Source organism: Salvelinus namaycush, chromosome 12, assembly GCF_016432855.1.
Source record: "Salvelinus namaycush isolate Seneca chromosome 12, SaNama_1.0, whole genome shotgun sequence".
Taxonomy (NCBI): domain Eukaryota; kingdom Metazoa; phylum Chordata; class Actinopteri; order Salmoniformes; family Salmonidae; genus Salvelinus; species Salvelinus namaycush.
The window spans coordinates 12716774-13241042 of record NC_052318.1 but is presented as its reverse complement, the minus strand read 5'-3'; the positions used below and the strand labels follow the sequence as shown (position 1 = coordinate 13241042).

At 42.0% G+C, this 524269-nt stretch overlaps 9 protein-coding genes, 6 non-coding genes and 2 pseudogenes across 25 annotated transcripts; 11 read left to right on the top strand and 6 right to left on the bottom strand.

Moving 5' to 3' along the window:
• The first annotated feature begins 11243 nt into the window (after positions 1-11243).
• Positions 11244-71447, top strand: LOC120056777 (rab effector Noc2-like). Its single transcript, XM_039004982.1, has 10 exons — positions 11244-11336; positions 13859-13958; positions 14439-14582; positions 14860-14989; positions 20808-20894; positions 46985-47156; positions 58872-58976; positions 59245-59412; positions 71000-71013; positions 71352-71447. The coding sequence occupies exons 2-10, from the start codon at positions 13882-13884 to the stop codon at positions 71445-71447; spliced, it is 993 nt and encodes a 330-aa protein (XP_038860910.1). The 5' UTR covers positions 11244-11336; positions 13859-13881.
• A 58313-nt stretch (positions 71448-129760) lies between these two features.
• On the top strand, positions 129761-311909 carry LOC120056919 (double C2-like domain-containing protein beta). The gene is made up of 11 exons (XM_039005203.1): positions 129761-129894; positions 129926-129984; positions 130062-130104; positions 209596-209675; positions 250322-250396; positions 263643-263752; positions 293886-294012; positions 303502-303659; positions 307803-307884; positions 310290-310386; positions 311140-311909. Exons 1-11 carry the CDS (start codon positions 129771-129773, stop codon positions 311274-311276), a joined length of 1092 nt encoding a protein of 363 aa, XP_038861131.1. The 5' UTR covers positions 129761-129770; the 3' UTR covers positions 311277-311909.
• A 3585-nt stretch (positions 311910-315494) lies between these two features.
• LOC120056463 lies at positions 315495-316814 on the bottom strand (annotated as a pseudogene).
• Positions 316815-317358: 544 nt separating this feature from the next.
• Positions 317359-330199, bottom strand: si:ch211-209a2.2 (L-asparaginase). Its single transcript, XM_039004633.1, has 7 exons — positions 329952-330199; positions 329542-329637; positions 328869-329032; positions 318998-319081; positions 318405-318504; positions 318135-318197; positions 317359-317676 (listed from the first exon to the last, which is right to left on the bottom strand). The coding sequence occupies exons 1-7, from the start codon at positions 330060-330062 to the stop codon at positions 317494-317496; spliced, it is 801 nt and encodes a 266-aa protein (XP_038860561.1). The 5' UTR covers positions 330063-330199; the 3' UTR covers positions 317359-317493.
• A 2092-nt stretch (positions 330200-332291) lies between these two features.
• On the top strand, positions 332292-332425 carry LOC120057669. Its single transcript, XR_005477955.1, has one exon. It is a non-coding gene; the product is annotated as a small nucleolar RNA SNORA18 (small nucleolar RNA).
• Positions 332426-334003: 1578 nt separating this feature from the next.
• LOC120057666 lies at positions 334004-334140 on the top strand. Its single transcript, XR_005477953.1, has one exon. It is a non-coding gene; the product is annotated as a small nucleolar RNA SNORA8 (small nucleolar RNA).
• Positions 334141-334294: 154 nt separating this feature from the next.
• LOC120057668 lies at positions 334295-334434 on the top strand. The gene has a single exon (XR_005477954.1). It is a non-coding gene; the product is annotated as a small nucleolar RNA SNORA8 (small nucleolar RNA).
• A 6604-nt stretch (positions 334435-341038) lies between these two features.
• castor2 (cytosolic arginine sensor for mTORC1 subunit 2) lies at positions 341039-361792 on the top strand. Its single transcript, XM_039005201.1, has 9 exons — positions 341039-341436; positions 350889-350959; positions 352159-352352; positions 355499-355631; positions 356840-356963; positions 357295-357405; positions 358304-358386; positions 358653-358747; positions 358877-361792. Exons 1-9 carry the CDS (start codon positions 341321-341323, stop codon positions 358940-358942), a joined length of 993 nt encoding a protein of 330 aa, XP_038861129.1. The 5' UTR covers positions 341039-341320; the 3' UTR covers positions 358943-361792.
• Positions 361793-365085: 3293 nt separating this feature from the next.
• On the bottom strand, positions 365086-378824 carry rcc1l (RCC1 like). Of its 3 annotated transcripts, XM_039005198.1 has the most exons (13): positions 378636-378824; positions 378399-378512; positions 376765-377054; positions 375517-375646; positions 374733-374861; positions 373188-373254; positions 370183-370234; positions 369845-369929; positions 367799-367980; positions 367284-367371; positions 366679-366852; positions 366292-366377; positions 365086-365714 (listed from the first exon to the last, which is right to left on the bottom strand). In XM_039005198.1, exons 3-13 carry the CDS (start codon positions 377044-377046, stop codon positions 365637-365639), a joined length of 1353 nt encoding a protein of 450 aa, XP_038861126.1. In that variant the 5' UTR covers positions 377047-377054; positions 378399-378512; positions 378636-378824; the 3' UTR covers positions 365086-365636. The 3 variants fall into 3 exon arrangements, with proteins under 3 accessions (XP_038861126.1, XP_038861127.1, XP_038861128.1); XM_039005199.1 differs by lacking the exon at positions 378399-378512; XM_039005200.1 differs by lacking the exons at positions 378399-378512; positions 378636-378824 and having other exon boundaries at positions 370183-370250; positions 376765-377051.
• A 2194-nt stretch (positions 378825-381018) lies between these two features.
• Positions 381019-403119, bottom strand: ncf1 (neutrophil cytosolic factor 1). 7 transcript variants are annotated; one of them, XM_039005194.1, is made up of 14 exons: positions 402966-403119; positions 402352-402588; positions 402213-402245; positions 401469-401964; positions 394525-394605; positions 394309-394384; positions 391985-392150; positions 391118-391176; positions 389963-390085; positions 389484-389591; positions 388664-388781; positions 388367-388480; positions 388020-388195; positions 381019-381563 (listed from the first exon to the last, which is right to left on the bottom strand). In XM_039005194.1, exons 5-14 carry the CDS (start codon positions 394597-394599, stop codon positions 381418-381420), a joined length of 1161 nt encoding a protein of 386 aa, XP_038861122.1. In that variant the 5' UTR covers positions 394600-394605; positions 401469-401964; positions 402213-402245; positions 402352-402588; positions 402966-403119; the 3' UTR covers positions 381019-381417. The 7 variants fall into 7 exon arrangements, with proteins under 7 accessions (XP_038861122.1, XP_038861121.1, XP_038861118.1 ...); XM_039005193.1 differs by having other exon boundaries at positions 402213-402588; XM_039005190.1 differs by lacking the exon at positions 401469-401964.
• Positions 403120-406378: 3259 nt separating this feature from the next.
• zgc:194948 (uncharacterized protein LOC796981 homolog) lies at positions 406379-408568 on the top strand. The gene is made up of 5 exons (XM_039005197.1): positions 406379-406555; positions 407045-407188; positions 407402-407543; positions 407647-407705; positions 407860-408568. Exons 1-5 carry the CDS (start codon positions 406504-406506, stop codon positions 408000-408002), a joined length of 540 nt encoding a protein of 179 aa, XP_038861125.1. The 5' UTR covers positions 406379-406503; the 3' UTR covers positions 408003-408568.
• A 137-nt stretch (positions 408569-408705) lies between these two features.
• LOC120056776 lies at positions 408706-409925 on the bottom strand (annotated as a pseudogene).
• A 16792-nt stretch (positions 409926-426717) lies between these two features.
• Positions 426718-437972, top strand: cenatac (centrosomal AT-AC splicing factor). Of its 3 annotated transcripts, none has more exons than XR_005477855.1 (11): positions 426718-427125; positions 427263-427429; positions 427631-427729; positions 427828-427894; positions 428241-428303; positions 429416-429480; positions 431798-431915; positions 432027-432057; positions 432143-432260; positions 435203-435335; positions 435480-435590. XR_005477855.1 is itself a non-coding variant. In XM_039005188.1 (11 exons), the coding sequence occupies exons 1-11, from the start codon at positions 427009-427011 to the stop codon at positions 435571-435573; spliced, it is 1050 nt and encodes a 349-aa protein (XP_038861116.1). In that variant the 5' UTR covers positions 426718-427008; the 3' UTR covers positions 435574-437972. The 3 variants fall into 3 exon arrangements, 2 of the variants coding, with proteins under 2 accessions (XP_038861116.1, XP_038861115.1); XM_039005188.1 differs by having other exon boundaries at positions 431801-431915; positions 432162-432260; positions 435480-437972; XM_039005187.1 differs by having other exon boundaries at positions 432162-432260; positions 435480-437972.
• On the bottom strand, positions 435976-514198 carry LOC120056774 (glutamate receptor ionotropic, kainate 4-like). The gene is made up of 19 exons (XM_039004981.1): positions 514117-514198; positions 512385-512549; positions 507012-507109; positions 489732-489897; positions 488310-488488; positions 481523-481576; positions 480900-481064; positions 479222-479374; positions 465814-465918; positions 458589-458696; positions 451919-452122; positions 447092-447205; positions 442103-442212; positions 439645-439818; positions 439187-439352; positions 438777-439002; positions 438072-438200; positions 437477-437595; positions 435976-437015 (listed from the first exon to the last, which is right to left on the bottom strand). Exons 1-19 carry the CDS (start codon positions 514196-514198, stop codon positions 436650-436652), a joined length of 2883 nt encoding a protein of 960 aa, XP_038860909.1. The 3' UTR covers positions 435976-436649.
• LOC120057656 lies at positions 463181-463233 on the top strand. Its single transcript, XR_005477944.1, has one exon. It is a non-coding gene; the product is annotated as a U7 small nuclear RNA (small nuclear RNA).
• LOC120057655 lies at positions 463426-463478 on the top strand. Its single transcript, XR_005477943.1, has one exon. It is a non-coding gene; the product is annotated as a U7 small nuclear RNA (small nuclear RNA).
• Positions 463671-463723, top strand: LOC120057654. The gene has a single exon (XR_005477942.1). It is a non-coding gene; the product is annotated as a U7 small nuclear RNA (small nuclear RNA).
• Positions 514199-524269: the final 10071 nt, after the last annotated feature.

Here is a 524269-nt window from a genome sequence, read left to right as displayed (position 1 = left end):
GCGTGTCTGACTTTGTTTTGAGATTCACATAGATTGACATTTGCTTCAGTCATTACATATTTTGTCCTAAAAAACATTAATCACCGTTATCCTGTCTTTGAAGCCTTCTCTCACTTTTTTTTTATCCATGGGCCCTCAACTCATTTGATTGTTTACTTTTTCAATGTAGGCAACCTATTGAAACTACTGAATACCATGCATTAGAAATGGCTGGCTCCATTCCAGTTTGCAACCTGCGTTTCTGTGAAGAAAGATAAATTTTGTTCCTGGCATTGAAATGGCAGTGATGGTGACGTCTATCTTATTAAACGGAAATTGACAGAAGACAGACCTCCTGGGCTGTTGTTCAGATCATATTGATCTCCCCCTCTTTCGTGTGGCTCAGTAATTGTATTTGTGGATGGTTTTCTCCAACTTAAAACACAAGTATGATGCCATTGCAATTCTTTCACTTGTCTTGTTGCATGATTGAAATGTTAACAACCGCTGCTCCGTTTGTATGATGATTGACAATCCCTCTGTTTCTGTACTGTTTGTAAAATAGGCATATGCTTTGCTGAATAAAATCAAAGATAGACTACTGATGAAATGTTCTACTGTCAAATTCAATTGATACTTGGTGACCATGACACGCAACCTGTCTTTTTATGACCCTGGTGAAGGACTGTGGCACATCTGGGACTTATTCAAGAGGGTGCGACGCTACAGAATGTTTAGATAGAACTGTATTGTGAAGGACTTACCACTAATGCAGAGAAGCGGATAATATCAGTTATATACACAATTTCTATATGAAACATTAAGGGTATTGCACCCCACTAAACAGGCCCCTGTTTTATGGCTAAAATCTAACCCCACCTTGGCTACATTGTATATCATTCAAAAAGTGGTAGGTAATAAGACTTAAAATAAACTACAAGTTGTTTTCTTAAGTATAGTAATCACATTTTCTACCACATTGCTTGATTTTTCTGGTATCTGTACTACAAGAGTTTGAGAAGGAAATGGGAGATTGTCCTTAATAGCAAAGCTAGGAGTTTTAAAATGGCCGAAGGGGAAAATAAATTACATGGGGCACTTTGAGCCTGGCCATCTGTATTCTATTTGTTGTCAATAATGGATTCCCTGGCTGCCAGAGGCCCTTAACCTGGAGAATATAATTCTGACCTCCTTCATCAGACCAGGTGTGAAGGCTACATAAACACAGAACAAAGCCCTAGTATCCCTTTCCAGAGATGGACACTAGATATCTTTGTCTTGGTTTTGAGACCACATAAATTAGGTCTGGGTCTCGGATGGTGGCTTTCCGCTCCTTCCGTTCGCTACAATGGTGTCAGAAGTGGAATGGCGCAATGGTGGCCATCGGAGAGGCATGTACACGTGAAGGAATTACTGAAGGAAGTAAGTAATATAATTAATTTGACTCAAATATGATATATTGGCGAGTTTATTTTTAAAAATCTTGAATAATCGTTCATGATTAATTCAGTTTGTTTATAAACATTCATGAATGGTGTAGCCTACACTCGGAAAACGTTTGAACTTTTTAGGCCTACATGGAAAGTTATTCTATCCCAAAAGGCTAAAGAAATTGTCCTCTCATTCGCACTGTTGGTATTCTTGGTATTTTATTAGGATCCCCATTAGCTGTTGTGAAAGCTGCAGTTACTCTTCCTGGGGTCCACACAGAACATGAAACATGAAATAATACAGAACATTAATAGACAAGAACAGCTCTAGGACAAAACTACATACATTTAAAAATGGCACACATAGCCTACATATCAATATATTTATTTTTTAAACCAGGTTTGCTGTTCATTTGAGCAGTATGAGATGGGAGTACCATGCAATAATCGCTCTATATAATACTGTACACTTTCTTAAATTTGTTCTGGATTTGGGGACTATGGTGGGATAAGTGTGTGTGGCAGAGCTGTGTGTTGACTATGCAAACAATTTGGAATTTTCAACACATTGTTTCTTACAAAAATAAGAAGTGATTGCAGTCAGTCTCTCCTCAACTCTTAGCAAAGAGAGACTGGCATGCATAGTATTTACAGTTGAAGTCGGAAGTTGACATACACCTTGGCCAAATACACTCAGTTAAACTCAGTTTTTCACAATTCCTGTTTACATACACTCAATTAGTATTTGGTAGCATTGCCTTTAAATTCTTTAACTTGGGTCAAAATGTTTCAGGTAGCCTTCCACAAGCTTCCCACAATAAGTTGGGTGAATTTTGGCTCATTCCTTCAGACAGAAATGGTGTAAGTGAGTCTGTCAGTTACACCATACGCACACCATACACACTGAGGCTGGCAGCAAGCTGATTGGTCTGCTGTTAGAACCAGTAAAGGCCACTTTAACACTCTTGGGTAGCGGAATGACTTTGGCTTCCCTTCAGGCCTGAGAACAAAAATATAGATATGACAGATAGGAGTGGCCATATAGTCAGCTACCATCCTCAGTAGCCTTCCATCTAAGTTGGCAATGCCAGGAGGTTTGTCCTTATTGATCGATAACAATTCTTTTTTACCTGTCCAACACTTTACAAAATTCAAACTTACAATGCTTTTATTTCATTATTTGTTTTTTTATGCATGAATATTTTTTATTTTTTTATTTTATTTATTTAACCTTTATTTAACCAGGTAGGCAAGTTGAGAACAAGTTCTCATTTACAATTGCGACCTGGCCAAGATAAAGCAAAAGAGTTCGACACATACAACAACAGAGTTACACATGGAGTAAAACAAACATACAGTCAATAATATAGTAGAAAAATAAGTCTATATACAATGTGAGCAAATGAGGTGAGATAAGGGAGGTAAAGGCAAAAAAGGCCATGGTGGCGAGGTAAATACAATATAGCAAGTAAAACACTGGAATGGTAGATTTGCAGTGGAAGAATGTGCAAAGTAGAAATATAAATAATGGGGTGCAAAGGAGCTAAATAAATAAATAAATACAGTAGGGGAAGAGGTAGTTGTTTGGGATAAATTATAGATGGGCTATGTACAGGTGCAGTAATATGTGAGCTGCTCTGACAGCTGGTGCTTAAAGCTAGTGAGGGAGATAAGTGTTTCCAGTTTCAGAGATTTTTGTAGTTTGTTCCAGTCATTGGCAGCAGAGAACTGGAAGGAGAGGCGGCCAAAGGAGGAATTGGCTTTGGGGGTGACCAGAGAGATATACCTGCTGGAGCGCTTGCTACAGGTGGGTGCTGCTATGGTGACCAGCGAGCTGAGATAAGGGGGGACTTTACCCAGCAGGGTCTTGTAGATGACCTGGAGCCAGTGGGTTTGGCGACGAGTATGAAGCGAGGGCCAGCCAACGAGAGCGTACAGGTCGCAGTGGTGGGTAGTATATGGGGCTTTGGTGACAAAATGGATGGCACTGTGATAGACTGCATCCAATTTATTGAGTAGGGTATTGGAGGCATCGCCGAAGTCGGGGATTGGTAGGATGGACAGTTTTACGAGGGTATGTTTGGCAGCATGAGTGAAGGATGCTTTGTTGCAAAATAGGAAGCAAATTCTAGATTTAACTTTGGATTGGAGATGTTTGATGTGAGTCTGGAAGGAGAGTTTACAGTCTAACCAGACACCTAGGTATTTGTAGTTGTCCACATATTCTAAGTCAGAACCGTCCAGAGTAGTGATGCTGGACGGGCGGGCAGGTGCAGGCAGCGATCGGTTGAAGAGCATGCATTTAGTTTTACTTGTATTTAAGAGCAGTTGGAGGCCACGGAAGGAGAATTGTATGGCATTGAAGCTCGTCTGGAGGGTTGTTAACACAGTGTCCAAAGAAGGGCCAGAAGTATACAGAATGGTGTTGTCTGCGTAGAGGTGGATCAGAGACTCACCAGCAGCAAGAGCGACATCATTGATGTATACAGAGAAGAGAGTCGGCCCAAGAATTGAACCCTGTGGCACCCCACAGAGACTGCCAGAGGCCTAGACAACAGGCCCTCCGATTTGACACACTGAACTCTATCAGAGAAGTAGTTGGTGAACCAGGCGAGGCAATCATTTGAGAAACCAAGGCTATTGAGTCTGCCGATGAGGATGTGGTGATTGACAGAGTCGAAAGCCTTGGCCAGGTCAATGAATACGGTTGCACAGTATTGTTTCTTATCGATGGCGGTTAAGATATCGTTTAAGACCTTGAGCGTGGCTGAGGTGCACCCATGACCAGCTCTGAAACCAGATTGCATAGCAGAGAAGGTGCGGTTGGATTCGAAATGGTCGGTAATCTGTTTGTTGACTTGGCTTTCGAAGACCTTAGAAAGGCAGGGTAGGATAGATACAGGTCTGTAGCTGTTTGGGTCAAGAATGTCCCCCCCTTTGAAGAGGAGGATGACCGCAAGCTGCTTTCCAATCTTTGGGAATCTCAGACGACACGAAAGAGAGGTTGAACAGGCTAGTAATATGGGTAGCAACAATTTCGGCAGATATTTTTAGAAAGAGAGAGTCCAGATTGTCTAGCCCGGCTGATTTGTAGGGGTCCAGATTTTGCAGCTCTTTCAGAACATCAGCTGACTGGATTTGGGAGAAGGAGAAATGGGGAAGGCTTGGGAGAGTTGCTGTGGGGGGTGCAGTGCTGTTGACCGGGGTAGGGTTAGCCAGGTGGAAAGCATGGCCAGCCGTAGAAAAATGCTTATTGAAATTCTCAATTATAGTGGATTTATCGGTGGTGACAGGGTGATTGTTCACTGTTCATTGTTGGTATTTCCTGCTTAAGTTTGCCACTTTGCCAATTAAGTAATCATTCAAATAATTGACAACATCAAATGCTTTTGTGATGAATAAGCCATCTGATTTGATGAAAGATGGAGTTGAATTTGTCTTTCTGTCCATAATTTCATTTAAAATACGCCCCAAAAAAATCCCATAATTCATTATGTCATTGGTCTTGGCTTCATAATACAGTTTCTAGTCACATAATTTCTCAATTTGCAGTAAGTCAGCCAGTTAGATGTGCAGCCAGGCTTATTAGCCACGTCTCTTTCAACCGTACAGTTGTTCAATTCCTCATCAATCCATGGAGCCTTAACAGTTCTAACAGTCAGTTTCTTAACAGGTGCATGTGTATCAATAATTGGAATCATCCACATAAGAGTCACAGCAAAAACTTTTCAATGATCTCTTATACAATATTTTAGGCCCATCTTTTGGAACCTTGGTTCTCATAGATATAGCCACTATTTTATGATCACTACATCCAGTGTAAATCTTTTGACTGTGCGTTCCTTAGTAAACAACATTTAATTGATAGGCTATATTGCTACATTTCCAGGTAGCACGCGTGGTAGGCGTACGTTTATCATGTCTGCTGAAACAGATCCACAGTAAACCTACCTACCCCTCCGATCTGAGTGGTTACTGTAGATGTAAAGACATAATGCAACTGACTTGGCCAATGTTTTTCCAGAGGTGAGTGAGGGAGAGTGTGTGACAGATGTGCTCTGTTGTCATTAGAGATGCTTGCCCTTTAGTTGCTTCGAGACTTTTGAGGGGCATGCTCATTGGTCCCTTATAATGAAGTTGACCTATGCATGATTAACTTTAGTTTTTAGCTGTTTCAGTCCTGAATGGTCATCACACCTTTATCCTATTTGTCTCGAATTGATTGTAAAGCATACGGTCATCAGAATTGTGTATAATGCAATGATTGTATTTAATGCCTCAAAGTATGAGTATTAAGAAATGAACATGTACATTTAACATTATTTGCAATATTTGCATTATATACAATTATGATGAGACAGCAATGGTTTTATAATGGAAAATGTAAATATGTCTATTATGCCACAGAACACTGGTCGAACACTGAACTAGAACACTTGCCATACAATCCTCTCTCTCTCTCCCATTTCCATAAGCCCAGAGAGAGGCTGCTGTTTGCAGTGGAGAGCAGAGCACACGTGGGCTAATGACTTTCTCTGGTGGGTGGGGGGAGCAGCCGCCACCAGATAACCTGAACCACTCGTCCACTGTGCCAAGCTAACGACACATTGGGAAGCAAATGGAACATTAGACCATTACATGGCTGTCGTTTGCTCCCTGTGACACTAGAAATGGTCGTTCCCATATCCCTTCTAATAAATTGACAGGAGGAAACAGCACAGAAGTCCACTCCAAAGCCTCCCTGAATTGGATGTGTTTTCATTGTACCAGACAGGTGTTTTTGTGCCGAGTTCACGTCAAGTTCCAGGAGCAGCTGGAGCAGAGAGATGGAAAACCTGCCCGGATCCACTATTGACCTCCATCTCCGGACACACACAGGTAAGAGAAATGACCGAGGTAAAGATGGTTTTATATTCACACATTTGGACATTCAACAGACATTCAACAAACATTTATCACACATTCAACAGACATTCAACAAACATTTATCACACATTCAACAGACATTCAACAAACATTTATCACACATTCAACAGACATTCAACAAACATTTATCACACATTCAACAGACATTCAACAAACATTTATCACACATTCAACAGACATTCAACAAACATTTATCACACATTCAACAGACATTCAACAAACATTTATCACACATTCAACAGACATTCAACAAACATTTATCACACATTCAACAGACATTCAACAAACATTTATCACACATTCAACAGACATTCAACAAACAGTTATCACACATTCAACAGACATTTGCCAAAAGCCATTTAAAAATGTAAAAATCAATAACTAATTCACCATTTGTCCCAGAATCATCAAACTAGATATGATTTATTCTATAAACGTCAAGCATACCTTTACAACCTTTGTTGTGAATACAAATTCCAGTTTTGATTTTATAGAAATACATAAAATCTATAAAATGCCATTTAAAGCGGTTTAAATCAATAACTAATTCAATGTTTGTTACAGAAACATCAAACTAGGTATGATTTATTCTATAAATGTCTAGCATACTTTTACAACCTTTTGTTTTTAGTAAACATTCCAGTTTTGATTTGAAACAAATACATAAAATCTATAAGATGCCATTTAAAGAAGGATAAATCAATAACTAATTCACCGTTTGTCACAGAAACATCAAACTAGGCAGGTTTTATTCTATAAATGTCTTCTAGTGTACTTTTACAACCCTTGCTTTGAGTAAACATTGCAGTTCTGATTTGATAGAAATACACTAACGTCTATAAAATGGCATTAAATATATATATATATATATCAATAACATTTTCACTGATTATGACAGAATCATCAAACTAGATATGATTTATTCTATAAATGTCTAACATACTTTTAAAACCTTGTTGTGAATACAAATGCCAGTTTTTATTTTATAGAAATACATTAAATCTATCAAATGCCATTTTAAACTGTATAAATCAATAATGAATTCAGTGTTTGTCACAGAAACATCAAACAAGGTGTGATTTATTCTATAAATGTCTAGTGTACTTTTACAACCTTTGCTTTGAGTAAACATTCCAGTTCTGATTTGATAGAAATACCACAACATCTATAAAATGGAATTTAAAATATATATATACAGTTGAAGTTGGAACTTTATATACACCTTAGCCAAATACATTTAAACTCAGTTTTTCACAATTCCTGACATTTAATCCTGGTAAAAATTCCCTGTCTTAGGTCAATTAGGATCACCACTTTATTTTAAGAATGTGAAATATCAGAATAGTGATAGAGTGATTTATTTCATTTTTTCCCCCATTACATTCCCAGTGGGTCAGAAGTTTACATACACTCAATTAGTATTTGGTAGCACTGCCTTTAAATTGTTTAACTTGGGTCAAACATTTTGGGAAGCCTTCCACAAACTTCCCACAATAAGTTGGGTGAATTTTGGCCCATTCCTCCTGACAGAGCTGGTGTAACTGAGTCAGGTTTGTAGGCCTCCTTGCTCGCACATGCTTTTTCAGTTCTGCCCACAAACGTTCTATGGGATTGAGGTCAGGGCTTTGTGATGGCCACTCCAATACCTTGACTTTGTTGTCCTTAAGCCGTTTTGCCACAACTTTGGAAGTATGCTTGGGGTCATTGTCCATTTGGAAGACCCATTTGCGACCAAGCTTTAACTTCCTGACTGATGTCTTCAGATGTTGCTTCAATATATCCACATATTTTCCTGCCTCATGATGCCATCTATTTTGTGAAGTGCACCAGTCCCTCCTGCAGCAAAGCATCCCTACAACATGATGCTGCCGCCCCATGCTTCATGGTTGGGATGGTGTTTTTCGGCTTGCAAGCCTCCCCCTTTTTCCTCCAAACATAACAATGGTCATTATAGCCAAACAGTTCTATTTTTGTTTCATCAGACCAGAGGACATTTCTCCAAAAAGTACGATCTTTGTCCCCATGTGCAGTTGCAAACCGTAGTCTGGCTTTTTTATGGTGGTTTTGGAGCAGTGGCTTCTTCCTTGCTGAGCGGCCTTTCAAGTTATGTCGATATAGGACTCGGTTAACTGTGGATATAGATCGTTTTGTACCTGTTTCCTCCAGCATCTTCACAAGGTCCTTTGCTGTTGTTCTGGGATTGATATGCACTTTTCGCACCAAAGTACCTTCATCTCTAGGAGACAGAACGCGTCTCCTTCCTGAGCGGTATGACGGCTGTGTGATCCCATGGTGTTTATACTTGCGTACTGTTGTTTGTACAGATGAACGTGGTACCTTCAAGCATTTGGAAATTGCTCCCAAAGATGAACCAGACTTGTCTACAATTTTTTTTCTGAGGTCTTGGCTGATTTCTTTTGATTTTCCCATGATGTCAAGCAAAGAGGCACTGAGTTTGAAGTGTGCCTTGAAATACATCCACAGGTACACCTCCAATTGACTCAAATTATGTCAATTAGCCTATCAGAAGCTTCTAAAGTCATGACATCATTTTCTGGAATTTTCCAACTTAGTGTATGTAAACTTCTGACCCACTGGAATTGTGATACAGTGAAATAATCTGTCTGTAAACAATTGTTGGAAAAATTACTTGTCTCATGCACAAAGTAGATGTCCTAACCGACTTGCCAAAACTACAGTTTGTTAACAAGACATATGTGGAGTGGTTGAAAAACAAATTTTAATGACTCCAACCTTAGTGTATGTAAACTTCCAACTTCAACTGTTTGTATAATATATATCAATAACATTTTCACTGATTATGACAGAATCATCAAGCTAGGTAAGATATTTTCTATAAATGTCTAGCATACTTTTACAACCTTTGTTTTGAGGAAGAATTCCAGTTTTGATTTTGTAGAAATACATCAAATCTATCAAATTCAAGTTTAAAGCTGTGTAAATCAATAACGAATTCATTGTTTGTCACAGAAACATGTATTGTATGTATTTCTATCAAATCAGAACTGGAATTTTTCCTCAACAAAGGTTGTAAAAGTATGCTAGACATTTATAGAATAAATCCTACTTAGTTTGATGTTTCTGTGACAAACGGTGAATTAGTTATTGATTTATACTTCTTTAAATGAAATTTTATAGATTTTATGTATTTCTATAAAATCAAAACTGGAATGTTTACTCAAAACAAAAGTTTGTAAAAGTATGCTAGACATTCATAGAATAAATCATACCTAGTTTGATTTTTCTGTCATAATCAGTGAAAACGTTATTGATTTATATAGCTTTAAATGGCATTTTATAGATGTTATGTATTTCTATCAAATCAGAACTGGAATGTTTACTCAAAGCAAAGGTTGTAAAAGTATACCCAACATTTATAGAATAAATCATACCATGTTTGATGTTTCTGTGACAAACAGTGATTTAGTTATTGATTTTTACATTTGTAAATGGCTTTTGGTGAATGTCTGATGAATGTCATTGATCATTAGAAAACCCTTCCGTAATGATGTAATGACGTAAGGATGTCTGTTGAATGTGTGAATATAAAACCAACTTTACCTCGGTAGAGAAATTACCTCTTCATAGTATTTCAAACTAAAGCAATGTTATCTGTGAGCTACAATTCATGGCACATACTTTATGCTTAATAACTAAATGCATACAAACATTCACCTTGGCCTGAAGTTCCTTTCATTAATGAAATAGCTGACTGAAGATTTCAGCACAACATGTCAAAACTTTATATTGAAAGAAACGTTTACAGCACAGAAAATGCATCAAAGACATAATTAGATGTATTTTGTATTGTCACATACCAGATAGATGCAGTGAAATGTGTTGTTTTACAGGGTCAGCCATAGTAGAACAGCACCCTTGGAGCAAATAAGGGTTAAGTGCTTTGCTCAAGGGCACATCGACAGATTCTTCACCTTGTCAGCTTAGATATTCAAACCAACAACCTTTCGGTTACTGGCCCAACGCCCAAACTGCTAGGCTACCTGCCGCCTAAATGAACAAGTACAGAAACCACAAGAGACACTGAATCCTGTGTAGGGACAGACTGTATAAGTAAAGTTGTTGTCACTAGAAACGTGCCACTCTAAAGTCACCTGAAAACAAGCAGGTAGATTAGCAATATATCAGAGACATGACTGTTAAACCTGTGCTACACATGAACTCTAGGCAATTAGGCATTTTCATTTGGGGGGAGGGGGGGGGGGGGGGGGGTCACATTTGTATCACTTTTTATATCCCACCTGGTAAGATTTTGATGGCATTTGCTTCATGCTGTTCTATATGCTAAAAATGTTTTGAATGGGCCACATAAACAAATGTATTCATTCAGTCTAAATAGATTTGGAGAATAATGCCTACATATACTTTGTACATGGAATCACAGAGGACTGGGTCCTCAGGTAGAGTTCACATTCAACCTCAATCAGCCAGGGCATACACATTACAACAACAGACGAGTTACAGCAATTGAAAGCAACACTGCCACATTTAATTTCAATGACTTGCATTATGCACAAAGGGCCCTCCCCAAATAAGATAAAGGAGACTCAAAATTGTTGGTAAAAGCATGTCAATGGTAACCATGTTAGCCTTTTCCTGTGTGCTTGCGTCGGGTGGAGAGCCATGGCACTGCTGTTGTTATCCTAGTCAATCACAGTAGTCTGTTTTACATTTATATGAGTAATTTAACAGACACTCTTATAAGTCAGAGTGACTTACAGTGCATTCATCTGGAAGGAACAGGATGTTTCTGTGGGGAATTGTTCTCCTGTCATGTGACCAGCCTGTCAGACAAGGAAGGCAGGCTGTGAACTACGACTGAGAGCTAAAACCCTGACTTCACTGTTTCCTTCTTTTCCTCGCTCTCGCCTTTTGTTTGTTCACAGGCCTAGCCCGCAGCAAAGCGATATAACTGACTCTCATAGCTCTTGCTCGTTCAAAGGAAGGGGGGAAATTTTACAGGTAAACCGTTTCTCTCCCTTCTTTTGACTGTTTGCCAACAGCTTTGTGCCAAGGCAGGTTTTCCCCTTGAAAAGGTGCAGAGAGCGATTGCCCAAGAGCGAGATAGATCCCTGTAGTTTATGTAATGGAAAGACTGTTTGATAAGGTTGAGACGTGTGCTGGAAATCAGTCATTTATTACTGCCAGATAAGAGCCGATGATGACTGCTTTAATGTTGCTCTGTTTCATAGCCAATTCGTTGGAAAAAGTGCACTTTGAAGTATATCACAAGGCAGTGTGTTATAGATTGAGCATATCTCTTTGTATGCACATACATAATTGAATTACCTGATGTAACAAGCTGACAATACTCTATTTTCTTCTTGAAAATTGTTTATGTACATGTTACAGGGCCAAATAGGGAAGTTTGTGAGCACTATGATATTTGATGTAGATGTAGAGTTTCATCTCACTGATTTGGCAAATTCAATCTGAAACCTGTAAACGTGTTTGTGTCCTAATGAATTCTGCTGTTTTTGTATGCTGTGCTCTAGCCGTATTTAATGCAGTCAGCCGGGGCTGAGGCCAGAGCACGAGTGTTGAACAAAGGCCATTAGGTGGGTTGGAAAGGTAAATAGATTTAATTGCTCAGCAATAAACAAGAACACGGTGGCATCTCTGTGACATGCTGTTTTAGGTTTATAGCCAGAGAATATTCGTGGTAGGGAGGTTGTAAGTGTTAGCGAGGGAAAGAGTAAAAAAAAATATTAATGTTCATAAAATATATTTTTACATTTTCTAAAGTGGCTTCTGTCCTGGTCAATTAACAGAAGCCTATATGATATCTGTGTCCCTGTCTTTTACAATTAGTGGTAATGAAAGAGAAAAAGCAAGGTCGAGGTTTCTATTTTTGCCTACTGAGATGTAGCCCGAGGCCGGCATTGGATTCAATCCAACAGATTAACGACCTGCGCACAGTGATATACATTTAAAGGACATTTTGTGGAGATTACGTTTGCTGTAAACGTCTCTGCAGATGTTTAGCTCATGCCCAAATCACCTTATAAAGTCCATCGCATTATACATGTTATCAGTGTTGTTTTTTAATGGAATTTAAACTTTTTTTTAAAGAATTTTCATAAGTATTTTCACTTTGAGACCAATTTTAAATGCCAGAGGGATACAGGCAATTGGTAAAAAATTGCTTGAAGGGTTGGTGCAGTGATTGAACCCCGGTCTTCGGTGGGAGAGGAGTTGGCCTACATGTGGTTAGAGAAGGGGAGCATTACCCTTTACACCAGGGGCTCTGCATCTACAGTAGTGTGTTTGTTAGTGGGGGAGCGAGAGGGGGAGCAGAATCAAAGAATGCATAATTTAAATAGTAAACCCCTCTTCGAGCAAATGAGAGTGGGGCACTCAGACCCTTGCTGTGTCCCAACAACACTTAGAAATTAGGACAGTGACTTGGATATTGACATGATAAAATTAGGTTACACAATGTGAATGAATGTTGTGTGTGTGCATGTGCTGTCCTCCCCTATGAGGGAAGTAGGCAGATGTTTTCCACAGTGCTTATAATTCCTTATTGATAGTCTGGTAACAGTACTCAGTAAAGCAAACCATTTTCCAGCAGGGTGAAATCAGCAGTAATGGTTGTTTGCATGCGTGCCCACATACCAGAGAGCTGGGTGACTCATTGTTTGGGCCTGTGATAAATAGCTGCCTTTGCTCTACTTCACAGAGACAAATGCTTTTACCTTTGCATTGCCCTCTAAGATGATACGAGGGCCTTCTTTCATCCTTTTCCATTTGAAATTACAATCAGTAATGGGTTTATCCAGGAGCTACCCATTTACTGGACATTGATGTTCTACTAATAGCACGTGTTAGTACAATCTAAGAGTAAAGAAGAAAAGGAAAAATAACATATTTGTGGACAATAACATGTTGTTGTTGGCTCATGCTAGTGGACCATTTCACACGCACTGTTGATGAACATATTACACAAACAACTTAAGAAATGGATGTATTGCCTGGCAGACAAATGGAGATGGCGTGACCATCACGATGATCTGTTGCCCAAGGCAGGAAGCATTATTGAAGTTGTCACTGGCAACAGAGACTTGTATTTCTGCCTACACTGTGAAGATCCACCCAGAACTGACTTCTGGTCTCGTGTTAGCTGCCCTACAGAGCCGAGACATAGGCACACTTTTATGCCCCTCTCTTCATGGACATAACCCTCCATCTTCTTTGCTTATTGATTGGTCAGTTTATTATCTGTAGGTCAGTTTTTATCATGTTGTTGATTTGGTTTTCACTTTCTTCCCTAGCAGTACTCATTCACTTATCAACGTATTTTGATAATGTCATACAAACTTCTTTCCTAATGCGATCTATGTACAAAAGCCACAAGTATATACAACTAAACTCAATTAGAGGGGGTAATACAGTACTGGGTCAATATCTATTTGAAGTGATTTTCCCAGATGGGGTGTAGCCTTTCATTTAGTAGGACTGAGTGTCTGGATGTGTTTTTGCAGCCCTTGTCATCAGCCCTCAAAAGATGACGGAGGCCATGTTTGGGACAGGGAACGATCAGTGGGTCTGTCCCAACGACCGGCAGCTGGCCCTTCGAGCCAAGTGAGTACGCACTCCAAAATCTCTACCATCTCACTAAGTATGTGAGTGTTTTTGCTGTGTTACCTGAGGAAGATGTACTGGTTGTGTAAAGTATTCCTGTGCCCATCATTATTTTCATCACATGGTATAGTTTTTGTTGTAGAACTCAGTGTGTGTTTTGTTGTAACTTGTTTTTGATAGCATGGCAGTTCTATTTTATAAAACCATTGTGACCATTTGATCTTACACTACAATGTATATTTATGTATTTGATACATTTTGCACGTGTACTAGTTTGTTTGTGTTCAGTGCAGTCATATAAGGAGATGTTTTTGCTAGCAGGATAGATATGTCTGTAAGGCGTGCATACATGCATGCATACGCCTGTGTTAGCCACGTAACATGTTTCACTTTGGGCTGCACTGCCACATGTAATGACACAAAAGAATAAACATGAAAATTGATGAACAGCGTAAAGCAACATTTGTGTCTGTGTCCCAGGCTGCAGACAGGCTGGTCTGTCCACACCTTCTGTACAGACCGACAGAGGAAGAGACAGATGCTGGAGCAGCAGGAGATGGAGAACATCCTTAGTGTCATCCGCAGGGCTGAGGAACTGGAACAGATTGAACAGCTCCGCATCGGGTAGGACGCACGCACGCGCACACACCACACATGCGGTTGGTAATGCTATTGAAAATTAGAATAAAACCATGAATTTCTGGTAGTTTATCTGGAATGACTATCCTTAAAGCTGTCAGTTGCAGTACATAGCCAACTTTAGTATTTGTGTGTGTGTGTGTGTGTGTGTGTGTGTGTGTGTGTGTGTGTGTGTGTGTGTGTGTGTGTGTGTGTGTGTGTGTGTGTGTGTGTGTGTGTGTGTGTGTGTGTGTGTGTGTGTGTGTGTGTGTGTCCGTCCCAGGAAGCTGGTGGAGCGTCTGGACAACATGAGGAAAAGTGCGATGGGAAACGGCCTTTCCCAGTGCCTGCTGTGTGGGGAGGTCCTGGGCCTCCTTGGAACCCCCTCCGTCTTCTGTCAGGACTGCTGCAAGGTAAAGGCCACCGCACCTACTCTTCTGTTCTACTATAGCAGAGGCCCAAACAGACCTGAAGGGTTGCAGTGTCTTTGGTTTTCATCCAAATCTCTTCATCCGTAACTCTTCCCAGCATTTGAAAGTACTGTAGGGGATAGAGCAGGGACAATAAATTACCAATACCGATATTGCCTTCCTCTTATCGAATCAATTTTGCTTACATCTGTAATTTTTGTGATTAGGCAATGGCACTAGTTTACAACCGGAGTATGCAATTGAGAGGATGCACTGGTAGAACGAAGCGGAGCGTGCGATTTGGGGTGAATACATCAAGTAGCCTACCAATGGAACGTTTTTGTAGGACTTTAAAGGTTCAATCTGCGATTAAATTAATGAGATATACCCAATGTTAGACAAGAATCAAAAGTTATAAATGCCTTTATGAGCTTAGTTCAACTGTTGTACCCCATCAGAACCCCAAATAGAAGATTGATTTACTCTATTGTTTGTAAACAAGGTAATTGTAAAAAAAACACACACTATTATAGCCTCAAAACATGGTTGAAACTATACTTTTGATGTCATAGAGCTATGGGTGCAATGACTGACCATCTATCTAAGAATTTGAGTGGTTACATTTCTCCAGCCCCATCCCTCACTTTGTTATTGTTTGAACTGCAGATTGCCGCTTTACATTTACTGTTAGATCAATTACATGGCTATCTAGCAACAATATCCTATTTAACATTTGTAATCTAGCTAATGTGTTTTGAGTTCCCACTTCCTCGGGTGGTGTATTATGTAACATATAGCCTAGGTCAATATCCACAAAAAAATGGGGGGAAATTCATCTCTAAAGAGCCAAAAATAACTGATCATTCTGAATCCTATTTTGAAATGTTGCAAATTAAAATGTCAATCATGCATTCCCTGAGTAAGTTAGATGAAATAGCCAACTTCTTTCTTGTCTTACTTATTGATGACACTGGAAAAAGTTAGTCTAGAGCCCTGTCGATAATGGAAAGTAACTGCGTCAAAAAAATATGCTTTTGTATTTATCGATGATGTTGATAATTAACACACCTGATTCAACTAAAGGCTTGATGATGAGATGCGTTCACTACTCTTTTTAACCGTGAATCATTACAATTGTAGTATTCTCCTACAGATACTGTGGGTTTGACATATTGGCCATGAAGCCCATTGAACTTCTCCTATGACCAGTAGCTTTATCTAGATTGGTCATAGCCTTTTCCGAGTGTTCCCTCCAACTCCTCTGCTCTATGTGCTAGAGGCCAATGGCACTGGGACGTAATGAGATCAGAAGGGAGGAAATGAAACAACCCAGGGGAAATAGATTATGTGGGTCTCTGAGAGGAAATGTAATAAGTGGTATGCGACTGTATAAACCAGATAAGAGGGGGTTCATTCTGCTGTTCAATAGTGCCTATAATGGCTCTCATCTCAAACAGATACTTACAAGAGCTCTGTCATGTCTATAACGTAATTACTCTTGCCAAGCAAGGCACAGACCTAGTAAACAGAATGTATAGGACTCATCATTAGGGAATATTGTTTAATTGTAGTGAATGGCAGTTCAATTCACTGTTCCAAAGCATGGACTTGACTGGATAGCCAGCTTGTAGTAATCACTTTTCACCATTGGGTTGCAGCAGAGACCTCAGATGTGAATGCCTAAATTGCTTACCTAAAGCATGAAAGCGGGAGTGTTTAATGATAATCTATGTAAAATAACATATCAAATGGGCAAATATTTCTGAATATACTCATTCTCCTACTAATTTCCCTGTAAAAAATGTACAAATACTGTAGATTAGTTGACGTTGCATGATATGTTCAATGATGTTATGCAAACTCCTTAAGTAGTCTATGCTAGACTGTTTTATGTATCGCTCGACTACATGAAAGCAAATGTTGAGAGGTCAGTTTGAAGATTGTCGGAAGGAAAAGCCCGGTACTAAACTTAAGGGACAGGAGAGGGCAGCAAAGCCCTGGAAGAGGAACTGTGAGAGCAGAGCAGGCTGTGTTTACAGTCTCATAGGAAATGGATATGTGGATATCTTCACCATCCTAACTGGGAGGGACAGGTGTGGAGGCATCCAATATATTAAGTGTGTCCAATCCCAAACTTAAGGATGCTGCTAGGGACTGTGTGATGCTCGATGATGACCGGTTGGACTGTGTAAAGCTGTGCAAATACAGGCCCATCCAGGGAATGGGGAGACATGCGCACACACACAGCTAATGAAGTCACTACCCTGCCTTCGCCCACTACCCTGCCCTGCACCCTAGACACTGTTACTAGCCGGCTACTGCCCACTACCCTGCCCTGCTCTTTAGACACTGTTACTAGCCGGCTACTGCCCACTACCCTGCCCTGCTCTTTAGACACTGTTACTAGCCGGCTACCGTGCAGTACTGTACCCTGCAACTTTATAGAAAGTCACTAGCCGGCTACCTCGCGGTACTCTACCCTGCACCTTAGACACTAGCCAGCTACCGCCCGCTACTCTACCCTGCACCTTGGACACTGTCAGTAGCTGGGTAGTGCCCGGTACTTCGCCCTTCACCTTAGACACTGTTACTAGCCGGCTACCATGCGGTACTCTACCCTGCAACTTTAGAGAAAGTCACTAGCCGGCTACTGCCCGCTACTTTACCCTGCACCTTAGACACTAGCCAGCTACCACCAGCTACTCTATCCTGCACCTTAGACACTGTCACTAGCCAGCTACTGCCCGCTACTCCACCCTGCTCCTTAGACACTGTTTCTAGTCTGCTACCGCCGGCTACTCTACCCTACACATTAGACACTGTTACTAGCCGGCTACCGCCCGGTACTATGCCCTGCACCTTAGACACTGTCACTAACTGGGTACTGCCCAGTACTCTACCCTGTACCTTAGACACTGCTGCCCTATGTAGTATATAGAGTCATTGAAAACTAGTCACTTTAATAATGTTTACGTAATGTTTATTGTTCTGAAATCGTTGAATAAGACAAGATTACCATTCCTACAACATTATTTTGTTGAAATGGCAATTGATTTCTGAGAAATTAAGCTAATTGATTACACACATTATATATACATAGCTCATCCTATATAACTACTGCTGTACATACCTTTTCCTACTTTTAGATTGTGCATACTGTCTATACCGACCATGTATTTATATTCTGGACTCTGATATTGCTCATTCTGATATTTCTTCATTTCTAGTTATTATGATTAAAATATATATTTTATTTATTATTTCTGTATTAGTAAAATACTGTTAGACATTTACTGCACTGCTGGAGCTAGAAACATAAGCTTTTTGCTGCACTCGATTTAACATCTGCTAATTTATGTATGTGACAAATAAACTTTGATTTGATATGACCCTCAGTTCGCTGCAGGTGTGGGAGCGGCGGAATCTGTCTCAGTATAACATCACACACTTTAGGTCATTGACACACTGTGATTCTAGACTTGTTACGTTTTCCTTTCAACTTCTCTTATGAAGTAAGCTACTGCTTATTCAGTAAAGAAAAATGGAATTCCCCACAGTGGAGATAGATATCACATTTGAGCTAATTCATATGTTTGCATATATACTACTTGTTGAATGTTTACAGTCTTGTCAATAAATGCCCCCAGTCTAAACACAGCTCAGATTTGTTAGTATGTAATTGGAAGGTAGACAAATGTATTGGTCACTAGGTGACTGTAGTCTTCAGAAGAAGACCTGCTCTGGGTGTGAAAACTGACAGGTGTACACATCCATCAGACTATGCTCTGTAGCTAGAGTACAGATGAGATGGCTATAGTCAGGCATCTTTGAGCCAGTTATCCTGGAACCCAGAAGCAAATCTTCCGTGCGATGGCCAGCGTTTTGGCATAATATTCCATTTATATAAACATTCTGTTACAGTAAACTACTATTTTAGTGGCAGTTGACCAAAAATGTTTGATATTAGGAGGTGGAGACCCAGATATTCTATTTCTCTCTCACTCTCTAAAAATACTGAGTTACTTCAGGAAAGACAATTATTGTAACGATTTTCGTCGTCGGATGAAGAGTAGTCAGACCAAAGCGCAGCGTAGTAAGTGTTCATGTTATTTTATTAAAAACAGAACACTAAACAAAATAACAAAGAGAATGAACGAAAACGAAACAGTCCTGTAAGGTGCAGCAACACAAAACAGAAAACAACTACCCACAAAACACAGGCGGGAAAAGGCTACCTAAGTATGGTTCTCAATCAGAGACAACGATAGACAGCTGCCTCTGATTGAGAACCACACCCGGCCAAACACATAGAAATAGAAAACATAGAACAAAAACATAGAATGCCCACCCCAACTCACGCCCTGACCAACCAAAATAGAGACATAAAAAGGATCTCTAAGGTCAGGGCGTGACAATTATGAGCACTTCAACCAAGGTCTCTCCTCCATTGCATTAGGCTTGATTAAAGCTTCCTTACTGTGACTTTATCAAGTGAAATGTTATTGGTCACATACACATATTTAGCAGATGTTATTGCGGGTGTAGCGAAATGCTTGCTTTTCAACATCATAATCAACCCTGCTTCCAAATTGATTCTTCAGGTAATGTAATTGGATGTTTTTTACACTGCTGCATCCAACCAAGCTCTCGCTTTGTCAAAGGCTACGCTAGGTGAACACACTGAAGATCTTTGTTGTTCTCTAGGGACATACAAATGTTTCCTTTTTTCTTGTTGTAAGATAATGGATTTTTTCCATTTTAAGCAATGCAAAACATACACATACAAACGAGAGCATACAAACATCCACAGCATCATCCCTGCCCAGACCCACCTGCTCACACATCTCCAGCGCCCATATCACTCTCTGCCACATGGCCTCAAACTGCACCATTTTGTTTCTCTCCGTCTCCCACGCACTTTCAACATTTACAAATATTTTTCTGATGATTGTATTAATGCTCAGTTCCAAGTCGATCCCTTAGCCCTTACTCCCTAGCCACTGCTGTAGATCTGAGAGGACTGGATAGATTGATGCAATATGATGAAAACTACACCCAGCCAGCCATTCAGAGTGCAGAAGGAAGCTGTCTTCAGAAGTTCCTAGTGTGTAGGGGCTAGAGCCCATTTGAAATTCCGCATAAGTCTGCATGTTCAAATGACTCACCCCCTTTATTTGTGGTGGGAGGAGGTTGAGCAGTGTTTTGTTGAGTTGTGCAATGACTTGACTTCACATCATGGAAATACATGATGTGTCACAGTGACTTTTCTGTGAACTTTTCAATGTCACAAACTTGGCTGTGATGGCTCAGCAAATTTCCAACACTTTGATAACTATTGATGCTACACTATAATTGAATATCAGTGATTTTTATTCTGTTTCGTTCTTTAAACAATAAAAAGTGTCCTTTCAAAAGCTTTATTTTTATTGACATTCATTTCATTATTGCAGGATATTTTTTATCAGGCACGCTCCAATTTTATGAAGTACAGAGTTGTTGGACTTACTAAAAGATTTTCACTTGGCACTGACTGTTTTCAATTTCAATATGGAACATTGCATTTTGTATAGTAATTCAAGCCAAACTGTAAAATTATCATGTGCTTTTTTTACTGTTACAAAAGACAGCGGCAAAGTGCAACAACTTTATAGCTAAGTATTTATATAACTTTTTATAACTCACAGTATATAATACATATTAAAGTATATAATAGTATTGTATGACCTTTTTGTGTTTTGTCCACGTTACTCAGTACACCACTCATGGTCAATTCAAAATCGGGTCTTATTTAAAAAAAAGTTATTCTCTCTCTCTCTTACAGAAAGTGTGCACCAAGTGTGGCATAGAGCCCCAGTGCAGTCAGAAGAGAACTCAGTGGCTGTGCAAGATCTGCAGTGAACACAGAGAGGTAACGTGCATCCCTACAATTGGATAGCCCATCTGCAGTTGAACTGGCAACTACATGAAAACATATTTTTGATAATTCTTGAAATTACTATTCACATTATATACCAGATGGATGCTTTCCATTGTGGTGAGTCCTATATATTTATAAGGGGGTAAGCCCATTCAGTGAACACTTTTAGTTTGAGAAAAGTGCAATGGAAATACAAAAGCAAAACAGTATAATTTCATGGAAGTATCTTAGCAACAGCAGCAGCATCCAGAGACAATGTTTACCACAGGAGGTTGGTTGCACCTTAATTGGGGAGAACGTGCTCCTGGTATTGACTGGAGCGGAATAGTGGAATGGTATCAAATACATCAAACACATGGGTTCCAGGTGTTTGATGCCATTCCATTTGCGCCGTTCCAGCCATTATGAGTCGTTCTCCCCTCAGCAGCCACCTGTGTATACTGAACTAAAATATAAATGCAACAACATGCAACAATTTCATTGATTTTACTGAGCTACAGTTCATATGAGGAAATCAATCAATTGAAATAAATAAATTAGGCCCTAATCTATGTATTTCACATGACTGGGAATACAGATATGCATATATTGGTCACAGATACCTTGAAAAAATGGGCCTCACAATGGGCCTCAGGATCTCGTCACAGTATTTTTGTGCATTCAAATTGCAATCGATAAAATGTATTTGTGTTCATTGTCCGTAGTTTATGCCTGCCCATACCATAACCCCACCGCCACCATGGGGCACTCTGTTCACAATGTTGACATCAGCAAACTGCTCACCCACACGTGGTCTGCAGATGTGATGCCGGTTGGACATACTGCCAAATTCTCTAAAACAACGTTGGAGACTGCTTATGGAAGAGAAATTAACATTAAATTATCTGGCAACAGCTCTGGTGGACATTGCTGCAGTCAATTGCACGCTCCCTCAAAACTGACATCTGGGGCATTGTGTTGTGTGACAAAACCGCACATTTCAGAGTGGCCTTTTATTGTCCCCAGCACAAGGTGCACCTCTGTAATGATCATGCTCTTTAATTCGCTTCTTGATATGCTACACCTGCCAGGTGGCTAGATTATCTTGCCAAAGGAGAAATGCTTACTGACAGGGATGTAAACACTTTTGTGCACTAAATATGAGAATGTTTTGTGTGCATATAGAACATTTCTGAGATAATTTATTTCAGCTCTTGAAACATGGTACCAACACTTTACATGTTGTGTTTATATTTTTTTTTGAGTGTCGTATCTGTCTGTGGTCCCACAGGGCTGTAGCTAGCTGACAGACTTCAGACAGAGTGCTGCAGGTTGGCTTCTCCAGGGATAAGGTTTCTCTCAGGGTTTGATTTTGGCACCCATTGGTCATCAGCAGGGCTGGCAGGATCTGGATGGGCATCTCACCACAGTGTTGTTTACAATGCACAAGCCTGATTGGGGTATTCATCTTTCATCTTTTCGATTATGGAAATGTGCCTTTTAATGCTGATAAAAGAGCGATAAGTGTTTGCGATGACAGGTTTTTTTCGAGGGATGTGCCAGCACTGTAGTAACGACATGGAGCATTCTAGACCCTTCAAGGTATGCCTTTCAAAAGTGTTCTGCAATTTAGTCCTGTCATTTTCTCCTCCATTCGTATATCAATCTTGGATCAGGATCTTGATACCTGGCCATAGACAAAACGGATGTGCATTATTTCAGCTGTACTGTTGGTTGTCATTCAAGCTGAACACCATTTTGGAAATTACAGTAACAGCAGTCAATGGCCTATATTCATTCACTATGCTATAGGACTATTTTCATTGGCCTCCCTCAAGGAGTTTATTGGTTGGCCTGTTCCTTGTGTGGGGGCATTTCTCTGAGTAATTGAACATCTGAACCACGTAATATTACCATATGTAGGCCTATATCCAGATTATTCAAGTAATTTGCAACTTTCCCCTCATGGAAAGCCATATCATGGTTGTGCCCCAAAAAAGCTGCTTAGATAGAGCCTGTGAATTGACAAACTAGATGTATTATTACCGTACAGCACAGACCTTCTTGGTTTTAGGTAGGCCGCCTTTGTTCAAGTTTCATTTCCTCCATGTTGACATATGGATCACCAGGCACCCCTGACTTTAATAGGGGAGGTGGAGGGAGAATGAGGATGGGGTTAGTTTTAGCAGAGAGATCACAGTAGCTTATGAATAATTCCACGGCTCTGCAGAATTGAGGATTGAGAGAGGGCACTGTACCGTAAAGATGTTTATGTTCAAATCGTTTTCATTGCCAAATGTTTTAACCACACACTGTGCCTCAAAAGGCAGTCTTCATTTGTCATTCCCCTCTGCTGTGAATCTGCTCCCGCAGATAGTCACCGTTTGAAAGGTAGTGTTTGACAGGACACCTTATCGACCTTCCTTAGATGGTGCCGGTGCTTACTCAAAATGGCTGTCTTCAGTCGGATTTGGGCTTGGTATGACATGCCTCTGTGGAGGCGCCCCTCCTGAGTTTAGTTTCCTTTCACTCAGTTCTATTTTGTTAACTCTCCTCTCTTTCTCTCCTTCTCACAGATTAGTGTTCAGATTAGGGTTGAGCGGTATCCAGATTTTCATATGGTCATACCGTCCTTCTCGCATCTCGGGATTGACCGTATTACTGGTTTAGTTCACGGGGAGGGGGGGGGGGGGTAATTTTGTGCTTCATTTGCTCTTCTCTACTGGATGAGAATTGATGAAGGGGCATTCTATCAGCAGACAGCGCTCTGACTAGTTACTTTTCTCAGTGTAACCAGTCTACTTTTCTCTGTTAAAATGCAAGATTAACTTTAAGCAAAACATTAGGACATTTAGCTGGCTTCATTCTTTCTATGATACACATTAGAAATATGAGGCCCATGCAACATTTTTGCATAAAATAACGTGTTTTTCATTGTAAGCATTTCACTTTCACAAGCTACACTATACAAAATGATGTGGACACGCCTTCAAATGAGTGGATTCGGCTATTTCAGCCACACCCGTTGCTGACAGATGTATAAAATCGAGCAAATAGCCATGTAATCTCCATAGACAAACATTGGCAGTAGAATGGCCTTACTGAAGAGCTCAGTGACTTTCAAAGTGGCACCTTTCCAACAAGTCAGTTCATCAAATTACTGCCCTGCTAGAGCTGCCCCGGTCAACTGTAAGTGCTTTTATTGAGAAGTGGAAACGTCTAGGAGCCGTGAATGGGACCGTCGAGTGCTGAAGTGCATTGCTCGTAAAAATACTCTGTCCTTGGTTGCAACACTCACCACTGAGTTACAAACTGCCTTTGGAAGCAATGTCAGCACAATAACTGTCTGTCGGGAACTTCATAAAATGGTTTTCCATGGCCGAGCAGCCGCAGACAAACCTAAGATCACCATGCAGTCCGATGGATGAATCTGGGTTGGGCGGATGCCAGGTGCCCTGTCAAACACTACCTTTCAAACGGTGACTATCTGCGGGAGCAGATTCACAGCAGAGGGGAATGACAAATGAAGACTGCCTTTTGAGGCACAGTGTGTGGTTAAAACATTTGGCAATGAAAACGATTTGAACATAAATGTCTTTACGGTACAGTGCCCTCTCTCAATCCTCAATTCTGCAGAGCTGTGGAATTATTCATAAGCTACTGTGATCTCTCTGCTAAAACTAACCCCATCCTCATTCTCCCTCCACCTCCCCTATTAAAGTCAGGGGTGCCTGGTGATCCATATGTCAACATGGAGGAAATGAAACTTGAACAAAGGCGGCCTACCTAAAACCAAGAAGGTCTGTGCTGTACGGTAATAATACATCTAGTTTGTCAGGAGAACGCTACCTGCTCCAGTGCATAGTGCCAACTTAATGCTACAGCATACAATTACATTCTAGACAATTCTGTGCTTTCAACTTTGTGGCAACAGATTGGGGAAGGCCCTTTTCTGTTTCAGCATAACAATGCCCCCGTGCACAAAGCGAGATCCATACAGAAATGGTTTGTCAAGACTGGTATGGAAGAACTTGACTGGCCTGCACAGAGCCCTGACCTCAACCCCATCGAACACCTTTGGGATGAGTTGGAATAACGACTGCGAGCCAGGCCTAATCGCCCAACATCAGTGCCCGACCTCACTAAAGCTCTTGTGGCTGAATGGAAGCAAGTCCCCGCAGTAATGTTCCAACATATAGTGGAAAGCCTTCCCAGAAGAGTGGAGGCTGTTGTAGCAGCAAAGGGGGGACCAACTTCATATTAATGCCCATGATTTTGGAATGAGATGTTTGACGAGCAGGTATCCACATACTTTGGTCATGTTGTGTATTTTCTGCCAAATGTGTTGCACTAATGTATTTTCTGTGTAGGAAAACTATAGTTACATGTCCCTGATCACTCTTGAAGCAAAAGCCCCACTGACTTTCAATATCAAATGTGACCCCTTTCAAAACACAGCTGGACTTACCTGCTCCCGCTTTCTCCTGTTGTGCTATTAACAAACACTTGACTGGCTCAACTGTTCTGGAGAACTATGGTAAGCTTCATAATGTAACAGGTGAAATGAAGAACGTAATCTGCTTTATCTCCTAACATGCTGCACAAGTTGACTGCAGGTATTTTTTCAAATTTATTACAAGCAAAAAACATTTTGCTTATTTTGCATACTTATTTACAAAAGTATTTAGACCCTTTGCTATGAGACTTGAAATTGAGCTCAGGTGCATCCTGTTTCCATTGATCATCCTTGAGATGTTTCTACAACTTGATTGGAGTCCACCTGTGGTAAATTCAATTGATTGGTCATGATTTGGAAAGGCACACACCTGTCTATAAAAGGTCCAACGGTTGACAGTGCATGACAGAGCAAAAACCAAGCCATGAGGTCGAAGGAATTGTCCGTAGAGTGCTGAGACAGGATTGTGTCGAGGCACAGATCTGGGGAAGGGTACCAAAAACATTTCCTTGGTCAGGGTGGTGACCAAGAACCCGATAGTCACTCTGACAGAGCTCCAGAGTTCCTCTGTGGAGATAGGAGAACTTTCCAGAAAGACAACCATCTCTGCAGAACTCCACATACCTCATACCCGTGTACCAGCTGTCTTCTTGTACCATCGTAGTCGTCAGACTGAGGGAAAACTTGAATGTAAAATGGTGGTGGTGTTAGTTGATTAGAGTGCTCTAGTGCTGCACTGCACCTCGTTGGATCTGACCTTTAACTTTTTACTGAAGTGGGCTAAATCAGTGTCACGGAGTGTTTCTTGGTAGTCTTAAACAAATCTACTTCGAAACAAAAGTATACACCTCACATATATATTTATGCGATAACAAAAAGATGACACCTGCACCATGTCAGATATAGAGTTGAAATGTATTACATTTTGAGTTTGCATCCCAATATTACATACGTCACAGAAGACTGAAATATAATGAAACCGTTTGACATAGAAACACTGAATTTTCTGCAGGTTTTTTTATAATGTTTATTAATGATGAAATTATAGCAAATATTAATAACATTCCACCCATGAGGTCACTAGAAGGCAATCTGATAATTTGACTGCAGGAAGGGGCTACTGGATTCTGCTTGGGCTACTGGATTCTGATACAGGATCAATTATAGTGTCTTAATAAAGGATTTACACCCCTTGACTTTTTCCACATTTTGTTGTTACAGCCTGAATGTAAAATAGATTAAATTGAGACACAATACCCCATAATGTCAAAGTGGAATTATGTTTTTACAAATTTTTACAAATTTTCTTCTGAAATCACCTTATTCCTAGAAATGAATACAAGGCCAGGTATGTCCTGCTTTTCCATATGGAAGAAAATACAAAATTAAATAAACCCTGATACCTCATTACCACATGTCTTATATATTCTTAAAAAATTTGGATCAATCTCAGGGTACAAGCTGAATCTAGGAAAGAGTGCACTTTTTCCTGTAAATCAGGCTGCTTTAAAGTGTTCTTTTACAGGCTTTCAGTTTAGGATGGTCCAGGATCAATTCACATACTTGGTAGTTAAAGTGACAAGGAAATATTTAAATTTGTTTAAGGAAACATTGTTGATCTAGCGGACAGTTTGAAACACATGTTTATATTAATTTCAATGTTTACCCAATTTTTATTCCAAAATCATTTTTTTTATTCACTGGATCAAAAATTCATTTATTTTATTTGGGATGGCAAGGTACCACGGATTGGTAGAAAACATTTACAGAAGCCTAAGGCATTGGGTGGTTTAGCGCTACTAAATTTTCAGACATATTATTGGGCTGCAAATTTCAGAGGACTTTTGTACTGGCTGCAGACTGATCCTACTGGCTCTAAACCACTCTGGGTCTAAATGGAGTCTGAATCATGTAAACCTGCAGCACTCCTCGGTGTTGTGCTCGTCTCTTCCAGTGTCCCTAGGCAAAAGGTGTGTCAACCCAATTGTAAAGCAGTCGCTTCTAATTTGGAATCAGTTCCGTTTAGCCTTTAGCCTCCGAGGCTTTTCTCTCTCAGGCCCGATCAATCAGAAGATTTTATTTCCTCCATCTTTGAATGATGGGGCTTTTGCCATCTGGCACTCACTGGGCCTCTCCTCACTATCCTAATTATTATTTGATGATACATTTGCCTCTTTTGCTCAGCTACAGGAAAAGTTCAACCTCCCCAATCCCACTTCTTCCGCTCTCTTCAGACTAGGAACTTTGTCAGAGCTAACACACCTACATTTCCCAATAGGCCTGCTAGTAAGGCTATAGAGAGTATCTTTGAGCTAAACAAGCTTCCTAAGGGTGCAATTTCAGATGTATATGCAATCATTCAATTTTATTTATTTTTTATTTCAGCTTTATTTAACCAGGTAGGCAAGTTGAGAACAAGTTCTCATTTACAACTGCGACCTGGCCAATATAAAGCAAAGCAGTTCGACACATACAACAACACAGAGTTACACATGGAGTAAAACAAACATACGGTCAATAATACAGTAGAAAAAATAAGTATATACAATGTGAGCAAATGAGGTGAGATAAGAGAGGTAAAGGCAAAAAAAAGGCCATGGTGGTGAAGTAAATACAATAGAGCAAGTAAAACACTGGAATGGTAGATTTGCAGTGGAAGAATGTGCAAAGTAAATATATAAATAATGGGGTGGAAAGGAGCAAAATAAATAAATAAATACATTAGGGGGAGAGGTAGTTGTTTGGGCTAAATTATAGATGGGCTATGTACAGGTGCAGTAATCTGTGAGCTGCTCTGACAGCTGGTGCTTAAAGCTAGTGAGGGAGATAAGTGTTTCCAGTTTTTCCAGAGATTTTTGTAGTTCGTTCCAGTCATTGGCAGCAGAGAACTATTAAAGACTCGATTGAAAAAGGATTTGGGGGAGGAACTTGTGGAAGACACCTGGGAATCTGTGCTGCGCAGGGTGCATTCGTCCTCTTTTAGCACTAGACACAGCCTCATTCAATTCAAAGTGGTTCACTGTATCCACTGGTTCGGGGCCAAACTTGGAAGAATATTCTCTGAATTTGATCCTACTTGTGTCCGATGCAAAACGGATCCAGCCACACTGTTGCATATGTTTTGGGACTGTCACAAACTGTTTGGTTTCTGGGAATTAATATTTAAATGTTATAGCTCCGTCTCCCCTTACAGACCTTTTTGGAGTACTGCCCATAGGTACTCCCCTGTCAAGAATTCAGTCGGACACTTGCTTATACAACTCTTTTAGCTAGACGACTAATACTCCAGAACTGGAAGATGGCAGTTCCCCCATCTTATAAAAATTGGGTGGGAGATGTGTTGTGCTCTCTGAAATGACAGAAAATGTAATTCAATACATGTGGGAACTCCAAACTGTTCTATGATGCTTGGGCTCTATTCCGGTCTTACTTTGAACAGTCCATCCTCTGATGGCATTCTTATTAAAACAAAAATAAGTCTGTATTTGACACCCCTGTGACTCACAGGTTGGAGGAGCATTTCTTTTGGGGTTTTTGGGGTTTTGGGGGTGAGGGGGACATTGAGGTTGCTCTGCCTATTGATTCTTATTGAATGTGACTTGCGGATGCCTTATTTCTCTTGCCCTGTCAGAGATTAAAATGTGAGCTTGTTTTTCACTATTTTTTATTTTGTTTACGCTTACATTAAAAAAAGCATTGTAAACTTTAATTTTGGTCCAGTGGATGGTCGGTCTGTGGCCATGACTGTCTGAGTGGTTGCATTTCTCCACCTGTATCCCTCGTCTGTTTACAGGAACAGCGGTGAGGTTACCGCTCTGTCCCTCTTAACTACAGTATTCCCTTTAATCTTTGTACCCTTCTGCCCAGTGTGTTTTAACTTGTCTATAGTACCCTATCTTCATAGTTTCTTTTTTTCTACTTGAGTATTTTATTTATATTGTTTGTTGTCTTGTGTGTAAAACTGAAAAAAGAGTGAAAACATTTTTTTTTTTACAAATGAAAAGCTGAAATGTCTTGAGTCAATAAATATTTAACCCCTTTGTTATGGCAAACCAAAATACATTCAGGAGTAAACATTTGTTTAACAAGTCACATAATAAGTTGCATGGACTCACTGTGTGCAATTAGTGTTTTAAGATGATTATTGAATGGCAACCTCATCTCTGTACCCCACACATACAATTATCTGTAAGGTCCCTCAGTTAAGCAATCAATTTCAAAAGCCGACTCAATCACAAAGACCAGGGAGGTTTTCCAATGACTCGTAAAGAAAGGCACCTATTGATAGATGGGTAAAAAAAAGCATACATTGAATATCCCTTTGAGCATGGTAAAGTTATTAATTACACTTTGGACGGTGTATCAATACACCCAGTCACTACAAAGATTCAGGCGACTTCCTAACTCAGTTGCCTGAGAAGAAGGAAAACCACTCAGGGATTTCACCATTAGGCCAATGGTGACTTTAAAACAGTTTACAAAGTTTTATTGGCTATTTTATTACACATTGCTAATCTAAATGACAGAGTGAAAAGAAGGAAGTCTGTACAGAATAAAAACACATCACTCTTCATATTTTCAAGCATGGTGGGGGCTGCATCATGTTATAGGTGTGCTTGTCATCAACAAGGACAAAGGAGGTTTTTTGGGGGGGGGATAAAAATAAACGTAATTGAGCTAAGCACAGGCAAAATCCTACAGGAAAACCTGGAGCGGTCTGCTTTCCAACAGACACTGGGTGACAAATTCACCTTTCAACAAGACCGTAACCTAAAACACAAGGCCAAACAGGACCCTGTCTTTCAAAGATAATTTGTAAAAATCCAAATAACTTCACAGATCTTCATTGTGAAGGGTTTAAACACTGTTTCCCATGCTTGTTCAATGAACCATAAACAATTAATGAACATGCAGCTGTGGAACGGTTGTTAAGACACTAACAGCTTACAGACGGTAGGCAATTAAGGTCACAGTTATGAAAACTTAGGACACTAAAGAGGCATTTCTACTGACTCTGAAAAACACTGCTCATCTGCGTGAACGTGCCTTAGGCATACTGCAAGGAGGCATGAGGACTGCAGATATGGCCAGGGCAATAAATTGCAATGTGCGTACTGTGAGACGCCTAAGACAGCGCTACAGAGAGACGGGACGGACAGCTGATTGTCCTCGCAGTGGCAGACCACGTGTAAAACCTGCACAGGATCGGTACATCCGAACATCACACCTGCGGGACAGGTACAGGATGGCAACAACAACTGCCCGAGTTACACCAGGAACGCACAATCCCTATCAGTGCTCAGACTGTCCTCAATAGGCTGAGAGAGGCTGGCCTGAGGGCTTGTAGGACTGTTGTAAGGCAGGTCTTCACCAGACATCACCGGCAACAACGTTGCCTATGGGCACAAACTCACCATCGCTGGACCAGACAGGACTGGCAAAAAGTGCTCTTCACTGACGAGTTGCAGTTTTTTCTCACCAGGAGTGATGGTCATATTTGCGTTTATCGTCGAAGGAATAGGCGTGACACCGAAGCCTGTACTCTGGAGCAGGGTCGATTTGGAGGGTCCATCATGGTCTGGGGCGGTGTGTCACGGCATCATCGGACTGAGCTTGTTGTCATTGCAGGCAATCTCAACGCTGTGCGTTACAGGGAAGACATCCTCCTTCCTCATGTGGTACCCTTCCTGCAGGCTCATTCTGACACGACCCTCCATCATGACAATGCCACCAGCCATACTGCTCGTTCTGTGCGTGATTTCCTGCAAGACAGAAATGTCAGTGTTCTGCCATGGCCAGCAAAGATCCCGGATCTCAATAACATTGAGGACGTCTGGGACCTGTTGGATCGGAGGGTGAGGACTAGGGCCATTCCCCCCAGAAATGTCCGGGAAGTTGCAGGTGCCTTGGTGGAGGAGTGGGGTAACATCTCACAGCAAGAACTGGCAAATCTGGTGCAGTCCATGAGGAGGAGATGCACTGCAGTACTTAATGCAGCTGGTGGCCACACCAGATACTGACTGTTACTTTTGATTTTGACCCCTCCTTTGTTCAGGGACACATTATTCCATTTTTGTTAGTCACATGTCTGTGGAACTTGTTCAGTTCATGTCTCAGTTGTTGAAACTTGTTAAGTTCATACAAATATTTACACATGTTAAGTTCGCTGAAAATAAACGCAGTTGACAGTGAGAGGACGTTTCTTTTTTTGCTGAGTTTAGTTTTAGCAGACTGTGTTTGTCTATTGTAGTGACTTAGATGAAGATCAGATCACATTTTATAAACAATTTATGCAGAAATCCAGGTATTTCCAAAGGGTTCACATACTTTTTCTTGCCACTGTATATTATAGTGATGGGGAAATTGTTAAGCACACAGGTTGTTCTATGGTCCTATTTGCGATGACACACTATTTTTTTCTGACCTCATTGCAACACATCCCGACCTTAACTCTCATCATTTGATACTGGATGGAGATTTCAATTGTGTATTGCATCCAAGTCTAGACAGATCCAGACCGAAGCCTAGCAATGTAATTTCAAAATCAGGCGCAGTAATCAACACATTTCTAGAATCCTATAATTTGTCTGATCCATAGAGGAGGAGGAATCCCACTGCTAAACAGTACTCCTTTTTTTCTCCAGTCCACAACTCATACTCTAGGATTTACTTTTTCCTGCTGGACAATATAATTCTTCCTTTTGTAACTAATCGCCAATATCACAGCATTGTTCTCTCAGACAATAGCCCTGTCCAGCTAGATATCCATTCTCCGGACAGTACTGCGTCACAACGTGCATGGCGACTTGATCCACTACTACTATCATGTAGTGCGTTGAAAAAATACATATCAACTCACAGTGATGTCTTTTTACAGATCAACTGCACCCCTGACATGTCTCACTCTGTGTGGGAGTTGTTAAAAGCCTATCTAAGGGGCCAAATAATTTCATACACAGCGAATGACAACAAACAGCGCACTAAGCGCACTAAACCCTTCGCATCAGATCTATCTCACCTCATTCTAGATGTGGACAACAGGTATGTCTCTTCTCTGACTCCTGAACTCAAAGAGCGACTGCTACACCAATCGGAATTTGACAATCTTTCCACTAAACAAATATTGCAGCTTCTGTTTAAGTCGAGGCAGATATTTTATGAACATGGAGAGAACTGGCAAGTTATTATCTCACCAGCTTCGACAATCTGCTGCCAGCAGCACCATATCTGAAATCTGTGTTGCAGCTGATTTCACTTCTACCAATCCCAAAGAAATCAACAATCAATTTAAGCAATTCTACTCTGCTCTTTACTCGTCAGAGTCTCTTCCTGACACATCACGTATGCATGCATTTCTAGACAATCTAGACATCTCGTCTCAATTCAGATGAACAAACCAACACGGATGCCTCAATAAGTGATGATGAAGCTACTCTGGCAATCCAGTCTATGCAAATGTAAAATGGTATAGAATCCTCTTGATCCCCTCTGTTGAAGAAGCTTATACCTTTTTTTATATATTTTCAGTGGTATTTTAAACAAACACATCCCCATAAAGAAAATAAGAATTAAAAACAGATGCAGCCCTTGGTTCAACAGGCAGATCCCTCTAGCCATACTCCCAAGTACTTGTATGAGTACCTCTAAACCCTCAGAGGTAGAAATCACACCTGTGGGGAGAGGGGCATTCTTCGTACCAAACCACATGACCTTTGTTTTGGAGGTGTTCAGAACAAGGTTAAGGGTAGAGAAAGCTTGCTGGACACTAAGAACGCTTTGCTGTAGAGCATTTAACACAAAATCAGGGGAGGAGCCAGCTGAGTATAAGACTATCATCTGCATATAAATGGATGAGAGAACTTCCTACTGCCTGAGCTATGTTGTTGATTTAAATTGAGAAGAGCGTGGGGCCTAGGATCAAGCCTTGGGGTACTCCCTTAGTGACAGGCAGTGGCTGAGACAGCAGATTTTCTGACTTTATACACTGCACTCTTTGAGAAAGGTAGTTAGAAAACCAGAGACACCAATACTCCTTAGCCGGGCCCACAAGAATGGAATGGTCTACCGTATCAAAAGCTTTGGCCAAGTCAATAAAAATAGCAGCACAACATTGCTTAGCATCAAGGGCAATAGTGACATCATTGAGGACCTTTAAGGTTGCAGTGACACATCCATAACCTGAGCGGAAACCAGATTGCATACCAGAGAGAATACTATAGACATCAAGAAAGCCAAGTTTTCCACACTTTTGATAAGCAGGGCAAAATAGAAATAGGCCTATAACAGTTAGGATCAGCTTGATCTCCCCCTTTAAATAAAAGACGAACCGTGGCTGCCTTCCAAGCAATGGGAACCTCCCCAGAAAGGAGAGACCTTAAAGAAGAAAGGGTCTTAACCATCTGACCCAGATGTTTTTTTGGGGTCAAGTTTCAGGAGCTCCTTTAGAACCTCACACTCAGTGGACTGCCTGCAGGGAGAAACTTTGTAGCGGGGCAGAGGAAAAAGAGGGAGAAGCATCGGGGATAGTTGCATTAGAAGGGGTGGGAGATGAGGAAATGTTGGACGGGCAAGGAGGTGTAACGGATGTGAAATGGCTAGCTAGTTAGCAGTGGTGCGCGCTAATAGCGTTTCAATCTGTTACGTCACTCGCTTTGAGGCCTTGAAGTAGTGGTTCCCCTTGCTCTGCAAGGGCTGCGGCCTTTGTGGAGCGATGGGTAAAGATGCTTCGTGGGCGACCGTTGTTGATGTGTGCAGAGGGTCCCTGGTTCGCGCCTGGGTCGGGGTGAGGGGACGCCGTAAAGTTATACTGTTACATTGATGCTGTTGACCCGGATCACTGGTTGCTGCGGAAAAGGAGGAGGTCGAAAGGGGGGTGAGTGTAACGGATGTGAAATGGCTAGCTAGTTAGCGGTGGTGCGCGCTAATAGCGTTTCAATTGGTGACGTCACTCGCTTTGAGGCCTTGAATTAGTGGTTCCCCTTGAATTAGTGCGGCAAGGGCCGCGGCTTTTGTGGAGCGATGGGTAACGACGCTTCGTGGGTGTCAGTTGTTGATGTGTGCAGAAGGTCCCTGGTTCGCGCCCGGCGCGAGGGGACGGTCTAAAGTTATACTGTTACAGAGGCATGGCTGAGTCAAATAGGAATTCGGACTTAATGTGATTAAAGAGCTCAGCCATGTGCTTCTTGTCAGTAACAACCACATCATTAACATTAAGGGACATGGGCAGCTGTGGAGGAGGAGGGTTTATTATCCAAGCCTTTAATCGTTTTCCAGAACTTATTGGGGTTAGACCTACAGAGGGGGAACTGCTCCTTAAAGTAACTAACTTTGGCCTTCCGGATAGTGTGCGTGTGTCGAGCATTTCTCCAAATGCAATTCTTGAGGTGGAGTAACTCTGCTGCCTTGCTATGTTGTTGTCTTAGGTCTCTCTTTATGGAGTGTTGTCTTGTCGTGATGTGTGTTTTGTCTTATATTTATATTTTATTTATTTTTGTATTTTTAATCCCCCGTCCCCGCAGGAGGCTTTTTGCCTTTTGGTAGGCCGTCATTGTAAATAAGAATTTGTTCTTAACTGACTTGCCTAGTTAAATAAAGGCTAAATAAAATAAATAAATAAAAAAGAATGGCAAAGCTCCTGGGCCTGATGGCTTCCCTATTGAATTTAATAAAGCATATTCCTCTAATCTATCCCCTATCCTCAGCTCAATGTACAATGAAATCCTTTCTAGTCAGAAACTGCCCCAGACACTTACCCAGGCGACTATTTTGGTTTTGCTTGAAAAGGACAAGAATCTCCTAGACTGTGGCTTATACCACCCTATAAGCCTTTTGTGCTGTGATTATAAAATTCTCACTAAGGTCCTCTCGCGCTGTGTAGAGACAGTAGTACCTAATATAATTAACTCTGACCAAACCGGATTTATCTCAGGTAGGCAATCTTTCTATAAAATGAGCCAGCTATTTAATGTTGTCATCTCTCTTGATGCTGAGATGTCTTTTGACCGGGTTGAGTGGGAATATCTATTTACAGAACTAGAGAGATTTGGGTTTGTCCCGTCATTCCTTTCCTGGATTAAGATTTTGTGCTTGTCCCCAGTGGCTTCTGTTCGAACCAACAATGTTACCTCCAGCTACTTCTCTCTCCACAGGGGGGCCAGGCAGGGTTGCTGTTTCCCCCCTTTCCTATTTGATATGGCTATTGAGCCTCTTGCTATGTACTTATTCCAAATTATTCCCATTTTTCTTCCAAAGTCGATGTTCAAACAACTGGACAGCTACATTTTCAACTTAATTTGGAATAAGTCATATCCATGGATGAGAAAGGTATATTTAGAGAGACCTAAGCCCGTAGGCGGGCTGGGCCTTCCCAATTTTTTACACTACTATTGGTCAGCAAATATTTCTAAATGTGTTTATTTGGAAAAGCCTTCCAAATAAACTGTTTAGACAGGAAAAGCCTTCCAACTTTTCCTGTCTCGCTCCTGTCTCGCTCCTTTGCTCCCCACAGCCCATGAACCTTGGCATCCATGTTTTGAATCCCATTGTCAAGAACTCCCTTAAAATCTGGTCCCAATTCCGAAGCAAGCTGCTTTTCTCCATTAACATCTCTTCTCAGCGTCACAGATTGACATGGCATTCCTGTTCTAGTATAGGAATGGTCTGGTGTTTTTTTGTGACCTATTTGTTGATAACACGTTCATCTCATTCGATACTCTGAAGGTTGACCATAATATGCCCAATACCCACTTTTTTAGATATTGTCACGCCCTGGCCATAGAGGCTTTTATTCTCTATTTTGGTTAGGCCAGGGTGTGACTAGGGTGGGCATTCTAGTTTCTTTATTTCTATGTTTTCTGTTTCTATGTTTTGGCCGGGTATGGTTCTCAATCAGGGACAGCTGTCTATCGTTGTCTCTGATTGGGAATCATACTTAGGCAGCCTGTTTTGCCACCTTAGTTGTGGGTAGTTGACTTTGTTAGTGGCCTGTATAGCCCTAGTAAGCTTCACGTTCGTTTTTGTTATTTATTGTTTTGTTGGCGACATTTATACATTAAAAGAAATGTACGTCTACCACGCTGCACCTTGGTCCTGTCATTTCCGTTACGGCGTTCGTGACAGAACTACCCACCACAAACGGACCAAGCAGCGTGGTAAGGAGGAGTGAACATGGGAGGACATCCTGAATGGGAAAGGATCCTGGACGTGGGAGGAGATCCTGGCGGGAAAAGATCGCCTGCCCTGGGAGCAGGTGGAAACGGCGAGGAAAGCGGAGGCAGCGAGTAAAAGGGCCCAGGATTACACAGGGTCAAGGATGGCACGAAAGACCGGGAGGCCACTCCCCCCCCCCAAAAAATTGGGGGGCACACGAGGAGATTGGCTGAGTCAGGTTGGAGACCTGAGCCAACTCCTCGTGCTTACCGTAGGGAGCGTGGTACTGGTCAGGCACCGTGTTATGCGGTGGAGCGCACGGTGTCTCCAGGGCGCGTTCACAGCGCGGTGCGCTACATTCCAGCTCCCCGCATCGGCCGGGCTAGAGTGGGCATCCAACCAGGATGGATGGTGCCGGCTCAGCGGATCTGGCCGCCAGTGCGTCTCTACAGCCCAGGATATCTTGCGCCGGCTCTGCGCGCTGTGTCTCCGGTGCGTCTGCACAGCCCAGTGCGTCCTGTGCCAGCGCCCCGCCTTTGCCGGGCAAAGGTAACCATCCAGCCAGGACGGGTTGTGCAGGCTCTACGCTCGAGACCTCCAGTGCGCCTCCACGGCCCAGTGTATCCGGTGCCTGCTCCAAGAACCAGGCCTCTAGTATGTCTCCCCAGCCTGGTAAGCCCTGTGGCAGCTTCACCCACCAGGCTGTCCATACGTCTCCTCACTCTAGTGATGATCCATGGCACGAAGCCTCCATTGATGATCCATGGGGCGAAGCCTCCAGTGATGATCCATGGCACGAAGCCTCCAGTGGTTATCCATGGCACGAAACCTCCATTGATGATCCATGGCACGAAGCCTCCATTGATGATTCATGGCACGAAGCCTCCAGTGATGATCCATGGCACGAAGCCTCCAGTGATGATTCATGGCACGAAGCCTCCAGTGATGGTCCATGGCCCGGAGCCTGCAATAAGGATCCCTGTCTTAGGTCAGTTAGGATCACCACTTTATTTTAAGAATGTGAAATGTCAGAATAATAGTAGAGAGAATGATTTATTTCAGCTTTTATTTCTTTCATCACATTCCCAGTGGGTCAGAAGCTTCCACAAGCTTCCCACAATAAGTTGGGTGAATTTTGGCCCATTCCTCCTGACAGAGCTGGTGTAACTCAGTCAGATTTGTAGGCCTCCTTGCTCGCACACGCTTTTTCAGTTCTGCCCACACATTTTCTATAGGATTGAGGTAGGGCTTTGTGATGGCCACTCCAATACCTTGATTTTGTTGTCCTTAAGCCATTTTGCCACAACTTTGGAAGTATGCTTGGGGTCATTGTCCATTTGGAAGACCCATTTGTGACCAAGCTTTAACTTCCTGACTGATGTCTTGAGATGTTGCTTCAATATATCCACATATTTTCCATCCTCATGATGCCATCTATTTTGTGAAGTGCACCAGTCCCTCCTGCAGCAAAGCACCCCCACAACATGATGCTGCCACCCCCGTGCTTCACAGTTGGGATTGTGTTCTTCGGCTTGCTAGCATCCTCCTTTTTCCTCCAAACATAACAATGGTCATTATGGCCAACTGTTCTATTTTTGTTCCATCAGACCAGAGGACATTTCTCCAAAAAGTATGATCTTTGTCCCCATGTGCAGATGCAAACCGTAGTCTGGCTTTTTTATGGTGGTTTTGGAGCAGTGGCTTCTTCCTTGCTGAGCGGCCTTTCAGGTTATGTCGATATAGGACTCGTTTTACTGTGGATATAGATACTTTTGTACCTGTTTCCTCCAGCATCTTTACAATGTCCTCTGCTGTTGTCCTGCGATTGATTTGCACTGTTCGCACCAAAGTACGTTCATCTCTAGGAGACAGAACGCGTCTCCTTCCTGAGCGGTATGACGGCTGCGTGGTCCCATGGTGTTTATATTTGCGTACTATTGTTTGTACAGATGAACGTGGTACCTTCAAGCGTTTGGAAATTGCTCCCAAGGATGAACCAGACATGTGAACGTCTACAATTTATTTTCTGATGTTTTAGCTGATTTCTTTTGATTTTCCCATGATGTCAAGCAAAGAGGCACTGAGTTTGAAGGTAGGCCTTGAAATACATCCACAGATACACCTCCAATTGACTCAAATGATGTCAATTAGCCTATCAGAAGCTTCTAAAGCCATGACATCATTTTCTGGAATTTTCCAAGCTGTTTAAAGGCACAGTCAACTTAGTGTATGTAAACTTCTGACCCACTGGAATTGTGATACAGTGAATTATAAGTAAAAAAATCTGTCTGTAAACAATTGTTGGAAAAATGACTTGGGTCATGCACAAAGTAGATGTCCTAACCGACTTGCCAAAACTGTAGTTTGTTAACAAGAAATTTGTGGAGTGGTTGAAAAACAAGTTTTAATAACTGCAACCTAAGTGTATGTAAACTTATGAATTCAACTGTGTGTGTATATATATATATAGATAAAACCCTAACTGCACCTTAATGGCAATCTTAGCTAATGTTCTGGGAATGTTCCCGATTTTCTGGGTCTCCTGTGAAAGTAAAATCACATTAAACTGGAGTAAATGTGAAGAAATTTAGACTGTAATCAATGTCAATGATTTACTCTATACTGTGTGACATCTGTTACCACAAATAAGTTGAGTTTGCACCACACTAGGGGAACTTATTTAGACTTCCTGGGCCCCGGCCCAGTGGCTGTGTTCCCTGTTCCGGCCGGTCACTCTCCACACATTAGCGCTGGAGTATTAGTGGTTAGTGCCGCTCAACCTCTCCCGGGGCTGACCCTTTTTGTCAGTGTGACACAGTGGATCCGGGTGGCACTAATAGAGTTTTGGCTCGCTGCTACTCCCCAAGCCCACTGACTTTAACTCCCGATCCAGTCGCCAGTCTGACCGGCCATGCACCGCACCCACAGAACTAATTTCACGAAACACTGCCTCTCCCCATGCAAATTAAAGATGTTATCTTATCATACCCACTAATTAAAACGCCTGAAAGGAAATTGTTTGCCGCCATTACCATTTCAATTGGCACGTCCTAAATCTGTCGAATAGTGAAAGGGAAATTAATGCTTGGATAGGCGTCGCGCTATTGAAGCACAATTGGTAATTGGCTGGAGAAGACCTGGATTGTATTGGTAATAGTTTGGTGTTACCTGCATGGATGTTTACCTGATGGTAATTCACCTTATAAGCTTTCTCAATTTGTTCTTTGATACTCTGGCAACTGTTGTAGTCTGAGGGGTTTAATAAAAGTAGTATTATTTTAAAACAGGTGAATGATTTTTGGTAAAGTAAGTTCCTGTCTCTTATGTATGGATACTTTTTCTGTATTTGGCAGACCTGCCCTGCAATTGATGATAAAATGCACTCAGAGGTTCTCACTGTGTCAGTCTGTCTTCCCAATGAAAAACAAGTCTGGAGGTGGGCTGTACGCTCTAGTAAAGATCCACAGTTTTCCTCTCACATGTCTCATATTACTGTGGTTACACCTGTGCCAAACCTCAGCAGCCGTCTCCTGTCTCTGTTGTCTAATTTCAAAGATGACATCTGTACAGCTGTGGGTTTCTCAGCATGGTTTATCAGCGCTGTGCTGCTAACCTACACCGCAAGTCATTCCTCTTTGAAAAGTGGTTCATATCTTGTTTGTACTGTGGTCTTTCCCCGTTCTAAGGCAGATTGTGTCTTAACTGAACTAACTGTATGAAATGTATAAAGGTTTTTGAGACCAGAAAACATTAACATATTTTCAATTATATGCATATCTTTATTTCTTCACACTCCACATAGAAGTTGCCATTAAGTCAGGGATCGGCAACTTTGAAGGGAGTGGGGGCCACAAACAATCTGAAATCATGAGGGGCCGCAGTTGCCCGCGGGTCTGCGTACCCACATCCCCCCCATTCACACAAATCGAGCAAAACATTTTAGTGGCCCTCTTCTTGACAGCGGAGAGACATCTGCAATTCTACACATATTTCCATCGGGTGGAGAGAAATGTTTGCATGTTTTTAACATGATAAGAAGTTTAGATAGTTTAGCAGCCAGCTAACTTAACAATCAAAAATTATCAGTGACTGACATAACAAGAGAAAAACTGCTGATGCACAATCAAATTTCAAAATTGCACCTTGTGTATACTACTATTCTAACTCGAAACAGTAAGTTGAGACCCCGACTGAGTTTTTTTTGTTGGGGGAGGGGGGGATTGATCCGAGGGCCTACAAAATGTGGGCCGCCAGTTCCCCATTCCTGCATTAAGCAATGTGTTTTTTTCCTGCCTGGTGAAAGATGACATTACTTCTTACTTCGATGACAAATCCTTAGTGTAGTTGACTGACATATTGTCAATACAGCGTTCTTGCGCATGTTACATGTTGAATTGATGAGGCAAACAACGGGCAAACCCACTGACATGAGTCTCTCATCCAATATGTTTATCTTGAATTGAAAAGCAAGAGCTAATGACATTGCACTTTGATTGTTTGTCAAGGAAATTAAGTTTGTTTTCTGGACTCTAGTTGCTTTTACTCTGTAAATCCTCGGCTTTATAACAGAGGATTTGCATATTTTTGTTGGGGAGGATGCTAGATTATACATTTTAACAAAACAGTTTTTCGGACGACTGCTTGTAATCCTATTATAGCCAAATACTCATCTTCGCAGTATCATTGTAAGTTCCACCTTGCATCACTCTTTCTTGTGATCTGCAGCGAAAGATTACTAAGAAAAGAATAACATGAATTTCATACATTTGGTTGTGTTCTCCAGGGGTGATTTCTGCTATGTATGTTGTTCTTTAATAAAGTAGATGCGTCACTGCATGTACACCCAGAGGAACTCATCAAACAGTCTTTAAACAGTCATTTCAAGAACAAAAAGAAGCTGTGCTACATAACTCCCATCACAGACATCAATCCTGTGGCTTTGGCGGAGCACAGTCGCTAACAGCACGCTTGCTACATGTTTAACCACGAATGTAGGGTGGACCTGTTCTGTACTTGTTAACCCAGATTTAAAGCCCCCTCAACATGGCAGCTAAGATAATGAAGGCCCATATTATCGGACCTGACGTGGAGAAAGTTGCCTCACCACCATCTCCCCCCTTTATGTTGTCCTTGACGTGACAGTTGTGATTCCCCAGTAGAGCATGCTCTTCCTTTACCGTAATGACTACTACCGTGATTAAATAATGAGAGAAATTGCGCCTGGCAGCTTTTACCTTTTTTGTTATTTCTCCCCTCCCATGATAAATAATTGAATGTAAAGAGGTCAATGCAATACATGTCTGTCACGTCTCTCGTAAAGACAGGTTATGAGAGTGCCTGTCATCCCTTTTCACCCGGTGGATTTGTCCATTTAAATTTGACACGTTTCTATTGGTTTTGTTCTCTGGCATGTTCGTTTTGTAGGAACGCTGATGTATATATGGTCGTTTTCATATGGTAGCTTTCATACAGTGACTTCTTACTGGCCATAGAGATGTCCCTGCTTCTCTTAATGTTACCACATCAGTCCATCGTGTATGGTTCAGTCTATTTGTTTTCCTCATTCAATTTCACCTGTCAGTCCCAAGGGAAGGGATGTCATTTACAGTCAAGGAGAGATGAATTTGAGAGAAGCAATTGATAATTTCTCAGCTTTGACACCCAGGATAATATTAGAGTTGCTGTGATCTACACTGAAACCGGTGTGTCAACTGAGCTGGTTGCGTTCCAACTGGAAAAAAATCAATATTTTAGATGGCACCTTCCAATAGGCCCTAAACGGGTGATTTACCTCATTAAAACATGGTGAGGTATGGATTATTATCACCAAACCCTGATAGAGGATGATTAGGGATAATTGAAGGCAATCAGAAGCCTTTGAACATCAGCTAACCTCTGAGTTCCTGAGGAGACCTTTTCGTTAAGAAACACTTAAACGTAGAGAAAAGGTCTGCCTGTTTTGATTGGCCAGAGAAATGCCTGTGGACTTATTGAGGTAGGCTAACGAGAGCGAGATGACTTACTAAAACTGACCTAAAGGCTTTGATGCTTAAGTTCATCAGCAGAGGGTCCTGAAGGGAATATCCTGCCTTCATTAATGACGGACCTTTCAAATCAAAACCAAATCAAACTTTATTTGTCACATGCGCCGAATACAACGTGAAGACCTTACCGTGAAATGCTTACTTAGGGGCAGTATTGAGTAGCTTGGATGAAAGGTGCACAGAGGTGCCCATAGTAAACTGCCTGCTCCTCAGTCCCAGTTGCTAATATATGCATATTATTATTCGTATTGGATAGAAAACACTCTGAAGTTTCTAAAACTGTTTGAATGATGTCTGTGAGTATAACAGAACTCATATGGCAGGCAAAAACCTGAGAAAAAATCCAAACAGGAAGTGGGAATTCTGAGGTTGGTAGATTTTCAACACAGCCCCTATTGAACAAACAGTGGGATGTGGATGAGTTTGCACTTCCTATGGCTTCCACTAGATGTCAACAGTCTGTAGAACCTTGTCTGATGTCTCTACTGTGAAGTGGGGCCGAAGGAGACAGGAACTAGTCAGGTCTACCATGACCTGGCCATGCTCTGACCATGCGCGTTCACATGAGAGGGAGCTCTGTTCCATTGCATATCTGAAGTCAATGTAATTCTCCGGTTGGAACGTTACTGAAGATTTATGTTAAAAACATTCTAAAGATTGATTCAATACATCGTTTGACATGTTTCTACTGACTGTTACGGAACTTTTTGATATTTCGTCAGCTTTTAGTGAACGAGCTTTCTGACTTTGGTTTTGTTTTCCAAACACGCTAACAAAAATAGCTATTTGGACATAAATGATGGACATTACCGAACAAAACGAACATTTCTTGTGGAAGTGGGAGTCCTGGGAGTGCATTCTGACGAAGATCAGCAAAGGTAAGTGAAGATTTATAATGCTTTTTATGAGTTTTGTTGACTGCACAATTTGACGGGTAACTGTATGGCTTCCTTTTGTGGCTGAACGCTGTTCTCAGATTATTGAATATTGTGCTTTTGCCGTAAAGCTTTTTGAAATCTGACACAGCGGTTGCATTAAGAACAAGTGTATTTTTAATTCTATGTAAATCATGTATCTTTCATTAAAGTTTATGATGAGTATTTATGTTATTTGACATGGCTCTCTGCAATTTCTCTGGATATTTTGGAGGCATTTCTGAACATGGCGCCAATGTAAACTGAGGTTTTTGGATATAAATATGAACTTAATCGAACAAGACATATATGTATTGTGTAACATGAAGTCCTATGAGTGTCATCTGATGATGATCATCAAAGGTTAGTGATTAATTTTATCTCTATTTCTGCTTTTTGTGACTCCTGTCTTTGGCTGGAAAAATGACTGTTTTTCTGTGACTTTGCGGTGACCTAACATAATCGTTTGTGGTGCTTTCACTGAAAAGCCTATTTGAAATCGAACACTTTGGTGGGATTAACAACAAGATTACCTTTAAAATGGTATAAGATACATGTATGTTTGAGGAATTTTAATTATGAGATTTCTGTTGTTTGAATTTGGCGCCCTGCACTTTCACTGGCTGTTGTCATATCATCCCGGGATTGCAGTCATAAGAAGCAACAAAGCAGTTCAAGAAAGAGTTAAGAAAATATTTACCAAATAAACTAAATAAAAAAACTATAAAAAGTAACACAATAAAATAACAATAACGAGACTACATACAGGTCGTACCGGTACCGAGTCAATGTGCAGGTTAGTCAAGGTAATTTATACATGTAGGTAGGGGTGCAGTGACTATGCATAGATAATAAACGTAGCAGCAGTGTAAACAAATTAATGGGGGGGTCAATGTAAAAAGTCCGGTGGCCATTTGATTAATTGTTCAGCAGGCTTATGGCTTGGGGGTAGAAGCTGTTAAGGAGCCTTTTGGTCCTAGACTTGGCACTCCGGTACTGCTTGCCGTGCGGTAGCAGAAAAAACAGTCTATGACTTGGGTGACTGGGGTCTTTGACAGTTTTTTGGGCTTTCCTCTGACACAGCCTTGTATATATGTCCTGGATGGCAGGAAGCTTGGCCCCAGTAACACACTACTCTCTGTAGTGTGTTATGGTCGGATGCCGAGCATTTTCCATATCAGGCGGTGATGCAACCAGTCAGGATGGTCTCGATGGTGCAGCTGACCTCCTCCCTATAGGCGTTCTCATCGCTCCAGACCGAGCATCAGCTGGTCTGGACGACTGTGAGATAACGCTCTCGGTAGCCGATGTGAGCAAGACCTTTAAACAGGTCAACATTCACAAAGCAGCGGGGCCAGATGGATTACCAGGACGTGTACTCAAAGCATGCGCTGACCAACTGGCAAGTGTCTTCACCGACATTTTCAACCTCTCCCTGACCAAGTCTGTAATACCGACATGTTTCAAGCAGACCACCATAGTCCCAGTGGTGCCCAAGGAAGCGAAGGTAACCTGCCTAAGGTAACCTGCCACGTCTGTAGCCATGAAGTACTTTGACTGGCTGGTCATGGCTCACATCAACACCATTATCCCAGAAACCCTAGACCCACTCCAATTTGCATACCGCCCCAACAGATCCACAGATGATACAATCTCTATTGCACTCCACACTGCCCTTTTCCACCTGGACAAAAGGAACACCCAGGTGAGAATGCTATTAATTGACAACAGCTCAGCGTTCAACACCATAGTGCTTTCAAAGCTCATCAATAAGCTAAGGACCCTGGACCTAAACACCTCCCTCTGCAACTGGATCCTGGACTTCCTGATGGGACAAAACCTGTTCTCTGAAAAACCAAAATCTCTGAAAAGATTTGGCATGGGTCCTCAGATCCTCAAATGGTTCTACAGCTGCACCATCGAGAGCATCCTGACTGGTTGCATCACTGCCTTGTATGCCAACTGCTCGGCCTCCGACCGCAAGGCACTACAGAGGGTAGTGCGAACGGCCCAGTACATCACTGGAGCCAAGCTCCCTGCCATCCAGGACCTTTATACCAGGCGGTGTCAGAGGAAGTCCCTAAAAATTGTCAGACTCCAGCCACCCTAGTCATACTGTTCTCTCTGCTACCGCACGGCAAACAGTACCAGAGCGCCAAGTATAGGTCCAAGAGGCTTCTAAACAGCTTCTACCCCCAAGCATTAAGATTCCTGAACACCTAATTAAATGGCTACCCAGACTATTTGCATTGTCCCCCCTTTGACACCGCTGCTACTCTCTGTTGTTATCATCTATGCATAGTCACTTTAATAACTCTACCCACATGTACATATTGCCTCAACTAACCGGTGCCCCCACACATTGACTCTGTACCGGTACCCCCCTGTATATAGTCTCACTATTGTTATTTTACTGCTGCTCTTTAATTACTTGTTACTTTTATTTCTCATCTGTATTTTTAATTTTTCTATATATATTTTTTAAACTGCATTGATGGTTAGGGGCTCTTAAGTAAGCATTTCACTGTAAGGTCTACTACACCTGTTGTATTCGGCGCATGTGACTAATACTATTTTATTTTATTTGAAATAGAAGTACAGGGTTCAAAGAAATACAGTTGAACCCTTATTTACTAGAAAACAGTTCTCTAACCTTTCATTTGAGCTCCATGGTCATCCAAGAATTTGAATTAATGTGGAGCTTGAACAGTACCTGTCATTCATCACCATTGGCCATGGTTACCATGCATTTGCATCATTTATTTCAGAAACTGACTTGATAGTTTGAGTAAAAAATGATATTCTTGATTACTGACTATAGGTTATGAGGAAAAAAGGCATTTGTTTTCAATTCAGTACAGTGTACTTGAGTTGTACATACATTTCCCCCAAAGTGGAAGCCAGAATGAGAACATCATTTTTGGAATGCCTACTTCTTCTTGCTGATTTTCAGGGGGTTTCGGGGAGCTTACTTGCTGATGCAAATGTGAAAATGTTGCCTTCCTGACAAAATGTGATAATGCAGTAGGCCGGCAGAGATGAGGAAAGTGTTTCCGGCTGGGAGGTGGCACTTGCCAACTCTGGAGCAGCTGCTATCGGCCCTGACATTTTAGTGCCTGCTGTCCATTAGTGGCACATGGCTTGCCCACAGCACTGAACGGTGGTGAGCCTAGCGCCCACCACCAGTTTGTTAGCATGCTTATGTCAGGAGACTGTCAGTGCTTCTACAGACAGGACTGTTGTGGCCTATGGGACCTCAGACATTGCTTTTAGACCAATCTGTGTTTTTGAAATTATAGTTATTTTCCTTTTGGGTATGCATGGAAAGGCTGTCATTTTTTTATGTTTAATATACTGTATGCAAATTGCACATTTTCAATGTTTGTTCTGATGTGAGGTTGTGCCTAGCAATTTGTAAACCAGGGCCACGTTCGGGTTTCCAGGAAACTGGAGAAAACTGAAAAAGTACTACTTGAACTAGTAGGAACTCATACATTTGTCCTCAAAACTGACGACAACCCTTCTGTATGTGTTATCCAGGTGTGGAAGCGCTCTGGAGCCTGGTTCTACAAGTTCATGCCCAAGTACGTGTACCCTGGGAAGGAGGGGCCGAGTGGTGCTCCTCTGGGACTGCGAGGAGCCAATGGAGAAGGGCAGAAGATGGCCAGGAGTTCCACTGTCAGCCGCACCTACACATGGGCACACAGCAAAGGTCAGTCAGTCACTCCCCATGTCCACTGTAATGCAGTTATTCCTTATTTGGAATAGTTTAAAATGGGTACATTTGGGGTCCTTTTACGGCTTCTTTTGAGACATGCTTGAACTGAAAAAAAACATCAGTTCTTAATAAGACAGAAATTCATCATGATTTCAGTTTGTTCTTGTAAAGTTACAAAACAGTGACATAGAGATGACCTTAGATTTTAGAATACTTTTTAAGTCCATGTTTGATTAGGATGAAGCTTCACTGGGCGTGTCCGAAAACTCATACTATTAGTAAGCTTTTTGGGTAGTAAAGAAAAGAGTATAATAGTATGTGAAATTGTTACAAATTAGTACATTAAATGCCAGGATGTCATATTTATTTACGTTTTTCATTTAGCATGAATTCGCTGCACACTATTGAGGAAAATAGTAGTATTTTCCTACACACGTGATTGACAAAAGCTGATAATTGGATAAAGGGGATGGGCTGTGGTTTAATGAATGAATGGTGTGGAACAACCAAATTGCACTTAAGATAACGCCTTCTTTGCATGGATTAGCTTAGTATGTTGTTTTGTTGCTTACATACATTTTTACTGAATAGTATGTTCTAAATAGTGTGTAGTATGGTTAGTACATAGTATACACTGAGTGTACAAAACAGTGTTCTTTCCATGACACACTGACGAGCTGAATCCAGCTGAAAGCTATGATCCCTTATTGATGTCATTTGTTAAATCCACTTCAATCAGTGTCGATAAAGTAGAGGAGACAGTTTAAAGAATGATTTTTAAGCCTTGAAACAATTGAGACATGGATTGTGTGTGTGCCATTCGTATGTTCCAGACGCACCAGTTTGAGTGTGTCAAGAACTGCAATGCTGCTGGGTTTCCCGTGCGTATCAAGAATGGTTCACCACCCAATGGACATCCAGTCAACTCCTCATTTTGTTGTTTTACTCTCACAGTTTTAGAGAAGCAAGGTTAAGAAATGTTTGTTCTGATATGTGTGGGCTGCTTCAGATCCAATATCTTCTCCCTACAAGGGAAGGTGAATCCAGATCTTTGTTGCCATTTATCTTCAGTTGTCAAATCTGATAACATGACAATGGTAACAGGGAGATGCATCATCGTCACTGTCTATTGTCTCTGTGGAGCTACAGTATAACACATTCTATATATTATCTGCAGTTGTGCTTTGGATGCACCTTACAATCACTATAGCATTTTGATTAAAACGTGGACACTGTTACTCTCACAGCTTTAAAACCAACAAGGTCAAAAGTATCATCGCCTTAGAATGCAAGTCTCCCTTTCTAAAGGCCTTATCTATTTTCTCTATGGAGTTTCTCAGGGCCAAGCTCCTCATCTCTGATGTTGAATGGCTAGCTAGGGGCCTCTGAGCTCCATTATGCCACATATTTGCTATGAGTCACCTGGGGAATGAACAAACAGCCTTTGATGCAAGGCCACAGATGTGTTTCTGACCGTCCTCCTAAGCTATTCTAAAAGTGTTTGTTGCTGCATTTTCCTCAATAGATATGTGAGCGTCTCCTCTGTTTATTCTCTATCACAAGGCCTGCTTTCTGACATTGAATTCATGTTCTCAAACCTTTGCATACATGTATGTTAATTGGCCCCAAATTGAAAGTGAGGTGACGCCCCTCAGACCACCTCTTAAACTGCATCATATTTATGACCGCATCTTGAAAGAGAAAGAAACCCCACTGCATTATTGCCAGGACTGGTCCATTAATAAAGATCAAATTGATGTCAAATACTACCTGAAATATCGAGCAGCTGGTTGCAATTTGCTTAACCCTTTTAAAAAGAGCGAGCACAAAAGAACGATTTATGCTAAATAAATTGGGTGTAACACGGATAAAAACCCAACGATCTGTTATTCTTGATTCAATGAAGTAGTTCAGTGTGTGTTGTGCATGTGTGCTGCATAGCACACTCACTGTACCTTGTGTGTTTGTGCATATCCTGTATAGTTCAATACACATGAACTGTGTGTGTGTGTGTGTGCGTGTGCATGTGTGTCTTTTTATGTATACGGTAGGTCACTACACATCTGCCTGTCAGGGTGTAGACCTGTGGGATTTTTAAGGGGATTTCTATAAAGTCTCCCTTCATGGGGCTGAGAAAAAAAAATGTTTTAAAGCTACTTTCCTACTATTCTACACATTTTACCGTTTTAAAGATAGTTCCCTGCAATTTTACACATTTTGCCATAGCTTATGCTGTGTTATTATGCTATCTGAGTGACTCAAACATTATAACAAAATCATTGAGGGCCCCATGCCAAGACATTTATTTTGGGAATTTTAGATTCTCTGACTGTCTAGTTTTTTTTATTGTTGTTTGTTAGTTCTGAATGATGATCTTATTTAAACATACAGTATCTATAGTTCTGTTATATTTTCAACATACTTTATATATGTTTTTTGTTGTTTTAAGTTTACACTGCCAACATTTTACCATCATGAAAATGTTAATCATATCTTTTTAAAATATATTTCTTGGAGTGGCGGCAACGATTTAGCACCAGCGGCTTGCCACTGCTAAATGAATATAGGGGAAACACTGAAATATAATCATTACAATATGAATCATACACCAAGTACATTCATATTTGAGACTGTATTAACATACTGTCTACTGTTATTTCACATTACAGACAAACTAGGTTCCCAAACAGTCATCTTTTCATCAGCACTTCAGAAGACACTACACACGCACACATTACATAGCATTACACATTTCACATTACATCATATAGCATGAGCTATGGGCTTATCACATTTGGGCCCGCTTCACATGTGCTTTCCAATAGTCCAGGCGGAGTCATGGTCAGCCATTGTGGTCCCAGCGAAAAGCACGGGTGGGATCAGATGGTGCCGGCAGTTCCGGCTGTGACCTGTGTGCACCGTGGCCCACCGCCTCGGTGCAGGTGAGCGGATACAGAGCTGCAGAGGCAGGGGAGGGCTCACCGCGAAACAATCTGGACACAGACTCCAGAAGGTGTAAAAGCTGATCTGAGTATAGTTTTTAGGAGCTAAGGAAGTATGCAATGTGACACCACACTGCGTCAGTGGAAAGTACAAGGGGACTCTGCAGGGTTGTAGTACTGTAAGTGCGACATTTTTGTATCGCAAAATAATTGTGCAAAGAGCAACAACAAAAAAAAATAGATTTTATTTTATTTATTACAAAAAACACAAGGAAGGGGTAACATTAAAGTATTAGAACATGAAGGACAAACAATACAACATCAAGAGCAAAAAATTACTATAAACCTCATTCTGGCAGCATGATTTGATTTGAGTGATTGGAGTGACGCATCTTAATCTTATGAACTATAAAGTCACAAATAAGATTTTTGAACCACATGGATTTTTTGGGTTGGGATTGATGGGCTTTTGTGATTCAGTCTTCCCACATCCATAGTAGTGATTTCCATGCATTTACCTGTATAGGCTACTTATCTAGTGCATCTATAACACAGAAATGGAATTCGGAACCAATTCCCACCTTGTTTTGTGAGCGGGCATGCACTGATATCGCTCCCTACCTCTCTTCCTAGTCATGAAGGGCTCTCATCAGGGAAGTGTGAGATTGAGCAATGAGAGCACTGGTCTGGCCTCAGTCCTATTTCCAGCTTCAGGTGGAGCCTTGTGGCTGTTGCACAGCATGTAGAGACACTGGGCTCTAAAGATAGGGAGATGATTCACTGTCTAATGACTGGCTCGGCTCATTAAAATATCCACCAGTTTAGAACACTTAGAATACAGAGGATTCTGAGTTTGGAGGACGGGTTTGTTTTACTTACGATGCTTTGTGTGGGTGGGTGGATGCTTCAACCATTTTTTTGTTTGTTTGTGAGTCGTGTGCGTGTTCATGTATTAATCAACCTTTTTTTTTACGAGGCACGAAACCAGTCATTTTACTAACAACAACCATGTCCAAATAGCATCTTGCTTATTATTCATTGACCTGTGTTGTTTTGACTCGGCCATAGATAAAGCTATTGTGCTTGACCTCGCCCCACCTATCTAGATGAATGCAGTGGCGTGCCGTGGGCCTGGGGCCTGGGCCTTCAGTGAGGTACTACACAGTCCCACCCGAATTAATCCACCTCATTATGATGCCATGGCTCTAGACACTATACATTTAGACAGAAACGCAGTATAACCAGGCGTTGCGTCACCTTGAAATTGACAAATTGACATTTTTGGGTAAACAGTGTTTACCCAAAAACATGACACAATCAATGAGTCTTTTCAATATTTCCCTTCACCTTTTCATTGTGCAGCTCTGTTGCCCTGCGCGCTTGTTCTTTGAGCTGTAGATCCACTCCGGTGTCCCCAAAAGTTTTCAAAAGCACCATTGCTTGTTAGTGCCCAGCCGTACTTTGGTGTCTCGTTGCTGCCTTGGTTAGACAACTCAAGTTTGCAAAGTCAGTGTGGCTCCAAACACCAAATCGATCACTTGCAAATAATAGGCATTCCCAGCAGTACAGTTTGCAGTGCTTCTCGGAGCCAAGGAGCCTGTGAGCCATTGACAGCGCTCGTAGTTGAAACTTTGAAAGTGGCGAGCGAACGAAGCCCTTTCCCGCCTGTGACAGGCTTTGTGGCTTCGGGCGACCTCTCCTTACAATGTCTAACTTTTCTTGAAAAGTTCGTCTTGAGAATGGCGTTATAATTATATCCTCGACCAAATCGATATCTTCTCCTCCTTCCGCCATTGTGGGTTGAAAAAACAGCTTAGTAGTACGCAAATTAATTCGTTTATCAAATTCAGTTTCCTAGATCTCCATAGGACCTGCCTCTCAATATTGGTAATCCAATCAAAAGACGTGCACGCACTACGCCTGCTAGCGGCTCCTGTGTAACACTGGAGCCAGCCAGCAGGCGTACAATAGCCAACTCTAAAGCTGATTGGTTGACACTAAATTTTCATTTCCATTCACTATAAGCTACAAGCGCCCGCACTGTTGATTCTGAAGGCCTGAGGGCAGATTTTAGACCCCTGGCAACACATGATGGCTGAATATGATTGGATAAAAGATCTAACATAAAGACCAGCCCTCCAAATCTCAACCTGGGGCTGGAAGCAGTGCAACCAAGAGGAAAGCTATGAAATGAAGAGTATAACTCTTACTCTGGGGAATAATTCAATACATATTTGTGGGAAAATATATAAAAAAAATATATATATATTCTGATGATGTTTAGGCCAGCAGAGAAGGCCTTGCAGGCCCTGACGGCCCACCACTGGATGAATGGTGTGAGTCCCAAATGGCACCCTCTTCCCTATATAGTGCACTTTATAGGAAATAGAGTGCCATTTGAGATGCAGCCTTATTGTCTGGGGCTACATTTCGGTTGGCTCCGACTATCTATCAGCTCTTCCTCCATGGTGAAATGCCCCAAGATCATTTGAATTAATTTCCCTGGGTTAATCAGAGATCATTTATGGGTTTCATAAAAATGGGTTTCATTAGTGTGCCTGAAATTCTGTATTTGACTGTGCTAACCAAGTAAAGATCATAATACCCCGCTATTGATGAGTTTATAGAAGGCAATGGGTGGTTATTTTAGGATGGAGGGACGTGGGATTGACATGGAGGGAGAGGGAGAGTTGCTCTGTCTCTGGACAATATCTTTTGGATCTCCATTCAGTCAAAGGTTGAAATGGGAAATGCCCTCTGTTCTCTGTTGAGGGGGATTTACCACCACAAACCGATGCTGGCACTAAGGTTGCATTCAACGAGCTGTATAGGACCATAAGCAAACAATAAAATACAAATGCACATCCAGAGCCGGCGTTCCTAGTGTCTGGTGATTTATTTTTACCAGCATGTCACCTGTGCAACTAAAAGCAAAAAAACACTTCATCACCTTTACTCCACACATAGAAACTCATACAAATCTCTCCCTCGCCCTCCATTCGGCAAATCTGACCAAATCAAACTATCCTTCTGCTTACAAGCAAAATTTCAAACAGGAAGTACCAGTGACGCGCACAATATGGAAGTGTTCCGATGAAGCAGATGCTAACCTACAGGACTGTTTCACTAGCACAGACTGGAATATGTTCTGGGATTCATCCGATAACATTGAGGAGTTTACCACATCAGTCAGCGGCTTCATTAATAAGTGCATCGACAACGTCAACCACGTCGTGACCGTACGTACATATCCCAACTGAACTAAAGGCTAGAACTGCTGCTTTCAAGGAGCGGGACACTAATCCAGACGCTTATAATAAATTCCGTTATGACCTCCAATTAGCCATCAAACTGTCAATACAGGGCTAAAATATTGGCCCCCAAAAAATGTGTTGTCTGGTAAAAAATCTGAGTGGCTGGTAGATTTAAAAAAAAAAAATCTACCTGCCACTGTGGCCGGTTGACCAACAAGTTAGTTTCAGGCCCGGAACAGGACCCTGAACAGCTTCTACCCCCAGGCCATAAGACTGCTAAATAGTTAGTCCGGGTAGCTATTGGTTAACTATTTAACTATCTACATTGACCCTTTTTGCAACTCTTTTGACTCATCACATAGCCACTGCTATGTCACTTTAGGGATAAAGTGCCTAATCACCCTACTTATATGTAAATATCTACCTCAATTTCCTCGTTCCCCTGCACATTGACTCGGTACTGGTACCCCGTGTATATAGCCAAGTTATCGTTACTCATTGTGTCAGTATTTCACTGTTAGTCTACTTCTGTTGTTTACGAAGCATGTGACAAATACATTTAGATTTGATCTTGATTCAGGTCTTTTTAATCAAGTGGACCTGTCCCACATCCATTCTCCTTTTACCATACTGCTGTTCTGTTTTAAGGCTATCGGTAACAGTGATTTTGAATTACAAAACTGTTCAATCTCCTTGGCTTTGTCTATAGCTTTAATAGTAAGGAAGGTCAATGGCTTTGTATATCATTGCTCAGAAGAATTCTATAACCCTGCCACTGCATGTCATCATGACCATCAATTAAATGTGCTTTCATTGACTTGGGTGACAATCTCCCCATTCCCACTGACAGGATGAATCTCTCGTACTAAGTGATGTGCCTGAATACTAAATGCTCCATTTGGCAACTAAAAAGGGAGGCATTTCAATCTGTAATTCAGGATAAACACTGCATAAATTCACACTGTGTGTTTTCCTACTCCGACACCCATTTAAACATCACGCTTTGAAGATGATGATAAATATTGAAAAACGCCAATGAACATTCCTTGCCCGTGAGTTGTGCTTAAAACGAGCTGTTCAGAGGTATGAGTCATATTCGAAGTGGACAAGATCAATTGAAATTAGAGATCTCGCTCTTGCTCTCCCTCTCTCTTTGGAGACCCCATGTTTCTGCATAAGTGGTAGAGATAGCCAGCCTGCCGGTGATGCTACCAATCATTCAACAGGGCCTTCCAAATTGGCTCACAGAGACAGGGAGCAATAAGAAAACTTGACAGAACAACCACGCTTTTAACGCAGACGCCATCTGTGGCGTAGGCTCGAGACGGTGACTCAAAAAAAAATATTTGGCCAAATGTCTTCCGAGGTAGATTTTATTTTTATGATGGAGAGGGTAACACCGCTTTCCTAGTCAGACCTCAACGTGACCCATGCGCTTTATTGTGTTTGTTCAAATGAAGCGCTAAAATGGCTGCCGTGTGCATTCCCACAGTACTGCAGGTGCAATACACATACTGTACTACTGGATGAAGACTTACCACTATACCATTTAGTGTCATTAGATCTTATGAAATATGCCTCTCAGTTTTGTCATCACTGTCATGGCAAATAACTGCATGTCAGTGTAAAGGTCTTGAAAGCATTCTTTCAAAAGAATGGCCAGCAACGTGCCAGATTTGTTGTAATGCTGACAAATTATGTTGAAGTACATCACATATAACAACACATTTCACTGCACCTCTCCGGTGTGTGTGACAATACATATTTTTTTATATTTTTTTTTATACTAGCATACAACACATAGTGCTGGAGGTCAAGTTAGTTAGGAGGCATTTCAATCTGTAATTCAGGATAGTTGTTAGTTAGAGGTCAAGATTTAACATGTCGCTCTATCTAAGAAGTCTGTAATTTGTATTTGGCGCCATCTACTCCATCAAGCAAATGTATTTATAAAGCCCTTCTTACATCAGCTAATGTCACAAAGTGCTGTACAGAAACCCAGTCTAAAACCCCAAACAATGCAGGTGTAGAAGCACGGTGGTTAGGAAAAACTCCCTAGAACCAGGCTATGAGGGGTGGCCAGTCCTCTTTTGACTGTGTCGGGTGGAGATTATAACAGAACATGAACATCTCAGTCATGACTCACTCACATTCTTGCCCTTCGCCGTGTGACTGAGTCACACAAACACATTGTACTCACTGAGACCGCTGACTGCATTACCCAACCACACTAGCTATGACATTTATTTGATTTTTTAACCTTTATTTAACTAGGCAAGTCAGTTAAGAACAAATTCTTATTTTCAATGACGGCCTACGAACAGTGGGTTAACTGCCTTGTTCAGAGGCAGAATGACAGATTTTTACCTTGTCAGCTCGGGGATTTGATCTTGCAACCTTTTGGTTACTAGTCCAACGCTCTAACCACTAGGCTACCTGCCGCCCCACATCTGAATCGGGAACTCAAATAATTGAAACCAGAGCGTATCCTCTGAGGAAGCCATTACTCTTCATTTAGTTAGTTTGCCACCACTGTTGATTGATTGTTTAATGAGATGGGAGGAACATTATGCCAACAGCAACAAGCATGTAGAGGACGAGCAAAATGCCACTGGTTTCCCTTTTTTCGTTGTATTTTTTTAAGGAGACTGGAATTTCACTCGTATTTTTCAGATTTTATAAGGATAGATAGTTGTGTGGGTAGGGGGGTGTAGGTTGAATGAGCCATATAGGTGAGAGCAGTGAGATTTGTTTGCACGCTAACCTGTACTCAATATGTGCTGCAGGCAGCATTACCCACTAGACCAGCCAGAGGCTCTCCTTATTTCCTTTTAGCTTATTGCTGTGCAGCTCTGTGTTTTTAGGTGAATGATGTTTACCTCTGCACCCCAGATGTTTGTTGGCACAATAAGGGTGGAGAGAAGTACAGAGTCAATCACTTGGCCGCTCCTCTGGATGTAGTTTTGGAGTTTCAGTGCCTTGCTCAAGGGCACAATGGAAGGAAATTGCACATATGCTGCACATTACGATGGTATCCCCAGAGAATTGCTGTCGAGCAGCAAGATGTACTGGAAATAAAAACCTAAATATAAATCTTCCTATAAAATGGCTGAAATATGCCTTTTAGATCTGGCTGTCTGTAATCCTCTAGAACACTAGAAAACTTGGATTCAAAAGGTCCTTGAGGCCTAGGCTGTATAAAGTGGTGTCATGTTTTGCATAGCACAATCTGAAGTTGAGAACTTTACATTTTCCACTCCAAAAGTAACTTTTTTCCCCACTCATTGCTCAATCTTTTTCCGCGCAGTCATTTTGGTTTGGGGAGAGCTGAAAAGCCAAACGCGCACTCATATTCTCCTCTATTGCTGCCTGCCTGCGGGGCTGACAGAGTTTGGGCTGGTGCGGGAGGGAATCGCTGTGAGTCAGCAATGACATAGAAGTCGCTGCTCCCTTGGCCGTACTCATTAGGCCAGATTGAAGAGCCGGGTGGTATTTCACAGGGAGCATGAGAATGGATTGAGTGAGGGTGTATGTGTGTGTGTACAGTAGGTGCATGCGGATGACAGCGTGGGTTTGTGGCTGCACCTGTGTATATGCAAGTCAATATGAATGTGTGAATGTGTGTGTATAAATGAATGAGACTGTTTATTTGGAGAGAAAGCGAGAGAGAGAAGGGGTGGTGTATAGCACACACTCAGTCCTTGCACTGCCAGCCTTCCTGCCTGATTGAAACCACGGCAGATGGGCTGCGAAAAATTGGAAGGCAGACCCGCACCGGTCTTCCCGTATTTTTTTATTTCTCTCTCTCGCGCCTTTATAAAAAATAATAATTTGCAGCCTGGCCTCAGGCCACTGATCGGGGCCAGTGTGTGGTGATGCAATGGCGAGGGCCAGAGCAGCACAGACTTGGTTAGGTGCCCTCACACCCCTGCCTAACTCCTAAATTGCCCCAGTACACCCCGAAGCGCAGGGGATTATGCAACTTGCTCTCTGAAGCCATCGGTTTACGTTTGAATCAGATTCAGTTTCTCTCTGGCTACCATGTGTCGTTTACGATACTGCAGCTAGCATGATGTGGTTGTTTAAACCAGTATGAACTAGACCAATAGAAGTTCCCAGCAGAGCGAGAGCTTGTCTCTGTGCTATGATAATGGTTTATGATTATATTTGCATGATAACTGGAACCCCTCTTCAGGTCATACAGAGGCCCCTGCAGTTGGATAACTAGGGCTGGGCAGTATACCATATTTTAAGATATACCGGTATTGATGCACGGACCGGTTTGGGATTTTACTTTACCTTCTTTAACGGTATTTGAATGTTTGGTTTGTTAAATGTGATACGCCATGTGTAAAGTACATTTTTATAGTTTACTTTGCTACTTGAGTCATCTCTCTCTCCATGCCGCTTCCACACAGACCTAGCCCAGCCCCCTGTCACTCAAGGAGTGCATTTGTTGTTCCTCAACCACAAGACACTTGCGTTCAGTGGGCTTGGTCAATGCAGCACATGCAACAATGTTGATGTCAACGATGCTGTTTTCACTTTTCTTCTTAATATAAATCCACTAGCGTTATATAATTACACTATTAGTTTGTTTCTTACATCTGCAAACAGCTAGTTTGTCTTTTCTTAGCAAGTTGGGCCTAAATCTTGTTAGCCACTAATGCTAATCGTAATCGCTTGCTAGCCAATAAATGTACTGAGTCAGAGCAAATGTAAATTGGCTATACAGCATGATAATGCCAGTGATGGTGTAGACCTAAATTGGCATGTTGTTTATGCAACAGTGTCTTCTAAATCAAAGAGGAATACGCAAAGCAAGCTTATGTTAGCTACATGAAGTAGCTAGGAGAAAACATTTCATGTAGCCAAAGATTATAGGGTCCTCTAGGAAACACTTCTCAACACTTTGGTTCCTACCCTGTCACAATAACACCTCCCTGGTATTTTCATTCGTTGTCAAGTCAAACAACACTGTATTCAAAGTGCCCACTATTATATCCTAACTATAGAACTAGAATAATCATTATATCATTATATATTTTTGGGGGGTTGACGTTAAATTGAACAGTATAAAGCAATAAGAATGGCGAAAGACCTGTTGAAATCACTTAGAATGTATGTGTTGCCACCCTAGGGTCATGCACTACTCATAAAGCAAATTTAGAACTTTTATAATTCAAAAACATAAAATACCGTCATACTGTCATTTTTTATACCGTGATATAATATTTTGCCCATATCGCCCAGCCCTATGAATAACGCCCATAACTTCTTAATTAACACGTTAATGCCATTATGGAGTGACACTGGGCTGTCCCTTTTTAACTTTTTTTTTCATTTACACATGGTCTATATTGTAGGAGAATCACCTAGTCACTTAGTCAAGAGGTTCAGATCTCTTGATGTAAGAGCTAAGGTGTTGTGTTGTTTTTATGTGATACCTACTGGTCTTGTTATAATCCCCTATTGACGTGCCCTCTTGTCTTGTCTCTTCTGTGTGTCTGCAGTGGTGTCTAGTGGCAGCGACAGTGAGTCGGACCATGGTGAGGGAAGCGTGAAGAGCAAGGTGTCCAGCCAGGGTCTCCCTGAGGGCAAGCAGCGTACTGACTCAGGTACATCCCTCTGTATACCTTCTCTCTGTAATTTCAACAGCCTGACCCTGGCACGCATATGACACCCCAAATATACACAATGGAGAAATACAATCTCAGATTTAGAGATTGTATGGCGATAAGACAGTTGTACTTAGAGTGTAAGCCATTGATCAGCTTTATTCTTGAACAATCAATATCAATCACAATGAACAGCAAAACTATTGAACAATAGGAAATCTTCCAGACTGTGCCTTTTAACCTCTTGGCCCTGTGTGTTTGTCCACAGTGTTCAGTGGGGGGCGGATTGGGACACCCACAGGGCTGGGTTGGGGTCCACAGGGCAGCCTGGTGTCAGAAAGCCGCTCCAGCCTAGCCAGCGAGCCCCCCCACAGCACCACCCCCCCAGCAGCCCCCCCTGAGGACTACGTCACAGACCACAGCTTCCCCTCCCCCAGTGAGTACACCCAGAACTCAACATTATCTATGTGGATCCAATGGCTCAGTCGGTTAGACAGAGCATGGTGCTGGCAACGTCAGGGTTGTGGAATATGTATTGCATTGGCCATATAGGTGTGACTTTCAATGTGGCCTTGGATAAAAGTCCCATATTATATCACTACATCCATAGTATCCATACCCAGAGTGGGTTCTAATCCATCAAACCACTCCCTTCCCCCTGTTCTTGTTGACTACTTTCAACGGACCTGACAGGACCAGATAGATTTAAGCAATATGGGAATGCTGTGTGGATCCACATCACCTTATATTAGGCAAGGTGTTGTTTACACTGCACTGCTTTCACATCTCATAGGCCTAATCAATAAGGGCAGAGGTGAGAGAGTGAATCAACCCCTGTGTGTTGCCTAACCCTACACACTAGGCCAGTATCTAACAAGTCTAGCCTGTTGCAATGCATTGCAAATTAAGAGCTCTGACCGCTTTGGCTGCCATGTCAAGCCGGCCTAGATTGACTCTGTGTAGAGGACTCTTGAGGGGATGTGAGCTCAGAGCAACAGGTGTTGGTGCCAAGAATGGATGCCAAGAAGGGCACCTGTTTGCGCTGTCCCTTCCATGTTGCGTTCCCCACAATAATGTCTCTAAATTCGGAAGCAATATGTGCTATGTGCACACCCACCGACCTGAAGAAACCTGAACACGAGTGCTTACAGAACTGAACCCCCCTTAGCCCTCTGACAAATGTAACATGTAAATACTGAGCAAAGTTCCTGTTCTCCACCCCAGGAAGGAAACCCTGTCCTCGGGTGTTCCAGCCCCGACAAGACCCCCTGTCTCTCTCGTATTCTGCCAGTGGGTGCGGTGTAATGCCACTATGGGGTCCCCCACCGCTACCCCTGCCCTCCACAGCCAGAACGCCCGCTGGCACAACTCAAGCCCAATTAGGCCTCATTTGCACAGCGATGGTGTCTCGCCAATTTGTGGCTCCCGCTTTTTTAAAAAGATAACTCTTTCATGTGCTCACTTGACACATTTGTTGAAAGCGTTGACTTTCCCGACTGTGACCATGCAGAACGTGGAGCCTTAATTTAATTGGGGACTTTAATTTGTATTTTATACTTCTCTTGGCCTCCATGCATCCCTACAAAGAAAGCCATTTACCACATTTCATACCCTCTTTAATCTGCCCTTTTCCTGTATACTTTTATATCATTAAACTTAAGCGGTACTGTATCACCAACGCCAGCTACCGCCGTCCAGTGCCGTAAACGTGTCGGCTAACTTTGCAGGATAATGACTTCATTTGACATCAGGGTCCTGTGTGGCTCAGTTGGTAGAGCATGGCGCGTGCAACACCGGGGTTGTAGGTTCGATTCCCACAGGGGACCAGTAAGAGTGTCTGCTTAATGACAAAACATTTGCATCTACGTGTACTCCGTTAGCCAACTAGCAAAATGACTCCCTCTGCACCACTAAATGGAAAAGGACCCAGAAATCCATCTCTGCCCAATAGTTGGGGATAGACTACATGGATAATGGTCCACGGAGTCTTTCTTTTTAGTTTCTACTTCTCCCCCTAATACCCTAACGCTGTAATTGATTGAAAATACGGATGTAATTTATTTACAAATGTGGACATCAAGGATAGCCCGGGCTGTGTTGGATGCGCCACTGCATGGATTACCTCCAGGGAATCCGGAGAATGGATTTCTATTTATACGGCGTTGATTTATGTCGCCTGCGAGCGGCGGGCCGTCATTAATCAGAACATAATGGGGTTTAGCCCTATGCAAGGCGCTGGGACTCCCCTGCTCACTCATTTGTTTTCACTCAACATCGTCCTGTTTCAAGCCACTTATGGATTAGTCAGAGCAATTACTCATTCCCACTATTTCTTCATTTGAATCTTATTCGTTAGTCTTTCTTTATAAGGTAGCAGAACCGTTTCATGTGTGTGCATGTTCAATCGAGCTTGAATAACAACCATTTTTGAAGTGTGTTATTATAGTAGAGTTTTGTCTCCATATTTCCCATTAGATCTTGGTTTTAGCATTGATTTGTGATTTATTTCCACTAGCAACCTTTCAATCCAGTCTATTTGACTCCCTTTTAGACACAACCTGTATGTTGAAGCTATTCACCATGATATATAGCTCTAGACTGGAGTAGCTTTTAATGACGATGACATTTAGCAGACATTGTGTACTTTACTAGGTATATTTACTGGAATCCAAAGCACTGAAGGTGCAAAAAGAGCTATATGAAAAGTATTTTTTTCTATATGGCACTCTTTTTTACGAATTTATTTCTACCTCCGATCATTGTAGATGATGCAACCAAGGCCAGACTACTGTTCTCGCAAGAATGAATGATGGACATCATAAGATGCTAAGTAAAAAAGGAAGAATGTCATCATATCACCCCATGCAACCATTTCTTAATTCAATCTGGGGTTTTTTGTTGTTTTTTTTCACTCTACCCAATGTGAAATCACGCTAGTTGGCTTTGTGTGCGTTCCTTCAATGAAGCCTTGAGCCCACGCACAACCTGGGTCTTTATGTTCACATCGCTTTGTTTTGATGTAGTCTTTCAAGCGCCTTTTTCTCTGTCATTACCAAGGTAGCCGTGTGCAGCTGTGTGCCAGCTCAACTGGAAATTGAAGCGAGAGACGTAAAATACCCAATAAGGCTCTTACAGTAGTGTCTGTAAGTCTTTCATTGATTTCCCTGATAGCAGGAGGGAATATTGCTTGTTGTCGGTCTCTGTGAATAACCCTCCCACTTCCCCATGCATCTCTGTCTTATACTTCCAACCATTCTCCACTCCTCCTCCTCCTCTCTCTCCCTCACTTAATTTATCTAATCTACCTTGACATTTCTGAAGTTTGCTGCTATTCTTTTCCCCTCCTTTCTTTTTCTTTTCTCTTTACGCTGAGGTTGTATAATTGCACTTCATCATTGTGCACTCTTTCGGGAATCATTCCTCACTCTCTGATGCAGAAAACCTGCCACAGTGTTTCAGCAAAGGTTTTCTGAATGAAAAATGACAGGAGGGAGTCAGCACTGAAGAGGAATCGTTTACATACGCACCGCTGCCAGTTCCTGTGTATGCTCGCCATTTTAACACAACGTACATGTATGTTGACAGTCTCCCATTTTCCTTAAGAGCTACCCTAACATTACCTGCAGTTAACCTGATTAGAATAGGAAATGTGCATATTCCATGTGCCGCTCCGTCTTGATTTAATGAAATGCTGTTTAGTGATCGCGTCTTCCTCGAATGCGCTTACTCAATTAGACAATGCCATACACAGGCTTGATGAAGTGGCATTTTTTCTTCCTGTCAGTTAGCACGGATTGAGCCCATCTAATGAGAACCTGGGACTCTGATATAGAAACCTACCGTAGCATTGAAGTCTGCAAGAGATTCAAGAGGCTCCAATATGTGATAAATCTCTTATGTGAAATTGGTAGCATTTGCAGAGCTCAGTACAGTATGTACCAGGACCCTACTTAACACACTATCAGCACTAACTGTTCTTGTACGGCCAAATGAACTGGAGTACACAAGTCCATTTTACTCTCTTCTTGTCATTAATTACAGTTAATTACACAACAGCCACACAGGAAATCATTGAGGTAAATACAATCAAGTTACCGGCTGTGATGCAGAGCCAATGGCTGATTGAGAACATCATCTTTGTTTTTCTTCATACTACTCATACTTCCTCAAAACCTGTTTGCTAGTACTCTGCCATTTTATAGGCTACTGTATTTGGGTTACATTATTGTTCTCATTTTCTATTGGTTGAATTCAACTGAAGCAAAATTGTGTCATTCTGCATGCGATATGCTGTAGACTGGGTCAGAGGTTACACACCCCTTATGTAAGCGCTCTATATGAGATTGGTCAATCGCAGGCAGTTTGTTTGGGTCTTGTAGTTGAAGGTTATTGGAGAGATTGGCATTTCAACACCCTTTTAAGGATCCTTCTGTCCTCTGCGTAAGATGAGTCATCCACCCTCACCTTTTCCCTCGGCCAGCAACAGTTTCATCTGAAGAGCATCACTAGTCTGACTGATACCGTTCTTCACAACATAACAAAAAGACGTGTAATTAACACCCTCTATTCCTGGCCATTGGTATCAGCAACAACTGAACATTAATATGACACAGCTTGTGTCCCAAATAGCACCCTGTTCCCTACATAGAGCACTACTTTTGACCCGATCAAAAGTAGTGCACTATATACGCAGCCTCAGTCACCGATGAAAGCAATGATCAACCTGCAATATACGATGTCATTACCTCACTTACATCACAAGTTTGATATAATTGATTTAACATTTCCAAATGTGCGTCTGCGGAACGTAGCCTCCCCCTACAAAATATCCGATAATGACTCTGATCTGTCAGTTACACTGTTGCGAAATGCTAACATGACACCTCTTTCAGGAATACAAAACACCTCCTCTGCCAAGGATGGGGACAGATGCAACGACTGCCATTTTCTAATAAGGGTTGGGGAAGGAGGGGGTGGGTGATGGCGCGGTGGAGGGAGGGTGAGGGGGTGGGGGCAGTCATTTGGCAAACATAATTAATAACACTCCAGTCTCCTCTGATTAGCTCCAGACAAGGCCTGAATACGAAATGAGGACTGGCTATAGAGAGTCTGCTGGAGATTTTCCCAGGGACCGATGATGTGTTACTCCGACCTAATGATTATTCTAGTAGGCATTATGAAAACAGTGAAAGCCTATTGTAGTTTCAGCTTAACATTGGATAAGCATATAGGCCTATTGGGATGTATTTACAATGTTGCTTGATTTGCTTCATACTGTACCATCTCTACCGTTGAGAAACAACAAAAAGATGCCTTTCACACACTTCTCATGTAAAAATATTTGGAATTCATACAATTGTTGTAATACACAGTCGAGTCGATGAAGTAATCTGTAGACATAAAAATTTGCCAGTATGGGTTTCCATTCAAAATGTGTCTTAGGAAATTAATAATTATCTTCCCACTAAGGGAGACAGTCAGACTGCAGTGCTGTGTTCAGGCATTCTCCACGGAAGTTCACAATGTCAAGCAATTCCTTCTACTTTGACAGGCAGTCATGATTGGATGCGGTGAAATAACTTTACAGAAAAACTTGAGGGACAGGGAGGTTGACGGGAAAACACACTTGGTGTCTCTTGACATTTTGGTCCAGTACTGATGTGGTTCTCTCACTAACCTGTCCAGTAACTGGCTGTATTAAAGTTGTTGATAAAACAGCTGTAGTAGAGCTATGTGGTGTGCATTTTGCAATGGGCTCTTAATTTAATCGTACAGCGGTGAGTTGCAGAAATTGTGTGGATTTAAAAACATCCTTGACCCAAATTGTAATTGTTACTAGAGCTCTGCATATTCGTAAGCCAAGTAATCTGCACTTTATTATTGATTGTAGTTTACCTTACCTTATGGTGAGGCATTGTCTCGCACGAGCATCTCTCAACAGAAACACAAGCCTAATAGAGTGCTGAGGAGGAGGAGGAGCTCCGCGGACCCTTCGTTTCCAGAAGTGATTTAGCAGTTTATTGTAGCCATTTGTGCTCTGTAGTGTTACTAGTTTTCTCGTGTCAATTAACTCGTGACATTCCTGGATTACTCATTATATGAATAAAGTCTAATTTAGTCAACAGCCTTAACCTTTTTAAAGGTTACATACAGTTGAAGTTGAAAGTTTACATACACTTAGGTTTGAGTCATTTGTCACGCCCTGGCCTTAGTATTCTTTGTTTTCTTTATGTTTTTTAGTTAGGTCAGGGTGTGACAAGGGGAATGTATGTGTTTTGTAGTGTCTAGGGGTGTTGTATGTTTATGGGGCAGAGTAGAGTGGAGTTGTCTAGTTATGTCTATGGCTGCCTAGATTGGTTCTCAATCAGAGACAGCTGTCATTCATTGTCTCTGATTGGGAGCCATATTTAAGGCAGCCATAGGCAGTAGGCTTTTGTGGGTAGTTGTCTATGTCTATGTTCTATGTTGCATGTGTGCACTTAGTTCTGTTTAGCTTCACGATTGTTTGTTTTGTTCATTTTGTAAGTGGTTGTTTTTTCCTTCATTAAAGAAGATGTATTTTGCACACGCTGCGCCTTGGTCCACTCTCTCTCACGAAGACGATCGTGACATCATTAAAACTTGTTTTTCAACCACTCCACAAATTTCTTGTAAACAAACTCTAGTTTTGGCAAGTCGGTTAGGACATCTACTTTGTGCATGACACAAGTCTTTTCTCCAACAATTGTTTATAGACAGATTATTTCACTTATAATTCGCTGTATCACAATTCCATTGGGTCAGAAGATTACATACACTAAGTTGACTGTTCCTTTCAACAGCTTGGAAAATTGCAGAAAATTATGTCATGGCTTTAGAAGCTTCTGATAGGCTAATTGACATAATTTGAGTCAATTGGAGGTGTACCTGTGGATGTATTTCAAGGCCTACCTTCAAACTCAGTGCCTCTTTGCTTGACATCATGGGAAAATCAAAAGAAATAAGCCAAGACCTCAGAAAAAATTGTAGACGTCCACAAGTCTGGGTCATCCTTGGGAGCAATTTCCAAATGCCCAAAGGTACCACATTCATCTGTACAAACAGTAGTACACAAGTATAAACATCATGGGACCACGTAGCCATCATACCGCTCAGGAAGGAGACGCGTTCTGTCTCTTAGATATGAACGTACTTTGGTGCGAAAAATGCATATCAATCCCAGAACAACAGCAAAGGACCTTGTGAAGATGCTGGAGGAAACACAGTAAAACGAGTCCTATATCGACATAACCTGAAAGAAGCCTCAGCAAGGAAGAAGCCACTGCTCCAAAACCGCCATAAAAAAGCCAGACATGGGGACAAAGATCATACTTTTTTGGAGAAATGGCCTCTGGTCTGATGGAACAAAAATAGAACTGTTTGGCCATAATGACCATCGTAATGTTTGGAGGAAAAAGGGGGAGGCAACCGTGAAGCACGGGGGTGGCAGCATCATGTTGTGGGGGTGATTTGCTGCAGGAGGGACTGATGCACTTCACAAAATAGATGGCATCATGAGGCAGGAAAATTATGTGGATATATTGAAGCAACATCTCAAGACATCAGTCAGGAAGTTAAAGTTTGTTCGCAAATCTTCCAAATGGACGATGACCCCAAGCATACTTCCAAAGTTGTTGCAAAATGGCTTAAGGACAACAAAGTCAAGGTATTGGAGTGGCCATCACAAAGCCCTGACCTTAATTCTATAGAACATTTGTGGGCAGAACTGAAAAACCGTGTGCGAGCAAGGAGGCCTACAAACCTGACTCAGTTACACCAGCTCTGTCAGGAGGAATGGGCCAAAATTCACCCAACTTATTGTGGAAGGTTACCCAAAACGTTTGACCCAAGTTAAACAATTTAAAGGCAATGCTACCAAATACTAATTGAGTGTATGTAAACTTCTGACCCAGTGGGGATGTGATGAAAGAAATAATTCTCTCTACTATTATTCTGACATTTCACATTCTTAAAATAAAGTGGTGATCCTAACTGAACTAAGACAGGAAATGTTTACTAGGATTAAATGTTAGGAATTGTGAAAAACTGAGTTTAAATGTATTTGGCTAAAGTGTATATAAACTTCCGACTTCAACTGTATCTGGCTATGCTGGCAAAATCACTACATATCTAATTGAGCTACATATCTAAAAAAACTTCCAGCTAACCATACGCAAATGACGCTGGTAGATCTCAAAACTGAATTTGGATCCGTTAAAATTAATTTTAAGTAGCAATGATATCCTTCGCCACTGTTGTCTTACGACACAATAGATAGCTCGAACCAGTCATGAATATTCAACAAAACAATAACAAATTTTACATTTTCTTTCCAGCAAATTTCTTGGTTACATGATTGTATAACTAGCAAACGAGTTTTGAAGTTGAGGGTGCAGTATTTATGAAGTTTGAAAACTAGCATAGTTCAGCAATCCAGCTAGTTTAGCCAGTGAAAACAAGCTTTGGACAGGATATAGCTGGGCAGACATGCGTACTAGGCTAATTCGGGACACAGATTGTAGTTTTTATGCCGTGATATCAGGAGCTGACGGTGCAAAGTTTGATTAAACAATTCAGAGACTGAAACAAATACATCAGATTACAAATATTTAAGGATAGCAAATCGATATACAATCCCGAATTCAGTTGTAACTGTCAATAGTAAAACAAAGTTTAAAACGATATTTGAGTTTTTACCTTAATCCAGAAAATGTATGGTGAAGTCGCTTCCGGACACAGTAGACTCCTCCTCCTCACCACTCTATTGAGCTGCACAAACAGTGGTAGTGATTCACACTCTAGTTATTCATTTAACTGAGGGAAACCGTACTAGCTATAGCCAAAGGTGCGCAAAGTAAGTAGCCACTTTAGCTAAACGTGGCTCTCCTAATGATCTGGATGGATGAAAAGCTAACAGGAGACAGGGGTGTTTAACCCTTTGGCCCGCAGCTCTTTATGTGGCGCTCGTCAGCCATGCTGAGGCACCGATGGAGAAGACTCTCTCTCCCACACGCAGCCCTATTATCTCCCCAGGAGGCTGCAGTAATTGTGTCGGTGTCAGTTAAAGGTATTGGTATGCGAAACGGACCAGTGCCGGTTTATTCAGTGGTCCAGTGGTCCGATAGCTCTTTTTTTATGGGCAGTAGATCTTACTGATAGTCATTCAGGTTCCTAAGGCGTCTTTATTTAAGCCTGTATGAAATGTTATCTGGGCTTCCAGCAAGGAATTTATTAATCACTAAAGGGTCCACTGTTATAGCTGTTCTTTAAAAAAAAAAAAGTAAATTAAAGGGATGCTGGAACAAAAGGTGTATGCAGTTATGACACAGAGTAATTTGATACTTTGTATATTCCCATTTGAAATTGGTAAATGACTGAGTGAGGTGAATGCCACAATTGGATTTGATTGATTCGTAAATTACTTTTTAATTGTATTAAATATCCTAATTTCATTAATGATCTTTCAGTTACACCTCAACTGCGCCCCAGCGACTGGCTATTCATTGCTAACTATGTCCGGAGGCGTCTTTCAGAAAAATTGTCTCAACACAAAAGAAAATGGCCAGTCAAAATCCCAAGTGATGGTCTCCGCTGAGATGAATGGAATGCTTTCCCTCTTCAACCCTGTTGTCGACCTTTATCACCAAGGCCAACCTTAATGTCTGGTTCACCTGCTGTTTCCCCAAGGCTGGACATAAAGATCGTATGCACTGCATCTCCCGACACACACCCCACTACAGCATAGTAAGAAGCTACGGCGGGCCCATTCTGTGTGGAAAACCTTGCCGTGTGCCATGCAGACAGGCTCTTGGCTTGGAACGCTACACTTTTTTTGTTCAATGGGGCCAATGACTTACCTAAGAAGTTGGGTCATTCCACGAATAGAGTACATTTTGCATCCCTTTGATGTTGTAAGTAGAAATTGTGCACCAATATTACATTGTAATAGCCTGTTATATTAAATTTGCCCTTCAATATAGACCACATGAGCATTCAATGTATCCGAATAAAGACTTGCTAAAGTGCCAAAAATTTGTAATAATCAACCTTCCGATTTTAACCCACTTAACCCCAAAATGTCTAAGTGTTTACCATCATTGTAAAGCCCTAGTTATGTTCTTGCTTTGACTGTCATTTCTGAAGATGATTATATATTTAATGTAATTATTGATACATTTAAGTCTCTCCCTCATTTTCAGGTTAAGTGAACAGAACTTTTGTTTGATTATGGGAAAACTATTCCTTTTTTAAATAATTTTTCAAAACAAACATTGAACATATAAGCAATAGTAAAGTCATAGTGTAAAAGCAGTTGAGCTGCTGATACTCTTTTTGGCTATTTTTTGGTGTTTTGTGGTGGAAAACTGAGATCTTCAAGCATGACACGTCAATCCTGTTTTTTTACCAAGTTAGAATACCCTAAATGTATGTACTCTATTTGTGGAACGACCCATATATAATGTTCAATGGTGATGCTCTTACCTCTGTACTGTGCGTCCTCTGCATTCTCAATATTTATCTTCTTATCCAACTAACCAAACCTCTTTGGCACTGGCCAGAGACCACAAAGCTCTTGTGTTCGTTTCAATAGCTGTTCAGTGATAATTGTGAAGTTTACTTTTTAAACATACTGAATCTTTATGGTATTCTGACACTTTATTGAGACCATATGGAAATCAGAAGGGGATACAGGAGAAAGAGTGGGAAGGGTGGACACGGATTGAACCTGGTCTCCGGTAGGGGGATTTGTATACATGACATGTGCCGGGAGTGTTAGCACTCAACCACGGCTTTGCTTAAGTTGTCCTGTTTAAAGGAAGATAAATAACGGCTTATCTGCCTTGATCTATTATCTACTCATGCATAAGGTACCATTGCAGTAGTCTTTACACTCTTATTTGCTCATTCGGTGGTTCCCTCAGATCAGTTCCCTATCCATTTGGATAGTTTTGATATGATATCAATTCTTCTATGGTTTCTGAGCATGTGCGGTATCACTATGGTGGGGTTATGGGCTACCTGGTTGCCTGGAGACAGACAGCAGGCTCTTCCTTCCTGGAGCCGTGTTCCAGCAGATCCCCTTTAATGAAAATAACTGTGTGACACAAACAGCAGCATTAATTTAATTGTGGACTCTGCCAGTTCTCCCTCAATGGTCGGTAATTGTATTAGCATGGAGGGGTGGTGGATTACTCTTAAAATATAGAAATAAACTACAGTAGGAGGTGGTGAGGGGTAGATATGATGCTGTACTGCTCCTGGAATCTAAGGTGCAGTCAAGCATATGACCAGCTCCCTGTACAGAAGCAGTGATGTTATGGATCAACTCTTCAAAGGGATAATTTTAACAAGAATTCAGTTTGATTTGAACCCCTATTCCACAATTATTGTTATATTTTAAGCTTTACTCAGTCTACTGAAATGGCCATCTGTAATTTCCAAATAACTGTTTTATTGATGGCCACCTTCTCGCGACAAGAATGCCTCGATTGTCCATTAACAGAATGCTGTTTGAATAGCTTGTTTGTCCTCCACATTTACTATTAAGCACCTGAAATTGATTGTACCATGTAGGTCATTTGTGCTTTCCCTATTGTTCCTATGCACTGTGGAGAAAAAAGGAACTGAATTTCATGTGGCTTTCCAACAGCTATTAGTTCTATTGGACGAGAGGATGTGAGGGCTCTGTTGTTCTGAACTGCGTTCTGATGAGTCATTTTGGTAATTATGAACTGAGAGGGGAAGCAGACAGGCACTCCATGGTGCCAGAGTCGGCCTGGTGGGACTGCGGGGTCGCGTGTGTCTGTGTGCCCGCCGCACTGCGTTACACTGATTGACAGTGATGACCACCTGCCGGCCTTAGCACAGCGGGCACCCTTTATATGCCCCCTCCACAGTGGTGGGGACACGTCCTCACCACAGAGCCAACCCCAAACTCTGACCCCTACTAGGAAGTAGGAGATGCAGTTGGATAAGCTGTGTGGTTCTCCACCTCTAACCCACAGCTCAGAGTCTGGAGGTATGGGTTTAATCATACCACTGTGAGCTCATGCCATGATTTCAAAAATTCCTGATAGACAACCTGTTAACAGGAGTGGATTGACAATGCTAAAATTGTATTGATCATGATTGAAACACCAAGTTACAGTTTATGTAGAATTGCTTATTCTTGAGGGAAAGCCCTCGATAATGACTTCTTTCCTAGTCTTAGTTCTACTTTGATATGAGGTGTGTCTTTTTGTGTTGTAGCACAGGAGTATGGACACTGCTACAATCCACAAATATACTTAACTCAAGGCTTCCAGTTTTTTGGAAACTCTTGTTCAATGGCCTGACTTTCCAGTGTTGTTTTTCTAGTGGTCTCACCATTCTTTGAAGATCCTGAGTCTTGGAGAGCACACAGCAAACCGGGGAATCCTGGGGAAAATGGAGCAGGCTTTCAGGGGCCGCTAAACCGCAGTGACAACCTTTTAAAAATATTAAAGCATTACACAGCTATTAAAACCTGCCTAATAGACACATTGCAAGAGGCACACACAGACACGCATGCAGACACATCTCTTGCATCTCTCCTGTTGCTCTTGGAGCACAAAGTGTTTTTATACTGTTTTCATACTTCTGTTTTCTTCTCCCTACTATTTCCCACAAAATGCTTAAATATTTTTACTGACAATGTAAAATATTATAGATTTTGCTTGGTTCTAAGCTGATGACTGTGTAACCTAATAAAGTTGTATTGAATGGAATTGGAAAACGGGCCACTTCCAATCAATACTCCTATAGTCCTTACTCGATAAGCTTAATGAAAAGAGACTTTTTAAAATGTGGAATGTTTATGATTGAATTGTAATAATCCATCTGTCTTTCTATTACATGTCTCTCTGTCTGTCTCTCTGTCTGTCTCTATCTCTCTGTCTCTCTCTCTCTGAATGACTGAAAATGTGTATGGTGAATATTGTGCATCTGAGGAAATTATCTTCGTTTTAATCCTGCTTATCTTCTTACTCCCGATCTTTAGCTGCACTGTGATCTCTACTTTCTAGAATAATAACTTTCAGGTATATGGAGTAGATTATTTATGGCGTTTAGAAGCCAGTGCCATTACCAGAATAGTAGTTTCACTGTTTCGGTCACCATAGTGCCTGATTTCATGTCGTGCCTGGTGTTTAGCATCTGTTGCCACTCCTCTTGTAACAAGTCAATTGTACCGTGCAGTGCATGCTATTTTTGCCTTTTCTCTTGGTGATGAGTTTGAAAAACAAAAACCTTTACAGTGGATGATGACAGTTAGTGCCATTTCATTAACAAACAAGTACTTCTCAGTGCCCTCCCGTGCTGTCAGGGGCCGCTTCGTACACTTGCCCTGTGTCAGCACCTGGGGGCCAGCGCCGATTGGGAGCCCACTCCATAGCCATCACATTACATAGGTAATGGGGCTCCCCTGCCAATGTGGCCCCTCGGCCCTGACCCTAAAGGCCCAATCACAGTCAAAATGGTTCTCAGTCCACTCAAGGGCTTCTATAAGTGTTGTGTGTGAGAGTGTGTACTTGTGGCTGTGCAGCTGTGTGTGTACGCTTATGTTGGTCCACAAACGGATGAAGCAACTATTGGAAGCAACAATATACAGTAGGTTCACCGCTGGCCTTCACCATAGTCCCTCCCTGTTTGTCAGTTTTTTTCGGGTTGATGCACTTTTTCTTCTTGTTTGTGTTACCCTAGGACAATACCCACATGTGAGTATATGATGGTGTGGCAGACAAAGCCTGATTTGAAATCCCCTCAAAGCATTTCAGCTTGGAGATGAGACTGGAAATGAACATCAATTTGAGATGCTTTTACATTTCTTCAGACACCTACACTTATCTTAAAAGAATAGCCCTGTTGCAGTGCTCCTACATTGCAATTACATGGTTCCATGTACACTTATGCTGGAGTGCTCTAGCCTTGATTTATGTATAAGGATTTGGTGTAAATGGCCATAACCAATGCAGGAACTGTGAATGGGTTTATTTCTGTTCCCCACAAAGTGGGGAGCACTTAAACTAGCTTAAACTACAATCAATTGATTGTATAAGCTTGGTCATTGTAGCATGCATTGACATCACAGATATTCACTTCACTCCCCCCCCCAAAACAATCACATGAATTTTTTTGTCTGAGAGGTTATGAGTGATTGAATGGTAAAATCACTGAGTTATGCATGTTATACAGTTGTCTAAATAGCTTCTCACTGAACCTTGCCACAACGGCCCACCATGTCAAAGGAAAGTCTTTTGAGAACTGTATGAACAGCATCTTTTCAAAAGACCCTAGACATTCCTGGCAACGTTTCTTCAATGAACAAGAAATTGTAATGAGGTGTTTGCACTGAAAGCACCGGAGGGCGTGGGTTGGTAAAGGCACCTAATACACACGTCACAAAATCCAGGGCTGTGTTAAACAAAGGTACGTGATTCCAAGCCCGCGAATGACGGTGTGGCCTTGTGCTCCCGCTCAGACAATGAGGCTTATGGGTCGGTATTGCTCAGCAACGAGCCTTGTCGTCGCCCCCCCCCCCCCCCCCCCCCCCCCCCCCCCCCCACGCCCCCCCCCACGCCGTACCACCTCCATATCCCTCGGTCTCCCGGAGAATAGACATTCTGTTCTAACACATTGCTCACTGAGTCTTTACAAACAACAAGGTCGCCCAGAGCTCGGCAAAACTTCTCCTCGCTGTACTCCAGCTAACTTTTGGAGAAAGAGAAGCGGCATTGATTTCTCTGCTTCAAAACCTACTGTGTGTCTCTTTTGAGGATGTTTCCGATCTTTTTTTGGAAGTCGCTGAGCCCTTAAGTAGTTCCAGGGGATATTTTTGTCCTTTGAAATGCCTCCCGGATTAGCTAAGCGTGGACTTGTACTGCGGGCTATTCCTCTGTGGCCTAGCCAGACTTGTGAGGACAACCTAGGTCGGTGTCCAACCAGCTCTTTACCGTTGGACTCCTAGCAATCCAGATGCGTCACACACACTCCCCGTTTATAGGCTTTTTGCTCTACAGGCTATTGGTTAAATGCTGCTTCTACCCCTAGCATGTACTTCTGTCTGTGAGGATGACTCACTAGCTTAGCGTAGTCAGCTTGCGGCTTTGTATCCTCACAGATATGTGGGCTCTCCATAGGGACAGGGGTAACCAGAGAATGCCATACAATGCCCACGCCTCCCAACCTAGCACTGCCAGACGTACATATGCACTGACTCACCATAAACCGTTAGGCAAACATGAAATGCTCCGGTTGAGCGAGGACATTTACATAAGCTAGCAGCTTACCAGTGCCAGCCACCCAAGTGAAAGGAATCTGTCAATCATGTCTATACGACGACAGAGATTCTGTCTTGTCTTACATGGTTTACATTGTCCTTGTACCAAGTCGATGTGTGTCTGCCTTTGAAAGCCATAATCAAACCCATCACATTGAAGTGTGTATTGTGAACAGATTCAATTCTGTGCACAATAGAAATTGCAGGTTCCTATGCAATCAAATCTGCTATCCTGGAGTTGTCAGGGTGAGCCAGAATGATATTATTTTCCGGTAAAGTTTGTGTTAGTCAATGGATTTACCCTGAAGTTCTCTCATTCTCAGAGCATTGTTTCATGTAAAATATAGTTGTGTGACTAACAGAAAAATAATATCTTATGTTTGACCTATTGTACAGTTTTTTGCTTTCACACTTTCTGTAATATAATTTTTGGGGGAATGCAAATGTGTATTTACTCTGTGCCTGAGCATATTAGATAATCAGTTTGAGTTGGCAGTGGAAAGTGGAAAGTGTTGCAACCTCTTAGTTGTTGGAATTGTCCTGAGCTCATTGGTATTCTCGGAAACACTGCCATATTCTTTTCATGAGGTAGTCTAAGAGCCCTCCATTGCACACATTTTATTTTACTTCCAATGTTAAAATCCCAGACTTCCCTTAAAGGAGTGTTTATTTGCCCCTCAGTGCTCTGACAGAGTAAGGGTTATCATGCCTCTATACTCGAGAGAGGGCCATAAACTATTTTCATCACTCCACAGCAGCTTTCCCAGTGTATTTTTCTCCCTCTTACAAGCTATGAATATCTGCCATCATGCCCCTAACCCATTCAAAGGGATAGAAAAATATATATTTTTTCTCAACACTTGACATTACAGTGGAATAATTCCAGAGTAACTGTAGCGGACTATCTTTGTAATTACCTTATATTGGGTAGAAAAGCACAATCAACACAGTACTTTACACAGATAATCAGGAAAAATTCTTCCATCTACATGCTTGATAGACGTTTGGCTGATAGAAGTGTTTCTCTTTAATTACTCTAGTGTAAAGTGTGTACGAAAACCTCTCAAACCTCAGCCAGGTCCTGTTTGTTCTGCTGTTTGTAAGCGTGGCCATCATTCGGGATGGGCTCCTCAATGTCTTCAAATTGGTCAGACTATCTGGCTCGAAGGACCATGAAGAAGTCGAGCCACACAGCGGTTGGTGGACTCTGAGACACAAGACCTATATTGTCAGGTCTGAAGTTATTGGCACCCTTCATACACATGAGAAAAAAGACTAACATAAATAATACAAATACTGAGCTATATAGTATGCAATTTTTTTGGTGCTGGGAATTGAATTAATGTATACTAATACAATTGCTCAGAGAAAGATTTTGTTTAACAAGTAATACTTTCTCTCAAAAAGATAGGTGTCAAAATTATTGGCACCGCTATTTCAATACCTCACCTTGCAAGGATAACGGCACTGAGCCTTTTTCTAAAATGTTTTATGAGATTGGAGAACACATTGAGAGGGTTCTTAGACCATTCCTCCATACAGCCATTACAGGCCGCTGGCTCTGTACAACCTGGAAATCCACAACCTCCCCCTCCCATGGTAGCCATTGTTGGGAGTTCCATTGTATGGGATGAGGTGGTTGACAGCGCAAAGACTTTCTGTTTCCCTGGTGTCAGAGTGCATGACATCACTCGGGAGCTTGCGGTCATTCTAGACCAAAACCCAGAGCTGGACGCAGTGGTTGTGCATGCTGGTACAAATGACATCAAGCTGCGGCAATGGGCTGAGTTGAGACAGGACTTTGAATAACTGAGAGACAGACTACGTGCAAGCAGATCATTTTTCTGTCCCTATCCAAAAACATGGTTGTGGAATTGATCGCCTCTCCCGGCTATTTGCACTGGACTTTTGGAAGAAATCAGGACTCTTCTCTAAAAAGCATTGGATTTTATTGACAATTTCGATCTGTTTTGGGGGCGACCTCAGTTTCTAAAAATGGATGGCCTGCATCCGAACAGGAGAGCAGCTTGGATGCTGAGTGCGAACATTGAAAAGGTACTAAAAAGGCTATGATGGGATATCAGTCCTTGCCCGCAACAGGTAACACTCATTGATTCTTGTTTTAATCTACGTCCTCGTTCGAGGCATAGACCGAATGGCACAGTTCTAAACAATCTTGTATCTATACCATTTTAAGCCAACTCCATGGCTATTTTATATAGAGGGTTACCTACTGATCATAGCATGTTTGTGTTAGAGACTCCGACTGATCTGAAATCCCACAGCTGTGGCCTTGGACTGATTCATGTAAAGTTTGATTTAGAAAATTATTGTAATTCTAGCTTCTCAAACCAGCCCTGACATTTTGATAATACTGAGACTTGATTAAAAAAGTCTGTGCAAGATTCTGATGTGTCTCTGAATGGATAAAATGTTCATAGATCTGGCAGAGGTGGGGGTGTCACCATATTCATAAAGAACAACTTGAATGTTGCTGTGTGTATCACCTCTGTCTCCAAGCAATTTGAATGTATTATCCTAAATGTGGGCCTTGGTTATAATGCCCAACTAACATTAGTGGGAGTTTATCGCCCTGCCTCGGCCCTCCCAATTGCTCTTAGCAAATTGTCTGAATTGCTGTCTAACAATGCTAAATCTGAATTATTAATATTGGCTGATCTTAACCTGGATTGGTTGATGCCAGTATCAGATAGACTGAAAGATATTTGCACGGAGTTAAATTTAACTCAACTAAATCAACCCGCACAAACTTTTTTTTTAAACTGAAAAATCTATTATTTTGGATATCATTCTGCCAAACACCCCTCATAAGTATAGAGCCAATGGAATATTTGCTAACAAGCTGAGTGACCATTGTCCCATTGCCTGCATTAGACATACTAAGCTACCTAAATCCCATCCGCGCATTATTACAAAGATACATTTTAGAGCTTTCAATGAGCAACAATTCCTGTATGACCTGGGGTTGTATGATAGGGATGTTGTGTCCTCTATCTCTGATTTGGATCAGGCCCTTAAATTATTTACCTCTATTTAACTCTGTTGCAGATAAGTATCCCCCATATAAGAGATTAAGGGTAAAGGACAAATCTAACCCATGGTTCACGCATTAATTATCTGAAAGATTTAATGAAAGAAACTTAGCTTGTGCTAAGGCTAGATTCACTGGTTCTACCTCTAGGACTGGCAGTCCTTCAGACATTTGAGAAATAGATATCTTACTCTGGTTAGAAAAGCAAAGACAACATACAGGTGAAGTCGGAAGTTTACATACACTTAGGTTGGAGTCATAAAACTCGTTTTTCAACCACTCCACAAATTTCTTGTTAACAAACTATAGTTTTGGCAAGTCGGTTAGGACGTCTACTTTGTGCATGACACAAGTAATTTTTCCAACAATTGTTTACAGACATATTATTTCACTGTATCACAATTCCAGTGGGTCAGAAGTTTACATACACTAAGTTGACTGTGCCTTTAAACAGCTTGGAAAATTCCAGAAAATGATGTCATGGCTTTAGAAGCTTCTGATAGGCTAACTGACATAATTTGGGTCAATTGGAGGTGTATCTGTGGATGTATTTCAAGGCCTACCTTCAAACTCAGTGCCTCTTTGCTTGACATCATGGGAAAATCAAAATAAATCAGCCAAGACCTCAGAAAAAATTGTAGACCTCCACAAGCCTGGTTCATCCTTGGGAGCAATTTCCAAATGCCTGAAGGTACCATGTTCATCTGTACAAACAATAATACGCAAGTATAAACACCATGGGACCACGCAGCCGTCATACTGCTCAGGAAGGAGACGCATTCTGTCTCCTGGAGATTAACGTACTTTGGTGCGAAAAGTGCAAATTAATCCCAGAACAACAGCAAAGGACCTTGTGAAGATGCTGGAGGAAATAGGTACAAAAGTATCTATATCCACAGTAAAACGAGTCCTCTATCGACATAACCTGAAAGGCCGCTCACCAAGGAAGAAGCCACTGCTCCAAAACCGCCATAAAAAAAGCCAGACTACGGTTTGCAACGGCACATGGGGACAAAGATCGTACTTTTTGGAGAAATGTCCTCTGGTCTGATGAAACAAAAATAGAACTGTTTGGCCATAATGACCATCATTATGTTTGGAGGAAAAAGGGGGAGGCTTGCAAGCCGAAGAACACAATCCCAACCGTGAAGCACGGGGGTGGCAGCATCATGTTTTGGGCGTGCTTTACTGCAGGGGGGACTGGTGCATTTCACAAAATAGATGGCTTCATGAGAAAGGAAAATTATATGGATATATTGAAGCAACATCTCAAGACATCAGTCAGGAAGCTAAAGATTGGATGCAAATGAGTCTTCCAAGTAGACAATGACCCAAAGCATACTTCCAAAGTTGTTGCAAAATGGCTTAAGGACAACAAAGTCAAGGTATTGGAGTGGCCATCAAAGTCCTGACCTTAATCCTATAAAAAATATGTGGGCAGTACTGAAAAAGCGTGTGCGAGCAAGGAGGCCTACAAACCTGACTCAGTTACACCAGCTCTGTCAGGAGGAAATGGCTGAAATTCACCCAACTTATTGAGGGAAGCTTGTAAAAGGCTAACCAAAACATTTGACCCAAGTTAAACAATTTAAAGGCAATGCTACCAAATACCAATTGAGTGTAAACTTCTGACCCACTGGGAATGTGATGAAAGAAATAAAAGCTGAAATAAATTATGCTTTCTACTATTATATTATTTCACATTCTTAAAATAAAGTGGTGATCCTAACTGACCTAAAACAGGGACTTTTTACTGGGATTAAATGTCAGGAATTGTGAAAAACAGAGTTTAAATGTATTTGGCTAAGGTGTATGTGAACTTCCCACTTCAACTGTACTTCAGCTAAATTCTGGGAAGTGGTCAAATCTTTGAAACCAAACTCTGCCCCAGCAGGTTATTTTTTTAATTTCACCTTTATTTAACCGGGTAGGCCAGTTGAGAACAAGTTCTCATTTACAACTGCGACCTGGCCAAGATAAAGCAAAGCAGTGCGACAAAAACAACAACACAGAGTTACATATAAACAAACATACAGTCAATAACACAATAGAGACATCTATGTACAGTGTGTGCAAATGTATAAGATTAGGGAGGTAAGGCAATAAATAGGCGATAGAAGCGAAATAATTACAATTTAGCATTAACACTGGAGTGAGATGTGCAGATGATGATGTGCAAGTACAGGTACTGGGGTGCAAAAGAGCAAGAAGATAAATAACAATATGCTGATGAGGTAGTTGGGTGTGCTATTTACAGATTGGCTGTGTAAGCTGCTCTAACAGCTGATGCTTAAAGTTAGAGGGAGATATAAGTCTCCAGCTTCAGTGATTTTTGCAATTCGTTCCAGTCATTGGCCTCAGAGAAAAGCCTCTGTTCCTATAACAGACAAAAATGAAATTTGTGGTGCTTTTAATAATCGATTTGCCTCAGCTGGCCACCTATTTGAAAGAATAGTTCAGAAAATAACTCAAGTTCCACTAGAGGGAGTCTTTTATTCACCTTTAAACAAATGGAAGAGAATAATGCACTTCCAGGCACTCTTTTATGTCAACCTAGGTACATCAGCCTTTAGTTCTAACGCCTCCCTTGTTTGGAATAATTTACAATCCTAATTACATCTTGAATCCCTGCTTCCAATAGGGCAGTTTAGAACACTGATGAGAATAGAATTCACTGACGTTTGCGAGTGTTTTGGTTGATTGTAATAATTTATTTGTGTTTTTAAATGTAGTGTATCTGTTGTATCTTGTAGTTAATTTTTTTGTGTTTTATTGAATTATCATGTTGGTCTCAATTGGGCTCCCCTGAATAAATAAAATAAAATGTATATCCTTTGTCTGCACTTGTGGACTGCACTCTTCCGAAGACTGAGATGGCCATTGCAAAATGTTGATTCTGTGGTCAATTAACCATTTCTTTGTGGATTTTAATGTGTGATTGGCATTATTGTATTGTTGGAAGATCTACTTGCAGCCAAGTTTCAGCCTCTTGGCAGAGGCAACCAGGTTTTTTGTTAGAATGTCCTGGCACTGGGTAAATTTCATAATACCATTGAAACTTAACACGGTCTCCAGGACCAGTGGAAACAAAAAACATCAAAGATCCACCACCATATTTTACAGTAGGTATGGGGTCATTTTCTGCATATGCATCTTTCTTTCGATGCAAAACCTAGCTGGTGTGCGTGGCCAAAGAGCTCTATTTTCATGTCATCTGACCATAGCACTGGTTCCAATCCAATTACAATGCAGTTCAGCAAACTCCAGACATTTACATTTGTTGGATGACATGAAAATAGAGCTCTTTGGCCACGCACACCAGTGGTGGGTTTTGCATCGAAAGAAAGCTGCATATGCAGAAAAGAACCCCATACCAGGAGGTGTCAGAGGAAGACCCTAGAAATTGTCAAAAACTCGAGCCACCGAAGTCATAGACTTGGAGTCTGTTTGATTGAGTGTGTGGACAGGTGTCTTTTATACACGTAACGAGTTCAAACAGGTGCAGTTAATACAGGTAATGAGTGGAGAACAGGAGGGCTTCTTAAAGAAAAACTAACAGGTCTGTGAGAGCCGGAATTCTTACTGGTTGGTAGGTGATCAAATACTTATGTCATGCAATAAAATGCAAATTAATTACTTAAAAATCATACAATGTGATTTTCTGGATTTTTGTTTTAGATTCCGTCTCTCACAGTTGAAGTGTACCTATGATAACAATTACAGACCTCTACATGCTTTGTAAGTAGGAAAACCTGCAAAATCGGCAGTGTATCAAATACTTCTTCTCCCCACTGTACATACACACAGACACTATATACGCTCACACACACAAACACACATACTGTACATGGATATTGACACCACACACATACACTCACACATAGACATACATTCACACTCTTCTCATACGCTGCTGCTACTCTGTTTATTATCTGTCCTGATTGCCTAGTCACTTTCACCCCTACCTACATATTACCTCAATTACTTCAACTACCTTGTACTCCTGCACATTGATTCGGTACCGGCACTCCTTGTATATAGCCTTGATGTTATTTTATTGTGTTAATCTTACCATTTATGATTGTTTTGCTAATTTTTCTTAACTCTGCATTGCAGGGAAAGGGCTAGTAAGTAAGCATTTCCCGATGTTAAAGTCTACACTTGTTGTATTCGGCGCATGTGACAAATACAATTTGATTTGATTTGACTGTAAAATGTGGTGGATCTTTTGATAAGTCAACCCAATTGAACACTTATGGGAGATTCTAGAGCGACGCCTGAGACAGCGTTTTCCATCAACAAAACACCAAATTATTTAATTTCTCGTGGAAGAATGGTGTCATATTCCTCCAATAGAGTTCCAGACACTTGTAGAATCTATGCCAAGGCGCATTGAAGCTGTTCTGGCTCGTGGTCGCCCAAAACCCTATTAAGGCACTTTATGTTGGTGTTTCCTTTATTTTGGCAGTTACCTGTATACACGCACACAAGGCCTATATCTAGTGTGACCCTTGGTTTTAAATGTACAAGTGATTCTGAACATGTACAATAATCCACTGCCTGCTTCATTGGGAAAATAATAGTAGAATCAACTTGAACTATGGTAAAAATGATCACTTTGTTTTCACTTCATAGTTATCTTTCCACTGTTTGTCCAGTGAATCGGTTTGGCTGGTTATGGTTGTAATTCCATGCAGCAACCAATTTTTTTACTAAAAAAGCACAAGCAAATTTGTTTGATAAACATTTTTGCCAAGGCAATATACCCCGTTTATGATTTGAAACCACCCAGCAGATGTCTGACGGCTTATTTTCTGCTGCCCAGTACCACCATTGATGTCCAGCTGTGGCTGACCGTGGCTAGATTAGACCCATTCTGATGGAAGGGGCTGATAAATGTTATCCTTTTGGTCCGGCATCGTGTTTCCCCCGTAAAGGTGTCTCTGCCTCAAGGTGGGAAAAGCTGGCTTTCGTCTCCATGGCAACGGCCTGGCGGCACCGGCAGACAGCTCAGACTGCAGGAATCCTGGTTGATGAAGCGGCATTTATTTTTCTGCCACATTTTGCCCAATTTCACAGGCATTATCCTCAACTCTACTGATTTTAGGAGGCCGTTCCATCGTTTGTCGGATGTTTGTTTTAGTTTTCTTCTGACTCTACAATGGCATTTTATTGGTACCTCTTTATTTGTTTTAGATCACCTCTTAATCTTGCAATGTACATACCATCACAGAGTTAGCCAACAAAAATGTGAAGAATGGCACAAATGCATCCCTTGACATTTTCACATTCAAATAACACTTGATTTAATAACACTTGATCTGTAGAGCTCAAGAAGTTACATTTCATTAGTGCAACACTCTAATCAAGGGGGTTATTATATTCACTGAAATGACTGTAAATATAAGTTTGTGTCTCAGTGAAATTTGCAGGACAATATTGTATTCTGGATTTTAATCGCTCATTGATTGAGTGGCAGTGTGTGTGACAGTGTGTGTGGCATCGTCTGTCGGAGGGACACGTTCTCACCCAAGTATGAGGCCAATGACGTCTCAATCAATCTAGCATTTTTGGACAGTCTAGCAGGTTTTTCTCAGGGACGTCAACAGTTAGCATGTTAGCCAGTGGTGCTTCATATAAATTCAACTGGTTTATACTTATGGACTTATTTGCACCCTGTACACATCTGGGAGGTGATGCAGTGTGAATATTTATGGACATTGTGAGCAAACCGACAAATATGTGCCTGTGAGGGAAGTTGTGTTGAGGGATGATGCATTCAGATTGACTTTGACTGCGTGACCTGCATAGCAATTTAGTTGCTACTTATAAAATATGTATACTGGCTTTTCACAGGTTTTAGCAAACAAAGTTGCTGATTCTTATTGTATTGACTCCAACTAACCCTCTTTGAAAAATGACCCCTCTGCTAGAACAAAGTGAAACAGTAAGGGCAGCTCTGTGTAAACAAGTTATCCTTATCTCACCCATTCTCAGGAAAAGTGGGGGTGGGAGGCAAAAAAACAACAGTGGACAAATTGCGTGCCATGTCTGCTGATACCTGATTAATGGGCTCCTAACGATCACCCTGAGGTGGGCCTCACCACCCAACAACTCTGTGCAAATGAGTCCATGAAGGTATCCGAATGATGAACCTGACCTTTTCAAACACATCCTGGTTTAAATGGCCCACACTGAGACTTGCTCGGGAATTTAGGCACTCACACTTCTGGCTCATGCACACACACGCACACAGATGCACACACACGCACACAGATGCACACACACGCACACAGATACACACACGCACACACCTCTTCCACTAACATACATACACACACACCTCTTCCACTAACATACATACACAAATCCCTGTCTCACACAGATACACACAACTCTGTCACATACAGTACACACACCCCAACCGGGGCCCTTATCACTAGGTTGTGTGGGTGACTCACCCATTTCCTGCCGAGCAGAGCCATCTTTGGAGAAGGTAATTAAAGGAGTTCTCACTTGGGCAGTGAAAGTAATCATGGCCTCACAGTTCCTCCTCTCTGGATTTTCCTGGCATACTTTTGGTCATTAATTATGTCATCCCGCTCCCTGACTAATGACTGCTTACTTTTCAAAGTTTGTCTTTAGAGAGGCGCCATATGCTGCTGTGTGGCCCCAGTTCCTCCGAGGAGCTTTTTATTTAGCTCATAATGAGTCCATTAGCAATCCAATTTGTCCAATGAGTGTCACATTGGCATTATTAGCGTCATGATTGTTCTCCTGAACCACTGCCCATGTTTTCGCTTTCAGCTGAACTTTTAGATTAAAGACGGATTAGCAAAGCTATTTAGTCGCATTAGATATGGTGGCACATGTCTAAACAACATTGGTATTATAGCCAAATACTTGATGTTACTTTAGACAATGGACATTAAAACCATAGTACAGCCTCTTTGGGGCTACGCATTCAAACATAACAAACAATGTTTAATTTAATAATAGACCTAGGAAAGACATTATCATAGTGTATGCTGAGATACCTGTAGCCCAGGGGTATTCAACATAGAAGGCCGCGGAGGTACTGCAGGGGGTCCGCCAAATATATATACGGTACCAGTCAAAAGTTTGGACACACCTACTCATTCAAGGGTTTTTCTTTATTTGTACTATTTTCTACATTGTAGAATAATAGTGAAGACATCAAAACTAAGAAATAATACATATGGAATCATGTAGTAACCAAAAAAGTGTTAAACAAATCAAAATATGTTTTATATTTGAGATTCTTCAAAGTAGCCTCCCTTTGCCTTGATGACAAATAAATAAATCTCTGACAGTGTCACCAGCAAAGCACCATCCCACCTCCTCCATACTTCACGATGGGAACCACACATCCGTTCACCTACTCTGCATCTCACAAAGACACGGCGGTTGGAACCAAAAATCTCAAATTTAGACTCCTCAGACCAAAGGACAGATTTCCACCGGTCTAATGTCTATTGCTCGTGTTTCTTGGCCCAAGCAAGTCTCTTCTTCTTATTGGTGTCCTTTAGCAGTGGTTTCTTTGCAGCAATTTGACCATAAAGGCCTGATCCACACAGTCTCCTCTGAACAGTAAATGTTGAGATGTGTCTGTTACTTGAACCCTGTAAAACATTTATTTGGGCTGCAATTTCTGAGGCTCGTAACTCTAATGAACTTATCTTCTGCAGCAGAGGTAACTCTGGGTCTTCCTTTCTTGTGGCGGAGAGAGCCAGTTTCATCATAGTGCTTGATGGTTTTTGCAACTGCACTTGAAGAAACTTTCAAAGTTCTAGAAAGTTTCCGGATTGACTGACCTTCATGTCTTAAAGTAATGATGGACTGTTGTTTCTCTTTGCTTATTTGAGCTGTTCTTGTCATAATATGGACTTGGTATTTTACCAAATAGGGCTATCTTCTGTATACCACCCCTACCTTGTTACAACAGAACTGATTGTCTCAAACGCATTAAGAAGGAAAGAAATTCCACAAATTCACTTTTAACAAGGCACACCTGTTAATTGAAATGCATTCCAGGGGACTACCTAATGAAGCTGGTTGAGAGAATGCTAAGTGTGTGCAAAGCTGTCATCAAGACAAAGGGTGGCTACTTTGAAGAATCTCAAATAAAAAATATATTTTTTATTTGTTTAACACTTTTTTGTTTACTACATGATTCCATATGTATTATTTCATAGTTTTGATGTCTTCACTATTATTCTACAATGTAGAAAATAGAAAAACTCTTGGATAAGTAGGTGTGTCCAAACTTTTGACTGGTACTGTATATATATATACATTTTTTTTCTATTTCAATGTTTTTATAAATATTGTTAGCAACAACAGAATAAACTAATGTTGCATTACATACCTACAATAGAAAAGGTGAGAATATCTTTCTAATGATGTCAATTTTATTTATCAACTCCTAATATTGAGCAAATTACACTCATTGGAGCCAATTATACTTACTGGATGGAGTATCTTTGAAAAAGCACCCCGCAAATAGGCTACCAGTGGTTGCTGGTATGCTTTCTTGACTTTCTTAAATTTTTGTCAACACATGACTAACCTTTCATTAACCAGCTTAACAGCTGCTCTTTTAACGAAAATGTTTTTGGAGTTACCTTTCAAGCTAATAGGCTATATTAGAGTTTACACTTCCTCTTCCAATTATAATGTCGGGAGGTCAGAATAATGAAAAATGATCTACCAAATCTATTCATTTTAAAATATTGATTACTTCTACATTCCATGTATCATTCACCTGATGATCAGACAAGACGTGACAATATTTTTATTTTGCTAACATGTTGGGGTTCCTGGGTTTCCGGTTTGCCTGGGAAGGGGTCTCTTGGCAGGAAAATGTTGAAGACCCCCTCTGCAGCCCATCTGTAGTCTATACTAGAGTGACAGGAATCAGACCATTAGATCGGACCCTCTGGTTCACCGCCCTGTCTGGGGTACTTACCCTGCCACCCCTGGCTGATTCTCAGCCTGCCCAGTGTCAGAAAGGAATATACAGTTCATTTGGAAAATATTCAGACCTGTCACATCTGCTCCTGCTCCTCCCCTCTGGCGTCACCAGAGTACTAACCAACGGTCCTGGAATTCATCATTACGCACACCTGGCACTCATTATTACGCGCAGCTGTGAATCATTATGATTCACACCTGGACTCCATTACCTTCATAATTTCCTCCCCTTTATATGTCACTCTCCCATGTTCACTCACCAGTTGGTATTGTTCTGGTGTGTCGTGTTCTTGGTTTTGTTGTTTTATTCAAATGTTTCACCTGCACCGACTCACCGCCCCATCATTACAAGACCCCTTGACTTTTTCCACATTTTGTTACGTTACAGCCTTATTCTAAAATGTATTAAAGAAATAAAAATGATAATTTAACATAATTTAACAATAGTGAAGTCCAAGAATGGAACAACATAATGAGAAAGCAAAAACAGGTTTTAGAATTTTTTGCAGATGTATTAAAAAGATATCGTATTCAGACCCTTTGCTATGAGACTCTAAATTCAGCACAGGTGCATCCTGTTTTCATTGATCATCCTTGAGATGTTTCTACAACTAGATTGGAGTCCACCTGGGGTAAATTCAATTGATTGGACATGCTGTTCTTAACTGTCTATATATATATATGTTTTTACATTTTATTTAACTAGGCAAGTCAGTTTAAACAAATTCTTATTTTCAATTACAGCCTAGGAGCAGTGGGTTAAATGCTTGTTCAGGGGCAGAACGACAGATATTTTACCTTGTCAGCTCGGGATTCAATCTTGCAACCTTCCGGTTACTAGTCCAACGCTCTAACCACTAGGCTACCTGCTGCCCCACTATATAAGGTCCCACAATTGACAGTGCATGTCAGAGACTCTGTGAGGAGGAAGATGGTGTTGTTTGAAGTTGAAAGCACGTTGAGTACAGTTAGCGAGAAAGATGAGTGGACAATAGTGAAGTCCAAGAATGGAACTAAAAGGGCTAAAATTGTTGTGGAGAATGAGTCTGCTTGTTGGAGTATGTTTTTTTGGATAAGGATGTTTATTTGGGAAACCCTTTTGAAGTCACAAGTATGGTGAAGAAGGCGTTTGGAAAAGTGGATGCAGTCAAAGTAACCAGGAGTGGTATGTTGTTGATATCGTGTGTATTTAAAGAGCAAAATGAGCGTGCATTGTAGCTCGCAAAATTATCAACGAAAGGAATATGTTATTTAAGAGTCTGTGAATGTAAAATGTTGCATTTCCGAATTCCCTGAGTGCCCTGTTAGGGTGAAAGAGGTTTGTGTCAAGGATCAGGGCTGTACAGCAAATCTCCTATGTGAAGGTAGTGAAGAAGCTAGAGGCCACAGTTTTGAAGAAGATATATTTTTATTTTAACCAGGCAAGTCAGTTAAGAACAAATTCTTATTTACAGTGGGTTAACTGCCTTGTTCAGGGGCAGAACGGCAGATTTTTACATTGTCAGCTTGGGGATTCGATCTAGCAACCTTTTGGTAACTGGCCCAACACAAATGTTATACGTCAATCGTGATCTGGATACACTTATTGTGAAGAAGGTGGATTTTGTAGCATTCATAGACACAGTTATTAATTGTACTACATAAGAGTCCAAGAAGCTGGACATTTTATATCTGCAGTCGAAGTTTTTGGGGCTCCAAGACATAATGGCAGAAGCACTGCAAGGACTGCTGTCTCTAGGAAATGTCCCGCCATCACAGGATCCTACTCAAGTAGTATTTTACTGGGTGACTTTTACTTAAGTCATTTTATATTAAGGCATCTTTACTTTTACTCAAGTATGACAGTTAAGTACTTTTTCCACCACTGCCCAGGAAGACTTGAGGCTGTAACCACTGCCAACGGCACTTTAACAAAGTACTGAGTAAAGGGTCTGAATAGTTACAGTACCAGTCAAAAGTTTGGAGACACCTACTCATTAAAACATTTTTCTTTATTTGTTCTACATTGTAGAATAATAATGAAGACATGCAAAAAGCTGTCATCAAGGCAAAGGGTGGCTACTTTGAAGAATCTCAAATATAACATATATTTTGAGTTGTTTAACACTTGTTTGGTTACTACATGATTCCATATGTGTTATTTCATAGTTTTGATGTCTTCACTATTATTCTACAATGTAGAAAATAGTAAAAATAAAGAAAAACCCTGGAATGAGTAGGTGTGTCCAAAGTTTTGACTGGTACTGTATGTAAATGTAATATTTCAGTTTTGTAATTTTTGAAAATTTGCCCCAAAATCGAAAAACCTGCTTTTGCTTTGTCATGATGGGTTATTGTGTGTTTTAAAAGAAGGCTGTAACGTAACAAAATGTGGAAAAAGTCAGGGGGTCTGAATACTTTCCGAATGCATTGTATATGTGCTTTGGTTTTGAAACACCTGGTTGAAGCATTCAAACAGCTTATCAAAGCCGGGAGACAGTATCAACATACAGTCAGACTTGGGATGTGACCTGTCAACGTGTTTTGTGTCTAACCCAGTGCTCTTTCTTCTCTGTAAAGTTTTGGCGATTAAGGTCCAAGAAGTCATTTCTTTTTTTTTATAACTACAGGTGAGAGTTATTATTTTCCAGGAGGGCATTTTTACACCAGCTTTCAGACAAGCTCACAGCTACTGTATAATTATTTAGTCTATATCCCCAGTACCTGGAGCAACCACCGGTTTAATACCCCTGGGCTACAGGTATCTCAGCCACACTATGATAATGTCTTTCCTAGGTCTATTATTAAATTAAACATGGTCTGTTAAGCTCCCCTGAATTTCCTGAAATTCATCAAAGATGTGTATTACACTGCTGTCACCAGTCTTATATGAATAATGATATGCCCCCGCAGCCCAATCAGTCAGTCTTGGGCTAATGACATCTCACTACTGGAAATGTTATCATTAACGCATAGATAGATGGGGTAGATGGGTGGCAGTTGGTTTCATAGTACCCTGACATACCTTAAGTGTTCCATATCTCACTCTGCACTTCTGAAACTGAAATACCTTGAGAGCTAGTCGGTCCATGGAGCCTGACAAAAAAGAAGTACGACTCTGGATTAAGGGAACCAGGAATGAGTCATCGTGGGTCACATACTCACTTGTTCAGGTGGATGCATTGTTTCACTGTTGCTATTAGGGTTGCACATTTTGGGGAATATTCAGATGTGGAAACTTTCCGTGGGAATATATGGGAATTAATGGAAATATATGCAAATTGATACAATTTAAATGTTGATGTTTTTTGCATTAGTTATATTTACCATATCATATGGAGACAGAAAGATAAACATTTAACTTATCATAAGTAGACATACTTGCAAATGATTAAATCCTTCCAATAGAAAAAAAAAAAACGATTTAGTTCCGAATTGAACTTTAATTAAATGAGTTGTCTCTTCACATGGGATGATTTCACTGAACAACAAAACAAAGGGAATATTGAATGATCCATCGCATCTCCCAAAAACGTTTTCAACGTAAAATGATAGTCTAGAAACGTAAGCTTTCGTTGTCTTCCTCTCAGGCTACCATGTCTTTTTCCTGGACTTCCTCAATGTCTTCCTCTTGAACATCAGACTCTGAGGCCTCATCTTCACTGTCACTTTCCAACCTTGTTGTGGATGGCTCGTTGTCAGGCTCAAAAAGCCTAAAATTTGCCCAGATGGCCACCAATATTTCAGCCTGTTGCGTGGTTTGGCGAGTGTGTTCCCAAACAAGGACCAGTTGCACTCTGAGGCGACTGATGTTGGTGGGATTTGGAGGATGATGGAAGCAACAGGGGAAAGAGCTTCAGATCCACAAAGTCCCATCCACCAGGTGGCTGATGGGATATGTTGGCACGACTGCCATATTGCATCTCCATCCCAAAGACCTTGCTTGGAAGTGTACTTTGCCAGACTGCCAAGAATGCCAAGAACCTTGCCCTCATCCAGACCAAGGTGGTGAGACACGGTAGTGATGACACCATAGGCCTTGTTGATTTCTGCACCAGACAGGATGCTCTTGCCAGCATACTTGGGGTCCAACATGTACGCTGTGGCATGTATAGGCTTCAGGCAGAAGTCTTCAAGCTTTTTGATGTATTTCAGAACTGCAGTTTCCTCTGCTTGGAGCAACAGTGAAGTGGGCAGGGCAGTATGGATTTCTTCTCTTACATCTGCAAGCAGAGTCTGAACATCAGACAGGATGGCATTGTCTCCCTCAATCTGTGCAATGGCTACTGCTATAGGTTTCAGGCTGCTTACCACTCTCCCAAAATACATCATCCATGAGGATCCTCTTGATGGGGCTGTCCATATTGGCAGACTGTAATATGGCCATTTCTTGGAGAGACTCCTTCCCCTCCAGGAGACTGTCAAACATGATGACAATGCCACCCCAACAGGTGTTGCTGGGCAGCTTCAATGTGGTGCTCTTATAAGATTGCTGCTATAACTTGATGACCCTTCACATACCTAACCATTTCCTTGGCTCTCTTGTAGAGTGTATCCATTGTTTTCAGTGCCATGATGTCCTTGAGGAACAGATTCAATGCATGAGCAGCATAGCCAATGGGTGTGATGTGAGGGTAGGACTTCTCCACTTTAGACCAAGCAGCCTTCATGTTCGCAGCATTGTCTGTCACCAGTGCAAATACCTTCTGTGGTCCAAGGTCATTGATGACTGCCTTCAGCTCATCTGCAATGTAAAGACCGGTGTGTCTGTTGTCCCTTGTGTCTGTGGTCTTGTAGAATACTGTTTGAGGGGTGGAGATGTAGTTAATTATTCCTTGCCCACGAACATTCGACCACCCATCAGAGATGATTGCAATACCGTCTGCTTTCTCTATAATTTGCTTGACCTTCACTTGAACTATGTTGAACTCTGCATCCAGCAAATGAGTAGATAATGTCTGGTTGGAGGCGTGTATGCTGGGCAAAGAACATTCAGAAATCTCTTCCAATTCACATTGCCTGTGAGCATCAAGGGTGAACCAGTAGCATACACAGCTTGAGCAAGACATTCATCAGCTTTTCTCTGACTAAGTTCCTCCATTGAGTTAAAAAAAACTTCTGATTCCAGGAGGACCATGAGCTGTTGCAATCGAAAAGGTGTCATACATTATTTTCACCTCGACTAGAAGTAGAGGTACTTTTGTCAGAGGTTGCTTGTTGTGAGCGCTGAGGGAACTTTATGCACTTGGCCAGATGATTCTGCATCTTTGTTGCAGTCTTCACATATGATTTGGTACAGTATTTTCAAATGTACACAGCTTTTCCTTCTACATTAGCTGCAGTGAAATATCTCCACACACCAGAGAGTGCCTGTGGCATTTTCCTGTAAAGTTTAGGGAAAAAAATGTAAAAAACCCCAAATACAATTCCATGTTAGTTAAATAATTAAGCAGTTAGATTAAAATTAAACATGTATGGAAACAGGTGAATTAACACTCAGTTAGCAGGCTCAAGCAAGCAAGCTAGAACCCACATGGTAGCAAAAACTAACTAGCAGAAATTGTTAACAAGTTAGAAATTATTTAAACACACTTTGCTGTAGGCTACTATTTACTAGTTAACACAAAATAATGTATGTCATATAAAATAGATTCACCCTACCCAATATTGTAATCAAAACTTACCAGAAAGCATGTAGTCATTGGCTCAGACAGTGTAGTAGTGTAGGCTCAATATCATCTCATTAGTGTGCAAGATCTTGAGAATTAGCTGTACATGTGATAGAAGAGTGCACTGTGCACTGCACATGTGGTGGAAGCATGCACTGTGCATGCAGAGGGTTGCAATTCCATTGAATTGGAAATAGTTTAACCAAAATATACCACAAGACCTAGAATTGCCTTTTGTGTATTCCACAAAAAAGGTTCACTGTTATAAGCTAACTTTTTTGATGAATTTAAGCAAAATTCCCGAAATCCAGGGCTTAACTTCCCATGGAAAATTTTGCTGGAAAATTTCTGGAAATTTACCGGAAAGTTTCCGTGTTGTGCTGCAGAATGAGGACCCAAAAGCGACGTAATAGTAACAGAGTCTTTATTCCAGAATAAAACAAATAATGATTCTCCTGGATACTATCCTCTCGTCAACAGAGAGGAACGACTGGAGACGCGACCACAGACTGCAGGTCGCTTCAGGAAGGCACTGGCCGTAGCTGACATTGACACCTGCTCACACGCAGCATCTGAAGAAGGCAAAGAACACGACAGGGCGGAACAAGGACACAGGAACAGCAAACGTCAAACAAGAATCCGACAAGGACAGAAGCGGAAAACAGAGGGAGAAATAGGGACTCTAATCAGAGGGCAAAATAGGGGACAGGTGTGAAAGAGTAAATGAGGTCGTTAGGAGAATGAGAAACAGCTGGGAGCAGGAACGGAACGATAGAGAGAGAGAAAGAGGGAAAGAACCTAATAAGACCAGCAGAGGGAAGCACAGGGACAAGACATGATGAAAGACAAAACATGACATTCCGACCCTTTGCAACCTTAGTTGCTATTAGTCTAGGCTACTGTTAGCCAAAAGCTACTGGAATAGCACCCTGAAAACAACTGCACTGTTTGCTGTTGTGGCATTTTGCATCATTCTGATTGGTCAAGAGAGTAGAGCAATAATTTTTAGAAAAATTATACTATCTGAATATCCGAAAATAAAATGATGATATTATTAGAATAGTGAAATAATTTCAAATACCCATCCCTAGTACAATTACAGTAAAAGTGAAGTATATGACAGAATATTTTTGTTATGAGTGCTTAGTTATCAATGTATTTGTTTGGTATTGCGCTGTTAACAAAAGTGTTAACTGCATTTTTCAAATACGAAGCTCGGGACATGATAAAATTACTTTACTAGGTGTTCTTTTGTTGTGAAGATTATCATTTGCAATTGTCTTATTTCCGTCACAATTGTTTGTACAATAAAACACTTATTCCAGCAGTGTTTGCATATTGTTAATGCCCTGGAATTGAATTGGAATTACACTGTTTAGTAAACTGGTCTTTCCCAAAGGTGCAGTGGCTATCATTGATTTTTACTTATTCCAGCATTAGACTTGTGATAGTCTTAGCATGAACACTGGGACAGTGGTAGCCTACTGTAAAAAAGAAAACATTGAATAGCGTCTCTGTGATCCTAATGTGTTGTTTAATTAATTCAATACTGTATGACCCTGGCAGTGCTTATTTATTACAGGATTTTGTCCCCATTGGTTCAGGTGTATACTGCTTAGGCTTATTACCATTTAAAGGGGTAGTCCACCCAAAATCCATTCCGATTCATAAAAAAATGCTCTTGGGATTTGTGTCTACACACACACACACACCAGTGTTTTCGAAACTGGAGGTGCGTACCACTTCCTTACATTTACATTTACATTTAAGTCATTTAGCAGACGCTCTTATCCAGAGCGACTTACAAATTACCATTTGGCTTTAAACCTGCACCCCTCTCACACAAACAAACCCACCGACCATGCTTTCGAGAGTTACAACATTTCTCACTGATATGATAGACGTTGTCTGAATAATTTAGTTAGCTATGTTATTTATTCACTTAACTGGCCCCTAAAAATGTATTGATGTTTCTGTGGGAAGATGTGAAGGTCATGACCTCTGCACAAAGAGGTTGAATCTTTGAGTGGGATATCATTGGTGAATTAACATACTTAACAGCAAGCATCCTTAGAGCATGAATGTGGTGGATTGTCCATCCCATTTTGTTATGTTGATTTGTTGTTGTTGATTTTCTGTGCAGCATTGTCTCCGCTGTTGATTTCAGGTGAAAGAAGATTCACAGCCACGATTCCAAATGCCAAACTTGTGTTTACCGAAAACGTGTGATTCATAGCAATAACTAGTGAGGAGTTTGTATTTTGAGTTATTGACATAACTTTAATTTACACACTGTCCTGCTGTCAGTAATTTTGGGCTGTTTGACGATTGTTGTGCCCAATCAATGTACCCCACACTCCCTTACTCATTCAGTAGACTGGAGTTAATATGACAGCCATATGGAGTGCTGATTGTGTGCTGATTGAGTGCTGATTCTCTAAGTTAATGAACTGTGTGAAATGTTTGCTCTTAGATTGAACACCACCTACCTCAAGAGATTCAGAAAGATGTGCCTCACACTCAGAATGCTCCATTCAGCCGTTACACAGTAGGTAGTGTGAAGCATAGCACAGATCATTTTCCAACAACCTTTTCTTGGCGGTACTTACTCAATTTCTGACTTCTTAATTCCTGACTTGGAAGAAACAACTTTAATAATGGAGCATTTTCTAAATTAGACAATTAGACATGGAAGTTAAGAAGCTGTGTTGTCTTCCAAGTCAGGAATTGAGGAAGTATTGCCAAGTAAAGGTTGGTCAAAAATTCTCCGTGTTATGCTTTACACTACCTACTGTGTAACGTCTGTATGGAAGCATTCACATATCACCGCTGTTTCAAAGTGTAGCTAAGCAACAGGCACCTGTCACATTGGTTGGTGGTCATGTCTCTCTGATAAATCTAATTGTTCTGTTGCTTGGCAGAGTGGAGAGGAAATCAATAAAGGAAAAGTCTTGCCGCCTGATTCGAAGGTCAGAATGCCTCTTAGTGTGGTGCCAGATTTTGCAATTCAGTTTAATAGCTGGTCAGCTTATGTAGCATTATAACCTATGTCTAATGCTCACTTTGTGGGTCAGGGAGGGAGGGGAACCAAGGTAGATGCTCTACTACAGTTTAAGTGACAAAGTTGACCTATGTTTACTTGGGTAGCATACCATGACATAGAGAGGACATAATGTAGCATGGACCCTGGCATAGAGAGGACATAATGTGGTATGGACCCTGACATAGAGAAGACATAATGTAGTATGGACCCAGGTATCGAGAGACATAATGTAGCATGGACCCTGGCATGGGGAGGATATAATGTAGCATGGACCCTGACATAGAGAGGATATAATGTAGTATGGACCCTGGCATGGGGAGGATATAATGTAGCATGGACCCTGACATAGAGAGGACATAATGTAGTATGGACCCTGACATAGAGAAGACATAATGTAGCATGGACCCTGGCATAGAGAAGACATAATGTAGCATGGACCCTGGCATGGGGAGGATATAATATAGCATGGACCCTGACATAGAGAGGACATAATGTAGTATGGACCCTGGCATAGAGAGGACATAATGTAGTATGGACCCTGACATAGAGAAGACATAATGTAGCATGGACCCTGGCATCGAAAGGACTTATTGTAGCATGGACCCTGGCATAGAGAAGACATAATGTAGCATGGACCCTGGCATAGAGAAGACATAATGTAGCATGGACCCTAGCATGGGGAGGATATAATGTAGCATGGACCCTGACATAGAGAGGACATAATGTAGTATGGACCCTGGCATCGAAAGGACTTATTGTAGCATGGACCCTGGCATAGAGAAGACATAATGTAGCATGGACCCTAGCATGGGGAGGATATAATGTAGCATGGACCCTGACATAGAGAGGACATAATGTAGTATGGACCCTAGCATGGGGAGGATATAATGTAGCATGGACCCTAACATAGAGAAGACATAATGTAGCATGGACCCTGGCATCGAAAGGACTTATTGTAGCATGTACCCTGACATAGAGAAGACATAATGTAGCATGGACCCTAGCATGGGGAGGATATAATGTAGCATGGACCCTGACATAGAGAGGATATAATGTAGCATGGACCCTGGCATAGAGAAGACATCATGTAGCATGGACCCTGGCATAGAGAAGACATAATGTAGCATGGACCCTGGCATAGAGAAGACATAATGTAGCATGGACCCTGGCATAGAGAAGACATAATGTAGCATGGACCCTAGCATGGGGAGGATATAATGTAGCATGGACCCTAGCATGGGGAGGATATAATGTAGTATGGACCCTAGCATGGGGAGGATATAATGTAGCATGGACCCTGGCATAGAGGACATAATGTAGTATGGACCCTGACATAGAGAGGACATAATGTAGCATGGACCCTGGCATGGGGAGGATATAATGTAGCATGGACCCTGACATAGAGGACATAATGTAGTATGGACCCTGGCATGGGGAGGATATAATGTAGCATGGACCCTGACATAGAGAAGACATAATGTAGCATGGACCCTGGCATAGAGAGGACACAATGTAGTATGGACCCTAGCATGGGGAGGATATAATGTAGCATGGACCCTGGCATAGAGAGGACATAATGTAGTATGGACCCTGGCATGGGGAGGATATAATGTAGCATGGACCCTGACATAGAGAGGACATAATGTAGTATGGACCCTAGCATGGGGAGGATATAATGTAGCATGGACCCTAGCATGGGGAGGATATAATGTAGCATGGACCCTGGCATGGGGAGGATATAATGTAACATGGACCCTGACATAGAGAGGACATAATGTAGTATGGACCCTGGCATGGGGAGGATATAATGTAGTATGGACCCTGACATAGAGAAGACATAATGTAGTATGGACCCTGGCATAGAGAGGACATAATGTAGTATGGACCCTGGCATAGAGAGGACATAATATAGTATGGACCCTGACATAGAGAAGACATAATGTAGCATGGACCCTGGCATCGAAAGGACTTATTGTAGCATGGACCCTGGCATAGAGAAGACATAATGTAGCATGGACCCTAGCATGGGGAGGATATAATGTAGCATGGACCCTGGCATAGAGAAGACATAATGTAGCATGGACCCTGGCATCGAAAGGACTTATTGTAGCATGTACCCTGGCATAGAGAAGACATAATGTAGCATGGACCCTAGCATGGGGAGGATATAATGTAGCATGGACCCTGGCATAGAGAAGACATAATGTAGTATGGACCCTGGCATCGAAAGGACTTATTGTAGCATGGACCCTGGCATAGAGAAGACATAATGTAGCATGGACCCTAGCATGGGGAGGATATAATGTAGCATGGACCCTAGCATGGGGAGGATATAATGTAGTATGGACCCTAGCATGGGGAGGATATAATGTAGCATGGACCCTGGCATGGGGAGGATGTAATGTAACATGGACCCTGACATAGAGAGGACATAATGTAGCATGGACCCTGGCATGGGGAGGATATAATGTAGCATGGACCCTGACATAGAGAGGACATAATGTAGTATGGACCCTGGCATGGGGAGGATATAATGTAGCATGGACCCTGACATAGAGAAGACATAATGTAGCATGGACCCTGGCATAGAGAGGACACAATGTAGTATGGACCCTAGCATGGGGAGGATATAATGTAGCATGGACCCTAGCATGGGGAGGATATAATGTAGTATGGACCCTAGCATGGGGAGGATATAATGTAGCATGGACCCTAGCATGGGGAGGATATAATGTAGTATGGACCCTAGCATGGGGAGGATATAATGTAGTATGGACCCTGACATAGAGAGGACATAATGTAGCATGGACCCTGGCATAGAGGACATAATGTAGTATGGACCCTGACATAGAGAGGACATAATGTAGCATGGACCCTGGCATGGGGAGGATATAATGTAGCATGGACCCTAGCATGGGGAGGATATAATGTAGCATGGACCCTGGCATAGAGAAGACATAATGTAGTATGGACCCTGGCATGGGGAGGATATAATGTAGTATGGACCCTGGCATAGAGAAGACATAATGTAGCATGGACCCTGGCATGGGGAGGACATAATGTAGCATGGACCCTGGCATGGGGAGGACATAATGTAGCATGGACCCTGACATAGAGAGGACATAATGTAGTATGGACCCTGGCATGGGGAGGATATAATGTAGCATGGACCCTGACATAGAGAAGACATAATGTAGCATGGACCCTGGCATAGAGAGGACACAATGTAGTATGGACCCTAGCATGGGGAGGATATAATGTAGCATGGACCCTGGCATAGAGAGGACATAATGTAGTATGGACCCTGGCATGGGGAGGATATAATGTAGCATGGACCCTGACATAGAGAGGACATAATGTAGTATGGACCCTAGCATGGGGAGGATATAATGTAGCATGGACCCTAGCATGGGGAGGATATAATGTAGCATGGACCCTGGCATGGGGAGGATATAATGTAACATGGACCCTGACATAGAGAGGACATAATGTAGTATGGACCCTGGCATGGGGAGGATATAATGTAGCATGGACCCTGACATAGAGAGGACATAATGTAGTATGGACCCTAGCATGGGGAGGATATAATGTAGCATGGACCCTAGCATGGGGAGGATATAATGTAGCATGGACCCTGACATAGAGAAGACATAATGTAGAATGGACCCTGGCATGGGGAGGATATAATGTAGCATGGACCCTGGCATGGGGAGGATATAATGTAGCATGGACCCTGACATAGAGAGCAAGGTTCTACACTAACTTTTTCCACTGGTGGCACATGATTTGGTCGGACCAATTTAAAAAAATAATGTGCCTGCATTCCTTACATAACCAGTTTAATAATGACTAGCCATCTTTTAAATGAGCATGCCCTTGTGTTCTTACATATATTTGAATTGATTTTACTGTAACAGCAAAGAAAAGAGACTTAAAATGAAGTACAACATTTATTTATTGTAGATTTCAAAGTGTTCCTTTCTGCTAAATCCTCTAGAGAGCAGAATTTTAAAGAAAAAACTATATTTGATACCAAAACTATACCATGGCAACAAATTTAAAAAAGCAGGGAAAAGGACTTTGATTTCCCTCAGTTTTCTCAGGTTTAAGCTCTAAAAATCACACTTTAAAAAAAAATACATTTTTTTTTTGTTTTTTTGTCCACAACAATGCGTCAAAAATCTGAGAATGTTTTTTTTTTTATGTCTAGTTACTCTTTAATTGAGGTGCTGCACCAGCCAGACAGTTGTGATTGGCTAGCGGTGTTTCTGTGGCGGACTTGTGATGAAGTTTTCAAAACAAATGGCCACTAAAGCAAATTATCATGATTCTGCCAGGTAGGCTACTTTGTAGATACCTTTTAATTACATCTAACCGAAGATGGTTAGGCTATCATTAGCTTTGCTAACAGCTAAACAAAGTGGTAGACATATAGGCCCTACGCACACCGCACACACAGGGCTCGGCATTTAGGTAAATTTGTCAGTAGCACGCCGGGCCAGTGCCAACTAAACGCTATTGGCCCGAATGAAAAACAAATACTGGCCCGGGTCAAGATCCTTCAGGAAACCGAATGATGCGTGCATAATTTCAATAGCAGGTGATTTTATCGTTCATTTACGGGCTGAGCAAGTAGCCTCTACAGGGTTCATACAGACATTGACATTTTAAAATTTCAAGCACTTAATTGTAATTTTGAAGGACCTACATTTTGCCCTTTCCTGCAGTCAAAAGACCAAATCACCCTCTAGTGGCCTCATGGATGGAATGTTATCCATATTTTTCATAATTAATAAAAATGACTTTTTTTTTAAAAGTCAAAAATCTGCTGTTTCTATGTCAAACTATTTTGTTATATTTCAGTCTTCTGTGATGTATGTAAAGTGTAATATCGGGATGTCACCTCAAAATGTTATACATTTTAACTCTATCTGACATGGTACAGGTGTCATTTCTTTTAAGCCCATAAGCATGTGTGTGAGGTGTATACTTTTGTTTCAAGGTAGTTTTGTTTACGACTACCAAGAAACATTCTGCGTGACCCTGATTTTGCCCACTGCAGTAAAATATGAATTGTTTTAATAGCCAATAGAAAAAAAACTCCCCCCACAAAATGTATGCCAAAAAGTATGCATCACCACTTTAAGAATGATTTCAGTTTTTGGTAGGCATACCCAATGGCATTATGCATTGACATTCTAAAATATATCATAATAATGTGAACATTGCCTGACTAAATAGAAATCATACTCCCGAGACAAACACACTAATGTCCAATGTAACGGTCGTCTTGTGGTGAATGAGCGGACCAAGGCGCAGCGGGTGATGAAGACATAATGAATATTTATTAACAGAACGACGAAACACGAAAACTCTTAAACAAACTACAAAACAAATAAACGACGTAGACTGACCTAAAACATGAGAACTTACAAATACACGAAGAACGCACGAACAGGTACAGACTACAAACAAACGCTACAGTCCCGTGTGGTACGAACATACATACAGACACGGAAGACAATCACCCACAAACAAACAGTGAGAACAGCCTACCTTAATATGGTTCTCAATCAGAGGAAACGTCAAACACCTGCCTCTAATTGAGAACCATATCAGGCAACACATTAAACCCAACATAGAAACACAATACATAGAATGCCCACCCCAACTCACGCCCTGACCATACTAAACAAATACAAAAACAAGGAAAACAGGTCAGGAACGTGACATCCAAAGTCTGTCCATGTGGTAGCTAGTCAGTTTCACCATTTGACATGTTAGAGTTTTTGAGGGGTTATTGTATCCTGTTTTAAAACCATTAAGGGACCAAAAACCATGTTCACTTTGTAATGGAACGCTTTATATGGAAAATCAAGTTGAAGCCAACATTCGATGTTGTCTTGCTCATAATAAGCGCACATGGTTTTACCTCAACATACTAGCTCAACATCCTTCAATTGAAACAGCAGGAAACAAACGAAAGTGTCAGGAAACATTTATCTCTCATAAAAATGGATCAGAAATGAAATCAGACTAATTATATTTGAGCAGTAGAGCTTCTAAAATCGGCTACCATAACTTAAATGATTTTTCAAGGACCAAATTGCTTAAAGGAAATGACTGATTTTCAACGTAGGCTATTCCATGATGACTGAACTACTCATCGCAAATATTCAACAATGACTTTGAACTTTTTAAATACATGGTTTGTAAACCCATTCATGACTTAGCATTGACTGGTAGATATTATAACTTGGAAAATAATTTCTACCGCTTTCCTACCCCTAACACTGTCGGTCTTCGGTTCTTGCTCCACGCAAGAACCAACTGTTTGAGAACTGTGCGCTCTCTCTGTCTGAAAGATTATCTATAGACTATATGTGTGCAGCGTGCATGTGATAAGTAATCGACATAACGAACAAACAGCTCTGGGAATCTGTTTTTTTTAATCAATTATTTAGCCCAGATTGAAAATATCATTATTACAATATTTTTCCCTGAAGGGTATGATCAACTGGTCTGGGGTTTTTCCAAAACCTCTGTGGGCAGCCCTGAAGGCTATGCTGAGCCCTGATACACACAAACAGGGGCATTCCTGTGCAGTTTTTGCCTCTTCAGAAAGTTGGTTTATTTTTGGTCAATTGCATATTACTGCCATGCCTCCTCCCGCACTCCCTCTTTGGCGCTCAGGGATGCCAGGCTGCTCTTCATTATGCACACCTGTCACCATCACTGGACTCACCTGGACGCCTTCACTTTGTTGATTGCCTTCCCTATTTCTGTTTGTTCCCTGTGTCAGCATTAATGTTGTTTTGTGTTCATGTCCAGATGTTGTTCTGTTCCATGTCCGTTAATTAAATGTTCACTCCCTGTACCTGCTTCTCGTCTACCAGCGTCGATCCTTACAGAATGCTGACACCACTAAAAGAAGCATCAGGGAGTTTTAGTTCTTGTTGGTGACGTCGGGTCCGGGTGCTGTCGCCGAGGGAACCGGGGTGCCTTAACTAGCTCGTCGGGCTTCCACGCCTTAGCTGGCTCGAGAGGTCTTCTTGCCTCGTGGGGCTCGGCAGACATTCACCCCACGTCATGCTTCAGCCAGCCACTCCACATCATGCTCCAGCAGGCCCATCAGGCTCCCATGACTCAGCGGGATCGTCGGGCTTTCACGCCTCAGACGGATCGTCAGAATCCCACGCCTAAGCTGGCTCGCCAGGCTCCCACGATTCTGCCGGTTCGTTGACGTACAATATATTGCAGTGCTTCAAAGTGGATGTAACTGTACCATCCATAGCATATTTGAGAAAATGATTTCATTACATGGGTTATTGTTAGATGATTACTAATGAACGTGACGCTCTGCGTTACCCTGCAAGATAGTTTGTCACATTAACAATATACCATTGCTGCAGCATGTACAGCCATTTAAAAAAAAAATTAACGGAGTATCTCTATACACCATCTCTGTAAGTGCTCACAGGCTTTTCTTGGTGACCTGATGACTGCAGTTAGCTATCCCCGACTGTCAGCTCAATTCAGAGTGACAAAATATATTGAAAGCAGGTGCTTCCACACAGGTGTGGTTCCTGAGGTAATAAAGCAATTATGCTAAGGGTCATGTATTAAAATGCCCAGTTGCCCATTATTTTTGGCTACAATGGCAAGAAGAAAAGATCTCAGTGACATTGAAAGAGGGGTGTCAAAGGATCATAGGGGGATTAAAGTGTTTGTGTGTGTGTGTGTGTGTGTGTGTGTGTGTGTGTGTGTGTGTGTGTGTGTGTGTGTGTGTGTGTGTGTGTGTGTGTGTGTGTGTGTGTGTGTGTGTTTGTGTGTTAATTTGGCTGTTTGCTTGAGTAATTGGAGATGGAAGGGAGTTCCATTGGATCATGGCTGGATAATACTGTGTGTTGACGTGAATTCGTTTTGGACTTGACTACTGTGAAGAGACCCCTGGTGGCATGTCTTGTGGTGTATTTATGGGTGTCTGAGCTGAATGTTATTTGATTATGCAGACAATCTGGAATTTTCATTACAGTAATGCTTCTCATAAAAACTAGAAGAGAAGCAATGAATCTCTCGTCAACCCTCAACCAGGAAAGACTGGCATGCATGTTGTTGATGTTAGTTTTGTATGTGCAGTTAAGGCCAAGGCGTGCTGCTCTGTTTTGAGCCACCCTTTATACACAACTCCAGTTGAGGTTTAGGTCTAAGAGAATGTTTTGAACCAAATACAATGCTTTTAGTTTTGGATGTATTTAATCCCAGTTTATTATTAAACACACATTCTGATACTGACTGTAACTCCTTATTTAGAATTTCAGTGAGCTCACTGGCTTTTAGTGCTGACATGTAGAGTGTGGAATCATCCGCATACATAGTCATTCTAGCTTTGTGTAAGACCAGTGGCAAATAATTTGTAAAAATAGAGAAGTGTAACGGCCCAAGGCAACTGCCCTGAGGGACACTGTACATACTGTATCTGATGTTAGAGAAGCTTCCATTGAAGAACACTCTGGGTTATATTGGATAAATAACTCTCCAACCATGTGATGGCAGGTGTAAAGCCACAGCAAGTGAGTTTTTTTCAATAGCAATTTATGATCAATAACATCAAAGACTGAATAGAAATCTAACAGAACAGCTCCAGCTATCATCTTCTTATCCATTTCTTTAACCAATCATCTCTCATCTGAGTCAGTGCAATACAAGTTGAGTGCCCTTCACTATATACATGCTGATAGTCGGTAGTTAACTTGTTCTCTGAAACATAGTATTGTATTTGGTCAAACACAATTTACAAAAGTTTACTAAGAACATGTAGCAAACTGATTGGGTGGCAGTTAGAGCCAGCAAAGGGTGCTTTACTATCCAGGCTATCCACTATCCAATATCCAGGCTGTATCACAACCGGACTATTGGGAGTCCCATCGGGCGGCGCACAATTGGCCCAGCGTCGCCTGGGTTTGGCCGGTGTAGGCCGTCATTGTAAATAAGAATGTGTTCTTAACTGACTTGCCTAATTAAATAAAGGTTAAATAAAAATGTAAGTGTTTTTAGGCAGTGGATTTACTTAAGCTTCTTCCACGCCAGGGGGGGGGAAACACTCCTTTAGGCTTTAGTTAAAGATAAAGCAAATAGAGGTGGCAATACAGTCTGCTACCATTCTCAATAGTTACCCATCAAGTTGTCTATCCCTGGTGGTTTATCATTATTGATAGATAACAATAGTTTTCCACCTCTCCCACACTAATTTGACCAAATTCAAAACAGCAATCCTTCTCTTTCATTATAAGATATTTTATATAGAAATATGATGGTTGATTGTTCAATGTTGTCATTCCACTTCTGAGTTTTTCCACTTTACTAGTGAAATAATCATTGAAATTATTGGCACTATCAAAAGGTATTGTTATAAATTACCCATCAGCTTCAATGAACGATGGAAATGAATTGGGTTTTCTGCCTATGATATCATTAAGGTACTTTTATGTAATGTATCTTGGTTTGGTAATATCATTTCTTATTCTTTTTGTTAATGTTTTTAGTTAGTCACCAAATTTCTCAGTTTATAGTATGTCAACCATTCAGCTGAACAGACTGACTTGTTTGCCACCTCTTTTGCATATTTTTTTTTAGAACCTACACTTTTTAAATTCATCATCAATCCAGAGGGCTCTAACAGTTCTCACAGTTAATTTAACAGGTGCATGCTTGTCAACAATTGGCATGAATACTGTTACAAATACTTCCAGTGTTGCATCTGAATTCACTTCCTCATACGCATCAGACAAACATATATTTTTTTACATCTTCAACAAAAGAGTCTTGAGAAAACATTTTGTATGATCTCTTAAAAATTACTTTAATACCAGCCTTTGGCACTTTGGATTTCCTTGTTATTGTCACATTGTTATGGCCACTACAGGCAATGGGAATTGATATTGCTTTGGAGCTAAGCTCTGCAGCATTAGTGAAAATATTATCAAACAAGTGGGTGTCACAGATCCAATGCTATTGGAATGCACTCTAGTTGGTTGAGTGATAACATGGGTCATATTACAGGCATTAGTCACAGTTAGAAGCTTCCTCTTGAGATGACAGCTATTTGCTAACCAGTCAATGTTCAAGTCACCCAAAAAATATACCTCTATTAACATCACACACACTATCAATCATGATACACATATTATCCAAATACTGACTGTTCGCACTGGCCTATAGCAACACCCCGAAAGAAGAGGATTTAGATGAGGCAGGTGAACTTGCAACCACAACACTATAAAAAAATGTAAAACCTTTATTTAACTAGGCAAGTCAGTTAAGAACAAGTTCTTACATTCATTGACAGCCTACCAACAGTGGGTTAACTGCCTTGTTCAGGGGCAGAATGACATTTTTACCTTGTCAGCTCAGGTATTTGATCTTGCAACCTCTTGGTTACTAGTCCAATGCTCTAACCACCAGGCTACCTGCCACCCAATGAGATCCTCTCAGAAATATGGCACTGAAAATATACTGCAACACCTCCTTCATAGGAATTCCTGTATTTTCTGTACATGTTATATCCTTGCATTGCTACTGCTGTATCATCAAATTAATTTTCTAAGTGAGTTTGGCCAGTGGCCAGTGTTAACAAGTTATTGATTTCATGAACCTTATTTTTAAGTTTACATAAATTAATATGGCCTATTGTTATACCTTTCCTGGGTAGTTATCGGAGATAATAAGTCAAATAAAAACATTGTTTAGCAAATAGTCAGTCAATCAGGTGCTTGTGAGTGTGTGTTGGTGTATGTGTGTGTATACAGTACCAGTCAAAAGTTTGAACACACCTACTCATTCAAGGGTTTTTCTTTATTTATACTATTTTCTACATTGTAGAATAATAGCGAAGACATCAAAACTATGAAATAACACATATGGAATCATGTAGTAACCAAAAAAGTGTTAAACAAATCAAAATATATTTTAGATTCTTCAAAGTAGCCACCCTTTTCCTTGATGACAGCTTTGCACACTCTTGGCAGTCTCTCAACGAGCTTAATGAGGTAGTCGCCTGGAATGCATTTCAATTAACAGGTGTGCCTTGTTAAAAGTGCATTTGTGAAATTTCTTTCCTTCTTAATGCTTTTAAGCCAATCAGTTCTGTTGTGACAAGGTAGGGGTGGTATACAGAAGATAGCCCTATTTGGTAAAATACCAAGTCCATATTATGACAAGAACAGCTCAAATAAGCAAAGAGAAGCAACAGTCCATCATTACTTTAAGACATGAGGGTCACTCAATCCGGAAAATGTCAAGAACTTCAAGAATGTCAAGAAGTTTCTTTAAGTGCAGTCGCAAAAACCATCAAGTACTATGATGAAACTGGCTCTCGTGAGGACCGCCACAGGAAAGGAAGACCCAGAGTTACCTCCGCTGCGGAGGATAAGTTCATTCGAATTACCAGCCTCAGAAATTGCAGCCCAAATAAATGCTTCACATATTTCAAGTAACAGACACATCTCAACATCTACTGTTCAGAGGAGACTGCATGAATCAGGCTTTAATGGTAAAATTGCTGCAAAGAAACCACTACTAAAGGACACCAATAATAAGAAGAGACTTGCTTGGGCCAAGAAACATGAGCAATGGACATTTGACAGGTGGAAATTTGTCTTTTGGTCTGATGAGTCCAAATTGGAGATTTTTCGTACCATCCGCCGTGTCTTTGTGAGACGCAGAGTAGGTGAACAAATGATCTCCGCATGTGTGGTTCCCACCGTGAAGCATGGAGGAGGTGGTGTGGGGGTGCTTTGCTGGTGACACTGTCAGTGATTTATTTAGAATTCAAGGCACACTTAACCAGCATGGCTACCACATCATTCTGCAGCGATACATCATCTCATCTGGTTTGCCTTTAGTCCTATTATCATTTGTATTTCAACAGGACAATGACCCAAAACACACCTCCAGGCTGTGTAAGGGCTATTTGACCAAGGAGAGGGAATGAGTGCTGCATCAGATGACCTGGCCTCCACAATCACCCAACCTCAACCCAATTGAGATGTATTGGGATGAGTTGGACCACAGAGTGAAGGAAAAGGAGCCAACAAGTGCTCAGCATATGTGGGAACTGCAGTCCTCATGAAGCTGGTTGAGAGAATACCAAGAGTGTGCAAAGCTGTCAAGGCTACGTTGAGGAATCTTAAATATAACATATTTTGATTTGTTTGACACTTTTTGGGTTACTACATGATTCCATGTGTGTTATTTCATAGTTTTGATGTCTTCACTATTATTTTACAATGTAGAAAATCGTATAAATAAATAAAAACCCTTGAATGAGACGGTGTGTTCAAACTGTTGTCCCAATCTTCTTCAATGGCTGTGCAAAGTTGCTGGATATTGGCGGGAACTGGAACACACTGTCGTACACATCGATCCAGAGCATCCCGAACATGCTCAATGGGTGAAGAACTGGGACATTTTCAGCTCCTAGGAATTGTGTTCAGATCCTTACGACATGGGGCCATGCATTATTATGCTGAAACATGATGTGATGGTGGCGGATGAATGGCATGACAATGGGCCTCAGGATCTCGTCACAGTATCTCTGTACATTCAAATTGCCATTGACATTGTCCGTAGCTTATGCCTGCCCTTACCATGACCCCACCACTACCATGGGGCACTCTGGTCACAACGTTGACATCAGCAAACCGCTCACCCACACATATGCCATCCGCCCTGTACAGTTGAAACCATGAAGAGCAGACTTCTCCAGCGTGCCAGTGGCCATTGAAGGTGAGCATTTGCCCACTGAAGTCAGTTACGATGCCGGACTGCAGTCAGGTCAAGACCCTGGTAAGGATGGCGAGCACGCAGATGAGCTTCCGTGAGACGGTTTCTGATTGTTTGTGCAGAAATTCTTGAGTAGTGTAAACCCAGTTTCATCAGCTGTCCAGGTGGCTCATCTCAGACCATCCCAAACTCGGTTACGCGCAATGCCGTCGGGGGTATGCCAAATAAAAATGTGATTCACAAAAATGTAATTCGCCTGAGTGGCCTCGTTTCACTGCCAAAGTTTTAATTTAAACCATCTAGTGTTCAGTGAAATAACAACACAATGTCAAATACAGGTAGCCTAGTCAAATAATTAACATCCAACCCCTTAACCTTTACTCTTTTGCGTGAATTCCACTAATGGTTCGTATGCAGCCAAACGTAGCTGCTGCTCATTCCGTTTGCTCGAAAACGGATAAATGGTTAAAAGTAAGGCCCGCATCTATAGAGACACATACCAGCAGTAGTACACCTGCACCTGTCGAAGACACAAGTTGTTCTGCTTCCATGAGCACATCCAATGCTAGCATCAGTAATTCTGCATTTGTTGTTAGCCCAGCTAGCATGGACACTGACAGTTGTGAATCTGATGCAGCCGAAGAGCTACTGATCCCTTACCCGGGAAAGCACCGAACAAGTGGCTAAGACAGGCAAGCCCCATACTATTGTGGAGGACTTAATTCTTCGTGCTGCCGCGAATATGGCTGGGACAATGCTGGGGGGAAAGGCCCAAAAAACTATACAGACAATGACATCATCAAACAACACTGTTTCACAACGCATCAGTGACATGGCAGGAGATGTTTTGAATTGAACAATTACTGCTTCGCATACAAGCCAGTGAATTCTATGCGTTACAGCTCCTGGTATATGTCCATTATGTTTATGGGAGTCAATTAAGGAAGACATCCTCTTCTGGAAACCAGGACAACAGGAAAGGATATTTTTAAAGTGGGGTGGCAGCGTAGCCTAGTGGTTAGAGCAATGGACTAGTAACCGAAAGGTTGCAAGTTCGAATCCCTGAGCTGACAAGGTACAAATCTGTTGTTCTGCCCCTGAACAAGGCAGTTAACCCACTGTTCCTAGGCTGTCATTGAAAATAAGAATTTGTTCTTAACTGATTTGCCTAGTTAAATAAAGGTAATAAAAGTACTGGACAGCTTTGTGACATCAAATGGACTTTGGTGGTCAAGATGTGTTGGTATCTGTACTGATGGTGCAAAAGCCATGACAGTGGAGTGGGAACGAGCGTACAAGCAGTTGCTCCCAATGCCACTTGGGTACACTGCGGCATCCACCGAGAGGCTCTTGCTGCCAAGGGAATGCCTGACTGCTTGAAAGACATTTTGGACACTACAGTGAAAGTGGTTAACTTTGTTAAAGCAAGCATACTCTCGTGTATTTTCTGCACTATGCAATGATATGGGCAGCGACCATGTAACGCAACTGGTTATCAAGTATTGACACGTATTTTTGAATTGAGAGATGAGCTTAAAGTTTTCTTTACTGACCATAATTTTCAGTTGTCTGACCGCTTGCATGATGACGAGTTTCTCACACGACTGGCCTATCTGGGTGATGTATTTTCTCACCTGGGTTCGCAACTTTCCTGAAACGGATGACACAAACAACTGGATTCGTTATCCCTTTCCAGATTTCTGGATTGGGCTCAGAGTATCCTGCCTTGGCCAATCGCGCTGTTAAGACACTGATGCCCTTTGCAACCACATACTAATGTGAGAGTGGATTCTCGTCCCTCACTAGCATGAAAACTAAATACAGGCACAGACTGTGTGGAAAATTATTTAAGACAGACTCTCTCCAATACAACCCAACATTGCAAAGTTATGTGCATCCTTTCAAGCACACCCTTCTCATTAACCTGTGGTGAGTTATTCACATATTTCGATGAACAAAAAAAGTTTTATATGTAAGATGGCTAAATAAAGAGCAAAATTATTGATTATTATATTATTATTTGTGCCCTGGTCCTATAAGAGTTATTTGTCAGTTCCCACGAGCCAGGTTGTGATAACTCACACTCATTCTTATGTTTAATAAATGTATAGTTTGTGTGTGTGGCAGGCTTACAATGATGGCAAAAAACAACATTTGAGAGTGCATTGACCCTGGTGCTAGAGGGGGTATGCAGCTGGAGGGTGAATGTTTGAAGGGGTACGGGACTATAAAAAGTTTGGGAACCAGTGCTCTAAGACAACGTTGGAGGCGGCTTATGGTAGATAAATTAACATTCAATTCTCTGGCAACCTCTGGTGGACATTCCTGCATGCCAATTGCACACTCCCTCAAAACTTGAGACATCTGTGGCATTGTGTTGTGTGACAAAACTGCACATTTTAGTGGCCTTATATTGTTTCTAGCACAAGGTGCATCAGTGTAATGATCGTTTTGTTTAATCAGCTTCTTGTTATGCCACACCTGTCAAGTGGATGGATTATCTTGGCAAAGGAGAAATGCTCACGAACAGGGAGGTAAACAAATTTGTGCACAAAACTTTAGCGAAATAAGCTTTTTGTGCGTATGGAACATTTCTGGGGTCTTTTATTTCATCTCATGAAACATTAACACTTTACATGTTGCATTTATATTTTTATAAATAGAGCTCTTTCACTATCTATAGTAAAAATACAGTGAGACAGTTGAAATTAAAGACTGTGCCTTTTAATTAGCTAGAGGCTGAGGTTCAGACCACATTTGTGTATTTTACAGACAGTGTCTTCCAATAGATGTGGGTGGGTCATTGTCCCAGTCATTGATTTGAGGTTACCGTGGCAACGGCTTCACGCTTATAATGAAGTGTCAGGTGGCCAGATAAAAAGCATCTGCATTGAAAACATAGTGAAGTGGTGCCAAGGGTCTCTTGGAACCACACATGGCCAGAGGCTCCACATGCCTTCCCACACTGTATGAGGCATATAAATGAATTGGTGTCTTTATACTTTGGGGTTGGGAGAGCGAAATTAGGTACCGATTTTGTTTTGTTTTAATTAGGTAAATATAGTAGAGATATCTTTCGTATTTCTATGCCTTTTTTAGAAAATAATTGTGTAGAAAAGATAATGGACCTATACATTTTTTTGTAAGATCATCGTTAAAAAAGAACAATCATCAAAATAACAGCTAGACAGTCAGGGAGAATCTAACATTCCAAAAATGATACATTCAGGAGTATTTTTGTCACGGCATGGGGCCCCCATTGATTTTGTTATAATGTCAGAGCAGAAGGAAGCAAGTTTTCTTCAAGGACAACCTTGTACGTGGCTTGATTCATGAGTCCTTCACAAAGACAAATCTACCCGATTCCAGCCTTTCTGAAGTACCCCCAGATCATCACCGATCCTCCACCAAATTTCACAGTGGGTGCGAGACACTGTGGCTTGTTCGGCCTCTCCAGATCTCGCACCAACTGTGAAATTTGGTGGGTTCCTTCTGCTCTGACAATGTTCCCCAACTCGGAGGATTGTTTTTTCCAGCAGGACAATGCTCCATGCCACACAGCCAGGTCAATCAAGGTGTGGATGGAGGACCACCAGATCAAAACCCTGTCATGGCGAGCCCAATCTCCAGACATTTACATTTACATTTAAGTCATTTAGCAGACGCTCTTATCCAGAGCGACTTACAAATTGGTGCATTCACCTTATGATATCCAGTGGAACAGCCACTTTACAATAGTGCATCTAAATCTTTTAAGGGGGGGGGGGGGGTTAGAAGGATTACTTTATCCTATCCTAGGTATTCCTTAAAGAGGTGGGGTTTCAGGTGTCTCCGGAAGGTGGTGATTGACTCCGCTGACCTGGCGTCGTGAGGGAGTTTGTTCCACCATTGGGGTGCCAGAGCAGCGAACAGTTTTGACTGGGCTGAGCGGGAACTGTACTTCCTCAGAGGTAGGGAGGCGAGCAGGCCAGAGGTGGATGAACGCAGTGCCCTTGTTTGGGTGTAGGGCCTGATCAGAGCCTGAAGGTACGGAGGTGCCGTTCCCCTCACAGCTCCGTAGGCAAGCACCATGGTCTTGTAGCGGATGCGAGCTTCAACTGGAAGCCAGTGGAGAGAGCGGAGGAGCGGGGTGACGTGAGAGAACTTGGGAAGGTTGAACACCAGACGGGCTGCGGCGTTCTGGATGAGTTGTAGGGGTTTAATGGCACAGGCAGGGAGCCCAGCCAACAGCGAGTTGCAGTAATCCAGACGGGAGATGACAAGTGCCTGGATTAGGACCTGCGCCGCTTCCTGTGTGAGGCAGGGTCGTACTCTGCGAATGTTGTAGAGCATGAACCTACAGGAACGGGCCACCGCCTTGATGTTAGTTGAGAACGACAGGGTGTTGTCCAGGATCACGCCAAGGTTCTTAGCGCTCTGGGAGGAGGACACAATGGAGTTGTCAACCGTGATGGCGAGATCATGGAACGGGCAGTCCTTCCCCGGGAGGAAGAGCAGCTCCGTCTTGCCGAGGTTCAGCTTGAGGTGGTGATCCGTCATCCACACTGATATGTCTGCCAGACATGCAGAGATGCGATTCGCCACCTGGTTATCAGAAGGGGAAAAGGAGAAGATTAATTGTGTGTCGTCTGCATAGCAATGATAGGAGAGACCATGTGAGGTTATGACAGAGCCAAGTGACTTGGTGTATAGCGAGAATAGGAGAGGGCCTAGAACAGAGCCCTGGGGGACACCAGTGGTGAGAGCACGTGGTGCGGAGACAGATTCTCGCCACGCCACCTGGTAGGAGCGACCTGTCAGGTAGGACGCAATCCAAGCGTGGGCCGCGCCGGAGATGCCCAACTCGGAGAGGGTGGAGAGGAGGATCTGATGGTTCACAGTATCAAAGGCAGCCGATAGGTCTAGAAGGATGAGAGCAGAGGAGAGAGAGTTAGCTTTAGCAGTGCGGAGCGCCTCCGTGACACAGAGAAGAGCAGTCTCAGTTGAATGACTAGTCTTGAAACCTGACTGATTTGGATCAAGAAGGTCATTCTGAGAGAGATAGCAGAAGAGCTGGCCAAGGACGGCACGTTCAAGAGTTTTGGAGAGAAAAGAAAGAAGGGATACTGGTCTGTAGTTGTTGACATCGGAGGGATCGAGTGTAGGTTTTTTCAGAAGGGGTGCAACTCTCGCTCTCTTGAAGACGGAAGGGACGTAGCCAGCGGTCAAGGATGAGTTGATGAGCGAGGTGAGGTAAGGGAGAAGGTCTCCGGAAATGGTCTGGAGAAGAGAGGAGGGGATAGGGTCAAGCGGGCAGGTTGTTGGGCGGCCGGCCGTCACAAGACGCGAGATTTCATCTGGGGAGAGAGGGGAGAAAGAGGTCAAAGCACAGGGTAGGGCAGTGTGAGCAGAACCAGCGGTGTCGTTTGACTTAGCAAACGAGGATCGGATGTCGTCGACCTTCTTTTCAAAATGGTTGACGAAGTCATCCGCAGAGAGGGAGGAGGGGGGGGAGGGGGAGGAGGATTCAGGAGGGAGGAGAAGGTGGCAAAGAGCTTCCTAGGGTTAGAGGCAGATGCTTGGAATTTAGAGTGGTAGAAAGTGGCTTTAGCAGCAGAGACAGAAGAGGAAAATGTAGAGAGGAGGGAGTGAAAGGATGCCAGGTCCGCAGGGAGGCGAGTTCTCCTCCATTTCCGCTCGGCTGCCCGGAGCCCTGTTCTGTGAGCTCGCAATGAGTCGTCGAGCCACGGAGCAGGAGGGGAGGACCGAGCCGGCCTGGAGGATAGGGGACATAGAGAGTCAAAGGATGCAGAAAGGGAGGAGAGGAGGGTTGAGGAGGCAGAATCAGGAGATAGGTTGGAGAAGGTTTGAGCAGAGGGAAGAGATGATAGGATGGAAGAGGAGAGAGTAGCGGGGGAGAGAGAGCGAAGGTTGGGACGGCGCGATACCATCCGAGTAGGGGCAGAGTGGGAAGTGTTGGATGAGAGCGAGAGGGAAAAGGATACAAGGTAGTGGTCGGAGACTTGGAGGGGAGTTGCAATGAGATTAGTGGAAGAACAGCATCTAGTAAAGATGAGGTCAAGCGTATTGCCTGCCTTGTGAGTAGGGGGGGAAGGTGAGAGGGTGAGGTCAAAAGAGGAGAGGAGTGGAAAGAAGGAGGCAGAGAGGAATGAGTCAAAGGTAGACGTGGGGAGGTTAAAGTCACCCAGAACTGTGAGAGGTGAGCCATCCTCAGGGAAGGAACTTATCACTTATCACAATGAACCCCATTGAAAACCTCTGTAATATGATCAAGAGGAAGATGGATGGTCACAAGCCATCAAACAAAGTCGAGCTGCTTGAATTTTTGTGCCAAGAGTGGCATAAAGTAAATTCTGTGCTTCCAACTTTGTGGTAACAGTTTGCACAAAGCGAGGTCCATACAGAAATGGCTTGTTGAGATCGGTGTGGAAGAACTTGACTGGCCTGCACAGAGCCATGACCTCAACCCCATCAAACACCTTTGGGATGAATTGGAACACTGGCTGCGAGCCAGGCCTAATCGCACCAACATTAGTGCCCGACCTCACTAATGCTCTTAATGGAAGCATGTCCCCGCAGCAATGTTCCAACATCTAGTGGAAAGCCTTCCCAGAAGAGTGGAGGCTGCTGTAACAGCTAAGGGGGGACCAACTCCATATTAATGCCCATGATTTTGGAATGAGATACTTTTGGTCATGTAGTGTAATTTAGGATGAATTTCACAGGCTGTTGAAAGTGCACACTGATGATATTGATGCTCCTTTCCAACAGGTCTTATTCTGGTGACATGACTGCCGTTTGACAAGTAAAAATATTACATAATAATCTCTCATCATGTAGCCTAACCTACCCGCACCGCCTACCCGCACTGTATCTGAGGGGCTATTGGCCAGAGCTCACGTGCCAAGAACAGAGTGGCATATTTGCTATTTATTGCAACAGTTTTTGGTAAAGTTGAAAATGCAATGGAAACACATTGAACTTTAGATTTTAGAGGGTTGGAACTCTTTCTTATTGGTCTATTAACTAATTTACCACTTGGTGATATCACCAGGCAGGCCAATATTCCATGCTACCAAAACAGTCTGAAGTTTCATGAGGCCTTTTTCAAAAAGCTCTTACGCTAAAAGGGCATTATAATCATTTTTACAATTTCACTGTATCATTCCAACCTCATAGTGTGAAAATATATATAAAACATAGGAAAATCAAGTTTTTTTTATTGCGCTGGGACTAAAAGCGCTTCTCTGCAGAAATATGTTTTAAAAAATGACATTTGCTGCAGCGGTAGCAATGATTGCGCAGTGGTGGGTCGCTGCTAAATGAATATGGGGAAACATGTTAATCACACACTATCAAGTGCTCCAATTACAATTTTGTTAATTCTTTACAGGACCTATTGATCATTAGGGCCACGTGCTGCTGTTGTGAAACATAGGGAAATACTTTGCCTCAGTCCTGGAGATGGGAAGTCCTGAAGATTTCCCCTTGTCTCTGAAAAAACACTTTACTCTGCAAATGTTGCCGTATAAGTGCCCTAATACAGCTCCGTACCTCAGTACCCAATAAGATCACTACAACGCATACCTACTGTAAGTCCCTAGGAAGTGCCCTACAACACTACCAAAGTCCCTTCTCCAGTTACTGCCGTACAGTGGTCCAACCATTGCCTAGGTGCCTTGTATTCATCTGAAAAGAAAAATCACTGTTCGTTTTGCTCTTTGGAGTCTTCTGTTGTCCTCTGATTAAGAGAATACAAGCTCTTAGCTCTTCATCTCATTTATTGGCATGAAGCCTAATAATGGATTGATTTTCTGTTTAATCTACCAGTTACTTAAATCCCCAGTGGATCTTCTAGTGTTTATATTGTTCACAGACCTGGCTCAAACTAACACTCTGATTTGTATAAAGATTGTATTGTCTGGTTCATGGCAGTGATTCTTGTCCGTATTTCAGGTTTTATTTGTCGTATGTATGGGATATCAAATCAAATCAAGTCAAATGTTATTAGTCACATGCGCCGAATACAACAGGTCACCGAATACCTTACAGTGAAATGCTTACTTATGAGCCCCTAACCAACAATGCAGTTAAAAGAAATATCGATAAGAAGTAAAAGTAACAAGTAATTAAAGAGCAGCAGTAAAATAACAATAGCAAGACTATATCTTGTTATGGATAGGGGGCAGCATTTTCATGTTTGGATGAAAAGCGTGCCCAGAGTAAACTGCCTGCTACTCAGTCCCAGTTGCTAATATGTGCATCACTGAAGTTTCTAAAACTGTTTGAATGATGTCTGTGAGTATAACAGAACTCATATGGCAGGCGAAAACCTGAGAAAAATCCAACCAGGAAGTGGGAAATCTGAGGTTTGTAGGTTTTCAACTCTTCGAATACACAGTGTCTATGGGGTCATTTTGCACTTCCTAATGCTTCCACTAGATGTCAACAGTCTTTAGAACCTTGTTTGATGCTTCTACTGTGAAGTGGGGCCGAATGAGAGGGGAATGAGTCAGGGCTCTGGCAGAATGCCAGGAGCTCGTGACACTCGTTCTTGTGAGAGCGAGCTCTGTTCCATTGCTTTTCTGAAGACAAAGGAATTCTCCGGTTGGAACATTATTGAAGATATATGTTAAAAACATCCTAAAGATTGATTATATACTTCGTTTGACATGTTTCTACGGACTGTAATATTACTTTTCGTCTGAACCTTTGCCTGGACCTGCCCGCGCGTCGTGAGTTTAGATTGTGTACTGAACGCGCAAACCAAAAGGAGTAATTTGGACATAAATGATAAATGATAAATCAAACATTTATTGTGGAACTGGGATTCCTGGGAGTACATTCTGATGAAGATCATCAAAGGTAAGTGAATATTTATAATGCTATTTCTGACTTATGTTGACTCCAACATGGCGGATATATCTTTGGGTTGATTTGTCGTCTGAGCGCTGTACTCAGATTATTGCATGGTTTGCTTTTTCTGTAAAAAAAAAATTGAAATCTGACACAGCGGTTGCATTAAGGAGACGTATATCTTTAAATATGTGAATAACACTTGTATCTTTTATCAATGTTTATTATGAGTATTTCTGTGATTTGATGTGGCTCTGTGTAACATGTTGTCCCAGGAGTGTCATCTGATGAAGAATATCAAAGGTTAGTGATTAATTTATCAATATTTCTGCTTTTTGTGACTCCTCTCTTTGGTTGGAAAATCGCTGTATGCTTTCTGTGACTAGTTGCTGACCTAACATAATGATATGTTCTGCTTTCGCCGAAAAGCTTTTTTGAAATCGGACACTGTGGTTGGATTAACGAAAAGGTTATCTTTAAAATGGTGTCTAATACTTGTATGTTTGAGAAAATTGAATTATGAGATTTCTGTTGATTGAATTTTGCGCCCTGCAATTTCATTGGCTGTTGGTGCAGTTCTAGACAGGATATACAGGGGTGTAGAGGTACAGGATCAATGTGCGGGGGCACCGGTTAGTTGAGGTAATATGTACATGTAGGTAGAGTTATTAAAGTGACTATGCATAGATAACAACAGAGAGTAGCAGTGGGTGTAAAAGATGGGGGGAAATGCAAATAGTCTGGGTAGCCATTTGATTATATGTTCAGGAGTCTTAATGCTTGGGGGTAGAAGCTGTTTAGAAGCCTCTTGGACCTAGACTTAGTGCTCCGGTACCGCTTGCCGTGCGGTAGCAGAGAGAACAGTCTATGACTAGGGTGGCTGGAGTCTTTGACAATTTTTAGGGACTTCCTCTGACACCGCCTGGTGTAGAGGTCCTGGATGACAGGGAGCTTGGTCCCAGTGATGTAATGGGGCCAATGTACACTTAAGCCCACGCAGTCATACAGTGCACAAAACATTAGGAACACCTTCGCACTACCCTCTGTAGTGCCTTGCGGTTGGAGGCCGAGCAGTTGCCATACCAGGCAGTGATGCAACCAGTCAGGATGCTCTTAATGGTGCAGCTGTAGAACCTTTTGAGGATCTGAGGACCCATGCCAAATCTTTTCAGTCTCCTGAGGGGGAATAGGTTTTGTCGTGCCCTCTTCATGACTGTCTTGGTGTGCTTGGACCATGTTACTTTGTTGGTGATGTGGACACCAAGGAACTTGAAGCTCTCAACCTGCTCCACTGCAGCCCCGTCGATGAGAATGGGGGCGTGCTCGGTCCCCTTTTTTCCTATAGTCCATGATAATCTCCTTTTGTCTTGATCACGTTGAGGGAGAGGTTGTAATTATGGTACCACACGGCAATGTCTCTGACCTTCTCCCTATAGGCTGTCTCGTCGTTGTCAGTGATCAGGCCTACCACTGTTGTCATCGGTAAACTTAATGATGGTGTTGGAGTCATGCCTGGCCATGCAGTCATGAGTGAACAGGGAGTACATGAGGGGGCTGAGCACACACCCCTGATGGGCCCCTGTGTTGAGGATCAGCGTGGGAGATGTGTTGTTACCTATCCTTACCACCTGGGGGGCGGCCCGTCAGGAAGTCCAGGATCCAGTTGCAGAGGGAGGTGTTTAGTCCCAGGGTCCTTAGCTTAGTGATGATCTTTGAGGGAACTATGGTGTTGAACGCTGAGCTGTAGTCAATGAATAGCATTCTCACATAAGTGTTCCTTTTGTCCAGGTGTAAAGGGCAGTGTTGAATGCAATAGAGATTGCATCATCTGTGGATCTGTTGGTGCGGTATGTAGATTGGAGTTGTTCTAGGGTTTCTGGGATAGTGGTGTTGATGTGAGTCATGACCAGCCTTTCAAAGCACTTCATGGCTACAGACGTGAGTGCTACAGGTCAGTAGTAATTTAGGCAGACTCGCTTAGTGTTCTTGGGCACAGGCACTATGGTGGTCTGCTTGAAACATGTTGGTATTACAGACTCGGACAGGGAGCGGTTGAAAATGTCAGTGAAGACACTTGCCAGTTGGTCAGCGCATGCTCGCTGTACACGTCCTGGTAATCCATCTGGCCCTGCGGCCTTGTGAATGTTGACCTGTTTAAAGGTCTTACTCACATCAGCTACGAAGAGCGTGATCACACAGTTTTCCGGAACAGCTGGTGCTCTCGTGCATGTTTCAGTGCCATTTGCCTTGAAGCGAGCATAGATGTAGTTTAGCTCATCTGGTAGGCTCGTGTCACTGGGCAGGTCTCAGCTGTGCTTCCCTTTATAGTCTATAATGGTTTGCAAGCCCTGCCACATAAGACGAACGTCAGAGCCGGTATAGTACGATTCGATCTTAGTCCTGTATTGACGCTTTGCCTGTTTGATGGTTTGTCGGAGGGCATAGCGGGATTTCTTATAAGCTTCTGGGTTAGAGTCCTGCTCCTTGAAAGCGGCAGCTCTAGCTTTTAGCTCAGTGCGGATGTTTTCTGTAAACCATGGCTTCTGGTTGGGTTATGTATGTACAGTCACAGTGGGGACGACGTCATCGATGCACTTATTGATGAAGCCAATGACTGATGTGGTGTACTCCTCAATGCCATCGGAGGAATCCCGGAATATATTCCAGTCTGTGCAGGCAAAACAGTCCTGTAGTTTAGCCTCTCTGTGTGTGGAGTAAAGGTTGTCCAGAGTTTTTTTTCCCTCTGGTTGCGCAATTAACATGCTGATAGAAATTTGGTAAAACAGATTTAAGTTTCCCTGCATTAAAGTCCCCGGCTACTAGGAGCGCCGCCTCTGGGTGAGCGTTTTCTTGTTTTCTCATGGCGGAATACAGCTCATTCAATGCTGTCTTAGTGCCAGCCTCAGTCTGTGGTGGTATGTAAACAGCTATGAGAAATACAGATGAAAACTCTAGGTGGATTGTGTGGTCTACAGTTTATCATGAGATACTCTACCTCAGGCGAGCAATAGCTTGAGACTTCCTTAGTTATCGTGTACCAGCTGTTATTTCCAAAAATACATAGCCCTCCGCCCCTTGTCTTACTAGACACCGCTGTTCTATCCTGCCGGTACAGCGTATAACCAGCCAGCTGTATGTTGATAGTGTTGTCGTTCAACCACGATTCCGTGAAGCATATGATATTACCGTTTTGAATGTCCAGTTGGTAGTTTAATCTTTGGCGTAGGTCATCTATTGTATTCTCCAAAGATTGCATGTTTGCTAGCAGAATGAAAGGAAGTGGGGGTTTATTCGATCACCTACGAATTCTCAGAAGGCAGCCCGCCCTTTGGCCCCTTTTTCTCCACCTCCTCTTCACGCAAATCACGGGGATTTGGGCCTGTTCCCCCGAAAGCAGTATATAGTTTGCGTCCGGCTCGTCAGACTCGTTAAAGGAAAAAAAGGATTCTGCCAGTCTGTGGTGAGTAATCGCAGTCCTGATGTCCAGAAGTTATTTTCGGTCATAAGCGACGGTAGCGGCAACATTATGTACAAAATAAAAAGTTTTATTTAAATAGTTAAATAAACTAGTTACAAAAAAACGCAAATAAACGAACAAAAAAACACAATCGGTTGGGGACACGTAAAACGTCTGCCTTCTTCTCTTTTTTTATACACGAAATGTTTACTTGCAGGTTCCTTCTAGACAATGCAACAACAATAAGAAGTAATAAAATATGAGAATACAAACAAAGATATTCCACAAATGAACTTTTAACAAGGCACACCTGTTAATTGAAATGCATTCCAGTTGACTACCTCATGAAGCTGGTTGAGAGAATGCCAAGAGTGTGCAAAGCTGTCATCAAGGCAAAGGGTGTTTTGTCTATTTTGAAGAATCTAAAATATATTTAGATTTGTTTAACACTTTTTGGGTTACTAAGTGATTCCATATGTGTTATTTCATAGTTTTGATGTCTTCACTATTATTCTACAATGTAGAAAATAAAGAAAAACCCTTGAATGAGTAGGTGTGTCCAAACTTTTGACTGGTACTGTATATGTTTTGACAGCATGCTGTAGTAGCTAGTAAAATATATTTCATGAATATGTGTTGCCATGAATTTTAATGAATGGAAAATATACCTTACATACTGTAGCTTGGCTACATAAAAATGTAATGCATGAAAGTTCCGCACTAAATAACAATAGAATGCTGTGGTAAACATTGAAAAGCTTGTTTTTTTAAATGTATGAACTTTTATTTATTCAGGGTAGCCCAAATGAGACCAGGGTCTCATTCCGAATGGTGCCCTGAGTACAAATGTTTTATCACAAACAGAAAGCAAAAGTAACATTACAAATAAAACAATAATAACCTCTGTGTGTGGAGTAAAGGTGGTCCAACTGCAATCCTCAATTAATGAATTCAACACCAGAGTCCTAAACTGCCGTAGCGGCAGCAGGGATTCAAGATGCTAGGAATTTTGTTGGTTATTCCAACAATGGGGGACACTAAAACTAAAGGAGTATTAAACCTAATTTGGTCGAGACCACAGGGACCTTGTGTTAACCAATCCTGCAAGCGGGTTTGGTCGCTCATTCTTTTATATGTTATCAACGAAGTTAGGTAAGTTAGAAGCTTGTGTAGTAGAGCTTTGTAAACAAAAAGGGAATAATGAAGTGATCTACAGGACTTTAATGAGGACAGCCAACCTTTTGATACAGGATGCAGTGGTGAATGAATGACTCATGACTGACAACTCAATCATTTACATTTTTTTGCTCAAATAATTTGGTCCATTCAATTGTGTTATGGGAGTCACTGGAAGGTTGCATCTAAAATATATAATGTACACATTTTCTCTGCACTTATCTATTTTTGAAAATAATGTCTGAAAATACATTAAAATTATACTTACAATGCAGATTCCTTCACCTCCAGTGTCCATTTTCAGACTCAGAAGTTTATAGTTACCCTGTGGATAATGCAGAGACAGAGTCAGTGAAAAATTCCACACAAGATGAAGAATAAATAAGGGTTTAATGTTCATGAACACTTTTTTATTTCATTGGGAACTATACTGAAGAAAAATATAAAAGCAACATGCAACAATTTCAAAGATTTTACTGAGTTTCAGTTCATATAAGAAGATCTGTCAATTTAAATAAATTAGGCTTTAATCAATGGATTTCACATGACTGGGGATACAGATATGCATCTGTTGGATCAGAAAACCAGTCAGGTTCTGGTGCGACCACCATTTGCCTCATGCAGCACGACACATCTCCTTTGCAGAGAGTTGATTGTGGAATGTTATCCTACTCCTCTTCAATGGCTGTGCGAAGTGGATAATGGCAGGAACTTGAACACGCTGTTGCACACGTCGATCCAGAACATCCCAAACATGCTGAATTGGTGGCATGTCTGGTGAGTATGCAGGCCATGGAAGAACTGGGACATTTTCAGCTTCCAGGTATTGTGTGCAGATCCTTGCGACATGGGGCCATGCATTATCATGAGGTGATGGTGGCGGATGAATGGCATGACAATGGGCCTCAGGATCTCGTCACGGTATCTCTGTGCATTCAAATTGCCGTTGATAAAATGCAATTGTGTTTGTTGTCCGTAGCTTATGCCTGCCCATACCATAACCCCACCACCACAATGGGGAACTCTGTTCACAACGATGACATCAGCAAACCGCTTGCCCACACCACGCCATATACGTGGTCTGTGGTTGTGAGGCCAGTTGGACGTACTGCCAAATTAACAAAAACAAAAATTATCTGGCAACAGCACTGGTGAACATTGCTGCAGTCAGCATACCAATTGCACACTCCCTCAAAACTTGAGAGATCTGTTTCATTGTGTTGTGTGACAAAACTGTACATTTTAGAGGGCCTTTTTTTGTCCCCAGCACAAGGTGCACCTGTGTAATGATCATACTGTTTAATCAGCTTCTTTATTTGCCACACGTGTCAGGTGTATGGATTATCTTGGCAAAAGATAAACACCCACTAACAGGGATGTAAAGAAATTTGTGCACAAAATGTGAGAGAAATAAGCTTTTGTGAGTTTATAAAATTTCTGTGATCTTTGATTTCAGTTTATGAAACATGGTACTAACACTTTACATGTTGCGTTTATATTTTTGTCCAGTGTAGCTAGCTAAATGATAAAAAAGATGAGTTACATAGGCTGGGGTCTGTCCATAGGCAGCTGAGGCTCCAGACCAGAATGATCCACTGCAGGATGGAAAAATAAGATTATGGGTCAAAACATCCCAACATAAATAACGATCAGCATGTTCGGTTAGCAACTTCCGAACTAACACCTTTTTTTTGCCCGTCTGATGGAAGGATGAAATAAAACACATTTACTCATTAATGAAAACATGTAGTTCATCTTTTTTTTATGTTGGCAACCGTTTTATAATATCAATAAGGCCCTCGAACCTGGAGATTATCGTGGGATAACTCCCTCTTAAGGGTTGTTCCCGGCTCTAAGCGAAAGAACAGCCCATAGTCGGGAGTTATCACACGATAATCCCCGGGTCCTCATGCCTTATTGCTTACATAATGTTTTACAGCTTAGTCATTCTATTTTTTTTCTCCAAATCTTCTTAATTATTTAATATATTTTACATGTGATAAGGCCACATGGAGGGCCAGAGATAATTAGACACCTGTGATAATCTGAAGTACTGGAAAGGGGCCACTAGGTGTCTTGTGATAGATTACATAGAATCCTTGAAAGATACAAAAATTCTGGTAGTTTACTGGTAAACTTTAAACATTTCCAGTAATATACCCTTAACTGTAACAGAACATTTAGCAAGTGAGGTTTAAGGGCATTTAAAATGTACCAGTGTCTCTAGCACGTAAAAAAAAAATAGAACCTTCAAAGTCTGCCGTTGTAGTGCACTTAAGAGTGCACTTTTCCAGATACATAAGATAGCCTTGAAGGAAAAAAAAGCAACAAGAGCTAGTCTCTTCGGAGCATTAAACCCCAGATGGAAAGCAACATATCTCACACCATTTGCCAACATCTCGTCAATCTATTTCACATCAACATGTCCTCACAAATAGTGTTGCCCGTCTGTCACCTCCCTCAAATATTGTTTTTATAAGAAATGCAGTACATCAACTCTCTCTCGCATCTTGCCTCTGCCAACGGGGGCTCATACTAGATGTTCGGCACAATGGACTTGGGTGTTTTTAGTTATTTAAAAAAAAAATTGTTGTAAAGTTTGGGAAAGTGAAAGTGAATTAAATGTGCCTGTCATCATCAGTCCCTTCAGTGTCAAAGAGAGAAATCCTCCAGAGGTATTGTCAGAAATAGATTGGGAATTAATGAGATTTGCTCTCATTGAGTATTTTCCCTCAAAGAATGGCCACCACACACTGCTGATTCATTAATAGCTTAATTGTTCTGAATCGCTAAACGTCAGTCAAAAGGGGTTCATTTATATTTAAATTAGGACATGTATTTCATGGTTTTGCTGGTTATTTTTGCAATAGTTTTCTTTAATGTACATTTTGATTGGCAGGTTGACAGATTGCTTGATCAGGTGATTTGTTGATGAATGGATTACATGACTTGTCTGACTCCTGTCAAGCTTGTCAGATGTCATGTGGACTCATGATCTTTTAAGTGAGATTAAAGTCACTCTTATAGATGTCTAAATTCCCAGTGTGATCGATGCATCACCATTTGCATTTTGAGCAGGCAACAAGAAAAATGTTGCTGTCTTTGACAGCTGCTGTTCACTTTTGTCAGCATTGTCACGCTACCTGTGTCAACAGCCACAATGAACAACCAAGGCTGAGCACAGTCTAGATCTGAAAATCACACAGAATCAATGCTTGTGGGCCATTTTCAAACACAGTGCTTTGCAGAAGGCATTTAAAGTCAAATTTTTTTGATATGTAAATGGATATTTCACTACTTTTTAAACTCATACATTATCTCTAGCACCATACCACTATGAAAACGACAATTTGTTAACGTTATGTAGTCAAAAAAAGGTACGAAGAAAATGTCTTTAGAAAATTCTGTGATTTTCAAAAACAGTAATGACGTCCCACCCAAGGGGAGGTTGTTTGTCCACTCTACGTAACCGTGAGTTAATTTAAAAAAGTTGAAAAGGACTGATTTTAAATTCCTCACGGATCCGGGATCCTCCTCATCAAAAAAGCTGTGACTAGCATAGCCTAGCCTAACGGGACAGGGATATCATATAATATAATTTTCATGAAATCACAAGTCCAATACAGCAAATGAAAGATAAACATCTTGTGAATTCAGCCATCATTTCCGATTTTTAAAATGTTTTACAGCGAAAACACTATGTATTTCTATTAGCTAACCACAATAGCCAAACACACAACCGCATATTTTCACCATGTTTCCACCGCATAGGTAGCTTTCACAAAACTGACAAAATAGAGATAAAATTAGTCACTAACCAAGAAACAACTTCATCAGATGACAGTCTTATAACATGTTATACAATACATTTATGTTTTGTTCGAAAATTTGCATATTTGAGGTATAAATCATAGTTTTACATTGCAGCCACCATCAAAAATAGCACCAAAGCAGCCAGAATAATTACAGAGAGCAACGTGAAATACATAAATACTCATCATAAAACATTTATGAAAAATACATGTACAGCAAATGAAAGATAAACATCTTGTGAATCCAGCCAATATTTCCGATTTTTTTAAGTGTTTTACAGCGAAAACACAATATAGAATTATATTAGCTTACCACAATAGCCAAACACACAACGGCATTTATTCACCGCAAAGGTAGCTTTCGCAAAAACCAGCAAAAGATATAAAATTAATCACTAACCTTTGGACAACTTCATCAGATGACAGTCTTATAACATCATGTTATACAATATATTTATGTTTTGTTCGAAAATGTGCATATTTATAGCTACAAATCCTGGTTATACATTGTGAATACGTAGCAACGATTCACCAGAATCTCCGGAGATATTTTGGACACTCCCCTAATCTGACCAAAGAACTCATCATAAACTTTACATAAAAATACTTGTTGTATGGCAAATGAAAGATACACTGGTTCTTAAACCTCTTGGCAATAGGGGGTGCTATTTGCACTTTGTAATAAATTCGTTCCCAAATTAAACTGCCTCGTACTCAATTCTTGCTCGTACAATATGCATATTATTATTACTATTGGATAGAAAACACTCTCTAGTTTCTAAAACCGTTTGAATTATTTCTCTGAGTGAAACAGAACTCATTCTGCAGCACATTTCCTGTCAGGGAGTGAGATTTCAGAAATTGAGGTCCCTGTTCTGAGGTCAGTTTATAAGTCCCCATGTAAGCCATCAGGCTACATGCACTGCATACGTCTTCCTCTAGATGTCAGTAAGCGGGGAGAATTTGAATGGAGTGGATTGCGCAATCTGGGCCACTATAAATGATCATGGAACGGAAGTACCATTCTTTTCAACGGGACATCTGGCGCAAGAGGACATCACAATGGCGTCCTGCAAACGCTTTCGTTTTAGCAGTTCTATATCTCCGGTCATGTTTTTATTCGTTATAGGTGTTAAAGACATCATAAGGTAGTTAATTTAAACCGATTTATAGCAGTTTATATCAGTTTATTGCGATTTTCCTGGATTTCTTTGTGATGCGCTTTCACGAGTTGGACACCTCTCCAGTGGGTGGCTAACGTTAGCGGCTATTTCGACAGGACAAGAGGACATCTTTCAACCAAAAGACGATTGTTCTGGAGAAAGGACACCTTGCCCAAGATTCTGATGGAAGCTCAGCAAATAGTAAGCAGTCTTTATGCTGTTAATTCGTACTTATGTTGACAAATGTCAAATAATAATTCCGCCATGAATTATGGTGCGGTCTATCATTAGCGCACGCTGTATTGCGCAGTAACGTTAATTTTAAAAATCTAACACAGCGATTGCATTAAGAACTAATTTATCTTTCATTTGCTGTCCAATCTGTATTTTTTAGTCAAGTTTATGAATAGTTTTCGATTAGATTAGGTGCCTCTCCAAGATGGCGCCGGACAGATTGCTTGAAGTTTTGGCCACTAATCACATTGTATAACCATGATTTGTGCCGCTAAATATGCACATTTTCGAACAAACTCTATATGCATTGTGTAATATGATGTTATAGGACTGTCATCTGAAGAATTCTGAGAAGGTTAGTGAAAAAATTTATATATTTTGGTGGTTTATACGTTATCGCTATTTTTAGCTTGAATCAATGCTGTTGTGATGTTTGCTATTGTGGTAAGCTAATATAACGCTATATTGTGTTTTCGCTGTAAAACACTTAGAAAATCTGAAATATTGTCTGGATTCACAAGATCTGTGTATTTCATTTGCTGTACGCTGTGTATTTTTAAGAAATGTTTTATGATGAGTAATTAGGTAATACACGTTGCTCTCTGTAGTTATTCTAGTCGCTTTGGTGAGAGTTGTGATGGTGGCTGCAATGGTAAACTATGATTTATACCTGAAATATGCACATTTTTCTAACAAAACATATGCTATACAATAAATATGTTATCAGACTGTCATCTGATGAAGTTGTTTCTTGGTTAGTGGCTATTTATATCTTTATTTGGTCGAATTTGTGATAGCTACTGATGGAGTAAAAAACTGGTGGAGTAAAAAAAGTGGTGTCTTTTGCTAACGTGGTTAGCTAATAGATTTACATATTGTGTCTTCCCTGTAAAACATTTAAAAAATCAGAAATGATGGCTGGATTCACAAGATGTGTATCTTTCATCTGGTGTCTTGGACTTGTGATTTAATGATATTTAGATGCTAGTATTTACTTGTGACGCTATGCTAGGCTATGCTAGTCAGTTTTTTTACTGATGGGGGTGCTCCCGGATCCGGGTTTGGGAGGAATTAGAGGTTAATGCAACCGCTGTGTTAGATTTTTAAAAAATAACTTTACCATAACATACAGCTTGCGTTATTGTGAGACAGTGCTCACCAACACGGCGGAGAATAGGAGTCAACATTTTACACAGAAATAAGAAATAACATCATAAATGTTTTCTTACTTTTGCTGAGCTTCCATCAGAATGTTGTACAAGGAGTCCTTGGTCCAGAATAAATCGTTGTTTGGTTTTAGAATGTCCATTTCTTCTGTCGAATTCGCGCCACAATGCTAGCCAAGGTTGTTAACATTCCCATCCTCTCTTGGCGCAAAGAACGGGAAACTCCAAAAGTCCCAATAAACGTTGAATAAACTGATAACTCGGTTGAAAAAACCTACTTTATGATGTTATTATCATATGTATCAAATAAAATCAGAGCCGGAGATATTCGCCGTGTATACCGGACGCTTTTCAGAAGACAATGTCGAGGTCCCTCGCGCGCCGTCGAAGACAAAGAAAATACCGGACCTGTCACTCCAAAAGCTCTTGTTCGGCCTCAGATCAAGCTAGACACCCCATTCCACCTTCCACTGCCTGTTGACATCTAGTGGAAGGCATATGAAGTGCATGCATATCGATAAATGAAAGCCAGTTGAATAGGCAGGCCCTGAAACAGAGCCTCGTTTTCAGATTTTTCACTTCCTGTATGGAAGTTTGCTGCAAAATGAGTTCTGTTTTACTCACAGATATAATTCAAACAGTTTTAGAAACTTGAGAGTGTTTTCTATCCAATAGTAATAATAATATGCATATTGTATGATCTAGAACAGAGTACGAGGCCGTTTCATTTGGGCACGATTTTTTCCAAAGTGAAAACAGCACCCCCGTATTGACAAGAAGTTGTTAAGACCTGATAACATCATAGGTGGTTGTGGGGTTTGAACCCACAACAATCTGGGCTCTAAGGCTGCGTTTAGACAGGCAGCCCAATTCTGATCTTTTTCCCACTAATTGGTCTTTTGACCAATCACATCAGAGCCCAATTAATGAAAACAATATCAGAATTGGGCTGCCTATCTAAACACAGCCAGTGTTACCACTCGATTACACAGACATTCCATTTTTCAATTCTTAATTGTGATCTTTGTTATTCAGCACCTGTTGCTCTAGAGATTTGTTTGATAGAAGGTGACCAATGTTTAATTGTCTCACTGCTAATCCCAAACATGGGCTGGTCAGAGATACCCCAGGGCCCGACTCTGTCCCTGTGTGTTACACACAAAACACTTTGCCTCTCTTTCTTTTTTTTTCTTTCTTTCTCTTTGTCGCTAGCTTGCTCGCTCGCTCTCTCTCTCACCAACACATACATATATACGTACACGAACGCTAGCGCTCCTCATAAGTACACAGACACTCTTCCTTACAGACACACATTATGCCTATGCTCTACAGTCCCCACACTCACACGGAGCTATTCACTTCTCTTTCACACACACACTTACATTTGCGGTAGTGCTCCTATAACAGAGACGCGCTTCCTCAAAGACACATTTTATCTTTCACTCCACAGCACACAGGCATGCGCACACACGCACGCATAGGTATTCTCTGCAATCTCTCTCTTTATGCTCTTTCTCTCACACACACGGCAGAGCCTCCCTCTCTCTGACAGATGGATGGGGACTAATAGCATAATTAAGTACCCACACCGGCGGTCCCTGTTTACCGCTCGGTTGCTAAGAGGTGACATCAGCTGAGCCCACCTCCTTCCTCACTAATCTCCCCCCACACCCCCCTCTCTCTCACGCGCACCAACAAACGGCAGCCGTGTGCAGGGTGTGTTGTAGAGGTAGAGAGAGCAGGCAGGCAGCAGTGTGTGAGGCAGACAGACAGCATGGTTAGAGCGTGCAGGGTGGACCAGCCACGGCTCTCCATGTAGCCCAGTGCAGCACAAGCTAGAGGGGGGGAGTCCGAGGAGCCACCAGGACCTACTCATCTCACTAACAGCCAGGAGCTCTCTCTCCACTCAGGCTACTGGCTTTCTTTTCAGGGATAGACTTCAGAGGAACAACTTCAAATTTCATATTTTTTTCTCTGGCTGGCTTTGGTGTTTACTTTCGAGGAGCCTTTTTTGTGTATTTGGGGACACCTGGGGAATAGTTATTGTTTTGACTGGGTCTTGACTGGGCTGGGTGGGCGCTCCAAGGGACCGCATGCATGACACAACGCAAAGGCGAGAAGACCACCATCAGCATCCAGGAGCACATGGCCATTGACGTGTGCCCTGGCCCCATCCAGCCCATCAAGCAGATCTCTGACTACTTCCCCCGCTACCCGCGGGGTCTCCCCCCGACAGCACCCCCCGCCCTCAGCCGGGCCGGCTCGCTGCGCTCCTCCTCCGCCAGCCACAACTCTGGGGATGACCCGGCCCGCTCCCACACCGGTGACGACCCGGACCGGGCGTTTGGCGGTGCCGCCGCCCCAACACCCGCGGCGACCGGCAAGAAGGAGGAGGAACCGGACGTGGAGGGCTATGACTCGGACGACTCAAGTGAGTAGAGACATTCTCTCTCTTTTGTCCTCTTTTTCTTCCTTTGTTCCTTCCTTCAGTGTCTGGTTGCCGAGTGACCATCTGGTGTGGCTGTGTCTTTTTTGACCTCTTTCTCTTCTCCACTCTCCTTTTCCTTCCAACTGTGGTTGCCGAGTGCCGGTGCGTCTCCCTGTCTGTGGCGTAGCTAACTCTCTGACTGTTGAGAGCCAACTGTTGCTGCCGCAGAGCGGCTGTTGCTTCCTTCCCAGCATGCAATACCACTCCTGCACTCATATACTATAGACTTCCGTAGGTACCATAAGCACAGATCAACAAAAATAATTATTCTACCAGTGTAAGAAAGGTGATGTGATTACACGTGATGTGAAAAGGCTGGGCTTATGTGCTTGTTGTGCTGAAGCTTCATGCCTTCTTTGAGTAGTTATAAATTAGCAGGCAGGATATACACTGAGTATACCTAACATTAGGAACACCTTCTTAATATTGAGTTGCACTCAATGCGCGTTTACTGTGAACACTGAGGCTGTACCCAGTTTAAGTTACAGTTTCAGACAGTGGTCAAGTAGGCTACTGTGGCTATTTGATCATCATGTAGACCTACCAGAGTACAGTAGCAGCCAATGTCTGGTGTTCAATGTAGGCCTACATTCCATGAGACTTTTGAAAAAAAAAATGCAGGGATTGACATTAACCTGTTTATCCACTTGTCCTTCAGAGAAGGAGGTGACCAGAAATATTGTTGTTGTTTGATGCAAAAAAACACTTTACAAAATAAACTGCATTATTATACCCATACCATTGTTACAGAGAATCAGACAAATTATGCTACCCTCTACCTATTGGCTACTTAGCTTATTCAAGCCTGTCTCAAAATACAACTGGCTCCAGGTGATCTATAAGTCTTTGCTAGGTAAAGCTCCACCTTATCTCAGCTCACTGGTCACCATAGCGACACCAACCCGTAGCACGAGCTCCAGCAAGTATATTTCACTGGTCATCCCAAAAGCCAAAACCTCTTTTGGCCGCCTTTCCTTCCAGTTCTCTGCTGCCAATGACTGGAACGAATTGCAAAAATCACTGAAGTTGGAGACTTATATCTCCCTCGCTAACTTTAAGCATTGGCTGTCAGAGCAGCTGACCAATCACTGCAACTGTACACAGCCCATCTGTAAATAGCCCATCCAACCACCTACCTCATCCCCATATTTGTTTTTCTGCTCTTTTGCACACCAGTATTTCTACTTGCACATCCTCATCTGCACATCTATCACTCCAGTGTAAATTGCTAAATTGTAATTACTTCGCCATTATGGCCTATTTACTGCCTTACCTCCTTTGCACACACTGTATATAGATTTTTCTATTGTGTTATTGACTGTACGTTTGTTTGTCCCATGTGTAACTCTGTGTTGTTGTTTTTGTTGCACTGCTTTGCTTTATCTTGGCCAGGTCGGAGTTGTAAATGACAACTTGTTCTCAAAAAACTGCCCCTTTATGACCAAAAAAAGCTCTTTACCTGACTCACTTTTTTATAGATTTTTAAAAAATGTACACATTTTGTGTTTCCTACAACAGCAATCACTCCCCTATTGTTGACTACAAATGATCTATACCTGGGCTAATAACTCACTAACTAGCAAAAGATATGAACAGAATGTGCTCACGTGGCTACATGCAGCTCTCACTTTGATCTCAAAACAAGTGCAGCAACGGCCGCTCATGCTGTAAACACAGTCCAGTTCAAAATAAATGGCACAGATCCATATATATTGGATAGGTCTATTTGTGTATAGGCCTACTGCAGCTCTGATTGTTTATGCCGCACCAGTCTCTGTAGAGTATGGGATGAGTCGTACGTGTCAATGCAATAGAATCCTACTCCGATGCATTCTATCTACAACAAATTCTCTTGCATAGTTTGTTTTGTTTCGGTATGTTGCATTGAAAGTGGCTATTGCGTTGATTCAATCACGATTGCCACAGTAAAGGGAAATGTTGCTTGTGTTAACAGGGGAAACTCTAGAACCGTGGTCATCAACCTTTTCTGAATCAATATCTCTTTCTGAGTCAAAATACAAGCCCGAGATCTACCGCTCAGATTTTTTTTTACATTACTTAAAGAACGTAAGCCTATGCAACATTAACCAATTAAAAATAATACTGTAGCAATGAGGTTTATGCAGTCAGCTATAGGCCCAATACATTATCACCGCATATTGGCTTTGTTTGAATTGCCCTGCCAATGCATTGTTGTTCAGGCCATTTAAAAAATATAGATTTCTAAATTTGAGGTAGGCTATATGATCACACCGGTAATAAATCCGTTGTTTTATTACTTGTGAGGCACGGCTGAGTGAGCGTACATTTAAATAATTTGCTTTTTATTTTTATTTTACTGGGCTGATGGTGCCTGCATCTGATGGTCAGTCTCAGCGGAGGGAGAGAGCAGCAGACTGAGGGTCAACCTCTCAACATCCTTCCGCTCTCCCTTTCCTCCACTGACACTGACCAAAAAAGGACACCATCTTCCAGCTGATGGCGAAACTCGTGTCGCACCGCATTATTTCTGCCTCATGCACAAATTCATGTTGTTACTCCTATGAACAGAGAAAGTGAAATATTCCTCGATATTAAAAAAGACCCAAGCTGCTAATAATAACAACAACTCAAGCCTATAGATACACTTTCCTACTCACTCATCACTACTCACTCACAGGCTCTACAGTGCTTGTTGTAGCGCTGAGTGGAAATAGGAAAAACGCACATTTTATGGCTTATAAAAGGGATGACAGTGCTGAGTAAGAACTTAAACATGAACTCACAGTAGCTCTTTGCTTTATTTGTTGACAGTTTTTCTCTAGTCATGGTTTTAAACGTTTTGAAATCTCAGAGCATCAACTTTGCTGTAGCTTTCTTTTATGCCTGCTACGTTACTGCAGACACGGTAATCTGAGCCATCCGATTGGCCAGTGGTAGGTCTATAGTGCACTGGATTTGCTCCCCGGGCCGCCGGGAAGGCAGAGTTTGAAGATACAGACACATGAAATGGTTCAAAATGGCAGCAGTTCACCTACCCGGCACACAAGGCAGCTGAATCAGGTGCACCTACTGCTAACAGCCCGAGACAAATATAGTTTAAAAAAAATAGGAACACCAGGCTTTATAGTTGGGTTTTTTACAGAAATGGTTTTCGATTGACTAGGAATGCCTTGGAGGTCGATCGGGATCGACCGGTTGGTGACCACTGCTCTAGAAAGTTGAGTGAAGTTCAATCTCGTGCTTCTCTCTGTGGGCTATTTCTTCTGCACCGCAGTCCCGGGAGAACTTTGCGTTATTCTCGGCAGTCCCGGGAGAGCTTTGCGTCATTCTCGGCAGTCCCGGGAAAGCTTTGCGTCATTCTCGGCAGTCCCGGGAGAGCTTTGCGTCATTCTCGGCAGTCCCGGGAGAGCTTTGCGTCATTCTCGGCAGTCCCGGGAGAGCTTTGCGTCATTCTCGGCAGTCCCGGGAGAGCTTTGCGTCATTCTCGGCAGTCCCGGGAAAGCTTTGCGTCATTCTCGGCAGTCCCGGGAGAGCTTTGCGTCATTCTCGGCAGTCCCGGGAGAGCTTTACGTCATTCTCGGCAGTCCCGGGAGAGCTTTGCGTCATTCTCGGCAGTCCCGGGAGAGCTTTGTGTCATTCTCTGCGAAACATCCGCCCCCTTTTGCCCTCAGAACAGCCTCAATTTGTTGGGGCATGGACTCTACAAGGTGTCGAAAGCGTTCCACAGGGATGCTGGCCAATGTTGACTCCAATGCATCTCATAGTTGTGTCAAGTTGGCTGAATCTCCTTTGGGTGGTAGACCATTCTTGATACACACAGGAAACTGTTGAGTGTGAAAAATCCAGCAGCGTTGCAGTTCTTGACACAAACCTTTGCACCTGGCACCTACTACCATACCCTGTTCAAAGGCACTTAAATGTATTGTCTTGCCCATTCACCCTCACCATGTCTCAGTTGTCTCAAGGCTCAAAAATCCTTCTTTAATCTGTCTCCTCCCCTTCATCTACACTGATTGAAGTGGATTTAGCAAGTGATATCAATAAGGGGTCATAGCTTTCACCTGGTCAGTCTATGTCATGGAAAGAGCAGGTATTCTTAGTGTTTTGTATACTCAGTGTGTGTAGTGGGCTCCGGACGGATTTGTAGGCATGCTGTTGAGTCTCGGCACGAGGGCTGTTTACATCCACACGCAAGCAGCCGGCCAAACAGCGAGGCTGGCAGGCTCCTGTTGTCTGTGTCTGTCTGTGCGTATGTGTGTGTATGCGTGCGTGCGCACATACAGTATGAGCTATTAGTATCAAGCTACTGTTGTGTTCGTATGTGCTCGTGTGTGTGACGTGTGTGTGCATATGCCCCAGTCTCGCCTGCCCCAGTCTCTCCTGCCAAAGGAATGCACATCCTGTGACAAGCCCGTTTTGAATTTCTTGTGTCTTACAGTGAGTGGTTTTCGTGTCACCCACTGTCTGAATGCTCTAAAAGCAAATCCCTTATGAGAGCACTAATCACGTTGCCCGGCTCCCCAAACACTCCAGTCAAACGTTACACCACGCCTATGGATGTTAGGTTCTTCAAAGCAAATGAGTTTGGATCTGAGTACCTCCCTGAAGATTTCAAGAATGGAAATCCATTCTAGACCATTATAGACCATGATGTGCGGCCCAGTACATCACGGGGGCCAAGCTTCCTGCCATCTAGGACCTATATAATAGGTGTCAGAGGAAAGCCCATAAAATTGTCATAGAGTCCAGTCATCAAAGTTATAGACTGTTTTCTCTACTACCGCACTGCAAGAGGTACCGGAGCGCTAAGTCTAGGACCAAAAGGCTCCTTAACACCTTCTACCCCCAAGCCATAAGACTGCTGAACAATTAATCAAATGGCCACCGGACTATTTACAACATCCCTCATTTTAACGTCACCACAATCAACTTCAATAATGGCAGTCTCAGACTGAAGTATGTAACTAACGATAGAGCAGCGGAAGAATTCAGTGTGAATTCAGTGTGAGTCGTTAGGCAACTAAACACTATTGACAACATTAAAAAGAAGCTACCCTGTTGATGACTGTGCAGGCTGTCCATCCACTGACATGCGAGTGTCACTCAAGCATGTCACTCTTACAGACCCGTTATCTATTTCCTACAATTTCCCTCCAATGGGTGCTGTTGTGGGTCTTTTTAACACTATAGTGAATAAAGGTTAGTGTGACAGCATGGCAGCACAGTAAAGGCTTAATCCATACAGAGTGACATGCAGAGGGTTTAGGGATGCCCTGCCTATCCTATAATCCTGCACCAGATTGGGGGATGGAATGGCAACAGCACGGAGTGGGTGGAATAGGCTGACTTTGACAGATGTTGAGCTATGACCTTGCAGACAGCGCAAAGCTCTCTTATCGAGAGGGGAAAGGAACATGGAGTTGCACTCAGCATTAAAGTAGCCTTGATTTGAAGTGGAATCAAGCCCTTCTTCAACCGTTATATAACGGCTTACATTGTCGAGGACTAATTGTTTTGTACAGTTACCAGTGGTGTAAAGTACTTTCTCTAGGGTAGGGGGCAGCATTTGGAATTTTGGATGAAATGCATGCCCAAATTAAACTGCCTGCTTCTCGGACCCAGAAGATATGATATGCATATAACTGGTAGATTTGTATAGAAAACACTCTAATGTTTCCAAAACTGTTAAGATAGTGTCTGTGAGTATAACAGAACTGATTTGGCAGGCAAAAACCTGAGAAAAATCCATTCAGGAAGTATTTTTCTTTTTGGTTTTGTAGTTTTCTATTCAATGCCATTACAGTATCCATTGACTTATGACTCAAATTGCCGTTTCTATGCCTTCCACTAGATGTCAACATACTTTTACTTTTGATACTTAAGTATGTTTCTGCAATTACATTTACTTTTCATACTTAAGTATATCTAAAACCAAAAACTTTTACTCAATTAATATTTTACTGGGAGACTTTCACTTTTTTTCTATTAAGGTATCTTTACTTTTACTCAAGTATGACAATTGGGTACTTTTTCCAACCCTGACATTTACTTACGGTATGGCCAAAACAACTAGGCCTAGTTGTGACATAATTGTTTCAAAGTGCAATAGTGAGTGTAGGTTGGATACAGACTGTACAGAAATGCCAGGTCCAAGTACCTTCAACAATAGACTAGAGAGGTAATAGGACAGGTGGTACTAGTATGGTATTGGTATGGCTGCTGAGAGCATATGCTTTAGTCTGTTGTTGAATGGATTTTGAGCCATTAGATCTGATTGTCTTGGACAGAATGTTAGAAACATATCAGTGCTTCATGGCCAACAGGTGGTTATACACTATTGCTAAAATCATATGCCTCATCTGCTGCTGTACAAACTTGGAACAATTAGATCTGATTGTCTTGGACAGAATGGGGGAAACGCATTAGCACGTAGAGTGCTTCTGCTTCGCCCCAAGGGCACTGGACCAGAACACAGTGTGGTGAACAGTGTTTTCTAACCACAATCCTCCTGGCAGCTCTTCAGTGCTCCTTCTTCGACATCAACGGTAACTGTTGCAATGAGCACGAGGATGCACAAATTGGCAACATGGAGGAGCAAATTAATTGTAATGAAGCCGTGTGTTGGGTGAGATGAGCAATACAAATAGAACAATTAGAAAGACACACTTGAAGCAACATATAATGGGCGCAGAAACACACAAGGAAGGAGTCATCGGAGATGCCTTAGAACAGTGGTTCCCAAACTTTTTATAGTTCCGTACCCCTTCAAACATTCAACCTGCAGCTGTGTACCCCCTCTAGCACCAGGGTCAGCGCACTCTCAAATGTCATCATTGCCATCATTGAGTTTTTGTCACAACCGGGCTCGTGGGAAGTGACAAAGAGCTCTTATAGGATCAGGGCACAAATAACAATATAATAATAATCAATAATTTTGCTCTTTATTTAACCATCTTACATATAAAACCTTATTTGTTAATTGAAAATTGTGAATAACTCACCACAGGTTAATGAGAAGGTTGTGCTTGAAAGGATGCACATAACTCTACAATGTTGGGTTGTACTGGAGAGAGTCTAAGTCTCCAGGATGCTGGCCTTCTAGGCAGAGTTCCTCTCTCCAGTGTCTGTGTTCTTTTGCCCATCTTAATCTTTTATTTTTATTGGCCAGTCTGAGATATGGCTTTTTCTTTGCAACTCTGCCTAGAAGGCCAGCATCCCGGAGTCGCCTCTTCACTGTTGACATTGAGACTGTTTTTTGCGGGTACTATTTAATGAAGCTGCCAGTTGAGGACTTGTGAGGCGTCTGTTTCTCAAACTAGACACTCTAATGTACTTGTCCTCTTGCTCAGTTGTGCACCAGGGCCTCCCACTCCTCTTTCTATTCTGGTTTAAGCCAGTTTGCGCTGTTCTGTGAAGGGAGTAGTACACAGCGTTGTACGAGATCTTCAGTTTCTTGCAATTTCTCGCATGGAATATCCTTCATTTCCCAGAACAAGAATAGACTGACGAGTTTCAGAAGAAAGTTCTTTGTTTCTGGCCATTTTGAGCCTGTAATCGAACCCAAAAAGGCTGATGCTTCAGATACTCAACTAGTCTAAAGAAGGCCAGTTTTATTGCTTCTTTAATCAGTACAACAGTTTTCAGCTGTCCTAACATGATTGCAAAAGGGTTTTCTAATGATCAATTAGCCTTTTAAAATGATAAACTTGGATTAGCTAACACAACATGCCATTGGAACACAGGAGTGATGGTTGCTGATAATGGGTCTTTGTACGCCTATGTAGATATTCCGTAAAAAATCTGCCGTTTCCAGCTACAATAGTCAGTTACAACATTAAACTTCTTATGGCTGCAATCCCGTTAACGGGATCGATATGACAACAGCCAGTGAAAGTGCAGGGCGCCAAACAGAAATCTCATAATTAAAATTCCTCAAATATACATGTATCTTATACCATTTTAAAGGTAATTTTGTTGTTAATCCCACCAAAGTGTCCGATTTCAAATAGGCTTTTCAGCGAAAGCAACACAAACGATTATGTTAGGTCACCACCAACTCACAGAAAAATTCAGCCATTTTTCCAGCAAAATAGAGGAGTCAAAAAAAGCACAAATAGAGATAAAATTAATCACTAACCTTTGATGATCTTCATCAGATGACACTCATAGGACTTCATGTTACACAATATATATATATGTCTTGTTCGATTAAGTTCATATTTATATCCAAAAACCTCCGTTTACATTGGCGCCATGTTCAGAAATGCCTCCAAAATATCCGGAGAAATTGTAGAGAGCCACGTCAAGTAACAGAAATACTCATCATAAACTTTGATGAAAGATACATGTTTTACATAGAATTAACGATACACTTGTTCTTAATGCAACCGCTGTGTCAGATTTCAAAAAGCTTTACGGCAAAACACAATATTCAATAATCTGAAAACAGCGTTCAGCCACAAAAGCAAGCCATATAGTTACCCGCCAAATTGTGCAGTCAACAAAACTAATAAAAAGCATTATAAATCTTCACTTACCTTTGCTGATCTTCGTCGGAATGCACTCCCAGGACTCCCACTTCCACAAGAAATGTTCATCTTTTTCGGTAATGTCCATCATTAATGTCCAAATAACTATTTTTGTAGCGTGTTTGGTAAACAAATCCAACGTCAGGGAAGCGCGTTCACTAAAACCTGACGAAATGTCCAAAAGTTCCGTAACAGTCCGTAGAAACATGTCAAACGATGTATTGAATCAATCTTTAGAATGTTTTTAACATAAATCTTGAATAACGTTCCAACCGGAGAAACATTGACTTCAGATGAGCGATGGAACAGAGCTCCCTCTCATGTGAACGTGCATGGTCAAAGAATGGTCAGGTCATGGCAGACCTGACTAATTCCCCTCTCATTCGGCCCCCCTTCACAGTAGAGGCATCAGACAAGGTTCTACAGACTGTTGACATATAGTGGAAGCCGTAGGAAGTGCAAACTCATCCATATCTCGCTGTGATTTCAATGGGATCTTGGTTGAAAATCGACCAGCCTCAGAATTTCCACTTCCTGTTTGGATTTTTTCTCAGGTTTTTGCCTGCCATATGAGTTCTGTTATACTCACAGACATATTTCAAACAGTTTTAGAAACTTCAGAGTGTTTTCTATCCAATACTAATAATAATATGCATATATTAGCAACTATGACTGAGGAGCAGGCCGTTTACTCTGGGCACCTCTGTGCACCTTTCATCCAAGTTACTCAATACTGCCCCTGCAATCATAAGAAGTTAACAATGTCTACACTGTATATCTGATCAATTTGATGTTATTTTAACGGACAAAAAATGTGGTTTTCTTTCAAAAACAAGGACATTTCTAAGTGACCCCAAACTTTTGAATTGTTGTGTATAACCAGCCCAGCCTCACATTCAATTCGCGCATATATGTACAAAATGTATTTCAGCAGATTTCGTGCGTTTTTGTGCATTTTTGGGGTGGTTCAATTCGTTTGAAAATACACGAATTTCTGTGCTACTTAATTCGTGCGAAAATACACGAATTTCTGTGCTACTTAATTCGTGCGAAAAGACACGAATTTAACCAGTAGGCGACACACAAGCCGTTGCAACAACCATAGACGCGATCGCCTGTATTTATTTATTTTACGTTATGAATATATAGATATTTTGTCTTTTTTTTAACCATATAACCATAAGAGGTTATATATATATTGTCTTTATTTAATCCCTATTAAAACATTGTGGTTTTATGCCTATATGTACTGTTTTCGATTTTTCTGAACAGACTTCAGTATAGAATGAATCATGCAATGCATGATGGCTAATGGTGTTTTATTCGGTTGTAGTTCCATGTATTTCTTAAAAAACAAACGTGTAAACCATTTTTATTGACCAGAATGTAACTGAAAATACAATGGCAGCCTTGCCATTGTCCATCAATAACAAAACATTTTTTTTTCGTATAACATTTGGGGAAACGTATGCAGTCATTGTAGTCTTACATTTTGTTGGCCAACCAAAATTACCAAAACGTTAACCCGTAATAAGGCTAGGGTGGCTGAGTGTAAATACATGGCTCTGAGTGTAAGCACCTTTTCACTAGAAACGTTCTTGTGTTCAAATTACCATCAGTGCGAAATAGCTAGAAAGCTTTCGTATTTCCACTTGGCTGCACCTACGGTTACGATAACGATAAATCAAGTGCAATACCTGCGTCGACCTGTGTCGAGCAGCAAAACACCGGAAAGCTTCTAGCCTACCGGAAAGTTACAAGAAGAACAAGAATAGTTACCTCATCCGGTCATGTGACACTCTGGATGCCCCCTAAAAGCAATTTCAACCGTTTTGAAAAATGACGCCTGGTAACCCCAAAAAAATACCAGGTGCACGAAAAGTTTGAATATTTTTTGAAAACCTCCATAAATCCCTCAGGCCAGCACCCATTGATTTGGGGCGGTAGTATAGTGCTCCCAGAGCGGGTATGGAAGTCTGGATCCCCCCTAAAAGAATTTAAGGCTCTGTGTGTCTTTAAGCACCATACTTTGTCACTCCATCCTTGCTGTGTGTGTGTGTGTGTGTGTGTGTGTGTGTGTGTGTGTGTGTGTGTGTGTGTGTGTGTGTGTGTGTGTGTGTGTGTGTGTGTGTGTGTGTGTGTGTGTGTGTGTGTGTGTGTGTGTGTGTGAGAGCGAGAGCTTTTCTTTGACATCTGTTTAGAGAAATGACTGATTTACAGTTCATGAGGGTTGACCGATTCACACATTTAAAGTTTTGGAAAGATCTGACTTTTTTAAACCTTCGAAACAGCACCTATGACCCCATTTTAAGGCACTTCCGGTTGGCACAGGAAGCTATAAGTAAATACATATCCTGATCGGGGTATGCTTTTACAGAATCCTGAGTTTTAAGTCTATACGTTAAGAACTGACTGATTTACACAGGGTTGAATGCACTATATATCACAAACTGCTGGTTGGGTATGGCAACACTTTTAGGGTGATTTTATCACTTCCGGTTGCTCCAGGAAGCTTAGAATCAACACAGGTAGACCTCATAGTGGCTTGGTGGATTGTCATTGAAGACAGGTTCATAAGACATTCATAACCCACATAGGCTTCAGGTTGAATTTAGGGGTGCAGGCAATGAGCTCCTATGGGGTGAGATGTCATTGTAAACTGTTTGATGTAAACACCTTCTTTTAACTGTTAAGGGTTAATGCCACACGGTCAAGGTTAGGCTTGCACAGAGACCTTAGGAACGTTCCTGAGGTAAAATTGTGCTTCTAAACCTTAACAGCTCTCCCTCTGTCTCCCAAAAGCAAAAGACTTGAAATGTAGGTCAAGGGTCATCTTCTTGTCACTGTCGCTGCGCTCAGACCGAGCAAGCTACGGTCAAGCGGGGCATCTCGTTGAACTCGGCACGGCCTGGAGACTATGGTGATGTCATTTTTAGTGGTGATTTCAGAATGCTATTTTGGTGGTTTTTCACTGTTTAAACATATTGCAAATGCACGTTACATTTGCAATATGATTCAACAGTGAAAAACATCACATCATATTGCAAATGTAACGTTACATTTGCAATAGGATTCAATGGGCATGTACCATGAATTTGGCCATGAATTTGGCATTCTCTTAAATACTGCAGAAATGCAAAAATGACTGGCCTGATGACCTCGGGATGGCCGGGCAGTGATAGTGGGACCTCTCCATCGCTCGTTGTGTTAAATTTCATCATGTCAATTTTGGTGATGGTACCTCACTGTTGAAACATATTGCAAATGCACAAAAGTCAACTAGCAAGTCAGTGTCCATCAGTCAATTAGATATTTTCAGACACCAAACTGATACCATCTGACTCCAAACTCACTTTTTCCAACTCGTTTAGAAGCCAACTATCACATATTTCAGAGCAGGCCCGAAATTCACAGCGCCTTCCATTTAAACCATAATAAAACAAATAATACGTAGTTATGTTCTAGCTGCGGGTCCAGTTCTCACATTATGTTTAGCCCTATGTGAGGCGACCTCGAATCCCAAGTTTCGGCTCGATAGGTCATTCGGTGCCCGAGCAAAACCTTAATTGGTGCTGAAATTCCACTTTTTTCCATGCCTTGCTACGGGGTCCTTGAATGAGCTATCGGACAGAAATGTTGGGGTCCGTCTCTATGGGCCGAGCCGGTTTCAATGCACCTAGTCTTGCAACTCTGGGACTTTTCTAAATGTCGCCATTTTGTAATGCTCAAGATGAATTGAAGTCATTGCAAATGCACGAGGCTTTTAATCGGTCCGAGAACCTTCTAGAGCCACATAACTCACCGTGCTTAATCGACCTGAGCTCTAGAACAGGTTTGTAAAGTTTCAGAACTCTAGGTCTGACGGTTCTTTAAAAGTTTGAACAAAAGTAACTATTGCAGGCACTGTCTGCCTCTAAGCCCCTCAGTATGTCACTCCATCCTTTCTGTGTGGGTGTGTAAATTTTTCCTTGAAATCTGATGGGATGAATGACTGATTTACAGTTCATGAGGGTTGCCTATTCACATATATTAAGTTTTGGAAAGATTTGACTTTTTTAACCCTTCGAAACAGCCCTTTTGACACCAATTATGGCACTTCCGGTTGGCACAGGAAGCTGAAAGTAAACACATATCCTCATTGGAGTGGGCTTTTACAGAATCCTGAGTTTTAAGTCTATACGTTAAGAACTCACTGATTTACATAGGGTTGAATGCACTATTTCTCTCAAACTGCAGGTTGGGTATGGCAAACACTTTTAGGGTGATTTAACCACTTCCGGTTGCTCCAGGAAGCTTAGAATCGACACAGGTAGACCTCATAGTGGCCTGATGGATTGTCATCGAAGACAGGTTCATAAGACATTATTAACCCACATAGGCTTCAGGTTGAATTTAGGGGAGCAGGCAAAGTATTCAAACAGTCATTGTAAACTGTTTGATGTTAACACCTTCTTTTAACTGTTAAGGGTTAATGCCACACGGTCAATGTTAGGCTTGCACAGATCGGGAGGACCTTAGGAACGTTCCTGAGGTCAAATTGTGCTTCTAACCTTAACGGTTCTCTCTTTGTCTCCCAAAAGCAAAAAAATATGAAATTGAGGTCAAAGGGTCATTTGGGTCCTTCTTCTTGTCACTGTCGCTGCACTCAGACCGAGCGAGCTACGGTCAAGCGGGGCATCTCGTTGAACTCGGCATGGCCTGGAGATAATGGTAATGCCATTGCAGGCTTTGTGTGTCTTTAAGCACCGTACTTTTTCACTCCATCCTTGCTGTGTGTGTGTGTGTGTGTGTGTGTGTGAGAGCTTTTCTTTGACATCTGTTGAGAGAAATTACTGATTTACAGTTCATGAGGGTTGCCTAATCACACAAGTGAAGTTTTGAAAAGATCTGACCTTTTTAACCCTTCGAAACTGACCCTATGGCACCATTTTAAGGTACTTCCGGTTGACATAGGAAGCTGAAAGTGAACACATATCCTCCTTGGGGTAGGCTCTTATATAATATTGAGTTTTAAGTCTTTATGTTAAGAACTGACTTATTTACAGAGGGTTAAATGAGTGTGTGTTATTTCATAAAATCACATAAAATCACAGAATTCTCGCAGAGCTTCGAGACCCACTTAAAAAATGTTCGTCTGAACACACTGCAACTGGATCTGTCACGATCTTTCAAGATCGAACCCAGAAGCAGACCAGGACAAGGAGCGTAGGAAGAAGGTGAGTATTTATTTACAGTGAAATGTGAAAAGGTAGATATATCCAGATGGCGTAGCGGGCAGCGGTGGTGAGTAGATGAGAGGAAATAGGTGAATCCAATGTAGTAGCAGAATCCTCTGTCAACCAGGCGGGAATGGAGTGAATGATCCAGGTGAGTAACTGAAGACAAAACAAACGGAGGTAAGTTCAAGGCAAGCAATACGTAAATGAAAACAACAAAACAAATTCTATCCAACTGGAGTCTGGTACTCAGGCACAACATACTGTTCATGGCTAACGATCCGGCAGGGAATGGAAGTCAGGTCAGAGCTTTTGAAGGGTAGAGATGATGATCAGGACAGGTGTGCAGATTACTGACGGGAAACAGGTGCGGGTGAAATCAATCTCCCAATGAGCTAATTCGCCCGGCAACCAGACAGGGTGCGTTCCAGGACACCTGAAACACACTCCAGGACAGACACACAGGCAAACCCAGACTCAGGAAGCGGGATTCGTGACAGGATCTGTAACTTTTTTTTTTTTTAACTCCTTTTTGTGAACATTACCAATTTGTCAATGTACGATTTCTCTTAAATTACGATAGATAAATGGCTGGTTCTTTTTTTCCTGACACCGTATGCTTATGTACTTTGACGTGAAGCGGTCAAATTAGCACCCTACTTTGCGTTTTTGACCTTTAATCCCAGAAAAATGGCCATAACTCAAAAAGCTTTGAGGCCTCGACGCCATCTTGTTCGGGGCCAACTGTCCATTACGCCAAACCTACGCTCACCAAGTTTCGTCTTCGAAATAAGTTTAGGAGAAAAGGCCACGTGCATTTGCAATGTGCTTGTGCATTTGCAATATGATTTATTTTCCCTCTGGTGGGAATTTCCGAGACTGCGGAAAAATGACCAAAATTTGTTATTTTTATAAAACGGAAACCGAACGTCCGAGAGATTTCGTTTGATGACTTCCTGAAAGATCTCTCCCCCGCGCACGGCCCGACGCGTCCGCGAATTTTAGAAACGTTGCAGGACGTCTAGTAAGGGACCGTACATTTGCAATGTGGCGTTTCTCACTAACCATATGGCGAGTGCTAAAATGTTCCCTTAAGGTATGGAAGGGCCTTGGAAAGGCCATAAGTGTAAGCCAACATAATTCATTATTTTACATTAACATGTAATACATGCATTATGAAGAAAATGGTGTAATTTAGGCTCCACGAAATATGAAATGGGTTATGAAGAAAATCGTGTATGGTTGCCTACATGACAAAAAGGCGTTCTGATTACAAGTGCACCAGTATCCAAAGTATTAAGCGAAATCAAGCACAGAAAACAGCATTGGCATTAATAAAACAATATTTCCCACGAATTAAGTCGCACGTAAATGTGCGTCTTTTCTCAAAAATTCTGTTCAGCAAGTCTAAAACAGTACATATAGGCATACAACGACACATTTTAAAACATGGTTAAACAAAGACAACATTTCTGTATATTCATGACGTTGAATTAGCCATTAAGAAGAACAAAAATGAAATATAGACTATCGCGTCTATATGGTTGTTGCAAAGGCTTGTGTGTCGCCTACTGGTTAAATTCGTGTCTTTTCGCACAAATTAAGTAGCACAGAAATTCGTGTATTTTCAAACGAATTGAACCACCCCAAAAATGCACTAAAACGCACGAAATCTGCTGAAATACATTTTGTACATATATGCGCGAATTGAATGTGAGACTGTGTTGATATAACACACTGTGGCTGAGGAAAGGCACTTCTCCCAATACAAGTGAACCCCAAATCAATGTAGTTCTCATCATATTTGCACCTCTTCGATGGTCCAACGTCCCTGGCTGTTGTTCTGTGCTTTCCTGGGTAAGGGGGCAGTAGCTCTTCGGCTGTATCAGATTCACAACTGTCAGTGTCCATGCTAGCTGGGCTAAAAACAAATGTAGAATTATTTATTCTAGCATTGGATGTGCTCGTGGAAGAAAAACAACTTGTGTCGTCGACAGGTGCAGGTGTAGTACTGCTGGTAGTAACAGTACTACCAGTAGAGCTGGTATGTGTCTTTATGGACGCGGGCCTTACTTTTTTAACCATTTATTCATTTTCGAGCAAACGGAATGAGCAGCAGCTGTTTGGCTACATACGGACCATTACTGGAATTCCCGCGAGAGAGTAAGGGTTAATGTGATTGGATGTTAATTATTTGACTAGGCTACCTGTATTTGACATTGTTGGTATTTCGCTGAACACTGGATGGTTTAATTTAATTTTTGCCAGTGAAACGAGGCTACTCAGGCGATGAATACCTGCCTTAGAATAAACTAGATTCCCTCGGGAGTCAAGGTACAGATGTAGGATCTTAATTTGAGCCAGTTTGCTACAGCAGGAAAATAATACTGCAACAGCAGGGAATGTGAATTTTTAAGTGGAAATTACACACTTCAGAAGCCTTTTTAAACCTCAAATATACTACAAGTGTTATATTTCCTGTATGGTAGGAAAGTTATCCTGCAAAAGGGTGGTCAAATTAATATCCAACATCTATAGGAGGTAGTCGAAATGCAGCAGGTGCGTTTCTTTTGGAAAGTTGTATCTGATGCTTTCTCACTTCAACATTTAACTACTGTCTCACTGTCTCCACCTTGACAGAGTGGTTATATTATAGGACAAATTCGATTCGACCGACATCAAATTGGGATGCCAAGGTAATAAACAGGGAACCACAATCATGCATCTACTAATGTAGCAATTAATAGTAAATTAAAGTTCTCAACAATGCTGTCAATCTTGGGTCATCATCTGGTGTATGTGCATGTCACCAGCCTATTCGGGAGCAACTAGCTTCCAGTGTTGTGTCTAAGGAAAAGAGAGACACTGAAAAAAAGTCTGATGCATCACAGAAAATAAGCCCTGGTTATTGCACATCCCATGTCAAGGGATGTTGTCACAGCTAGTATTACAACACATCAGGCTGCTGGAGTTACAGTTGTCTAAAGCCTTGTTCACACTGCAGCCCTTAATGCTCAAATCAGTTTGGATTTTCAAATCCATTTTGGAATACTGACTGTCCAAACAGCAAGTTATAAGTGACCAAATCGGATTTGTGTGTGTTCAGACAGCAGTCATTTGCTGACATGGCTATGCTAGTTGTCATAGTAGCAACGTGTGTGTGTGCGCAGTGGCGTAGTTTGATTGGTGGTGCTGCTCGTACTTCATATCACTCAGAAGTTAAGTAGCAAGCTAAGGTGACAACAATGCCTGTCATGGATGTTTCCCAGTTGCTGTGAATGTTCAAAATCATAGTGTAAGAACACATTTAAAGCCTCAAGGATAAGATGATCCAACTTTCAAAACGAGTCCTTTTTGGCTAGCCACAGCAGTCAACTAGCTAGATAGGTAGCTGTTTAGCTTTCTAGCACATTCACTAATTAGTTTGTAAACAATTCATATGCTATTGTAACTATCACATTATGTTCTTGTCAAACTGTCTACAGAGTAGCTAGCAAACAACAAGATATGCCAATTAACAGTCTAAAAACCACTTGATGGCAAATAATCTCGCCAAAATCTGTCCAAAATAAGCCTGATGTGTTTCTATGGGCTTATTTTGGAGCTAAGCTTATCGCCTGCCTTCCCACCTTAGGGACAACGACTCCCATTATTAGGGAGGAGACATGAGCATCTCATCATTTTAGAAAGATCTCTGATCCAAGAAATATCAAAATGTCTGTGTTTGTAGCCAGATTTCAAAACGGAACAGAAGTCTCAACTGATGGGGTTGCCAGGTCGTCGAATGTTGAAAAGTGATGCTATTCCATCGATTTTCCCCTTCACTTCAAAGAGGAAGGCATCCGATCAGCCAATATCAACGCAGCAGAAAATAAGACGAGCTGAGCAAACTGAGCTAACTAACATTACCTAGCTAAACCAAAATCTAACTAGCTAGGTAGCTTTCATAAATACGCTGGCTAGACATTTCAAAGCAAATCAATGTATTTAGCCAGCTGCTTTCTACTGATATGATTTGTAACTTTGCAAGCTAACGTTAGCTTCGTTAGGTTATATTAGCTACAGCTTACCGGACCGTATCTAACTACCGCAGAGGCTAACATGACTATTTAGAGTCCGATCCCCTCAACATCTGCAGCGGCATCAACATCAAGCTCAGCACAAGTCACCTTTGCTAAATCTTTCCATGACTCCATGATTAGCAAATAAATGTACTGGAGCTAGGCATAAACGTGGTCTGTGTCTTGATGTCATAATTGGTGTGTTTAGAAGTAGGGTACAACTTCTACTGTAGTTTTCACTGTATTATGGAGGGTAAAGTTGATTGTTCATGTCTAAATAGTTGATTGTTCATGTCTAAGTCTAAATTGGAGAATAGGAGGTATTGGGTGTGGGTAACCGGCTGGTGTCTGTTGCGGGTGGCTATTGTGTGTGAAGGTTAGCATGCATGATATATTGACATGGGGATGGTGGGTGGATATAGTACCTTGTTTGAGTGTGTATTGATGTGGACAAAGTAGTAAAATGTTGGCTAATCACTGACTACTGCGTGTCCTACAGACTGATCCTGCTACTGATGACGATGACCTTGACACCAGCTTTAGTAGAACGGAGCCTGTAGACCCATTGGGGCCAGTCAGTAACCAAAAGGTCACTAGTTCAAATCATTGAGCTGACTAGGTGAAAAATATGCTGATGTGCTCTTGATCAAGGCACTTATCCCTAATTTCTCCTACAAGTTTCTCTGGAAAAGTGTCTGCTAAATGACTAAAATGTACATTGAAGCGTTCAGGTCTGATCAAGCTCAACATCTTCTGACTCTGAAACAACCCAGGACAGCCAAAAGTATTTATGAAAGCACAAAACCCTCTTGAGAAAACAAAATCCCCAATACATTAAACTGTCTAGAAGCCAAGTGCTCAATATTTTCACACCCTTGCAGTCAGTTCTTTGGCATGGGGGAGAGGGGCTGTTAGTATACTCTTCTAGCCTATTCACTATATTGTTGGCAGTGCTTGTCTACTCAACAGCACAACTGTAGGTGTTCATACACAACAATACACAACTTTCTACAAGTCAAGCCCCCCTCAAAAGTTGCACATCTTTGCCAACAGACCATCTCAATGCTCCATTATTGAGACATACAGTACCAGTCTCCTTTTAACATTTTTTTTTTAACAGAAAACATGGTTTCTTGAAAGGTTGGTGTATCATTTCAATTTTCATTTGTTTGCAAATAAACGTGTTTCAATAAAACAGTAGATTAGTATGTCAATATAGCAAATAAGTAGACATGGCTTATATTCAGGTTTATTTGCTCTGGAGACCAAGGTTAATTTGCACAGCGGTATGCAGAAACAGTTATGGAAATGTATGACATATAAAGGGAATACTTGCATATGGTGTGTTTGGGTGGTGCAGTGAGGTGTTCGGAGTCACTTTGATACAAGGGGAGATTGTTGTTATGGGACCTTTCACATCTCTTGAGAGTCATCAACTTCTCTGTATCGAAGCAGTATTGTCTGAGAGAAAGACAAAAACGCTATTAGACATTCATGGGCAGTTGTTTATAGTCGTGGACAAAAGTTTTGAGAATGACACAAATATAATTTTCACAAAGTCTGCTGCCTCAGTGTCTTTAGATATTTTTGTCAGATGTTACTATGGAATACTGAAGTATAATTACAAGCATTTCATGTGTCAAAGGATTTTATTGACAATTACATGAAGTTGATGCTAAAAGTCAATATTTGAAGTGGTGACCCTTCTTTATCAAGACCTCTGCAATCTGCCCTGGCATGCTGTCAAGTAACTTCTGAGCCACATCCTGACTGATGGCAGCCCATTCTTGCATAATCATTGCTTGGAGTTTGTCAGAATTAGTGGGTTTTTGTTTGTCCACCTGCCTCTTGACGATTGACCACAAGTTCTCAATGGAATTAAGGTCTGGGGATTTTCCTGGCCATGGACCCAAAATATTGATGTTTTGTTCCCCGAGCCACTTAGTTATCACTTTTGCCTAATGGCAAGGTGCTCCATCATGCTGGAAAAGGCATTGTTCATCACCAAACTGTTGGGAGAAGTTGCTCTCGGAGGATGTGTTGGTACCATTCTTTATTCATGGCTGTGTTCTTAGGCAAAATTGTGAGTGAGCCCACTCCCTTGGCTGAGAAGCAACCCCACACATGAATGGTCTCAGGATGCTTACTGTTGGCATGACACATGACTGATGGTAGCGCTCACTTTGTCTTCTCCGGACAAGCTTTTTTCCGGATGCCCCAAACAATTGGAAAGGGGATTTTCCGGATGCCCCAAACAATTGGAAAGGGGATTCATCAGAGAAAATGACTTTACCGCAGTCCAATCCCTGTACCTTTGCAGAATATCAGTCTGTCCCTGATGTTTTTCCTGGAGAGAAGTGACTTCTTTGCTGCCCTTCTTGACACCAGGCCATCCTCCAAATGTCTTTGCCTCACTGTGCGTGCAGATGCACGCACACCTGCCTGCTGCCATTCCTGAGCAAGCTCTGTACTGGTGGTGCCCCGATCCCACAGCTGAATCAACTTTAGGAGGCGGTCCTGGCGCTTGCTGGACTTTCTTGAGCATCCTGAAGCCTTCTTTACAACAATTGAACCGCTCTCCTTGAAGTTCTTGATGATCTGATAAATGGTTAATTTAGGTGCAATCTTACTGGCAGCAATATCCTTGCCTGTGAAGCCCTTTTTGTGCAAAGCAATGATGACGGCAGGTGTTTCCTTGCAGGTAACCATGATTGACAGAGGAAGAACAATGATTCCAAGCACCACCCTCCCTTTGAAGATTCCAGTCTGTTATTCGAACTCAATCAGCATTGACAGAGTGATCTCCAGCCTGGTCCTCGTCAACACTCACACTTGTGTTAACGAGAGAATCACTGACATGATGTCAACTGGTCCTTTTGTGTCAGGGCTGAAATGTAGTGGATATGTTTTTTGGGGGATTCAGTTCATTTGCATGGCAAAGAGGGACTTTGCAATTAATTGCAATTCATCGGATTACTCTTCATAACATTCTAGAGTATATGCAAATTGCCATCATACAAACTGAGGCAGCAGACTTCGTGAAAATTAATATTTGTGTCATTCTCAAAACTTTTGGCCACGACTGTACTGTCTGTATTCTAACTGTAGCAGCAGTATGTATAATATGAAACATCTCACAGACACACGTTAGCTAGGTGGCTAACGTGTGTCTGTGAGCTAGCTAGGTATAGTTACCACATGACCAATAACATTTGAATTGATTTGATTTTGACATGACTAACCATGACCTAAGCTCAGCAGATACACAAATGAATTTCATCTCCATTTTGGTGGCTAGTTAACTGGTTGTCTGAATGGCTAGCTAGTGAAAGTGACAGCTGAGGTTGATGCTTCGCAAGCACAGCCCAAATTTACTGCCACACACAACTTTTCTTCCTTGACAGATTAGCTAGCTAGTTATTACAAGCAGCTTGGGCCATTTCCATATGAATTACATTATTAGAAACAAGACAAACAACCAACTAGTTAGCTGACTATATACAGCTAAACACTGCACGTATTTCCATTAGACGGAGCGCAATCATTTGAGCAATTGAGACATGGATTGTGTATGTGTGCTATTCAGAGGCCGAATGGGCAAGACAAAAGATTTAAGTGCCTTTGAGCGGGGTATGGTAATTTTGTGACAAGAACTGCAACGCTGTTGGCGTTTTCACGCTCAACAGCTTCCTCTGTGTAGCAAGTATGGGACACCAACCCAAGGACATCCAGCTAACTTGACACAGTTGTGGGAAGCATTGGAGTCAACATGGGCCAGCATCTCTGTGGAACGCTTTCAACACCTTTTAGAGTCCGTGCCCCAAACAAATTGAGGCTGTTCTGAGGGCAAAAGGGGGTGGCACAGTTCAAAATTAAGAAGTTGTTCCTAATGTTTGGTATACTCAGTGTATATCTGCACTTTATTTATTTCAAACTACTCGACATCATCACTTTCCAAGTGCAAGGAGTGTCCGAATCCGTATCACCAACCAACATAGATACAACCGTTTCCACAGTGAAAGGTTGTGGCCGCTTCAGCGCCATCATTTTTTAAGTGTTTTTAAAAATTTGAAGTCAAATGACAGCGTACCCTGTTTCCTGTTTCTGGTTGATGACAACAGCTGCGAGAATACGACAACAGGTTGTTAGCAAGTTCATTTGAGATATTGACACAGATATTATTGTTAGAAAAACAAGGATGTTCGCAGCCGCTACAGAAATGTAAAGAAAGGCCGTTGACGGCCGCTATGGGTTCTAAAGGGTGATGTCACCAGGCAGGCCAAAACTCCATCCCACCAAACCGTCTGAAATTTCAGGCGGTCTTTTCAAACATTTAAACTAAAAGGGCATTATCATTTTCACAAATTCCAAGTAATATTTCAACCTCATAGTGTGGGGAAAAATATATATATATATACAGTTGAAGTCGGAAGTTTACATACACCTTAACCAAATACACAGTTTTTCACAATTCCTGACATTTAATCCAAGTAAAAATTCCCTGTCTTAGGTCAGTTAGGATCAGCTTTTATTTCAGCTTTTATTTCTTTCATCACATTCCCAGTGGGTAAGAAGTTTACATACACACATTTAGTATTTGGTAGCATTGCTTTTAAATTGTTTAACTTGGGTCAACGTTTCGGGTAGCCTTCCACAAGCTTCCCACAATAAGTCTCTTGAATTTTGGCCCATTCCTCCTGACAGAGCTGGTGTAACTGAGTCAGGTTTGTAGGCCTCCTTGCTCGCACATGCTTTTTCAGTTCTGTCCACAAATGTTCTATGTGATTGAGGTCAGGGCTTTGTGATGGCCACTCCAATACCTTGACTTTGTTGTCCTTAAGCCATTTTGCCACAACTTTGGAAATATGCTTGGGGTCATTGTCCATTTGGAAGACCCATTTGCGACCAAGCTTTAACTTCCTGACTGATGTCTTGAGATGTTGCTTCAATATATCCACATAATTTTCCTACCTCATGATGCCATCTATTTTGTGAAGTGCACCAGTCTCTCCTGCAGCAAAGCACCCCCACAACATGATGCTGCCCCTGTGCTTCACGGTTGGGATTGTGTTCTTCGGCTTGCAAGCCTGCCCCTTTTTCCTCCAAACATAACGACGGTCATTATGGCCAAACAGTTCTATTTTTGTTTAATCAGACCAGAGGACATTTCTACAAAAAGTATGATCTTTGTCCCCATGTGCAGTTGCAAACTGTAGTCTGGATTTTTTATGGCGGTTTTGGAGCAGTGGCTTCTTCCTTGCTGAGCGGCCTTTCAGGTTATGTCGTTATAGGACTCGTTTTATTGTGGATATAGATAGTTTTGTACCTGTTTCCTCCAGCATCTTCACAAGGTTCTTTGCTGTTGTTCTGGGATTGATTTGCACTTTTCGCACCAAAGTACCTTCATCTCTAGGAGACAGAAGGCATCTCCTTCCTGAGCAGTATGAAGGCTGCGTGGTCCCATGGTGTTTATACTTGTGTACTATTGTTTGTACAGATGAGCGTGGTACCTTCAGGCGTTTGGAAATTGCTCCCAAGGATGAACCAGACTTGTGGAGGTCCACAAATTTTTCCTGAGGTCTTGGCTGATTTCTTTTGATTTTTTCCATGATGTCAAGCAAAGAGGCACTGAGTTTGAAGGTAGGTCTTGAAATACATCCACAGGTACACCTCCAATTGACTCAAATGATGTCAATTAGCCTATCAGAAGCTTTTAAAGCCATGACATCATTTTCGGGAGTTTTCCAAGCTGTTTAAAGGCACAGTAAACTTAGTGATTGTAAACGTCTGACCCACTGGAATTGTGATACAGTGAAATAATCTGTCAGTAAACAATTGTTGGAAAAATTACTTGTCAAAACTAGAGTTGTTAACAAGAAATTTGTGGAGTGGTTGAAAAACGAGTTTTAATGACTCCAACCTAAGTGTATGTAAACTTCCGACTTCAACTATGTATATATATATACATATACACAGTTGAAGTCGGGAAAGTGTTGCTTTTTTTAAACATTTCATGTGTCTGAAGGTACAAACTCTGCCTTCCGGGCCCGGAGAGCAAATCCAGTGCACTATAGGCATACTGCTGGTCAATCCGATGGCTCCGATTACCGTGTCTGCAGTAACATAGCATAAAAGAAAGCTACAGCAAAGATGATACTGAAAGATTTCAAAACGTTTAAAACCATGACTAGAGAGAGGCTGTCAACAAATACAGCAAATAGCTGCTGTTTTTATGAGTGAGTTCATGTTTAAGTTCTCACTCAGCACTGTCAACAGCACTCAGCACTTTGTGTGAGCGCATTCTTCCTATTTCCACACAGCGCTACAACAAGCACTGCAGCAGTAATGAATGAGTAGAAAAGTTTATCTATTGGCTTGCATTAGTGTTACCATTAGCGGGTTGGGTCTTTTTTAATATGGAGGGATATTTCACTTTCTCTGTTCATAGATAGGAGTAAGAACATGAATATGTGCATGAGACAGAAATAATGCGGTGCGACTCTGGTTTCGCCATCAGCTGGAAGGTAAAATAAGCGTGCACACAATAAATGTGCACTGGAAGTTGCACAGAATTTTGCGCTCAGCAGACCTGAAATTTGCTAAGTGGGGGGAAACAAAAATCATTATGTTGTCATCCAGTCACATGTATTTATTTTCCAAGCTATATCACACAATATTTTACATACAGCAGGTTTTTAAAGGACCAAAGAGTTTGGTCTGCTTTCTGTTTAAAAAATATTGCGATACTGGTATCTTCTCGAACTTAGTAGAATCCTATTATGACTCTATCTGCCAGCTGTCATCTGATAATGGCTGACTGTGGAGTCCAGTGTTCTCCTACTGTGGCCACCCTCAGGCTAACAGAACTAGCCCGAGTCCAGACTAACCACATTACGGGGCTGTTATTTGTGTACTCGGTCCATGGGGTCCACGTAATGTCTTTGTTTATGAGCACTTTCTGTGCAACGGTTTACTGGCAACGGATAAAATCTCTTCCCTCCCTCTGCCGCTACAAAATGGACCCATTTGCCATCTGGTGGTGTTGTCAGTGGAGCCCAGTTATGTTTGTTTTTGTTTTTGCGCCGTTGTGTTTACTTGGATATGTTGGCTGGCATGCGTGCTTTGAGTGCTTTGTTTGATGTCCACATTCACGCGCCACAAGGGGAATGAGTGCTTATGTGACACCAGCTGAAAAGCAGATGATGGGAAGATCTCAATTGCATACTCCTCACGTCCTCATCTCCTCTCAAAACCAATTGGATGAGAAAGCCAGAGGTCCATGTCCTCTGACCTCATCCAATGGGTTTTGAGAACGAGATGAAGAGAGAGGAGTGAGGATGACGTGAGAAGTATGCAATTGAGATCTTTCCGATGATGCGGTTTACTGCACACTAAGCATTTGTGTCATGGTTATTATGAGTTTTAGCCATGGCAGGACTATGGGACAATGTCTGTGTGTTGCATTTAGATGTGTTTGTATCCATGGTAGCTGAGAAAAGGCCCTTTATGGATGACTAATATTCCTAATCTCTTGCTAGTTGACGTAATATTTTGTTGTGTGTTTTTATTATTTGTATCCAAGATTGACGTGTCCGAAAGGGCAGCTCCGACCTGTATAAAACAGATCAAGCTCACATAGTGATACATGAATGATCTTATATTTTCTAACTAGTTAGCTACTATTTGCTATTGTTAAAACTTTTTAAAATCAATTGTAATACAATACATTTTGACTTCCACAAACTTTAGTCCATCTTGGAGCGATCATCATACATCTGTCCACTCACTGACAGCCCTCAAATCCCTTTCTTGTACTCTTTCTTGCACAAAACCCCTTTCATCCGGCCTTGAGTAAAATACTAAGCAGCCTTACCAGCTGCCATTCTGACATGGCTCCTTCAGTATACCGGGGGGCAAGATGAAAGATAGGGTTCAGAACTACAAGTAAAGTACTGCTGACATTACCCAATGACATTCTGCTGCCATGTTCCACATTAAAACATGGTTAGTACACTACGCACATCCTGTCCCTTTTCAAGGATACGTTTGATATCTAAAAGGGTGGTTACATAAATAACCGTGGCTGTACTGCTTTGTCCTTTAAAAGTACCGGTACTTGAGTCATCCTTTAAAAGACATGAGGAGAACAGAGAAGAGGCCTGGAAGCAGAGGGTCTCACAACAAAAATCAATTTTCATCGATATATGTATGGTCTATCTCCGCACTGCTATTTCAGAGCCCCAAACCTAAAGCACTTCATTCTTTGAGAGTGAGGGAGAAAGTGGTGCTTTTTGAGAACACTGGCCGTGCTTCGCTAGAAAAGGGATGGTGGAGGCAACCAGGCTCTCTGCCATTAGCCATATATAGACAATCTCTCAGGAAGTTTCGCACAATTATCCCAACTTTTCTAGCTCTTCAGAAAGTGTTAAAATGGTTGTTTACAGTGTTAGAATACATCACTAAACATATTTTGACTGCAAATAGGCCACTTTAAGTAGCTCAGGCCCGTAAATGGTGCTCAGTTTGCTTATGCTGTAGCATTTGTTATAAAATCACCTGTATTGGCTGTAAAGGTTAACATGGTCACATTTAAGGTACCTCACATAAAATGTTAACTCTGTATTTAATTTTCAATCATACATTTTAACATCCCGTCAAATCCTTCTGATCACATTCTTTCAAATATTTTATGTCAATGCAACAAACATGAACCATCTGCTATTTAATCAGTGCTGCATGTTGCAGAAAATCTTCAATACAAAACTATATTTAATGGTGTGACATTAACGGGGGTGGAGGTGCCGTGAGAGTTATTTAAGATACTCTTCAAAGAGGTAGGGTTTCAGGCGTTTTCGAAAGAAGGGCAGGGACTCCACTGTCCTGACTTTAAGGGCAAGCTTGTTCCACCATTGGGGTGCAAGGACAGAGAACAGCTTTGACTGGGCTGAGCAGGAGCTGCCCTCCCGTAGGGGTGGGAGGGCCATAAGACCAGAGTTGGCGGAATGGAGTGCTCGGTTTGGGATGTAGGGTTTTAGCATAGCCTGAAGGTAAGGAGGTGTAGTTCCCCTTGCTGCTCTGTAGGCAAGCCCCAGGGTCTTGAAGAAGATGGAAGCCAGTGGAGTGTGCGGAGGAGCGGGGTGACATGGAAGAACTTAGGAAGGTAACTAATCAAAAGAGAACCATCGTGCTCTCCCCAGAAGCTTAGCTGGTACGTAAAACCCGTGAATTCAGACAAACAAAGACGTGTAATGGGTTTTCACTCAAAAAGATGTCCCATAAAGCTTCATAATGAAATGTTCTTTTAATTCAAAACAGCATTTGTAAATATGATGAGCAGCAGGTGCTTTTAATCAGGGTTTCCAAAGTGGTTGACAAAGTCATCCGCAGAGAGAGAGAGTGGGAGGAGGTGGAGGATTAAGGAGGGAAGAGTTTCCCAGGGTTGGAGAAGGAAGCTTGATATTTAGAGTGAAAGAAAGCGGCTTTAGCGGCAGATACAGAGGAAGAGGTAAAGAGTTGGGAATGGAAGGAAGATAGGTCCTCCGGAAGTTTAGGTATCCACTCAGATGCCTGCAGCCCTGTTCTGTTAGCACACAGTGAGTCACTCAGCCATGGAGCGGGAGGGGAAGGTAGGACCGGCCGGGAGGAAAGGGGACAGTGAGATTCAAAAGTTGTGAAAAGGGAGGAGAGTAGGGGTCGAAGAGGCAAAGTCAGGAGACAGGACGGAGAAGAATTTAGCAGAAGGAAGAGAGGATAACCACTGGGTCATGATATGTAGCCTACGGTATTAACACTTAATCACATCTCTGGGCCCATAGAGACCAGTGAAGTGCTGACTGTGAACCAGTATATACAACTGGTAGCCTATAGTAGCAAGGCCTACTGAGCCACTAGCAACCCAAGAGGCTATCTAAGCCATTCTACTACTTCTAAATTCCTCTAGCAGGGACTCGTGGACCAGTGCTTGACTTCCTGTGGTGATTGTAGTGTGTACACACACCCCACCCCCCACACACACACACACACACACACACACACACACACACACACACACACACACACACACACACACACACACACTCTTTGCATCCAATCCTCATCCCAGCACTCGTAAACCCTAATCCCTCTAATAGTTGTGATCTGACATTGAATGAAGGTTGGGAGGAAGACACTGTCTTCAGAGTGGCACGGTGTGTTGTGTTGTGGGGTGCACTGCCAGCTGTGGAAGGATCAGTCCCACCCCAGTGTATCTGTGTCTGATGACTGTTATCAGGTATTAGCGATAGCCACCTACTACGCTCAAGGGCCTCTAACTGAAGTGTTCCCCACCATGGTGGACTGAACCATAGAATTATATTCAGTTCTACAGTATAGAAAAGACAGGAATCTACCCCTCATGAAGTCTCATGTGGCCCAACAGCATAGGGATGCAAGTGGATCTTGCTTTATGTGTGCATGATGCATAGATCACTTAGAGTTAGTGTGGTAGGCTAAAATTGGTTGAACACTGCAAATTATCCCGATAAGGTTAGCTGTCATTACCATGATCCTAAAGGGATTCAATATCCACAATTCAAAAAGTGGATATGAAGTCAATCCATTACAGCCCTCAACATTGGCTTTCTTATAGTTTGAAAGCATTGAGAATCATCCCGGATTGTGGACAGCGCCCGGCAGGTGGTCCCTTAGGGGCGGGTCTGATTCGTGGCTCCTTGCTAGGCGTTATGGGAACAATATTAACATCACTAACAAAATGCAAACAAATGTATGTGGTAAGTGTCCAAGTTAGAGGTGACATCATCCAAAATGAAGCTATTTTCAATGTAACTGTCATCACATATCTACTGTAATGCACTTAATAGCTATGATGCAGTAGGGTGGTGATAATTATATGCTATTGTGTCAGAGGAGTGCAGTGGTGTAATGTGCTTAAGTAAAAATACTTGAAAGTACTACGTAAGTAGTTTTTTGGGGTATCTGTACTTTACTTTACTATTTACATTTTTGACAACTTTTACTTCACTACATTCCTAAATAAAATTATGTACTTTTTACTCATACATTTTCCCTGACAAACAAAAGTACTCGTTACATTTTGAAAGCTTAGCAGGACAGGAAAATGGTCTAATTCACACGCTTATCAAGAGAACATCCCTGGTCATCCTTATTGCCTCTGATTTGGCGGACTCACTAAACCAAATACTTTTAGACTTTTACTCAAGTAGTATTTTACTGGGTGACTGACTTTTACTTGAGACATTTTCTATTAACCTGTTTGGGCTGCAGGGGGAGTATTGAGTAGCCAGATAATAGGTGCCCATTTCAAACGGCCTCGTACTCAATTCTTGCTCGTACAATATGCATATTATGATTACTATTGGATAGAAAACACTCTCTAGTTTCTAAAACCGTTTGAATTATATCTGTGAGTCAAACAGAACTCATTTGGCACAAACTTCCTGACCAGGAAGTGGAAAATCTGAAATCGATGCTCTGTTCTACTTCCTGCCTATACATGGGCATGATACGTAAGAGTCTACGTGCACTTCATACACCTTCCCCTGGATGTCAAGAGGCGGTGAGAGAAGAAATTTCGTGTTTATCTTGGTCTGAGGTGGAATAAAAGCTCTTTGTATGACGTGACCGTCCATTTTCTGTTTTCTGGAGCGCGCGAAAGGGGACATGAATTTGCCTTCTGTTTAGCTGTCGTTATGGATGACTAATATCTCCGGCTATGATTTTATTTGATACATGTGACCATATCATCGTAAAGTATGTTTTTTCAATATAGTTTCATCAGATTATTGAAAATTTTTCGGGAGTTTTGCCGTGTTCCGTTCTCTTCCGTTTGTTGACTTGGAGAGCTTTGTGCCACTTGGCAAGTGCGCGTGCTAAATCGAGAGGGAAAATGAACGTTTTAAATCCAAACAACGACTGTTCTTGACAAAGGACACCTTCTACAACATTCTGATGGAAGATCACCAAAAGTAAGAAACATTTTATGATGCTAATTCATATATCTGTCGTGCATGTGAATTAGTCGTGGGCGCCCAACTTTGGGGTACTCAGCTATACCGAAGCTGCATGTCGTAATGAAGTTATTTTTTAGAATTCTAACACTGCGATTTCATTAAGAACTAATGGATCTATCATTTCCTATACAACATGTATTTTTTACTTATGTTTATGAATAGCTATTTGGTCAGAATAGGTGTGTCAGAAAACGTGTCAGAAAAATATTGTTGCTGTTTAGACGTTGTGGAAAAAGTAGCTAAGTTAGCACAATGTGTAACCACTGATTTCAGCTCTAAATATGCAAATTTTCGAACAAAACATAAGTGTATGTATAACCTGATGTTATAGGTGTAACGGGTGTCCTCCTCCTCTTCGGAAGAAGAGGAGGAGTAGGGATTGGACCAAAGCGCAGCGTGATAGTTTAACATAACGAAGTTTATTAAAGTAAAGACGAAAAACCGAAAACACTTCAACAAACTACAAAATAACAAAACGACGTAGACAGACCTGAACATGGAACTTACATAAATACACGAAGAACTCACGAACAGGAACAGACTACATCAAACGAACGAACAAACTGAAACAGTCCCGTGTGGCGCAACATACACAGACACAGAAGACAATCACCCACAAACAAACAGTGTGAACAGCCTACCTTTATATAGTTCTCAATCAGAGGAAACGTCAAACACCTGTCCCTGATTGAGAACCATATAAGGCTAATTACAAATGACCTAAACATAGAAACACAAAACATAGAATGCCCACCCCAACTCACGCCCTGACCAACTAAACACATAAAAAAATAACAGAAAACAGGTCAGGAACGTGACAGAACCCCCCCCTCAAGGTGCGAACTCCGGACGCACCACCAAAAGTCTAGGGGAGGGTCTGGGTGGGCATCTGTCCACGGTGGCGGCTCAGGCTCTGGGCGTGGTCCCCATCCCACCATAATAAATCCCCGCTTTTTTATCCCCCTCTCAATGACCACCCTCCAAATAACCCCACCTAAATTAAGGGGCATCACCGGGATAAGGAGCAGCACCGGGATAAGGGGCAGCTCCGGACTGAGGGACGGCAGCTCCGGACTGAGGGACGGCAGCTCCGGACTGAGGGACGGCAGCTCCGGACTGAGGGACGGCAGCTCCGGACTGAGGGACGGCAGCACCGGACTGGATGGCGGATCCTGGCTGGCTGGCTCTGGCGGATCCTGGCTGGCTGGCGGCTCTGGCGGATCCTGGCTGGATGACGGCTCTGGCGGATCCTGGCTGGATGACGGCTCTGGCTGGTCATGGCTGGATGACGGCTCTGGCTGGTCATGGCTGGATGACGGCTCTGGCTGGTCATGGCTGGATGACGGCTCTGGCTGGTCATGGCTGGATGACGGCTCTGGCTGGTCATGGCTGGATGACGGCTCTGGCTGTTCATGGCTCGCTGACGGCTCTGGCTGGTCATGTCTGGCGGAAGGCTCTGGCTGATCCTGTCTGACGGAAGGCTCTGGCTGATCCTGTCTGGCGGAAGGCTCTGGCTGATCCTGTCTGGCGGAAGGCTCTGGCTGATCCTGTCTGGCAGAAGGCTCTGGCTGATCCTGTCTGGCGGAAGGCTCTGGCTGATCCTGTCTGGCGGAAGGCTTTGGCTGCTCCTGTCTGGCGGAAGGCTCTAGCGGCTCCTGTCTGGCGGAAGGCTCTAGCGGCTCCTGTCTGGCGGACGGCTCTGTAGGCTCATGGCAGACGGGCGGCTTTTCAGGCTCATGGCAGACGGGCGGCTTTGAAGGCTCAGTACCGACGGGCAGTTCATGCGATGCTTGGCAGACGGTCAGTTCAGACGGCGTTGGGCAGACGGGCAGTTCAGGCGCCGCTGGGCAGACGGGCAGTTCAGGCGCCGCTGGGCAGACGGGCAGTTCAGGCGCCGCTGGGCAGACGGCAGACTCTGGCCGGCTGAGACGCACTGTAGGCCTGGTGCGTGGTTCCGGAACTGGAGGTACCGGGCTAAAGACACGCACCTTCAGGCTAGTGCGGGGAACAACAACAGGGCACACTGGACTCTCAAGGCGTACTATAGGCCTGGTGCGTGGTACCGGCACTGGTGTTACCGGGCTGAGGGCACGCACATCAGGGCGAGTACGGGGAGAAGGAACAGTGCGTACAGGGCTCTGGAGACACACAGGAGGCTTGGTGCGTGGTGTAGGCACTGGTGGTACTGGGCTGGAGACACGCACCATAGGGCTAGTGCGTGGAGGAGGAACAGGGCTCTGGAGACACACTGGAAGCCTGGTGCGTGGTGTAGGCACTGGTGGTACTAGGCTGGGGCGGGGAGGTGGCGCCGGAAATACCGGACCGTGCAGGCGTACTGGCTCCCTTGAGCACCGAGCCTGCCCAACCTTACCTGGTTGTATGCTCCCCGTCGCCCGACCAGTGCGGGGAGGTGGAATAACCCGCACCGGGCTATGTAGGCGAACCGAGGACACCATGCGTAAGGCTGGTGCCATGTAAGCCGGCCCGAGGAGACGCACTGGTGGCCAGATGTGTAGAGCCGGCTTCATGGCACTTGGCTCAATGCTCATTCTAGCCCTGCCAGTGCGGGGAGGTGGAATAACCCGCACCGGGCTATGCACACGTACAGGAGACACCATGCGCTCTACTGCGTAACACGGTGTCTGCCCGTACTCTCGCTCTCCACGGTAAGTACAGGGAGTGGGCGCAGGTCTCCTACCTGACTTCGCAACTCTCCTTCTTAGCACCCCCCCCCCCCCCCCAAGAAATTTTTGGGGTTTACTCACAGGCTTCCTACCGCGTCGTCGTGCTGCCTCCATTCGCCGGTATCCCTCCTCGCACTGCGCCAGAGAATCCCAGGCGGGCTCCGGCACTCGCCCTGGGTTGATCGCCCACCTGTCGATCTCCTCCCACGTAGTGTAGCCCAGATCCTTCTCCTGCTTCCGAGCTAGCTCCTCGAAACGCCGCCTCTCTGCTTTCGCTGCCTCCAGCTCAGCTTTGGGGCGGCGATATTCTCCTGGTTGAGCCCAGGGTCCCTTTCCGTCCAATATTTCCTCCCAAGTCCACGAGTCCTGATTCTTTGGCCGCTGCTGTTGGTTCCTCTCACGCTGCTTGATCCATGGTTGGTGGGTGATTCTGTAACGGGTGTCCTCCTCCTCTTCGGAAGAAGAGGAGGAGTAGGGATTGGACCAAAGCGCAGCGTGATAGTTTAACATAACGAAGTTTATTAAAGTAAAGACGAAAAAACGAAAACACTTCAACAAACTACAAAATAACAAAACGACGTAGACAGACCTGAACATGGAACTTACATAAATACACGAAGAACTCACGAACAGGAACAGACTACATCAAACGAACGAACAAACCGAAACAGTCCCGTGTGGCGCAACATACACAGACACAGAAGACAATCACCCACAAACAAACAGTGTGAACAGCCTACCTTTATATGGTTCTCAATCAGAGGAAACGTCAAACACCTGTCCCTGATTGAGAACCATATAAGGCTAATTACAAATGACCTAAACATAGAAACACAAAACATAGAATGCCCACCCCAACTCACGCCCTGACCAACTAAACACATACAAAAATAACAGAAAACAGGTCAGGAACGTGACAATAGGACTGTCATCTGATGAAGAAAATCAAGGTTAGTCAAAAATTATATATCTTTTGCTTGTTTGTTACGATCGCTAACTTTTGCTACTGGGAAATTGCTTGTGTTTTTGGCTATTGTGGTAAGCTAATATAACGCTCTATTGTGTTTTCGCTGTAAAACACTTGATAAATCGGAAATATTGTCTGGAATCACAAGATGCCTGTCTTTCAATTGCTGTACACTATGTATTTTTCAGAAATGTTTTATGATGAGTATTTAGTTATTTGGCGTTGGTGTCTGTAATTATTCTGTCTGCTTTCGGTGCAATTTCTGATTGTAGCTGCAATGTAAACTATGATTTATACCTGAAATATGCACATTTTTCTAACAAAACATATGCTATACAATAAATATGTTATCAGACTGTCATCTGATGAAGTTGTTTCTTGGTTAGTGGCTATTTATATCTTTATTTGGACGAATTTGTGATAGCTACTGATGGAGTAAAAAACTGGTGGAGTAAAAAAAGTGGTGTCTTTTGCTAACGTGGTTAGGTAATAGATTTACATATTGTGTCTTCCCTGTAAAACATTTTAAAAATCGGACATGTTGGCTGGATTCACAAGATGTGTACCTTTCATATGCTGTATTGGACTTGTTAATGTGTGAAAGTTAAATATTTAAAAAAATATATCTTTTGAATTTCGCGCCCTGCACTTTGAGCTGGCTGTTGTCATAAGTGTACCGGTGTCGGGCTGCAGCCATAAGAAGTTAAGGCATCTTTACTTTTACTCAAGTTTGAAAATTGGGAACTTTTTGCACCACTTTTTCCACCACAGTGGACTGTCATGAACCCTCTATGTCAGTGATATTCAAACTTTTTCAGCGGGAACCAATTTTTTCCGCTATCATTTCTTTTCTCATAAGAACTTCTCGCGACCCCATTCCACCCAAACTCTAATGACATAACTTCAAAATCGGTACGTTTGCATTTTTACAAAAACTAATAACCTTCATCTCTTATCGAAACCAATAAATAAATGTACTTTAAAATGATCTTTCTCCAAAACATTTGTATTGTCCCCAAAAAATATAAATAAAAAACATTTAGCGACCCGACTGCGGTTCCCACGTGACCCCACTAGGGGTCTCGACTCCGACTTTGAATACCACTGCTCTAAATCAAATCAAATTTTATTCGTCACATACACATGGTTAGCAGATGTTATTGCGAGTGTAGCGGAATGCTTGTGCTTCTAATTTCGACAGTGCAGCAATATCTAACAAGTAATCTTAACAATTCCACAACAACTACCTAATACACACATCTAAGTAAAGGAATGGAATAAGAATATATACATATAAATATATGGATGAGCAATGACCGAACGGCATAGGCAAGATGCAATAGATGGTATAAAATACAGTATATACAGTTGAAGTCGGAAGTTTACATACACTTAGATTGGAGTCATTATAACTAGTTTTTCAACCACTCCACAAATTTCTTGTTAACAAACTATAGTTTTGGCAAGTCGGTTAGGACATCTACCTTGTGCATGACACAAGTAATTTTTCCAACAATTGTTTACTGACAGATTATTTCACTTATAATTCACTGTATCACAATTCCAGTGGGTCAGAAGTTTACATACACCAAGTTGACTGTGCCTTTAGACAGCTTGGAAAATTCCAGAAAATGATGTCATGGCTTTAGAAGCTTCTGATAGGCTAATTGACATAATTTGAGTCAATTGGAAGTGTACTTGTGGATGTATTTCAAGGTTTACCTTCAAACTCAGTGCCTCTTTACTTGACATCATGGGAAAATCAAAATAAATCAGCCAAGACCTCACGAAAATAATTGGAGACCTCCACAAGTCTGTTTCATCCTTGGGAACAATTTCCAAACGCCTGAAGGTACCACGTTCATCTGTACAAAGAATAGTACGCAAGTATAAACACCATGGGACCACGCAGCCATCATACCGGTCAGGAAGGAGACACGTTCTGTCTCCTAGAGATGAACGTTCTTTGGTGCGAAAAGTGCAAATCAATCCCTGAACAACAGCTAAGGACCTTGTGAAGATGCTGGAGGAAACAGGTACAAAAGTATCTATATCCACAGTAAAACGAGTCCTATATCGACAGAATCTGAAAGGCCACTTAGGAAGGAAGAAGCCACTGCTCCAAAACTGCCATGAAAAAGCCAGATTACAGATTGCAACTGCACATGGGGACAAAGATCGTACTTTTTGGAGAATTGTCCTCTGGTCTGATGAAATGAACATAGAACTGTTTGGCCATAATGACCATCATTATGTTTGGAGGAAAAAGGGGGATGCTTGCAAGCCAAAGAACACCATCCCAACCGTGAAGCACGGGGGTGGCAGTATTATGTTGTGGGGGTGCTTTGCTGCAGGAGGGACTGGTGCACTTCACAAAATAGATGGCATCATGAGACAGGAAAATATGTGGATATATTGAAGCAGCATCTCAAGACATCAGTCAGGATGTTAAAGCTTGGTTGCAAATGGGTCTTCCAAATGGACAATGACCCCAAGCATACTTTCAAAGTTGTGGCAAAATGGCTTAAGGACAACAAAGTCAAGGTATTGGAGTGACCATCACAAAGCCCTGACCTCAATCCGAAAATTTGTCGGCAGAACTGAATAGGCATGTGCGAGCAAGGAGGCCTACAAACCTGACTCAGTTACACCAGCTCTGTCAGGAGGAATGGGCCAAAATTCACCCAACATATTGTGGGAAGCTTGTGGAAGGCTACCCGAAATGTTTTACCCAAGTTAAACAATGTAAAGGCAATGCTACCAAATACTAATTGACTGTATGTACATTTCTGACCCACTGGGAATGTGATGAAAGAAATAAAAGCTGAAATAAATCATTCTTTCTACTATTATTCTGACATTTCACATTCTTAAAATAAAGTGGTGATCCTAACTGACCTAAGACAGGGAATTTTTCTCGAATGAAATGTCAGGAATTGTGAAAAACTGAGTTTAAATGTATTTGTCTACGGTGTATGTACATTTCCGACTTCAACTGTACATATGAGATGAGTAATGCAAGATATGTGACTAGTGATCCATTTATTAAAGTGGCTAATGATTTCAAGTCTGTATGTAGGCAGCAGCCTCTCTGTGTTAGTGATGGCTGTTTAACAGTCTGATGGCCTTGTCCCAGCTTTGATGCACCTGTACTGACCTCGTCATTCTGGATGATAGTGGGGTGAACAGGCAGTGGCTCGGGTGGTTGTTGTCCTTGATTATCTTTTTGGCCTTCCTGTGACACTGGGTGATGTTGGTGACCTGGAGGGCAGGTAGTTTGCCCCCGGTGATGCGTTGTGCAGACCGCACCACCCTCTGGAGAGCCCTGCGGTTATGGGCGGAGCAGTTGCAGTACCAGGCGGTGATGTAGCCCAACAGGATGCTCTCAATTGTGCATCTGTAAAAGTTTGTGAGGGTTTTAGGTGACAAGGCAAATTTCTTCAGCTTCCTGAAATTGAAGAAGTGCTGTTGCGCCTTCTTCACCACACTGTCTGTGTGGGTTTGACCATTTCAGTTTGTCCGTGATATGTACGCTGAGGAACTTAAAACTTTCCACCTTCTCCACTGCTGTCCCGTCGATGTTTATGGGGGGTGTGCTCCCTCTGCTGTTTCCTGAAGTCCACAATCATCTCCTTTGTTTTGTTGACGTTGAGTGAGAGGTTGTTTTCCTGACACCACACCCTTACATGCTCCCTATAGGCTGTCTCGTCGTTGTTGGTAATCAAGCCTACTACTGTAGGCATGTTGTCTGCAAACTTGATGATTGAGTTGGAGGCGTGCATGGCCACACAGTCATGGGTGAACAGGGAGTACTGGAGGGGGCTGAGCACAAATATTCTCAATTAATATCGTCAGGTCAGCAAGTAGGAAACTAGTTTGCTAATGAGAAACCTTTGAGTTTAGGAGCCTCTTTTGTGATCAACCTGTGTTGAGGATCAGCGAAGTGGAGATGTTGTTTCCTACCTTCACCACCTGGGGGCGGCCCGTCAGGAAGTCCAGGACCCAATTGCAGAGGGCGGGGTTGAGACCCAGGGCCTCAAGCTTAATGATGAACTTGGAGGGTACTATGGTGTTGAATGTTGAGCTGTAGTCAATGAACAACAGTCTTACATAGGGATTCCTCTTGTCCAGATGGGATAGGGCAGTGTGATGGCCTATTGGGGACCTATTGGGGCAAATTGAAGTGTGTCTAGGTTGACAGGTAAGGTGGAGGTGATATGCTCCTTGAGTAGTCTCTCAAAGCACATGATGACAGAAGTGAGTGCTACGGGGCGATAGTCATTTAGTTCAGCTACCTTTGTCTTCTTGGGTACAGGAACAATGGTGGCCATCTTGAAGCATGTGGGGACAGCAGACTGGGTAAGGGAGAGATTTGAATATGTCCGTAAACACACCAGCCAGATGGTCTGTGCATATTCTGAGGAAGCAGCTAGGGATGCCGTCTGGGCCAGCAGCCTTGTGAGGGTTAACACTTTTAAATGTCTTACTAATGTCTTACTCACGTCAGCCACGGAGAAGGAGAGCCCACAGTCCTTGGTAGCGGGCCACGTCGGTGGCACTGTATTATCCTCAAAGCGGGCAAAGAGGGTGTTTAGTTTGTCTGGAAGCAAGACGTCGGTGTCCGTGACGTGGCTGGTTTTCCTTTTTGTAGTCCATGATTGTCTGTACACCCTGCCACATACATCTCCTGTCTGAGCCATTGAATTGCGACTCCACTTTGTCTCTATAATGACATTTCACTTGTTTGATTGCATTGCAGAGGGAATAACTACACTGTTTGTTTTCGGCCATATTCCCAGTCACATTTTCAATGGTTAAATGTGGTGGTTCGCACTTTCAGTTTTGCACGAATTCTGCCATCTATCCACGGTTTCTGGTTAGGGTAGGTTTTAATAGTCACAGTGGGTACAACATCTCCTATGCACTTCCTTATAAACTCACTCACTGACTCAGCAAAAACAGTGCCTTGTAAAAGTATTCATCCCCCTTGGTGTTTTTCCTATTTTGTTGCATTACAACCTGTAATTTAAATGGATTTGTATATGTATTTCATGTAATGGACATACACAAAATAGTCCAAATTGGTGAAGTGAAATGTAAAAAAAACGGAAAAGTGTTGCGTGCATATGTATTCTCCCCCTTTGCTATGAAGCCCCTAAATAAGATCTGGTGCAACCAATTACCTTCAGAAGTGACATAATTAGTTAAATAAAATCCACCTGTGTGCAATCTAAGTGTCACATGATCTGTCACATGATCTCAGTATATAATACACCTGTTCTGAAAAGCACCAGAGTCAGCAACACCACTAAGCAAGGGGCACCACCAAGCAAGCAGCACTATGAAGATCAAGGAGCTCTCCAAACAGGTCAGGGACAAAGTTGTGGAGAAGTACAGATCAGGGTTGGGTTATAAAAAAATATCCGAAACTTTGAACATCCCACAGAGCACCATTAAATCCATTATTAAAAAATGGAAAGAATATGGCACCGCAACCAACCTGCCAAGAGAGGGTCGACCACCAAAACTCATGGACCAGGCAAGGAGGGCATTAATCAGAGAGGCAACAAATAGACCAAAGATAACCCTGAAGGAGCTGCAAAGCTCCACAGCGGAGATTGGAGTATTTGTCCATAGGACCACTTTAAGCCGTACACTCCACAGAGCTGGGCTTTACAGAAGAGTGGCCAGAAAAAAGCTATTGCTTAAAGAAAAAAATAAGCAAACGTTTGGTGTTCGCCAAAAGGCATGTGGGAGACTCCCCAAACCTATGGAAGAAGGTAATCTGGTCAGATGAGACTAAAATTGAGCTTTTTGGCCATCAAGGAAAATGCTATGTCTGGCGCAAACCCAACACCTTTCATCACCCCGAGAACAACATCCCCATTGTGAAGCATGGTGGTGGCAGCATCATGCTGTGGGGATGTTTTAAATCGTCAGGGACTGGTAAACTGGTCAGAATTGAAGGAATGATGGATGGCGCTAAATACAGGGAAATTATTGAGGGAAACCTGTTTCAGTATTCCAGAGATTTGAGACTGGGACAGAGGTTTACCTCCCAGCAGGACAATGACCCTAAGCATACTGCTAAAGCAACAATCAAGTGATTTAAGGGGAAACATTTAAATGTCTTGGAATGGCCTAGTCAAAGCCCAGACCTCAATCCAATTGAGAATCTGTGGTATGACTTAAAGATTGCTGTACACCAGCGGAACCCATCCAACTTGAAGGAGCTGGAGAAGTTTTGCCTTGAAGAATGGGCACAAATTAGAGTGGCTAGATGTGCCAAGTTTATAGAAACATACCCCAGGAGACTTGCAGTTGTAATTGCTGCAAAAGGTGGCTCTACAAAGTATCGACTTTGGGGGGTGAATAGTTATGCACCCTCAAGTTTTCAGTTTTTGTGTCTTATTTCTTGTTTGTTTCACAATAAAAAATATTTTGATCTTCAAAGTGGTAGGCATGTTGTGTAAATCAAATGATACAAACCCCCCAAAAATCTATTTTAATTCCAGGTTGTAAGGCAAAAAAAATTGAAAAATGCCACAGGGAGTGAATACGTTCGCAAGCCACTGTAAATCAATATTATTCTCTGAGTCTACCTGGAACATGTCCCAGTCCGCGTGATCAAAACAATCTTGAAGCGTGGATTCCGATTGGTCAGACCACCGTTGAATAGTCCTTATCACAGGTACAACCTGTTTGAGTTTCTGCCTATAGGAAGGGAGGAGCGAAATGGAGTCGTAGTCAAATTTGCCGAAGGGAGGGCGGAGTAGGGCCTTGTATGCATTGAGGAAGTTAGAGTAGCAGTGATCCAGTGTTTTGCCAGCGTGAATGCTAAAATCAATATGCTGATAGAATTTAGGTAGCCTTGTTCTCAAATTTGCTTTGTTAAAATCCCCAGCTTCAATAAATGCCGCCTCAGGATATATGGTTTCCAGTTTGCATAAAGTCCAGTGAAGTTCCTTGTGGGCCGTCGTGGTATTGGCTTGAGGGGGATATACACGGCTGTGACAATAACCAACAAGAATTCTCTTGGGAGATAATTCAGTCGGCATTAGATTGCGAGGAATTCTAGGTCAGGTGAACAAAAGGACTTGAGTTCCTGTATGCTGTTACAATTACACCATGAGTCGTTAATTATGAAACATTCACCTCCGGCCTTCTTCTTCCTGGAGAGATGTTTATTTCAGTCGCACAAAGAATCCTGGTGGCTATACTGACTCAGACAGCATATCCCGAGAGAGCCATGTTTCCCTGAAACAGAGTATGTTACAATCCCTGATGTCTTTCTGGAACTTAACCCTTGCCCTAATTTTGGCTACCTTGTTATCTAGAGACTGGATATTAGCGAGTAATATACTCAGAAGCGGTGGGTGGTGTGCGCACCTCTGAAGTCTGACCAGAAGGCCGCTCCATCTTCCTCTTCTGCGGCAACGTTGTTTTGGGTCAGCTTCTGGAATCAGTTCAAATGCCCTGGGTGATTCGGACAAAGTATCTGCTTCGGGAAAGTTGTATTGCTGGTCGTGGTGCTGGTAAGTTGACGTCGCTCTGATATCCAATAGTTCTTCCCAGCTGTATGTAATAACACTTAAGATTTTCTGAGCTAACAATGTAAGAAATAATACATTAAAAAACGAAATACTGCTAGTTTCCTAATGAGAAAGATCTCCTCAATTTAAGGTAAGGTTTGTCCCTTGTATGATCTAATTTGATATTGTTTTATGAGGATACCATCTATCTTTTCATATTTGTGCAAATCTTTCTAAAACAGAAAATGGACACAATTGAATGGATATCAATCAACAAAGAGGTAAGAATATATAGACTATAAGAACATGTTGAAGGCTAGCTGTTTTGGGTGCAGATGACTGAACTGCTCACTTTTGTGTCTGTGTCTGCAGGTATACAGACAAGGAGGCATACAAAGGTATGTCAATTGGTATTGGTATGTTATGCAGATCACATTTACCATCCTCCTCCCTTACCACTTCAATGAATATCCCATAGGACTCTACATTATGGACAAGGTATGTGTTTGAAAACCACTATCATAACAGTTTTTTAAATTCACATTCACCACAAAAACCAAGGTATGAATTGTGTCATGTGCATGTTTTGTTAATCATCTGTATAATTACTATTTTGGGGATTCACAGACTTCACCCTCCTTACACCTCTGAATATATCAGGAAACCTGTTCGATCACCATGCACTGCAAAATCATTGTGGCTATGGATACGGAGAACATCAACACATTAACATCAACACGCCAGAAGATATACCCATTGTACTTGGGGCTCTGCTGGGAGTTTACCTCATTATTTAGATTTTTTAATTCTGCTTTGCCACTAAAATCATAATAAACACTGAGAACCCAAATATTGTGTTATTGTTATGCGTATTATTATTATTAATAATAATAATAGGGGAGTGGGGGTAGTTAAAAAATTGACACCAAAAAGGTTCTTTAAAAGGTTCTTCGAGGATCCATTAAAAGGGGTTGTTTTGAAGAACCCTATAAGGGTTCCCCCACAGTTTAAATTTGAAGAACACCTAAAGGATACTCCATGAACCTTTTCTTTTTAGAGTGTACCTGTGGAATTCTCCTTGGTAAAGAGTCAATACGAATCGAGATCAATAGTATATCTTTGATTTTAGATATTTGTATACTGTATGTAGCTACTAGTGTTCATGAGTGAATCACGAAAGACATGTTGACAGATATGAACTTCAGATACCACATGCTCTCTGTGTTTGTACAGAAAAAATAATACATTACCAATGCACCCCTGTCGACCTTGAGAACTGGTCTCCATACCCTCTCCACCTTATTAATAATGTAATAATGTAGTCCCCCCCTTTCAGTTCCTATTTCCTCCTTCTATTACTGTACCTACTCTGTTACTCTGATTAGGCGTTTCTGCTCATTCTGAGCCAGTCAGACCTACCTTGTGATCTCATTAACAGAATGAGATTGGCATCGCTGGATACTGTACTGTGTGCATGCCCAGACCAGATAATCTTGTGGCTGCAATGTAAAGCTATTGTTTACCATCGACTACGACTGTTGTTGTATCGGGATTTGTGCCTTTTTATTTTCAAAGTGCAAGACTATTTGATATTTGGAAGTGCAAGCTGTTTGTGTGAAGGCCAACTGCCTCAATCTAGTGTTGTTGGTATCAGAGGGAATTTGATCAACTGTATCTAACATGACTCCGTATGATTGAAATTGCTAGTGTTGGGCCTCCCGAGTGGCGCAGCGGTCTAAGGCACTGCATCGCAGTGCTTGAGACATCACTACAGCTCCAGGTTCGATCCCAGGCTGTCCCACAACTGGCCATGACCAGGAGTCCCATAGGGTGGCGCACAGTGGGCCCAGCATCGTCCAAGTTAGGAGAGAGTTTGGCCAGGGGGGCTTTACTTGGCTCATTGTGTTCTAGCGACTCCTTGTGGCGGGCCGGGTGCCTGCAGGCTGATGCCGTTCGTCAGTTGAACAGTGTTTATTCCGACACATTGGTGCAGCTGGCTTATGGGTTAAGCAAGCGGGTGTTAAGGAGCGCGGTTTGGCAGGTCATGTTTTGGAGGATGCATGACTCGACCTTTGCCTCTCCCGAGCCCGTTGGGGAATTGCAGTCATGAGACAAGATCGCAATTGGATATCACGAAATTGGTGAGAAAAAGGGTAAAATACCAAAAAATAATAATAGAAATTCCTAGTCTTAATAGTGGACCATATGGAGTAGCTGCAGTGAGCCTGTGTGATGTCACACATTATAAGAACCAGTCAGTCAGCGAACATAGATTGTAGCTACTCCCCAATTGTGTCTCCAGAAATGTCAGACATCCTACCTGAGACCGGGGTTTTGCTTTAATGGACCGAACGACAGCTCTGTCAAGGTCAAAGACAGCTTAAAAAATCAAATAAAAATCACACTGTTTATCCAAGAGCAGCATTTGTGTAACATCTGAGCACGGTATTGGAGGGTCAAATTTCCTCCAGTCAGCTGATACACAGTGGTAAGCTGTGTTCTAATCCCTCCAGAGGCACGTTAATAGCATAGACTTAATGGGGCCCAATGGTTGTGCTGCCTATCTGTTTGGCTAAATTTAGCCGCTACACCGCACCACAATTTAGAGAGACTTTGGTCCTCCCAAAGATTTCCAGGTTCACTCACGCCACATGCTTCACATGTAGCTAGCATCTATTGCTAGTAGAGAGAGAGAAACAAAGAGAGTTCAAATGAAGGAGAAAGGAAAAAAGAGGGATGTGGGCATGAGGACAGAATGGGGGAGAGAGACAGCAAGATCTGGAGGTGCCACTCTGTTGTGAAAGATTTGGTCTAGCGAAGACTGATAACAAGGTAGACAGAGAGAAGGGCAGTGTGCGGTTTCCTTTTTCCCCCAGACAGAGAGAAGGGGAAAGATAAAATGAAAGAGGTAAGCCAGAAACAGAGAAGAAGACAATAAGATATGAGGTTGAGGTCGGCTGGAGGTGCCACTGACGGCCATGAGAGACTTGGTGAGCAGGTACCAGCAGTGAGACTGGGGTGAGTGGATTGCACCTGACTTGTAAGCTCATATTGAGCTAGCTGTCAGTTAAAGAGCCAGCTGAATGTCAGGGATCACAAGTGTGTCTGTGAAATGTGTCTATGGAAGGATAAAATCAACCTTACATGTCGACAGGACTTCCTTCCCTTTCCCTTTTCAAAAGTCCAGCTCAGTACGTACTCAATATGAATTATGAAGTACATTTTTTGAAATTGAGATTTGAAATACGTACACTACCGTTCAAATGTTTGGGGTCACTTAGAAATGTCCTTGTTTTTGAAAGATCTCGTACAACGCTGTGTACTACTCCCTTCACAGAACAGCGCAAACTGGCTCTAACCAGAATAGAAAGAGTGGGAGGCCCCGGTGCACAACTGAGCAAGAGGACAAGTACATTAGAGTGTCTAGTTTGAGAAACAGATGCCTCACAAGTCCTCAACTGGCAGCTTCATTAAATAGTACCCACAAAACACCAGTTTCAACGTCAACAGTGAAGAGGCAACTCCGGGATGCTGGCCTTCTAGGCAGAGTTCCTCTGTCCAGTGTCTGTGTTCTTTTGCCCATCTTAATCTTTTATTTTTATTGGCCAGTCTGAGATATGGCTTTTTCTTTGCAACTCTGCCTAGAAGGCCAGCATCCCGGAGTCGCCTCTTCACTGTTGACATTAACAAGTCTTTTTTAACATTGGTCATTCCAGCTGAACTGTTTACCCTCAAAGCAGTCTGTTTGAAATATTTAATGAAAACAAGTTATCTCCCCTCTTAGCTCTAATTTCATTTTCTCCAGACTGCTCATCTGCACTTGCGCCGGTGTTTGCTTCCTGTGAAAAACCACAGCCACCCATGGCTCCCGTTAATAGAGCCGCAGAGAGGAAGTCTTACTAATCATGAGTCATGTTCCCTGCCTTAACCCCGCCAGTGTAATTCATCCGGTCCCACAGGTTTCTGGGGTTTGGATACGCCTGGCTTCTGTTTGTGCTAGCTTTAATTGGGGTATTATTCAAAGCACTCCCAAATGATCTCCCTGGTTCGTGGGTAGTGTGTTGGTGAAATAAGCAGCTAGGGGAGCCGGCAGTGTTTTGTGTAACAAGGACTCGGCAGATCTTCTGTTGTGGTTTTTTCCAAGTGAGTCAGGAGAATGCCAAGTCGGGTGACAGAGCGGAAGATGCCTGCTTTATGCACTGGCACACACTTGTTGTGTTGCCGGCAGCAGCCACATGCCTTTAGAGCCGACAGTATTGATTTGTATGATAATAAGGACTCATCAATCCAGCATCCAAATGTTCACCGGTGACAGCGACTGAGGGAAAATGCATGACTTGTTTTTGGAGGGATATCTATCAGTTTTTTGGAATTAGTTTGAGGCATTGTGATTGAAACAGGTAAGACAGTGAGGGTGGAAAATACCTCTGAACCCTCAGAGTGAGTGAGGAAGGGATCAATCCTTGGGAATGCTTCTTTTTCCTGTTTGACAGACCACTCTAACTATACAAAAGAGGTGGCCTTGACAGACGCCTCCACCGAGACTGAGTGAAAAGCACTTTCTCTTCGCTGTTTACATAACCCATCCATACTTTAAGGCATTTTCAAAGGCACTGCGAGTCCTGACTTATCTGAAGCTGAGTTGGTGGTTATAGGGTTTCTAGTTCATTTGATGTGCAAAAATCAAACCTGTGTCTTTCGTTAAAACAAGAGGTCAGATGCAGGTCTGTTTTACTTCCCAGTGACTGAACCCTGAGAAAATGTAGTACTCGTAAAACTTCATTTAATAGTATTTATTTGGTTAAATCACTCAACACAACAGGCGCTATTAGAGACAGGCTTATATTTGAGCCAGGCATCTATTTCCTTAATGCACACAGCCTTTGCTCATTTGCATAGTTAATTGTTAAATTCCAGCATTGACTTCCAGCATTTAATTCAATTTCTTTATTTACTGCACTAATGTGTTATCATTTACACACAGTGTTACGTTTCTTTTGTCTTAGTATGCCTCTATTAAAAATAATAATAATCCTTGTCAAAATAACTATTCTCCACCTTTGGCTGTGCATTTTTGTCAGTTCTTACCTAGGCGATTAGAGGGCAATCAGCTGATTTCTGGGGTTCTGTACTCCAGAAGTTTTGACTGTTTTTGTGCTTGCCAGTTACTGTAACTGTTCTCAGCTGTTAGCAGCCAATGGTTAGCAGTTTCCCGCTGGTGATTGCCTGAATGTTTTCTAGTCATTACTGAATTATTTAATGTAATAAATCAAACATGAAACCTGGCAAACAATTCATGGTAACCTTGTCATCAATTAATTTAGACCCGGTGTTTATTTAAAATGGGTGTTTATTTGCTGAAATGTGTGCCGTTGCCCAGCTATTAAAAGGGGCAGCATTTAATTAAAGTTTTATGGTATGTTATAACAGGTGTTTCAGGACAGTAATGATGTTTGTTTAGTCTGACTCGGGTATTAAACCTCTAAAAGTCTAAGGCGATGTTGGGGGGTACTAAGTATATGGAATTGTTTTAAGATTGTCATACCATGGATCATTTAGCTATTCGATTTAGAATTATGAAATCAAATTGTATTAGTCACATGCGCCGAATACAAGAGGTGTAGACCTTAGAGTAAAATGCTTATTTATGAGCCCCTAACCAACAATGCAGTTAAAATAAATATGGATAAGAATAAGAAATAAAAGTAACAAGTAATTAAAGATAACATTGAGGAGAGGTTGTTGTCCTGGCACCACACGGCCAGGTCTCTGACCTCCTCTCTATAGGCTGTCTCGTCGTTGTCGGTGATCAGGCCTACCACTGTTGTGTCATCAGCAAACTTAATGATGGTGTTGGAGTCGTGCCTGGCCGTGCAGTCATGAGTGAACAGGGAGTACAGGAGGGGACTGAGCACGCACCCCTGAGGGGCCCCTGTGTTGAGGATCAGCGTGGCGGATGTGTTGTTATCTACCCTTACCACCTGGGGGCGGCCCGTCAGGAAGTCCAGGATCCAGTTGCAGAGGGAGGTGTTTAGTCCCATGGTCCTTAGCTTATTGATGAGCTTTGAGGGCACTATGGTGTAGAACGCTGAGCTGTAGTAAATGAATAGCATTCTCACATAGGTGTGCCTTTTGTCCAGGTGGGAAAGGGCGGTGTGGAGTGCAATAGAGATTGCATCATCTGTGGATCTGTTGGGGCGGTATGCAAATTGGAGTGGGTCTAGGGTGTCTGGAATAATGATGTTGATGTGAGCCATGACCAGCCTTCATGGCTACAGACGTGAGTGCTACGGGTCGGTAGTCATTTAGGCAGGTTACCTTCGTGTTCTTGGGCACAGGCACTATAGTGGTCTGCTTGAAATTTGTTGGTATTACAGACTTGGACAGGGAGAGGTTGAAAATGTCAGTGAAGACACTTGCCAGTTGGTCAGCGCATGCTCGCAGTACACGTCCTGGTAATCCGTGTGGCCTTGTGAATGTTGACCTGTTTAAAGGTCTTACTCACATTGGCTGCAGAGAGCGTGATCACACAGTCTTCCGGAACAGCTGGTGCTCTCATGCATGTTTCAGTGCCATTTACCTCAAAGCGAGCATAGAAGTAGTTTAGCTCGTCTGGTAGGCTCGTGTCACTGGGCAGCTCTCGTCTGTGCTTCCCTTTTGTAGTCTGTAATGGTTTGCAAGCCCTGCCACATCCGACGACCATCAGAGCCAGTATAGTATGATTCGATCTTAGTCCTGTATTGACGCTTGCCTGTTTGATGGTTCGTCGGAGGGCATAGCGAGATTTCTTATACGCTTCCAGGTTAGAGTCCCGCTCCTTGAAAGTGGCAGCTCTACCCTTTAGCTCAGTGTGGATGTTGCCTGTAATCCATGGCTTCTGGTTGGGGTATGTACAGTTGAAGTCGGAAGTTTACATACACTTGTGTTGGAGTCATTAAAACTCGTTTTTAAACCACTCCACAGATGTCTAGCTAACAAACCGTAGTTTTGGCAAGTCTGTTAGGGCATCTACTTTGTGCATGACACAAGTAATCTTTCCAACATTTGTTTACAGACAGATTATTTCACTTATAATTCACTGTATCTGTGTGGGCCTTTGTGTGTGGGCCTGTGTGTGGGCCTATGTCTGGACTACTTTTGCTTCGGCCAACTCCTCTCATTGACTCCTCTGAACATGTAGACAAGTACACACACACACATACACACAGGGACTGTATAAAGACTCTACCCCAGACAACAGCTGAAGGGGTGGTGATGTCAGCCAGCATGGGGTCTGAGTTAAGCCAGACTTCCAACACATGAAGAATGGATTTGGATGCTGCGAAACGAGAAAGTAAGCAGACCAAATTAGTTTGTCTCAAAACTCTAACTTGCCATATGGAAGCATGTCTTGCTTTATCTAGAGTAGACTTAAGCATTAAATGTTACAGGTTGCTATCAATGGTGGAACAATTGTTTGTTCAGCTAAACAGACACTTGGAGGGGGGAAACAGATATTTGTAGAGTAAGCTTTTAGAATGGGATTGCAAACCCAAAAGTATGGCTTTGTCATTCAAATTTACCCCTCGATGGGTTAACAACACCCTTTACCCCATTAACCCATTACTGTACTTGAGCCAGTGCCTTCCTCTGTTCCTCCAATGTAAAGACAGGGTGTGAACCTCAATAGTCTGGAGGTGTCTTCTTCATCAGCAGTAATCTGATAAAATAAGATCAGAAAGCAATATGGCAGGCCAGTGTGAATGAAGGAAAAAATAACCAGGAGAGAGAGAGAGAGAGAGAGAGAGACACACACACACACACACACACACAGAGGCCACCCATGAGTAAGACGGGTATATTAACCTAAGGGGCCTTGAGGGACAGTTCATATGAAACTGCAGAATATATCATGCTTTTCCCTGTGGGTTCTTTCATTTCTCAAACGCACCCTTTTTCTAATGTGACCGCAGGCGTTTCTGGCCATTGCATAGTCCCTCTACACCCACCCATTTATTTGTTCTAGAGATCATATTAGATCAAGTCTGACCCAATATGGTGGGACATTTGATGCTGATTGGGTTTTGTCCACCTCATCCATTCCTCTCTTTTCCTGATTCCCAGTAATGCCCGGGGCTCCCTTCGAAGATTAGGCTGTCTATTTCCATGGGCCTCCGACATGTGGCCATGCATAGTCTGTAGGGTGACACCAGAACCATACACACACACAAAATACATAAATGCATGTACGGTAGATACACAGTAAATAATTATTCAGTGTGCACATACACACACACACCCTCCAGGCCCATTGGCAGACCCGGACACCACACACGACCAGTACTTAATTTGTAAATCGGGGGGTGCCTAAACAAAAATTCAGTGCACTGAGATGCAGTGCAAGAGGTACCTTAGACCGCTGCGCCACTTGGGAGCCCTAGAACAGTAGAGGCACTTACAGAAGTTGCACACATGGGGATCATTTTTTGTAGCCTAGGATCCAGGAAAAAATGTGGCCTTTTATGAACGCATTTCATGCAATTCTACCTAATTTTACATAACTGGAGGCCTAATATTTTTTTATATTGCACTAAAGATCGAAATGGCAGGCCACTTTGGCACTGACAAACTGAAAATCTGAGATCAATAAAAACGACTTGAATCCATAAATAGCTTAGGTGTGTGGAGACAGATATTGTAGGGTACAATATGAGGAGGAAATTCTAGTCCTAAAAATGCTTTCCAGTTTCACTGAGTCACCCAATGATGCGCAGCTCACTCACTGGTGATGGCCGATGCGCTCGTTGCAAAAGCCTCTATCGCTTGTTTTACTTTACTTTGTAAAACAATATTTGGAAGTTTATCAAATATTTTGGTAGCCTACAGCATAGTCTTTTCAGCAGGAGCCATTTGCTTTCCAACCTGTGTTTTTCGATTGTATTTGAAATATTGTGAAAAGCCTGTTTTGTCTGCATGCCGTTTTTTCACTGACAGATGTCGCATTTTCCCAAATGCAGGCTATTCCTTGTTATTGGGCTACAATCAACAGCTACTTTTTTTAAATAAGCTATTGATTCTCAGTGGCTATATTATAGGCATTCTCATGGTGTAGTAGGCTATTCTGAATTATTTAAAACAGACAGAAGTAAACAGAAGTAATTATATAACTTATATATAGCAAATGTATTTACATTTATCAGGCTTGCTGCAGTTCCTTCAGAAACCTTTGCACAATTTTATAAGGAAATGAATAATGATGTGCAATGCTGGAGAGATGAGAGTTGCAGGCTCATGTCTATCAGAGCAGAGAGGGAAAGAGATCATAGAAAATTAATCTCATTCTAGTTATGTGAGAGATACTGGCACGCTTCTCACACAGCCACCGCCAAGCGTTGATCTCAAACACAGGTTACAATGTTGCGCAATCGTTCACAAACATTGGCATATTCTAAGATCCGATGATAGTATCGGTAATGTGTTTTCGGACCTTCCCTTGGTCGTATTCTCGTGGGGCAGAAATCTTAGAGATGAATTGGTGAACTCTGATTTACCACCCCAAGATATCCCTGCACAACGTCTATTTGCGCCCCTACTGGATGGAAGCTACAAGTGTAATGGCTGTGCTCAATGCAATGGCACTTATAAATGTAGATCCTTCAAACACCCTCAAACAGGGAAACAGATCCCATTCAAAGGTGTTATCACGTGCTCCACTAAGGCAGTTATTTATCTTATAACTTGTCCTTGTGGTAAAAATTATGTGGGTAAAACAAAGCGCAAATTAAAAGTACGTATCTCAGAGCATCGTAGCACAATTAGGTGCAAAAACTCGACTTACCCAGTTTTGGCCCACTCTTTGGAAGCAAATCACTCAATTTCTTCTCAACGTTATATTGACATCGAACATGTCACCCTCCCAGGGGGGGGGGGGGGGTGACCTCGATAATTTATTGTTAAAACAAGAGGCTGCCTGGATCTTTAAATTAAAGACCCTTGCTCCCTTCGGTCTCAATGTAGAAATTGATCTGAAGCCATTCTTGTGATTATTGTGATTTTGCTATTGTAAATGTTTGTAGGCTTATGTAGCCAAATTGTATCTATGATCGTACGCTATCCATTTATGTTTTTTGTTTGCTATTTTAATATATGAGAATTAACCAATGATATCAGGCCACACATCAGGCCATGATTACAGACACCTGTGTGTGTCTTTTGACACTATATAAACGAGTCACCTCACAGTGTTTGTCATTATACCCTGATGAAGACAGCTTGTCTGTCGAAACGTTGGACATTACATTTTTGCATCTGTGTTCCGCTAGCCAGCACCTCGCTTAAATAGGTGTGCGTTTCTTTCGCCTCTAGATTACAATGTTAAGCAAACCATAAAAATAAAAGCCTCCTCATGCTTTCGGCCAGTCTTCCCCTTTCCGGCCCCAGGTTTCGAGAGGTGTTCCCAAGCCATGACATTTTCACTTTGTTCCCCATTTCCTCCATTGCCACCTGATAGGCACGTCACCTGATAGGTAAGTGTGTATCCCTAATCAACGCTACATCCTCTTGAGGTAACTCAGCACTGTATAGACTTTTACATCAATGCCTCCGAAATGTTGTTTAGAGTACAATTACCCCAATATCTATCCTTTCATATGATGCATTAACCAATAAAGCAGCTAACCCAACCAAACTATGATGTTTAAGGTAGCTCCGAGACCCAACCCATCTGCATGTCTTACAGTGGAATCTAGTCTTTCTTTCTCTCTCTTTCTTTAGCTCCGCTTCCTCTGTCATGGCGTCTTCAAGCTCACCCATTATGCAGCTGGACCTCACTTCCCGTGAGAATTGTGTACCCACCGAGGAGAGACATAACGATCTTTTTCGCTGCAGGTGATGTAAGGAGTACTATGCGTGAACCAGACCAACACTGTCCCAACACCCCCGCCTGGTGTATCTTGATGTACACTCAATCTCCAGAATTCAGCTCGTGCCCTCGTTTATCTCCTGCTCCTCATGTGCTGCATTCACTTAAGGATATACACACTGCAACACATGGGTCATTTCCTGACAACATAGACTCCCCCTTTATGGCCAAATCACAAAGTTGTGACATTTGAATAACAGCCCCCAGTACTCCCATCGGTCTCCCAACTACCAAGTCCTCATAAAATGATATCCCAACAATGCTACTAAAGTAACCCCTGCTGCTACTAACATGGCCCATGACTATAGCCTCCTTCTATTACTGTCCCTACAGCGACTGCCGTGAGAATAACTACTGCATGTAATCTGTCAAGTGTTCGCCGGCTGTTAGAAATTGGGAAAGAGATTAATGAGTTGGAAGAATATCCAACCTAACAAAACTATGAGCCTTGTATGCAATTAATTGTACCGTATCATCCAGCAATCTCTATGTATCGATACGACATTGTAAAACAAAAGAGAACAAACCCCCCAAAAAACTTAATGGTTGACCCAAGCAATCATCCAGTGAGTTCTCTAACAACCTCCCTGTCGGACGATACTTAGAGATAAGGTTTCTAGAGCCTTCCTAGGCCTAATAAATTTGAGCAGTGCCCCCACCCCTCACCGTTTGAAAGCAACTCTTTCTCGCTGTATCCAAATCATAACTACAACATTTTATAAATGATCCAACCCAAATTCAGAATGACAGTCCTTAGTGCTTACTTTGAGTCTATGACTCGAATTCAACCCTCTCAACCTAGCACACATCCCAGTTAGAATGTACATTTATAAACGGAACCTTTTATTGCCGTTAATAACTCTTCTCATTACAGCCCCTCTTTGCCCCTGTTTTCCTGTTGCCTGTCACGCCCTTGATAATGTCCCGATTTCAATATCCAAATAGATACATCCGTTTCTCCCATGTACACGAGTCTCTCACCTGAGCCGTTATCTCTCTCCACGCTCACTCCACACGCACAGTCTCAGCACTCCTGCCGCCCATACCCAGGTTTGGCTCGGACTCAGGTTAGGGGGGATTTTGAGAGACAGATCAGAACAACAGTTTAGTTCAAATCCTTCCTGTTTCAGAAAATCCAGACAAGCATTGACTATATGACAAATTATTACATGCCCAATTTTCTTAACATTATCTCTACAACAAATGTCAAAGAGCATAACAACATACTGTTACTGTTGAAACCATTTTCAGAATTAGCTCATACTCCCTTACATGCTGAACACACCACTTGAGTCGCGTGCGCGAGCATTGCAAAATAAATTTAAACATAGATGTTATTCAATTATTGCACTCACACTGCTCGCGTGCACCAACAAGAGTCTGCGTTGCCAAGTGCTAAAATAGAAGTCAGTTCTATTTGTGACGCTGAACTCAGTGCAAGTCCTGCCTCTCCCATCTCCTCATTGGTTTATAGAAGCAGATACCAACATGTCATCTGCTCATTGGTTATACCCACGTGAGTGATTGAAAGATGAACTGAGTTTGGTCTTTCGTCATGGTAACTATGAAAGTTAGATGCCAATCGCCATATAAAATCCAAAGAAGAAAAAGCCTGGAAGGAGGAGCGATGACTAGAAACGATTCGGTTGACCGTTTTATGTGTGGATTAGTTGTCGGAGTAGAGGACCTTGTGCATTTCAGGTAAAATAACAACTCAACGTTTATATCCCAGGACAAATTAGCTAGCAACAGCAAGCTAGCTAAATAGGACAAATTAGCTAGCAACTGCAAGCTAGCTAAATTGCCATAAATGTATAATGCTTTTCGACCTGTCCCCAAATTAATATAATTGGTTCAAATTTGTTTTGATATTTCAACCTACGTGTCGTTATCACGTTTGATGTGGGGGGAAAAAATCATTTTGCGCACGATGGCGCACGCGCATGTCCAGTTTGGGTTCGGTGTTATTTTACTGGCAACCTCTCGGAAGAGTTACCAGATCAGGGAGTTAGCACCCTAACCCATCGGGGAATCCCACACTCCATAAGGCCCAATCTGGTGAAATTTGTATCGAAACAAAGACAAAAATTTAACCGGCAATACACATATCACAATCCATTTGGAGTAACTGTCATCCCTTGTTAACATATCATTTTCCTTCTAAACTCAGCAAAAAAGAAACGTTTTCAGGACCCTGTCTTTCAAAGATAATTAGTAAAAATCCAAATAACTTCACAGATCTTCATTGTAAAGGGTTTAAACATTGTTTCCCATGCTTGTTCAATGAACCATAAACAATTAATGAACATGCACCTGTGGAACGGTCGTTAAGACACTAACAGCTTACAGATGGTAGGCAATTAAGGTCACAGTTATGAAAACTTAGGACACTAAAGAGGCCTTTCTACTGACTCTAAAAAACACCAAAAGAAAGATGCCCAGGGTCCCTGCTCATCTGCGTGAACGTGCCTTAGGCATGCCGCAAGGAGGCATGAGGACTGCAGATGTGGCCAGGGCAATAAATTGCAATGTCTGTACTGTGAGACGACTAAGACAACTCTACAGGGAGACAGGACGGACAGCTGATCGTCCTCGCAGTGGCAGACCAAGTGTAACAACACCTGCACAGGATCAGTACATCCGAACATCACACCTGCGGGACAGGTACAGGATGGCAACAACAACTGCCCAAGTTATACCAGGAACGCACAATCCCTCCATCAGTGCTCAGACTGTCCGCAAAAGGCTGAGAGGCTGGACTGAGGGCTTGTGGGCATGTTGTAAGGCAGGACCTCACCAGACATCACCGGCAACATCGTCACCTATGGGCACAAACCCACCGTCGCTGGACCAGACAGGACTGGCAAAAAGTGCTCTTCACTGACGAGTCATGGTTTTGTCTCACCAGGGGTCATGGTCGGATTCGCCTTTATCGTCGAAGGAATGAGCGTGACACCGAGGCCTGTACTCTGGAGCAGGATCGATTTGGAGGTGGAGGGTCCGTAATGGTCTTGGACGATGTGTCACAGCATCATCGGACTGAGCTTGTTGTCATTGCAGGCAATCTCAACGCTGTGCGTTACAGGGAAGACATCTTCCTCCCTCATGTGGTACCCTTCCTGCAGGCTCATCCTGACATGACCCTCCAGCATGACAATGCCACCAGCCATACTGCTTGTTCTGTGCATGATTTCCTGCAAGACAGGAATGTCAGTGTTCTTCCAAGGCCAGCGAAGAGCGCCGGATCTCAATCCCATTGAGCAGGTCTGGGACCTGTTGGATTGAAGGGTGAGGGCTAGGGCCATTCCCCCAGAAATATTCAGGAACTTACAGGTGCCATGGTGGAAGAGTGGGGTAACATCTCACAGCAAGAACTGGCAAATCTGGTGCAGTCCATGAGGAGGAGATGCACTGCAGTACTTAATGCAGCTGCTGGCACACCAGATACTGACTGTTACTTTTGATTTTGACCCTCCCCTTTGTTCAGGGACACATTATTCCATTTCTGTTAGTCACATGTTTTATTTTTATTTTTTATTTCACCTTTATTTAACCAGGTAAGCTAGTTGAGAACAAGTTCTCATTTACGCCTGCGACCTGGCCAAGATAAAGCAAAGCAGTGCGACAGAAGACGGCTGCACATTATCTTGGATTTATCGCCTAGCCTTAGTACAGTGGGCAGCTGGGAGGAGGTGCTCTTGTTCTCCATGGACTTTACAGTGTCCCAAAGCTTTTTGGAGTTAGAGCTACAGGATGCAAATTTCTGTTTGAAAAAGCTTGCCTTTGCTTTCCTGACTGACTGTGTGTATTGGTTCCTGACTTCCCTGAACAGTTGCATATCGCGGGGACTATTCGATGCTATTGCAGTCCGCCACAGGATGTTTTTGTGCTGGTCAAGGGCAGTCAGGTCTGGAGTGAACCAAGGGCTATATCTGTTCTTAGTTCTCCATTTTTTGAAAGGGGCATGCTTATTTAAGATGGTGAGGAAATTACTTTTAAAGAACGACCAGGCATCCTCGACTGACGGGATGAGGTCAATATCCTTCCAGGATACCTGGGCCAGGTCGATTAGAAAGGCCTGCTCGCAGAAGTGTTTTAGGGAGTGTTTGAGAGTGATGAGGGGTGGTCATTTGACCGCGGACCCATAGCGGATGCAGGCAATGAGGCAGTGATCGCTGAGATCCTGATGAAAACAGCAGAGGTGTATTTGGAGGGCAAGTTGATCGGGATAATATCTATGAGGGTGCCCATGTTTACGGATTTAGGGTTGTACCTGGTGGTTTCCTTGATAATTTGTGTGAGATTGAGGGCATCTAGCTTAGATTGTAGGACTGCTGGGGTGTTAAGCATATATCAGTTTAGGTCACCTAACAGAACGAACTCTGAAGATAGATGGGGGGCAATCAATTCACATAAGGTGTCCAGGGCACAGCTGGGAGCTGAGAGGAGTCTATAACAGGTGGCAACAGTGAGAGACTTATTTCTGGAGAGATTAATTTTTAAAATTAGAAGCTCGAACTGTTTGGACATAGACCTGGAAAGTATGACAGAACTTTGCAAGCTATCTCTGCAGTAGATTGCAACTCCTCCCCCTTTGGCAGTTCTATCTTGATGGAAAATGTTGTAGTTGGGTATGGAAATCTCAGAATTTTTGGTGGCCTTCCTAAGCCAGGATTCAGACACGGCAAGGACATCAGGGTTGGCGGAGTGTGCTAAAGCAGTGAGTAAAACAAATTTAGGGAGGAGACTTCTGTGGTTAACATACATGAAACCAAGGCTTTTTTGAATACAGAAGTCAACAAATGAGAGTGCCTGGGGATACGCAGGCTGTGGAACTTGTTCAGTTTATGCCTCAGTTGTTAAATCTTGTTATGTTCATACAAATATTTACACATGTTAAGTTTGCTGAAAATAAATGCAGTTGACAGTGAGAGGACGTCTATTTGTTTGCTGAGTTGATAAGCAGACTGAACAAAATACATTTGTATATTTACCAAAGGACCAGGACCCCAGGGAACTGGTCATTTTCCCTTCGAACACATAATTCACACCGTGATTCAAAAACAACATGTTAAATACAAATAATAACCAATCGAATAACCAATCAACTTAGAATTACAACTCTTGATAACTCCATAAGGAAATAATAGTAACTTTTTTTTTTATATAAAAAAAATATATATATATTTCAACTTTATTTAACTTCTTGACGCTAGGGGCCAGAATATATATATATTTTTTTTATAACGTTCCCAAGGTAAACGGACTATTTCTCAGGCCCAGATCGTAGAATATGCATATAATTTACAGATTAGGATAGAAAACACTCCAAAGTTTCCAAAACTGTCAAAATATTGTCTGTGAGTATAACAAAACTGATTCTGCAGGCGAAAACCTGAGGAAATCCAACCCGGAAGTGCTTTTTTTTTTTTTTTAAATCCCTGTTTCATTGCCTGCCCCTCTTCCATTTAAAGGGGTATCAACCAGCTTTAGACATAAAGGCTTTTATTTAGACATAAAGGTTTCAGGCTTTTATTTTGAAAAATGAGCGAGATTTTTCAAACGAGTCAGGTGTCCTTTGATTAGTTCCTGCGCGCGAGAGGGGTAGCTCGACATTTTCTTTCTCTCGTTTATTGAATAGGTTACCGTCCGGTTGAAATATTATCGATTATGTATGTTAAAAACAACCTCAGGATTGATTATAAAAAACGTTTGACATGTTTCTACGAACATTACGGATACTTTTTGGAATTTGTCTGCCTTTCAGGAACGGAACGAGGCTGTGGTTTTCTGAACATAACGCGCAACCCAAATGGCGTTTTTTTCTTATAAAACTAATATTTATCAAACAAAAATAACATTTATTGTGTAACTGGGAGTCTCGTGAGTACAAACATCCGAAGATTATCAAAGGTAAGCGATTAATTTTATTGCTTTTCTGACTTTCGTGACCAAGCTAATTTAAGGCTAGCTGTTCTAGCATTGATTGATACACTCACAAACGCTTGGATTGCTTTCGCTGTAAAGCATATTTTCAAAATCTGACACGATAGGTGGATTAACCAGGTAGGCTAGTTGAGAACAAGTTCTCATTTACAACTGGGACCTGGCCAAGATAAAGCAAAGCAGTGCGACACAAACAACAACACAGAGTTACACATGGAATGAACAAACATACAGTCAATAATACAATAGAAAAAGTCTATATACAGTGTATGCAAATGAGGTAGATAAGGGAGGTAAGGCAATAAATAGGCCGTAGTGGCAAAATAATTACAATATAGCAATTAAACACTGGAGTGATAGATGTGCAGAAGATGAATGTGCAAGTAGAGATACTAGGGTGCAAAGGAGCAAAATAAATAACAGTACGGGGATGAGGTAGTTGTATGGGCTATTTACAGATGGGCTATGTACAGGTGCAGTGATCTGTGAGCTGCTTTGACAGCTGGTGCTTAAAGCTGGTGCTTATCTCATAAAGTAATGGTGAAATAGAATCAAAACTGGTGTGTCTCATTCATTTTATAATTAAATCCCACCTGTTTCAATCATTTCTAGTGAGATTGATCAGGCCTCACCAGAAAGTCAGGATACAGGGCGTTCGACACTATTAAATGTTTCCTCTCCCTTTTCTTTCCCTGTCCTTCCAAAACAATTAAAACACCTTTCAACATTTCCATCCTTCTGCATACCCAATTTAAAACTGAATTGAAAAGACCCCATCCAAAATAAATCCCACAGTATCAACACCACTAACTTATATTCATAACCGGTAAGTTGTTTGTGCGTGCTGGTGTGTGTATCTTTTATTTAGCATGTACTATTCTCCATAACCACCGCACCACAATGTTCATGAACTAACTAAAAAAAATCAAAGTTAATTTTAGGTTTAGTAACCCTTTGCTAATTCCCCGTTACCCCTCCACCCTTTTGTACATTCTAGAAATCTATTTCAGAATAAGACGACATGAAATGTACATTTATTTCATAATAAAACCACATAAAATGGCTCATGAGATCCCCCCAAAAAACAAGGTTTTCTGAGTTTGCAAGGAGTGTTTGGCCAGCTAATTTAAATTTGTTACCTCTTTAGAATCCATTCCCCTGGCATTTCTCCTAGATTCTTCAACTCACAATACTTTTTCTTGTGGCAAATTTTGCCAATTTCTCATAAGGAATCCGCGATATTTGATCCCTGACATCTATTAAAAAGTTGGGTAAGACATGATCTCATACGTCTTCCTTCACATAGAAACTGTAATCTCTATGAACCACTGTCGATCGCTATGTGAAATGTTCCTTTTCTGCTGTTCTCATGAGGATGTGTCGCTGCTCATTTGACCAGGATGCAAACGCTTGTAGAGCGGCATTTCCTACAAATGCAGCAGGTTCCAGTACCACCCCACACTCAATCTTCCAATGTCCGATAACTCTCTGTTTTAGATGTGGGACTATCCCCCTACGTTTTGATGTCTTTTTGCTACGTTTCTTTGTCTTACCTTAGCCCTTGAAACCACTGTTAGTGACTTTCACTGTGGCCGTATTAACCCCTCGCACGTATACGAAGTGAGTGGAGTTATATTCCACTCTCAACATCTTGCTCTATTTCATCAACAACCCCTACAATTACCATTTTGATCACAGGTTTCAAACCTGCCATCAAAGCCGAAGTACAAATTCTATCAATGTACTCACGTACCCAGTCTTTTTGCAGCTGAATACACTAATTTCCCATATTCGAGCTGAATTGGTAGAATGCTTGTGCGCTTCTTTTATTAAAAAGTTGGGTTTTATTAAAATCCTCTAGCTCCACTTTACCGGGAGAATCGGGGCCATCTGTTGCCATATCAATAGTTATTATTCCCCAACCTCTCCTGGCGGTGTCCAGGGTGTTTTAGATTTATTCACTCCAGTCTATAATACACACCTTCTATTAACTATTTTCCAAGGTAGCGCTACTCACTTCCCCGGAGAATAGCTATGGTATTTGTGCCTATTGATTGGTCACGGCACTTAATACCTTGTATTAGAACCAATACTATAGTGTTTTCAAATGTATTACTGGAGAATACATTGCCTTATTCCAGTATTGCGCCTCAAATATCACTGTTGTTGATTACCAAAATTATTCATACTTGTCTTCCTATTTCCACATAATTTTTCATGGTCCCCCTCCCCATAGGGCATAAACCAACCTCTCTCCGTATTTCTACTGCTACTACACATAACTCAAACAGTGTTCGAATATCTTATTTTTCTTTATTTTAAACTCACTAGCTGCTAGAACTCTCATCTTCCTAAAACTCAATGCAGCTGGGACTTTTGTCCCTTTTACAGATCTCGCAGGGGAATACCACTAGGGACCTATCCTATACGGAACCCACCCTACACTGTATTGCCACTCCTGGATCTCGCAGAGGAAAACCTCCATTCGGGACCTATCCTTATGGAACCTACCCTACACCTGATTTTTACCTGGATCTCGCAGAGGAAAACCTCCACTCTGGACCTATCCTTATGGAACCTACCCTACACCAGATATTTACGACCGGTCGTTACACAATGGGCCTACTGAATAAACTCGGGCTTTCTAGGTCTGTATCCTATAATTGTTCAGCCTACAATTTTCATCTCCCCAAGATGTTAAAATGAGTGGAAACGGGTGTAGGAACTGTGCTTACCTTGTTTGTTACCAGCTCCTGCTCGACTGATCTGGACTCTCTGGTTTGACTACAAATTGTGGTGAATCCTATTCGTGACGCCAACTGTTCTAATTCTCAAAGTAAAAACTCAACGGACACTATGAAAGCTTAACCAAGTTTATTCTTCCCAGAGGGTCAATACAGCTGCATTAGACAAAAACATTTTCACACAAGTACTGATATTTAACCCTTTCTCCTAGGCTGAGTCTCCTCCTACACATCTGTACAAACATTGTGTCTTTACTGCTAGTCAGGACACTAAGTGATGCGGGCCATCAACTTGTATTTCTCCCTTAACATGACCTGACCTAATCTCGACCCCCCTTCATCACTATTCCATGGCTCTCTCCCCTTATCAATGCCTGCCAAATGTGTTCGCTTCCCTGCACTCTTTCTATAGGATCCCTGATATAATGAAACGTTATACATTACCCCCTCTCCCTCAGTGACATGAATAAGTATATTTCATATTCTCAGAACCCAACAAAACATTTTGTGGGGGCAGGAAAATTAACGAAGAGGCAACTCGAATGAACTTTGATCGCTTTTGTTAGAATTTTTACATTGCAAAAAGTAACACCAAATCGATCACTTGCAAATAATAGGCATTCCCAGCAGTACAGTTTGCAGTGCTTCTCGGAGCCTGTGAGCCATTGATAGCGCTCGTAGTTGGAACCCCTTTCCCGCCTGTGACAGGCTTTGTAACGTCGGCGACCTCTCCTTACAATGTCTAACTTTTCTTGAAAAGTTCGTCTTGAGAATGGCGTTATAATTATATCCTCGACCAAATCGATATCTTCTCCTCCTTCCGCCATTGTGGGTTGAAAAAACAGCTTAGTAGTACGTGAATTAATTCGTTTATCAAATTCAGTTTCCTAGATCTGCATAGACCTGCCCATAGGACCTGCCTCTCAATATTGGTAATCCAATCAAAAGACGTGCACGCACTACGCCTGCTAGCGGCTCCTGTGTAACACTGGAGCCAGCCAGCAGGCGTACAATAGCCAACTCTAAAGCTGATTGGTTGACACTAAATTTTCATTTCCATTCACTATAAGCTACAAGCGCCCGCACTGTTGATTCTGAAGGCCTGAGGGCAGATTTTAGACCCCTGGCAACACATGATGGCTGAATATGATTGGATAAAAGATCTAACATAAAGACCAGCCCTCCAAATCTCAACCTGGGGCTGGAAGCAGTGCAACCAAGAGGAAAGCTATGAAATGAAGAGTATAACTCTTACTCTGGGGAATAATTTAATACATATTTGTGGGAAAATATATTTAAAAAAAATATATATTCTGATGATGTTTAAGCCAGCAGAGAAGGCCTTGCTGGCCCTGACGGCCCACCACTGCCCGGCCCATTGGCAGACCCGGACACCACACACACCAGGCCCATTGGCAGACCTGGACACTACACACACACCTTCACATGCAGACACATCACCATTCCAGCCCCTTTCCTCCTTTTTCTCCCATGCTGTGAAATGCGGAGATTTGCTGTCCCTCAATTTGCCTCAGCTTCCGGCCCTCACTGACAACGCCCTGCGGAGGCACAGGTGCATCACAGTGTGGAAGGAAGAGTGATTAGTGAGGAGCTAAATCACTGCTCCAATCAGCCAGTAGGTTACTCCATCAGATGGCAAGAACACTGTCCCTACTACAGTAAGCAATTGACAGTCTGTCCCTGTCATGGACATGTTTTATGCGTAAAAAGTCCCTGACCAGTTTATAGACAAAAGGAATGGATGTGTCATAGTAAGGTCATTGATGAAGGATGTGAATTAGAAAGCCATGATCTAGATCAAATTAAGCCTTTGTGTCTTCTGAGACGATAGGGTGGATGAGAGGTGGGAAAGCTGGTGGAGATGGTGTCACACCTCACTGATGCTGTCTACAGAAGTATCCTCAGTAAACGTAACAACAGCTGGGTAGAAATGATCAACGCGTATTTATTTTGTGCAGAATTGACTTTGCAAATTCCCTGTTAATTTCCTCTCTCTCTCCCTCCCTCCTTCCCTGTATCCCTTTTTCTCTCTCTTGCTCTCTTTCCCGCTATCTCCCTCATCTATCTGTCACTACCTCTCTCCTTCTCTCTCTCTTTCTATCTCTCTCTCTCCTGTGAAAAATATGCCTAGTAAGGGTAGAAGCCAAAATGTGGATGGTGAAGAGGGTAGTGTATGGTGATTTGGTCTCAGAGCGATAATACTAATACTCTCTCAGCCCTCAAAGAACAGCTTGCTAATTAGAGTTGTAATGAAGCTGAAGTTGTGATGAAGCAAGTGCAAAGACTTACTCAACGAACTGGTCCTTTGTAGCTCAGTTGGTAGAGCATGGAGCTTGAAATGCCGGGGTAGTTGGTTTGATTTCCGAGACCATCCATACTTGACTGTAAGTTGCTTTGGATAAAGGCGTCTGCTAAATGGCATATATTATTATTAACCCAATGAAAGTGTGCTTACAACAGAATTTTAGAATAGTGTTGCAAGTCTGGTCTAAGTTTGGCCTACTGTTTTCAATTTGCACTTAGGATTGCCATAGGTAGCATTCAGCTCACATGTCAACCATCAAACACACTAATTACTGTACTAGGCCTTGATATTACTACTTAATTACATGTAGAGAGAAAAACAGGAAATGTAGATTACACCAAAGGAAAAGGCACAAATCTTCTGCATTCAAAACTAATTTGTATTAGCAGAGCAAATTCATAGCAGCAGTAGTTTGGTCCTGAGACCATCCTCAGACTACATGTATCCAGCCCATCTGTTCCACTGCTTGGTTTCGGGTTTCTCTTGATGGTTGGTCACTGCTGTTGAAAACAATGTATTTACGTGTAGGTGTCTCTTCATCTACAGTATACTACAGTGTAGTTCTCCAAGGAAGATGGCTGGTCAGTTTGCCAGGCTCCCAGACGGATTATCAGGACGCATCAGCTGGCAAGTGTTTTCACTGACATTTTCAAACTCTCCTTGACCCAGTCTGTAATACCTACGTGTTTCAAGCAGACCACCATAGTCCCTGTGCCCAAGGACGCCAAGGTAACCAGTCTAAATTACTATCAGCCCGTAGCACTCACATCTGTAGTCATAAAATGCTTTGAAAGGCTGGTCATGGCTCACATCAACACCATCATCCCAGCCACTCTGGGCCCAATCCAATTCGCATACCGCCCCAACAGATCCACAGATGACTCAATCTCTATTGCAATTCACACTGCCCTTTCCCACCTGGACAAGAGGAACACCTATGTGAGAATGCTGTTCATTGACTACAGCTCAGCGTTCAACACCATAGTGCCCTCATAGTGCTCATCACTAAGCTAAGGATCCTGCAACTGGACTTCCTGACGAGCCTCCCCCAGGTGGTGAGGGTAGGCAACAACACATCCGCCACGCTGACCCTCAACACGGTGGCCCCTCAGGGGTGCTTGCTTAGTCCCCTCCTGTACTCCCTGTTCACCCATGACTGCTTGGCCCTGCACGACTCCAACACCATCATTAAGTTTGCCGACAACACAACGTTGGTAGGCCTGATCACTGATGACACTGAGACAGCCTATAGGGAGGAGGTCAGAGACCTGGCAGTGTGGTGCCAGGACAACAACCTCTCCCTCAACGTCAGGAAGACAAATGTGCTGATCCTGGACTACAGGAAACGGAGGGCTGAGCACACCCCCATTCACATCGACGGGTCTGTAGTGGAGCAGGTCAAAAGCTTCAAGTTCCTCAATGTCCACATCACTAAGACTCTTATCATGGTCCACACACACCAAGACAGTCGTGAAGAGGAAACGACAACACCTTTTTCCTCTCAGGAGGCTAAAAAGATTTGTTATGGGCCATCAGATCCTCAAAAAGTTATACAGCTGCACCATTGAGAGCACCTTGACTGACTGCGTCACCACTTGGTATTGCAACTGCTTGGCATCCGACCACAAGGCGCTACGGTGGGTAATGCGTACTGCCCAGGACATCACTGGGCCGAGTTCCCTGACATCCAGAACCTCTATACCAGGCGGTGTCAGAGGAAGGCCCTAAAATTGTCAGACTACAGCAACCCAAGTCATAGACTGTTCTCTCTGCTACCGCACAGCAAGCGATACCGATGGTACCGAAGTCTGGAACCAACAGGACCCTGAGCAGCTTCTACTCCCAAGCCATAAGACTGCTAAATAGTTAGTTACATAAACAAAAGAAAAAAGAAACTGTCAACTGCGTTTATTTTTAACAAACTTAACATGTGTAAATATTTGTATGAACATAACAAGATTCAACAATTGAGACATAAACTGAACAAGTTCCACAGACATGTGACTAACAGAAATTGAATAATGTGTCCCTGAACAAAGGGGGGATCAAAATCAAAGGTAACAGTCAGTATCTGGTGTGGTCACCAGCTGCATTAAGTACTGTAGTGCATCTCCTCCTCATGGACTGCACCTCTCACAGTACAGACATTGCAATTTATTGCCCTGGCCACATCTGCAGTCGTCATGCCTCCTTGCAGCATGCCTAAGGCACATTCATGCAGATGAGCAGGGACCCCTGGTTATCTTTCTTTTGGTGTTTTTCAGAGTCCTTAGAAAGGCCTCTTTAGTGTCCTCAGTTTTCATAACTGTGATTGCATGGCTGCGTGCTCGATTTTATACACAGGTCAGTACCGAGTGTGGCTGAAATAGCCGAATCCACTAATTTGAAGGGGTGTCCTCATACATTTGTATATATAGTGTATATACCTCAATTACCTCGTTCCCCTGCACATCGACTCGGTACTGGTACCCCATGTGTGTAGTCAAGTTATCATTACTCATTGTGTATTTATTACTTTTATTATTATGTGTGCTATTTTTCTATTATTTCTCTATTTTCTTTCTCTGCATTGTTGGGAAGTTCCCGTAAGTAAGCATCTCACTGTTAGTCACTGTTTACGAAGCATGTGACAAATACAATTTCATTTGATTTGATTCGTGGATTACTTCTCACTGGCTTTGGCAACACACCATCTAGATTAAAAGAGGGGAGAGTTTAGTGAATGTTGTCAAAGCTCACCTGCTGTCGCTGTTGCTGCGCCATCTGTCTGCGACTCCCCCCACAAACTCCAGACTGGCCCATAATCCCTCTGTCTGGAACCAATCTGTGTGGTTCCTTGGCTGTGTTCCAATTCTATACCCTTTTCCTGAAGTGTGCACTCATGGATATAAAAGGAATGGAGTGGTGTAAGGAATATGGTGGAAACTTCCTTCAGCTATGCTTGCACCAATCAAATGCATGAGGGGGAGTAAACGAGTGCACACTTCTGAACGAAGGGTAGAGAATCGGAACGCAACCCTCGTTTCCCTAGGATTTGATCTATGGTGTAAAAACAATAGATATTCTCCTGAGAAATGTTACATTCTAGTGACGGACGCTTGGCGTATTTGTCCAAAGACTAGTTATTGCCTTCTAGCTGCTATTAATTATGTTGGTGCCCTGGGAGTCATGTCAATATCTTCAGTTTAGGTCTGCATGCATCCTAACCTGATAAACACACACACATCTCCCATTGACGTCAATGCATGATTTCTAGATCTACTTCTTGAGGTCACTCGTTGATTCTCTAGTTGGGATTCAGCACCTCAGTAAGATCATGCATCAAATAGGAAGAGTCGTACTGTATGTATCCTTAGACTGTGTGTTCTCAAGCAAACTGCCCTCTTTGGTGAGGTGACCATAATCCCTTACACCATGAGACCCCTCAGCCTCAGATTGGGAGCAACGGGGGCACACACCTATAAGCATGCAAGCATGTACACACAAGCACACAGACAAGTGCATGGAGATGCACACTAACAGACACAGGCCAATATGTTTTTATTTCATACAATACACACACACACACACTCATACTAGCACACCTGCTAAAAACTATCTAGTCTGTCTGTGTCCTTCTCCTTCTCTCACACACAGACCAGTCGGGAAGACTGTTTGTGTGTGTGTGTGTTTCTAATGAGAGCCCTTTGGAGTGAGTGACAGTGTCAGAAGGTTAAATGTCACCCTCTCATGGCTCTCCTGAGCAATTAATAGAGGAGGATGACCTCTACCATGGCTCTACCAGCACCACTATTAAATCTATTTACTCTATACACCAACAATTTACCTAATATATTGTACACGATCTCCCATTACCATTTACTTTGAGGTAAGCCGTCTAAGCAAAAAATCGATTTAGTTAGTTACGGAATTGACGGCTGTGAGGTGTACTAGCTGCATGGGAGTAGCCAAACTGATCTGGTATATTCATTTATTTTAGATAGTTAAGTTCTTATCTACAGTCAAACCCCAGTGGAATAGTTTGTTGTGTGTACGGCCAGGACTTTCCCTCAATGTGTGTTCATGTTGCGTGTCCTTGACCACCTCAAACACTTATGTTGTCATGACTCCCCTGTCCCCTGTGCTATCAAGCCCTGCCACACCTGGTTCCTGTCAGAATGTATTAAGCGCCTTCCCAGAACTGTACAATGCAATATCCCTTACCTCGCCATTTACCGTAGATTCCGTTCAACTAGCGCTGAGGCAGTACTTTCTCAATTCTCCCCAACCAAACAACAGTGCCACCACACATCCCAGTGCTGGCGTGTTGTTGTCAGTGCAGGAGGCCTTTTGTAAAAGTCCTTGATGACATTTTATTCAGTTCATTGTCTTATCAGTTCTTCAAGTCTTTGATTTGATTCATCATAGTTGACTCCACAGTTTTGAGGATGTGCAGTATTTGAGTACATGTTTCAACAGCTGTACTGTAACCCACTGGGCGTGTTTCATGACTGTTAGAATATTTGGGACATAGACCTAACCATTGAGACAGAGACTTATTGTTCTTCTTCAACCATAGACCTGTCATTACACGTGTCACGGGTTGCAAGGTTACAAGATAAAAACACATGCGTCTGCGGTGACACAGATAAACTAGGGATTGTTTTTACTCTCCGTGAGTGCTCCTGTCATGTCAAACACATGGCTTCACAGGGATTCATTCATTTTACTGAGTTCTGAAGGGAACAACAGAAGACTTTACAGGTGATAGAGAATCACACTGAGACATGTTTAGATTTCTCATGTTCAACATGTATGATTTTATTCAGATCTCCATTAGCTGTTGAAGCAGCAGCTATTCTTCCTGGGGTCCACACAAAACATAGAACATGACAAAATACATGACACGAAGGGACAGCAACAGTAACAAACATTTAAACTAAGAACACTACTATTTTAAGAAGAAAATAAAGAATAATAAATAAATGAACAATACTAAGTAGTGTGTGTCACTTCAGAGTCCGTGTTGTTCCTTGTGTTGTTTTATCTGTTTTTTTAAACTGATTTTATTGCTTGCCTGAGTTACCTGAGGTGAAAGAGAATTGTACTACTGCACAAGACGATTTGAATCAGTGGATCACTGTGAGGACTGTCGCTGGGAAACGAGAAGCAAGTTGTCACGTAGAGTAGGCCAGAAGGCTAAACTGGAAAACCTAACCTCTATCAAAATAAAAAGATGGCGGAGCCACAAAAGTTCTTCTGTGCAAAGGTGTTTATTTACAAAGTGATTCCGGAACAAAATCAACAGTACTGCCATCAAACGTATATCTTATGGGACACCTAAAAACAATGCTGCCCTATCCACAGCTCGATCCAAAATGCCTCTTCATGAACTGAGAGGCTCCTTTTGTAGGGCTAGCCCCTCCCCTCAGAACAATTAACACTAATTAATTAAGCAATTACCTAGTCAAACCTACATTTTCCATTAACTAAACATACTAAAAGGATATACATTGCAACACGTTTTTTAAACAATAACAATTATAACATACTGTCAGTAGTGATGTAATCTTTCAAAATGCCCATTGACATTAATGAGCCATTTGGGACAGGCACTATAAAGTCAGTCCAATTCCCTTAGCTCGGGTCCTTTTCCAGCATACCTGGAAGCTACCGAGATGGAGAGAGAGGAACAGAACAAACAAGCAAAGCGCTCATCCACAACATTGATAAGTATAATAAATATTGCATATCTTAAATATGAACACTGACATAAGTGTGGAATGTATATAGTAAGACAGAAGTTAAATTGTGTGTCGACCCACATTGTTAACTTATCTTATAACTCAGCAGGGAGGAGTGAAGAATGTGTGCGTGCGTTAAAGTACCAAATGCTGCCCGCGGCCAGTGACGGACTTCTACGTCACGCAAGTACAGGGAGTGAATATTTAATAAATAACAAACATGAAACAAAACACGGACAGTGTCTGGACAAGGGAAACATAACAACCTTAATGCTGACACGGGGATGAAACTGAGGAATAGACAGATATAGGGGAGACAATCAATGAAGTGATGGAGTCCAGGTGAGTCCAATCAAGCGCTAATACGCGTAACGATGGTGACAGGTGTGCGTCATGATGGGCAGCCATTATTACCTCGAGTGCCAGAGAGAGGGAGCAGGAGTGACAGATCACATTTTTGCAAGGTACCTGAGTGAGTGAGTGAGTGAGTGAGTGAGTGAGTGAGTGAGTGAGTGAGTGAGTGAGTGAGTGAGTCCACTCCTCTCCTCGTGGACTGCACCAGATTTGCCAGTTCTTGCTGTGAGATGTTACCCCACTCTTCCACCAAGGCACCTGCAAGTTCCCGGACATTCCTGGGGGGAATGGCCCGAGCCCTCACCCTCCGATCCAACAGGTCCCAGACGTGCTCAATGAGATTGAGATCCGGGCTCTTCACTGGCCATGGCAGAACACTGACATTTCTGTCTTGCAGGAAATCACGCACAGAACGAGCAGTATGGCTGGTGGCATTGTCATGCTGGAGGGTCATGTCAGGATGAGCCTGCAGGAAGGGTACCACATGAGGGAGGAGGATGTCTTCCCTGTAACGCACAGCGTTGAGATTGCCTGCAATGACAACAAGCTCAGTTCGATGATGCTGTGACACACCGCTCCAGACCATGACGGACCCTCCACCTCCAAATTGATCCCGCTCCAGAGTACAGGCCTCGGTATAACGCTCATTCCTTCGACGATAAACGCAAATCCGACCATCACCCCTGCTGAGACAAAACCGCAACTCGTCAGTGAAGAGCACTTTTTGCCAGTCCTGTCTGGTCCAGCCTCACAACAGGCCTACAAGCCCTCAGTCCAGCCTCTCTCAGCCTATTGCGGACAGTCTGAGCACTGATAGGGATTGTGCGTTCCTGGTGTAACTCGGGCAGTTGTTGTTGCCATCCTGTACCTGTCTCGCAGGTGTGATGTTCAGATGTACCGATCCTGTGCAGGTGTTGTTACACGTGGTCTGCCACTGCGAGGACAATCAGCTGTCCGTCCTGTCTCTCTGTAGCGCTGTCTTAGGCGTCTCACAGTACGGACATTGCAATGTATTGCCCTGGCCACATCTGCAGTCCTCATGCCTCCTTGCAGCATGCCTAATGCACGTTCACGCAAATGAGCAGGGACCCTGGGAATCTTTCTTTTGGTGTTTTTCAGTAGAAAGGCCTCTTTAGTGTCCTAAGTTTACTTAACTGTGACCTTAATTGCCTACCATCTGTAAGCTGTTAATGTCTTAATGACCTTTCCACGGGTGCATGTTCATTAATTGTTTATGGTTCATTGAACAAGCATGGGAAACAATGTTTAAACCCTTTACAATGAAGATCTGTGAAGTTACTTGCATTTTTACAAATTATCTTGGAAAGACAGGGTCCTGAAAAAGGGACGTTTCTTTTTTTGCTGCGTTTGCACTTATTCATACCCAATAGTTTAAGAATCAGACGGTGTAATCATCACATAATAGACAGATTCAAAACACAATCATCATATGCTTTCTTCTCATAATAAGAAACTCTGATTTCTGTCAAATAGGAAATCTTTACACAGAGAAGAAAGCGGTGTCTGGGCGCAAATGCCATCAAATACTGTCAAATTTGCAAAATGTCAAAGATGAGTCTTTGAAAAGGTCAGCGGGAAACCTTTTTAGATAATCATGTAATGATGCTATTCCAATGACAGGCCTTTCACTTGTGGGATACGGTCTGCATGCAATTGTAAATGCTGGACTTTGTAATTAGAAATACAGTGAGCTCCAAAAGTATTGGGACAGTTGAGAACCTTTGGTTTGTTTTGGCTCTGTACTCTAGCACAATGGATTTGAAATTAGATCATGACTATGTGGTTAAAGTGCAGACTGTCAGCTTTAATATGAGGGTATTGTCATCCATATCGGGTGAACCGTTTAGAAATTGCAGCACTTTTTGTACTTGTAATTTTTGTACAAAATAATAGAATACGTTTCGAAACACTTCTACATAAAAATAAAAAACGTTTTATTTTATTTAACCAGGTATGCAACTGCGACCTGGCCAAGATAAAGCATAGCAATTCGACACATACAACAACACAGTTACACATGGAATGAACAAAACATAGTCAATAATACAGTAAAACAAAAGAAAACAAAAAGTCTATATACAGTGAGTGCAAATGAGGTAAGATACGGGAGTTAAGGCAATAAATAGGCCATGGTGGCGAAGTAATTACAATATAGCAATTAAACACTGGAATGGTAGATGTGCAGAAGATGAATGTGCAAGTAGAGATACTGGGGTGTAAAGGAGCAAGATAAATAAATAAATAAATACAGTATGGGGATGAGGTAGGTAGATGGGCTGTTTACAGATGGGCTATGTACAGGTGCAGTGATCTGTGAGCTGCTCTGACAGCTGGTGCTTAAATCTAGTGAGGGAGATCTGAGTCTCCACCTTCAGAGATTTTTGCAGTTCGTTCCAGTCATTGGCAGCAGAGAACTGGAAGGAAAGACGACCAAAGGAGGAATTGGCTTTGCGGGTGACCAGTGAGATATACGTGCTACGAGTGGGTGCTCCTATGGTGACCAGTGTGAAGAGATAAGGCGGGGCTTTACCTAGCAGAGACTTGTAGATAACCTGTAGCCAGTGGGTGTGGCGACGAGTATGAAGCGAGGGCCAGCCAAAGAGAGCGTACAGGTCGCAATGGTGGGTAGTGTATGGGGCTTTGGTGACAAAACGGATGGCACTGTGATAGACTGCATCCAGTTTGTTGAGTAGAGTGTTGGAGGCTATTTTATAGATGACATCACCGAAGTCGAGGATCGGTAGGATGGTCAGTTTTACGAGGGTATGTTTGGCAGCATGAGTGAAGGATGCTTTGTTGTGATATAGGAAGCCAATTCTAGATTTAATTTTGGATTGGAGATGCTTAATGTGAGTCTGGAAGGAGAGTTTACAGTCTAACCAGACACCTAGGTATTTGTAGTTGTCCACGTATTCTAAGTCAGAGCCGTTCAGAGTAGTGATGCTGGACGGGCGAGCAGGTGCGGGCAGTGATCGGTTGAAGAGCATGCATTTAGTTTTACTTGCATTTAAGAGCAGTTGGAGGCCACGGAAGGAGAGTTGTATGGCATTGACGCTCGTCTGGAGGTTGGTTAACACAGTGTCCAAAGAAGGGCCAGAAGTATACAGAATGGTGTCGTCTGCGTAGAGGTGTATCAGAGAATCACCAGCAGCAAGAGCAACATCATTGATGTATACAGAGAAGAGACTCGGCCCGAGGATTGAACCTTGTGGCACCCCCATAGAGACTGCCAGAGACTGCCAGAGGTCAAGACAACAGGCCCTCCGATTTGACACACTGAACTCAATCAGAGAAGTAGTTGGTAAACCAGGCGACGTAATCATTTGAGAAACCAAGGCTGTCGAGTCTGCCAATAAGAATGTGGTGATTGACAGAGTCGAAAGCCTTGGCCAGGTCGATGAATACGGCTCCACAGTAATGTCTCTTAACGATTGCGGTTATGATGTCGTTTAGGACCTTGAGCGTGGCTGAGGTGCACCCATGACCAGCTCTGAAACCAGATTGCACAGCGGAGAAGGTACGGTGGGATTCGAAATGGTCAGTAATTTTGCAGCTCTTTCAGAACTTCAGCTATCTGGATTTGGGTAAAGGAGAAATGATGGGGGCTTTGGCGGGTTATTGTGGAGGATGCCGGGCAGTTGACCGGGGTAGGGGTAGCCAGGTGGAAAGCATGGCCAGCCGTAGAGAAATGCTTATTGAAATTATAGTGGATTTATCGGTGGTGACAGTGTTTCCTAGCCTCAGAGCAGTGGGCAGCTGGGAGGAGGTGCTCTTATTCTCCATGAACTTTACAGTGTCCCAGAACATTGTGGATGCTACCATGATTATGGATAATCACTGTCCCAATACCTTTGGAGCTCACTGTGATTGATAGATATAAAGTGCATTCGGAAAGTATTCGTACCCCTTGACTTTTTCCACATTTTGTTACATTACAGCCTTATTCTCAAATTAATTAAATTATTTTTCCCCTCATCAATCTACACACAATATCCCATGATGGCAAAGCAAAAACAGCTTTTCATAAATTTTTGCAAATGTATTAAAAATAAAAAACTTAAATATTACATTTACAGTTGAAGTCGGAGGTTTACATACACCTTCGCCGAATACATTTAAACTCCGTTTTTCACAATTCCTGACATTTAATCCGAGTAAAAATTCCCTGTCTTAGGTCAGTTCGGATCACTACTTTTTTAAGAATGTGAAATGTCAGAATAATAGTTGAGAGAATGATTTATTTTAGCTTTTGTTTCTTTCATCACATTCCCAGTGGGTCAGAAGTTTACATACACTCAATTGGTATTTGGTAGCGTTGCCTTTCAATTGTTTAACTTGGGTCAAACGTTTCGGGTAGCCTTCCACAAACTTCCCACAATAAGTTGAATGAATTGAGTGAATTTTGGCCGATTTCCACCTGACAAAGCTGGTGTAACTGAGTCAGGTTTGTAGACCTCCTTGCTCGCACACGCTTTTTCAGTTCTGCCCACAAATGTTCTATAGGATTGAGATCAGGTTTTTGGCCACTCCAATACCTTGACTTTGTTGTCCTTAAGCCATTTTGCCACAACTTTGGAAGAATGCTTGGGTTCATTGTCCATTTGGAAGACCCATTTGCGACCAAGCTTTAACATCCTGACTGATGTCTTGAGATGTTGCTTCAATATATCCACATAATTTTCCTACCTCATGATGCCATCTATTTTGTGAAGTGCCACAGTCTATCCTGCAGCAAAGCACACCCACAACATGATGCTGCCAACCCCGTGCTTCACGGTTGAGATTGTGTTTTTCGGCTTTCAAGCCTCCCCCCTTTCCTCCAAACATAACGATGGTCATTATGGCCAAACAGTTCTATTTTTGTTTCATCAGACCAGAGGACATTTCTCCAAAAACAACGATCTTTGTCCCCATGTACAGTTGCAAACCGTAGTCTGGCTTTTTTATGGCAGTTTTGGAGCAGTAGCTTCTTCCTTGCTGAGCGGCCTTTCAGGTTACGTCGATATAGTACTCGTTTTACTGTGGAAATTGATACTTTTTTGAACCTGTTTCCTCCAGCATCTTCACAAGGGATTTGATTTGCACGTTCATCTCTACGTTCATCTCTAGGAGACAGAACGCGTCTCCTTCTTGAGCGGTATGACGGCTGCGTGGTCCCATGGTATTTATACTTGCGTACTATTGTTTGTACAGATGAACGTGGTACCTTAAGGCGTTTGGAAATTGCTCCCAATGGTGAACCAGACTTGTGGAGGTCTCCAATTTTTTTCCTGAGGTCTTGGCTGATTTCTTTTGATATTCCCATGATGTCAAGCAAAGAGGCACTGAGTTTGAAGGTAGGCCTTGAAATACATCCACGGGTACACCTGCAATTGACTCAAATTATGTAAATTAGCCTATCAGAAGCTTCTAAAGCCATCACATCATTTTCTGGAATTTTCCAAGCTGTTTACTGGCACAGTCAACTTAGTTTATGTAAACTTATGACCCACTGGAATTGTGATACAGTCAAATAATCTGTCTGTAAACAATTGTTGGAAAAATTACTTGTCATGCACAAAGTAGATGTCCTTGCCGACTTGCCAAAACTATAGTTTGTTAACAAGACATTTGTGGAGTGGTTGAAAAACGAGTTTTAATGACTCCAACCTAAGTGTGTGTAAACGTTCAACTTCAACTGTACATAAGTATTTAAACCCTTTACTCAGTATTTTGTTGAAGCACCTTTGGCAGCGATTACAGCCTCCAGTCTTCTTGGGTATGACGCTACGAGCTTGGCACACCAGTATTTGGGGAGTTTCTCCCATTCTTCTCTGTAGATCCTCCCAAGCTCTGTCAGGTTGGATGGGGAGCGTTGCTGCACAGCTATTTCAGGTCTCCAGAGATGTTCAGGTTCAAGTCTGAGCTCTGGCTGAGCCACTCAAGGACATTCAGAGACTTGTCCCGAAGCCACTCCTGCATTGTCTTAGCTGTGTGCTTAGGGTTGTTGTCCTGTTGGCAGGTGATCCTTCGCCCCAGTCGTAGGTCCTGAGCACTCTGGAGCAGGTTTTCATCAAGGATCTCTGTACTTTTCTCCGTTCATCTTTCCCTCGACCCTGACTAGTCTCCCAGTCCCTGCCACTGAAAAACATCCCCACAGCATGATGCTGCCACCCCCGTGCTTCACCGTAGGGATGGTGCCAGGTTTCCTCCAGACATGACGCTTGGCATTCAGGCCAAAGAGTTCTTGGTCTTGGTTACATCAGAACACAGAATATTGTGCCTCATTGTCTGAGAGTCCTTTAGGTGCCTTTTGGCAAACTCCAAGCGGGCTGTCATGTACCTTTTACTGAGGAGTGATTTTCGTCTGGCCACTCTACCATAAAGGCCTGATTGGTGGAGTACTGCAGAGATGGTTGTCTTTCTGGAAGGTTCTCCCATCTCCAGAGAGGAACTCTGGAGCTCTGTCAGAGTGACCATTGGGTTCTTGGTCAACTCCCTGACCAAGGCCTTTCTCCCCGATTGCTCAGTTTGGCCAGGCGGCCCGCTCTAGGAAGAGTCTTGGTGGTTCCAAACTTCTTCCATTTAAGAATGACGGACGCTACTGTGTTCTTGGGGACCTTCAATGCTGCAGAAATTGTTTTGTTCCCTTCCCCAGATCTGTGCTTCGACACAGTCCTGTCTCAGAGCTCTACGGACAATTCCTTCACCCTCATGGTTTTTGCTCTGACATACACTGTCAGTTGTGGGACCCTATATAGACAGGTGTGTGACTTTCCAAATCATGTCCAATCATTTGGATTTACCACAGGTGGACTCCAATCAAGTTGTAGAAACATCTCAAGGATGAGCAATGGAAGAAGAGTGCACATGACCTCAATTTCGATTCTCATAACAAAGGGTCTGAATACTTATGTAAATAAGGTTTATTTTTTTAGACCTGTTTTCACTTTGTCATTATGGGTTATTGTTTGTAGATTGAGGAATTTGTATTATTTAATCCATTTTAGAATAAGGCTGTAACATAACAAAATGTGGAAAAATGGAAGGGGTGTGAATACTTTCCGAATGTACTGAAAATACTGTTGCCATTCTATTTGTTTATGTTGTCTATAAGACAATGATTTACACTATTGTACCTTGAGTGCCCAGACATACTCTTTACATCTTGCATTAATGACACTGTCTTACTTTCACATCAGACAGCACAGGTCTATTAGCGTTATTATTGCCTCCAACCGTACAGTATCACATCCTGATTTCCAGAGTTTCATTCACTTTAAGCCTTAGTCACCCATTTGATATGCAGCGCAGAGCGGTACGATTGTGGTTTCTGTCAAGGCTAGGAATCATTTTCTGCATTTGATAATGCCACCGACCCCAGGAGTGGACTAAAGGATTCTGGGTCAGGTATAATCTTGCTCTTCCCTGCACCCTGGCTACTCGAATCCAAACATTTCCTTTCTCTCTTTGAGCCTTTATGGCTTTGACATTTTCTGATTAGTTTTCCAGTGACGCCCGCCGGCATGTCCTAGGATTCCTGCGATCCGTTCGCCACCAACAACAACAAGAGGCCTGTTTCTTTTCTCTTTTTTTCTTGCCCTCCTCGATCACCATGGAGATAACCGGGTTGTGTTTACCACCTGACTTCTGTGGGGCACAATGGAAATATGATTATGGTAATGGGGTTGTGTTTAGTGACGATCGAGGAGGACTTGTCCAGACGCTTAGGCCCAGTGAAGAGGCCCATTTAGGCGATACCCACAGCCTTAATTAAGATTTTATTCATTTTAATTGAACTAGATGAGCTTTGATTAAGCACTCAGAGGCCCCAATGTGGCCGCGCCTGAACAATGGTGGCCCTTTTGTCAACCACATAATGAAGCACTTCGTCTGCTGTTGCTGTTTTTGGCCGACAGGAGAGGAGTGCTCATTTGCTTGATGGGCTCTCTGACACCGTCTCTTAATGTGCTTCCAAATGTAGGTAACCTTTGAGAAGCCTCGATCTGTGCGTCACCAGGAAATGCGCGGGGAAGGGATTTAATGTTGCGCGTCGCCCCAAAAGCTTTTAATGAAGCTTTCGTCTCATCAGGCACGACTAACACACACCAGCGGAATTAGGCGGCTAGTGCCATCTCTCTCTCTTTCTTCCTCTCTTTCTCTCTGAGAGAAAGGCAATTTGTGTCCTATTTTTATTAATTGAGCTTTTATTGTTATTCTTAACTTACTTTCCTATAGTTGTTGCATTGTCATGTGGTGAACCTGCAAGGGAGCATGTACTCCATCTACTGTATATATGACAAATAAACAAACTTGAACACACACGTACATCTCTCTCTCGGCAGCCACTGAGTGCCCCGACAAAAGAAAGACGAGGCGATAGCCTGGCTCTCCTAGCCCACTAATGCACCCACAAAGTGCTTTCTAATATGCACAACGGGGAGAAAGATTCAAAGTTTTCTATGGCACTGTAGAGTAGGTCGGCACTCTAAGGTTAATCACAAAGCGGCAGGCCTAAACGTTGGCCACCGTTTATGGAATCAAAGAAAAATGCTGTGTAAGATGGGGATGGATGGCTGCACCAAGCCAAGGCTGCTGCCAGTCAGTGCTGATGATGAATTAGACTGTGTTCAATTAAAATGACTCCTCTTATCCGGCTCCAAACGGCCCGCGCTTTGTATTATTGGCATTTCCATTAATTAGCGGCTGTCCCCACAGCCAGAGTTGTAATTTATGTGGCGGAAATTATTTTCTTAACATTATTCCAATGAGCCTTTCAATGCTTTGTTGCAGTGAACTTTCTGCTGACATGGATTCGATCAGCTGTCTTATGTTTTTGAATGGCTGTATCTGCATGCACATTGAGAGACTTCCTGTTGGTTGTTGGTCTGTAGGTTACTGTGCTGCTTCTTCTCTTCCTGTGATGTTATTCGTTGTTTGTTTGTTGGTCTGTAGGTTACTGTGCTCCTTCTTCTCTTCCTGTGATGTCATTCGTTGTTTGTTAGTTGGTCTGTAGGTTACTGTGCTCCTTCTCTTCCTGTTTGTAGGTTGCTGCTACACCACTTTGCAGTGTTGAGGTTGCAAGTGACATAACACAAGCTGCCAAACTAGAGCAGTAGGTACTCCACCCTTACAGTTATATGTACCAGGAAAGCCCATCCATGGATGTGAAACACATAAAACTGCAGAACATTGAGGTACTAACACATCTAATGACCTGAGAGACCAAACGGTCATCAGACAGCTGAAAGCCATGCTGTGGCGAGACAACCTGTGGCTCCGGCCATACTGTATGTATTGGCTTACTGTATTTCCCCTGCAATAGAATACAGACGGTGCGTTATAGTATGGAAACATGTTTTTGCCCCAGGATTTTCAATCCTTTGAAGAAACCAATTGATAGCTTTGCAATACGAAAACCAAAAGCACAGAGCACTTTTAGTTAGAGAGAGAGATACATGTTTAGCCATTGAATAGATAGGAATAGATGCTCCTCCTGTATCGGCCAGATCCATACAGTTGCATGCCTCCCTGAATTTTGCGTAATGGCTTTATTACCTGCCAATTTTTGCTCCCTCTCTGCGTGATTGCTGCTGGGAAAATGCTGCCTGCAGGGATATGTTCCTTTTTAGAGAACAGAAATAATGACACGACATGGCGTAATGGATTTGATACAAGCTACGTGCTACGAGGCAACGAAGGGGCAGAAAATTGTTGGTGGGGGTGATGAAGGGACAGTAGAAAGAAAAACAAATTTGAGAGGCAATTCCGCAGGAAAAAAAGAGCACAAGCCTCCGCTGAATGCCGTTCCCCCAGCATCTCATACATTTATTAGAAATTGAAGTCACGGCCCGGGCACCTATCTCGATAATCGAAAACAAACCTGGTTTAATCCCTCGGGTGTCCTCTGTTGCCTTTCTACGTAGCATCACGCACACACACAACCTCCATGGGCAAACGTGCCTCAATGTTTATTGAATTAATGCATCCTCCAGATGCCAGCGAGAAGACAAACACAGGCGGTATCAAGGTCTTGGACTAACGGTCTCTCTGACAGGAAGTGGCACAATGTAATGCTGTTTCAGGTGTTGGGCCATGCTGTGGAACAGGCCTTTATAGGGCTAATGAAAGGATTATTTTGTATGATCATGTAGTTAATGAAACATTTGGAAGAGTTTATACTCCAGATGGACCCTATGGAGTAGATCAGGCATGAAATATTTTCTACTCTATATTGGCAGACAGGCCTATATGAAAGTGAGGTTAAACACAGTTGTGGTGTGTTCGAAGCAAGCAGTTGAAGCAAGCAGCATCTCCACTCTGTCGTCTGATTTCAGTTGTAGTCTCCTCTCTCTCTCTCTTCCATAGTGTGTAGCATGTAGTTGAAGCCATCTCTGCTCTGATATCTGATAAAAAATGTTCTCTCTCTCTCTCTCCTAAAGCTACGTTGGGGACCCTGGACTTCAGTTTACTGTATGACCAGGAAAACAACGCTTTGCACTGTACCATCAACAAAGCCAAGGTGAGCATCCATGATGATGTTTGTCATTCAACGGGAAATTGTTTCCATGGTTTAGGGTTAACCAATGTAAAACACACACACACACAACCAGAACCACCCCAAGCATGGATCAACATCTCATAGGTTAATTAGTTATATCAGTTGTTAATTCATTACCAATCTGTGCTATTAAGCTGTTGTCAAGTTTAAACTATATCCTTGTCGTAATGCTTTGTCGAAATAGCAGGCGTAGTATTGATACTCACATTTGTATTGCTTGGTAGTCACTGCAGCAATTCCATTTAAGTACCTAGGTCCGGGGCTCAATAGCAGTACATATTTCGATCCATACATGGCAATATAGTAGGTAGCTGGTCTCTAACTAACTTTGCATAATGACAGGGAATAAATGGTATGTTTCTTGTTAAATAGTCAGACGTTTGCAATTTATCCTGCTTTAAACCCAGCCTGTAAATGGTACCATCATTTCCCCCCTATTTCAGATAAAAGATGAAGAGGACTTTTAGAGTTCAGCAGCTCTCTCTTTTCCTATTTCAGATTTCTAGAATGGTAACATAAAGTAGGCTCCACGGACATCCATGATGCTACATGGTTATATTTGGATCAAGGTGGTTGATAGCCTTTCTCTGTCTCAAACACACACACACACACACACACACACACACACACGCACACACACACGCACACACACACACACACACACACACACACACACACACACACACACACACACACACACACACACACACACACACACACACACACACACACACACACACACACACTCCAGGCTCATAGCTAAACATGTACCAGAGGCTCGCAGGGGGATCACTGGCAGCTTGTTTTGGCTCTATCGGTGTGTATGTGTGTTCTCTGCTTCTTGCCACTCCGTGGTCATGTGAAGGGTATTTCCCCTGACAACAAGCTGCTGGTAGCATCTGTTGCTGTCCACTTTACTCTGGATCCAGACGAAGCTTTTAGTCTGTCCTTACAGCAGCTCTGCAGTACACACACAGGTCAACACACGCACACAAAAACACATGTGCATGCACAGGCTCAAGCCCTCACAAACACACACACCCACAAACACACAAAGGAAAACACACACATGCATGCACTTGCTTACGCACACACTCAAACCCACACAAAAACACATGTGCATGCACACGCACACATTCAAATCCACACACACTCAAATCCCCCCCATGAAGGGAAATCTCTTCATGTCTCCCTCACTGTGTTTTGTTTAAATAATCGCTGCTTCCTCTTGAAGATTACTTTTAGGTTTCAGTAGCTCATTCACTGGGCTCTAGAACAAAGCAGGAAACATCTGTAGAGATGTCAGATATCTCTTCCCCTCTGTTGCTCACCCAAATTGTGTGACATTTACTAGTTAATGATCTCAAATGGATTTCCTGTGACCTACTGCATGCTATTGTATCATGGCTTGGTCTGCAATAGGCCAGACAGGATCTGAATGCAGTGGCTCAAGAGGAATGTCTGAAACCAGGATTATTTACTGAAGACTGCATGCTTTCCAACCCAAACAAACAGCATCTCTATCCAAATCAACAAGGTGGAGAAAAAGTTACAGAGCCTCTGCTATCTTTTCCCTCTCCATTCGAAGTTGAAGTGACCATTTTCCTTTTCCACCTTGCTCGTAATTGTCTTTTCAGGATAAGTAGGTCCAATTTACCCAGCCAGATCCACATTGGCTGGCTTGGGGGGGAATGCCAGACAAGGAGAGTCAGGTCAGACACTTACTTTGCCCTCTTCCACATACCCTTTTCTCCTCAGAGAACCAGCTGGCAGATCTGAGAATAACCCCTTCTATTCCCAAGGAAAGAATTTAAGTCACAGGGGTAACACACTGGGGTCATGTTCAGCAGGGCACACTGTATAATTTTTTTTTGCAATGGAAAACGAAAATCTGTGGTTTTAAGTTCAAGCAGTACCTCCCTCTTTCACCCCAGTTTCTCCCTACCAAACATGCCAATCTGAGATGCCAGATTAGGCCTTTGGTTAGTGACTTCCTCTGGGATTTCAGCTGTGCCAGCTGTCACAGTCAGTGCAAGGCTCTACATGAAACCCCAGGTGTCATAGTAGGCAGCAGGCTTCCTCTGCTCTGGTACCTGGCAGTGGACTAGCGAAGCCCCAGTCCAGGGAGCTCCAGGCGACTCCTTTGGCTTCCTCCAAGCCTTGGAGCAGCGGCTGGGCTAGCATCAGAGAGAGACTCACTGGGAGAGAGAGTGCTAGAGAGGCTCCCTCTGGGCTTGTGGATGGCCTCACTTTTTAGGGCGGTCTTCACCAGAACACAAAAAAACACATTTGTATTTTTTTCACTGTTGGGATTTCTGCAAGGTTTTGAGGGTTTGAAGAGTATTCGGTCCCATTAGGGTGCTTGTCATCGCTTAACATAACTGGAATGTATGCCAAAAACACAAAAACACTCAAATGCAGCAGCAGAGCCTTTTAAAACTCAGCTTTTTTTCTTTGGTGGTGGGGAAATTTCTTCTTACTTGTGACAGACTAAATACCTGCTTCACGTACATTTTGACATCTATCTTTAGTGCAATAGTTAACACACTAAAAAAGACTGGTAAGATAAGCAGTTGAATGGAGTCGAGAACTGGAGTTCCTTTAAATGTTTTCTTTAATTCCCAGAAGAAGACATTGATGGGTGTTTTTCCCTGGCATGGATTCATATGTTAAAGTAAAGACCATGCCTCAATAGACACTCAAGACATGCATGGTCAATAAATAACTACAGGATTGATGCATTTCTGCCAAGAACACAGAGTACAGAAAACGTTTTTTTTCTTTTAATAATGCAAAACAAAGAATTCTCAAGATAGAGAGCAGAGGCCTATTCCCTATCTAGTGCACTTCATTACATTGTTTGATCCATCACCTGTTTTATTTAGACTGAACCATCAAGCATGACGAGCCACTCTGGACGAAGCTAGCGTAGATAGGCTAAGCATCGCTACCTAGTGGATCTTGGCCGATAGTACTACTGGCTCTCTCGCTGTGCAAAATACACTTGTTTGCTCAATCTAAGTAATATAGATGTATCTATGAACATATGTTGCCATCCACAAGGATACACTGTGTAGTAGGGAATGTTTTAAACCAAAAACTGGAAGTGTCAGAGTCAACCCAGGAGCTAGAAAGCTTTATAGACCGCCACTACCAGGCCCTGTCGGACATGAAACATGGCAAAGGCAACATCCGAGCTAGCTCCGTCATATGCCCACCGCGCAAAAAGTCACGGCTCCGGCCTTCTTCGTTTGACCACACCAGTTAAAGAGTCTTTCAGCATGGAGGCCATGGACGGTGCCAGGGATGTGCTGGAGTCTTTCGACAAAAGAATGTGAGGAATTGGAGATGCTAGAGACCATCCAACAGAGCGTCTCAGAACTGATAGCCTGTTTGGAGTTCAGCCAAAAGGAAATAGACAAACTGAAGAAGGAGAATGAATATTTCAAAGGTACCGTATATAACATTCAGAATGCAGTTGAGACAATTTATCGAGAGATCAGAAAGCTGAAGGAGTCACTGCTTGGTGTACAATCTATTCTTTTCTGGTATTTCTGAGACAGATAATATCAAACCAGAGTATAGTGTGAAGGAATTTATGACGAAAAAGATGAAACTGCCCCCCGATGTGGTGGAGAAAATCACCTTCTCTAGGGTGCATAGAATGGGGAAATCTTTGAGGCAGACCTCGCACAATTATTGTGTGCTTTGAACATTTCAAAACAGAATGAAATGGTCAAAAGCAGGGACAGAGAATGAAAAGGAACTAACTATGGGATGAATGACCACTTTCCCCATGACATAAGCAAGTACTATATTCTGTCATGAAAGAACACAGGGGCCGGAGCAACCGGTTGTAGACAAAATGTACATAAATGGCCAGCTGTTCCGAGACACAAAAATGATCCCCTGGCTGTTTTTAGTTCATTCCCTCTTTGCCATGACTTCTGAATCCCACATTCCACTAAAAACACAATGACTGCATCTACAAGAATTTCGCATTCTGTTGATTTGCAATTATCAAAGAAAGGAGTGCATATCGCCCATTTAAACATGTGTAGCCTTCCTAATAAAATCAATGAAGTCTGACTTGGTACATAAAAACAATGTGCATGTTCTAGCAATCACAGAAACCCATCTGGAAAATTGTACTACTGATGGACAGGTCAGCGTCAGTGGTTATACTATTATTAGAAAGGACCGGAACAGACAAGGTGGTGGTGTTGCAATATATATACAGATTCACTTACCGTTTAAACTGAGCGATGAATAGAAGTACTATGGCTACAGGTTCATTTAACATTTCAACCACCAATTTTGGTGGGGTGTGTGTACAGGCAACCATGTTCAAATGTATCTTACCTGGATGATATACAGTATGTGACCATGCCTCTGAAAATAAAGAGTTATACATTCTCTGAGATTTTTATATTAATTGGAAGGACAAGAATGATGGCAGCAAATCCAGGATTGCCAGATTCACTGACAGTGTAAATCTAATGCAAATGGTTAATGCCACCAGAAGATCATCCAGAAACAGGTTTGGCCACCAAACAGAAACATGTATTGATTTGATATTTTGCAGTAATATAGAAAAAAGTACAAAGGCTAAATCTGTACCTTTGGGCTGGATCGATCATAGTAGTATTGCAATAACTAATAAAGCAACGGTCCCAAAAAAGCCACCCCAAAATTGTGGTAAAAGGAGCTATAAGAATGGTATAGTGCCTTTGGAAAGTATTCAGACCCCTTGACTTTTTCCACAAGTTGTTAGGTTACAGCCTTATTCTAAAATTGATTAAATTGTTTTTTTCCCCTCATCAATCTACACACAATACTCCATAATAACAAAGCAAAAACAGGTTTTTATACATTTTTGCTAATTTATAAATATAATATACATAAGTAGGGTTAAGTATTCAGACCCTTTACTCAATACTTTGTTGAACCACCTTTGGCAGCGATTTCAGCCTCGAATCTTCTTGGATATGACGGTACAAGCTTGACACACCTGTATTTGGGGAGTTTTCCCATTCTTTGCAGATCCTCTCAACCTCTATTAGATTGGATGGGGAGTGTTGTTGCACAGCTACTTTCAGGTCTCTCCAGAGATGTTCGATCCGGTTCAAGTCCGGGCTCTGGCTGGGCCACTCAAAGACATTCAGAGACTTGGCCCGAAGCCACTCCTTTGTTGTCTTGGCTGTGTGCTTAGTCGTTGTCCTGTTGGCAGGTGAACCTTCACCCCAGTCTGAGGTCCTGAGTGCTCTGGAGCAGGTTTTCATCAAGGATCTCTATACTTTGCACCGTTCAGCTTTGCCTCGATCCTGACTAGTCTCCCAGTACCTGCTGCTGAAAAACATCCCCACAGCATGATGCTGCCACCACAGTACTTCACTTTAGGGATGGTGCCAGGTTTTCTCCAGACTTGACGCTTGGCATTCAGGCCAAAGAGTTCAATCTTGGTTTCATCAGACCACAGAATCTTGTTTCTCATGGTCTGAGAGTCATTAGGTGCCTTTTGGCAAACTCCAAGCGGGCTGCCATGTGCCTTTTACTGAGGAGTGCTGGTGTAGTGCTGCAGAGATAGTTGTCCTTCTGGAAGGTTTTCCCATATCCACAGAGGTGCTCTGTCAGTGACCATTGGGTTCTTGGTCACCTCCCTGACCAAGGCCCTTCTCCCCCAATTGATCAGTTTGGCTGGGCGGACAGCTTTCAGAAAGAAGAGTATGTGTGGTTCCAAACTTCTTCCATTTAAGAATGATTGAGGCCACTTTCTTCTTAGGGAAGGCAATGCTGCAGAAATGTTTTGGTACCCTTCCCCAGATATGTACCATGACACAATCCTGTCTCAGAGCCATTTGACCTAATGGCTTGGTTTTTGCTCTGACATGCACTGTCAACTGTGGGACCTTACAGGTGTGTGCCTTTCCAAATCATGTCCAATCAATTGAATTTACCACAGGTGGACTCCAATCAAGTTGTAGAAACATCTCAAGGATGATCAATGGAAGCAGGATGCACCTGAGCTCAATTTCGAGTCTCATAGCAAAGGGTCTGAATACTTATGTCAATTTGCAAACATTTCTAGTAACCAGTTTTCGCTTTGTCATTATGGGGTATTGTGTGTGTAAATTGCTAAGGATTTTTCTTTTGTTAATCCATTTTAGAATAAGACTGTAATGTAACAAAATGTGGAAAGAGTCAAGGGGTCTGAATACTTTCCAAGGCACTGGAACTGTAAACATTTTCTTGATGACTTAAATGATTTGCCTTGGGAATTGGTCTACCTTGAAGACAACATAAATCATGCAGTAGAATGTTTCACAACATTTTGCAAGGACGGTTGATCGCCATGCCCAAATAATAATAGAAAAACTGTGAAGGTCAGCCCATCCCCATGGATAGACAATGAGCTATGTGTGGTTTTTACACAGCGATATGAGGCAAAGAGTCATGCTATTAACTCATAATTTGAATCTGATATAATGTTGTACAGGAAACCCGCGGAACTATGCTGTGTAACTGAATCATCAGAATGTATTATTATTTTGTACAAAATTAGCTTTCACTGACTGCAAAAACAATCCCACATCAGTCTGGAATACTGTAAAAGGCCTCCTGGGCACATCCAGCACATACTATCAATCTACTGTGGAAGTAAATGAGGATATAAAACAAAACCTATTGACATTACTAATCGTTTTGCAGATTATTTTGATAATAAGGTGAACAGTCACAGGCAGAATATGAGTCATCCTGTCAATGAAAGGGACATTGTTTATTCTATTGACAAAATCATCAAAAGCCTGCAGTTTCACATTACCACAGGTATCAACTGATGAAGTGCTCAAAGCATTAATGTGCTTACCTGAGGACAAGTCACCTGGGCTTGATCTCATTGACAATAAACTTCTTTGACTAGCAGCACCATATATTGCAGCTGCAATTAGGCATATTTTTTTAAGGAATTAAAGTTTCCTAATGAATGGAATCATGCAAAATTGTGTCCAATTCCAAAAGGCAAAACATAACCTTTTATCAAACCGTAGACTAGTCTACTGTCATCATTTAGTAATATTTTAGAAGCAATTGTCAGTAACTGTATATAGGTGTACAGTCGTGGCCAAAAGTTTTGAGAATGACACAAATAAACATTTTCACAAAGTTTGCTGCTTCAGTGTCTTTAGATATTTTTGTCAGATGTTACTATGGAATACTGAAGTATAATTACAAGCATTTCAAAAGTGTCAAAGGCTTTTATTGACAATTACATGAAGTTGATGCAAAGAGTCAATATTTGCAGTGTTGACCCTTCTTTTTCAAGACCTCTGCAATCTGCCCTGGCATGCTGTCAATTAACTTCTGGGCCACATCCTGACTGATGGCTGCCCATTCTTGCATAATCAATGCTTGGGGTTTGTCAGAATTTGTGGGTTTTTGTTTGTCCACCCGCCTCTTGAGGATTGACCACAAGTTCTCAATGGGATTACGGTCTGGGGAGTTTCCTGGCCATGGACCCAAAATATATATTTTTTTCCCCCAAGCCACTTAGTTATCACTTTTGCCTTATGGCAAGGTGCTCCATCATGCTGGAAAAGGCATTGTTTGTCACAACTGTTCCTGGATGGTTGGGAGAAGTTGCTCTCGGAGGATGTTTTGGTACCATTCTTTATTCATGGCTGTGTTCTTAGGCAAAATTGTGAGTGAGCCCACTCCCTTAGCTGAGAAGCAACCCCACACATGAATGGTCTCAGGATGCTTTACTGTTGGCATGACACAGGACTGATAGTAGCGCTCACCTTGTCTTCTCCGTACAAGCTTTTTTCCAGATGCCCCAAACAATCGGAAAGGAGATTCGTCAGAGAAAATGACTTTACCCCAGTCCTCAGCAGTCCAATCACTGTACCTTTTGCAGAATATCAGTCTGTCCCTGATATTTTTCCTGGAGAGAAGTGGCTTCTTTGCTGCCCTTCTTGACACCAGGCCATCCTCCAAAAGCATTCGCCTCACTGTGCGTGCAGATGCACTCACACCTGCCTGCTGCCATTCCTGAGCAAGCTCTGTACTGGTGGTGCCCCGATCCCGCAGCTGAATCGACATTAGGAGACGGTCCTGGCACTTGCTGGACTTTCTTGGGCGCCCTGAAGCCTTCTTTACAACAATTGAACCGCTCTCCTTGAAGTTCTTCATGATCCGATAAATGGTTGATTTAGGTGCAATCTTACTGGCAGCAATATCCTTACCTGTGAAGCCCTTTTTGTGCAAAGCAATGATGACGGCACGTGTTTCCTTGCAGGTAACCATGGTTGACAGAGGAAGAAGAATGATTCCAAAAACCACCCTCCTTTTGAAGCTTCCAGTCTGTTATTCAAACTCAATCAGCATGACATAGTGATCTCCAGCCTTGTCCTCGTCAACACTCACACCTGTGTTAACGAGAGAATCACTGACATGATGTCAGCTGGTCCTTTTGTGGCAGGGCTGAAATGCAGTGGAAATGTTTTTCGGGGATTCAGTTCATTTGCATGGCAAAGAGGGACTTTGCAATTAATTGCAATTCATCTGATCACTCTTCATAACATTCTAGAGTATATGCAAATTGCCATCATACAAACTGAGGCAGCAGACTTTGTGAAAATGTATATTTGTGTCACTCTCAACTTTTGACCACAACTGTATATAGAACAAAATAAAATGATCACAGCCTACCAGCATGCATACCGTAAGGATCACTTGACTGCAACAGCTCTGGTTGATTTAGCAGATCAATGGCTCTGGTCACATGACCAATGTAATCTTCTGGGTGTGCAGCTTCTTGATTTTAGTGCTGCTTTTGACCTTGTTGATTAAATTGCGTCACTATGGATTTGATTACACCTCATTAAGATGCTTACAGTTCTATCTTGTCAACAGAAAGTTTACAATCACAAATGGTGCCTATTCTGAACCTCATTCTGTATACTGTGGTGTCCCACAAGGCAGCTCCTTAGGACCTCTTATATGCGTGCTGTATTCAAATTATCTCCCTCTGGTGTTCTCCAATTCTATGGCATGTTTGACAATACCCCTGTCTATGTAACAGGCAATTTTGATTGCCTGTTACATAATAGCCTGAGCGCACTAGCTAGGTAGGACGTAGGACGGCGGACGTAAAGGTAACGTAAAGGTAATGGCGGACTGAACGAAGTTATGTAGAGCACCTCAAGATAAAACATAATATTCGAAATATCTGCTCAATTAGACTAAAATATTAGCACTAAATAATCTGGTGGGTGATAACCTTCAATCTGGATAATAACACAAAACAAATCCTAAGATTAGAGACATTTATCGACAAATATTACGAAAACAAGCAACACCCAAACATGACGGAGAGTAAGACAGGGGAACCGATTCAAAAACGAAAACGTGACTCCTCAACCGATACGGATGATTTAATATTCTCACCACCGGCAATGGTAAAGGTCGAAACCGATCTGTTAAAATCAATAAATGACAAACTGGGTATACTTGAATTAGTTAGTAAAGATATAAAAGAGTTGAAGGCAAGCCTAGAGATGAGTGATGAAAAAGCTGCGACATTGGAGAAGGAAACACACGCGCTAAAAGGGACAGTCAATAAAATTGAAACCGAAATGAATGAAATTAAAAAGGAGAACACCGTTCTGAAGGAATGCTTACTAGACATACAAACTAGATCCATGAGAGAGAATTTGGTACTTACAGGTATCCAAGAGAAAGAAGGAGAGGTTCCTGAATCTGTAGTTAGAGAGTTCCTTTTTGCAGCGCTTCAGATTCCACGCGAAGTTATCGATAAGATCCAACTTGAACGTGTACACCGCCTCGGACAGAGAGGGCAGAGGTACGAACGCCCAATCGTTGCCAAATTTGCTTCATTTAAAGATAAAATAATGGTTAAAAGCCTGGGTAAAAGACTTGCTGGGACCAAAATTGGCATGAATGATCAGTTTCCGAAAGAAATTGCAGAACGGCGCAAAGTTCTGTATCCAATTTTCAAAGAAAATAGATTAAAAGCGAAACGAGTAGCTCTCGTCGTTGATAAACTATATATTGATAACCAGTTGTTCAGAGACACAAAGACTACTCCATGGTTATTTTAAAAATTACAAAGTTCTCATAGATGAGGAAAATAAACACAATTCAAGCCCGGTTATTGATTGTAACAATACAAAATATAGCTTTTCTATAAATCTTCATATATAACTAATTGAACACAAGCACTATTTCTACATAGTGAAGATAAAAACTAAGTAAACAGAAGGCACAGTATGTGTGGATGGTGTGGTGTGTGTTTATTTTTATTTGTTATGTTTGGAAAGTTGAGTGAGTGAGTAATGAAATAGTTGCATATCCCAGAGCCAGTGTATTGCTGTGGGCCGGGTATGAGAGGGCTTTCAATGTTGTTCAGATGATGGATATACTTTTATAATGAATTATACGTCTTATTTATTTATTGTCCTATCATGGGGAACTACATTTTTAAAATAAATTATATCTAATTATTTATTATCCTATTTTAATGGTACGGTCCATGGCCCTATACCCTAGACACCCACATGAATGGCCCAGATACTAAGGAGAAGTCCCTAACTGTTTTATGTGCATGCTGTAAGCGGTCTGTATGCAGCCAAAATGAGGTCAGGGACCAAGAGCAGCACTGCCCCCTCAAGATTCTGAGCCTGCTTGGCAGGGTTGGTCCTGCAAAGCCAAAGCCCCCTAAAGGGAGAGCATAATAAACAAGGAAATTCTCAAAGCTGCTAATGAGAACCTTGACGACCTTGTACCTAGCCGGTGGGGATTCCGGTGGGGTGCCCCCACTCAGGCAGTGGCAGTGCTGGCAACACTAGCTGCAGTAACCCATGGGGAGGGGGTCACACTCGGACATTCAGAGAGGGGGTATATTATTGTGGCCCTGGTGGCACGAAATCAAGTCGGACTGCATGGAGATGCTTGGGAACATGGTCAAAATGGATGACCGTATTGTGGGTGTTTCAGGAAGAAGGTGTACATTTGACCTCCATCATTTAGGATGTGACAATGGTAAATAAATCTCTACATTTATGCTCATTTTTTGCGCGGTCTTGCAGGCCTTCTCATGCAGCTGCAACTGCAAGTACATTTGTAAATCATGATCCATCTTGAGTTGGGCTCTGGGATGGTGCAATTGTTGAGAGGGTGAGCTTATGGTTGTGTGGGGGTAAGGGCTGAATGTGTGTGGGTGTATGTGTGTATCCCACAACTGTTGCGAAGGAAGAAGTAAAAGATGTTAGGGACTATAGAGGATGATTCACAGCAATATGTAATAAAAATAGAGGTGAGGGCGATGGAAATGCATTTGGCAATGGATCTGCTTCGGTTCGGTGGATGGCGCTGTGTGCACTTTTCGAAGGATGGATCCCAGTCGGTCCGGGGCTGTGCGATGCGGGGGGTCGGGGGTGGTCTGCCGGTCATTGGGATGACAACCCAACTCGAGATGGGGGCTTTTGGCGGGTGGAATAGTGGGGACCAATTGGAGGTTTGCTTAGTGGAGATGCAAATGTCATGGTACAACTATATAGACACTCAATCATTATGTTACTTTTTAATAGGACGTTTACAAACATATATTTTGATAAAAATAATTGAAAGGTGTGTCTCATTATGGTAAGTGGTGAAATAAGTATAGCCAGTTACAATTGTAATGGCTTAGCAGATAATAAGAAAAGACGATCAGTATTTACCTGGCTAAAAGAGAAGGATTATAATATCTACTGTTTACAGGAAACCCATTCGACAGTTTTAGATGAAGTTTTGTGGAAAAAGAACTGGGGGGGCGAAATATATTTCTCCCATGGGCAAAGAAATTCAAAAGGGGTGATGGTTTTAATTAATAATAACTTTGATCCAAATGTGCAACTTGTCCAAACAGATCCTCAAGGTAGATGGATTATTTTAAATATGTTATTGGACAATAAACATATATGGCTTATTAACCTATACGGTCCGAATAATGATGATCCAAGCTTCTTTGACAATATATATAAGAATGTATCAACTCTACAAGCAACACTAGACTCTATTATTATAGTGGGAGATTTTAATACGGTCTTAAATACCTCTATGGACCGGAAAGGAAATCACACTATAAACTATCACCCTCAGGCACTTAAGGAAATCAGGAATGTCATGGATATATTGGAATTAGTGGATATATGGAGACTTAAATACCCTGACCTAGTGAGATATACATGGCGGAGGCTTAATCAAGCTAGTCGCCTTGACTACTTTCTTATATCATTCTCTCTGGCACCAAAAGTTAAAAAGTGTTTGATAGGGGACAGAATGCGGTCGGACCATCACATAATTGGCATATATATTACTCTTACAGAATTTCCACGTGGGCGAGGATATTGGAAATTTAATCAAAGCCTACTAGATGATAAATTGTTTAGAACTAGGACAGAAGAATTTATAACTGACTTTTTTAGACATAACATAGGTACAGCAGATCCCCATATTGTATGGGACACTTTTAAGTGTGGCTTTAGAGGCCATGCAATTCAGTACTCATCTATAAAACAAAAGCAATTTCGATCAAAAGAGTCCATATTAACAAAGGAAATTGAAGGACTAACAGTACAGTTAGATAACAATAAAAACGGTACCATAGAGGCACAGAATAAGTTAGAGGAAAAACAAAAAGAAATGGAGGAACTTATTCAAGAAAGATCCAGTGTAATATATTACAAAAATAAAGCGAACTGGATGGAATATGGGGAAAAATGCACCAAATTCTTTTTCAATCTTCAATATAGAAATGCTACCAAAAAAAAACGTATTAAAACTTGTTACAAATGATGGAGTCACGCATGATTCACCAAATGATATTTTGAAAGAGGAAGTAAAGTACTTTAAGAATATATTTTCGTTTCAGGCTCCTCCATCTCCACTAACTGAAACTAATTGTATGGATTTTTTCCCTAATAATAATGTAAAATTAACATCTGTACAGAAAGACTCATGTGAAGGCCTAATTACAGAGGAGGAACTACTTGATGCAATTGGGGCCTTTAAGGATGGGAAAACTCCAGGACTGGATGGCATACCAGTGGAAGTATACAAACATTTTTTTGATATACTCAAAGGACCATTATTAGCTTGTTTTAACCACTCCTATATAAATGATAGATTATCAGACACGCAACAAGAAGGTGTGATATCATTATTACTGAAACAGGACCCAAGTGGTATATATAAAGATCCAGTCCATTTAAAAAATTGGAGACCTCTTACACTTCAGTGTTGTGATGCAAAAATCCTAGCAAAATGCTTGGCGCATAGAATAAAAAAAGTTTTGTCAGATATTATTCATCCTAATCAGACAGGTTTTTTACATGGACGATACATTGGAGATAATATAAGGCAAGTACTGGAAACAATAGAACACTATGAAATATCGGGGACACCAGGCCTGGTTTTCATAGCTGATTTTGAAAAGGCTTTTGATAAAGTACGACTGGAGTTTATATATAAATGCCTAGAATATTTCAATTTTGGGGAATCTCTTATAAAATGGGTAAAAATTATGTATAGTAACCCTAGGTGTAAAATAGTAAATAATGGCTACATCTCAGAAAGTTTTAAACTATCTAGAGGAGTAAAACAAGGTTGTCCACTATCGGCATATCTATTTATTATTGCCATCGAAATGGTAGCTGTTAAAATTAGATCAAACATTAATATTAAGGGATTAGAAATCCAGGGCCTAAAAACTAAGGTGTCATTGTACGCTGATGATTCATGTTTTCTTTTAAAACCACAACTAGAATCTCTCCACGGCCTCTTAGAGGATCTAGATACATTTGCTATCCTCTCTGGATTAAAACCAAATTATGATAAATGTACCATATTACGTATTGGATCACTAAAAAATACACATTTTACATTGCCATGTAGTTTACCAATTAAATGGTCTGACGGTGATGTGGACATACTCGGTATACAAATCCCAAAAGAAAGAAATGATCTCACTCCAATAAATTTTTATAGAAAGTTAGCAAAAATAGATAAGATCTTGCTACCATGGAAAGGAAAATACCTGTCTATTTGTGGGAAAATCACCCTGATTAACTCTTTAATCATATCACAGTTTACCTATTTGCTTATGGTTTTGCCTACACCTAGTGACCTGCTTTTTAAATTATATGAACAAAAAATATTCAATTTTATTTGGAACGGCAAGCCAGATAAAATTAAAAGGGCCTATTTATATAACGAATATGAATTCGGAGGGCAGAAATTATTAAATATTAAAGCATTAGACCTCTCACTAAAGGCATCAGTCATACAAAAGTTATACTTAAATCCAAACTGGTTCTCTAGTAGATTGGTACGAATGTCTCATCCTATGTTCAAGAAGGGCCTTTTTCCCTTTATTCAGATTACACCTGCTCACTTTCGGTTGCTTGAAAAGGAAATAATCTCCAAAATATCTTTATTTTTTAAGCAAGCCTTAGAAAGTTGGTTGCAATTTCAGTTTAATCCACCTGAAAGGACGGAACAAATAGTACAACAAATCTTGTGGTTAAATTCAAATATAGTAATTGATAAAAAAAACTGTATTTATCGAAGAAATGTTTAAAAAAGGTATAATTTTTGTGAATGATATCATAAATAGGACTGGTGGAGTAATGTCACACATGCAGCTAACACAGACATATGGAAATGTCTGCTCTACCCAAAATTACAACCAATTAATTGCAGCATTACCACAAAAATGGAAGAGGCAGGTGGAAGGGGATAAAAGTAAGGAACTTGTATGTCGGCCTTATATTAAAGAACATAAATGGTTAAAGAAAAGTGTGATAAATAAAAACATATACCAATTTCATTTAAGGATCAAAAAACTTACAGCTGTGCCATATAAATTGCAAAATAGTTGGGAAGAGATTTTCGATGTACCCATTCCATGGCACATGGTGTATGAATTGATACGCAAAACAACGCCGGATTCAAAACTTCGAATTTTTCAATTTAAATTATTGTACAAAATTCTTGCAACTAATAGAATGTTATATATATGGGGGATACAATCTTCCCAGCTCTGTAGATTCTGCTGTGAGGAGGCAGAGTCATTAGACCATTTATTTTGGTATTGTCCGCATGTAGCTCGTTTTTGGTCACAGGTCCAGGAATGGTTGAAGAATTGCAACATTTGCGTAGAACTAACGCTACAGATAGCAATACTGGGGGATTTGAAAAGCCATAGTCAATCAATCAATAATATAATAATTATTTTAGCAAAAATGTTTATTTTTAATTTACAATCCGTGGAAGCTATGAGAATAGGAAGATTCAAATCTTTTGTGAAGCATCACAGCACAGTTGAAAAATATATGGCAAATAAAAATCCGAAATGGATGATGTTGGAAGATAGATGGGAAAGGTTGAGTGGAGCTGAAGGGTGGGACTAATAACAAGATAAACAATGTAGGGCATACGGGATCTGTGAAATGTGTATAGGTGCGGAGCTATTGTGAAATAGCACAGTTACAAGTGGAAATCAAACTGGATGGACAACAGAAATAGAGGAAGGACTAAGAACAAACAAGAGAGAACTATTATAAAGTAGACTGTGTCTGTAAAATGTGTATAAGATGTATAAATTGAAGGTAAAAACAGAAATGTTTATCAGTTTACTCCAATTGGGGGATCGGTGGTAGGGTTTGCGGGGAATAATAATAAAGGTATACTCTTTAAAAAAGTATGTATGTCTATATAGGTATGTGTATGTATATATGTGTATATGTATGCATACGTGAATGGATATATATATTTACCCAAAAAAATATGAAAAAAAAAAAAAAAAAAAAAAAAAAAAAACAGGCAATTTTGTAGTGCAGCTAAAAAAGGCTATTGAAGCTGACATGATTAGTATTTCAACTTGGATAACCCGAAAAAAATTGTACTAATAAAACCAAGACAATACTAATATGTATGAAAAGAAGAAAGAAACTGCACTCCTCACAGCTGACAGATTGCAGGACACCCATAGAGGAGGTTTCAGAGACTAGGCTGTTAAGTGTGCTGCTAGACAACAGTATCTCTTGGTCATCACACATTTCACAGCTCTGCAACAAAATCATCGGCACCTCCTGTATGCTCAGAAGGATTGTGAAATATATGCCAGAGCAAATACTTAAACAAATCTCACAAGCTCTCATCCATAGTCAAATTAACTACTGCTCTGTCTGGAGTAATGTGTTTGTGACCTAAAGAGAATGCAGATAACACAAAATAAGGCATTCCAAATGGTTCTGCAATGTGGTTACAAGAGGTCTTCCATATAATTACATAATGCACTCAATTGGCCGACTGTCAAGAAAATGATAGAAAATAATATACTAATTATTTTTCATAAAATTCACCACTCTGAAAAACCAACCGCTATATATGATAAACTGGATACAGTCAAAGACAAATACTGTCATAACACACAGAGCAGAACCAAGGCCACCTACAGACCACCAAACCCCAACTTAGAGCTGGGCAAAAGAGCTTTTAGAGATTAATTCACAATATTTGTTTTTACATTTCTTAAGGACTCTTGGAAGACTGGCCCTTGGGCTAAAAGTACATTCAAATCAAACATGCTAGAATAAAAGCTTTCATTTGTTGCTGGGTGGTAATCAATAGAAAGTCATTGTTCCCATTCCTCAGAGCTGCGCTGGCTATTAGTGCTCTACAGGGGACGCAGGTCATATAGGCCTACCTTTTATGTGTGAAACTCACTATCCCCCCTCAGGGTTCTCCACTATTCATCACATTTTCCCCCATTTAATGCTGAGCCATTCCTAGAGCAAGTAAGTTTACTATTGTGTGATGATGAAAAATCACCCACGCTTTCTCTGGCAGAGTCAGTGTTCAATGCAGCAATACTGATTTTCGTAGTTATCGTGTTATATGTTGCTGGACTATAAAACGTGCATTGTTGCACATATTTGTTCATTCGTACTCATTCTAAGATACTGCATGGGTATTGACCTTAGACATTTATTTTCCAAATTGCACCCAGAAGTCAGATTGTACATCAGGCATTTATTGATTTGTTTTGATTTCCTAAAATGCAATAATTAGCTAAAGTGAATTGCAGTTCACTTTGATAATGATATGGTTGCGTTGTTTATTTTCTCTGCTTGGTACTTATGCCTTCCACATTAGAGCCTCCTCTTCAGTGTCAACAAAAGACACTCCAGCTAACAGAAGCGTGCTCTTAAAGGGAGACCTGAGCCAGCTCTGGAGTCCTGTGGTGTTATTGCCTATGATTGTTACTTGAAGATTGTTGAAGTAACAGTGAGACAAAGAAGCGCCTCTGACAGGGCTTGGCCCTCCATCCTGTAGCTCTGTATCTGTCAGGGTGGCTGGATAGCACAGAGGGTAGCTGGCAGCTGAGGGGACAGACTGGGCATGGCAGTGGGTAGGAGAGTGGGTGCCCCTGGCAGGCCAGCCTGAATTGATTGATGGCAGCTATTTGCAGACTGGTTGACTCCTGAACTGTATCCATTGCCAGACTGAGGGACAAATGTGGAGGGGAGTGGTCTCTTTCTCTGTCTCTCCCAGTGTGTATCAGATGAGATGATCTGTTCCTGCATCTCAATAAGCCAAACTGAATTCCTTCACTTAAATAATTGGAGCGGTAAAAATAAATCTCCCCAGAGTTTCTGAGCTTTCAGATATGCACAGAGGGGGAAGGGGCCACACAGACTGGAGCCCACTTAAGTGAATTGAGACTCCATAGTTACACGATCACATGTGAAGTGTGCAGCTCCACCCTTTGACGAACGTACCCAGCTCTCCAGTGTGACATGATTCTGATAATTACCTGTCCATCTCGGTAACTGTTCTTGGACCACGCACATCCGTAATTAAGCTGTAGATTCCCATTCAAGCCATGTGGTTTATCCGGAATAATCCATGGCTCCTGGAACTGGGAGATAAAAACAAACAAGTTATCTCCCCCAAGTTCATTAGCGAGTCATTGTGAAGCTTAGAGAGTCAGTCATCATAAAGGAGGAGGCTTCGTCTCCAGCCTGACAGAGCGTAGAGAGGCTGCTGTCTATCTTCTAATGCAAAGCCACCTGTCATGCGATCTCGCGGCTGTTGCGTGTGTCTGTTTTGTTGTAGCAGAAATACAGAGACAAAAATGCTTCATCGTATCAAAGATAGGTTGTGCGAGGACATTTTAACAAATTTTATCTGGACTGTCACTATCAGCATTGACAGCAATGATGATCTCCACTCTTTGACGTCTTTAGTTGTCCTCACCATAACGAGCATTGCCAGAGACACACAGGTGACAAACTCTCTGACCTTGTATTTTCTGATAGCTGTGGTAGATGTGAGCTTTGTTTTGATGTGCATTGAATTAATTATAGCTTGAGGGAGAGCCACCACTAAGATGTTGCAGGCAATATTGACTTCATATGCTGTTTCAATGGATCCGGAGACACATACTTCAGTCCTAGCCATAATGAACATTAAGAAACCTGTTAGTCTAAGAGGCACATAAGACTTATTAACGACGTTATCCCTTATCTGTAAAATGATTCAACCAAGATGGATTGAGCATTGATGATACAATATTGCTCACACACACACATACATACACACACACACACACACACACTAGCCTTCCACATGCTTCTAGTGAAGCTAGTGTGCAGTATGTTTATGGTGAGTTTTTACGCATAACATACTGGACAACCCTCTTACCAGTATGTGAACTCTTACTCCTCATCCTGTGAGACCATAGCTATCTAAAAGGATTTAATTTATAGACTTTGGGTATTCTCTCTCTTAGAAGCCATGATGGAGGCAATGGCAAAGGAGAGCTCCCATGTCACATTACAACTCTAACGTGATCTTAGATAGGTGGCTTTGACGGCTGATTCAGTGGAATGCCGACAGCATTGTTCATGCTTCAATCTGCAGTATTATGGCTGTGACTTCAGATAACAAAACAAAATTCTCCCATGGCCCACATGAGGTGATTCCCCCCCCCCCCCCCCCCCCCCCCCCCCCCCCCCCCCCCCCCGCCCCCAGAATGAATCTGGGGCGTATTCTTTTGCAAAACGTTTCTTAAATGGAAGCAAATGGAACAAAATGAGGAGGGACCTACCTGTATTAGTTGCCAAACATTCAGTTTTGCAACTGTTTGGACTAATGATTACACCCCTGTTGTACTAAATGTCTCCCAGACTCCGTTAGAATGAATCACAGAGATTGCATGCTTGTCCGCCTACTGCAGTACGCACGACCCCAATTTGACTCAACGTGTCAAATATACACACACACACACCACACACCCCCGCGTAACTCAATTAAAGTCACCTGTCTGTGACCTTTGGGTACTTTGAAGGTGACAGCTCTGAAAGGGTCACTCTCATTAGTTAGTGATAGCAGCTAGGTCACTTGAGTTTATTTGAGTTTATTTTATTTTTACAGGGACAGTGCACATTAATCAACGTTTCAGTAAAAGTGCCGGTTTTAGCCAGCCGGCTAATTTTCAACCGCAGTCCCTGGGCAGGTTATTAAAAACAATTACAATATAGACAATAGCAGCATGGAACAAGACGTAGCATACAGACACTTGCTAAGAGAGGGGCCCTGCTCAATGATGTCAGACCTATACACCTCTAGACTTCTGATACTGGGAAAAGGACTCTGTTGAGTGAATTGGCCAACACTCCATTTGCTAAGGCAACCTTAATAACAAAATTGTTTGCCAAGTCTCGTACAAGGGTCAGTACAACATTTGAGTTTTCACCTAAACATAAAACCAAACTGCATACGTTGAGCAGAAATTATGTTTTGGAATTTACCTTTGCTACAACTAGTTTATGTTCTATTTCAAAATCAACTGAGCAATATACAAATCTGCCCATATTGTTTAAACACGGATGAGATGTAATGTTACCAATTGATTCTGGGTTTAATGAGTTGTATAGCATGAGGAAGGAACTGGCTGTAAGGCAGTCAATGTCCTTATTTACTCTGCCCTATCCCCATGCATTTTGACTGTTAGAGCTCTATAGGGGAACTGTTTATCCCCTGCCCCAACTCCTGCACTTTGGGACAGCATTGGATTTGGAGCAGCTCATTATCGAAGTGTTAAACTTGGCTGAATGGATGTTTAATTGAACCTCCAGGCACCATATTAATTTGGGAGTTTTTTATGTAACGATACTCATTCTCATTATTTGTTTAGCCTTTGGTGCAACAGTTATGCAGTAGTATGTGACTCACTGACCGAATTATATGAGTGGCACATTCTATCTCAAACTTTTGTTGTAAAACAGGATTTGGAAATGTTAATTAAAAGAACCTTAACAAGGCCAACTTAATCCCTAACAATGAGTTCCAAGGTAACAATGTTTCAAAACTGTAAACTTTCTAGCAACTCACCATGAAATACAAACTAACATTTAATTTCATTGTAACACACTTTTCAAATTCCGTCTTGGTTATTATTTAAAAACAAATTCCAAACTCAAGCATTTATTTGCTTTGTAGTTTTTGTTTTAAAAGTTCAGACAATACTCCCTGTCTTTCCACTCCCCCTTTCGTTTTCTTTTCTTCAAAGGCATGCTGTTGTTTTTCTCTATCTAAAGTCTTCATATTTCTTATGTTTCTCTTCCTCCACCTCACTCTCTTGCATGCACTCCTCTCTCTCGACATGGTCCTGGTTTATGTTTGCTGGGGAACAGCTCCCCAACCCCCGGTATAAGAAGGTAAGGCACTGACTCCCACTGTTCCCTGTGGAGTGGAAAATCCATAACCTAACCAACCTACACCAACCCAATCAATTACCATTTTCTCCTGTGATGTGCACAAACCAAAAGCAAACCCTAACCAGCCTACACCATCCACAACCAATTACCACTTTCCCCTGTGGAATGAACAGCCTCTAATCAAACCCTTACCAAACCCTAACCAGCAGCCTACACCAACCCAAACCAACTCCCACTTTATCCTATAGAGTGGACAACCCATAACCAAACCTTAACCACCCGACACCAACCCCAACCAACTCCTAATGTCCCCTTTGGAGTGGACAACCCCTAGCCATACCTTAACCAAACCTTAACCAACCTAGACCAACCCCAACCAACTCCCAATGTCCCCTTTGGAGTGGACAAACCCTAACCAAACCTTAACCAAACCCTTACTAAACAGTAACCAGCCTATACCAACCCTAACCAACTCTTTCCCGCTATTGGCGTCCCACCAAGTAATACCTGGTGGCACTTCCAGGCAGCCGCTCGAGAGTAACATGTGTTACAATGTTTGAAATATTTGTTTTTTTATAGTTTTTTGTTGTTGTGGCACTGCATACTTTTCCTTGCTCTTTTAAAGGATTAAACATGGCTTTGATAACGATGGATTGTACAAACGTGCAATACTCAACACATTTTCTATGAATTTACAAAAAACGCACCGCATATCCGAGACAAACTTCAGTGCTTTGGGATAATGCGCGCAAGAAGCCAGATGAGGGGGACTACAGCTGGTAAGGGCAGACATAGGAAAATACTAAATAATAGAAGGTAACAGATCTAAAATACTTCAAAAACACAATCGCTCACGTGAATGCAGAGTAGTAACTGAATTATGTGATGTCGCAAATATGTCAAAATGCCACAGAGACTCAGAATGTTTGTAATTCAAAGTCATTGATTAACAAAGTGGATGAATTTAAACTGCTTCTTCAATCCGTAAATGCAGACATTGGATGTGTCACTGAAACTTGGGCCCACAAAAATATCCCAGATTAAATATATTTTCTAACAAGATAATCTGTTCAGAAAAGACAGGTCCAGAGGGGATGAGAGGAGGGGGCGTGGCTATGTATGTGAATCACAGTATGCAGGCAAAGAGAAGAACTGACCTAGAGAAAGAGGAATTTGAGTGTGTGGCTTCGGCTCCTTCCTAAACGACTCCCCAGCTCAGTTTCAACTCTGGTAATGGGAGTACTCTACCATCCACCATGGGCAAATGAGAAAACACTTCCGCATAACACTGTGGATTATCTCATAAACACTGTCGATTTGATCAGGAAGTCCTCTCCCCAAATGGGTTTTATCCTGTGTGGAGACTTTAATCACGTGCCCATAAAGATGATGACAAACGGTCAGTGGTCAAAGACAAGACCAGAGGGGACTCCATCCTAGATCTGATCATTACAAATATGAAGAATCACTACAACACCACCACTGTACTTGCTCCTCTCGGATCCAGTGATCACAAATGTGTGCTGTTCTCCCCATTCACAACATCAGGAGGGAGAAGCGACTTACAGTGGAAAAAAGAACGTCTGGTAACCCAGAACAGAAAGGAGGCCCCGGCACCGTATGAGGTGGAGAGCATTGATGCAAAGGTGGAGACGTTAAACTCCTGCATTCAAACTGTGCTTGATGTATGCATGCCAATAAGAAAACAACACTGGATAAGCACTGGATGACTGAACAAATAAAGGCTGTTATCAGGAAAAGAGAAGATGTTCAACAGATGTGGAAAAACAATGAAATTGAGAAAATACAGAAATACAGAAATACACACAGTGCAAATGCTTATCAAGGAAGCAAAGACAATCTACTGCAAAACTGAAATCCAGGACCTAAAGAATAAAAACCCTAAGTAATGGTGGGACTTCATTAACAAAGGACTGGGACGAAAGAAAACACGAGGAGGGAGAATACAGGTTGAGGGAATTGAAGACAATGACGTGGCTGATGTTTTCAATTGCTGAGGCATGGACAAACACCACACCTCTTGCCATCTTCCCCCTGCCCATGCCTACAAGGCAGGTTGAGCTGTGCGGCATTGGCCAGATAAAGCAAGCTCTGACCAGACTCAGCCTACATTAAAGTGTGTAGGCCTGATGGCATTGTAGCCTGGCTACTAAAAGAGCATGCAGAAGATCTAGCCCCTGTCATCACACACATTGTTAACATCTCATACTGGCAATAGACTGATCCTGCTGCCTGGAAGATTGCCAATGTGTGTCCCATACCTAAAGTGTCAAACCCATGTACAACGAGTGACTGGAGGCACATCTCTCTAACTTCATGCCTTGGAAAGTTTTATTTGAGTGAACGAATCAGTATGTCTACCTACCAAAGCCACACACTCCTAGCTGACAGCTACAGACTCCAGAAAACCAACAATGGTGAGGGTGTTACTTGCTAATATGTCCAAACCCTTAGATCACACAAAGCTTCTCCAACATCTGTCTGACATTGAACTGTGTCCACATCTACACCCCCGGAAGAAGGCAGAGGGTGATGGCAAATGGCACATTTAGGCCTTGGTCAGAGATGACCTCTGGTTTGCCACCAGGGGGTGTGGTTTAACCATATGTTTCTCCTTCACATGTCCACATGAAAAGTTGTCTTCAGTGGCACTCTAGACACTGGGTATGCAGACGATGTAGGGCTGTCCCGAGCCATACCATTAACCAGCATCCAAGAGGATACTTCCATGGGCTTGGAGGCAAAGCAGCTGGAAGAGTGGGCCACATCCAACATCATGCTCCTGTATGGGAAAGGTCTGTGGAAATTCGGATATGTTTTTCTAGAGATCATCCACAACCTGCACCACTAATCCTAGGAGGACAGGAAGTACCAGTGGTAACAACAACCAAGTATCTTGGTTTTCATCTCGACTCTAACCTCAGTGGTGACACACATGTGGAGCAGTCAGTGAAAAACGCCTGCACTTTTTGACTGTTCTTGACAGAAATGGCCAACCCACTGAAGATCTGGTCAGTCTATACTACTGGTCAGTCTATTCTACTGGTCAGGCCTTGTCTGGAATACGGTGGAGTGCTGTTAGTTGGATGCAGTAAAAAGCAGCAGGCCCAACTAGACAGGGTGCAGAGGAGGGCCTTGAGGATCATCTCCAGAGGTGGATCAGTCCAACCACAGCTCCCCTCACTGTAGAGCAGTCCAACCACAGCTCCCCTCACTGTAGAGCAGTCCAACCACAGCTCCCCTCACTATAGAGCAGTCCAACCACAGCTCCCCTCACTGCAGAGCAGTCCAACCACAGCTCCCTTCACTGCAGAGCAGTCCAACCACAGCTCCCTTCACTGCAGAGCAGTCCAACCACAGCTCCCTTCACTGCAGAGCAGTCCAACCACAGCTCCCCTCACTGCAGAGCAGTCCAACCACAGCTCCCCTTCACTACAGAGCAGTCCAACCACAGCTCCCATCACTGCAGAGCAGTCCAACCACAGCTCCCATCACTGCAGAGCAGTCCAACCACAGCTCCCTTCACTGCAGAGCAGTCCAACCACAGCTCCCCTCACTGCAGAGCAGTCCAACCACAGCTCCCCTCACTGCAGAGCAGTCCAACCACAGCTCCCTTCACTGCAGAGCAGTCCAACCACAGCTCCCTTCACTGCAGAGCAGTCCAACCACAGCTCCCTTCACTGCAGAGCAGTCCAACCACAGCTCCCCTTCACTGCAGAGCAGTCCAACTACAGCTCCCCTCACTGCAGAGCAGTCCAACCACAGCTCCCCTCACTGCAGAGCAGTCCAACCACAGCTCCCTTCACTACAGAGCAGTCCAACCACAGCTCCCATCACTGCAGAGCAGTCCAACCACAGCTCCCATCACTGCAGAGCAGTCCAACCACAGCTCCCATCACTGCAGAGCAGTCCAACCACAGCTCCCATCACTGCAGAGCAGTCCAACCACAGCTCCCTTCACTGCAGAGCAGTCCAACCACAGCTCCCTTCACTGCAGAGCAGTCCAACCACAGCTCCCTTCACTGCAGAGCAGTCCAACCACAGCTCCCTTCACTGCAGAGCAGTCCAACCACAGCTCCCCTCACTGCAGAGCAGTCCAACCACAGCTCCCTTCACTGCAGAGCAGTCCAACCACAGCTCCCTTCACTGCAGAGCAGTCCAACCACAGCTCCCCTCACTGCAGAGCAGTCCAACCACAGCTCCCTTCACTGCAGAGCAGTCCAACCACAGCTCCCCTCACTGCAGAGCAGTCCAACCACAGCTCCCTTCACTGCAGAGCAGTCCAACCACAGCTCCCTTCAACAGCCTGCGAAATGCCACTCTACCCACTGCTATCAGACTGTATAATAACTTTAGCTCTTCAACGGTTCTCCCAAAAATGTCATTTTTTACAATCACATTTTAATATTTAAATTTCCATCATGGAAAATGTCCTGTGATGTTTCAAGTGTTCTGAATTCTATTTATGTCAAGTTGTGTTATGTATTTTAAATGAGTGTTTAGCAATTATTAGTAATGTAAATTCTGCATTTCTTCAGTTTTATCTGTGTGCAAGAATAAATAAACTCAAACCATTTTCTAATACTCTTCTCACACTATCATACTATACTGTGCTGGCCTGGATACTTTATTTTCATATTGTCCTTTTCCAGCACAGTTCTATCAACTACAGTGGATGCATTACCAGGCAAGTGCAGTAGAGCTCTGCTCGGCTCGGTTCAGTTGTGTGAAAAGTGTATAAGCAATGTACTTGACACAACGCCCAGATGTGAGAGTCAGGCTTAGCTTAGGTACATGTTAAACCACCAGTGTAGATTTATCCCTTCAATAAATTGTGGCACATTTCAGGTTATACGAGTCACGGAGCATACCCTTGTTTCTGTCATTGCTGCAGAATGAGACTGTTTCTGGTATGTAAAATACAGTGACAGTACTTTTAATTAACCAGAGCCTGGTTGAATCATTATGGAGTGTCACTTGTAAAACCTGAAAATGGTCTGCCAGGCACTTTTATCCTTCTGTGAGTTTTTTTAATCAGGTGTTTTCAATTTCAGTCCAGACTGGGCCATTCCCAGCAAGAACATTTTCTTCTAGCCCGACACTAACACATCTGATTCAATTAATCAAATAATCATTAAACCGTTGAGTGATTAAGGTCCACAACACTAGAAAAGCCAACCTAGTCTGATAGATCTTACTGGCCCAATGTCAAGGTTCTTTCTATCTCTATTTCTGTTTGTGTAGATGTGGTACATAAAGTTAGTTTCACCCTTGAACATTCCTCCCTATATTGAATATTTGTTAATTGATCATTGCCACGTTGATTGACACCAAATGTATTGCCCTAATTTCATCCATCCAGATCTGTAACAGGCCTATGGGTGGGTCAGTGTCAAAATTAACACATGGCGATATATAGGCTACTGTATGTGTATGTTTCCAAAGCAGTATGATGCTGCTTATATTACATTGATATGATACAGTACCTTCAGAAAGTATTCATACCCCTTGACTTATTCTACATTTTGTTGTGTTACAGCGTGAATTCAAAGTGGTTTAATCATTTTCTCACACATCTACACACAATACCCCATAGTGAAAAAGTGAAAACATGTGTGTGCAAATTTATTGAAAATGAAATACAGAAATATCTCATTTACATAAGTGTTCACACTCCTGAGTCAATATATGTTACAATCACCTTTGGCAGCGATTACAGCTGTGAGTCTTTCTGGGTAAGTCTCTTAGAGCTTTGCACACCTGGATTTTACAATATTTGCACATTATTATTTGAATTATTCTTCAAGCTCTGTCAAGTTGTTTGTTGATCATTGCTAGACAGACATTTTCATGTATTGCCATAGATTTTTAAGTCGATTTTAAGTCAAAACTGTAAATACATTCAATGTTGTCTTGGTAAGAAAGTCTGTGGGCTCAGTTGGTAGAGCATAGCACTTGCAATGTCAGGGTTCTGGGTTTAATTCCCACGCAGGACCAATACGAACAAAAATGTATGCACTCACTACTGTAAGTCGCTCTGGATAAGAGCGTCTTATGAAATGTATATTTGGCCTTGTGTTTTAGGTTATTGTCCTGCTGAAAGGTACATTTGTCTCCCATTGTCTGTTGGGAAGCAGACTGAACCAGGTTTTCCTCTAGGATTTTGCCTGTGCTTAGCTCCATTCAGTTTCTTTTTATCATAAAAACTCCCGAGTCCTTGCCGATAACAAGCATATCCAAAACATGATGCAGCCACCATGCTTGAAAATATGAAGAGTGGTACTCAGATGTGTTGTGTTGGATTTTCCCCAAACATAACGCTTTGTATTCCGGACATGAAGTTCATTTCTTTGCCCATTTCTTTTGCAGTTTTACTTTAGTCAAATCAAATCAGTTTATTTGTCACATGTGCCGAATACAACAGCCTTACAGTGAAACAACCTTACAGTGAAATGCTTAAATACAGGCTCTAACCAATAGTGCAAAAAAGTTATTAGGTGAACAATATGTAAGTAAAGAAATAAAACAACAGTAAAAAGACATGCTATAAAAGTAGGGAGGCTACATACAGACACCGGTTAGTCAGGCTGATTGAGGTAGTATGTACATGTAGATATGGTTAAAGTGACTATGCAAATATGATGAATAGAGAGTAGCAGTAGCGTAAAAGAGCGGGTGGTGGGTGGCGGGACACAGTGCAGATAGCCCGGTTAGCCAACGTGCGGGAGCACTGGTTGGTCGGCCCAATTGAGGTAGTAGGTACATGAATGTATAGTTAAAGTGACTATGCATATATGATAAACAGAGAGTAGCAGCAGCGTAAAAGAGGGGTTGGGGGGGGGGCACACATTGCAAATAGTCCGGGTAGCCATTTGATTACCTGTTCAGGAGTCTTACGGCTTAGAGATAAAAACTGTTGAGAAGTCTTTTTGTCCTAGACTTGGCACTCCGGTACCGCATGCCATGCGGTAGTAGAGAGAACAGTCTATGACTGGGGTGGCTGGGGTCTTTGACAATTTTTATGGCCTTCCTCTGACACCGCCTGGTGTAGAGGTCCTGGATGGCAGGCAGCATAGTCCCAGTGATGTACTGGGCCGTACGCACTACCCTCTGTAGTGCCTTGCGGTCAGAGGCCGAGCAATTGCCGTACCAGGCAGTGATGCAACAAGTCAGGATGCTCTTGATGTTGCAGCTGTAGAACCTTTTGAGGATCTCAGGACCCATGCCAAATCTTTTTAGTTTCCTGAGTGGGAATAGGCTTTGTCGTGCCCTCGTCACGACTGTCTTGGTGTGTTTGAACCATTCTAGTTTGTTGTTGATGTTGACACCAAGGAACTTGAAGCTCTCAACCTGCTCCACTACAGCCCCGTCGATGAGAATGGGGGCATGCTCGGTCCTCCTTTTCCTGTAGTCCACAATCATCTCCTTAGTCTTAGTTACGTTGAGGGATAGGTTGTTATTCTGACACCACCTGGCCAGGTCTCTGACCTCCTCCCTATAGGCTGTCTAGTCATTGTCGGTGATCAGGCCTACCACTGTTGTGTCGCCTGCAAACTTAATGATGGTGTGGGAGTCGTGCCTGGCCGTGCAGTCGTGGGTGAACAGGGAGTACAGGATGGGACTGAGCACGCACTCCTGGGGAGCTCCAGTGTTGAGGATCAGCGTGGCAGATGTGTTGCTATCTACCCTCACCACCTGGGGGCGGCCCGTCAGGAAGTCCAGGATCCAGTTGCAGAGGGAGGTGTTTAGTCCCAGGATCCTTAGCTTAGTGAAGAGCTTTGAGAGTACTATGGTGTTGAACACTGAGCTGTAGTCAATGAATAGCGTTCTCACATAAGTGTTCCTTTTGTCCAGGTGGGAAAGGGCAGTGTGGAGTGCAATAGAGATTGCATCATCTGTGGATCTGTTTGGGCGGTATGCAAATTGGAGTGGGTCTAGGGTTTCTGGAATAATGATGTTGATATGAGCCATTACCATCCTTTCAAAGCACTTCATGGCTACGGACGTGAGTGCTACTGGTCTGTAGTCATTTAGGCAGGTTGCCTTTGTGTTATTGGGCACAGGGACTATGGTGGTCTGCTTGAAACATGTTGGTATTACAGACTCAATCAAGGACATGTCAAAAATGTCAGTGAAGACACCTGCTAGTTGGTCAGCACATGCCCGGAGCACACGTCCTGGTAATCCGTCTGGCCTCGCATCCTTGTGTATGTTGACCTGTTTAAAGGTCTTACTCACGTCGGCTACGGAGAGAGTGATCACACAGTCGTCCGGAACAGCTGATGCTCTCATGCATGCCTCGGTGTTGCTTGCCTCATCGCGAGCATAGAAGTGATTTAGCTCATCTGGTAGGCTCATGTCACTGGGCTGCTCGAGGCTGTGCTTCCGTTTGTAGTCTGTAATAGTTTGCAAGCCCTGCCACATAAGACGAGCGTCGGAGCCGGTGTAGCAAGACTCAATCTTAGCTCTGTATTGACGCTTTGCCTGTTTGATGGTTCGTCACAGGGCATAGCAGGATTTCTTGTAAGCTTCCGGGTTAGAGTCCCGCACCTTGAAAGCGGCAGCTCTACCCTTTAGCTCAGTGCGAATGTTGCCTGTAATCCATGGCTTCTGGTTGGGGTATGTATGTACAGTCACTGTGGGGGGGACGTCCTCGATGCACTTATTGATAAAGCCAGTGACTGATGTGTTTTAATCCTCAATGCCATCGGAAGAATCCCGGAACATGTTCCAGTCTGTGATAGCAAAACAGTCCTGTAGTTTAGCATCTGCTTCATCTGACCACTTTGTTTATAGACCGAGTCACTGATGCTTCATGCTTTAATTTTTGCTTGTAAGGAATCAGGAGGATAGAGTTGTGGTCGGATTTACCAACTGGAGGGAGACCTTTGTACGCGTCTCTGTGTGTGGGAGTACAGGTGATCTAGAATTTCTTTCCCTCTGGTTGCACATTTAACATGTTGATTGAAATTTGGTAGAACTGATTTAAGTTTCCCTGCATTAAAGTCTCCGGCCAATAGGAGCGCCGCTTCTGGGTGAGTGGTTTCCTGTTTGCTTACTTCCTTATACGGCTGACTGAGTGCGGTCTTAGTGCCAGCATCTGTCTGTGGTGGTAAATTAACAGCCACGAAAAGTATAGCTGAAAACTCTCTAGGCAAGTAGTGTGGCCTGCAATTTATCACAATATACTCTACTTCAGGCGAGCAAAATCTAGAGACTTCCTTAGATTTCTTGCACCAGCTGTTGTTTATAAATATGCACAGACCGCCCTCCCTGTTCTATCTTGCCGCTGCAGCGTATATCCCGCTAGCTGAATATCCATGTCGTCATTCAGCCACGATTCCGTGAAACATAGGATATTACAGTTTTCAGTCCCGTTGGTAAGATATTCGTGATCGTACCTCGTCTAATTTATTGTCCAATGATTGCACGTTGGCGAGTAGTATTGACGGTAACGGCAGCTTTCCCACTCGCCTTCTCTGGGTCCTGACAAGGCATCCGGCTCTTTGTCCTCTGTACCTGCGTCGCTTCCTCTTGCAAATAACGGGGATGTCGACCCTGTGGTGTGTTTGGAGAATGTCTTGTGCGTCCTCCTTGTTGTAAATCTTTGTCTAATCCGAGGTGAGTGATCGCTGTCCTGAGTTATTTTTTTGCCGTAAGATATGGTTGCAGAAACATTATGTACAAAATAAGTTACAAATAACGCGAAAAAACCCCACATAATAGCACAATTGGTTGGGCGCCCGTAAAACTGCTGCCATTTCTTCGGGCGCCGTTTAAAACATTGTGCCTTTAAAAAAAAAAAAACATTCTGTACAGGCTTCCTTCTTTTCACTCTGTCATTTAGGTTAGTATTGTGGAGTAACTACAATGTTGTTTATCCATCTTCAGTTTTCTCCCATCACAGCCATTAAATTAACTGTTTTAAAGTCACCATTAGTCTCATGGTGAAATCCCTGAGCGGTTTCCTTCCTCTCCGGCAACTGAGTTAGGAAGGTTGCCTGTATCTTTGTAATGATTGGGTGTATTGATAAACCATCCAAAGCCTAATCCTAATGAATAACTTCACCATGCTTAAAGGGATATTCAATGTCTGTTTTTTGTGTTTTTACCCATTTACTAATAGGTGCCCTTCTTTGCAAGGCATTGGAAAATGTCCCTACTCTTTGTGGTTGAATCTGTGTTTGAAATTCACTGCTCAACTGAGAGGTACAGAGATGAGGTAGTCATTCAAAAATCATGTTAAACACTATTATTGCACCCAGAGTGAGTCCATGCAACGTATTATGTAACTTGTTAAGCAAATAACAAAGTGCTTGAATGAAACAAGACATTTTAGCTTTTCATTTGTAATTTGTAATAATGTCTAAAAACATAATCCCACTATGGGGTATTGTGTGTAGGCCAGTGACATTCAGGGTGTAACACAACAAAATGTGGAAAAAGTCAAGGGATGTGATTACTTTCTGAAGGCATGAGTATTTCTTTCTTAGGATCCCCATTAGCCGACACCAATGGTGACAGCTAGTCTTACTGGGGTCTGACACATAACGAAAAAAATACTTTTTGTACAATTTGTACTAAACAAAAATATCTACGCAACATACAACAATTGCATTTTTTTTACTGAGTTGCAGTTCATACAAGAAAATCAATCAATTGAAATAAATTAATTAGGCCCTAATCTGTGGATTTCACATGACTGGGATAACAGATATGCATATGTTGCTCACAGATACCTTAAAAAAGGTAGTGGATCATAAAACCAGTCAGTATCTGGTGTGACCACCATTTGCTCATGCAGCGCGACACATCTTCTTCACATAGAGTTGACTGTGGCCTGTGGAATATTGTCCCACTCCTCTTCAATGGCTGTGCGAAGTAACTGGATATTGGCGGGATATGGAACACGCTATCGTACATGTCGATCCAGAGCATCCCAAACTGCTCAATGGGTGACATGTCTGGTGACTGGGACATTTTCTGCTTTCAGAAATTGTGTACAGATCCTTGCGACATGGGGCCGTGCATTATCATGCTGAAACATACGGTGATGGCGGCGGATGAATGGCACGACAATGGGCGTCAGGTTCTCGTCACGGTATCTCTGCATTCAAATTGCCATCCATTAAAATGCAATTATGTTCATTGGCCATAGTTTATGCCTGCCCGTACCATAACCTCACCACCACCATGGGGCACTCTGTTCACATATTGACATCAGCAAACCGCTCTTCCACACGATGCCATACACGTGGTCTGCGGTTGTGAGGCTGGTTGGACATGCTACCAAATTCAATTCTCTAAAATGACATTGGTGGAGGCTTATGGTAGAGAAATTAACATCCAAATCTCTGGCAACAGCTCTGGTGGACATTATTGCAGTCAGCGTGTCAATTACACACTCCCTCAAAACATGAGACATTTGTAGCATTTGTTTTTTGAAACCAGGTTTGCTGTTCACTATATGAGATGTAAGGGAGTTCCATGCAACTATAGCTCTGTATAATACTGTACATTTCCTTAACTTTGTTCTGGACCTGGGGACTGTGAGAAGAAACCTGGAGGCATGTCCGGTGGATTAAGTTTGTCTGTAAGTGCTGTGTGTATCTATGCAAACAATTTGGAATTTTCAACACAATGTTTCTTCTCAAAACATGAACTGATGTAGTCAGCCTTTGTTTATTTTTTATATTTTCTTCTTTATTTGTCTTTTTATACTTTTTTGGGATCAACTTAAATATTGTGGATAGATTGTTGCTTCCATCAATGTAATTGTCTGCATCATTTCCAATCCCCCATATATTTTTGGGGAAAATATATATATACATACATACACATACCCATATACAGTTGAAGTTGGAAGTTTACATGCACCTTTGCCAAATAAATTTAAACTCGGTTATTCACAATTCCTGACTTTTAATCCTAGTAAAAATCCCTGTCTTAGGTCAGTTAGGATCACCAATTTTATTTTAAGAGTGTGAAATGTCAGAATAATAGTAGAGAGAATGATTTATTTCAGCTTTATTTCTTTCATCACATTCCCAGTGGGACAAATTTACATACACTTAATTAGTATTTGGTAGCATTGCCTTTAAATTGATTAACTTGGGTCAAACGTTTCGGGTAGCCTTCCACAAGCTTCCACAATAAGATGCATGAATTTTGGCCCATTCCTCCTGACAGAGCTGGTGTAACTGAGTCAGGTTTGTAGGCCTCCTTGCTCGCACACGCTTTTTCAGTTCTGCCCACAGATTTTCTATGGGATTGAGGTCAGGGCTTTGTGATAGCCACTCCAATACCTTGACTTTGTTGTCCTTAAGCCATTTTGCCACAACTTTGGAAGTATGCTTGGGGTCATTGTCCATTTGGAAGACCCATTTGCGACCAAGCTTTAACTTCCTGGCTGATGTCTTCAGATGTTGCTTCAATATATCCATATAATTTTCCTGCCTCATGATGCCATCTATTTTGTGAAGTGCACCAGTCCCTCCTGCAGCAAAGCACCCCCACAACATGATGCTGCCTCCCCTGTACTTCACGGTTGGGATGGTGTTCTTCGGCTTGCAATCCTCCCCCTTTTTCCTCCAAACATAATGATGCCAAACAGTCCTATTTTTGTTTCATCAAACCAGAGGACATTTCTCCAAAAAGTACGATCTTTGTCCCCATGTGCAGTTGCAAACCGTAGTCTGGCTTTTTTATGGCTGTTTTGGAGCAGTGGCTTCTTCCTTGTTGAGCGGCCTTTCGGGTTATGTAGATATAGGACTCGTTTTACTGTGGATATAGATACTTTTGTACCTGTTTCCTCCAGCATCTTCACAAGGTCCTTTGCTGTTGTTCTGGGATTGATTTGCACTTTTCACACAAGTCCATTCATCTCTAGGAGACAGAACGCGTCTCCTTCCTGAGCGGTATGACGGCTGCGTGGTCCCGTGGTGTTTATACTTGCGTACTATTGTTTGTACAGATGAACGTGGTACCTTCAGGCGTTTGGAAATTGCTCCCAAGGATGAACCAGACTTGTGGAGGTCTACAATTTTTTTTCTGATGTCTTGGCTGATTTCTTTTGATTTTCCCATGATGTCAAGCAAAGAGGCACTGAGTTTGAAGGTAGGCCTTGAAATACATCCACAGGTACACTTCCAATTGACTCAAATTATGTCAATTATCCTATCAGAAGCTTCTAAAGCCATGACATATTTTTCGGGAATTTTCCAAGCTGTTTAAAGGCACAGTCAACTTAGTGTATGTAAACTTCTGACCCACGGGAACTGTGATACAGTGAAATAATCTGTCTGTAAACATTGTTGGAAAAATTACTTGTGTCATGCACCAAGTAGATGCCCGTTTTTTTTTTTTTTTTTTTTTTTTTTTTTACCGTTATTTTACCAGGTAAGTTGACTGAGAACACGTTCTCATTTGCAGCAACGACCTGGGGAATAGTTACAGGGGAGAGGAGGGGGATGAATGAGCCAATTGTAAACTGGGGATTATTAGGTGACCATGATGGTTTGAGGATCAGATTGGGAATTTAGCCAGGACACCGGGGTTAACACCCCTACTCTTACGATAAGTGCCATGGGATCTTTAATGACCTCAGAGAGTCAGGACACCCGTTTAACGTCCCATCCGAAAGACGGCACCCTATACAGGACAGTGTCCCCAATCACTGCCCTGGGGCATTGGGATATTTTTTTTTAGACCAGAGGAAAGAGTGCCTCCTACTGGCCCTCCAACACCACTTCCAGCAGCATCTGGTCTCCCATCCAGGGACTGACCAGGACCAACCCTGCTTAGCTTCAGAAGCAAGCCAGCAGTGGTATGCAGGGTGGTATGCTGCTGTCCTAACCGACTTGCCAAAACTATAGTTTGTTAACAAGAAATTTGTGGAGTGGTATGTAACCTAAGTGTATGTAAACTTCCGACTTCAACTGTATGTACACATACACACTTTTTTTTAGTATATACCTTTATTATTCCCCGCAAACCCTACAACCCCTCCCCCAATTGGAGTAAACTAATAAACAAAAACACTTAGGCTTCTACCTTCTGTTTATACATACTATACACATTTTACAGACACAATCTATTTTACAATAGTTATATTTTGTTTGTTTTTAGTCCTGGCCTTCCTCTTTTTCTGATGTCCATCCAGTTTGATTTCTATTTGTATCCGCTATTTCACAAAAGTTCTGAACCTATAAACATTTTACAGACCCCGTAAGTTTTACATTTGTTATCTTGTTATTAGTCCCACCCTTCAGCTCCATTCAACCCCTCCTATCGATCTCTTAGAAATCCAAAATGGATGGTGTTATTTGCCATATATTTTTCAACTATGCTGTGATGCTTCACAAAAGTACTGAACCTTTCTATTCTCATAGCTTCTACAGAATGTAAATTAAAGATAAAAAAAAATCAAAAATAATGATTATATTATTGATCGATTGACTATGACTTTTCAAATCACCCAGTATTGCTATCTGCAGCGTTAGTTCTAGGTAAATATTGCAATTCTTCAGCCATTCCTGGACCTGTGACCAAAAACGAGCTACATATGGACAGTACCAAAATAAATGATCTAATGAATCTGCCTCCTTGCAGCAAAATCTGCAGAGCTGGGAAAATTGTATCCCCCATATATATAGCATTCTATTGGTTGCAAGAATTTTGTATAATAATTTAAATGGAATAATTCAACGTTTTGAATCTGGCGTCGTTTTGCGTGTCAATTCATAAACCATGTGCCATTGGTACATTGAAAATCAGTCTTTCCTCAACTCTTAGCCAAGAGAGACTGGCATTCATTGTATTGATGTTAGCCCTCTGATTACGATGAAGAGCAAAACATGCCGCAACAGGTAAAGTAGTGGAGCCTTTCAAATCAAATTATATTTGTCACATGCGCCAAATACTGTGAAATTCTTACAAGCCCTTTTCCAACAATGCAGTTTTAAGAAAGAGAGAAAATAGAGCCTTTCTAAAGTGGGCGTACATCCTACAGTATACTATACATTTGGGCCGGGACGTAACCAGTATTGCGATACTTGTTAGTATTGTGGCGTAGGAAAAAAAACACAATGCGGATTTAATTTCTTTATAAGTTAAAGGCTCTGCATGGTCAATCCGACATCTGCATCAAGGAAGTGAGTTTGTGTTTATACTGGACCTCCCGCCCCCACCTACCATCAAGCAATCATGTCAATGCGGAGCATTACGGAGCCCTTTGCATTGTTACAAAATTTGGCCTCTGCATTCCACCGGAGGCTCTGCAATTGCGTCACACTATCCATACTGCACCTACGACCACATTTTCGGATCAAGCATAAATTGTCTCTTAACCCCACCCTGACTGTTACTCTGGGATCTCCACCCAACCTCATCTATTCCATTATCACTGCTGTTAGTGATTGATGCCTCTACCCCCTGCAGGTACACAGGCCAGTCAGATATGCTAACAAAGACATATGCCAGAGACCGTTAAATGTGGCAGGGAATAAGGCCAAAATGCAGCAACGGGAAAAGGGTCTCCAGATGTAGCACAGATGCTAGACAGAATGTATTAAGAACATTTATGTTTTAAGCAAACAGTGGGTTAGTTTTAGTTTTTTGGATTTCTGAGATTAGACTTTTTTCAGTGTTTTTCAAAAAGCGTTGTTTGGGGCAGTTGTGTGCATCCCACACGAGCTGCAAGATAAAGGTATGCATACTTTGCAGCAGCTGCTTGTGGCTTTTTTGATAAATAGGTAAGAAAAACAGTGAGTGTATTGAATGTTTCCTACAGCATTTGAAATTTGCCAAACTCCTGTTTACTTGAATATAATTAAAGCTTAAAGGTCCAAAGCAGCCATTATCTCAATATCAAATAATTTTGAGGTAACAATTAAGTACTTTACTGTGATTTGTGTTCTCTAATTAAAATAGTAAAAATTTAAAAAATTGCTTCTTAGCTTAGAGTAATTTCTCAAGCAAGAATTTAGCTAGGACTGTCTGGAAGTGGTCTAAGTGGGGTATCTTATTGGTCTATTAACTAATTTACCGGATGATGATGATGTCACCAGGCAGGCCAAAACTCCATCCCACCAAAACAGGCTGAAATTTCAGGCACTCTTTTCAAACAGCTATTACACTAAAAGGGCATTATCATAATTTTCACAATTGAACTCTATTATTTCAACCTCATAGTGTGGAAATATTGATACAACTGAGTAAAATATTTTTTTTAATGGTACTTTGCCTTTAACAGAATGAAATTCCACACAAGCCATGTAAACTCTAGCTCATAGGCTGTCCATGAAGCTTAGGTTATCTACAAGATTTCTTACATCCCTCCAATTCCCTCCAGCATTTCACTGAAACTAATCCCTACATTCACAAACATGTATTCTGCCTTGCTCAACCACACACACCTCCTTGCGTAAGGAGATGAAGCAAGGAAGGGTAATATTAGAGATAAAGAGGATTTGATTCAACAAATTCAGACATTTCCAGGCATGTGGGGAAAGGGGCCGGAGGGAGGCGGAGACACAGGCACGACACACAAAGGCAGCATCAAGGGGAATGAATGACTATATGTGAGGTGTGTGGATACACTGATGCATGACGCCCATCTGCCTTTCATAACCGTCATCTCCCCCCCGTTTCCCCATAATTATGATCAACTGGCTATTCACTGGTGGCTTAGGCAATCAGGGCCGCGATCATGCAGTAGTCTGTTCATCCGACACCAAACCCACATAATGCATCTCTGCCCAGTTTAGAGTTTAGAAAGTCAGTGGGGTGGTAACCGCCACGGAGGGAGATAGTATCTATGTCAGTCCCTTCAATCAACTCCCATTTTTTAGTGCCATAGTTTCAAGTTTTAATGGGAAATATGTATGATATAGCCTATTCCCTGTCTTTACTATAAAGAGATGACAAAAAATTGCTAGATGATGAAAGCATTTCAGCTTTGGTTGTAGTTGGTCATTCGATGATGGCCTCTCAGGCTTGATTTCAACCATTTTCTAAATGAGACAATCATGGCTCAACTCAGGCCATCATACCTGGTATCCTGTAGAACACTTAACCAGATGTCCAGGTATTTCAGACCAGGGCCCATGTCTGGTCCTCCTCTAGCCTGGTGGAACTATTCTGATCTCGCTCACTAGCCTGATCTCGCTTGCTTCTGTTTCGGTTGACTGGGCTAGTCTTTCTTCAGTAAGGAAGAAAACTGGGTAGAGGAGGTTGTAGCTGCACAGGGAGCTTTGGTTGAGTTTTACCTCGCCATGTATTTAATGCTGCCACCCATACAGCCTAACAGTCAGGGTTTGGGTCAATTCCAATTTAATTTGAAATTCCAATTAAATTCACTCATGAAGTGGAGAATTTATGTTCAATTCAATTCAAATGTCAACATTCTTTAAGCTATTGAATTGGGATTAGACTGTTTGGACTATTTCAATTGAAATTGAATTGTAACTGTACAAATATTTAATCTTGAATTGATGGAAGTAAGGCAATTAGTATAAAAAATGGAGTACAGGATTTGTTTTAAATCATTTCAACTTCTACATTTCTAGTATAGCTAGCCTGTCTGAACAGTGACATTATCACCCTGAAAGCCTGAGGGAATTTAATTTGAATTTGGGGAATGTACCTAACATTGGAATTTAATTATCTCTGAATTCAACGACTGAACTGGAGTTTGAATTGAGTTAAATGGAATTTACAGGGAGAGGGAATTTAATTTAATTTGTGGAATTAACCCCAACTCTGGTGACGGTGCAAGAACACAGTATCATAGTGCCTCAAATCTATTGATCTATTGCTCTTCAGCGATGTAACAGAGTGAAGGAGCACCCCTTGGTTCATACTGTATGTCAGCCAGCTAGCTGTTTAAACCATGAACAAAGCAATTTACCTAGGGAAGCATCCACTCACTAAACACTACATGTACTCAATACATCAGCCTTGAGCTGCCTGTCAAATGCAAAGCTGATATTTCATGCTACTTGTAGACAGCTTATTCCAAAGTGTCTGAATCCTATTGGGTTCAGCCCAGAGACTGGTAGTGGTATCTACAGTAGAACATAACATAAAATAACTTGGAGTAGTGGGGCCCACAAGTGTGTGTTGGGAGCCTTTTTGTTGTCTGGCGCAATTCCACGACAGATCCTATCAATTCACATCTGTGGAGCGGCTCTGAAGCCGCTCGCACAATGGGGAGACACTTGCCCCGCTGCACTATCAAAGAGAACATCCATCTGTGTCCCACACAAACATCTGACTCAACCTGGGGCTTTGTAGAGGAGATGAGATGCTGTTCGCTGCGAATGAAAGGAGGAAAGGCTCAGAGCGTAGAGAGTAGAGGCAGTAATGGACCTCCAACAAATGATTGCTAAGAGGAAGCGACGTAGGAACAGAGAAAAAACACTCATTCCCTCCTGCTCCGCTCAGTCCTACAATCATATTTCAAGCTTTTTTGTTCCTAAAGTTTTCATAGTTTGGTTTTGATGTGGAATTGGAATGTGACATGAGTTTTTGATTAGGCACACACAAATATGTATAAAAGGTTTTGCAGACGAGTAGCCGCCTCACCAAAATAGAAATATTAACTTTGCACTTGTTCACCCGAAACTCATGGGGATCAAAAAAACGTTCATTACCAAGTGTTGCTCTGTGTTGGGAGAGAAATGCCACACACACACTGAAGAATGTTACTCCCACACATGGCTGAGCAAATAAGTTTGGGAGATAGGATAGCACTGACACAGACAGATAGACACGTGCGAGCGCACGCACAAAAGGAAAACAGTTCAACTTAACAGAGGGGGAGAGAGAGAAAAAGTACAAGTTTGATTCAGCTGACACTAAGCAATTGCAAACAAGTCACAAACAACTAAGAGTTACAACAATCTGTTTTTTTGTAACTTCAAATATTAATACATGTCCATCTGACAATGCCCTAGTACAAGGATGGGCAACTCCGTTCACTGCCGCAGTAGCTGATGCTGCACATCAATGGCGTTTGGTTGATATAGGGAAATATACAGTGCCTTGCAAAAGTATTTAGACCCCTTGGATTTCTTCACATTTTGTGTTGGTGACCTGACAGGTCACCCATTGAGCATGTTTGGGATGCTCTGGATCAACATGTAGGACAGCGTGTTCCAGTTCCCGCCAATATCCAGCAACTTCGCACAGCCATTAAAGAGGAGTGGGGTAACATTCCATAGGCCACAATCAACAGCCTGATCAACTCTATGTGAAGGAGATGTGTCACGCTGCATGAGGCAAAAGGTGGTCACATAAGATACTGACTGGTTTTCTGATCCATGCCCCTACTTTTCTGTGACCAACAGATGCAAATCTGTATTCCCAGTCATGTGAAATCCATAGATTAGGGCCTAATGAATTCATTTCAATTGACTGATGTCCTTTTATGAACTGTAACTCAATAAAATCTTTGAAATTGTTCCATTTTGCATTTATATTTTTGTTCAGTATAGTTGATTTACTAACACGTATGCTGACCCAGTACTTCATATGAACCGTTTTAGTTCTCTTGTTAGAGTTATATTTACTCGTTATTTCAGTTTCTCTCAACACATTCTGAAGTCGACTGAGGCAGTGAGATGAAATTTTTTGTTTTAATTAGGTGACATGGCTTTTGTTCTTCTGACGAGGTTGTGCACTTGACAGAAACAAAAGTGTTTGACTTAAATTGGATGTCAGGCGGCCTTGTATGTCTGGCAGGTACTACCTTGTGAAGTCTTACGACACTCTCTTCTCTGTCTGTCTCTCCCACAGGGGCTAAAACCCATGGACCACAACGGGCTCTCAGATCCGTATGTCAAACTGCACCTACTGCCTGGGGCCAGTAAGGTAGGTACCTGTCTTATTATACTTACATTAAAAGGTACATTATAGTAGTTTAGTTGCTAACTCAAATTGTGTGTACAGTTCATAGGCACTATGATAATAGTAATACACTGCTCAAAAAAATAAAGGGAACACTTAAACAACACAATGTAACTCCAAGTCAATCACACTTCTGTGAAATCAAACTGTCCACTTAGGAAGCAACACTGATTGACAATAAATTTCACATGCTGTTGTGCAAATGGAATAGACAAAAGGTGGAAATTATAGGCAATTAGCAAGACACCCCCAATAAAGGAGTGGTTCTGCAGGTGGTGACCACAGACCACTTCTCAGTTCCTATGCTTCCTGGCTGATGTTTTGGTCACTTTTGAATGCTGGCGGTGCTTTCACTCTAGTGGTAGCATGAGACGGAGTCTACAACCCACACAAGTGGCTCAGGTAGTGCAGCTCATCCAGGATGGCACATCAATGCGAGCTGTGGCAAGAAGGTTTGCTGTGTCTGTCAGCGTAGTGTCCAGAGCATGGAGGCGCTACCAGGAGACAGGCCAGTACATCAGGAGACGTGGAGGAGGCCGTAGGAGGGCAACAACCCAGCAGCAGGACCGCTACCTCCGCCTTTGTGCAAGGAGGAGCACTGCCAGAGCCCTGCAAAATGACCTCCAGCAGGCCACAAATGTGCATGTGTCTGCTCAAACGGTCAGAAACAGACTCCATGAGGGTGGTATGAGGGCCCGACGTCCACAGGTGGGGGTCGTGCTTACAGCCCAACACCGTGCAGGACGTTTGGCATTTGCCAGAGAACACCAAGATTGGAAAATTCGCCACTGGCGCCCTGTGCTCTTCACAGATGAAAGCAGGTTCACACTGAGCACATGAGCACATGTGACAGAGTCTGGAGACGCCGTGGAGAACGTTCTGCTGCCTGTAACATCCTCCAGCATGACCGGTTTGGCGGTGGGTCAGTCATGGTGTGGGGTGGCATTTCTTTGGGGGGCCGCACAGCCCTCCATGTGCTCGCCAGAGGTAGCCTGACTGCCATTAGGTACCGAGATGAAATCCTCAGACCCCTTGTGAGACCATATGCTGGTGCGGTTGGCCCTGGGTTCCTCCTAATGCAAGACAATGCTAGACCTCATGTGGCTGGAGTGTGTCAGCAGTTCCTGCAAGAGGAAGGCATTGATGCTATGGACTGGCCCGCCCGTCCCCCAGACCTGAATCCAATTGAGCACATCTGGGACATCATGTCTCGCTCCATCCACCAACGCCACGTTGCACCACAGACTGTCCAGGAGTTGGCGGATGCTTTAGTCCAGGTCTGGGAGGAGATCCCTCAGGAGACCATCTGCCACCTCATCGGGAGCATGCCCAGGCGTTGTAGGGAGGTCATACAGGCACGTGGAGGCCACACACACTACTGAGCCTCATTTTGACTTGTTTTAAGGACATTACATCAAAGTTGGATCAGCCTGTAGTGTGGTTTTCCACTTTAATTTTGAGTGTGACTCCAAATCCAGACCTCCATGGGTTGATAAATTTGATTTCCATTGATAGTTTTTGTGTGATTTTGTTGTCAGCACATTCAACTATGTAAAGAAAAAAGTATTTAACAAGAATATTTCATTCATTCAGATCTAGGATGTGTTATTTTGGTGTTCCCTTTATTTTTTTGAGCAGTGTATATTTCTTTCCTCATACAATACAATCTGTAATTTATAGGCTAACAAGGAGATGTGCCCTTTTCTTTCCAATGAGGTCATTTCTGGACAATAAGTTTAGCCATTTAGGGGACCCTTTTTGGCTCAAGAGCACCAAGTGTATTACACTCCAAAAACAGAGATGTTTTCAGACCTCAAATGTGTTCTTCTGTTGAGATAAGTCCAGCTCCAAGCCCATCTGCTTTGTAGTTCCAGCGATATGCCACTGTCCAAAAATAATAGACAGATAAGAACCATATAATTTCCAGATTTATTGTGCTTATCTTTTCCATTCACTTGAGGCGTACACAACTGGTGGTGTGGGATGTGGATTCATCTTGATATTAGGATACTATTGAAAACATCTGACAAACTTAGATTTTGGAGTGTAATGTCCCTTTAATACTCTAAATGCAGTGATGCATTGATGCATAATATTGGCCTGTGTGTTGCATATCAGATGGTGTCATGTCTGATTATCGCAAATTAATGGACACTATCATGCCCTGTTATGAAAGCGGACACTATCATGCCCTGTTATGAAAGCGGACACTATCATGCCCTGTTATGAAAGCGGACACTATCATGCCCTGTTATGAAAGCGGACACTATCATGCCCTGTTATGAAAGCGGACACTATCATGCCCTGTTATGAAAGCGGACACTATCATGCCCTGTTATGAATGCTTGGAATATACAGTAGCTTGCGTGAAGGTTTATCTGCTGCTGCTACTCTGTTCTTTATTTTACACATATTATTAGCTATCCTGATGGCTAGTCACTTTACCCTGCCTTCATGTACATTGAGCAAAAATATAAACTCAACATGCAAAATGTCAAAGATTTTACTGAATTACAGTTCATATAAGGAAATCAGTCAATTTCAAAAACTGTATTAGGCCCTAATCTATGGATTTCACATGACTGGGAATACAGATATTAATCTGTTGGTCACAAATACCTGAACAAAAAAAAGTAGGGGCGTGGATCAGAAACCAGTGAGAATCTGGTGTGATCACCATCTTCTTCGCATAGAGTTGATCAGGCTGTTGATTGTGGCCTGTGGAATGTTGTCCCACTCCTCTTCAATGGCTTTGCGAAGTTGATGGATATTGGCGGGAACTCTAACACGCTGTCGTACACATTGATCCAAAGCATCACAATGAGCATGTCTGATTATGCAGGCCATGGAAGAACTGGGACATTTTCAGCTTCCAATAATTGTGTACAGATCCTTGCGACATGGAGCTGCGCATTATCATGCTAAAACATGAGTTGGTGGCGGCGGATGAATGGCACGACAATGGGCCCTCAGGATCTCGTTACGTTATCTCTGTGCATTCAAATTGCTATCCCATAAAATGCAATTGTGTTCGTTGTCCGTAGCTTATGCATGCCCATATCATAACCCCACCGCCACCATGGGCACTCTGTTCACAACGTTGACATCAGCAAACCGGTCGCCCACACGACGCCATACATGCTGTGTGCCATCTATCCGGTACGGTTGAAACAGGGATTCCTCTGTGAAGAGCACACTTCTCCGAACTGCAGTCAGGTCAAGACCCTGGTGAGGACGACGAGCACGTAGATGAGCTTCCCTGAGACTGTTTCTGACAGTTTGCAGAGAAATTCTTCAGTTGTGCAAACACACAATTTCATCACTTGTCCGGGTGGCTGGTCTCAGATGATCCCACAGGTGAAGAAGCCAGATGTGGAGGACCTTGGCGGCGTGGTTACATGTGGTCTGCGGTTGTGAGGCCAGTTGGACGTACTGCCAAATTCTCTAAAATGATGTTGGAGGCGGCTTATGGTAGAGAAATTAACATAAACACACAACTGCACATTTTAGAGTGCCCTTTTATTGTCCCAAATTTGTGAACAAAATTTTTGAGAAATAAGCTTTTTTGTGCATATGCAACATTTCTGGGATATTTTATTTCAGCTCATGGAACCAACACTTTACATGTTGCGTTCATATTTTTGTTCAGTACACATATCTACCTCAAATACCTCATACCCCTGCACATTGATCTGGTACTTTCACAGTGAAGTCCACACCCATTGTATTAGGCGCATTTGACAAATACAATTTAATTTGATCAAACTGGCTTAACTTGTGTTTTTACTGCAGCAAATCATTTATCGTATATTGACACCAGTTATATCGATATACCCCCAGCCTGTCATGTCAGGCTTGCGACAGCGTAGATCGGGCCCTATGACAAGTAGTTTAGGAAGAGTGTTACAGTGATTAATTAGTGAAGAGAACATTGCTATTGAGCCATTGCTAATTTCAGATTATGTCTACGGTTATCAGACGGTTGGCAATTAATTTTATCCATGCTGATCGTGTCCATTCAAAGGGATGACGCATGCTGTCCCATTCTCTCCAACCCCCTCAAGTTTAGCCCGTTCTCATCTTCCATTCATTGCCAAGCCAAGACCTTATTTCATTACCAAAGCCCAGGTAGTCTTTCACTGTGACTTGTTATGTCAGTTCAAGGGTTTTGAATCCTTTAATCAAATTCTTGTAGTGTAGTACCTGCGGATCAAGCCAGTTCTTTTTACATGTCTGTTACCATTTCCCGGCCACAAATAGTGTTGTCTTGCCGTATTGTCAACATTGTCTCCGTGATCTAGCCTTCTGTCGTGCCAACAATCCACTTAGCAGCTGCAAATAAGGGTTTTCTAATCAGCCAGGCTGTCCCCAACTGTTTGGACACCTTGACCTCCGTGTGAACTCTCCTTAAGACCATTATTAGGTAATTGATTGGGTGTGAACGTCGGGCATATGGACATTGTTAAATTTGGGGGCCTGAAATTGCACCACAAACATGGCAGCTGAGACAGGCCTCAGATGTTCCTCACTCCTTCTTATTGGCGGCCATCAAGTGGTCCAGACAGACAGACTTGTCGCCAGAGAATTTACATCCAAATTTGTTTTGCTTGTGTCTGAGTTTGGTCTAGTGCTAACGCAGCCAACTCCAGACTGCGCATGGCCTGTGAAAAAACAAAGTTTTGAATTTCATTCCCCACGTTGATCTCCTCAACCCGGTCTGCACACCTCTCATCGGTTTCCCCCTTTTTTAATCACTATATCTGTCCCAATAAAACAATGACATTTGAAAGAGGAGGGTAATTCACTTCCCCTTTTCATAAAAACTAAACACAAGTTGCCTTAGCAATGGTGTCAACCTCTGGTCCTGGAGAGTGTTAGATAGACACATTGCTCTGGTTGTTTGTGTGGTGTTTCAGAAATGAATCAGCTGCTGTTTGAGAGGAAACCAATAAGCTGGGGCTTTGTTCCCCGGAACATTCATGTTCGATGACTCAGCGGCAAATAATCCCACCAGTTAATTGAAGATGTTCTTCATCCTCACTGTCCATTACTCACCACCACACACAATATCATCTTGCTGTTTCATTCAACTCAACACTGTTCCCTAGCAGAACGTGTGGGCTTGTGAAATCCACCTTGCAAAGCAATGTGCTTCTCTAATCACTAAATTGGAGTGAAGTGTCTCATAGCAATGGAACTCTGTGGTAGGAGCTGTTCCTTAACTTTCTATAAAGAGCACAATACAGTGTAAAAGCTACATACCATCTTACTCACAAGTCAACATATAAGCAAGGGTTTGCCAATGACATGCATACGTCTATATGGTTTTTTCCTTAAACACTTATGGATGTTCATGCATTGCATTGAAATGTTTCTTAGGTGCTGTTACAGTATGGTATGATGTTTTATGTTGTGCACTTCTTAGACACATTGTTATATAAGCATTTTTAGTATCGATACAATACTACTGCATATACAGTACCAATCAAAAGTTTGGACACCTACTCATTCAAGGGTTTATCTTTATTTTTACTATTTTCTATATTGTAGAATAATAGTGAAGACATCTAAACTATGAAATAACACAAATAGAATCATGTTGTCACCAAAAAAAGTGTTAAACAAATCAAAATATATTTTAGATTCTTCAAAGTAGCCACCCTTTGCCTTGATGACAGCTTTGCACACTCTTTGCAGTCTCTCAACCAGCTTCAGCTGGAATGTTTTTCCAACAGTCTTGAAGGAGTACCCACATATGCTGAGAACTTGTTGGCTGCTTTTCCTTCACTCTGCGGTCAAACTCATCCCAAACCATCTCAATTGGGTTGAGGTCGAGTGATTGTGGAGGCCAGGTCATCTGATGCAGAACTCCATCACTCTCCTTCTTGGTCAAATAGCCCTTACACAGCCTGGAGGTGTGTTTTGGGTCATTGTCCTTTTGAAATACAAATGATAGTCTCACTAAGCGCAAACCAGTGCTCAGCATATGTGGGAACTCTTTCAAGACTGTTGGAAACAGTCCAGGTGAAGCTGGTTGAGAGAATGCCAAGAGTGTGCTGTCATCAAGGCAAAGGCTACTTTGAAAAATATAAAATATATTTTCATTTGTATTATTTCATAGTTTTGATGTCTTCACAATTCTACAATGTAGAAAATAGTAAAAATCAAGAAAAACCCTTTTGACTGGTACTGTATGTGACAGCCCTTTTTTACGTGCATGTCAGATAAAAGGTAGGGATGAAAGGGACATACTGAACTCTCTATTTTAATCAAATATCCAACCTCACTCTTATCGCTAAAGATTAGTAACCAGAGACTGCTGCTGCAGATGCAACCGTCAATATAGATACTTCCTCATGTAATGGCTTATGTAAAGCTATTGAATGTGTGATTCATCACTGTGGAATTATATTCTTACTGCATCGACCCCAGTCAGCAGGCATACAATGGCACTACTTTGCAGATTCTAGTGATAACCAAAACCATGTATACCTTATATGTATGTGATTTGTGGTTGTCTTACCTACCTTTAAGTTAACTGCACTGATTGAAAATCACTGGTGATAACTAGCTAATGCAGTCAGCATGCATTGATTGATTGATATTGGTAGATTAGTTTAATTTGAGAAATATTCAAGTCACTGGCAGGCAGCCAGGTTGATATTTCCCTGGCTGTCTTTTGTGATTAAATGCATCTCTCACATCAGATGGTAATCAGTTATAGATCACCACTTGTGATGCACAAACAACGCACCACAGCCGCGAGATAGATGAACACAACACGGAAGCTTCTTGTTCAAACTTTTGTTTAATCGAACCCACTGGAATTAATAATTGCCTGCTTATTAAGTTCCCAGCATGCATTGATATGCCTATTCTTTCATTTAATTGCAATCTGGCATTTTCATTCTACGTCTGAGAAACGTTGTCCTTGTGTGTCGCTACTGTGGCATTCTGGTGTTGACGAAATCACCCGAGAATTGAGAACGTGTCATAAACAGGGAAATTGTTCACACCTCTGGTTTAACCTGAGAAGAGATTGATATGGATGAGATGAGATGAGATTTCTAATCTGAATTACATGACCATTGTCAAATCCCACATGACCGTTGAGTCATGGTAATATCCTTTTATGCACTCTGGACATGCATTGGTAGTAGCCAATTCGCTAACGACCGTCAGGTCACTAATGGCCTGATACTTGATACTAAGTGCTCTATTGTCCCTCTAACTACTCTGATACCAATGCAAATACAATCGAAAGTACAACAGTGGTGTGCAGAACGGCATTTCGGAACGCACAACTTGTTGATCCTTGTCACGGATGGCCTATTGCAGCGGAAGACCACACCGGGTTCCACTCCTATCAGCTAAAAACAAAAGAAGCAGCTCCAATGGGCACATGATCACCAACACTGGACAATTGAGGAGTGGAAAAACATCACCTGGAATATGACAGCTAGTTCAGTTTACTTGAGAGTCCCCAGACTTCAACCCAATTGAGAATATTTGGGATGAGATGGACTGTTCTAAAGGCAAATGTCGGTCCGACCCGGTACCTAATAAACTGGCCGGTGAGTGTATATGAGCCCAAGCCCCCCCCAAAAACACATCATTAAAATAATGATTGTGTCATTATACAATACATAGCCTAATAGCCTACCACATATTACTCACGGCAGAAAAAACAACAACAACATAGATTTAAGATATTCTCCAAAGTGAAACAAATTCTAGTAATCACCTTTTGAGTGTGAACTGTATACTGGATTCGCATACTGGATGGACTGTTACCTTATGCTACACTCCAAACTTTCTATCCATGAGTCTGGGAGAGAATAGCCTAGTAATAGGGATTTTTTAATATTTTCATAATTAATAGACTGACACATTACCTTTAGCCACAGCATATCTCACCACCATGCGTTTCCATCTCCTCTTCTCTCACCTTCATACCTCTCTCACAGAGAGAGTAGCTGTCGACAGTTTAATGAAATATGTTTTGTTGTGAAAACATCTTACTATCGATGTTCCCAAGCAGATTTCACTTGGTTTTCCAAATTAAGCACTGGGTAGCTGCAGGAACAGGGTTGGATATCCCATGGCATACAGAGTTTGGGCGGAATATCACCTGTCTCACAGCGAGAGGCTGCATGCTCCTCAAACAGTGGTTGATGTGTGGTGTGAAATAAGGATTCTTATAAGCCCATGTAACAGTAGAACTTTAAACCGTCCCCTCGCCCCGACACGGGCGCGAACTAGGGACCCTCTGCACACATCAACAACAGTCACCCACGAAGCGTCGTTACCCATCGCTCCACAAAAGCCGTGGCCCTTGCAGAGCAAGGGGAACCACTACTTCTAGGTTTCAGAGCAAGTGACGTAACCGACTGAAAGGCTGCTAGCTCGCACCACCGCTAACTAGCTAGCCATTTCACATCCGTTACACCCAGACATTTCTATATGCAAAAAGCAGAGTTCTGATGGTTACCACTAAAAAGAGGAGGATCCCAGCTGCTAATATATTGATTTCTCAGCTGATAATATTAAGCACATGCTCCACTATAAAAACGGAGTAGCCTACCCAGCATGATTGAAAAACATACCATGGGAAGCGGCCTCCATTCGCTATTCGAGTGCATAAGGATTACATGTATTTTTCCCCTGCCCCTGTTCCTGCCCATTTGATAATGGGCAATTCTAAATCTTAAACAAATTTTACATATTAGTAAAGACAAGATTAATTTGAGAAAAGTCTGATGGGTGAAAATACTTGATGAGATAACTTAAATAACACCTTGAGGCAAGGAACAGAGTGCAATACTTTTTAGCAATTTTTTATAATCTTATAGTTCGGTCATGGAGCCCATATATGTTTTGATTTCTAAGACATTCTAAGGTTTTTATCATTCACAACTAAAGTTTCCAAATAACTCTAAATCTAGCATATAGGACCTAGCTCAAATGATCACTTTTATGCTAAACATAGCCACTTCATATTCGCACTCGCTCTGGAATTGGAAAAATATTGTTTATTTTATTCAGCTAAGTTCAATTATATTCTTCTTACTATTGAACAAAAATATGAAAGCAACATGTAAAGTGTTGTTCCCATGTTTCATGAGTTGAAAAAGACGGCAAAAAGTTTTGATACAAACAACATTTTGTGTACAAATTTGATTACATCCCTGTTAGTGAGCATTTCTCCTTTGGCAAGATAATCCATCCACCTGACAGGTGTGGCATATCAAGAAGCTGATTAAACAGCATGATCATTACACAGGTGCACCTTGTGCTGGGGACAATAAAAGGCCACTCTAAAATGTTCAGTTTTTTCCACACAACACAAAGCCACAGATGTCTCAAGTTTTGAGGGAGTGTGCAATTGGCATGCTGACTGCAGGAATGTCCACCAAAGCTGTTGCCAGAGAATTTAATTTTCATTTCTCTACCATAAGCCGCCTCCATTTGTTTAGAGAATTTGGCAGTAGGTCCAACCGGCCTCACACTGTAATCACGCCAGCCGAGGACCTCCACATCCGGCTTCTATTTATGCATAGTCACTTTACCCCTACCTACATGTACATATTACCTCAATTACCTTGACTAACCTGTACCCCCGCACATTGACTCGGTACCGGCACCCCCTGTATATAGCCTCATTATTGTTATTTTTTTGTTGCTCTTTTATTTATTGTTTACATTCGTTTATTTAGTAAATATTTTCTTAACTCTTATTTTTCTTAACTGCATTGTTGGTTAAGGGCTTGTAAGTAAGTATTTCACAATAAGGTCTACACTTGTTGTATTTGGCGAATGCGACAAATAACATTTGATTTGATTTGAAAAACTGAGTTTGCACAACCAAAGAATTTCTGCACAAACTGTCAGAATCCTTCTCAGGGAAGCTCATCTGCGTGCTCGTCGTCCTCACCAGGGTCTTGACCTGACTACAGTTCGAAACCGAGTTCAGTGGGAAAATGCTGAGCTTCGATGCCTGCTGGCCGGCTAGAGAAGTGTGCTCTTTACGGATGAATCCCGGTTTCAACTGTACGGTATGGGCAGGCAGTTCAACAGTATTGGCAGGCATAAGCTATGGACAAAGAACACAATTGCATTTTATCGATGGCAATTTGAATGCACAGTGATAGCGGGATGAGATCCTGAGGCCCATTGTTGTGCCATTCATCCGCCGTCATCACCTCATGTTTCAGCATGATAATGCACAGTCACATGTCGCAAGGATCTGTACACAATTCCTGGAAGCTGAAAATGTCCCAGTTCTTCCATGGCCTGCATACTCAAACATGTCACCCATTGAGCAAGTTTGGGATGCTCTGGATTAACGTGTACGACAGCATGCTCCAGTTCCCGCCAATATCCAGCAACTTCGTACAACCATTGAAAAGGAGTGGAACAACATTCCGCAGGCCACAATCAACAGCCTCAAATCAAATTGTATTGGTCACATAGATATGGTTAGCAGATGTTATTGTGAGTGTAGCGAAATGCTTGTGCTTCTAGTTCTGACAGTGCAGCAATATCTAACAAGTAATATCTAACAATTCCAGAACAAATGCCTAATCTAAGTAAGGAATGGAATAAGAATATATAAATATATGGATGAGCAATGCCAGAGCGGCATAGGCTAAGATGCAATAGATAGTATAGAATGCAGTATATACATGTGAGATGAGTAACACAAGATATGTAAACATTATTAAAGTGGCATTATTAAAGTGACTAGTGAAAAGGAGTGATCAACTCTATGCGAAAGAGATATGTGGCGCTGCATGAGGCAAATGGTGGTCACACCAGATACTGACTGGTTTTATGATCCACCCCTCTATGTTTTTTTTAAGGTATCTGTGACCAACAGATGCATATGTGTATTCCCAGTCATGTGAAATTCATAGATTAGGGCCTAATTAATTTATTTCTAATGATTGATTTACTTTTATATACTGTAACTCAGTCAAATCTTTGAAATTGTTGCATGTTGTGTTTTATCTTTTTGTTCAATGTATAAAATAATATAGTATAAAATAATGGCACATGAGTTATAAGCTTATCTTGTCTGCTAAATGAACTAGCCTACAGCCTATGGCATGGAGCTTAGCCAGATAACATGTACAGTCGTGGCCAAAGGTTTTGAGAATGACGCAAATATTAATTTTCACAAAGTCTGCTGCCTCAGTTGGTATGATGGCAATTTGCATATACTCCAGAATGTTATGAAGAGTGATCAAATGAATTGCAATTAATTGCAAAGTCCCTCTTTGCCATGCAAATGAACTGAATCTCCGAAAAACATTTCCACTGCATTTCAGCCCTGCCACAAAAGGACCAGCTGACATCATGTCAGTGATTCTCTCGTTAACACAGGTGTGAGTGTTGACGAGGACAAGGCTGGAGATCACTATGTCATGCTGATTGAGTTTGAATAACAGACTGGAAGCTTCAAAAGGAGGGTGGTGCTTGGAATCATTCTTCTTCCTCTGTCAATCATGGTTACCTGCAAGGAAACACGTGCCGTCATCATTGCTTTGCACAAAAAGGGCTTCACAGGCAAGGATATTGCTGCCCGTAAGATTGCGCCTAAATCAACCGTTTATCGGATCATCAAGCACTTCAAGGAGAGCGGTTCAATTGTTGTGAAGAAGGCTTCAGGGCGCCCAAGAAAGTCCAGCAAGCGCCAGGGCCGTCTCCTAAAGTTGATTCAGCTGCAGGATCGGGGCACCACCAGTACAGGGCTTGCTCAGGAATGGCAGCAGGCAGGTGCAAGTGCATCTGCACGCACAGTGAGGCGAAGACTTTTGGAGGATGGCCTGGTGTCAAGAAGGGCAGCAAAGAAGCCACTTCTCTCCAGGAAATACATCAGTGACAGACTGATATTCTGCAAAAGGTACAGGGATTGGACTGCTGAGGACTGGGGTAAATTAATTTTCTCTGATGAATCCCCTTTCCGATTGTTTGGGGCATCTGGAAAAAAGCTTGTACGGAGAAGACAAGGTGAGCGCTACTATCAGTCCTGTGTCATGCCAACAGTAAAGCATCCTGAGACCATTCATGTGTGGGGTTGCTTCTCAGCTAAGGGAGTGGGCTCACTCACAATTTTGCCTAAGAACACAGCCATGAATAAAGAATGGTACCAACACATCCTCCGAGAGCAACTTCTCCCAACCATCCAGGAACAGTTTGACGAACAATGCCTTTTCCAGCATGATGGAGCACCTTGACATAAGGCAAAAGTGATAACTAAGTGGCTTGGGGAACAAAACATCGATATTTTGGGTCCATGGTGAGGAAACTCCCCAGACCTTAATCACATTGAGAACTTGTGGTCAATCCTCAAGAGGCGGGTGGACAAACAAAAACCCACAAATTCTGACCAACTCCAAGCATTGATTATGCAAGAATGGGCTGCCATCAGTCAGGATATGGCCCAGAAGTTAATTGACAGCATGCCAGGGCGGATTGCAGAGGTCTTGAAAAAGAAGGGTCAACACTGCAAATATTGACTCTTTGCATCAACTTCATGTAATTGTCAATAAAAGCCTTTGACACTTATGAAATGCTTGTAATTATACTTCAGTATTCCATAGTAACATCTGACAAAAATATCCAAAGACACTGAAGCAGCAAACTTTGTGAAAATTGATATTTGTGTCATTCTCAAAACTTTTGGCCACGACTGCAGTAAGCAGACTTATTTATTTAGACCTGCCTAAAATAAATAATGGATTTATTGTGATGGTGTATATTAAATGGAGTTATTATACTTTTATAAATTGTAGATGTTCCAAACGTGTTTATGTTAATTCACTGTCAATTACTGTGAGGCCGGTAGGCATTTGCATGACAATAACCGTCTGACAAAATTTCATGACCACCACAGCCCTATCTGGGGTCGTATATTATGTGTTAGAGCCAGGAGTGTTACCATTCCACCACAGGCTCTGCTTGGAAAACCCGAATTCTGTGACCTAATAATGACTTCTATTGTGCCCTATGTGTCATTGTCAGCCTATGATGGAGTGGAGGTCGAAGGTCAATACCTAAATACAATTTCTTTCTCCCTCTCTATTGCTTTCTCTCTCTTTATTGCTTGTTCATGCTCTCTCACACACACTCTCTCTCTCTCTCTCTTTCTCACTCACTCACTCACTCACTCACTCACTCACTCACTCACTCACTCACTCACTGTCAGGCCAATAAGCTTCGCACCAAGACCCTGCGCAACACCCTCAACCCCATCTGGAGCGAGACCCTGACCTACTATGGCATCACCGATGAGGATATGGTCCGCAAAACACTCAGGTAATCTTCTTCTGTCTCCATATTCTAACCCCTAGCCTGCTTACATTTACATTCAATCAAAACGTTGGGATCACGTTAATCAACGTGATCAAGACAAAGGAGATGATTGTGGACTACAGGAAAAAGTGGACCGAGCACGCCCCCATTCTCAGGGGCTGCAGTGGAGCAGGTTGAGAGCTTAAAGTTCTTTGGTGTCCACATCACCAACAAACTAACATGGTCCAAGCAAACCAAGACAGTCGTGAAGAGGGCACAACAAAACTTATTCCCCCTCAGGAGACTGAAAAGAGTTGGCATGCGTCCTCAGATCCTCGACAGGTTCTACAGCTGCACCATCGAGAGCATCCTGACTGGTTGCATCACTGACTGGTATGGCAACTGCTCGGCCTCTGACCGCAAGGCACTACACAGGGTTGTGCGAATGGCAAAGTACATCATTGGGGCCAAGCTTCCTGCCATCCAGGACCTCTATACCAGGCGGTGTCAGAGGAAAAATTGTCAAAGACTCCAGCCATCCTAGTCATAGACTGTTCACTCTGCTACCGCACGGCAAGCAGTACCAGAGCGCCAAGCCTAGGTCCAAGAGGCTTCTAAACAGCATCTACCCCCAAGCCATAAGACTCCTGAACATTTAATCAAATGGCTACCCAGACTATTTGCATTGCCCCCCCCACCCTTACACCGCTGCTACTCTCTGTTGTTATCTATGCATAGTCACTTTAATAACTCTACCTACATGTACAGTTGAAGTCGGAAGTTTACATACACCTTATCCAAATACATTTAAACTCAGTTTTTCACAATTCCTGACATTTAATCCTAGTAACAATTCCCTGTCTTAGGTCAGTTAGGATCACCACTTTATTCTAAGAATGTGAAATGTCAGCATAATAGTAGAGTGATTTATTTCAGCTTTTATTTCTTTCATCACATTCCCAGTGGGTCAGAAGTTTACTTACACTCAATTAGTATTTGGTAACATTGCCTTTAAATTGTTTAACTTGGGTCAAACGTTTCGGGTAGCCTTCCACAAGCTTCCCACAATAAGTTTGATGAATTTTGGCCCATTCCTCCTGACAGAGCTGGTGTAACTGAGTCAGGTTTGTAGGGCTCCTCGCACACGCTTTTTCAATTCTGCCCACAAATTTTCTATGGGATTGAGGTCAGGGCTTTGTGATGGCCACTCCAATACCTTGACTTTGTTGTCCTTAAGCCATTTTGCCACAACTTTGGAAGTATGCTTGGGGTCATCGTCCATTTGGAAGGCCCATTTGCGACCAAGCTTTAACTTCCTGACTGATGTCTTGAGATGTTGCTTCAATATATCCACATAATTTTCCTACCTCATGATGCCATCTATTTTGTGAAGTGCCACAGTCTATCCTGCAGCAAAGCACCCCCACAACATGATGCTGCCAACCCCGTGCTTCCCGGTTGGGATGGTGTTCTTCGGCTTGCAAGCCTCCCCCTTTTTCCTCCAAACATAACGATGGTCATTATGGCCAAACAGTTCTATTTTTGTTTCATCAGACCGGAGGACATTTCTCCAAAAAGTACGATCTTTGTCCCCATGTGCAGTTGCAAACCGAAGTCTGGCTTTTTTATGGCGGTTTTGGAGCAGTGGCTTCTTCCTTGCTGAGCCGCCTTTCAGGTTATTTCGATATAGGACTCGTTTTACAGTAGATATAGATACTTTTGTACCCGTTTCCTCCAGCATCTTCACAAGGTCCTTTGCTGTTGTTCTGGGATTGATTTGCACTTTTCGCACCAAAGTACGTTCATCTCAAGGAGACAGAACGTGTCTCCTTCCTGAGCGGTATGACGGCTGTGTGGTCCCATGGTGTTTATACTTGCGTACTATTGTTTGTACAGATGAACATGGTACCTTCAGGCATTTGGAAATTACTCCCAAGGATGAACCAGACTTGTGGAGGTCTACAATTTCTTTTCTGAGGTCTTGGCTGATTTCTTTTGATTTTCCCATGATGTCAAGCAAGGAGGCACTGAGTTTGAAGGTAGGCCTTGAAATACATCCACAGGTACACCTCCAATTGACTCAAATGATGTCAATTAGCCTATCAGAAGCTTCTAAAGCCATGACATCATTTTTGGGAATTTTCCAAGCTGTTTAAAGGTAGTCAACTTAGTGTATGTAAACTTCTGACCCACTGGAAATGTGATACAGTGAATTTTAAGTGAAATAATCTGTCTGTAAACAATTGTTTGAAAAATTACTTATGTCATGCACAAAGTAGATATCCTAACCGACTTGCCAAAACTATAGATTGTTAACAATTCTTTTTTGGAGTGGTTGAAAACGAGTTTTAATGACTCCAACCTAAGTGTATGTAAACTTCCGACTTCAACTGTACATATTACCTCAACTAACCGGTGCCCCCGCACCTTGACTCTGTACCGGTACCCCCCTGTATTCGTCTCACTATTGTTATTTTACTGCTGCTCTTTAATTACTTGTTACTTTTATTTCTTAATCTTCCGTATTTTTTTTTTAACTGCATTGTTGGTTAGGGCTTGTAAGTAAGCATTTTACTGTAAGGTATTGTATTCAGCGCATGTGACGAATAAAATTTGATTTGATTGGGTCCAATTTTGATTGCTAACACGGCCACAATTGTGAAGAGGTCACCACGTGTCTCTAAGCCTAGGCACAAAAGGAATCAAGTCCAATTTTGTAGGCTTAAATCTGTTTTATCCAATCATGCAGTCTCCTTTTAATCAACTTCTTATGGTGTCAAGGGCGGGATTGCACGCATAATTCTGTCAAGAGTCAATGATGTGAAAAAGAGACACTTGTTCCTCAACAGAGGGCACATCATCCTCCGCCTCTTTGTCACAGTGTTTATCCTGTTAGTGGGGCTTTAATCGCGTTGCTGAGCGCTCTGCAATATTGTAGAGTTTGGGATTTGTTACCCATGACTTGCCAAGCATTGACTCTTAAAACTGTTTGTGTAATGCCATAGTGTTTTCCAGTCCAGGATCCAGATTTTGTTGCGGGCTGACTTCTATTCGCTGCACATTTTGTAAACCACCCCCTCGTTTGTGTCAGCGGATTTAATGAGTTAGCAGCTGAAGTGTTGGGAGGAAACCAACTGCTTAAGGTGACCATGAGCATGGCACACTCCTGGGACAGGTGTTTGCCACTTGACAGCTTGAAGTAGGGAGGTGGCAAAAGAGGTCTCCTAAATCCCAACACATAGTCTGTGGGATTATAATTAACTGTCAATCACCCAGAGTTTTTGTTGTTGTTGCTAGTATGACATAGTAGAATTATCGCCATTCACCCAGTGATATCACCCCTGCCATAAAGGAGCTTCAGCACTGTGACTCACACACCCACCCTCCATCCCCTAGTCATCAATTGATTAAACTCCACTGAACCCCTATAAAGTGATAATGATGAATGCAGAGCAGCAGCTCCTGTTTAGCCTGTTGTGTGTGTATTCAATAGGAACAACAGAAGCAAATGGAACAAAACGGGAAGGGACCTACCTGAATTTGTCCAACAAAAACTCTTGTTTTCATAGCAAAATACTTTCCATTGAAAAACGTTTTGCTATGGTGTGCGCTAATGAATACACCCGTTGTCCCATATATGTTTGTGCTATCATGCCAAATATGATAGCACAAACAGATCTGGGACCAGGCTAGCTCCAATTACGTTAAACAAGTCAATGAGTGATGGTGCATGATAATGCCGCAAATCACAAAGGTCATTTGGCCCATCAGTAGCTGTATATGACACTAATGACAAAAAATCTTTACTAACAGCTAATTAGCATTATTGGTTTAGTGATGACCCTGATGAGTTAATTAGCCATCAATAATGACAATTTCAAAAAATTAAATAAGTGTAGGTGTCTTCCATCCTTTTTGTTTGAGCAGTGTATACTATACAGTACATAAGCAAAACAATTGTCAGGGGCAAACGTGTCAGGGAAATATGAACTCTACCCTCATCCCAGGTCTGTGTGAGCTTTAACTAACTCCTCTCCTCTCACTATCATTGTTAATATGGCATAACAACATCTATAGTCAGAAGGAGCTGGCTGAGGCACATGTACTGTACAGATCTGGGACCAGGCTAGATCAATGTACTCTACATCAGAGTTCCTATGTTCATCCAGGACTTTATTTCAACCTGTAGAGATTATCCATATGTTGATACAGTTGAAGTCGGAAGTTTACATACACCTTAGCCAAATACATTTAAACTCAGTTTTTCAAAATTCCTGACATTTAAACCTGGTAAAAATTCCCTGTCTTAGGTCAGTTAGGATCACCACTTTATTTTAAGAATGTGAAATGTCAATAATAGTAGAGAGAATGATTTATTTCAGCTTTTATTTCTTTCATCACATTCCCAGTGGGTCAGAAGTTTACATACACTCAATTTGTATTTGGTAGCATTGCCTTTAAATTGTTTAACTTGGGTCAAACGTTTCGGGTAGCCTTCCACAAGCTTCCCACAATAAGTTTGGTGAATTTTGGCCCATTCCTCCTGACAGAGCTGGTGTAACTGAGTCAGGTTTGGGATTGAGGTCAGGGCTTTGTGATGGCCACTCCAATACCTTGACTTTGTTGTCCTTAAGCCATTTTGCCACAACTTTGGAAGTATGCTTGGGGTCATTGTCCATTTGGAAGACCCATTTGCGACCAAGCTTTAACTTCCTGACTGATGTCTTGAGATGTTTCTTCAATATATCCATATAATTTTCCTACCTCATGATGCCATCTATTTTGTGAAGTGCACCAGTCCCTCCTGCACCAAGCACCCCCACAACATGATGCTGCCAACCCCGTGCTTCACGGTTGGGATGGTGTTCTTCGGCTTGCAAGCCTCCCCCTTTTTCCTCCAAACATAACGATGGTCATTATGGCCAAACAGTTCTATTTTTGTTTCATCAGACCGGAGAAAATTTCTCAAAAGTACGATCTTTGTCCCCATGTGCAGTTGCAAACCGTAGTCTGGCTTTTTTATGGCGGTTTTGGAGCAGTGGCTTCTTCCTTGCTGAGCCGCCTTTTGGGTTATTTCGATATAGGACTCGTTTTACTGTAGATATAGATACTTTTGTACCCGTTTCCTCCAGCATCTTCACAAGGTCCTTTGCTGTTGTTCTGGGACTGATTTGCACTTTTCGTCTCTCATCTCTAGGAGACAGAACGCGTCTCATTCCTGAGCGGTATGACCGCTGCGTAGTCCCATGGTGTTTATACTTGCGTACTATTGTTTGTACAGATGAACGTGGTACCTTCAGGCGTTTGTAAATTGCTCCCAAGGATGAACCAGACTTGTGGTGGTCTACATTTTTTTTTTCTGATGTCTTGGCTGATTTCTTTTGATTTTCCCATGGTGTCAAGCAAAGAGGCACTGAATTCTGACCCACGGGAATTGTGATATAGTGAATTATAAGTGAAATAATCTGTCTAAACAATTGTTGGAAAAATTACTTGTGTCATGCACAAAGTAGATGTCCTAACCGACTTGCCAAAACTATAGTTTGTTAACAAGAAATTTGTGGAGAGGTTGAAAAACTAATTTTAATGACTCCAACCTAAGCGTATGTAAATATGTAAACTTCCGACTGTATGTGTCATCCTTTTATTAGGTACAGGTGATTTCAGCCCATCTCATTGATTAGATTCCAAGTTTTATCCCCGGGCATTAGAAGACTGTCAATTATTTTTCCTGGAAAAATGACCCTTTTCCAGGAAAACAAGCAGTATTTCAATTTTTTCAATGGAGCAGTGAGGATAAAAATACAATTTTGAGTGCAGTGGCATATCCCATCCCTGCATCGAGGTATGTTTTCTGACCCATATCTCGCGCCAGCTCCGCTTTGTATTAATTTAAACATGATTGCATTCTGACCTCAGTGCAGCTGAAGTAGGGTAGGGAAAGTATCTGCTGGCAACATGGAAGTTAAACCTGTATTTGCATCAATGCAACTTGTTCTCAGAGGGAAAGCTGTCACCAAGGAACCAGGCAAAATGGCGGACGGAAGACAGGGTGGTGCGGCAGGTGCCGCTTCTCATTCAAATGCTGTAATTTTATCTAAACCATCAGGTGTACGCCGACCCCAGCTAAGTAACTCATGCAAAGAGTTAAAGCGCAATTATGTGTTTTATCTCCAGTACTCTGCCATGATTGTCAGTTATGTAGCTGCTCTACTGATAATCTCAGTGCATCCTTGCTGGGATGACACAATCAATCTACTACCGGAGAATATTAACACCAAACACATTGGTTCACCGTTCCACGGGAGCGGACAGTACACAGCATACCATAATGTTCTGAATAATGGCCAAGTCTACCTCGCTCCTTATTCTACTGAACCGCTTAGGCGCAACAAACACAAGTCCAACATTTATCGGAAACTGTTAAACTACCTGTTCACTACCCTCCTGCTCTCCGGGGATGTGCAACTCAATCCTGGGCCCAACATCACCGAGCCAGCGATACGCACCGGAGTGGAAAGCGGTGGATGGCCTCGTCCACTGATCGTCGCCGCTGTGGAAGTGGGTGAGTGCTATGGTCCTATGGTTTCTCTCGACTCACCCGGCTCCAGGATAGATTTTGACTCTTCAAACATACCAAAGTCGCTATATGCGATCCCTGACTCAGCTTCTGGTACGCAAGCTGTTTTAATTAGTTCCCCGCATCCAGTGCAGGCGGGAGGGATTGTTAATTGCGCTACCGAACTGCCCCTAATCAAAACGAAACAAAACGGCCTAAACCCAGCCGTCAGAAAACACAGAAAATTTAACTTTTTTCAATGTGTCAATCACTCTCGAGTCATCTGGGACCCACGAGCTAAGCCCAAGGGACTACTAGGGGGGCATTTGAACATTCGTAGTGTCATTCCAAAAAGTGATCAAATTCAACATCTACTCACAGACTCCAACCTTGACTTTCTCTGCCTCTCAGAGACATGGCTCCATAAAAACTCCATCTGCTGCTTTGATTGTGCCTGGCTACAATGTTTTCAGGAGAGACAGGACTGAAGGAAGAGGAGGGGGTGTGATGATTTACATTAAAGAACATATCCGATGTAAACAAATTGAGTGGTCATGTGATAATGAACTAGAATGTATTGGCCTGAACATTACACTGTCTCCCCAAATGTCTTTTACCCTCATTGGAATGTATAGGCCACCTTCCACCAAAAGTGTGTTTTTTGATCAGTTTAATAACATGCTTAGGGAATGTGATTTTGGGAAAGAGGTCATCTTAATGGGAGATTTTAACATTAATTATGAAGACAAGTGTTGTAGGAAAACTCTCAAACGGATCACTAATACCTTTGACCTTACACAGCTAGTTAAAGGGCCAACCAGGGTGACTTGTTGCTCTAAAACACAGATTGATTTGGTGTTCAGTAATAAACCAGAGAGAGTGACTAAATCATTCAATATGGTTACTGGGCTATCTGATCATAATCTGACACTTATAGCCAGAAAGCTGTCTAAGAGCAGGTTTAACCTCTCTACTGTTAGAAAGCCTGATCAACTAAGAATACCTAAGAGTGAATTAAGCTATTTTGAAAACGCAATTAAGGGAATTAACTGGAATGATCTCTTGTCCTATGCAGACGTGGAAGCTGATAGTCAAGTTTTTCTATCCACAATCCAGACTACATTAAATGGTTTCCTAAAGAAAATCAAATCCAAACCTGGCCAAAAGAGCACTCTTCCTTGGCTAAATGGAGAAATCTGGAAATTGATGAAAGAACGAGATTATTATCTAAAAATAGCCCTAAGATCCAAATTAGAGCATGACAGACGTAGGTTTACCATGTTGAGAAATAAGGTGATGAAAGAAATCAGACAGGCCAAGGCAAACTTTTTTATTAACATAATTGGTGAAGCAAAGGGAAATTCTAAACTGATCTGGGAGAATCTAAAAAAGTTAACAGGGAAAGACCATAGTAAAACTGCAAAAAGACTAGAAATCATGGTGAATAACAATCTAACACAGGATGCAGTCGAAATAGCAATAGCCTTCAATTCCTACTTTAGTGACTCTGTCAGGGTACTGACACAGAACCCCTCCACTGGTTTCTTGGGCTCAGTGCTAGTAAATGATGCTCAACCTGTCTTCATCATAAGGGAGGTTTCTGAGTCAAAGGTGGACAAGGTGATTAGCTCACTAAAGAACTCTAAAGCCAAAGATGTGTTTGGGATGGACTCTACCTTTCTTAAAAACTACAAAGAGTCACTCATTGGCCCCATTACTAAGGTCACCAACACATCTATTGGTCTCGGGGTGTTTCCAAGGGTATGGAAGTCGGCCATAATAACGGCCATCTTTAAATCAGGCGACCCTGCTGACGTGAGTAACTACAGGCCCATTAGTATACTACCTGTGGTGTCAAAGGTTGTTGAAAAGTGTGTAGCAGAACAACTGATTGCCCACCTCAACAACAGCCCCTTCACATTACATTCCATGCAGTTTGGCTTCAGAGCGAAACACTCCACAGAAACGGCCAACTGCTTTCTTCTGGAAAATGTGAAGTCCAAGATGGACAAAGGGGGCGTTGTTGGGGCTGTGTTTCTGGACCTAAGGAAGGCTTTTGATACTGTTAACCATGAGATTCTCATCACAAAATTGTCCAAGTTCAACTTTTCCCCCGATGCCTTGAGATGGATGAAATCATACCTTGAAGGCAGAACTCAGTGTGTCAGAGTGAGCAATGAGCTGTCGCCCACTCTTAGCTATGATGTGGGTGTGCCCCAAGGGTCAATACTGGGGCCCCTCCTGTTCAGCCTGTACATTAATGATCTGCCTTCTGTCTGTACTGGGTCTGAAGTTCAAATGTATGCAGATGATACAGTGATATATGTGCATGCAAAGAGCAAACAACAAGCTGCACAAGAACTCACTACTGTAATGGTCCAGGTTACAAAGTGGCTCAGTGACTCGTGTTTGCATCTCAATGTGAAAAAAACTGTTTGCATGTTCTTCACAAAGAGGGCAACAGATGCTACTGAGCCAGATGTCTATGTGTCAGGGGAGAAGCTCCAGGTGGTATCTGATTTTAAGTACCTTGGCATCATACTTGATTCCAACCTCTCTTTTAAAAAGCATGTGAAAAAGGTAATTCAAATAACCAAATTCAACCTAGCTAATTTCCGATTTATACGAAATTGTTTGACTACAGAGGTAGCAAAACTGTACTTCAAATCTATGATACTCCCTCACTTAACATACTGCTTGACTAGTTGGGCCCAAGCTTGCTGTACAACAGTAAGACCTATTCAGTCTGTCTACAAACAGGCTCTCAAAGTGCTTGATAGGAAGCCCAATAGCCATCATCACTGTCACATCCTCAGAAAGCATGAGCTCCTGAGTTGGGAAAATCTTGTGCAATACACCGACGCATGTCTTGTATTCAAGATCCTAAATGGCTTGGCTCCCCCTCCACTCAGTATTTTTGTTAAACAGAAAACCCAAACATATGGCAGCAGATCTACAAGGTCTGCCATGAGAGGTGACTGTATAGTTCCCCTAAGGAAAAGCACCTTTAGTAAATCCGCTTTCTCTGTGAGAGCTTCCCATGTCTGGAATACACTGCCATCAGACACACATAACTGCACCACATATCACACTTTCACAAAATGCTTGAAGACATGGCTAAAGGTCAATCAGATTTGTGAACATGGTCCCTAGCTGTGTGTTGCCGCTTTCCATGTCTGTTGTCTGTAACTTGTGAGGTGTGGAAACACTTTGTTGCTTTTATGAATTTTGTCTTGCTGCTTTTTGTTCTATGTTGCTCTGTCTGTATGCTACGTCTTATTCCATGCTGCTATTGTCTATATTGTAATTGTTTTTAATAACCTGCCCAGGGACTGCGGTTGAAAATTAGCCGGCTGGCTAAAACCGGCACTTTTACTGAAACGTTGATTAATGTGCACTGTCCCTGTAAAAATAAAATAAACTCAAACTCAAACTCAAACTCAATGCTCATGGGCAGTGGTGATTGACATTTAGAGGCTTGGCTATTTGTTTAATTAATAGAATGGCCACAGAGTATGTCCCCTCCCTCCCAGACACTTGCTTCAGAAGGCAAGCTATTTACAAAGCATCACTTCTCTAGTGTACTCGCATCTACATACATGCAAGTCAACAGGGTAATTAGCTGTAGCATTTGATATAGCTGCCACTCGTCAGTGGGACATTCAGACAGCGGTCCAGTGGCAATGGCCTCCAGTGGGAGGATGGCATTGGACCCCTCTTTCTGCAAATTTTACATTCAGCAGCTGCACACCTCACAAGGGGAGAGGTCAGTTGTCACTAGATCTCACTGGGGGCTAAGGCAAGTAACAGAGGCAGCTCGCCAATGTAAAATGGTCAGTAGATTATAATCAAAACACAGCAAACCTTTTCCTAAAATTGAAGTTACACACTGATAAACATAACTAGTGGGGAACATTACCTGTAAGTTGTTATGAATTGTTATGAACTCTGTTAAGCTTCAGGTGTGGTGGTAGAGGTTATGAAGCTATGTGATATCAGGACTGAGTTAAGAGACACCTGGCTGAGATAAGGCAGAAAGTGGATGCTATTCAACTGGCCTGGTGAAAGCCTTGTCAGTCAGGATTGTTTTTTACATGTTTGTTGATGAAAACCTATTTTTGACTCTCTTATGTGATGTGTGATGTGTATTCATGTTGTTTGAGGGAGTCTTTCAGACAAAACACACACAGGTGCTGACATTTGCCAGTCTGGTCACTCTGATGTGATAATTTTTGTTTATATTTTTGTGTTTGTAATGCGTTTGTTTTGTGTTTGTAATGTCCATGTAATAGTGTGTGAATGTGTGGCTCTACATTTGTGTGCATGTGTTTGTGCATGACGTGAGTGCATGTGTGTGAGAGACGGGTAGAGACGGAGGGAGACAACGAGTCATAGAGAAAAGGGGATAGATAGACCATGTCTGTGTGAATGTGGTGTGTTGATTAGGGAGGGCCCACCTGATGATTCACGAGGCGTTCACACTATGGCCTTAGACTGTCTCTGCCTGTTGCTATGGAAACTACCATCTCCTTTATACCGGCCTCGCCTTCGGGGGTCACCCTTGTCCTTCATGTAAATAAATACTAAACAATAAAAGATAACTGGACAGAGAAGTCTAACCATGTGATAACTTCCAGTCCTCAAGTATGGTGATAAATAATTTGCTGATTCAGAATGCCTTGGCTCTCCCTGGCCTATTGATTTCCATGAAACCAAATCTCTCTGATAAAACTGGATTATTATGCCTGGCTGCCACACCTTCCAACCCAATAGCCTGTTCTCGCCAGTGTGCATCGATCAGAGTAGATTGGAAATTAAAAATGACATTGCCATGGTGAGGCAGAGGAGGGAATGAAGGGCAGGTGGCATTTATTTAAAAAAATGTATTAAAAGGAAATGGAATGTTTTTGGCCCTAGGGTTTCACCTCTTTAGAGTCTGCCACCCCTGTTACTCCTTGGTGCACCCAAATGAAAGTTCCAGAGGAGAGTTCACCAGGAGACATCTTAGGAATCGATCGGCTTCGCATTTCGTATAGTTGATCCTCCAACAAACAAAAAAACGATGCATATTGTAGATTGGGCTCAGCAGTTGTTGAGTAGTAGTTTGCTCTAAATTAAGCAGACGTGCCAAAAGAGAATGGATCAACTTTAGTTAACTTCCAGGTGCCTTATTGTGTAACTCCCCAAGAAGCAATGGTATGGTTATGTTGATCCCTGGGAAAAATTGTACACTATGTAGGGAATTTTCCTGGCTTCCCAGACTCCTTGTACGGCCAAACGCTATGCCACACCCACGGATGTTAGTTTCTTCTCCTCAATGAGTCTGGATCTGGGTACCTCCCCGATTTCTAGAACACAAATACATTCTAACCTTTCTGATTGGTTACAGAAACCGATGGAGATGGGCCAGAGCCAGAACACTTGGGTAAAGCGGCATTTTGAAAATCTGTCTTTAGCTTTGATACTCTGATTGGTTAGAGATGATCTAATCACAGCTGACTTTGTTTTGTACAACACCCCTCATTTTGACATCACCACAAACAACTTCAACAATGGTAGTCTCAGACTAAAATCAGTTTGAGTCGTCAGGCAAGTAGGGAATAGGGTTGGTGGTATTCCAGACACAGCCCTAGTCTTAGCCTGTTAGCTTGTCTGTATTCATAAGTGTGTCACTACCACCTCCAGCAATTTGCAACCTTTCTGTTGTGCTTTGATTAGAGAATTGACCTGTTAGAGGTCGGTCCGTCAGCTCATTACAGCTGGTTCCAGGCAGAGATGGCCTGTATCCAACTCTCTCCAGTAACCCTCAGGAGTTAGTCGGAAACCTAAAAAGAAAGCCCAAACCAAATCACCACTGCCTGCTAAAGTTCCCCAGGAAAAAAGGTTAACATAGCACAATAAAACATGTTCGTCAGTTAAAATGATAAGGGCCGAATATGTGACTGAACTAATATCATACTGTTCTTGATTCCCCTGACCACTACAATTACAGTATTCTACGTTCTACGTCCCGTGTCTTTTAAGTGGATCGATCCCACATGATTCTCATTATCAGACTCATCCTCTGCCAATCCTCTGCCTCATCCTCTGTTTCCTCAGAAGGCTCCGAGCAGGGGTGCCGTTTCGTTCATGCACCAACCCCTTTGGCCACGGCCGTGCAGTTGAGTAGATTTACTGGGCCACGGGGCAGCCGCGCAATGGGATTATGTCATCTCGTTTACAGATTTATCTGAATTGTCAACAGAGATGGCTTGCATGGCCCGGCGCTTATTGATTCTCACTGAGTTATATCAGAGAGGACCAAGTGCTCTCAGATTTGGGGTTTCATATTTGTGGTCGACTGGTCGTCCATCAGTCTGTGTTCGACTAAGCAATCCACAGGGCCGAACAACACATTAGAACACAGAATGACAAAGGATGAAATCCCTCATGAAATCCAATCAAACCACCTTAAAATTATTTCAGACACTCCAACAACCATAATGAGAAGAAAAAGGCTAAATGAACCATACCCCCCAACCAGCGTGTTTCACTCAAAGCTGGGTAAGTGGAGGTAATCGATCGGAGTTAAGTTAGATGTATGAAGCTGCAGCCTGAGAGCATAGGAACATACTGTACTGTACTCAGTCCTACCAAATGGGAGAGATGAGGAAAAGGCCCTGCTCCGTAGAAACATTATGAGACACTGAGAACTGCAGAGGCTCAGCAGTCAGGCCACACACTGCATTAACATTAGCCTCATCTGACAGCTTCCCAGTCAACCGCCATTGCTCTACTCACTCTCTCTTCACGAGTGCCAAGAGTGAACAACTGAACATCAGAGAGGCACTTTAATGGGGGGGGGGGGGTCGGTGAGGCACGGCAAGCAGAAACTGCTGACAGAAAGAAAAGTTGGAGTGAAAGTGTGTGTGAGAGTGAAAGTGTCACGGTTCCACCTGTCACCAGAGAGCGGCAGAGACCGTCCTAGAGACATTAACGACGCTCAGGTGTGTCCTATTTACTCGTTATGATTTTCCTGTTAAAAGAGGTATGTTTTCTGTTGTCCTTTGCAGAAGCTTGAATTGGTTACTGTGTGTGGTCGTTTCCTGAGTGAGTTCTTGAGACTTAGGGGGTTTTTTTTGTTGTTTTTTTCTTCCCTTTCCCGAGTGTACTGTGATCCTGTGGCTACCGTTTCTCAGTAAAGTATTATGTTTATCCTTAACCACTGATTCCTTGCCTGGTCTCTTCTCTGCACCTGGGTCCAACCTTACCATGTCACAGAGAGAAAGACGACAGACCACCGGATCCTCCTCTAAACACCTATGACAGCTATCTTTATGGCACAGTTGTCTGCCTGACTGCTCCTCATTCAAAGTTCTTGATTTGATAAATAGCCCTTTTATAGTACAGTATGGAAGAACGATGTGCAGAGTCTGCACATTGCAAGATTGTGTGCTACAAGTTGAACTAGTGTGGGCTAAAGCCAGGCTGCAGTACAGCGTGGGGGCGGTTCATCAATAGCCTTTCCCAAAAATAATGAAAAGGCTATAGTCAACTTCATGATTCTACAGTATCAAAGAGGTACTTCAGTCATAAAGCCTGTCCTTTAATGTCGAACCTGCCACCCTAAGGCTGCGTTTACACAGGCAGCTCAATTCTGATATTTCTTTCACTAATTGTTCTTTTGACCAATCAGATCAGCTCTGAAAAAGATCTGATGTGATTGGTCAAAAGAACAATTAGTGTAAAAAAATATTAGAATTGGGCTACTTGTGTAAACGCAGTCTGTTTTTTCTGAAGGGTCTGAATTTCTATTCAGTTCTCAGCAAGGCCCAACATGCGTGATTCTCCAGGACAGAGTTAGTGTTGTATAAATCACATTTATTTGCCGCTCTTAATGAATTGAACTTGCATTGATTAAGTATAATGAGACACGTGTTAAGTTGCAGCTCATCCGTGAAGAGTTGTGTTTGTGTTTCCCCCTTTCCCCCGCGGGAGTCAATCAAATATGTATACGGTTCTTAAACACTACTGGGTGTGTAGTTCACTATATAGGGAATGTGGTGCCATTAGAGACTCAGACACTGTAGTGATCTGCTGTTCACTAGTCCCAGTGTACTGACCCTCAGTCCCACCAACGATTCACTAATTATGTTTGCCCGGGGCAATTCACAAATTAATTGTGTCACAACGATAAGCTTGCTTTAGCCTAGTTTTCAGCATGGATGGACAGATATGTACGCTATGTGTGTGAAACTTAGGAGTGGTGAATGATGGCTTGGTTTCAAGGCTCTGTTGAGCAGGGCTTCAACTTCAACTTCAACGAACACAACATTACCCATTCTGATCCATGGTTTGTTCCGTTTCAGATAGACATTCAAATGGTTCTCGTTTGGTAGAGGGGACTGTTGCTTGAGTCAGATGTGGGACATCCTCAACCAGTGAAGGTGAACAATAGGTCCATTGAATGTTACACCTTCTTAGTAGTAGGAGATCAGATCAGACCGTCAGATTTGTCATTCAAACCTCCTGCGAGCTGGTTGCACGTCTGTCTCTGACCTCTAGTCCAGGCCACCTGCCATCTGTTGTAGGGGATAGTTGTATGTTCTACTTAGTCAATTTTGACCCGATTGATCCTGATTGCTCTGTGAAACATAAGCTTTCACCAATCATATCAAACACAATGTTTTCTCACTTACTGACCTCTGGGTAATAGGTTAATGTGGGGTATTTGATAGACTCTTCCTGGCCTCCCATGTGGTGCAGTGGTCTAAGGCAGTTGCTAGCTGTGCCACTGGAGATCCTGGTTCGAGTCCAGGGTCTGTCGCAGCCCGGCCGTGACCGGGAGACCCATGGGGCGGCGTATAATTGACCCACCGTCGTCCGGGTTAGGGGAGGGTTTGGCCAGCCGGGATGTCCTTGTCCCATCGCACTCTAGTGACTCCTGTGGTGGGCCGAGCTATGCGCGCTGACACGGTATATCCAAAGATATACATTTCACTATGTGTGCGTGTGGGGATGCTTAATACATTGAAGTGGGCTGCGACTCCTATTTAAATTAATGTCATTTCTCTTTTTGGTAATTTATTCTTGGCACAGAAAATAGAGGCCCACAACTGATGACAGCACCAAACAAAGATCACTGAATTCAGTTAATTTCAAATCACTGCAGAGAGCAACCCCACACACATACACTTGTCAGCCTCCAGCGACAATCCGAGTCACATTAAACCATAGCACCGCCTGGAGTTTGATAAATGGCATTTGCACTTGGATTTAAACTGGTGACATGAAAATAGAACTCTTTGGCCATGCACACTGGTGGTTTTGGCATCTAAAGAAGGATGCAGAAAATAACTTCACACCTATTGAAAAATATTGTGGTGGATCTTTGATGTTATGGGGCTATTTTGCTTCCACTGGTCCTGGAGCCCTTGTTAAGGTCAATGGCACTTGGTCGTAAGTTGACCTTCCAGCAAGACAATAACCCCAAGCACTAATCAAAATCCATAAAGAAATGGTTAATTGACCACAAAATCCACATTTTGCAATGGCCATCTCAGTCTCCGGTCTTGAACCCCATTAAAAACCTGTGGTTTGAATTGAAGAGGACAGTCTTTAAGAGCAGATGAAGGATATCAGGGATCTGGAAAGATTCTGTTTGGAGGAATGGTCTAAGAACCCTCCCAATGTGTTCTCCAATCTCATAAAACATTGTAGAAAAAGGTTGTGTTGTTATCCTCGCAATTGGAAGGTGTTGAGTATTGAAAACGGGTAATTTTGGAATTTTTTTAGATTTTTTTATTACTTGATAAACAAAATCTCTTACTCTGAGCAATTGTATTCGTGTAAAATAATATAATTGTCCTTCTTTTTTTTGCATACAATATTGCTCAGTATTTTATACAGTATGTTTTGCTCATCTTTATCAATAATTATGGACCTGGCTGTATATATGTAATATTCAGAGAAGGCTGAATTGTAAGAGAATCACAGCTAGGTCCACAGCTGGATCAGGGATGGGGGCTGCCCTCTCGTTCCCTCCGGGGCTGTCCATGGCTCGTTCACGTCAGGACGTAATGGAGATGGATGAGCGGGGTGTCGGGAGTTGGGCAGGCTAGGAAATGGGAGCGAGGGTGCGAACGGAACGAGGAAGAAAGACCCTGCTTATCCTGTCACAGAGGAGCAGAGGAGAGCTGAGGTGTGACAGCTGGAATAGGCCTACAGGGGAGATGGCTGTGTGTGTCACTGTTTCTCTCCCATCAATCTCTCGCTCACTCCCTCCCTCCATCCCCCCACCACAATCCCATATCTCACACACTGTGAGCAAGCTGGCTAGAGCTGGTCAGGCTTGTCACTGGCTGGTGGCAGGAGTATTAAAACTATCCAAAAGAGTCCAGGTGTGATTTGACATCTAATGTAGCAATATTTGGTGCCGTTTGTGATCTTTTGGACATGTTTTTATTGTTGTTGTTATGACAACAACACATTTTACATTGGATATTTGGTGGCATCAATTTCATTACATACTGTCATTGCCAATGTAGCGGACATGAGTCGGTCATGGTTGCTCATGGTCACGTGATGATGGTCGTGCTGCTGCTCCAGTTTCAACTGTCGGTCATGGTTGCTCATGGTCACGTGATGATGGTCGTGCTGCTGCTCCAGTTTCAACTGTTCTGCCTGCGGCTATGGAACCCTGACCTGTTCACCGGACATGCTACCTGTCCCAGACCTGCTGTTTTCTCTCTCTACCGCACCTGCTGTCTCTAAATCTGAATTATAGCTATGAAAAGCCAACTAACATTTACTCCTGAGGTCCTGACCTGTTGCACCCTCTACAACCACTGTGATTATTATTATTTGACCCTGCTGGTCATCTATGAACGTTTGAACATCTTGGCCATGTACTGTTATAATCTCCACCCGGCACAGCTAGAAAAGGACTGGTCACCCCTCAGAGCCTGGTTACTCTCTCAGTTTCTTCCTAGGTTCCTGCCTTTCTAGGGAGTTTTTTCTAGCCACCGTGCTTCTACATCTGCATTGCTTGCTGTTTGGGTTTTAAGCTGGGTTTCTGTATAGCACTTTGTGACATCGGCTGATGTAAAAAGGGCTTTATAAATACATTTGATTGATTGATTGATGAGGTAGCACTGCCTGCGACTTCAAAATAGAGAATTTCCTCTTGGTCTAACAGTCAAGGCGTTGGTTTCTCTTGTGGGAGAGCCGTGTTCAGATCCCACCGTGACACCAATCTCTCAGAAATGTGATGACAGAAACAAAAGTGCAACATTGTTACTGATTTGTTTCGCAATTTTAAGTTGAATAGCGGAGGTGCATAAAGATGGCAGATCCCATGCACTTACCACAATTTCCTAATTTGCTAAATTTGGCGTATTGTGCATTGCTCTCCATTACTCTTTTTTTGTATCGTCCTTAGCAGAGTATACATCCCAATTTTAGCTCCAAGATGTCAGCAATAAAAAAAAAACGAAAAAGTAGATTTATTGCCGTAGTTTAAAAACTATGAATTGTGCTTAAATAATGTCCTCATATCTGAATTCTGCCATCTTTATGCACGTTCGCCATTGAGGATTCACAAATATAACCAAGTTTGAGTTGTCATTTACCTCCAGCTCATCAGATAGAAGTGGGGAGGGGCACAATGACTCACTGTTAGTTATCATTAATTATTGGAACAAAACATCTAGTCATAGCTGTGATTACCTGATAGAGGCGCATTGCTCCCAAACACAAAATCTGTTTTCCTCTGTCTGGGATATTTGTCCGTGTACTGTAGGGTATTATTAATAACATGTATTTTTTTCTAAATAAGACCTGGATCAGGTGTGATTTTAAAGAAAGAGAAGTTGATGTGATTGTAAACTGCTGGCATGTTTAGTACTGGTTCTGTTTGGGTTTTTTATCATTATAAAACATTGCACCCACAACCCTATTATTCTCAACTCTCATTCAACCAAAACATTGTTTGATTCATTTTCCCCTGAATAAATCTCACTCAAAAAAAACACATACATTTGTATGGTTAAACTCTTAATTATGTATCTAAAAAAATATATTTACTATTTATTAAAAGCTTACCTTAATTATGTTTTCGCTTTCATTCCAATTCAGAGCCATATAATGCATCTAAGTTTATTGTTCTTTGGTTTCAAATCCCACTCCTATACAAGAATTATCCACCATTTCCCATGTTGAATGGCATTGACCTTGTGCCACTGCAGTCAAAGGTAGTTTGAGGTAATGAATCTGCTCCAGGGTGAAATTTCCCCACATACAGATCTAGGATCGATTTCCCCTTCCTCAATTCTAACCTTAACCATCTGTGGGGAAATGCAAAACTGACCCAAGATCAGCGACTTAGGGCCAATTTACACCAATTTATCCTCAACCTAAATGTTCTCTGTATATCTCTTAGCTTATGAAGTGGAATGAGTAGTTGATGATCATGTCAATTGGTCAATACTTGGTTAAGGATGAATGGGAGGGCCACGAGCAGGTTGACATGTACAGTAAAAGGATAGGCAGTGTCGAGTGTGATACAGTGACCAAAGCTTGATCCACAGATCTAAGCCCAGTTCCGTTTCTTCCCTCTAAGTGGGCCACCTAAAAATGGTGCACTCGTTCAGTCCCACTCAAGGGTTTAAAACCATTGGGATGGTGTATGAATTTGCTAAAGGGAGTTTCCACTATATCTCAATCCAGTCATTTTACATCCACAAATGTGAGTTTACGAGTGCACTCTGGGAGAAGGCGGGAAAACACATTTGGGCTCTAGTCCTGGATCTCTCATCGTGTTTGAGAACTAAAGGTTCTAAACCCCCATGTTATTTACAAGGTTGTTGTTTATTCATCTAAACACACAACTATAGACCTTTTCAGCTTCAATTGCGATTTTAAGCATGCTGGGCTCCCAAACAGACCTGCACTTCATCGCTAACATTCTGAGAAGATAATGACTGGTGAATTCTCATTTCGATCCACCCAAAGCTGTAAACAAGGTCATAGAAAGACATTCTGACAAAGGAAAAGGCACTCATTATTGAAAGCAAAACACATCCTATGTGGCATTTCTGCTAATAGAATCAGCTTCCACTTTGATAACTCATCGTAGGTGGCCAAACACTGTCCGCACTCCTGTTTTAGATGTTACCTAATCGGCGTGTCATCAACCTTGCTCAATAGCATTGTTTTCCATAAAGTGTCAGAGTAATTCATGAATTGAAAATGTGTGATAATAGAACTGTGAAAATCACTGAGCCACTCATGATGAAATGGAACCCATTTGTGTCCACATCGCCCCATAAAAGTAACTGTTTTAGGAAACCATCTCATTTACATTTAAGTAATTTTAGCAGGCACTCGTCTTATCCAGAGCAACTTACATCAAGTACTAATTTACCAACAAATCACAAAAACTGAATGGATGTCAAACATATTAATTGTTTTCTGATATACATTTTTGCCCGTCAGACTAAATGGACTGATTTTGTAGTTTCTCTTACACAAGATATTTACACCAAGGTGGCACCACAGGTACCAAAGTGGTGTGGCTGAAACCTAACCAGGTAAAACTCCGGACCTTATACGGTATGATGGGACCAGAGTTTTCTAATCAGGTCACATGCTTTAAAAAAAACTCCTTGAAAAACTCCTGGCCTTGGGAAGGATGAAAACCCTGTCAAACTGCAGTAACCTTGTAGGACTAGGGGGGTTTCCTATGCACAGAGAGAGAAAGCAACATGATTGGACAATAAAACTCACAGGGCTGAGCTTGCTTTATGCAGGTTTGCATCGTGTAGTCATGCCTTATGCAACTGTCAAGTATTGTGTATAATGATTAAGTCTAGGTAGTCTAGTCAGCCCAAGTGTGAATATAAACCAAATTTGATCCCATTCACATTCTCACAAACAAATGGACTGTATATACACAACGTTACCACTTTGTTTACCTTGGCCAGAGAGACAGGGTGCATAGTAGGCTAGAGACAATGCAGCTGCTGTTGTCAGTAGCCTACAGTTGATCAGACTGAAAAATGTTCCAGTTTCCAATGAAATACAGCATTTCAGATTGCTAATGCATTCGGAATGTATTCAGACCCCTTGACTGTTTCCACATTTTGTTACATTAGAGCCTTATTTTAAAATTCATTACATTTTTCCCCCCATCAATCTACACACAATACCCCATAATGACAAAGCAAAAACAGGTTTTTAGAAATTGTTTTAAAAAGTAACTATTCAGACCCTTTACTCAGTACTTTGTTGAAGCACCTATGGCAGCGATTACAGCCTAGAGTCTTCTTGGGTATGACACTACAAGCTTGGCACACCTGTATTTGGGGAGTTTCTCACATTCTTCATTGCAAATCCTCAAGCTCTGTCAAGTTGGATGGGGAGCGTCGCTGCACAGCTATTTTCAGGTCTCTCCAGAGATGTTCGATCGGGTTCAAGTCCGGGGTCTGGCTGGGCCACTCAAGAACATTGAGACTTGTCCCGAAGCCACTCCTGTGTCGTCTTGGCTGTGTGCTTAGGGTCTTTGTCCTGTTGGAAGGTGAACCTTCGCCCCAGCCTGAAGTCCTGAGCGCTCTGGAGCAGGTTTTCATCAAGGATCTCTCTGTACTTTTCTCGGTTCATCTTTCCCTCGATCCTGACTAGTCTCCCAGTCCCTGCCGCTGAAAAACATCCCCGTAGCATGATGCTGCCACCACCTTGCTTCACCGTATTGATGGTGCCAGGTTTCCTTCAGACGTGACGCTTGACATTCAGGCCAAAGACATCAATCTTGGTTTCATCAGACCAGATAATTTTGTTTCTTATGGTCTGAATGTTCTTTAGGTGCCTTTTGGCAAACTCCAAGCGGGCTGTCATGTGCCTTTTACTGAGGAGTGGCTCCTCTACCATGAAGGTCTGATTGGTGGAGCGCTGCATTGGTAGAGCGCTGCAAAGATGGTTGTCCTTCTGGAAGATTCTCCCAGGAACTCTGGAGCTCTGTCAGAGTGAGCATCGGGTTCTTGGTCACCTCCCTGACCAAGGCCCTTCTCCCCCGATTGCTCAGTTTGGCTGGGCGGCCAGCTCTAGGAAGAGTCTTTGTGGTTCCAAACTTCTTCCATTTAAGAATGATGGAGGCCACTTTGTTCTTTGGGACCTTCAATGCTGTAGAAATGTGTAGGTACCCTTCCCCAAATCTGTGCCATGACACAATCCTATCTCAGAGCCCTTCGACCTAATGGCTTGGTTTTTGCTCTGACATGCACTGTCAACTGTGGGACCTTATATAGACAGGTGTGTGCCTTTCCAAATCATGTCCAATCAATTGAATTTACCACAGGTGGACTTGGTCACCTCTCAAGTTGTAGAAACATCTCAAGGATGATCAATGGAAACAGGATGCACCTGAGCTAAATTTCAAAGTCTCATAGCAAAGGGTCTGAGTACTTATGTAAATAAGGTATTTCTGTTTTTTTATTAAATGTTTTACTTGCAAAAATGTCTAAAAACCTGTCTTCGCTTTGTCATTATTGGGTATTGTGTGTAGATTGATGGGGGAAAAAAATATTCAATCAATTTTAGAATAAGGCTGTAATGTAACTCAATGTGGAAAAAGTCAAGTGAATACTTTCCGAATGCACTGTATGGAAGAGTTTTTGCTTGCGTCTGTCAGGTGTGATGTGTTGTCACGCTTGCTAAAGCCCCCTAAGGTCTTAGGGCTCTGGGCTGGGTTTCTACTCAGCTAACATATGGAATTATTTTAAGAAGGTCATATCAAGGATCATTTAGCTATTAGATTTTACATGTTAGTAAGTATAAAACTAAATATTTGCCAATAATTTGATTAAACGTTGAATTTGGCCTTACCGCTATTAGCCCACAGAAACACATTGAATAACATTTATATATGGCAAAACAGAAGCTTGTGGGGATCGTAGAGCATAACTGAGTTTTGTAAGCCAAACCGTTCAGACGCTACATACATTTCCATGAGAAGACCGACTTTTCTCCTGGTCCACCGCAGATGCGGTAGACCGACATTGGCGGATGCGGTGGATTGAGACGCAGCCCATGCAAAAAAACAGATATTTCTAGCTTAAACAGATTTGGATGGGGATTTTTTATCATGCTAATTCGATTTCCATGGGGATGCGGAGATCGATAAATACCAGAGGAAAGTGGAGAGCACACCTTGAGTTTTTTGCCCGTGTAACGGCCGTTGTATGAAGAAGGTGTGGACCAAAGCGCAGAGTGGGAAGTGTTCATGATTATTTATTTAAAAAACTGAACACTGAGACAAAATAACAAAATGTAACAACACGAAACAGTTCTGTCTGGTGAAGACACAAAAACAGAAAACAACTACCCACAAAAACCATGTGGGAAAAAGCTACCTAAGTATGGTTCTCAATCAGAGACAACGATAGACAGCTGCCTCTGATTGAGAACCACACCCGGCCAAACAAAGAAATACAAAACATAGAAAATTAACATAGAATGCCCACCCAAATCCCACCCTGACCAAACCAAAATAGAGACATAAAAAGCTCTCTACGGTCAGGGCGTGACAGCCCGAACCGCACGACATGCTTTTTTTGTGAATCTGATAGGTCAAGACACGTAAATAGTCTGCAGCAGCACTCCAATGTGAAGGACAGAGAAATTGTGCATGAGTTGACAAATCATGAGGCAAATCGGTAAAAAAACAGCACTTTGGATTGATATATTTGATTAAACTAAATTGAAAAGTGCTGTGGCAAATGCCGCCTCACGTTTTCTGGTGTCTGTATTGAGAACATTCTCTCTGAGTTAAATTAGATTTTTTTTGCAGGGGAGACTAGATTGAAAAGGAAAGAATATGTCCTCATTCCTCTGGAAAAGCCACAAAACGAATGTCTCTGCACCCTCGTCCAATTCAGATGTTCTATTCATTTCATAACCGTGCCTTTGCCACCCGTTTAATTCAACAGTAACAACAGAAGATGAGAAAGAACCCCAAGTACGTTACACTGACAGCAGATACATGTACTCTCTAAATATATATACTGTAGGTTTTAATCTGTACCACCACCTGTCCATAGGATAAATTGGTGACTGCTCAGTGGAGTTTCCAATATTGCTGCTGCGATTTAGATATGCCCCTCATGAGTGAAATGTAATTATCATTTGTTGTACAAAGGCCCATGTTTTCCCCCCACATCTCAGTCACTTACACACACAGACAAGGAAACTAATTTCACACTGCATAAGCTCAATGTAAATAGATGTACTGTACAGCGCACAAATGAGAACATTGGATGAGTGTGCTCGCATAAGCACTGTTCTTATATACACAATGTTGAGAACATGCTGGAACAGGAACCTTTTGAGAGCTCCTGCGGTCATACTGGGGATTGTATTGATTTTAATTTGCAACTGAATGAAGTGCTCAAAAGGAGGACAGAATCGTTCCAGATAATTAGCGAGCCCTCGAGGTGTTATGGGAGGTAGAGAGGGGCTCGCTGAGAAGAGGATGAAAGAACAATCTCTAACACAAGCTGTATAGTCCCTGTTTTTATGCGCAGTGTATTATATAACTTGCTATAACCATTCATAACACATCATCATGGTCTCCTATAACTGCCTGTATTTGTGCATAATTGTTTTAAAGGCAAGAAGGCAGATGAAGTGTTATTGACACATATCACTATTTTATTTTATTTCAGCAGAAATAAAATACTTATTACTTAGAAAACTATTTTATCCAAATGGACTTACAGTACAGCGAGTGCATACATTTTTTGTATGTTAAACCCACAACCATGGCATTGCTAGCACTACACTTATACCAACTGGGCCACACAGAACTACTTGGTCTGTGAGGTTTCAAATGCTACAGGTAACTGCCAAAATAAAGGAAACACTTAGTAAATGAGGGTTATGTTTCACTAAATTGGATCATTCCAATATATTGGTATCACTCCGCGGCGGAGGGAAACATCCGAGGTGAGGATTTACAGATTTACTCCAGTGTACACCTGTGTCACGACTGGGGTCCGCCACTAATATATATATATATGTTAGACCCCATGGCCGCGACACACATTCTCTTTCATTTTCTCGGCGGACGTCCGTATGGTTTGAGGTACAAACTTTCTGAAGATCGCTTGGTAAGTCACTGGTAAGTGTAATATCTTGCGTGGAAGTATACTCCCTGGCTGTTTTCAGCTGGCCACGTGGCCAGCCCCTTCTCTTGAGTGCCACACTCGCTGCACGCGGTTGATCTGTATCTTCCACCCGTGGTTTGTCATACTTGTGTTTCGTTAGCGTTACATTATGACTCCGTGTGCATCCATTAGTAGGGTGGCTCTTGCTGCCACAAACTGTAATTTACCTTACACAACTTGCCGACTGGCTTGTTCTATGTGTGTGTTTTGAGTTACTTAAACATGCTGCTCCCCGCGCCCTAGGCTGCTAATTACCCTGCAAGTTTTTTTTCTTGTTCTTTCCCCTACAGAGTGTAAGAGTATCATGGTGGGCTTTCCACTACGTTGAGGCATCAACTTTGGAGTTCCTTAACGGAGTTACTCCATCATATGGTGCTGTTTTTACTGCTTGGATATTAAACCGGCTAGGTAATATTGCAGTTGGCGAAAAACAAAAAACAAATAAATCAAATCCATTGCCTGGTTGCTGTTTTTTTGTCAGCCTGTTTTTCCCACATGGGTCTTCCCTGTTTTTCTGCAGAGGTACTGGGTAGTTTATCCCACACCGGGTTCCTATTCCTCCAAGTGGGTCACGACATCAGCTCTTCCAGGGCGTCGGACACCTGCTCTGTGTCCTTGTTGGCTTGGCTGAGCTTATGGCTTCCCTTTGTGACAGGTTTGATGGTGGCATCCCCCTGGAGATCTGCATACCTCCTATATGCATTGCCTGGGTTTAAGCCATGCGGAGAGGGCGGTGGAGCGCACTACTGGATGCCTCTTTTGTGTGGTGTTCTCAGAATGCCTGCGCCTGGTGCGATTGGAGGCCATGCACGAGTGGGTCGACCAGGCTCGGGCTCAGGCTGGGGACGAGCTCCCTCCCTCAGGAGTGGTGCGCCAGCGAGCTGTTAGTCCCTCTACTGGGCCAAGTAGCCCTCCCAGGAAGCGCAGGCAGAGCCCATCTTCTGCCAGTCCTGGATGGAGGCAGGAGTCGGACCGCTGGGACCACCTTGAATGGAGGGCGCATGCCCTGCGTCAGGAGTTTGAGAGCTTTGATGGCGACAACAGCTGTTCTCTGTTGGCCAGTGATAGGCTGTTCCTGGGGGACGATGCTGGCACTGTTCACCACCGTGAGCGGGGCTACCAGGCTGACAGGCCATCAGAAGCCGGCAGCGAGGCTTCATCGCCCCCAGCGGCTCGAGAGGCTATGAGGAGCCTACTCACTCGGGTAGCCACTGCACTGGACATCAAACTGGTGGACAGTGATGACTCTCCATCTGTCCCCATCTCGTCTGAGTTCCACGAGGCCTTGCAGGAGAGCTGGGCCTCTGCCAGGGGGCGCTTCCGACTCACAGCAGAGACTGGTGTTACGAATACAAGTATCCTGTGTGTGTATTTGTTTTCTCTCCTTCTGCCCTAGTCGCCAATCAGTCGCCAATCAGTCGCCACTGAAGATACCTGCTCCTTTTCCCTTACCCAATCACATCCCCTTTCCCTTGGTATAAAAACCCAGTCAGTTGTTTTCCCAAACTCTCTTCTCTCTCTCTCTCCCTCCCTCTCTCTTTGTAAGGAGCTATCTCTCTTTAGTTTTGGTGCCTACATCTCAATTTGTCCGTAATTATGTGAGTATGTATTGTGTGGTTCATGACTGTTTGTTTATTAGTGGGAAAAGGAGGTACAAAGCCAAGTCGCCCATGGGCATACATTACCCATAGGAAAACTTTGTCTAAGTACTCTAGTTAGAACTGGACGGACCACCCACTGTATTTTATTGGTTAGTTAGCTAGCTGTGCTTGAGGCAGGTAAGACTAGCTTAAGGGTTTTTGGATATTTATTATTTCTTTCCTTGGGTCCAGCTCAGCCCCCCCACCATTACCGTGTGTTTAAACAATAAACCATTAGTGTTTGACGGTAAATTTAAGTTGTCTGTGGTTATTAGTTTCGTTGGTGGAGTTTAAACACTTTACCGATGTATATATCATAGAAGAGTGTAATTGTTTTTAGGCCAGCTGTTTTTAGTCAAGACGTTTGTGTTTTTAATGTACAATGTTTTTGTTGAACTGTATGTGTGTTTATAGTTTTGTTTAATGTTGTGTTAGTGTATGTAAATTGTTTTGTCTGAAACGTTGTTCCCTCTGCTGCTATTGGACCAGGTCTCTCTTGGAAAAGAGATGTTATCTCAATGAGAAAAAACCTGTATAAATAAAGGTAAAATAAAACATTAAAAAAAGAAAAATAGTTCTCACTGTTCCTTTTCACTATTATGATTTGTATGAGATATGTTACGGGTCTCGTTTCCATCCCCCCTAGACTGCAGGGCCAAAGGGATTCGTAACAACTGGACCATGCAGTTATGTTGTGGGCGCAGAGTCACTCGGCCTCCAGGAGTACCCGACCATGGACACCATGATAGCTGCCATGGTCCTCCCGGACCGGGAGATTATAGAGTGGAACCCGCGACTGAAGCCGGGAGCCCCAGAGTCTTTGATGCGGACTTGAAAGCAACATATGGGTCCCTCTGCTCTCTTGCCAACGTGGCCATGCTGCTGCAGGCCTACCTGCAGACTCTTTTGCCCCGGCTGCTGGAGGGCACAGAGGAGGTCTTCCGGAAAGCAATGGAGGTGTCTCGCCTGCTTTCCCTGATCCAGAGGGATGTGGCCCGCGCCAACGGACGGGCCATGGCGCAGGTGATTACCTCCTGGCGTCATCTCTGACTGTCCCAATCCCGTCTGCCAGATGCTCTCCAGAGCACATTTTCCACTCTCCCCATCACCCCAGGGCTGACGTTTGACCCAGGGGTTGATGACGTTCTGGACCAGACCGATAAGGTTCGTAGGGACCGAGAGACCCTGAGATGGTTCATGCCGCCTCCTCAGGCCCCGGGTCCAAGGCAGACGGACCGTCACCACCCACCTGCACCCGAGCGACGGTGAGGTCCCTCTCCTGCCCCATCACCTCGTGCTGAGAGGGATACAGCATGCGTTGGAGCAATAACCTGTCAACCGTCACCACCATAGAGACGTGCCTGGGGGACCCAGAGGAGAGGCGGGCCCCGGCAGGACCCCTGACACACCCTTCCCCGGCCTCGGCTAAGGGCAATGTGGGCAATGTGGGAGGAGGGTGTGGAGTCCCCCTGGGTGTTGTCCACAATGCTCGAGGGGTACCGACTCCAATTCCGGTGCTGGCCCCCGTCCTTCAGGGGCCTTTGTGTCACCACGGTGGCCGACCCCCTGAAGAAAACCCTGTGGCTGGAGATCTCCTCACTCCTGGACAAGGGTGCCATCCACAGGATTGAGACATCAGAACGGCTAGGTGGGTTCTACTCCACTTATTTTGTTGTCCCAAAAAGAGACAGAGGGTTTCGACCGATTTCTAGACCTCTGCAACCTCAGTGGGTACTTGAAGGTACCGAGGTTACACATGCTGTCCCCAGCCCACGTGTTGTAGGCTATGTCCAGGGACCAGTGGTTTGTGAAGTTGGACCTGAGGGATGTGTACTTCCATGTTCCTGTTCACCCAGCTCATTGGCAGTACCTCCGATTCGCTTTCGAAGGGGCAGCTTACGAATTCATGGTTCTTCCCTTCAGCCTCTCCTTGGCAGCCCGCACTTTCACAAAGTATATAGGGGCGAACCCCAGCCGTGTCACTGGTGTACACGGGAGTAAATCTGTAAATCCTCACCTCGGATGTATCCCTCCTCACCTTCAACCTATGGTGAAGCATTTCTATCCTGATGGGAGTGGTCTCTTCCAAGATGACAATGACCCCATCCACAGGGCATGAAAACTATGTCAGCTGTATGACATGGCCGTCTCAGTCACCAGATCTCAACCCAACCCAATGCCCTATTTAGACACTTTTATGTTGGTGTTTCCTTTATTTTGGCGGTTACCTGTACATGAGAAAACAAGGATCAACTTAACACTGGAATATCTCCAGTAGTCTCAGAGAGGAGGAATAGGTATAAAAATAGAATTAATAGAAAGGGGGTCTCCATTCAAGTCAATGATGGCATAATGGGTGGACTGCAGCCATTTTGAGTGTACCCTTGCCTAGGTCAAAATTATACAGGTTAAGACAACGTTGTCACAAATATTGGTCCCAATGTGAGAGTTATGGGATATTAGAATCTCGTTGTCCTAACCTTCCCATCTTCAACCTAGACCCATACCAGGAAGTAAAAGTTGGAAGTGTACCCTTCTATCTGTACTGTGATTGGTTGAGTCAACTCAACTGACATTACACAAAATACATTCCATTGCATGAGCCACATCAGTTAGCATCATTTGCATGAACATTCTACATTACCATGGCAATCCAGCATCAGTTGATAGAACATTCCCATGGAAAATTTGCATCACAGGTTTACCAGTCAAATTGCCATGGTTAGAGCTTCCAAGCCTGTTCTATTCATTCTATTTCTATGAGAATATGGCTCTATTCAGTCATATGAAGTGTGCTGGCTGTCACTGGCAACGCGGCAAACACATCATTGTCGTCTGTTCATTTACAAAGTTCTCTGCAGAAACTGTTAGGAGAATTAGGTTCTCATGTTCTTTAACCAATTAAATTAAATTACTCAGTCTGCTATATCAGGATTTGTAGGATACTGATAGAAATAAAAACAGACAGAGGCCCAGTCTACAATAGTCAAATGTTTATTCACGGGAACGTTCTCCCTATCATTTCCTGTACATTGGTCTATATACCTCACATTTCGTCATAAATGTCCCTCCTCTCAGAAACAATGACAATATAGTTCACAAGTCTTCTTCTCATACATGGTCTGCCACCTGTTATACAATCTACTACAAGCCCAAGTTTTCTCCCCTCCCTGGGTGGGGAGACTTCCTTCCCTGTTATCACTTCCACAGTGGTCACAAGTTGTCTGCCACAGTTCCTTGCCTGCTAACAGTCCCTCTTTCTTATGGACAAACATTCTTCATCAGACAGGATATAATTCTGTTAGTTATAGTTTCATGTTAAATGTATACATCATTTAGTCATTATTCATAAAAATCCCATAACAGAAACTACCATACATCACTCCTGACACACAGAAGTATGAAATACCTCTCACTCCCAGGGATGGCTAATTCTTGAAATTCCTTTTATCGCTATTGATCTAGGCAAAACGGCCGGGAAACCAGGATACTGGGTTTGATTAAATAGCAGCCCACAGTCACTTCAACTCTACTGCTGCTGACTCTTTTTCAATGTCTCCCCATTTTTCCTTCTCCTATCTCTCTTTTGCCCTCTTCTGATTTTTCTCTCTCTTATAGCTGCTTTGTATCTTTTGATTGATCTGAATATGGTTGAATGCTTCTTATCCTCCTATCCTCCCATGCCAAAATCTGACCCTTAATATACTCATCTCTCTCTCTCTCGTTTACTGTTTCCTCTCTCTCTTGTTCTGTACTTTCAGGATTTCAGTGTGTGATGAGGACAAGTTCCGCCACAATGAGTTCATCGGAGAGACACGCATCCCCCTCAAGAAACTCAAGCCCAACCAGACCAAGAACTTCTACAACTGCTTGGAGAAACAGCTACCTGTAAGTTATCTCCAATTTGCCTTTTTCATCCTCCCCTTTGAATCCAAATGTAAGCATTTCCTAAGGTAAATTGGTTATTTGGTCTCCACTGCTAAATTACAAACCTTGACATGTAAATGTTATGTTCTGTATGTACAGATAATTTGCCTAAATAGAAATCTTACCTAGTGTTGAAAGACATCAATACTGTATGTCTTCTGTTATTAATAAACAATGAGCCTTGAAACATCTCACATACAGCCCAAATCCTTAACTTCATGAAACAACCACAGTAATTTCAATGACACACCACTTACTGAGGGGTCTGTTCAACACTGCCTCTCTCCTCTAATTAATTAAGCAGGTTAACAGCATTAAAGGCCAGAGAGAATGACGGTCTCTCTTAATCCATAGAACAAGCAATTATATTTACCAAGGACTGAGCATGGATGCAGGAGGCATATGATTTACTCACAAGTGCTACTTACTTAGTGCCCTGGAGGCTGTTATTGTTATCAAAATAGCTATTGTGTGGTTATTTTACGTTACTGTTGCTATTCAAATATGGACAAGCTTCTTTCACATACAATAGCTCCACCTTAAATTTCAATTGAACTTGAGATCTACTAAATCGATCTTTCGTTTAGCTGCAAAATTTGATTCTGTAAACTTTCTGATAATGTGGGTTGCTGTTTCCAAGAACCTTAGTTTGTGAGCTTTACTTTTTACGAATGAGCTGATTGATAGGGTAGATATTGATAGCTATTCAGAGCCCTTTCTTAATATTCACTCTTTTATCCAAGCATGTCGGTAAGATCTCCTAATTTCATCTGGTTTAGCGGCGCTCACAGAAATACTTTTCTCTTACCGTCAACGACACAATCTGCTCTGCATACTCAGAGAAGCCTTAGCCCAGCCTTTGACTGAACAGCACTGTCTTTTTCTCTGGCTTTCCAATGGGCAGCCTGTGGATTTCTGAGCTATGTGCTGCTGACGCACACACACACACACACACACACACACACACACACACACACACACACACACACACACACACTCTCTCACTCATTCACTCACTCTTCTCATTCCTCAATTAGACTCTTCCCTTTATTGTTTAATTAAAAAGCACCTATATCTAGAGCTTTCTTCTGGCTATCACCTCTGCTACCACAGCTTCTACTATGTATGTGTGTGCGCGTATGCATGCGTGCGTGCTTGTGTGTGTACGTCACTGTTTTTGTTTGTCAGTGTGTGTGTGTGTGTGTGTGCAGACCAGCTGGGCTCTTGCAGCCAGCCTCCCATCTGTATTCAGCTGCTTTGTAGCAATGCAAAGCACCCCAGCAGGGGATAGTTTAGAGAGGGTCTCAGTTAGGGTTGCACAATTAATCGAATTCACATTGAGATCGCAACATTGACATGCAATATCCATATATCATGCAATGTTTTGAAATGCCACTCAGTCACGCGTCGCGTCCTTTTTTTATAAATGCTGAACAAAATTATGAAGGCAAAATGTAAAGTGTTGGTCCCATGTTTCATGAGCTGAAATGAAAGATCCCAGAAATGTTCCATATGCACAAAAATATTATTTCTCAAATTGTGTGCACAAATTTGATTAAATCCCTTTTAGTGAGCATTTCTCCTTTGCCAAGATAATCCATCCACCTGACAGGTATGGCATATCAAGAAGCTGATTAAACAGCATGATCATTACACAGTTGCACCTTGTGCTGGGGACAATAAAAGGCCTCTCTAAAATGTGCAGTTTTGTCACACAACACAATGCCACAGATGTCTCAAGTTTTGAGGGAGCGTGCAATTGGCATGCTAACTGCAGGAATGCCCACCAGAGCTGTTGCTAGAGAATTGAATGTTCATTTCTCTACCACGTCTGAGACCTGCCACCTGGACAGCTGATGAAACTGTGGGTTTGCACAACTGAAGAAATTCTGCACAAACTGTCAGAAACCATCTCGGTGAAGCTCATGTGCATGCTAGTGGTCCTCACTAGGGTCTTAACCTGACTGCAGTTCGGCGTCATAACTGATTTCAGTGGGCAAATGCTCACTTTCGATGGCCACTGGCATGCTGGAGAAGTATGCTCTTCATGGGTGAATCTCAGTTTCAACTGTACCGGTGAGATGGCAGACAGCGCTTGTGGCGTCGTGTGGGCGAGTGGTTTGCTGATGTCAATGTTGTGAACAGAGTGCCCCATGGTGGTGGTGGGGTTATGGTATGGGCAGGCATAAGCTACAGACAACAAACACAATTGCATTTTATCAATGGAAATTTGAATGTACAGAGATACCATGACGAGATCCTGAGGCCCATTGTCGTGCCTTTCATCCGCCACCATTACCTCATGTTTTAGCATGATAATGCGCAGCTCCATGTCGCAAGGATCTGTACACAATTCTTGGAAGCTGAAAATGTCCCAGTTCTTCCATGGCCTGCATACTCACTAGACATGTCACCCATTGAGCATGTTTGGGATGCTCTGGATCGACATGTATGACAACGTGTTCCAGTTCACATCAATATCCAGCAACTTCGTACAGCCATTGAAGAGAAGTGGGACAACATTCCAAAGGCCATAATCAACAGCCTGATCAACTCTATGCGAAGGAGATGTGTCGCTCTGCATGAGGCAAATGGTGGTCACTAGGGTTGAATATTGTCCCGGTATTTTACAAATGTTCCATCCCGAGAATAAATAAATGTTCTCCCTGGTAACCTGGTATTTCCCTCCAAAACCATAAGTGTCATTCAAAAGCATTATAAAGCATATAAATCTGCTTATGTCTGGATTTGATTATAGCTTTGATCGAAATGTAAGCCTGATGCTCCCTGAGCCGGATGGGCCATACATTTTATGAGCCCTACATTAAAGACATTTAATAAGCCTAAGCTCAAAAAAGCCCAAATGATTGTGCCGTTATCTATATGATATAGGCTACTGCACATTACGCACGACAGAAAAACACAAAAGCCTTCTTTTGTGGGTGGCTAATTCTTCAAATAGCCACCCTTTGCCTTGATGACAGCTTTGCACACTCTTGGCAGTATCTCAACCTGCTTCATGAGGTAGTCACCTGGAATGCATTTCAATTAACAGGTGTGCCTTCATAAAAGTTAATTTGTGGAATTTCTTTCCTTCTTAATGCGTTTGAGCCAATCAGTTGTGTTGTAAACAAGGTAGGGTGGGTATACAGAAGATAGCCCTATTTGGTAAAAGACCAAGTCCATATTATGGCAAGAACAGCTCAAATAAGCAAAGAGAAATGACAGTCCATCATTACTTTAAGACATGAAGGTCAGTCAATAGGGAAAAGTTTAAGAACTTTGAAAGTTTCTTCAAGTGCAGTCGCAAAAACCATCAAGCGCTATGATGAAACTGTCTCTCATGAGGACTGCCACAGGAAAGGAAGACCCAGAGTTACCTCTGCTGCAGAGGATAAGTTCATTTGAGTTACCAGCCTCAGAAATTGCAGCCCAAATAAATGCTTCACAGAATTCAAGTAACAGACACATCTCAACATCAACTGTTCAGAGGAGACTGTGTTAATCAGGCCTTCATGGTCGAATTGCTGCAAAGAAACCACTACTGAAGGACACCAATTAGAAAAAGAGACTTGCTTGGGCCAAGAAACACAAGCAATGGACATTAGACTGGTGGAAATTTGTCCTTTGGTCTGGTCCAAATTGGGGATTTTTGGTTCCAACCGTCGTGTCTTTGTGAGATGATGAAAGGAAAGGATGATCTCCACATGTGTATTTTCCATAAAGGAGGAGGTTTTATCATGTGGGGTGCTTTGCTGGTGACACTGTCTGTGATTTATTTAGAATTCAAGGCACACTTAACCAGCAAGGCTACCTCAGCATTCTGCAGTGATACGCCATCCCATCTGGTTTGGGCTTAGTGGGACTATCATTTGTTTTTCAACAGGACAATGACCCAACACACCTCCAGGCTGTGTATGGCCTATTTGACCAAGAAGGAAAGTGATGGAGTGCTGCATCAGATGACCTGGCCTCCACAATCCCCCGACAACCAAATTGAGATGGTTTAGGATGAGTCGGACCGCAGAAGGAAGGAAAAGCAGCCAACAAGTTCTCACATGTGAGAACTCCTTCAAGACTGTTGCAAAAGCATTCCAGGTGAAGCTGGTTGAGAGAATGCCAAGAGTGTGCTAAGCTGTCATCAAGGCTATTTGAAGAATCTCAAATATAAACTATATTTGGATTTGTTTAACACTTTTTCGGTTACTACAAGATTCCATGTGTTATTTCATAGTTTTGCTGTCTTTACTATTATTCTACAATGTAGAAAATAGTAAAAATAAAGAAAAACCCTTGAATGAGTAGGTGTTCTAAAACTTTTGACCTGTAGTGTACCTTTCATAATATTTCTCCTGATGTTATTAGCGTATGTTAAGGGAATTAAATAATTCCTCTATGTACTCATTAATTAAAATCAATCCGTCTATTTCTAAGTATTTGTAAGATACTTATTAACATAAAATAGACAGGGTACAGTCTTATTAAAATTAGATAATAGTATTTATTCTCGGAGCACGCTCCCATTTAACCATAAACAACAGTTTATATACAAGATATGACGTCATTGGTTACAGAATAAATCTCCTCCTCTTGACCAAGATAAAACAGGTTCAAAAGTTCATTCCAACTCCCCAGCGCACACACATGACACACAATATAATTTATTCTCCTGAAGGCTCACTATAATTTATTACCACTTTAGCAGACAACTCAAGATAATGGAAGACCTAAAAAGTTACTCACTGCCTTATCTAAACATCTCAGGGCTAAGTTGGGTCAGTTCAACCATAGTTTAACGACCCTTTTTGCTTACTTTATAACCCACAGCACAAATCTCTCTAACTAAATTGGAATGTTTTTATCCTCATTGTTCATACTACCTAATCCCTTCCTTATGAATTAACATTATTAATCAGATATAATAATAATACCGTGCAGAGTTCAATTAGTTATAGTTTTATCTAAATGTAGACATTGTTTTAGTCATTATTCATAAAATTCCTAACACGTATCTCCTCTTTTGTTGTCCTTATCTTCATCATTCTAATGACATCCATGAATAATAAAGGAATATAATTAGATGCAGAATGCTTTCACATGCATAAACCATCATTAATTAGCTAAATATATGACTAATAATGCATTGAGTTAATTACCTGAAAGAGGTGGGCTAGGACATCTACTGTATATATAGGGCTATATATATAAATCTAGAACAGAATTATCTATTTTGGATGCAATTTGAATGGAGTTAATGGAGAGAGAGAAAGACTGCGAGAGAGTGGCATGAACTGATTTAAAGCAACGATATTTGAGTGATAGACTGTTTTAAAACTCTGCAGATGCAATAAAAATACAAAAATCTTTACAATAAAAAAATAAGGTGAACCCCAAAAGCCAGATGGAGATGGGTAAATTAGACGCGCATTCGGTCTTTATATTACTGTAGCATAGACTTTGCTGCAGCAAATGTAGGCCTTCCTGTCACAAGAAAAAAAGTTATGATGATGAGATGATAGGTCTACATGCATTGTGAACTATGCGCCATACTGAGATGGGCTGTCTGTCCCCACCCTGAGCATTGATGATTCATCATGCAGAGGCTGTAGACAAGCCAGATTTAGATATCGCATATAATTTAAGAGTTCCATTTCACGCCATGCTGTCATATACATAATGTATTATAATTTACCGGTTTCTCGCAGTTATTTATCCCAGGGAAAAGGGAGTGGTTTTGGGCTGTAAATCTCGGTATCTGGTCACACCAGATACTGACTAGCCCCTGCTTTTTAAAAAAGTATCTCTGACCAACAGATGCATATCTGTATTCCCAGTTATGTGAAATCCATAGATTAGAGTCTAATGAGAGTGGCTTGTTCACACAGCAGCCAATAGCAAACCTGGGACAGGCAGATACTTTTATAGCAGGAATCAACATAATGCATAGGCTATTACTGTTGACCAAGTAATGGTTTTAGAACAATCTACAGGAACGTTGTGTAGCAAAATCACAGAAAATTACAGACGTAGTCCTCCTCAGTCACTCTGTGTGCTGAGTACCAACTGAGGGTAGTTTAGAGAGGGTCTCAGTCCTCCTCAGTCACTCTGTATGCTGAGTTCCAACTGAGGGTAGTTTAGAGAGGTCTCAGTCCTCCTCAGTCGCTCGGTATGTTGAGTACCATCTGCAGGTAGTTTAGAGATGGTCTCAGTCCTTCCTCCTCAGTCACTCTGTGTGCTGAGTACCAACTGACGGTAGTTTAGAGAGGGTCTCAGTCCTCCTCAGTCACTCGGTATGCTGAGTACCAACTGAGGGTAGTTTAGAGAGGGTTTCAGCCCTTCTCAGTCACTCGGTATCCTGACTACCAACTGAGGGTAGTTTAGAGAGGGTCTCAGTCCTCCTCAGTCACTCGGTATACTGAGTACCAACTGAGGGTAGTTTAGAGAGAGTCTCAGTCCTCCTCAGTCACTCTGTGTGCTGAGTACCAACTGAGGGTAGTTTAGAGAGGGTTTCATCCCTTCTCAGTCACTCGGTATGCTGAGTACCAACTGAGGGTAGTTTAGAGAGGGTCTCAGTCCTCCTCAGTCACTCTGTATGCTGAGTACCAACTGAGGGTAGTTTAGAGAGGGTCTCAGTCCTCTTCAGTCACTCTTTATGTTGAGTACCAACTGAGGGTAGTTTAGAGAGGGTCTCAGTCCTCCTCAGTCACTCTGTATGCTGAGTACCAACTGAGGGTAGTTTAGAGAGGGTCTCAGTCCTCCTCAGTCACTCTTTATGCGGAGTACCAACTGAGGGTAGTTTAGAGAGGGTCTCAGTCCTCCTCAGTCATTCTGTGTGCGTAGTACCAACTGCTAAGCCCTCCCCTTCCCTTTGGTGTGTGCTTGTCTGGCTCTCATTAAAAGCACACACTTCTGGTGTGAAGATGGCCTCATAGCATTCAGTTCCTTGGTTGGCCCTTGTTTGTTGATGGTTGTCGTTGCTCTGTCGTTCCCTCTGTATTCAATGCTACAGGTCTTTTACAATCTAGTTTTTACTCAAGGGTACTCTCTCGTGGACAGACTACGTAACATAAATGGTATCGTAATGTCTGTCAAAAGACTGTGGGTTATGACGACTAATGAGAGACAGTTGTTCCTGCATGTAGGTTTTTTATCATTTGTTATTTGAACAAATCACAATTTAGCGGGTGTGTGCGTCTTTAGAAATTTAGAAGGGGAGGGGACATTTGGCCTATAGCCCAAAACCTTCAAAAGACAGGGGTGTGGAGCTACTGCCCTGCTTCTGCTCCTCACGCTAAGTGTCTTTTCTTAACATCTCCCCCGAAAACCTAATCTAGTTTCTAACGCAGTTATACAAGATTTTAGTTCTGGGTTCACAAATTTAACAAAAGTGATATATTTGATTCATTATCAAGGTTAGGGTTGCAAAATTTCACTTACTTTGCCAAAAATGTGCAGGTTTTTCAGAAATCCCAGTTGGACATTCCCAAAAGCAGGAGGGAATAAGCAAGTATTCCAGAATCGTCCAACCAGGGTTTCTGGGAAACCTAGGAATTTTGGGAAAGTTACCAGAATGTTGATTCAGCTTAGCTCTGAAAGATGTGGTTTGACAATGACCAAGGTGTCGGCTACATGACAAACAGATCCCCCAAGGCTACATAGTTCTTACCTTGACCATACACTGGAAATTAAAATAAATCCCCTTCAATATTTGGGCTGAATTATTCATAGCCGTTCAAGACAACACCGACAAAAATTGGAGCTGAGACTTCTGTCCATGATTAATTCAACTGGGGTTGGCAGACACTTTTCCCGATCAAGCAGGGAAGAGAGTCCATGACATATTTGCTGCTCCAGTGTTTTTTGGGGCAGAATGTAGTATACTGCAGGGATCAGCACAAATCACAACAGAGGGATATCAGGGGAGAAAGCTGTTGACCAAAGCAAGTCAATACACTCCATCATTGCGCGGCCGGGCTGATCCGCTTGATGCCGTCAAAGGATGTTGATGTAGATGCGTAACCAGGGGCAACAGGACAGGGTTGATCAGAGAGTGGTCAGGTTGAATCAGGGGTAGTAGGGGAGGTGGCCCCTTGAACTCTACTGCAGCTGATCTGGGATCAGTTCTACGGGGCTGTACTTTGGATGGTGACAATCTGCTCAGAAGACATTTGTTGGTTCTCATGCCGTCTCTTGTTAGTCACAATATTGATGCTGGATGCTTTCTTCTACCTCAGCAATACAACACTTTGGGTATTTCCAGTATGTTTGTGAAACATTGTGCTATTAGGAACACTTACACCCTTTTGCTTTAGATTCACAATATTGTGTGTTCCATGATGAATAATGTGACATATGTCAGGGCATTTCCACAGTAGAAGATATAAGAACCTCAGACAATATGACAATGCAGTGTGCATTCCATTTTATCTGTCCCCCTTACCAATGTCCAATTCTCTACTTCATGCTTTCTTTGTCTTTGTGTACTCTCTCTCTCTCTCTCCATTCATTGCCCTTACTCTTTGGTCTGCGTTTTGACTTGCTGTTTTTTTCCCTCCCCCAACGATGATTCAGCTGGCCTTGAAAGTCTCTCAGTTTCAGCAGTTCATTTAATCTATTCAAATTCTCCACTGCACGGTTGTTTTCCCCATCGCTCATCTACCATGCTCTCTCACCGTTTGAACCAGGAGGGTGTTTGAGGGCGTCTCTGTGAAGCCCAGTGCAAACGTAAACGAGTAGTCATACAGCAGGGCGGGAATCATCAGACTCCTTCTGCACAGCAAATTAGTTAGTGTCATTAGCCCAGAGTTCTGGGCAAAGTGCATTTCCAATAAGGTGGACAGTGAATTGGCAAATTTGCACATCTTAGGTTTGGAATGTAATCGAGACTAATGGGCACATGGTATTAAAGTAACTGCGAAGAGTTGCGCTGTGGCTGTGCAGTCACTTGTGCCAAGTATGGACTTGGAGTGTCTTGCATGGAGATTGATTATAGGTGTAGTCTAAGAAGCACACAGCAATACTCACTTTGCAAAATCAAACTCCAAATCAAGTCACAACATTCGATTAGATTCCGAAACTGATCCATGACATTTGCATTTGGAGGAAAAGCCCATCTAAAAAGCCCTTACTCAAAACTTGGCCATCAATCCTAACTGTTGGAGTTACTATGTACATCCCACTCAGTCTCTTCCTCCAGTCTCCTCATGTAATGGGTTGTGGAAGTGAATATTAACCATTGTAACTTCTAAACTGTTGATCCAACTGTTGGACTTCAAGAAGATCCACTTTGCATCAAAATGTTCTGAATAATGATGGTGGTATAGGATAGAGTATATAATGTGACGTGTGTAAGACTATGTAGCTATCGAGCATGACACCTCCACTATCTACTCACTATGCTTATTACCTTTGACCCCTGACCCCTGTGTGTCCCCAATCCTTACCCCGCAGATCGACAAAACAGATGACAAGTCCCTGGAGGAGCGAGGGCGTATCATGATCTCCCTCAAGTATAGTTCCCAGAAGTCTGGCCTGGTGGTGGGCATCGTCCGCTGTGCCCACCTCGCCGCCATGGACGCCAACGGCTTCTCAGATCCCTACGTCAAAACGTGAGTTTGTCACACATTCTCGAGATAGCACACGTCCCCAAACACACGCACTCCAGACCTCTAGTGGTACTGGATTGATGTTTGCTCATCATCCCTTAGGTCTGTCTGTATGGAATCAAGCTCTGGTTTATAACTTTTTCTCTGTTTTTATTAGGGGAACAAAAGTTCCCTCCATTCGGAAATGTTGTCTGATACAGTACTAGACCAATACATTTGATCCTAGTGTTGAAAAACATGATGCATCTCTACATCGCCTATCAGCCAATACCTCTTTTGAATATATGCAAAAATTCAGATTACCCTGCACTCACGAGGAAAATGATAACATCATTTACTTTGACATTTAGCCAAAGGATCTCGCTAAGCCTAGGGCTGGCAATCATTGCTATCAGACTAAAGCAAGATCCAAATTCACCACGGTGTATAAAGTCCCAGGAACAAAACAGCTAGCAGCAGTGCTAACATTTCAGCGGTGAATCTCCTGTGATTACTCCCCAACATGAAAGAGATGTACTACGCAAGAGGCCATCCTGAGGGTGGCAATTATGAAGGGGTGTTATTTTAATCACACCTGAACATTACTGTACTTCTTTCATCTCGCTGAATGGTGGAAGTGCAATACATTACACTGGCAAGAACTCCACAAAAACAACCCACTGGGCACAGACCTCAATTCAACGTCTATTCCACATTGGTTCAATGTAATTTCATTGAAATGACATGGAAACAGCGTTGATTCAACCAGTGTGTGCCAAGTGGGAAAGGAGGAAGACTCATCGAGAGAGGACAGCAATTCCAACCAGCGATGGAGAACCACTCCCCAAATCCTGAAAGACTCGCAGCCCAGATAATAGATTTACAGACTCTCTTTTATGAGGGCTTGAAGGAGGGTTGCATCCCAAATGTCTCCCTATTACACAACATAGGGAATAGGGTGCTATTTTAGATGCAGCGGAGGAGTATGCTCTGTTAAATAGAGAACAGCTGCAATGATTTTCCTGTCCTCCGACACCCAATGTCTATGTCATGGCTGTCTGGCTTCAGAAGGCTGCCGGACACTGAGTCGCTGCAACCCACTGTGTTGATGATAAGCTGGGCTTTTGTACTGGGCCAGTAGCTCTTTTGCACACACAGACACACACACACACACACACCAGTTGACAGGGCAGTGGTCCCTCTGAGAGTTACACGTGGTCAAAGGAAACGTTTGATTGACAGGCTGGGTGAATGACAAGCGCACCCAGCATTTAACATTGCACATTGGTGAGAATAGAGACTCATAAATGCTTTAATATAGTCTGTGTTAAAGGGGTTTGGGCACTTTATTGGTTCTCTCAAAGGCCTTCTACATTTTCAGTGTCAACTTAGATTATAGAAACCCCTGTATCCCCTCTGACTCATTCTTTTGTCTTCGTTGGCATGCCAAGGCTGTGCTGGCGCCTTTATTGACTATGTATGGCCCAAACAGTGTTGAGTGACTGGCTTCTCTGCAGGATTTTTTTTTTCAAATGAATGAGCTCGACATCTACACACAATTAAAGCTTCAAACTAGCCATACTCCCCTTTGATTCTCAATTACAACGAAGTGAAAAGTTGTGCAACGGTGAAATAATTTTAATGGCTGCTCTAAATACCCTAATAATGATCAGTTAGACACCCAGGAGCAATGAGATATGGAGATTATTGCACAATGTGAAATATTTGTATTTCATTTTGGGGAAACTAATCCTGTTCATGGTTCCATCACTTTGATAGCCCCAAAGCAAACTCTTATAATTATCCCTGATTATTCAACTTTTTAATAGAATGATAAAGTTTTGCTCTAAAATGGTAAATTGTGTGGCCTGGCTGGTCTAGCGGTGATACTGCATGCTCCAGCACACATCGACAGTGTTAGTGTGGGTTTTAATTACACATGCTGCTTACGCCAAATCCTGACTCTGCCATCAGCATGACGCAACAGGAACCGGGATTCGTCGGACCAGGCACTGTTTTTCCACTCCTCAATTGTCCATTGTTTTTGATCACGTACCCACTGGAGCTGCTTCTTCTTGTTTTTAGCTGATAGGAGTGGAACCCAGTGTGGTCGTCTGCTGCAATAGACCATCCGTGACAAGGATCAACAAGTTGTGTGTTCCAAAATGCCGTTTTGTGGCCCGCCTGTTAGCTTGCAAGATTCTTGCCATTCTCTTTCGATCTCTCTCATCAACTAACCGTTTTCGCCCACAGGACTGCCGCTAACTGGATGATTTTTGTTGTCGCACCATTCTTGGTAAACCCTAGACACTGCCATTCGTGAAAAGCCCAGGTGGGCAGCTGTTTCTGAGACAATGGATCAGGCGCGTCTGGCACCAATGATCATACCACACTCAAAGTCGCTTAGGTCACTCTTTTGTCCTTTCTAATGTTCAACCGAACAGTAACTGAATGCCTTAATGCCTGTCTGCCTGCTTTATATAGCAAGCCACGGCCACATGACTCATTGTCTGTAGGTGCGATCCATTTTCATGAACGGTGTGGTATACCCAATAAACTGACAACTGAGTGTATATCTATATAAAATCACAGTGCAATGCACTGCGGTAATCATTTATTTGCTATACTATTACCATGAAACAAGATTATTCAAGATTAAAATAAAATACCTACAGAGCAGCCTCCATAGGTATCCAGGAGCTTGGTCATTCATTTGTCACCTGAACATGAGCATATCCACGTACAGCACTTATAGGAATCGTAGATCGGCTAATTAATTGACTGGATTGTGGAGACCTGTGTTTTCTTGCCATGGGGCCTTGTAAATGGGATTCCCTCTGAACTTAAATGAGGTTTCTAGCAGCTAATGGAATTCCTCAGCCTGAAGAGCTAGCGGCTGCTATAGTCTGTAATAAGGTTCAGAGAAAATCTCTCTTTCCTGCCACAAGTGAGATCTGTATATTACTTTTGAAAGGGAGTAGAGGCATTTTATTTCACCCCATGTTCTTCCTCAGGCACTGTTGAGACTACTACATTTTTGACACTGTAGCCATTCTATAGGGCACAATTAGAGTTTGTAGGCCAGGATGACCTGTGTATGGGGCAAAAATTGTCCTATGTTATTTCATTAAAGCGTGAGATGTCGGCCGATATGGACTATGCAGTCGAGTTGGTTTGAGAAGAAAGCAGCTGGCTTTATAGCGAGAGCCTTACTACAGACAGAGTCAAGTACTGCAGTTCTACTGGACTCAGTGGGGAGCTCAATCAAACACCCTCGAGCTACAATTCCAGTCAAGCCCCACTACTCCACTCAGGGTTTGAATCACACATTGACTTTTGGGGGTGCCCAAAATCTATTTGGAGTTCCTGACTTCGAAATATTATGCATTTTTTTACTTAAACATTTATGGAGGTGTTGATTGTTATGGGGTGCCCAGCACTACTGTAATTCTAACCATGACTGTTGCTCTCCAGACTCTAACCATGACTGTTGCTCTCCAGACTCCAGACTACTTCTATTCGGGAGCATTGCGAACATTTTAAATGTATTTCTGGAGATCAGAGCTTTCAGTTGGACCTAGGCTGTGTCCCAAATGGCACCCTATTCCCTATATAGTGCTCTTATGAAGTAGTGCACTATATGTAATGTGGGTTGCCATTTGGGATGCAATCCTAGTCTAGAGCCACCAACTACATGCTATTGTATGTTAATACAATATGGTAATCAACCTTTCAACCCATAGACTGTCAGTCACTGTAGCAACAGCTTGCTTAGTGCTGGCCTCAGTATGCTGCCCACCATCAGGTTAAATATAATGCCACAGCAACCTCTGGTGGTAGAATTGGTATAACATCCAGTTTGATCAGGCTGAATTATTTAGACATTTTCTGTCTCATTCATTTTCATAAATACCTTTTCTCATTCCTTTTAACATTGAAAATGTTATGTCCAATATGATATCGCTATATTTAAGTCAGTCATTCCTGCTGGACTACTTAGAGCTCAGAGAAGCAAGACGTTTCAACATTCTGTGTCCCTGGATGGAATCTCCTGACTGCCTGTCTATTATAGTGTACAGCACACCCAAGAATCAACAGCAAACAACCGTAGACTGCAGAGAGACCTTTGCTGTCAATGTAGGTTACTGCTTTATGTCTTGTCTGCAGGTACCTGAAGCCTGACGAAAACAAAAAGTCAAAGCACAAGACTGCTGTGAAGAAGAAGACCCTCAACCCAGAGTTTAACGAGGTAAGGAAGGACTCACGCTCTCTTCCTCTCTTTTCGGTCTCTCTTTCAGGGCTGTCTTGTCTCTCTCAGACATCACAAATCCCTCCAATAATCCTTCCCATTTAAGACTTGAGACTGAGGAGGAACCAGACATTTTCAGATAAAGCTTTATCAACTTACCTGTGACACAAATTTTTCAAATTTGTCTAATCATACCTAACTTTTTTCCAGAATGATAGAACTATATGAAAATCACAACTTTAATACTGACTCATTCTACATGTACTAATCTTACCATCACATCTCTTCTTACCATCACATCTGGCACCTGTATCTCTCTGGGTGTCCTTATCACACACTAGTGTCCATTTTTTACTAGAATGCGTTGGATAAAGAAGATTGTAATTATTTTATTGGATTTTACCATTTATCACAGCCATTAGCATGGCAAAGTAGCAAGTAGCAACAAATCTTAGGTTCGAAAAGCCAGTTATCAGTTGATGTTTCAGGGCACAGAGGTGAGTTTCCATCCCCTCCAGCCGACTCAGCTATGATGCTCCGGGCCTCCTTCAGATCAGCCCTCTCTTAATTGTCATTGAGAGGCCAACTTGACTGTAGTAAAAGCTTGTCTCCCCCACCTCTCCTGAGCCTGCCTCTTCTTCTCTAAATGCCACACAACCACTCTACCATTAGTCTGTTATGCTGTTCAGAGCAGTGGGCTCCGGAGAGGCCCCGCTTTCATGCTCAGACCGCTGCCAAAGAGCTAGCTTACTGTAGCACTCGACTGCAGCATCAAGTGGCTCGCATCGGAGTGTTCAGCCATATCAGAGTGAATGGCGTCCTCCCAGACCACGCAAAGCCCGTGACTTGACATTTCCAATGACATTTCCTTTAGAACCCATTTCCATCCTGTTGCTTGTTGGCCTTTCGGCTCAATATTAGGCAACCTGGGCTTCCTGTGCATTAGGAAGGCATTTTGATTCAATAAGACAAACAGATAACTTTGAGTATTGTGGGATTGATAACTAAATGGATTCTCCTCTATCAGCATGATTATGTATGGTTATAGGCAGCAGTAATTAATTGTCATTGATAACATTGTTTAATACTTTTATACACATTTATACTTTTTTAAATATCTAACTATTTGACCTCCTAAAACAGCACTTTCATGGGTTTTCTTCAACATTCTAAAGCTCCCATTGTTGAAAACTCCCATGACTTTCAACATTCTATTCATTGTAAACAATGTGACTTTTCACGCAAATCAGCTACTTTGAACACTTTCCCAAAAAAGTACACAAAAATGTATAGTGTATGAAATCTTAGTCTACTTCTCTGCTATTCATATTGGAATAGAAATGTTGTCTACCAATCAAATTATAGCAATTGGGGAGGACATGAGAATGATTATGACACAAAGCTCACCACAACCTACTAAAAAACGAACCCGCTATAACAACCCCCACACTCACTAACCAAACTACAATATTCATGGGTTGCATATTTTGTCACAATATTGTTTTGAACATTCTCTTGAGGACTGATGCCCAAATGAATGTTCTACTCAATGCTTTGTTAATTAGCACTGGTGAAGATTTCATCAAAACTTTGCTAGCTAATGGCAACATTGCCCTTTCTCTAAAGTAAATTTGACGACATCATAATGATGGCAAAGTTTTTCCTACTTATTATTTCCCTACTTTAGCACTGTCATCTTATTTCCATGCCCCGTTAAGAGTGACTGGGTATCAGTCATCAGCCAGGCACCAATATGGGCAGCTGCAGCGTCCGTAGGACATTCATCACAGTGGCAACGACGCGACTGAGTGACGGAGGTGTAACCCGTGAATAGCTAACCCATAGCCTACCTATCTAAAACATTCACTATAAATATTACTACTGCAATGTACTGGTACTAGTACCTATGGGCTACTTACTACTACTTCCTAGTCTCCCACTGATGGCTACTATAAACTATTTATTTTTAAAAGTCCCTCCCTCTACTACAACAATTTTTCAACACTAACAAACTTCTTCCACTAGATGCACCATCATATTTCTCTCCCTAAATAACTTTTCTAATTCCTTATGAGTTAAAGTGTAGTAGTGTGATGAAATATGTGCTCTAACTGCGCCACACTGCAAAGTAATAAGGTTAATATAGTATTCTATCAAAGTAATCAGACCAGATATTTGTATATATTTTTGACGATATTTCACTGCTTCACTTAACTAAAATAAAAATAGCTGAAGCAAGTCACACAATTTTACTTCATGTAAAATTATATTTCTAGTATTTAAATAAGATTCCTTTGATTATGTTTCTGGTGGAATCTTTTTGGGGAGATAACCTTGCTTTCTGTAAGAAGCTGTTTGGCATGTCAAGTTTTTACATTATTTAAATTTTATACTGACTTTTGTAGGAGTTCTTCTACGAAATCAAATACGCCGATCTCAGCAAGAAGACACTGGAGGTGACCGTCTGGGATTACGACATTGGCAAGTCCAACGATTTTATAGGTAAGCACTAAGCAGGCGTTACCAAGCGTAGTGACCAAAGCGTTGTGCGCAACTGCACACTGCCCTGCCATCCACACCAGTGACACTCCTGACCAGCCCGGGCTCCCCTGCCTCTCTGCACCTGGCACCTCTGTTTACAACACCTGTTCACCCACCAGAGGCCTCCATGTGTCCTGATACCTGCCCAGGGCCACAAACCTGGTTCTAAATGACAACAATAAACAACTGAGCTCTAAAGGAGCAAGCATGAAACACTGACCCCTGGTGCGTGCCAGCCAGGCTATCAGCCTTTCAGATTGTCATGCCAACATGTGGTTGGTGGACGAGACATTGAACTTGAAGTGCACTTGAACTTGTCTGAGTGAGGGAAGTACTGTAAATTACAAGGACTCAGTGTATTTTGAAAGATTAGACGTTGAGGATTATAATACAATGCCTTCAGAAAATATTCATACCCCTTGACTTATTTCACATTTTGTTGCATTACTGTCTGAACTTAAAATATATATATTTTTAAATAATTTCATCCATCTATCTATACACAATATCCCAAAATGACAGTGAAAACATGTTTTTAGATTTTTTAAAATTTATTTATTGAAAATTAAATACAGAAATATCTCATTTATACAAGTATTCACACCCCTTTGCTATGACCCTCCAAATTGAGCTCAGGTGTATCCATTTTCTGAAGGCACTGTATATGTGTTGTGTTCTAACCCTTTTCTGCTGTTCTACCGTCCCCGCTCTCAGGTGGCGTATCCCTGGGCATCAGCGCCAATGGGGAGAGGCTCAAACACTGGTTCGACTGTCTCAAAAACAAGGACAAGAAAATTGAGCGCTGGCACACGCTGACCAACGAACTTCCTGGTACAACATTCAACGACTAATGGCCCATCCCCAAACCCTACACATTTGCAAGTAAGGCACCTCCCATACTTGCTGTGGACAGGAGTTCAGCCTTGATCGACCAATTTACCAAATCACACTCCAGCTTTCCCGTTTCCGGAGACATTTACCAAATCACAGCTCTTGTTTTCTGTATTTCTCTCCCAAGGTTTTGAGCTCACCCATTATCTTCTATCCCCTTCTGATAATGTGCTGTCTTTAGGGCTTATTTGATGATACTGCACCTGCAGCTGTCCACAAAAGAACGGTTTGGCAGTGTTGAGAAAGAGTCTGATGTATGTCCCAACAAAACCATAAGTGCGCAACACATGGGAAACAAAAGGTTTGCTGCACAAAACTAGAGATGCGATTATATTTTAATTGTTTGCTGTCCAGAGATGCATATTCACTAGGTTTACTGGAAAATCTACTGGCAGATATGGGGAGTGTGCACTTTGTTGAAATGACAGGAGAAAAGTGTGGATTATTTACTTCAGACACTGCTCTTAAAAGCATGTAATGTTTACAAGTCTAGGACGCAGCTCCACACACCTATGCTGTTCCTCTCAAGTTCGTCTTTGCAGGGGAAAGGGGGAAAAAGACACACGTAATGTGTTTTATATAGACAGTCTACTTTCAGGTCATTGCAAATGTCTAATCCTGTGATGAAGGGTTTGGGCTAGGAGAGGGAAATGAGGAAGGGGTGAGGCATTTTTAATAAAGTAGCGCTAAGTATCTTGTTGCTTGTGTTTCAGTTGTTTTTAAAGTAGAGTAAAATGTACGCTACCCCAATCAGTGTATCAGATGAATGTAGACTATAACCCTTCTAACCCACAGTACAGTAACTCCTCTGAGAATGTGCACCCAAGTGCTGTGTGTTATTGAACCAGTTCATACATAAAATTCAAGGTCTGATAAACATCAGAGAGTTGCGTTGGATGGTATGGGAGGAAGAGAATTGAACTTCTGCAGCCCCATTCGCAAACTGTCAATGATGTTGCCTGAGGCGGAACATTGTCCATAGATCTATATTTTTAATGACATGAGGGCTGTCATGGAACTACCGATTCATAGTTAATGTGGTGGAATGTATGAGTTGGCGCTGCTTAGTCCCAGAACCCTATTTAGTCGATGAGAAGGCAATATGGCTCAGAACACACTTCACACTTATTTGATATCAAAGCACGGTTTGATCTTTGTGCAAAATTAAGCATTTTATATTCACCATTTTATTGTTGCCTGTTGTCTAAGAAATCGCAGGGCTAAATGTATGTTTATGTGTGCGTGCACATGTTTGTACTGTATGTATGTTGGTGAATGCAACCAACAAATTGTCCTTTTAATTGTGAAATATTCAACTGGCCAATTCTTAGCCAACAGGTAATCATTGTATATGTATTGCTAGTGTTTTCCATTGTACATGTTGTTGGCGTTCAAACTTGAACTGTACTTTTAGTTTATGTATAGCAGCATACAACCAGTACATACCCGACATTACATGATTATAAGTAGTTTCATTTTGTGTTCTCATTTATTTTACCCATAGTGATATTTTTGACAGCTTTTGTCTTCCTTTTAATAATCTCAAATTGTGTCCCATTTCATTCTTAAACATGCAGTGAGCTTAATTTCGAGGGTATTTTTCATTTTCATTGACCAACCCATGTGGGCTTAACGTTCCTACTTCATCTTCACAGTTTACTCAAGAGAGGGTCAAGTATTCCACCTGTCTATCTGAGCGTTAGTCTCTCTGGCCTGGTGTGGAGAGTGATTTGTGAAACACTAACTCATTGGCTATGCAGCAGTCAAATATCTTCCCCCTCTACTAATGAGAATCTGTTTTGGACACAAAGGTCCAACACTATCTCTTCCTCAGTCCTACAGGGGTCAGGCAGGCATGGAGGTGGTCTCTTTCTCAAATGCATATACAGTCGCAACAGCAGCCCAACCTGTGGAATTTTGTAATCTGTTTGCCTTTGTACTCAAAACTGGATATTATGACAAAAATGCATGCAGATGTTATTGGTTTGTCATGAAATGACTTTGCTTAATGTTTGATACTGCTGTTTTTTATGTGAAAAAAAGAACACAACTTGGATGCTACAAGAATGTCAATATTTCTTCTGGACAACGTTTTGTACCTTTGAACACTATCGCATTGACTGTCTGGGGATGTGACTGCATGTGAAGAAAATCTATGCCTCTGTTTTGTTCCTTTTTTTTAACACTCAGGCAATTGTTTGCATAGTTCTGGTGGTTCTCTGGTTTTCAAAAAATTATTAAGAAAAACAATTTGATTTTCTCCTATTTCACCTTAGTCTTGGCACGGAATGGCCGTAGGATCGTGCCTTTTCTTTTGTAACAGTGTATTTTTGCACCGCTCAAGATTAGATCAATATTAGCTTTTAATATGGAAATAATACATGGCACATTTATATTTATGTATATGCGTTAGTATCTGAACACTGTTTCACTCTTTGAATATTTCCCACCCAAATGACACAAGGCCAGAGTGTCATTCCACTGTGTGATGGTGTTGACAGTGAGGGCAGGGTGCAAGGTTGAGGTGGAAGCATGGATTTATACGTCTGTGGGTGGAAGAGGTCACAATGAAAGGCAACAGGGTCTGTATTAACAAAGTGTCTCAGAGAAAGAGTGCTGATCTAGGATCAGTTTTGCCTTTTAAATTATAGTGAATTATATTATATGGACTGGGGTGACCTGATCCTAATCAGCATCCCTGGTCTTAGACGCTTTGTGAATGCGGGCCCAGATCCCGATTTCTGAACGTAGTATACAAACCACAGATAAGCCAGTATGCCAAGTTACATCTTCTACTTATATGGAGGATGTTTTAGTGTCATTTTTTACAGTAATCCGAATGTGGCAGACTGGTGATGGAAAGGCTGTGAATTTAATTAGTCTGAGCTTATTATCTTGGTCAGGTGTTTTTTGTACTGACAAAAACATCTGTGGCAAGTTGCCAAGCATGCCACAGAACATTGTGTTTTGTAAGCTGTTTTCGGCTCCCTGAAGGTATTCATCTTCAAGTAACAACGATAGGGTTACCAATATTGCCCATATTCATTGAGCGTACACCATATTCATTACATTATCCAGTTATGTACATTTTTGACCCAGCAAAAAAAGTCTACCAGAAACCAGAATATTTCTTCTTTTATCCGTTTCTTTTATTTTTTTGTAAGTATTACATTATTCCTTACATTTGTTTTTTACTCTGGCGAATGGTGTGCTATTTGTATGTTTAAAATTGAAATCCTGTTCAATAAAGTAGAGAACCAAAATAATATTGCCTCATGTTGTAATGTCATGATTCTTTACAGGGTTCTCCAAGTTCAACCCCCAGTTCTGGAGAGCTACTGGGTGTGAAGGCCTTTGCTTAGAGCAAGAAGAGCCCTGTGGCTTCAGGCTATTGGGTGTGGGAGAGTGGGAAATCTGGGGAGCCGTTGTCCAAGTAGGCTACACGTAGCGACTGTATGTGTGTGGAAAACATTTCATCACAGTTAAGGCATTTAACTTGTTTAGTATAGTCCGTTTGTAATTCCACTCAATACTTGTAGCTGTATAGTCCGTTTGTGTTGTTGGTCTTGGTTTGTTTGTGTTGTTGGTCTTAATGTTCCGGAAGGTAGCTAGCTAGCGCTCACTCACTCACGTGGCTGCTAGCACCTTCATGAAAAGAGGCATGAGGGAAGCTTTAAAATATTGCGTTTTTCTAAGTAGTGAGAACACTTGTGAGCAGGCAATGATGAAAATGTATCTTTAAACATTGTACTTTTCTTGAGTTTTGTAATTGACTTAAACAAGCAGAGAAGAAAATAGTATTTTGCTGTGAATCAATGGGGTAACCACAGGTTGTTTTCCCCACAGGCAGGCGGGACTGTGACATTCTATCTAATACCGACTGGGACTCCGAAATCCTCCAACCAGGATTTCTGGGAAACCAGGGAATTTATTGAAATGTCACAGAATTTTGCAACCCTACTGGTATGTCAACTTCCCTGCAAGGGAATGGACCATAGACGGATTAAACTGAAGCCTGCCCTCTAGCGGTGTGTATTTGTAATTCCACATGTGCAACATTCGATACTGTGACAGCTGGTCTAATGCCGTGTTGACATGCTTTTTTTGTTGTCATTTTCTTTTGTGTGTCAAGTTTATTTTAACCAAAAAACAAACAACCATCACAAAACTATGATAACTGAAGTGAAAGGCTTGTATTTTATTCCCATTGTCTATAAAAGTACTATAAAAGTAAAACAACTTTTGCAAATCAAGTAGTCTTTTCTGTTATTCCTGTCTTTACAAGTACTCTCAGCTCTCCTCCACTTCTACAGTGGGAGGATTTGCTTTGTCTTTGTCTAATATCCCCGCCAAAGTTTTGAAGGACGGCCCCCACTCGCTGAGGTATCTGAAGTCCTCACCGCCGTCCGCTGTCCACGACTCGATGGAGCTCAGCGACTCTGCCACTGACCCATCCCCCTCGTAGGCGTATGTAGCCAGCGAGTCATACGGGGGAGCAGGGAAACCCAGGTGGTTCTCCTGGAGACGCTGGTGAATATAGTCCCTGATGATGTCAGTGCTGCCCTCTGGTAGGGGTTGACCCATTGATCTCAGTTTGAGTGGTGACATCTGACCATGACCCTGTGCCCCGGCGGAGCATGTTCTCCTTGATGGCCTTGTTATTCCTCAGCGTGACCATGTCGAAGGCGTGGATGTCCTCCTCGCCTCCCCCCTCGACGTCATAGTGGATCACCTTGTCCCGGATGTCCTCCTTGGACGACGTAAATGTTTCCCTCTTCTTCTGCCGTCTCAGGCCTACATAGAGCACCACGATCACCAGGAGTATGACCATGCACAGTAAAATGGCCATCCACTGCCCCGGTGCTGAGACCCACTGGTAGGAAGACTGCTTCTGCCGTGCAGGACAGGAGGGACCCGTCGGTCTCACAGACACACATGCGGACAGTGAGGGTGCCAGTGCTGCTCTGGGCTGGGTAGCCACTGTCCACCACCACCACAAGCACCACATAGTACTCCTGGACTCGCCTCTGAAACCCCACACGCTTGGTCACTATCCCCGCTGTGTTGTTTCCAAAGTCTCGCACAGTGAAATTCATGTTTCTGATTTCCCTGGGGGACTTGAAGATGAACTTCTGTCCAACAGCGGGAAGATCCTTGTTCGTAGCATTGATGGTCTGAATTACCTGGCATACTTTTTCATTTTCACAAACGTGTCAAAGGGAATGGTGAGCTCCGGAGGGAACTCGTTGACATCCAGCACATTGACTGTGACTGTGACCTTGTTGGATAGGATAGGGTTGTAAAAAAAGAATGGTCCACCACCCAAAGACCATCCAGCGTTGACATGCTAGTTGGAACTAGCAAAACTGACATTTCTGACTTAACTGGTTGTAGTTATACTTGTGTTGCGTTCAACCAGTTAGCAAGTCAAACATTTATGAGATTCATAGTTCCGACTAGAACGCGAACGCACAAAAAATATTTCCGCTGCGATGCAGTGGTCTAGGGCACTGCATCGCAGTGCTAGCTGTGCCACCAGACACTCTGGGTTCGCGCCCAGGCTCTGTCGCAGCCGGCCGCAACCGGGAGGTCCGTGGGGCGATGCACAATTGGCCTAGCGTCGTCCGGGTTAGGGAGGGTTTGGCCGGTAGGGATATCCTTGTCTCATCGCGCACTAGCGACTCCTGTGGCGGGCCGGGCGCAGTGCGCGCTAACCAGGTCGCCAGGTGCACGGTGTTTCTTCCGACACATTGGTGCGGCAGGCTTCCGGGTTGGATGCGCGCTGTGTTAAGAAGCAGTGCGGCTTGGTTGGATTGTGTTTCAGAGGACGCATGGCTTTCGACCTTCGTCTCTCCCGAGCCCGTACGGGAGTTGTAGCGATGAGACGATAGTAACTACTAACAATTGGATACCACGAAATTGGGGAGAAAAGGGGGTAAAAAAAAAGAGAGTCATAACATTCACAACTATTATCAACCATAAAAATACAATTAACATGGGAAAATGAGCTAAGAAAATAAATGAAGAGCAAACAGCAAAATATAATTCTCAACATTTATCAATTTTGACTTTAAGCACTTCAGTAGAGGGAGACAAATGAGTTGTAAAATGAAAAAGAGTGAACAAAACTCGATAATTAGGTACTAGATAAGGATAATGGGGCTAATTGTGTCCATGTTATGGGACCAGGGAGAGTTCTACCAGGCCTCTGGCCATCTGCTCCTCCACATTGATCTTGGTTTCCTCGGCCACGAGGTCGGAGGCTTCCTTCTGGGCCTCATTGCTCAGCATCTCCACCAGGGTTTGCAGACCCAGATGCCGAGCATCATCCACCGGCTGGTTGTTGAAGAGGTCGCGCTGCTGCAGTGACAATACAGACACAAATCACTCAGACTGTCCTTTTAGGGGTAGCCAAGGGTGTGATTGATTATCACAACGTATAGGGTAGACTAAGGCTACTGGTCCATTTGGATAAGTTATAGAAGTGAGAAATTAGAAATGGTATAACAGATTATCACCTCTGAATTACACATTTATCTGAATAAATGTAATTTATTGGACCAAATTCAGTGCATTCGGAAAGTATTCAGACCCCATTCACTTTTTCCACATTACAGCCTTATTCTAAAGTGGATTAAATAAAACATTTTCCTAATCAATCTACACACAATACCACATAATGACAAAGCAAAAACAGGTTTAATCCATTTAAGAATAAGGCTGTAATGTAACAAAATGTGGAAAAGGTTAAGGAGTCTGAATACTTTCCGAATGCACTGTACTATATTAAACCTGGTTGGTTGTGGAGAATTCAAAACCTCAAGACTGGCGCCGTTCCTGATGCAGAACCTGACCATGTCTGGCTGGTTAGTGCAGACAGCCTAGAATAAACCAAAGTTACATGCTTTTTTGTATTCATTGCAGTTCTATCCATCAACATGTTTCATTCTGTATATTGGTGTACTTCAATATCTTTAAAGAATTAGGTCATGCCAGACCACAATGTTATTCTGACAATATCTAAATCATAGTACTGCTAAGTACAAAATCATGCTCCAGTGAAGATTTATGGGAAAGTAGAAACCCACCACATGCAGAGGAGTTCTGCCATCGGCATCAGCAAAGTTGAAGCTAACCCCTGCCTGCTTCCACACCTCCATCTGCTTGAAGTCTCCCAAGAACGCAAGGCTGCAGACAAGAGAGGCCTTTAATTACATCTCAAACACGGTGTCATTCCCAATTATTATGTATTCAAAGGTCAGTTCTATGTATGACAGTAAGGAAATCAAACATTTTCATAAAAATGTGATGAATTCAATACATTAAATGTGCAGCCCTTCTACACATAGGGAAATTAAGCAGTGATCATTTTCATACAATTATAAGTGCACAAATAGCTCTGAGACGTGACTTTCAATATATGCCAGTGGTCACCAACCCTGGTCACTGCAGGACTAGAGTTGTGCAAGACTTTTGTCCCAGCCTAGTACTAACATACATAATTCAACTAATGAAAGTCTTGATGAACAGTTGATTAGCAGAATCTGGGGGGAACAAAAACCTGCAAATGCCATTGCTCTCCAGGACCAGTGTTGGTGACCACAGCTAGGTTATATGCTGTTTAAGTTAACCATAAGATTCAATACATTCAGTAGCTGGCTACTTCATTTAGCTCACCCACCAACACATCTCAACCCCCAGTTCCAGAGAGGATGTCTCCAGGTGAGCACCCTCACTCATCAGTTGGGAAACAACCTCTATGCTCCTGTACGGACACAAAGAGTCATGTTGTTGAGGGACTCCTGGTAAAATACCTTTAGTCTAGCCATTCATCTCAGATGAGGTCTCCCATTTGGAGCTTTAGATACTGATGCATAACAAAAACATGAGGAAAAATCTTTCCTGGAAACGTTTCAAATAATGTGTAAATATATACATTTGCAGTTATTGTATAATTGCCATGCCATTAGTGATAGGGGGGACATGTATACAGTTATATATCGTAAGACAATATTGCAATATTATTTTTGCGCTAGTTGGCTGTACCTGCACCAAAATTCCAGTATTTTTCCTTCATAGCTTGTTCTCTAGGGAGCCAATTTGTTTTCAGCACTTTTATTTCCACGTCAAACTATGTTTACATCCAATCGGTGAAAAATGTTCATGCAAATATTCTAAAATCCACATAAAAACAATATGCATGTCACGACTTCCGCCGAAGTCGGTCCCTCTCCTTGTTCGGGCGGTGTTCGGTGGTCGAAGTCACCAACCTTCTAGCCATCACTGATCCATTTTTCATTGGTTTTGTCTTGTCTTCCTTCACACCTGGTTCCAATCCCATCAATTACATGTTTTGTATTTAACCCTCGGTTTCCCCTCATGTCCTTGGCGGAGATTGTTTTATTGTATGTTATGTGCAAGTCATGTGTCGGGTTTTGTACCCACTTATATTATTTTTTGGATACATATATTTTTTGTTTTGATTTATGAGAACTTATTAAACGACTCTGTTTATATCAAGTTCGTTTTCCTGCGCCTGACTTCCCTGCCACCGACACGCACCCATTACAATGCACATTTTCTCACCAGAGTTGTGTTAACTTTCCATTAAATTACTTTTGCGGTTAAATTCCCAATAAATAAAAAAAACACAAGTTAAATGGGTTTCCATCGAATTTTGAACTCCACTGATCATTTTGTCACATAATGTTATATAGCGAATGTGCCCACTCTGGTATTGGCACGTGTACTCTAACCAACAGCTTGCAGATACAGTGCGGGTATTGCCTACATCAGTGGTTTCCAAACTGTGGGGCGCACCCCGAGGGGTCGGCAGGAGGGGCATGGGGATCTCCCCGACACAATTTTTTTTTAAATATACTGTACAGTACCAGTCAAAAATTTGGAAACACATACTCATTCAAGGGTTTTTCTTTATTTTTACTATTGTCTATTCCTGTAGGAATGCTTTTCCAACAGTCTTGAAGGAGTTCCCACATACGCTGAGAACTTGTTGGCTGCTTTTCCTTAACTCTGCGGTCCAACTCATCACAAACCATCTCAATTGGGTTGAGGTCGGGTGATTGTGGAGGCCAGGTCATCTGATGCAGCACTCCATCACTCTCCTTCTTGGTCAAATAGCCCTTACACAGCCTGGAGGTGTGTTGGGTCATTGTCCTGTTGAAAAACAAATGATAGTCCCACTAAAAGCAAACCAGATGTGATGACGAATCACTGCAGAATGCGGTAGTAGCCATGCTGGTTAAGTGTGCCTTGAATTCTAAATAAATCACAATGTCACCAGCAAAGCACCCACACACCACCTCCTCCATGCTTCAGGGTGGGAACCACACATGCGGAGATCATCCGTTCACCTACTCTGTGTCTCACAAAGACATGGCGGTTGGAACCAAAAATCCCCAACTTGGACTCATCAGACCAAAGGACAGATTTCCACCGGTCTAATGTCCATTGCTTGTGTTTCTTGTTCCAATCAAGTCACTTCTTCTTATTGGTGTCCTTCAGTAGTGGTGTCTTTGCAGCAATTCGACCATGAAGGCCGCAGTCTCCTCTGAACAGTTGATGTTGAGGTGTGTCTGTTACTTGAACTCTGAGAAACATTTATTTGCGCCGCAATTTCTGAGGCTGGTGACGCTAATGAACTTATCCTCTGCAGCAGAGGTAACTCTGGGTCTTCCTTTCCTGTGGCGGTCCTCATGAGAGCCAGTTTCATCATAGCGCTTGATGGTTTTTGTGATTGCACTTGATGAAATCTTCAAAGTTCTTGACATTTTCCCAGATTGACTGACCTTCATGTCTTAAAGTAATGATGGACTGTTGTTTCTCTTTGCTTATTTGGGCTGTTATTGCCATAATATGGACTTGGTATTTCACCAACCAGGGCTTCTGTATACCACTTCCTACCCTGTCACAACTGAACTGATTGGAATTTCTTTACTTCTTCATGCATTTGAGCCACAAACTCACTTTTAACATGGCACACCTGTTAATTGAAATGCATTCCAGGTGACTACCTCATGAAGCTGGTTGAGAGAATGCCAAGAGTGTGCAAAGCTGTCATCAAGGCAAAGGGTGGCTTCTTTGAAGAATCTCAAAAACTGTTATTACTGTGTTATTTCATAGTTTTGATGTCTTCACTATTATTCTACAATGTAGAAAATAGTAAAATAAAGAAAACCCCTGGAATGAGTAGGTGTGTCCAAACGTTTGACTCGTACTGTATATTGATTAAAGAAAAACGCAGCTCAGGCTTGCTTTCAACTTAGTCTTGGAAGTTGTAATAGCAGAATTTATTTATTTATATTTTTTATTTAACCTTTATTTAACCAGGTAGGCTAGTTGAGAACAAGTTCTCATTTGCAGCTGCGACCTGGCCAAGACAAAGGAAAGCAGTTTGACACATACAACAACAAAGAGTTACACATGGAATAAACAAACAGTCAATAATACAGTAAAAAAGTCTATATACAGTATGAGCAAATGAGGTAGGATAAGGGAGGTAAGGCAATAAATAAACCATGGTGGCGAAGTAATTACAATATAGCAATTAAACACTGGAATGGTAGATGTGCAGAAGATGAATGTGCAAGTAGAGATACTGGGGTGCAAAGGAGCAAGTGTCACGCCCTGACCTTAGAGATCCTTTTTATGTCTCTATTTTGGTTTGGTCAGGGCGTGAGTTGGGGTGGGTATTCTATGTTCTATGATTTGTATTTCTATGTTTTGGCCGGGTAGGGTTCTCAATCAGGGACAGCTGTCTATCGTTGTCTCTGATTGAGAACCATACTTAGGTAGCCCTTTTTTCCACCTGTCTTTGTGGGAAGTTGTCTTTGTTTGTAGGGCACATAGCCTTTAGCTTCACGGTCTGTTTTTGTAGTGTTTATTGTTTTGTTCTGCGTCTTTTTCCCTAATAAAAGAAAATGTACGCTCACCACGCTGCACCTTGGTCCGCTTCTTTTAACGGCCGTGACAGCAAGATAAATAAATAAATACAGTATGGGGATGAGGTAGTTGGATGGGCTATTTACAGATGGGCTATGTATAGGTGCAGTGATCTGTGAGCTGCTCTGACAGCTGGTGCTTAAAGCTAGTGAGGGAGATATGAGTCTCCAGCTTCAGTGAGTTTTGCAATTCATTCCAGTCATTGGCAACAGAGAACTGGAAGGAAAGGTGGCCAAAGGAAAAATTGGCTTTGGGGGTGACCAGTGAGATATACCTGCTGGGGCGCGTGCTACGGGTGGGTGCTGCTATGGTGACCAGTGAGCTGAGATAAGGCGGGGCTTTACATAGCAGAGATTTGTAGATGACCTGGAGCCAGTTGGTTTGGAGACGAGTATGAAGAGAGGGCCAGCCAACGAGAGTGTACAGGTCGCAGTGGTAGGTAGTATATGGGGCTTTGGTGACAAAACGGATGGCACTGTGATAGACTGCATCCAATTTGTTGAGTAAAGTGTTGGAGGCTATTTTGTAAATGACATCGCCAAAGTCGAGGATTGGTAGGATGTTCAGTTTTACGAGGGTATGTTTGGCAGCATGAGTGAAGTATGCTTTGTTGCGAAATAGGAAGCCGATTCTATATTTAATTTTGGATTGGAGATGCTTAATGTGAGTCTGGAAGGAGAGTTTACAGTCTAACCAGACACCTAGGTATTTGTAGTTGTCCACATATTCTAAGTCAGAACCGTCCAGAGTAGTGATGCTGGACGGGCGGGCAGGTGCAGGCAGCGATCGGTTGAAGAACACGCATTTAGTTTTACTTGCATTTAAGAGCAGTTGGAGGCCACGGAAGGAGAGTTGTATGGCATTGAAGCTCGTCTGGAGGTTAGTTAACACAGTGTCCAAAGAAGGGCCAGAGGTATACAGAATTGTGATTTCAAAATTGGGTAGTGCATCTTCAGTTTTCCTGTTGTAAGATAGCTATTTATAACTTGTCAGAAAGTTCCAGATCAACTAGCCCATGTCAGCTAATATTTTTTTGATTTAGTGGTAATGTTCGAGTCACTTAAATATCACATGAATAGATATGGAAAAATGCATAGAATTGGAAGAAAATGTGCTTAAAAACTGCAAAATGTTCTCTGCACCCCATGACAAAATGTGTAGAATTGCAAGAAATAAGCCTTTAACCTGTTACATTTTCTCTCTGCCAAAAAGAGGGGTGTGAACAGTTTGTGTCATGAACAGTGCTTGTGCCAATAGAAATAGACGTGGGGCACAGCTGAAAACTGTTGTTCTGATTAAAGAAGCAATAAAACTGGCCTTCTTTAGACCAGTTGAGTATCTGGAGCATCAGCATTTGTGGGTTTGATTACAGGCTCAAAATGGCCAGAAACAAAGACCTTCCTTCTGAAACTCGTCAGTCTATTCTTGTTCTGAGAAATGAAGGCTATTCCATGTGAGAAATTGCTAAGAAACGGAAGATCTCGTACAACGCTGTGTACTACTCCCTTCACAGAACAGCGCAAACTGTCTCTAACCAGAATAGAAAGAGGAGTGGGAGGCCCCGGTGCACAACTGAGCAAGAGGACAAGTACATTAGAGTGTTTAGTTTGAGAAACAGACGCCTCACAAGTCCTCAACTGGCAGCTTCATTAAATACTACCTGCAAAACACCAGTCTCAACGTCAACAGTGAAGAGGCGACTCCGGGATGCTGGCCTTCTAGGCAGAGTTGCAAAGAAAAAGCCATATCTCAGACTAGCCAATAAAAAGAAAAGATTAAGAAGGGCAATGATCAATTAGCCTTTTACAATGATCAACTTGGATTAGCTAACACAACGTGCCATTGGAACGCAGGAGTGATGGTTGCTGATAATGGGCCTCTGTACGCATGTGTAGATATTTCTTTAAAAATCAGCTGTTTCCAGCTACAATAGTCATTTACAACATTAACAATGTCTACACTGTATTTCTGATCAATTTCATGTAATTTAACCTTTCATTGCTACCCATCCCGGATCCGGGAGCATCCTCATCAAAAAAGCTGACTAGCATAGCCTAGCCTAACGCAACAGGGATATCATATAATATAATTTTCATGAAATCACAAGTCCAATACAGCAAATGAAAGATAAACATTTTGTGAATCCAGCCATCATTTCCGATTTTTAAAATGTTTTACAGCGAAAACACACTATGTATTTCTATTAGCTAACCACAATAGCAAAAGACTCAACCGCATATTTTCACAATTTTTCTACCGCATAGGTAGCCATCACAAAACCGACCAAATAGAGATATAATTAGTCACTAACCAAGAAACAACTTCATCAGATGACAGTCTTATAACATGTTATACAATAAATTTATGTTTTGTTCGAAAATGTGCATATTTGGTGTATAAATCATAGTTTTACATTGCAGCTACCATCCAAAATATCACCAAAGCAGCCAGAATAATTACAGAGAGCAACGTGAAATACCTAAATACTCATCATAAAACATTTATGAAAAATACATGGTGTACAGCAAATGAAAGATAAACATCTTGTGAATCCAGCCAATATTTCCGATTTTTTAAGTGTTTTACAGCGAAAACACAATATAGCATTATATTAGCTTACCACAATAGCCAAACACACAAATGCATTTATTAGCAGCAAAAGGTAGCGATCGCAAAAACCAGCAAAAGATATAGAATTAATCACTAACCTTGACCAACTTCATCAGATGACAGTCTTATAACATCAGGTTATACAATACACTTATGTTTTGTTCGAAAATGTGCATATTTAGAGCTGCAAACCGTGGTTATACATTGTGAATGTGTAGCATCGATTCACCAAATTGTCCGGAGCTATTTTGGACACTCACCTAATCTGACCAAAGAACTCATCATAAACTTTACTAAAAAATACATGTTGGACAGCAAATGAAAGATACACTAGTTCTTAATGCAACCGCCATGTTAGATTTAAAAAAATAACTTTACCATAACAAACAGCTTACGTTATAGCGAGACAGCGCACGCAAAAAGGGCGGATAATAGGACTAAACATTTTCCACAGAAATACGAAATAACACCATAAATTGTTCTTACTTTTGCTGAGCTTCCATCAGAATCTTGTACAAGGAGTCCTTTGTCCAGAATAAATCGTTGTTTGGTTTTAGAATGTCCTTCTCTCCTGTCGAATTCGCTCCACAAGGCTAGCCAATGTTGATGACGTTCCCAATTTCTCTCGACGCAGAGAACGGAAAACTCCAAAAGTCCCATTAAACGTTGAATAAACTGATGAAACTCGGTTGAAAAAACCTACTTTATGATGTTTTTCTAATATGTATCAAATAAAAACAAAACCGGAGATATTAGCCGTGTATACCGAACGCTTATCATAAGACAATAGGGAGGTGCTTCCCGCGCCTAGGTAGAGAAAGGAAATTCTGGACACGTCATTCCAAGAGCTCTTGTTCGACCTCAGATCAAGCTAGACACCCCATTCCACCTTCCACTGCCTGTTGACATCTAGTGGAAGGCGTATGCAGTGCATGCTTAACCATAAATATAAGGCAATTCAATAGGCAGGCCCTGGAACAGAGCATCGTTTTCAGATTTTTCACTTCCTGTCTGGAAGTTTGCTGCAAAATGAGTTCTGTTTTACTCACAGATATAATTCAAACAGTTTTAGAAACTTGAGAGTGTTTTCTATCCAATAGTAATAATAATATGCATATTGTACGATCTAGAATAGAGTACGAGGCAGTTTAATTTGGGCACGATTTTTTCCAAAGTGGAAACAGCGCCCCCATATTGACAAGAAGTTTTTAATGGACAAAAAATTTGATTTTCTTTCAAAAACAAGGACATTTCTAAGTGACCCCAAACTTTTGAACGGTAGTGTAAATGTTGATGTTTTTTTACATTGGATATATTTACCATATCATATGGAGACAGAAATGGAGACATAAACCTTTTACCTTATCATAAGTAGACATAATTGCAAATGATTAAATCCTTCCAATAGAAATAAAAATAGAAATTTAGTTCCGAATTGAACTTTAATTAAATGAGTTGACTCTTCACATGGGATGATTTCACTGAACAACAAAAGAAATGGAAAATTGAAGGATGATCCATCACATCTCCCAAAAACGTCTAGAAACTAAAGCTTTGGTTGTCTTCCTCTCAGGCCTCCATGTCTTCTCCCTGGACCTCCTCAATGTCCACCTCTTGAACATCAGACTCTGAGGCCTCATCTTCACGGTCACTTTCCAACCTTGTTGAAGATTGCTCGTTGTCAGGCTCAAAAAGCCTCAAATTTGCCAAGATGGCCACCAATTTTTCAACCCTTGTATTTGTCAGCATGTTGCGTGCTTTGGTGTGTGTATTCCCAAACAAGGACCAGTTGCGCTCTGAGGCAGGTGATGTTGGTGGGATTTGGAGGATGATGGAGGCAACAGGGGAAAGAGCCTCAGATCCACAAAGTCTCTCCACTAGGTTGCTGATGAGATATGTTGGCACGACTGCCATATTGCATCTCCATCCCAAAGCCCTTGCTTGGAAGTGTAATTCGCCAGACTGCCAAGAACCATGCCCTCATCCAGGCCAAGGTGGCGAGACACGGTAGTGATGACTCCATAGGCCTTGTTGATCTCTGCACCAGACAGGATGCTCTTGCCAGCATACTTGGGGTCCAACATGTACGCTGCGGCGTGTATGGGCTTCAAGCAGATGTCTTCACGCTTTTTGATGTACTTCAGAACTGCAGTTTCCTCTGCTTGGAGCAACAGTGAAGTGGGCAGGGCAGTACGGATTTATTCTCTTACATCTGCAAGCAGAGTCTGAACATCAGACAGGATGGCATTGTCTCCCCCAATCCGTGCAATGGCTACTGCTATAGGTTTCACGAGTTTCAAGCTGCTTACCACTCTCTCCCAAAATACATAATCCATGAGGATCCTCTTGATGGGGCTGTACATATCGGCAGACTATAATATGGCCATTTCTTGGAGACTCCTTCCCCTCCAGGAGACTGTCAAACATGATGACAACACCAACCCAACGGGTGTTGCTGGGCAGCTTCAATGTGGTGCTCTTATTCTTCTCACTTTGCTTGGTGAGGTAGATTGCTGCTATAACTTGATGACCCTTCACATACCTAACCATTTCCTTGGATCTCTTGTAGAGTATATCCATTGTTTTCAGTACCATGATGTCCTTGAGCAGATTCAATGCTTGAGCAGCACAGCCAAAGGGTGTGATGTGAGGGTAGGACTCCTCCACTTTAGACCAAGCAGCCTTCATGTTCGCAGAATTGTCTGTCACCAGTGCAAATACCTTCTGTGGTCCAAGGTCATTGATGACTGCCTTCAGCTCATCTGCAATGTAAAGACCGGTGTGTCTGTTGTCCCTTGTGTCTGTGCTCTTGTAGAATACTGGTTGAGGGGTGGAGATGATGTAGTTAATTATTCCTTGCCCACAAACATTCGACCACCCATCAGAGATGATTGCAATACAGTCTGCTTTCTCGATGATTTGCTTGACCTTCACTTGAACTCTGTTGAACTCTGCATCCAGCAAATGAGTAGATAAAGCATGTCTGGTTGGAAGGGTGTATGTTGGGCGAAGAACATTCAGAAAGCTCTTCCAATACACATTGCCTGTGAGCATCAGAGGTGAACCAGTTGCATACACAGCTCGAGTAAGACAATCATCAGCATTTCTCTGACTTATATTCCTCCATTGAGTAAAAAAAACTTCTGATTCCAGTAGTACCATGAGCTGTTGCTATCGATAAGGTGTCTGATTCCTAATTTTCACCTCGAATAGAAGTAGAGGGACTTTTGTCAGAGGTTGCTTGTTGTGAGCGCTGAGGGAACTTTATGCACTTGGCCAGATGATTATGCATCTTTGTTGCATTCTCCACATATGATTTGGCACAGTATTTGCAAATGTACACAGCTTTTCCTTCTACATTAGCTGCAGTGAAATGTCTCCACACATCTGATAGTGTTCAAATTGTTAACAAGTTGAAAATTATTTAAACACTTTGCTGTAGGCTATTATTTACTATTTAACAAAAAATCATGTATGTCATATAAAATATATTCACCCCACCCAGTATTGTAATCAAAACTGACCAGAAAGCATGTAGTCCTTGACTCAGACAGTGTAGTAGTGTGGGCTCAATAGCATCTCATTAGTGTGCAAGATCTGGAGAATCAGCTGTACATGTGATGGAAGAGTGCACTACACATGTGATGGAAGAATGCACTGTTCATGCAGAGGATTGCAATTCCATTGAATTGTGGATAGTTTAACCAAAATATGCCACAAGCCCTAGAATTGCCTTATGTGTATCCCACAAAAAAGGTTCACTGTTATAAGCTAACTTCTTTGATGAATTTAAGCAAAATTCCCCAATATCCCGGGCTTAACTTCCCATGGAACATTTCCTGGAAAGTTTCCGACCCTTTGCAACCCTACTCACTACTGTAAATTGCTCTGGATAAGAGCATCTGCTAAATGACTAAAATGCAAATACCACTGGGCCCCACCAGACACAGATAATCGAAGATTGAGGTTTGTTTTCTCACTTGCAGCGAATGCCATCTCGGAGAGCAGTTTCTCTCGCAAAATCCCTAACGTTGACATCCGCTCCCTTCTTCAGCAGGAATCTGACAGTCTCGACATCCCCCTCACCAGCAGCCAGGTGGAGAGGTGTCCTCCCATGTCCGTCTGACACAGACACATCAGCTCCCTAAAGCATGACAGTCAACATTTTGGGATGAATTTCCTAAGTATCAATACTTATGTCAACCGAATTAAATTCCTCTAAATGATGATACAGTAGCAATGCTTTCATGAACTAACGTTATTACCACAAATTCAGTTGTATGACACAGTAGCTAGCTAACTAAGTAAGTACTACTAGCTAGGCTAATAGTAGTTACTTATATAACTGTAGTGAATTCGGGAGATAACCCCGACTGGGGACTTGAACCTGGGTCCAATGACCGTCAAACCAACGCCATAACAGTTAAGCCAAGAGGTCCAAACCCCTTGTAGAGGTCGCTACATTACCCCATTACTTCGAGAGAGGGTGTCCCCATACTTCTCTATATCAATTGTAACGTGGCTCAAAACATCATGGGAAAAAAGCTATATAGCTATATATATAGCTATATAGCTTTTTCCCATATATATATATAGCTATATATATAGCTATATATATATATTGGTCGATAATAATACTCTGGGTAACGTTACCTGTTGTAAGTGTCCCTCAAGACCAACAATGTCTCCTTGCAAAGCAGAGGCATTCAACAGCATGGGGAAAATGGCAAGCTGGCACACCTTCATCTCCTACGGTTAGTACAAGAAAGTGAACCTTACAATTGAGTTAGGACAATAAAATGAACCTTGCAAAAGGCTATATTCCATGTAGTATCATGGATTATAGTTTCATATTGACATTGATTGACTTGACTGAAGAACAGACAGTTCACCAATAACGTTGTACTTTTGACCGACTGTGATTGATGCATCCAACGGTTAGCTAGCTGGCTAGAAGCTGACATAGTTCAGCGCTAACGCTAGCTAGTTAGCCGTTACTTACTACTCTATAACGTTATATTGGTTTACTAGCGAACTTTAGTTTGCTGGCTAAACACACCAACCTTTGCCATATCATCAGTCCCCAACCATCCCAGACGGATGGATGATGCCACAGCTGACCAAAATCTGTAAACTTCTTCAGGGATCTTTCCTTTTGAATGATAAATACCCATAGTGGCGAATTACTAAGCTTTCGCAATATAAACTTTTATTGAGAGGCAACACCACTACAAGGCCTGTCTGGGGGTTCAAAATAATGAAATTATTCACTAACATTAAAAATAAATGAATGGTTTCCCGGGTTCGAAAGTTCCCACCCGTCACGTGACATAGCACATGCATATCAAACAGATGTGATTTGTTTACTTGTTGAACGTATTGTAATTAACATCATTAACGTAACTTCTTGAACATAGCATTCAAAGTGTTCACAAATGCAAGTATTATCATTTACATTAATTGAATGTTTCACGTTTCTCGTCTGTATGGGAAAATAGTACCTAGCCTTCTTGCGGCAAAATATCCACGACTATGATTGGTTGTGGTGGTATGCCGTAAAGCGTTTTCTGCTAGCGTTGTCTTATAAATACTCTTCGGACTCGACTATGATTGGTTGTGGTGGTATGCCGTAAAGCGTTTTCTGCCAGCGTTGTCCTATAAATACTCTTCGGACTGCTTGAACGGTCTCATTTCGTCAGTCTTCAGGATCGGTTTGGTAAATTAGCATGCTGACATGCTCTGTCGACAGTGTTGCTTAATTCAGTAATGAAGGTACAATTGAATTACAGAGTAATGTATTAATCTACGTTGTGCGTTCAATGTTTAGAAACTTATCTTAGTTAGTTTTTTCTCTAAATATTTGTCATTTCTGTTTTCTTAACTGCGTAGTTGGTTATGGGCTTTTTAAGTAAGCATTTCACTGCTGTTGTATTCGGCTGCCCTGATATTGCTGCCCTGCCACGCGGTGTTGCAAATGGCTCGCTAATGTTAGCTCGTTAACGTTTGCAAAAGAGGCATCAAACTACAAGTAGCTAACTATTTTGTCCTGGTTTGTCTATTGGCTAATATAACTTGCATATTGTAGTGGTTTTGACTAGACTGCTTTTGTTTCTAGTCTGTTAGCAGGCCATCTAATGTAAGCAAACAGGCCCGACGATAACTGGCTAGCTAAATGCCATGTGCACCGCTACTTATGGAGTTTCCTAGATTCAATGGGTGAATTTCATCGATGTGAAATGGCTATAGAACTGTCGGGTTTGCTTTCATCTTTACAGATTAATTGTATTGGTGACAATGAGGCCCGTAACATCCTCGCTAGTTAATTCATTTGCTAGGTAACGTCATTAATGGTTATCTAGAACAAAGGTCTTTACCCAAACTAATGTAAACTATTTGCGAATATTGCTAGTAACGCTAATTTACCGATAAAATACAATCTGACATTGGATTTAAACAGAACTATGGGCGTCTAACGTTGTATTATGATTTTGCTTCACGTGCCTTATTTCCTCAACCTTGATAATTGCAGGAAATGACAGGCCCAACATCTGGCTATTTTGAGTTGAGCTAGAAGCTGTTCCATGTGGTAAGACTTTTCCTATCTTACATTTCCTGTCTTTGTAAGCACAGTGCCGGTTGGGGCCTTGACATCGTGGGCCTTAGTGCTGGAGCAGTGCACATAGCAATCCATTCTCTTGCAACCCACTGCTGTGTTCACCTAGCAGCAGTGTTACTTATGAGACTGGACATTTATTTATCTTTAACTAGGCAAGTCAGTTAAGAAAATATTTACAATGATAGCCTGCTAAAAGGCTTCCTGCTTGGATGGGGCTGGGACTAGAAATAAAATATTATTGACAAGACACCATATTGTGGCAGCAACACATGACAACACAATCAATTTGTAAATGTATTACAAAGTATTTGCTATTTATCCGGTGCCTTCATCTTTCAGGGAAGAGCTTAATATGAAGATGTATAATTCAAGCTCAAACTCAGGTATGTTTGATCACCTTAAGCTTGATATATTAATGGTAGTAATGATGATTGGCTTAAATGTTCAACTGCTCTGAATTGTGATTAAGGTATGCCTTTCTGAACGAACCAGGGATGTAAATGCTGCAAACACGTGTTCATATTCATTGAATTCACTACTATCCATTGCTTCAACAGCTTCAAGGGGCAACTGAGTTGCCCTGAATACCCAAGAGTTCCTGAGCGTATGGTCATTGGCCTTGTGTCATGTTAGTTTGTATTTCCAAGATCTAATTGCGTTAAATCAAATAACCTTGGCATGCACTTAGTTTTATAGTGCATGGTTACTTTCACCACTTGCAATGCCTAGTTCACTATATTGATATAATCCTCAGTGCTTCATATTTAAAGCTTCCTGTGCTATATGTACTGAGGCCTATCCCGACAGACTCCTCACTGTGGGCCCTAGTCGTTGGAAATGCCTCAAAGAACAAATTTGTGGTTTCGCTTTACCCATGGGGCTACTGCCATTAGCCCTGTGGGATATTACTACAGAACAAATCCTCAAAATTGCAGCTCTGTTTTAATTTAAAGTGAAACTGTTTCTAATTATCTGCTTCTCTGGTATAGGTCTACCAAATGGCCACAAGGTGGCTCTCAAGCCCAGATGCACAGCGTCCCTTTGGTGAGTATTATTGAGGGCTGACTATATAGTAGACTGGTCGATCATTTTTAGTCTAGCAGGTGCCAAACATTTAATGGCACGTCTTCATTTGCGCCTGTCTCAGTGGACTCTTCCATTACGAAGGCCGTGGGGATGGGACATAACTAGCACACTAACTGAATTTATAATCTGCAATGTCTGTTCGTTCACTGGAATTTCTGTTTGAGTTCAATATTAGTCTTAAACGGAACCCAAACAGGCTGCGCGCATGCACCATTGTGCTTAAATTTATTTTGTCCCCGTACACCAAACGCGATCACGACACGCAGGTTAAAATCAAAACCAACTCTGAACCAGTTACATTAATTTGGGAAAAGGTTGAAAAGCATTAAACATTAATGTTTGGGAATTTCTAGCTTTGTCCTGGGAAATAAACAGTTATTTACCTGAAATGCACAATGTCCTCTACTCCGACAATTAATCAACACACAGGTTAACCGAATTGTGTGTAGTCATCCCTCCTTCCAGGCTTTTTCGTCTTTGACCTTTTATGGTGATTGACATCTAAACTTTTATAGGATTACTACACTGACCGGCAACATAGTTCATCTTTCAATCACCCACGTGGGTATAACCAATGAGATGGCACGCGGGTACCTGCTTCTATAAACCAATGGGAGAGGCAGGACTTGCAGCATAATCTGCGTCAAATATAAAAAAAGGTTATATTTTAGCCCTTGTCAACGCAGACGCTCTGATGCGTGTGGGTGCAATACTTCAATAACATACTTCTATATATTTAAAAATGCGTCGCTAACACGTGATGCGGGCACTGGTCAGCCTATTAGTTGTAGTTGTGGTCAGGCTGTTTGTGGAGCGCACCACTTAGGCTGCAAGTTTGTTTTCATTTTAGGTACGGACAGCCCTAGTATGAGTGCTGTTTTGAAGCCTTCGTTTAGGCACTCCGCACTTGTAAAACTTTTGGAAGCTATAGAAAATCATTTAATGTATAACGTTAAGTTTGCTTAGTCACCTTAATTCATACTTCAATTATATTGTGAGCTAATAAATATGAAAAGGTTACTTAAGTTTAATAAAAATATATATTGTTCTGTGACTGTTCCCACTAATACTTGTGGTTTTGTTCTAACATTTTAATTGAAATACTCTAATTCCTATGGGACTGCTTCTTCTTGCGAGTGCCAATATGGCGGACTGGTGGCCAATGCTTAGCAATCAGTTTTCAATGGTATGAACCCAATTTCCTTCAGTGAAATCCTTCTAGATTTGTGGGCAGGGGTGCCTTTCTTACCTTTATTGTTCTGACTTGCAGTTAAATAAATTTACAATTATCCTCTTTCCCTAAAAGCATGATGGTTATAATTTAGCCTGCAGACAATCTGAGAAACTTGGGTTTCAGTCATGGGATTTAGTTTCTAATCCCTGGGGTATATGGGAGGGATAGACTATGATCAAAGCACTGCATGGTATCTGCAGCCAGCTGCTACTCCGGTTGGACTGTTCATTAGTCAGTGCAAGATAAACTCGGCATATGGCATCGTTGGTCTCCATGTCTTTGTGTGTGGCGTCCTGGTATATCTGTCGAGACACTTCACTTCTCATTAAGTTTAAGTCATTGAACTTACAGTATGTCAATTTAATCTGTGTTCTCTTGACAGGCCTGTTGTATCGTGTGCCATGGGCTCTGAGAAGGTAATGATTTAAGTGAGTATTTGTGTACAGTCGCTAGCAGAGGGACCACTGAGTAGCACTGTATGGTATCTGCAGCCAGCCTTCACCACGGGCTGTTCTGTTCATAAAACAGTGCAAGATCAACTCTGCATATGGCATCGTTAGGCTTTGGGCTGGTCTGTGCCTGGCGCCCTGGTATTTGTGCTGAGACAACACTTTCCCCCTCAGGCTACTCCCTGACAATGATTCCCCAAATTGAGTGTCAATGTATCAATGTAATTTTTCTGGTCATTTAGATTATGGTCAAGTGTATTAAAGGCTAAGAATACTGGCCATGAGGTGTGATGAATGCCCTGCTGGAGTGTCTTTAATGTATTGAGTAATTAAGCGTTGACTTCACTTCAGGTAGACCAGGACTGGTCTTTTGATGTTCCAGTACACCAGAACTTGGCTGAATGATTTATCTCCAGTGAAGGTAACCTCTTGTCTTCCTGGATTTTTTGGCTGTCATCATTTTGGTCATATACCAAGGCTCTTGGGATATTCAGTTCCTGACTTGCTGTGGAATTGACCGTAAAGTAAACCTTCCAGTGGGTCTCGCCAGCGCCATGCTGGAGGTTCTCTATTGGAAACAGTGCAATAACAAAGTTAACTGAAGAGTTAGTGCAATAACAAAGTTAACTCGTATTTGTATTTAACTTAGTGAATTGTCTCTTTCAGGTTGTTCATCCCTGGCCTACTGAAATGACCAGAGTAAGTTGAGAAGCTACTCAGTGCAATGTGTGCTGGATCATTTTCAAAGGGGGCCTGTCAGGCTTTCCCACTGCTGGTCCTTCACGCAATGATCCCACAGCAGTGCCCCTGGTGACTTTGCAGATCCTTTTTGCCATTTGTGGTCTGCAGTCTACACGGGCAACATGACTCTTTACCCAATATTACATCATCGCTTAGATCGTGCTTGCTTAAGAATGCATAGGAAATTGGTTATGGTAAGTTTATGCTAAATGTCTGTCTAATCAACAGGTTATCTGTTTCAGCCCTGTATGCACCTATCAAGTTAAGAGGCATTTGAAGAAATTTACATGATTAATGCTTTCTCCAAGATTTAATTTAAAATGCATTTAAGATGTAGCTCAATCTGACCTGTTGTGCTTCTGATAATTTCAATAAAATGTTGGGTATGTAATTTGATTACTTCCTACTCTCTTAGATAGAAACAAAGTGTTGGGTTCATGACCTGAAATTGAAGATCCCCTGAATTTTCCAATATACACAAAGCTTAGTTCTCAATGTGTGCACATTTGTTTACATCCCAGTTAGTAATTGTTTCTCCTTTGCCAAGATCCAGACACTAGTGAAGTGAGCCATATCAAGAAACGGGTGCGACTTGTGCTGGAGAAGATGCATTTTGGTGGGGGGATTCTGATTTGCTTTTTGTGGGCCCTGTCCAGTTGACACATAGCTTGGGTCTTTATTTCAGTAGGTAAAATAAGTCCAATACATTTAAATTTCCAGTATGGATGTTTGGTGCTGTGTTACACTCGGTTTGTGGCATAATTGGCACAGACCTCACACCCACCAGGAAGGTTGATTTCGGGACTAGGTTTGAAGGTGTGTTGTCAGGGTTTTGTATATGAGATCAGGCCTGGTGGTTCCATGGGGGGATCGTCACAGGAGAAAAGGTGGGTTAGGGCAGCGCTCCTGTCTGCCTTGCATAAATTTGGCAGAAGTTCATTCCTGTTAATGCATATTTGCACATTGGTTTGTCACTGGCTGTTGGAGGTGTTACAATGTAGTTTGGGCTGTGCTGTTGGTACTCAAACACGGGTGAGTGTCAGGATGTCATGTGGGTCACAAGAGATTAAAGGATTCCCTTCAGTGAGCAGAGCTTGCCCAAGTCGTCCGTTTCCATGTATTTTGTTTTCACTGCTGTTTGTGGTTAGATTTCACTGGGCACATGCATCCTCTATAATGGGTGGTTTTCAAAGTTGGTGTGAATGTGCACCCGATGCATAGGCCTTGGCTTGAAGGTTATGGTGGGTGGTGCTAGTCTGCCAATTAGAGACCTGCTACATTACTCAATGCATAAATGTGTGCTGCTGTAATAGACATTAAAGGTTCCTATATTCCTTGCACTACTTCATGGACACCGTCTCTCGCTGGTCTCTAGGCTGGGCTTCGATGCATGTGTACAGATTATTTTTTTGTGTTGCTCGTTAGAATAAACAAAAGTTTGGACACGGGCATAAATCTAGTAACTGAATTATCAAATGTGTTTTCCCTGATGTTTCACTACATCAGCCCTCCCTCGCATTAACAGCTGTACAAAAATTCTGCTTGGGCTCTTCCCAATTTGTCTCGGCTCTGGTTCATAATTTGTCTAATCTGTAGTGATGGGACTTGAGTTTTTTTTATGTCTTGTGCCTTATTCTATTCCTTCAAGGCTTGCTGAAGTATGATCTCAGGAAATGTACCAACCGACGAGAGTAATCTCATTGAGGGTTTATGCTCTCATTAAATCGAGGATCAAACAGTATGGGGCTCCTTTTCTGTGCCAAGAACAGTCTGTACAGATCCTGCTGTGAACTGCAGTCCACTCCTTCAGCCCTCTAATTTCCTGGTCGTGTCCATACTGTCCTCTATAGAAGGAAATCCATTCGAATTTAGATTTTCAGTGCTCAATTAGCCTATTTCCCCTAGCATCAGTGGAGAATATCAAATCTAAATTTACAGTGCATTCGGGAAGTATTCAGTCCCCTTACATTTTTCCACATTTTAGGTTACAGCCTCATTCTAAAATTGTTTAAATAAAAAATCCTCAAACAATACCCCAAAATGACAAAGTGAAAGTTGACAATTTTATACATCTATAAAAACATTCCTTATTTACATAGGTATTCAGACCCTTTGCTATGGGAGTTGAAATTGAGATCTGGTGTATCCTTTTTCCATTGATCATCCTTGAGATGTTTCTACAACTTGATTGGACATGATTTGGGAAGGCACACACCTGTCTATAGGTTGACAGTGCATGTCAGAGCAAAAACCAAGCCATGAGGTCAAAGGAATTGTCCGTAAAGCGCCGAGACAGGATTGTGTCGAGGCAAAGATCTGGGGAAGGGTACCACAAAATGTCATAATTAAAGGTACCCAAGAACACAGTGGCCTCCATTCTTAAATGGAGGAAGTTTGAAACCACCAAGACTATTCCTAGAGCTGGCTGCCCGGCCAAACTGAGCAGGCAGGGGTTAAGGGCCTCGGTTAAGAACCCAATGGTCACTGACAGAGCTGCAGAGCTCCTCTGGAAATGGGAGAAGCTTCCACAAAGACAACCATCTCTGCAGCACCACCAATAAGGCCTTTATGGTAAAGTGGCCAGATGGAAACCACGCCTCAGTAAAAGGCACATAACAGCCCACTTGGAGTTTGCCAAAAGTCACCTAAAGTACTCTCGCAGACCACGGGAAACAAGATTATGTAGACTGATAAACCAAGACATAATTCTTTGGCCTGAATGTTAAGTGTCACGTCTGGAGGAAACCTGGCATCATCCCTACGGTGAAGCACGGTAGTGGAAGCATCATGCTTGTGGGGATGTTTATCAGCAGCAGGGACTGGGAGACTAATCAGGATCGAGGGACAGATGAACTGAGCAAAGTACAGAGATATCCTTGATAAAAAACCTGCTCCAGAGCACTCAATACTGTGGACTTGGGTGAGGTTCACCTTCAACAGGACAGTGACCCTAAGCACACAGCCAAGAGAATGCAGGAGTGGCTTTGGAAAAGTCTCTGAATGTGCTTGAGTGGCCCAGCCAGAGCTCAGACTTGAACCCGATCAAAACATCTCTGAAGAGACCTGAAAATAGCTGTACAGCAACGCTCCCCATCCAACCTGACAGAGCTTGAGAGGATCTGCAGAGAATAATGAGAGAAATTCCCCGAATACAGGTGTGCCACGTTTGTATCGTCATACCCAAGAAGACTCGAGGCTGTAGTCACTGCCAAAGGTGCTTCAACAAAGTACTGAGTAAAGGGTCTGAATATTTATGTAAATGTAATATGTCCTGGTGGAGATTTTGTACATTTGCAAAAATAACTGCTTTGCCACTGTTTTTGCTTTGTCATTATGGGGTATTGCATGTAGATTGATGAGGGAAAATGACAATTTAATCAATTTTAGATTAAGGCTGTAACGTAACAAAATGTGGGAAAAGTATAGGCGTCTGAATACTTTCCAAATGCACTGTAACTGTCACGTGCCAAATACTACAGGTGTAGACTTTACCATGAAATGCCTCACATGCGCCGAACAAAACAGGTGTAGACTTTACTGTGAAATGCTTACTTTCCCAACAATGCCCTTTCCCAACAATGCAGATTTAAAAAGTACAAAAATCAGCAATTAACTGTTCAGCAGTCTTATAGCTTGGGGGTAGAAGCTGTTCAGCACCTTTTGGTCCCAGACTTGGCGCTCCGGTATAGTATACGTACAGTATTGTTTTGAACTGTATACCGTGGGGAGGGGCATAGCTTTTGAACTGAATGTTTATTTTCAAGACGCTCAATTGTGTTATCTGATCTCAGGGAGGAGTAGGCCTAGATATTTTTTAAATATGGAAATGCATGCTCTTGCAGTTTCACAAAAGTTAAAATTTCTATAGCATCACATGTTTTAATCTGTACAGTATTTGTGGTAAATGTTATGTATCAGACTCCCCCCTAGAAATTGTTCTAACAACCTGATGAACCTGCAGTTCAGTTCAACCCTAAAGTTGCCATCTCAGCAACTCCTTCAGACCCATATAAATCTACTTTCACCAGTCCATGTCAATCCAAGGAAAGGGGAGGTGGTGGAAATGGCACTAGAGAAACCTCAAGAATATAAAAAAACATCTGAAGGGAAATGTCCTTTGAACTGAACAATGCCATATTTTCCACACCCTCAACTGGGCCCTAGCTTTGCGAGATCAGAGTGGCTGTAGGATCTTATCACTGCCACAGACAAAAAAAGCTTGTTATTTTATGGCTCCAGTCAGCTAGGGCCTTAGTTACCACCAGTCATAGCCTGTGAATAATTAAACTGCCGTCTAGTTTTTATACCGAAGCAAGGCCTAGTCTGGTCCGCGAGTGTAGGAGGGGTGATGGAGCTATTGAGAATATGTGCTTTCCTACCCACTATCTACGAAATAGCAGTAAGTTGATGGTGATTGAGATGGAACTTATACTGCATGAAATGACATCACCATCTATACAAGTCTGTCCTCCCACCTGCAGGTTCAAAGAATGTGACCTGAGAAAACGTCATAGTTAAAGCTCCTGAGTGGCGCAACGGTCTAAGGCACTGCTTCTCAGTGCTAGAAGCTTCACTATAGACAACCTGGTTAGATTCCAGGCTGTATCACAACCGGCCGTGATTGGGAGTCCCATAGGGTGGAGCACAATTGGACCAGCGTTGTCTGGGTTTGTCCGGTGTAGGCAGTCATTGTAAATAAGAATTTGTTCTTAACTGACTTGCCTAGTTAAATAAAGGTTAAATAAAAAAATGTTAAGTGTACCTGTATTTGCCTTTGTAGAGATACTCTACAAAGACGTCTGAATGTTGTGCTCTACCAAGCACAATGGAACCACTGTCATGGGGGATTCCTGACATCAATGGTGATTATGATTTAGTTTGTTTCTTTGCACACAGAATACCATGAATAACTCATTTGTATGTTCTGTTGCCTCAGTCTTTGGATTTCTGTCAAAATGAAATCATAGAAAAGCTCATTTGTGGGCACAATTCCACCACCTTCAAAATCGGTCAGTGCTATCAGGGATCCTTGGGACGTACCTACCCTAAATCCTAAACATGTTACATTTCAACTTCAATCGGGTAGGGAAGTTCCAAGGATCCCGGATAGCACAGACCCTTCAAAATCCCAGTCTGGTAGGTAGTAAGGTCAGAGTTCAAATACTCTTTCAAGATCTTGTTTACCTAATGGCATCATCACCATTGTCATTTACCAATGCATTGACTGACCAGGCCATGAATTCTGAACCTCCATTGAGTGATGCTCTGAGTGGAATCCCATAAATCAGGTTACTTGTTTCTTTGTGTTCAACATTAAACTCGTATCATGCTGCTATCTGCTTTGGGGAGCTGATGAACTTTACATCAAAAGAAAGTGAGTATGGTGATTGAGTTAACAGGGTCCCATTGTTAAAATTGCAAATGTATAATGTGTCAGAGGCTGTCAGACATCACGTGTGCTGTCCCCCCAGTTTCGGCTATCAATCAGGCTACCCTGCAACTCTGATTACTGTAATAAGTCTACTTTAATTGTAAATTGTATTTATGAGGAGAGGGAAATTTGTCTTCCTTCTTTCAATGCAAACCCCTACAAAATTTTAACCTTATAAGTAGGCCGCCTATAGGACCAAAACCTGTGTGAGTAACTGAAAGCAAACAGTTCATGAATTTCAGATGGAGATAGGTAAGTATATAAGACATGTATGGACAGTGGACAGGCCATTAATGTCCTAGCGATGACAGTTTTTGGACATTACGGGCACAGATGTAGTAGGCCTATCTTGCAAGGTTGCTTTGTAAGATGTCTGGGGTTTGTCCTCAGACAATTTAATGCATTACAAATCATGCATATACGAAACAGTGAATCAAAATACTTAATTTGTCATATTTTGCATTGTCCCTGTATTTGCTTCATGATGGCCCTGCCATTACGCCATAGGAAATGTGAAACTACATGTCCCAACATGCCCGTGTGGCAAAGCAGGTCCTCCCCTTCTTTTGAGTGGCAAGTTGTTTGTTTCACTGTTACCAGCTGCTGGACTATTCCAATCCCTGTCGGAGAGAATACACGGGGACCGACAGTCCTTCTCTTCCTCCCCGTTTACCTCATTGTGTTTCTTTTATTACACCCTGCTTCTATTTTACCTCTCTTTCACTCTTTTCCTAAGTGGATAACTTGTCCTTCTCACTCCCTTGCTTTCTGCTACGTTTCACGGTTTTTATAAGCTATATAGGTGTATTTATTTGTTTTTTATTAGAAACGATATACATTTATATCTTAGATGTTCCTCAAATGAGAAGACGCAAATGATGGAGTTGCATATTTTAGAACACAGCTTGAAAGTAGCGAGTATAGCAAAAGAGGGCATTCAGATTTGCACTCACGGATTAATCAAACTCGCCTTCTTGCCCTCTAAAACAAGGTAAGCAGCTTTCTATATATTTAAAAAATGTTAAATCCGATACAATAAAGGAAAATTAATCATTCTAAATATCTTATTGGGCAGTAACGTTATTGCAAACTAATTGCGCGACTAGATACAATGTTGCCGATCGTTGTGGCAAAACTGTCCAATTGTAATTGTCTACAGCAGTTATGTTTTAGCTTTCAATGAAAATGCATGCTCTGTATTTGCATGAGTCAATGAGTGCTGACAGTATTCTTTAAATTCAGTATGTTGTTTTGCATTGTCATTTTTTTCAGCTTTTGTGCTTTTGTAGTCCGGTCGACGTGAAGGGGTGTGTAGGCTACGTGCTTATGCTGCGTTTACGTCCTGTCGGAAACTCGGAAATCTACTTGCTTACTTGTAGAAAGATGATACCAGAGATACTGGATATAATGAGGCTTGTGACTCCACCCTAACAATGGGATTCGTTTTCCACAGACCGGAACTTCGACCTGTCAAGCTCCCGCCTATTCCTTTCTTTGGTTTGGTGGATACATCTTATTTTAATAAAAAAATATATAATTGAAGAGGGGTGTTGACATCAACCGCCTGTATTCAATGGAGAGTGAGAAGCTATACTAGCCTCATGAACATGCATAGACCATCTCGAATTTCAACAAGGACTACTCCAATATAGTTTTTTCTCAGTTGTCAAGTGCATCTCACTTATTTTATTTAACCCTTATTTTACCAGGTAAATTGACTGAGAACACATTCTCATTTACAGCAACGACCTGGGGAATAGTTACAGGGGGATGAATGAGCCTATTGGAAGCAGTACACTCGTAACAACATAGGCATTACAACATTTCTATTAGATCAAATAAGCCTCACGTATCAAAATGGCAATTCATTTTAATCGTGACTAAATTCAACACTTTCTCCACCCCATACAAAAACTCAGTTGCTTAATAATTAATGATCTGCTTAATGTGTACAGATTATGGGGGCGGAGTTAACCCTCCTGCTTCACCTCTTCTGCCTTGTTCATGAGCTAGTCAAAACTAATAAACTCAAATTTCTGGTTGTAGTTATACTGCTGCGTTCAACCAGTTAACAAGTCGTACATTTCCTAGTTCCGACAAGCACTTGAACGCGGCATTCCTCTCTGATACCGGAGTTTCCCATTTGGGAAGAAAAATCGACCAATAAAGCTCTACGCAAATAACTTCTGTTCATTTTTTCTCGGAGGTCCCGAGTTTCCCACATAACGTGAACGCGGCATTGCAGCTCTGCGGTGTTGTTTTTTCGTTGCGTGTAGGTGTAAAATTAAATGGGGTGAGGTGGTTGCTTTAAATCAAACTTGAACCGGCGGCGTGAGACATTTATGTTGTTCGCGATGATGCCGAATATATAATTTGCAATGTTGCAATCATGATTTGGTTAGCTAGACATTCTATCTGTTCCTGGAGATGTGAACGCTGGCCCGGTGGTTGTGTTTCTGACTACAGCCTTTCTCGGTTTTAAATCAATTGAATAGGTTATAATTAGGAGACAACAATAACGCTGTACATTTTTTCCTCCTATTAATTTCACCTGGCATGATGAGGATAGTGCAGGTTATCTGTAGATTATCTTCTGTAAACCTATTGCAAAAGTTATACTTACATGATGGAATGCCACTGTAATCAATAGGCTACTCTAACCTAAACTTCGTTAGTGCTATTTTCCTCAAGTGATTATTTCCTCAAGACCTATTCTTATCACTGCAATTTTGGCTGCATCTGTGAGAAATGGGCCTACAGGCCAATAATATAACCGTTTTACATTCCAACAAAGATCTTGGGATCCTTGCTTTTACAACTGCACCAGGACACAAGTTGAAGGCATTTATATTTTAGTGACACATTAATGACACATAGGTTAGCGAATGGCCTTTTCAATCAAGTTTATTTTCAATCAAGTTTATTTTATATAGCCCTTCGTACATCAGCTAATATCTCGAAGTGCTGTACAGAAACCCAGCCTAAAACCCCAAACAGCAAGCAATGCAGGTGTAGAAGCACGGTGGCTAGGAAAAACTCCCTAGAAAGGCCAAAACCTAGGAAGAAACCTAGAGAGGAACCAGGCTATGAGGGGTGGCCAGTCCTCTTCTGGCTGTGCCGGGTGGAGATTATAACAGAACTATGCCAAGATGTTCAAAAATGTTCATAAGTGACAAGCATGGTCAAATAATAATCATGAATAATTTTCAGTTGGCTTTTCATAGCCGATCATTAAGAGTTGAAAAACAACAGGTCTGGGACAGTTGGCGGTTCCATAACCGCAGGCAGAACAGTTGAAACTGGAATAGCAGCAAGGCCAGGCGGACTGGGGACAGCAAGGAGTCATCATGCCCGGTAGTCCTGACGTATGGTCCTAGGGCTCAGGTCCTCCGAGAGAAAGAAAGAGAGAAGGAGAAAATTAGAGAGAGCATACTTAAATTCACACAGGACACTGGATAAGACAGAAGTACTCCAGGTATAACCAACTGACCCTAGCCCCCCGACACATAAACTACTGCAGCATAAACACTGGAGGCTGGGACAGGAGCGGTCAACCCCATGTTTACCAAGCTCTCCTTAAGGCAAATTCTCCTCCACCTTTCAGTGACCTTTTTACATGTGCTGTGGTGACCCCTGAAAAATACTTGAAAAGGAGGCAGAGGTCCACAGAATGCAGTACAAATGTTGCATCGCACAGTAAAACATGCATTTAGGTTCACATTTTGCAGTGGTATGGTCGTACGTAAATGTATATAGAAACCATGTCCCACAACCTTTGTTGTGTAGATACAGCTGTGTCTCAATCTCAAATGAATAGAAAAGATGAGTACCGTGTAATTTCCTAGCTTTAGTCAGTGCTTATCTTTTCCATTCATTTGGTGTGGAGGCATATAGCTGGATGTACACAATCGATGTCGTGGGACGTGGTTTCAACTTGACTACTTTAGAGGTATTATAACGTCTGACAAACTATGATTTGAAAGTGTAATGACCCTTAAGGCAGTGTTTAAAAATGCAGATAAATATACTGATAACCCATACTCTCTCCACTAAGTAAAACAGCAGTTATAGTATAGAAACTAAAGGACTGACAAACTTTTGAAATAACTTATTTCCTGATGCACAGACAGAACTGAATTAAAATAGATGCATCTGTCATTAAACAGCCTGTGGTTTCCCCTCATATCTTGGAAGTGTTTCATTGCTTCCATTGTTGGCAGACAGAGCTGGATGCACCAAGTTGGTCTGTTTTCAGAACATTGTTTGGCCTCAAGTGGGATGAGGAAAACTTTGATCGGCTTCATCTGAGATTTGGGCCTTGTTGCAGCTGTCATTTCATAGCCCTTCTATCATTTGGGAGTCACTCATATATTTGCCTATTGAGATTTTATATTTGCTGTCCCTCCCGTCACATACAGTACTGATTGTGTCCAATTTCGAGTTAAGTAATGGAAGGTTGTTAATTGCTCATGGGTTTTCTAACAGCCTGAACAAACTCATTTAGAAGCTCCCTGTGAAGTGCCTTACATTCATGTAGAATGTAAGTCGTGCTGACTAAATGTGGAGCCAAACAAACACAAGGCTCTGGCTTGGAAGCTGCTTGCCACCTAGAATGTTGTTGATGACCTTCTCCCTAAATGTGCTGTCTCACTGTTGACAATCCTGTCTTATATATACAGTGCCATGAAAAAGTATTTAATTTTCTCTACTTTTGCATGTTTTTGATACTGAATGTTATCAGATCTTCAACCAAAACCTAATATTATATAAAGGGAACCTGATTAAACAAATAACACAAAATGACATACTTATTTCATTTGTTTAATAAACAAAGTTGCAACACCCAGTGCTCCTGTGTGAAAAAGTAATTGCTCCCTTACACTCAATAACTGGTTGTGCCACCTTTAGCTGCAATGACTCCAACCAAACACTTGTTGTAGTTGTTGATCAGTCTCTCACATCGCTGTGGAGTAATTTTGGCCCACTCTTCCATGCAGAACTGCCAGGCATAATGGGACCCATGTCATCCAAAAAGTTGATACTTTTGACTCCTCTGTCCATAGAACATTCATCCAAGAGTTTTGATGATCATTCAGGTGCTGTTTGGCAAACTTGAGTCAACGTTTTGGACGACATGGGTCCCGTTATGCCTGGCAAAAATCAAACACTGCATTTCACAGTGAAACCTCATACCAACGGTCAAGCGTGGTGGTAGTGTGATGGTTTGGGGATGCTTTACAGCCTCAGGACCTGGATGACTTGCCTTAATAGAAGGAACCATGAATGCTACTCTGCATCAGACAATTCTACAGGAGAATGTCAGGCCATCCGTCTGTGAGCTGAAGCTGAAGCACAGCTGGGTTATGCCTCAAGACAATGATCCAAAACACACAATCGAGTCAACATGAAAATGTCTAAAAAGCCACACATTTTTACTTTTGGAATGGTCCAGACCTAATCCCAATTGAGATGTTGTGGCAGGACTTGAAACAAGCAGTTCATGCTTTAAAACTCACAAATGTTGCTGAGTTAAAGCAGTTCGGCATGCAAGAGTGTGACAAAATTCCTCCACAGTGATGTGAGAGACTGATCAACAACTACAGGAAGCATTTTGTAGCAGTCATTGCAGCTAAAGGTGGCAAAACCAGTTATTGTGTGTATCATGCTGTCGAGACCGGGCATGCTCGTGCGCCATCGCGCATATGTTGATTTTGTACATCCACACCAGATGCAATCTAGATACGCAGGTTGAAATATCAAAACGAACTCTGAACCAACTATGTTCATTTGGGGACAGATCAAAGCACATGAAACATTCATGAACATTTAGCTAGCTAGCTTGCTGTTGCTAGCTAATTTGCCCAGGGATATAAACATTGGGTTGTTATTTTACCTGAAATGCACAAGATCCTTTTTTTCTGGATCTTTGTAGAATTTTGACCCATTTTGAGTCACACACAATCGTGTGTTCTCTACTCCAACAAGGGGAAACTAATAGTTTCTAGTAATCTCTCCTGCTTCAGTAGTAGTGGACTTTATATGTCAGTTGGCAACCAACTTTAAGGTGCATTACCACCACTGACTGGAGTCTGGACATCAGTTAATTTTTCAATCACCCAAGCGGGTATATGCTCCTAAAAACCAATGAGGAGATGGGAGAGGCGGGACTTGCAGTGCATCACGCATCAAAAATAGAACCAAGTTCTATTTTAGCGCCGGGCTACGCAGACCTGTAAGCAGTTTAGATTAAATGATTGGATAACATGTATGTGTACATTTATTTTGCAACGCTCGCATACACAACGCAAGCGATGTGGTCAGCATGTAAGGGGGCAATTACTTTTTCACACAGGGGAATTGGATGTTGCATAACTTTGTTAATTAAATAAATAAAATATGTATACTTTTTTTTGCTATTTGTAATCACCGGTTCCCTTTATCTAATATTAGTTTTTGGTTGAAGATCTGAAAAACATTCAGTATACAAAAATATGCAAAAATAGAGAATCAGAACGGGGGCAAATACTTTTTCACCACACTGTACAAAAGAGATTAGATGATATTTAGCAAAAATAATTTGATATGAAAATCCAGTAACTGAATCTCAGAAGGTATGTTGTTGGTCTATGGCAAAACATATCCTGATGTCTCTAAAAGAGAAATGGTAAAGTTTGTAGTACTTATTCATTCCAGCAGGAAGCCTACGGAATTGCACTGAGACTTCGATTTTTCACTTTTTAAAATATGCTAAACAAAAACCATTGATTTCAAAGTTTAATAAACCAACAACTCTATGCATAATGAATACATTGAACAATTTACAGTAAAAAAATAAAAATAAAACGAACATTTACTGGATAAACTGTGCAGATGCCAAAGTTTGGTAACAGAATTGCAGTAAAATCTCCCTCAGTTTTATTTTGTTACCGAGCTTTGTATCTGCACAGTTCTTCCAGTAAATGTGTTTTGGTAAAATGTTCAGTATAAATTGTTAAAATTATTCCTTGTGCATAGAGATGTATGATTCGTTAACTTTTTAGGGATAGGGGGCAGCATTTTCACTTTTGGATGAATTGGTGCCCATAGTGAACTGCCTCCTACTCTGTCCCAGATACTAATATATGCATATTATTATTACTATTGGATAGAAAACACTCTGAAGTTTCTAAAACTGTTTGAACTATGTCTGTGAGTATAACAGAACTCATATGGCAGGCAAACTTCCAAACAGGAAGTGGAAATTCTGGGGCTGGTTGATGCTAAACTCATCGTCTATTCACATCCCAGTAAAATATGGATCTGTTCGCACTTCTTACGCCTTCCACTAGATGTCAACAGTCAGTAGAACGTGGAATGAAGCCTCTAGTGTGATGTGGGGCCGGATGGCAGCTATTTGAGTCAGTGGTCTGGCAGAATGCTAGTTCCTGGTTACGCGCATTACTCATGATATCGCCATGCGTTCCATTACTCTGTAGACAAAAACGTATGCTCCGGTTGGAATGTTATTGGATATATATGATAAAAACATCCTGAAGATTGATTTTCTACTTAATTTGACCAGTTTATTCGACCTGGAATATAACTTTTTGAAGTTTTCGTCCAAATTCGCCTGGACCGGCACCAGTGTTTGGACATGTTAACTAAACGTGCTAGCAAAAGTAGCTAATTGGACACTAGTAATGGACATTATCGAACAAAACAACGATTTATTGTGGAACTAGGATTCCTGGCACTGCATTTTGATGAAAGATCATCGAAGGTAAGGGAATATTTATGATGTAATTTCGTATTTCTGTTGACTCCAACATGGCGGAGAAATGTTGTGTATTTCTGAGCGCCGTCTCAGATTATTGCATGGTATGCTTTTTCCGTAAAGTTTAAAAAAAATCTGACACAGCGGTTGCATTAAGAACAAGTGTATCTTTAATTATATGTATCTTTCATCAAAGTTTATGATGAGTATTTCTGTTATTTGACGTGGCTCTCTGTAATTACTCCGGATATTTTGGAGGCATTTCTGAACATGGCGCCAATGTAAACCGAGATTTGTGGATATAAATATGAGTGTCATCTGATGAAGATTATCAAAGGTTAGGGATTCATTTTATCTCTATTTCTGCTTTTGTGACTATCTTTGGCTGGGGAAAATGGCTGTGTGTTTTTTAGATTTGGTAGTGATCTAACATAAATATATGTTGTGTTTTCGCTGTAAAACATTTTAAAAATCGGACACGATGGGTAGATTAACAAGATGTTTATCTTTCATTTGCTGTATTGGACTTGTTAATGTGTGAAAGTAAAATATTTCAAAAAAATATTTTTGAATTTCCCGCGCTGCCTTTTCAGCGGAATGTTGGGGGGGGGGTTCTGCTAGCGGAACGTGTGTCCTAGAAAGGTTAAACTTTTAAATCAATGGTTTTTGTTAGGCATACATTTTTAAGTGGAAAATCTGAGTCTCAGTGCAATTCCATTATTGTGGAATTTCCTTAATTAAGGTAGGTTGTTTCTGAGGAAGCTTGCACTGTGAGAGCATTTGCTTGGGAAAAAAATCTAGGTAAAGAAAGACATTTGAATGGAAACATCCTTTTTGATATTCATATTTGAACATGAAATCAGCTGGTGGTGTGTTACCCCTATCTAACCAATTCTTCATGATCAATGCGTGAAACTCGAAGTACAAAAATATTTTCAAAAGGACACGGCCATGTTGAATTATCCCTCGGAGTCATCTAACGTTTCAAGTCAAAAGCAGAGATCAAGTTACAAATGTTTGTTCTGATGGCAGTTTCCAGGTACATGCACCAAGAGCAATGAGGTAGACAAACTAGAGAGTACCCGTTTTGAAAAGTCTACCGTTAGCTCAGCATCCTTTCATCATCTCAAAACCTTCAATTGAAAACACAAATCCCATAGTGGTAAAGCGCCAAGTCAATACTGAAGGTGAATCTAATCTGAAGTCTCCTTTAATGGCAGTGAGGCACCCTTTCTCAATGCATATGTATTAGTAATGCTCTCCACCATGCCAACCCAAGGACACTCGAGATGATATGACACAACAACAGGAGAGGTTTGGGAGTGGGACAAGTAGGCCAGTCGAGTATTTAGGAGATGACGCACGCCATCATCGTCAAATAAATGACTCATGGCATCAGACTCGCTGCTTTCCACAATCAACAAGTATCATGGTACCCCTTGATTGAAAGAGAGGTTTGGGTGGATCGGACAAACATTGCTCTTCTCTCCCAGAATCGTGAGCTGGTTCAGGTTTTATGATCGGCATAATAGTCTGCAGCAGGTGCTGGCAGTCTCAACTCAAGATCCATGTATTTTATTTGGCCATGTTTGCATAGGGGAATTTATATCAAAGAAACCATAAGCTCAAAAAACTGAAAGCCCCTTACACTTCAGTGTGATGCAAAATGCATAGCGCATAAAATTCTGTTACCGGGTGTAAATCCACCACTTACTGTAGTTTAACAACCAAAATAGATGTTTTTTCAAACTCAAGGTGTCATGTCATAGCTGACACCCCATTCTTTCTGCAGACATCACTGAATCTTAATTCAGAGCAGATATTTAAAAGTTTTGGGAAAATGTGGTCGCATAAAAACCTGAGGGAGATTTTACCATAATTCCATTACCAAAGTTTGCATCTGCACAGTTATTCAACTAAATTAGTTTTTGTGTTTTTCAGTGGAAATTTGTTAAAAATAGTCCTTGTGCATAGAGTTGATCAACTTTGAAATCAATGGTTTTTATTTGGCATACATTTAAAGAGAACAAACTGAGTCGAACCGTAATTGTGTTACCGTGGAATTGCCGCTAGATGGATGCATGGAGCGAAAATATTCAAAAACATCTCTGGTTTTGCAATTCCTGTGGCAACGAGGTTTGCACAACTGTATGGAGCTCCTATCACCCATTACTGATGGATGAAATGAAAGAGATAGCTGGGCTTACTTCGGTCTGAGCAAAACCATGGTGTATTTCTATGTTGTCTCGATGAGTGTATGGATGTGTTGCTTGCTTTCCACGAAAGGAACTTCGTGGGCCATGTGGGGTCAAACAGATTTTTGGAGGCTGATGACAGAGGCTTTCCTGAAGTTTAGTTTCTAATTGTTAACCTCCCTTTTTTTCAGTTGTGACTGAATGGTTCATATACACATAGGCATATTATGTAACATAAAAAAAGTTACTCATGAAACCACACAATACTTAAGGCTAACGATATGCTTTTGCTCATTTGCGTTGTCCAATGAGGTACTTTCTGGGTATTTAGGGGACCCCTTTTTGCTTATTGCCTGCAAGCAGCTTTCAATAACTCCTTTCCATTTAATTAACTGAACAGAGAGAATTAATATTTTCTGTTGAAACTAACTGGTTATTTACAAGTAGCATAATGAACCATGTTATTCAATGTGAAACCTCCTTTATCGTTTCCAGATGCAAGTTTTTCAGTTTGACGGAAACTCCGGAGGATTATACCATTATCGTCGATGAGGAAGGCTTCAAAGGTGGGTTTTGTGGTCGCTACCTCTGGATCTTTACCAGGATGGTAAATCAGGAAAACATGTGTAGCCCTATGCTTTTCGGGCAGTGCTATCCAGAATCCTTGGGACATCCCTACCCTAACCGTTACCCATTGTACATTTTAACATCCCAGGGATCCCAGACAGTAAGGACCTATGCTTTCTTTAATTCCTCATATCTTGACTCGATGCCAATGTTTGACTACATATTGCTACATCAGTTCTGCTCGCTGTTCCATTATGGGTTTTTAAATTCTTAATTGAACCTTTATTTAACTTGGCAAGTCAGTTAAGAATAGATTCTTATATACAATGACGGCCTGGGAACAGTGTTCAAGGGCAGAACGACAGATTTTTACCTTCTCAGCTCGGGGATTTGATCTAGCATTCTTTCGGTTACTGGCCCAACGCTCTAACCACTAGGCTACCTGCCGCCCCAGTTAACAGAGGCCAAGCTGTCACTGGCTTGGTTTTGTGGTTGAGTGATTAATCCATGTCATTATAGACTGGTTTCCAGAGTGACCCTCGTTGGTCACTATGGATACTAGAAGCTCTGTGTTGTGAAACAGGTGCAGGTATTCTACTGTAGGTAGATTGTCTGGAAGTTTATATTGTGCTCATCTGTTGTATGCATGTACTTTCCTTTGCTGCGTTGAGGCTTCAAGTACTTGTTGTTTGGTTTTGTTTTCGTGCCAGTGCATGAAAATGGCCGCACACACATTTAGCTCTATATTGAGACTGTTAAAACAAGTCTGAGATTGTTGGCATAGCTTTCGCTATTAATCTATGCTCAGTGGTAAATGTTTTACCCTGAGTGATTTATAAGCTAATTTACTAACCACAATGAAGACCCTCTTGAAGGTGACTTGTTTAACTAAGTTATTATAATTTTTTATGATGAAATAAGCATGGTCAGTCTAGTGATATTTCATTGTTCTCAGCAGTGGTCAGACCTTTTTCCAAGTCAGACCCCTTTCATATTAATGGCACCCAATGCCATTAATGAGACAATGCCTCATCCAGCTCATCAGCGGAGGAGAATGTCAAACAATCATCTGTAAAATAAGAGACATTGAGAGTCCGGCGATGCCGTTAGCGTCTCATTTATCGCTAAGGGGACCGCTGACAGACAGACACATCCATCTGGGGCCACACTAATGCGTCATTTTCTTGTTCCCTTTCAGAACTGCCCGAGTCGGAGCACCTTAGTGTCGCCGAGGCCACGTGGTTGGCTCTCAACGTGGTGTCGGGGGGCGGGAGCGCCACCAACTCTCAACCAATCGGAGTCACCAAAATAGCCAAGTCTGTCATTGCCCCCCTGGCAGACCACAACATTTCTGTGTTTATGCTGTCTACCTATCAGACTGACTTTATCTTGGTGAGTGCTGTTCCACTACAGACTTCTCTTAAGCGTAATTTATAACCTATCTAGTACGCAACTCAAGAACTACTAATATCTGGTCAAAATGGTGATTCATTGTAGATGTGGGCAGCCCCTCAATTACAAACTTGACGCAAGTACCCAGGATTGCCGTTTGCGTTCTTGCATTGCGTACATACTGTATAAATGAGGTTTTAGAAGTGTTGTTGTCTTCCCAAGGAACACATGCAAGATATCAGCCAGCCAATTGGCCATTGTTATGAGCACCTTGTAGCGGCGCCCTTCTCCCTTCACGTGTTATTGATACTCACATTTAGTTTGAGGACCTATTTGTCAGCTTAGCTGCTTATTCCTGTAAGTATTATTGAACATGGTCATTTGCCTTACCTGTTATGTTACCAGTGGTATGAAGGTAACCTATTCTTAAATATACCGGTAGATAATCGAAAATAGCTTACGGAACAGGCAATTTTAATCAAGTATGCTCTCACTTGTACTTTGTTGCCTGTGAGTGTTTTTCCATTTTGCTCAACATGAAAAGACAACAGCAGTGGATCTACAGTACCGCCCTGGGCGGCCCTTTTGCTTTGAGAAGAATCTTTTCATTTTGTCGAAGTTGCTTAATCACACCAGTCCTTCCTCATGCCAGGCCTTTTTGGCTATAGGGAGTATTTGTATTACCCTGCACCTAAAAGGGAGTGGGGGTGGGGGGGACACACACAAGGTCTGCTGAATAACCGGTGCCTGTGTATGGAAATAATTGTTAACAAAAATGGAGATGTTGATAATCTGGCAATAGTTATGTAAAGAGGATCAGCCTCAGCTCAGTCTCTTGCTGGAATTCCCGGTAACAGTCATGGCCACTGTTTTCCCTACACGCCAGCTGCTCGCAACCACGGCCTAATCACTGTCTGTAAAGAAATGGAGGAAACAACTTGCGTCTCTCTCATCTGTCTCTCTCTCTGCCTAATGTCTGTCCATTTGTCTGTCTCAATCATGTCCCTCTCTCGCTTTGCCTCAATCTCTCTGTCTGTTTGTCTTGTCTCACTCACTCTTTCTCTCCGTTTCTATCCTGCATGCTCTCGTTCCCTCCCACTGTGTCTGATTGTATTTGAGGTTCTGAGCCAGGCTGAAGGCCTCTTTTAAAAATTAAAACAATTCTGGTGTTGTATTATGATTATTTGCGTTACATAAACGGTGGGACCCGACCCAAATGAAGAAAGCAGTCATTTAGAGGGAGGGAGCCTTAAGTAACCTGACTTTGTCTGACTCAACCAGCCTAGAGGAGTTAGAGGCCGGCTTCTCACAGGAGGCTTCACATTTTGTTTACATCCTCAATGCAACTCAAATAAGGGTTTAGTCAGGGGGAGAGGAGATGGATGAGTTTCTGTCAGGATCCGGCAGAACAGCCCCCGTGGGGATGGAATCAGTCCGTCATGTCCAAATGTACAGTTCTTCAGGGAAGGAGGCAAAGAGTTCAGTCGGGGAGAGCACAATTTTTGGGGGAATGGACACACAGTAGCTTTGCATTAGGCCCATATAATGGAGACCTCTTTGGGGCATTTCATTTCACGTTGAAATTGTATTTTAAAGCAGAAGACCGTCTCCAGCTTTTTAGCATTGCATTCCTTTGGGAGGTTGATTTCCCAAGCCTTTTGCTAGTCAGATATACCTGCTTGGAATGCTTGATTAACATTTGCTGTAGCCACAGGCCCCTCTCTTTAGTTACCCTTGAAGTGTTCCGATAAGCAAAATGGAGAAGCTCTGAGTTCTTTTGAAATTTCACTGAATAGTTTTCTATTGGGACTCCGTAGTTTATTTCCCCTGATAAGTGCAGTTTCAAATTGTGTTTGAAGTGCAAATATGAGTTACTTTCTGACGTAATTGAATCAGCCAGTTGGAAAGACTGTCCTCACCTGCTGTTCAAATGCTATTTCACGTTTCTATTAAACTTTTTGGGTTTTCCCTGTTGTAACAAGTTTGTGTTGTGCTTAGAGGTCGACCGATTATGATTTTTCAATGCCGATACCGATACCGATTATTGGAGGACAAAAAAAGCCGATGCCGATTTATATAAAAAAATAAAAATGTTTTTTAAATATATATATACACTGCTCAAAAAAATAAAGGGAACACTTAAACAACACAATGTAACTCCAAGTCAATCACACTTCTGTGAAATCAAACTGTCCACTTAGGAAGCAACACTGATTGACAATAAATTTCACATGCTGTTGTGCAAATGGAATAGACAAAAGGTGGAAATTATAGGCAATTAGCAAGACACCCCCCATAAAGGAGTGGTTCTGCAGGTGGTGACCACAGACCACTTCTCAGTTCCTATGCTTCCTGGCTGATGTTTTGGTCACTTTTGAATGCTGGCGGTGCTTTCACTCTAGTGGTAGCATGAGACGGAGTCTACAACCCACACAAGTGGCTCAGGTAGTGCAGCTCATCCAGGATGGCACATCAATGCGAGCTGTGGCAAGAAGGTTTGCTGTGTCTGTCAACGTAGTGTCCAGAGCATGGAGGCGCTACCAGGAGACAGGCCAGTACATCAGGAGACGTGGAGGAGGCCGTAGGAGGGCAACAACCCAGCAGCAGGACCGCTACCTCCGGCTTTGTGCAAGGAGGAGCACTGCCAGAGCCCTGCAAAATGACCTCCAGCAGGCCTCATTTGTAATAATGACAATTGCAACAATACTGAATGAACAATGAACACTTTTATTTTAACTTAATATAATACATAAATACACACACGCACACAGCTCTGAAGTGACAATGATACTGAAGAGTCTGCTTAGGAGACAAATACTCTCAACTGTTTGAATAAAAATAGAGTTTAAGTTACCTGTGATGAATGTTGAAAACAAAAACTTGATGAGGCAGAACGTTCCTAGGCCATCATTGAAAATAAGAATGTGTTCTTAACTGACTTGCCTAGTTAAATAAAGATGAAAACAAAGGTGTAGTAAAAAAAATTTTTTTTTAAACAAATAAAAAATTTGGCAAATCGGCGCCCAAAAATACCGATTTCCGATTATTTTAACTTGAAATCGGCCCCGATTAATCGGTCGACCTCTAGTTGTGCTTTAGTTGAGGCTGAGTTGCTGATGGCGTAGTGGTTGTGTTGTGTTCATCAGGTTCGAGAGCGGGACCTGCCCATGGTCATGCACACCCTGTCTTCTGAGTTCACCCTGCTGAGGGTGATCAATGGAGAGACCGTGGCCGCCAACAGCCTGGGAGTCACCAACGGCTTTGTCAAGCCTAAACTCGGTAGGCCAGGAGTGTCAAACTCATTCCATGGAAGACCTAGTGTCTGCAGGTTTCTGTTTTTTCCATTCAATTAAGCCCTAGACAACCAGGTGAGGGGAGTTCCTTACTAATCAGTGACCTTAATTCATCAATCAAATACAAGGGAGGAGCGAAAACTCGCAGACACTCGGCCCTACGTGGAATGAGTTTGACACTTGTGGTAGGCACACAATACTTTTATTTCCCTTTTCACACTATCATGTGGACACAAACTTTACTGTGCTGGCTCGGTTATTTACTTTTGACATTTTCCTTTCCTGTACAGTTCGAGCCCCTATGGGACATGTGTAACCAGGCCAGCACATCTCGACTCAGTAGTCTGAAAAGGCTATTGGATGAGATACAGTAACACACACTCTCAGTTTCAGGTTATGCATTGGGGTTTATGTGATACAAATGGAAATATATTTCATCCCCTGAAAGGGAATATTGCAGAGACTCCCTGATATGAATGAGAATATTGCAGAGAATCCCTAATATGAATGAGAATATTGCAGAGACTCCCTGATATGAATGAGAATAATGCAGAGACTCTCTAATATGAATGAGAATATTGCAGAGACTCCCTGATATGAATGAGAATATTGCAGAGACTCCCTGATATGAATGAGAATATTGCAGAGACTCCCTAATATGAATGAGAATATTGCAGAGACTCCCTGATATGAATTGGCTGTTTTGTTGCAGCCTGTCAAACCTTGAATTGAACAATCCATCTTTGGTAAGAGTATGTCAATCCAGCACGCGCTGCCAAGGTTCTTCCCCAGAACAGAACCTGAGAACACAGTCTGATAAGGCAGGCAGAACAGCAAGGGCCAGCCCCAGGCATAAGCGACATAAGCGGTGGCTTAGGGCCCTCGGTCACTAAGCCCATGGGCTCATTTTACATTTGTCATTTAGCAGACACTCTTATCCAGAGCGACTTACAGTAGTCAGTGCGTACATTTTCGTTCTGGTCCCCCATGGGAATCTCACGACCCTGGCTTTGCAAGCGCCATGCTCTACCAACTGAGCCACACGGGACCACATTTTGTTGTCGGGATTTGTAAATATCTTTAGGTGACATATTTGATGGGTAGTATGAATCAACATTTTGTTTTATTAGCATATATGTTCACAACTGCCAGCATCATATTAATAAAAACACATGTTTTCGCTCTCTATCTCAGTGCCCCGTCCCATCATCCACCCTCTGTCCAGCCCCAGTAACATGTTCTGTGTGACCAGCCTGGACCCAGACACACTGCCCTCAGTGGCCACCCTGCTCATGGATGTCATGTTCTACTCAGGCGGGTAAGAACCCACTCCTCAGCACTCCTGTTTTACATAAGGCTGTCACCAGAGGCCATCTGCTGTCTCTTTTTAAGAAACTATCATACACACACACTGCCACAGGAACACTTAGCTGTTCAGTTCAGACCATTTGCTTTAGGAAGTCTAGAACCTGGAAGAGGGTTAGACTTAAGCAAGGGCTGTCATAGGATTGTTATGCTGCTGTTATGATTAGACTTTAAAGGTGTAGAAAGGTTTGACTACAGACCACTCGGTGACCAGGTTGGAATGGACAGGACCAAATGTAGTTGAAAGATTGGACATACTTGAATCTCAGTACTTTCTATTCCAGCATGAAGGAGCCCGGGGCGTCTAGCGAGGACTCTGGACACATCCGTTTCTTCTCCTTCTCTCTGATTGAGGGCTACATCTCTCTGGTCATGGACGAGCAGACCACATCACGGTGGGTGCTCTCCTGTGGTCCCGCCATTTAGGGAAAAAAACACATGGTTATGGTGTCTTATCACCATCAGAAAGGCACAACTGCTATGTCAATTTGCTGTTTCGAGTCATTTGTGGACAATTTTTTTGCTGGGTTTGCTGCTGGGTTGTTAGGAAACAAACATAGAAGATCATAGAAAGTTTATTTGTAAAGAAGTTAATGTAGAGTTGACAGCCGTTACAGGTGTCACTTGTGTGGTAACCTGAACAGCTGCATTACTAATCACGTGGATGGAACTAAAGGATTACAGTACCACTACATTAGTAGCTATTTTATCATGGGCTTGTCCTACATTGGCGAGGTATCCCTTATATGGGTCAGTTTTGTCTCCAATCTAAGAAGGGGGACAATATGTGAACCAAGATTTTAGTACTTCCGAAGTAATGTATTTTTCACCATAGCATGTAGGACAGGGATGATCAACTAGATAAATAATTTGTAGACTCCGAATTTACCGCAAGAAGCCCAAACAGATATAATATTTGAATAAAACATCATTTCAAACCTTGCTTACATTTATCTACGATCTCATCCATCTCTCAATTATGCGTGGGAATACTTCAACAGATTTTTCCTAAATTAATAACACTTGTAGCTGATTTCCTGGTGTTTTTAGTATTTTATGTCTAACAAAAATTCCATCCACCAGCTGGGGAACCCTGATGTATGGCAACCACTAGCCTACAATCTGAATTTGACCAAATCGCTGAATTTAACACAAAAGACAAAAAGATGTATTCACTGTTTTCTGAAATCTTTGAATATATCTGATGAGAGGTACATTAAATAATATCTTTAAATGTTACTTGCTATAGATTGAATGAGTGTGTGCATTAATTTTCTAATTTATTCAAACCAGGTTTCCAAACAATGTCCTCTTCACTAGTGCTTCAGGGGAGCTTTGGAAAATGGTTCGCATTGGAGGACAGCCTTTAGGATTTGGTAAGTAAGACAGTTGTGGTTCTCTCTGTTTGGTTTCCACAGGTCTCCCACATGTTAGTCAGATCTCTGCAGAGTGCACATCACCAAGAGACACTGTTTGATGCGAGTGTAATTTGGCTAAGATCAGTAAAAACAAACTGTGATGCCAATACAAATATTACTTGTTACTTGGCAATGTGAATACATTAAACGCCCAGATACGTCCTGTCTAGAATAATTCTGATATTCATGGATATCTGTTCTTTATTCTCATTGCCTTGTGTCAGACGAGTGTGGTATTGTGGCTCAAATATCGGAACCCCTGGCGACTGCTGACATTCCAGCTTATTACATCAGTACCTTCAAGTTTGACCATGCCCTGGTGAGTGATGGTTTACAACTCTACACCCTCTCTGTATCGCTCTCTCTGTTTGTATGGTAAATTGTAGGGGTCAGTTTAAACTGGAGCTTTTGGAATAAAGACTTAACCCCGCCCTCCTATCTCTCATAGGTCCCAGAAGAAAACATCCAGAGTGTGATTGGAGCTTTGAGGACCAATGAGAGCGCAGGACAGTGAATGGGAGGTGGGAAGAGACAGTGGAACTAGCGAGCCCTGTGCCCTCACACCCACACGTTGATTTATCATGTCAAAGTCTTTTTTTTTTAAGTGCCAAGAGCGTATCAGTGGACTGCTGTGGGGGATGGTTCTGGGAACAGGGTAATGTAAAGCTTGGGTGGTGTAGATGGGGTACAGGAGAGGGACGGTGTGTGTGTGTGTGTAGGGATGCTTTTGTTCAGCGATCAGCAACTTGCCCGTCCTATTCTGAGACGTTGCCAACTACGCAACCCTACCCACCACCTCACCCCCTTGACCATCCACTCTTACCCCAAACAACATCCACTTCTTTGGGGACCCAAAGATAGAGTGACTGCAGTGGGGGGGTTTTCCCCTCTCGCTCTCCTTTTACTTTCTCCTCTCCCTTCCCCTCACACCATTTCACCATGGCAACGCGGCCTACTAAGTTTGGGCCTATCTCTTCGACACCAGCCCGGAATGCTGCGACCCGGCCGTCACCTCCTTTTACTTTGGCACCCACGTGGCCCATGACAGCCTATACTGGTGCTTTAGTATACCACACTTTCCTTCCTAACTTTGCATTGTTTCTCGCAAGCTGCTCTTCCCATAACAACCATACTGTATTAGTTACCAGTCCTCCCCATAACAACCATACTGTATTAGTTACCAGTCCTCCCCATAACAACCATACTGTATTAGTTACCAGTCCTCCCCATAACAACCATACTGTATTAGTTACCAGTCCTCCCCATAACAACCATACTGTATTAGTTACCAGTCCTCCCCATAACAACCATACTGTATTAGTTACCAGTCCTCCCCATAACAACCATACTGTATTAGTTACCAGTCCTCCCCATAACAACCATACTGTATTAGTTACCAGTTCTTCCCTTATGGAAAGAGAATGTTCTCTACAAAAAATTATCAAGATTTCCATTATTCTTATTATTTATTTTTCTCAGTGCCAAGTCGTTTTAAAGACCAATGCCTTGTCTAACGCTCAGTGTGTTTGCACTTGAAGGTGACATTTCTGAGTTGTCGTTGGTAGTGACACGACATAGTGTGGTTTTGTTTTTACAAGTTATTGAATAAGCTTTTAATGTCAAGTCCTGATGAAATTCTCATTATGGAAACTCTTCTTAAAGTAATCAATTTCGGGGCTAGAGTTCTCATTGAAATGCCATTTAGCTGAAGGCTAGTGAATAGATTGCAGGGACTGAGGCAAGATGTATGTCAAGGGTCCTAAACTCTGGTGACCTGGAAAGCAGATCAGATTTGTCAGATGGGAAAATTAAAGATTCTGGTGTTGAGCATAAAATTACATTTTACTGACAATTCACAGAGCCACTGTTATGTAGAACATATCATATAAACAACATTCTAGTGGGCTATATATAAGCCAGTTTTCATGTAGTATCGGTCGTTTTGGGAGAAGTAGGTTATCGTTTTGCATCAAGTGCCACACCATGCCTGCCACTAAACCAGCCCTTTACCACAAACTAGTAGAATAAGGATAAGTGGTGGGGGAATGTTGGTTGGGTTGTGGATCATTGAACCAGCCCTGCAACCCTGGTCAGTTTAGGCCTTCAGCTCCCCTCCCTCCTACCTCGCCCCCTGCCCCCCCTCACCCCAGTCTGCACTTTAATACAGGTCCATCCTGCTGTACTGATGTGAAAACGGGGAAGACTATTTTACCCTTGAAGGATTCTCTTGAGAAGGTGAGACTATATTGGTCTTAATGCATTGGTGTTTGTTTTTTTGTCCGCACCAAGAAAAAGCTTGCTTCATCAGTTAGCTTTGATTAGCAGAAACCATGTAGCTATTAATCAGTGTTAAAAACATAAAAGGGTGATATAAAAAAATATATAATAATTGCTTTTGTTTTCATGTTCTAGTGTGTTTGGTTTCTCAAGGCCTTTCATCTGTACATTTTTTTTTTTTTTTGTCTGCATTTCCAACATTGGTCCACCAGACCCATTGCATATTCAAATTTCATCATCTCACCATTATCCTAATTTAGACTTAATATAATGGATTCTGAAAGGAACTTGCAGCTTTCACCAATAATGTGATTTTTATATTCAAACCATTGGTTGATTTACATTGTTTCAGTATGCGATGGGCTGGAATGTAAACTCCTATGCATGTGGTCTTGGGGGACTGCTGTTGGAGCACTTGTATTGCTAGATGCTGTACTACACTCTCAATTATTGGCTTTTTAGTCCAGCATTTTTTTTATTCCTTGGCAGGGATAGGTTTCCCACTTCAATGCACCCAGTTTATAAAGAATCAAAAGTGATAGATTGAAGTGGTCAAACTGTGGGACAAAATCATTCCTATAATGTACCTTGCTTTTCAAGAATCAATCATTTTTAAGAATGAAATCAGCCAAGGCAGATGTGAGTCTTAAAAGAACACTATGTGATGGAGACAAATGCAACAGTGGATTTTTACTTTGTCGCCCTATAAACAGACAAGACGGGATTCAAACAAACCACAATGCGCCGACATCGCACTGCACTTGAAATCGGCGACGGCTTTATCTATCCCCTCCATGCTGACGCATTTGTTAGCTTTAGCTTCTAAGATTTGTCTGCCATTTTAAAATGTTCTCATTAATCATAAGGTGGGAGAAAATATTCGGTAGTCATGATCAACCGCACCCCTCACTACACTTGTCTTTTAAAGACAATTTCCCTTAAATCAAATGCAGTGCGACCACTGCACGTTGCGGTTTGTTTGAATCCTGGCCAAACACTTACATTTTACCTCTTTGTTGAAGGCGTCTTGCAGTGCAATAACATTGTGGTCTGACATTGGTATTACAAATAAAGCTTGTATTCTATACTTGAGAAGTGCAACTAAACATCCATATCACAGTCACACCTTCTATTGTTGGTCGTTTTAACCCAGATGTCTGCAATAACTTGTTTGACCAAGGTCTCAATTTAATCCATATTGCGTAAAATCCGCATAATAGCGCGATTTGAAATTTAAAGGCAATGTTCCTGCTTTCAAGGTAAATGTTGGCTAATTCAGAAATAACCTTTTTAAAGTTCAACATCTGCGGTACGGATTGAATCTAGCTCCAAGTCACTTAATCCAAGTATTGACACCTCTAGATTGATCGCTGTCCTCACCATTGCTGCAAATAGGAACAGCTGAGAATACATTCTAAAGAAAAGTCACAGAAGAGTGGTCTCTGTATTATTTAACCTGTGCAAACAAACTAGAGAACACACAGGTCCTTCTGACTTGCAGTGGGAGGCTAACTATACAACGCCATTACCTTTTTACTGCTTAAACACATAGGTGGAGGAGGTGTTATTGTTAGAGAGCGCGTTCAGCAGCAGCATCCTATTTTGCGTGCTTTTTGACCTTTTCTATTTGCCGTAGAGGTCAGGCAAGTAGTGCAGCCATTGATGGAACAGGCAATCATGCGGGAAAGGGCCTGGAAGGTGGCAGATGATAATGGTGACCCAAGGTTCTGTCTTCGCAAACAGTGGCGATTTGAGTAGTTTGTCTCTTTCCCTTTCAAGACGATTTGATACACGTGTAGATACATGGGCTCTGATATGTTTTAGTTTGAAACGATTTAGTGCAATTCGGTTTGATTAGAGAATGAGTACAATAGGATGCAATACCATTTGTTGCATAAACATACATTTTCTATTCTTAAATTAAAATCTGCTGATGTGTTTATATGTACTATGTAGTCATGTTGGTCTACCAGAATGTAGCCTCTGTTTTTGTCCCCCACACTTTGGTTTTGCAATGACAATCACCCACTAATTAACTTGTCATTTTTACAGATTGTGTTTGAGCTGAAATGTAATATTTGCTTTCAAATTAGCTATGGCATAGCCAATGAATATACAGTACCAGTCAAAAGTTTGGACACACCTACTCATTCCAGGTTTTTTTTTATTTTTGCTCTTTTCTACATGTAGAATAATACCGAAGACAAACCTATGAAATAACACATGGAATCATGTAGTAACCAAAAAAGTGCTAAACAAATCTAAATATATTTTAGATTTGAGATTCTTCAAAGTAGCCACCCTTTGCCTTGATGACAGCTTTGCACACTCTTGGCATTCTCTCAACCAGCTTCATTAGGTAGTCTGGAATAGTCATTGGGCACCCTTGGAATGCATTTCAATTAACAGGTGTGCCTTGATAAAAGTTCATTTGTGGCTCAAACGCATTAAGAAGGAAAGAAATTCCAATCAGTTCTATTGTGACAAGATAGGTGGTATATAGAAGCCCTAGTTGGTGAAATGGCAAGTCCATATTATGGCAAGAACAGCTCAAATAACCAAAGAGAAACAACAGTTCATCATTACTTTAAGACATGAAGGTCAATCAATCTGGGAAATGTGAAGAACTTTGAGAGTTTCTTCAAGTGCAGTCGCAAAAACCATCAAGCGCTATGATGAAACTGGCTCTCATGAGGACCGCCACAGGAAAAGAAGACCGAGTTACCTCTGCTGTAGAGTTCATGAGAATAACTGCACCTCAGATTGCAGCCCAAATGAACGCTTCAGAGTTAAAGTAACAGACACACCTCAACATCAACTGTTCAGAGGAGACTACGTGAATCAGGCATTCATGGTAAAATTGCTGAAACGAAACCACTACTAAAGGACACTAAGAAGAAGAGACTTGCTTGGCCCAAGAAACACGAGCAATAGACATTAGACTGGTGGAAATCTGTCCTTTGGTCTGATGAGTCCAAATTTGCGATTTTTGGTTCCAACCGCCGTGTCTTTGTGAGATGCTGAGTAGGTGAACGGATGATCGCCGCATGTGTAATTCCCACCGTGAAGCATGGAGGTGTGATGGTGTGCTTTGCTTTGCTGGTGACACTGATTTATTTAGAATTCAAGGCACACTTAACCAGCATGGCCACCACAACATTCTGCAGCCATCCCATCTGGTTTGCGCTTAGTGGGATTATCAGTTGTTTTTCAACAAGACAATGACCCAGCACACCTATGGGCTGTGTAAGGGCTATTTGACCAAGAAGGAGAGTGATGGAGTGCTGCATCAGATGACCTGGCCTTCACAATCACCTGACCTTAACCCAATTGAGATGGTTTGGAATGAGTAGGACTGCAGAGTGAAGGAAAAGCAGCCTGCAAGTGCTCAGCATATGTGGGGACTCCTTCAAGACTGTTGGAAAAGCATTCTAGGTGAAGCTGGTAGAGAGAATGCCAAGTATGTGCAAAGCTGTCAAAGGTGAAGGGTGGTTACTTTGAAGAATCTCATATATTTTGATTAAACTTATTTGCTTACTACATGATTCCATGTGTGTTAATTCATAGTTTGTCTTCACTATTATTCTACAATGTAAAAATAAACCCTTGAATGAGGCGTGTCCAAACTTTTGACTGGTACTGTGTATATATAGCGTAACATTGGATTTCACCCCATCATGTTTTTGAGTGATCTCTCTTTGGCCATGCAGTGCACCTCACAAAAGTGACTGCTGTCCTAGTTATGATCAACATGACCCTGTACAGCTACAAATGACCACATATACTGATAGTTTAAAGCAAAACTATTGCTGATGGTGAACCTGAACAATCAATAAAATCTATTGTAAGCCCCGTTCAGCAGGTATAGCCAGATAAATTGTCTCCGGTAGCTTACCTTTGTTTTGGTAAAACACAGATAACAATAACCTAGCAAATTACTAAAACCTAATATCACACAAGCCATTTTAGCGTTTGAATGCGCTGCGCAGATTGGGGGGAAAGTAACAGGCCGCCTACCTCGTTGATCAACGCGCGAAGCTGGGCACAATGAGGCCTGTTGACATACTGCCAAATTCTCTAAAACGTCTAAAGGTGGCTTATGGTGGAGAAATTAACATTAAATTATCTGGCAACAGCTCTGGTGGACATTCCTGCAGTCAGCATTCCAATTGCACACTCCCTTGACATCTGTGGCATTGTGTTGTGTGACAAAACTCAACATTTTAGTGGCCTTTTATTGTCCCCAGAACAACATGCACTTGTGTAATAATCATGCTGTTTAATCAGCTACTTATATACCACTCGTCAGGTGGATGGATTATCTTGGCAAAGGAGAAATTCTCACTAACAGGGATGTAAACAAATTTGAGAGAAATACGCTTTTTGTGCATATGGACATTTTATTTCAGCTCATGAAACGTGTATAAAAAAATCAACAGTGAAGGTAAAATGCCATAAGGACATTATTCTGGAGGTCTGACAGTCAAGTTTCAGCCCTTCTCTGCAGGAAGAAAAAAATCCATGGCTCCACCGCATCAGTTCTGCTCCACTGATCTCCACATCATCCAACAAGGGTGCCCAATGACTAGTGTCAGATCAATAATGTATAGAGATTAATGTAGTGCTGCAGTGACTGTTGCCTGTGAACCCAGCCTCCATGTTATCCCAGCGGTGCTAGCCAGAGACACAGGGAGCAGACTGAAGCGTTCGATGGCGGACACAGTCACCAGATTGCCGGGAACGGAGGATCTCTACCACCCATGGAGGACAGCTGGCTCTGGGGTTCAGGCCTCCATTGGCGGCCAGAGGATGTGAGGCTAACAGGGCGTCTGAACAGGGCCGGATACCCCTCAGTAATAGAGGGGGGGGGGGGGGGGGGGGTCACAGGGAAGAGAAGGGCTTACTGGCAGTGCCCTTCCGGCTGGGGACGCTCAGATGACAGACTTGACCAGCGCCACCATGTGGTCCACCCCACACGCTACATCCACCACATGACCTGGCACAGTCACCTGAAAACAGTACACCATCAAAATATTACCATAAGATGCAGTTATGTAGCATTAAAACATACATGGACTAGTTATGAATCCTTTAAAAAGTATGCTAAAAAAGGTCTGATTCACTCCAAAATCAAAGTGGCCTAATATCCAGGTGAGTCCACCTCCCATACCATCTGTTGGGTAGGTCCAGCTAGATGCCTCAATCCCAAATGAATGATAAAGATGGGCACCATCTGAGTTTATCATATTAGACAGTGCCCATCTTTTCCATTTGAATGAGATTCAGGCATATAGCTGGGTCTATGGAACATCACTTAATGTCTGAAAACATTGGACAAACGTTGTTGTAGCCTTAGCGGAGTTGCCAATAACCGGATGCATCCAGTTTTCAGGGATACATGTCAATCAAACTAGCCTCCTTTTCCACTGAAAACCGAATGTGGGAACTCCGCTCAGGCGTTTTCTTTTACGCCTGCTACGTTGATACGCCTGTTAATGTTGTAGGACTATCACTAAGTCATTTGAATGAATCAAAAATGTCAATGATCAGCAAAAAAATTGATAAGTAATCTAAGTCTTGTCTCACCCGCCATGGGAAGTACTGGTCCTCTTTCTTTCCAATACCAAGACAACCTCTCACATTCTTCCCCCAAACAAAGAGCTCCCCACGATCTGGAACAGCAAGCAATAGGTACACATTCTACATAATTAATATTATTTCATCCAATGGCTTGAAATGGGAATGGGTTAATAAAATGCTAACCATATGTAAATATGAATGCTTCCATGTACTTGTATCATCCATTGAATGGTATAGCACCACATTACTAGTTATTGGGTAAGTCCTACTTCCCGTATGCCAACATATTCATCTTAAACTGTAACATTGTGAGTTTGTGACTCTAAAGATGTATTGTTGTTTTTTTGTCCAACATAACTCATTCCACATACTGAAAATCGTGACTTAACCCACCTGTGACGGCAGCGAAATGGTTCAGCCCACAGTGGATGCGGCTCACGGTCACCGCAGGGTTAAACTCTGAGCGGCCGAACAGTGTAGGAGGGACCAGCTCAGGGGTTTGGGATTCAGAGAGATTAGGGCCCTTTCCAAGAATGCCATAGCCCCATACAAACACCTCCCCTCTCTCTGTAAAGACAAACATGCCTTTACTGACACACTACATATTATTTATTGAAAAGATATGATAAACAAGTCTATTGAATGGGAAGCTATGCTATACAGTCCAGCAATGTTCGTTTTGATCTTCTATTATTTCACTGCCAAGTTCCATTTTGGCAGCCACCCCCCTCAATATTCACAGATCTGAAAGGACTCAATCATTTTTAGCAATATGGTGACGCCTAACCTTCCTATAGTGTAATTGGAGCTTCCACCATATTGCTTTCACATTCTCAGATTGGTAAATATCCCAGTTAGCAACGAGCACTCGGCAGGCAGGCGGCCGTCCAAGGTGATCCTGGTGGCACGCCCACTTTTAGATGCAAATCAACCCGCCAGAGATGGAAGAGGTAGGAACAATGGAAGTGGCCGAAATGGAACAGGGCCCCGATACTCACCGTTCAGAATGGCCACCTGTGTGCCTCCACAGGCCACCTGGGTCACTTTGCCCACCCCTTCAAAAGGAAGGAGTCGAGGGGAGTTAATCTGAGGAGAGGGAGAACAAAGTCAGTAGCTGGACAAAAGGTCACGCATTGAAATAGAATAAGAACACATAGTGGTACCTATAGTTTAGCCTGGTGGAACCAGCCTGAACGATACATCCGCCATTCAGTCTAGCATTCCTGCTCATTGAAACTATTTGAGCGGTATTATTCAAAACTATCTTCAGCAATTGGATCCCCTTCAACCAATCAGAGGATGGCTTAATTCAAAGCACAGCCATTTTCTCTTATTTGCAAACACCCATCTATTGGAGAAAGTCCAGACTGATACATGAAGTGAAATAGAACAGTCAATGCAGCTGGTTCCACCAGGCTAACATATACTGTAGTATAGCCTTGTGAAAAGCAAGAGTCACAAAGTTTGGCAAACTTGATTTGAGATTGTGATGGGCACTACGTTGGCTCCTCACCTGGGTGGCCTCAGTGACCGAGGAGAGTTGGAGGTACTCAGAGTTGCCCCAGCCATAGAGCTGGCCGTCCTGGGACACGGCCATGCTGCAGTCTCCGTAGGTGGTCACCTGCTGCACCCTCACACCAGCCAGGTCCCCTCCTACAGCCACCGGCCTGGCACACATGTTGTGGTGGCCCAGACCTGCAAAAAAATGTATTGCTTAGTCTTTAGAAAACAGTTAAGTGTGTGGGAGACTATGCATGTGTCTTAATGAAACAATTATGCTCTTTCTTTATGCACTAAGAGACTTGGGCCCATGTCCACAAAGCTTCTCAGAAACAATTATGCTCTTTCTTTATGCACTAAGAGACTTGGGCCCATGTCCACAAAGCTTCTCAGAAAAGGTCCTAGGAATCCTGTTTTAAACTTCCAGCTCAGAGTAGGTTTTAGGATGATGTTAAGACACTGCTCAGACAAACTGAGTTTCTCAGTTGGTAATTACAACAGTTTGAGGTATGTCGTGGAAAATATGCCACCACAGGTACCGCAAAAGAAAGATGGTGATGACGCTCATTGACATTGTTGTAAATGATGGGGAATAACCAATCCCGAGGAGGCATCGCCAGCTGTGAACTCTATTCCATGCTTCAGACAAAAAAGGTGAATGTGACTGTACAAATGTTGCAATGCTAAAACGTTTGATATAATTTTCACCTGACACAATCACTTTGCCTACTCTTAATTCTTTCCTAATATGTTGGCATACATAACCTTTTTAACCAATTCCAATGGTTGTTAAAAAATTATTGTTTATCAACACACTCATCACTCCCATTTAATAACTCTATCGCTTTGGCACAGCAGGCATCAAGTCACTTGCCAATGTTTCATAAAACGGGTGAAAGGTCTATAATTTTCCTCGAACACAATCCAAGTTAACATGAAGCCCTTGATGCCTTCAATCGTCCAATTCACAGCCAAACCCAATTTAGGATATATTTTTTAACAATATGATATTGCACTCTGAAGGGATAACTTGAAATAACACGCATGTTAATTAAATAATCAAAAAAGTAATTATTTGTTAGCCTAGTGCAGGGGTACTCAAGCACTATTTGAGAAGGTCAGGTCACACAAATTTCCTAGGTGGCAAAGGTCCAGATTGATATGGTCATTTATTGGCGTAGTAACAAACCCCAACTCACAACCCATGCGACCCCAAACTGTTCACACCCCTCTTGTTGGCGGAGAGAAAATGTTGCAGTTTTAAAGCCAATTTCCCACAATTCTACACATTTTGCATGGGATAGAGAAATGTTTTTCTGTTTTAAAGCTAATTTCCTGCAATTCTACACATTTGTTTTTATATGATACAAGGGATCGAAGCCTGACAGGGTTCCCAAACCCAACCCCAAAATGTTAAATAAATTGGTAGTTGGGACCCGCGGTCCATATTGACCTGGGTACGGATCCAGTATTTTGGCATATCATGTACAACAGGCCTCGTGAAATAATTGTCAAAAGTGCAAGAGATACTGTTTTATGTAGGTAGATTATTTTTGAATTGATTACATCAACATACTCCAAACTCCAAAGCAATTGCATATGGCTCAGGAAGCACTGACTTGCTGACCTTTCCTATTATCAAGACACCTGCCGGTAACTCTTAACTGGTTAAGACAGCTCATGAAGTGTCCTAAATATCTGGCGAGTAAGTTGGACTCTTATGACTACAGAGGCTTCATGCATTGATTTTATTTTTAGGAGTAAAATGTCTCTATTCTCGGCGCTTACAACCAATTTTCTACTCAGGTACTTTGTGGATAAAAATGTGTAAAGCTCACACAGCAGGAGTGAAACACTATATTTGCAGAAGATCATTAATTGGTTAAGTAAATTTGGGTAATTCTGCATAAAAATAAACTGATATTGGAGAAATGTACAGAAAAAGGTGGAGACAGTGATAAACCATAGAGACTCAGTTTATCTTTATAGGGACCCCTTGGCATTTGCCCAGTGTGTGTGTGTGTGTGTGTGGGGGGGGGGGGGGGGGGGGGCTTCTAACCTGTCTGTCCGTCTGCACCCCAGCCACAGGCATATACCTTGCCCGTCTCAGTCAGGAACAGACTGTGGTCCTGCCCACACACCGCCTACAGGACAAACATGGCATCCACAGGGTTCAGTCACACATAACATCTGCACACAACATATTTTCACTCTGGGGTGCAGTTTCCCCTATGTTCAGATGTAGGATCAGCTTTCCCTCCCCCCACCCTATTATTTGTTTATTTAGCCTTTATTTACCAAGGTGAGTCATGTAGAACACATTTTCCTTTACAATAATGACCAAGGTGGAGCAGTAATGGCTGAAGTGTCTTTCTGTCCCCGTTACACAGAACACACCTGAGTCACTGGGCTGTCAAAGCCTTCCATCTTGTGAATGATGTGACTGGCACTGCAACGGAGAGAGACTATATATATATATATATATTACATAGACAGATAGATACATACATACATACATACATACAGTGCCTATAGACAGTCAACAGCCCTTTGAACTTTATTCACATTTTGCTGGCTTAAAATGTAACATAAAAAGGGATTACGTGAGATTGTTTTCCTCCAGATCTACACAACCTACTCCACATTTTCAAAAGTGAAAGAAAGTTATAGAACATTTTCCAAATGAAGAAGAAAAAACACAGAAATATCATAATTGGATAAGTCTCAACCCCAGAGTTAATACTTGGTGGAAGAACCTTTGGCAGCCATTACAGCTGTGAATCATGTTCATTAGGATTTTCTACCAACTTCGCACAACTCTTAGGGCAACATACACAGTTGAAGTCGGAAGTTTACATACACCTTAGCCAAATACATTTAAACTCAGTTTTTCAAAATTCCTGACATTTAATCCTAGTAAAAATTCCCTGTCTTAGTTCAGTTAGGATCACCACTTTAATTTAAGAATGTAAAATGTCAGTATAATAGTAGAGAGAATGATTTATTTCAGCTTTTATTTCTTTCATCACATTCCCAGTGGGTCAGAAGTTTACATACACTCAATTAGTATTTGGTAGCAATTAGTATTTGGTACCATTTGCGACCAAGCTTTAACTTCCTGACTGACGTCTTGAGATGTTGCTTCAATATATCCACATAATTTTCCATCCTCATGATGCCATCTATTTTGTGAAGTGCACCAGTCCCTCCTGCAGCAAAGCACCCCCACAATATGATGCTGCCACCCCCGTGCTTCACAGTTGGGATGGTGTTCTTCAGATTGCATGCCTCTCCCTTTTTCCTCCAAACATAACCATGGTTATTATGGCCAAACAGTTTGATTTTTGTTTCATCAGACCAGAGGACATTTCTCCAAAAAGTACAATCTTTGTCCCCATGTGCAGTTGCAAACCGTAGTCTGGCTTTTTTATGGCTGTTTTGGAGCAGTGGCTTCTTCCTTGCTGAGCAGCCTTTCAGGTTATGTCGATATAGGACTCGTTTTACAGTGGATATAGATACTTTTGTACCCGTTTCCTCCAGCATCTTCACAAGGTCCCTTGCTGTTGTTCTGGGATTGATTTGCACTTTTCGCACCAAAGAACGTTCATCTCTAGGAGACAGAACGTGTCTCCTTGCTGAGCGGTATGACTGCCGCGTGGTCCCATGGTGTTTATACTTGTGTACTATTGTTTGTACAGATGAACGTGGTACCTTCAGGCGTTTGGAAATTGCTCCCAAGGATGAACCAGACTTGTGGAGGTCTACAATTATTTTTCTGAGGTCTTGGCTGATTTCTTTTGATTTTCCCATGATGTCAAGCAATGAGGCACTGAGTTTGAAGGTAGGCCTTGAAATACATCCACAGGGACACCTCCAATTGACTCAAATTATGTCAGTTAGCCTATCAGAAGCTTCTAAAGCCATGACAATTTTTGGGAATTTTCCAAGCTGTTTAAAGGCACAGTCAACTTAGTGTATGTAAACTTCTGACCGACTGGAATTGTGATACAGCGAATTATAAGTGAAATAATCTGTCTGTCAACAATTTTACAACAAAATTACTTGTGTCATGCACAAAGTAGATGTCCTAACCAACTTACCAAAACTATAGTTTGTTAACAAGAAATTTGTGGAGTGCTTGAAAAACAAGTTAATGACTCCAACCTAAGTGTATGTAAACTTCTGACTTCAACTGTATCCATCGTTTTTGTCAAAATTGCTCAGGCTCAGTAAATTTGGCTAGGGATCAATAACGGACAGCAATATTTAAACCTCGTCTCTGATTTTCTAAGTAGATTTAAGCCAGGACTGAGACTAGACCACTCATAAACACTCAACACCTCTTGAAAAGCCATTCTGATGTGTCTGTTGCATAAATCATTGTGTAACTGTCCCGCAGAAAAATAAAACCCTATCCTAAGGTTAGGTTTTCAGAAGAATGAGGTGGGTTTTCCTCTAACTTTTTATTTTACCTGGGCTTTGCTCCTTTCATATTTATTTTGATCCTAACAAACTCCCCAGTCCCTGCCGGTGACAAGCATACCCATACCATGATGCTGCCACCACAATACTTGAAAAAACAAAATACAAACATTGCATTCACTCCATATTACTAGCCTGTATGACAAAATGAAAAGAAAGAAGCCCGTGTTTAAAAAAAATCCGCTCCAAGTTATCCTTTCTGTTTGTAAGAAAGCTGTTAAGTAATACTGCAAGACAAATAAATTTACTTTTAGGCCCAAATTTTAAACTACAGGGTTGGGTGAATTCCAAAACAACACAGAGTGAAACCCTCTGTATTTTCAAATATTTTGGAGGCAGCATGTTATGGGTATGTTTGTCATCAGCAGGGACTGGGGGGAGAGAGAGAGAAGTCATCAATCAATTACTCAAGGAGCCCCGTCTGTCCAGAAAAGGTCCCCTCTGCCCACTCCCTGTCGGCCTCTCCTCTGCTCACTCTTAGTAGGCCTCTAAAGACCGGGGGCCATATGTATCAGAGTAGGCATGATGATCTAGAATCAGCTCCCCCCAGTTCCTATAATCTTAATCATTGTGATCAAAAGGTTAAACTGATCCTAAATCAGCACTCTAACTCTGATACATACGACCCCTGAACACACATTTATAATAGGATTGTTGTTCAACCTGAGCACTTAAGACAGTCATTGGGCAGAAAAGCACAGTCAAATTCCTGGAGAGTGAATACATTTCCAGCCTGCATTGATTTGACACTATGAGTCATCACTAGTATGACTCAACATACACCCAGTCTTGTTGCATGACAACGGCAGAGGCAGACTTTTCTTTGCATTTTGAGCATGGTTTCAGCCTGATCAACTGCGTCAGTAATAAGGTAATATGTTGAGTAAACAATTCATAGCGGTGTGTGTGTGGTGTCATACCTGTAGACTTCATCTTCAACCATCTTCCTCCCACACTGGCCATAGGCATTGTTTCCCAGACTGAACACTTTGATGTGGGAAAGAGAGAATGAGGGAAAGGAGAGAGACACACACACAAAAAACATGTGGGAGGATGATCCAGGGGTATGATTAGATTAACAACATTGTTAACAATGTGGAAAATGGAGCTGTGTCTGTAAAACGAACAGTAGCACTTTATTTTGAAGTACAAAAATTACCAGGTATTTTCTTATTAAGTACATTGTAAAAATTTAAATAAAATGTCATTAACACAGTATTAAACTATAAATGACATGTTTGTTTATTTGGGATTAAATAAAACAAGAATAACCGGTCACCAGGTAGTTACCAATTGTTATATTCTTTTAGGTAAGTACCTCAAAGTACAGATTGTTACCACATCACTTCCTAGTAAATTCCAGGGAAATACCAGCGGAAAGAGTACCGTATAATAAAGTGCCGCCAAATGAACAATCGTTACACAACTATGACGCACTCTTCGACAATCATCAGCTCAAATGTATTTCTGCAAAGTGCATAAGCAAAGGTTAGGATTCAAATTACACATCTACTAAAAATAGTAGGAAGGATCAACATCAATATTTTCAACATGTAAGGGACCACATATTGATATCTTAACCCTACGGAGTTGACCCACTCAGTTATGGGAGTGCCCTGGCTTGCATCCATGTGTAGTATTTGTATTTATTATGGATCCCCATTGGCAGCTACTCTTCCTGGGGTCCTGCAGAATTAAGGCAGTTATACAATTTTAAAAACACTACAATACATTCACTACAGAATTCACAACACACTAAGTGTGTATGCCCTCAGGATCATATTTCTCAAACACATATCTACAACACAAAATCCATGTGTAAGTGTGTGTATAGTGTGTATGTTATCATGTGTGTGTATGCATGTGTCTGTGCCTATGTTTGTGTTGCTTCACAGTCCCCGCTGTTCCATAAGGTGTATTTTTACCTGCTTTTTAAATCTGAGTCTACTGCTTGCATCAGTTACCTGATGTGGAATACAGTTCCATGTAGTAGGTTAAGGGCTTGTTCATGGGCACAACGGTAGGGAAATGTCTTTAGGATGTGAACCCATCAGCCCAATAATTCCCAGATCAATTCCCCCCCTATTTTCCCTAGTTTGTGTGTGACATTTTCCTCAAAGAAGCACACACAGTGAGCAAAATAGCCCTAAACAGACAGGAAGGCATATTATCCAAGGTAAAAATTATCATCTCAGAATCTTGAGCTAGCTATTTTACTTGATTTCCATTGCATTTCCTTACAAGTATGTGAATGTCTGTCACAAGAGCTTATCCAAGACAGGTTTCACACTTTCATGCTCTTTACTTAGACTGTTAAATAAAAGTTGCCTTCTCAGGGATATCATAAAAGGTGTAACACAAATCACATTGCTCACAGTACTGGGAGTTATATGGGAATTTTCGTAACAGCTCAGTGTCGTTTTACGTGAGGAGAACAAATCGTCACCCTCTGTGATGCCTCTTACCTCCCTCTGAGTCGGTGAGCACCAGGGAATGGGCACGACCACATGCCACCTGCACCACCCTGGTCTGCTGGGGCCTGGCCAGGGGGAGAGGCACCGGAGAGGGCTCCAGCACATAGTCATAGCTCTTATCTAGAGAGGGAACACTAGGTGATTATAAACATCACTGGGATGGTCTGACACTACCCTGGTCTCAGATCTGTTTGTGCTCTTGCAAACTCCATTGCTGTCTTTGTCAAGCCTTGGCAAGAGAGCAGAAACAGACTGGCACCCAGACTAGTCTGACACATGCTCGATCACAGGCATCAGCTCAGGGCAGGCGCTGCACAAATTCATCTGAATATTGGACGGCTAAAGCAGTTGATGGGAATATACAATCCATACACTAAAGATTGGTGAAAGTGTGCAGCAGTTGTTGAAAACACACACCCACCATCGAGCAAATTATGCACATCCTCCAATCTTTCTCGGTTGACAAGCTGGTGCACTTTTATGGCTGAATAGGTTAAAGCTGCAATCCTTAAAGCGAAAAACAACAAACTGCAGCCCCAGCCACATGGTTTGTTATAAAGCGGAGGGATGGACATTGTTAACAAGCAATTGAGTTAAACAATCTTTTTGGGAAAGGCAGTTGTACTCAACTCATTAGACATCTATAAGTTATATTCTTCATCAATCAATTGGTCATTAATTGAAAGTGCAAGATCCCAGATTGTGTGTAAAAAAAAGAAAGGAGGAGTGCTCGTCATGGAGGATGGGGGAGCGATAGAATGAATGAGTGTCTTACGGCGGTCTTGTTGGGTGCGTTGGAAGCCCAGCTGTGAGTCTCTGTTGAGGCCCATGCCCCACACCTTGGTGAGGTCCTTGGTGGAAGAGGAGAGGAGGGTAAAGCCGTACCCACAGGCTGCAGAGGAGATCTGAGGAGAGAGACCAGCTCAGGAGTCAGTCACTCACTGTCAAGTACAGCACTTGTGTATTCAACAGGTCGCATATCATTTTTAAAACGGCATGCATGGCAAGTATGCGTTCCTAAAAAACATGAGCTGGCGCACACCCAGAATAATAGTTTGTGTGGAGGTGCTAACTAACGGCGAATAAACTATAAAAATAAAGAGAGTCACACACTCCATGTATAATCTCCCAGCAATTGAATGGGTATTTACCAACGATTTGGCATCACTGTACCTTCCTCAGGGTCTGCGTACCTGCCACGGATACAGTTGCATTTCACAGTGAGCGAAGACATATGAGGCCAAAACTAAGTGCAGTCAAGTAGTAGTGGTTAGGCAGTGGTCAGGTCACCAACCCTGGTCCTTGAGACCTGGGAGTGCAAGGCTTTTGCTCCAGCCCAGTACTTACTCACTTAATTTAGCTAATCAACTGCTCATCAAATCAAATGTTATTTGTCACATGCGCCAAATACAACCTTACCGTGAAATGCTTACTTACAAGCCCTTAACCAACAATACAGTTCAAGAAATAGAGTAAAGAAAATATTGACTAAATAAACTAAAGTAAAAAAATAAAAAATAAAGTTACATAATAAAATAATAACGAGGCTATGTACAGGGAGGGGGTAGTGGTACCGAGTCAATGTGCGGGGGTACAAGTTAGTCGAGGTCATTTGCACATGTAATGTAGGTAGGGGTAAAGTGACTATGCATAGATAATAAACAGCAAGTAGCAGCAGTGTAAAAACTGTGGTTTGGGGGGGGGGGGGGTCAATGTAAATAGTCTGGGTGGTCATTTGATTAATTGTTCAGCAGTCAAAAAGACCTTGATTAGCGGAATCGGTTTTGTTTCAGTAGATACCAAACAAGAGAGTAACGCTATGAAACAGAAGTAGCCAACTACCTTGTCCAATAAGAACCCATATTTTCGTTTTCAGTTGCATAACGTCATGCCCCAGCCCTACCAAACAAACACGGCCTGGCTGTGTAAACCAACTGGCATTGAACAAAAGCAGTTGTCATAAATTGTATAGAAACATGTCTATTGTGTCAGTTAAGTGTTTCTGTGGTTAAACAGACATTACCTGCTGCTCTGTCTCCAGACGGTAAGGAGTGAGCTGGTATTTCCTAGGCTTTTTCCTGCCACTGTCTGGAACCACAAAGCTGGGGATGCCCAGGGCTCCAGTGTAGCTAAACCCCCATACAAACACCTTGTGGTTGGGCTTTCTCTGCTTCCCAACATACTGAAACACTGGACCCTCATCCTTTAGCTCCCGAGACCTGCAGTCACTGGTGCGGGTCGCATATCCCCGAGCTCCAAGTGCTAACCTGTGTTGGGTACACAATCGAAGGTACGCCAATGACATCTCCACCCCTGAGAAATCATGAAACAGAAAACATAATGAGCTAGATATTAGGTTGTCATTGGCAGTTTGACAGAGAGGACTGAAAGAGGTTTGGTTAGAGTCAGTCAGAGTTGTGTAACGTCCTTTAGCTAGTCACGCATCATCACATAAAAAGTGTCACTTTAGCTAGCTATCGATTAGCTCTCAAATCCCTACACACAGAGAAGGGTTTTTCAGCAGTGTTGCCAACTATTTTTCAAGGAAAGTACAGTAGCTGGTTGCTTCAATTGTCACTAGAAGTCTCTAGATGACTAATGACTTAATAGTGACATAACGTTAATTTGGACATGCACATTAAGAAATAATATTTTTGTTTTCGCATATGCCACAGATAGAACAATGAGACAGATATTTCACTGGACGTACAAATGTGAAGCATTTATGATAGTGAAAGGAAGCCCAGTGGCCGGCAGTGGAAGGAGATGGATTTTGGCCAACATTCTGCAAATTTTGTCATCAATGGAACATTTGATCTCAATAGAGTTCTGGTACCAAAACTGCAATCTGTTACGAACTATGTGGACAAAGTGTTGTAGACTTCACCCTTTGCCAAAGTTTTAAAAAACTGAGCTATTGAGTTATTGCACATGCACACCTCAGAGTAGGCGTTCCCCAAAGGAAATATGCAAATACACGTTAGAACGCACCAATAGGATCTTGCTAGCTCGTGCTTGGCTCTGCCCACTTTGTTTGTTCTGCCGACTATGACTAATTTGTTCCCATTGGAAACGACAAGATGTGGTATATTTTAGATACAAAAATCTTTGCTTATGCTCTCCCCCAGTCTCTCAATCAATGAGAACTTCTCCAAAGCAAAACTTAAAATAATGTTTGAAGGAGAAGTTTGAAGGAGAACAAAAAGGAACAGATTAAATATTTAAACAGCACAGAAAAACGCAGTAAAGTAGATAATATTTTCTAAAAAAAGTACGTTTTTACCGATTTAATACATTCACTTCAGGCGCTGCAGCAGCAGGGAAAGGATCAATAGGCTAGAGCAGAGACGGCGGGGGAGAGTGCGCAAGTGATGGGTGCACACATGCAGCAGCCTGCCGGCGGAGCGGGAGCAGTCTGCCGAGCAGAACAGCTGTGCTCAGCGGTACAGGAACACAAAAACAGGGAAGTCGCTAAGCAACACTTTATTCAGCGGTTACATTTTTCCCACATTTGGCTCCATGTGAAATACAATTCCAATGGTGTGTTTTAACGTTTAGAAAAAGGCAATCGCTTTCAAACCGGGTTTCTAAACATGTGCTGATATGCCTCTTTCATATCAGCAAGAAATCATATTTCAAATGAAAATATACACTTACTGTAGCAGTTTTGCTCAGATCCACCAGCAGTGTGTGCCTCCAGTTGATGAACTAGCTAACGTTACACTTCTTCCCCAGTTATGCTTACAGGTGTTCCGCAAGCGATGTGTGTTACTGTTGAGAGCAAGCGTCAGGGCTCATAACAAAATATCCCCGTTCAGAAGATACTATCTTCAATAGGCGCTAAAGCAATTAGTGTCTATGAATGGGGGTAGCTACTTATGGGAATGGTCTTACCTGTTATGGTTATTTGTAATATTCACGAAACGAGCTTCAATGTGTCACCCACATACTGATTTCATCCTCGTAATATTCATAGCTACATTATTTTGGGTGGCATAGGTTGTGGTTTTATTCAAAGCAATTTATTCTGACAGGCGTGTTACCGCAGAGGCAACCATGAGCCATCCCTAACTGCACTTTCAACTCCTAACTGCACTTTCAACTTTGACCCGGTTCAAAAAGGAAGCAACTGGGCCAAATCCCTAACAACGCAGGTAACAGTACGCCACCTGCAGGGCTGGAGTGTAAATTCTGAATCCCAGTTTAATACCTGAGCAACTTCAAATGTTGTATGAATCATCAAGGCTGTCTCACGCCCATTCGCAATATATTAATACGTTTTTGGGGGAATCCTCCATTTCGTATGATTTTAATTTATTTGGTAGTTGCTAAATGCTATGGTTGTGCTTACTGTAGCTAAAGTTGCTAATTAGCTAAGGATCTAAAGTTGTTCCCAACTTTTTTTATTTTATTTAACCTTCATTTAACTAGGCAAGTCAGTTAAGAACAAATTATTATTTACAATGACGGCCTACCCCGGCCAAACCCTCCCTAACCCGGACGATGCTGGGCCAATTGTGCGCCGTCCTATGGGACTCGCTATCACAATACAGCCCAGTATCAAACCCGGGTCTGTAGTGATGCCTCTAGCACTGGCCTTAGACCGCTGCGCCACTCACAACATGCAACCTTTAGGTTGCTAGTCGTTTGCGTCATAGGTTCGAGTTAGCGTAAGGGTTCGACATGCAACAATTTCAAAGATTTTACTGAGTTACAGTTCATATAAGGAAATCAGTCAATTGAAATAAATTCATTAGGACCTAATCTATGGATTTCACATGACTGGGCAGTGGCGCAGCCATGTGTGGGCATAGGCCCAACCACTTGGGAGCCAGGCCCAGCCAATCAGGAGTTTTTCTCCACAAAAGGGCTTTTTTTACAGACAGAAATACCCTTCAGTTTTATCAGCTGTCCGGGTGGCTGGTCTCAGACGATCCCGCAGGTAAAAAAGCAGGAAGTGGAGATACCACCCTGCATACCACTGCTGGCTTGCTTCTGAAGCTAAGCAGGGTTGGTCCTGGTCAGTCTCTGGATGGGAGACCAGATGCTGCTGGAAGTGGTGTTGGAGGGCCAGTAGGAGGCACTCTTTCCTCTGGTCTAAAAAGTATCCCAATGCCCCAGAGCAGTGATTGGGGACACTGCCCTGCGTAGGGTGCTGTCTTTTAGCTGGGACGTTACATGGGTGTCCTGACTCTCTGAGGTCATTAAAGATCCCATGGCACTTATTGTAAGAGTAGGGGTGTTAACCCCGGTGTCCTGGCTAAACTCCCAATCTGGCCCTCAAACCATCACGGTCACCTAATAATCCCCCTCCTCTCCCCTGTAACTATTCCCCAGGTTGTTGCTGTAAATGAGAATGTGTTCTCAGTCAACTTACCTGGTAAAATAAAAAATCTAGGGCTGGCATTAACATGCTCTGGTGGATATTCCTGCAGTCAGCATGCCAATTGCATGCTCCTTTAAAACTTGAGATATCTGGGCCTCCCGAGTGGTGTAGCGGTCTATGGCAATGCTTGAGGCATCACTACAGACCCGGGTTTGATCCCCGGCTGTGTCACAACTGGCCGTTGGCCCCGTGTCGTCCGGGTCAGGGCAGGTGTTAAGAAGCGTGGTTAGGCGGGGTCATGTTTTGGAGGACGCATGACTCGACCTGAGCCAGTGGGGGAGTTGCAGCAATGAGACAAGATCGTAATTGGATATCCCACCCCAAAATGTAGACATCTGTGGCATTGTGTTGTGACAAAACTGCACACTTTAGATTGTCCCCAGTACAAAGGTGCACCTGTTTAATCAGCTTCTTGATATGCCAAACCTGTCAGGTGGATGGGCTATCTTGGCAAAGGACAAATACTCACGAACATGGAAGTAAACAAATTTGTGCACAAAATATGAGATATGCTTTTTGTGCATATGGAACATTTGTGATCTTTTATTTCAGCTCATGAAACATGGTACCAACACTTTACAGGTTGCGTTTATATTTTTGTTCAGTATAGTTGCAAGATGTTATAGTTGTGGTTCGCTAAAGTTAGCCCCAGCGTGATTCGAACACCCATCCTCCCGGACTCACCTCCCTACTTTAGTTTCCGTCTTAACTAACATTCTGTCTTAAGTAACCATACCATTTGTAACATCATGAATTTGAGGTACCCCAAAAAATGTGTACTATGCTACCTCTAGTCGGAGCGACCAGGCTGGAATCATACATACATACATACATAAGGACAAGGAGCATGAGCAGAGAAGATAAAAATGCAGAGACTGCAGAACATTTTCTGAATATATTATTTATTTTGTAGGTTACAAATGGCTAAATTCAACAAATAAATAACTAATCTTATATTCCAAAAACCGCATACTGAGTCAAACACATTTAACAACCACACACTTGATCAAAAAACATTAAAAACATTGCATACGTAAAAGTAACAATAAGAAAAATGACCCTAGAAAAACAAATACACCTTTGCTTTTGTACATACATTCACTTTTCACTATTGTTTTACTTTCTCCATAAGCAGTTAGCTGGTGCTAAGTGGTAACATTCAGAACAAAATGTAAAATGCCCTCTATGGCACACATGGTTGGCTTTATCGGCTGTTTAGCTTGTAATGCGCACATTAACCCATCTCTGATTGCATTGCTGACAGGAGTCCAGATCCACACAGTTTAAAGCTTAGCTCGATTTGCGGACACTGACTTTCTTGCGGGTGTTCTCTGTACAGCGCTCCATGATGAGTTCAGGACTGGGCCGAGGGGGGATAATGGGAGCCCCTTTCAGCTCACCCCCTGGACTAGAGCCCGCTGTCTTTGGGATGTTGTCTGAAAAACAACACAATAAACTAGGCCTAAATGAATGAAAGTCAATCTATAGAGGTTAGGGAATTATGAAGGTCTTTTATTAGCAATGGTCATCTAAATTATTAAAATGTTAAAAATACAATACTGATAAATCTAAAAATTGGACATTGGATGAAGAGACTCCAAACTTTTAGAATTGTTTTAATCCATCAGATATTGACTGAATTATAGCACACAAGACATTGTACTGGGAGAGACAAATAATTAATGAAGTTCAGGCATGTGGGAATTCAGGTATTCAATTAATTGTAACATTTCACTTTTTCTTATAATGCACTCATGTATACATTTTCTTAATATGAGGTAGTTTTAAATATTCTGAGATTAAATTTTAAAAAGTTGTGCGTCATTTGAATATACTGTTTGGCCACATGAATAAATTAACATAAAGCGGTGGAACAGGGCTGCAACCACCCACGTTCCTCTGTCTAGGCTACCTTTAATTATAAAACTGCGCTCAACTGCACTCTTAGACCAGGGATACTAAACTCAGCAAATAAAGAAATGTCCTCTCACTGTCAACTGCGTTTATTTTCAGCAAACTTAACATGTGTAAATATTTGTATGAACAAAACAAGATTAAACAACAGACATAAACTGAACAAGTTCCACAGACATGTGTCACTGAACAAAGGGGGGGTCAAAATCAAAAGTAACAGTCAGTATCTGGAATGACCACCAGCTGCATTAAGTACTGCAGTGCATCTCCTCATGAACTCCACCAGATTTGCCAGTTCTTGCTGTGAGATGTTACCAAGGCACCTGCAAGTTTCCGGACATTTCCGGGAGGAAATGATCTCCACCCTCAGATCCAACAGTTCCCAGACGTGCTCAATGGGATTGAGATCTGAGCTCTTCGCTGGCCTTGGCAGAACACTGACATTCCTGTCTTGCTGGAAATCACGCACAGAACGAGCAGTATGTCATGCTGGACGGTCATGTCAGGATGAGCCTGCAGGAAGGGTACCACATGAGGGAGGATGTCTTCCCTGTAACGCACAGTGTTGAGATTGCCTGCAATGACAACAAGCTCAGTCCGATGATGCTGTGAAACACCGCCCCAGAGCCTGATGGACCCTCCACCTCCAAATCGATCCCACTCCAGAGTACAGGCCTCGGTGTCACGCTCATTCCTTTGACGATAAACGCGAATCCGACCATCCCCCCTGGTGAGACAAAACCGCGACTCATCAGTGAAGAGCACTTTTTGCCTATCCTGTCTGGTTCAGCGACGGTGGGTTTGTGCCCATAGGCGACGCTGTTGCCGGTGATGTCTGGTGAGGACCTGCCTTACAACAGGCCTACAAGCCCTCAGTCCAGCCTCTCTCAGCCTATTGCGGACAGTCTGAGCACTGATGGAGGGATTGTGCGTTCCTAGTGTAACTCGGGCAGTTGTTGTTGCCATCCTGTACCTGTCCCGCAGGTGTGATACTTGGATGTACCGATCCTGTGCAGGTGTTGTTACACGTGGTCTGCCACTGTGAGGATGATCAGCTGTCCGTCCTATCTCCCTGTAGTGCTGTCTTAGGCGTCTCACAGTACAGACATTGCAATTTATTGCCCTGGCCACACCTGCAGTCCTCATGCCTCCTTGCAGCATACCTAAGGCACGTTCACGCAGATGAGCAGGGACCCTGGGCATCTTTCTTTTGGTGTTTTTTAGAGTCAGTAGAAAGGCCTCTTTAGTGTCCTAAGTTTTCATAACTGTGACTTTAATTGCCTACCGTCTGTAAGCTGTTAGTGTCTTAACGACCGTTCCACAGGTGCATGTTCATTAATTGTTTATGGTTCATTGAACAAGCATGGAAAACAGTATTTAAACCCTTCACAATGAAGATCTGTGAAGTTATTTGGATTTTTACGAATTATCTTTGAAAGACAGGGTCCTGAAAAAGGGACGTTTCATTTTTTGCTGTGTTTATTTGAGAAGGTCCCATCACACCAATTTCCTAGGTTGCAAAGATCTGAATGGATATTGTAATTTATCGGCGTAGTAGTAATACACTACCACCTCGCAACCCCAAACTGTTCACAATGTGTGTTCATAAGATACCCGAGTGACTCAACAAAATCAATGGGGGCCCTTGGGCATCTGGCCAATATATATATATATAGAATATTTAGATATCTGGTTAGCTCAATTTACCTATCTAGCTAACATGGGCTAGTAGTTGATCAACTGGACATTTCTGACAGGTAATAAATAGCTCTACGTTGGTCAGCGAATGACATAAGAGGAAAACTGCCCATGCACTACCAAATTTAGAAATTTCACCTTGTGCATTCTACTATTACAACTCTCAACAGCAGTAAGTTGAAAGCCTGACTGAGTTCCCCAAAACAAAACGTTTTTTTTATTTCTAGAAAATTATTCAGGACCCGCGGTCTGTATTGACCCCTTCATGGGTCCGGATGTGGACCGTGGTCTACCTGTAGAGTATGGCTAGTCTAGACTGCCTCATTAATTAATCATTACTGTTGTCACATTCGCTTGCATAATTCAACAATTGTTTAAAGAGAAGGATACACCCAATTTAAACTCAACAAACTTGCTCTAGGTTATACTACTGTCATGACGTTGGCCTGTGGGTAGGTTTATGACAGTCATAAATACCTCTTTCCCCCTTTTCCTTCTCCCTACTATAACTGATGTGACATAAGGAAACCCCTTGGTTAACATAGAGGTTCTGGGAACATCAGAAGTGGGGGGAAATGAACTATATTCTGGTAATCCGACCAACTGAACATATGCGGTGGTACTTAAGGTATATTATGTCAGTTCGGTTGCCCTCTGACACATTCTCATCAATGATAGAATGACATAAACTCTACTGTGGAAAGTCTAAACGTCAGAGGTATCGGATTCACCTGGAATTGTTGTTTAATTCAAATGTTTGAATATGACATTATTTGTGAAGAGGTGAAATGTAATTTTAGCTTCCAAATGAGAGATCTGGACTTTCATAAGTGTTCCTCTGCTCACAGTGGCCCGCCCCTGTGAAGAGGCATGGGTTATAAACTTTTCAGACACACCCCTCTCCCTCCACTATAAAAGCCATTGACAAGAATATAACTTCCTGTTCCGGGTACACTAGGATGACGGTCCGGTGTCAGAATGGTTCAGATAATAACTACAGAACTAAGCCAACAGCAGCATGGACTTTGATTGTGAATGGTATGAACTTTGAACTCGTATTCACTACAGAAGTGATATCTCCTAGCCGTTGAGTTAGCAACAGCTAAATGCAGGTTAGGAAGGACAGTCCGAGTATCCCGTCTACTACACACAACGTTCCTCCAACGTATCCAGTAAGGCACCAGAGACATTCTTCAAAGGTCAGAGGACTCGGGTTGGCGACACGGTCCATCTACCACCAACCTACTGAAGCGCAGCTCAGAGTAAATATTTATTGCATTTTCCTCTTCAAATGGGCGGTAATTTAGAATGCATAAGATACTGTATTTACGATAGCACAGCTTCGCCTCTGTTCCAGTCTCCCGCTCTTTCACTAAAATCCCGCCCCTTTTCTTTGTGTAACAAGCTGTCATATCTATTCCGCCCGCTAGGGACGTTTTTCTGTGACGTAATTTGTGATCAAGTTATGATTTCATTGTGTATGTGTGATTCTGTGTGATTAGTTAGGTATTTAGTAAATAAATAATTAAACCCAATTTTGTATTGCTGATTCAACTTGTTAGCCAGGATTCTTGCAGATAATCAAGGATTTACAACTTTCAGATGAGACTGAATAAAATGACGATTAATGTGACTGTTATGGATGTAAAATCTTACTAAATCTTTAAGAGTTTATTCGAAAGATAACAGTTCTATAAATATTCTTTCGTGGTGTCCCTCTCTAGTTAATTAACATTTACATGATTAGTTCAATCAGGTAATATTAATTACGGAGAAATTATTTTATAGAATAGCATGTCATAGCAATTAATCTGGCATAGTCAAAGACACGACACTGTACTTATCTATACATCCTTTACAGTATTTGCGGGGTCAGAGATAATATCACTATAATCTGAGTGTTCAATTTTACGGAAGTGGTTTTCATTTCAGCACATCTAATTTGTTAACATTTCAACTGTAATAAATTAACTTTTTTCAACTGCACAAAAAATGAACACTCACCAAAATAAAGTTATCTTTCGTCTATTTTTTGTAATGTAAGTGTCGAGACGGTACGTTAAGTACCCGACTAAGAGTTGGAGTTCTTACAGGGATACACAGCGTGGCGTTCACATGGGGTCCACTGGAGTACGGATGTAAATATCTGCCGTTGGCGGCCATTCAAATTATCCCAACGTTAATTCTCTTAAACTAAATACCATGACTGTTTTCTCATTAGCTGGGAATGTTGTTTGAAATATCCAATACAACATTATTTGACTGATATTGTTAACCCACTGCATACCCCTTAGAAATAATAATTATTGTGAGCAGGGTATGCTGTTAGCATGCTAACACTCATTAAGATAGACTGATAGCATAGCTAACGATGGCTAGCATTCACTGGCTGATGTTTAAGTAACTTTTGAGTGTAATGGAGTTGACTGGTTACTATGACATGAATATATATATATATATATTCATCATGTCATTTGGATGGGAGCTATAATCCGGTTATAACATCGCCCCCAAAAATCACCTGTGTCGTTATTTCTTGAATTCAGGTAAAGTTAAAATGTTTTCAATGAGGATAGAAAACCGTGGATGAGTAGTGTCCCTTTAGATGCATTTCAGCCATAACCGGAGTGTGTGACAGGTCATTACAAACATTTCTGCGGTCATAATGTTAGTGGGAAAAAAGCAAATGGCACGCAAGAGTTGGAAATAGTCGCAAGAGTAAAATGAAAGCAATCAATCCAGTGATATTTAAGTGAGTAGAATTTGCACCCCTCAAAACACAGGAAAAGCTAAATCCTCAGGTGGTCGGGGCATACGCATTGCTACTTTTATGGAGACTGCAATATACACAGGGTATACAAAACAACAAGAACACCTGCTCTTTCCATGACATAGACTTACCAGGTAATTTCATTTGAAAGCTATGATCCCTTATTGATGTCACTTGTTAAATCCACTTCAATCAGTGTAGATGAAGGGAAGGAGACAGGGTAAAGGAGGATTTTTAAGCCTTGAGATAATTGAGACATGGATTGTGTATGTGTGCCATTCAGAGGGTGAATGGGCAAGACTAAAGATTTTAGTGCCTTTGAACAGGGTATGGTAGTAGGTGCCAGGTTATTGTGTCAAGAACTGCAACACTGCTGGGTTTTTCACACTCAACAGTTTCCCGTGTGTATCAAGAATGGTCCACCACCCAAAGGACATCCAGCCAGCTTGACACAACTGTGGGAAGCATTGGAGTCAACATGGCCAGCATTCCTGTGGAACGCTTTCGGCACCCTGTAGAGTCCATGCCCCGACGGATTGAGGCTGTTTTGAAGGCAAAAGGGCGGGGGAGGGGTGTAACTCAGTATTAGGAAGGTGTTCCTAATGTTTGGTATACTCAGTGTACATCTCTGGGAGCAAGCCATTGCCGATACTGTTTGAAGCAGGGTCTCAAGCGGGGTAGTATCTATCTTTCAAACATTTAGGATTATTAGATTGAGCTCAATCCAATTTAAGCCCAACCTGGTTAGACGTACTGCTAAATTCTCTAAAACAACGTTTGAGGCAGCTTATGGTAGAGAAATGAACATTAAATTATCTGGCAACAGGTCTAGTGGACATTCCTACAGTCAGCATGCCAATCGCACGCTCCCTCAGAACTTGAGACATCTGTGGCATTGTGTTGTGTGACAACTGCACATGTTAGAGTGGCCTTTTGTCCCCAGCACAAAGTGCACCTGTGTACTGATCATGCTCTTCAATCTGCTACTTGATATGCCACACCCGTCAGGTGAATGGATTATCTTGGCAAAGGAGATGTGCACTCACTAACAGGGATGTAAACACATTTATGCACACAATTTGAGAGAAATAAGCTTTTTGTGCATATGCAACATTTCCGGGATGTTTTATTTTAGCTCATGAAATACTGGACCAACACTTAACATGTTGCGTTTATATTCTTGTTTAGTGTTTCATGCTGAAACCCTCATATTAAGCACCACTGATATTGACTATGTTGATGTTTTTTTATTTAGGATAATGTTTTACAACTTTGTCATTCTATTTTTAAATCTTATTCAATTATTTAATATATTTTGCATGTGATAAAGGCACACAGAGGGACAGAGATTATTAGACACCTGTGATAATCTGAAGTACCCAAAAGGGCCACTAGATGTCTTGTTATAGATTACATAAAATCCTTGAACTGATACCAAAATTCTAGTAGTTTACTGGTAAACTTGGAAAGTTTTCAGTAATATACCCTCCCTTTGCAACCCTAGGTATACCTCTGTTATTCCAGTCCTGCAGCGGGGACTGTGTGGAGGCCTTGGACGTCTTCCTGGGCTGATTGGGCCGGCCGCCCTTCTGCTGCAGGAAGCGGCGACTGTTCCTGCGGTACGTGTCCTGGCTTATGCGCTGCCGCCCTTTACTGTGAATACTTTGTGCATTGCGGATTGTTGAACTGAAAGCCAAAAAGAAATGTGTAAAGAGGAAATGAGAAGTTAAGAGAAAACGGTAAAAAGAGAAGTATCAGTAGAGGAAAGACTAGATACTCGTCTTTGTCTGAGTTTTTATGCTCTCATAACTTTCTTTATCCATAGAGGAAGTAATTTCCTGAAGTTTGTAGTCCTACCGTCTGGGTGGGGGTGTCTGTCTTCTCATCACATGCTCTTCCGACACCATCTCCTTCTTCTCTCCAGTTCTGTAGAGAAACATTGAGGGGAAGTGTCCCGTCTCCTCTCCTTTCCTATCCAAGACAATATGCACCCAACAAGCACTTAGAAACACTGTGTGTTTGTGGCTACATGATACAACAGTAGAAAATATGTAAGTTACTACTGATCCAAACAGCTGCCTGACTGTGGACTGACTTTCATAGAGATGAATAGATAGAGGGAAGAGTAGAAGAGTACAGAGTCAGCCTACATACCTGACCACCCACCATCCATCCAGGAGCTTGTGAATGACCTCAATAGTTTCCCCCGTCTCAAGAGTCAGCTCATCATCTTGTGCTGCCTTGTAGGCTTTGGTGGTTATGTAGAGTTCTCCTGTGGGGACAAACACACATTGGAATTATGAGCTCGAAGTCAATGCTTGTCTACCACCTAGAGGAAAGACTTCCCTAACTTCTTAAAGTTTGTTTCGGATAAGGTTGATATTATACTATGTACACTGCCAACACAAAACTTAACAAATCTCCTGAGACCTCACTGAAAACAGTGTCACGAATCAACAGATATTAGATAAAAATGTAAATGACTAAAATGTAGATAGTAAGGCTGGTAATTGCCAGGGACCTCATGATAAGCTATTACCACGATACTTAGGTGCAGATACAATATGTATTCAGATTCTCACAATTCTATATGTATTGTGATTCAATAATGTGATTTCATTGCGATTCGAAGTTCCAAACATATTCTCACCATATGTCTGCTGCAGAGGGACAAGAGAGAGCCATGAGGAAATAGGTTTTGCTCAATCATGGAAATAAAAGTGCTGAAAACATATTGGCCCCCTATTTGAAAAGAAAATGGAGAACAGGCTATGAAAGAAAAACGAGTTTTGGTGCAGGTACAGCCAACTAGCGCAAAAATAATATTGTGATATTGTCAAAACTATACGATGTATCGTCAAAAATAATATCCCGATATGTAACTATCGATCCCCCCCATCACTAGTAGATAGTGACACCATTATCCTCCCTGGCTCTTATTTTAGCTGGAGCCCTGGCAAGTGGGGAGACTTGCCTGCGTAGTTGGGATCGGCTTCTTCCGACTCCTCTGGTCCATCCAGGGGCTCTAGGTAAGAGGCGGGCACCCAGCCCCGCTTGGTATCACACTGGCAGAACCACCAACCTGCCATGGTAGAGGGGTCAAAGGTCAAGTGAACACTAAGGTCATGTTCAGTAGGGCATGCAATGTTAAATGTTTTTGGGGGTAGGTCCAGGTACTCTCTCCCTGTTTCAGTCTGTTGTTTTCTGTTTTGTGCCTACTGAACATCACCCAGGAGCAGCAATAGGTTGATCACCTTAGGGATCACCATGTATGTTGCATTTAGTGCACATTGTCACATGCACACTTTTGTGCCTATCATTTCATGCAAAATGTTCATGCTTGGTGCTGTCATCTAGTGTACACCGAATACAACAACTCAATTTTCAGATGGCTTTGCTCTCTGACTGGGACCATTCTTTGGGTCAGTGATCTTATGTTTTATCGACACTCACCATTTGGGCTTTTCTCCACAATCTCCACCAAGTCTCCAATGTGCAGGGTGATCTCATACTTGGAGGTGTGGCTGTAGTCAGCAATCACCCTGTAGCTTTCCAATATGATGGGGCCAGAGATCTCTGAACAGAAGACACAAATTACACTCTTAAATCTTTACGGTAGATCTCTTTATAGCAGGACTATAGCACACTAGAGCCCGTATTCCCTCAAGTTTGGCTAGAAAAGTGTGTCTATTAGTGGGTTAATAAAAAGGGTAAAGACAAGAGTGGGCTATACTCGGCCTTGTCTCAGGATGGTAAGTTGGTGGTTGAAGTTATCCCTCTAGTGGTGTGGGGGCTGTGCTTTGGCAAAGTGGGTGGGGTTATATCCTTCCTGTTTGGCCCTGTCTGGGGGTATCATCGGATGGGGCCACAGTGTCTCCTGACCCCTCCTGTCTCAGCCTCCAGTATTTATGCTGCAGTAGTTTATGTGTCGGGGGGCTAGGGTCAGTTTGTTATATCTGGAGTACTTCTCCTGTCTTATCCGGTGTCCTCTCTCTAATTCTCTCTTTCTCTCTTTCGGAGGACCTGAGCCCTAGGACCATGCCTCAGGACTACCTGGCATGATGACTCCTTGCTGTCCCCAGTCCACCTGGCCGTGCTGCTGCTCCAGTTTCAACTGTTCTGCCTGCGGCTATGGAACCCTGACCTGTTCACCGGACGTGCTACCTGTCCCAGACCTGCTGTTTTCAACTCTCTAGAGACAGCAGGAGCGGTAGAGATACTCTTAATGATCGGCTATGAAAAGCCAACTGACATTTTCTCCTGAGGTGCTGAGGTGCTGACTTGCTGCACCCTCAACAACCACTGTGATTATTATTATTTGACCATGCTGGTCATTTATGAACATTTGAACATCTTGGCCATGTTCTGTTATAATCTCCACCCGGCACAGCCAGAAGAGGACTGGCCACCCCTCATAGCCTGGTTCCTCACTAGATTTCTTCCTAGGTTTTGGCCTTTCTAGGGAGTTTTTCCTAGCCACCGTGCTTCTACACCTGCATTGCTTGCTGTTTGGGGTTTTAGGCTGGGTTTCTGTACAGCACTTTGAGATATCATCTGATGTAAGAAGGGCTATATAAATACATTTGATTTGAAGAGACAGGCTCTTACCAGAAGTGTTGTCTCTCGTCTTGTCATTGGACACCACAAAGGTCTCATTTCTTTTTAATCTACATGGGAAACATTGAGAACTCACTTATCAATCCAGAAGTAAAAATTAATACAGGCTGAGTTTCATTCCAGGAAGCTGTCCACTTCCATTCATGGATCTGATACAACAGAGTAGGCGTAAGCAATAACTCCACTGAGTTTCCGCCATATTGCTTTTCACCCATCCAGTCCTATCAGATCTGGGAAGGGGGTGAACAAGAGAAGAGGGAAGGGAACATCTTCCTGGAAAATCTTCCTGGAATGAAACAGGCTGCGTTCCGATTCCTTACCCTTCTCCAGGGGTGTGTTCAGTATGACAGAACGGTGTACAATGTTTAATTCAATGGAAAGCTGGTGGGAGGAGCTATAGGAGGACCGGCTCATTGTAAATGTGTTTGATACTATTGCATTTATTCCATTCCAGCTATTACAATTAGCCCATCCTCATATAGCTCCGTCCACCAGCCTCCTCTGGTTCACTCCCCCACATGCATTTAAAAGCAATGGATTGGTGCTTACATGGCTGGAGGGAGTTGCCACCATATTCCTCATACCAGTCAATTATTTTTAAATCCATAATGGCGAGTGTACGAGTACATATTTCTCGTGTAGCTCAGTTGGTAGAGCATGGCGCTTGCAGTGCCAGGTTTGTGGGTTTGATTCCCATGGGGGACCAGTACAAAAAAAATATTAAAATGTATGCACTACCGTAATTCGCTCTGAATAAGAGTGTCGACTAAAATGTAAATGTATGGAGAAGGGTAGAGAATCAGAATGTAGCTACAGTGTTTACAGATCAGTAGTGAGACTGCTTGTAGTTGTACTGACGGGTGTTGAGCGGGTGGGTTCTCGTCCTCCGGTCGGACCTTGAAGAGGCTGCGTACCAGCTGGCTGCGGGAGATCTTGGGGGGCAGGTTGATAAGAGAACCGCAATATTCAGTCAGAGTGCTCTGCCTGGTCTCTGTGCTCTTTTGGTTGTCCAACCACTTTGGCGCTGAGGAAAGGAGGGACCAAAGGGAATGAGGGACCAAAGGAAAGGGAGAAAACAGAGAACCTCAATTCCTTCAAATGGAATATTCAAAATTGAATACTACAATGGTGGATATAGATGTTACATGTTTATCTGTGAAAAACAATATTTAGCACGAAAACAAAACTAACATAAGGACTTTCCCTCAACAGGGCTCAAGTTTAACGTTGTGTTAATGCAACATGGGGAAGCAGAAGTTCCAAACAAATCTCATGCGGTTTGTCTGCAATTTATCAGGTTTGTCTGCAACTTCTGCTTTCCCATGTTGCATCAACACAACCTTAATAACCACTTGAGCCCTGTTGAGGGAAAGTCCTTGTGTTAGTTAGTTTTGACCACAAGTGGTCACAGCCTTTGGATTAAAAACATGCTGCCTTTAGGGAGAAATGAAAATGTTTGATAAAAATCCAAAGTGTAAAATATGTAATATGCCTATGTTAAACATACAGAATCACTACCCATCAGTTTTTAAGTGTAAAGTAGAGGTCTTCATGGTCCAAAAAGTTGGACCTGTTCCAAAATGGACCTGGGGCTTTCCCACCAAGATCCTACATGCATAAATAAAAAATGTAAATACAGATCCATTTCCAAACGGACGCGAGGACAACGAGACCCGTTCCGTATAGACCTGGTCAGATCTAGACCCAGTGATCCGAATGTGGGAAGCAGCAGAAAATTAATTTAAGCTCTTTTATTAACTGGAGCTGATAAAGCACGAGAGGATGGAGAGAGGTGCCGCTCTAGCAGGCGGGGGAGGGGCCGTACTATGAGCGAGTGACATTTGGAGCAGGGAGATAAAGACCAAAACCAACCAAGCCGACTCGCACTATCAGATCCGACCCAGAACCATGATTTAATTTAGAATTATGGTTTACTGATTAGCATTGTTTAAAAAACGAGAAGTACATTTGTCACATCTGGATTGCAGCAGCAGGTGTTTCCTTATACAAAGCATTGACTGAGAAAAAACACAAACACGCTACCTATTTTTTGTCTGTTCACCCAAGTGCATTCATCACTTACCTGTATACTTTTTAATGTTTTCAAATGAAGCAAAAAGGCAAAGGAGTGATTCCTCATAAAACCCAGATAAAAAAGGACCATGATTTTGGGGATCTTCACAAAATGTAACCCATAGAATAGTCCTTTTGGAGGAAGGATTGTTGACATATATTTGACATTAGATTCTAAAAGCATAACTGAGAAATAATTAATGGCATTTAATCAAAGTCGACATATTTATGACATTTTGGCCTTACCCAGGCCTACTTTAAGACTCCATAATGCTACAAAACAAAAATGGGTGTCATATGAAGCTTAACCACGCTTGCTCTGTAACATGAGTAGTATTTTGATTACAGTAAGTTTTTGTATTTTTAAATAAATGTATGAATATTAAAATATAAAACATGAATATTGAAAATATACATTTTTTGATTTGGCTAATTTGTCAATATATTGTTGAACATAACATACGGGCATATCAAAGTTCCAGAGTGGGATCTCTGCTAGTTTTAAAGTTATGGCCCATTTTTTTCCAGAGAAATTGGCATAGTATAATTTTCAACAATATATTGAAAAATCATTCCCCCCAAAATTGTTAATATTTGTCAAATTGTATAATTTTTTTATTGAAATTTAAATACTACTTATATTACAGAGCAAGCAGTAAAACTTCATATGACACCAATGTTTGCGTTGTAGCACCTATTTATGAAACACTAGGGAATCTTAAATGAGGCCTGGGTAAGGCCAATAATGTCATAAATATTCTCAATTATGCTTTTAGATACAAATGTCAAATACATGTCAACAATCCTTTCTCCAAATCCCTATTCTATGGATTACATTGTGAAAATCATGATTTTTTTTGTCTGGGTTTCGTGAGGAATCACTCAAAGGACACAAGGATTACAACATCACTTCTATAGTAAATTGCCGAGACATCAATACTTTCTTTAACCATGATTTTCCACCTAGGTGCTCAAAGCGCTTGACATAGTAAGGTGGAAATTCACCTCATCCACCACTTATGTGTTGCAGGCAACCAGTGCCAGAACGCTAACCACACATCAGCTCTCATGGTGGAGGGGTAAGCCTTAGAGCAGATACATGTCCTCACCTGGTAGTGCAGGGATGATCCTGTCTTTCTTATTGATGTCACCCGCCTCAATGGGGAACATCTCCTTCAGGGATTTCTATAACCCAGACACATTATCAACTGACTGCAGATCAGTGGGGGTAGTAGGAAGGCAGGCATTCAAAAGCATTTACACAGCTGTCCATCTTTCCTACTTTTTGCCTTCAGGTTATTAAGTTGTGTGAGGCAGCTACTCACGTGAAAGGTGTAGATCTCCGGATACCCTCTATAGATCAATTTCTCAGACAGGTCATTCCATTTCACCATCAGCATGTAGACCTTCAGAGAAAGTAGTCAAAAACATAAGTGAAGAACTGCAATCAAATGCTCATCAGAAATGGCTTTTGCTGAATGAAAAATGTCATCAAAGCAATTTAATGTTAACAAATATACCTGGTCATTAAATATTTTTAAGCATTTCTCTTTTGAGAATCCCCATTGAGCATTCTTTTTTAGTCTATGACCAGGCTTAATCTGTGTCTGGGAAACAACCACAAGTATTGCATGAACCTCCAATGAACCATTGTGTATTTTGGTCAACAATGGTAGTCTCAAACTCACATAGTGCTGGCTGGGGAAGAAGCGTTTCTCAAAGCCCAGCAACTCCACATGCCTGACATAGATTTCCTCCATTGTGAGATGCAGAAGAGTGATAATCAAGAGTGCTGGGTGAAAAGGGAAGATGGCTTTATAGCAACAGAGTGAGCTCAGAAAGCAGCCACCCCCTGTAGGAGGTCATCCCTCAACAGATACCTTGGGATCCTCACGTAGCTATCACTCTGGTCTTTTACTGAGAAACGGTAATAACTTTGATTGCATAGATCCTATTTATTGCCATCATCCATGAGTTCATTGGGTCAATCCATAATTTCAGGGGGTTTTTCTATGCGTCATGCGTGAGATTTCAGAGTTCATTCAAGGCCATATTCTCAAATATATTTTATTTAAGTTATAAAGCTGTTATAGTCAAAAATACAGTGCATTTCACAACAGCTTTTTATTGATTTATCTCACAGAGATAACAAATGTTGATTCAAAGAAATAAACAGATCAGATCTCTGAAGATATTGTTGTTGTTATAGATCTACTCAGTAGAAATTAAGTTATATGCCTCACTTATTGGGGTAATGTACATACATTTAACACTAACAAGGATTTTCATGATATAGAAACATGGCAAGTGTATACAAAGGGGTGATTGACTCTTGGAGCTAAACAAATATATGTTCTTCTGATCAATGTTAAAATAACATTCAATCTAAAAATAACAGTTAATACAGCATCCATAGATCATAGCTGACTACACCATAGGAGAGGCTAGGGGGAATCCAATTCAGATCATTGAACCAAATGCAGAGGAAGATATAACAAGGATGAATGAATCAGCGGGTCATAGTAGCACATACTTTAATTTTATTTTCCTCAGTGTTGTTCACAGCAACCTTGCTGCCACACAAATGTTGGGTTTCACCGGGACTTTTGCAACGCTGAACGTCAGCAAGGTTTGTGATTTCAAAAAGTTTCATAATTTGGTAAAAAGGAACAAAAAACGGTTTAGAAACCCGAACAAATTCATATTGGCTGTGTGTGCTTCCTCTTTCCAATAATAGTTGTATTGTTCAGTTAATGATAGCCTAGGCTGGATTCTGTAGAGAGTAACTTTAAACAAAAACGGTTTACACACAAGGTGCAATTTTGAAACGTGGTTATGCATCAGCAGTTTCTCTCTTGTTATGCCAATCACTGACAGTCACTCAATTAGCCCATGTCAGGGAGAAAAAAAATGTGATTAGTAAATTAGTCCAGCCAGCAATCTAAACTTGTAGTAATCATGGCCAAATGATTGACCGAAGTGGTCCTATTGATTTTGTTAGTCACGCTCACTCAGATATCATATATTTTTTTATTTAGAAAATTGCTAAATCTATACACCCCATTGCAGAATGTGTACAAATGCAGGAAATATACTCTGAAAAAGTATCTCTCCACTGTCAATAGGGGGGTAAAATATTTTCCTCACAAAAGGCTAGGGCCGGCAGACACACGGTAGCCGGCAGTCCCGCGAGCCACTGGTCCCTTATGAGTTCAGATTTTTTGTGACCCCCATCAAAATTGCCCATCTGGGGTACGCCAAATAAAAATGTGATTCACATTTTTTTTTAAATAAAAAATCTTCACATTTTCAAACAGTCCATTTATATTTTCCAACGGGGCTATACATTTGGGTGAGTTTTTTTCCCCCCTCGCCTGAGTAGCCAGCCTCGTTTCACTGCTAAAAATACAATTAAACCATCTAGTGTTCAGCGAAATAACAACACAATGTCAAATACAGGTAGCCTAGTCAATAATTAACATCCAATCACATTAACCGTTACTCTCTCGCGGGAATTCCACTAATGGTCCGTATGTAGCCAAACATAGCTGCTGCTCATTCCGTTTGCTCGAAAATGGATCAATGGTTAAAAAAGTAAGGCCCGCGTCCATAAAGACACATACCAGCTCTACTAGTAGTAATGCTACTACTCGAAAGTCGGTCTTAATTCTTGCTCAAAAAAACTTGTGGCTTATTTTTCAAATTGGGATGTTTGTTTCTAAATGCCTGCTACTACCAGCAGCACTACACCTGTCGATGACACAAGTTGTTCTGCTTCCACGAGCACATCCAATGCTAGCATCAGTAACTCTACATTTGTTGTTAGCCCAGCTAGCATGGACACTGAGTTGTGAATCTGATGCAGCCGAAGAGCTACTGCCCCTTTACCCGGTAAAGCACCAAACGAACAACAGACAGGGACGTTGGACCATCGAAGAGGCGCAAATATGATGAGAACTACATTGATTTGGGGTTCACTTATATTGGGAGTAGTGCCTTTCCTCAGCCACAGTGTGTTATATGTGCAGAGGTACTATCTCACAACTCGATAAAACTTTCACTCTTGCGCAGACATTTAGAAACAAAACATGCCAATTTGAAAAATAAACCACAGGAGTTTGTGGAGCGAGTAGTAAGACATGTATAAAAGCAACAGATACCATTAATAAGAAGGGGCTTATATGATGAGCTACCGAGTGGCTAGGACAGGCAAGCCCCATACTATTGTGGAGGACTTAATTATTTCTGCTGATACGGATATGGCTCGGACAATGCTGGGGGAAAAAGCCAATAAAACTGTACAGACAACGCCTTCATCAAACAACACTGTTTCACGATGCATCAGTGACATGGCAGGAGATGTTTTGAAACAATTACTGCTATGCATACAAGCCAGTGAATTTTATGTGTTATAGCTGGATGAGTCAACAGATGTGGCGGGCCTGGCACAGCTCCTGGTATATGTCCATTAAGTTTATGGGGGATGTCAATTAAGGAAGACATCCTCTTCTGCAAACCAGGACAACAGGAGATTATATTTTTAAAGTACTGGACAGCTTTGTGACATCAAATGGTCTTTGGTGGTCAAGATGTGTTGGTATCTGTACTGATGGCGCAAAAGCCAAAACAGGGAGACATAGTGGAGTGGTAACGCGCGTGCAAGCAGTTGCTCCCGATGCCAGTTGGGTACACTGCAGCATCCACCGAGAGGCTCTTGCTGCCAAAGAAATGCCTGACCGCTTGAAAGACGTTTTGGACACTACAGTGAAAACGGTTAACTTTGTTAAAGTAAGGCCCCTGAACTCATGTATTTTCTGCACTATGCAATATGGGCAGCGACAATGTAACGCTTTTACAACATACAGAAGTGCGCTGGTTATCAAGGGGCAAAGTATTGACACGTTTTCTTGAATTGAGAGACGAGCTTAAGGTTTTCTTTACTGACCATAATTTTCACTTGTCTGACCGCTTGCATGATGCCGAGTTTCTCACACGACTGGCCTATCTGGGTGATGTTTTTTCTCGCCTGAATGATCTGAATCTAGGATTACAGGGACTCTCCGCAACAATATTCAATGTGTGGGACAAAATTGAGACTATGATTAAGAAGTTGGAGCTCTTCTCTGTCTGCCGATAGTGCAGCTGTTGAACCTTTTCAGTCTCCTGAGGAATAGGCATTATCGTGTCCTCTTCACGACCATTATCAAGGACAACACACAGGTCTTTCCATCATTGTATGCTTTTCTTGTGTGCCAATGAACTCAAGCTTACGGACAATGTCAAATGTGATATAGCGAAGCACCTGAGTGAGTTGGGTGCGCCATTACGCAGGTACTTTCCCAAAACGGATGACACAAACAACTGGATTCGTTATCCCTTTCATGCCCTGCCTCCAGTCCAATTATCGATATCTGAACAAGAGAGCCTCGTTGAAATTGCAACAAGCGGTTCTGTGAAAATTGAATTTAAATCAGAAGCCACTACCTGATTTCTTTATTGGGCTGCGCTCAGAGTATCCTGCCTTGGCCAATCTCGCTGTTAAGACGCTGATGCCCTTTGCAACCACATACCTATGTGAGAGCGGATTCTCGGCCCTCACTAGCATGAAAACTAAATACAGGCACAGACTGTGTGTGGAAAATTATTTAAGACTGAGTCTCCAATACAACCCAACATTGCAGTTATGTGCACCATTTCAAGCACACCCTTCTCATTAACCTGTGGTGAGTTATTCACAATTTTCAATGAACAAATAAAGTTTTATATGTAAAATGGCTAAATAAAAGAGCAGAATGATTGTTTATATTATTTGTGCCCTGGTCCTATAAGAGCTCTGTCACTTCCCACGAGCCGGGTTGTGACAAACTCTCACTCATTCTTATGTTTAATAAATATATTGTATAGTGTGTGTGTGTGGCAGGCTTACAATGATGACAAAAAACAACATTTGAGAGTGCGCTGACACTGGTGCTAGAGGTGGTACGCAGCTGGAGGTTGAATGTTTGAAGGGGTACGGGACTACAAAAAGTTTGGGAACCACTGCTCTATATCATTGAATATATTGTCTAATCCAGGGATGGGCAATTCCAGTCCTCGTGGACCGGAATGGTGACAGTTTTTCCATATTCCGAGCAAACACATTTGATTAAACTAATTGCATTCTAAACTAAATAGCATGATTAGTTGATTATTGGAGTCAGGTGTGTTAGCTTTGGCAAAAGTGTGTCAATCAGGCCCCCGAGGACTGGAGTTGCCAATCCCTGGTCTAATCCAGGGTTTCCCAATACTCTCTTTGGGCACCCCCCAGAGACGTTTAACATTTTGGTTTTAACCCTGAACAGGCACACCTGATGCAATTACTCAAAGTCTTGATGATTAGTTGACTAATTGAATCAGGTGTGCCAGTTTAGAGTTAAGTAAAATGTGAAACATCTAATCTACACTGAGTATACAAAACATTAGGAACACCTGCTCTTTCCTTGACCTAAACAAGGGGTGTCAAACGCATTCCATGGAGGGCCTAGTATCTGCTAGTTTTTGTTTTTTCCTTTGAATTAAAACAGACAACCAGGTGAGGGGAGTTCCTTACTAATCAGTGACCTTATTTCAATCAATCAAGTAAAAGGGTGGCAGGGGAAAAAACACAGTCGGCCCTCCGTGGAACGAGCTTGACACAGGTGAATGCTTTAAATCCTTTATTTATTGACGTCACCTGTTAAATCCACTTCAAAATCAGCATAGATGATGGGAATGAGGCAGGTTAAAGAAGGATTTTTAAGCCTTGCGACACGGTTTGTATGCCATTCAGAGGGTGAATGTGCAAGACAAAAGATTTAAGAGCCTTGGTAGTAGGTGCCAGGGGCACCAGTTTGAGTGTCAAGAACTGCAACCCTGCTGGGTTTTTCACACTCAACAGTTTCCTGTGTGTATCAAGAATGGTCCACCATCCAAAGGACATCCAGCCAACTTGACACAACTGTGGAAGTATTGGAGTCAACATTGGCCAGCATCCCTGTGGAACGCTTTCGACACCTTGTAGTCCGTGCCCCGACAAATTGAGGCTGTTCTGATGGAAAAACAGGGTGCAACTCAATATCAGAAAAGTGTTCCTCTGTTTTCTACACTCAGTGTTTAGTCTATAGCAGGGGTATTCAACTCTTACTCTACGAGGGCCAGAGCCTGCTGGTTTTCTGTTCTACCTGATACTTAAAAGCACACACCTGGTGTCCCAGGTCTAAATCAGTCCCCGGGGAGAGCACTGGCTTCGAGGTCCAGAGTTGAGTTTGAGGGGTCTATAAATTGATGCATGAATATTGAAGTGCAGAAAATTAATTACAACCCTTTAACACATTGTCTTCTGTCAGATGGTGTTATTCTAATGTGATAAGTGTCTCCAGGAGCCATATCTAACTTAAGACAATGCAGTGTCCCTGTCACTGCTCTGGGGCCTTGGGATTCCCTTTGACCAGAGTGACAAGAGCCCCCTGGTGGCCATCCAACAACATCACCGTGAGCTCTACTGCTGCTAAAATAAACTGCAAATCCTTTTCTTAATGTCTTTTCTAATCTTTCCAATAACGGACTATGCCGTGTTCTGGTTCTCCCAAGATCTGTCCAATCTTGCCTCCAAAAAATATTTGAATACTGTTATTTGAAGTGGAATTTATTTCAAAATCTATTTGTATTACATTTATAGAATGCAGATTTGATAATGCAGCGATTTGCTGATACAAGATGACTTAATCAGTTGTGTGACTGTTGCAATCCAAAATGATCTACAAATAAATGTAGAAGTGACGCACAAGTATTTAAAGGGACCCTTTATGTTTTTCTATGGACATAATTTAGGTGTCCTAATTCAGACCTCTGTCCACACAAGCTTTTAAGTATCTATCTAGTATTTTCTACTGGTGTATTTTCAGGATTTCTACTCCTTTCTCAGTCAGACTGAGCCAAAGTCTCACCCTTTCTTTCATGTCTTTTTATGTGAGCTTTCAAGTTTCCTAATTGAGTAAAACATTTACAACAGACACCGCACTGGAAAGGTTTGTCACCAGTGTGTACTCTCCGGTGCACCTTCAGACTCCCTGCAGTAGAGAGAACCTTCCCACAGTCAGAGCACGGGTAAGGCACTCCGCCAATATGTTTTGCCTTATGAGCTAGTAAGTTTGCTAACTGAGAGAAACTGGCGTCACATTGATTGCACTGGAAAGGTTTCTCTCCGGTGTGCCGCCTTTGGTGAACTTGCAAGGATGCCAATTGAGCAAACCTTTTTCCACACGTGGAGCAGCTGTACGGCTTCTCACCGGTATGGATTCTCTGATGTACTTTTAGGTGAGCTATCTGAGTGAACCGCTTCCCACACTCAGAGCAGTCATAAGGCCTCTCCCCAGTGTATGTTCTCTCGTGGGCCCTCAAGTGTGCCAACTGAGTGAAAGTCATTGGACAGTTCATGCACGGATGAGGGCCGGGAGGCCCATTTGGACGACCTCTTCCTCGTCCAGTGCCAGGAGGCTCATTTGGACAACCTCTCCCTCGTCCACAATTTCCCCGTGCCACAGACTGAGAAGAAATCTTTCCGTCTGAGTAAGGGCCCTCTCCAGTCTGTTCTTCCTGTTGTGGTTCCAAGTCATTTGACTGAACAGAATACTTTCCACAATCAGATATTAACTTTGTTGCTTCAGAAACTTCTTCAGAAATCTCTTGTATGAAGTCAATTGACGCTGAGGCATAATCCCCCATGTAAATATTGGATAGGTGTTCTCCTGTGTAAGAAGTACAAGGTTGTGTTCAAATTAACTGGACAAAGTGTAACCAACTTCATGCAAAAATGGAGCCTGGCACCCACTGATCATTTGTGCTGTTTAGACACAATCAAACATGCTCTCACTGACACTAGAGAAAACATGTAGGCTACAGCTATACACAAAGTTGTCCAATTATTGGTTTCTGGAATAAACACAGCCTTGATGTGGCACAACAATAGATGACGAAACACTCAGTAGTAACTTACCAAAAGTGGCCGTGTCTCCAACCTCCACAACAGCTACAGCGAGTAGAAATGGAACAACACATCAACTGACTGGACAAAGTAACTTAAGAGTTGAAAAGTGTACAGCAGTGTTTTTCTCAAAACTGGCACTGGCACTTACGTGGAAATGTGACAAACGCATCATGCAATGGTTCAATAGTCTCCACTTGTTTGACAGTCATGTTTGTTGATTCTGTTTGGGGGCAGTCTTCCGGCCTCACAGTCCCCATGTTAAGGGCATGCAGAGCCTCAATGCACCCCCTTTGGATTTTGCAACAGTCCACTAGTGTCAAAGATTCTTTCGTCAGTACGCCCTGGGCTGCACCGTCGCTGTCAGGACCACAGGAGTTGACCTGGTCTGAAAATCAAACAAGGCATGTCTCACTCTGTGTGAAAATTATGCTAGTCTGATAATTAGCTTCGATAATAATTTCTGCGCCAGCTAACGTTACCTATTTAGCGAGCTAACCCCTACAGTTACGCCTAGCATTGCTTTTGTGTGGATTGGATCGATGTCATGTGGGAGCTAGCTAACTAGTTTCATCTTGCTCTACTATGCCAGGTGGAATTGTTGCCATAACTATACCAACTCAGATCTCCATAAGTACCTAAAGGGCTTGGGATTAATTCTTTGAAAATCACTGTCTGTAGCAGTACGTTAACAAATATGTTTAGCTAATGTTAGCTAAACGGTCCTTTTGTTGTTTAATTTAGCCAGATTGCCTAGTTACTCACATAATACATTGTCGGGGTTTTGCATACTAGCTAGGTGAACGTGTTTCACCAACATTAAATTAAAATTAGGTACACCTATGAGTAATCAATCGCACGTCTAAATAGAACTTAAACATCTACCAACACCCTCCATAAACCCGCACATTCCGCTTCCGTTCCGTATCCGTGTTGGTTGGAGAACTTCCGGTCCGAAATGTTCTTCTGAACGTCAAAATAAAAGTCCTGATAATATTATTGAAACTTAAATTAATAATTACTGGCTAACGGTAGTCAAATAAACTTTTAAGAGCATAAAGATGTGTTGTATAATTACCCACTCTGATATTAAATAATATAGGCCTACCCATTGATTGAATATTAAACCATGACTGCGGTGCTTAGTTCAACTAACCTAACCCCATCATAACCCAAAATGAAAGGATATTTTACTACAATTTTTGTGAACAATGTCTTGTAGCAACCTCAGGGGCCGACTGAGCCCCCTTGTTACTGGCTCAACAGTAGGTGTTTTGCCAAGATAGCCAAACCACTTTACAAGGTTACTAGGAGTTGGTTTAAGGTCACTATAGCGTGAATTCGGCAAGAGTGGGACATCATATAAACTGGGACAGCTTAATCCTGATGCATAGCCACGGAAGATGTTTAGGGGTGTTTTTTTGTTGTTGTTTTTTTGTGTGCCCTACAGACAGCTATATCGGTCTGCTAATACAGAACTAGTAAAGGCCCAGCACACTACTTTTGTGAATAATTATTTTAGGGGGTGCTGCTGGACCCTCAGCACCCCTATGTCCCATGGCTATGTCCTGACACTTTTATTTATTGGTCTGACAAGAGAAAATCTAAACTATTGTAACTAATGGTGCTTTCAAGACAACTGGGATTTTTTTTTTTTAAACAAGGTCAAATCATGATGTCAGTGATATCCAGGTCGGAAAGTCGGAGCTCTAGAAAGAAGCCACATTCGTTTTTTGTTTGATGAGGAAACATCTTGAGGATTTCAGAAATGTACAGTATCATGTGTTGGGCTAACATGTTGGATCAAGCATCAAATTTAACATTTAAGTCATTTAGCAGATGCTCTTATCCAGAGCGACTTACAAATTGGAAAGTTCATACATATTCATCCTGGTCCCCCCGTGGGAATTGAACCCACAACCCTGGCGTTGCAAGCGCCATGCTCTACCAACTGAGCCACACGGGACCAAATCAAATCAAATGTATTTATAAAGCCCTTCTTACATCAGCTGATATCTCAAAGTGCTGTACAGAAACCCAGCCTAAAACCCCAAACAGCAAGCAATGCAGGTGTAGAAGCACGGTGGCTAGGAAAAACTCCATAGAAAGGCCAGAACCTAGGAAGAAACATAGAGAGGAACCAGGCTATGAGGGGTGGCCAGTCCTCTTCTGGCTGTGCCGGGTGGAGATTATAACAGAACATGGCCAAGATGTTCAAATGTTCATAGATGACCAGCAGGGTCAAATAATAATAATCACAGTGGTTGTCAAGGGTGCAACAGGTCAGCACCTCAGGAGTAAATGTCAGTTGGCTTTTCATAGCCGATCATTCAGAGTATCTCTACCACTCCTGCTGTCTCTAGAGAGTTGAAAACAGCATGTCTGGGACAGGTAGCACGTCCGGTGAACAGGTCAGGGTTCCATAGCCGCAGGCAGAACAGTTGAAACTGGAGCAGCAGCACGGCCAGGTGGACTGGGGACAGCAAGAAGTCATCATGCCAGGTAGTCCTGAGGCATGGTCCTAGGGCTCAGGTCCACCGAGAGAGAGAGAAAGAAAGAAAGAAAGAGAGAATTAGAGAGAGCATACTTAAATTCACACAGGACACCGGATAAGACAGGAGAAATACTACAGATATAACAGACTGACCTTAGCCCCCTGACACATAAACTACCGCAGCATAAATACTGGAGGCTGAGACAGGAGGGGTCAGGAGACACTGTGGCCCCATCCGATGATACCCCCGGACAGGGCCAAACAGGCAGGATATAACCCCACCCACTTTGCCAAAGCACAGTCCCCACACCACTAGAGGGATATCTTCAACCACCAACTTACCATCCTGAGACAAGGCTGAGTATAGCCCACAAAGATCTCCACCACGGCACAACCCAAGGGGGGGGCGCCAACCCAGACAGGAAGACCACGTCAGTGACTCAACCCACTCAAGTGACGCACCCCTCCTAGGGACGGCATGGAAGAGCACCAGTAAGCCAGTGACTCAGCCCCTGTAATAGGGTTAGAGGCAGAGAATCCCATTGGAGAGAGGGGAACCGGCCAGGCAGAGACAGCAAGGGCGGTTCGTTGCGCCAGTGCCTTTCCGTTCACCTTCACACTCCTGGGCCAGACTACACTCAATCATAGGACCTAATGAAGAGATGAGTCTTCAATAAAGACTTAAAGGTTGAGACCGAGTCTGCGTCTCTCACATGGGTAGGCAGACCATTCCATAATAATGGAGCTCTATAGGAGAAAGCCCTACCTCCAGCTGTTTGCTTAGAAATTCTAGGGACAATAAGGAGGCCTGCGTCTTGTGACCGTAGCGTACGTGTAGCTATGTACGGCAGGACCAAATCGGAAAGATAGGTAGGAGCAAGCCCATGTAATGCTTTCTAGGTTAGCAGTAAAACCTTGAAATCAGCCCTTGCCTTAACAGGAAGCCGGTGTAGAGAGGCTAGCACTGGAGTAATATGATCAAATTTTTGGGTTGTAGTCAAGATTCTAGCAGCCATGTTTAGCACTAACTGAAGTTTATTTAGTGCTTTATCCGGGTAGCCGGAAAGTAGAGCATTGCAGTAGTCTAACCTAGAAGTGACAAAAGCATGAATAAATTTTTCAGCGTCATTTTTGGACAGAAAGTTTCTGATATTTGCAATGTTACGTAGATGGAAAAAAGCTGTCCTTGAAACAGTCTTGATGTGTTCATCAAAAGAGAGATCAGGGTCCAGAGTAACGCCGAGGTCCTTCACAGTTTTATTTGAGACGACTGTACAACCATCAAGATTAATTGTCAGATTCAACAGATTCAACAAATTGTCAGATTCAACCTTCATCTAATAGGAATAAGGCAGGAGCCATTGGCCCTTCATTAGTACCTGACTATACCAGTGGAGGCTGCTGAGGGGAGGACGGCTCATAATAATGACTGAATTGGAGGCAATGGAATGGCATCAAACACATGGAAACCATGTGTTTGATGTTTTTGATACCATTCCAGCCATTACCATGAACTCCCCAATTAAGGTTCCACCAATCTCCTGTGGACTATACTATATATAAGACTGGGACGTTTAACACTATGTGGACCATTAGGCTGAAGAAAATGCGATAGGATAAACAATAGTTGTGACAGTACACAGATAAACCTGGTCAAACTGGTTTCCCTCTATTGTTCCCAGGCAGCACCTTGTCCCTGATTCGCGGATATCCAGGTCAATTCTAGTTATTCCAGCGCTCCCATTCCATATAATGTTGTGTTCACACGAGTCTCACCTACTCAGCACGGCTTAATATCTATCAACAACAATGAGGACAATGTTCATCTTCTTTGGAATGCTTTTCACCCTTTCAAATGCAGGTATGTTATGATTTTGATATTTTTTTTAATTAACCTTTATTTAACTAGGCAAGTCAGTGAAAAACAATTTCTTATTTACAATGACGACCTACCCCAGCCAAACCCTAACAATGGTGGGCCAATTGTGCGCCGCCCCATCACAGCCGTTTGTGATACAGCCTGGAATTGAACCAGGGTCTGTAGTGACATCTCCAGCACTGAGATGCAGTGCCTTAGACCACTGCGCCACTTGGGAGCCACAGATCTAATAAACACATTTACATTTCTATAAGATTGAATATTCAGTTTGTCAAAACCTTTCTGATCTAGAAATTGTAACACACAAAGTCACAATTATGTCAGAATTTGATCGAACATATCCTCATCTTAAACATTTGAAAAACACAGTGCATTACTGTATCTTTTGAGATACGTTTTTTTAAGTAACACTGATGATTCATTATTCATAACATGTGGTTATTCCTTTTCCAAATTGTTGCTTTACTCTAGAATTCCAAGTGAGCCTTCTGAAAGAGTCAGATGGAGTTGTAACAGGCAGGTTTGCTGACTCTTTACTTTTGAGCCTGCCTCCATGTGCTTTGGCAACACAGAGTGTGACTTTGGAGTACAACAACACTGACACCAATGAGAGCAGTGAGTGTTCCTTTTGGCCTTTTGTCTCCTAATATCAATGTGATTATGGGAGGAATCTTGCATAACTCTCCATTCAATTGCTAAAACCAATAGTTTTATTCTGACAAGACAATGGTAACAATTGTAATTTCAAAAATACTAAACCAATGATATTTTTTATTGTTGTCATTAGTAATATTTATAGTACCGGGGTATGAATGTCTCCTTCCACAGAAACTTTGGTCAATATATTCAAAGTGCTCCCCTGTCGGTTCAGAAGGGACATCATCTCAACCATTGAGAATAATGCCCAGTTCACTACCAGCAGAAATCTGGGTTATCAAGTGACAAATCTCACCACTGGCTCAACATACAGGTAGATAGAGCTATTTTCCCCTTACATTTTCATCGTCCTGTATTTATCTTCTTTTTCTCAAGATTTTTGACCACAATTAAATAGCTGTTCTATTTATTTCAAGGCTTCAGTATGTGGTAGGGGCAGAGAAGAGCAACATTCTGGAGGTCTCTACAAGACAAGGTATTTGAAGACAGTAGTACCCATTGTCTTTCTATGTCATTCTACTAACCTTTATATCTGGAGTCTATATTCACCACCGTCACATACAGGTTTCTGACTCCAGTTGCAAGTAAACAAAACCTGAAACATAGTTTTTGTATGCTCTTTATTTCAGTCAAAGACCACAACCAAATAGACTCTGGCCTGCCAGCACGCAGTGGAGCCATGGTGGTCATCACTGTCATACTGTCTGTTTCCATGTTCATTTTGCTGGTAGCCCTCATTGTCACTGTTGCCCATTCCCTTGGTGGGGATTAAAACACATTTCTAAAGTCTGAATTTCACAATTACTATAGATTTTATATGGATACATCTATACTTCACATGCAAACACGCATCAGTACTGCACATTGCACATGATTTAATGATACAGTACCTTTGAACAATATTCTATGAGGAATCTGTTTCCAGAACTTTATACTACATTTAAAACCTTGCATTATAGTGTTTAATGCAGTTTCAACTGCTGACTATTGCGTTCGCTTATTTGGAGTATGACTGAATTAAAATGTTTTTTAAAGTGAATTGTATTTTTGTTAATCATACTAAGAATGCCACTTAATTGTTAATTGATTGTCATGAATTACAAAGGCTGATGGATTATTATAACACCATTCACATGTTGAATATGAAATGTTTTTCTTTTACTGCGCCGCTTAGTTTTGACAAATTATATATGATATCTATGTGGAAGCAAAAATTAAACAACATTCCGATGTTACATTTCATTATTATTAATAGCAACAAACATCATTAGTCAGCCTACATCAACTTCATAGCATTGTAAAACGTTTGATAAAAATAAACAAACTTTCAAATTCTTATGATTTGTCATATCCGAGCCCTTGTTCAACTCTATCGCCTTGCGAAGTGCACTGAGCAGACGCTCCCACATAGTCAAAGGAGTCAGAGTATAGAGCCAGCCCAGGTGGAGACTACAGACTATAGCAGGACTTGCTATCTAGTCCTTTCTCCACACAGTCAGGGTCAGCAGACCACAATGATCAGCCCTTTCAAGCACGTCTTGGAGCTCAAACAAATCATAATATCCCACTGGCACGTTGTTCACAGTCACCACCTCATCTCCTTCTTGCAAACACCCATGGGCTGGTGAGTTGTCTAGTATAGTTGATATTACCATAGGTTCTAATTGGTTAGTTCGCCTTAAGAGTCTAAATCCAAAGCAGGTGTCTGTATCTGACTTGTACAGGGTCACCTTCAGATGCTTGTACTGATTGCTGCTCATAGTGACGTCCACAGAGTCAAGACCCAAGGACGGAGACTGACAGATTTTCTCCAGTCTCTCCTTCAGCTCAGACACACTCCTCGTCACATCCTTGAACCATAGACGTGGGCAACAGGAGAGGCTATGTACACCCTTCGAGTCCAGCTGGGCAATGAGAGACTGGACAATCTGGAGAAAGTGGATGTGATCCTCTGTGTGTGAGAGCTGCTCCAGCTCAGCGCCTCTGCTCCCCAGCTCAGCAACCTTCTGCTTCAGTCGCTCCTGGAGTCCTTCAGACCCACTCACTGCTGCCCTCTCCTGGGGTCTGATCAGCTCCTTCACCTCAGAGCACCTTCTCTCAATGGATCATCTCAGTAAAGATCCTCTCACTGTTCTCCACTGCTTCATCTGTAAAGCGTGTGATGTGGAACACACCCAGTTTAATATCTCGCAGCTCCCTTTCTCTCTCCTGGATCATCTGCTGGTACGTTGTCTGTTTCAGATCCAGCAGCTTCTGTTTCTCAGTACTTTCTGATGCAGCTGAGACTGTCTCATGGTCTTTATGTTCATCCATCAGACACAGCAGACAGATACAGTGCTGATCGGAATGGCAGTAAATCTCCAGCTGCTTGTCATGACGAGAGCAGATCCTCTCCTGTAGTTGTGTGGAGGCTTTGACCAGCCTGTGCTTCTTAAAAGCAGGAGATTAATAGTGAGGCTGGAGGTGTCTCACAGTAAGAGGCCAGACACACCAAACAGGATTTGAAAGCTTTACATTTTCTACCAGAGCAGACATCACACTCCACATCTCCAGGTCCAGCATAACAGTGAACAAGAGGAACAGCTTGAAGTCCTGTCTTCTTCAATTGCTCCACCAATTCGGCTAGCATGGTGCTTTTCCTCAAAATAGGCTGTGGAATGAAGCTCTGTCTGCACTGGGGGCAGCTGTGGCTCATCTTCAGATCATTCTGATCCCAGTAGCCTATAATGCAGCCCATACAATAGCTGTGTCCACAAGGAATGGTCACCGGATCCCTTAGTGGATCCAGACAGATCGGACAACTGATCGATTCCTGTTCTCTGAACACACAGAGACAGAGCAGAAAAAAGGTACATTATAGTACATTAGTTAAAATGTTATGCTGAAATGCAGCCTACCATACTTTTAATGAATTCCATAGATTATACAGTAAAGTAAAGCTGTGTGTTTTTTTAGACAATATTGTTATGCATGCCAAAGATTACAAGTTTAAACAATGGCAAGTATTTTGGTCCAGAAATTGTTACATTTAATAAAAATGTCTTATTACTCATGAAGGTCTTACTGTAAATAGATTTCGAAAAACCGAAGTATAGCTATAATATAAGTTACTATTCAGAACAGACACTTTCGTCAAAGCTTCGTATAACTAACCCAAGATAGACCACAGCCTGTCCTTTCCAATGGGAGCAAATTAATCATAGTGGGCAGAACAAGCAAGGTGGTTGGCAGAGCCAAGCATATTTCCGTTAGGGAACGCCTACTCTGTGAAGTGAGCGTGTGCAATAACTCAATTCACGCTTGCACTCCTTCTAAACAACACAATTTTTGGCAAAGGGTAAAGTCTACAAAACTTAGCCCACTCTGTTCGTAACAGATAAAAAAATATGGAACAGAAAACATTATTGAGATCAAATGTTTAATCGATGAGAAAATCACACTGCCTGCTACTGGGCTTCCTCTCATCACCATATTTGGTAGTGAGTGGAAACACCAAACGGATGCTTCACATTTATACATCCAGTGAAATATCTTGCTGTGGTATCAGTGACATCCAGATGGCTACTATCAATATTACAAGTTATTTCTCGTGTAGGCGGCTATCCTATTCAAAATATAATCAAGTGGGACGGAACAAATTGGCACGTTAGCTACCGCCAGCGACATGTGACGCAGCAACAGTGGGAAGCTTCTCAATACACCATTGCACAGCTCATTCTATACAGTCATTGGCAAGCAGGGTTGCCAGGTCAAGCACAATTTCTTGGCCGGTGACCACTCAAAACCTTATGTCTGAAAACTAGCAACATTTTTCATTTCACAGGATGACATACCCAAATCCTACTGCCTGTAGCTCAGGACCTGAAGCAAGGATATGCATATTCTTGATACCATTTGAAAGGAAACACTTTGAAGTTTGTGGAAATGTACAAAAAGTATCTGCATAAAGTTACTGTGAAACCAAGGTAAATAAAAGCCATTTTTCTCACTTCCACGCTATGAGCAGTTACTGCCTTTTTTTCTTGGTAGGGCAGTATAGTATATGGCCAATATATCACGGCTAAGGGCTGTTCTTCTGCACGACTCAACGCAGAGTGCCTGAATACAGCCATTAGCTGTGGTATATTGGCCGTTTATACAACGGGTGGGTCTAATCCTGAATGCTGATTGGTTAAAACCGCATTCCAGCCGGTGTCTATTGCACAAATTGCCACCGGCTAAATCTATGAAGTTAAAATGCATATTTACTCTGTTCCATCTGACTGCACAATCCAACCAATTGAAAAAAGGTCAAACGAAAAGTAGGTTCGAACAAGAGCGCTCTCCGTGTTGTTTTTCTTCGGTATTGGAAACTGTTTATCCCGTCTTAAATTTTATCGATTATTTACATTTTAGGGTACCTGAGGTTGGATTAAAAACATTGATTGAAATGTTTGGACCAAGTTTACAGGTAACTTAATAGATACTTTGTAGTCATGTTGGGCGAGTTGGAACCGGTGTATTTCTGAATCAAACGCGCCAAATAAATGGACATTTTGGGGATATAAAGAAGGAATTTATCGAACAAAACGACCATTCATTGTGTCACTGAGACATTTGGGATTGCAAAAAGATGAAGTTCTGCAGTCATTTGAAGTGATTGTGTTATTGTAGCTGTGTTGTTGGCTAGCTGCTCTGAATGACAGTGTCCTGATGAGTGAGCACATTTTCTATGCCAGGTGAAATCGCGCCTCATCAGCTTAATGTTATGGATGTATTAAAATAAATGTCACTAGAAAACAGTTTAAACTTCTTCGGGATAGGGGGCAGTATTTTCACGTCCGGATGAAAAGCGTGCCCAAAGTAAACTGCCTGTTACTCAGGCCCAGAAGCTAGGATATGCATATGCATGGTAGTATTGGATAGAAAACACTGTAAAGTTTCTAAAACTGTTAAAATAATGTCTGAGTATAACAGAACTGATTTGGCAGGTGAAACCCCGAGCACAATCCATCCAGGGAATTTTTTGTTGTTGAGGTCATTGTGTTTTCCAATGGTTTCTATGGGAAACCTGATTTATTAGGTCCCAGATTGCAGTTCCTATAGCTTCCACTAGATGTCAACAGTCTTTAGAAATTGTTTGATGTTTTTCTTTTGAGAAATTAAGAAGTAGTCCTATTCTTTCTATGTGTCACTCAGAAGGTCTCTAGTCTTTTGGTGAGCTTGAACAAAAGCGCGCTCCGTGTTGTTTTTCTTCGGTATTGGAAACTGTTTATCCCGTCTTAAATTTTATCGATTATTTACATTTTACGGTTCCTGAGGTTGGATTAAAAACGTTGATTGAAATGTTTGGACCAAGTTTACAGGTAACTTAATAGATACTTTGTAGTCATGTTAGGCGAGTTGGAATCGGTGTATTTCTGAATCAAACGCGCCAAATAAATTGACATTTTGGGGATATAAAAAAATAATTTATCGAACAAAACGACCATTCATTGTGTCACTGAAACATTTGGGATTGCAAAAAGATGAAGATCTTCAAAGGTAAGGCATTTATTATATCGTTATTTCTGACTTTTGTGTCGCACCTGCCTGGTTGAAAAATTATTTTCATGTTTTTGTATGCGAGGGGCTGTCCTCAGATAATCGCATGGTGTGCTTTCGCCGTAAAGCCTTTTTGAAATCTGACATGGCGGCTGGACACCAAAATCGAGAGCACCATTCGAACGGTCGCTTCGCAGGGCCAGAGTATTGTGGACCTTGAGAAAGCTTCTGAGTTCAACGCTGGTAGGATCGACGAGTTAGAGAAGCTATGCACGTCACTGCAGGATAGGGTGCAGAGGCTTTCTGTGAAAGTGGTCGACCTGGAGGGCCGATCCAGACGTCATAACCTTCGCGTTGTTGGTCTGGCAGAGGGGGTGGAGGCTGGCTCTCGCCCCACTGACTTCTTCGCCAAGCTATTGAGGGATGTAATGGGATCGGATGTTTTGGCTTCGGATCCCCAGCTGGACCGTGCACATCGCGCCCTTGTCCCAGTGCCTGGACCGGGCCAACGTCCTCGTCCAGTAATCATCTGTTGTCACAGTTTCAAGACCAAGGATCTTATCCTGCGTGAGGCTCGAATGAGGGGTAACCTGTTACATAAAGGGCAGCCCTTCCGTGTCTATGAGGATTATGCGCCCGATGTGGCAAAGCATCGCGCCGGCTACAGAGATGTCGTGACCAAACTCTACAAACTCCATCTTCGCCCAGCCTTGCTCTTCCCTGCAAGACTCAGAATTACCCTGCCTTCCGGTGAGAAGATTTGTCTCTCCTCGGTTTTGGACGCAGAGAAGTTTATCCGGGAACATACACCAATCCCCCGTACGGGTTAGAGTCCCTTGTCATTGTGTGTTAGGGTCTGCTCATAGACTCGAATCCATACTATACCATAACGGGTGAAACCTTATTAAACTGTCTCAGCAAGGGCTACCGAACATGTAAGACGCTGAGCCGACCAATGGAGGGCGGTCAGAGCTCTCATTTAACGTTAGTTTCACTTTCATTCCGGCTGGGTTCAGAGCGATGCCTGTTTGGGTGGCCTTCCAGGTTTGATCATTGACACTTTCGGATGGATATACTTATATTCCCCCATTTTTGTTTTGTTTTGTTTCGTTATTTATTTTTAAATTCTTACATTATTCTTATTACCATACCAGTTATTTATTGCTTGAAGGGGACTGAGGGTGATGGTTGGGAAGGGGCAGACACCTGGATAGCAAGTTGATGTTTTGTGCCGGTCTGCCTTTGTCATAGCCGTGGGCCGCTCCCCCGAGTAGATTCCCACCAGCCCTTTGTGGTGCTTGTGTCTGTGTAGGTGTGCGTGCATATAATTCATATTTGTACTTTATTATTATTTTATCTCTTAGCATTTTTGTATTATTATGTATGTATATATTTTAAATTAGTGTAGATTATTATTCTGGGGTATGAATGTTTGTGTATGTATGAATGTGTATATACACTGCTCAAAAAAATAAAGGGAACACTTAAACAACACAATGTAACTCCAAGTCAATCACACTTCTGTGAAATCAAACTGTCCACTTAGGAAGCAACACTGATTGACAATAAATTTCACATGCTGTTGTGCAAATGGAATAGACAACAAGTGGAAATTATAGGCAATTAGCAAGACACCCCCAATAAAGGAGTGGTTCTACAGGTGGTGACCACAGACCACTTCTCAGTTCCTATGCTTCCTGGCTGATGTTTTGGTCACTTTTGAATGCTGGCGGTGCTTTCACTCTAGTGGTAGCATGAGACGGAGTCTACAACCCACACAAGTGGCTCAGGTAGTGCAGCTCATCCAGGATGGCACATCAATGCGAGCTGTGGCAAGAAGGTTTGCTGTGTCTGTCAGCGTAGTGTCCAGAGCATGGAGGCGTTACCAGGAGACAGGCCAGTACATCAGGAGACGTGGAGGAGGCCGTAGGAGGGCAACAACCCAGCAGCAGGACCGCTACCTCCGCCTTTGTGCAAGGAGGAGCACTGCCAGAGCCCTGCAAAATGACCTCCAGCAGGCCACAAATGTGCATGTGTCTGCTCAAACGGTCAGAAACAGACTCCATGAGGGTGGTATGAGGGCCCGACGTCCACAGGTGGGGGTTGTGCTTACAGCCCAACACCGTGCAGGACGTTTGGCATTTGCCAGAGAACACCAAGATTGGCAAATTCGCCACTGGCGCCCTGTGCTCTTCACAGATGAAAGCAGGTTCACACTGAGCACATGTGACAGACGTGACAGAGTCTGGAGACGCCGTGGAGAACGTTCTGCTGCCTGCAACATCCTCCAGCATGACCGGTTTGGCGGTGGGTCAGTCATGGTGTGGGGTGGCATTTCTTTGGGGGGCCGCACAGCCCTCCATGTGCTCGCCAGAGGTAGCCTGACTGCCATTAGGTACCGAGATGAGATCCTCAGACCCCTTGTGAGACCATATGCTGGTGCGGTTGGCCCTGGGTTCCTCCTAATGCAAGACAATGCTAGACCTCATGTGGCTGGAGTGTGTCAGCAGTTCCTGCAAGAGGAAGGCATTGATGCTATGGACTGGCCCGCCCGTTCCCCAGACCTGAATCCAATTGAGCACATCTGGGACATCATGTCTCGCTCCATCCACCAACGCCACGTTGCACCACAGACTGTCCAGGAGTTGGCGGATGCTTTAGTCCAGGTCTGGGAGGAGATCCCTCAGGAGACCATCCGCCACCTCATCAGGAGCATGCCCAGGCGTTGTAGGGAGGTCATACAGGCACGTGTAGGCCACACACACTACTGAGCCTCATTTTGACTTGTTTTAAGGACATTACATCAAAGTTGGATCAGCCTGTAGTGTGGTTTTCCACTTAAATTTTGAGTGTGACTCCAAATCCAGACCTCCATGGGTTGATAAATTTGATTTCCATTGATATTTTTGTGTGATTTTGTTGTCAGCACATTCAACTATGTAAAGAAAAAAGTATTTAATAAGAATATTTCATTCATTCAGATCTAGAATGTGTTATTTTAGCGTTCCCTTTTTTTTTTGAGCAGTGTATTTATATGTGTGTGTGTGTGTGTGTGTGTGTGTGTGTGTGTGTGTGTGTGTGTGTGTGTGTGTGTGTGTGTGTGTGTGTGTGTGTGTGTGTGTGTGTGTGTGTGTGTGTGTGTGTGCATGTATGTATCTATATATATGTATATATTTAAGGGAAAGTTGTATATATATTTATTTTTTTTGATTGGGGGTACGTTTAATTTAGCAAAATCCTTGTTCCAATCTCCTAACCCACAATATGTAAATGTACTGCTGTCTATATCGGTTGCTGATGGTTTATGTTTAGACCGGCATTGCTTAGCAATATAATCTTGTGATGCTATATCTTGCTTATCTCAGGGATTGACCCAAGATGACGCTTAAGTGCGTAATATGTTTAAGTTGCAACTTATTCTGTTTAGGTTTATTAGATGCTAATTGAACACTTTATTCGTGGGAGCCTCCTCAGTTCATATGTTAGTAAGTTCTAGGATAGTGAGAGGTGAACGTATAGTTGGGATTTTATTTTTGTGTTACCTCTTGTTCGAGGTCGCGCTGTGCTTTTTTGGCATCGGCCAGACAATGTGTTTATTATTTTTCTTTTTCTATTTTTTTCTTTCCTATTTGTGTATGCCTGTTGATGGGGGGGTAAATGTTGGGGAAAGTAGGGGGACAGGGTGGAGAGTACAGGTGCTTAGGGTGTAGGTGCTACATATGCTGATTGTGATGGTTTGGTGCGCTTTCTTACCTTTTTATTGAGTTACATGTTATGCAGGCCACCATAGGAACTACAAACGAGAGGAGGGCGGGGCTTACATTCACTTCCTGGAATGTCAAGGGTTTAAACAAACCAATTAAGAGAGGCAAGGTCCTAGCCCACTTGAAAGCACTCTCGTCTGATATTATATTTTTGCAAGAAACCCATCTGAAAAACAATTCTCATAGCAAACTTAAATGTAGGTGGGTGGGGCAAGTGTATCACTCTAACTTCTCTGCCAAAACGAGAGGCACAGCGATTCTGGTACGGAAAGGAATTCCCTTTCTACATAAAACCACTATTGCGGATAAAGAGGGTCGTTATGTGATCGTAATAGGAGAGATCCACACTACTTCTGTAACTCTACTAAATATCTATGGGCCAAACATTGATAACCCCTCTTTTTTCAAAAGAGTCCTTGCCCTGATTCCAGATATCTCCCATACTAACCTGGTCATTGGAGGGGACCTTAACTGTGTGCTAGACCAATATTTGGATAGATCCTCTACCCGGCGAACCCCTACCTCCTATTCAAGCGAATTCTTGAATACCTACATAAAAAAATTCTAACTTATTTGATATATGGTGGATCTCTAACCCTACGCGTAGGGAATACTCCTTTTACTCTCATGTTCACAATGTTTATACTCGAATTGACTACTTTTTGGTTGATGTGAAATTACTCCCCTATACCTGTAATGTGAGGTATCATGACATTTTAATTTCTGACCACAGTCCACTCACCTTCTCCCTGAGATTGGGTGACATCGTACCAAACGACAGCATCTGGAGTTTGAATCCTCAGCTCCTCACAGAACCAACATTCTGTGAACATCTTAAAGACCAAATTACATTTTTCTTTGATACCAACGACAACACAGAGACTTCCCCAGCATTATTGTGGGAAACACTGAAGGCTTATTTGAGAGGCTGTATCATCTCCTTTCAGGCTGCCAGGAGTAGCCAAACAGAGGAAAATTGGCAGAACTGGAGGGACAAATTCACTTACTGGATAGGGAGAATGCTAGCCATCCATCTATGGAGAAACATTTTTAAAAATACCTCTTTAAAATTTGAATATAATCAGATTCTCTCAGCTAAAATTGCAAATCTTTTCTCTATGCCAAGCAAAAATATTTTGAGTTTGGTGACAAACCACACAAATGACTCGCCAGACAACTTCGAAAAAATGTGAGTGACCGAATGATTCACAAAGTTAAATCTGCATCGGGGGAATTACTCTCTTCCCCCCAAAGACATCAATGACAGATTCCGTCAGTTTTATGAGACTCTATATACATCTAAAGCGGATCCTAACCCCTTAATTATGCAAAACTTTTTGGAGGACTGTAATCTTCCTGCCCTGAACCAGGAAGATTCTAACTTCCTGAATAAGGAAATATCTCTTGAAGAAATTCGAGAAACAATTAAATCTCTAAAGAGTGGCAAGACCCTGGGCCCAGATGGATACCCTGGTGAATTCTATAAAACATTCAGCAACATGCTCTCTCCCTACCTGCACAAAATGTTGGTTCAGGCCAATGAGGATGGTGCTCTCCCATCTACTTTGGATGAGGCGTTCATTACAGTTATACATAAGAAGGGTAAAGATCCGGAAGAGGTAGGATCATACAGACCAATATCCCTCCTTAATACAGACAAAAAGATTTTAGCAAAAACTCTGGCTAACAGGCTTAGCACTTTAATTGGCAAATTGGTCCATTCGGACCAGACCGGCTTTATCCCTAACAGAAACTCATTCTTCAATCTCAGGCGCCTCTTCAACATTATGTATTCTCAGAGGTTACCTAACGTGAACCTTGCCGTTATATCTCTTGACGCCGAAAAGGCCTTTGACCAAGTTGAAATGGGTTCATAAATTGGATCCGGCTTTTATATAGGAACCCCTGTGCGAGAATACTCACTAACCAATCATTGTCGCCCCGATTTAACCTTTACAGAGGAACAAGGCACGGTTGTGCGCTGTCGCCTATGCTCTTCGCCCTAATTATGGAACCTCTCGCTCAGGCGATCAGATCTCATGCAGCAATACACGGCTATAATACTAAAGATACTCTAAATAAGATTTCCCTATACGCAGATGACATTCTCCTCTATTTAACAGAACCCCAGGCTAGTATTCCAGCTTTTCTTGATGTGATTAATTTGTTTGGTACCTTCTCGGGATACAGAATAAATTGGAGCAAGAGCGAATTAATGCCCATACGGTTGCAAAACACTTCTTGGCTAGAACATCTTCCAGAAAAATGTACCTACCTAGGAATTGTAGTTACCAAACAATACTCCTCATTATTTAAAGAGAATTTCCCCTCTCTGATTCAAAAACTCAAGGCAAACATAACATTTTGGAGAACTCTCCCAATTTCTCTGCTCGGAAGAATTAATGCCATTAAAATGGTCTTCCTCCCACAACTGCTCTACCTATACCAGAACATCCCAGTATTCATACCTAAATCCTTTCATAAACAACTGGACTCAATTATCAATCCTTTCATCTGGGATTAGAAAACACACAGGATAGGTAAAAAAACACCTCTGTAAATCCAAGATGGAAGGAGGATTGTCTCTCCCAAATTTTAGATTTTACTATTGGGCCGTTTTTGCTGGATGACGCACCTCCATCATCCAGCTGGCTTAGTATGGAGCGGGAGGAGTGTCACCCCTTCTCTATTGGCACTGTGATTTTGTCGCCTGTCAATCTGGAGATGTTACTTTATCGTAACAATCCTATTATACATAGCACAATCCGGATCTGGAATCAAATTAAAGTCCACTTTGAGCTTAGACCAATATCATTCATGCTCTCTGTTGCCAGGAATCCCTCCTTTGCCCCCTCTAACCTTGATAAAACCTTTGAGCGATGGGGAGAGTTAGGGATAAGTACCATAGGGGATTTATATATAGAAGGGACCTTTGCTTCCTTTGAGTTGCTGAGGGAAACTTATAATCTTCCCATAAGTAACTTTTTCAGATACCTACAATATAGAGACTATGTTAGAAAACACCTCCCAACATTTGGGAATGCTAAACCTTCCATGTTTGACGGATGCATAAAAATATGCCCCACCTCAGACAAACTGATATCTCGTCTATATGACGCTTTTCAATCTGTTAGCACACCTTCTACAGATGCCATTAAGGCAAAATGGGAGGAAGAACTAGGGACTGACATTTCTGTGGCAGACTGGGAAGATAGCTTGGAGTATATCCACACCTGCTCCATTAACTCCAGACATAGTTTCATACAATTCAAGGTATTACACGGATTACACTATTCCAAAACCAAACTGCATAGGATATTTCCTGATACATCCCCTATGTGTGATAAATGTCAGGCTGCGCAGGGTACACTACTCCACTGCTTTGCCCTATGCTCTAGCTTGTATGGTTATTGGTGTGGAATTTTTAGGATCCTCTCTGAAGTTCTGTAGACTTCAATAGACCCAGACCCGCTTCTGATAATCCTGGGAGTGTCTGATTCCCTAAACGGATTAACCAACCCCCCAAAACAACTAATCTCTTACAGTTTCATTTCGGCAAAAAAAATAATCTTGTTGTTTTGGAAGAGGAGGGAAGCGCCCTCTACCAAATTATGGCTCAGCGAATTGGCAAACACTGTACACTTAGAAATAATTAGATATATTCTGAACAATAAATGATCAACATTTGATCTAATCTGGCAGCCTTTCCTCTCTTACTTGGACCAGTCGGCGCTGTGAATTTGTACATCTTAACGCACTCTCAATTGTAATATTTGAATCTACCTTTGGGCAGCATGTGCTGGCCCCGCCACCCGAGCAGTCAGGAGGGGAATAGGGGGGAATAAGGGGGGGGGGGGATAAGTGGGGGGGCATCTACCCTCTTTCTTTCTACCTGTCCTTGTTTTGTATGTTGTGTTTTGTATTATTTGTTTTGTACCCAGAACTCTGGGTCTTGTTGTTTATGTCTGCTCTCTTATGTTTAGATAAGAATTGTATACTTGTCTTTTATACCTATACACCATTCTTGTGTGTGTACAATAAAAAAATATTTGAACGGAAGTATGGCATTTATTAATCTAAACCAGTTCTTTAAATATGCTAAATTTGTTTGGTTTAATTCTGTTCAGCCATTTTTGTTGGATAAATTAAGTTTGAACTGTCACTGTATTTAGTTTAAGATTTATCAGTAGGCCTGTTGTAAAATAAATTTCATTAGCCTATTGCTGTCATTTGTTGGGTATGGTAGGCACTAGCCTTTGTTGTTAATTGCCTATTCAAAACTTTTGTGAAGGTTTCTGAGATTCTGTTGAGCTATTTTCTTTGGCCAAATTAAGTTCCTGTTCTGTAATGTTGTGTTTGCCGCAATATAATAGCCTGCTTGTATTTTCCCTATAAACAAAGGCTTGACTTACTTTAGATATTACTCTAATAAAGTTTTAAAAAATTGGAAAAATTGGAAAAAACAAACAAACGACTGGGTCACGTCCATAGATAAAGAACAAAAAGACTGAACGACTGGGTCACGTCCATAGATAAAGAACAAAAAGACTGAACGACTGGGTCGCATCTCTAGCAACCCTAGATTTGTTTCGGGACTATATCTTGTGGAAGGATGAAATAATAGGCCTATGAATAGATTAATAAAAATAACGTTTTTAATTAAAATATGTCAAATCATTTTTTGAATATGTTGGTAACCCGTTGCCCTCGAAGCCGGTGTTTGGAGGATATATTGGCATGGTTTGCCGACCTGTGCCAATATATCCTCCAAACACCGGCTTCGAGGGCATTATCACTTAAATACAACATACCCCTGGGGTGCCTTGTTGCTATTATAAACTGGTTACCACTGTAATTAGAACAGTAAAAAGTATATCACAGCTTTCAGCCAATCAGCATTCAGGGATCAAACCAGGTTTATACATTTTAAATCCCCTTTGCGCATGTGCATAACTATATATAAATCTGACAGGAGAGTTTGAGTGATGAAAGTTGGACTGAGGATCTCGAAATATCTGAATAAGAAACACTTGGATGAACATAAAAAAACAAATGTTGGTCTATTTTCTGGCAATTGTGCTGTTATTATGTGCCAGATGGTAAGACTACAACCCATTTGCGACATTAATTTATCATGTCAATAGGCATAGGCTACAGACTAAAATCTGGGTTTGTGATTGTAATTACATTTTGCGATAGTTTGCTTAGCTAAAGGCATGTAGCCTATAGCCCCTGATAGGCCTATAATAGCCTGCTGAAATAGGCTACTGAGGATGGGGTCATAATTTAAATCACTGAATTAAATATTAACTATCAGGAGTCAAAGTAAGACCCAAGTGCAGACTGTGTGAAGTAACAATGTTTATTGTAACCACAGGGCAGGCAGACAACAGGTCAAGGCAGGCAGGGGACGATAATCCAGAGCAGAGGCCAAGGTACAGGACGGCAGGCAGGCTCAGGTCAGGCAGAGGTCGGTAATCCAGAGGTGGAGCAAAGGTACAGGATGGCAGGCAGGCTCAGAGACAGGCAGTGGTCAGGCGGGTGGGTACAGGGTCAGGACAGGCAAAGGTCAAAAACCAGGAGGTCGAGAAAAGCGAGACTAGGGGAAACCCAAGAGCTGAGCCAACCCGCTGGTAGGCTTGAACAAACAAGACGAACTGGCAACAGACAGACAGAAAACACAGGTATAAATACACAGGGGATAATGGGGAAGATGGGCGACACCTGGGGGGTGGAGACAAGCACAAGGACAGGCACAATTTGGCATACACATTAATAGGCTACCTGATGGCCAACAGAGGCAAATGTATAATTCTCCACATTTAGCCTAATGTCAGTTTCATTGAGGACTTTTCCCCATAAAAAGAACCATGCAGAGGGAGTTCCATTACTTCCATTTCAAATTTCCACTCGGGCAGCCCCGGAGACCCAAGAACTGAACACTTTGCTTGATACCGTTTTCTTTAAGCAGTAAATATTAGAATGCAGTTTATACCACCTCCAAATGAATTTATGTAATGTGCTCTAGTGCGCTCAAAGTCGTTTTTCCAGGGCTTTGTATCCATTCTTTCTTGATGTGCATCAGTTCTAGCATATTATCATGCTTTATGGAAAAAGGGGTTGGAAATAGGTGTCTCCATAATGACAATCTAAATAGCCTACATACAACTGGTAAAAAGTTGTCACAACGTACACACGTGCTGCTCTCTCACCTCTCGTTCACGTGACTCAGCCAATAACTGTAGTGCTCTCTCAACACACATACATGGAGATGGGGGATATGCAATTGCAGATTAGGAGACAGCAGCTGGCAATGAATTATTGGGTCAACCTACAGGGACATGGGGTGTCTCATCCTGCAAAAGGGATTTTACAGGCATGCTGGGAACATGAGCGAAGACAGAACACAAGCTTTGGGTGGGTGGGTAATACCCAGGCGAAGGAGATGGGACTGTATGGAAGCTTGAGAGTCACTTGGGAGTATGGCTAGACGGTGCACTGTCCTTCTCTCAGCACATATCAAAGCTGCAGGCTGAAGTTAAATCTAGACTTGGTTTCCTCTATCGAAATCGCTCCTATTTCACCCCAGCTGCCAAACTAACCCTGATTCAGATGACCATCCTACCCATGCTAGATTACGGAGACATAATTTATAGATCGGCAGGTAAGGGTGCTCTCGAGCGGCTAGACGTTCTTTACCATTCGGCCATCAGATTTGCCACCAATGCTCCTTATAGGACACATCACTGCACTCTATACTCCTATGTAAACTGGTCATCTCTGTATACCCGTCGCAAGACCCACTGGTTGATGCTTATTTATAAAACCCTCTTAGGCCTCACTCCCTCCTATCTGAGATATCTACTGCAGCCCTCATTCTCCACATACAACACCCGTTCTGCCAGTCACATTCTGTTAAAGGTCCCCTAAGCACACACGCCCCTGGATCGCTCTTCTTTTCAGTTTGCTACAGCTAGCGACTGGAATGAGCTGCAACAAATACTCAAACTCGACAGTTTTATCTCAATCTCTTCATTCAAAGACTCAATCATGGACACTCTTACTGACAGTTGTGGCTGCTTTGTGTGATGTATTGTTGTCTCTACCTTCTTGACCTTTGTGCTGTTGACTGTGCCCAATAATGTTTGTACTGTGTTTTGTGCTGCTACCATGTTGTGTTGCTACCATGCTGTGTTGTCATGTGTTGTTGCCTTGCTATGTTGTTGTCTTAGGTATCCCTTTATTTAGTGTTGTGTTGTCTCTCTTGTTCTGATGTGTGTTTTGTCCTATATTTATATTGTATATTTGTTTTTTAATCCCAGGCCCCAATCCCCACAGGAGGCCTTTTGCCTTTTGGTAGGATGTCATTGTAAATAATAATTTGTTCTTAACTGACTTGCCTAGTTAAATAAAGGTTAAATAAAAATAAAAAAAATAGCAAGGGAAGGCATTTACTTCAAGTACAGAGGAAAGTCATGGAGAGGACGACGGCAGGAAGGGACAGAAGAGAGGAGGCTATTTTTACAAAATTACGGGTGGGACACAGCCAGTAGTCCTTAAATGTGATAGGAAAGCATCCAACAGGAAAGTGTTATTATTGCCAGGAAACAGAGACCATGGAGATTGTATTGCTACAGAGTCGGCAGTATCAGAGGGAAAGAGAGAGGCTGAGATCTAGTATGAAGGAGGAGGGGATAGAGGAAATTAGTTTAAAGAGTATATTGAGTAGAACGTCATTAGATAAGCGCCATGGGGCTGGCAGGTAGGATTTAGTTTCTCCCTGTCTCTGGCCCTCACCCAGTACAGTAGGTGGCGGTAATGCACCATAAGGTTGGATTCCAACCGTAGATAAACCCCACCGAAGAAGAACACACACACACACACACACACACACACACACACACACACACACACACACACACACACACACACACACACACACACACACACACACACACACACACACACACACACACACACACACACACACAGAGAGAGAGAGAGCCTGTCTCACTGCCTGATAGTCAGCAGCAGGTAACAGTGACATATATATTTAAGAGAAATGCCATGAGGCCGCGGTGCAACTTAGAAGTAGCTCAAAAACCTGCATCCCGTCGTTCAATACATGTTCACCTGCAACATCGTTTTCAAAGTAGCCCAATTTGGCAGGAAAACCACAAATATGGCAACACTGTTGACAAGGACAGACTGGGACAAGAATTTGGCCCTGGTATTTTATCCACAACAGCTCACATCACTGCGCGCGCCGCCAACACCCCATCACCACACACACACTACACACCCTTCTTAGACACAGGAAACAGTGCTGACACATAACATTTTCATACATCTTTAAGTTCACTATCTAATATTTATGTGCACTAACCCATAATTAACTTGTGGTTCAACACCTCAGGAAGTAGAAACTCAAAACACTAACTAGATCTAACTCTAAATAATACACACTGCTGGTTTGGGTCGGGACAATACCAGTATTGCGATACTCGTTAGTATCCTGGCAAGGAAACAAAACATGAAGCAGATTGAACTTCTTTAGGAAAACAACCCTAATGTTGGAAACAAACATCATTGTTGTCATTCAGTGTGACCGCCACTCCATATCTCAAAGCCATAACAAATATATTGGTTGTAAAACAATTGAAATAATTTTCTTGTTTAACCTTTATTTTGACAGGGAAGACATATTAGGACCTAGGTCTCTTTTCCAAATGCGCCGTGTATAACACAATATTGTAACAAAGACACTGTGTCGAGAAGCAGCTGAAACATTTAATAAAACAACAAACATGGAACGAAACAACATAACAGTAGCATCTTCCCATAAACACAGGATCAATACTGACTGGGGAAGGAACCTAAGGGAGTGCCAGATATAGGGGAGGTAATAAGTCAGGTAAAGGAGTCCAGGTGTGCCTCATGATGATGTGCAGGTGCACGTAATGATAGATGCCAAGTGTGTGTAATGATGAATCCCAGGAATGGTGGTTAGTATACCGGCAACGTCGAACGCCGGAGGGGAGGAGTGGGAGTATATGTGACAAATATAAAATGCACATTAAACACAATATATACACTGACCAAAAATATAAACACAAGATGCAACTATTTCAAAGATTTTAACGAGGTACAGTTCATATAAGGAAATCAGCCAATTTAAATAAATTCATTAGGCCCTAATCTATGGATTTCACGACTGGGCAGGGGTGCAGCCAGGGCATAGGCCCACCCACTTGGAAGACAGGCCCACCCACTTGGGAGCCAGGCCCAGACAATCAGAAATCGTTTTTCCCCACAAAAGTGCATTATTCATACAGAAATAGTCCTCAGTTTCATCAGCTATCCGGGTGGCTGGTTTCAGATGCTCCCGCTGGTGAAGAAGCCGGATGTGGAGGTCCTAAGCTAGTGTGGTTACACATGGTCTGCGGTTGAGAGGCCAGTTGACATACTGGCAAAATTCTCTAAAAATCACATTGAAGGTGGCTAATGGTAGAGAAACTAACATTACATTATCTGGCAACAGGTCTAGTGGACATTACTGCAGTCAGCATGCAAATTTCACGCGCCCTCAAAACTTGAGACATCTGTGGCATTATGTTGTGTGACGAAACTGCACATTTTAGAGTGGCCTTTTTTCTCCAGCACAAGGTGCACCTGTGTAATGATCATGCTGTTTAATCAGAAATATGAAGATTTTTTTTGCATATAATGATGAATGTGTTTTGATGATTTTCTGCTATAACATGGGGGACCTTTATTTTTTAAGTTCAATGGGCGTGAGTGGTGAAACACGAGTCATTATCTGTTCTTTTGATGTTGAGTCTTTGTCCAAGAAAGTGATGTTTGGGTATATAAGTTATACTGTACAAGCTTTGGTGACGAATACATTATGTTGTTACAGGTGTCAAGCGTATGGGCATATGACAGCAGTGTGTAGAAGGGAGGTTCCTAGGTGTGAAACGTATGCAGGTAGGACTAGATATATTTAAAAAGTGGAGTAGGGTGGTGTTTTTTTTGTGAGTGTAGGATTAGATGGTAGGGTGTTTGTTAAATTTTTTCCAAAGTATAAAGGGAGGTATACTCCAGTCTAGTAAGTGGCGGTAATGCAACATTTATTGGATGCCAACCGCCGTTAAACCTTATCGAAGAAGAATGAAGTTCAACGACAACTTGACCCGGAAGTGATACAACGGTCTAAATTAGCATTTTGTGTACACACTAGTTCTTACTAAAGCTATTGTAACTAGATATTTTAGTAAGAGCATGGTGTGCAATTAAACCTTATCGATCAATGTATGATAAATAGACGCAATATCTTGCACGAGACAGTGCAGGGAGAACTCGGTTAGCAAATAAGCTACGGTAACGTAATCTAGCTAGCCAGCCAGATAAACAACCCTGCATCATCAGATCAATGCATATTTTGGGGATGGAGTTGGTCTAACGTCTAGAAAACAAAGGGACGTGTCGAAAATGGGTGCATTTTACTGTGCGATATGTAGGCAAACATCTTTCTCCGGAAAAGCACACATCTTCGGGAAAAGTCACCAGAGCAAACTCAAAGTGGTCCTTGTTAAATTCCTTGAGAAGGTAAAATTGCCTCATCAATACCAGCATAGCCAGCTAGCTAACGTTAGCTACGCCTAGCTACTACAAATGTTTGTATCCTGCTCAATGAGATGCAAATCATATGAACTATTCCTGAAAGACATGCCTGTGTTTTACAGGTGAAAGAAGCGCGTCGAACGATAAAAAATCCCCAGGTGGAGAGGTTCGATTGCACTCAGCACAAACGCAAATGTTGGTGTTACTGCTGCGGCCTCGAGGTGGAGAGAGACGTCACTGATGGCGACATCACTGTGTTGTTCGGGGGCTTGTTGGAACACATGGCCAGGTAAGATACAGTACTAACTAATGTAATTAATTTTCATGTTAATATAAAGATGGGACGCTTTCACGCAGTTTGTATTAGCTTTCCTCTATTAATTAATGGCCTAACATACTTTTCTGATGGCTGCCATTATTATTGACCAATGTGTTTGTAAAAATGAGGTTTGGCATATTTCTCAGGGATCAATGTCAATTGTCATTTCAGGCCTGACCACAGGAAAAGCACCCACACATTCTGGTGGGAGAACAAAGCTGACCCCAAACTGAGGGACAAGTTTATAATCACAGAAAATGAAATGGAGAGGTAAGAACTCCTCTACCGTTTGCTAAAAAGTTGTTTTAGCCTACAAGTTCGCCTTGGAAAATGTGTAATATGCCTCAACCTTTTTGTTTTCATTTTAGATTTAAAACAGAGGTGGCAAAAGCTTTAGGCTCATTTGAGGAGAAGGAGGATGAGCTTATCAAGCAGGTAGGACATGAAATAACTATGAATTACTTTTAAAGAGTGATATAATTGCATTGTATGACTTTCTAGAGGAAAAAGTAAGGGCCACATTCACAAAGCGTCTCAAAGTAGGTATACTGACCTAGGATCAGGTCTCGGCCTCTTATTCATTGATTTAAAAGGCCAAACTGATCCTGGAAAGGCACTCCGACTGAGACGCTTTGTGAATACGGGCCCTGACCTTTTCCTATAGAAGACATGTAAAGCACTTTTAGTGACTCTGAGATGTGTTATTAATACTGGTCCAGACTGAATGTGAGAACTCTGTTCTAGCCATGGTGACATCTGACTGTGGGTGTTTGTCCCCTAGCAAGCCACTCATATCCGAGCTCAGGAACAGCATCGCCAGGAGGTCCTTCAGTCTCTCATAGAGGTTTGTTTACCCAGGATGCAACAACAGTATCCATATCGCTGTGACCTCCTTAGTTTGATCAAGTGTGATATTTGTAGTGCGATAGTATCAAAATTGCACTGTATTCCCTACATGGTGCACTACTTTTGACTAGGGCTCATAGTGCACTACTTTTGACCAGCGCTATATGTATAGGGTGCCATTTGGGACACAATCTGATACACTTTTTATATTAAATAATGTTTTGTACATACACTGAACAAAAATATAAACGCAACATGTAAAGTTGGTCCCATGTTTCATGAGTTGAAATCAAAGATCCCAGACATTTTCCATACGCACAAAAAGCTTATTTCTCTAAAATGTTGTGCACAAATTTGTTTAAAACCCTGTTAGTGAGCATTTCTCCTTTGTCAAGATAATCCATCCACATGATGGGTGTGGCATATCAAGAAGCTGATTAAACAGCATGACCATTACACGGGTGCACCTTGTGCTTGGGACAATAATAAGGCCAATTGTGTTGTGACAACTGCACAGTGCCACAGATGTCTCAAGTTTTGAGGGAGTGTGCAATTGACATGCTGACTGCAGGAATGTATACCAGAGCTGTTGCCAGATTATTTTGTTAATTTCTCTACCATAAGCCGCATCCAACATAGTTTTTGAGAATTTGGCAGTACGTCCAACCGGCCTCACAACCACAGACCACGTGTATGGCGTCATATGGGTGGGCGGTTTGCTGATGTCAACGTTGTGAAAAGTGCCCTGTGGTGGTGGGGTTATGGTATGGGCAGGCATAACCTAGGGACAACAAACACAATTGCATTTTACCGATGAATGCATCGGTGTGATGAGATCCTGAGGCTCATTTTTACGGTATCTGTGACCAACAGATGCGTATCTGTATTCCCAGTCATGCGAAATCCATAGATTAGTGCTTAATTCATTTATTTCAATTGACTGATTTCCTTATAGTAACTCAGTAAAATTGTTACATGTTGCGTTTATTTTTATTCAGTATAGATGCTCTGATGTAAGGTCACATTATTGAAAGCTATGAGGTAAAGTTACGTCATGTTGTTGGAGACTGGTGTATGAACCACTGTTGGCTTTTCCTGAATCAACCTCAGCCTAAGGCAGCGCTGGAGCTATCGAACACAGAGGGCCCTTGCAACTCAGTGGACGAGGCTTCCAGGTAAGAAGTTGTGTTGTCCTTCTATAAGAGGGTGTTAATGTTATTGTACTGTAGTTCTAATGATATACTGGGGTTTGTTCAGTAGGACACCGTAGCATAATGTTTTGAAGCAGTGAACAAAGAAATTGTTTATTGGACAAGTCCCGGTAGTCCCTTCCTGTTTGTCGATTACTCAATCCCAAATCGACCCCTAAACCCCATCCTACTGTGGTTGCTCCACTAAAAGTTTTGTGATTATGCTGCGGTACTTGAGGTAATTTGTGGTTTAGTACCCTGCGTCACCACTTCATTGCTCCAGTTCAGCGCAAGGGGGAGTTAGAGCACTGATTATGCTTTTGGGTCTTACTGTGTCTCTAACTGATGGGTGATATAAACCTAAATAGAAACTGATAATTGTACACGACTTCAGTATTACTTACTAAAACTGTTACACTAAGGTTTTTATTTTGTTTGCTCTTACTGTAGCCTGCTCCCGACCGGTCACGTTGTACAGCGCCTGAGTTGCGCAACGGTCTAAGACACTGCATAGCAGTGCAAGCTGTGTTGCTACAGATGCTGGTTCAATACCTGTGCCGGCTTGACTGGGAGACCCATGAGAACTAGGTTTTTGGTTTCTCTCCCTCTAAAAACAGAAATAATTAATTCTAAATAACAAACTGGCTTTATTTACAAATTAGTAACAATGTCTCACCCCATGTTCAAGAATGGCCTTTTTCCTTGCTCAATTTACATTATTTGAAAACAAAATCATCTCCAAAATCTTTTTTTTATTATTTTTTTTAACAAAGTGATTTATTAATTTAGAATTACATAAAATTACATAAAATCCCCTTGGACATTCTCACAGATATTCTCACAGTTATTAGCAGGACAATATATATATTGGTCATGGCTCCAACTTTCCAACTTTTTTTCTGTTGGTCTTTAATAAAGAAATGTTTTCGTTATCCTGACCTGGACACCATGTACAGTATTATAATAGCCCATTATGGGCTATTAGCAGGACAATATACCTTTACCAACACCTCTCTTTTTATTTTGATACTTTGTGGATGGGGCCTCCCCAGTGGCGCAGCTGTCTAAGTCACCGCAATGCAAAATGCGTTGCCGCAGATGCCGGCCGCCACCGGGAGACCCATGAGGCGGCTTTGGTTTTAATTTAGAATCCTCCAATCCTCTGTTATTTTTGGCGGAGAGTCACGTCATATTTTTTGATATACTGTAGGCCTACCGTAGGCGACATGAGTCTCACTAGTGTTGAGTAATGTTCTGTTTTATTTATTTAAAGAGCATATTGAAGTTAGAAGCAATAGGATTTAAAGCATTTTCCTATAACTGTTTCGCAATGCTCTGAGACAAGCATGGGGACTGGTCTTGATAAATCAATGAGATTTTCACTGAATCTCCGTTTGGGTATTGGTTAGCCAAAAATTATAAAGAAGAAATGTTATGCTCTTAGTGTAACCTTTAACTAGGCAAGTCAGTTAACAGCCTACTCCTTTGGAAACCGAGGGTTTTTCTTGGAATAGAAACACCATAACATTAAGCTAAATTTCTTAATTAGTCCCATATACTATGTTCTTACAAAAGGTTTTCAATTCTCTATTACAGCCACTATTGAAGGCTATCAAATGCTTCTCAAAGATGCCCTCTGTTGGTCAAACTAGCACTAACTAGCACTTAATGGTACCAGTGGTTGGCACTTAAATAATGTGCCATAGAATTCTGCGGCACCATGCAAGCTGTGCTGCACTACACTTCAACTTTTAAATGACAAAGCACTGTATGCACTTGTGGAGACCTAAGAGGATATGATATGTATAAGCAATATGGTTAAACTTCCACCTAGCCTATCAGTGAGCAAGTGGAGCTGTCAAATCCTCTGATCCCCAAAAGTGATAAGGGTCTAGTGGTCGATTTGGGATTTCGCCTGTTCTTTCGTTTAGTCCTTAGTTAACATGGCCCAGATGTTTTCCCAAATGAACCTACGACCTCTAAATCCCACTACTCGGTCTTTCCAAATGGCTGAAATACACCCCTATATGTTTTGCCTCACTTAGCTTACTGGCTTAGTAAACTAATTTAACATTATTTGCATGGATATTGTAACATACAGTAGAATGTAAATTAAGTTAATCAGGAAGGAGCTGTTGGTACACATTGGACCAGGGCAGATCTATTATAGACATCAGGGTCTCCTTGCATTTTGTAAAGGTTATAGAATGCACCTGTAAATGGGCTATATGTAATGTTATTCAAGTAATGTGTGTGTTCTGTATCACCTGTGGTGTGATGCTGTTACTTTGAACTTTGGCAGTAGCTCTCACTTCAGGGCCCCTGGATCCGATGAGCAGGCCAGGTCTGGTCGGGTTGACCAAATGGTGGCCAGGCAGTGGGCGGGCCCTGGACAGGGCCTGACCTTCATTGGCTACCAGGTATGCTGACACGTTGCTCGTCAATCATGACAACTATATTTTCTCTTCATGAATAAGTGACCTGTCAAATAATAAAATACTTTACTAATATTTTTTCCTTTTGGATGGCAGGATTCTTCCAACAGTGGAAATATTCACACAGGTAATTGAAAATTAAAACGATAGTTCAGCGTCTATTAGTCACTGTATTGTTGTCTATCTGTGTAAGTTGATAACTAAGTGAATAGGTTTTGATGACTGTTGTAGGAGCCATCCCTCCATGGTTACAGGAGGACTCCCAGGAGGGCAGGTCTGGGACAATGGAGCAGGAGATCGGTCCATCACTCCAGGACTTCCTCAAACAGAGTAGGTCCTTTAGGGTTCAGACACAAATACAGATGAAATCGTGTATGACATATCATTGTCCGTTTTAAGTCAACAATTTTTCGGACGAGTTGCATATGTGAAATGACGGACTGTTTTTTTCCTTTGTCGTTCAATCATTTCCATTGTCATTACTGGATGAATGGATGACACCCATTGAAGAAGCATTGACTCAAACTACCATTTTACAAATCCACACACTAATTACTTACATTAACTGTCTACTTTAGGAGTTTTGGGACCACCTGGTGAAAGGGCTCTATAAATTCAGTCCGTACTAGGTTTGGTTTTGACCACAGCCCATTTAGTCCTTGGTCGATCAGGGTCGTGTACAATCTGTAGACCTGGGCTCGTATTCCCGATAGCTTTGGAAATAGGCTTGAATGTTTTAACGATGCATCTTTCCTACAACGGCCAAAGATGTAACATGCGTTTCCCAAAACAGCATGCAGAGAGAACAGTCACTAAGTGCGTTGTTGGAGCATGTGTCGATACTGATAAGATCAAAAGAAAGGCAGTGCCGCTCTCAGACCAGCTTTGCCAATTAAAATCTTACCTTTAACATAGAATTATTTCACAATATTTAATGCAGTCATCTCGATTTTCATTTGACTTATCAAAATTGCAAAGACATTGGCCATGTATTTATAGTAAACTTTGTTCTGAAGTTATCGGTGGTCAGAGAAACGGGTAAACCTTGTGGATCTTCCGATGGCATTGAGGAGTACACCACATCAGTCACTGGCTTTATCAATAAGTGCATTGAGGACGTCGTCCCCACAGTGACTGTACGTACATACCCCAACCAGAAGCCATGGATTACAGGCAACATTCGCACTGAGCTAAAGGGTGGAGCTGCCGCTTTCACGGAGCGGGTCTCTAATCTGGAAGCTTATAAGAAATCCCGCTATGCCCTCCGATGAACCATCACAGGCAAAGCGTCAATACAGGATGAAGATCGAATCGTACTACACCGGCTCCGACGCTCGTTGGATGTGGCAGGGCTTGCAAACTATTACAGACTACAAAGGGAAGCACAGCCGAGAGCTGCCCAGTGACACAAGCCTACCAACACTGAAACATGCATGTTCTGGATGACTGATCACGCTCTCCACAGCGAGTAAGACCTTTAAACAGGTCAACATGTACTCTGAGCTTGCGCTGACCAACTGGCAGTGTCTTCTGACATTTTCAACATCTGTAATACCAACATGTTTTAAGCAGACCACCATAGTCCCTGTGCCCAAGAACACTAACCTGCCTAAATGACTACCGACCCGTAGCACTCATGTCTGTAGCCATGAAATGATTTGGAAGGCTGGTCATAGCTCACATCAACAGATCCACAGATGATGCAATCTCCATTTCACGCCACACTGCCCTTTCCCACCTGGACAAAAGGAACACCTATTTGAGAATGCTATTCATTGACTACAGCTCAGCGTTCAACACCATAGTGCCCTCAAAACTCATCACTAAGCTAAGGACCCTGGGACTAAACACCTCCCTCTGCAACTAGATCTTGGGCTGCCCCCAGGTGGTAAGGGTAGGTAACAACACATCTGCCACACGGGGGCCCCTCGGGTGCGTGCTTAGTCCCCTCCTGTACTCCCTGTTCACTCATGACTGCACGGCCAGGCACAACTCCAACACCATTGCTAAGTTTGCTGATGACACAAGTGGTAGGCCTAATCACCGACAACGAGACCACCTATAGGGAGGTGGTCAGAGACCTGACCGTGTGGTGCCAGAACAACAATCTCTCCCTCAGCGTGATCAAGACAAAGGAGATGATTGTGGACTACAGGAAAAGGAGGACCGAGCACGCCCCCATTCTCATCGACGTGGCTGTAGTGGAGCAGATTGAGAGCTTCAAGTTCCTTGGCATACACATCACCAAACTAACATGGTCCAAGCACACCAAGACAGTCGAAGAGGGCGTGAAAACCTATCCCCCCTCAGGAGACTGAAAAGATTTGGCATGGGTCCTCAGATCCTCAAAAGGTTCTATAGCTGCACCATCGAGAGCATCACTGCCTGGCAACTGCTCGGCCTCCGACCGCAAGGCACGAGAGGGTAGTGCGTACGGCCCAGTACATCACTGGGGCCAAGCTCCCTGCCATCCAGGACCTCTATACCAGGCGGTGTCAGAGGAAGGCCTTAAAAATTGTCAAACACTCCAGCCACCCTAGTCATAGACTGTTCTCTCTGCTACCACATGGCAAGCGGTACCGGAGCGCCAAGTCTAGATCCAAGAGGCTTCTACCCCCAAGCTATAAGACTCCAGAACATCTAATCAAATGGCTACCCATTGCGTTATTTTACTGCTGCTCTTTAATTATTTGTTACTTTTCTTTTTTTAGGTGTTTTCTTACAAGCCCTTAACCAACACTAAGCATTTCAAAGTTCTACTCCTGGTTGTATTCGGCGCATGTGACAAGTGCGATTTTGTTTAGCGGAGATCTGTGGATAATGTGACGCGGGAGGCCAAAAAAAAGCATCTAACGACACACTTAGCTGTTCTACGAGTGGTCTGAAGCAGGCATTTAGATTACGAGCGTTTTTAAAGTGCAGCGTTAATAACTTTGGTTTTGGGAAACCGCTCAGATGTAACGATGCTTTTAACGTACTTGGCCTTAAGATGCTTTTTGGAAACCGGGCCCAGGGCTTTAATTTATTTGTCCAAACAGTTGCAAAATGGTATGATTTACAACTAAAACAAGTCTATTGGACAAATTGAGGTAGGTCCCTCCCCGTTTTGTTTTCTTCAGTTTTAAATGTTTTGCAACAGAATCGGCAAAATGATTACGCAATGCAAAAATTACAATGAGCATTTCTTATTGGATAAGTCCAGGTTGTCCCTTGTTCTTTCAGTGCCAAATTAATACAACCCCTGACACTCATGTTGCCATCTCCCCACACAGAGGAGCAGGAGAAGCTGAAGAAACTCCCCCCTAACCGGGTGGGGGCCAACTTTGACCATAGCTCCCAGACCGATGCCAACTGGCTGCCCTCTTTTGGCCGGGTGTGGAACAGTGGACGCCGCTGGCAATCCAGGTGATGTACTTGTCCTGCTGCAAAAACTGACTATACAGAGTTTCAACTTACATAGCACATGCGTGTAACATGCATGGATGGAAGTGAAATCATCTCAGACCCAAGGAGTGCTTGTGTGAAGTTAACTTTGTTTTGCTCTACTAGGCACCAGTTCAGAGAGGAAGAGGGACAGACCAACAGACAAAAGAGAAAGCGGGATCAGGGAACAAAGAAACCCAAACTGCCTGAACAACAGTGACTATAGTATGCATTGTACATAGAAATGTTACAGAACAAAGCAGTTAAAAAAAACATGACATTTGTTTGGAAACCATGAAAAGCCTTTATTTCAGGATATAATGAACTAGGCTCAATTGTAAATTACCTTTAAATGTCAAGCTCACTATGCACGTTTCAGATTTGATTCCCGGCCAATGTTTTTGGCACTTGTTTTGAAATAAAATAATGAACTGGACTACAGCCACGCTCCTGTCTCTCACATATCTATTGGAATGTGGGGAGCGGCATTAGCCGTTAATTGGCGCTGGGTCTATGAAATACTGTCCTAGTGTCCAATGTAAAGCGTGCTTCCAGACTGGAACCCTGGGGCCTTAGCACCGACCCTGGTCCACTTGTCGGTCTTTGCACTTTATTTCATTAGATGGCGTTCGCCATCCTCAATCTTTGGGTTCAGGGGTTATTAACCGGTCTGAACATTAATGAAATAAAGTGCAAAGACTGACAAGTGGCCTAGGGTCAGTGCTAAGACCCCAGTCTGGAAGCACGCTTTCCACTGAACCCAGGACACTCTCGGTATTGCATTTTAGCTGAAGTCAAGTTCAAAAAGATGGCCGCGTAGAAGTCAAATATGAAAATTGCAAATAAACTTGTCATCACCATTGTACAAAAAACATCCATTAAATTATTCAAGTAATTTTTTTTAGTCACTCACAGCCAAAGATACATTTTATATTCATCCACTGTCTATAATATTTCTGGATGATGTGATGATGCCGTAAGTGCGCAAGTGTAATTGGCTCTCTATAAAACGGCATGTGTGAACATTACAATGGACGCTGTCTCTAGTTCAAACATTCACCTCAATGGTCAGTACCACCGCCCCCCTAAACCAGGGATCATCAACTACATTTTATGTTGAGCAATGGTCAGGGGGCCGGAACATAAGCCCAAACAAATATTTCACATGTGTATATGATCACATATCTCTGCGCGTGGGAATACTGTGTTTTCAGTCTTATGTCCAACAATAAATAATATTTAGTTTTGCTCAAACTTGGGAGGGCCAAATAAAATCGGCAGTTGGGGAACCCTGCACTAAACATTCTCCTCTCTGAGGTCTGGTGAGTGTTTTCTGGGTGGCAGTGTTTGCACCCGCAGTCCTTTATATCCCCTGCACTCTGGGCAGATGCGGACGTGAGTGCAGCCCCGTGGACCCAAAATGGCTTCCTGTGCCAGTCTATGAGACCGTGACTCCATAGGACCGCTGCTACTGTTGTCCATCCCGCACACCATGCCGTTACTGAGGGTGCAAGTGGCTGTCTTGGTCCCGCCATGCTCCTCTGGGAGTGAAGTGTGTGTTTGTAGTAATATCCCTGGGCCTGGTAAACCATGCAGTGCCATACTGTCCTCGCACAGCAGGATCCCATGGAGAGCCCTCAGCATCTCTGTACACATGGACAACTAGAACAGAAAGGGCAGAACCATAAGTCCAACTTTTGCACAGTCATCTTTTGAAAGAGAGGAGATGGATTGCTGGTTATCAGTGCTTTGGTTTAAAGCTTTTTTTCCCTCCGCTTTACATTCTTCGTGAGGTCTAGGTAAAAATTGGTTTATTTAACTTCAGATGTGAAACTTTACATACTGAAGAACAAACGCATAAATGTATGCAAATTGTAAAGTATTTTTGTTTGTAATGTCTTTCGTTATGTGACGTGCAGCTTTTACCATGAATACGATCTCTGCGAACACCAGGGAAAATGCCTTTAAAAGATGTGTTGTTGGCTGTATAGTGTGCTGCTCTATAACGCTCCTAGGGTTTAATCACGGCCTGAGTGAAGATTGACTTAAGTGGGAGTTAGGATTTGACCCTAAGAGGGCAGCTGGCTACTAAGCTGGGAGAGCAGCTACAGATGACCCCTCACCTCTGACCTCGGAGAGTGTTGCTGCACCCAGACAAACTCCAGCCCCGCCATGAACACAGCCAGCAGTAGACCAGACAACAGGACAACAAAGACCCCACCTATATTCTCCATGCCCAGCCCTACCACAGAGAGAAAGAGAAACAAAAGAGATCTTAGTGGTCTAATGGTGACAAACTTCTATAAATTAGGCCGGGATTCAATCCAATCGCGGGTTAAAGACATTGCGGCTTTTAAAGGCTATTTCTAATTGAGCCAGCATATGCAGCGTTTACCGTGAATGGAAGCTCAGCAAACACAGGAACATGGCCTTTAAAAGCTGCAATGCCTATGACCGGCGATCAGATTGAATCCCATCCTTACTCTCTTGACATTGATGTGCATCACCATCGCTTTATATAGTTGTTGAATGCTGGGAGATTTTCCCCACAGTGTCGTCTTCTGTTGTGTACTATGATAAATAAATAGTTGACTTTAAGTCAGCAGATTGTGGTTCCAATTCCAGCAGTTCTATAACTTCAGTTTAGAGACAAGATGCACTGATACTGTATATTTTCTTGTCTATGGACAGTAGTAAAGATCGTGTATGAAAGTGTACCCTGTGTTTGATGGTCAACCTCTTTGGAACACTTGTCTCCCCGCCACCACTTCCTCTTAAGGATCTCCAGCCTGTTGTCCTCTTGGAGTTTGAGTACGGCCAGGTCGATCTCGTCCCGGTACACTGAGCCTGATAACATAGAATACAGTTTACTCTAAATTATGAATAAACTGCAAATGACTTCAGATCACCTAATTATAGACATTCTGTCAGCAGGGTTGTGTTCAGTGGGCACAAAACAGGAGAAACATTTTGAAACAAAGGTGGTACTATGAACTTCTCCAATAAGAACACTGAAGGTAACTTTATGTTTTCTTTCTCTAAGAGCTACATAACCGGTGTCTGATAATCCTATTATAGACTCAATAAGACAACTGCACAGATTTATGAAATGGAATAAATAATAATATCCCCTTATACAGACCAATGCAATAATCCACCTCTCCCTACAAAGACAGCATATTGTAGTCTTGGGCAGAAAAGGGAATCATTTCTTTATGACAAGCGGTCACTGCTCTCGTTTGACCAACTACAGAAGTATGGAATCCCAGCCTCTCAGTTCTTTGTATTTGCAGATATAACACTTTATTCTCTTGGTGCAGCAAACACTGGACGATCCAGAAGGTTCAAAGATTGAAACTATTTTAAGGCAGTCCGAAAATAAGCTACATTGTGCACTTCTGAAGGTAATAACACAGGTCTTACCCAGTGGCATGCCGATGCCATAGCCCTTGGTGTCCAGCAGGCCTCCTATCTGGGTGAGGTTACAGTTGCGCTGACGGTAGTACTCGTTCATGGTGCTCTCCAACAGGTAGGCGTAGTTGGAGTTGAGCACCCGGTCGATGCCTTCCTCCGTGCTCTTCACAAACACACTGGTTTGCTTGGCATGCATGAAGTTCCACATGCGCTGGTAGGTCTGGTACTGAGAGTTCTGTGGGCAAGCAAGAGAGATAAAGACAAGGCTGTAAAAAAAAAGAAATCAGTGGGCTATAACCCAGAAGGAAAACTGGTTGGAACAATGTTACTCTGATATAAGTTTTGTCCGCTGGAAAACTACGTGTGAGATAGCAAGCATTATGACTCCTTTCTCACACACACACTCTCTCTCTCTCTACCTGGAAGAAGGTCATGGTGGACCCTCCCTGCATGGTGCCGTACTCTATGGTGGTCTGGTCTGCCAGGTCATCCACTGACTCGATGGGCACCTCCATCCTGTGAACGGTGAGGAAGGCAGCCAGGTTGGCTGTGTAGGAGGACACTATGATCAGGGTGAAGAACCACCTGCAGCAGGAAGGAACAGCACAAGCTGCTTAGTACACAGGAAGGCTCCCCATTAAGCGCAAGCCCCATTTGCGTATTGAGGTGCGAGTCTTGTTTAGCGCGAGACAGTCAAATTGGTTCATACAGCGTAGTAAGAATGGAGTGCATCAATACCTGTGTGTGTGTATCAATGTGAATGGCCAATGGTTATTTTTGTGTTGGCAAATGTACAACGTCTGTGAGAGTGTGTATATTTGCGTGCCGTTGGGTCAATTCAGATCCTATGTAGGGGTTTCTTGTGTAGTCTACTCACCAGACAGCGCTGAGGCAGCGTGTGGACAGGGCATGGGGGGTGATGGCTGAGCCTTGCTGCATGAACCCCCCTACAGGGAACCACAGACTGTTTCCCAGAGTGTACTGGTTCAGCACCAGTTTACAGCGCCCCCGCAAGCATGGCTCAGTACTACACCACTCATACGGCGTTAGCCTGGGGAATAAAAACCGGGTTGTCATTATAGGGGAAATTAAAGTGTACATTTATGATCGTGTTGACTAGGCACACAACAGAAGAAAACGATTTGAAAACAGGTGAGATAAGATACAACTTGACCAATAAGTTTGCTAATTTTAATTTGCCGTTTTCAAATTATTTCCTCCCTTTTGTGCCTACCAGACAGGTCGCAAAATGTGGTGTGGAAAGTAGACAGCAGCTTCTGAATAGAGCACTTGTTGCACTTCCACAGCACTGCCAGTACAGATGTGGTCAAATATTTTGGCACCCTTGCACTTTACAATGGAGTGGAATGGTACAGAATGTTCTGTTTTTTATTTCCTTTTCAAAACTGGTTGAATAACAATTTTTACCCTGTAGGCAACTGTTATTTACCACAGTTGAGATAAATTACAGAGTAAACGAGAATCATTGCCTCTAACCAAATTAATTAGAATTTTGAATAATTTAGTCCAGCCCATTTTTGACATGAAAAATCTCAATTTCAGTTTAGATACATTTTTGTGTGTGTCCTGTGTAGTTGTAAATCAAACAAATATATGTGTCAACACCCAATGTTTTTTCAATTTCAACCTATTTTAGAATAAATAGTGAATCATGCAAGGGTGCCAGTATATATATATAGAGTTGAAGTCGGAAGTTTACAGACACTTTAGCCAAATACATTTAAACTCAGTTTTTCACAATTCCTGACATTTAATCCTCGTAAAAATTCCCTGTCTTAGGTCAGTTAGGATCACCACTTTATTTTAAGAATGTGAAATTTCAGAATAATAGTAGAGTGAATGATTTATTTCAGCTTTTATATCTTTCATCACATTCCCAGTGGGTCAGAAGTTTACATACACTCAATTAGTATTTGGTAGCATTGCTTTTAAATTGGGTCAAACGTTTTGGGTAGCCTTCCACAAGATTCCCACAATAAGTTGGGTGAATTTTGTCCCATTCCTCCTGACAGAGCTGGTGTAACTAAGTCAGGTTTGTAGGCCTCCTTGCTCGCATACGCTTTTTCAGTTCTGTCCACACATTTTCTGTAGGATTGAGGTCAGGGCTTTGTGAAGGACTCTCCAATACCTTGACTTTGTTGTCCTTAAGCCATTTTGCCATAACCTTGGAAGACCCATTTGTGACCAAGCTTTAACTTCCTGACTGATGAGATGTTGCTTCAATATATCCACAATTTTCCTTCCTCATGAAGCCATCTATTTTGTGAAGTGCACCAGTCCCTCCTGCAGCAAAGCACCCCCACAACATGATGCGGCCACCTCTGTGCTTCACGGTTGGGATGGTGTTCTGCGGCTTGCAAGCATCCCCCTTTTTCCTCCAAACATAACGATGGTCATTATGGCCAAACAGTTCTATTTTTGTTTCATCAGACCAGAGGACATTTCTCCAAAAAGTACAATCTTTGTCCCCATGTGAAGTTGCAAAACGTAGTCTGGCTTTTCTATGGCGGTTTTGTGGCTTCTTCCTTGCTGAGCGGACTTTCAGGTTATGTCGAAATAGGGCTCGTTTTACTGTGGATATAGATACTTTTGTACCCGTTTCCTCCAGCATCTTCACAAGGTCCTTTGCTGTTGTTCTGGGATTGATTTGCCCTTTTCGAACCAAAGTACGTTCATCTCTAGGAGACAGAACGCGTCTCCTTCCTGAGCGGTATACGGCTGCGTGGTCCCATGGTGTTTATACTTGCGTACTGTTCTTTGTACAGATGAACGTGGTACCTTCAGGCGTTTGGAAATTGCTTCTAAGGATGAACCAGACTTGTGGAGGTCTACAATTATTTTCTGAGGTCTTGGCTGATTTCTTTAGATTTTCCCATGATGTCAAGCAAAGAGGCACTGAGATTGAAGATAGGCCTTGAAATACATCCACAGGTACACCTCCAATTGACTCAAATGATGTCAATTAGCCTATCAGAAGCTTCTAAAGCCATCACATAATTTTCTGGAATTTTCCAAGCAGTTTAAAAGGCACAGTCAACTTAGTGTATGTAAACTTCTGACCCACTGGAATTGTGATACAGTGAATTATAAGTGAAATAATCTCCCTGTAAACAATTGTTGGAAAAATTACTTGTGTCATGCACAAAGTAGATGTCGGTACCGACTTGCCAAAACTATAGTTTGTTAACAAGACATTTGTGAAGTGGTTGAAAAAATATTTTTAATGAATCCAACCTAAGTGTATGTAAACTTCCCGACTTCAACTGTACAGTATGACCGCATCTGTAGGTGTCAGTGTTGAGCTGCACATTTACCTGGCCACCAGGAAGAGCACACAGCTGACGATCAGGTAGGCCAGCAGCATGAAGAGCCATACGCCTGGAGAGAAGGGGTCTAGGAAGGACCAGTAGCCTGGTCGAAGTGTCTAAAGAAACAAGAACATAAATAATTTAGCTTGGACAGTACCTACGTTCACTATGTTTTCACTTCGCCCATCTATTGTTTTGAAGCCAGACTGATAAGCAGAGTGAAACAAATAGTGAAAGTAGTGTTCAGTCTGGATCCACCAGGCTATAAAGCAATTCCATGGAGATTCAACAGTTGCCAGGATAGTTCTATTCACTCATTGATATGGTTGATGAGAAACAATGAATTGGGGTACACTCAAAGTTTCAGCATAGTCATATATTACATTTATGAGTCAGTCCGTTATGATCTAGCACCTCTTACAACAGTTGCCACCAACCTGGAGACCCCAATTGTCACCAACCCTGGTCCTGGAGTGCTTCAGGGTGTGCAGAGTTGTGTTCCACCCCAGAACTCTTACACTGGATTCACCCAATCAAGGTCTTGAGAATTAGTTGATGATTCAAAGCTGGTGTGTTAGCACTAGGCTAGAAGAAAAGGCTGCACTACCTGTAGGCTCTCCAGGATGCTCCGGGTAGAAGTTGCCCATACAGTATATGCAATATGATCTAGGACAGGGATTCCCAAACTTTTTCACTCGGCCCTCTTCCAGCAATGAGGAACATCGTCTATTACGTCTATTTCCATGGGCACAAGCACTGTTCAAGAATTGTGTACAATTTTGCAGATTTAAAGCGTATTTCCTGCAATTCTATACATTTTGTCATGTATAAGGTGACCAAAAAAATTGCAACAATATCTATGGGCAAAAAAAAAAACTAAATAGAAAAACGTTAGCTGACATGGGCTAGTTGATCTGGACATTTCGAAAAGTTATAAATAGCTCTCTAAGGTATGCAATGACTAACATGACAAGAGGAACTGATGATGCACTACCCAATTTTGAAATTGCACCTTATGCATTCTACTATTACAAGAAGAGTAAAAAAATAAATATTATATACATACATACAGTGCATTCGGAAAGTATTAAGACCCCTTGACTTGTTCCACATTTTGTTATGCTACAGCCTTATTCTAAAATTGATTAAATAGTTTCCCCCCCTCATCAATCTACACACAATACCCCATAATGACTAAGCAAAAACAGGTTTGTCGAAATATTTTTGGGGGAAAAAAGTTAAATTAAATATTACATTTACATAAGTATTCAGACCCTTTACTCAGTACTTTGTTGAAGCACCTTTGGCAGCAATTACAGCCTTGAGTCTTCTTGGGTATGACGCTACAAGCTTGGCACACCTGTATTTGGGGAGTTTCTTCCATTATTCTGTGCAGATCCTCTCAAGCTCTGTCAGGTTGGATTGGGAGCGACGCTGCTCAGCTATTTTCAGGTCTCTCCAGAGATGTTCGATTGGGTTCAAGTCCGGACACTGGCAGGGCCACTCGAAGACATTCAGAGACTTGTCCCAAAGCCACTCCTGCGTTGTCTTTGCTGTGTGCTTAGGGTCGTTGCCCTGTTGGAAGGTGAACCTTCGCCCCAGCCTGAGGTCCTAAGCACTCTGGAGCAGGTTTTCATCAAGGATCTCCCTGTACTTTTCTCTGTTCATCTTTCCCTTGATCCTGACTTGTCTCCCAGTTCCTGCTGCTGAAAAACATCCCCACAGCATGATGCTGCCACCTCCATGTTTCACCATAGGGATGGTGCCTACGGTTTCCTCCAGACATTCAGGCCAAAGAGTTCAATCTTGGTTTCATCAGACCAGAGAATCTTGTTTCTCATGGTCTGAGAGTCCTTTAGTGCCTCCAAGCAGGCTGTCATGTGCCTTTTGCTAAAGAGTGGCTTCAGTCTGGTCACTCTACCATAAAGGCCTGGTTGGTGGAGTGCTGCAGAGATGGTTGTCCTTCTGGAAGATTATCCCATCACCACAGGGGAACTATGGAGCTCTGTCTGAGTTTTTATTTTTTATTTATTTCACCTTTATTTAACCAGGTAGGCAAGTTGAGAACAAGTTCTCATTTACAATTGCGACCTGGCCAAGATAAAGCAAAGCAGTTCGACACATACAACAACACAGAGTTACACATGGAGTAAAACAAACATACAGTCAATAATACAGTAGAAAAATAAGTCTATTTACAATGTGAGCAAATGAGGTGAGATAAGGGAGGTAAAGGCAACAAAAAAAAAGGCCATGGTGGCGAAGTAAATACAATATAGCAAGTAAAAACACTGGAATGGTAGATTTGCAGTGGAAGAATGTGCAAAGTAGAGATAGAAATAATGGGGTGCAAAGGAGCAAAATAAATAAATAAATACAGTAGGGGGAGAGGTAGTTGTTTGGGCTAAATTATAGATGGGCTATGTACAGGTGCAGTAATCTGTGAGCTGCTCTGACAGCTGGTGCTTAAAGCTAGTGAGGGAGATAAGTGTTTCCAGTTTCAGAGATTTTTGTAGTTCATTATAGTCATTGGCAGCAGAGAACTGGAAGGAGAGGCGGCCAAAGGAAGAATTGGTTTTGGGGGTAACCAGAGAGATATACCTGCTGGAGCGCGTGCTACAGGTGGGCGCTGCTATGGTGACCAGTGAGGTGAGATAAGGGGGGACTTTACCTAGCAGGGTGTTGTAGATGACCTGGAGCCAGTGGGTTTGGCGACGATTATGAAGCGAGGGCCAGCCAACGAGAGCGTACAGGTCGCAGTGGTGGGTAGTATATGGGGCTTTGGTGACAAAACGGATGGCACTGTGATAGACTGCATCCAATTTATTGAGTAGGGTATTGGAGGCTATTTTGTAAATGACATCGCCGAAGTCGAGGATCGGTAGGATGGTCAGTTTTAGAAGTGTATGTTTGGCGGCATGAGCGAAGGATGCTTTGTTGCGAAATAGGAAGCCAATTCTAGATTTAACTTTAGATTGGAGATGTTTGATGTGAGTCTGGAAGGAGAGTTTACAGTCTAACCAGACACCTAGGTATTGGTAGTTGTCCACATATTCTAAGTCAGAACCGTCCAGAGTAGTGATGTTGGATGGGCGCGCAGGTGCAGGCAGCGATCGGTTGAAGAGCATGCATTTAGTTTTACTTGTATTTAAGAGCAATTGGAGGCCACGGAAGGAGAGTTGTATCGCATTGAAGCTCGTCTGGAGGGTTGTTAACACAGTGTCCAAAGAAGGGCCAGAAGTATACAGAATGGTGTCGTCTGCGTAAAGGTGGATCAGAGACTCACCAGCAGCAAGAGCGACATCATTGATGTATACAGAGAAGAGAGTCGGTCCAAGAATTGAACCCTGTGGCACCCCCATAGAGACTGCCAGAGGCCCGGACAACAGGCCCTCCGATTTGACACACTGAACTCTATCAGAGAAGTAGTTGGTGAACCAGGCGAGGTAATCATTTGAGAAACCAAGGCTATCGAGTCTGCCGATGAGGTGATTGACAGAGTCGAAAGCCTTGGCCAGGTCAATGAATATGGCTGCACAGTATTGTTTCTTATCGATGGCGGTTAAGATATCGTTTAGGACCTTGAGCATGGCTGAGGTGCACCCATGACCAGCTCTGAAACCAGATTGCATAGCGGAGAAGGTATGGTGGGATTCGAAATGGTCGGTAATCTGTTTGTTGACTTGGCTTTCGAAGACCTTAGAAAGGCAGGGTAGGATAGATATTGGTCTGTAGCAGTTTGGGTCAAGAGTGTCCCCCCCCTTTGAAGAGGGGTATGACCGTAGCTGCTTTCCAATCTTTGCGAATCTCAGACGACACGAAAGAGAGGTTGAACAGGCTAGTAATAGGGGTTGCAACAATTTCGGCAGATAATTTTAGAAAGAAAGGGCCCAGATTGTCTAGCCCGACTGATTTGTAGGGGTCCAGATTTTGCAGCTCTTTCAGAACATCAGCTGACTGGATTTGGGAGAAGGAGAAATGGGGAAGGCTTGAGCGAGTTGCTGTGGGGGGTGCAGTGCTGTTGACCGGGGTAGGGGTAGCCAGGTGGAAAGCATGGCCAGCCGTAGAAAAATGCTTATTGAAATTCTCAATTATAGTGGATTTATCAGTGGTGACAGTGTTTCCTATCCTCAGTGCAGTGGGCAGCTGGGAGGAGGTGCTCTTATTCTCCATGGACTTTACAGTGTCCCAGAACTTTTTTGAGTTTGTGCTGCAGGAAGCAAATTTATGCTTGAAGAAGCAGAACCATTAGGTTCTTGGTCACCTCTCTTACCAAGGCCCTTCTCCCCCGATTGTTCAGTTTGGCCGGGCGGCCAGCTCTAGGAAGAGTCTTGGTGGTTCCAGACTTCTTTAATTTAAGAATGATGGAGGCCACTGTGTTCTTGGGGACCTTCAATGCTGCAGACATTTCCCCTTCCCCAGATCTGTGCCTCGAAACAATCCTGTCTCGGAGCTCAACGGACAATTATTTCGACCTCATGGCTTGGTTTTTGGTCTGACATGCACTGTTAACTGTGGGACCTTATTTAGACAGATGTGTGCCTTTCGAAATCATGTCCAATCAATTGAATTTATCACAGGTGGACTTTTAATCAAGTTGTAGGAACATCTTAAGGATGATCAATGGGGGCGGCAGGTAGCCGTGTGATTGGAGCGTTGGGCTAATAACCGAAAGGTTGCTGGATCGAATCCCTGAGCTGACAATATAAAAATCTGTCATTCTGCACCTGAACAAGGCAGTTAATCAATTGTTCCCCGGAAGACCGTCATTGTAAAAAAAATCTATGGAAACAGGATGCACCTGAGCTCAATTTTGAGTCTCAAATATTTTTGCGCACAGTTTGAGAACTGATCTAGGATCAGCTGCAAAAAAACTGACCGAAGATCAGAGTCTAGGGGCAACTTCATTCTATATTTCCTCCTGGACTAAAGTTGGTTACCATTGTTTAACGTGTTCTCTAAGCATGGTTGTGTGTTTGTGTGTGTGTCTCTCACCATGTGTGCTGTGTACATGATGCTGATGCCCAGGGTCATGAAGGGTTTGGAGAAGTCAATGACCTTCTCTCTCTCTGAGGTGATGGTGAGCCCCGCTACAGCCAGGTCAGCTTTCTGGAAGAGATAACATTTAGCCTACTGCAGTGTTAGCCTACTGCAGTTAGCGACAGGTAAATATGGAAAACTGGTCCTGTGTGGCTCAGTTAGTGGCACATGAAACATCAGGATTGTGGGTTCAATTCCTGCTGGGGCCCCCCCACACAGAAAAATTCAGCATGCACCACTAAGTCGCTTTGGAAAAAAGTGTGTAGAAGGTTATTCAAAATCCAGGCCTCAAGAATCTAAGTAGAGCCGGTGATCTTTGCTCCCTGGTAAGTTAATTTATGTCATTAATTGGCCAGAGAATTAATGTATTTGGTGACCTAATTCTGAATTAGTCCCTAATTACAGGGGACAGATGAAAACCAGGGTCATGTTCATTCGGCATCAAGTGAAAGAAAACAGACTGAAACAGGGAGAGACTACCTATAGTTGTCCAAAAAGCAACTTTCATTTTTATTTTCTGTTGCAAAATGATTTCCATTGCATGCTCTAATAAAACACAACCCAGCAGTGTAGTGGACCTTGAGGCATGGTTTATATTTAAAAACATTTCAAAATGTTTCTACTGCTACTTGGACTGACGTCAAAATCTTATAAAACAACCCATTCATCGATGAAGAGGGGTCAAACAAAGTTTCCTTGGCTCATTCTTAAAACCATTCAAATAAATAAAGCCAAAGCAATTATCAGGTTCATCATCATAACCACCATGACCATCTATTACATTCCTGTGGCAGCATTATACAAGTGCCAAATAGAACACATACAGTATATACATAAGCTGTGTCCCAAATGGAACCTCATTCCCTATCTACAGTTGAAGTCGGAAGTTTACATACCCCTTAGCCAAAAACATTTAAATTCAATTTTTCACAATTCCTGACATTTAATCCTAGTAATAATTCCCTGTCTTAGGTCAGTTAGGATCACCACTTCATTTTAAGAATGTGAAATGTCAATAATAGTAGAGAGAATTATTTATTTCAGCTTTTATTTCTTTCATCACATTCCCAGTGGGTCAGAAGTTTACATACACTCAATTAGTATTTGGTAGCATTGCCTTTAAATTGTTTAACTTGGGTCAAAATGTTTCAGGTAGCCTTCCACAAGCGTCCCACAATAAGTTGGGTGAATTTTGGCCCATTCCACCTGACAGAGCTGGTGTAACTGAGTCAGGTTTGTAGGCCTCCTTGCTCACACACGCTTTTTCAGTTCTGCCGACAAATTTTCTGTATGATTGAGGTCAGGGCTTTGTGATGGCCACTCCAATACCATGACTTTGTCGTTCTTAAGCCATTTTGCCACAACTTTGGAAGTATGATTGGGGTCATTGTCTATTTGGAAGACCCATTTAAGATTAAGCTTTAACTTCCTGACTTATGTCTTGAGATGTTGTTTCAATATATCCACAATTTTTCTTCCACATGATGCCATCTATTTTGTGAAGTGCACCAATCACTCCTGCAGCAAAGCACCCCCACAACATGATGCTGCCATGCCCGTGCTTCACGGTTGGGATGGTGTTCTTCGGCTTGTAAGCCTCCCCCTTTTTCCTCCAAACATAATGATGGTCATGACGGCAAAACAGTTCTATTTTTGTTTCATCAGACCAGAGGACATTTGTCCAAAAAGTATGTTCTTTGTCCCCATGTACAGTTGCAAACCGTAGTCTGGCTTTTTTATGGCAGTTTTGGAGCAGTGGCTTCTTCCTTGCTGAGCGGCCTTTCAGGTTATGTTGATATAGGACTCGTTTTACTGTGGATATAGATACTTTTGTACCCGTTTCCTCCAGCATCTTCACAAGGTCCTTTGCTGTTGTTCTGGGATTGATTTGTACTTTTTGCACCAAAGTACGTTCATCTCTAGGAGACAGATGCGTCTCCTTCCTGAGGGGTATGACGGCTGCGTAGTCCCATGGTGTTTATACTTGCGTACTGTTGTTTGTACAGATGAACGTGGTACCTTCAGGCGTTTGGAAATTGCTCCCAAGGATGAACCAGACTTGTGGAGGTCCACAATTTCTTTTCTGAGATCTTGGCTGATTTCTTTTGATTTTCCCATGATGTCAAGCAAAGAGGAACTGAGTTTGAAGGTAGGCCTTGAAATACATCTACAGGTACACCTCCAAATGACTCAAATGATGTCAATTAGCCTATCAGAAGCTTCTAAAGCCATGACGTCATTTTCTGGAATTTTCCAAGCTGTTTAAAAGGCACAGCCAATTTAATGTATGTAAACTTCTGACCCACTGGAATTGTGATACAGTGAATTATAAGTGAAATAATCTGTCTGTAAACAATTGTTGAAAAAAATACTTGTGTCATGCACAAAGTAGATGTCCTATCCGACTTGCCAAAACTATAGTTTGTTAACAAGAAATTTGTGGAGTGTTTGAAAAACGAGTTTCAATGAATCCAACCTAAGTGTATGTAAACTTCCGACTTCAAATGTAGTGCAGTACTTTTTACCATACTGTTACCCTAGTGCAGTTTCCATTAGGCAGTAAAAATTCCCATGGCCTCCCTTTGGAATGGATCACAATTGACAGCACACACACATCACAGTGGGTAGCAAATGAAAGTGCAAAGCAGTGACCCCCATAGATCTTAGTATCAGACCTGGGTTCAAATACAATTTTTAATCTTTCATATACTTTGAGAGTTTGCTCTAGCCTGCCTAGTGATCATATATGGGCAGGGTTTACAGTTTTGGGGCTATTCTATTGGTTCCATTGCACCAGGCAAACTCATTCAAGCAAAGATAAAGCGTTTGAAATACTTTGAAATAGTATTTGAACCCAGGTCTGCTCAGTAAAGGATGTGTCCATAAAGGCTCCAGTGATATTACAGAGACCTGGGCCAATAAGTGGAGAGATTGAGGCAGAGGACAAAGTCCTACTGACGTCCCCCGTCCTTCTCTCCTTTATCCTCCGTCACCTCCTCAAATCTGAATGTTCCCTCAACTCTGAAATTTTCCTCAAATTGAATTTCTCTACAAAAATTGGAAGGAGCGGTGGACGGTATCAACTATATACTGCAATGTATACAGTGCCTTCATAAAGTATTCATACCCCTTGACTTATTACAGCCTTATTTCAAAATGGATTACATTGGGGTTTTTCTCACCCACCTACACACACGCACAATACCCCATAATGACTTAGTGAAAACATGTTTAGACATTTTTGCAAATTTGTGGAAAATTAAATACAGAAATATCTAATTTACATAAGTATTAACACCCGAGTCAATACTTTGTAGAAGCACCTTTGGTGGCAATTACAGCTTTGAGCCATCTTGGTTATGTCTGTATCTGCTTTGGGGATTTTCTTCTTTAAGTTAGATGGGGAGCGGTGGTGAACAGCAATCTTCAAGTCTTTCCACAGATTTTCAATGGGAATTCAAGTCTGGGCTTTCAGATTCTTGTTCTGACGCCATTGCACCATTGCTTTGGCTGTATGCTTGGGGTGATTGTCCTGTTGGAACGTAAATCTTTGCCCCCAGTCAAAGGTCGTTTGCACTCTGAAGCAGGTTCTCATTAAATATTTGCCTGTGTTTGGCTCCATTCATTGTTCCCTCTATCCTTACCAGTCTCCTAGTACATGCCGCCGAAAGACTTCCACCTAGCATGATGCTGCCACAATGCTTCACATTAGGGTTGGGGATTGGGTTCTTAGTCACCTCCCTGATCAAGGTCCTTCTTGCCCGGTTGCCCAGTTTGGTCGGTGGGCAGCTTTAGACAGTCTGGGTAGTTCCATATTTTTTCAATTTCCCAATGATAGAGACCACTGTGCACTTAGAAAATGTTAACACTCTAGAAATTGTTTTATACCCTTCCCCAGATAGAATTGTGATGAAGCACATTTCTCTGAGCTCTACGGACAGTTCCTTGGACTTCATGGTATAGTTTCCACTCTGACATGCACTGTCAACTGTGGGACCTTATATAGACAGGTGTGTTTCTTTTTAAATCACGTCCAAACAATGAAATTGGCCACAGGGGACTCCAGTCAAGTTGTAGGGACATCAAGGATGGTCAAAGGAAATTGGATACACCTGAGCTCAATTTGGAATGTCGTGGCAAAGGGCTGTGAATACTTCTGTAAACGTGATATTTCTGTATTTCATTTTCAATAAATTTGCAAACATTTCTAAAAGCATGTTTTCACTTTGTCATTATGGGGTATTGTGTGTAGATGGGTGAGAAAAACATATTGAATACATTTTGCATTCAGGCTGTGACGTGGAGTAAGTCAAAGTTTATACATACTTTCTGAAGGCTATTGTGCCTCAACAGTTAATTCACAATATCTTGATTCTTCATTCAGATTCAATTAAAAATCAAGATATCTTGTTTGGATCCTAAACATGAATATATGTTTATTTTCTGTTATCTGGAATGTTATCTTTAAAGGACAATCCCCTTCCAATGATTCTTTCAGGAGGATGAGTAGTAAACATATCTTGTATAATCAGCAATAACATACCCAGCCATCACCATGTTTTGAAACGTCTTGAGACACAGGTGATGGCTGGGTATGAAACAATAACGCTACAACAGGGTTTTTACACCATTTGTCTTCTCCTACCTACAGGTGGTATAACTTGTGACTGCAGTACCTGTGACATCAAGACATCACCTTACCCTTACTATACAAACATAAGTGAATAGAGAGGGAGAAGATTTTTAGCCACAATCACACTGCAACACTCACTCAGTGCTCACCCTTGAGATGAGCTCGCCCACCATGCCCGTCCAGGTGCCGTTGGCACTGGGCACGCCGTACACGCCGTCCGCCACCAGTCGTAGATGGTAGCTGAAGTGCAGCAGCTCGGCCAGCTCTCGCAGCATGTCTACACAAAATCCTTCGTAGCGCTCGTTGCCCTCCAGGGCCTGGTGTTCGGGCCTCAGCATCACGTAGGGGTTCTCCTGCATGAAGGGGCATCAGACTGGTGCAAGCTGAGATGTGTGTGTGTGTGTGTGTGTGTGTGTGTGTGTGTGTGTGTGTGTGTGTGTGTGTGTGTGTGTGTGTGTGTGTGTGTGTGTGTGTGTGTGTGTGTGTGTGTGTGTGTGTGTGTGTGTGTGTGTGTGTGTGTAGGGGGGGGCAGTTTGTGCATGTGTTAGCGTGAATTCGCATGCACTGGTGTGTCATCACGAAGTGCTTCCGTCATCATGAAGTGCTTCGAGAGGTTAATCAAAGACCATATCACTCCTCCCTCCCCGACACACTCAACCCTCTCCAATTCGCCTACTGCCCTGACAGATCCATGGACGATGCAATAGTATTGTACTGCACACTGCCCTTAGACACCTGGACAAAAGGAATGCATATGTGAGGACGTTGCTCATCGACTACAGCTTGGCCTTCAATACCATAGTGGTTTATAAGCTCATTACAAAGCTCAGAACCCAGGGTCAGAACTCCTCCCTATGCAACTGGGTCCTGGACTTTGATGGGCCACTCCCAGGTGGTGAAGGTAGGCAACATTACTTACTTGACACTGATCCTCCTTGACACTGGCCCCACAAGGGTGCGTCCTCAGTCCCCTCCTGTACTCCATGTATACCCACAACTGCGTGGCCTCACACAGTTCCAACTCCATCATCAAGTTCGCTGACAGTAGGCCTGATCACCAACAATGACAAAACAGCCTACAGGGAGGAGGTAGGTACTCTGATGGCATGGTGTCAGGGAAACAACCTCTCCCTCAACGTTAGCAAAACAAAGGAGCTGATTGTGGACTTCAGAAGGAACCAGGCTGGACACGCCCCCATCCTCATCAACGGGGCCGCTGTGGAGCTGGTCAATAACTTCAAATTCCTTGGCATACACATCTCAGAGAAGCTGAAATGGTCTAACCCCACGCACCAGGTGTCGCAGGAAGGCCAAGAAGGTCATCAGGGACCCCAGCGCCCAAGCCATGTCCTGTTATCCCCGCTTTAATCATTCAGACGGGGGCAGTACAGGAACATCATGGCAAAAGCTGAAAGACTGGCCAATAGTTTCTACCCTTCAGACCATCAGGCTGCTGAATAGCCACCACTTCCCTTATGGACCCTCCCCCACCCCTCACTACTCCCCCCCATGGAAATTTACCCGCCCACACACTCAACTCTCATTTACCTTACCTGCTGCTCCCCTTATGGACGTTCTTTCTCCTGCTGCCTTCCCCCCAACCAAAACAACATTCATCACTGTCACAGTTGTTAATATGTGGATAATCTTGTGACAAAGCTTAAATTGAAATTTGTTTTTTATTTTCGTAATAAGGCTTGCTTCCCGCTTATGGCTAGAAAGAAGCTTTTTCAGGCCACTTCTCTCTGTAATTGATTATGGTGACTTGTTGTATATGCATGCAACCTCCTCCGTTTTACAGAGACTGGACTCTGTTTATCATGCATCCTTGCGCTTTATTACAAATGCCAAGTCACTCACCCATCATTGCACATTGTACCAAATGGTAGGTTGGACCTCACTTTATATGCGCAGAAAGATACAAATATGTGTTCATCTCCAAAGCCCTTTTGGGTAAACTCCCTCTTTACCTCTGTAGTCTGGTCTCCTTCACCACCAGCAGTTACCATACCCGGTCTGCTAGAAAAGACTGCCTTTTCTTAGCGCTAGGGGTCAGATTATTATAATTTTTTTTCAAATAACATACCCAACGTAAACGGAAATTTTCTCTGGCCCAGATCGTAGAATATGCATATAATTTACAGATTAGGATAGAAAACACTCCAAAGTTTCCAAAACTGTCAAAATATTGTCTGTGAGAATAAGAATACTTATTCTGCAAGCGAAATCCTGAGAAAATCTAACCCGGAAGTGATATAAAAAAAAAAAACGTTGTTTCCTGGCCTGTCTAACCTCCATTTAAAGGGGTATCAACCAGATTCTTTTTCCAATGGCTTCCTCAGGCTGTGACCAGGCTTTAGACATAGTTTCAGGCTTTTATTTTGAAAAATGAGCGAGATGTTTCAAAAGAGGTCAGGTGTCCTCCGAATATTTCCTGCGCGCGAGAGAGGGGCACCCCATTTTCATTTGGTCTCTTAATGAATAGGTTATGCTCCGGTTGAAATATTATCGATTATGTTTGTTAAAAGACAACCTGAGGTTTGATTATAAAAAACATTTAAAATGTTTCTACGACAATTTCGGATACTTTTTGGGATTTGTCGAACGGAACACGGCTTTTGATTTTTCATCATAACGCGCAACCCAAATGGCGTTTTTTTGTGATAAAAGTAATATTTATCGAACAAAAAGAACATTTGTTGTGTAACTGGGAGTCTCGTGAGTGGGAACACCCGAAGATTATCAAAGGTAAGCGATTAATTTGATTGCTTTTCTTACTTTCGTGACCAAGCTAGCCAAGCTAATATAAGGCTAAACTGTTATAGTATTGAAAGCTACACTCACAAAAGCTTGGATTTCCTTCGCTGTAAAATATATTTTCAAAATCTGACACGATAGGTGGATTAACAACAAGCTAAGCTGTGTTTTGGTATATTTCACTTGTGATTGCATGATTATAAATATTTTTATAATTTATTTATTTTTATATGAATTTGGCGCCCTGCAATTCAGCGGTTGTTTAACTTCTTATGGCTGCAAGGGAAAGTATTGAGTAGCCAGATAAAAGATGCCCATTTCAAACGGCCTCGTACTCAATTCTTGCTCGTACAATATGCATATTATTATTACTATTGGATAGAAAACACTCTCTAGTTTCTAAAACCGTTTGAATTATTTCTCTGAGTGAAACAGAACTCATTCTGCAGCACATTTCCTGACCAGGAAGTGGAATGTCAGAAATCGATGCTCTGTTCAACTTCCTGCCTATACATGGGCATGATACGTAAGAGTCTACGTACACTTCATACACCTTCCCCTGGTTGTCAAGAGGCGGTGAGAGAAGAAATTTCGTGTTTATCTTGGTCTGAGGTGGAATTAAAGCTCTTTGTATGACGCGACCGTCCATTTCCTGTTTCTGGAGCGCGCGAAAGGGGACATGGATTTGCCTTCTGTTTAGCTGTCGTTATGGACGACTAACATCTCCGGTTTAGATTTTATTTGATACATGTGACCATATCATCGTAAAGTATGTTTTTTCAATATAGTTTAATCAGATTATTGAAATTTTTTCGGGAGTTTTGCCGTGTTCCGTTCTCTGACTTTGTTGACGTTGGAGAGATCCGTGCCACTTGGCAAGTGCCCATGCTAAATCAAGAGGGAAATTTGCCGTTCCAGATCCAAACAACGACTGTTCTGGACAAAGGACACCTTGTCCAACATTCTGACGGAAGATCACCAAAAGTAAGAAACATTTTATGATGCTATTTCTAATATCTGTCGTGCATGTGAACTGGTCGTCGGCGCCCAAGTGTTTCTGGCTATTGTGGCTACGCTAATATAACGCTATATTGTGTTTTCGCTGTAAAACACTTGATAAATCGGAAATATTGTCTGGAATCACAAGATGCCTGTCTTTCAATTGCTGTACACTATGTATTTTTCAGAAATGTTTTATGATGAGTATTTAGTTATTTGGCGTTGGTGTCTGTAATTTTTCTGTCTGCTTTCGGTGCAATTTCTGACTGTAGCTGCAATGTAAACTATGATTTATACCTGAAATATGCACATTTTTCTAACAAAACATATGCTATACAATAAATATGTTATCAGACTGTCATCTGATGAAGTTGTTTCTTGGTTAGTGGCTATTTATATCTTTATTTGGTCGAATTTGTGATAGCTACTGATGGAGTAAAAAACTGATGGAGTAAGAAAAGTGGTGTCTTTTGCTAACGTGGTTAGCTAATAGATTTACATATTCTGTCTTCCCTGTAAAACATTTTAAAAATCGGACATGTTGGCTTGATTCACAAGATGTGTACCTTTCATATGCTGTATTGGACTTGTTAATGTGTGAAAGTTAAATATTTAAAAAAAAAAATCTTTTGAATTTCGCGCCCTGCACTTTGAGCTGGCTGTTGTCATAAGTGTACCGACGTCGGGCTTGCACGCCAAACAGGTTAAGAAAGTGAACCCGTATTCGGTATCCATAGATCAGAGAAGTCCCCAGGACATTCACAGTATTAGGCAAGACTGCCTTTTCTTGTGCACCAGACGCATGGAATAATCTACAATCCATGCTTCATCTAGATATGTTAGTGCCACTGAATGAATTTAAAATATTGATGGGAGACTGTTACAGAGAGGTGCAAATGCTTTTTTTAGGCTGGATTATATTGTTGTATGTTCTAATTATGTAACGTATTGATTGTTGTTGCCATCTTGGCCAGGTCTCCCTTGAAAAAGAGACTCGGTGTCAATGGGCTTTTCCTGGTTAAATAAAAGGTTAAATAAAATAAAAATATATAAAAAATATAATAATTTTGTTTTGTTTTTATTTTACTCAATGGTCATGCTGCTGCTCCCCCTATGGTCATTCCACCCCACCCCCTCAACAGTCTTTAATCTGCCTCCACCCCAATGGACATTTATTTATTCATCACTGCCACAGCTGTCATTATGTATGTATTATGTATGCATTATGTATCGTGCTATTTATATTGTTGTTTTTATGACTATTTTCCTAATTTTATTTCACTTAGTCCTGCATGTTGGAGCTCGAAGTCTAATATTTTCGCTGTACCCTGCAATCATACCTGCAACCCTGTACATGTGAATATTAACATTCTGAATATGAATGTGTGTATTGTGGTTGAGTGTATTTGCATGGTTTAGACTCAGCACCAAATACTAGCTATCTTGCAAGAGGCTGATATAACCTTGTGTGTGTGTGTGTGGTGTGCATGCCTGTGTCAGAGAGAGAGAGTGGGAGTGTGTGTGTGTGTCTGTGAGAGAAAGAGAATGGGAGAGTGTGTGTGCGTGCATGTGCATGCCTGTGTCTGTGAGAGAGAGGGAGTGTGTGTGCGTGTGTATGCATGTTTGTGTCAGAGAGAGAGAGTGGGAGTGTATGTGCGTGTCTATGAGAGAAAGAGAATGGGAGAGTGTGTGTGCGTGCATGTGCATGCCTGTGTCTGTGAGAGAGAGGGAGTGTGTGTGCGTGTGTATGCATGTTTGTGTCAGAGAGAGAGAGTGGGAGTGTATGTGCGTGTCTATGAGAGAAAGAGAATGGGAGAGTGCGTGTGCATGCCTGTGTCTGTGAGAGAGAGAGTGTGTGTGCGTGTGTATGCATGTCTGTGAGAGAAAGAGAATGGGAGAGTGTGTGTGTGTGTGTGTGTGTGTGTGAGAAAGAGAGTGGGAGTGTTTGTGTGTGTGTGTTAGGCTAGCCGTGCTAGTGTGATTCATAGGTCTCTCGACCATGACTCATGCCCTCCCTTGGGCCTCCCTCAGTTCTTCTCTGTGTTTCCATCAGTTTCTGACTAGGCTGCTTTATTAAAGCTCTGAGCCAATGTGTTTCTCTCTCAGTTATCCCTTAATGAGCCACACACAGTCGTTAATTCACAATATATTTAACTCACTTCATTAAGATAATGATTCAACATTTCCCACCTGTGTTCATTTGAGACTTGAGGTAACGAAGCAGCTTGCTTTAGGTTGCCTGGGATGCCAGATGGGCGGGGTCAGCAGTTTTGCGACTATTCTATTGGTTCCATTGTGCCAGTCAATCAATCTGCAAGCTGAAGGCCATGTACAGTAAGCCTATGTATGTAGCCAAGACTACCAAATATCAATGCCGCACACGCGCGCGCACACACACACACACACACACACACACACACACACACACACACACACACACACACACACACACACACACACACACACACACACACACACACACACACACAGTGTCTACCAATTAAAAACAGTAGCTACCAACTACAGTATTCTGGCTGAATCTACAGTTGATTGAAGGGAAGAAGTTCATTTGATCATTTTTCTGTCTCCATGTAACAAAATGATGAGAAAATTCTAGTCATGCTCCGGTATTTCATACCCAGCGGACCAGGTCAAGCAAACGCAAATGAACAAGAGACAGAGTCCATGGAGAATCAGCCTTGAGGAATTTCTATTTTTTTAAGGGCACCAATTAGGTTGTACCTCAAATAAGAAGAAACGCCAGTCTCTCATCTACCGAGGTCAACGGTGAAAGCGTCTGGAACACTTGGTATGCTTCTGCCTAATTGAGTTGGCAGATGGATTAAAAACAAGTAGAAGGAACAAGTAGTAGAGCCAAAAACAGGGTCGTGTTCACTAGGAGCGAAAGCAAACAGTCCGAAACGGTGCGGGACTACCTGAACTTGTCCAATAAGAAATGGTTGTTTTCGCTTTCCGTTGCAAAACTTTTTTCTACAGTGTGCACTAATGAATACACCCCTGCAAACGTTGAAATAGTGTGGCGAAAAAAGAAGCTACGCTCACCAAGATGGTGGTGATGGTGAGGGTGGTGTTGAAGATGGTGCCGGCCATGATGAGGAGGTTGATGTCACTCTCCATGGACAGACCGTGCTCCGAATGCCACACACCAACCTGGGAGGGAGGGAGACAGAAAGAAAAGAGGAGATGGGTAGAGGGTTGAAGGAAAGAGATTGAGAGAAACAGGGTGGTGCTGTGCTTTCAAACCAAGGTGCATGAACAGCAAACTGAAGATGAAAACATATTCAGCAACTCAGTAGTAGAAATTGAGGTTTGTTTGAAAAATCTATATGTTATTGTTAAAACCAAAGTGTTTCGGCAAATACCTTCATCAGGATATTTCAGAGTTGCTGAAATTCTTTTCATCTTCAATGTTCTCCTCAGAAAAGAAAGTGCAGGCTCATTCAAATTGAGAGCTTCCGTCTGAGTGGCCATGGTTGGATTTGAATCAGAATTGAAGATATAGTTGGCTGTCTCATAGGTTTCATCCCAAATGGCATTGTTTCTTCCCCTATTCTCTATGAAGTGCACAACTTTTGACCAGAGTAGAATGAAAAGTAGTGCACTGTTGGGGATTAAGGTGCCATTTGAGATTATAGGGTATGGCTCCATTCCATCTCACACCATGCTTTGTGCTGAGTGAGAGGGAGGTGTTACAGTAGTCTTCTATACAGTTAGGGTTGCATAATTCATGTAATTTTTCCCGAATTTCCAGGTTTTCCCAAAATCCGGGTTGGAATATTCCTGGAATCAGGAAGGAATAAGAAGGAAATCTGTGAATCCTCCAACCGGGATTTCTGAAAAACTTGTGAATGCTTGTTGAATTTTGCAACCCTACACACATAAAAAAATACTACAGGACGTACTTTAGAATTCTGCAGAATTCTAAACTACACACTGTAGTATCCCTTGATCATGTGCAGTACTTACTATATAATTCTGTATTAAACTGTAATAAAACGTAGTATATATACACTACAGACTGTATTGACATCTTAAGGAGATGATTGTGGACGACAGGAAAAGGAGGACCGAGCACGCCCCCATTCTCATCGACGGGGCTGTAGTGGAGTAGGTTGAGAGCTTCAAGTTCCTTAGTGTCCACATCAACAACAAACTAGAATGGTCCAAACACACCAAGACAGTCGTGAAGAGGGCACGACAAAGCCTATTGTCAGGATTTGGCCAGGATTGTTCAGGTTTTGGTCACTAGATGCCCCATTGTGCTTTTTTGACCCTTTTGTTTTTTCCCTTGTTCCAGTTATTATTTGCACCTGTGCCTCATTTCCCTTGAGTGTATTTAAACCCTTAGTGTTCCTCAGTTCTTTGCTCTGTGTTTGTATGTTAGCACCCAGCCCTAGCGATGCTGTGAACATTTGTTTCTCCAGTTGGATTTTCTTGAGGTACTCTGGTTTTGTTCTTGTTTATTTTTGATTATTCTTTTGAGGTTTGTTTTTCCCTGCTGTTCTTACCACTTTGTGGATTTTCCTTGTGTCTTGGAGGATATACATTTTTTCTCTTGGAATTACTTTTGACGTTGTGGATTTATATTTTTGCATGAAGATCTTTTCCTTTTTACTTTATTAAATCATTGTCTCAAGTACTGCTGTGTCTGCCTCATCTTCTGGGTTCTGCCGACTATTAGTGGCTCAGTTTACTAAGTGACTGTTTCTCACACCGGAGACCCGAGTTCGTAACCGGGTCCTGACATCTATTCCTACTCAGGAAACTAAAAAGATTTGGCATGGGTCCTGAGATCCTCGAAGGTTTCTACAGCTGCAACATCGAGAGCATCCTGACTGGTTGCGTCACTGCCTGGTACGGCAATTGCTCGGCCTCTGAACGCAAGGCACTACATAGGGTAGTGCGTACGGCCCAAAACATCACTAGGGCTAAGCTGCCTGCCATCCAGGACCTCTACACCAGGCAGTGTCAGAAGAAGGCCCTAAAATTGTGAAAGACCCCAGCCACTCCAGTCATAGATTCTCTCTACTACCGCATGGGAAGCGGTACCGGAGAGCCAAGTCTAGGACAAAAAGGCTTCTCAATAGTTTTTACCCGCAAGCCATAAGACTCCTGAACAGGTAATCAAATGGTTACCCGGACTATTTGCATTGTGTGCCCCCCCAACCCCTCTTTTTACGCTGCTGCTACTCTGTTTATCATATATGCATAGTCACTTTAACAATACATTCATGTACCTACTACCTCAATTGGGCCGACCAACCAGTGCTCCCTCACATTGGCTAACCGGGCTATCTGCATTGTGTCCCGCCACCCACCACCCCCTCTTTTACGATACTGCTACTCTCTGTTCATCATATTTGCATAGTCACTTTAACCATATCTACATGTACATACTACCTCAATCAGCCCGACTAACCGGTGTCTGTATGTAGCCTCCCTACTTTTATAGCCTCGCTACTGTATATAGCCTGTCTTTTTACTGTTGTTTTATTTCTTTACTTAGCTAATACAGGCTCTAACCAATAGTGCAAAAAATGTAAGTAAGCATTTCACTGTAAGGTCTACACCTGTTGTTTTCGGCGCACGTGACAAACTTTGATTTGATATTTAATTTGCATATACCACATCCATTCCCCTCCCCCATATCCCAATTTCAAATCAAATCAGGCTTTATTTGACAAATGAAAATAAAAAAGTACAAATATTTACTACACAACAAACAAGATAAAAAAGGAAAAGCTAAACATTTGTGTTTTAAGATATCTTTTAAAACTTCTTGTCAATAGGGGGAGCTGTTAGCACTATTTTAGGTGTGATGTGTGTGATGTGTGATGTTCAGCTGTACCGATCCTGTGCAGGTGTTGTTACACATGGTCTGCCACTGTGAGGATGATCAGCTGTCCGTCCTGTCTCCCTGTAGTGCTGTCGTAGGTGTCTCACAGTTTGGACATTGCAATTTATTGCCCTGGCCACATCTGCAGTCCTCATGCCTCCTTGCAGCATGCCTAAGGCACGTTCACGCAGATGAGCAGAGACCCTGGGCATCTTTCTTTCGGTGTTTTTTAGAGTCAGTAGAAAGGCCTCTTTAGTGTCCTAAATTTTCATAACTGTGACCTTAATTGTCTACCGTCTGTAAACTGTTAGTGTCTTAACGACTGTTCCACAGGTGAATGTTCATTAATTGTTGGGAATTGCATGGGAAACAGTGTTTAAACACTTTACAATGAAGATCTGTGAAGTTATTTGGATTTTTACGAATTATCTTTGAAAGACAGGGTCCTGAAAAAGGGACATTTCTTTTTTTGCTGAGTTTATGTCCAGTTTCAGCACCCCTCAGGTTCTCTGGCAGGCTATTCCAGTGGCTGGGGGCATAATAACTAAAGGCTGTCTCTCCATGCCTCTAGGTCCAAGGCTTTGGGATGGTTAAAAGGCCAGTGCCAGAGGACCTGAGGGACCTACTGGGTATATAACTTAAAAGCATGTCTGACATGTATTGGGGTGTACAATCGTGGATTGATTTAAAAACCAATAGTGCAGAGACCTTAAAAGCAGTGTAATGTGTGCGCTCCGTCTGGTCTTGGTCAGTACCCGTGCTGCAGCATTCTGTATGTTTTGCAGTTAACCAATGCCTTTCTTGGGTAGACCAGACAGGAGAGCATTACAGTAGTCAAGCCTGCTTGTAATAAAAGCATGGATGAGTCTCTCTGCATCACCCTGAGAGAGAAACAGCCGCACCTTGTCAATGTTCCTCAGGTGGTAAAAAGCTATTTTGATCACATTGCTAATGGGTGATTCAAAATTTTGTTTAGAATCTAAAATAACACCTAGGTTTGTTACCTAGTGTTTTATCTTTATTGCCCGTGAATTAAAATGTGCGACTAGATTCTCTCTCTGAGCTTTGGCTCCAACAATAAGTACCTCGGTCTTGTCTTAATTTTTTGGGGTATTTTAACCCCTTTTTTCTCCCCAATTTCAATCATGTCTTATCACTGCAACTCGAGTCATGCGTCCCCCGAAACATGACCCTCCAAACCACACTTCTTAACAGGGAAGGCAGCCACACCAATGTGTCGGAGGAAACACTGTTCAACTGACAACCTTGTGGCTGACAACTCTCCCGTAACCCGGACGACGCTGGGCCAGTTGTGCGCTGCCCTATGGGACTCCTGATCACGGGCAGTTATGCCAGTTATGCTACAGCCTGGGATTGAACCCAGGTCTGTAGTGACACCTCTAGCACTACGATGCACTGCGCCACTGAGGCGGCCTGGTCATGGAGGAAGTTGTGAGCATCCAAGTATTTAAACCACTAAGTCTAATTTATCCGTGGAGCTAAAGTACTCTGGTGACACAGAAATATAAAGCAGTGTATCGTCTGCGTAGCAGTGAAAATAAATGCAGTGCTTTATGATAATGCTGCCAAGGGGTAACATATATCAACTGAACAGTATCGGACCCAAAATCGAACCTTGTGGAACACCATATGTGATATGTATTTTCTCTGAGTTATGTTCACTAAGGGTGACAAAAAAAATCTCAACCGGTTAAATACACCAATTTGTGCCAACCATGAGTGAGAAACCCACATGCCAAGTATAGACCATATTATTGTGTTCCCTACAGGTTATGTAAAATGTGCTCTTTTAGTATTTGTCCAGTAAGTTTCCTCAAGGGGAAAGCCCCCCTTCTAAGTAAAAGATAATAAAACAAAAACACTATAGCAAATACTACAGTAATGTCTGCAAAAACAACAGTAAATACTATAGTATACTACAGTAATATCTGAAAAATAAATACACCAATTTGTGCCAACCATGAGTGAGAAACCCACATGCCAAGTATAGACCATATTATTGTGTTCCCTACAGGTTATGTAAAATGTGCTCTTTTAGTATTTGTCCAGTAAGTTTCCTCAAGGGGAAAGCCCCCCTTCTAAGTAAAAGATAATAAAACAAAAACACTATAGCAAATACTACAGTAATGTCTGCAAAAACAACAGTAAATACTATAGTATACTACAGTAATATCTGAAAAATAAATACACCAATTTGTGCCAACCATGAGTGAGAAACCCACATGCCAAGTATAGACCATATTATTGTGTTCCCTACAGGTTATGTAAAATGTGCTCTTTTAGTATTTGTCCAGTAAGTTTCCTCAAGGGGAAAGCCCCCCTTCTAAGTAAAAGATAATAAAACAAAAACACTATAGCAAATACTACAGTAATGTCTGCAAAAACAACAGTATATACTACAGTAATATCTGAAAAAAAGCACTATTGTACTGTAAATATTACAGTATACTACAGTAATATCCATTAAAAAAACACTACAGTGAATACTACAGTAATGTCCACAAAAAAACTTGAGTAAATACTAGAGTATATACACACACAATAGCTTTTAAACTATAGTATTATACTATAGTAAACTATAGTGTTTTTATGTGTGTACCTGCAGGTTTACTATACAGTACACTATACACATAAATAGATATTGGATATGGGTTTGCAAGAGTTTAAGAAATGTATTCATTTGGGTCACACATAGTATTCTGGTAGTGGGGGAAAAAATGCAAATGACATTACATCATGCAGTATGTTCCATCCCAAATGTAACCCCTGGTTACAAACACTGCAGAAAGTGCATGTCATCATACATTTAATTTCATGCGCAAAACACTGCTTCAAAGCCTAAAGATAAATTACTACCTTTACAAGTCATGCCCTGTAGACCAACATTGAAGTTTCCCCCTTTCGACATATGGATGTCTGATGAAATTTAGCCTGTTGACTGGAAATGCTCGATTACAAATGCTTGCAATTTCATATTTAATCCTTTCACTGTTCACTGGTTCCTATTGTAAGATACCTCTGAAAGGAACACTGGCAGGCAGACACACACACAATAGCTTTTAAACTATAGTATTATACTATAGTAAACTATAGTGTTTTTATGTGTGTACCTGCAGGTTTACTATACAGTACACTATACACATAAATAGATATTGGATATGGGTTTGCAAGAGTTTAAGAAATGTATTCATTTGGGTCACACATAGTATTCTGGTAGTGGGGGAAAAAATGCAAATGACATTACATCATGCAGTATGTTCCATCCCAAATGTAACCCCTGGTTACAAACACTGCAGAAAGTGCATGTCATCATACATTTAATTTCATGCGCAAAACACTGCTTCAAAGCCTAAAGATAAATTACTACCTTTACAAGTCATGCCCTGTAGACCAACATTGAAGTTTCCCCCTTTCGACATATGGATGTCTGATGAAATTTAGCCTGTTGACTGGAAATGCTCGATTACAAATGCTTGCAATTTCATATTTAATCCTTTCACTGTTCACTGGTTCCTATTGTAAGATACCTCTGAAAGGAACACTGGCAGGCAGACACACAATGTCTTTGTGTCCTCTGCAATGCTACAGTAACTAGGGAGGGCACAGCAAATCTGACTTTCCGTGACATCTTTTTATATCACAGAATCAATAATATTGATATTGTCATGTATTCTTAGCCAGAAGGAGACATCTCAGTAAGAAACAGAAAAGTATACATGGGAACAATTAAGAGAACATCTTAAAAGTAAAGAAAACATTTTGGGTAAAAACATTGATAAAACAATAACTAAAAGAGCGATAAAATCCCTGACTACACGCTATGCAAAAATATTTTTAAAACCTAAATGCAGTCTACACATCAACCCGACTATGTTGTGAAGCTTGGTTTTTGAAAGCTCTGCCCTCTGACATAATTTATCTTAATCTTAGTATATAATCTAAAAGCAAATGGGCTATTAAAAATGTCAAATTAAATGGTGGAGTCAAAACATGTCACATTAACTGGAGGCAGGCATCGTGACAGAATAGCACTGGGCCCTGCATCTATGGCTGCTATGGCTTGTTTACAAATGCAGTCTTCATGGTGAGGGATCAAAAGAAGTTCTTTCAAACATCGTTTCATATGGTAACTTATTTTTCGAGATGCCTTCATGAAAGATTTATGAGCTAGAGCTCCATCTCTCAACTTTCCCTTTAAATGTCTGCCAAATGGCACCTTATTCCCTATTTAGTGCACTGCTTTTGACCAGGGCCATGGTCAAAAGTAGGGAACTACATAGGAAATAGGGTGCCATTTGGGACTCAAGCTAAACCTTGGCATCAGACTGTAGCTCTTTATATACAGTTATACACAGTAAATCCCAGTCTGTTACAAAGTCAGTGGTTATTGTGTGTGCAGTGTAGCTTTACCTGCCTTAGCCCCTCTGAGCTGCTCTGCACGACCCTCAGGGCGTAGTTGAAGCGGTGGCCTTTGCTGTTGAACTCTATGTGTCCGGTTAGACCTTCCAATTCTACCTGTCAAAGACAGAGCAAAAGGAGAGGACATACTGGGCTGTGCATCTCAATGAGAGCTCCAAATGGTATTACATTAAAACATATACAAACACAATACAGTATATATAGTCTCTGTCTGGCTCAGTTGGTAAGAGCGTGGCTTTAGCAATGCCAAGGTTGTGGGTCCAATTCCCAAAGGGATAATTTCCTATACAGTCATTGGATCACATTCACATATTAAAATGTTGGCTATGGATCCAGAGTTCTCGCCCATCCACAAACCTCTTTCTTAGAACCATAGAACACGCCGATTGGCACGTGTGTTTTTCTGTTGCTCATTCAGTCTTGGAAGTGTGTTTCCTGACCGATTCCGCGTTTGTTTAATGATGTTTGTCCCCCATGAGACACTGTAGACAGGGAAGCCTATTTCGCTTCCTCAAAATCCCCAGAATGAATCTAAGATATCTGCAATTCATTTTTGACTTCTTGTTATTTTGGCCGATGATGTTTAGATGCACAATTTTATATCTAACTAAGGTGTTTGATGCAGTATTTCTCAAGTAACAAAAATGCGTGACGTGTTGTCTTATGTAAACAGCCATTGCTGCTGGGTAGGTCTGCCTCTATGCTATTTGGTAGAGAGCAATCGCCGCAGCTGTTCACCCCATGTTAGTGGGCAAATGGACATCATCAAATCAAAACCCAACCTTCATTTACCTAGTGTGACGCATGGATGTTCCAAACTCAGTTTTAGACCAGACTGACTTTATGACCAAAATGATCAAATTTACACTTCGTAGTCAATTTAGACACGAGAATAACTGTTTGACTCATATCGATTTCATGTTCTTAGGGATTTGTTGCTTTTTAAAAGGCAGTGGCTCTTTAAAGCTAAGGATCCAGATCCTGTTCTTGCGCATGTGCTATTTTACACAGACATTCATTTTTCTAACGTAGCTGCTGTTCACAGTCCCCCTCCCTTTACACTCTTCTGAACCATGCTTATGTTTGCAATGATGATGAAAAAAGAACATTCAATTGCTAATTAGACTGCAATGGGCAAGTTCGTTTTGCGTCGCCGGGTGCCATAGTTAATTGCCATATGCTGATATCGTGACGAGAGTAAATAGCTGCATGTACCTCAGCAGCTAAGAACATGAAATCGCTAGACTGCCTATTTGTGTCATGCTTATGTTTGTACGAACATGTATTTTGTGTAAAACATGTAAATAGCTGTATGTAGCTTACTCCTCTCCTGAAAAAAAAAACATGCAATTGTGCTTTTACCTAGTGAGGCATGGAAGGCAATAGTTCGAACAGTTTTGTGTGCAACATGAAGTTTGTAGGCTACACCAGTGACGAGACAAAGGCAATCAAGGAGGGGGGAGCGGCAGTGGAGCACTCAGCACAGCAGCTAATTAGGCAGCGGAGTGGGCACTCAGCTACGTAAAAACAAATATTGTACAGTCGCTGAAATATCTGTATTTTTAGCGTGGGCAAATTGAGATACGGATGGCTACGTATACAGAATTTCTGTAAAATGTTTACACACAAAGTGGTGTCTGGACAGAAAGGTACTACAGAGAATCATGTTTTGGTTGGGAAATCATTGCTTTTAGTGCATATGGTTGACAGTGTGTACTGAGCTATTCTGGAGAGAGCATTCCAAGTTTATGACTAAGAACCTGACAAAGTCAACATGTTGCCGACGCTCATAATCGTATGTTGGCTTGGAGACCTCCAGGAGCAGTGTGATTCACTAGGTGACAGGCAAATGACAGGCCTGGATAACAGCCCTGAGAGTGCATACTGTGTGAGAGACAGAGCACATTGTGTGTGTGTGTACATGGGTTGTGTGTGTCAGGGTTGGGCTCAATTCAAATTGAAGTCAGTCAATTCAGAATTGATTTGAATTTAAAATCCCCAAATTTCAAAACTTTTTTTTTCTCTCAAAGGTTTTTTTATTTGAATTTGTTGAAATGATTCTACAGACAACAGAACAGGTAGAGGGCAGAACACACACAGATCCCCTACCAAAATCAAACCCACCCCAACCCCCCATGCTCTAACAGAACACGATTCCTCTACCAAATCAAGCCCCACCCGAAAACCAGACTTAAAGCATGCATGATACAATGAGTAATATAAATCAAATAGTAATTTAATTTTTATTTATTTATTTAAATAATAGTTTTTTTTACAAATTCAGTTTGGTTTATGGAGTTGTGAAATTAGCTGGTTCATGTCTTCTACAAAGGATAGGAAAGGTTGCCAGATATTATAAAATGTAATTGTCGATCCCTTAACAAGTAGCGTATTTTCTCTAGCTTGAGATGTTCCATAACTTCCTTTATCCAAATGGTTAAAAGTAGGAGGAAACTGATTCTTCCACTTAAACAGTGTACGACGTCTAAATAGAAGACTAGTAAATGCCAGCATGTTTCCCATAGAACTGTTTAGAGGGGTGTCATGACGTGGCCCTTTCTGTGTGTAGATCGTGGCTTTCCACTCTCTCTCTCCTACGCCCAGGTTCTGTTATCTCAGGTCGTAAATTCCTGGTGGAGACTCTCTCCCCCTTTTCCTGCAGAGAGGGAGACCACAGAGTGAACAAAGAATTTCACGTGGCCGAACTCCTACATCTCCAAAATGGGAGAATGAAACAATATGTCCACTTGTGAGAATGGTCCATGGACACTTAACTTCCCCTAGGGCAGCATTCGGAATTTTGGATGAAATGCATGCCCAAATTAAACTGCCTGCTTCTCGGGCCCAGAAGATATGATATGCATATAACTAGATTTGGATAGAAAACACTCTAAAGTTTCCAAAACGGTTAAAATAGTGTCTGTGAGTATAACAGAACTGATTTGGCAGGCGAACACCTGAGAAAAATCCATTCAGGAAGTAGTTTTTTGGGGGGTTTTGTAGTTTTCTATTCAATGCCATTACAGTATCCATTGACTTAGGACTCAAATTGCAGTTTCTATGCCTTCCACTAGATGTCAACAGTCTTTAGAAATTGTTTCAGGCTTGAATTCTGAAAAATGAGGAAGTAAGAGCAGTCAATGAGTGGACCCTAAAGTGTCACAGAGCTTTTTCATGCGCGAGACCGAGAGAGTGCCTTTCTTGTTAACCTTTTAAATTGACTACGTTATTGTCCGGTTGAAATATTATCGATTATTTAGGCTAAAAACAACCTGAGGATTGAATATAAACATTGTTTGACATGTTTCTATGAACTTTACGGATACAATTATAATTTTTTTGTCTTCCTGTTTTGACTGCGTTTAAGCCTGTGGATTACTGAAGAAAACGCGCGAACAAAACAGAGGTTTTGGGATATAAAGAGACTTTATCGAACAAAAGGAACATTTATTGAGTAAATGAATGTCTGCTGAGTGCAACCATATGAAGATCATCAAAGGTAAGGGATTTTAATTTTATCTCTATTTCTGACTTGTGTAACTGTTCAGCTTGGCTGGTTACGGTTTGTAATGATTTGTCTAGTGGGCTATGTTCTCAAATAATCGTAAGGTATGCTTTCGCCGTAAAGCATTTTTTAAATCTGACACCGTGGTTGGATTCACAAGAAGTTAATCTTTAAACCTATGTAAAATATGTTTTGTGTTCTGAATTTTTATAATGAGTATTTCTGTATTTGAATTTGGCGCTCAGCAGTTTCACTGGCTGTTGAAGAGGTGGGACGCTAACGTCTCACGTACTCAAGAGAGGTGAAGGGACAGTTATGTTGAGTGCGTTTCATTTGGTGACCTCATGAAGGACAGGAAACACACATAACTATATCTCTGAATGTGTACATTTCTCAATTATGGTGTTTGCATCTAATTCTTGTATAAAATGAATGAGTAAAGATGAAACTATTTGTGAAATGATGTAATGTGATGTTAACCTTTAATTATGAGAGAATTGCATTCCCTGTAAAGTTTAACTAGTCAGCGGCCACGCCCCCGTGAGCACAGACACGATCTGGCGTCATGGAACCGCCCTTTTCTATTGTTACGAATAAAACCCCCTCCTGAGGAAATCCTCTTCAGACTAAGCAAAACCCCAGTATGAGCTGTTGTTGCAATGGTTGAGTACCAAGACTAGAAATCCATACCAGGTGGCGCATTGGCTACACGGCTGGAAATGGTTAAACTCTGTGAATATCGATCCCTACAGAATAAGAGCAAATATTAGATACTAATTACTAGACTGCAGCTAGAAATTATGTAAACAAAGGACAACCGCCGAAACATCTACTCTAAGAACAATGGATGCCTGACGTATCCATTGAATAGACACTATCAGGAGCCGCCGATAGAGCTACCACCATGAGTAACCAGACTCTGATGAACTGACTCTCCAGCAGATGGACCGACGATTCCAACAGAGAAGACAACGACATACGGGCGTAAATATATTGATTGCAATTATTCCCGAATGAGCGAGCGTTCATGTGCAAAGGATTAGCATTTCAATGAATATAATTATCCACTGTGTGTAGTGATCCATTTTGTCTTTCTCGCTCATTTATCGGTCCACACCCCCTTTTCTTTGTATACCAAGCCGTCATATCGGTTTAGCCCAATAGGGGATCTTCCCTATCATTGTTAGTAACCAATATCTACTGTTTGTTATTCTCTACGGACCCCCATCCCGGATCCGGGATCATCCTCATCAAAAAAGCTGACTAGCATATAATTTCATGAAATCACAAGTCCAATACAGCAAATGAAAGATAAAATCATTTCCAATTTTTAAAATGTTTTACAGCGAAAACACAATATATATTTATGTTAGCTCACCACAATAGCCAAACACACAACGCCATTTTTTCACCGCTAACATAGCTTTCACAAAACCCACAAATAGAGATAAAATGAATCACTAACCTTTGAACAACTTCATCAGATGACAGTCTTATAACATCATGTTATACAATACATTTATGTTTTGTTCGAAAATGTGCATATTTATAGCTACAAATCGTGGTTTTACATTGGTGCCATGATCATAAATGGCACCAAATCAGCCAGAATAATTACAGAGAGCAACGTGAAATACATAAATACTCATCATAAAACATTTATGAAAAATACATGTTGTACAGCAAACGAAAGATAAACATCTTGTGAATCCAGCCAATATTTCAGATTTTTTAAGTGTTTTACAGCGAAAACACAATATATATTTATGTTAGCTCACCACAATAGCCAAACACACAACGCCATTTTTTTCACCGCTAACATAGCTTTCACAAAACCCACAAATAGAGATTAAATTAATCACTAACCTTTGAACAATTTCATCAGATGACAGTCTTATAACATCATGTTATACAATACATTTATGTTTTGTTCGAAAATGTGCATATTTATAGCTACAAATCGTGGTTTTACATTGTGAATACGGCGCCAAAATGCACCAAATTGTCCGGAGAAATTTTGGACAGTCACGTAATCTAACCAAAAAACTCATCATAAACTTTGCTAAAAAATACATGTTGTACAGCAAATGAAAGATACACTGGTTCTCAATGCAACCGCTGTGTTAGATTTAAAAAAATAACTTTAGTACAAAGTACAGCATGCAATATTCTGAGACAGCGCCCAGCCATTCTCCGCCATGTTGGAGCCAACATATTCCACAAAAATACGAAATAACATCATAAATATTCTCTTACCTTTGATGATCTTCCATCAGAATGTAGTGCAAGGAGTCCTAGTTCCACAATAAATCGTTGTTTTGTTTTAGAATGTCCATTTCTTCTGTCGAATTAGCAACTTTGGCTAGCATTGTGGAGCGCACATGTCCATCAACTCTTGGCGCATGGAACGAAAAATTCCAAAAGTCACAATAAACGTAGAATAAACTGGTCAAACTCAGTTGAAAATCCATCTTTATGATGTTTTTCTCATTTGTATCCAATAACGTCCAAGACGGAGCATTTTGTCGTGTATACCTAACGCATTGCAGAAAACAATGTGGTGTTCCCTGGTGCGCAGCTAAATACTGCCAATAAGGCGGACCTGTCACTCCAAAAGCTCTCATTCGGTCTCACATCAAGCTAGACACCCCATTCAACATTCTACTGCCTGTTAACATCTAGTGGAAGGCGTATGAAGTGCATACAGATCCATAAATATAAGGCAATTGAATAGGCAAGGCCTTACACAGAGCCCCATTTTCAGAATTTTCACTTCCTGTTTGGAAGTTTGCTGCCAAATGAGTTCTGTTTTACTCACAGATATAATTCAAACAGTTTTAGAAACTTCAGAGTGTTTTCTATCCAATAGTAATAATAATATGCATATCGTATGATCTAGAACAGAGTACGAGGCCGTTTAATTTGGGCACGATTTTTTCCCCAAAGTGAAAACAGCGCCCCCTATTTCCAAGAGGTTATGCATTTCTATGATTATTTAGTTAGTTAGTAAATAAATGTTTAAGCCAATTGGTGTATGATGATTCATAGTTTAGGCTGGGTTCGTGCAGATAACCAACAATTTACAACATTTGGAATGAGACTGACATAAGGTACAGAATAGTTCATGAATAGAAGACTAATTGATCAGATATTAAAATATCTGAAGAGTTATATTCGGAAAATTATAACTTTGTAATCTGAAGATTTTCCGTGGTGCCCCGACTTCCTAGTTAATTACATTTACATGATTAGTTTAATCACGTAAAAATAATAATTAGAGAATTTATAAAATAACAGTCTTCACCTTTAATGATGCCAAGACACGACAGGGGCCTCCTCTGGTGCCACTCCAAATAATGCTATAATGGCAGAAGGTTCTATAGGTCTCGAGTATCTTAGAAAACGTCTCAAATTGATATCCAGAAATCCGTCAATTATAAAGTAGCAGGGGCCTGTTTACATCAGTCACAAGTGGGATATATTTCTGGTCTAATCTTGGATAATTTTGCCTTTGACCAATGCAGCCGATTAACTATTTTAAATTGAATTACAGCATGTCTTAGACATATAGATGAAGTATGTATTCTCTGAAGCATACTCTACCAAGTTTCATCTGAAAGTTGTTCACCTAAATCCATTAACCATTGGTTCTTAAGAGAGTTCAGGGAATCCAGATTGTACGTGTTTAATAACGTAAACAGTGCATTCGGAAAAAATTCAGACCCCTTGACTTTTTCCTCTTTTTTTTATGTTATAAACTTATTATAAAATGTATTAAATGTTTTTTTAACCCTCAATCTACACACAATATCCCATAATGACAAAGCAAAAACAGGTTTTTAGAAAATGTTGGGGTCGTCGTCCTGTTGAAAGGTGAACCTACGCCACAGTCTATGGTCCTGAGTGCTCTGGAGCAGGTTTTCATCAAGGATTTCTCTGTACTTTGCTCCGGTCATCTTTCCCTCGATCCTGACTAGTCTCCCAGTCCCTGCCGCTGAAAAACATCCCCACTGCATTATGCTGCCACCACCATGCTTCACCGCCGTAGGGATGGTGCCAGGTTTCCACCACGAGTGACGCTTGGCATTCAGGCCAAAGAGTTCAATCTTGGTTTCAGCAGACCAGAGAATCTTGTTTCTCATGGTCTGAGAGTGCCAAAAAGGCACCTAAAGGAAAGTCCAAGCGGGCTGTCATGTGCCTTTTACTGAGGAGTGGCTTTCATCTGGCCACTCTACCATAAAGGCCTGATTGTTGGAGTGCTGCAGAGATGGGAGTACCTACCAGAATTATTTTTTAAATTTAATCAATTTTAGAATAAGGTTGTAACGTAACAAAATGTGGAAAAAGTCAATGGGTCTGAATATTTTTCCAAATGCACTGTAGATCAAGCTTATGCCCCCTTTGATATAAGGGTTCACTTTAAAAATAGAATCTAGAAAGGAGGTAGGTTGGTGTGATGGGAAGTGACAAGAGTATGAAGATACCTGCAATTGCGTAGTTTTGTACCTGAAGAAATGGAATCGAGGAATATTTAACTTCTCAAAAGATGTAAAATCCATATCAATGTACATGTCGTTCAGTGAGGAGATCCCTTTTCCAGACCAGGTATGAAACGCCCTGCCTAATAATGATGGAGAGAATGAATGGTTCTTTAATAATGGGGCAGAAGTTGAAAATTCACTGAGACCAAACGATTGCCTGAACTGTTCCAGAATTTTAGAGAATGTTTCTCAATAGGGTTTTTAGTGTATTTGGAAACAGGCTCAGCTAATGCAAGTTGAGCCGAGCAAGGCAGCTAAGGAGGTGGGGCCACAGGATGAGATCTTCGGGCTTGTAACATCAGGGATTTCTGTCATCCAATATAGAATGATATTTAGATTAGCTTCCCAGTAATAATATTTGAAGTTCGGAACGTAAACAAGGATTTTTCTCGTTCCAGAAAAAAGCAGATATCAATTTATCTATGGATTTTTTTTTAAACAATATTGTCAGAAAGATAGGAATACATTGAAATAAGTATAGAAACTTAGTTAATTCTTCCGCATTTATAGCGATCTTTGAAATTGTGTGTGACCCAAATATTTCAATTTCCGTCACTGAAGGGCACATGACTAAAATAGGTTTGCATGGCAGAAGGATTAATAGGCATCAATTGACTTTGTAGATTAACCTGAGACCCGGATATTTCACCAAATGTCTTTAGTAGAACCTGGATCTCTGAAAGACCAGTTAAAAAAGCGTCAGACATATATTATAGCATGTCATCCACATAAAGTGAAACTTTATTCGAAGAGGGGGCTTAGAGCATAACATTGATAGTGGTGTTATTAAATATTGCTATGGCTAAAGGCTCAATTGCAATGGCAAACAGCTGAGGGGATAGAGGACAACCCTGTCTTATCCCACGTTGAAGTCGGAAAGTATCTCTACATTGCAATTCAGTAAAGAAATTGGCCTATATGAACCACTCAAGTTTTTTTTATTTTTTGAATATGTGAAATACATGCTTGCCTCATTGTTCAGGGTAAAGTAGAGGAGAATGATTCCTCAAATATGGAAACCAAGAGAGGAGAGAGTTGATCTGAGAATTTTTTAAAGAATTAGCTCGGAAGTCCGTCTGGTCCGTCGGATTTACCACACCGCATAGATTTAATTGCCAACACAATCTCTTCTACAGAGAACTGTTATTCTAATTCAGCAGTTCTCAGGTTCAACTGAAGGAATATCTAAATTCTCAAAGAAGGTGTCAAGTAAGGTGGCATTACCAGTGGATTCCAAAGTGTATAATTGTCAGTAAAAGTTATGAAAGCATGAATTGACCTCTAAATGATCAATACATGTATTACCCAGCCCATCAGTTATCAGGTATGGTTTGATTTGCGGTTCTCTGACGCAGCTTTTTTTTTAGCTTGTCAAGTTGAAAGAAGATCAAACTCTGAAGTGTCAAACGTTGTTTTAGTAAATCTGGGGATGGAGAGTGTGAATATGCCTTATCCAAATCAAGATTTATTTGTAAATTCCCCTAGGCTTGGAATATTGCACTTAGATCAAATTAAATGTTATTGGTCACATACACGTGATTAGCAAATGTTTTTGCGGGTGTAGCGAAATGCTTGTGCTTCTAGCGCCGACAGTGCAGTAATATCTAACAAAATACACAACATATACCCAAAACACACTAATCTAAGTAGGAATGAATTAAGACTATATACATAAGGACGAGCGATGTCAGAGCGGAACGGACTAAGATACAGTAGAATAGTATAGAAAACAGTATATACATATGAGATGAGTAATGCAAGATATGTAAACATTAAGTGACTAAGATATTGTAGAATAGTATAGAATACTGTATATACATATGAAAGAAGTAATGCAACATATGTAAACATTATTAAGTGACTAAAACACCGTAGAATAGGATAGAATACAGTATATACACATGAGATGAGTAATGCCAGATATGTAAATATTATTAAAGTGACTAGTGTTCCATTCCTTAAAGTGGCCAGTGATTTCTAGTCTATGCCGCGGGCAGCAGGCTCTAATGTGCTAGTGATGGCTGTTTAACAGTCTGATGGCCTTGAGATAGAAGCTGTTTTTCAGTCTCTCGGTCCCAGCTTTAATGCACCTGTACTGACCTCGCCTTCTGGATGATAGCAGGGGGAACAGGCAGTGGTTCGGGTGGTTGATGTCCTTGATGATCTTTCTGGCCTTCCTGTGACATCGGGTGCAGTAGGTGTCCTGGAGGGCGGGTAGTTTTCCCCCAGTAATGTGTTGGGCAGAGCGCACCACCCTCTGGAGAGCCTTGCGGTTACGGACGGTGCAGTAGAAGTACCAGGCAGTGATACAACCCGACAGGATGCTTTCAATTGTGCATCTGTAAAAGTTAGTGAGGGTTTTAGGTGACAAGACAAATTTCTTTAGTCTCCTGAGGTTGAAGAGGCTCTGTTGCACCTTCTTCACCACACTGTCTGTGTGGCTGGTCCATTTCAGTTTGTGTATGCCAAGGAACTTGAAGCTTTCCACCTTCTCCACTGCGGTCCCGTCGATGTAGATTTGGGGGGGGGGGGGGGGGGGGGGTGCACCCTCTGCTGTTTCCTGCCTTAATTGATTCCCATACTGTTGTAGGAGACATTCCAGGGGTTTGATTTAGCTTGAGAATAGCTTAATTTGAGATGATATAAAAGCAAAAAAGGTTTCTTCTGATAGCAGTAGTGAGTTAAGCTAAGTGAGTTAAGTTAATTAGGCTGTGCATTTGGTATAAGTAGTTTCATAGTAAGCGGAGAATGATCCGAAATGACTATGCTTGGTAATCACACTCCGTGATAAGTGGCAGAAATCTATTGTCTAGGTAAAAGTAGTCTATAATTGAGGTCTTATGAACTGGTGAGAAAAAAAAGAACACCCCCTAGCTGTGGGATTGCGGAAACGCCACGCATCAGATATGCCAAATGTCTTAAGAAATAGCTGAATTGTGGATAATGTCTTTGATGAAGATGATACTTTAGTAGAACTATGATCCAGATTGGGCGACAGTACACAATTCACATGTCCATATTTGGTTATCAAGATGTTTTTTGTTACGAATGAACTGTTATCCAAATTTGGTGCATGCATTTTAGCCAAGATAACAGGTGCATTATACACAGTCTTCCTACTACAATAATGAAACGACCTGCTGAGTCTGCCTTTACACTTGATATTGCGAACAGTATGCTTTTACTAATTCAAATGGCTGCTCCTCTAATTTTAGAATGAAAATTGCAATGATATGATTGACTGATCCACTCTCCTTTTAAACAAGTGGTCGAAAGTGCGGAGATGTGTCTCCTGAAGAAAGGCGATATCTACTTTAAGTTGATTTAAATGAGAAAAGGACCCTTAAATCACCCAGTGAAACTTAACATTACAGCTTGCAAAAGTGACCGAGCAACCAGCTGTCCCTCTCATGATATTAGGCCTAGCCATATAAATTCAGGTGGAAAAAGGTTAGATGCCAGATTACAATAACAACATTTTTCGAAAAATAGCTAATAAAAAAAAAGAGTTGAAGAACAATATTTAAAAAAAAACAGTACTCTGAAGTCTGGTATGAAAAAGAAACACACCATGGTCACCTAATAGAACAAGGTAATCCCGACGCAGATATCCACACATAATGTGCTTGTAGTGGGGAACACTAAACCTATCCAGAAGAGAGCCCTGCTGAAATAGTGAAGGTTTTAAAAACAAGTTGCGCATAATAAATAAATAAGAAATACTTATTTACAACTCAAAACTAGGCTATTTTAAAAGAAAGTATAAAACATTTTATAAATCACATATTACAGCAATACCACTAAGTTAGCAGCAATGTCTTTAAAGAAATGACGAAACCTAATAATAGAACTTTGCTTTATCTACCCTGGATACTGGTACCATCGATAAATATAAATGAGCAGCTTCATGGTAATAAAATAAAGCTTTAAAACAAAAGGAGAATTGACTCACCAAAACTAAGGCACTAACGTAACCTAATAATAATAATAATAACAATATCAACTGATGCCAGTGGCAACGCTATACAGTATCTACAAAAGAGAGACTGAGTCTGCAGTGGTAGACACATTCGTCCATTACCCTAAATCACCAAAAATAGGTGAACATTCAGCCATTTGCTTCATCTGACCTCGGTAGAATGTTCGCCTTCATGAAGGCCATCGCCTTATGGGGGTCTTGGAACTCTTTCTCAGTGCTGTTGTATGTTATACGGAGCCGGGCAGGAAAAGCCACACCATACCGAACATCGGTCCGTCCACGGAGCAGACTCTTGACATGGTTGAAAGTGGCACGGTCACAAGCATTCGCTGGGGGCATAGTCTGGGAAGACAGAGATGGGTGCTCCGTTGCATCGAAGTGGGCCAAATTCTCTGGCACGCCGAAGAACATCAATACAATCCTGATAGTATTGTAGTTTAGCCACAATGTCGCAAGGTTTTCCGCCAGGCTTTCTTGCTTGAGAGCCCTGATGTGAGCGGTCTTCAAGGACGTCTTTATCGAATTTGAGGGTTTCCTTCAATAACTTTGAGACCGATGAAGTAGAACTTGAGCCCAGGTCCTCAGCTACCCCCATGATCCTGATATTGGATATTTGTATATAACCTTGTAAATGTATGCATTGTTCCTTTAAGCTAGCCACATCAGTTTTGAGCTTCTTAACTGTGGTTTGTAGCATAGACATGTCGTCTGAGCATGTTGACAAGCCTTGTTCCATGTCGGAGACAGTTTTCTTAACTGTACAAATTATTGCTGTATGCTTTGCGAGTTCATTCTTGACTGCTTGTAACTCCGACTTAATGAAATTAAAGTCCTCACTGAGCGACTCCTTGAGTTACGACTTGAGTATAGATTAAATGTCCGCTCTGAGGGCAGCAAGAATCTCGGCCTTCAAATCCTCTGTGTACATTTTTTTGCCGTGTGGAGGAGCCACTGTTCCCACTTGTTGAAGAACTCGAGCTCCTCGTCTTGGGCCTAGTATTTTCTCTTTTGTCAGTGACTCCGCTGAACTTAAACTTTCAGGTTTTGCGCCATTTACGCATTAAAACAAAAATAAAAGTTTAACAAAGTAAAGCATGTCATTCAAAGGCGGTGTTTCCTAATTCTTTTTGGGTCAAAGTGCAAAGAAAGTATTAAATAAATGCAATTTCAGGAGGAGCTCACTCACTAGCGCCCCCCAAATTTAAAAACTTTTGACAAACATAGCTTCTCATTTTCAGTTTATTGAGAAGTCATTGAAAATGTCCTTTTTTCAATCATTGGAATTTCAGATTACCTTCTGAATTGACTGCCTTCAATTCTAATTGACCCCAACCCTGGTGTGTGTACACATGCGTGCGAGTTGTAAGCGCTCACCATCCGTAGGTAGTTCATCAGGCTGGTGCCGTGCGCCCAGATTTTGGGTGATTGGCAGGTTAGCTGTGTGGCGCCCACGCTCTGGCTGTGGTTGAGCTCCCTCACAGCAGACACCACCACATGCATGGCATCATACAGCAGGGCTGGGGAGAGCTGGGGGACAGAGAGAGGGGGGGCAGAGAGATATAGAGAGGAGATGGTAGATGATTGAAGGAGAGAGGGAGATAGAAAACAGATATGTAGAAGGTTAATAGAGATATATAGACAAAGGGAGGAGAGAAGAGAGGTGATGGGTAGAGGGTTAAAGGAGAGAGAGGAAGAAGGATAAAAAAATACAGGGTTGAGAGAGAGAGCAAGACACACACTCAAATGCTGGATTTGGAAATCAGAGAGTCTCGATACTAAGCAATATATTTAGATATTCCATCCAGTGATAGTGTTTCTCTCTAAGTCTGAAAGAGCTTCATTGTAGGAGTGGGAGGAAACTAAGAAACTAATCCTCCTTAAATGTTCCGCACAATGGCAGGGTGGATTCCAGAAAGATATAACAATACCCATCTGAATATGATGGATATGGTATGGATATGGAAGCTCGCTTACTGCTGGTGAATACAAAGTAAGCACGCAGAGTCGTGTTAGAGAATGGGGAGAGAGAGTAGGCAAGAGTAGGCAAATAAATTAATATTCTACAATAGAGTAAAAACAACCTAGTAGTTACAGTAGGAACACAGCTAGCTCTGTTGTAATGTAACATTGATTAACAAAGCCCAAACTGTAGGGGGAGATTCAATGTGGATTCTTTGTCTCCTTAATGTTGGCGTCAGAAAGCACAACACAGCATCTTAAATCCAATGAAAAGTCCATTAATTAAAAAAGCATTTGAAATCACTTAATTAATCAGAATGTGTTGAGGCAAAACTCAAAACCCCAGGTTATTAATTGCACATTCGGCTTGCGTGGGAAGAGTGTTGTTGTGCCTTGTGTGCTTTGTGCCATAAACATGCAATTACTTTGGCTGGGGTTAGCTTGAAACCTTAGCCGAAGAGGACTGTTAAATGAGTACACTTGATTGAGTGAATGCACTAAAACCAGTGCACAGCCATAAGGGTAATAATGCACAGCTTTTCATCTGTTGTTGCGAGGCAACTGGGGCTTAGTAGATTTTTTGTCATGTCAACAAGGCTAGGGAATCACCATGTCAGCTCTTAACAATATATGGTAAGAGGGCATGTGAGCTGCTCAGGGAAAACTCTGGGCCCTAGTAATAGTATTTCCTGGAAGGTCACGTGGTCAAGAATATCTCTTAACCCTACCTGTGAATTTGTATCCATCTCTGCTTTCAAGGACTCAATTACGGACACCATTTGTGAATCATGTACTTGTTATTCCACACAATAACAATCATGGACTTGCTATGAAAGGCCTACATGTTATTCTTACAAGTAACTGAGCAATCACAGACATTTTCCCAAACCATGTAAAGCACAAATATTGGCTGATTGTGTTGTTGCCATGTCTTTCTGACCTTGTGTTGTGATGTCTTCCTATGTCTCATATTCTGCCTTTACTTTGATTTATTTAGCCCGCACTTGCCAGGCCGTTATTATAAATAAGGACTTGTGCTTAATTGACTTGCCTGGTTAAATAAAAAATACAATCAAAATGGAGCTTTGCTCACCGGGACCCCAGTGAAAGGGGCATGGTCACAGTTTTCCTGCCAGGAGCGGTTGAGGCTGAGGAGGAGGTCAGGGAAGTAAGGATGGCTGTGGTTGAGGACAGAGAAGCCAAGGATGTTGACCCAGCGCTCCACCGGGATGTCATCCAACTGCAGCAGAGAGAACTCCTGTATGCCAGAAGAGACACCAGGGGTGCGTTCAGTCGGTTTAACATTTTGCTGCGTGTACATACTGAACAGCACATTTGCACCAAAACGGTACGCACCGTTCAACATTCTTCAAGGTATATTTTCCCATTTGGTGGGTGTGGTGGCCGTGTGAACACTGATCTTTAGGTGGGACTTGAAGCAGTGAGTGATGTATTTTAAGAAAACGCAAAACTTGTGGAAAAGCATACCACACGCAATCACCCTCTGAGCTTTGCTTTCACCTGTTCAGTGCTTTCACTTAAATGCAGATGTAGGAAAATGAGACATAGGTAACTAGTCAAGACTACTGAAATGCATGCACAGCTAAAGAACCAGTTTTGTGTTGAAACAGGCTGTACTTAGAATGAGACACATTCTGAACTCAGTTTTATTGACCTAATTCCATGGTAAAATAACATTTACATATGGGCTCTTACCATTGTGGTGAAGATGTAGGTGTAGTAGACGGACAGCATCCCCAACTCTGACGCCTGACAGAGGGAGCGATGGAGGCGGGAAGGAGAAAGGAAGGAAGGAAGGAAGGAAGGGGGCTGTAGAATCAGTCTGCTTTCACTCACCCCAAAATAGTACATTCTCACAGCAGTAGTCTACACAGTGGAATATAATTTGTCTAGGGGTCAGTGTATGTCTTAATTTCTGTGGAATGCCTGAGAAACTTACTTTAATGAACAAAGGTCAAAGAAAAGGGAGGAGAGTTCCATTTTTGTCTGTGTCCAGAATATATTTCCCATGAGAGACTGTGCTGTCAAATTGATAATGAAAAATGGCTAAACTTGATAAACACAAACGTTTAACCTCACAACAGATAATACATGATCAGAATTGCAGCCATATGACTTTTAGCCCAGTTTTTGTAGAGCACTAGTACAAATCAAGCTGGTGCACTGGCAGAGACACAAGTCAATTGGCAACGGCTTCTGACAGGCTTGGTCAAAAATCACATTGAGAAAAAGGTTGTCAAGTTTGCTCTGCATCATCTGCCGTTAACACTGAGGCAAACAACAACTTAAAGGCAAACTTTACAACCAGGAGATAAGGAATGTGTCCAAAATGGCACCCTATTCCCTATAGAGTGCACTGTGTTTGACCAGGGTCCATAGGGCTCTGGTCATCATGGGTCCTGGTCAAAAGTAGCGCACTATATAAGGAAGAGGGTGCCATTTCAGACACAGCCAAAGAGTAAGAAACCGTAGCTGTGCTTTAGAATATTTCAAACTTTTAGAGTAGTACTTTATTTGCCCATCTTATAAAGGAAATTGATTAGGTTTAATAATGAAGAAATGTAAGGTTTTTCAAGGGGGGAAAAATAAAAAATGTTGATAAAACTCACTTCTGCATAATGTTTTTCTAGTATTTTAAGGTCTGAATCTGCAGCCAATACATTGTCTCCATACAATGTGGATGGAGATTGTGAAGCGTATTATGTTTTGTTCCAGTTACAATGCCTCTATGCTTTTTACATTACCCTCAAAGCAGCCGGCACATAAAACTATTCTGAATGTGTATTTCCTCTACATAATCCACCTGACTTCAATTTGCTGCTTCCTGAATCCACATCATTGGTTAGCTCACAAATAATGATGCCTCAAGCCCAAGCAGCTTCTTGTCTGTAAAATAATCAAGAATTTTCACACTAACATGATGTGCTTTTAGAGCAACCACTTCAATTATTGCCCTTGGAAAGACATCCATTTTATTTTGGGGGATTTTTCAAGTTTATTGGACAGAGAGGCATGGAAGAGGGACAGGAAAGGAGGGAGGAGAGATGATGTGCTAGAGGGGAGTGGGGCTCGAATTCGAACCCACGCCAGCACTGACATACATATGAGCTCTGAAGGCGCGGCGGCAGTAACCAATAGACCACCGCAGGCCACAGTCGGAAACATCTACCTAAAGTTCTTGAATAGTAGAGAAAAAATAAACTCCGTATTCCATGTTGTCAGCAGACATTAGTATTCTCTTTATGATGGTTGGGGAATTTGCCTGGGAAAACATATTTCATGGTTTCATATTTTCAAAGTGTTAATTTCCTCCTGTCCCTTGGGATTACTTTAAAGGAAGAGAATATTCGAAAAACAATGTGACATTTTTACTTGACAACTTTTTACTTTGCAAACCAATCATAAAAGGCAGTCAAATAAATAAGTCATGCCAATGTGGTTATTATAAATTCATAAGAACATGACTCAAAGCTTTTCCACGGATCTTTGAAACTTCTATTAGATGCGTAACAGAAGCTGTCTAATACTAGTGCTTACTATTCATGTGTTAAAATAGTAATGCTTTTAGTAATGTTATTACCAAGCATGCACTGGTAATCAACCAAAAAGGTACAAACACTTTTATGTAAATCGTTACCATGTAGGTATTATTGGATACAAACAAGCATAGTGAGTCATATAAACAGATATTGAATGGGAAAATGTTAAACATTTATACAGTTTGTCTACGGAATGGTCAACCAAGCAACACCATTAGATGAACATTCCTTGGGGTAATCCTAGTTGGATGATACTCTGTTTGCAGGGTTGGGGAGTAACGGATTACATGTAATGTACATGTAATCAGTTACATGTAAGGGATTACAAAAAACGTTAACTGATCTGTTACGTTACCAGCAAAAATATTGTAATCAGATTACAGATACTTTTGAAAAACTAAATGATTACTTCGAGTACTACTTTTGAGAGAGGATGTTTGCGGGGAAAAAATCTGACACTTCTGTTTTCTCAATGACAATCAAATCAACTTTGAAAGAAAGGCGCAAGTTAAAGTTTGTTCCGCCTGAGTGAGTCTGACCGCAAGTCAGAGACCACTATGATAACACACCAAATGTGTTTGATGGATCGCGGGAAAAGAGCAGGAATACGCATTTGTAGGCTACAGTCCAAGCTGTGTCTTTCAATAGTGCGACTGCTGTCGGCATCCAAAGATTATCCAATTTGAATAAATGTTTGGAGGTAAGGATGACAGCAGTGGTGTAGTCTACGGAGATACGGATATAACTTGTTATTGATATCTACATAGCGCAATGATGTGAATAACACTGCTGCTCTCTCATTTAGCTATTTGCCCCAACACATTGTGGTTGTAGATGTCTGTTCACAAATCTAAAATGTGTATTTGAACCCAACAATGGTTGAATTCAAGAAGTTTAAACTGCCTATCAATCTCTTTTTTTTGGAACCAGTGGACAGCCAGTTAAAAATATGCACTTGAAATAGCTGCATAGTGTGGATCCCTGTGGTGCTTTTATTTCTAATTCATGCGGATACAAAAAACAAAAAAATCCATAGTCCTAATGGACACAAGCTCAAACACTTTTGATAGATTTAAAGCTCCAATCTGTAGTTGCTCCGCACACACACACACACACACACACACACACACACACACACACACACACACACACACACACACACACACTTGAAGTCGGATGTTTACATACACTTAGGTTGGAGTCATTAAAACTAGTTTTTCACTTAATGCAGCTGGTGGCCACACCAGATACTGACTGTTACTTTTGATTTTGACACCCCCTTTGTTCAGGGATACATTATTCCATTTATGTTAGTCACATGTCTGTGGAACTTGTTCAGTTTATGTCTCAGTTGTTGAATCTTGTTATGTTCATACAAATATTTACACATGTTAAGTTTGCTGAAAATAAACGCAGTTGACAGTGAGAGGACGTTTAGTTTTTGCTGTGTGTGTATGTGTGTGTGTATATACAGTTGAAGTTGGAAGTTTACATACACTTAGGTTGGTGTCATTAAAACTTGATTTTCTTGTTAAAACTATTTCATGCTGCCACCCCAGTGCTTCACGGTTGGGATGGTGTTCTCCGGCTTGCAAACCTCCCCTTTGTCCTCCAAACATAATGATGGTCATTATGGCCAAACAGTTCTATTTTAGTTTTTTCTCCAAAAAGTACGATCTAAGTCCCCATGTGCAGTTGCAAACCGTAGTCTGGCTTTTTTTATGGCGGCTTCTTCAACGCCTTTCAGGTTGTGTCGATATAGGACTCGTTTTACTGTGGATATAGATACTTTTGTACCTGTTTCCTCCAGCATCATCACAAGGTCCTTTGCTGTTGTTCTGGGATTGATTTGCACTTTTCGCACCAAAGTACGTTCATCTCTAGGAGACAGAACGTGTCTCCTTCCTGAGCGGAATGATGGCTGCGTGGTCCCATGGTGTTTATACTTGCGCACTGTTGTTTGTACAGATGAACGTGGTACAGGCGTTTGGAAATTGCTCCCAAGGATGAACCAGACTTGTGGAGGTCTACAATTTCTTTTCCTGAGTTCTTGGCTGATTTCTTTAGATTTTTCCATGATGTCAAGCAAAGAGGCACTGAGTTTGAAGGTAAGCCTTGAAATACATCCACAGGTAGACCACCAATTGACTCAAATGATGTCAATTAGCCTATCAGAAGCTTCTAAAGCCATGACATAATTTTCTGGAATTTTCCAAGCTGTTTAAGCCTGAGCCTGATGAGCCATACATTTTATGAGCCCTACATTAAAGACATTTAATGACTCCAAGCTCAAAAAAGCCCAAATGATATTGCCATTATCCAATACATATATGATATAGGCTACTGCACATTAAGTACGACAGAAAATTGCTGCAAAGAAACCACTACTAAAGGACACCAAGAGGAAGAGACTTGCTTGGACCAAGAAACGTGAGCAATGGACGTTAGACTGGTGGAAATCTGTCCACTGATGAGTCCAAATTTGAGATTTTTGGTTCCAACATCTGTGTGGTCTCTGTGAGACGCAGAGTAGGTGAACGGATGATCTCCGCATGTGTGGTTCCCACCGTGAAGCATGGAGGAGAAGATGTGATGGTGCTTTGCTGGTGACACTGTCTGTGATTTGTTTAGAATTCAAGGCACACTTAACCAGCATGGCTACCACAGCATTATGCAGTGATACACCATCCCATCTGGTTTGGGCTTAGTGGGACTATCACTTGTTTTTCAACAGGACAATGACCCAACACACCTCCAAGCTGTGTATGGGCTATTTGACCAAGAAGGAGAGTGAAGGAGTGCTGCATCAGATGACCTGGGCTCCACAATCACCCGATCTCAACCTAATTGAGATGGTTTGGGATGAGTTGGACTGCAGAGTGAAGGAAAAGCAGCCAACAAGTGCTCAGCATATGTGGGAACTCCTTGAAGACTGTTGGAAAAGCATTCCAGGCGAAGCTGGTTAAGAGAATGCCAAGAGTGTGCAAAGCATGTAATAGTGATGTCGTCACTATTATTCTACAATGTAGAAAATAGTAAAAATAAAGAAAAACCCTTGACTGAGTAGGTGTGTCCAAACTTTGACTGGTACTGTATATATCTCCATTGATTCTTGAAGAATACAACTAATAAATGAGCTCAGTTCAACTGTCACACTCCATGAGAACTCAAAATATAAGCTCGTTTTTCTCAAAAGTTTGTAAACAGTGTAAATGTAAACAAACTTTGTATAGCCTCATAACAGAGTTAAAACAATAAGTTTGATATCATGAATGGTCAGTCCTTGCATCCATAGCGCTGTCTATTAATCTGAAAGTGGTTACATTTCTCCAGACCCATCCCTCAGCCTCCATCCCTCCAGACTCATCCCTCCCTCAGGCAGGGCGAACATTTTGTTATCGTTTCATCTGTGGATTTGCCCTTTAAACAGCTGCATATTATCACAATATCAGTGTCACCAACAAAAAGGTAAACAATAGGCCTATAGCAAATGGCATTCCTTTTTCACATGTAAATAGCACTTTTCAGTAGTGCTCAAAGCATGCCATTCCATGATCGAAGCATTTATTTTTCAACTCAAATCAATGAGCCCAATCAGTCCTCCATGATAACAAAATCACAATCAACAGAGTAGGGCTGGCTAATAAGTCATTAGTTTTGGGGTTATGCTCAGGTAAAACAATGTCTAATCTATACTTCCAAGTCCTATTTCTTGAAGATCAAAGGGTATAACATTTATTGGAATGACTGGAATTCTGATAGGCTTTGGTTATTAATGTAAAGATAAAATTGAAATCGTATTATATGTAGTAGAAAGCGATGGGTTAAAGAAGCCTACATAACCAACCCATAAAGTAAAATGTAACATCCATATATGGCCAGCTATGTAAACTTTAACATTGATTTATCCTGCAATAGATGTCGTTCAATTGGTAACATACATTTTTGTCTTCTTCTAATACCTCTTAAGGGGAAAGCAATCTAAAACTAACTGAATAATCAGATTAATGAATGTAATCAGATAGGCTACTTGGGGCAGCTGTCGTTCTGCCTGAACAAGGCAGTTAACCCACTGTTCCCTGGTAGGCCGTCATTGTAAATAAGAATTTGTTCTTAACTAACTTGCCTAGTTAAATAAAGGTTCAATATTTTTTTTCTTTAAGACTACGTTACTAAGTTTGGGTAGTCAAAAAGTTACGTTACCGATTACAATTTTGGCAAGTAACTGTAACGGATTACCTTTAGAAAGTAACCTACCCAACCCGGTTTGTTTGAACCCAGCTTGTTAGTGTAATGAATGTAGCCACTACTAGTCATACTGTATTGCCAATCCCAAATTGCCTCCTAGACCCAACGCTCTATGTACCTGTGGAGATCTGAGAGGATTTGATAGATGTAAGCAATATGGTGAAAATTCCACTGAACCTATCTATCAGAGGTCAAGGTAGAATGATGTATTACCATATCACTAGCTAAGCGTCTATAAGAGGTTACGCTTAGCAGTGTACTAGAATATTGGACTGTTGGCTTTCATACTTTTCGAAATCTCAGTGCAGCTCAAGCAATTTCTCCAACTGTCAACACATTCAAATGAATATAAAACGCATACCAGAGATGCGTTGGTTGGGAACAGTGGGAAGGTGTGCGTTCGAGCTGTGCGTCACCGCGGATGGTGGTCTCAGAGCCGCATAGCTATGTCACAATGGGACACCGGACTATCGCGTCCTAGCATCTGTGGACTATGAATTACGCTTTACACCTATCAAATAAGATATCCACAAGTGCATAAAGCGTAGACCTGTAGCGATAGATTTGGGATTGGGCAATGGGCTGGAGTGTATGGATGGGTCCCAAAATGTGTCAACTTATTCCCTTTATAGTGCACTATTTCTGACAAAAGTAGTGCACTACATAGGGAATAAGAGGCCATTTGGGACGCTTACCCGTTCCAGGATGAGGTGGGACACAGTGGCGTTGGCGTCCACTATGATGGTGTCAGTCTGGTCGTTGCGGATCTCTTTTAGAACAGGCATGGGGTCCTGACTGTCATCCAGCACACGAACAGTCAGCGTCTCCTTAGAGATTAGGAACTGACGCAGTAACTGCTCCAGGTTCATCAAACCTGGGACAACAGCAACAATTGGCCATGAAAGTGTAATATTGTATCCCACAGCCCACAACGTTGATACACTTTCTTATGAACATCAGGTCGCTACAATATCATCTGAATATCTTCTATTAAAGTCTAATAGTCTAAGTAATGGCCAGTAGGAGACTATTGCAAGGAATTCTGCCTTTGGTGATAAAAGTACCACATTTTACAACTCCGCTAGTCCTTTAAGTAAATCATAGGAAGTATTTTATCCATACAGCCATTGTAGGTTTATACTATCACTCCTTTGTTGGCTGTATTTCCTTACATATGCTCTAAATGCTTGATTTCTGCATTTCAAGTCCGTCCAAAAAGACCAGCATACAGTATGTAATTTACCATCTTCAAAATATAACAAAATTGTCATAAGTAAGCAACATCATCTTTCCAGTGCCCAACTAACACTGTGAAAGCAAATTTCACTAGGAAATAGGCATTATATTTTCAGTTAAGATAACATATTGTTATAGAGAAAATACCAGCTGTTAGCCTAAGTATATTTTTAGGACGTAGGTTGGAGGGATTCATCTTATCCACGTTCTATATAAGCATTGGGAACCAAAGCAAAGCTTAACTCATAATTTCACGCTTTCCACACCTGCCCCTGGGTGATATCTCTGAGGTGGCCTGGCTCCATAGGCTTGTCACACAGACGCATGGTGACACACACACACACACACACACACACACACACACACACACAAACGTCCCAATGACCATGTCAAGACAGAAAAGCTAAATTGGATCAATAATGACCTGCTATGTACAGATGAATGCTGAGTGCGTGATGTGAATGAAACAAATAATAGTCAGCTTTGGGCAGATGAGTGCTTGAGGGGCAGACTGACAGAGATGACTGACCTGCTAGAGGAAGACTGGTGGTTCCAATGGGGCAGTTGGTCAGAAAACAGTCAACACCAATTTTATGGGTCTGCTAAATGACCATATCTGCTAAATTACCATCTCACTACATCGCCTCCTGTTACTGTATATGCAATGACTGCATGCATGTCCTAAAGTTAAACTGTACTTCTGATCAGGGGTATTGTTATCATATAAAACCCTGTGGAATTTCCATTACAGTAATTATATTTCTATGGGTCCATCCATCACAACATAGTTGAGTTAATTGAGTAATTGTATTTCTATAGGATAGTTTACTTGAATGGGAATGTCCATCTAGTAATTTCCATTTCTATGGTTGGCAACTCACAGTCAGCCCTGGCGCAGAGCAGACAGGCACTGGTGCTGTTGAAGAAGGAGAGCAAGTCCACCACGGCTAGGCTGACATGTGCATTGGTGGGCCGCAGGTCCAGGGGCGAGAAGCGCGGGAAGCGGGCCCTCAGGAGGTCCTCGGGGGCCACCCTCACATAAGGCACCTGGGGGTGTAATGAAAAGCAAATTAAATCATACCGTAGAACATACGTATCAATCTTCTCAGAGTATGAGTGCTGATCTAGGATCAGTTTAGACTTTTATATCATAACGAAAATGGACTAAATCAGCACTCCTACTCTAAGAGCCTTGGTACATACGGTCCCAGGTAACCCTAATAGGGACGAATCCTAATATCCAATTGTCAAAAATGTCAGTAAAAGTTAGGATTCGCCCCTTAACTACCGAAGCGGACTAGATTTTTAGAGTGAAATGTACTCTCGGAAAACACAGTGATCAAATGTGTTAGTGCATTTCAACTGGGTAACTTAAAATGAACTGTTTCAAAGCAGCTGACAAACTAATACCTTGTGAATGAGAACTATAATACTTATAAGTAGTACAGAAAATATGTATACAAAAGTCTATACAGTATGCTGCAGGAGACGGGAGATGTACTGTGCAGTAAGAATATACTACAGCTATGTTTCGACAACCAGTGCCTCTCCCCTTGAACATCCCTTTGAAGCTGCCAACTGAGATGTTTCCAGGACCATGGCCAGCTCCTTCTAGTGCCATACATTGATGAATACTGTATATACACACACAGGTAACTGCCAAAATAAAGGAAACACCAACATAAAGTGTCTTAACAGGGAGTTGGGCCACCACGAGCTGCCAGAACAGCTTCAATGATCTTTGACATATAATCTACAAGTGTCTGGAACTCCATGAGAAATTCCATAATTTGGTTTGTTGATGGTGATGTAAAACACTGTCTCAGGCACCACTCTAGAATTTCCCATAAGTGTTCAATTCAGTTGAGATCTGGTGAATGATAGACACACACTTAAACCCCCTATGCTCATTTGAGACCCCTCTTTCAAAGTCACAGATCTTTTAGCCATGGTAGACAAAATAATGGGCAACTGGGGATTTTTACAAATGACCCTATGCATGATGGGATGTTAATTGCTTAATTAACTCAGGAACCACACCTGCGTGGAAGCATCTGCTTTCAATATACTTTGTATCCCTCATTTACTCAAGTGTTTCCTTTATTTTGGCATTTACCTGTAAATAGACTAGCAAGCAGCTGATGTCTTCAAAGTCAATATGGCATCTATCTATAGGGCACACAGAGGGATGATAGAATATGAAGTCACGACTGTAATAAATAGAGCTAGTATCCACTGCAGCTATGGGTGAAAAAACCACTTGAGTAGACCCATTAGTTTCCTGCATTAACCCACTAAGTGAATCAACAACACTGTGGCCGGCTAGAAGGTTACACTCATTGGTTACACCTCATCACCATAGGCATAATGTTATAAGTATAGAGTTGACTTCGTGCCTGCCTGCTTCTACCTAGCCCTTAATTGTCTCAGAGGTCCAGTGGTAATGTGTTGCCATACGGAGAGACAGACCATGATAAGCTCCAACAGCTGCTCAGCTCTGCTCTCAGCAGGACAATGCTCTGCTTTAATAATAATAAAACATCCCAACCGCCATTAGGCTAGGACACAAGGTGAGACACGGCTAATGGGGGAATTAGCTGAAAAACAGCCATTACCGAATCTCATTGAAGGCTCTATTTTTGGCTGGCGGTAAGGAGGCGCAAGTATCAAACACACGTTAGTTAGAAATTTTGTAATGTAAAAACTGGCACACTGGCGTTTTCCAACCCCTAGGCCAGGTTCAATAATTTACCTATCTTCCTTTGAGGAAGCAATATTTGAGGTGTGTCCTTAAAAATGTGCGCCAATATGGCAATTTCAGTGAGCACAACTTTTTACTTTATTTATTTTATTTTTTATTTTTATTAACAACAAATCAATACAGAAAGTACATAAGGGAACACAAGTATATATAGATTATATATAATGGACAATCGAGCTAGGGGGTACAATATCACATTACAATTACACAAGGACCTTAAGGGACATACATACACTTACAATTCTAACAGGTTTTTTGTTAGTAGAGTATTTAACTGTCTTAAAATACAGTTCAATTTCTTTTTGTAGGGTAAGAAAATGTGTTTTTTGTTAGTAAATTTACATTTGTGTATATGAAATTTGGCCAAAAGAATAATGAAATTAATTACATAAAAATGTTTCAGCTTATTTTTATCGTATGTAAAGAATACAAGCAGTACATCTCTCCACAATAGTGTAAAATCGTCATAAATGTTTACAATTATAAATCTACTGATCTTGCCACAGTTTTCTTACATGTATACAATGCCAAAAAAGATGCAACACTGTTTCTGGGTGGTCATTACAAAAGGAGCAATTTGAGTTGATGTTTTCCTTTAACTTCTTCATATAGTTGTTGGCAGGATAATATTTATGAATAATTTTAAAGGAAATCTCCTTCATTTTGTTAACAAGTAGGTATGTGTGTGGCAACATCCAAACTTTTTTCCAACAGATATTATCAATAAATCCATTCCAATAAGGCATGACATAAGGTATAGATACAACATCCTGCTGAAACAAGGTTCGTATCGCTCTGTTGTTGAATGGGCCAAAAGAGAAACAAATCTTCCCTACTGATGAGTCAATAGGGTCAATAGAAGGTAGGCTCTGAGGGTCAGGTCTTGACACGTTCCTGAATAACAGAGCAACACCTGAGGGAATGGCATCTAAAACAATTGCAAAATCTTTAGGTGTTACAGGGACCTTGTAAAGAGATAGGAATTCCTTATAACTGAGTAAAAGACTTCAGTGAGCACAACTAGGGATATAGAGTACCATAGTATGAGTCATAATACCCATAAAACCTAGCAATCAAACAAGGAATTGGTTCCAATGGTTTTTCACCATTCATTTTTTGCCATAGGGAATTTTAGAAACACCTGACGTGACGTTTTGATAACCATGTAAATCTCTCTAGGACAAATCAAATATTAGTCACATGCGCAAAATACAACCTTACAGTGAAATGCTTACTTATGAGCCCCTAACCAACAAAGCAGTTAAAAAAAAATTATATGTTTAAAAAATATTGTTTAAAAAAATAATATACACAGGGGGGTACCGGTACTGAGTAAATGTGCGTGGGCACCGGTTAGTTGAGGCAATATGTACATGTAGGTGTAACCGATGTGAAATGGCTAGCTAGTTAGCCGTGGTGCGCGCTAATAGCGTTTCAATCAGTGACATCACTCGCTCTGAGGCCTTGAAGTAGTTGTTCCAAGGGCTGCGGATTTTGTGGCGCGATGGGTAACAATGCTTCCTGGGAGGCAGTTGTTGATGTGTGCAGAGGGGGCGAGGAGAGGGACGGAAGCTATACTGTTACATAGGCAGTTACCAAGGTGACTTTTATCAATATATTTGCCTGTATTTACCCACCCCCAAAATGAAATGCTAATTAGCTGCTAATGTGGCTATCATAAAAGAACCAGTGTTGTGTTCGAGACCACCTAAAGCGAGACCGATCCAAGACCAGAGCAAATTGAGTCAGAGTCAAGACCAAGACCAGAAGGGTCCCAACGGGTCCGAGAACGAGTCAAGACCAGAAACATCTGTTTTGTCCAGGACCGGAGTCTACACAGACCGGTGCACTATAAGCAATCAGAGCTACAGTAGGCCTTTATATGAACAAGCCATTTGCCACACGGGCCTGCCATCATACCCCTTGAACCTTACTGTGTTTCCAGGCAAGTTGCAATAGCGCAACTTTAGATCATTAGAACGCATTCACCAAAAGCCACAAAATACACCTGCATTTGTGCAAAAATGTAAACACCACAGAAGTCCTCTCACATTTGTTAACTTTACAGTCCTATTGATCAAACAACCATGAAAAGGTAGGCTCTCTTACTCAGTTATGCACATCAACAACCGATGAGCTTAAATCTAATGAAGGAACATTAGATAAACACTAACTTTTTCAGCTAGTTGGCTGTCAAAATTGCGCTGATAAACAATGGGGAATTGTAGCCTCCTCGTCCTTCTGCAGCTTGCCATGCTTGTCCCAACCAAGCTAACTGGCTAACTTGTTAGCGAGATACTTCCAGAAACAAATGAGAACACCTCACTCTGACCATTTTACTTGTCGTAGCAGAGCTGGTTAGCTGTTTACATGTTATCTAGAGCGTTCTTGACTCTTTTTTTGCCTATGTTTACTGACACCGGTCATATTCAGCGGGTGTTGAGCATTTGTAAATTCATCAGTTCTGTGCTCTGGCACACTTGGACGAGAGTGCTCTGAAATCGGAGTAGATAAAAAGAGTGAATTTGCAAACGCAAGAGATATGCCAACTGGATAACAGTTGTTCAAGTTATTGCTAGCTAACCAAATGATACCTGCATCTCTAGCTGTGTATAGCCACCAAAAAACGATACGAGAAAAAAGTCAGTGAATCACCCACTCCTCCAATGGCATGACATCCTCCAAGCAGCTAGCTAGCTAACGTTAGGTTCCGTGTTTTAAACTTGCTACATAAATATATACTCTAGCCTATTAGCAACATTTTGACTGACTTGTGATCATTGCCCTTGCTAGTTCGATTGTATTGACATTCTCAGCGTTAGTTACATTTGTCCGTTTTTGCCCCAGAATATTGAGTCATTGAAACTGAAACAATGCATCCAGAATGGAGGCAGCAAACAATGTACCAGCCCAGCTGTGATTTACAACCTGACAGCAATATTTTTTGGACTACCAAGAAATGTATTGGTGAATTATATTAATCATGCATCTATCAAGTCAAATAAGCTATTATTAAAACCTCTTATAAAGCTGGTTTTGTAGCATAAACTGGGAATTGGATATTTTTTACTGATATTATGATGGTCTCTTTCATATCTTTCAAAACACAGTCAGTTCCACTTTAAGTCACAGGTTACTTTGTGTGGTAAATGTGAAATTATTTTTGGGAAGTAATAGTAATACATTTCAATTGGGAAACGCTTAATGGTTGTGTTTTTGTGTTATGATTTGCTACCTACTTATTATGTCCGAATTTATGGACTGCTTAACCTTTAACATAATGCTGTGTGTGACTGCTGTCTTTCCATCGGCCCTATGCCGTGGTGTAGTGGTACCTGGAGATATGGGTATACCGTAATTTTGCAAGAAAATTCCCAAGCGGCCAGTCCAGCGAAAGAAAATGGCACTCCGTGTGAAAAATCCTGTTTCCTTTTTGTATGAGTTTTCCTATAGATGTTTCAGATTTTCAACCTCAAAAATCACCTATTTTTTTTATAGATAAAAATAAAATAAAAAGTTATGTGATGGTCTAAGTCCACAACAATGCTTAAACCACATCAATCTGATTGGGTGGGCCTGTGAAGGCCTGGCCTCAGTGCACCCAGGCCCATCCATGTCTACACCCCTGATGCAAACAGTGCATGATAACAATTGCGCACCACAAATAGCATACAAACCAACACTTCGGACTAAACTTGTTTAATACCTGGTTTGCATACCCATTGTTTCCTTAGTTAGCATTTACTGGTAGATATCATAAATTGAAACGTCTTTCCTACCCTACCGGCTACCAATGTCATCCTTCTGTGAGCCGCTCCATGCCAAAACCATTTGAGAGCTCTCTTGCTGCCTGCAGATGACGTTCTGCAGAAACTAGGCAGTGTGAATATGTGAATATGTGAATATATTTGTGAATGTGAATATATTTCACATGCTTTGCGATTGTGTAGGCTACTTTAACAGAATCACGAACCTGTCACACACTGAAGGCCTATAGGTTTGCCATTGCGTAAACATGTCTATAATAGATAAAGGCTGTTAAGATAATGTTTCAAGAAAGGAGTGTATATATATTCGTCCTGGCGAAGCGGTTTTATCCGCTGACTGAATGAAAGCTGATAATTATGAGTTTTTTTATTTCACTGGTCTGCTGGTCTCAGGAAGAAATTATGAGTCCTCACTGCTAGACTGCCAAATCGAGGCAAAGGTAAGAAGCTCTGGATTAACCATCTCTGGATTCACATTTGATAGTTAATCCAGAGATTCTTACCTTTGCCTCGATTTGACAGTTTAGTCCAGAATACGAGCTCCACGAACCGCCAACTCCTTCGCTGGAGTCCCATATTGCAGGAAAACGAGAGGGTTATGATCGGTATAGACCACCAGAAGGGTAGAGATTCATACATAAACCTCAAAGTGCTGAAGAGCCAGTACCAAACGAGCTCCTCCTTCTCGATAGTGGTTTTGATATGAGGACAATTTCTTTTAAAAGTAACCCACAGGGTGCTCAACATTGTTATTGCATTTCTGTAGGAGCACAGCCCCTGCTTCTACATCGCTGGCATCGGTGTACAAAGCAAATGGACGACGGAAATCCGGAGCTGCTAGCACCGGTGCAGAGACCAAAGGGTCTTAGCATTTCGTAACCTGATCAGAAGACAAAGGTAGGAAAACAAACCATCAGGAGTGACAAAAGCAGACAACTCTTTGACGTGCTCAGTTAGAGGGACCTGCCAATATCCCTTCAGCAGATCAAACTTGCTAATGTACTTAGCAGTGCCAACACAGTCCACACAATCATCGACCCTAGGCAAAGGGTACGAGTCTGACTTAGTAACGGCATTGACTTTGCAAAAAATTGGGGGAAAAACATCCCCTTTGTTACAAATATACTGGGCGAACTCTACGAACTGTTGCCATGTTGTGCAATGCTGTGCTCAAGCATGAACTCTACTTCACTATGGCGCTAACGTGCTCCAACGGATTCGTTTTTTTGTGATTAAGGCGTTGCCCTGCAACAACCTCGCTCTCAGCAAGTTCAAAAGGACCTCTTAAATGATGTCCAAACAAGCTCATTCAGACTAAAACCGAGAGATTCCTGAACAACCGCGCTGCAATCAGCACAAGAGGGACCCCTTCATCCCAGTCTCTCAAACTAAAAGCAGTAAGCTCTCAACATAGACTTCAAAGTCTGATAATCTCTCAATAGCACCTTGAGACTCTGGGTGGTAGACACTAGAGGGGAAATGAGTTACACCCAACTGTTGTAGAACTTGCTGGAAGACCTTTGACATGAAATTCGAATTCGGTCTGATTGCACAATCCGCGGAAGTCCAAACGTTGATAATTGTTTCACCAGGGCCTTAATACTGGGAGCTGTGATTTTCCTCAGTGGAATGGCCTCAGGGAAACGAGTAGCAGCACACATTATGGTTAAGAGAAACTGGTTACCACTCTTGGCTTCGGGAAAAGGACCAACACAGTCCACCAGAACCCTGCTGAAAGGTTTGTCAAAAGCGGGAATAGGCTGCAAAGGTGTAACTGGTAAAGCTTTGTTCGGTTAACCCGGCCACTGGCAAACACAACATCCTGTTTCAGACCAGGCCAGAAGAAGCTAGGCAAGATACGGCCACAGGTCTTGTTGACCCCAAGATGGCCTGCTATTGTGAGCCAACCTCAGTATCTCTTGTCGAAGCGCAGCTGGAACAACAATTTTGAGAAAACTAGGGAATTTTCTTGCCCAGAAGTGGCGCAAGAATGCTATTTCCTAATTAGAACACCATCTCTGTCAAAGCAACTCCCATAGACTTCAAACTCCTCCTCTGGATGTATCTCAACAAAAAGAGGGGAAAGGGAAACATCTTTACTCTGTTCAGCAATCAGCTGCTTCCTAGACATCGAACTGTAGGGACCCTCTTCCTTCAGCGGTCCTACAAATTCGCTCACCTTTGGGGTTTTCAAAAGAGCTGTCAACTCAGGAGGCTTACCAAAATCATAATCACCCATCAACATCTCAGACAGATCGACCATGGTGGGATCGCTGACATCCTCAACACTAGACTTGCTCTCTGCAACTTTCTTAGGCATAGCACACGCTAGGGAACTTTTCTGATAACCCATCAGGTTCCTCTATTCTGGGTTCCTTACAAAACGACAGGATTTGGCATTCCCTCCAGCCAAAATTGTTTCCCAAAATGATTGAGACCACCTTCACCGGTAGGCTTGTCTTCACTCCAACGGAACCAGAAATAAGATCAAACTCGAGTTCTACATTATACAAAGTAACTTCCATTCAACCCATCTCCTAGCCTTGTACTAACACACTGTAACCACTCGCTGAAGTGTCAGACAAAGGCAAAACACCCTCCAAAATAAAGGACTGGGCTGCCCCAGTGTCTCGCAGTATCTTCACCGGCTGCTTAACAGCATCACCACTCTGCAAAGACACAAATCGTCTGAAACAAAAAAGTTCATACACATCTCATCCAAAATATTGTTTAGGAGATACACCAGTCCCAATCAGAGACTTAATGGGCTGGAGGGCTCCCACAAGAAGAAACGTATTTTTCTCAAATTTTTCTGTTTCAACTTAGGACACAGAGGCAATGTTTCCTTTCTCACGGCAGTAATAACAAACTGGCGGATATGAAAAAAAAACAGCTTTCTTTGGGCTCTGTAGAAAAGGACTGAAACCTTGCAGTAGGAGGGGACTTCTGGATTGCTTTTTGCATAAGGATAACTACTGGGTGCTTTGTTTGAAGGTAGTTTTGTGTGTCAACAAACTCATCTGCAGCTTTCTCAAGAGTGAGATCCTTGTGCTCATACATGTAGATAACCCTTTCTTGAAGGCAAAAGTATGAGTGTCTTTAAATCATCAAGGTCATTGACCTCTTGAAAGCAACACCACTGATCAAAAAGACATGCTTATTCCCTTGTGAACTCAACATGGCTTTGTGATTGTGTCTTTCTTAATTTACGGAACTGTTGTCTGTATGCCTCTGGGACCAACTCCTAAGCCCAAAGGATAGCAGTTTTAAGTGTCAATCTGAACTCTGGTCAAGAGAAAGCGGTGTACACTTTGAGCTTTTCCCACAGGAACATTTTGGATGAACAGTGACCAAATGTCTCGCAGACATTTTAGGGATGTGGCAATCTGCTCAAACAGAGTAAAATAACTATGCCGACCAAACTCTGTTGAGGTTGCAGGATGGCCTGACTGGATTCGGAGTGATTTCAATTCTATTTCTCTTAGTCAAATGGCATGCTCACGTTCCTGTTGTCTGGCTGAATGTTCACATTCTTGTAGTTTGGCTGCACGCGTATCTTGTCTGTCCCTGTGCTCAAGCTCTAATTTCAGTTTTTCACATTTTGCCTTTAGTTCTAGCTCTCGCAGTTGCACATCTATGTGGTGTACACTAACACCCGTATGACCCTTTTCATCATCATTTTTCAATCATTGCGTGCGCATCAGCGAGTGTCTGCGTAGCCAGGCGCTAAAATAGAACTTGGTTCTATTTGTGACGCTCGACAAGTCCTGCCTCTCCCATCTCATTAGTTTTTAGGAGCATATGCCCACGTGGGTGATTGAAAGATGAACTGAGGTCCACACTCCAGTTGGTTGTGGTAATGAACCTTAAAGTTGATTGCCAACCTCCATATAAAGTCAAAAGAAGAAGAAGAAGAGATTACTAGACACGAATTCAGTTGACAGTTTTATCTGTGGATTAATTGTCGGAGTAGAGAACCTTGTGCATTTCAGGTAAAATAACCCAATGTTTATATCCCAGGACATATTAGCTAGTAACAGCAAGCTAGCTAAATTACCATTAATGCTTTTCGACCTGTCCCCAAATTAATATCATTGTTTTGATATTTCAACCTGCGTGTCCTGATCGTGTATGGTGCGGGTGGACAAAATCAACTTGTGCACGAAGGCGGACGCGCGTGTGCATGAGGTCTGGTCAGCATGTAACTCTTTGACTACTGCTTTTGAATTTCCATGTGCAACGTTGATGTCATAATGCTTTGCAATGACAAGCAGATTCACCTTCATACATTTATCTAGCATCTCCCATGTAGGGTTTTCCACAAATCCTTCCAACTTAAAGTCCATGTTTTTTTTGTAAGCCTGTGTTTATGCAACTTTTAAAATGATTGCACCAATCTTATAACCTCTCAGGTTGGATGTCAGTGACAAACGCTACCGAAAGTGTATTTTGGACACAAAAATATATCTGGGCACAGCAGAGCTTTAGAGTAGGTGATTAGAGCGACTACCATACTCATGGGAAACAAGATCCCGGACGAGCTCCCATTTTGTTACAGTCCTTAGCAAGAAAACCAAATTATGTCACTCAATTAGAAGGAGGAACTAACAAAGTCACTGACCACAGTGTAAACATTATAAGCGTAACAGGTTGGGTTTTAGGAGGGGTTCTGAAAGGCTCATGGGCTATCCACTGAAAGTTGACAAGCAACTACAGGCACACAAATATAAAACCCACAGCAAATCAAAAAGTGTAGCAAAACAAAAACAGGGAAGATCAGCTATAGGATTGTTTGTCTAGAACAAAAGCCAACTAAAGGTGTTAACCCTCTGCATATCACAAGAGAGCTAGAGCACTGGGCCAGCCACTCTTAGATATCACCCGAGTCAGCACAGGTGAAACACTTTCCCACTAACAAGATGACAAACCAGCACAGATGTAACACACACAGACTAACGAGGTGACACCATTCTGTGTGCCCCACGTGCTAACGTCCAACATTGAAATACAAATGGAAAAACCAAAGCCTGTAAGAGTATACTATAATGTTTATTTGTGTCCATGCTATAGAAGAAGATACCAAGCCCTGAATGTGCAGCAGGTGCCAAAATAGCAAAGACAAACATTGGGGTAACATTGTTAGTTCTGGGTCTACACTCTCATAATTGTGTGCTGCGAAGAACAATCTCTTGTTTAGGCATGGGAAAATGCATATATTAATTATATAACGCAATCAAGAATGGCTTGTTGGAGATTCATGACTCTATTTTAATAAACCTATTGCAATGGTAAATCTAAGCACTGGCGGTAGTCTATAGGTTCAGAGGTGTTACCAAAATATTTTTTGCTATTTTCACAACTAGAATTATGGGTGCTTTAGCTGATAGTGGCACGAAAGGGCTGGGTTTTGATTAATAAAGAAGTTGAAGGTGTGTCGAGGCTTGACCTTTGACTGGCCAATCAGAATGTGCCCCAGGGCTAAAATATGTGGTTGCTTCAAGTTGTGTATTTACAGTCTTATGTATTGCGATGAAAATTAACTCCAATTAGAATGTCAGTCCGTTATAGTCTAGTTTGTTAAATGGCCTACTAAATATAGGCCTTTCCCATATTTGCTAAATATGTTTTGAACAGTAATTGCATGGCTTCAATATGGAAATATACCGTTAACATAGCATTCACACTGATATAGGCCAAGTGTACTGTATTTTATATATTTAACCAGGCAAGTCAGTTAAGAACAAATTCTTATTTACAATGACGGCCTTGGAACAGTTGGTTAACTGCCTTGTTCAGGGGCAGAATGACAGATTTTTGCCTTGTCAGCTCTGGGATTCGATCTAGTAACCTTTCGGTTACTGGCCTAACACTCTAACCACTAGGCTACCTGCCACCCCAATACTGTAAAATGCATTATGTCTGAATTATGGACATGCCAAACGTTGTCAATACGCAATATTAAATTCACTAAGACCTAAAAAGACTGAATAATTCCAATCAAAACAACTATTGTTTTAAATAGGCTGTCTAAATACAGTTGCAGGCACCATAATTGCTCCCCGTGGGCATATAATATTAGGCCTAAGACAACACAGACTATGGAGGGTTTTACACACATCCAAACTTTTCACAGGATTTGGGAAAAGATCCAATATAAGGAGAAAGGGGGAACGTCCACTCACTGTTACTGCTCCCAAATTATATATATATATAAATACATATATATATACACACATATACAGTGGGGAGAAGAAGTATTTGATACACTGCCGATTTTGCAGGTTTTCCTACTTACAAAGCATGTAGAGGTCTGTAATTTTTATCATAGGTACACTTCAACTGTGAGAGACGGAATCTAAAACAAACATCCAGAAAATCACATTGTATGATTTTTAAGTAATTAATTTGCATTTTATTGCATGACATAAGTATTTGATACATCAGAAAAGCAGAACTTAATATTTGGTACAGAAACCTTTGTTTGCAATTACAGAGATCATACGTTTCCTGTAGTTCTTGACCAGGTTTGCACACACTGCAGCAGGGATTTTGGCCCACTCCTCCATACAGACCTTCTCCAGATCCTTCAGGTTTCGGGGCTGTCGCTGGGCAATACGGACTTTCAGCTCCCTCCAAAGATTTTCTATTGGGTTCAGGTCTGGAGACTGGCTAGGCCACTCCAGGACCTTGAGATGCTTCTTACGGAGCCACTCCTTAGTTGCCCTGGCTGTGTGTTTCGGGTCGTTGTCATGCTGGAAGACCCAGCCACGACCCATCTTCAATGCTCTTACTGAGGGAAGGAGGTTGTTGGCCAAGATCTCGCGATACACAGCCCCATCCATCCTCCCCTCAATACGGTGCAGTCGTCCTGTCCCCTTTGCAGAAAAGCATCCCCAAAGAATGATGTTTCCACCTCCATGCTTCACAGTTGGGATGGTGTTCTTGGGGTTGTACTCATCCGTCTTCTTCCTCCAAACACAGCGAGTGGAGTTTAGAACAAAAAGCTCTATTTTTGTCTCATCAGACCACATGACCTTCTCCCATTCCTCCTCTGGATCATCCAGATGGTCATTGGCAAACTTCAGACGGGCCTGGACATTCGCTGGCTTGAGCAGGGGGACCTTGCATGCGCTGCAGGATTTTAATCCATGACGGCGTAGTGTGTTACTAATGGGTTTCTTTGAGACTGTGGTCCCAGCTCTCTTCAGGTCATTGACCAGGTCCTGCCGTGTAGTTCTGGGCTGATCCCTCACCTTCCTCATGATCATTGATGCCCCACGAGGTGAGATCTTGTATGGAGCCCCAGACCGAGGGTGATTTGACCGTCATCTTGAACTTCTTCCATTTTCTAATAATTGCGCCAACAGTTGTTGCCTTCTCACCAAGCTGCTTGCCTATTGTCCTGTAGCCCATCCCAGCCTTGTGCAGATCTACACTTTTATCGCTGATGTCCTTACACAGCTCTCTGGTCTTGGCCATTGTGGAGAGGTTGGAGTTTGTTTGATTGAGTGTGTGGACAGGTGTCTTTTATACAGGTAACAAGTTCAAACAGGTGCAGTTAATACAGGTAATGAGTGGAGAACAGGAGGGCTTCTTAAAGAAAAACTAACAGGTCTGTGAGAGCCGGAATTCTTACTGGTTGGTAGGTGATCAAATACTTATGTCATGCAATAAAATGCAAATGAATTACTTAAAAATCATACAATGTGATTTTCTGGATTTTTGTTCCTTCTCTCACAGTTGAAGTGTACCTATGATACAAATTACAGACCTCTACATGCTTTGTAAGTAGGAAAACCTGCAAAATCGTCAGTGTATCAAATACTTGTTCTCCCCACTGTATATACACACACACATATATATATGTATATATCACACACACACACACACTACCATTCAAAGTTTGGGTCACTTAGAAATGTTCTTGTTTTTAAAAGAAAAGCAATTTTTTGTCCATTAAAATAACATCAAATTGATCAGAAATACAGTGTAGATATTGTTAATGTTGTAAATTAATATTGTAGCTGGAAACGGCCAATTTTTTTATGGAATATTTACATAGGTGTAGAGGCCCATTATCAGCAACCCCTCCTGTGCTCCAGTGGCACGTTGTGTTAGCTAATCCAACTTTATAATTTTAAAAGGCCAATTGATCATTAGAAAACTATTTGCAATTATGTTAGCACAGCTGAAAATGGTTGTGCTGATTAAAGAAGCAATACAATTGGCTTTCTTTAGACTAGTTGAGTATCTGGAGCATCAGCATTTGTGGGTTCGATTACAGGCTCAAAATGTCTAGAAACAAATAACTTTCTTTCTCTAACCAGAATAGAAAGAGGAGTGGGAGGCCCCGGTGCACAACTGAGCAAGAGGACAAGTACATTAGAGTGTTTAGTTTGAGAAACAGAAGCCTCACAAGTCCTCAACTGGCAGCTTCATTAAATAGTACCTGCAAAACACAGTTTCAACGTCAACAGTGAAGAGGCGACAGTGCCTTAGACCACTGCGCCACTCGGGAGGCCCAGGACAAGGTGACTTTTATCAATATATTCAGCTCTATTTACTCTCAGATTCAAAAATGCTAATTAGCGTCAAAGTAGACATCATGCAAGACTACAAATCCCTGCAAGCTCCTGCATATCATCTCTAGGTGAGACCTTTGCTAACAAGTACTTTGTCAATTTAAAACGTGCACAAGACAAACATGTCTATAATAAACTCAGCAAAAATAGAAATGTCCTCTCACTGTCAACTGTTTATTTTCAGCAAACTTAACGTGTAAATCTTTGAATGAACATAACAAGATTCAATAACTGAAACAAACTTAACAAGTTCCACAGACGTGTGACTAACAGAAATTGAATAATGTGTCCCTGAACAAAGGTGGTGGTGGGGGGGTCAAAATCAAAAGTAACAGTCAGTATCTGGTGTGGCCACTAGCTGCATTAAGTACTGCAGTGCATCTCCTCCTCATGGACTGCACCAGATTTGCCAGTTCTTGCTGTGAGATGTTACCCCACTCTTCCACCAAGGCACCTGCAAGTTCCCGGACATTTCTGGGGGGAGTGGCCCTAGCACTCACCCTCCAATCCAACAGGTCCCAGACGTGCTCAATGGGATTGAGATCTGGGCTCTTCGCTGGCCATGGCATAACACTGACATTCCTGTCTTGCAGGAAATCAAGCCCAGAACGAGCAGTATGACTGGTGGCATTGTCATACTGGAGGGTCATGTCAGGATGAGCCTGCAGGAAGGGTACCACATGAGAGAGGAGAATGTCTACCCTGTAACGCACAGCGTTGAGATTGCCTGCAATGACAACAAGCTCAGTCCGATGATGCTTTGAAACACCTCCCCAGACCATGACGGACCCTCCACCTCCAAATAAATCTCGCTCCAGAGTACAGGCCTCCGTGTAACGCTCATTTCTTCGACGATAAACGCGAATCCGACCATCACCCCATGTGAGACAAAACCGCAACTCGTCAGTGAAGAGCACTTTTTGCCTGTCCTGTCTGGTTCAGCGACGGTGGGTTTGTGCCCATAGGCGACGCTGTTGCCGGTGATGTTTGGTGAGGACCTGCCTTACAACAGGCCTACAAGCCCTCAGTCCAGCCTCTCTGTCGATTGCGGACAGTCTGAGCACTGATGGAGGGATTGTGCGTTCCTGGTGTAACTCGGACAGTTGTTGTTGCCATCCTGTACCTGTCCGCAGGTGTGATGTTCGGATGTACCGTTCCTGTGCAGGTGTTGTTACACGTGGTCTGCCACTGCGAGGATGATCAGCTGTCCGTCTTGTCTCCCTGTAGCGCTGTCTTAGGCATCTCACAGTACGGACATTGCAATTTATTGCCCTGGCCACATCTGCAGTCCTCATGCCTCCTTGCAGCATGCCTAAGGCACGTTCACACAGATGAGCAGGGACCCTGGGCAACTTAGTGTCCTAAGTTGTCATAACTGTGACCTTAATTGCCTACCATCTGTAAGCTGTAAGTGTAACGCTCGTCTTCCTCCTCGTCTGAGGAGGAGCAAGGATCGGACCAAAATGCAGCGTGGTTTGAATACATACTTATTGTTTATTAAACGAAGACGGAAAAACACTTAAACAAACTACAAAACAATAAACGACGTGAACAGACCTGAACTTGAGAACATAAAACATGAACGCACGAACAGGTAGGAACGAAACGAAACAGTACCGTGTGGTGACACAGACACAGCAACAATCACCCACAAACAAACAGTGAGAACAGCCTACCTTAATATGGTTCTCAATCAGAGGAAACGTAAAACACCTGCCCCTGATTGAGAACCATATCAGGCTAGTTGAATGAACCCAACATAGAAACACATAACATAGAATGCCCACCCAGCTCACGTCCTGACCAACTAAACAATACTAAACAAAGGAAATAAGGTCAGGAACGTGACAGTAAGTGTCTTTAACGACCGTTCCACAGGTGCATGTTCATGAATTGTTTATGGTTCATTGAACAAGCATTGGAAACAGGGTTTAAACCCTTTCCAATGAATATCTGTGAAGTTATTTGGATTTTTATGAATTATCTTTGAAAGAGGATCCTGAAAAAGGGACGTTTAGATAAAGGCTGTTAAGATTTCCTCTTGAAATCCGACATGTCCGTGGTAAAGACAACTTGGTTGCTGATTGTCTTTCAAGGGTGGTCAGGCAATAAGTTTTGTGTTTAGCCCTGGCTCACAATTTATTTTGACTGCACGTTTTGCCGTTTTTGGAGATTAGTTGTGTCTTGATTGGGCTCGTTCCAAGTGGATGAGAGTTATAGAAATGTACGTGATTTTACCTATGTTTCTCAAACTTCATTTTTTTAGGCAGTAAAAAATAGATTGTAAAAAGTATATATACAGTATATAAAAAAAAGTTGGCTGTTTTGTCTTGTATTTAATTGTTGACAGACAGACACCATGTTTCTATTGGAAATGGTGACGCATTTAAGTTGATCATGTTGTGAGATGGAAGTAATTTTCTGTTGGTGGTGAGCAAACTTCTCCAACAAAAATATAGGATATATTTGATGTCTAAAGGGGGAATGTATTACAGGCTTTGGTTTTTCCATTTTTATTTTGAGGTTGGACATTAGCATGTGGGGTGCACCGATTGGCGTCACCTCGTTAGTCAGTATGTGTTACACCTGTGCTGGTTTGTCATCTCGTTAGTGGGAAAGTGTTTCACCTGTGCTGGCCCAGGTGATATTTAAGAGTGGCTTGCCCAGTGCTTCAGTTGTCTTGAGAGATGTGGAGAGCTAACGCCTTTTTTGTTGGTACTCCCTATTTGAGTGCTTATCTGATCTTCCCTGTTTTTGTTTTGTTGTACTTTTTGATTTGCGTCCTATCTAAGTTTGGTGTGGGTTTTAATTTTGGACAAATTTAGTGGGCGCTCATGGTGGGTGTCTTTTAGGTCCCAGTTGTTGCTAGTGACCTTTCAGAACCCTTCCTAAAACCCCCACCATTTTGGTTGTGGTCAGTAACTCTTTGTTAGTTCCACCTTCTGTTTGAGCGACATTATTTGGTTTTCTTGCTGGGGAACGTAATACACAGACCAATACCTGCATGTGCACCCATGTTCACAGAAGTGTATTGGTCACACACACACACACCTCTTTCTCTCCACAGATATTACTGATGATGGTGTCGGAAGCTGGGCTAGCAGAGGGTCCCAGGACCGCCAAAACTCCCTTAGAGATAATCTGGCACACTGTTGGGAGGGAGAGGAGAAAACAGAGGGAACCAAATGAGCGTTAACATAGAATTTACAATGGCATTGAATTACACACTGGTTGCATATTGATACAGAGTACAATGCAATTTAATACAATATAAAAGCAGAATTTGAAAGTATTGTTTACTTTTACAATATACAAGTAAATATGTACATTTTGTTTTCTTGCATGTTTCTGGTAGTTTTGACCCACAGATTTGCAGATAGACTGGCAGGTCAATTATTTTTGGCTTGGCTAGCCAGCTGGTTCATTGTTTTTGTTTGAATGATGCGTCTGGACACTGTACCAGCTTTTTTTGTTTCACCTGGCTGCTGGTTCCTGATCTTTTGAAACCATCTATTGAGGAGTTACCTAACACTTGAGAGGAATGGGAGATGCAGTAGAGGAATGCAGTGCTGAGGCAGAGGGCTCGTAGTGAGGATGACTGGCTACTACTCTGAACTGTGTGTGGTGAGCTTTCTAGCACCCAGCGCTGCTGAGGCAAACATTGTGAAGGAGGATCTACCATTAGTTTTCATTGAAGGCTAAATAGAAAGACTCCAACCACAGCCTAGACATACTGTAGTGTCACCTACATGGGCCCAATATGGAGGGATATCACAACACTACATCCCCACCCTTATGCAAAAAACAAATCCTTTCCCGCAATAAACACAATTTTTTTTTTTTTGCATATCAGGCTGACAAGCGTGTCTTGGTTTGAGAGGCGTATCAAAGGGCGCTATCTCCAGAATTGTGTAATCCTGTGCAGAGCCTGTGGTCTACGGAATCATACAGTGCGTTTGAAAGTTTTCAGACCCATTGCATTTTCTAAATTTTGTTACATAACAGCCTTATTCTAAAATGTATTATAGTTTTTTCCCCCTCAATCTACACACAATACTCCATAATGACAATGCAAAAACTGTTTTTTTTTTTTTTTTGTGCAAATTTACGGGAATATCACATTTACATAAGTATTCAGACCCTTTACTCAGTACTTTGTTGAAGCATTTTGGCAGTGATTACAGCCTCGAGTCTTCTTGGGTATGACGCTATAAGCTTGGCACACCTGTATTTGGGGAGTTTCTCCCATTCTTCTCTGCAGATCTTCACAAGCTCTGTCTGGTTGGATGGGGAGCGTCGCAGCACAGCTATTTTCAGGTCTCTCCAGAGATGTTAGCTCAAGTTCAAGTAAGGGCTCTGGTTGGGCCACTCGAGGACATTCAGAGACTTGTTCCGAAGTCACTCCTGAGTTGTCTTGACTGTGTGCGTAGGGTTGTTGTCCTGTTGGAAGGTGAACCTTCGCCCCAGTCTGAGGTCCTGAGCGCTCTGGAGCAGGTTTTCATCAAGGATCTCTCTGTACTTTGTCTGTTCGATCCTGACTAGTCTCCTAGTCCCTGCCACTGAAAAACATCCCCACAGGATGATGCTTCCACAGCCATGCTTCACTGTAGGGATGGTGCTAAGTTTCCTCCAGATGTGACGCTTGGCATTCAGGCCAAAGAGTCTTGGTTTCATCAGACCAGAGAATCTTGTTTCTCATGGTCAGAGTCCTTTTAGGTGCCTTTTGTCAAACTCCAAGCGGGCTGTCATGTGCCCTTTACTGAGGAGTGGCTTCTGTCGGGCCACTCTACCATAAAGGCCTGAACTCTGGAGCTCTGTCTGTGTGACCATCGCGTTCTTGGTCACCTCACCGACCAAGGCCCCCCCGATTGCTCAGTTTGGCTGGGCAGCCAGCTCTAAGAAGAGTCTTGATGGATCCAAACTTCTTCCATTTAAGAATGGAGGCCACTGTGCTCTTGGGGACCGGAAATGCTGTGGAAATGTTTTGGTATCCTTCCTCAGATCTGTGCCTCGACACAATCCTGTCTTAGACCTCATGGCTTGGTTTTTGCTCTGACATGCACTGTCAATGGTGGAACCTTAAATAGACAGGTGCATGCCTTTCCAAATCATGTCCAATCAATTGAATTTACCACAGGTGGACTCCAATCAAGTTGTAGAAACCGTCTCAAGGATGATCAATGGAAACAAGATGCACCTGAGCTCAATTTTGAGTCTCCTAGCAATGGGTCTGAATACTTATGTAACTAAGGTATCTGTTATTTTCTTTATTTTTAATACATTTACATCGCTTGATCGTTATGGGGTATTGTGTGAAGATTGAGGGAGAAAAATCATTAAATCCATTTTAGAATAAGGCTGTAACGTAACAAAATGTGGAAGTCAAGGGGTCTGAATACTTTCCGAATGCACTGTATAGCTTCCATAATTTAATTTGTAGTGTAAATTGGACAATGATGAATCAATACCCTGTTTACAAATTTTCCCATTTTTAATGGTCTAGTGGTACACATACTTTCAAGCAGCACTGTATATATACACAGTATGTGAACCCTACAGGGCTGGTCATTATTTTGCTATAAAATAAACATAAAATCCTTATCTATACCCCAATTCTTAATAAAGACATTCCAAGTAAATTATATTTTCATTGTTAAATAAACCACTTTTGTTAAATAAGCAAACTCAGATTTGATGTGTGCAAAAATATGTGAACCCCTTCAGTCAATAACTTGTAGCACCTCCATTAGCAGCGACAACTTGGAGTAAACGCCTCCTATAGCCAGTAATCAGTCTCTGACATCTGTTTTGAGGGATTTTTGCCCACTTCTCCTTACAGAACGCCAATTGAGTGAGGTTTGAGGGGTGTCTGGCATGAACTGCCTGCTTCAGGTTCTGCCACAGCATCTCGATTAGATTTAGGTCAGGACTTTGACTTGGCCAAAACACAAATCTTCTTTCTCCTGAGTCATTCTTTGGTAGATTTGCATGAATTCTTTGGGTCGTTGTCTTGTTGGAAGACCCATTTTCGGCCCAGCTTTAGCTCCTTGACTGATGGCCTTACGTTCTGTTCAAGAATCTCCTGGTATACCTCAGAATTCATGGTTCCCTTAATGATGTGGAGTTTCCTCCAGAGGAGGAAAAGCAGCCTCAGATCTTGACATTCCCACCACCATGCTTGACTGTTGGGATAAGGTTATTTTTGGTGGTAGGCAGTGTTGGGTTTTTGGGGAACATAGCGGTGTTGATTGTGACCAAAAAGGTCAATTTTGGATGCATCGGTCCAGAGAATGGACTTCCAGAAACCTTCAGGTTTGTCCAGGTGGTCTCTGGCAAAGTTAAGACAGGCAGTTTGTTTCTTTTTTGACAGCAGAGGCTTCTTCCTAGCAACCCTCCCATGAATGGCATTGATTCAGTGTTCTTCTTATTGTTGAAGCATGCACAGTTACCTGAGATGCAGCAAGGGAGGTCTGCAAATCTCTAGATGTTATGTTTTGGTTGGCTTTTACCTGATGTATTATTGTTCTTGTGGCTCTTGGGGATATTTTGGAAGGATGTCCACTTCTAGGCCGAGTTGATGTCATGTTAAATGCTCTCCATTTGTAAGTTATTTGCCTCACAGTGGACTGATGGAGCTCAAATCTTTTTGAGATTTTATATCCTTCCCCAGACTGATGTGCTCTCACTACCCTCGTCCTGATGTCCTCTTAGCTCTCCTTTCGGCATGGTGTGCTTTGCATTTACCTGGATAGGTAACACCATCCAGGTAAATGCCCCGCCCAAACTCTTTCCTAACGATCTCTCCTTTGATGGGTTCATTTGGTACCCAATTGTTTACCCACCTGATTCTACTTGATTTAACCAATACAACTTGGGGTTCACTTATTTTGGCACCTGCACTAATTCCTTTTTTATTTTGTTTTTCTACTACACACATGATTTCCTCTACACCAACATATAGTGTTGATAAATATTAACCTGTTATGCCAGACCAAAAAGACTGGTTCTGATAAAATGAAGATTTCACGGTAATTTTTTAAAAATCTTTAATTGCACAAGGGGTTCACATACTTTCAAGCAGCACTGTGTGTGTGTGTGTGTGTGTGTGTGTGTGTATATATATATCTCCCCACCAGAGACCAGGGTTCAATCCCTGTGTCCACTGTCCACCCTTCCTACTGTCTTCCCTTCTGTCTCCCCGTCTACTTCACTACTGTCTGAATCAAGTATTAAAAAGGAGAATTCCACTTTTAAAAATCGCTTGACATTTCCCGCAATGGCTGTGTCCCAACCAGGGCCAATAGGGCTCTTGTCAAATGTAGTGCACTATATAGGGAATAGGGTGCTGTTTGAGATCCAGACAATTAGTCAGCAGTCCATTTCTAATCCTGTTTCAGAGGTATCCATTTCCACAGCCAACCAGCCGTGGAGAGGCCAAACTGGCCTGGGCCTTTATTGGAACTGGGGAAATGCATTTGTCATTTCCTTCCTGCCAGTCAACTAAAGGGTTGCATCCCAAATGGCACCCTATTCCCCATATAGTGCATAAATAGTATAATGTAGGGTGCCATTTGGGACGCAACCCAATATGTTCTCTCGAGGCTTCAGATAAATAAAAAAATACTTTACATCCACTAGACTAGAGCAAGCATTGGAAATGCAGCCAGGTCACCCGTGATACAAGTCAGTATTCGATGTCCATCCATGTCTGAGGATGTTGGGAGATGACATGGAAACCGTCCACTAAGGGCAACAGTAAACGCTGTTACCTTCAAGTAGGTTTCGGTTTTGCTAAGGCATTTTGGACGGGGATGGCGGATGGGTGTAAACATCTGCCACTCGTGTCAAAGGTTGAATGTTTAAATTCACCAATAGAAAGTTGTTTTTGAGATTTTTTTGTTTTAAGCCTATCCCAAACCTTACTTTAACCATTCAGAGTTAATGCCTAAACTTAACCATAAACACTTTGAAATTTGACATTTGGAACAACTTTGAAATTTGTTTGGGAAACATGGCTGAACATCTAATTCTGACATGAGACTGTTAGAGCTTGTTGTGTAAATGGTACATAGGACAAGGGGATTTGTTTCTAGCTGTAAGACTTTGGCCGTATCCGAAAGCTGTCTAGTCTACTTACTAAAACTACATACTGTACTAATCACACTACTTACTATTTAGAACGTACTGTTTATTAAAAACGTATGAAGTAAGCAACAAATATCAAGTTCATTAGCCTATGCCCTGAGGGAACTTGGTTCCAGTTACAGTTGGAACCTTTGTATTAAAACCTTTTACTTTTAATAAACACCAGCTTTGCCTCTGTCTTGAGCCTCTCTGGATTTTCTCTCATCACTGCCCTCCACGTGTTCTGCCACATAGAAAATACTTCAGTTTTTAGCACTGTATATCATTATCCTGACTTACTGGTGTCCCCTGTCTCGTACTCGCTGTCCCTCAGGAGTTCAAAAATGTCCACCTCCACTTTGCCCATCACAGAGAGGTTACTAACACGGTTGATGCCCTCTTTGGCCAGGGTGATAGCCAGGCGCTCACCACGACTGCACTCCATCGGGTCATCCAGAACAGCAGCTACAAGACACAGGGTGTGTTACGGTTCTGCCATTTTGAGGACTATGCCTAGGGTTGCAAAGTTTTGGTAACTTTCCCCAAATTCCCTGTTTTCCAGAAATTCCGGTTGGAATATTCCTGGAATCAGGAGGGAATAAGGAATCCTCCAACCAGGTTACCAGCTTTTTAAACCCTAACTATGCCATCAATGCCATAGCCTGGTGCCAGATCAGTTTCTGCTGTATAGCCATCTCCTATGGCCACTATCATGCCAAACATTACAGTTGAACTGCAATAGTATTCTCCCATTTGTGTTGATTGTGAGGACCTATAGGTTGGTATAATTAACATATTTGGGAAAATATTTTGCAATGAGCGGATTTTTATTTTGTTGATGAACATCTTTTTGGGGTGAATTTCTCCCAAGCATGATCAGTGAGTAGACATTTTTATTGCTATATTTCTATGGCACAGGCTGTATTTGACAGGCAAAATAGCACAGATCTGTGCAAAATATACTGTCAAAATTATAACAATCTGCAGCATGATTTAATTAAAAATGTTCAACAACAATGTGCATTAAAATGAGGTGGTTATTTAATCACGAAACGATGCATGCAATACACATGCAGTATTTGGAACTCACAATGGATATTAATCCCTTCCCTATGTGAAATATTGGTTATTTTGCTCACTGCTGTTTGCTCATGTAAAATGTCCCCCATTATGCATTTTCTCTAGAGGCAGAGCTAGAACAAAGGAGAGAGACAGACTGCAGTTGTCTGTGATAAAAAGTTTATTATGTTAAATGTCATGGGTTTTCTCTCTTTCCCCAAATGTCATGTACTGAATATGAAATAACACTCTCAGTCCAGTGTGAGGGAGTTCAACCTAACAGAAATGCAATGACGGCTTTACTGCTCTCCAATAATGTTACATTCTTTGACCCCCCCCAACAGTGGGATTTGATTCACTTCATAAGGTAAGCCAATGCTTGGATGGCAAGGAGAGAGGGATACACAGACAAACTTTTAATTATCGTTCATATACTATTCAGTGAAATGTTGACCTGTATGAGAAGCTTGTCATAGTGAATGTTGCTGTTAAATAAACAAGTTATGCAGGGTCAGACAATGCCCTGTTTTTTCTGTTATTGTTTCCTTTAAGATAGAAAGCAATTTTCTGCTTCACAAATGCATTCAGTCACTAGAGCGTGCAAGGAAGTGACAGGAGCTCAAGTTGAGATTGCTAATAGAAAAGCAACACAAGCCACATTGTAACCGAAGGTGCCAAGTCCTTTGTCACCATCACAAACTATATTAGTTAATAGAGCTCGGTAAGCAGTAGACTAGTATTACATTCAATTAAGCCAGTTCTCACATCTCCAAATAGGATGATTTCCAATGTATGCAAATGTCTAATTTAAAGCAATGTTGAGTATTCAGCCAAGCTGTGGTATAAGCAAAAATAGCTCTCACCGATTTTATTATTTTCCACATTCAAACAATGCCAAATCCTTAAGAGGAGTGTTGGCATGATAGTGCACTGCAATTGCACAGGCAGGGGGATAATTTGGTGCATTACTTACCCAGTCTCAAGGTGAATGGATTGCTGGATATGCGCCCTGCACACATGGCTAAGAGCAGCAGAGCGGCCCACACCGGGTGCATCTTCTATGACTCCTCATGGGGCTTACCTTGGGGGTGCCCCTCTCACAGCCAGCTGCACACAACAAGAAGAAACCGTCAGCATAGATAGAATAGAGAACTATTCTATTCTCATCAACGCTGCGGTATCCCAGGACTCCCTGAGAAGCAGTGGCGATTGTTACTGTGTGGACTATAAATGGACAGTGCATAATCAATAACTTATCAACAAATTGGCATACAATGCACTAAATAAAAAAATAGGCCTATCAAATAAAATGTATTATAAAATGAATTTACTCCACCGCAGCAGCACACAACGGCACCTTATTTGGGTCCTCATTCTCGGGTTGTAAGCTGGGGAAAATGAAATGCATTACGCCGTCATAACTATAATACAGCTGCTTCTTTTGTCAAGTAAATAGTAATACACATGCATTATTAACCAGAGAGACAGAACATTCAATGTTTTTATTTGAAAACCCTCTCTGCTCTTTGAGGGTTGTATTACTGGGCAGTCTACCACTAATATGCTGCTAATTCATTTATCACAATGGGGAAGTGGCAATTAAGCAAACACACACAATGCTCAATCAATTCTCCCATATGCAGATCACCGTGAATGGCTTTAAATGGCCCATGTGTAGGCAACCATTAGCCTATAGAATACTGAATAGTGGGATGTCCAACCTGGTCTCGGAGCATTTCGTATTATTCTGTATGTAAATCCGAGACACTCCGTTTAGTATGATATGTTACGTTTGGTATGGTGTGCATTAATTTGAGGATGTCTATCACCCATTTCGTATGATATGTTCCGAATTTGCTAATCTAAAAATGTGTTACGAATTGGCAAACCGTAAGTTAGTTAATTAAAGCTAGCTAGGTGGCTAACATTACCTAGGCTAGGGGTTAGGGTTAGCAAAAAGGGATAAGGTTAGGGTTAGGGGAAGGGTTGGCTAACATGCTAAATAGTTGCAAAGTAGATAAAAAGTAGTTGAAAAGTTGCTAAAATGCTGAAGTTGTCTGTGATGAGATGAGAACTCGCAACCTTTGGGTTGCTAGACGTTTGCATTATATGCAGACCCATCCACCCTGACCAACCACCCTACGTTTGTTTTTGCCTTAAAACTTCTTATGGCTGGGGGCAGTATTGAGTAGCTTGGATGAATAAGGTGCCCAGAGTAAACTGCCTGCTACTCAGGCCCAGTTGCTAATATATGCATATTATTAGTAGATTTGGATAGAAAACACTCTGAAGTTTCTAAAACTGTTTGAATGATGTCTATGAGTTTAACAGAACTTATATGGCAGGCAAAACCCTGAGAAAAAATCCAACCAGGAAGTGGGAAATCTGAGGTTTGTAGGTTTTCAACTCATCGCCTATCGAATATACAGTGGGATATTGGTCATATTGCACTTCCTAAGGCTTCCACTAGATGTCAACTGTCTTTAGAACCTTGTTTGATGCTTCTACTGTGAAGGAGGGGGGAATGAGGGCTCTTTGAGACATGGGTCTGGCAGAGTGCCATGAGCTGACCAGGCGCATTCACGTGAGAGAGTTAGCTTGCGTTCCATTGCATTTCTGAAGACAAAGGAATTCTCCGGTTGGAACATTATTGAAGATTTATGTTAAAAACATCCTAAAGATTGATTCTATACTTCATTTGACATGTTTCTACGAACTGTAATATGACTTTTCGTCTGAACTTTCGCATGGACTTGCCCGCGCGTCGTGAGTTTGGATTGTGTACTGAACGCGCAAACAAAAAGGAGGTATTTGGACATAAATGATGGACTTTATGGAACAAATCAAACATTTATTGTGGAACTGGGATTCCTGGGAGTGCATTCTGATGAAGATCATCAAAGGTAAGTGAATATTTATAATGCTATTCTGACATCTGTTGACTCCACAACATGGTGGATATCTTCATGGCTTGTTTGGGCTCTGAGCACTGTATTCAGATTATAGCATGGTGTGCTTTTTCCGTCAAGTTTTTTTGAAATTTGTGTAGGGTTACGTTCAACTTTAAAGAAATACACTTCTCAAAACATCACAGACACAGTACCTCAGTTATTATTAAGACATGTAAAATATAGGTACAAAGAGTTTCAAACATCATTCAAGTGCACCTGAGCATGTCCAGTGCCCTCAAAGTATTCACACCACTGGACTTTTTCCACATTTTGCTGTGTCACAGCCTGAATTTAAAATGGATTAACTTGAGATTGTTTCACTGGCCTACACACAATACTCCATAATGTCAAAGTGGAATGTCTTTTTTTTACAAATTAATACAAAATTAAAAGCTGACATGTCTTGAGTCAATAAGTATACAACCCCTTTGTTATGGCAAGCGCTAAATAAGTTAAGGAGTAAAAATGTGCTTAACATGTCACATAATAAGTTGCATGGACTCAGTGTGCAATAATCATGTTTAACCTCATCAACCTCATCTCTATACCATACACAGACAATTATCTGCAAGGTTCCTCAGTCGAGTAGTGAATTTCAAACACAGATTCAACCACAAAGACCAGGAGGATTTCCATGACTGGAGTCTTTGACAATGTTTTGGGCTTTCCTCTGACACCGCCTAATATATAGGTCCTAGATGGCAGGAAGCTTAGCCCCAGTAATGTACTGGGCCGTACGCACTACCCCCTGTAGCGCCTCAAGGTCAGATGCTGAGCAGTTGCCATACCAGGCGGTGATGCAACCGGTCAGGATGCTGTCGATGGTGCAGAGGTAGAACTTTTTGAGGATCTGGGGACCCATGCCAAATATTTTCAGTATCCTGAGGGGGGAAAAGTGTTGGCGTGCCCTCTTCACAACTGTCTTGGTGTGTTTGGACCATGATAGTTCATTGGTGATGTGGACACAAAGGAACTTGAAACTCTCGACCTGCTCCGCTTCAGCCCCATCGATGTTAATGGGGGCCTGTTCAGCCCGCCTTTTCCTGTAGTCCACGATCAGCTCCTTTTGTCTTGCTCACATTGAGGGAGAGGTTGTTGTCCTGGCACCACACTGCCAGGTCTCTGATCTCCTCCCTATAGGCTGTCTCATCGTATGTCGGTAATCAGGCCTACCACTGTTGTGTGGTCAGCAAACTTAATGATGGTGTTGGAGTCGCGTTTGGCCATGCAGTCGTAGTTGAACAGGGAGTACAGGAGGGGACTAAGGATGCACCCCTGAGGGGCCCCAGTGTTAACAATCAGCATGGCAGTTGTTGCCTACCCTTACCACCTGGGGGCGGCCCGTCAGGAAGTTCAGGATCCAGTTGCAGAGGGAGGTGTTTAGTCCCAGGGTCCTTAGCTTAGTGATGAGCTTTGTGGGCACTATGGTGTTGAATGCTGAGCTGTAGTCAATGAACAGCATTCTCACATAGGTGTTCCTTTTGTCTAGGTGAGTGTTAAAATCTAATTTTACTGCTTGCATCAGTTACTTGATGTGGAATAGAGTTCCATGTAGTCATGGCTCTATGTAGTACTGTGCGCCTCCCATAGTCTGTTCTGGACTTGGGGATTGTGTGGTATGCATGGGTGTCTGAGCTGTGCGCCAGTAGTTCAAACAGACAACTCTGTGCATTCAACATGTCAATACCTCTCATAACTACAAGTAGTAATACAGTCAATCTCTCTTCCACTTTGAGCCAGGAGAGATTGACATGCATATTATTAATATTAGCTCTCTGTGTACATCCAAGGGCCAACCGTGCTGCCCTGTTCTAAGCCAATTGTAATTTTTCTAAGTCCCTTTTTGTGGCATCTATGCGACAAAACTAGGCCCTGTAGGACCTGCCTTGTTGATAGTGCTGTTAAGAAGGTAGAGCAACACTTTATTATGGACATACTTATCCACATCTTAGCTACTGTTGTATTAATATGTTTTGACCATGACAGTTTAAAATCCAGGGTTACTCCAGGCATTTTAGTCACCTCAATGCGCTCAATTTCCACAATATTTAGTTGAGGTTTATTGAATGATTTGTCCCAAATACAATGCTTTTAGTTTTAGAAATATTTAGGTCTAACTTTTTCCTTGCCACCCACTCTGAAACTAACTACAACTTTTTGTTGAGTGTTGCAGTCATTTCAGTCGCTGTAGTAGCTGATATGTATAGTGCTGAGTCATCCGCATACATAGACACACTAGCTTTACTCAAAGCCAGTGGCATGTCATTAGTAAAGATTGAAAAAAGTAATGGGCCTAGACAGCTGCCCTGGGGAATTCCTGATTCTACCTGTATGTTGTTGAAGCTTCCATTGAAGAACACCCTCTGCGTTATGTTAGACAGGTAACTCTTTATCCACAATATAGCAGGGGGTGTAAAGCCATAACACATACGTTTTTCCAGCAGCAGACTATGATCGATAATGTATAAAGCCACACTGAAGTCTAACAAAACAGCCTCCACAATCTTTTAATCATCATATTCTCTCAACCAATCATCAGTCATTTGTGTAAGTGCTGTGCTTGTTGAATGTCCTTCCCTATAAGCATGCTGAAAGTTTGTTAATTTGTTTACTGTAAAATAGCATTGTGTCGGATCAAACACAATTGTATTATTCTTCACTATTCTTAGGTAGCGGAATGACTTTTGCTTCCCTCCAAGCCTGGAGGCACACTTTCTGGTAGGCTTAAATTGAAAATATGGCAAATAGGAGTGGCAATATCGTCCGCTATTATCCTCAGTAATTTTCCATCCAAGTTGTCAGACCCCCGTGGCTTTTCATTGTTGATAGACAATAAAAATTCACCTCTTCCACACTCACTTTACAGAATTCAAATAACAATGCTCGTCTTTCATAATTTGGTCAGATATACTTGAATGTGTAGTGCCAGTGTTTGTTGCTGGCATGTCATGCCTAAATTTGCTAATCTTGCCAATAAAAAAAAAAATGAGTTGACAATATCAGTTGGTTTTGTGAGGAATGAGCCATCTGATTCAATGAATGATGGAGCTTTACCCATAATTTCATTGGAGGTGCTCCAAAACGTTTTACTTTAAATCTTTGTCATTTATCTTTGTTTCATAGTGTAGTTTATTCTTTTTATTCAGTTTAGTCACAGGATTTCTCAATTTTCAATACATTTGCCAATCGGTTGTGCAGCCAGACTTATTTGCCATTCCTTTTGCCTCATCCCTCTCAACCATAGAAAACTCAACCACAGTTTTTACAGTCCCTTTCTTAATAGGTGCGTGCTTATTGGTAACTGGAATAAGCTATTTCATAAATGTGTCAGTGTCTGTTTGCTCCTCATTACACACCATGGACCAACAAATATTCTTTACATCAACAACATAGGAATCACTACAAAACTTATTGTATGACCTCTTATACACTATATTAGGCCCAGCCTTTGGAACTTCTGTTTTCCAAGATATGGCTACTATATTGTGATCATTACATCCTATAGATTTGGATACAGCTTTCAAGCAAATTTCTACAGCATTAGTAAAGATATGATCAATATATGTTGATTTCATTCCTGTGCTGTTTGTAACCACACTGGTAGGTTGACTGATAACCTGAACCAGGTTCCAGGCACTGGTTACAGTTTGAAGCTTTTTCTTGAGTGGGGAGCATGATGAAAGCCAGTCAATATTTTCATCGCCCCAAAAATATACCTCTGTTTATCACATACATTATCAAGCATTTCACACATGTTATCCAGATAATGACTGTTAGTACTTGGTGGTCTATAGCAGCTTCCCACCAGAATGGGATTTAGGTGAGACAGATTAACCTCTAACCTTTACAGGAATGTGGTTATGAATATAAACACCTCCCATTGGCATTTATATATTTTCTGTAAAAGTTATAACCTTGTATTGCTACCACTGTATCATCAAAGGTATTATCTATGTGAGTGTCAGATATAGTCAGAATAGGAATGCCATCTGTTACTAGCAAATTATTGATTTCATGAACCTTGTTTCTTAAGCTACATATGTTAATGTGGGCTATTTTGATCACTTTTCTTCTGGGATGCTTGTTTTTATTGCTTTACTGGGAAGCTTAGCAGAAGTAGATATGCTCATGTTATTTATGTTAGTGCAGGGTGAGCTGCACACAGTGGACTTCCTCCTAGGGCACACCTGCTCAGTGCTAACAGTATACATTTGGTTCATATGCACATGATTACTGCATAAAATAGCTGTAGGATCAGCAGAGGCATTCAGGGCAGTTAGAGGGACATACATTAGGTTACTTACATTGTCTACCAACGCCCCTGGTGTAATGTACATTTTCTGAAGCATTATGACAACTGAGTCACAATGGTAGGGATTAGCTGGGCTTGGGTCATTGATAAGTCATTGTTTCAACACAGCCTTATAATGCTGTGAAAGGATCCAGGAACCCAAATGATATGGGTGGATCCTATCCTCCTTATAAAACTTGTTTTGTTTCCAAAAGGTATTGAAATTGTCAACAAAATTACACCCATTGAGATGTAATAACCACGTAGCCAGTTGTGGCAGTGGTCTGAGTGGGGAGGAGATAACTGAAATCTAGCTGATATTGGTCTATTAAATAATTTACCACCTGGTGATGTCACCAGGCATGCCAAAACTACATCCCATCAAAAGAGCCTGAAATTTCAGGCGGTCTTTTCAAAAAGCTTTTACACAAAAAATGCATTAACCTAATTTGCACAATTTCACAATACTATTCTGTAATGGGGAATTACTTGATTTAAATTATTCCTGTATTTTATTTACTATACAGTGGCTTGCGAAAGTATTCACCCCCTTGGCATTTTCCTATTTTGTTGTCTTACAACCTGGAATTAAAATAGAATTTTGGGGAGGTTTGTATCATTTGATTTACACAATATGCCTACCACTTTGAAGATGCAAAATATTTTTTAATGTGAAACAAACAAGAAATAAGACAGAAAAACTTTACTTGAGCGTGAATAACTATTCCCCCCCCCCCCCCCCCAATACCTTGTAGAGCCATCTTTTGCAGCAATTACAGCTGCAAGTCTCTTGGGGTATGTCTCTATAAGCTTGGCACATCTAGCCACTGGGATTTTTGCCCATTCTTCAAGGCAAAACTGCTCCAGCTCCTTCAAGTTGGATGGGTTCCGCTGGTGTACAGCAATCTTTAAGTCATACCACAGATCCTCAATTTGATTGAAGTTTGGGCTTTGACTAGGCCATTCCAAGACATTAAATGTTTCCCCTTAAACCACTCGAGTGTTGCTTTAGCAGTATGCTTAGGGTCATTGTCCTGCTGGAAGGTGAACCTCTGTCCCAGTCTCAAATCTCTGGAAGACTGAAACAGGTTTCCCTCAAGAATTGCCCTGTATTTAGCGCCATCCATCATTCATTCAATTCTGACCAGTTTCCCAGTCCCTGCTGATGAAAAACATCCCCACAGCATGATGCTGCCACCACCATGCTTCACTGTGATGGTGTTCTCAGGGTGATGAATGGTGTTGGATTTGCGCCAGACATAGCGTTTTGCTTGATGGCCAAAAAGCAACATTTTAGTCTCATCTGACCAGAGTACCTTCTTCCATATGTTTGGGGAGTCTCCCACATGCCTTTTGGCGAACACCAAATGTGTTTGCTTATTTTTTTCTTTAAGCAATGGCTTTTTTCTGGCCACTCTTCTGTAAAGCCCAGCTCTGTGGAGAGTACAGCTTAAAGTGGTCCTATGGACAGATACTCCAATCTCTGCTGTGGAGCTTTACAGCTCCTTCAGGGTTATCTTTGGTCTCTTTGTTGCCTCTCTGATTTTCCCTCCTTGCCTGGGGAGAGCTCCTTGGTCTTCATGGTGCCGCTTGCTTGGTGGTGCCCCTTGCTTAGTGGTGTTTATATACTGGGGCCTTTCAGAACAGATGTATATATACTGAGATCATGTGACAGATCATGTGACACTTAGATTGCACACAGGTGGACTTTATTTAACTAATTTTGTGACTTCTGAAGGTAATTGGTTGCACCAGATCTTATTTAGGGGCTTCATAGCAAAGGGGGTGAATACATAAGCACACATCACTTTTCCATTTATTTATTTTTAAATTTGAAACAAGATCTTTTTTTCATCTCACTTACCAATTTGGACTATTTTGTGTATGTCCATTACATGAAATCCAAATAAAAATCCATTTAAATTACAGGTTGTAATGCAACAAAATAGGGGAAACGCCAAGGGGGATGAATACTTTTGCAAGGCACTGTAAGCACTTATATTCCTACCTTTTTGACTTGTTTAACTCCCAGTATCAAATGTCTGCCAGTGTTGAAATGTTATGGTTAAAGTTTGACGTCAAACTGGGCCGAGGGCACACTGATAATGTCCATGACACTATGTAATTCTGTAACCGCTGATGTTGTCTTCCTCTCGGGCTGGTATTTACAGAACACTTGGTACTGTTGGATTAGAATATAAAGGGTCTTTCTCCAAGAGGCCCGCTATACATTTTTTTATCTGCTTTATAAATAAAACCCAGGAAAATCAAGTTTGACTGACTGCACTGGACCTTTTAAAGTTTGATATATTTAACCTTTATTTATCCAGGTAAGTCAATTAAGAACAATTTCTTGTTTACAATGAAGGCCTGGCAAAAAGGTGTATCGCTATTTTCTTCTCAAAACTAACAGTGTCGTAATGTAGCATTCCGCCTAACAGTTTATAGGATCACATAAATATGAAAACAAAGTGATTTTGGGACATTTTTGGAACGCAGTCGAATGCATGGCTGAACCCTGTCAAGTGTGTAGCACAGCCACTTTCTAAATAAAACATTTTTGTAGGAAGAATGCCAGGACAAACTATGGATTAATTTAACCGTTACCAAGGTAGGACTGCAATCTAATTTTGGTGGGAAATACAGTATGCTAGCTAGTCAGTGGTGTAAAGTACTTAAGTAGTACTTCAAAGTATTTTTTACTTAAGTAGTTGTTTGGGGTATCTGTACTTTACCTTACTATTTATATTTATTACAACTTTAACTTTTACTCCACTACATTCCTAAAGAAAATATGTACATTTTACTTCCATACATTTTTCCTGACACCCAAAAGTACTTGTTGCATTTGGAATGCGCAGGCAGGACAGCAATATGTAATAATTCACCACCTATCAATAGGTGGGGCTCACTAAACACATATACTGGATTTGTAAATTATGTCTGAGTGATGGGAGTGTGCCCTTGTCTGGCAGTAACAAAACAAGAAAATGTTGATGTATAGCATTTACTTTCAAGTATGACAATACATTTTTTCCACCACTGTACTTAAGTATATTTAAAACCAGATACTTTTAGACATTTACTCAAGTAGTATTTTACTGGGTGACTCACTTTTACTTTAGTAATTTTCTATTAAGGTATCTTTACTTTTACTCAAGTATGACAATTGGGTACTTTTTCCATCACTGTAGCTAGGTAAGTTTTAGGTGTCTGTTGAAAAATGGTCTACTAACTTTATGATAATGGTTCATATGGGTAACATATTCTCATGGGTTTAAATTATAATTTTTTCTTCTGGTGTTTTTTATCTTTGCATCTTGCTCTCAATGTGTCCATTGGCATTAACATTAGCTGCCAGCTGCCTCCCAGAGCATGTGGAAGGCAATAGTGCTCAGCTAGCTGGCTAACCTTGGGCTGGCTTTGCAAGGTAATACGTTGGAACAACCATTGCTTGTTGTAATAAAAAACACTGCAGTCATTGTTATGTACAGACAGCATTTTGGTTTAAATGGAAATCATATGGAGGCTATTTGGAAACAATAGCAAGTCTGCGTTGGAAATTCAACAATGTAAAAGCGAAGCAGCATACTCCTCTTGCTAATCTTGGCCTGTTCTTATATATAAAAATGAATGTTTCCCACAGCTCTACAGTATTAAACACATTATGGCTGCAATCAAAAGATAAAATGCCAATGACATCTACCATTTGCATAATAAAACTACAATTTTGGACGTTAACCTTTAAGTTAATGGATCTGCGAGAGTCATGTTAATGGCTCAGTTGATAGCATGGCGTTTGCAACGCCAGGATTGTGGGTTACAGTAGATTCCCATGGGGGACAAGTATGAAGATGTATGCACTCACTACTGTAAGTCGCTTT

Excerpts from the sequence above, each read along its gene's own strand:
- LOC120056777 (XM_039004982.1), top strand. The coding sequence starts at position 13,882 with ATGACGGAGGCCATGTTTGGGACAGGGAACGATCAGTGGGTCTGTCCC. Across the intron at positions 14,990-20,807 it reads TCTGTCAGGACTGCTGCAAG|AAAGTGTGCACCAAGTGTGG; the intron begins GTAAAGGCCACC and ends TCTCTCTTACAG. Across the intron at positions 58,977-59,244 it reads CAAGCAGCGTACTGACTCAG|TGTTCAGTGGGGGGCGGATT; the intron begins GTACATCCCTCT and ends GTTTGTCCACAG.
- LOC120056919 (XM_039005203.1), top strand. The coding sequence starts at position 129,771 with ATGACACAACGCAAAGGCGAGAAGACCACCATCAGCATCCAGGAGCAC. Across the intron at positions 263,753-293,885 it reads ATGGTCCGCAAAACACTCAG|GATTTCAGTGTGTGATGAGG; the intron begins GTAATCTTCTTC and ends CTGTACTTTCAG. Across the intron at positions 307,885-310,289 it reads TCAACCCAGAGTTTAACGAG|GAGTTCTTCTACGAAATCAA; the intron begins GTAAGGAAGGAC and ends TGACTTTTGTAG.
- si:ch211-209a2.2 (XM_039004633.1), bottom strand. The coding sequence starts at position 330,062 with ATGGGTATTTATCATTCAAAAGGAAAGATCCCTGAAGAAGTTTACAGA. Across the intron at positions 329,033-329,541 it reads TTGAGGGACACTTACAACAG|GGAGCTGATGTGTCTGTGTC; the intron begins GTAACGTTACCC and ends GTCATGCTTTAG. Across the intron at positions 318,198-318,404 it reads GCAGAACTCCTCTGCATGTG|GCTGTCTGCACTAACCAGCC; the intron begins GTGGGTTTCTAC and ends GGTTTATTCTAG.
- castor2 (XM_039005201.1), top strand. The coding sequence starts at position 341,321 with ATGATGGAGTTGCATATTTTAGAACACAGCTTGAAAGTAGCGAGTATA. Across the intron at positions 341,437-350,888 it reads TTCTTGCCCTCTAAAACAAG|ATGCAAGTTTTTCAGTTTGA; the intron begins GTAAGCAGCTTT and ends TATCGTTTCCAG. Across the intron at positions 350,960-352,158 it reads CGATGAGGAAGGCTTCAAAG|AACTGCCCGAGTCGGAGCAC; the intron begins GTGGGTTTTGTG and ends GTTCCCTTTCAG.
- rcc1l (XM_039005198.1), bottom strand. The coding sequence starts at position 377,046 with ATGTCATTGGCGTACCTTCGATTGTGTACCCAACACAGGTTAGCACTT. Across the intron at positions 370,235-373,187 it reads GTTGAAGATGAAGTCTACAG|TGCCAGTCACATCATTCACA; the intron begins GTATGACACCAC and ends TCTCCGTTGCAG. Across the intron at positions 366,853-367,283 it reads ACAGGTGGCCATTCTGAACG|AGAGAGGGGAGGTGTTTGTA; the intron begins GTGAGTATCGGG and ends TTGTCTTTACAG.
- ncf1 (XM_039005189.1), bottom strand. The coding sequence starts at position 394,959 with ATGGAGGAAATCTATGTCAGGCATGTGGAGTTGCTGGGCTTTGAGAAA. Across the intron at positions 394,385-394,524 it reads CGGAGATCTACACCTTTCAC|AAATCCCTGAAGGAGATGTT; the intron begins GTGAGTAGCTGC and ends TCTGGGTTATAG. Across the intron at positions 388,196-388,366 it reads CAGACACCCCCACCCAGACG|TTCAACAATCCGCAATGCAC; the intron begins GTAGGACTACAA and ends TTTGGCTTTCAG.
- zgc:194948 (XM_039005197.1), top strand. The coding sequence starts at position 406,504 with ATGAGGACAATGTTCATCTTCTTTGGAATGCTTTTCACCCTTTCAAAT. Across the intron at positions 407,189-407,401 it reads CACTGACACCAATGAGAGCA|AAACTTTGGTCAATATATTC; the intron begins GTGAGTGTTCCT and ends CTCCTTCCACAG. Across the intron at positions 407,706-407,859 it reads GGAGGTCTCTACAAGACAAG|TCAAAGACCACAACCAAATA; the intron begins GTATTTGAAGAC and ends TCTTTATTTCAG.
- cenatac (XM_039005187.1), top strand. The coding sequence starts at position 427,009 with ATGGGTGCATTTTACTGTGCGATATGTAGGCAAACATCTTTCTCCGGA. Across the intron at positions 427,895-428,240 it reads AGGATGAGCTTATCAAGCAG|CAAGCCACTCATATCCGAGC; the intron begins GTAGGACATGAA and ends TTTGTCCCCTAG. Across the intron at positions 428,304-429,415 it reads TCCTTCAGTCTCTCATAGAG|CCTAAGGCAGCGCTGGAGCT; the intron begins GTTTGTTTACCC and ends AATCAACCTCAG.
- LOC120056774 (XM_039004981.1), bottom strand. The coding sequence starts at position 514,198 with ATGCACCCGGTGTGGGCCGCTCTGCTGCTCTTAGCCATGTGTGCAGGG. Across the intron at positions 479,375-480,899 it reads CCCCTTTCACTGGGGTCCCG|CTCTCCCCAGCCCTGCTGTA; the intron begins GTGAGCAAAGCT and ends TCTGTCCCCCAG. Across the intron at positions 458,697-465,813 it reads GCTCAGAGGGGCTAAGGCAG|GTTGGTGTGTGGCATTCGGA; the intron begins GTAAAGCTACAC and ends CCTCCCTCCCAG.